The sequence below is a fragment of the Pelophylax lessonae genome (assembly GCF_965119305.1).
Source record: "Pelophylax lessonae genome assembly, chromosome: 1".
Taxonomy (NCBI): Eukaryota; Metazoa; Chordata; class Amphibia; order Anura; family Ranidae; genus Pelophylax; species Pelophylax lessonae.
Window position 1 is genome coordinate 270,721,091 of NC_138768.1, and position 561,642 is coordinate 271,282,732.

General features: G+C 43.9%; 2 protein-coding genes across 2 annotated transcripts in view; both read left to right on the forward strand.

Moving 5' to 3' along the window:
- Positions 1-10,354: 10,354 nt before the first annotated feature.
- CABIN1 (calcineurin binding protein 1) lies at positions 10,355-466,023 on the forward strand (the record flags this gene model as incomplete). The annotated part of the gene is made up of 39 exons (XM_082243930.1): positions 10,355-10,448; positions 50,524-50,585; positions 51,199-51,249; positions 51,338-51,430; positions 51,921-52,034; positions 61,746-61,880; positions 71,673-71,853; positions 72,653-72,782; positions 76,526-76,675; positions 76,767-77,053; positions 77,608-77,773; positions 81,312-81,445; positions 82,396-82,613; positions 104,176-104,254; positions 104,345-104,532; positions 104,691-104,843; positions 107,977-108,171; positions 118,003-118,239; positions 128,666-128,819; positions 130,618-130,763; positions 134,679-134,840; positions 146,858-147,064; positions 151,274-151,419; positions 151,853-152,114; positions 171,143-171,403; positions 175,821-175,972; positions 176,765-176,943; positions 192,213-192,389; positions 223,127-223,455; positions 233,163-233,201; positions 282,657-282,770; positions 395,116-395,279; positions 403,951-404,047; positions 414,914-415,519; positions 437,791-437,865; positions 455,235-455,481; positions 456,309-456,458; positions 464,494-464,708; positions 465,123-466,023. The coding sequence occupies 39 exons, from the start codon at positions 10,355-10,357 to the stop codon at positions 465,264-465,266; spliced, it is 6,693 nt and encodes a 2,230-aa protein (XP_082100056.1). The 3' UTR covers positions 465,267-466,023.
- Positions 466,024-516,181: 50,158 nt separating this feature from the next.
- Positions 516,182-561,642, forward strand: part of LOC309544469 (T-box protein VegT-like) — a gene marked incomplete at its 3' end in the record, with an annotated part of 56,132 nt that continues 10,671 nt past the window's right edge. The window contains exon 1 of the mRNA XM_082243380.1: positions 516,182-516,240. The remainder of the gene's footprint in view (positions 516,241-561,642) is intronic.

A 561,642-nucleotide genomic window follows, 5' to 3' on the forward strand; every position in this document is an offset into this window, starting at 1 on the left:
ATACCAAGATAGCACAAAACCCCCCCAAATGACCCCATTTTGGAAAGTAGACACCCCAAGCTATTTGCTGAGAGGCATGGTGAGTCCATGGAATATTTTATATTTTGCCACAAGTTCCGGGAAATATATTATTATTATTTTTTTTTTGTTTTTTTTTACACAAAGTTGTCAGTAAATGATATATTGCTCCCACATGCCATGGGTATATGTGAAATGACACCCCAAAATACATTCTGCTGCTTCTCCTGAGTACAGGGATACCCCATGTGTGAGACTTTTTTGCCGTCTAGCCGAGTACAGGACCCCGAAAACCAACCTCCACTTTCAGGCTTTCCAAGGGCGTAAATTGTTGATTTCACTCCTGACTACCTATCACAGTTTTGGAGGCCATGAAATGCCAAGACAGCACAACCCCCCCCCAAATGACCCCTTTTCGGAAAGTAGACAACCTGAGCTATTTGCAGAGAGGCATGTTGAGTATTTTGCAGATCTCACTTTTTGTCACAAAGCTTTGGAAATTGAAAAAAGAGGAAATAAAATGCATTTTCCTGTTTTTTCTTCATTTTCCAAAAAAAATTAGAGCTGCAAAATACTCACCATGCCTCTCAGCAAATAGATTGGAGTGTCTACTTTGCAAAATGGGGTAATTTGGGGGGGTTTTGTGCCATCTTGGCTTTTTATGGACTTCAAAAGTGTGATAGGTAGTAAGGAGTGAGATCAACAATTTACGCCCTTGGAAAGCCAAAAGGTGCGCATTGGTTTTCCGGGTCCTGTACGCGGCTAGACTGGCAAAAAGTCTCACACATGGGGTATCATTGTACTCAGGAGAAGCAGCAGAATGTATTTTGGGGTGTCATTTCACATAAACCCATGGCATGTGTGAGCAATATATCATTTACTGACAACTTTGTGTAAAAAAAAATAAAAAAATAAAAAAAAAATTTTTTCCCGAAACTTGTGGCAAAATATAAACTATTCCATGGACTCACCATGCTTCTCAGCCAGTAGCTTGGAGTGTCTACTTTGCAAAATGGGGTCATTTGGGGGGGTTTTGTGCTATCTTGAAATTTCAGGGCCTCTGAAACTCTGACAGGTAGTCAGGGGTAAAATCAGCAATTTACGCCATTAGAAAACCTGAAGATGTGGACTGGTTGTCGGGGTCGCGTACACAGCTAGGCTCCCAAAAAGTCTCACACATGGGGTATCCCTGTACTCAGGAGAAGCAAAAGAATGTATTTTGGGGTGTCATTTCACATATTCCCATGGCATGCATGAGCAATATATCATTTAGTGACAACTTTCTGTAAAAAAACAACAACAAAAAAAATAATAATAATTTTCCCGAAACTTGTGGCAAAATATAAAATACTCCATGGACTCACCATGCCTCTCAGAAAAAAGCTTTGGGTGTCTACTTTTCAAAAAGGGGTCATTTGGGGGGTGTTTGAACTGTCCCGGCATTTTATGCTCAATCTTAGCCACACATCACCCACTCTTCTAACCACTTGAAAATCAAGCCTTTTCTGTGCCTTTTTGTTTACATGAAAAAATATTTTTTTTTTACTAGAAAATTACTTTGAACCCCCAAACATTATATATTTTTTTAAAGCAGAGGCCCTATAGAATAAAATGGTGGATGTTGCAAATTTTTTTGTCACACGGTATTTGCGCACAGATTTTCCAAACGCAATTTTTGCGAAAAAAATACATTTTTTTTAATTTATTGCACAAATACACTATATAATTCCAATTTTTTTGGTAAAATTTAAAAGATGATCTTATGCCGAGTTCATAGACACCTAACATGACATGCTTTAAAAATTGCGCATGCCTGCGCAGCGGCAAAAACATACGTACATTTTTAAAAACCTTTAAAAGTCTCTACAGGTTACCACGTTAGACTTACAGAGGAGGTCTACTGCAAGAATTACTGCACTCGATCTGGCGATCGCGGCGATACCTCACATGCATGCTGAAATTGCGGTTTACATATGACACTAGACCACCGCTTGCGTGCGCCATTGCGCGCAAGCACCGGGGGGAAAGGGGGGGGCTCAATTTTTTTTTTTTTTTTTCTTTTTTCTTTTGCTTTTTTATGTTATTTTGACACCTTTCCTTTCATTTTTTTTTTTTAAATCATTTTTATTGTTATCACAGTGAATTTAAATATCCCCCATGATAGCAATCTGTGGTGACAGGTACTCTTTTTTAAAAAAATTGGGGTCTTTTAGACTCTAGATCTCTCCTCTGACCTTAACGCATCTGACCACACCAAAATTGGTGTGATAAAATACTTTCCCAATTTCCCAATGGCCCTGCTTATTTCTGGCGAAACAGAAGTCATGAAATGCTCGTAGCCTCCGGCATCTTAGGCCATAGAGATGATTGGAGCCATTCTCATCTCCAATTAGCTCTATGGTTAGACAATTGAACCACCGGCTGCACTCTCGGGTTAACCGGTGGGACAGGAGAGCCCGAGAAAAACCACGGAAGGCTGCGGAAGGCGGCGGTGGGGGGGGGGGGAGGCCCCTCCCACTGCATGTAAAAGCAGTCTAGCGGCCAATTACCTGTTAGGATTGCTTTTACATGTAAGCCGACCGCTGGCTGTAAAAAACGATACCAAGATGATGCCTAAATCTGCAGGCATCATCCTGGTATAACCACTCAAAGTCCAGCAACGTACCAGTACATTGCTGGTCCTTGTTTGGCATATAGGTTTTTTTTTTTTTCATGCAGCCTGTGGGCTGAACGGAAAAAAAGAGAACCTATCAGAAATCAGCACAGGAATAATGCGTAGTATTACTCATCATTAACCGCCCAAACAACCACCCACTGAATTTAATGATGGGTATACACGACACTATCCACGTATACCAAAATAGGATTTTAACTGCAGTGCTAAAATCAGAAAATCACCACAGCTGCTATCAGCAAAGGTATCCATATATGCTGAGCGCAAACACTGTTTGTGTCAGAATATATAAAATCAATGCGTGGTAGCCGACGAGTACCTGCAAGAGAAACAGGTCACAAAAGAATGAAAAAACAAAGGACATTAAAAAAAGTATAGTAGGAAGAGTAGGACATATAAAATGACTGACACAACAAAAGTTTTTGGATTCTCATCATTAACCGCCCAAACAACCACCCACTGAATTTAATGATGGGTATACACGGCACTATCCACGTATACCAAAATAGGATTTTAACTGCAGTGCTGAAATCAGAAAATCACCACAGCTGCTATCAGCAAAGGTATCCATATATGCTGAGCGCAAACACTGTTTGTGTCAGAATATATAAAATCAATGCGTGGTAGCCGACGAGTACCTGCTAGAGAAACAGGTCACAAAAGAATGAAAAAACAAAGGACATTAAAAAAAAGTACAGTAGGAAGAGTAGGACATATAAAATGACTGACACAACAAAAGTTTTTGGATTCTCATCATTAACCGCCCAAACAACCACCCACTGAATTTAATGATGGGTATACACGGCGCTATCCACGTATACCAAAATAGGATTTTAACTGCAGTGCTTAAATCAGAAAATCACCACAGCTGCTATCAGCAAAGGTATCCATATATGCTGAGCGCAAACGCTGTTTGTGTCAGAATATATAAAATCAATGCGTGGTAGCCGACGAGTACCTGCAAGAGAAACAGGTCACAAAAGAATGAAAAAACAAACTAAGGACATTGAAAAAAGTACAGTAGGAAGGAGAAGGACATATAAAATTACTGACACAACAACAGTTTTTGGATCCTTTTATTTTTCTAACTGTTTCTTGATTTGGGACTGCGATCTTCTGCGATCTTCTCTTCCAGCTTGGGTCTCTCAAAATGTCGATGGACATCCAACATCTTTCGAGACCCTGTGTTTGTGTGCCCTACACTGTGTCGTGCTGTACCCTACGCTAATACTCCACTAGTGTATGGTAGCGCTCGAAACATTCCCCGATGCAGAGACCAGGTTGGTCAGGACATTTGGGACAATAATAACGGGTGTCACGCCTAAATCCGCGCCTGCTACAGATACGACATCTTTTTTGGGGGTATCTTTGGGTAGGGGTACTCGGGAGGACATAAGGAAAATGCCTCTCATGCAGCCGGCTCACTGCATCTGGAAGGGGAAGTTGGGCAGGCATGCCTCCTGGGTACAGGTAGGCAAGGATGATCTCTTCCTGGAATTCCCGGAAAGATCCAGTTCGTCCTGACGCCCTGTATAGGACAAAGGCGTTCAGCATAGCCAATTGGTAAAGGTAAACAGACACTTTTTTGTACCAGCGTCTGGCTTTACGGGCAACTAAATACGGCGCCAAAAGCTGGTCGTTAAGGTCCACCCCTCCCATGTTAAGGTTATATTCGTGGACACAGAGGGGTTTCTCCACAACGCCAGTTGCCGTAGTGATTTGGATCGTCGTGTCTGCGTGAAGGGAGGACAGAACATAAACATCCCGTGTATCCTTCCACTTCACCGCAAGCAATTTGTCCGTTTTCAAGCAGGCTCTCGCCCCCCGACTAAGACGGGAATTTACAAGCCGTTGGGGGAAGCCCCGGCGATTAGGTCGCACGGTGCCACATGCGCCAATTTGTAAATCGAGAAGGTGACTAAATAGTGGCACGCTTGTATAAAAGTTGTCCACGTACAAATGGTACCCCTTTCCGGATAAGGGTGACACCAAGTCCCAAACGATCTTACCGCTGCTCCCTATGTAGTCTGGGCAGTTGGGGGGCTCCACACAGCTATCTTTTCCCTCATAGACCCGGAAACTAACTGTATAGCCTGTGGCCCTGTCACACAATTTATACAGTTTGACCCCGTACTTGGCACGCTTGCTGGGGAGGTACTGTTTCATAGCAAGGCGGCCAGTAAATTTAATCAGGGACTCGTCAACGCAGACAACTTGTTCGGGGGTAAACAAGGCTGCAAACCGCTGATTGAAGTGGTCTATGAGGGGCCGAATTTTGTGGAGCCGATCGTATTCAGGGTCTCCCCGAGGACGACAGATTTCATTGTCGCTGAAATGCATGAATCGCAGAATTTGCTCGTATCTCCCCCTGGACATGGAGGCAGAGTACATGCGCATATGGTGAACTGGGCTAGTGGACTAATATAGCCGCAATTCACTCTGTTTAGTTATGCCCATGTGGAGGGAAAGGCCCAGAAAGATCTTAAATTCGGAAACCGTTATAGGTTTCCAGCCGAATTGTCTGGCAAGGTGTGAATTTGGGTTGGCGGCGATGAACTGTTGTGCATATAAATTTGATTGATCCACAATCGATCTGTAAAGATCTTCCGTGAAGAACAGCTCATAAAAGTTTAGGGGCGTAAAACCAGCTGTCTCCACGTGGATTCCAGGTTGGGCGGTGAATGGGGGAAGTACTGGCGCTGTAGTATCGGTGGGTTGCCAATTAGGATATGCCAGCGCATCAGGGAGGGCACTATGGGCTCTACGGGCCTGTCTACGAATACGCGGTGGCTGCGGGCCACTACTTGTGCTAGCCACCGCACCAGCTTCAACTGCACTTAGGGGACTCGCCACGTCACCAGGTCTTACTGCAGTGCTGGTTGTACTAGGTCCAGGTTGTACTAGGCCGCTGGCGCTTGCCAGGTCGCCAGAAAAATGAGCGGCACTAGTACCCACACTCTGCTCCATACGAGCACCCTGCGATTCCTGCATCTCAACAACTTCAGAATGGGGTCGGGTACGCCTGGGTCTAACAGGGACCCATCTGTCGTCGGAGCTATCTGTCAGGGAGCCGCTGCCGTCATCAGGTTCATATACTGACACTAATTCGGTCATTGTAGCTTCCCCTTCGCTATCAGATGACTCGGTCAACATAAAACTGATAAGCTCTTCATCTCTGTACGAACGTTTGGTCATTTTGGTAACTAAATTTACCCGTACAGTGATGCGACTCACAGGTAATAAAAGCACCTGGTTGTCGAAGATTATTTCAAGCGCTACCAAAAAAACTGCTAATGCTAGCAGGGATCAGGCCTGACTCTGCTAACACAGCGGTTTTGTGTCTTGTGTTTTTTTGCAAGTGACAGTAATCTATTGATTACTACACTTGCCTGGGTGAAAGGGTTAAACGCAGGTGCTGGCCGGAATCAGTGCTGATCGTGCAAACTCCGCGTTTTGGGAACCCTAAACTATGGGGGCGCTAGTATAGTTCTGATCAGATCAGATATTGATCTGTTCAAACACTATACTAGAAATGGAAGTGTATGTGCGTGCGTGCGTGTGTGGTAATCAAGGGGTTACTTCTAAACTATGCGCTGGGGATCTGGGGGGGGGGGTGGCGGGGACCCTAAACCTCCTTTGGGAAAGAAACTAGCTAGCTAGCGCAACCTCAAGTCACAATGACACTAATACAAAATACAGTAAAAACAGTATATTATGTGTGTATTAGTGCTAATGTGACAGAGGGTGTAGGGGTTAACGTGATGTGATCAGGGGGGGATCAGGGGTTTAAATCTTTATTGGAAGGGGCTGGCGGGTATCCTAAGGATAAAAGGAACGGTGGCAAGCGCTAAACCTGGTCACAAGTCACACTTATACGGGTATATAGAAAATGCTATATACTGTATACAGTGTGCGTTATGGCAGGGGGTGTAGGGGTGATCAGGAGGGGATCAGGGGATTAAATCTTTATTGGGCGGGTGGCGGGGACCCTAAACCTCCTTGGGACAGAAACTTAGTCGCCTGCGCTAATTCTGATCACAATGACACTAATACAAAAATACAAAAACACTGTATATTACGTTTGTATTAGTGCTGATGTGACAGAGGGTGTAGGGGTTAACTAGCGGTGATCAGGAGGGGATCAGGGGGGATCAGGGGCTTAAATCTTTATTAGGGGGGGGTGGTGGGTAATTCAAGTGGAAAAAGGGGGGTCGCAAGCGCTAGACCTGACCACAAATCACACTTATACGGGTATATAGCAAAATGCTATATACTGTATACGGTGTGTTATGGCAGGGGGTGTAGGGGTGATCAGGGGGGGGTCAGGGGCTTAAATCTTTATTGGGCGGGTGGCGGGGACCCTAAACCTTCTTGGGACAGAAACTTAGTCGCCTGCGCTAATTCTGATCACAATGACACTAATACAAATATACAATAACACCGTATATTGCGTTTGTATTAGTGCTGATGTGACAGAGGGTGTAGGGGTTAACTAGCGGTGATCAGGGGGGGGTCAGGGGAGATCAGGGGCTCAAATCTTTATTAGGGGGGGGTGGGGGTAATTCAAGTGGAAAAGGGGGGGTCGCAAGTGCTACACCTGTTCACAAATCACACTTATACAGGTATATAGGTAACTGCTATATGCTGTATATAGTGTGTGTTGTGTCAGGTGCTGTAGGGGTTAATCGGGGGGGCGATCGGGGGTGAAATGTGCCTATCTAACTGTGTGTGGGTGTGCTTGGTGCAGTACTCACAGTAAGATGTGCTCTCCTCTCACGCTGGATCCAAAAAGACCGTTGTGGGGGTAGGGCACATCTCCTCTAAGCCTGTGTTTACATTTCACAGGCTTAGAGGATGATCTGATTGGGCAGGACCGATCAACAGGTCCAGGCCAAAAATCATTGGCCTGGACCTGATGACTGATCGGTTCTGAACCCAATCGAGCCATCGGTGTCGGCGGGCACGCGCGGGAGCGCGCACAGGACCGGCAGGAAGTAGCGACGTAGACCTACGTCACTCTGCCTGGCCGGGGCCGACTGCCGCAGTAAATATACTGTGCGCAGTCGGCAAGTGGTTAATGGCATCCCAGTCTTAGTCCATAATATTAGTTGGCCCACCCTTTGCAGCTATAACAGCTTCAACTCTTCTGGGAAGGCTGTCCACAAGGTTTAGGAATGTTTCTATGGGAATGTTTGACCATTCTTCCAGAAAAGCATCTGTGAGGTCAGGCACTGATGTTGAATGAGAAGGTCTGGCTCGCAGTCTCTGCTCTAATTCATTCCAAAGGTGTTCTATCGGGTTGAGGTCAGGACTCTGTGCAGGCCAGTCAAGTTCCTCCACCCCAAACTCACCCATCCATGTCTTTATGGACCTTGCTTTCCTTCAACTGTCTTTGGCTGTCTTCATTGGCTGCCAGGGGATGATGTCACTCCTGTACATGCACAGTAGGTCACCACTCTGGCACACAGAGACAGTGCCGTTGATATAGGCCGAGCTGTGTATGCACAGCTCAGTTTATATTGTCAGCAAAGAAAACAAGGTGGCAGGTAGGAGTATTTATTGCAGAAGAGATGTGCAATTTCAGTCTCAAAATGTCTTGGGTAATCTGTCATTATCATGCTACCTATTCTAGTTACTCTAGGGGGGTGAGCATTTTGGTGCATAGGTCCCTTCCTTTTCAGCTTATAGATGTTAAGACTGATCCGGGGGAGAAGATATATTATTGTACATGCAATTTTTTGCTACATATGTACTGGTGGGACTTTATTTACCACCTCCTGCTGATATTGCCCTCCTATATAGTATTATGCAGCTTACAGTATGTGTTACAGTATGAGGCTTAGAATGTACTGATAATGAGGGATTTTAATTTGGCTCCATGTCCGTCCCTGGACAGACTCCACCCGTTTGCTAGATGGTCCCCTGATCTCTCACAGTGGGCCTCCACTTTTGCGTTGCTGGAAGCATGGCGTCATTTTATTCCATTGGACAGGCAGTACACTTGTCACTCCTACGTTCCGAACCCTCTCCCGCATAGATCTGGTGTTTGCTACATCTCTGATCATGCCCCTTTTATGATCACTTTGCTTTTGGGTCCTCCTGTCAGACATGGGCTGTAGAGACTGTCTGGGCACTGGATAGCAGACCCAAACATGCAAGAGGATATGCCTGAGGCTCTGTGTCAATATTGATTGGCTAATGAAGATTCCTTAGATCCTTTGATGGTATGGGCTGCCTTTAAGAGGTGGCTCAGGGGTGAATATGTATCCCTCATTGCTAAAGCTGAGAGGGAGTCTGTGCGATCTTTGGAGGAGCTAGAGGGAGACCTACACCGTAGGGAGGCTAGCTATGTTGCTGATCCTACTCCCCTGCACTATGGGTCCTGGCAGTATGCAGTGTGGGCGGTAGAGCTGCATAGAATTGAAATGACTAAGAAATCAATGCTAAATGCAGCCCAACAAATATTTGAACATGGAGACAAAAATGGTAGAATGTTGGCCTGGTTGACTCGGAGGCATCTCTCCACTAACCATACTGGTAGAACCAGAGATGAGAGGAGGGTTCCCCTGGTAGGGCCCAATGAAATTAACCACTTCAGCTCCGGAAGGATTTGCCCCATTAATGATTAGGCCATTTTTTGCGATTCGGCACTGCGTTACTTTAACAGAAAATTGAACAATTGTGATTGGCTGTACCCAAATACAATCAATGTCCTTTTTTTCCCACAAACAGAGCTTTCTTTTGGGGGTATTTGATCACTTCTGCAGTTTTTAGATTTTGTGCTATAAACAAAAAAAGAGCTAAAATCTAAAAAAAAAAATATATTTTTTTTTTACTTTCTGCTATAAAACATTCCCAATAAAAAAAAATTAAAAATCAATTTTTTTTATTAGTTTAGGCTAATTAGTATTCTGCTACATATTTTTGGTAAAAAAAAATCCCAAAAATCGTATTTTAATTGGTTTGCGCAAAAGTTAGCTTAGCTGAAACACATGATCTCTCTGTGCCTGTGTGACAGATGAGCCGTCTGGTTTGTTTACATAAGCAGGCGGCTCTTCTGTCAGTGTCTCTGAAAATTGCGGGAGGCAGACAGCGTTCGAGCCCGCTCCTCCCGCAGTCTGGCTCCCGCTGTGTCTAATCACAGTGGAAACGCGGCTCCTGCGGCGCACGCTGCCGAGACCGCATGCACATAATCAGGTATATGTATATATATCGCGTATATGCCGCAGTATATCTGCGTGGGGCGGTCGGCAAGTGGTTAATATTCGATTTCTACAGTATCTACCGTATTACATTATCACTATACTGTATTAGGGTGGACTATGAGGAATCAAGACTTCTAGCATACTTAGATGGGGTGACCTTTCCTACTCTATCCCAGGAGACTAGTGATAGGCTTGACTGGGAAATTTCTTTAGATGAGTTACAGATAGCTATAGCCCAACTGCAGCCAGGTAAGGCTCCCAGGGCTGATGAAATCCCGGTGGAGTTTTACTCCTCCTATCAGGATTTATTGGCTCCCAGACTTAGCATTGTTTTCCCAATTTTCTCTCCAGGGGTCTCCGCCTAAAACTATGTCTAAGGCGGTAATTGTGTTGGTGCCCAAACCTGGTAAGAACCCTGAGGATTATTCCTCTTATAGACCTGATTTCCTTACTTAACATGGATGCAAAGATTCTAGCTAAGATCATTGACAACCAGTTGTCACAGGTCCTGGATGAGCTCATCCATGTGCACCAGACTGGGTTTATGCCCGGTAAGGGCACCAACATTAATTTGATACGCCTCTTTCTCAACTTATCTACCACACATAACAACAGGGCACTAGAGTCATTGCCTCTTTGGATGCCGAACAGGCATTCGACTCCATTGATTGGGGATACCTCTAGGAGATAATAGGAAGATATGGATTTGGTCCTCAGTTCCTATGTTGGCTGCGTATGTTATACCGAGCTCTCACTTATCGCATCCACACTAATGGTAGGATTTCCGCAAAATTTCCCCTTTAGCGATGTACACACTAGGGGTGTCCCCTCTCTCCCTTCCTTTTTGCCTTAGCTTTGGAACCCCTGGCCATCTTGATACAGACTTCCCGACAGGTTGAGGGACTGGGTCGGCCCCCTGGAGGAAAAGGTGTTGCTTTATGCAGAAGATGCTCTTTTATATCTACATGATGCAAATTCTCCCTGCGGGCTGCCCTGGTGCTCTTTGACAAGTTTGGGCGTTACTCTGGTGTCCGTATTAACTGGTCCAAATCTATACTCTTTCCCTTAAACCCCTTGTCACAAGAAACGGCGGCGAACACTTAGTTATTGTGGGTTGATAACTTCAAGTATTTGGGCATCCACATCCAGCGTGACCTCAATCTTCATCCTGCGTTTGTACAGATACGCGACAGGTGCGCGTCATGGGGGACCTTTCAATTAAACTTACTGGGGCGTAAAAATCTTATCAAAATGGTCTTTCTCCCCAAATTTTATTATATCTTTCAAAGTTGCCCTGTGTGGACTCCAGGTCCTTTTTTTCGGGAGCTGAACCTCTGTGTTGGTATCTTTTGTATGGGCTGGATCCTCCCCACACCTGACGAAGTCTACTCTGTGTCTCCCTATAGAATGTGGAGGGTTGGCATTGCCTAAGTTCCTTGTATATTATTGGGCAGCAATATTGGTCTCTGTCCGTTGGTGGTTCGTCCGCTCTCGGGTCAATGCGGCTGTATGCTTGGAGGCGGCCCTCCTGGGCTCTCTCAATCAACTTGGGAATCTGGTATATAGGGGCCCCAGGGCCTATGCTAACCTTCTGCGTCTGACTAGGACGACTCTTCAAGTATGGGAGGCTGCTAGGAAGAGATTTCATAAGGCAAACCAATGGTCACCCTTTCAGCCACTATGGGGTAACCCTAATCTCGCACACTTTCGGTCTATTCCTGACCCTCGGGTATGTACAGACCTGGGTATAAAAGTTCCCAGAGACATAATGCTGGCAGAGGTATTATTATCTTTTAGAGACCTTTCAAATAAATTCAAATTGCCCAAATGGATGTATTTTCATTATTTTCAGTTGTGACATGCTGATCAGGCCCAGTTCCCACAGCCCATTACTTTAAAAATGGACCACATTGAGGAGCTTCTGGCGCAGGAGTCCCTAACTAAGCCTCTCTCTTCCCTCAACCGTCGTTGCTCAGTTTAGACTCTCCTAAGATGGAGAGGTTGTGGGGGGCTTGGAAGGCGGACATTCCCCCCCCCCCCCCCCCCTGGAAAGCAGGTTTGGGAGGATTGCTTTGAGGACAGCTCTAAGCTAGTTATCTCTTCTAGAGATAAACTGATAGAAACTAAACTTCTACATAGGATTTATTTTACTCTCCAGAGATTGCACAGAATATATCTTCAAAGGGACTCCATATGTTGCCAATGCCACTTGGATACTGGTACATACTTCCACATGTTCTGGAGCTGTCCCAGGGTGGCACAGTTTTGAGCTGGAGTCTTTGAAACCATTAATGGCCGTCTCCAGCTTTCCCTGGTGCAGTCTCCGAAACTAGCACTACTAGGTATACAGGAGGATGATCAGATGCCTCGATACACTAAGCTTTTAATCTCATAGCCTTTGTGCTATGCCAAGAAAGCTATTTTGCTTAAATGGAATACTGCCTCCCCTCCAACTGCAGTCATCTGGGAAAACTATGGGTATAGTTCCTTAGCAATGTATAAACTGACCTATTTGAACAGAAACTGTCCCAAGAAATTTCACAGAGTTTGGCAACCCTGGACAGCGTGAGTGGGTTATTTGTTCCTCACTAAGTTGGGGTACTCATGATTCTTGATCGACTATATATAATGCATAACTTGTCTTCTATGTGATCAATACTTGCTGAATAAAGAAGCACTGGCGAAGTATCTGTACTATAGGTGTGACCATCACTCTCCTTCTTTTTTCCCGATTGTGCATTTGCCTTTACTATGTATCATCTTGTAACCTGTTAGGACTGTACCATGCTTACTTTTGCACAATAAACTGATATTCTGACCGTGAACTAGCCTGCCTACTCCCATGTCATAATGGAACTTGAGTTCCCCTTTAATTCACTAAAATGAATTAAAAAAAAAATAACTTAATTTTATCTTGTGATATTTTTTCCTAAAAGTTTTTCTTTTTTCATAAACAGAAATATTGCTTTCATTTGGATTTAATCTGGATGCATGAGCAAGTGACTGTTGAGAACTTTCTCTTATGAATCGTTATTTTATCTCGCAATAGGCTCAACTCACTAACCTATAATGCATGCGTTACTTGCAATAATGCTTGTTATTTTCAACCTGTACATGCTTTTATGAATTGTGCTTGTCCAAAGAAATGTTTCCTAGTAGAACGTCTCTTGGCACAGTGTATGTAAGTGACTGTCTGGGGATTTATATCTACAGATGTTGCTGCGCTCATTTAGACACAGGCACACCATCCCAGGGGACAGTCCTATACTCAGCAACTCTCATGAGTCTTTCATCCAGTATACAACATAGCGTGGATTCCCTTTCTTGCATCTAGTTGCTGTGCATTATGTGTTTTCTTTTAACCACTTCTGGACTGGAAGGATTTGCCCCCTTAATGACCAGGCCCTATTTTGCGATTTGGCACTGTGATACTTTAACAGACAATTGCGCTGTGGTGCGACACTGTACCCAAATAAAATGAACGTCCTTTTTTCCCCACAAAGAGAGCCTTCTTTTGGTGGTATTTGATCACCTGTGCGATTTTTATTTTTTGTGCTATAAACAAAAAAATAGTGCCAATTTTGGAAAAAAAAAACATTTTTCACATTCTGCTATATGACACTCTCAAAAAAAAAAAAAGTAAAAATCATTAACATTTTAGGCCAATTTGTTTTCTGCTACATATTTGTGGTAAAATGGCAATAAGCGAATTTGATTGGTTTGCGCAAAGGTTATCACGTCTACTAACTACGGGAAAGATTTATGTTATTTTTATTGGTTTTTTTTTGGCTGCGATTTTTTTGCGGGACAGCGACATTGCGGCGGACAGATCAGACCCCTAACTGACATTTTTGACACTTTTGGGGGGACCATTGACATTACTACAGTAATCAGTGCTATAAATATCCACTGTTACTGTAATAATGACACTGACAGGGAAGGGGTTAACCCTGTGGGTGATCAAGGGGTTAAATGTGAGCCTAGGGGAGTGATTCTAACTGGGGGGGGCGTGGCTTCTGAAATGACCATAGAGACATGCGATCCTATATAGAAGGGTCACATGGGCTCTGTGACCATTCTAGGGGGAAAGACGGTCGGCTGTGTTTACAATAGCCGACTGTCCTTCTCAGCAGAGAGCGATCACGGGTGTCAGGCGGCAATCGGAGCTACCTGACACACGCATCGGCTTCCCCGCTGATGATCGAGGGCAGGAGCGCGCTGCTGGCGGCGTGCGCTCGCCCCCTAGCTGCCACCAAGCGAGCAACGTATCATACATTGTTTTCCCTGTACGAGCCACCCTGCCGTCGAATATATATATAGTAAGCGGTTGGCAAGTGGTTAATGACCAGGCCACTGTTTTCGATTCGGCACTGCATTAATTTAACAGAAAATTGCACGGTCGTGTGCGACACTGTACTGAAACAAAATTGATGTTCTTTTTTTCCCACAAGTAGTGCTTTATTTTAGTGGTATTTATCACCACTGCAATTTTTTTTTTTTTTTTTTTTTTTTTTTGTGCTATAAGTAAAAAAAGAGAGACAATTCTGAAAAAAATATATATTTTTTACATTCTGCTATATAACATTCCCAAAAAAAGAAAAAAAATTTAAAAAACTAAATTTTTCATCCTTTTAGGCCAATTTGTATTCTGCTACATATTTTTGGTAAAAAAAAAAAATTTTTGATTGGTTTGCGCAAAAGTTATCGCGTCTACAAACTAGGGGAAAGATTTATGTCATTTTTATTCATTTTTTTACTAGTAATGGGGGGCGATCAGCGATTTTTGACCGGACTGGGACATTGCGGCAGACAGATCGAACCCCTAACTGACATTTTTAACACTTATAGGGGGACCAGCGACATTACTACAGTAATCAGTGCTAAAAAATATGCACTGTTACTGTAATAATGACATTGGAAGGGAAGGGGTTAACCTAGGGGCGATCAAAGGGTTAAGCGTGAGCCTAGGGGAGTGTTTTCTAACTGTGGGGGGGGGGACTTGTGAAATGATCATAGAGACCAGTGATCCTATATAGAAGGATCACAGGTGCTCTGTGATCATTTCAGAAATAAGAACGATCAGCTGTGTTTACAACAGCAGACCGTCCTTCTCTCTCAGCGGGAAGTGATTGCGGGTCGGCATCCCCGTTGCCTAGTGGGGGGGGGGGGAGTGGGCGTGCTGACGGTGGCATGCCGATGGTGGTGCGCGCTTGCACCCCCAGCACCAGACGTGTGACCGACGTAGGGCTATGTCGGTTCGCGCAGGAGAGCCAGCCTGCCACAGTAAATGTGCGGTGCGCGGTCGGGAAGCAGTTAAAGTAAAACTCAAGAACAAAAATGTAAGATACTATAGATGACCAGTCCTCAGATGTGGTAGCTGCATTACTTTTTTTTTTTCTCTTAGTCTTACCTGGTGATCTTGCCATTAACACACTTATTACCACAGGATGACAACACTGCCTCACTTTACTGTGCCTATGGAGGTCTTGTATTATCACCCTAGCGCAGGAAGTGTGATAAAACTACAGAACACCTCTCTCTCTTCTCTTCTCTGTAACATAGTGGGAGGTGTTCTGTATGTAGCACCCTACAGGTAGGTGCTAGGTAAAGATATAGTGGGCCTTGGCTGCCTAACAGCAGGGCTGTGATTTGCAGAGATGTATAGTGACTAAGTAGAACTACTTCACTACTATACTTAAGTATCGAAAGGCGGTATCTGTACTTTCCTGGAGTAGAATTTTTTCTCCTACTTCCACTTTTACTTCACTACATTTTTTGAATGATTTCAATACTTCTACTCCGATATTTTTTTTTAGTGCTGCATAGTTACTCGTTACAAATATAAAAATTACCACTGCCAGAACAGTAGACGGCAGGTTTCTTGAGGCTCCGTTCATATCTAGGCGTTTTGGGGCGTTTTTGGGGAGTTTTTCTGCTCTAGGATCAGCTCTCAAAACGCCCAACAAGACAAATCCTATTCATTTTAATGGCCCCTGTTCACATCTGAGCGTTTTGACGCTGTAAGCAAAATGCCCAACGCTCAAAAAAGTACATGAGCTTCTTTTTGGGCAGATTACAGGCGTTTTCCATTGGTTTCTATTCAATCAAAAAACGCCTGCACAAAAAACGCCTGTAAATCGTGGTAAAAATCGCGGTAAAATCGCGGTAAAAAATGCGCTACGCTCAGGTGTGAATGTAGCCTCAAAAAAGTACATGAGCTTCTTTTTGGGCAGATTACAGGCGTTTTCCATTGGTTTCTATTCAATCTAAAAACGCCTGCACAAAAAACACCTGTAAAATCGCTGCAAAAATCGTGGTAAAAAACGCGCGAAAACGCTACGCTCAGGTGTGAATGTAGCCTTATTTTCGGATGCGCTGATAATACACATGTTTTGAGCTTCGGCTACATTCACACCTGAGCGTAGCGTTTTCGTGCGTTTTTTACCGCGATTTTACCGCGATTTTTACTGCGATTTACAGGCGTTTTTTGATTGAATAGAAACCAATGGAAAACGCCTGTAATCTGCCCAAAAAGAAGCTCATGTACTTTTTTGAGCGTTGGGCGTTTTGCTTACAGCGTCAAAACGCTCAGATGTGAACAGGGGCCATTGAAATGAATAGGATTTGTCTTGTTGGGCGTTTTGAGAGCTGATCCTAGAGCAGAAAAACTCCCCAAAAACGCCCCAAAACGCCTACATGTGAACGGAGCCTAAATGCTACTGTATGTATAAATGCTGCATTTGAAATAATAAAAAACAATATGATGTTCAAACTTTTGACTTCTTTCTTTAATAACTACATAACACAGTACTTGTACTTTTACTTTCAGTACTTGAGTAGCAATTTTTTTTTTCAAAACTTTTGGTACTTTTACTTTCAGTACTTGAGTAGCAAAATTTTTAAAAAAACTACTTGCAATACTTAAGTACAAAAAATGTTGAATACTTTAGTACTTCTACTCAAGTCACTTTTTGATCGAGCACTTCCACTTCTACTCAAGTCACTTTTTGATCGAGCAGAGAGAGGGGGGTCCAGTCCCAGGAAAGCCTACACAGGTCGTGAGTACTGAGGATTGCCCCTGGAGGTCTGCCTGAAGTTAGAGGGGACCACTCCGGAGGAGGTTCTAGGACCAGTGCCAGCTAGCTGAAAGGGGTTACCTAGGTTGAGGACCCTGAAGGTATAGTGGTACATAGTTAGTGAATCCCGAAGAATTCAAGGTTAAAGGGGGCACCTGCAGTTGGGCCCTGAATTGTACAGAGTGTGACAGTTAACAGTTGCAGCTTTACAGACAGGGCCGGTTTTAGACAAAGTGTGGCCCTGGGCAAACCTAAAAGTGGGGCCCCAGGGCCGGACTGGGAATGAAAACCAGCCCTGGAAAAAATGACATACCTGCCCCATAGCATTGCGTCATTATACCAGCGCAACGTCATTTTCAGCGCAACGTCCCTCCCCCTAATACAATGCTGATCCCCCTCTACCTAATTCAATGCTGATCCCCCCTCCCCCTAATACAATGCTGACCCCCCCCTCCCCCTAATACAATGCTGTTTCCCCCCTATCCCTAATACAATACAGACCCCTCAGTAAGCCCCCCTCCCAGTACAGACCCCCCAGCAAGCCCCCCTCCCAGTACAGACCCCTCAGCAAGCCCCCCTCCCAGAACAGACCCCTCAGCAAGCCCCCCTCCCAGTACAGACCCCTCAGCAAGCCCCCCTCCCAGTACAGACCCCTCAGCAAGCCCCCCTCTCAGTACAGACCCTCCAGTAAGCCCCCCTCCCAGTACAGACCCCCTCCCAGTACAGACCCCTCAGTAAGCCCCCCTACCAGTACAGACTCCTCAGTAAGCCCCCCTCCCAGTATAGACCCCCAGTAAGCCCCCCTCCCAGTACAGACCCCTCAGTAACCCCCCTCCCAGTACAGACCCCTCAGCAAGCCCCCCTCCCAGTACAGACCCCCCAGTAAGCCCCCCGCCCAGTACAGACCCCCTCCCAGTACAGACCCCTCAGCAAGCCCCCCTCCCAGCACAGACCCCTCAGCAAGCCCCCCTCTCAGTACAGACCCCTCAGTAAGCCCCCCTCCCAGTACAGACCCCTTAGTAAGCCCCCCTTCCAGGACAGGCCCTCCGGCAGCCCCCCTCCCAGTACAGACCCCTCAGTCAGCCCCCCTCCCAGTACAGACCCCTCAGTAAGCCCCCCTCCCAGTACAGACCCCTTAGTAAGCCCCCCTCCCAGGACAGGCCCTCCGGCAGCCTCCCTCCAGTACAGACCCCTCAGTCAGCCCCCCTCCCAGTATAGACCCCCAGTAAGCCCCCCTCCCAGTACAGACCCCTCAGTAAGCCCCCCTCCCAGTACAGACCCCTCAGTAAGCCCCCCTCCCAGTACAGACCCCTTAGTAAGCCCCCCTCCCAGTATAGACCCCCAGTAAGCCCCCCTCCCAGTACAGACCCCTCAGTAAGCCCCCCTCCCAGTACAGACCCCCCAGCAAGCCCCCCGCCCAGTACAGACCCCCTCCCAGTACAGACCCCTCAGCAAGCCCCCCTCCCAGTACAGACCCCTCAGCAAGCCCCCCTCCCAGTACAGACCCCTCAGCAAGCCCCCCTCTCAGTACAGACCCCTCAGTAAGCCTCCCTCTCAGTACAGACCCCTCAGCAAGCCCCCCTCCCAGTACAGACCCCTCAGCAAGCCCCCCTCCCAGTACAGACCCCTCAGCAAGCCCCCCTCTCAGTACAGACCCCTCAGTAAGCCTCCCTCTCAGTACAGACCCCTCAGTAAGCCCCCCTCCCAGGACAGGCCCTCAGTCAGCCCCCCTCCCAGTACAGACCCCTCAGTCAGCCCCCCTCCCAGTACAGACCCCTCAGTCAGCCCCCTCCCAGTACAGACCCCTCAGTAAGCCCCCCTCCCAGTACAGACCCCTCAGTAAGACCCCCTCCCAGTATAGACCCCCAGTAAGCCCCCCTACCAGTATAGACCCCCCCAGTAAGCCCCCTCCCAGTACAGACCCCTCAGTAAGCCCCCTCCCAGTACAGACCCCTTAGTAAGCCCCCCTCCCAGTACAGACCCCTTAGTAAGCCCCCCTACCAGTACAGACCCCCTCAGTAAGCTCCCCTCCCAGTATAGACCCCCAGTAAGCCCCCCTCCCAGTACAGACCCCTCAGCAAGCCCCCCTCTCAGTACAGACCCCCAGTAAGCCCCCCGCCCAGTACAGACCCCCCTCCCAGTACAGACCCCTCAGCAAGCACCCCTCCCAGTACAGACCCCTCAGCAAGCCCCCCTCCCAGTACAGACCCCTCAGCAAGCCCCCCTCCCAGTACAGACCCCTCAGTAAGCCCCCCTCCCAGTACAGACCCCCCAGCAAGCCCCCCGCCCAGTACAGACCCCCTCCCAGTACAGACCCCTCAGCAAGCCCCCCTCCCAGTACAGACCCCTCAGCAAGCCCCCCTCCCAGTACAGACCCCATAGTAAGCCCCCCTCCCAGTACAGACAGACCCCTCAGTAAGCCCCCCTCCCAGTACAGACCCCCCAGTAAGCCCCCCTCCCAGTAAGCCCCCCTCCCAGTACAGACCCCCCAGTAAGCCCCCCTCCCACTACAGACCCCTTAATAAGCCCCTCCCAGTACAGACCCCTTAATAAGCCCCTCCCAGTACAGACCCCTTAGTAAGCCTTTCCCAGTACAGTCTACAGACCCCCTTAGTAAGCCCCCCTCCCAGTACAGACAGACCCTTCAGTAAGCCCCCCTCCCAGTAGAGACCCCCAGTAAGCCCCCTCCCACTACAGACCCCTTAGTAAGCCCCTCCTAGTACAGAACCCTTAGTAAGCCCCTCCCAGTACAGACAGACCCCTCAGTAAGCCCCCTCACCTGCGATCACATCACATGCTGGCGCGTGACGTATCGTCTGTGTCACAGGAGGAGGGATCATCTTGTCGGCGCAGTGACAGACATTCTTCAGCAGCCGCCACAGCCAGTCAGCTCGCCTCACGCATGATGCACCAGCACCGCCAGCGATCCGCCGCGCAGGGGCAGCCGCCTCGTGACGTCACGCCGCTCACAACGGCTGAGGTAGAAGATACGGAGCCCAGCGGGGGGAGGGGGCGGGGCAGCAACCATCATCAGCGGCGACCGACGAGCGGCCCCAATCATTGCAGCGGCGATCAATGCTTAAAGCGGCGCTGCGGGCGGACTTGTCTTAAAGCGGCCAGTCCGGCCCTGGAGCCCGCTGCTGACAGTGACACGGGGCCCCTGGATATTCGGGGGCCCTGGGCAGTTGCCCAGGTTGCCCACCCCTAACGCCGGCCCTGTTTACAGAACCCTACAATGTACTACCTTAAGCCAGTGCAAGGCAGGAGGGGAGTATTCAGTGACTTTGCAGTACCGCAGTGTCAGTAATTCTACAATTTACAGTCTTGGGTCTTCTTGATTTATTGTCGAGGATCCAGCAATTCTATCAAGCTACAGTGTGTTCTCAGTGTTAGTGAGCGTTGGCTGGCGTCGGCTGGCGTCAAGGAAGCGCCAACGGGCATTTTTCAAGGATTAAGTCCCAAGTGTAATTAGTTAAGCCTAAAGGAGTATCCCACTCATTCCCTTCTCCCATCCCCCTTCTCTGCAATAAAAACCCCAAAACCAAGATGCCGGAGTCGTCCATGTCTCAGTTCTCACACCCAGGGTCGCAGCTCACATGGGCTGGAGAGGTAACTGGTAACAATGGCAGACCCACATCAGGCCACAGACCTGGAAAACCTGCTACATGTATTTGACACAGAGAACTGGAAACAACGTATAACTGATGAGAGCAGAGCACAGGCAAAGAGCACAGGAAGCTAACAGCTCCTGGGATTTCTGCCAGGATTAATGGGTATTTTCGACTTACCGAACAAATACAACAAAACACTTTTAGTGATATACTTAAAAGGGAGCAAATTATAGAAGTTCATTGTTAAAGCTGTATTAAATCTAAAACAGAAATACATGTGTGTGTCCAGCAGGTAATCGCTAGCTCTGCGGACAGCCACGGATAGCTAGTGGCTCACAGGTAGAAAAAGAAAACTGCAGGAATCAGCTTCCTGCCACTGTTATTCACGCCAGTGCTAGATGCCCTTTGCATGTAGCCTAAGGCCTCATTTACATGGAGCATGCTAAAGCGTATGTCTGTGGCCATGTTTACCCACACGGGGATGCACAGGTGTTTCATGTACCCCCGTGCAGGCAGTCCCATTGATGTCAATTGGGACCCAGTGGCTGTATAGACATAGCTGCTGCTCCTAATTTGATATTCACGTGGGTGCAGGTGTGTGTGCCCGAATGCACAATGTGTAAGTTCAGAACACACACCTGCACCCACACAGATGTCAAGTTGGAAGCATTGTATAAGTCTGTGCAGCCACTTTACGTCCCAATTGACATCAATTGGACTGGCTGCATAGGGATGCACAGAACCCCTGAGCATTCCTGTGTGGGTAAACATGGCCCTCCATATGCTTTAGTAAGCCCATGTGAACGAGGCTTAAGTATTACACCATTGCACTTCTAATAATAAACATGTCATACTTATGTGCTCTGTGTAATGGTTTTGCACAGAGAAGCCCCAATCTTCCTCTTCTGTGATTCCCCCGCCAGCACTCCTTGCTCCTCCCCCCCCCCTACCAAGTGCCCCCATAGCAAGCTGCCTGCTTGGAGGGCTCTCCCACAGGCTTCATCCCAAGGTGCGCTCTGTGTGTCACACATAGCACTGCTCAGCCTAACCCCCACGCCAATGGCTTGATCTCCAGTAAGAAGAGAGAGAGCCGCTGCTATAAGGTACAGCGCTTTACATCATAGAGCCGCTGCTCTCAGGTAGAGTTCCCCTTTACATCACAATCCACAGAGTTATCCTTTACATCAGGGTCTGCAAGGTCCCCCCTTACAGTGTAAGGGGATCCTCTGTGGACCCTGATGTAAAGGAGAACTCTAATGTAAGGGGGTCTCTCGTTACCTTAGCCCACCCCCCCTTACATCAGAGTCTGCAGGATTCCCCCTTAAATCACCATCCACAGCATTTCACTTTACATCAGTTCCCATTTACTGTAGATCAGGGTCTGTAGCATTGGTCTTTACATCAGAGTTCATCTTTGCATCACGGTTCGCAGAGTTCCACCTTGCACTGTAAGGGGGAATCCTGCAGACTCTGATGTAAAGGGGAACTTTGATTAAATGGGGGACGCCAGCAACTCTGATGTGGTCTCTGGTAACCACAGACCAGTTTCCACAGAGTGAATACACTTAGGTAAGGGGGGGGGGGTCACTGATATAAGAGGGAAACCTTATCAGTGCCCCTCCTTACCTTAGTGTATTTACCCCCTCTTACTTTAGTGACCCCTCCCCCACAGACTGTGGCCTGACTGGAGCTGTCACTGACCTCCTCCATGAGAATGCTCGGGTGCGGGGCAGTGGGGGCAACGGGGGCAGGCTCAGTCAGATGGTCCTTCGGCTCCTTTGCTTTGATCCTCTTCTCTTGTCCCACCATCCCACGCTCCTGCTCCCCCTCCTTTCTCTATAATTCATAAAAAGGGGGCATGCGCACTTGCTCGAGCTTGGCTGACTTTGAAATTGCGCATGCACAGTTCTGAAGCTAGCTTGTGGTTGTCTGTTTTATGGGCAGCCATTGCCATTCCAAGACAGGATAAAAATCTGATGAATTTTTACAAACTGTCTGTAAATTTACAGGCAATTGACAACCATGATGCCAATGCCTGATCCTCCACCCTTGGGTGACTAAACTCGCAATTCACTGTCTGTGATAGAAGTCTTCTGCTTCCCTCCATTCTCTCTTCTGCCTCTGAGTGAGTGAGCACACCAAGGTAAGGGAGACAGATGTAAGGGGCGCTCTGTGGACTTTGAAGTAGGGGGCGATTTGGGAACCATGATTTTTATTTTATTTTTTATTTATTCTTTGTTTGATTTTCCCTATACAATATATTCTTATATTTAAACATTCATATACAAAAGGCAACATATATAATAATTATTATAACCTTCCCTTCTAACCCTCTCCCCTGCCCCCCCCCCCCTCCCTTTCATCATCTAAAATCCTTACTACTTTCTTTTCCTCCTCTCATCTGGACCTCCTTCCCTTCCTAATATCTCTATCTTTCCATATATCCTGAACTGTCTTCGTTTCTTCGAACTCTTCCTTTCCATATGTTAACAAATTTCTCTCTTTGAACATCTCCTTGGCTACATTGTTGTTCCATTTTGTATATATATTCAGTCCTTATGCACTTAAGCCCCAGGCCTATTTCGGACACTTTCTTTTTACAAGTTAAAATCAGTATTTTTTCCTAGAAAACTACTTAGAACCCCCAAACATTATATATATTTTTTTTAGAATAGACTCTGGAGAATAAAATGGCAGTCATTGCAATATTTTTTGTCACGCTGTATTTGCTCAGCGGTCTTTAAAACGCCATTTATTTGGAAAAATTTTCGAAAAATCACATTTCACTGCATTTTAAAAAACTAAACAGTAAAGTTAGCCCATTTTTTGGTATATTGTGAAAGATGATGTCACGCCAAGTAAATAGATACCCAACATGTTACAGTTTAAAATTGCGCACACCCGTGGAATGGCTACGGTCAATAGAAATCTCAATAGGCGACGCTTTAAAAATTTTTAACGGTTACCAGTTTAGAGTTGGAGTGTAGCTCTTCTTTTAAATTACTGCTCACGCTCTGGCGATCGCGGCGATACCTCACATGTGTGGTTTGAACAGTGATTTTATTCGCGGCTCGACTTCCATATATGTTTTCTTTCGTGCGCGAACTAACGGCGAGGTAGGCGGCTAAAAATTTTTTTGGCTTTTTTTTCCTATTTATTTATTTATTTTTTTAACTTTATCACAGGTTTTTAAAAAAAAAAAAATTCTGATCACTTTGATTGCTGTCACAAGCAATGTAAACATCCCTTGTGACAGCAATATGCAGTGACAGGTACTCTTTATGGAGGGATCGAGGGTCTAAAAGACCCTCGACCCCTCCACTCCACTTCCCTGTATGCAAAACGCAGAAAACTGCATTTTTTAATACACTCGTTTTTTGAATCTGCCGCCTTTAGCAGCAGAGTAACCCGGACGTGACGTCATGGACGTCGCCTCCGGGTTACATCATTGGAGACCCGATCGAAGCCGCATCCGGCTTAGAACGGGACTCCATCCAGACGTGCCGGCTGGGTGCTCGGGTCTCCTGGTGTGACGGGAGACCCGGGCAAAGCCGCGGAAGGCGGCGGGAGGGGGGGGGGCGTCCCTTCCCGCTCGCCGGGGTAACAATCGAGCGGCTCCTGAGCCACATCGGTCATTACCGCCGGAAAGCTGACCGCCGGCTCTAAACTACGGTACCAGCTAGAGGCATCACCCTGGTATAACCCCGCAAATCTGCCGACATAAATATACGTTACTTTACGGTAAGTGATTATAAACCAGTCCCTTAAAGTAGGGTTTTCCACCTCTAGCCATTTTTTGGGGATTGTTCCTTTTAATGCATTCAAGAGATATGGTACTAACGTACTCTTATATTGTTTTAATGGACTTTCTGTATTATGAAACAGGCAAAGCCAAGGATCATCGGCGATCTCCTCCCCTGTAATCTCCCTTATATATTGTCGTACTTTCTGCCAAAAAATTTGTATATTTGGACATTCCCACCAGATATGGGCCATCGTACCCTTTATTTTACATTCCCTCCAACATTCTGTGCTCTAGCTGGGGTTATATACCACCTTGCTATACATTTATAATTCATTTCTCTCATATTATTATCTCTGGCCAAGGTATAAACGGCTGTCAGAATCTTGTCTATTTGTTGCTTTCCCAGGGGGTTTCCCAACTTCTTTTCCCAATAATAAATAAATAAATGTAATAAATGGTGGCTTCTCCAGCCCCCCCCCCCCCCCCACTACGCAAGAATCTTATAAATTTGAGAGTTATGTTTTGAAGCTATCTGGGCACTGCACAAATGCTCCAATGGGAGATATTCATCCTCTGCTCTAATTGGTTAGGGTAAAGATGTCACGAAATGCTTTAGCTGTAGATACCGCCATTCATATGCTATTATTAAATCGTTTTTGTGTTTCAATCCCTGATAAGTGCACATTTCCCCTTTTTTCATTATATCTTTTATTTGTGCATTTTTATCCCTGATCAAATTCCCAAATTACATTTTATTCCCAGGTGAAAAATATTTTGTCCCTGTGAGTGCAATTAACGGTGAATTGTATTCCCAGTTAGATTGTTTATATATCTCATCCCATATTTTAAATACATTGCTGGTTATTTCATGTGTATTTACATCTAACATTCTAAACTTTCGTGGAACCCATATATTATTACCCAACCGTGTCCTACTAAGGGAATTTTCCAATATTACCCATCTTTTATCACTCTTATTCTTTGTCCATTTTATCATTCTTGTCAACATTACAGCTTTATAATATCTTCTAAAATCTGGTGCAGCTAATCCCTCATGTCATTTATCCCTGGCTAGAACCATATTCTTGGTTTCTTATTTTGCCAGATAAAATGCAATATTGTTGTTTCCAATATCTTAAAATAATTCTGGGGTATAGAGATTGGTAGCATTTGAAAAGTATATAACATTTGTCAGGGTCCGGACTGGCGGCAGATGACTGCACTAGAGGTGGATCCTCTGTGTCAGTGAGGGATTGGCGTGGACCGTACTAGAGAAGTTACTACCGGTTTTCACCAGAGCCCGCCGCAAGGCAGGATGGACTTGCTGCGGCGGTAGCAACCAGGTCGTGTCCCCCCGGTAACGGCTCAACCTCACTGGCAGCTGATACAGGCGTGGTACAATAGGACAAGGCAAAGGCAAGGTCAGACCTAGCAGAAGGTCAGGGCAGGTGGCAAAAGTTCGAAGTCAGAGGTCAACGGCAGAAGGTCAGATACACAGGCAAGGCAAACACAAATCGCTTTCTCATGGCACTAAGGCAACAAGATCCGGCAAGGACAGGAAGGGGGAGTGGGTTTATATAAGAAACAGGAAACAGGTCACAGGAAACAGGTCACAGGAAACAGGTCACAGGAAACAGGAAACAGGAAGGGAGGTTGGACCAGGCACCAATTACTGGTGCACAGGCCCCTTAAATTTCAAACAACCGGCGCGCGCGCGCGCCCTATGGTGCAGGGGCGCACGCGCCGGGAACCACGTGAGCGGGGAGCGGAGGAGGGAGCCGGAGCGAGCACAGGTGAGTGGATCTGGAACGAACGCCGCGAGCGCTCCGGTCCAGAAGCAGGGACCGGAGCGCTCAGCGTTACAACATTTTTGGCAAAATCGTCATTTGAATCAAATTTATTCGTCCTATCCATGAAATTGGTCTTGTTGACATTTTCCAGATTTCAGTTTTAATCTAATTGAGTAATGGGATATCCTTTTCTGTTTATAAGTTTTTTTTAATGATAGTGTTAGCTTTATCCCAAGATAGTTCAGCTAAATAAATAGATAAATAGATAGATAAATAGATAGGTTTCCCTCCAGCTAAATTGGAATTCTTTACACAAAATTAGTTCATCGTTCTTATTTAATTTAATATTAAATATTTCCACTTCCCATAAAATTGGAAATTTTGAATATTAAATTAAATAAGAACGATGAACTAATTTTGTGTAAAGAATTCCTGTTCAGCTGGAGGGAAACATATTTGAACTATCTTGGGGTAATGTTGGCAACGCTGATGTAAGTGGGGCTTCGGTGAGCAGAAAACCAATTACATCAGGGTTCCCCTTTACACCAGAGTCCTCAGCGTTCAGTGCCGTATACCACTAAAGTGTTCGAAAAATTTACCTATAACAACTTTTTAAAAAATAATGTTCTTTAGCGAGGAAAATACATTTCAAACTAATAGTTATGCTACCAAAACGAGCGTGTGCTGTAAATTGCCTCCAGCGTTGTTCCTGTTTCTTCTTGCTGGAGGCTGCCATTATGCTGAAGCCCAGAGCCCCTTAACATAAGTAAAATATAAAGGGAAACTAAAACCATTGATTTAACTCTTTTAAAAAACAGTTAGATTCCTGGAGTGCTGGGAATGCTAACTGTTTAATTTTCATGTGTCCTCAACCAAACTGTCAAACCGTCAAATAGCTGGAGTCATAACTGATCACATGTGCAGCACCATGGCAGTTGCAGATTAAACAGAAGCCACTTCCTTGGCTCTAAAGGATAGGAGGGTTTAATTTTGCTTTAAAGCGGTGTTCCAGCCTCCCCCCTCCCCCTCCAAAAATTAAAGTCAGCAGCTATACATACTGTAGCTGCTGACTTTTAATATTAGGACTAGGGATGCACCGAAATGAAAATTCTGGACCGAAACCGAAACCGAAAATGCAGGAAGCCCTTGGCCGAAAACCGAAACCGAAAATGACTTTTTCCCCCCAAATTATTTTAAAATAGATAGAACAGGGGCATACGACAGAAACAGGCAGCGATGTACACCTGTAGCTAGTATGCAGTATATGTACTGTGATGGGTTGGCAAGAGGTTAATTTAATTACCAATGATATTTGTATTATGCAGCATGAGGGGGTTAATGTATTGCCACTGCTGGTCACTGATGCATTAGTGACCGACCAGTGGCAGTTAATTAACCCCTTTGTGCTGCATTAGTACAACCAGTATCAGTGTTAATTAACACTGGTTGCACTGATACTGGTTGCACTAATGCAGCACAAAGGGGTTAATTAAGTGCCACTGGTCGGTCACTAATGCATCAGTGACCAGCAGTGACAATACATTAGCCCCCTCATGCTTCATAATACAAATACCATTGGTAACCTCACCTCAGCCCCCCCACCTCAATGATGCAATGTCCTTACTTGTCAGCACCTCTCTGCTCCTCCCGTCCCCTTCCTTTCAAAAATGCCGCCTCCCGGTGATGTCACTACTACGGCTCTGTGTATGTCACCAGGACAGAAAGTCAGGGAAATTTCCCCAACAGTAATAAGGTTTTAAAACAAGGTGTGAATATAGCTCTGAGGGGCATCCTAATCACACTAGCAGCGCTCCAATGAATTCTTAAGGAGAATCGTATACAACCACTACAATACATATATAAAATACATTCAGTATTTTATATATGTATTGTAGTGGTCGTATACGATTCTCCTTAAGAATTCATTGGAGCGCTGTTAGTGTGATTAGGATGCCCCTCAGAGCTATATTCACACCTTGTTTTAAATTTATTCTATTTATAGCAGCTGCTATCTTATTTGTCAGCTTTAAGCTAGCGCTGGGTGAGTGGGCAGTTTTTTAATTACTTACTCCTTTTTGTACAAGTAATAAGGTTTTGTTGGAGTAAGGCTTTAACATACAGTGCCTTTTTCACAGATTTGATGTATGTTACAAAGTGTATACAATGTGTATCTGCAGTCAAATCTTAACAAGAGAGAGAGACTGTTACAAAGTGTTTCTGAGAGAGAGAGAGAGAATGTTACGTTTTGACTGCAGAAACACTTTGTAACATTCCATTTCAGAGAGAGAGAGAGACTGACTCTAGGCTGTGATTTATAATCCGTTCTAACTAGACGCTACAGCAGCAGACATCCACATTACCTTCTTCTACAGCGAACGGCACATGGAAGGGAGGAGGAGGGTGCAACGATTCAGCATTAGGCGCGGAGGAGGATAAGATCCTTTGCATTATAAGTCCCTCTCCCCCGAGCCGTCTAGCGACCACTGTAGCTCACAATGAAGCCCCAGTGTAACCAGCATAGGATCGCAGCAGTCAGCAGCACACATACCCGCAAATGACAGGGAAGTGAAGGACTCACTTTTAACTGATATCAGCATACATTTTCGGCATCCTTAACCCCCTATCGGCCGAAATTGGATACTCACATTTTCGGCCGAAATTATCGGTGGCCGAAATTTCGGTGCACCTCTAATTAGGACACTTACCTGTTCTGGAGTCCAGCAATGTCGGCACTGCAGCCCATGTTTCCATCGGCTGTCAGGTGCTGCCGTCCCCATTGTCACAGATCAGCAGAAAGGGCAAAAGAACTGCTTCGGTGATAAGGTAATCCCAACCATCCAAATAAGGTGCAGCAAGGATCCGCAGTCCAGACAACCGTAATGTATAGAGAGAAATAGCCGCACTCCAACTTAAAGGTGAAAAAATATAAAATCTGTTTTATTCGTATCCAAAAGATAAAATCAATTCAAAGTATATCTATAATACAGTCAGAGACAAGAGATGAACGCATAGTAGTTGACGCGTTTCACGGATAAACGTCCGCTTAGTCGTAACCATTTACGACTAAGCGGACGTTTATCTGTGAAACGCGTCAACTACTATCCGTTCATCTCTTGTCTCTGACTGTATTATGGATATACTTTGAATTGATTTTATCTTTTGGATACGAATAAAACAGATTTTATATTTTTCACCTTCAATTTGGAGTGCGGCTATTTCTCTCTATACATTACTGCCGCCGCCATTGCTGTGAGGGAACCCGGCGGTGAAGCCTTGCAGCTTCACGGGCAGGTCCCTAATGCGCATGCGCAAAGTGCGCTGTGCATTCGGATTGGCTCGGTGGCGGGGAAAGGAGGAGGGGGCCAAACTTCCGAGGGACAACGCTTCTGCGCCGTCTCCCGGAAGTGGGGAAGGGTACCTGTCAAAAACAGGTACCCTTCCCCCCTCCCGCCTTAAAGGTGCCAAATGTGGCACTGGAGGGGGGGGGAAGCAAATGTGCAGAAGTTCCACTTTTGGGTGGAACTCCGCTTTAAGGCTGTAAGCAGATTGGCGTCTACAAACTCAACAGTGCCACAAAATGCCTAAAAATGGAAAGCAACTGAGCATGTGCACAGAAGAGTGAGACGGTGTATTACTGAATTTTACACAGTATAGGTACCTATTTTTAACCACCTCCCACCCGGGCCATTGTAAATATATGGCCGGGTGGGAGTCTCCTCCTTCTGATCGGACGTTCCGGAACGTCCTTCAGAAGGAGAGAGATCGCGCCGCCGCGGGCACGCGCAGTGGCGCGATCTCAATGTGTCTGTGTCCCTCGGACACAGAGCAACATCATTCGGCAGGAGGGCCCTGTGATTGGCCCTCCTGATCACATGACGGCTGTGTCCAATCACAGCCGTCATGTAATGTAAATAGAGCCGCTGTAACGGCTTCGATCTCTTCTCCTCCTGACAGATCCTGTCAGTGAGGAGAAGAGGGATGATCGGTGCTGCAGCGGGGGTGATCAGTGAGTATTTCTAATTACTCACTGATCACAGGGGGGGTCTGTGCTGGTAATCAGAACATTGATTACCAGTGCAGCCCTGGGGGGGGGGGGGGGTGCCACTAAGCCACCAGGGATGCCCACCCATGACCACCAGGGATGCCCACCATGGCCACCAGGGATGGCAAACAGGGCTCAGAGAGCCCCCCAGTGCCCTCCCTATCAGTGCTGCCCACCAATGCCATCTATCAGTGCTGCCCACCAGTGCCGTTATTGCCATCTATCAGTCCCGCCCACCAGTGCCCATTATTGCCCACCAGTGCTGCCTATCAGTGCCCATCAGTGCCCCCCATCAGTGCCGATCAGTGCCACCCATCAGGGCCGAACATTGCCACCCAACAGTGCCACCTATCAGTGCCCATCAGCGCTGCCTATCAGTGCCCACCAATGCTGCATATCAGTGCTATCTATCAGTGCCACATATCAGTGCCCATCAGTGCTGCATATCAGTGCTACCTATCAGTGCCCATCAGTGCTGCATATCAGTGCCACCCCATCAGTGCCACCCCATCAGTGCCACCCCATCAGTGTCTCCTCATCAGTGCCTGTCAGTGCGGCATCATCAGTGCTCATCAGTGCAGGAAAAAACATATCTATTTACAAAATTTTATAACCTAAACAAAAAAACTTTTTTTTTTTTCAAACTTTTCAGTCTTTTTTTATTTGTGCACCTAAAAAGAAAAAACCTGACGGTGATCAAATACCACCAAAAGAAAGCTCTATTTGTGGGAAAAAATGACACAAATTTGGTTTAGGTACAATGTTGCATGACCGCGCAATTGTCATTCAAATTGCAACAGCGCTAAAAGCTGAAAATTGGTCTGGGAAGGAAGGGGGTTTAAGTGCCCAGTATTGAGGTGGTTAATGTTTTCCATAGCTACACCTGCAAAAGGGACCAGCCTGAAGTGATCTAGCAGGACTTAAAGGATAAATTCACTTTTTGGAAACAAATAATAAATGCACATTTTTTTGCAGGTTTAAAATTGTTTATTTAGCTATTTATTTTTGAGCCTGTAAAGCATTGCACTTACATATTAACAAAGATCGCTGGTGACATGCAGGTCTTCGCAGATATGCCAATATATCTGTGTGGCTGTACGGGCAAGCAGATACAATCTGACAGGAAGGGAGAATCAACTACCACAGTGCTCTACAGCGCTGTAGTTGTTAATTGAAAACTACAAGCTGACAGCTACAAAGGCTGCTGGACCTTGTAGTTTCCCATGCACAGAGTCCTGTAAATCAGTGACGTGGTCTGGCGGGCGGAGTCCCACTCCGCCACATTTGTTTAAATTTGAGACAGCTAGTGCGGAGGGAGAAGTCCCCTGCTAGCTGTCACTCGGGGATCAGGGAGGTGCTGGGGCTGGTCAGTTCGTAACATGTTACATGTTACACCCTGAATATGGGTGTAACATATTATGAAAGAAGAACTTATCTTCAATTTTCTGACTAAAGTTCCACTTTAATCACTTGCCGACCCTGACTTTTTCTGACATTTGTTGTTTACAAGTAAAAATCAGTATTTTTTTGCTAGAAAATTATTTAGAGCCCCCAAACATTATATATATATATATTTTTAGCAGAGACCCTACAGAATAAAATGGCAGTCATTTTAAAATTTGATGTCACACTGTATTTGCACAGCGGTCTTTCAAACACGATTTTTTGGGGAAAAATACACTTTCATTCAATTAAAAAAAAAAAAAAAAAACAGTAAAATTATCCTAATTTGTTTTTATATATTCTGAAAGATGATGTTATGCTGAGTAAATAGATACCTAACATGTCATGCTTTAAAATTGCACATTCCCCTGGAATTGCAACAAACTACGGTGCTTAAAAATCTCTGTAGGCGACGCTTACCTGTTTAGTGTTACTGAAGAGGTCTAGTGCTAGAATTATTGCCTAGTGCTAGAATTATTAGTGCTAGAATTATTGCCTAGTGCTAGAATTATTAGTGCTAGAATTATTAGTGCTAGAATTATTGCCTAGTGCTAGAATTATTAGTGCTAGAATTATTGCCTAGTGCTAGAATTATTAGTGCTAGAATTATTGCCTAGTGCTAGAATTATTAGTGCTAGAATTATTGCCTAGTGCTAGAATTATTAGTGCTAGAATTATTGCTCTTGCACCTCCCATGTGTGGTTTGAACACCATTTACATATGCAGGTGCGACTTACGTATGCTTTCACTTCTGCGATTGATGGGGCGCTTTCATTTTTTTTTTTTTTCATTTATTTTACTTTTTATTTTTAAAAGCAAAAAAGAATGTAATTTTGACTTTCAGAAAAAATAAACAATTAATCCCTTTATGGCTAAGTGGCGGAAGTGACGTCAGATGTTGCTCTGGTCCTCCTAGGGCAAAGAGCCAAGTTGGGGCTATCACGGATCATCTCTTGGCTTACGGATGGCTCCGGTAAGCTCGGAGACAACCAGGAAGCTGTGGGAGGGTAGGTACCTCCAGACATCTCACGTCTCCCACAAGTTGCGGGAGTCTCCTGCATTTCGCCCTGCACTCACGGACACCCGCGAGTGCAGGGCGATATCCCGGCAGGGCTGAGGACGGCAGTGTCAGAGGCGAGCTCAGCTGTCATGACTGAGAACGGAGCCGCTATTTAGGTCCGGCTCACAGGCGGAGTGATATCAAGTGCACTCTGATTGTGGAAAGAGGAGCCATGCAGAGGAAGCACAGGGCTCTGCTCTCTACTGCAGCTGTGTGCTTCCTCTGTATGACTCCTCCTCTCACAGGCAAAGTGCACTTGATATCACGCCGCCTGTGAGCCAGTACTACGAAGGAAATAGCGGCTCCATTCTCAGTCTTGACAGCTGAGCTTTGACACTGCCGCCCTCAGCCCTGCCGGGATATCCACAGTATATTACAGAGATCGGCGGCACCACAGAGCCCAGCATACCACAGAGCCCGGCCCCACAGAGCCCGTAACCACAGAGCCCGTAACCACAGAGCCCAGCATACCACAGAGCCCGGCATACCCCAGAGCCCGGCATACCCCAGAGCCCGGCATACCCCAGAGCCCGGCACCACAGAGCCCGGCATACCCCAGAGCCCGGCATACCCCAGAGCCCAGCATACCACAGAACCCGGCACCACAGAGACCGATACCACAGATATCAGCATACCACAGAGACCGGCACCACAGAGACTAATACCACAGAGCCCAGCATACCACAGAGACCGGGACCACAGAGCCCAGCATACCACAGAGACCGGCACCACAGAGCCCAGCATACCAGAAGAGCCCAGCACACCACAGAGCCCAGCATACCAGAAGAGCCCAGCACACCACAGAGCCCAGCACACCACAGAGCCCAATACCACAGAGCCCAATACCACAGAGCCCAGCATACCACAGGGACCGGCACCACAGAGACCAGCATACCACAGAGACCAATACCACAGACATCAGCATACCACAGAGACCGATACCACAGATATCTGCATACCACAGAGACCGATACCACAGATATCAGCATACCACAGAGACCAATACCACAGATATCAGCATACCACAGAGACCAATACCACAGATATCAGCATACCACAGAGACCGATACCACAGATATCAGCATACCACAGAGACCGATACCACAGATATCAGCATACCACAGAGACCAGCACCACAGATATCAGCATACCACAGAGACCAGCACCACAGAGACCGATACCACAGATATCAGCATACCACAGAGACCAGCATCACAGAGACCGATACCACAGATATCAGCATAGCACAGAGACCAGCATACCACAGAGACTGATAACCCAGATATCACAGAGCCCAGCATAGCAAAGAGACCGATACCCCAGATATCACAGAGCCCAGCATAGCAAAGAGACCGATACCCCAGATATCACAGAGCCCAGCATAGCAAAGAGACCGATACCCCAGATATCACAGAGCCCAGCATAGCAAAGAGACCGATACCCCAGATATCACAGAGCCCAGAATACCACAGAGACTGATACCCCAGATATCACAGAGCCCAGAATAGCACAGAGACTGATACCCCAGATATCACAGAGCCCAGAATACCACAGAGACTGATACCCCAGATATCACAGAGCCCAGAATAGCAAAGAGACTGATACCCCAGATATCACAGAGCCCAGAATACCACAGAGACTGATACCCCAGATATCACAGAGCCCAGAATACCACAGAGACTGATACCCCAGATATCACAGAGCCCAGAATACCACAGAGACTGATACCCCAGATATCACAGAGCCCAGAATACCACAGAGACTGATACCCCAGATATCACAGAGCCCAGAATACCACAGAGACTGATACCCCAGATATCACAGAGCCCAGAATAGCAAAGAGACTGATACCCCAGATATCACAGAGCCCAGCATAGCAAAGAGACTGATACCCCAGATATCACAGAGCCCAGCATAGCAAAGAGACTGATACCCCAGAGCCCAGAATAGCACATAGACCAGCATAGCACAGAGACCAGCATAGTCTGCAAAATAAGAAGCAAAGGTATGTGCATTAGTGTGTGTAAATTGTTGCAATGTGTTTTTTAATACCTAGCGGTGTTCGGTCATAATAAAATGTCATGTCTTTGTACATACATGTATGAATAAGGACATGACATTTAATGTCTGCCTAAGTCACATGTTCTAGGGGTGCAACTAGCCCCCAGCACATAAATGTAAATATCCCAGCATGCGCAGTGTTTCTGACTCCTACCACCATCACCACTTCAAATCATTGAAGTGGTGATGGTGGTTACTGGTTAGAGTGCTCCTTTAATATCTCCCAGAAGAAGTAACCCTCCGCATACTGATTGCATTTCATTTCATTATCCTCTAGTTATATTAAATTGGGAAGGGGGGTGCAGCGGTGTGCGCAGGGGGGTTGCGGGCAGCGGCACAGAGTGCCATCTCCCTGAAATGAGTTTTTGCAGGTTTGGGATGATCCTGTAACGAATCCGCTGCTGGGACCACCCTTGTCTGAAAGCCGACCATCTGAATAAAAAAAAAAGATACCGGAGGGTTATGTAGTCAAAGTAATTAATGACATATATTTACAGTCAGACGGTTGGTAAGTGGGAAAATGTGGCAACCCTATGTGCAAATAGCATGGCAATCAAGTAAAATCTGGAGCTGTGCATGGATGACATGACACCTTGACAATTACATTTAATATACATTTTATTATTTCATTATTACAAAGTGACCAATACAGCAGTACTGTGTCAGGGACGCGCAGTGGGGCGAGCACGCAGACCGCTGACTCTTATACGCTCTCTTTCCTGGTATGCGTCTTCCAAGACAGGGCTCTGGCTGCAGACTGGAGCTCCACGTTTTGAAAGGAAACATGTGACCTCCACTCCTCCTTTTTTTTTTAAATAAACTTTAATGTAACAAACATTCAATAGACACTAGACACAACTCGTGGAAGTGGAGGTCACATGTTTCCTGTCAAATTGCTGGAGTGGGCGTGTTTCCAAAGAGGAATCGTTTGATTGGCTCCGTATTGGCCTGACGTTAGCCTATGGCTGCCAGTGATAGTGCTGGGTGAATGTGGTCCCCTATGAATGGGTGCTGGAGGTGGTTGCCGTGGTGACCGTAGGTGAGTTTCCCGGTAATCCCCCCCGTGCAGGAAACATAAGCGGACACTATAGTGTACTCAGACCTCCTGGACAGATGTGTGAGCCAGGTCCGGAGCTCTTCATTGAAGGACTCTGATTGGCTTGCAGTCTTCTCCTGATTGTTCTATGACAAAGACATGAGTGAATGCAGCTTAGGTAGAACAGACAATGTATTCGATCAAAGTGTGCTCATCATAATCACCTCCTACAGAGCCATGGCTGCATTCTATTCCTCATAGGACAACTGGACTTCTATTGTGTCCCTACTGTCACCAGTTATGGGGGAGAACACTCACTGGCATCATCACACAGTGTTCCTGGTCTCATGAGCAGTGTCAGTGTATAGTCATCAGTGCTGGTGGTAGAAGTAACCCTGATAGAACAGAGCCATTAGTACTGTCAGTGCACTGACCATAGCACTGTTTATGTGTTTCAGTATATAGACATTAGTAGGGATGATGTGTTACGGTATACAGACATTAGTAGGGATGATGTGTTACGGTATACAGACATTAGTAGGGATGAAGTGTTACAGTATATAGACATTAGTAGGGATGAAGTGTTACAGTATATAGACATTAGTAGGGATGAAGTGTTACAGTATATAGACATTAGTAGGGATGAAGTGTTACAGTATATAGACATTAGTAGGGATGATGTGTTACGGTATATAGACATTAGTAGGGATGAAGTGTTACAGTATATAGACATTAGTAGGGATGAAGTGTTACAGTATATAGACATTAGTAGGGATGAAGTGTTACAGTATATAGACATTAGTAGGGATGAAGTGTTACAGTATATAGACATTAGTAGGGATGATGTGTTACGGTATATAGACATTAGTAGGGATGATGTGTTACGCTATATAGACATTAGTAGGGATGATGTGTTACGGTATATAGACATTAGTAGGGATGATGTGTTACGGTATACAGACATTAGTAGGGATGATGTGTTACGGTATACAGACATTAGTAGGGATGAAGTGTTACAGTATATAGACATTAGTAGGGATGAAGTGTTACAGTATATAGACATTAGTAGGGATGAAGTGTTACAGTATATAGACATTAGTAGGGATGAAGTGTTACAGTATATAGACATTAGTAGGGATGATGTGTTACGGTATATAGACATTAGTAGGGATGAAGTGTTACAGTATATAGACATTAGTAGGGATGAAGTGTTACAGTATATAGACATTAGTAGGGATGAAGTGTTACAGTATATAGACATTAGTAGGGATGATGTGTTACGGTATATAGACATTAGTAGGGATGATGTGTTACGCTATATAGACATTAGTAGGGATGATGTGTTACGGTATATAGACATTAGTAGGGATGATGTGTTACGGTATATAGATATTAGTAGGGATGATGTGTTACGGTATATAGACATTAGTAGGGATGATGTGTTACGGTATATAGACATTAGTAGGGATGATGTGTTACAGTATATAGACATTAGTAGGGATGATGTGTTACGGTATACAGACATTAGTAGGGATGATGTGTTACAGTATATAGACATTAGTAGGGATGATGTGTTACGGTATACAGACATTAGTAGGGATGATGTGTTACGGTATATAGACATTAGTAGGGATGATGTGTTACGGTATATAGACATTAGTAGGGATGATGTGTTACGGTATATAGACATTAGTAGGGATGATGTGTTACAGTATATAGACATTAGTAGGGATGATGTGTTACGGTATACAGACATTAGTAGGGATGATGTGTTACAGTATATAGACATTAGTAGGGATGATGTGTTACGGTATACAGACATTAGTAGGGATGATGTGTTACGGTATATAGACATTAGTAGGGATGATGTGTTACAGTATATAGATATTAGTAGGGATGATGTGTTATGGTATATAGACATTAGTAGGGATGATGTGTTACGGTATATAGACATTAGTAGGGATGATGTGTTACAGTATATAGACATTAGTAGGGATGATGTGTTACGGTATACAGACATTAGTAGGGATGAAGTGTTACGGTATATAGACATTAGTAGGGATGATGTGTTACGGTATATAGACATTAGTAGGGATGAAGTGTTACGGTATATAGACATTAGTAGGGATGAAGTGTTACAGTATATAGACATTAGTAGGGATGATGTGTTACGGTATATAGACATTAGTAGGGATGATGTGTTACAGTATATAGACATTAGTAGGGATGATGTGTTACAGTATATAGACATTAGTAGGGATGATGTGTTACAGTATATAGATATTAGTAGGGATGAAGTGTTACAGTATATAGATATTAGTAGGGATGATGTGTTACGGTATATAGACATTAGTAGGGATGATGTGTTACGGTATACAGACATTAGTAGGGATGAAGTGTTACAGTATATAGACATTAGTAGGGATGATGTGTTACGGTATACAGACATTAGTAGGGATGAAGTGTTACAGTATATAGACATTAGTAGGGATGATGTGTTACGGTATACAGACATTAGTAGGGATGATGTGTTACAGTATATAGACATTAGTAGGGATGATGTGTTACGGTATACAGACATTAGTAGGGATGAAGTGTTACGGTATATAGACATTAGTAGGGATGATGTGTTACGGTATACAGACATTAGTAGGGATGAAGTGTTACAGTATATAGACATTAGTAGGGATGATGTGTTACGGTATATAGATATTAGTAGGGATGATGTGTTACAGTATATAGATATTAGTAGGGATGATGTGTTACGGTATATAGACATTAGTAGGGATGATGTGTTACAGTATATAGACATTAGTAGGGATGATGTGTTACGGTATACAGACATTAGTAGGGATGAAGTGTTACAGTATATAGACATTAGTAGGGATGAAGTGTTACGGTATATAGACATTAGTAGGGATGATGTGTTACGGTATATAGACATTAGTAGGGATGAAGTGTTACGGTATATAGACATTAGTAGGGATGAAGTGTTACAGTATATAGACATTAGTAGGGATGATGTGTTACGGTATATAGATATTAGTAGGGATGATGTGTTACGGTATATAGACATTAGTAGGGATGATGTGTTACGTTATACAGACATTAGTAGGGATGATGTGTTACAGTATATAGACATTAGTAGGGATGATGTGTTACAGTATATAGATATTAGTAGGGATGAAGTGTTACAGTATATAGATATTAGTAGGGATGAAGTGTTACAGTATATAGATATTAGTAGGGATGATGTGTTACGGTATACAGACATTAGTAGGGATGATGTGTTACAGTATATAGACATTAGTAGGGATGATGTGTTACAGCAGCCCTCAAAATTGCCACTCGCCTGCTCGCATTTGGCGATTGGAAAAAGATTGAGGGCGAGTGTGGGGCTGCCTTGGAGAGGGGGGGGGGTCAGCCCTGCCAGGAGGTGGGGTTAAATGGGAGCCATTCTCCCAGCGATAGGCCAAGGGAAGAGAGAGGGCAGGAAAAGGAGAGCTGGCCGGAATTTAACACAAAGCCGAAATCACCCGCTGTGACAGCTTTGAATTGAATTGCCGTGTGTTCCCAGCGCTCGTAGTCACACAAAGTCCCACCTCCTGGATCTGCTCCTATGATAGACATCACACATCCCGGCATTGGATCAGTGCTCTGTCTATCATAGGAGCTGATTGCGGAGGTGGGACTTTGTGTGACTCTGAGAACACTGGCGATTCAAATCAAAGCCATCACAGCGGGCGATCCCCGCTGTGTGTGATGAGTTGGCTGGCTCTCCTCTCCCTGCTCTCTTTTCCCCTGCACTGGTCAGGCTGCACTGATGGGCACTGGTCAAGCTGTGCTGATGGGGCTGCATTTATGGGCACTGATGGGTACTGGTAAGGTTGCATTTAAGGGCACTGATGAGGCTGCATTGATGGGCAATGGTAAGGCTGCATTTTTGGACACTGGCGAGGCTGCATTGATGGGCAATGGTGAGGCTGCATTTTTGGACACTGGTGAGGCTGCATTTTTGGACACTGGTGAGGCTGCATTGCTGGGCACTGGTGAGGCTGCATTGCTGGGCACTGGTGAGGCTGCATTGCTGGGCACTGGTGAGGCTGCATTGCTGGGCACTGGTGAGGCTGCATTGCTGGGCACTGGTGAGGCTGCATTTATGGGCACTGGTGAGGCTGCATTGATGGGCACTGGTGAGGCTGCATTGATGGGCAATGGTGAGGCTGCCATGATGGGCACTGGCGAGGATCATTGATGGGCATTGATCAGGCTGGATTGATGGGCACTGGTGAGGCTGCATTGATGAACACTGATGAGGCTGCATTGATGAACACTGATGAGGCTGCATTGATGAGCACTGATGAGGCTGCATTGATGAGCACTGATGAGGCTCCATTGATGAGCACTGATGAGGCTCCATTGATGAGCACTGATGAGGCTCCATTGATGAGCACTGATGAGGCTCCATTGATGAGCACTGATGAGGCTCCATTGATGAGCACTGATGAGGCTCCATTGATGAGCACTGATAAGGCTGCATTGATGGGCACCGATGAGGCTGTGCTAATGGGTACTGATAAGCTGCACTGATGATGCTGCACTGATGAGGCTGCATTCATGGGCACTGATGAGCACTGAAAGGCTGCATTGATGGGCACTGATAAAGTTGTTGTTAATATTTATTTTTGTAACCTAATTCTTCATAATGTGTTACAGTATATAGACATTAGTAGGGATGATGTGTTACAGTATACAGACATTAGTAGGGATGATGTGTTACAGTATATAGACATTAGTAGGGATGAAGTGTTACAGTATATAGACATTAGTAGGGATGATGTGTTACAGTATACAGACATTAGTAGGGATGATGTGTTACAGTATACAGACATTAGTAGGGATGATGTGTTACGGTATACAGACATTAGTAGGGATGATGTGTTACGGTATATAGACATTAGTAGGGATGATGTGTTACGGTATATAGACATTAGTAGGGATGATGTGTTACAGTATATAGACATTAGTAGGGATGATGTGTTGCAGTATATAGACATTAGTAGGGATGATGTGTTACAGTATACAGACATTAGTAGGGATGATGTGTTACAGTATATAGACATTAGTAGGGATGAAGTGTTACAGTATATAGACATTAGTAGGGATGATGTGTTACAGTATACAGACATTAGTAGGGATGATGTGTTACAGTATACAGACATTAGTAGGGATGATGTGTTACGGTATACAGACATTAGTAGGGATGATGTGTTACAGTATACAGACATTAGTAGGGATGATGTGTTACAGTATATAGACATTAGTAGGGATGATGTGTTACGGTATATAGACATTAGTAGGGATGATGTGTTACAGTATATAGACATTAGTAGGGATGATGTGTTACAGTATATAGACATTAGTAGGGAAGATGTGTTACGGTATACAGACATTAGTAGGGATGATGTGTTACAGTATATAGACATTAGTAGGGACGATGTGTTACGGTATACAGACATTAGTAGGGATGATGTGTTACGGTATACAGACATTAGTAGGGATGATGTGTTACGGTATATAGACATTAGTAGGGATGATGTGTTACGGTATATAGACATTAGTAGGGATGATGTGTTACAGTATATAGACATTAGTAGGGATGATGTGTTGCAGTATATAGACATTAGTAGGGATGATGTGTTACAGTATACAGACATTAGTAGGGATGATGTGTTACAGTATATAGACATTAGTAGGGATGAAGTGTTACAGTATATAGACATTAGTAGGGATGATGTGTTACAGTATACAGACATTAGTAGGGATGATGTGTTACAGTATACAGACATTAGTAGGGATGATGTGTTACGGTATACAGACATTAGTAGGGATGATGTGTTACAGTATACAGACATTAGTAGGGATGATGTGTTACAGTATATAGACATTAGTAGGGATGATGTGTTACAGTATACAGACATTAGTAGGGATGATGTGTTACAGTATATAGATATTAGTAGGGATGATGTGTTACAGTATACAGACATTAGTAGGGATGATGTGTTACGGTATATAGACATTAGTAGGGATGATGTGTTAACAGTATATAGACATTAGTAGGGACGATGTGTTACGGTATACAGACATTAGTAGGGATGATGTGTTACAGTATACAGACATTAGTAGGGATGATGTGTTACAGTATACAGACATTAGTAGGGATGATGTGTTACAGTATACAGACATTAGTAGGGATGATGTGTTACGGTATATAGACATTAGTAGGGATGAAGTGTTACGGTATATAGACATTAGTAGGGATGATGTGTTACGGTATATAGACATTAGTAGGGATGATGTGTTACGGTATATAGACATTAGTAGGGATGATGTGTTACGGTATATAGACATTAGTAGGGATGATGTGTTACAGTATATAGACATTAGTAGGGATGATGTGTTACAGTATATAGACATTAGTAGGGATGATGTGTTACGGTATATAGACATTAGTAGGGATGATGTGTTACAGTATATAGACATTAGTAGGGATGATGTGTTACAGTATATAGACATTAGTAGGGAAGATGTGTTACGGTATACAGACATTAGTAGGGATGATGTGTTACAGTATATAGACATTAGTAGGGACGATGTGTTACGGTATACAGACATTAGTAGGGATGATGTGTTACAGTATACAGACATTAGTAGGGATGATGTGTTACGGTATATAGACATTAGTAGGGATGATGTGTTACAGTATACAGACATTAGTAGGGATGATGTGTTACGGTATATAGACATTAGTAGGGATGAAGTGTTACAGTATATAGACATTAGTAGGGATGATGTGTTACGGTATATAGACATTAGTAGGGATGAAGTGTTACAGTATATAGACATTAGTAGGGATGATGTGTTACAGTATATAGACATTAGTAGGGATGATGTGTTACGGTATATAGACATTAGTAGGGATGAAGTGTTACAGTATATAGACATTAGTAGGGATGATGTGTTACGGTATATAGACATTAGTAGGGATGATGTGTTACAGTATACAGACATTAGTAGGGATGATGTGTTACGGTATATAGACATTAGTAGGGATGAAGTGTTACAGTATATAGACATTAGTAGGGATGATGTGTTACGGTATACAGACATTAGTAGGGATGATGTGTTACAGTATATAGATATTAGTAGGGATGAAGTGTTACGGTATATAGACATTAGTAGGGATGATGTGTTACGGTATACAGACATTAGTAGGGATGATGTGTTACAGTATATAGACATTAGTAGGGATGAAGTGTTACGGTATATAGACATTAGTAGGGATGATGTGTTACGGTATACAGACATTAGTAGGGATGATGTGTTACAGTATATAGACATTAGTAGGGATGAAGTGTTACGGTATATAGACATTAGTAGGGATGATGTGTTACGGTATATAGACATTAGTAGGGATGATGTGTTACGGTATATAGACATTAGTAGGGATGATGTGTTACGGTATATAGACATTAGTAGGGATGATGTGTTACGGTATATAGACATTAGTAGGGATGAAGTGTTACGGTATATAGACATTAGTAGGGATGATGTGTTACGGTATATAGACATTAGTAGGGATGATGTGTTACGGTATATAGACATTAGTAGGGATGATGTGTTACGGTATATAGACATTAGTAGGGATGATGTGTTACAGTATATAGACATTAGTAGGGATGATGTGTTACAGTATATAGACATTAGTAGGGATGATGTGTTACAGTATATAGACATTAGTAGGGATGATGTGTTACAGTATATAGACATTAGTAGGGATGATGTGTTACAGTATATAGACATTAGTAGGGATGATGTGTTACAGTATATAGACATTAGTAGGGATGATGTGTTACAGTATATAGACATTAGTAGGGATGATGTGTTACAGTATATAGACATTAGTAGGGATGATGTGTTACAGTATATAGACATTAGTAGGGATGATGTGTTACAGTATATAGACATTAGTAGGGATGATGTGTTACAGTATATAGACATTAGTAGGGATGAAGTGTTACGGTATATAGACATTAGTAGGGATGATGTGTTACGGTATACAGACATTAGTAGGGATGATGTGTTACAGTATATAGACATTAGTAGGGATGATGTGTTACGGTATATAGACATTAGTAGGGATGAAGTGTTACGGTATATAGACATTAGTAGGGATGATGTGTTACGGTATATAGACATTAGTAGGGATGATGTGTTACGGTATATAGACATTAGTAGGGATGATGTGTTACGGTATATAGACATTAGTAGGGATGAAGTGTTACGGTATATAGACATTAGTAGGGATGATGTGTTACGGTATATAGACATTAGTAGGGATGATGTGTTACAGTATATAGACATTAGTAGGGATGATGTGTTACAGTATATAGACATTAGTAGGGATGATGTGTTACAGTATATAGACATTAGTAGGGATGATGTGTTACAGTATATAGACATTAGTAGGGATGATGTGTTACAGTATATAGACATTAGTAGGGATGATGTGTTACAGTATATAGACATTAGTAGGGATGAGCTCAGGTATGTTGGGATCCTAGTCTGAACCAGTTTCGGAAAGCTGTCACTGTGCACCACCAATCATAAATGTCCGCGGCATTCCCCACCATGCAGCCCTATGTATATGTGTGTGTAATATATATATATATAATGTGTGACTGTGGGTCAGGGAAAGCCTCAGCCATTTACACCAGGACTATGCTATGCTGCAAAATCCAAGTCACCTGGGAACTGTGCAGAGAAGCTGGATCAGGGCTCTAGTGCAGCCTTTTTCAACCAGAGTGCCTTAAGATTTCTTCAGGGGTGCCTTGGTAAAATGCCTAAAAATTGCCCAAAAACAGTATAAAATATGCGTGTGGATGAAACCTGCCTTTTAGTTACACAAAGCCACAGATTTTATTTGTGTACCATTACAACCTTCTAGCTGCCAGCGTCCTAACAACCAATGGCATCATCAGTTAATATGTATGATGTCAGTTGCTTGCACAGCATCCTTGTATCCCCTCTCCTGCCCTTCTCCATCAGCGTTGAGTTCACATTAGCTGAGTGATGGAGAAAAACTGAGGGAGAAGAGAAACATTGGAATACTAGTGGGTACCAGTTTGCCAAAGTGTATTTGCTTTGGAAGAATAAATCCCCTCTAACATTGGGTGTTCTATGTGTGTGGATGTTGCTGCATTATGTAAAACTGTTAGAATAGTTTTGAGATTGGGGTGCCTCCAGACTGTTCATAACTTTTAAAGGGTCTCTTGACTGAAAAAAAGGTTCGGAAACACTGATCTAGTGAATGAGAAGAATTAAAGGGGAACTTTACCCATAACAACGTGATAAAAAAAAAAGAATATTCTTTAGCAAGGAACATACATTCCACATTAATAATTATGCTACAAAAATGAGTGTGTGCTGTAAATTGTCTCCAGCATTGCTTCTGTTACTTCTTGCTGGAGGCTGCCATTTTTCTGAAGCCCCGAGCCCCTGAACAGAAGTAAATCAGAAAGTGGAACTAACAGTTTATAAAAAGCAAACATTACATTCATGGAATGCTGAGAATGCGAACTGTCACATTTGCTTGTGTCCTCAACCAAACTGTCAAACCATCCAATGACTAACTGATCAAACAGAAGCAGCTTCTGGGGTTTTAATCCCGCTTCAAGTTTGGAAGCAGATTGGCCTCTACAATCTCAGCACTGGTAAAAATGCCTAAAAATAAAGAGCAAATGAGCATGTGCAGAGCAGGGTGAGACAAGTGTATTACTGGATTTTACACAGTATAGGCACCTATTTTTAATGTTTTACATAGCTATACCTGCAAAATGAGCCAGTCTAAAGTGATCGAGCAAGACTTAATTTTCTGACTAAAGTTCCACTTTAGGGGAGATTATTTTACATCATTGCATAGTGAGAGGGGTAAAACCAGGGTTACCCCGTGGATTCTAGGGTGAGGTGAAGGATTGTAGGGCAGAACCACAGAAGAGACATTGCTCCCTTGCAATACATTGCCTCCCTATCTCTCTAGGTCCTCTCTTGTTAGGCTTACATGATTGCAATTGTTCTAATATGCGTTTTTAAATGACTATTTGATTGGCCTTTTTAGGTCTTTAGGTCACAGGCAAAGATTTTTGTTAAATTGGGTTTCAGGGCCATGTCCAATGGGCATTTTTGGGGTCTCGTCTGAATATGTTAGGTGTTGGAATTTTCTCATTAACATCCCGGGAATTGCCGAAGGTGTATGGCCTTTCCCCGAGCGGTGGGGGCGCATGCGCAGTGACATGTTGGCGCGGGGCAGCGCCATTTTTAAATCTAAGCCGCCTCAGGAGCACGTCGGGCCGGCCATATAAGCCGAGTGGGACCTTTTCAGCACAAAAAAATGTGCTGAAAAACTTGGCTTATACTCGAGTATATACAGTATGCTACCAAAATGAGCGTATGCTATAAATTTTCTCCAGCCTTTCTTCTGTTTCTTTTTGCTGGAGGCTGCCATTTTGCCAAAGCCCAGAGCCCTTGAACAGCAGTAAATCCTAAAGTGGAAATAAACGAATTTAAAGAACTCAGCCAGGTGATAGCCAGACCGTTATTCTTGATCTTTACAGATAGTCTACAGACGGTATGGTGCCAGTTGATTGGAAAAAAAGCCAACGTGGTACCAATATTTAAAAAAGGGCTGAGATATATCTCGGGTAACTATAGGCCAGTCAGCCTAACATCAATAGTCTGCAAGATTTTGGAGGAGATGTTAAGGGACCACATACAAGACTTTAGTAATGAAAACGGTATTTTTAGTAGTAATCAGCGTGGATTCATTTAAAACTGTTCTTGCCAAACCAATCTACTAACCTTCTACGATGAAGTGAGTTGCCATCTAGATGAAGGAAGGCCTATGGATGTGATTTATCTGGACTTTGCAAAGGCATTTGACACCGTTCCCCACAAACGCTTACTGTACAAACTAAGGTACGTAGGTATGGACCATAGGGTGAGTACCTAGATAGAGAACTGGCTCCAGGGGAGAGTCCAGAGGGTGGTGATAAATGGGGAGTACTCTGATTGGGTGGGCGTGGAAACTGGAAAGTGGGGTCCCCCAAGGATCTGTCCTTGCATCAATCCTGTTTATTTATTCATAAACGACCTAGAGGATGGAATAAACAGCACAATCTCGGTATTTGCGGATGACTCTAAGCTAAGCAAGCCAATATCTTCTATGCAGGACGTGGTAACCTTACAAGCAGACCAGAACAAAATAATGGGGTGGGCAACTACTTGGCAGATGAGGTTTAATGTTGAAAAATGTAAGATAATGCACCTAGGCATCAGAAACCTGAACGCAAGTTACTTGCTAGGGGGGGAACCTCTGGGTGAATTCAAGATGGAAAAGAACCTGGGGGTCCTAGTGGACAACAGGCTTGGCAGTGGCATGCAATGCCAAGCCGCTGCAAGCAAAGCCAACAGAATACTGGGATGTATAGAAAAGGGGATTCACTCCAGAAATAAAGAGATTATTCTTCCACTCTACAAGACTCTGGTCCGCCCACATCGTGAGTATGCTGTCCAGTTCTGGGCACCGGTTCTCAGGAACGATGTGCTGGAACTGGGAAGAGTCCAGAGATGGGCAACAAAAATAATTAGGGGAATGGAGGACATCAGCTATGAGGAAAGACTACAAGCACTGAACTTATTCTCTCTGGAGAAGAGACGCTTGAGGGGGGATATGATATCAATGTACAAATACTGTACTGGCGACCATAGCATAAGGAACAAACTTTTCAGAGTAAGGGAATACAATAAGACACGTGGCCACTCACTAAAACTAGAAGAAAAACGGTTTAACCTTAAAATACGTAAGGGGATCTTTACTGTAAGAGCAGTAAGGATGTGGAATTCTCTTCCACAAGCAGTGGTATCAGCAGGGAGCATCGATAGTTTTAAAAAACTATTAGATGGGCACCTTAAAGACCACAACATACAGGGCTATACAATGTACAGTTAACAGCAAACACACATGCACACACTATGGGTTGAACTGGATGGACTGATGTCTTTTTTTTTTTTAACCTCACTAACTATGTTTCATTCTTGGAATGCTGGGAATATTAACTGCCACATTTGCTTGTGTCCTCAACCAAACTATCACATGTGCAGCACCATGGCAGTTGCAGATCAAACAGAAGCAGCTTCCTTGGCTGTAAAGGAAAGAAGGGTTTAGTTCTGCTTTAAGGCTGTCAGCAGATTGGCCTCTACAAACTCAGCAGTGCCTAAAAATGGAGCGCAACTGAGCATGTGCAGAGCAGGGTGAAACACTGTATTACTGAATGTTAAACAGTATTGGCACTTTGTTTTAATGTTTTACATAGCTATACCTGCAAAAGGGGCCAGCATGCAGTGATCATTCAGAACTTAATTTTCTAACTAAGGTTCCACTTTAACAGAAATTCTAACAAACAGATCTGGCTGTGTCTCTAACGCAGCCCCTAGGGAGGGTGAGGCAGAGGCAGAGGGGGGTTAGTGATAGTTTTGGTAAAGGTAGAACTGTAGACTTGAGCTAAAGAAAAATGTGGGACTTTGTATGAAACGTATATAATTATACGTCTCCATCCCTATTCAGTGTAAAAAGGGGGAAAGGAATTGGGAGTTGAGTAATAAGTATATAAACTATATCCATTTAATGGCATTGAATAATCAATATAAACAATATATCTACTTAATTGTATTGAATAATAACTAGCATAGCATTTTCACTTTTAAAATGTATCTATTAATCGTATTTGGACAGTGAATGGCACAATCACATTAATCCATGTATGGATCTAAGAACACATAGATGGCGTGTTAACAATTACATGCATAAAAAATGCACAGCAACATAGCACATTGTGTCATATGGAAAAAGGACGTATATCCTTCATGTCGTAAGGTCACTTAAAAAGCAGAATAATAAAATAAAGTCAAGATAGAGGAAATGCATAAAACTATAAAAGTGCATCCAAATGTGACTGACGCGTTTCATGGTTATCAACCACTCCTGTGGTACAAATGCATCCAAATCTGCAAGGTGTCGGGCAGAGGTGGGTTAGCAATTAGTTTTGTTAAAGATAGAAACTGTAGACTTCTAAGCACACAAAGAAGAGTGCAGATTAAGGCTTCATACACGCTGTATGCTCTTGAGGCTTTTTTCTTATACAGGAGTTTAGAAGCCACAAAATCACAGTATAAAGCCTCGCTTTGTATGGGCGCTAATGTGCATTAGTGTGTGTTAAAATGCATTAACACAGGAACACGCCTATTGCTAATGCGCATTAATGTGTTTTAAGGAGCTTTTCAACGTTTTTTTATGCGCAATAGCTCCTCTCCAAAACACACAAGTGATGTGTTTTTTTTTTTTTTTTTGTGAACTCATCTGCAACTAAACTACTGAAAACTCTTATGCTGGCCATACACTAGCCGAAAAATCATTTGTAAATCTGTCATTTGGTCCGATCGTTCATTTTTCGTCCAGTTAATGGGCACAAATAGAAAATAGTTTTTAACTTTTCAGAGCCGAAAAATCGAAGGAAAATTTTGCAGAACGAACAATAAATTGAAAGGCTAATGTGTTTCTCGGCCAAACTATTTGCACTAGGTATATGTGACAAACTGAACGAAAAACGTCTATTGAACGATTTATCGTTCGAAATTCAGTCATTACATGATGGCACGATCGTCTGCTCTCACAGCCGACTTTTCGAAAATGAGTTTGAATGATTTTGTGGCTAGTGTATGGCCAGCTTTACTCCTTCCCTAAACTACTGAAAACTTTTACTCCTTCCCTAAACTACTGAAAACTTTTACTCCTTCCCTAAACTACTGAAAACTTTTACTCCTTCCCTAAACTACTGGAAACTTTTACTCCTTCCCTAAACTACTGGAAACTTTTACTCCTTCCCTAAACTACTGGAAACTTTTACTCCTTCCCTAAACTACTGGAAACTTTTACTCCTTCCCTAAACTACTGGAAACTTTTACTCCTTCCCTAAACTACTGAAAACTTTTACTCCTTCCCTAAACTACTGAAAACTTTTACTCCTTCCCTAAACTACTGAAATGCCTATAATGTGCATGGACACATAAACTAACATGGAGGGGAGTTAACAGGCAGAGAAAAATAATCACTCAATTGCTCAAAGATCACCTTCCTTTGGTGCTGCAGTGTGCATGAGGCCTAAAGGCCCGTACACACGCACAGATTGTTGGCCGTAAATTGTTGGCCAACGTCCGATCTGCCGATTGTAGGCTTGTTAGTATGATGATTCCGACAACCAACTGCGAATTTTCGGCCGAAAAAAATCTGGTGTGCATGCTATAAAATCTTTGTTGGCCAACAAAGAAAGGCCGATTGTTCCTCAGTCAGTACAGATTTCGGCAGACAAAAATCAGATGAGCAAGACTGGGCATGCTCAGAGAAGAAAAAACACACGGAAAGTCAACCATCACATGACATCACTTCTGAAGTTGGTTTTTGTTGGCCAACAAAAGTCCAGTGCAAGTCTAGAGCACATTTCAACCAACAAACAACACTGGACAAAAGACGGCCGATCGGTTGGCCAACAATCTGTGCGTGTGTACGGGGCTTAAGGCTCCATGCACACTAGCTTAAAAAAACGCTGATACTCTCTGTGTAAAAATTTCTGCTAATTTTGGGCTTTTAGGAGCCCTTAGAGTTTTTCTTCTGCCCTCCTATGAGAAGCTCACAGTGTATAACAAAAGCAGAGTATGCCATTTCAGTACAGGAGAGGGCCTTTACAACTATAATAAATACAAATATAATCAAGGTAGAATTCGAATGCGTTGCATGTGTTTCATAAGTGTATTAGGACTTATAATATACTAGTGTACCCATATATTTCTCCCTAATCAGAGAATTATTTTAGCGGGATACATATGTCATTTTTTCATACTCCAGGCAGAAGTAGAATAATTTTGTCAGGAGTTGCTATGAGAAGTGATAATATGAAGGGGAGCAGAGCTGAAACTGATCAGGGGGTAGAGGAGGTACAGGAGGATCGGTGAGGGGGCTTACAGATAAAGATTTCTGATTTATATTCCTTGTGACACTGAAGTTATACAGGGAAGACCTTGCAGTACAGCAGATGTTCCTTACTCCCTGCTGTGCTGGTGGATTCAGTCCTGTGCATGAACCAATATTTGGCTTATGGATGAACTGCTGTGAAATTGGATTTTTTCTTTGTATGGGGTCCTCCAGGGAAAACCGAAGTTGCAGTATGTTTCTTGGCAGACTCTCTTTTTACGTGTTATGGTATTTACAAAAGAATAATATTTGTAACTAACTCATCGATATCAAATCTCGTTATTGTTCATTTCAGAATGGATTCCTGTCTTTTGCCGTAGTACTGAATCCAGAAGATTACAAGATGGTAAATCTGTCTGTTTTTCAAATATGCCCATGTTGTGGAATATATTCGATAGACCACTTACTCGTATTTGGTGTTATTTTCCTGCTAGATTCGAATAGCCGCTTTAAATGCCACTTCAGCAGTGGAAGAAGAACATGAAGAAACTTTAAAAAGTCACAAAACACAGACAAAGGAAGCTCAGGTAATGAAAGTGAATTAAAGTGGTTTTAAAGGTCCAAGGTTTTTTACCTTAATGCATTCAGGTAAAAAATCTTCTGCAAGCATACCTCCCTATACGTGTCTGAGCCCGATATCGATCCAACGATGTGTACGAGAGCAGCGTCTTTCTCTCTTTCCTCATTGGACAGAGGGCCATTGGCTCCTGCTGCTGTCAATCACATCCAGTGAGGAAGGATGTTAATGGACACGCACAGCCAGCTTGGGAGCGAGTACGCATTAGTGCCTCTTGCTAGGGGGGCACTTGGTATGAAGGAGGAGCCACGAGCGCTAGGGGGGAGGACCTGAGAAGAGGAGGATCGGGGCTGCTTTATGCAAAGCCTTTCACAGAGCAGGTAAGTATAACATGTTTGTTTTTTTAATTTTTGACTTTCGAATCACTTTATTTTTTGTGTATTAATTGGTGTTGTCAACACATCATATAATGTTATCCCTTTAATCAATTATGTTTGTAGGAAGCAGAGGCATTTGCACTTTATCACAAGGCCTTGGACCTGCAGAAGCTTGACCGTTATGATGAGTCTTCACAGGCCTATCACCAGCTGCTTGACACCCGTCTATTGCAGGAAGTGAGTATATTTTGCTATTTGCCTCGATGAACGATGAAGCCCTTTTTTGGGTGAAACACTTTGGAACGGGTGTATGAGAGGGGGATTTTATGCTGTGGACTTGAACCTGTATTATTGAAATAAAGGTTTTTTTTTTTTTCTCTGTTCTAGAGTTGGGCTTTAAATGTTCACACGAATCACAATTGCATGCTACTGTATTTACTTACTGAGCATGCAGTCATTCCAGAATCTGTATACTCCAATAAGGCTAAAGAGTGACCACAAAGAGTAAAGCATAGTACGTATCGGACAAAAATACCGCTTTTGAAGCGATCGACCGATAATCTGGTCGCTAATACACAGTTTTTGAGAGCCAATCGCGACAGTTTGCCTGAAATTATTTGAAGGGACAAACCTGAAAATTCTTCTCTTACGGTACCAGATCGTACGATTTTTATTTTAATCAGTACAGTTTTCGTCCAAAAAAATGTAAAAAACAAGACTAGGCATGCTCGGAAATGAAAGAATACATTACAGTACAGTACAGTACATCACTTCCGATGTTGTATTCTGTCATACGAGAATTTTTGTAAGTTGAGTGACCTCTTTATTTCCGATATGAGACAAGCACGCAAAAATTAACCGGACAATCGTTCGTCCGATATTCTTCTTGTGTGTGTGGGCCTTAACCACTTACCTACTGGGCACTTATACCCCCTTCCTGCCCAGGCCAATTTTCAGCTTTCAGCGCTCTCACGCTTTGAATGACAATATGCTACACTGTACCCATATGAAATTTTTATCATTTTTTTTCACACAAATAGAGCTTTCTTTTGGTGGTATTTAATCACCTCTGGCTTTTTTATTTCTTACAAAAAAAAAGAAAAAATACAGAAAATTTTGAAAAAAAAAAAAAGTTTTTCTTATTTTCTGTGAGTAAATTTTGAAAATAAATAAATTTTTCTCCTTCACTGATGTGCGCTGATGAGGCGGCACTGATGGGCACTGATGAGGTGGCACTTATGGGCACTGATGAGGTGGCACTTTTGGGCACTGATGAGGAGGTACTAATATGCCGCACTGATGAGCACTGATAGGCGGCACTGATGAGCACTGATAGGTGGCACTGCTGGGCACTGAGAGGTGGCACTGCTGGGCACTGAGAGGCGGCACTGAGAGGCGGCACTGATGGGCACTGAGAGGCGGCACTGATGGGTGACACTGATGGGTGGCACTGATGGATACTGAAGGGTGGCACTGATCAGCACTGATGGGCAGCACCATCAGTGCCCACACTCAGTGCCCATAGTGCTGCGTCAGTGCCCATCAGTGCCTAGATGAGTAGGCACTGATGGGCACTGACTGGCAGCACTATGGGCACTGACTGGGGGCACTGATGGTTGTTACTGGGAGGCCGTATAAAGAAGGCCGCCCGGAAATTAGAGCCCGCGCTGTAGCCGTACTTCGGCTGTAGCGCGGGCCGGAAGTAGTTAAGAGAAGCAGACACCCATAAGTAGAATATAACATTGCTAAGGAGAGTGTGTAGAAGGTTGTTCTATTGCCTAGAATAGTAAGCATTGTGATGAGAAAGGTGGGGCATGAACCCTGAGAATGTTAAAGGTCAAGTTCACCTTTCGTAACATGTTACATGTTGCACCCATATTCAGGGTATAATATGTTATGAACAAATGGACCGATCTCCGTGTAAATTTCAATGAACTACCAAGGCACTGTGGAATGCTGTGGAAGTTTTCTTCTGTCAGACTGTATCTGCTTGCCCGTACGGGCACACAGGTACACCGAGGAGACCTGCATGGCACCAGCAATTCCAATTTCTAAAACACATTCATTAAAAAGATGTAAAAAATCTAATTTTTTCATCAATTTACTCCAATGTGTATTCTGCTACATATTTTTGGCAAACAAAAATCCCAATAAGCGTAGATTGGTTTGTGCAAAAGTTATAATGTCTACAAACTATGATATATTTTTATTTCTTTTTCAATGATTTTTATTAAAAGTTTTCACAAAAATAGTGCAAAATATACACACATAATAAAAAATCAGTGCATAATAAACGTTAACAGTGGTATAACCATAGCAAACATTAGATAATACTTCTATAAAAGGTCGAAACTATAACGTGGCAAGGGCTAGCACCTCAAAACACAAAAAACAGGAGCCTCAAGGTATCTAGAGGGACCTTCACCGAGGGTAAACAGGGCCAACCACCCCGAGCATTTAATCACATTGTGCGTACTACACAGGATAAGTGGCTAGATCGTGATCCCACAGATCTTTGCCCCAGCCTGGGCTGGGGACATGGGGTACTAAGCCCTTAGAATACAGTACCACTGTTAACCCCATATCGTAAACTGAGACAAATCGTAGAAAAAGAGAAAGAGAAAGGACAATAGAGCCACAAGAAAAGAAGAGAAAAGGGAAAAGAGAGAAGAGAAAAGATTTGTACGATTGGACCCGACCCCGCCCCCGCACCCCACCCCCAGACCTTCCCGAGTCCATCAGGTACCCCCAGTGAGGTAGTTAATCCACGATCCCCATACCTTGTCAAACACACGCAATTTGTCCTCCAGTTGAGCCGTCAGGCGCTCATTAACCATAATCCAATTCAGTTTGTGCCTAAGCAGCTCAAATGGTATCGTAGCAGACTTCCAGGATCTCGCTATTGTTATTTTTGCTGCAGTAAATATGAACGTTATGAGCCGCCTCTGCGCTCTATTGGCTGTATCCACCTTTTTGCCCAACAGTGCCTGCTGAGGAGACTTGAGTAGGTTTATTTGCGTGAGGGTGTAGATGAAATTGTACACTCTAATCCAAAAGCGTCGGGCCTTCGGGCATTGCCACCAAACATGGAACATCGTACCCTCTTGGCCACACCCCCGGAAACACCGCGAGGATGCTCCTGGCACAAAGGATGCTATCCTGACTGGTACCATGTACCAGCGCAGGAGCACTTTGTAGTTGGCCTCGATGATTGAAGTGTTAACTAGAGACCTGGAAGCCTCTCGAGCCATGTCGTGCCAGTCCGCCAACTCCACAACCTCCCCGACATCCGCCTCCCATCGCTCCATGTATGGAAGCTTCAGGGGCGAGTCCATAAGCATATTATAAATCATGGAAATATACCCCCGTAATTTATCGTATTTGCGGCACAAAAATTCCATGGAGGTCATGGTAGTCAGATCGGACAGGCGAGACAGGGATCGCAGGTAATGATCAATCTGTGCATACCTATAATACTCAGTGTCAGGCAGGGCATGTTTTTCTATCAGCTGCTGACGTTTGAGGATACCCCTATGATCACAAAAGTCCGCTATGCGAAGCAACCCCTTGTTCGTCCACCACTGAAAAGATCTGGGGGAGAGACCCGGGGGGAACCCGCTGTTGTTAAGAATAGTGGCCAATGGGGTATGTGGGGACCTAAAGCCATGTGTTCTGGTCAAACGATCCCAAATGGCCATAGAATGAGACAAGGCTGGGCACAGGATGGGGGGACGATCCCTAGGCGATAACCACATTGCATGGGAGACTGCCAGGCCCGGTACCGAGCTAGCCTCCAATTCCATCCAGGGCATCCGGGCCCCCTCCGAGTGGAATCTCACCAACTGGGATAACTGTGCAGCATAATAATAGTTCAGCAGATCCGGTACCCCCAGACCCCCCCTGACTTTAGGGGTGTACAGCGTCCTCTTGTTCACCCTGGGCCTCTTGTTCCCCCAGATAAAGGAAAGGACGTGACCCTGAAACTTGAGCAGGTCAGACCGCCTTAGCGCGACTGGCAGAGTGCGGAACAGATATAACACCCTCGGAAGGACATTCATCTTGATGGAGTATAGTCTGCCAAACCACGAAGGGGGCTGAATCAACCATTTATCCATGTCACCCTTCAGGCGTGTAAACAGAGGAGGATAATTCTTTGTGTAGAGTGTAGACAAGGATGGGGTTAAATTAATGCCTAAGTAGGGCATAGAGTCCGTGCACCATGCAAATTTGAAAGATTTCCTAAGTGTGTCCACAGTGCGACCCTCCAGGGAGATGTTTAGTGCCTGGGATTTCGTTTGGCTTACATGCAATCCTGATACAAGCGCAAACGCATCCAATAGCGCAAATAAGTTGGGTAAAGTCGTGACGGGCGAGGAGACAATGGCTAAAATATCGTCCGCAAAAAGGGCGCACTTGTGTTCGACGCCCCCGCACACCACCCCCCGCACGTCCGGTGAAGCACGAATTTTAATGGCTAAAGGTTCCAGTGCTAGGACAAAAAGGAGAGGGGACAAGGGGCAGCCCTGTCGGGTACCTCTACAGATAGGGATAGAGTCCGAGGAGAAGCCCTTCAGCCTAAGAACCGCCCTGGGTGTACTATATAGGGTCCGCAGCAACGTGAGAAAGGGAGCGCCGAATCCAAATCTGGTCAACACGTCGAAAAGGTATTCCCACGACAGGGAGTCAAAAGCTTTATGAATATCTAGGGAGAGGAGCATGCCTCTACGATTACCCCCTCCGTCCCAATCTGATTGAATAGCTGTGATGATGTCTACAACCCGTCTAGTCTGATCCGAAGTCTGTCGACCAGGGACAAACCCAGCTTGATCGGGATGTATATATTGAGCCAAAAAGGAGCCAAGCCTAGTGGCCATAATTTTCGCCAAAATTTTTAAATCAGAGTTAATCAATGAGATCGGACGATAATTGTCGCATATGCTATGATCCTTGTCCGGTTTGGGCAAGACATGAATATAAGCCGTGTTCTCATGGGGCGGGAGGGATTCCCCATTGCGTAGAGCATTAAAAAAGGCGCAAAGATGCGGCGTCAGAACTTCCTGAAATTTGCGATAATACACCCCGGAATATCCGTCCGGCCCGGGGGCCTTGGAGGGATGTAAGCCCTTGATCGCCTGGAGAACCTCCGCCTCTGTAATCCGACCGTTCATAAGGTCGACATGAGACTGCGTCAGCATGGGCAGCCGCAGGTCGGCAAAAAAAGAATCGGCCAAACCCCGGTTATACGACGGTGGTGCCCTGTAGAGTTTAGTGTAAAACCTAGTAAATTCGGACGCGATCAGGGTTGGATTGCGAGAGAGCGCCCCCGTCCGCAGCCGCAATCTAGGCAGGGCCGCCGAGAAGGGGCGAGGGGCCAGCCTCCTAGCCAACAGAGTGGAAGGTTTGTCACCCATAGTGTAGTATCTATGTCGGGACCATCTAATGTATTTTTCCGCCTGGGTCGTGAGTGTCAAATTGAGCTCCAATCTAGCCGCATCAATTTTATGACGGATATCAACGAGGGGGCGTGTCCGTTGTTCAAGGAGTAGTGCGCGCAGAACCTGCTCCTGTTCCCTTATTGTACTCTCCCTATTACGTTTTAGTTTGGCTGCCAATTGAATCAGTTTACCGCGTATGGTAGCTTTATGGGCCGCCCACACGACAGTAGAGGAAGTATCACCCGGTCTATTTTCTAGGAAAAATTGTTTGATATCCCTTTCGATCTCCCCCAGGACCCCAGGATCGTTTAGTAAAGCTGCATTGAGTCGCCAAGGAGAGGGGCCCGGGGAAGACCACAGGGCCGAAAACTGCACCAAAACCGGGGAATGATCGGACCAGGAGGATGCCAAAATCTGCGCTGAGCATACACATGAGGCCAGAGCGGAGCTGGCGAACACGTGGTCTATGCGAGAGTAGGTGCCGTGGACATGGGAAAAATGCGTGTAGTCTCTCTGAGTCGGATTATGTTCCCTCCACAAGTCTAGGAGATCCCAGTCATGAAGAAGTCGGGCCAACCTCGAGCCGTTCTTCGGTACATGCTTATATCTGGGCACGCCTTGGACGGATTTGTCCAGCGTGTTCTCGAGCGGGAGGTTACTATCTCCCCCTAGGATCACCCTGCCCTGCGCTTTGGGAAGCAATGTCCTCAGCATATCCTGAAAAAACCCTACCTGACCCGTGTTAGGGGTATAATAGGAGACCAAGGAGACCAACTGATCCTGAACAAGGCCCACAACCATGAGGTACCTGCCCTCCTTGTCTCGGACCACTGTAACCGGAGTAAAGTGGACCCTTCTCGAAAAACATATAGCCACACCCCGCTTCTTTTCCTGGCCCGAGGATAGATAAAATTGAGGATAATGTGTCGAAAGATATCTGGGTGCTGATGTTTTGGAAAAGTGCGTTTCCTGCAATAGTAAGATATCCGCCTTCTGGCGCTTATATTGGAGGAAAGCCTTGGTGCGCTTCAGTGGAGAGTTAAAGCCCTGCACATTATGTGTTATCAGTGTAAATCTAGAGGAACCTGAGGGTGACATGGTGGTTTGGCAGTGCACTCTTACCTGATCGCTGTGGACAACGGCCTGACTCAGCTAGGCTATAAATCCCTCCGCCCGGGGAGCCCGGGGGCAGCAGTGCGGGGTAAGTTCGCAGAGCCTGGGTCCAAGAGGGGAGAAAGGAAAAAGAAAAGTTAGAGAGAAAGCATAAGAGGACAGGAGGAATCATCCCCCATGCCGTAAAGGCACTAATGTAATACATATACAAATACAAAAACCTTTGGGAATTACTTTCCCCCAGTTCCCAAACCTGGGGTACGTGTCGTGAGATTGCCCCCATCGGGAGAGGGGGGCAAGTTCACAGAAGTGGCACACGGTAACATCCCGGGTAACAATCCGAGACGCCAATGAGGGCGGGGAAGACCCGAGGTGTACTTCCTCCCGGCCACCCCAGGCCCCCATCCTGAGAACTATGGTAGGTGAACCGGTCGCCTCCGCCTACAGGATCCTGGAACGTCGGATCCGCGACCAGCCACCATACTTTAAAAAGCAATAGAAAAATAAAAAATAAAAACAAACGTAACAAAAGAAAGTTGGAGGAGGATGGGGGAAAACCAGTTAAACTTGCAATAAAAGAACTATCCGCATTAAATGAACCGTTCCCAACCTCACCCAACCGACACAGCAACAGCTGCGCCGGCCAGGATTGACAGGGAGGGAACAACAGGTAAACAAGTACTTGGCTGGAAAAAATGGAGAGCCTGAGCGAGCAAAAATAGGTTTATCGACAGTTCAGGTCTTGCGTCCCCCCCTGCCCCCTCGCTGTCCAGCGGGAGGAGGGCCCCGATGTGACCACACCGGGGACAACGGACGATCCGGTCCGGCCGCTGTTGATGAACGTGGAGAGCGCGGCTCCCTGGTCAAGATGCCCAGCTTTAGCAATAGATCTTCTCCTGCATGGAAGTTGGTGAAGAAGTGATTCTTGCCATTATAGGTAAAAGACAGCCGAAAGGGGAAGGACCACCGATATTTGATGTTATTGTCCAGTAAACATTGGAGCAGGGGCTTGAGCGTGCGGCGCTTCTGCACCGTCGATGGGGCCAAATCCGTATACAATTGTATAGGGGACCCAAGCAGTGTGAGGTCTCGGCGGTTCCTGGCCGCTGACATCATTCTCTCTTTGATGTTATAATAGTGCGGTTTCAAAATTATGTCCCGGGGGAGACCATCCTGCCGTGGCGCAGTTAGAGCCCTATGTACCCTGTCCACTTCCATGTGATGTGGAGAAATATCTGGAATCAGATCTTTCATGAGATCCCGAACTGCCGCTTCCAGGTCCTGGTGTGATTCAGGAAGGCCCCGTATGCGCACATTGTAACGACGCGACCGGTTTTCCAAGTCCTCAATCTTGGAGTAAGCTTCCTCCAACCGGTCATGAAGCTCTGACACTAATTTAGTATTCTGATTAACTTTGAGCAGTGAGCCATCCACCTTTTTCTCAACAGTGTCCAGTCTCATCCCAAATCCCTGGAGATCCTTCTTGATGTCAGTTGTAATAATGGAGCATGCCTTAGACAGTTCTTGCTGGAGCATTGTGGAAAATCTTGCTAACAGCACCGCATCACCCGAATAGGGGGCTGGGGGGGGCGCCTGAGCATCACCCGTGGGGCTAGGCTGGCTAAATAGAGAGTCCGCCATTTCAGCCATATTCCGGTCCATCGAGGAGGCCGGGGAGCCGGACATATCAGGCCTGCAGTATGATGAGGTGGGGGAGGGCTGCTGATAACTCACCCCGGCACTCGGAGACCCCCCGGACGCTCCTGAAGTCTGGGAAGAGAAGGGATCCCTCATATCATCCCTGGAAGGGGAATCTGCGGGCAGATGCGGTGAAGCCGGAGTGGGAGGCCGAGGTTGCTCCGGGGCCGCGTCCCGACCGCTCTGAGCCTTCTGCTTGCCCGGCGCCATTTTGGGGGAGGGCGTCTTCCCAGATGAGATAGGCCGCAGACCTTCCCGCTGATTGCCGCGCTTGTATGGCCTTTTTCTGGGCAAACCAGCCGATCCCCGCCGCATGACCACCTCACGATCCTCCGGGGAGAAAACCGAGCCGCCACCTGGACTCCCGCCGCTGAAGTTAGCTGGATTTCCTCGGAGATGTGCGGAGCACAGCTAGAACATGTCCGTGCTCGTGCCCGCGCGCATGCGCACTTCGATATATTTTTATTTATTTATTTTTTTCACTAGTAATGTTAGCGATCCACGACTTAGAATAGGACTGTGATATTGTGGCGGACAGATCGGACACCTAACTGAGACTTTTGACACAGTGACATTATTACGGTGATCAGTGCTAAAAAATATGCACTGTCGCTGTACTAATGACAGTTCTTTTCTATTGTGGGGGAGGTGCTTTTTACTAGTGGAAGACATAGATCAGTGTTTCTGCTTTACAGAAGCACAGGATCTATGTTTTCTGTACTTACAGAATGACAATCTGCCTTGATCACATAGGCAGACCGGCGTTCTGTTAGTGTACCGAATGATCAGCTGGTGCCAATGGACATCGGATCCATGGGAGCCAGTGGCGTGCACTTTCGTCCAAAACCTGGAAGTGCAGAATCACGTATATACATGGGATTCTGCACAGCACGGCTGCCCTTTAGCAGTAAATTTGCTATGGGGCGGTTGGCAAGTGGTTAAATAAAAATTTTGATCTCTGAGTCTGATGATATGTACCAGATTAAACCTCTAATAGTACTTACTCTATATTGTCAAAAGTATTGGGACGCTTCCCAGTCTTAGTTCGTAGGGTTCAATATTGAGTTGATCCACCCTTTGCAACTATAACCGCTTCAACTCTTCTGGAAAGGCTGTCCACAAGGTTTAGGAGTGTGTCTATGGGAATGTTTGACCATTCTTCCAGAAGCATATTTGTGAGGTCAGACACTGATGTGGACAAGAAGACCTGGCTCGCAGTCCCTGCTCTAATTCATCCCAAAGGTGTTCTGTCAGGTTGAGGTCAGGACTCTGTTTAGGCCAGTCAAGTTCCTCCACCCCAAACTCGCTCATCTATGTCTTTAGCCAGCTCTCTTGTGTACAGTTACTATTACACTTAGTCTCCATTCACACTGGTACAACTTGTCAGGCGACTAGGTCAGCCTGACAAGTCACGCACCGTCGCGTCCCATAGTGTAGTACAGGAACGGTTCTAATAGGAGCGACACAAGTCGCTCCAACTTAGAAAAACGGTTCTTCGGGGCGACCTGGAGCGACTTGCATAGACATTCATTTTATGAAGTCCGTGCAAGTCGTGCCGAAGTCGCGGTGCACGCGACTTCACAGGTCGCCCCCTAAGTTGGAGCGCCGTAGTGTGAACCGAGCCTTACCTGTACTTTTTCATTACTTTTTTGTTTGTTTTTAATGAAATATGTTGCATGTCAATTATCTCCTGTATTTTCAGGCTGCCCCAGTGACTGATGAGAAGGAAGGTCTAAAACATCCTGGTTTAATGCTTAAGTATTCAACATATAAGAATCTGGCACAACTTGCGACGAAAAGAGAAGATTTGGAAACTGCAATGGAGTATAACCTTGAGGTACAATGTACATTCCTATTATTTAAAAAAAAAAAATAAAACTGATTATTTACTACGGAGGAGGATTATTTTATTCCCTTATTCTGCTCCTTATTTTATCTCTTTATAATTTTCTCCTAAAGATGTTTCAGCCTTTACCATACCTGCCTGTTATGTATGTAACTCTTATTTTTTGCATAAAATTAGTGTTTAATTGTTGAATGCCCTATTTTCCCATTGTTTTCCCATTTATATGTCATCTTACAAAGCGTAATTGTGTCTTGGCTTTTTTTTCTGATTTTCTAACTAGAAATGTGTTTGCCAGCTTGAAGCTGACTTTTAAGCTTTGTTCACATTTCTGTGTTGTGGGAACACACTACTTGCGTTAGTGTGATACGGTGTCAATTATTCTGTATGGCACTCTAAGTGTCGGTTCACACTATGGCGATCCGACTTCGGGGGCGACCTGTGAAGTCGCGTCCACCGCGACTTCGGTGCGACTTGCATGGACTTCATAAAATGAATGTATATGCAAGTCGCTCCAGGTCGCCCCGAAGTAGTACAGGACCCTTTTTCTAAGTCGGAGCGACTTGTGTCGCTCCTATTAGAATGGTTCTTGTACCACACAATGGACCGCGACGGTGCACGACTTGTCAGGCTGACCAAGTCGCCTGACAAGTCGTATGCTGAGAGAAAAGGTGCAGATTTAGTTTTAGGTCTGCTAAGTTGCGTTGTCCGCCCCTTAATTTTAAATGGGCTATGAAGCGCAGCACATGGTAAACGGCAAGACAATGCATGTGCTTTAACGCAACATACCTCAATGGTGAGGTATGAACTTAGCCTTCAAGTAGAAATAACCTGTGTGATCATTTTAGTGAATTCTATTGATTCATTGATTGAGTCATTAATGCTGACAGTTGATAGAGATATTTAGAATTTCAGTGCTGGCCTGCTAATGAGAAGGATTTTTCATAAACAATCCAGATAGTGGCTATAAATGACATGTTGTAGACTAGTTACATGCACTGAGATAGCCTGTGCCTCTTCTAAAGCAGACATGACAAACTGGTGTTTTGTGAGCCACGCGTATTCCTCTAAAGCCGAGATATGCAAACTGTGGCCCTCCAGCTGTTACAAAACTACAAGTCCCATCATGCCTCTGCCTCTGGGTGTTATGATTGTGGCTGTCAGAGTCTTGCTATGCCTCATTGGGCTTGTAGTGCTGTAACAACTGGAGGTCCACAGTTTGCAAATCCCTGCTCTAAAGTCTCGTACACGATTAGAAAATCGTACAAAAAATACCTCTTTCGAAACGATCGTACGATAAATCTGATCGTTGGCACACAGCTTTCGTCCAAAATTATCTGAAGGGATAAACACAAAAATGTTTCTTTTATGATACTAGATTGTACGATTTTTGTTTAATCAGCACAGTTTTTGTCTAAAAATACAATACATTACATATAAGTCGCGCTAAATATATTAGATGGAGATGTGAAGTCCATAAAAGTCCAAAAATATATTATTGATAAATTCCAGGACCAAGCTCCCTTAAGGGTATGTGCTTACCAGATGAAGGTAAGAAAAAGGCAGTCTCGCTGCGTGGAAACTTGTCACCTTGACAGTAGATCCAAGCTTCTATGATCGATCAACTCAGTGGACATGGGATCATGAAAAGCAAAAAAGTAACGCAATAGCGTAAAACCCAACAAACAAATTGTGACTATCACCACAGGTGTGGGTAAATGAAAATTGTGATGTGAAATGACCTCCACCTCAATAAATCAAATAAATAAGTCATGCAAAAATTTGGGGAACTTAAGGTAAATAACCCTTACCAGAAAGGTTAAGGGTTGACGCCTTAAGTGATTAAATGTGTATCGGTTGGAGTAGCCTCTTACCAAACATAAAAATAATGACACAATGAAGAAAACGTTGAAAAAAAGGTAATCGTGCTGAACCACCACCAGCTGAATTCGCCTCTTACCCTGGATAGATATAGATTAGCCAAAGTGTACTAAACAAATCCAGTGTACCACTCAGGAGCCAGCAATATCACACCTGTGAGAGTTGCCTCTTACCACATATGAAGTTGTATCAAGCCTGTAGGGTAAACCAAGTGGCCAAAGACCGACCCCAAATTGAATCCAAGCCTGTATGTATACGAGTAACCAGGGATCCGACCAGAGGTGTAGGTAACTGGGTCTCAGAAGTTTCAGCAATATAGGATATCACCACCATAAGAAGAAAGAAAGGGCTCCCATAGCGTAAAACCATAAAAGCATTTTATTCCATAAAAGCAAAAAAACTTACAAAGACCAGGAATGTGTGAGCAATGGAAGTTGCCGCCGGCCGGACGGCTCCGCTCGTCCGCACTCGTGGGTCGCAGTCAGATGACGTCAGTACGCCGTTGCCCTGACGACGTTTCGTCACAGATGACGTTTTCAAAGGTGCGGACGGCGCACTGACGCCATCTATTTATAAGAAGAGAAGACTGGATGCCCGGAAGTGAGTGAAGACCGTTCCGCCATCATTGAAGAGGTAATCAGAACTGTTACGATCATACATCCACCATCGGGCAAACACTTTGAACTAAGCTGTTGTACGCAGCACAAGTAACACCCATAAGGTTGTCAACCCGTGCAAACAATACATTGGTGCAATACATATATAATAAACAATAATGTCAATCACCTAGAGGGGGCTGGTTGCAACGCCATCTAGTGGATATTTGATATATTAAATATGAAAGGTCCATATATATGATCTTATTCACATAGACCCCATCAAGACAACAACAATATTAACCTATTGAATATAATCAAAAGGTTGCTGATATATGAAATAAGGTTAATCCTGACAAACCGCTCTCAATAATTGTGTATATTGGGTCAAGAACCTAAACCAACTCAAAAAATTTTGGCCCCACCCTACATCAATAAATGTCACATATACCAGTTATATATTGGTGTTGTCCTGTTACAATCTCAAATGAAATTTGAATAATGTACATAATTAAAATTTATAAAATTATATAAAATACAATATTTGGTCAAGTAAACTTAATCCAAAATGCACGGGTGACATCATGCATCTCCATCAGATAATGAAAAATATATTAATATCAATGGAAAAAAGGGCTTATAATGACTGAATAACCGGATCAAACTAAGCATTATTTATGAACGCATTCACTTCTATATCCACGTTCAGTCCAAACGGTACATAAGTTTTGACTCGGTGAATCCAGGTCATCTCTAATTTAGAGATGCCTCTAACTAGGGGTTCACCTCTCCAGTGTGGTGTGAATTTAACTATCCCTAAAAATAAAGTATTGGCGGGATTTTTACCATGGACAAGAGCGTAGTGTTTGGACACTGAGTGTTTAGGAAATCCCTTGAGGATATTGGATATGTGTTCATTGAGTCTCACTTGTAGCGGTCGTTTAGTTCGGCCTATGTATTGTAACCCGCATGGGCACTGGAGTAAATATACAATGCCAGTGCTCATGCAGGAAACAAATGGTCTAATGGCATGAACTCTACCTGTACTGGTAGAAGTGAATTCTTTAACTGTTCTACGCTTGTTAGAGCTAAAGGAACAAACCCGACATCTATTACATTTATAGAATCCAGTCATTTGGCTTAAAAAGGTAGGTTTAGGAGCTGGTGGTTCTAAAATGTTAGGTGCCACCTTGTCTCTCAAGGTGGGAGCCCCTCTAAACACCACACGTGGTCTATCTGGCAAAGTGCTGCCCAAGACAGGGTCATTCCCTAGAATGTGCCAATGGCGGCTGACAATGTTCTTAATACTCATATGCTGGCTAGAGAAAGAAGTGACAAAAGGCAGGCCGAATGATGAATCCTTAGGATCCACTTTTGGATTCCCGCTCAGTAGTTGACTTCTGTCTATTCGACTAACCTCCGTCAGGGTCTCTCTAAGGAATCCCTCGTCATATCCCTTATCAAGAAATCTCTTAGTGAGGACACGAGCCTGAGTTTGGAAATCATGAAAGTCACTACAGTTGCGCCTAATGCGGAGGTATTGGCCTTTGGGTATGGCCCTCAGCCAAGGTGCATAATGGCAACTATCGATAGGAATATATGAATTCCTATCGGTTGCTTTAAAGTATGTGGATGTACAGAACTGTCCATCTTTGATGTTAATAGTAAGATCAAGAAAATTGATGGTAGACTGGCTGCATTCATAGTTTAACTGTATACCCCGATCATTGGTGTTTAAATGATCTAGAAAGGATATCAAGTCACTGTGATGGCCATCCCAGAGGAGGAGCACGTCATCTATATACCTAGCCCAAAGGAGTATCTGCGGTCTACGATGGGCATAGATGACGTCCTCCTCCCACTGGGCCATAAACAGATTAGCAAGGGATGGGGCATATTTGGCACCCATGGCCACACCGGTGACCTGGCGATAGAATTGCCCGCTATACCAAAAATAATTATGGTGGGTTGCAAACTCCAATAACTCCATAATAAATAATATCTGGATAGCCGGCAAATCAGAATTCCTATTGAGAAACATGTTAACCGCATTTAGCCCAACACTATGTGGAATGATTGTGTATAGGGAAGAGACATCAGCTGTTTGCAACCCACCATAATTATTTTTGGTATAGCGGGCAATTCTATCGCCAGGTCACCGGTGTGGCCATGGGTGCCAAATATGCCCCATCCCTTGCTAATCTGTTTATGGCCCAGTGGGAGGAGGACGTCATCTATGCCCATCGTAGACCGCAGATACTCCTTTGGGCTAGGTATATAGATGACGTGCTCCTCCTCTGGGATGGCCATCACAGTGACTTTATATCCTTTCTAGATCATTTAAACACCAATGATCGGGGTATACAGTTAAACTATGAATGCAGCCAGTCTACCATCAATTTTCTTGATCTTACTATTAACATCAAAGATGGACAGTTCTGTACGTCCACATACTTTAAAGCAACCGATAGGAATTCATATATTCCTATCGATAGTTGCCATTATGCACCTTGGCTGAGGGCCATACCCAAAGGCCAGTACCTCCGCATTAGGCGCAACTGTAGTGACTTTCATGATTTCCAAACTCAGGCTCGTGTCCTCACTAAGAGATTTCTTGATAAGGGATATGACGAGGGATTCCTTAGAGAGACCCTGACGGAGGTTAGTCGAATAGACAGAAGTCAACTACTGAGCGGGAATCCAAAAGTGGATCCTAAGGATTCATCATTCGGCCTGCCTTTTGTCACTTCTTTCTCTAGCCAGCATATGAGTATTAAGAACATTGTCAGCCGCCATTGGCACATTCTAGGGAATGACCCTGTCTTGGGCAGCACTTTGCCAGATAGACCACGTGTGGTGTTTAGAGGGGCTCCCACCTTGAGAGACAAGGTGGCACCTAACATTTTAGAACCACCAGCTCCTAAACCTACCTTTTTAAGCCAAATGACTGGATTCTATAAATGTAATAGATGTCGGGTTTGTTCCTTTAGCTCTAACAAGCGTAGAACAGTTAAAGAATTCACTTCTACCAGTACAGGTAGAGTTCATGCCATTAGACCATTTGTTTCCTGCATGAGCACTGGCATTGTATATTTACTCCAGTGCCCATGCGGGTTACAATACACAGGCCGAACTAAACGACCGCTACAAGTGAGACTCAATGAACACATATCCAATATCCTCAAGGGATTTCCTAAACACTCAGTGTCCAAACACTACGCTCTTGTCCATGGTAAAAATCCCGCCAATACTTTATTTTTAGGGATAGATAAATTCACACCACACTGGAGAGGTGAACCCCTAGTTAGAGGCATCTCTAAATTAGAGATGACCTGGATTCACCGAGTCAAAACTTATGTACCGTTTGGACTGAACGTGGATATAGAAGTGAATGCGTTCATAAATAATGCTTAGTTTGATCCGGTTATTCAGTCATTATAAGCCCTTTTTTCCATTGATATTAATATATTTTTCATTATCTGATGGAGATGCATGATGTCACCCGTGCATTTTGGATTAAGTTTACTTGACCAAATATTGTATTTTATATAATTTTATAAATTTTAATTATGTACATTATTCAAATTTCATTTGAGATTGTAACAGGACAACACCAATATATAACTGGTATATGTGACATTTATTGATGTAGGGTGGGGCCAAAATTTTTTGAGTTGGTTTCGGTTCTTGACCCAATATACACAATGATTGAGAGCGGTTTGTCAGGATTAACCTTATTTCATATATCAGCAACCTTTTGATTATATTCAATAGGTTAATATTGTTGTTGTCTTGATGGGGTCTATGTGAATAAGATCATATATATGGACCTTTCATATTTAATATATCAAATATCCACTAGATGGCGTTGCAACCAGCCCCCTCTAGGTGATTGACATTATTGTTTATTATATATGTATTGCACCAATGTATTGTTTGCACGGGTTGACAACCTTATGGGTGTTACTTGTGCTGCGTACAACAGCTTAGTTCAAAGTGTTTGCCCGATGGTGGATGTATGATCGTAACAGTTCTGATTACCTCTTCAATGATGGCGGAACGGTCTTCACTCACTTCCGGGCATCCAGTCTTCTCTTCTTATAAATAGATGGCGTCAGTGCGCCGTCCGCACCTTTGAAAACGTCATCTGTGACGAAACGTCGTCAGGGCAACGGCGTACTGACGTCATCTGACTGCGACCCACGAGTGCGGACGAGCGGAGCCGTCCGGCCGGCGGCAACTTCCATTGCTCACCCATTCCTGGTCTTTGTAAGTTTTTATGCTTTTATGGAATAAAATGCTTTTATGGTTTTACGCTATGGGAGCCCTTTCTTTCTTCTTATGGTGGTGATATCCTATATTGCTGAAACTTCTGAGACCCAGTTACCTACACCTCTGGTCGGATCCCTGGTTACTCGTATACATACAGGCTTGGATTCAATTTGGGGTCGGTCTTTGGCCACTTGGTTTACCCTACAGGCTTGATACAACTTCATATGTGGTAAGAGGCAACTCTCACAGGTGTGATATTGCTGGCTCCTGAGTGGTACACTGGATTTGTTTAGTACACTTTGGCTAATCTATATCTATCCAGGGTAAGAGGCGAATTCAGCTGGTGGTGGTTCAGCACGATTACCTTTTTTTTCAACGTTTTCTTCATTGTGTCATTATTTTTATGTTTGGTAAGAGGCTACTCCAACCGATACACATTCAATCACTTAAGGCGTCAACCCTTAACCTTTCTGGTAAGGGTTATTTACCTTAAGTTCCCCAAATTTTTGCATGACTTATTGATTTCATTTATTGAGGTGGAGGTCATTTCACATCACAATTTTCATTTACCCACACCTGTGGTGATAGTCACAATTTGTTTGTTGGGTTTTACGCTATTGCGTTACTTTTTTGCTTTTCATGATCCCGTGTCCACTGAGTTGATCGATCATAGAAGCTTGGATCTACTGTCAAGGTGACAAGTTTCCACGCAGCGAGACTGCCTTTTTCTTACCTTCATCTGGTAAGCACATACCCTTAAGGGAGCTTGGTCCTGGAATTTATCAATAATATATTTTTGGACTTTTATGGACTTCACATCTCCATCTAATATATTTAGCGCGACTTATATGTATAATATTTATTAGGGTGTGGTCACACTTGAAGTTGCTGCTGTCCCAATTTATTTGTTCCTTTAGCGCGGTTATTATTCCCTTATTCCACAATACATTACATCACTTCCGAATTTTTTTTTTTCTGTTGTACGAGAATTTTCAAACTTTAGTAACCTCTTCATTTTCGATATGAAGACCATCATGCAAACAAAAAAAAAAAAACGGATGATCATTCAGCTGATAATCTCTTTGTGTGTACCAGGCTTAACTATGCAGTCTTCAGAGGTCATGGATGTGCCCCCAGCTGTTTTCCATTTGATGGAGACATTACCCTTCCTTACATAATTCTGCTTCTAAATACTTGAGTAAATGTTTTATGGCCTATTTCTCTGGAATTAAATATTGTAAATTGCAATGTTTGCTATTTTTTTTATAATGTTAATTTCTAAAGTCTGGCGATCTTTTTTTGCCGCTAAATAGGTGCAGCCCACAGTAGACATAATGCGGACCATTGTTAAATGTTTAAAATACTTGTTCTAAAGAAAACCTGTTCTGAGATGAATGCCCCTGGTGACATTCTCTTCTAAAATTGCTACTTGCCAAAAATCCTAATCAAGTGGCTTCAGTATTTTCTGACCTACTGACAGAAGGAAGTGAAAAGTCTGCATCACCTTGCTTTGTCTGTTTTTTTTTTAAGCACATGTAAACCTTGTTACAAAAAAAACAAAAAAACAAACTGGTCCCCCTGCAGCCTCACATCATAACGTGTTAGTTTGCATTGCATACTAGCACATTATGACAGACTTACCTAAAAATTAGATCCCCCCCAGCGGCTCACTGTCATGGCTGACAGGGATTTCATCTTCACTGGTCCTTCTTCTGGGTTCGTGGGCTCCGGCTGTTTGAATGACTGAGCCGTGATCGCTCCACTCCAGTGGCACACCTGTGTTAATGGACAGCATGCTGTCCAATGAGAATGCGGTGTGCATGCGCCGGGACATCCCCGGCTGTTACACGTGTTAATATCTCCTAAATGGTAAACATTTAGGAGATATTCACTGTACCTACAGGTAAGCCTTAGTATAAACTTACCTGTAAGTACAATATAAAAAGGTGGAGTTTATTACCAAATAAAGAGTGTGTTCCTTCAAATGTGATATGTTTTACTTCTAGATTAAGGGGTCTGTGAATGTGAGTTCACCTTGAACAAATGTTTCTGACTGACACTCATGCAGCAAATGTTTTATAAATGGACTCCAAAGTGTGGTGTTCTGATTTCTAGTTCTTTAGGATTTGTTTCACTCACCAAAATGAGCAATTTTTTGCACAAAGCATACATGGGTGCTATAAATCTTGTTCAGTCCTTTCTCTTAAGCCCCGTACACACGCGTCGAAAATTGTCAGGGAATTTTCGTCCGACGACCGATCTGCCGATTTTCGGCTTGTTAGTATGATGCTTCCGACAACCAACTCCGACTTTTCGGCCGAAAAAAATCTGGTGTGCAGGCTATAACATTTTTGTTGGCCGTCAACACAACGGCCGATTTTCGTGCAGTCAGTACAGATTTCGACAGGGAAAAATCTGATGAGCAAGTCTGGGCATGCTCAGTGAAGAAAGAACACAAAGAAAGCGAACACATGACATCAATTCTGAAGTAGAATTTTGTTGGGCGAGAAAATTCGTGTGCAGTCTAGGCACATTCCAACCAACAAAACACCACTCTGGACAAAAGACGGACGATCGGTCGGCCGATAATCGTTGCGTGTGTACGGGGCTTTAGACTCAAAATCCAGTATGTATAATAGTAGAAATCAGTAAAACAAACAGAAAAATATATACTGCAGATTACTTTTAAAAGCCAAGTCCTGTTAACTTTAAATACCCAATCATGAGCGGACACTTTTCACATTATTGGAAAATTTGAAGTGAGGATTCACACATTTTTTTCAGTAAGGATTCTCAACTACTTTAGTAAATCAGCCCCATTATGTAACCGTAATAACCAAATTATTCCTTGTTTTGACTTAGTATGGATTTTATTGAAAGCCACTATTTGGTCAGTCTCTTGGGTGGTAATATGTTACTTAGGTCCACATCCCTCTTCTCTGTGACAGATCAAAAATATGGATTTAAAATTAGCAGTTAAGGTTTTTCTATACAATTTTGTTTACTTTTGCTTGATCAGTTTCTGTTTGCTTTGCAGGCTGTCATGCTGGACGCTACTGATGTTAACCTATGGTACAAGATCGGTCAATTGGCACTTCGCCTTGTGCGCATTCCACTGGCACGACATGCATTTGAAGAAGGACTGCAGTGTAATCCTGATCATTGGCCTTGTCTGGATAACCTGGTCACTGTCCTGTATACAATCTACGATTATAGTAGTAAGTTTTGCCCAAACCAATAAATGAACTTAGACTTGTTGAGAAGGGCATTACAATGAATAATAATGGTATTGATTTTTTTTAGCAACACATGGCAGAGAGATAAAGGGTTCTAATGAACATAGTACTGTACTGTGATATTGCTATCTCTCTCTGGTGGGCTGGGTCACCTGCTGGCTTTTTATACCTTCTGAAGTCTCGAGCAATGTGAGCTCCTGTCCTATTACCTAGCTCTGCTACCACTCATTGTAGGGTGTAACTCCCTGATTTGGAGGGGAATCGACTGGTATCAAACCTGAAACTATCAAACTCACACTACTCAGGTTCTTAACCACTTAAGCCCCAGAAGATTTTACCCCCTTCCTGACCAGGGCCTATTTTGCGATTCGGCACTGCATGACTTTAACGGACAATTGCGCGGTCGTGCGACGCTGTACCTAAATGAATTTTACATCCTTTTTTTCCCACAAACAGAGCTTCATGCATTGTTCCTGCTTCTTCTTGCTGAAGCCCAGAGCCACAGAGCAGCAGTAAATCTTTAGGTTGTCAGAAGATCAGCCTCTACATTTTCGGCAGTGCTGAAAAATGGAGAGCAACTGAGCGTGTGCAGAGCATGGGAAGACAGTGTATTACTTGATTTTAGACAGTATAGGCACTTATTTTTACATTTTTACATAGTTAATAGTTCCAATTTAACTGATTTTTACAGTTTCACTCCTCAACAAAGTGTGTGTTGGGCAGTACTGTGCATGATAAAAATGCACTAAATGTATTGCTTTACATAAAAATGTTTCCCCAGACTGTCTGTACTTCATCTGTAAGGCTCTGGAGAGAGACTGTCGCTACAGCAAAGGCCTAGTACTGAAGGAGAAGATTTTTGAGGAGCAGCCATGTCTTCGAAAAGACTCTTTTCGTATGTTTATGAAATGGTGAGCATATCTAACTATTTTAACCCTTTTCCATAATGGTGCTGATGCTTTCTGATTCCTTTATACTTTTTATAACCTACTTAGCTGGATTTGTTTTGTGGTTTTTAACAGCTCTTTGATGTACAAATCACTATTGCTGAGGGCATATACGTATGAGCAAAAACCTAAACCTCCAAATTTTGCATACATGTCTATAGCTCCCAACTATTTTCTTTATTTTACTGTATACTAACAGTCTTTGCACACAACACTAATCACTCTCTTAGTGCAGACATTTCCCTGGCTGATTCTTCAATTATATCCCATCTACATCTTATCGCAAAAGCTCTTCCTGCAAGATCAACATCCCTTACACCAGGGATGTCTAACATTTTGACCTTCCTTGGCCACATTGGAAGAGAAGGAATTGTATTGAGCCGCATTTGTTCAGGTGCGGCAGCCCATTCATTTGAATGGGCTGCTGTGCCTGCGTTTCATTCAGAAAAAAGGTCCCTGCACCATTCTTGAACTGCAACGCCTGGGAAATTGCATAGTGCTTTCCCACCATGCAATTTCCCGTTGGTTCCCGCACCTGAAAACGTTTTTTTTTTTTTTTTAAATCAAATTACTTTTTATTGAAGATTTTTCAGTAATACAAAAAAGAAAAACAGCAAAAAGCCAAACACAAAACAACGACCATCACAAAAATTGTTAGCAGTCGTACATTCCCACAATACAAAGAGTAGCAACCACCTTACATAAATGTATAATTAGGGAAATATCCAGACATCAGTAATGCATATCAAGCAAAAGAAATAAATCAATAATCAAAGATCATATCATCGCAGCCCACCTCAACAAAATAAATTGGCAGCGGTACAGCGGCTGCATCCTGTCAGAATACAAAAGCTCAGCAGAGAGATTCATCCTTCAGTGAAGTGTGGATGGAGGTAGATTTTATTATTTTTTTTAACAAAAAAAATCAGTAGTGTATAGCCAACTCAAAGGATACATCCATTTAAAAATAAATAAATGCACATGTTTTGTGCAGATAAAAAATGTGCATTTTTTTTTTTTTAAGGAGCCTGCAGAGCATTGTACCATGATCAGCAGATTGGGGATGCAACATCAGGCTCCTTCAGACTCTTGTCAGCTGTCTGCTTTTACCCAGTGGCGGCTGGTACTCAAAATATTTGGGGGGGGGGGGGCGCAAACAGAAAAATCTAATAAGCATTGCTTTGCGGCCAAAAACGCAGTCAAAAATTGCGTGACTTTGAGGTCACACAAGTGGGCCTTCAGTAATCAAGGTATAGTGTGCCCCCTTCAATGCAGAGTGACCACAGCGTGCCCCCTTCAATGCAGAGTGACCACAGCGTGCCCCCTTCAATGCAGAGTGACCACAGTGTGCCCCCTTCAATGCAGAGTGACCACAGTGTGCCCCCTTCAATGCAGAGTGACCACAGTGTGCCCCCTTCAATGCAGAGTGACCACAGCGTGCCCCCTTTCAATGCACAGTGACCAGCGTGCCCCCCTTTCAATGCACAGTAACCAGCGTGCCCCCCTTTCAATGCACAGTGACCAGCGTGCCCCCCTTTCAATGCACAGTGACCAGCGTGCCCCCCTTTCAATGCACAGTGACCAGCGTGCCCCCCTTTCAATGCACAGTGACCAGCGTGACCCCTTTCAGTGCACAGTGACCAGCGTGACCCCTTTCAATGCACAGTGACCAGCGTGACCCCTTTCAATGCACAGTGACCAGCGTGACCCCTTTCAATGCACAGTGACCTGCGTGACCCCTTTCAATGCACAGTGACCTGCGTGAGCCCTTTCAATGCACAGTGACCAGCGTGACCCCTTTCAATGCACAGTGACCAGCGTGACCCCTTTCAATGCACAGTGACCTGCGTGACCCCTTTTAATGCACAGTGACCTGCGTGACCCCTTTCAATGTACAGTGACCTGCGTGACCCCTTTCAATGTACAGTGACCTGCGTGACCCCTTTCAATGCACAGTGACCTGCGTGACCCCTTTCAATGCACAGTGACTAGCGTTTCAGTTCCCAGTGGAGGGGGGGGAGTGGTTTGCTCCTCAGCACATCCAAAGCAGGACAGATGGGGCTCGCATATGATATCCAGCAGCCATGAACCTCACAGCAAAGACTCAACTCTGAGCTGAGTGTTGGAGAGATGTGTGATCAGAGCTGGAAGACTTCCCACCATACACACACACGATCCTCAAGGCACCAAGTCACAGATCCCAATGCATCCCTTCTAACTGTCCACTCCAGCGGCGCTGACCGTGTCTTGCAAAGGATGCCATCAGCCCCCTCCCCGAGACACTTACCTCTAGCGGCGGCTTCATTCCGGTCCCCCCGTCTCCTTGAGTCCTGTCTTCCCACCTCCTTCCTATTAGAGCCTCTGGCTCTAATCCGGTGATGTTAAAAAAAAAAAAAATCCCCATTGAACACCATGCGTCCGGCGCCCTGCATGTAGATTAGGGGGCCGGACGCATGGATGGGTGGGGGGGGGGGCCCTGCACCCCCAACGTACCGGCCGCCACTGTACAGTTACTGAACTGCAGGAAGCTCAATGAACTATGAGAGCGCTCATCAGCACCCTTGCAGTTCATTAAGCACTACAAACCATCTTCCGCAATGGCAGACGGTAGTTTTAGTTTATTTATTCACAGAACTCTGTGAATGAGTGACGTGGCCATGTGGGTGAAGCCTCATACAGCTGCGATGTTTTCAAGAGAATACACTGTCATAGGGAGGGGGGTGGGATCGCAGGGTAATGGAGAGGGTGTTGAACATGTTACACCCTAAATACAGGTGTAAAATGTTCAGAAAGGTGAACTTCGTCTTTTCATGATGACTCCCAGTATCTCAACCAGTAAGTCTGCTGAGAGTTTAAAGTGATATTAAAGGTTTGGCTTTAAAAAGAAAAAAAAATATGTTAGATTTGCCTGCTCTGTGCAATGATTTTGCACAGAGCAGCACCAATCCTCCTCTTCTCGGGTCCCCCAGCGGTGCTCCTCCCTCTTGACCACTGCCCCCAATAACAAGCTGCTTGTTATGGGGGACACTGGTGTGTGCTCGCTCGCCTTCATAAGACACGCAGAACCGTGGCTCTGCCCCACCCACACTTTCTCCTCATTGGCTCGCAGACTGTGGTTGACAGCAGTGGGCACCAATGGCTCCTATTGCTGTCTCAGCCAATGAGGAGAGGGCGTTCCGGTACAGCCCAGACTCTCGTGCACATCGCTGGATGGAAATGAGGCTCAAGTAAGTATTGAGGGGGCAGTAGGGGGAGAAGTACACAGAAGGTTTTTTACCTTTACGCATGAATGTAAAAAAAAAACCTTCAGTCTTTACAAATTAATTCTCTAAATTTACATATTTTCTGATGCAGTATTCTGCATTTTCCCTACAACATAAAATATTATCTATCGATATAATTTTGAAATAATGATTTTTCTTTAAAATCCTTCCTTGTTTCCTATTGTTTAATTGGTGGTGTTTGGATGGTATTTTCCATTCTCTAAATTGCTTAATAATCCTATGTCTGCAACATGATATCTAGCCTTTGGAAGCGTATTGTTTCCATTTACTGCTGTGACTTTTATATGTGTACTGTCCATGCTAAGCTGCACACATTCACTGTAATTCCATGCACTCTAAATGGTACAAAATGACAGTTTTAATCACTTTAATTTGTCAGGAGTGTCTGAGCCATAAAATATATTTTTTGTATTTACTGTGCAGCGACATTTCTATTCATGACGTTGATGTCAGTGATGAAGAGGCAAACGGAATTGTGGAGGAAGCATTAGAATTGCGCAGAAAGAGGCAGGCTTTAAATGTGAAGAAGCAGGAGCCCGATTTAAAGCTGGTTCAGCCAATCCCATTTTTTACGTAAGTCTTATTCATTTAACAGAGATGTTTGTATAAAGTAGAATTTGTTACAAGATGGTCAATTGGGTTAATATCTGCTTTTTGTTTGTAGTTGGAAGTGTCTTGGTGAAAGTCTTCTGGCCATGTATCGTCACCTCACAACCTGTGAACCCCCTCGTCCTAGTTTGGGAAAAAGGGTAGACCTTTCAGACTACAAAGATGTATCACAACCTCCTCCTGTTCCCAAGACCTCCTCTCCAATAAGCATTCCTACAGAAGCACCCAGCATCTCGACTCCGAAAACACCCGTTATCCCAGCACCAGAGCCAGTTTCTGCACTTTCCTCCGTCACTCCTTCACTATCTTCTCAGAATATCAATGATTTGTCCACTGCACAAGGTAACCAATATTATGTTTTATTTGAAATGTACCAGTGGAGGTACAGAAGGACAAATTAGATGTGTAGTCCGTATAGGAGCACATACACTACCTACAATATATAAAAATAAATAGGAGCACATACACTACTTACAATATATAAAAATAAATCGCAAAAAAAGCTCTGCTCACAAGGTCTTGCAATCTAGTTCATATGTTTGTGTTTGGGGAAAAAGTAAGATTTTTCTTTTTGAAATATTCTGGCCTAGTTTGCCATAAAATTGTGCTGTAGTCATACTTCTTCTAGAATGAAATGACTGAAAAATGGTTCTAAACACCTTAGATTGTAAGCTCCTTGAGGGCAGGGACTGATGTGAATGTACAATGTATATGTAAAGCGCTGCGTAAATTGACAGCGCTATACAAGTACCTGAAATATTTAAAAAAAAATGCAGAAGGTTTTTCTATCTTAATGTAAACATTGTGTGTTGGAGATTTTTGTAGGATCTCTATCAATGTGTTAAGCTAATTAAGTTTTCAAAGTAACATTTTGTTTTATGTTTGCATTAAATTAGATCAGCTGGCAAGTGACAAGAGCAGGAAAGGTGTGAAGAGGAAGAGGGTGTCTGAGGATGCTGGGGAAACCGCTAAGAGACGCTCTGCCCGGGTCCGTAACACTAAATGCAAAAAGGAGGAGAGAATCGATTTTCAAGAATTGTTAATAAAATTCTTGCCTTCAAGGTAGTGTGAATTATGTAGTGCATTGCGTACTTGCCTCAAATAACTAATGCATGTAAACAAAAACTTTCATTTAAATGCATTCCTCAATAGCAGTTATTGTAAAGACTAAACATTTTTTTACTTTAATGCATTCCCTGCAATAAATTGTGAAAAAAAGTTGGTGCGCTAAAACTGAAATGTGTTCTTAATCAATATTATAAAAAGCCATGATATTGAAACACAATATAAACCATAAATATATCATATATGTGAAAAATCCAAAATAAAGTCCATCAAATGATAGTGATATTCCGTGAAATTTCTGTGATATATTCTGTGCAAAAACTCAGTTCAACATAAAGGGACATCCACGTGAAACGATCCCACCACCAGCAGGTTAGCTTCTTACCAGAAATATGTGTATAAATGGCGTAACTCATCCACATAGACCAAGGTTTTAGCTATTTTCCCATATACCCAGCATGTACACCCAGTATGTAAGCACACTCAAAAGCCTCTTACCAGATGTAAGATAGGTTGGGCGTTATGGTTAAACTCTCCACTTTCCGAGATGTGACTCTAGGCTGGCTATCGGTCATATGGTCCGCAGATGGGGTGGTGCTCTGTCTCTTAAATTACTCCACAGTTCGTTTATGTAAAGAAAATCAATGGAATCGACAATGGTGCATTACACCCGATTTATTGAATAAAAAAAGACGATTGCACTTACATGCATCCAAGATGTATGCTGGCATAAATGAATTGAGCCTGTGGGAACTCACGTCCGGCTGCAGCACGGACGGATGACGTGAGTGGCGGCGCGACACGCCTCCTCTCTTGCCAGCATACATCTTGGATACATGTAAGTGCAATCGCCTATTTTTATTCAATAAATTTAGAACGGTTCCATTTCACTGAACGGTTCCATTTCAACTAAGTCGCCCGACAAGTTGCCCCAGTGTGAACCGAGCCTAAAATTCTATGGAAAATTTAGGGTACAATAGATTTTTTTATGATTTCACAGACACATGCAGTTTTAAAGTATGACTAAAGGCAAAACATTTCTTTTAGTTTTGGGTAGAGTGGAGAGGGATTAGAACACCTGTCAGGATTTTATTGCTGTCTGTGTCCTCGTTAGGGAGATTCCCCCTCTCGATTTGTCCTGTTTACCATTAATATTGAAAGTAAAAGAAAATCCAAAACTTTGGGTTGTCCCCAGAAAAGTAATAGAGGGCCAATGTAGACACTAGTTCTGGTAACCAGGGGTCCCCAAGGAATTCTTTTAATTTGCAGGGATTTCCTGTTACGCTATGGGACATCAAGTGAAGGAAAATCTCTGCAATGGGACACAGATGGCGAAAAGAAAAAAATATGATGGGTTTTAACCCTCCCTTACTCTATCCAAAATGATAAAAAAAAGGTTTGCTATAATTCTACCTTTAGGCTTCACATGTTTGGTGTGCACTTACTCAACACAACCCCATATTTTACATTTTAGCAAAAAAATGGCTATAATATTGTTTATTTGCACTAAAATCATTTTAGTGTCTTTTTTTTTTTTTTTTTTCTTTATGCAGTAGCTCATAAACATCTTAGCCAAACCTAAATCCAAACATCCCCAAAACTTGGTAGGGCATCCTACAATTAGTATTTCCTGAGGAATACTTCTTCAGCTTGTTCTGGACATTTTATAGATAGGCAACTCCTATCCTCATATTGATTAGTATAACTACTGCAGTAGGGAACAGAAACAAAAAGATACACTCCGCATCTTTCCAAAATAACTGTTCTGTTTTATTTGATGCAATTGAAGGCTTTTACACACATGATTACATAGGTATCACATTAATATTACAGTTGTACTTTTATGGTGACAAGGGGCGTAACATAGGCAGGCTAATTCTTATCAGGACAAATAATGTAATAGGGCTGCAACGACGCGTCGACGTAGTCGACTACGAAAAATCGTCGACGTGCGTGAAAGGCGTGGACGCGTCAACACGTGACGTCACACGCCCCCCTGGCCCGACTCGCCTACCGGGATGCCAAGATACGGCCGGCCCGCAGCGCCGCTTTAAGCATTGCCGGCCGGGCCACTGCATTAATTGGGGCCGCTGCAGGCTGATCCCTCCCACTGTCCCACACAGACGAGATGTCACGCGCCACTCCAGCAGCAGCATGTGATCGCAGGTGAGCCTGAGGGTTCTGCACTGGGAGGGGGGGCTTACTAAGTGGTCTGTACTAGGTGGGAGGGCTTACTGAGGGGCCTGCACTGGGAGGGGGGCTTACTAAGTGGTTTGTACTAGGTGGGAGGGCTTACTGAGGGGTCTGCACTGGGAGGGGGCTTACTAAGTGGTCTGTACTAGGTGGGAGGTCTTACTGTGGGGTCTGTACTGGGAGGGGGCTTACTGAGGGGTCTGTACTGGGAGGGGGCTTACTGAGGGGTCTGTGCTGGAAGGGGGCTTACTGAGGGGTCTGTACTGGGAGGGGGGCTTACTGAGGGTCTGTACTGAGAGGGGGGCTTACTGAGGGGTCTGTACTGGGAGGGGGGCTTACTGAGGGGTCTGTACTGAGAGGGGGGCTTACTGAGGGGGTCTGTATTAATTACAGGATTAATTAGCTAATCAAAAAAACACTCAATTAAGCAAAAAAATAGAATAAAAATAATCGTTAGATTAGTCGACTAATCATAAAAATAATCGATAGATTAGTCGACAGACAAATTAATCGTTAGTTGCAGCCCTATAATGTAAACATGTAATGAAAACATTATTAGTGCCGTGTGCACAATGAGTGCAGTGTGCAATACATACAAAATAAAATACAATACGTAATATACAGGATGTACAAATTTCCTTTACAAGCTCACAGCACTTAAAGTCTTTTTTTTTTTTTGCTTTTGCCTACCAACGTAACTTTCATATCTTGACTATTTCCTAAATTTTTAACATGGGGGATACATCTCAAACTATACATCTCCTACGTTCAGTTTCATCCACACCACGATCCCACCCCCCCCCCCCCCCCCGCTACCCATCCTCTAGCGTTTCATCTGCCAACAGTGAGTATGCAGTTACAACAATGACAAATTGTAGATTATGGTATCTCCAAGACTCCTCCTGCTTTCAATTTGCCTTGGTAGTTGATAACTAATGAGCACATGTCTCCTATATATTGGTCTGTCAACTCTCACAGAGCAGTGAGTTATTTTTTAAAGAGACTTCATAACTTTAGGACATCTTTTGCATCCTTACTGAAGACATGCCATGAGACAGATGATATCCAGATTTCTACCTAAAAATACAAAGAGGTCTCTGATATGACATGCTGCTTTTATAGCATAGCATAATTAACTGCATGGCATAAGTGAGAATTCCTCTTATTGTAGACCTTTGTGTGCGCTGGATAAGATGCTTTGTTAATGCACATATGAGTATATAAGTAAATAGAGGTGCAAATTTCTTTCAAGGTGTTCACTTTCCTGATAATAATAGCTTTGATTTCATTTTGGTTTGCTCTTGTTGACCTTGTATATTTTATTATTCTGTGTGTCTTCTAGGCTTCGCAAATCTGACTCAGAGGAAGAAGAAGATTCCTTCAGCAATTATGAGATGCAATCGGACATAAAACGGAACAATTTCCAAGCTGGTGATCATGTGATGTCATTTGATTCCACTACATTCATGGAGTCAGGTCTGAGGCGAATTGCATTGCTGTAATATTAAGGCTTGTGTACATGGGTTTTTGCTCAGAATTGATTTTCCGGTAATGGTTACTCAAAAGCATCGTAAAGCAGGTTGATGCAACTTTTGGAGTCAAATGCTGGCCTGAAGGATAGTAATTGCAGGTCAACTGCACCTGTTATCAAACTCAGAATGAGCTCCTAAACCCCCATTCACATTGAACGCGGCTTTGAAATCGTGTCACTTCATCTGAACTCGCACGATTTCATCTGATCTCGCATGATTTCAAAGCTACATTTCAGTCTGACTTCGGGGGGCGACTTGAAAGACATTTGTGCGGGTTCATGCACAGATGTCTATTGAAGTCGCCCCCAAAGTCGATAAAAGTAGTGCAGGAACTACTTTTAAAAATTGGTGCGGTGTCGCATTGATGGGGATGGTGCGATTTTAGGCAACCTGTCAAATTGCATGTCAAATTGCGCAGATTTGAACGTGTCAAAGTGTCTCATGCTGATCTCAAACACAGACTAAGCACATGTGAAAGAATGCTGCATTTGCTCATTGATAAAAGCCCTTAAACTGTAAGCATTCATGGGCATTATCTCCTTATTTCTATGTCTCAGGTCTGTAACTTGCAACTATTTATTATTTTAAGTGGTTCTAAAGGCTGAAGGTTTTTTTTTTTTACCTTTTAATGTGGTTGTTATCCCTCTCATATACCCAGGGAAGTGAATAGCCTCAGGGTATACACAGAGATAAAACAAATCCTACACAAATGTATTTGTTTATCTGCAGTCTTGTCTTCTCTACATCTCTTCAAAAGTGCAGAATTGTGATTAAAAAAAAATCTATTTTTTTTAATTAATGTATCCTTACTCTGTTGATCTACTGGAAATAATCATGTTGGGCACACATACAATTTTGTGAATTAAGCTTCTTTTTCATATACTGTCATTACAGAGAAGCAAGATGTGCATCAATTTTTGTTGGATAATCTGGAAAATGGTGGTATTCTGGAGCTCTTGATGAGATATCTGAAAGTGATTGCTCAGAAATTCTTGGTGAAGTGGCCTCCAGGTCTAGCAGATGTTGTGCTTAATATATACATTAACTGGCGGAAGCACAGTAGTGGACTGCCTAACCCACTGCTTAGGGACTGCAGGAACCATCACATTCGGGTAAGAAGGGCAGCAATATATGTTACATAGACTTAGGGCAGCCATGCTAAACTGGTGTATCTCTTTCGTTCATTGATGGACACCGCTCCTTAGATTCTTGACCAGTGAGTTATACTGCCCCCTACAGGATTAGGACACTAGGCAGAAAAAAGAACTCGACTATGTCTATGGGGAGTCCCAAGAGGTATACTTCCCCACTCTGCTATAGGTACTCAGTTTTGTTCTGCCTAGTCAGGAGTAAGGATCTAGTTCCTTGCTGGGATCTCTGGTCCTGGCAATTCTTTCTTTTTTTTTTTTTTTAAAATAGCTTTTTTTTCCCCGTTTTTTTTTTTTCCTGTGAGATCTACAATCAACTGCTGGACTGGGTGATGGCTGGATAATCTAGATCCAGTGGTCACCCCAGTCTAGCCAGCGAGGGCGCGCAGACCGCAGGTCCGCGCTAGATTGGCCGCGACATAGCCCCACTGGATGGGGGCCGGCCTGAGAGTTAAATGCCTCGCTAGGTCACAGTTTCAGTGGCGAGGGGTTCTGTCTGAAGCGGGGCCCGCTTAGTTCCCGGTATGGGGAGTAGCTGTCCCCCCCTCTCCTCCCAGGGGGTTTTGGGGTGGGTGTGGGCCCTACCTGGGACGGTCGGACACCTGGGTTCCCCTCCTTCTAGTTAGGCCCTCCCTGCCTTCTGGTGGTCCCTGTGGGTCATCTATGTGTAGCAAAACAGTGGTAACATCCAAAACGTCCCTTTGTGGTTCCAAACGCTTTGCAATGAGGTACCCCTTTGAAGAGTTCCTCCTTAAATAGTGGACTGTTCCACCGGTGGTGGACCCGCGGGTTTCAAGGTTAAATAAGGCAACATGATCCCCGTTGAGGAATCGCCAGCCTTTAAGGATCCAATTGAAGAGACAAGAACTCACTGCTCAAGGTGGTGTAATTGCCTGATGACTTACACCGGTGCATGCCCCGGCTCGCCTCCGTGAAAACTTGATAAAGGAAAAGGAATTGGCAGCACTCCAGGTTGAGTCAAAATCCAGATTTATTGACTGGACATCCAAATATGACAATCGTGACAAGGTAGATGCGTTTCACACACTGACTGTGTGCTTATTCATTAGTGATGTATTAGTAATGATTAAGCACACAGTCAGTGTGTGAAACGCGTCTACCTTGTCACGATTGTCATATTTGGATGTCCAGTCAATAAATCTGGATTTTGACTCAACCTGGAGTGCTGCCAATTCCTTTTTCTTTAAGGATCCAGCTGACAGAAAAGCGGAGGCTGTGGCCCGCAAAATGTTCACTGTTATGGGTTCGGCACTTATGCTGGTCTTCACCATTGCCCTGATGTCGCAGACTCTGACCGAGTGGGCAAAACTTTTCCTCCGTGTCCTGGAGGGTGAGCAGCTCCCCCCTGCCTTTTCTGAGCTGGCGGACCAGTTAGTCCAGGGGCTGCAGTTTATCTGTGATGCCTCTATGGATGCGGCTCCCCTGGTTTCTAAACTGTCTGTTTTGGCAGTGGTACTTAGGCGCGTTTTGTGGCTTAAGTGTTGGTCTCCGGACCAGACCTCTAAAAAAGCCTTAACTGATCTAGCTTTTCAGGGAGATCATCTGTTTTGGGGCTACCTCGGGTGACATTATTAGGAGTCTCACAGGAGGGAGGAGTGCTTTTCTTCTGCGGGCTGGTGTGGGTAAGGAACCTCGTCGTAGACGTGGCCTGTCCTTCTCGGCTCACAAGAAGTTTTTTTGCCCCTCAGGGTCCGCTGACAAGGGTTCAAAGCCTTTCAAGGCCTCTTTGGGAGGATCCAAGGGACCTTGGTCTGGCAAACTGAGAGCAGGATTCTCCAGACCAGCGGACAAGGCTCCCTCAGCATAAAGGTGCACCCTCACCTGTGCCTGGGGTGGGGGGACGTGTTCGCTGGTTTCCGGCCCGTGGACCCACTTGTCTTTCAACCAAGCAAGTTGTTGTGCAGCGTGGTATAAAATTTGACTATTTTTAATTTATTACTAAAAGGCGATGTCTGAACTATCAATAGAATTATGACGCAGTGCCTCCAGCCGATTTCGGCAAATAATTTAATAACTAAGAAAAACCCAATCAATTTTGTTCAGACCTCCAATAATATACCACAACAATTTTCCTGAGCCCTTGGCGCTTACGGTGAATTCTTACCAATATATAAATATCTCCCAATTAAATCAATAAATATAATTTATTAAGATACGAGTATAATTATATATTTACATACAAAACTAAATTTACTGGTGATTAATATTCCACACACAATATCAAAATACGTTGCACAGATACAATGTGATTAGAATTAATTTTTTTTTTTTTAAACCAGACACAGAATTAAATATAACCCGATAAAAGTAAAATTAACTGTGAATTAAAATATTAAAAACAAAATGCCTGACCACTCTTAAGGCAGTTTCTCACTTTCCGCGGCCGTAGGAAAGAAAGGAACTTATCTTAAAGAGTCACACCCTATTATACCCAACACACTTAAATTCAGCCTTAACTCTAGACAAACACTTGAAATTCATAAAATCAATTGATTCAGTGAAAAGAAAAATTAACATATAGAGTTGCTCTACCCGATGTAAATGACCATATATGTATAATTTCAGACAATGTCATACAATTCCTATTATCTTGGGAGTAAATGGGTTAAATTATTAAGTCTATCTCTCACCACTCCTTCCAAGGAAAATGTTCAAAGTAAAGTAGTTCGTCTCTCAGCAGGAGATCAGCCAATGGGCAGTGGTCAAAATGGCAGCAGTCTTTTCCTGTGTCCTTCCTTAGGCGTGTTTTTTAGGATTTTTTTTTTTTCAGAGTCCCTTGTTTTTCCAGGGGTCCTTATTTATATGATCAGAAACTATTGATTGAAATGACCACTCCCCAACCAATATTGACTGTTTCTTCAGTGGTGGTTTTCAGAAGTGGGCAGTGACTGGTCGATTGTCACCTGCCCATTGGTTAACAGTTAGTTGCATCATTGCAAATGGGATTGTCCTATAATGTGATGTGGGAGTTGCTATAAACCATATATGAATTATATTTTTGGGGATTTGGTGATTTCTGCTTTTTATAACATTTCAATATTTTGATTCAAGATTATGTTTTCTGCTGGTAGTGTCATTATTAATAGCAGTATTCATTTCCTGTAGGAATAATTCCATAATCCTTGTGTAATATTCTTTAAGTACAAGAGATTTATAGGGATATCTCATGCTAGTGTAGTTTATATCATCATTGAACATTATTTGTGATTTGGTGGGTGAGCCACCTCTATTGATGAATTATTCTTGTGAAACACTATCCCCTACATATAACAACAAAGTTCAATATATGGTGATAACTGGATACACACACACATGCACATACACACACAGATATATTAATACACGTGCGTGTACACACATACCCATACATGTACACACACATATCCACACACGCACATGTACATATGTACCATACACATATACATGCATATACCTACACACCTACACGCACATATATACATACATGTGTATACATATATATATATATATATATATATATATATACATATATATATATATATATATATATATATATAAACATATCTACATACACAGATGCACACATCCTAGTCACCATTTTGTTGAAGAGGCTTATGTATTCAGCTGAGTCAATACTATTGCGTCTTAAGAAGAGTTAGTTTTCACCCTAGAACAATGGGGACCGTCTATTGCTTTGTTTCTTCTGTTGAATAAGTTTCTTCTTCAAACTTTGATTTTCAGGTTTTTATCACCTTTCTTTGTACAAAACCTTGAGAATTGGGGACGTTTTTGTATGGCCAATTGTCTCTGACTAATTACACAAACCTGTCTTAATTTGCACTGTTGAAGGTTTGGTCAATACTATTGTGTGTGTGTGGCCAGTTTTTTTTTTTTTTTTTTTTTTTACAGAGGTTGATGTGTCAGGCTGAGGTCAGTGTAAGTGTCGCAAGTATATTTCATCATTTAATATTTTCATATATCGATAACCTGACATATCCCCCTTTTTGATTTGCATGTATGTCAGCATCATACAGGGAAATCAACTAATAGGCAGGTTATGGATCATTATGGTACATTCCACTGACGAGTCTGTATTGCTTTCGAGTGTAGGGCGTACTATTCCTTGATTTCAGGGGATATGCTGAGGTTTAAAACATTTTTCGGTGTAGGTCCTTGGATCCACACTTGTGCAAACTTTTTGGGTGATGATTCGTTTGTCAGTCAAGATGAATCCGGGTGCTTCTTGGACAAGTATTCCCGATGAAGGTCCTGGTCGGGCGATGAGGCCGGCCTGGCCTGGTAGACATATCCCCAGCAGGATACCCGGGATGCTCCACATAGCAGGACTCCAGGACATTCTCGTGGGAAGGTCTCTCCTTCGGGATATCTGGTCCTCCTTCCTTGAGTGATCGCTGGCAGACAGGTTTCTGGTTTGATACATCAGATCATTATCAGGGCTTCCTGCTAGGGTCTGGTCGCTAGCACTTCCGATCACCAGTTTGGCTGTCATCTGGGGCATCATTATATACACTATAGTAGGTAAATAAACAGTTTTAGTATCAGATACATATATATATATAAAAATAGCCCTGTAAAGCAAAATGTTGATTCACCCTAATTTTATTCTGCCCTTATGATCTTTCCATAATCCAAGAGGAGTGCGTGGTTCAGTCTCCCAACAGCTGTAATTGTGATTTGGGATGGCAAGCACGCAATTGATTTATATGCACCCATCTCTCACTGATTTCACCATTCCGAGGGATGTGTAATTTATATGCCACGGGGGAAATCTTATCAGCTATGTTAAACGGACCTTTCCAAGATGGAAGGAATTTCCGTTCCTTGACCTGGTCTCTCGCAAAATTGTATAGGTAGACTTTGTCCCCAATCTCGTACTCCTTCTTGGTGGTTTTAAGGTCATAGTAGGTCTTAGCGCCAACTGCGGCTCTTTCAATGTTTCGCTGGGCAAAGGCAAAAGCATACTGTAAATGTTTTCGCAGATCCTCTATGTATTGGTGTGTTGTGGTGGCATTGACCAAATTGTGATCTGTAGTGCGGTACAATAAGTGCTGGGGCAATACCATCTGCCTTCCGGTCATGAGTTCGAAAGGGGACATTTTTGTGACCGTACTCGGAGTTGCCCTTAAGGCCATCAAGACTAGGGGAAGTTTGACATCCCAGTCTTTGCCTGTCTCCTTAACAAATTTCTTTAGGATGTTGACAATTGTCTGATTGTACCGTTCTACTCCACCACTAGAGGAGGGCCGATATGCGATATGCAATTTCCTTTTCACGCCCAATATTTTCCACAGTTTGGTCATCACTTCACTAGTGAAATGTGAACCCCTATCAGATTCTATCCTCTGGGGTAGACCAAACCGTGAAAAAATGTGATTAATTAATAAGGCAGCGCATGTATCAGAGCTATTGTTTGGCGCTGGAATACATTCAACATACTTGGTAAATAAACATGTAATGGTTAACATATACCGATTCCCTCGTGAAGATTTAGTGACAGGTCCAATGAAGTCCATTTGAAGGTCTGACCAAGGCATACAGATCCCCCTTTTCTGAAGGGGGGCCCGATGGGTTGGTGAAGCCGGTTGAAATTGGGGACATATTAAACAGCCTTGGCAGTATGCCTTCACATCGCGCAGCATATGAGGCCAGTAGGCATAATTCCGAAGGATCTCATAGGTGATCTTCTCCCCACGATGCCCGGAAGTGGGAGCGTCATGGGCGTGTTGCAACATTAACCCTCTAAATTTAAGTGGAACTACCCATTGTTGGATACTCCCTTTTGATGTGCGTATCAACAATCCCTGATGCAATGCAAACTGGGATTTGGACTTCATTAAAATGCGTAAATCCTCTTTACCGGTACCATCCCCTTGGCTAATGGGATTTTGGTCAGAATTTTCTAGGTGTCTATAAAATAAGCCAATTATTGGGTCTTCTTTTTGAGCTGTAATTAAATCTTCACTGGGGGCATCATGACTCCATTGTAACACATTTGCATCTTTGCTCACCCTGGCTTGTTGTCTAGTTACAGCTTCTAACTGTACTGCCCCCAAAAATTTATCAATATCTAGTGATTCACCTTTTATGGCCCCTTCTTTGGCCAGGGAATCAGCCAGATCATTACCTTCCTTCTCAGCACCTAGGACTTTAGAGTGGCCCTTGGTCTTCTTAAAATACAAGGTGATGTCATTTTCCCTTACCAGCTGGTCTATTTGGCAAAATAACCTACCATGTTTAAGGGGTTTCTGGTTGCTTTTTAGCATGTGGTTCCTTTTCCACCTAGGAAGATATTCAACAAAACTGTTCCTAACATAATTGGAATCGGTGATGATGGAAAATTCTTTTAGGTTATATTCTATGGCCATCTCGACAGCTTTTAGAATGGCAGCGAGTTCAGCAACTTGGCTGCTTTTGGATCCAAGCTTGTATCCCACAGAGGTTGGGGCTACACCTTGGGTCCATACAATCCCGATACCTGCCACTAGTTGGAGCTGTTCTCCATCCTTATGATGATAGGCGCAACCATCTACATATACACACGGCAACCGTTTACAGTACTCTTCATCATAAACTTTATAGGGAGACAACAGTTGTTCTTCCAAAAAGTCAGCGTCCGGGTCTCCCTTACTGGGATTGGTGGCTGAACAGTCATGGAGCTCAGCAAGGCCCTGGGCTACTGGACTTTTCTTGTTCTGTTTATAACGAACTTCCAGAGGCCATCCTTGCAAGGACAAAGTCCAAGCAGTGATGCGGCTATTAGACACATTTCCATCCCTGATACGTTCACTTTGTAAATACTGTAAAGGTTGGTGTGCAGTCTCAACAATAATTCTTTCACCTTGAATATAACTGCGGAAATTCTGTAATGCCCACACCGTGGATAATAAAGCCTTTTCGCAGTCTGTAAACTTCATCTCTACTGGGGACAATGTTTTGCTAGCGTAAGCAATAACCTTACTGACATTCTCTTGTTTCTGGTAAAGAACAGAACTCATACTTACCTGCGTGTACCCTGTCTCAAGATAAAAGGGTTTACCTCCTTCTGGATATGCAAGGCAAGGAGCCTGGGTCAGTCGAACCTTCATTTCCTTTACAGCGTCTTCCTGTTCCTTACCCCACGACCATCCAATGTCTTTCTTTAGCAGATGAAGAAGCGGTTTGCTTATTTCGGCGTAGTTGTCAATGAACTTACGGGAATAGTTTACCATCCCTAGAAACGATCTCAACTCTTTCAGATTAGTAGGGACCTTACAGTTTAGCACAGCCTCAACCTTTTTCTTTTGGGGATTTAGACCTTCCGAAGTAACTTCATGGCCTAAGAAATTTACACGTGTGCGACACCACTGGGCTTTTTGTAGAGACAATTTCGCCCCGGCTGATCTTAACTGGCCTAGGACATGTCGCAGTTCTGTAAGGTGTTTGGTCATGTCAGTACTCTTGATTAGGATGTCATCAACATACGCCAGTGTTCCTCGCTCTAGGGCATCTGGCATAGCCTTATGCATAAACACAGCGAATTCATGGCCAGAATTGATAAACCCAAAAGGCATACGAACCCAACAGAACTGCTGGTTCCCAAAACTGAAAGCTAGTTTATACTGGTCTTCTTCACTGACTTTAATGGTCCAGTAACCTTGGGCACAATCAATGGCTGTGAATACCTGGGACCCTTGGAGTTGGGCAAGACACTGGTCTATGTATGGTACAGGCCATCCTGACATGTAAACACGCTTGTTTAGTTGTCGGAGGTCAGCGCACAAGCGCCACTGTCCATTGGGTTTCAAAACACCCAGGATGGGGTGATTATAGGAGCTGTGGATGGGCCTAATTATACCCCGTTCATTTAGCTTCCTAATAATCTCGGCTAGAGACTCATAGGAGGCCAAAGGAAGTCTATATTGTTTGACGAACACTGGTGGGGCCTTTGGGTCAGTCTGGATTCTGGCGAAGTGGAGTTCGGTACTCCCACAATCGTAAGAATCCTTGGCAAAGATCTCCTGGAATTCAAAGAGGAGTTCGCGGAGCAATTGTCGCTCGAGATCATTGGAGCATGCATCTGCTAGTGCTATTATCTCTTCAACTATCTCTTTGAATCCAGGAAAGCTTTCAGGCTGCCCTATCTCATATGCCTCTTCAAGTCTGGTGGTTAAATCACTAGGTGTATATCGGGCACTTTCCTCCCATTCATGTCCTTTGGGGCACTCTTGTTCTTTAATCGGTTGATCAAAGACAAGGGATGTCTCTTCAATTCTACAGGTACCATCCTTAGAATCAAAGGGATAAATGGACTCAATGGTGAACATACCTTCGGGTAAAGAATTGAACGATTGTTCAACTAATTGCTCCTCAGATAAATATTCCTCAGGTATGAGTCCAATCACTTGGTTAGTGACTCCAAATGTGTAATACCCCGTTTCTACCGCAAGACCGATAATGGTGTCCTTGGGTAGGCTAAGGTCCTGATTTGAGAGGTTGTGTATGTAGATGTATATAGGGGATTGATGCGTGTTGATCAGAGGCGTGTGGGTAATTTTTAGTCCTTCCCCCTGCATTCTCTGGGATATGCATACTAGCGCATCTGACCCTTTTAATCTTTGTCCCCTTTTTATTTTTACGGGGAGTACAAAATTATTTCTGCCTTTGGGCACGATAATTTCTTGGGCTACCTGAACCTCAACAGCATAAGGCATCTGCTGTTGGAATTTCAGGGCTAAATTTACATCCTGGTATCCCTCAGGGTCCCCCTTTAGTCGACTCCATAAACAGTCATTGATTAAGTCGACTTGAGTGGCAAACCGATGCAGTAAGTCGTTGCCGATATATATTTGGTTTTGGGGATTGTCCAAGACTATGAACACGTGAGTGGTTGTCTTATTACCTATGGTAATGTTTAACAGGCATCTAGCAATGGAATTATAATCCTCCGAATCATCAATGGCGTCTGAAATCCAATGACGTTGAGGAGTGGATAAATGGATCATTTCTATCTCAGTCATATGTTTTAAGAGCCCATGGCTCACAAAGCTATGCTCTTGCTTTAAATCAAGTTTGGCATATTTTGACCTACTAAGACCATTTATCTGGATAGGGATAAATAGATCACTGCTAACCCTTTCCACTCCTGTTAGGAACTGAGCGTGGTTTCCCCCTTTCCTAATTTTATTCTCCTGATGGAAAGACATGGTCAGTACATTATCTAGGAGGGAGATCTCTTTTATTTTATCACAGGGGATTTTAAACACATGGTCATCTCCTCCCACTTCAAGGCTTTTGTGGTCAGGTTGGATGACTGTTACATCAGGTAATTGACTATTTCTGAAATGAACTTCCAGGGAACCAGGCCTTTCTTCCACCAGGTGGCAGTGTTGCCGGGAATGGGGAGTCTGAAGTCTCTCATATTTAATTGGTGTATTGACTTGGGACCACAATACCTTGTTCACACAATCAACAATAGTGTTGAGCCTTTTAAGAAGGTCTATTCCAATGATCATGTGATGGTGTGGGAGAGTGGCAATAATAACAGGGTGCCTAAGTTCCTTATTACCTAATTTAAGTTTAAGCCAGGCAGTACCCCTAACTTCTAGTGGTTCTCCACCTACCCCTACCAGGGAACAATCAAAGCTCCTAAGTTTTGGTTTCTTGGGCATTGAGTTTGTTACTCGATTAAAATGTTCCTCTGACAGGATTGTGGCTTGGGACCCAGTGTCAATTAGGCCTAAAATTGGGTGATCACTGGCATCCTGTATTTTCACCGTAGTGAAATATCTCCCATCAGATTCGTTCAACTCACACATGAAATTGGCATGGTTGAAGATCTGGGAACCTGTCAATAATTTACAATCAGCATTGATCTCACCACACGTCACAGATTCTGTGCGCTTATTATTCCTTCTGGTTTGCCTGTTGGACTTCCTCAAGACGGACGCGCAATGAGTGGGGTGCGCTCCGTCAGACTGGTCATTTATGACTATCCCCAATGGCTCGGCTAGGTTAGAGGGGTTAAGTGAACACTGCAAGGCAGGAGGGGAATTAACAACCAACATTTGATCCTCCCTGGCCCTATGACTATGTTTCTCAATTGTGGGCACATCAGGGGTAGAGCATGCGCCCCCTTTTGCTGCATACAGTGTTATCCCCTCTGGGCCTATCGGGGGGAGGTCTATGCATTCTGTGACCCTTGGTTGGTCACAGGAGTTGCCCCTAAAAAAGATGGGTTGTTAGATTGGGTGTTCATGAATTGTGTCATTTGTCCGACCATTTGATTCACCTGCTCCTCAATTTGTCCTATACGTTGGTTGAGGGTATTTTGGTACGTTGCCCTATTTTGTCTGACCCTATTACGTTCCGGATGGGACTGGGTAGATGTCTCAGACTCATAACCACTCCTCAGGCCCCGATGCTGGGAACTCTCTCTCGGAGGTCCCCGTATTTCTCCTTGACCTTGGGGAACTGCACCAATCCGGGGTGCTCCCTCTCGTTCCTGGTCAGGAGGCGACCTATGGTCATTGTGGTTCTCAATAATATTAGGGTTTCTCATGAAGTTTGGGTCCTGGTTAAAGTTGGGGTTTCTGCCAAATCTGTTGTATCTACGGAAGTTGGGGTTTCTTTGGAATCTGGGATACCCATGGAAATTGGGGTCTCTGTGAAAGTTGGAGTATCTATTAAAATTTGAGTTTCTGTCAAAGTGGGGGTACCTATTAAAATCGGTATCCCTATTGAAATTGGAGTCTCGATTGAAATCAGGTTGGAACCCCTGGGAATATTCCCTCTTGCCCTTTCTGTGTTGTGGACCCCTTTCACTTTCACTACTGTACCCACGTGGCCTCTGTCTGTCCCCCACCGCTGGCTGGGGTCGTGGTGTGACTCCGGGAGGTCTAATGGGCCTTCCATCTCGGACTGCCTCTGCATAAGATTTTCTCTCTGTCTGCGCACCCGAAGGTTGAGGGGGCATGGTAGTGGCCGCTACTATTTTAGGGTTCTGCTGGGCCTCTCTTTTTACCCCACTTTCACTGGACTGTTGGATTGAGAAAAGGTAGTCACTCTCCCTTACTAACCAATCCAGGGAGCGTCCTTTCTTAAAGTCTTGTGCAAGACCTAATTTTATATAAGCAGGTAATGCTTCATAAAATAAGGTCTTGAATTCAGACTGATCAGGATTGGGATCCTTTTCAGCCAGAAAATAGGCATTTTTCAGTAAGGCCAGAAACTCTGTAGGGCTCTGATTCTGACCACATTTTAGATTATAGGCCGCAGCCTTGGCAGACGTTGTAGTTTTATATGGTCCAAACTCCATTTGACACCTATGTTTAACCTCCTTCCATGACTGACCATACAGGGCTTTTAATGAATCAAAGAATTGTCTGTTTTTACTTTCAAATACCCAAGGTAGCAAATCAATTTTTGTACGATCGTCCTCAATGCCTAAGATTTCTAAGGTACGTTCGTATGTTCCTAGATGGTCAGTGATGGCGGGGGATCCTTTCTTAGAAAAGACAGGAACAGTTTCTTTTAAAAATCGGATGATTTTGGGGGTGTCATATCTTTTAAAAAGGACCCTGGGCCTCCTTTCCTGTTTATATGAAGCCCTATCCATTTCCTCATCTGTATACTCTGGGGAGTACCTTTGAAGCCTAGGGGGTGACCCATATTCAGACTCTGATTGGCTATACCTTACCTGTCTCTCCCGCTGATATGGAGATCCCCCTCTTTTTATTTCCTGTTCACGATTATCACCCAGATGCATTAATTCGTGATTTATCATGGATGTTAAATCCCCTATCCGTTTCTCCAATACTTTCTGCTCTGATCTTAGAATCTCAATTTCTGCGTTGTTTGTTTCATCCTCAGTAATAGAGTTATGTTTCTTAGGGGTTTCTTTTTCTTGTCTATAAGATTCTATTTCTTGTTTAAGTGTTTGATATTTTTCTTTTAGCTTCCTAAATTGGACACGGGTTTCCTCATATAGGGTTTTACTATTTTGAACCTGGATAAGTAATTCCTCCTCAATTCCCTTAGATTGGTTAATTCTAGTCTCAGCCCATTGGAGTTTTTCTAAAAGGGATCCTATGTCTTGGTTTTTGTTTATCAAGAGGGAGCGGGTTTCCAATAATTCTTTCTTTAAGGCGGGCATTTGTGTGATAAATTCATTACACAAAAACCACAGAGTAGGCCATGTTTTCATAATGAGACGATCTTGGACCTTCGTGTCCTTCTCATTAGCATAGGCCCTTATAAGTTGGTAAACCCGGCCGCCTTCAATAAACAAATTATCAGTTAAACTCTGAGCTTGCTCTTTTTCATCCTTGACATACTTGTCTAAACTGCATCCTATGTCTAATCTTCTACGAAGGTGTTCAACTATTCCATAATCAACAAATTTATGTAATGTTTCTCGATTTTTATCAGTATCTTTAGCGGGGGTAGTGGCCATTGTTGGGATGGTTTCACCTTCCTGGCTGTGCCTAGATGGACTTGATTCACTGTGATTTCCTGCCATGCTAGGACAATAGATATTTTTGACAATGTATGTGGAGATACAATCACCAGTATGTTTTGTTATATGGTAAGATTTCCTTATAAGCGATCTCAGCAGTGCCTCCAATTAATATGTTGTGCAGCGTGGTATAAAATTTGACTATTTTTAATTTATTACTAAAAGGCGATGTCTGAACTATCAATAGAATTATGACGCAGTGCCTCCAGCCGATTTCGGCAAATAATTTAATAACTAAGAAAAACCCAATCAATTTTGTTCAGACCTCCAATAATATACCACAACAATTTTCCTGAGCCCTTGGCGCTTACGGTGAATTCTTACCAATATATAAATATCTCCCAATTAAATCAATAAATATAATTTATTAAGATACGAGTATAATTATATATTTACATACAAAACTAAATTTACTGGTGATTAATATTCCACACACAATATCAAAATACGTTGCACAGATACAATGTGATTAGAATTAATTTTTTTTTTTTTAAACCAGACACAGAATTAAATATAACCCGATAAAAGTAAAATTAACTGTGAATTAAAATATTAAAAACAAAATGCCTGACCACTCTTAAGGCAGTTTCTCACTTTCCGCGGCCGTAGGAAAGAAAGGAACTTATCTTAAAGAGTCACACCCTATTATACCCAACACACTTAAATTCAGCCTTAACTCTAGACAAACACTTGAAATTCATAAAATCAATTGATTCAGTGAAAAGAAAAATTAACATATAGAGTTGCTCTACCCGATGTAAATGACCATATATGTATAATTTCAGACAATGTCATACAATTCCTATTATCTTGGGAGTAAATGGGTTAAATTATTAAGTCTATCTCTCACCACTCCTTCCAAGGAAAATGTTCAAAGTAAAGTAGTTCGTCTCTCAGCAGGAGATCAGCCAATGGGCAGTGGTCAAAATGGCAGCAGTCTTTTCCTGTGTCCTTCCTTAGGCGTGTTTTTTAGGATTTTTTTTTTTTCAGAGTCCCTTGTTTTTCCAGGGGTCCTTATTTATATGATCAGAAACTATTGATTGAAATGACCACTCCCCAACCAATATTGACTGTTTCTTCAGTGGTGGTTTTCAGAAGTGGGCAGTGACTGGTCGATTGTCACCTGCCCATTGGTTAACAGTTAGTTGCATCATTGCAAATGGGATTGTCCTATAATGTGATGTGGGAGTTGCTATAAACCATATATGAATTATATTTTTGGGGATTTGGTGATTTCTGCTTTTTATAACATTTCAATATTTTGATTCAAGATTATGTTTTCTGCTGGTAGTGTCATTATTAATAGCAGTATTCATTTCCTGTAGGAATAATTCCATAATCCTTGTGTAATATTCTTTAAGTACAAGAGATTTATAGGGATATCTCATGCTAGTGTAGTTTATATCATCATTGAACATTATTTGTGATTTGGTGGGTGAGCCACCTCTATTGATGAATTATTCTTGTGAAACACTATCCCCTACATATAACAACAAAGTTCAATATATGGTGATAACTGGATACACACACACATGCACATACACACACAGATATATTAATACACGTGCGTGTACACACATACCCATACATGTACACACACATATCCACACACGCACATGTACATATGTACCATACACATATACATGCATATACCTACACACCTACACGCACATATATACATACATGTGTATACATATATATATATATATATATATATATATACATATATATATATATATATATATATAAACATATCTACATACACAGATGCACACATCCTAGTCACCATTTTGTTGAAGAGGCTTATGTATTCAGCTGAGTCAATACTATTGCGTCTTAAGAAGAGTTAGTTTTCACCCTAGAACAATGGGGACCGTCTATTGCTTTGTTTCTTCTGTTGAATAAGTTTCTTCTTCAAACTTTGATTTTCAGGTTTTTATCACCTTTCTTTGTACAAAACCTTGAGAATTGGGGACGTTTTTGTATGGCCAATTGTCTCTGACTAATTACACAAACCTGTCTTAATTTGCACTGTTGAAGGTTTGGTCAATACTATTGTGTGTGTGTGGCCAGTTTTTTTTTTTTTTTTTTTTTTTACAGAGGTTGATGTGTCAGGCTGAGGTCAGTGTAAGTGTCGCAAGTATATTTCATCATTTAATATTTTCATATATCGATAACCTGACAAAGTGATACAATCTGGCTTCAAGATCGAGTTTTATTCTTACCCTCCGGAAAGGTTCTTCCCTTCCAATGTGCACCTGTCCCCGGAACAATTGCAGGCTCTCTTTGGGGCGGGGCAAGACCTGCTGCTTCAGGGTGTGATTGTCCCGATTCCAACATCGGGAACCTTTTCAGGGTTTTTATTCAAACCTGTTCACGGTCTGTTTGAATAAAAACCCTGAAAATGTTCAGAGGTTGACTATTTAAGGAGGGACTCTTCAAGGGGTACCTCTTGGCCTAATGGGACAGGTCTCCGAAGTCTGTGGACAATCAGATCCGGCTGAGCCCGGAAACAAAAGGGTCTCTGGTCTGGTGGCTTTGCTCTCTGACTCTTCGACAGGGCAAATCCTTTCTCCCCTTGTACTGGACAGTGGTCACCAGGGTTGCCAGTCTATCCGGGTGGGGAGGTGTCCTGGGTCGGAGCTCCGCTCAGGATGTTTGGAAACTGGAAGAGTCCAGACTTCCGATCAATCTCTTGGAACTCCGAGTGATCAGGCTGTGCCTGGATCACTGGACAGATCATCTTCAGGAGTATCCAGTGCGAATTCAGTCAGACAATGCCACGGCCTTGGCTTATGTCAATCACCAGGGTGGAACAAGGAGTGTGTTGGCAGCTCTTGAGGTAGCCGGCATTCTACGGTGGGCAGAACGCTTTGTTCCTGCCCTTTTCTGCCTTACACATTCCAGGGGTGGAAAACTGGCAGGCGAATTATCTCAGTCAGCAGGCGTTGGCCCAAGGGGAGTGGTCCCTTCACCCGGATGTGTTTCATCAGTTATGTCTCCGGTGGGGCACCCACGAGGTGGATCTGTTGGCGTCTCGGCTCAACAGAAAGGTTCAGCAATTTGTGGCACGGTCAAGGGATCCTCTGCCAGACGCCAGGGGCACGCTAGTGGCTCTGTGGTGCCAGTATCATCTGATCTATGCCTTCCCTCCTCTCAAGCTTCTGCCGAGGCTCTTGTGCAGGAGGAATTCCGGTCATTCTAGTGGCCTGGACTGGCCTCGCCAGTCCTGCTACGCCGACCTGGTGCGGCTAGTCGCCGACGTCCCTTGGAGACTACCTCTCCCAGAGGACCTGTTGTCTCAAGGGTCAATCTTCCAGGCCAATCTTCCATCCTGCTTTACAGCCGCTGGCTTCGACGGCTTGGCTGTTGAAAGCCAGGTGCTGAAGGATAGAGGTTTGCAGGGGGTTCGACATTTGACTCACCAGTGCAGTCTCCTCTACCGCCTTGGGATCTGAACTTGGTGCTTTCAGTCCTCCAGAAGCCTCCCTTTAAAAATATTCGGGAGATTCCCCTGCTTACGTTGTCCCAGAAGGTGGCCTTTTTGGTGGCGATCACCTCTGCACACAGGTTATCGGAGTTGGCGGTGTTATCTTGTCGATTCCCTTACTTGGTGGTCCACAAAGATAAAGTGGTCTACGCCCTTGTCCGTCGTTCCTTCCTAAAGTAGTCTCTGATTTCCATTTGAATGAAGACATTGTGTTGCCTTCCCTGTGTCCCAGGCCAAAACATCCTAAGGAAATTGCATTGCATTCCCTGGACGTGGATCGGGCAATTTGTGTTTACCTGGCAGCTACGGGGTCTTTTCGGAAGTCAGACTCACTATTTGTGCTCATGGATGGGCCTTCTTCTGCGACCATTTTCGAGATGCAACAGACAGACGATGACTCAGGCCAATTCGATCAAGGGTCAGGTTCCTCCTTTCCCTGTAGAGGCGCACTCTACGCGGTCGCTCAGTGCTTTTTGGGCCTTCCGTCATCAGGCGTCAGTGACGCAGGTTTGCAAGGCTGTCACTATATTGTCAGTGAACACTTTCACAAAGTGAAAGGTTTTGCAGGCTGCTGTTTAGAGGGTCTGTTTCCCTTTTTGGGGAGAGTAATGTTTCAGGTGGGCTCCAGTTGTTTTTTTTTTTTTTTGAGCTCCTGTTACCTGGTTGGCTACGGTTTAGCCTCGGGAATTTTTTTGCTGTTCCCACCCCTCGTGTTTGACACTGCTTTGGGACATCCCACTGGTTAAGAATTTTACATTTGTGCAAAAAAAAAAAAAGAAAACAAGACTACTACAGTAAAAATGGTTGATGGTTAATTTCATATTAGATTATCTGTTCAGTTTGGGGGGGTTTGGATAGAGTTAAAGTCGTTGTAAAGCCAGAAGGCTTTTTTTATCTTAATGCATCCTAACACAACCTTCTGTATATAAAAAAAGAGATATAGGTTTCGCTGCCTGTATAATATGTGCAATCCTCATGGAAATGAACTAAATAGAAAATGGGATTTTTGACTCAATGTAAAATCCATTTCTCTGACGTTCATAGACCGACACAGCACCCGCCCCTCTATGGAGTTGCAATACTTCTGACACTGCTTGTAACAAAACTGAGTGCCTATAGCTGAGAGTGGGAATATAACCTCTGGGACTGCCCCATAGGCGTAGTCAAGCTTTTTCCTGCCTAGTGTCCTACTCCTGTAGGGGGCAGTATAACCCAATGGTCAAGAAGAAAAGGAGCTGTGTCTGTCAATGAAAATAGGAGAATATGGATTTTACAATAAATCAGTTTAGTTTCAGAATAAAAACTGAACCAGGTCCTAGGCTGTCATCCAGTCAATAAAGGCTTCACTTCTCAATTTAAGTTTGCTGCTAAATACTTCATACAGTGTGTTATGGACCCTTTCTTGGAGATAAATGTTGTAAGAGCAAAACATTGTATTGAATACTGGAATGATATTTACCAAAGTGCTGTCATTCTTTTCTCTGTGGCTCTTGGTTGACATTGCGCAACCCCATCCATATTCATTTCACTCCATTTGATCCACTGTTTCTTTGATATGCCTGGTGTAGTGACAACTAAAGTGATACTAAACACACACAGTTTAATTTACATTGTCCCTTCTTTTTCTGTAAATGGATAGTGCCACTGTAATTATTTTAATGAAAAAAAATCATCTAAGTACCTTTTTCCTAATCGATTTATAGCTGTCACACGATCCAGATCTTTCTGTGCCTGTCTGCAAGGAAACATAAGCAGGAGGAGCTTCTAGTCCTCTGCTGCTGGTCACATGTTCAAAATAAAAAAATAGCCTTTGGAATACATAGTAAAAATAAGATCAATAAACTGTTGTAAATTGGCGTAACATATATATTTGAAATTAAATCTATATTATTTTGTGGAAATAACATGGCGAGGGTAGATTTCTGACAGTCACAGGCTGTGTCGTGCCCCTCCAGCCTGTGTCTAATAAGAGGGAGGTGAAGCCTCTATTAATATACATGTAATATCCCACCCCCATTGTGTTTTTAGTTGGTTAGTGGGCATGGAGGAGGAGGGAGGGAGTGGGCTGTTAATCACTGTGTATAGACCCACATGTGTGACTCTACAGTCACATGGGCTGCTCAGATGTGATAGGGAGGAAATGCTCAGCATAGAAACTCACTGAAAACGGAGCATGTGCATAGCTGCCAACTCTGCTGCTAAATCCCCTAGCTGCATTGGGGACATTGACATAAAGTGGCGATAGAAAACCGCAATATAGGCAAAACCTTTTTTTTTCAATTTTGGAGGGGTATAACCTCTGTCTTTTTTTTTTCTTTGTTCTAACCCCTCTTCAAAATTAAAAAATACTTTTTGCCTTTACTTCTACTTGACCACTTTCAGCTCAAGGACGTCATATAATGTCCTGGACTTGAGTGGGGATACCTGAATGATGCCTGCAGCTGCAGGCATCATTCAGATATCATCTCTTGCAGCCAGCGATTCCCTTCACCATAAGAACAATCATAGTGGCAGTTCAGCCGCTTGATCGTTCTTACAGGTGGCGGGAGGGGACCAAGGTGGCCGATATTACCGATATTTCGGAAAGTGCTTGTACCGGAGTGATGCCTGCAGCTAGAGGCATCCCCCCGGTAACGGCGTCCATAGCCGATGGTCGGCTGTCTTGTAATGACAACCGATGCGGCTGAGAAGCTGCTCGGCTGTCATTACAAGGAGCGGGAGGGGACGTCTTCCCTCCCGCTGCCTTCCGCGGCTCGACGGAAGACCCGGCAACCAGCCTGCACAGCCGCTGAAGACCCGATCAAAGCCGCATTCGGCTCTGATCGGGTCTCCATGTAGAAACATGGAAGTGATATCATGACATCACTTCTGGGTACTCGGCGCCAGATTAAAATAATGACAGCATTCAAAACAGCCAAACTTGGCATTTTGAATGCTTTTAAGTGCAGAGGAGGGGTTTGGGGTGTTTTAGACCCCCAGATCCCTTCACAACAGTACCTGTCAAGTGATTTAAAAAAAAAAAAAGTTTTTTAAATGTACGAAAATATCGTCCGATACCGATATGCAATGGCCAAAATATCGGTATCGGCAACAAAAAGCGATATCGGTCGATCACTAATTCAGACCACACGTGAGGTATCGTTGTGAACTATGGAGCAAGAGCAACAATTCTAGCCCAAGACCTCCTCTGTAACTCTAAAGTTATAACCTGTAAAAAGTTTTAAAGCGTTGCCTACGGGGATTTTTAAGTACCAAAGTTTGGTACCATTCCACGAGTGTGCACAATTTTAAAGCGTGACATGTTAGGTATGTACTTACTCAGTATAACATCATCTTTCACATTCAACAAAAAAATTGGGCTAACTTTAGTGTTTTTTTTTTTTTATTCATGAAACGGGTTTTTAAAAAAAAAAACGCATTACTCCCATTTCAAAGCTTGGAGGAGGAGTTTTCATTATCTCCTGATTGTCCTATGAGGCTGCAGGACCCCTGACCCTCTGTCTGGACAGTGCTGATTTGTCACATGCACACCTCCCAAAAAGAAAAGAAAAACTCTCTAGCACTACACACCAAACTGAGCATGTGCAGCTTGCCCCCGAGGCTCTGTTCTATCAGGAGATGCATTAGGGATAGTGGAAGAAGGAGAAGACCAGAGAAGACAGAATCAAACAGCCTTTTTACACAATGCAGATGTTTAACCCCTTAAAGCGGAGTTCCACCCTGGAATTTTTTTTTTTTTTTAAAATACCCCCGGGACAGTCAGGGCTAGTGCATTCCACAATGGCTAGCCTCTGATCTGTCCCGGGTTGCACTTACCTGTTAGGACAAATACTTACCTTGAAAAAGTCTTGTCCAGCGCTGCCATCTCAGGTGTGGGCAGCTTGAAGCCAGCGCGATCCTCTTCGGCGTCCTCTTCCTCCTTGTTCGGTCCCACGATGTCCTGCGCCGGCCCCGACGTCACTTCCGGGCGTGCGCGTCATCCCTCCACAGCTTCTGGGCATGCCCAGAAGCTGTTTAGAAGGGAATGACGCGTGCGCACCGGAACTGACGTCGGGGCTGGTGCAGGCGCAATGATTCCTGGGAGCGATGACGTTCAGCTCCCAGGAATCATTGCAAAGCCAGGAAGTGACGACGGGCCGCGGCCGAGGAAGGAGGAAGAAGGAAGTAAGGTAAGTATATTTTCTTCTCTACGAGGTAAGTAAAAAAAAAAAAATGCGATTTATCCATTTGTTTTTCAGGTGACCCGGAGCGAGAAGATGGAGGTAAGTATAAAATTAGGGTGGAACTCCACTTTAAGTTCCACAGTGAGTATAACCAGCATGCTTTACATATACACACTGATTTTACTGTTGTGGGTTTAGTAACACTTTAAATGTTAACTTAAAGAGGAAGTAAAGCTTTCTCTGTAACTTGTACCTATAGGTAAGCCTATGATAAGGCTTACCTATAGGTAGTGTAAATATCCCCTAACATGCACCGTTTAGGAGATATAATTATTTGCATGCAGCCAGTGACATCACTGGCGCATGCGCTCTGAAGGAACGGCCGCCCGTGCCACTCCTTCAGAGCCCTGTGCCGTAAACAGCGGCTCCTGCCGCATGCGTGGGAGTGATGTCATCGCGGCTCCGGCCAATCAGAGAGCGCGAACCCGGAAGTAAGATGGCCTAACATGTCGGCGAGTGAGCAGTGCTGTGGGGGCTTCGTTCTAAGGTAAGTATTTCATATTGAGATAGTATGCGATGCATACAAGCTCATTATGCCTTTGTCTTTCAGGTTTTTTTTTTTCTGAGGTTTACAACCTCTTTAAGGAAAACTTTCAATCAACTTTTTTATGTTTAGTTTATACATTTCTTGTAGACATTTAAAAAGATAATCATGCGAAAACATAGGTGTAAAATGGTAGGTTTATTGTGCAGGACCAATATGTTTCAGTTAGATATGGGGACCAAGAGTTCCTTGTGAGCAGTGCTCTTATGAGACCTGAACTGAGGATTGGCCATTGCATTAAAAGAAAATGTCATGTTTCTGAAGGGAGGACAAGCATTTAAATATTTCCTATACGTTGCTGCAATTGGCTACTTTTTAACTGGCATAAAGGCCCCATTCACACCTGAGCATTTTGTAGCTTCAAGTTCATTGCTCCAAAATGCTCAATAAGTTAAATCCAATGCTTTTCAATGGTGCCTGTTCACCGTTGAACATTGGTAGTACCTGAACGCTTGAAGCTCCAAATGATCTACTTTTGAATCAGAATGGGACATTTTTGTCCTTTAGTGGGGGCATGCAAAAAAGTGCAAAAACACGTTGCAAACATTTTTGAGGCGCTCCCATATTAACAATATTAACACTCTATGGTGTCACACAGGCACAGTCCTGCCCCTTAGAAGTTCTTGTACTGCACTAAACTAAAAAAAAAAAAAAAAAAAAAAAAAAAACTTGAAAAAATGCCTCAAATTCACCTACATACCTCCTCGAATGGGGGCTAAAGGTCACTTATCCCTCTTCTTCACTATTTATAACAGGACATGATGGTTATGAGTTTGACTTGCATGGAGCTTCAACTGGACCAGTGGCTTCTATCTAAAGTGAAGAATGGCACAGGTATTTTTGTACATAGATTCCACCGTCATATTTTCATGTTATGGCACATTTGAATATGTTTACTTAATAGTAGCTTACGTGTCTTTGTAGCATCTCCTTGGAAGTGTCCTGCTGGAGTTGCTGGAGACTGCTTTGGAGCGGAGTTCTCCGGACCTCACTTTATTGAGGATCAGATGATGATGGGTTTTGCAGCTTCCCAGCGTGACCTGTTTCCAGATGGCTGGCTCAATTATGTAGTGAGAGTGTACTGGCTGAAGGCAAGATTCTTGGCTCTCCAGGTCAGTTGATTGATAGACATGTGCTGGTATTGTTTTACTGATTATTTAATTATAATTATTCTTATCCATTTTATTTGTGATATTCTTCTTGATGGATTTTGTTCAAATAATAATATTTTTATGTAATGAATTGCCTTATGGTTGCTATTTCTAACTAGGGGGACATGGAACAGGCTTTAGAAAACTTTGACATCTGCACTGACCTCTTTCAAACTCCAGAAGCTAGAGAATACAGACAGAAAGAAAAGGAAGAATCTGTGGTAATAAGACTACCAAATCTACAGCTAGACTCTACAATTTCTGTGGACGAGGTTAGTACTTGTGGCAATGGGACCAAGAAACAGGCTTGACTCCGGGTGGCAGTGACACAAACACTTCCAGATTGCACTAAGCTTCCCCTGTTACCATAGCAACATGTTTCGAGACAGCTGCCTCTTCAAGTCAAATGAAGTACCTGTTTTTTTTTTTTTTAATTAAAGGAGTTGTAAAGTTAGGAAGGTTTTTTTATCTTAATGCATTCTATGCATTAAGATAAAAAGCCTTCTGTGTGTAGCAGCCCCCCAGCACCCCTAATATTTACCTGAGCCCCCTCTCTGTCCAGTGATGTCCACGAGTCTCTAGGTCATCCTGGGACTCTCCCTCCTGATTGGCTAAGATATAGCCGCGGCGCAATTGGCTCCCGGTGGCTGTCAATCAAAGTCAGTGAGCCATTTCAGAGAGAGAGGGGGCGGAACAGCAGCTCCATGAATGGTGACACAGAGCTGCAGCTCGGCTCGGGTGCCCCCATAGCAAGCTGTTTGCTGTGGGGGCACTTGATAGGAGGGATGGACCAGGAGCAGGAACAAGGGCCATGAGAAGAGGAGGATCCGGGCTGCTCTAAACAAAACCAACTGCACAGAGGAGGTAAGTATAACATGTTTATTTTTTTATTTTATTTTTTAAAACAAAACTTTACAATCACATTAACAATTTTGTTAATTTTTCAATTTTTGATAAAAGAAATAAAAACAAAAGTAACAGACAGTAGGCAGTACACAGGGCTATCATCATACAATTAAACAGAAAACAGAAAATGAAGGGTATTCAGGTAATACAATCATCATAGTAATAGCAAACTCACAGGGGGTCACAAGAGTATGTTTGAGAATTATTTAATTAAACTACATAAACACCTTCAAGAGGAAGCGCTACAAAATTATCTACAACAAAAAGGAGACACATACTGTGAGACATAATTTTTTTCGCTTTTAATATTAATAGCAGCTGTTTTTAGAAGGCCCTGTTAAGTTGTACTTGTTTATTTGCAGCCATTTGTCTTTGTAAAGCTCAGAGAGGAAAAGGATTTTTCACTGGTCAGGGGGCGGAGAGCTGCAGTTACACCCTGTACAAGAGTTATTAGAATTGATTGGAGGGAAGGGACACACCCCCTTCCCACAGCACACAAGAACAGAGCTGAGGCTGTCAATCTGCTGGAGCTCCCTCCCCTGTGACGTTTTTAGCTCTTGGTGTTAGGAAAAGGTGTTAGAAGTGACTTGTGAAGTTAACAGAGGAATTGGACAGCAGAGAGAAATGGCACGTAGTGCTCTGGAGAGAGGCAAGTAAACACTATAGAAATATGTGCTTTGTTCAGATCTCATGTCTGAGTTTTACAACCACTTTAAGTAAGCATAAGAAGCAGGAGTTGGGGGAGGGGCAGAGGTAGGCGGAATGGGAGGAGAGAGTGTTCCGTTCACACCCCATAACATTAACCCTGTGGTTGCTAAGCCTACAAGCATGTGTTCGAAATTACGATACAACCATATCCTTGTATAACTTTACCAATTGCCGACAGCCCCACGTATATATATACTGCGGGGAATGGTCCCCGGCACGAAATCATGTACCTGTGCGTGATTTTGCTCTTCCGGGTCTGTGGCACACACGCACGCGTGCCGCCAGTGACCAGCTCCCGCTGTGATTGGACCCGCCGATCGTTCTCAAGAGAGGCAGAACGGTTGTGTGACAATGGAAGACAGAGATCCTGTGTTTCTGCTAAGCAGGAACACAGATCTCTGTCTTCCCACAGTTAAAGCAGCACCCACACAGTTAGAAATCACTACCTAGGGACACATTTAACCCTTTGATCGCCCCTGATGTTAACCCCTTCCCTGCCAGTGTCATACAGTGACAGTGCATATTTGTTAGCACCGATCACTGTATTCATGTCACTGGTCCCCAAAAAAGTGTCAGTGTCTGATTTCTCTGCCGCAATGTCGCTGATCGCCGCCATTACTAAAAAAAAAAAAAAAAAAAAAAAAAAATATATATATATATATATATATAGAAACAATTCTATAAATATATCCCATCGTTTATAGACGCTATAACTTTTGCCAAACTAAACAATATATGCTTATTGGGATTTTTTTTTTTTTTTTACCAAAAATATATAGCAGAATACATATTAGCCTAAATTGGTGAAGAAATTTGATTTTTTTTAAAAAATTTATTGGGTGTCTTTTATAGCAGTAAGTAAGAAATATTGTTTTTTTTTTTTCTCAAAATTGTCGGCCTTTTTTTGTTTATAGCACAAAAAATAAGAACAGCAGAGGTGATCAAATACCACCAAAAGAAAGCTCTATTTGTGGAATAAAAAGAGCATTGATTTTTTTTGTGTACAGCATTGGACGGTCGCGCAATTATATGTTAAAGTAACGCAGTATTGCAAAAAATGGCCTGGTCATGGAAGGCGGGTAAATCTTGAATTGGTTAAATAAGCAACAGACTGTTCTACAAATAATAATAGTCAAATATCCTAGTCTTGAACCTGAAAGAAAATTTAAAAAAAAATGTATAAAAAATCTATGTAGAAAAAATAAATACAAATATGAATGAAATAAAAATTTTAAAATATAAACAAAAATTACATTCAATGTTGCGAAACATGTTCGGAACAAAAAAAATCCAAAAATGTAATATTTAAAAAAGCAGTATTAAACCTTTATTAACATTTTATATTAAGAAACCTTTACTATGAAAACCCTCTTCAAACACCTTATTATACCACTCTGTAGCTTACACCAAAATCGTAACAAATATAATCTGATGGAGTCGGAATTGCCATCTACAGAATGGTATGTCCAGATCCTCAACTTAGAAAACCTCTCAATTTCTGACAAGTCTAGAGAGATCATGCAAAGATTCTAAGGCTAGGTTCACATCTATACACGTGCGTGTTGTAGGCCCGTTTTCTGGCGAGCTTTGTGGTTTTTCATCCGTTTTTTGGATATGTTAATGTTATAAGCATAATAAAACACCTTTGCCGACTACTAAATACATCTGTGTGTGTATTAAGCAGTTGCTCTATGAATTTTGTTGTGCTGGTTAAGCTTTTCATTTAATTTGAAAATTATAAATGTGATGCTACAGTTGTCTAGTTTTTCACAGATGTGTTTCTTTCTCTAGATTGAGAATAGTCTAAAGTCTCTGGAGAGATGCCAGTCACTGGAGGAGATCCAACGATTACATGAAATAGGGGACTACTCTTCAGTGGTTCGACTAGTGTGCCCTACATTGTGTATGAGTGGGTACAGCCGGTCTAAACACCTTGACTTTATGACTTCGCCTCCTGAACGGCCTGCCCAGCTGCTACTTATGCAGGTGACTAATTATAGCTTTTCTTCTTTGTAAGGAGCAGAGACCATAAACACTTTATTGACATTGTTTGTGTGTGTGTGACATATCCTATATCGGGGATTTACAACCTTTTGCCCTTCCTGGGCAACATTGGATAATGCACACAGTGCTGGATGGTGGTCTCAGTGTAAGGGATGTTGGTCAGGTCAGAGGAGGCCTGAAATGCTGCTGCAGTGAGTGCTGGTCTGCTGGATGGTGGTCTAAACACTGCTGGATCTTGATGGGGGTTCGGGTCTCAGGTTTAAGGGTGGTGGTCTCTAACTAGTAACTAGAAGTTGAACAGGATGGGCCGGGCGGGCCTCAGCAGCCTATGCACGCCACACGCACGTGGCGGCGGCACACATGGCGGTTGTCTGAGCTCTGAGGGGACCCGTGAGTCGGGACTCAGGGGAGGCAGTAATAGCTGGCTGTTGCAACTCACAGTGGGTGCTCTCTCTGCTCTGGAGGATGTGGTGGTGGTGGTGGGTGCCGCGCCTCCACTGCCTGGTCGTCTGCCGTGTGATGATGATGAGTCGGGCCTGGCTCTGGCTGTAGTGCTGCAGTGCTCTGTCTGGTGATGAGGTCTCAGGTCAGGTGACTGGTCTCAAGTCGACTCTCTTATAGACGTCGGACGTCACGGGGCACGCCACGCCAGACAGGCGGAACTCAGTGAAAACCGGAAGTTGGGTAAACTTCCCTGCCTCACATTCTCTTTTAGTTTTCGTTCCTTGACGAAAACGGATTTTAGTTTCGTCATCGTTGTCGTCATTTGACGAAAATGTGCTATACTTTGCGTCTTGTTTTCGTCAGTTGAAAAATGCCGGTGACGAAAGCGGTGACGAAAACGTTTTCGTTGACGAAATTAACACTGCTACAGAGAGGTACTCGGGTACTATGATGGGCTGCAGAGTGGTATTCGGATACTCTGATGGGCTGGAGACAGGTACTCAGGTACTTTGATGGGCAGAAGACAGGTACCCAGGTACTCTATTGGGCTGCAGATAGGTATTCAGATACCCTGATGGGCTGGAGACAGGTACTAAGGTATTCTGATGGGCTGCAGATAGGTACTCTAAAGGGCTGGAGACAGTTACTCGGTTACTCTGATGGGCTGCAGAGAGGTACTTGGGTACTCTGATGGGCTGCAGAGAGGTACTCGGGTACTCTGGGCTGGAGACAGGTACTTGGGTCTCGGATGGGATACAGAGAGATACTCGGGTACTCTGATGGGCTGGTGACAGGTACTCGGCTACTCTGATCACGGGTACTCTGGTGACAGGTACTCGGGTACTCTGATGACAGGTACTCGGGTACTCTGATGACAGGTACTCGGGTACTCTGATGACAGGTACTCGGGTACTCTGATGACAGGTACTTGGGTACTCCAATGACAGGTACTCAGGTACTCCAATGACAGGTACTCAAATTACCCGAGTACCTGTCATCAGAGTACCCGAGTACCTGTCACCAGCCCATCAGAGTACCTGATGGGCTGGTGACAGGTACTTGGGTACTTTGATGGGCTAGTGACAGGTACTTGGGTATTTTGATGGGCTAGTGACAGGTCCTCTTTATTGGGGGGGGGGGCAATCAGTGTGTTTTGGGGTGTACTGTAATCGGTAACTAGCTGTTACCGCAATCTCCTCCTCACATAGGATCAGTGTGTGAGGAGGAGAACACGGTGACAGCTAGTTACCGTGTTCTCGGTTGACATTCTGTGACATTTCATTTCATCGGCTCTTTACCCTGATCAGGAATGGACTGTGTCAGAGTGACACTCTCCATCCCCGATCGCCGCATCCCCTATCGCCGCGCTGCGCGCCCCGGGGGGGCTGGAGAGCAGCTGATCTGGGCGGACGTCATATGACGCCTGCCCGGATCGAGGGACACTTCCTGCCGGCGTCATATTACTATGACCAGGTTAGGAAGTGGTTAAGATACTTCGTACACGTAGATATTTATTTCTTCAGCAACTTTAGTCAAGGCTTCAAAAATGCTGCTTGAGCTAGTCAGCACATAGCAGCTATTTAGATCGGTGTATCCTCAGCAACAGCTTTGGCGGCTGTACATGGGTCCTACTGGACTGGAAGATTGCTGGGCTAGCCTGGAGTATGTCCTTTGGGCACTGGGGTCTGTATTGTGGCGCTTCCTAGACCTTTGTGTACTGTTGTTAGTTAGCAGAGCACTCTCCAGATTTAGAACCATGGTCTCTGGTGTGACCCGGTCTTTTAGGATTCCCCTAGTGAGTAAAGCTAGTCAGTCTGAAGCAGAGGGAGCTACCTCACTGCTGTGCAGTTGCGCATTTTCATTTTTATTTATTTTTTGCCTGCCAGCCGCTGGTTTTACCGTGGTAACCAGTAGGACTGAGCGATTTGAGAGTTGATGTCTTTAGATTGGCGGAGTGTTGCTCTGTGCTTTTTCTTGCACCATCCCACTGTTTTTTCTGCTACTGAAACATCTTGTGGTTCATCTAATCTCTTGTCCTGTTCCACTGCCCACCTAGAGTGGCTTGGTCACATTCGACCACCTGCGACCCTAATTAGTGGTGGAACTTTTTCCCTTTGCAAGGAAATTTATTGCTAAGTGGTCTCTGCATACTGTAGAAGCTACAGGGATCCCCCACTTACAAGCATACTACCAAATGGGTTGATAGTGTTTTCAACTTTTTAGGATTTCATTACTGATGGATAAAGTGTTAGTTCACCTTCACCAAAAAGCACACTATGCTGTCCCATTTGGATACTGCAGCATAGTGTGTTAAACTTACCTTTCTAAAGCCGGCCACACATAGATCCAATTTGGGACGGTTCAGCGGGGTCCACCTGAATTTCAATCCATGTATGGGCACTTTGGTTGTACAGAAGTTGATCTACTGATCCAATTCTGTGCAACCACACTGTTGGGTTTTCCACGCTTGATCTGTGCTGCAGTGCTGATCAGTGTATTCTGACGGTGGTGAGCGGCCTGCTGAGCTGCTATTCATGTGTGTGTGAATGGGGGAATTGAGCAATCTTTTTTTTGTTCAACCTGCTGGTTGAACGAAAAAGAAATGACTTATCTATGGACTGCTTTGATGATGGCTGATGTGACGATAAGGCCCTTGTTTCCTCAACATTGGGACAAGCTGCCTTGCAATGGGATGTAGATATTTGCTTTTAAAGGGAAGTGGTCTGGCAGGGTTCATGAGGGGAAAGGGGCCACATGCTTGCTGACCCAACCGTTTCCTTTCAGTTTCTCTTTCCTGGCCACCTACCTTGGCTGAGTGCCTGGATAAGGGTAAATATAGGGGGAACCCTATACCAGTTCACATTTAAACAGTTCACAATTTTAAAAATAAAACTGGGGGGGTTGCTCTTATGATTCAATCTAGACCCTTATCCAGGAATCCTTGGTGGCCAGGAAAGGGTGGGCAGTGGTTGTGTGCCCCCTTCCCTTCTGAACTATACCATTGCTACTTTGCTACATTGCAAAGTTGGGCAGCAAAAGCCTCACCTCCCCCTCTTTCAAGACACCTTGTCCCCATTTACAGGGACAAGGGCCTTATCCCCAAGAGGATGTGGGCGTTTGAGGGTGGGGAGAACTTATCAGAAACTAAAAGGCCCCCAGACATGCAATTTCCCAGGGATATTAGTACAGAATACATTAGTACCCCTTGTTACTCATTCCCCCAAAAATTAATAAAGTAAATAGACACCCACACCATGAAACCTGAACCTGTAGCTCATCCCTAATCACTAGGTAATACTTAAATTAAAGATGCATTGTAACACTTTTTATTAACGAATGTGCATTACAGTTTTAAATTCGACAAAATGCTCAACATGAGCACCATAGCAATAAAAAACAGTTAAACTGACATGTATCAAGTTATTTTAAAATATATGTGCACATTATGCAGCTTGCTTGGATCACAACATAAAAGATACAGTTGTATTCAAAATTATTCAACCCCCACTGAAATTGATTGTTTTGGCCAGTTTGACATTGATTTTGATCATTCAGTCATCCTGCTTACAATCAAATCAAAGAGGCACGTGCAGGTCAGACAAATATAACATAACATTTATAATGAAATAACCACAAATGTCTTTTCTGTGCTCACATCATTATCAGTTTTATTCAACCCCCAAGTGACATTCAATCTTAGTACTTAGTACAACATCCTTTTACAGTTATAACAGCTTTTAAATGTGAAGCATAGCTTGACACAAGTGTCTTGCAGCGATCTACGGGTATCTTCGCCCATTCGTCATGGGCAAAAGCCTCCAGTTCAGTCACATTCTTAGGCTTGTGCACTGCAACTGCTTTCTTTAAGTCCCACCAGAGGTTCTCAATCGGATTTAAGTCTGGTGACTGTGATGGCCACTCCAAAATGTTCCAGCCTTTAATCTGCAACCATGCTCTAGTGGACTTGGAGGTATGCTTGGGATCATTGTCCTGTTGAAAGGTCCAACGTCTCCCAAGCCTCAGGTTTGTGATGGACTGCATCACATTGTCATCCAATATCTCCTGGTACTGAAGAGAATTCATGGTACCTTGCACACGCTGAAGCTTCCCTGTACCTGCAGAAGCAAAACAGCCCCAAAGCATGATTGACCCCCCGCCATGCTTCACAGTAGGCAAGGTGTTCTTTTCTTCATAGGCCTTGTTCTTCCTCCTCCAAACATAGCGTTGATCCATGGGCCCAAACAGTTCTAATTTTGTTTCATCAGTCCACAGAACACTATCCCAAAACTTCTGTGGTTTGTCCACATGACTTTTGGCATACTGCAGTTGACTCTTCTTATTCTTTGGAGACAGCAAGGGGGTGCGCCTGGGAGTTCTGGCATGGAGGCCTTCATTACGCAGTGTGCGCCGTATTGTCTGAGCAGAAACTTCAGTACCCACATCTGAAAAATCTTTTCTCAGTTCCTCAGCAGTCACACGAGGACTTTTCTCCACTCTACGCTTCAGGTAGCGCACAGCAGTCGAAGTCAGCATCTTCATTCTGCCACGACCAGGTAGCGTTTAAACAGTGCCCTTTGCCTTGAATTTGCGAATGAAGCTTCCTATGGTGTCTCTTGGTATGTTTAACATCTTTGCAATCTTCTTATAGCCATTGCCCTTCCTGTGAAGAGTAATCACCTCTTCTCTTGTCTTCCTGGACCATTCTCTTGACTTCACCATGTTTGTAACCACACCAGTAAATGTCTAGAAGGAGCTGAGTATCACAGTCATTTTAAAGCTGCCTAATTGGTGCTTATTAGGCTTTATTGCTGCTCCCTGACATCCACAGGTGTTTTCAATACCTGATTGAAAACACTTCAGTGAACCTCTGTTCTTCAGAGTGGTAGTCTTTAAGGGGTTGAATAATTTTGTCAATGAAGAATTCACAAAAGAAACATTTACTACTGTATTACAAAACCAATTGATGTCATTTTAGTTGCATATGGTTCTTTAAGAAGTCCTTGTAGGATTTCATTCTGAATACAATTACAAATATACACTAAATTCCCTAAAACCCTTTACAGCATTGGGGGGTTGAATAATTTTGAATACAACTGTATAAAGCAGAGCAGAGCCCAGACTGCCGATTAGTGTACTGGAACTCCGAGCGATCAGAATTTGTCTGGCTCAATGGACAATTGTCTTCAGGGGTGTCCGGGACAAATTAATTTTGAATTCCGTAATTGACATAGGCCGTGGTCTATTTCAATCACCAAGGGGACACAAGAAGTGTCTTGGCTGCTCGGTAAGTAGCCAGCATTCTAAGGTGGGCTTACTGATTTGTTCCAGCCCTCTCAAACTTCTGCCACGACTCCAGTGCAGGATTCAAGCAGAAGGGATTCTGGTCATTCTAGTGGCTCCAGACTGGGTTCGCCAGTCTTGGTATGCCGATCTGGTATGGCTGGTCGCCGATGCTCCTTAGGGACTTCCTCTCAGGGAGGATCTGCGGTCCCAAGGACCAAACTTCCATCCTTTAACAGCTTGAATCTTGAACGCCAGGTATTTAAGGGTGGAGGTTTGTTTGAATCAGGGATTCCTACACTGTTAAAAGCCTGCTTCTAGGAAGATCTACCATCGTACGTTGAAGACGTACATTCCATGGTGCGAGTCTCTTGGGATTCATCCTCGCTCTGTCTCGGTGGATCGGATCTAACCTTCCTTCAATGGGGGGTTAAACAAAAATTGGCCTTGAGTATCATCAAGGGCCAGGTATCGGGTTTTGGCGGTTTTTTTCCAATGACCTTTGACCGCACACTCCCTGGTGCCTACCTTTTTCTCTGATTGTCCGACATTTGGTTCCTTCAGTGCGGGCTCCGTTGCCGCCCTGGAATCTTAATGTTTTTCTTTTCAGCTCTACTGAAGCTTCTCTTTAACCACTTTAATACAGGGCACTTCCCTCCCTTCCTGCCCAGGCCAATTTTCCCCTTTTAGCGCTGTTGCATTTTGAATGACAATTGCGCGGTCATGCAACACTGTACTTACACCAAATTTATGTCATTTTCCCCCCACAAATAGAGCTTTCTTTTGGTGGTATTTGATCACCTGTGCGATTTTTACTTTTTGCTGAACAAATAAAAAAAGACCGAAAAGTTTGAAAAAAAAAAAAAGTTTTTTTGTTTGTTATACAATTTTGTAAATAAATAAGTTTTTTCCTGCACTGATGAGACTGCACTGACAGGCACTGATGGGGTGGCACTGATGGGGTGGCACTGATGGGGTGGCACTGATGGGGTGGCACTGATAGGCGGCACTGATATGTGGCACTGATAGGTAGCACAGATATGCAGCATTGGTGGGCACTGATAGGCGGCACTGCTGGGCACTGATAGGCGGCATTTATGGACACTGATAGGTGGCACTGACGGGCACTGATAGGTGGCACTGACGGGCACTAATGGGCACTGATAGACGGCACTGGTGGGCACTAATCAGCACTGATGGGCGGCACTGATGGGCACTGACGGGCGGCACTGATGGGCACTGATAGGCGGCACTGGTGGGCAATAATGGGCACTGGTGGGCGACACTAAAGGATGGCAATGATGGGCACTTGTGGGCAGCACTGATAGGGAGGACACTGGTGGGCATCACTGATGGGGAGGGCAATGGGGGGCTCCCTGAGCCCTGATTGCCATCCCTGGTGGCCATAGTGGGCATCCCTGGGGTCATAGTGGGCATCCCTGGGGTCATAGTGGGCATCCCTGGTGGATCTAGTGGCATCCCCCCCCGAGGGTCTGCACTGGTAATCAATGATCTGATTACCAGTGCCGACCCCCCCCCCCCTTGTCAGGGGAGCCGCCGATCGGCGCTCCTTTACTCGTGTCTGTCAGGCACGAACTAAGGAAAGCCGATCAACTGCTGTTCCTGTTTACGATGTGACCAGCCGTGATTGGACACGGCTGATCACATGGTAAAGAGCTACGTCAGTAGTCTCTTTACCGAGATCGGAGGTGCAGGGTGTCAGACTGACACCTCGCATCACCGATCGCCGCTCTGCACGCCCCCGGGGGGCGCCCAGAGCTGTGTTATCCTGCCGCCGTCATATGACGTCCGGTCAGGATAACACAACCACATTCCCGCCGTCATTTTGTAATAGGGCGGGCGGGAAGTGGTTAAAATATTCAGGAGGTTTCCCTGCTTACGTTGCCCCAGAAGGTGGCCTTCTTTGGGGGTTATCACCTCTGCATGCAGGGTGTCAGAAGTGATGGCAATTATCCTGTCGTTCACATTATGGTGCTTCACAAGGATAAGGTGGTGCTTTGCCTCTGTCAGTCATTCCTTCCTAAGGTGGTCTGACTGTTATTTAAAGGAAGACATTGTGTTGCCTTCCCTGTGTCCCCAGCCCTAAACATCTGAAGGAAATTGCCTTGCATGTCTTGGATGTGGTCCGGGCAATTATTGAGTCTTTTAGGAAGTCAGACTCTATTTGCGCTCATGGATGGACCTCACAAAGGGTTGTCCGCTTCCAGATGGATCAGACAGATGGTGATTCAGGCCTATTGCATCAAGGGTCAGGTTCCTCCTTTCCCTGTTTAGGCGCACTCTACTAGGGTGCTTAGTGTCTCCTGGGCTTTCCGTCTTCAAGGGTCAGTGACGCAGGTTTTACAAGGCGGCCACCTGGTCGTCGGTGCACACTTTTACAACATTTTTTGTAAAGTGGTTATGTTGGCATCTGCTTTTTTTTTTTTCTGATGTTTTCCCACCCCTCTTGTTTACCACTGCTTTGGGACGTCCTAATGGTTAAGAAGAATCACGAGCTGTGTGTGTCAATGAACGAAAGAGAAAATGGGATTTTTGACTTACCGTAAAATCCATTTCTCTGATGTTCATTGACCGAAACAGCACTCACCCCTCTGTAGAGTTGGCTTTCTTCTGACACTGCTTGTAACAAAACTGAGTGCCTATAGCTGAGAGTGGGTGTATAACCCCTGGGACTGCCCATAGGCGTAGCCAAGCTTTTTCCTACCTAGTGTCCTACTCCTTTAGGGGGCAATATAACCCAATGGTTAAGAAGAATCAGGAGCTGTGTCCGTCAATGAACATTAGAGAAATGGATTTTATGGTAAGTCAAAAATCAAATTTTATCATATGGCAGTGTTTGGTTTACCTTCTTTATCCATGTACGAACAGATGAGGACTGGATTGAATCCACTTGAGTGCATTGGCTTTCCTAGCCAGAAACAGCGTTTCTTTCAGTAGAACTCTACAATACCTCTGCCACTGTTCCACATCCAGAATACCCAAGAGGCATATTCTAGGAGTACGTGGAACAGGTAACGATAATACTGAGGACAAAAGATCTGTCACCTGTTTCCAGTAACGTGCTATGAGAGGGCATACTCAAATTACATGTGCAAAATCAGCCTTTGTGTGATTACATCTCGTACAGTTAGATGTAGGCATGCGATGCATAACATGAAATCTCACCGGAGTAAGGTAAGACTGGTGTATCATGTATAGTTGTGTCAGCTTGTTATTAGTGGCTGGAGAAACCTGTACATGAGAGCTACAAACCTTTTCCCAATCCTCCTCTGCTAAATCTGGTATGATTTGCTTCCATTTAGATTGCACCATCAGTGGATTTAGATATGAGTCCTCCATGGCCTTGTGACTTTAATATGCCTATGAGTGGGTATATTGTCTTTGGTGCTTCCAAAGATATTAACATGTTATTCAATTTAAGGACGTGTACTAAATGTGACTCCACCACCGTAGGTGAAACAGGTGACAGCCAATCAGTTAAATGGCATAATTGTCCTGCTAAAAAATATTGGTACATAGCAAAAAGTGCCATATCAGCTTCCACTATAGGCCTTTGCAAGATGGAAAATTTAAGCTTTCTTCTGTTCTGGGCCGATATAAAAGAGCTAAACAGGGTGTCCAGGCTTTTTAAAATACAACTTGGCCACTGGTGCTGGCATAAGGGAAGACACATGCAGACATTTTGGGAAAGATGCATTTTAACTTCTTAAAAATGATTATTGAAATGAGATTTAATAATTGTGTTTACGTTTACTTCAAAGTGATTCTAAATGTTCAATTTGATTCTAAAGCTGATCACCGAAGGTTTTGTACCTTAATGCAGAGAAAAAAACCTATAATAATCATAATATTAAAATTCATATAATTCATAATTATTGAAGACTTGTTGGATTTATCATCAGGGCAGATCCTAAATTTGATGGTTTCCTTGTTACCTTATATAGTAATCACTTGCCTTTTAATTGACTGAATAACCCTTCCTATCCACCTGTATAGAAATAGTTACGGTAGAGGAAATTAATCAAATACCTGTTTTGACTCAACAACCTTTTTGTTTCTTCCTTTTAGGATTCCTTACTGAAACTCTCAGATTTCAAACAATGCTTTGAGTGTTCAGAGGTTGCACTGAATGAAGCCATCCAACACATGATGAGCCCGACATCTGGCTCACCTAAGGAGGAATGGGTTGCCACAGCAACACAGTTACTCTCGGGGATCGATCTGGCTTTATCATCTGACAGCTGTAGTTTGCAGGAACGCACACTGACTCCGCGTCTTGTGCGTCTCAGCAACAACCTCATACAGGTAACAAAGCAGAGATGCACATAGCATGCTTCTGCATTGAAAAAATAAAGCATATCTAACATATCCATTGTCAATATAAAGAAGGGAAACATCTTTTAATCAGTGGCAGTAGGGAAAGTGTAGTGGTTTTGTACATATCTATCTTCATTTAGTTTTGTCTGTACTTACAAAAAAAAATTTAAAATGGTAAAATTATCAAACATCAAAAATGAGTTGTATCTAGCCTTTGATTCATTAGGTAGGTGGAGCTCTTTGGATTTTTTTGACATTTTGCTTTTAGCATGCGTAGTAAACAGCATGCTCACAGAGATAAATCATCATGAAATTTACACAAACAAGTGCATGAGTCAGAGGATCGACTTCCCCCTTACCAGGTAGCTCTGTTTTAAAGAGATCCAGCCTGAAAGAAACTCCTTTTTGGTGTGCTAATACATAGTTCTCATTTTTCATGTTAAAAATCTATTTGCTAAACAAGGACTGTATGTATATGTATATGTGTGTGTATATATATATATATATATATATATATATATATATTAAGCAACAAAAGCTGATAGAATGCTGCCCTGTCACTATAGTAAGATATATTTAAAAAACCTCCCCTTAAAGCGGAGTTCCACCCTGGTTATACATTTTTTAATAAAAATACCCCCGGGACAGTCAGGGCTAGCACATTCCACAATGGATAGCCTCTGTACTGTCCCGGGTTGCACTTACCTTTTGGGAGAAATAATTACCTTGAAAATGTCTTGTCCAGCGCTGCCATCTCAGGTGTGGGCAGCTTGAAGCCAGCCCGATCCTCTTCCGCGTCCTCTTCCGTCCTCTTCCTTCTTCTTCGGTCCAACGATGCACTGCACCGGCCCCGACGTCACTTCCGGCGCGCGCGCGCGCGTCATCCCTCCAAAGCTTCTGGGCATGCCCAGAAGCTGTTTAGAAGGGAATGACGCGCGCGCCCCGGCGATGACGTTCAGCTCCCAGGAATCATTGCAAAAGCCAGGAAGTGACGAATCGCCGTGGCCGCCGAGGGGAGGAAGAAGGAAGTAAGGTAAGTATATTTTCTCTACAAGGTAAGTAAAAAAAAAAAAAAAAAAAATTGCTATTATCCATTTGTTTTTCAGGTGACCCGGAGCGAGAAGATGGAGGTAAGTGTAAATTTAGGGTGGAACTCCGCTTTAAGTTTATACTTACCTTTCTGATGGCAATGTGGTAAATCTTCGCTCTTTTGAAGAATCTTCTCTCTAGGTTTGTCAAATAGTGCGTCCCGGCTGGCCATTGTGGTCCCTCCAATCACTATATCACTACTGTGTTCTATATTTACAATACAATTAATTGGAAGAACCACAGCAGCCAGCTGAGAGTATGTTAACTGACACACCTGGAAAAGGCAGTTAGCTGTGGAACACAGAGTTGTTTAGGCGAGCAAAGACTGCCCGTCTGAAAGATGAGTATACTATTTTCGGGTTAGGTTCGTAACTTCAGGTGATTGGACACTGACAAAACTTGTAAAGGAAACGTCCCCTGGGCGCCCTGAATTTACCCAAACCCCACTCTGTAAGTCCATGGCTTTTTGCTAACTTCATAAGATAATAGTCCTCAACTTCCATACAGAGAAATCTCCCTTAACCACTTCAATACCAGACATTTTCACCCCCTTCCTGCTCAGGCCAATTTTCAACTTTCAGTGCTCTCACACTTTAAATGACATTTACTCATGCAACACTTGACCCAAATTAAATTTGTATCATTTTTTTAGAGAGATAGAGCTTTTTTTTTTGGGTGGTATTTAATCGCTGCTTGGTTTTTCATTTTTTTGTTATTTAAATGAAAAAAATACAGAAAAAAAGTTTCTGTTCTAAAATTTTGCAAATAAATATTCTTTCCTCATGAATTTACGACAAAGTGTATTCTGCTACGTAAAAATAGCCCAAATCAGGATATATTATTTTAACAAGTTATAGAGTCTGTGAAAGTTAGAGTTATAGAGTCTACAAACTATGGTATATATATTTTAAAACTGGTTATTCCTGATGTACTGATGGCCTATCTAATTTCTTGAGGCCCTAAAATGCCAAGACAGTACAAATTTTCCAGAAATGACCCTTTTTTAGAAAGTAGTCATTCCAAGGTATTTAGTAAGAGGCACGGCGAGTTTTTTGAATTTGTAATTATATGACTAGTTTGACAGTGATCAGGAGCACTGACTGGTGACAGTATTAAAAAAAATATATATAATATTTTTTTTAATATATATTTTTTTCACTTTTTTAACATTTTTTTTAGAATTTTTTTCTTTTTTTTACATGAAAAAAGGTGAAAAGTGCTGTGCTATAAATCATGATCTAAAGTGCTGTATACCAGTTGGGAATATTGAAATTATATAATTAAGGGAAATACTGTAGTGAATCACACAAATACATCCAAGTAAAAAGTCCACACATGTATGGTGTCAATAATGAAAAATCTATCAGTGACATTAAGCAAAACAGTTCAGGTGAAAGGTGAAAGCCACAAGTGTATTAAATTCAATGTTGATAGAAGAAAGCCTTGCAAATCAAACCCAGAAATCACCTTGGTGTAGATAGCCACCACCATATGCAGAAGGTTACCGCGACTGGACTCCAATGCCATTGGCACTAAGTCAGATAGGCATCAGGAGAATGAGCTCTCCCAAACTTAATGCTGTATGACCGGGCAATCACTCCATTTCCACATAAATCAGGGAAAATTTCACTTTCAATCCAGTAGGTCAATATTTGGTGGTCCACGAAGTCCGGTAAGCGCATTTAACCCTCTTCATATGCTGGCGGCTATCTACAACAGGGTGATTTCTGGGTTTGATTTGGAAGGCTTTCTTCTATCAACATTTGAAGCTAATACACTTGTGCAGGGCTTTTTTTCAGCTGGAAATTGGTGGAACTAAGTTCCACCACTTCTGGCTCATGCCCTCTGCTCCCTGCTCATCACTATCACTTGTAAACATAGAAGTCCAGCTTCTGTGTTTACAAGTGACAACTTGTCTCTCAACGGCTCCCACAGATCTGATTTGCTGAGTGGCTCCTACTGAGTGCATGATGGGGACAAGGGAGATGCAGGTGCCCAGGGTGCAGTGCAGATGCAGACACCCCCACTGGATGATCTCCCAGGAAGTGAGAGAAGCAGAGCCAACTAGAGTGTGTGGGGAGGTACTAGAGCTGACTGGGTGCTTCAGCCTAATACAGCAACAAAAGTAAGACACGTAGAAGATGGTGGAGCTTTTAAGGAGGTAAGGAGAAGATGGGGCAGTGGGGGGTGGGGATTGCATGCAGAGGTCAGAACTGAGGTGTGAAAATGAGATGTGGATGGGGGTACAGAGGTAAGCAGCTGTGGAAGAAGGCTAAACTCTACGTGTAGTGCACCCCTGAATTTTGCACTATATATGTAGTGCACCCCCAAAATCTGCACTCTGTGTGTAAACCCCCCCCCCCCCACTCCGAACTGTGCACTCTGTATATAATGCACTCCTAGTATTTATTGCCCCTTTAAGACCCTCCCACTGTTAGTGAAATTTGACCGCACCCACTATTTGATGCGGTTTGGAGGGTTTGTGTGTGTGGGGGCGGAAGGGTTTTTGGGGGCCACGGTTAAGTTCCTGTACCTATTTTCTGAGAAAAAAAAAACCCTGTACTTTTGGCTTCCACCTACATGGACTGTTTTGCTGAATATCACTGATAAATTTTTTATTTTTAACACCATTCATTTGTGTACTTTTTACTTGGATTTATTTGTGTGATTCACTACAGTATTTCACTTAATTGTTATGTTATTTCATTATTCTCAACTGGTATAAGTCCTTTTATATCATGATTTAGCGTAGCACTTTTTCATCTTTTTGTTATATTATACAACAGTTGTAGTGCTTGCAGCTGCCTAATTCAGGTGTTGATAGTGCAGTATATTAATAGGTAATATTGTTTTTTTTTTTTTTACATACTGTGACCAGAGCAGTACAGTGTTACCATAGTAAGGCTGTACTGCTCTGGGGAGGTCACCCAGGGTTTTTTTTTTTTTTCAAACTATGATTGCTTATTGCAGTGATGATCACTGTTGTATGCAATCATTTTTATGAATGGCATACATTCATGTGCAATTTTGTACTATTTTGCTAGCTGTGATTGGCTACAGCTATCACATGGTACAGGTCTGCTGTGATTGGCCCCTGTAACGTGATCACTGTGACAAATAACAGAGCTCACAATAGTACACAATGAATAGCTATGAATAAAAGCCATTGTGTACTATTGACATGTGATTGGTTACAACGATCACATGGTAGCAGGGCTGGCCAGTACATTGATCTGTCATCCAATGTGTCCAGCAAACACAGCGCATGACAGATCGCACTGCTGTGCTTCCCCTAGTGTGTGCATGAGGTGCAAACCAGGACATCGTAAGATGTCCACCCAGGATTATAGTGCTCCCATCCGGCCATCATTTTACATCATTTCGTCAATCAGCTCTTCGCTGTCTTCTAATACAACAATAGAAGCAATGCATCTGGATTACTGCAACCTCGGTAAAACCTTTGGAACCGTACCTGAACCCCATGCTATGAGGATGGCCTGTAATGTTGCATCGAGGTGCTGGATACTGTGTGGGCACTCACCTTGGCACTTTGTGCAAGCTGTAAATGCTTTACAAGGCCCTTTCTGCGTCAAAGCTTTGCTGTTTTCTTTTGACATGCTGCAAACTTTTATCTGCATAGCAAGTGCTGCTTTCATGTTTTAGAATCGGACTCAACTAATGATTTAATTCAGCCATGACATTATCATTTACAGTAGCTATCCTGGGTTACAAGTGTAGTGGCTATACAAATGCTACTGAAATTGATAATCTGTCAGGGTGCATTGACTTGCCCTCTGATGGTATTCAGCTAAATATTACCACATATGGTGCTATCGGGAGGTCATAATGGAGCATGCACCCATCAATATAATAAAGGGTGCACCTCTGCCTGTATACTGCAGGTATCTTTAGGACTCAGAGTGTGCTTATACAGTTCACCAGTTAAAACCACTTTCATCCTCTAGCATTTGTTATCGTCAAACGATTTTCAGTCATAGAAACATTTTACAGTAATTTAAATATAGTACAGCAGGGAAATAAAAACTCCAGGCAAAAAAATTGTTAAAAGTCTGCTGGGTTACAGATAAGTTAAAGCGGAACTTCACCTACTACAGGAAGTTCCGCTGATTGTTGTCCTCTTCTGTGTGTATTATATATATTTTTTGTCTTTGCCTTTGTTGTCATTGGTAGAAGTTGTGGGGTTTAATTGTAAAACTGTAAAACCACTATAAAAAATATCTGAAAAAAAAAATGCATACATGTGAACTGTTTTTTACCTGCCAAAAGATTTGCTATAGTTGGCCTGTGATCTCTCTGAAATCTGTTCTCTATGAAAACTATTTCCTCCTTTAGCTTGGCAGCTTCCTCCTCCAGTCCATTAGTTTGGACCTCCAATCCATTTGTTAAATAATTAGGCAGAAAGCTGTAAACCTGACGATTAAATTGAAGACTTTTATGACTTTGCAATGTGGTAAAACATTTTTCTCTATCGCTCATTGACAGACGTAGTCCTCGGTGATACAGCACCTTCGGGTTATGTTGCCTCCACAGGAGTAGGACTAGACAGGAAATAAAATGCTCTGGCCACACCCTAGGGGCAGTCCCAGAGGGTATATCCTCTCTCTCTCTGCCTCAGCAAATCAGTTTTTTTCTGTCTAGTCAGGAGTAAGGACCTAGATACCTTGCTGGGATCTTCGGTCCTGGCAGGATTTTTTTCTTAGAAAATTATTTTTTAAGACAGCTTTTTTTCTCCAGTGTTCCTGTGAGATCTTCAAGCAAGAAAGCTGAACTGGGCGACGGGCTGGATGTTGAGATCCAGTGGTCACCCCAGTTCAGCCTACGAGCACGTGCAGGCCATAGCTCCGCGCTGGGTCGGCCGCGACATAGTCCCACTGGACGGGGACTGACCCTGCGAGTTAAACGTCTCGCTGAAACGCCAAAGACCATGAGTCACGGCGCCCGTATTGGTCGACAGCCCTCCTACCTCGGTGGAGAGGGGTACTGTCAGGAGTTGGCGCCCGCCTGGTTCCGGTATGGTGAGTAGTATGTTCCCCCTTTCCCCCTGACGGGTCTTGTGGTGAACGCGGGCCCCTCTCTGTAATGGTAAGGATGGGTTCCCCTCTATCCTACAACATGTCACAGATCCCCCTAATTGAGTGTGATTTTTGTGTACAAGAAGCCAGGAGGCTTGGTTTGGGAGCTGACAATCTAATTGTAAAGATGTGTAAATGATTGTAGTCAGTGGCAGTACTAGAACTTTACTGTGATAGTATAAGGTATCCTACCTGTCAGTAGCCACAGGGCGATGTCTATACATGTATACTGCATTCCAGATCATTCCTCCAGCTAAGCAGCGGTCCGCATACGGCCCGCTAGGGTCCGGTACCTCCGACCACGCTGACCACCATGAGGGTGAAGGGTTGTGAGGCCGAGATCCTTCTGCAGACATGCCGCTATTCTGTGCAGGCCGCCGCCATTGTCTGGTAGATCGCACGAGGCCGCCATTTTGGTGTAGCCTCGTGTCTCCAGCATGGGGGCGGCCATGTTTGAGGTGACTCAAACACCTCATGGAGCCAGGGGGAGGAGCCGGCAGGCGTGTTAAGGGGCGGAGCCGCCTCTTTTACCCAGGAAATAGGGCCAAAGACTTCCTGTCTGTAACAAGACAAGCACTGAGCAAGCTGATGAAAACTTCTGTGCATCAGGGATGAGCCTTGGGGTCTGTCTCTCTCTCTGTGGGGTCCAAAAAGGCAGGTAACACTGAGGGGCGCTGTTGCGACTGGGGGACACAAAAAAAAAAAAAAAAAAAAAAAGTTTTTTTTTACTTTGTCATTTTTTGTCGCTGGCAAGTGTCTTGTATAATCATTGACCCTGCCGCATAGGTATCCCCACCTGATCCCCTCAAGGTGGCCGCAGGACCCTCCAGTACCCCACTTGTGTTTTAATGCATTATCGGCAATTTTGGAGTCTTTGGTATCCCGGGTGGAGGTGGCCTGTCAGGGACGGGGGTCAAGTAGCGACCCCCGCCTACCCCTATTGTTTATCAGATACTTCAGATACGGATTCCGAACTGGTCAATGCAGTTGCAGGTCCCTCTTAGGGGGCTGTTGTCTCAGGTAATATCTCCTCAGCAGTGAGGAGCACGTTTCTGCCTCCGCCATAGCACAAGAGTGGTGGATGCACTAGTTGTGTCCTTCCGGGAAACCTTTAGTCTTGAGGTTACACCGGCAGAGGTAGCTGAGACTGAGATTCCTTTTTGGTACTTGTTAGCCTACCAAAAGGGCGAAGGATTTTCCTTTACCCTAATGGGGTCGTTTTGAAACGAACCCCTGTTATTTCCAAACGCATGGCTAGGTGCTATCCGTTTGAGGAATTCCTCTTTATAGGATAGACGGTACCACCTGCTGTCTTGCCACAGACTGTTAGGATAAAAAGACCTCGTAACTAACGAGGACCTTCCTTTTCTGCTCATATAGAGTTGTTCGTTCCGCGAGGGCGGGCGATAAGGCGAAACCCTCCAAAGCCCCTTTAGAGGGGTTTCAAAGGGCGCTGGTCGGGTAAACAAAGAGTCCGGCTCAGCCAAGCCTGAAGAATATAGCCTGATGCGCCCCTACCCATCTCTGGGGTGGGGGGGGGGGGGATGTCTTCACCGGTTTCTGGAGGACACAGGATCGAGTTTCGATCACTTCCACCGGTGCGATTCTTCCCTTCTAACATTGAACGGTTTCAGGGGCTCTATTCGAACCTATTCACAATGCCCAGGAAAGAGGGCAAGGTGCGTCCAAATCTGGACTTGGGAAGAAATAGAGTCCATCCGTACAGTGGTGGCCTCCCTGCATCAAAGAGATTTCCTGGCGTCTATAGACATAAAAGATGCCTATCTTTATATCCCCATCATCGCAGGACATCAGCGTTTTTTCGCTTTCCCAAAGATCATCCCTGGTTCCCACCAGGAGACTGAACTATCTGGGCCTAAGGTTGGATACATCCTGGGCAAGAGAGTTTCTCCTTGCTGGGAAACTCCAGAAGGTTCAGTCAATGATTCGGATGTTGCTGTCCGTCAATTGGCTGGGACTGATGGTGGCCTTCTTAGAGGCAGTACCGTATACCCAGTCTCATACCCGAATTCTCCTGAAGGAGATTCTTTTTTAATGGAATCAGAATTCCGATTCCCTGGACAATCGGATCCGGTTGAGCGAGTGGACCAGGAAGTCTCCGATGCTCAACCAGGGGAAGTAATTTCTTCCGATAGTATCCAGATTACCAATAAGGGTATCGGAATTGAGAGCGATCAGATTTTGTCTGATTTTCTGGATCGAGCAGCTCTAGAGCAGCCCGATTCGGATCCAATCGCATATGGCCTCTTCATCCAGAGGTTTTTTCCCTAGCTGTCCCTTCATTGGGACATCCCGGATGTGGATCTGTTGGTACCTTGGCCTAACAGGAAGGTGCGGAGGTTTGTAGCTCGCGCCACGATCCTCTAGCGGACGCAGCAGAAACGCTGATCGCCCCGTGGGGGCAGTATCAGCTACGGCATGCCTTCCATCCTCTCAAGTTGCTGCGGGAACTTCTTTGCAGGATAGAGGTGGAGGGAATTCCAGTTATTCTGGAAATTCTGGATTGACCTCGTCAAGCCTGGTACGCCGACTTGGCGAGGCTAGTCGCGGACGCTCCTTGGAGACTTCCTCTCAGGGAGGATTTGCGGTCTCAGGGACCGATCTTCCATCTTGCTTTACAGTCGCTGGCTTAATGGCCTGGCCATTGAGACCCAGGTACTGAAGGACAAGGGAGTGTCAGCTTCAGTTATTCCTACCTCCAGTTAAAGCAAGGAAAGCGACTTCCAGCACATGGAAGTCTTATATTGCATGGTGTGAATCTATTGGATTTTCCCCACAGACCTATTCGGTGACCCGAATTTTGGTCTGTCTGCAACAAGGGGTTGAGCAGAAACTATCCTTGAGCACGATCAAGGGTCAGGTTTTCGGCGTTAGCAATCTTCTTTCAAGAAACCTTTGGCTAATCATTCCTTGGTGCGGAATTTCATCCAGGGGGTGCGACATCTGGCTCCGCCAGTGCGCGTACCCTTACCGCCTGGTATCTTAATTTAGTGTGGTCGGTTCTTCAGAAACTTCTCTTTGAAGATATTAGGGAGATTCCCTTGCTTACATTCCCAGAAGGTGGCCTTCTTGGTGGCCATTACTTCTCTACGCAGGGTGTCAGAACTGGCCGCATTATCCTGTCGTTCCCCAGATCTGGTGGTTCATAGGGATAAGGTGGTTCTTCTTCCGAATCCATCCTTCCTTCCTAAAGTGGTTTTCGTAAGACGGACTCACTTTTTGTGATCACGGATAGCCCTTGAAGGGGGTTGCCTGTGTCTGCCGCGACCATATCTACATGGATCAGTCAGACGGTGGTACAGGCTTATTCTATTAAGGGTCGGAATCCTCCGTTCCCTGTTAGGGCGCACTTCACTCGAGCGCTCAGTACTTCCTGGGCCTTTCGCCATCAGGCGTCAGTGGTCCAGGTATGTAAAGCGGCCACCTGGTCGTCGGTACATACCTTTACAAAATTTTATAAAATTGATGTGATGGCATCGGCGGATGCCTCATTTGGCCGCAAGGTTTTGCAGGCCGCAATTTGAGGAGACCGGTGGTCTACCTCGAGGGTTTTTTTCTGTTTGAAAATTTTTTTGTTGAGTCTCATCATTAAGGATGAGCATTGTAAACTTCTAGTTGGCACCGGTTGGGCCTTCTAGATTTGGATTTGATTTCCATTTTCCCACCCCTCATTTGTGATACTGCTCTGGGACTTCCCGAAGGTGCTGTATCACCGAGGACTCCGTCTGTCAATGAGCGATAGAGAAAAATGGATTTTTGTAAAATCTTACCGTAAAATCCTTTTCTCTTAGCTCATTGACAGACGTAGTACCCGCCCCTCTGTTTTTTTGAGTTGGGTTGGGTTAAATTCTCTAAAGACTGCTTTTATGACCTAACTGATTTGCTGAGGCAGAGAGAGAGAGGATATACCCTCTGGGACTGCCCCTAGGGTGTGGCCAGAGCATTTTATTTCCTGTCTAGTCCTACTCCTGTGGAGGCAACATAACCCGAAGGTGCTGTATCACCGAGGACTACGTCTGTCAATGAGCTAAGAGAAAAGGATTTTACGGTAAGATTTTACAAAAATCCATTTATTCTTGTAAACCAAAATAATTGCCAATCTAATTAACATATTCTTTGATTGCTAATACTGCTGCTGCTTTACTCAAGTTCTACCTTGCATTTGCATATTTCAGCCAGTCGCAGTGAATTTTTTTTGTTCCGTTCCTTAGCTAATAGACTGCAGTATGGCTGTGCAGGAGGACACTAAGGAGCCATCTGTATCCTCTGTCCTGCCTTGGATTATCCTCCATCGAATTATACAGTATGAAGAGGAGAACTTCCGCTCTATTTGTAAGCAGCATGGACAAACAGGCGATAAGGAAGGTAATGTTTAACGTTCTGTGTTAAATCATAATTAAAACGGAAATTGAAGTTTCACACTAGGGGTAAGAGGTCCAGATACAAACGTATTTTAGTAAAAGTCAGTGGACAATCCATAGAGTAGCCAATGCATTTTGAGGGTCCAGAAACACCCCTACCTCGGGGCTTGATTGTACACAATGTGAATGAACTAGAAGGCTGTTTTGGCTGCTGACTGGATTGTCCCTTCAGTTTCTGTTTTTGTTACATTATAATACAAGCCAAGGAGACCGTGGAGATGCTCTGGGGTGTAGAAGCCACTTGCCCAGGAACCAGATTATTTACATCAACGGCAATACTTTAAAGAAGGCAATAACAATAAGAACCATTTGGATCCAGTGGTATTTTTCCACTTTCCTTAACTGTGTGTAATTATGTCCTCCATATAAAGATGCAGCATCGCTAGGTACAGAAAATGAAAACACATCCGAAGGCTATAACATAGTTTTTATTCCCAGCTAGATATTTTATAGTGATTTGCACATATTCATAAGGAAGAATTAAGTATTTAGGAAGAATTGAGCTGGGTTTCAAGCAGTAAATTAGTACTTTGTCAGGAATAGCACCATCATGTGACCTGTGCTTAGTGTTCAAGGTATCCCACATACCACTTCTATGAATAGTGATGGGCTGTGTTCATAGGCTACACATAACTTGGTGGGGTCTGCCTTACACTGGTTATCATTTTCTATGAGTCTTCATGAGTCAGACCCTGCCCAGTTGTCTGCATTGTACAGGCACAGCTTAGCATTCTTTATAGTAGTAGCAGTGCTGAAGGCTTTGAACACACAGCCCATATTGTGTGTAGATGCCATTTTAGGGGTGACGAGGTACTCACTGATTGCTTGAAAGCCACCCCGCATTTACCTAATGCAGATTTTAAGGTTTTTTTTTTCTTTTTTTTTTTTTTTACATAAAATAGTGTTATGTTTTACTTTACAAGTGGGGTGGCTTGAAGAGGTAAATGATCCCTTAGGGCAGAGTGGTGTGTTTGCAGCTGCTGGGACTCATATTTGTGCTGCACTTAGAAAGAATACTATTGCAGGATGTACACCACAAAACAGGTATCCTTGCAAATTAATTAGGAGGAAAGAAATTTCACCAGTGCCAGATAATTTGGCCTCTAAAGCAACTTGTAGTTTCAATAAAACTGAATGAAATTGGCAGCTCCATGTCCTCACAGCATAATACTGAGATTTTCCAAGTCCAAATCTTCACAATCAGTCCACACGTTTTAGACAATTTGTTGAGGTTACAAATATCCCCCCCCTCCCCAAAATTAAATTTTTGACAGAACAGACAGTGGTGACTGACAGTCACTAGCTCTTAGAACCGGCCTGGGACAGATGCAACAGTCACCTAGGTAAGTATGATAAATCCCATACATCTTTTTTAATAAAACACCAAATTTTTACATTCCCTACTTTTACTTTAGCACAGTGTCCTTGAGCAGCACCACTAAGGCAGCCAGTGTCTCAGTGAATATATAATTCTCTGTGCTTTTGAAATGTTGGGATTGTTTCATAAATGTCTCATGCTTGCTTTGTTGTGAAGCGCTTCCTAATTTCTACTGACGTATGCCATGGGTGCAAACCACTGCGTTGCCAAGGCATACATACGGAGCTATTGTAGGAGTGACTCTTCTGAAAAATAACAGTAAAAATTGAATTTTCATATTCATACTTTTTTTTTTTTTTTTTTTTGTATGTAAGTCAGAATAGTTTCTTAGGATATGAGAATAACCACTTTTATTTCTTTATAGCCTGTTCTGATGTAAGAAGGTCTCTTTTGGGAGATTCAAGCACTCCAATGCTCCCATCCTCCCTCATGTTGCTGAACGCAGCCCATGAGTACCTGGGCAGAAGATCATGGTGTTGTAATTCTGATGGAGCCCTTCTCAAATTCTATGTAAGTTATTGTATACGGTTTAGAATAATAATGGTGTTCACCTAACTTGATGTTTCTTTTGTTGAGAAAGTGAAGGTTGAAAACTGCAAACAATCTACAAATAGCAAGTGTGCGTCCTTAATAAATATTCATCTGAATTATAAGAATTAACACATAGAATACATTTAAAAGACTAAAGATTTCCTTACAAATGAAAAAGAACACTCATAAGCTCTGCTTGTACCTACATAGATAATATAAATAAATATAAATATTATAAATCTGCTGCATTTATAGAAAAAAGAAAACCGATGAAAAACACAATGTTTATGAAGCATCCTTGTCTCTATCACTCAAGGAATTAAACAAAAAAAAAAAAATACAGTTTATCCTAATACTACAGTACAGGACACAGGCAAAGGAGTCATATGCCCTGGGTTATAGTCTCATGTCTTCAGGTAAAGATTGGCCACTGGCAAAACTTTTGAGGCCATGCCCCCATGGGACCTCCCTTTATAACCAAACCCTACTCCTACGTTTTTGCTGGTGTCAGGGAAAGCACTCTTAGCTCAACTACCTTTTTTTTTTTTTTTTTTAATTTTATGATCAAATATATTTTTATTTGAAGTTGTACAAATAAAATGAACACAGCATGTGCAAGCCGTAAAGATTAACAAAAACAAAGAATAACAGCCATGAACTGATTTTGAAAAACAGCCATGAACAAGTATTGGGTTCCAATGTATATCACACATTACAATATGGCTTAATCAGAAACCTTTCAAAAACATGATCACCTGCCCGGAGTAGGGGTTAGTTCAGTAGCTGAGACAAAAAAATTACACTTGTAGCAATAGTAAAAACCTGAGGAGTAGTGCAAAAATAATAAAGAGGAAAGAGAAAGAAACGAGAGAAGAGCATGGAGTAGTCTGGAGCTACACTACAGAACTGCACATGTGGTAAAGCTAGACATTTGCTGGGAGGGCAAGTGAGAGACTTCTCATCCCTGGGCATCCCTCAACTTTTTTTTCGAGCGGATCAGAGGAAGAATTCAAAACCCATGCTGACCATAAAGAAAAAACTTTCTGTGGCTTCCTGTTCCTGAGCAAGAAGTTTTTCCATGATTTTATCATTTTCTCATGGGGTTCTTTAACTAATCAGTCATCTTCTTCACTGCCTTTTAATACCATAAATAAAAGCAGTGCATCCAGATTAGCGCAACCTCAGTAAAACCTGGGGAGCCGTACCCAGACCCCATGCTATGGGGACGGCCTATATTGTTGCTTTGGGCACTGGATCCTGCACAGGCGCTCAACTCAGAACTTAGTGCAACACGTTGTAGTCCGCTTCATGGTGCTTTACAGGTCCAAGGCTTTGGTCCATCGCTATGGAAGCTAGACCCTGAAGACCCCTTTTGGATTATGCCTACCATGATGGGCGAAGCCTTGACTTTATATACAGTTCAGTTTTGAGGACAGGTAAGACAGGATCCCCCTGTATCTCTGACCATTACGAGGCTATGGTTGGAATGTATTCCCTTTACTTTGTAAACTTTTCATACTTGCCACTAAAAATTCAAATGCTTAGAGCTTAGTCTCAGGTGAATAACCAGGTGTGACATCACACCAAAGTCACACAGTTTACTGCCACTTCAGGCTAGGGTCCTTATAAGGTACTCTGGTGCTTCCTCTCCCCCTTTCACCATGAGGATTTGTTACAAGACAGTGTACACCCAGGTTGCTGCATACTTCTTTTCAAACTCTCTTACCCTATATTCCGTACCCCACAGGGGAACACCCGTAGCTTTGGCGGAAACCAGGTTAAAGGGAGCCATGGCTAATCCTCAGGCGAGCATTTGTTCTGTTGAAAGCCTGCACAGCACTCACTACCAGAGCAGGACCTGATTTTAACACCTGTCTCTATATCAGATTCTAGCTTTATCTCAGGCACTCAACAAGCAGCCTACCTGACAAAAGCAGAATTTTCTGCATCTATGTCACAATACCTACAACAACTAATAACATTAATACAGCTGACTCTTTTTGAGTCGGGTTTCAATATGCATGCCTTAGACAAGGCAGTCACAGAAGGGAATGTGAAGGATAAAGAAGAAGTATTAGAGGAGGCTGCAGAAGTTTTTTCTTCCCCACACTTTATTCATTCCTGAAGTCAGAGCCTTCAGGCTTCGCAATGTTTGCTAATGTGAATAAGCTCCCTCCTACCATGTGCAAAAGCTTTGTCATTGTAATTGATTCTCCTCCCTCTTTCCAGACCCCTTTGGGCACAAAGAGACCATCAAAAACTGTTAAGACATTTCCTGTTGATAAATAGAGTGGGCAAGGGCAATCTAGATCACTTAAAAAAAAAATTTCACTCCTTCAAAAATCTTTGCCGAGTTCTATCCAGTGGAAAAAGAGTTCTCCAAATGGTAGTCTGTGTCTGTATTTTAAGAATGATAACCCTCAAAGTGCAGCGCATACAAAAAAAAATCAGTTACAACCAACAAGTGCAAAGCCAGATATTACCTGATCCAATGTACTGAAACACAGTGCAAAGTAATCAATATAAATTATATATATATATATATATATATATATATATATATATATATATATATATATATATATATAATATGCTTCTGGTCATAGCACATATAAAACATTATTTCATTATTGTGCAAATTCTACATAAATATAATACTAAACATCCCAGTGCATCAGTAATAACATATTGTTAATGTGCGATGAAACAAAATTAAAAAAATTGTATATATAGAACCAGGAAAAAAGTCCATGTGACAAATTCATGTGAAAGAGTCCCAATTTCCAAATAGAACAGGTAGGTAAAGTGACTACTCTGATTATCTATCTAGTTGAATATAATATGGATCCAGAAAATGATATGTGGGACCCCACCGCTGCACACCACCCTTATGTGAAGAGGAGGCTTATTGGAAGGATATGACCCTCAAGTTCTTGAGTGGTCATAACCCTGTTTATATGAAGATGCTTTTTGGATCCCACCTCATCCAAATATACCCAAACGTCCTAAACGACGATAATCAAATCCTCCACCATAGTTAATTCCAGATTGTTCCCCAAGGTCTGATTGTTTCTAATGATCGTACATGCAAGAAATAAATAGACCTCCCTTAGTGCAGTATCAATGATTAAAAGGAATTTATTGAATAAAATTGCACTTACTCCACTTCAGAGGTAAAAACAGCATTGTGTCATTTACAAATGCGAAAAAAGCCCACCTTGTTCTGGTTCTTGCCACCCCTCTCATTCATTGCTTAGGGACCTCCCAGGATCTATGAATTCTTTGCCTGAGTCCTGTACTGTAGGATTAAGATATGAGGAATTTTAACTTACATCTAAATGCCATATCTTGGAGTACAGTACAGAAAACCGGGCACCCTTCCATTTCTTGGGCTATAGGGGGTGGGTCCTTGATAACTTTATCAGTCTCCAATCACCTAATGGTATGAGCCTATAACCCCAGGGTCTATGAATACTCATCCTGTCTCCTGTACTATACTCCAAGATATGGAATTTACAGGCAAAATCCTGTTTTATTTTGAATGATAGACGAGCAAAACAGAAGAGAATAGTGTAACAGATACACAATTTTTCAGGTTGCCATTTTCTAGCCTGTGTATTTGTTTTTATGCCATTGTAGTGTAAGTTTATTTACTTGTTTATTTAGCGTGTTAATTGTTTTCTGCAGCCATTTATCTTCCAGCATTAGCCTCCTTTTCAATTAGATCACAGGTTTTCTTTCTGTTAAAATAAATCCCAACGAGATGGGATTCTTGCTGTACCTTTAAATCCCCTTTAACATGCTATTAAAATGCACCTTTTTGCTTTCTTTGGAATAATTGGTTTGTGTGTTAGTAGTTTTTTTCCACCTTATCTTTTCTTTCAACCTACTCAGTTACGTATTCTTCTGAAAGAGCTGTCTGTGTCCACCAATGAAGATGCCCATCCCTTCAAAGAGGAACTAGAGACCGCTCTGGAGCAGTGTTTCTACTGTTTATATGGCTATCCAAGCAAGAAGAGCAAGGCTCGTTATCTGGAGGAGCATTCAGCTCAGCAGGTGACTGTTTATAGAAGGGTGAATGCATTTATAGAAATATATTTCTGTGATTTACAGAAGTCATTTTTAAGAGTTCTCTCAACAGTCTTACTGGAATTCTACATAAAAAGTAATTGAAGAGATGAGATGCACTACTGTGCAAATGTTTTAGGCAAGTTTGAAAAAATGCGGTAAATTTAAGAATGTTTCAGAAATAGAAGTGTTACTAGTTTATTTTTTATTAATGACCTTATTGGAAAATAAATTAACAGAAGAGAAATCCAAATCAAATCAGTATTTGGCGTGATCACCCTTTGCCTTCAAAAGAGCATCAATTCTTTAGTTCTTCCGGGTACACTCGCACACAGTTTTTGAAGGAACTCAGCAGGTAGGTTGTTCCAAATATCTTGGAGAACTAACCATGGATCTTCTGTGGATTTAGGCTTCCCCAAATCCTTCTGTCTCTTCATTTAATCCCAGACAGATTCTATGTTCATATCAGGTCTCTGTGGGGGCATGACGGATAAGTATCTGCCTGTATTTCTCAACATTGAGGACACCATTGATTCTGACCAAATCTCCAACCTTGTTTGCAGAAATACAGCCTCAAATTTGCAAGGAACCTCCACCATGCTCTCTAGCCCTTTGTGAACAAACTGCCTCCTGCTACAGCCAAATATTTCAAATTTTGACTCATCAGTCCAGAACACCTGCTGCCATTTTTCCGCACCCCAGTTCCTATGGTTTTGTACAAAAGACGTGGAAACAAGGACTCAACTATGCACGAAAACCTACGAACTCGGGTGCAGAAAAATGGCAGTAGCTGTTCTGGATTTATAAATGTCCAAATTTTAAATATTTGTCTGTAGCAGGAGGCAGTTTGTTCGTGAAGGGCTGAAGAGCATTGTACTCGATAGTACTCAAAAGCAAGGACATCACAGACCAGACTGGAAAAAGCTTGAATATGCCTCAACATACTGTAACGGATACAACTTATGAATTTAACACCAAGTGAAATAAACCTTACTGATGGTACACCTTCGGAAGGTTGACTTTCTACCCTGAGTAGGGTAGAAATCACCAGAGTCTGAAATGCTTCTGTACCTCATAACCTGAGCTTCAACAGCTATGCCATTGAAGCCAGCAGCCATAAAGCAGAATATATCATCAGACCCTAAGGCAGGAGGTCCAGTCATTCTGGAAGAGCCCAGGACTTTGCTTCCAGGAGGTCTATAATGTTTGCATATCAAGATCTTGTCCAGAGTGATCTGATCAGAATAAATGGAACACCCTCAACCTTTATCCTGTGAGGAAGAAGTAGAGGGAAGGCAGAGATAAAAGAAAACTGATCCCAGGAAGTTGCCAGTGTATTCCTGCCACAAGACGCAAACTTATCCAGTTTGTTGCTAAATCTGGACACCAAGAGAACTTCTCCAGAAGAAGGGCCCATTCCCCTAGATTTACCTATTGGAAAATATGCCTGCCAATTTTCCACTCAGGGAATGTGGACAGCAAAGATTGCCAGAAAGTTCTGCCCAAGACAAGATCAAGTCAGCTTCTTCCTGAGTAGCATGACTTCTGGTCCCTCCTTGATGTATGCCACCACGTTGGCATGGTCTGATTGCACCTTTACAGGAAGCCCCCTAAAGGCAGCCAGACCAGTGCAAGAGGCCAGCTGAATCACCCGCAGTCCCAAGACGTCCTTAAAGACTCAATCTAAGAATGTTTAGTTTTACCTTGGAACCATGGCTGACTTTAGAAGGTGTAGCACCCAAACTAATCACTCCAGAGCTTGTACCCTAATCTTGACATTGTGCATCAGTCTTCGATGTGATTGCTCTGGAAGGAGCAAGTCATCCAGGTATCCCATAATGGGAATCCCTCGTGGGTTCAACAGCTCCAGAATCAGAGCTAACACTTTGGTAACACCCTGGGGACTATGGACAGGCTGAAGGGCAATGCCCCAAACGGGTAGTGGTGATCCTCCACTGCATAGTGCAGAAATCATTGGTGAGGCCTGAAAATTGGGAAGTGTAGGTAGGCATCCTTGACATTGACTGACGCCAAAAAAGAGAAGGAGGGGGAGGAGAGTGCTCATGTTTTCATTTCAGACATTTGGGGCTACTGGGAACTCCTGAGAACTTATCTCACAGTCCAAAAATGGCTACAGACTATTCATTACTTGACACAAAGAAAGAGGAGGATTGTGCCCCTGAAACAGTAAAGATACTATACAGGCGGTCCCCGGGTTACAAACATGATGGGGTCTGTGGTTTTGTTCTTATGTCAAATTTGTTTGTAAGTCGGAACAGGTACATTTTTTAAGTTTAGCTCCAGCCAAAGGAATAATTTTAAAATTTTTTGGTTAGCATGAAGAAGGGTTAACACCCCTGAAACATTTGTTTTGCTGTCTGTACCCCTGTTCAGAAGATTCCACCCAACTTTCTGTTTCTATGACAACTGTATTTTGAAAATTTTGGGTTGTTGTGGAAACAAGGATTAGTGATAAAGCTTCAGTGGAGACTTTTTCAGGAGTGAATTTCCCTTCCTAGGGGTAGATTTGCTCTCACTTTCTGTTGTCTCCCTCCGTTTGTAAGTCGGATGTTTGTAACCCGGGGACCGCCTGTATAAGGGCAGGGATTTGGAGCTAATCTGATCCATAGGGAGCCATTCTAGCACAAACTTTGCAGGGGGAAATTTCGTACCTGGTGAAGGAATCTGGGAGCCCCCACTGTCATCCTCACTTCTCCGCCTGCAAGAAGCCAAGGCTTGCTGAAGAATGAAGCCCTGCAACCCAGCGTAAAGTGGCCAATTAGCTGAGAGGAGTGTTGGCCTATGCCACAATTCTAAAGAGACAGAAACCCCCAAAAATAGCTCATGCCCCTGTACTTGTTGTGCCCCGATGGTAAGAAGATAGCTCAGCTAGTGGTCGTGGAAGGCAAGATGGCTGAATAGTCAGAGAGATACTGTTGAGCAGTTTGGACAAGAATCTATAGAAGTGAATGAAACACAAAATGGCTGACCACTCCTGTGCCCTAAAACACCACACACAGAGGGAACACGGTGTAAGAGGGGTTGGAACATTTCCACAAACAGAGGCACATACCAGTCCAATCTACAGGATCTCATAGGCCTAAACTTTGCCAATTACAGCGGAGCCTTCTGGGAATCTACTTCCAGGAAGATTACTGTCCTGGAACTGTAGAGTGCCCTGGCAGCGAGATTACGAGGTATCCTATATGTGGGAGATCGCTGCCCACAGCATCCATAGCTAAATAGCAGATATTACAACTGAGATTTAGTTTAGCTGGGGATGAAAGCATTACCTATGTAGTAATGGCTATTAACAATGGATACAAGCTTGATGGGTTTGGGTGGAGTTTGGGTCCCAATTTGCGGTACATGCAACTTGGTCATTGCAGGAAAGTTCATTGCCCGTCAACATTCCGGAGTGAAGGGAAACTTTTCTGGCTCTCCTGCAATGGTCGACACCTCTGAAAGGTCTCACTGTAAGGGTTAAGTCGGACACCACGGTAGTGGCATCCATAAATCATCCAGAAGGTACCAAAAGTCAGGTGGGCCAGCAGGAAGTGGATCTCATCCTGTCTTGGACAGATCTTTGTATTCTTGCCCTGTCTGCTGTTTGCATTCCAGGAGTGGAAAATTGGCAAGCGGATTTCCTCCGCCATCAGCAATTGTCTTTGGGAGAGTGGGCCCTTCACCAGGAGGAACTCTGTCAATGGTGGGGCACTCTGGATGTGGACTATCTGGCATCCAGGTTCAATACGAAACTAGACCGGTTTGTATTTGGGACCAGGCATCCTCAGGTGTTTGTGTTGGGTAGGAAAGTGCGCTGATTTGGATTGGGGTGTGCCGCTACCTTAGGGTGAATGGTGTAAAATGGTGTAAAAAATCAGGTGCGTTGCCCAAATATGTATATTGGCATACAACAATGGTGTAAACAATAAACTGCTATTAGAGTAAATAATGGAAACAATACAAATCGTGCTAACAAAATAGTCCAAAGTGTGACTGGTGAATCACCAATGTGCAATAAACGTCCATATTAAAAGTCCATAAATAAAGGTGCAAATGTGGTGAAATGAATTTCAAGCTCTAGAAGATGTGAACTGTGATTGGAAGGTGCAGGGTCCCACCACCAGCTTAGCCTCTTACCAGAAGTTGAACATTAAGGGCATATATGAATATGACCGCTCCAGGAGTCATGCAACCAGGTGGAGGGATTCCCAAAAACTCAGAAGGCCCTCTAACACACTCGTGCTCCCTAGACTCTTACAGGACAAAGCCAGACAAGAAGCTTGGAATTGCGATAAGTGATCCTTCCGGGAATTACTGGACTCTAGGATGGCTGCTGTAGTTGCTTGTGTCCAAGGGGAACAGACCCAAACAGAAAGCCTGATGGTCAACGATCCTGCCAAAGGTGACTGGACTCTGAATGGCTACTGTAACTTCTGTGTCTGGTTGACCTCAATAATGGGGGACACAACATAGGGGACCGCCATAGTGTATTATCAACAGTAGGTTTTATTGAAAACAAATGATTGCACTTACAGTTATGACGACAATTATTGCGAGTTCCCTCAAGGTGGAGCTATGTGGCGGGGTCCGCCTGCAGTGCGGACCGCTGCCTTAGTCTAGTTGTGATGACGCGGTGCCTCCTCTCTGACGACGTTTCTCCCGATTGGGCATCCACTGAGATAGGAGGTGGAGCCAGCATCATCACTACCGCCTTTAAATATGCCCTTTAGCCAGCGCTTCCGGGGTTCGGGACCCTCCCATTCCTTCCTATGGACTGGCAACCAATCTTACTTACATTTAACTACGACCAAATCAGCCTTAGGGGGATGAAGGGAGCCTTAGATATCGCCAAATGTTGTTATGATGTATATTACAGTCCTGAGGGTCTAGATGTCCACCGGAAGTGCTCGCTATATTCATTTCCTGCTGTCCCATGTCTATGACGCTGCTGTTTACTAGGGGCACTTCCGCTGTCAGCAGAGTATGCTCTCTTCCTTTTAGGCATAACAGCCAATAAGGAAAAAAAAGGGGAGGACAATCTCCACCTCCTGCTTAATGTGCAGAAAGCTGATGTGCCGCATAGCTCCTCAAACTTTTATATCTTTGCAGCGAAATAGATGGGAATCTTAAAAAACATTCAAACATTCAAACCTTTAATTACAATGCATTAACCAGGCTTATTAACTATTTGTGGTGTATAATGTTATATGATGCTAATGTAAATAAAAAAGCTGTGGGATAAACTAGTGAGCCTCCCAACAGCTCAAGTATATAAAGACTCAAAATCTTAAAAAGAAAACTTCCAAAAATGGAGTTAAAAATTAATATTTCCAGATGATTCTAAAAATTAAAAACTTAAAATATATAAAAAATATAAAAAAGGAGGAAAAAACTTGGATAGTTAAAATTCTTCAATGACATGCTAATAGAATGCCAGGAAGGAATCCTGGTATCAAATTTTGTGGCTGCATGGAGAGACCCACATGCTTCTAAATAGTAGAGGAAACATGAAGGAGGTGGGTCAAATTTCCAGAGAAGAGACCATGGGGCATAAATATCAGCTGTTATTAATGAACGCATTTATGTCCCATTCAATGTTGTGTCCTAGGGGCTGGTAACTTCGGAGCTCGTAGATCCAGAAGGTTTCCCTTCTGGAAATTGCTCTTTTTAGGCCGGGGCTCCGCCAAAGCAAAAAGAAAAAAACGGCCAGGGGCTGCAGGGAAGGAACGTCCAAGAAAAAAGAACAAGTAGAGATAGGAGGCATCTTTAACCTGAGTGGGATTGACCTCACTAGCTCAGAAAAACAGACCCTGGGGAAAGGGTTAAAATTTGCCCCTAAAAAATCTCTAAATAAGTTCGAGACGTTCTTAAACGTACATAAATACATCAGAAAACTTAACATCAAACGTCATTTCCTCGATAAGGCTAACGAGAGGAACTATGTTTCCTATAGTCAGCCTACATATATATCTACAAATTTGAGGAATGCTTCCCTCTTCAACCCCTCGGGGAAATCTAGCCACCATATTAAGATTTTCAGAGATGTTATTCTAAGGAGTTGGAACAAAAAGATGCTTCCATCAAACCACAAAAAGATCTTTGGAATGGCATCAAGGCTCTATGCGATAAAAAGGATTTGGTGATCCGCCCAGCGGACAAAGGCGGAGGCACAGTCCTATTAAAGAAAGAGGACTATATGGAAGAAATGGAGAATCTGTTGTCTGATAGGAACACATATGAAATCCTAAAGAAGGACCCTACCTGCAATTATAAAAAGCAGTTAGAACTCATCGTGTTAAAAGGTCATGAGGATGGCATTTTAAACAAAAAGGAGAAGGAATACCTAATACCGCTTGCACCTCGTATTCCTACCATATACTACCTACCGAAGGTCCATAAGAGCCTGATAAAGCCACCCGGGAGACCGATAGTCAGTGGCATTGACTCGGTCACATCTCGGATAGGGAAATATGTCGACCATTTCCTCCAGCCGTTAGTTCAGGAGACACCGGCGTTCCTAAAAGATACCACCCAGTGTATCCAAGAGATCACTGAACTCCAAGTTCCAGGGAATGTGATATTGGTCACAGCCGACGTGGCCTCGTTGTATACTGTCATCCCTCACGAGTTAGGCTACGAGGCTGTCAGCACTTTCTTAGACCAAGATTATCACATCCCGTTTAAACAGAAGAAGTTCATTTTAGAACTTCTTCAATTTGGTATGGAACACAACTATTTTTACCATAATCAACAATTCTATCTACAGCGTACTGGCGTGGCTATGGGGGCAAAATTTGCCCCCAGCCTCGCCAACCTGTTTATGGCTTTATGGGAAAATAGGAACATCTTCGCGGAGAAAACGAATGAGCTAGTGATGTGGCGGCGTTATATTGATGACGCCTTGATTATATGGAAAGGAGAGGAAGACAGCCTACACCAGTTCATGGGGAAGCTAAATTGTAACAACTGGGGCATACGTTTTTCCTACCAATGGAGTACCACCTCCATTAATTACCTTGATCTTGTAATATGGAGGAAAGGACAAGGATTCATTACCAGCTCATACCAAAAACCGACAGATCGAAACGGCTTCATCTCTACTGACAGCTGCCATCACCCTATGTGGTTAAAATCGGTGCCTAAAGGGCAATTTAGAAGAATTAGGCGCAATTGTACAGAAGATGAAGACTTTAGAACACAAGCCCACCTTCTGAAGAATCGGTTTATAGAAAAGGGATACGACCGGAATGAATTAGATGGAGAGATACGAGAAATTGCAACCTGCAAACAATCTGAATTATCTATTCCCAAGGACAAAGAGAAATCAAAAGATGCTATGGGAAGGTTTGAGTTTGCCTTCACAACGCAATTCTCCAGCCACTACCGATGGCTGAATCATATATTCCGGAAGCACTGGGGAATCCTGCAACAAGACCCGTTATTAGGTCCTTCTCTTCCATCTAAACCACAGATGATCTTTCGTAAGGCGAGGAATTTAAAAGAAATTATAGCAAGGAATCCGGTTGAAAAACCCTTAACTCCCAAATTTTTTCCTGACCTCCAAGGCTACTTCCCCTGTAGGAGGTGTAACATTTGTCTAAATGCCACCACCATCAAGACCAAGCAATTCACCTCCACCACTACAGGAAAAAGCTACCCCATCAGGGATTTTATTACCTGCCACACCAAGGGTGTAGTGTATTTGGTCACCTGTGAATGTGGTAAGCAATATGTGGGGAGGACGATTAGGACTGCCAATATTCGAATAGGCGAGCATTTGGCCAATATTCGAAAAGGTTTCCCTGGTCACAGTCTTTCGAAGCATTTCGCCACTCACCACCATAAAAACCCTGGCAAACTGAAAATTATTGTAATTGAGAAGTATCAACCCCACTGGCGAGGTAGTAATATGAAAAGAGCAATTTCCAGAAGGGAAATCTTCTGGATCTACGAGCTCCGAAGTTACCAGCCCCTAGGACACAACATTGAATGGGACATAAATGCGTTCATTAATAACAGCTGATATTTATGCCCCATGGTCTCTTCTCTGGAAATTTGACCCACCTCCTTCATGTTTCCTCTACTATTTAGAAGCATGTGGGTCTCTCCATGCAGCCACAAAATTTGATACCAGGATTCCTTCCTGGTATTCTATTAGCATGTCATTGAAGAATTTTAACTATCCAAGTTTTTTCCTCCTTTTTTATATTTTTTATATATTTTAAGTTTTTAATTTTTAGAATCATCTGGAAATATTAATTTTTAACTCCATTTTTGGAAGTTTTCTTTTTAAGATTTTGAGTCTTTATATACTTGAGCTGTTGGGAGGCTCACTAGTTTATCCCACAGCTTTTTTATTTACATTAGCATCATATAACATTATACACCACAAATAGTTAATAAGCCTGGTTAATGCATTGTAATTAAAGGTTTGAATGTTTGAATGTTTTTTAAGATTCCCATCTATTTCGCTGCAAAGATATAAAAGTTTGAGGAGCTATGCGGCACATCAGCTTTCTGCACATTAAGCAGGAGGTGGAGATTGTCCTCCCCTTTTTTTTCCTTATTGGCTGTTATGCCTAAAAGGAAGAGAGCATACTCTGCTGACAGCGGAAGTGCCCCTAGTAAACAGCAGCGTCATAGACATGGGACAGCAGGAAATGAATATAGCGAGCACTTCCGGTGGACATCTAGACCCTCAGGACTGTAATATACATCATAACAACATTTGGCGATATCTAAGGCTCCCTTCATCCCCCTAAGGCTGATTTGGTCGTAGTTAAATGTAAGTAAGATCGGTTGCCAGTCCATAGGAAGGAATGGGAGGGTCCCGAACCCCGGAAGCGCTGTCTAAAGGGCATATTTAAAGGCGGTAGTGATGACGCTGGCTCCACCTCCTATCTCAGTGGATGCCCAATCGGGAGAAACGTCGTCAGAGAGGAGGCGCCGCGTCATCACAACTAGACTAAGGCAGCGGTCCGCACTGCAGGCTGACCCCGCCACATAGCTCCACCTTGAGGGAACTCGCAATAATTGTCGTCATAACTGTAAGTGCAATCATTTGTTTTCAATAAAACCTACTTTTGATAATGCACTATGGCGGTCCCCTATGTTGTGTCCCCCATTATTGAGGTCAACCAGACACAGAAGTTACAGTAGCCATTCAGAGTCCAGTCACCTTTGGCAGGATCGTTGACCATCAGGCTTTCTGTTTGGGTCTGTTCCCCTTGGACACAAGCAACTACAGCAGCCATCCTAGAGTCCAGTAATTCTCGGCAGGATCACTTATCATCGCAATTCCAAGCTTCTTGTCTGGCTTTGTCCGGTAAGAGTCTAGGGAGCACGAGTGTGTTAAAGTGCCTTCTGAGTTTTTGGGAATCCCTCCACCTGGTTGCATGACTCCTGGAGCGGTCATATTCATATATGCCCTTAACGTTCAACTTCTGGTAAGAGGCTAAGCTGGTGGTGGGACCCTGCACCTTCCAATCACAGTTCACATCTTCTAGAGCTTGAAATTCATTTCACCACATTTGCACCTTTATTTATGGACTTTTAATATGGACGTTTATTGCACATTGGTGATTCACCAGTCACACTTTGGACTATTTTGTTAGCACGATTTGTATTGTTTCCATTATTTACTCTAATAGCAGTTTATTGTTTACACCATTGTTGTATGCCAATATACATATTTGGGTAGCGCTCCTCAGGTGTTTGTGGTGGAATCTCTGGTGATACTCTAATTTATACCTTTCCACCGTTGCAGCTTCTACCTCATCTGCTTCGCAGGATTTTGGTGGAATTCCTATGATTCTAGTAACCCCCAGCTTAACCTAAAAGAATGCGCTTTCCCAATATTTTGAACATGTCAGTGTACAGTCCTTGGGTCCTTTCAGATTGTCACATCAGAAGGTCCTGACAATCAAGGCCCTGTTCATCCTTTACAGTCACTGGCCATTGGAAGCCAGTCATGAGAGACAGGGGAATCTCTGATTCTGTTGTTCCTGCCCTTCTAAAGACTAAAAAGGTGAATTCTAGGATGATTTACCACAGGAATTTGAAATCTTGTATTGCCTTGTGTGAGGCTAGGAGTTTTCATCCTTGTATTGGGCTGTATCTTTGCCCTTCTCCAAGTGAGCGTTTGTGTGTGGTAAGCCTTGAGTACAATTGACAGTCAGATTTTTGCCTTGGCGGTCTCCCCCCCCCCCCCCCCCCCAGGCCCAGAGTGTCACTTACTTGGTAGGAGACTGAAGTGACGAGGTTGGCCTCTCCTTGTACCTTCAGCCCACGCACTACTGGAAATGCCAAGGGACAGGACAAACAAGAGTGTCGGTAGATGTTGAACCCTGACTGCAGGTGCGGAAGATCCAGTAGAACATCTGGTCAGGAACAGCAGAACAGCGAGAAGAACCAGTGGAGGTTAAAGGGGAACTCTGGTTGTACTGTAGATTCGGGAGGCAGAGTCCACTAATGCTCCCTTCGAGCTTGCGTCAGGAAGGACTGCAGCCAATGTGCTGGCACTCTGTAATAGCGTGGAGCCAAATCAGGGGCAGAATCAAGGTTATAAAGGAAGCCAGGGGCAGCGAGGTACAGAATCATAAGTCTAGGCAGAGTCGTGGATGGACCTGAGGTCAGGGAATTGTAGGCAGCAATACAGGCAGAACCCAAGATCAGGTCAGAGGCAGGCCAGGTCAGTATCAGGAAATATTCACAGAGCATGATCAAGGCACGGGATACAGCTGAAGACCAGTCAGCACTGACACTGTATTAAAGCATCCTTTAAGTAGGCCATCTGGTGCCAACATTGACTGTGGATGTGCTCCTGTGTACGCGCTGTGGCCACCGCATTCCTGCGAGCATGCCCGTGCCTGGGCACATTTCTGTGAGCAATACCATGTGCACGTCTCTGAGTCAGCCATCTTACAGGAATTCCCTGACAGAGGCTGATTGCTTCACGTCCCTTAGCGTGTGCCTTTTGTATGGGGTGTCGTGTATTGCTCTCTTTGTCAGGATGCTGTTGACTCTGGGATCTCATTTGGTACTTTCTGTTATACCCATCACTGACCTTCCTTTAGTTCATGTAACGTGGACGTTTTTTTTCCTGGTTGCCATTGCTTCGGCTCACAGTGTTTTGGAATTGACTGCACTTTCCTGCAAGGAACTGTTCCTGATGCTCCACAGGGACAAGGTCGTTTAACTTCAGCTGTCCTTTTTACTTAAGGTGGTTTCTGCTTTCTTTCTCTAACAGGACGTTGTGATGCCTTTGTTTTTGTCCCAAGCCTCAGACTCAGAGGGAGAAGACTACCTGTAGTCAACTGCTGCAATTCAGCAATCGGATTCCCTCTTTGTGCTACCTGAGGACCCAAGGAAGACTGTGTAGGTGCTTCCTGGGGTATTCGTGATCAAGCTTCAGTAGCTCAAGTTTTTTAAGACTGCTACCTGGTCATTGGTTCATAAATTTACAATATTTTACCAGGTGGATTTTAGAGATGCTGAGGAGACTCACTGTTTTGTAGACTGCTATGTTATCTCTGCTGGTTATCTCCTATTCTGTTTTGTTTTCTTGGGGCGTGTTGCGGAGTTGCCCTCCCCTCATATTTAGTCCTTTGGTACATCCCTGTCATAAGCATTATGAAGATGTTCTGTGTCCCGTGGGGTATGATAAAGAAAATGGGAATTTTGGTTTACCTGTAAAATACTTTTTGCAAAGTACATAATGGGTCCGCTCTTTGGTCTTGTGTTGTATGGCTTGCTACAAAACTGAAGTCTTGCCTAACAGGGAAGGGGTTATGTCTAAAAGGGGACACAGTGATTACTTTTTTTTATTCTTTTTGTTGTACTTGAGGAACATGGGAATGCCTTAATGGGAATCTGCAAACATGTCAATTTGCTCTCAGGGTGGTGTAAAAATATACTGTGCTTTTATTATATTTAGCCTCCGTTGTGGATGCCTAACCAATCTCTTAGCTTGGTACCTGTGTAACTTTCTTTTCTTTTAGGTGGAGCTGCTCTGGGAAGATGCACTTATTTTGTTTGAGTACTTCAAACCAAAGACTCTGCCAGAATTTGATAGCTACAAAACCAGTACAGTTTCTGCTGATCTAGCAAACCTGCTAAAGAAGATGGCCACAATTGTACCTCCATCTGATAAGCCCAAATTGAGCATGGACATTGTCTCTGCTTACATTGAAGGCACAAGCACCAAGGTATGGAAACGTAATTTCTTGTTAGGTTTGTGTCCCGGTTCCACTATACAACTGCCGGATTGCTTTTACATGTGGTGGAGGGTTGTCCACCACCCCCTCCCACTGCCTTCCACCGCCTTCCCCAACTCTCCTGTTCCACCGGAGAGCCCAAGACTGAAACTGGTGGTCAGGAAGGCACACCATAGAGATGAAGGAGGAACTTCCATTCCTTTGTCATCTGAACGGTATATGTAACCAGAAGAACAAGGATTTTGCCACTTCCAGTTTCAGTTTCCTTTCCCGGCTTGTAAAGCATCTGATCAAACTGATCTCGGTTTGATCAGATGCTTTTGAGGGCAGAGGAGAGACCTGGGTTCTCCAGATCTCTCAGTAAAGAGAGCCTATCACGACCCATGTTATCACAAGGAATGCAGTTCAAGAGCCAGTGTAAAAAAAAAAAAAAAATAGAATATAATGAATAATAATAAAACATTTTTCAAAGTGCCCCTGTTTCCCCGTGCTCACACACAAATGCAAGTGTAGGTCCCGCACACACATGTAAATGGTGATCAAACCACACGTGAGGTATTGCCATGCACATCAGAGTGAGAGTAAATATTCTAGCACTAGACCTCCTGTGTAGTTCTAAACTGGCAACCTGTCCCGGCTTTTAAAGAGTTACCTGTGGAGATTTTTGAGTTCCGTAATTTATCACCATTCCACGGATGTGCGCAAATTTAAACAATAAGTTCACCTGATTTTAGGGTGGAACATGTAACGTTCCCAATGCTGTAAAAAAAAAAAAAAAGGCTGGTGAGGAGGGAGAAATAGGAAGAAAATAATAAGAAAAGAGGTGGAGAAGAGAAAAGGGAAAAGAAAGAAAAAGGAGAAGGGGGAAAGAAAGAAAGGACAATTAGAAAAGGGAAAAAGAAGCAAAGAAAATAAGGAACCTTCACCACCAGATAAAGACAATGTTGTCAGTATTAAAAAACAATGAAGGGAATAAGGCAGCTGCACTTGCTTTACCCATCCATTTGCTCACTCATCCAACACATCCACTCTCCAAAATTAGAGTCATGGTAGTAGTGGCTGGAGATCTACCAAATGTGGGTAAGTGGCTCTAATGTGGGGTTAGGTAAATATGGCAGCGGGGTTTCAGGAATAGTGGAGGCTATCTGAAGTCCAGTTCAGCAAAGGGATTAATTCACTTGACTACCCATCTTAGGAGATGCTGGCAGCATATATCGTCCAGTTTATGAGACGTGCTTGGTAACCACTGTTAGTAATGATAGTATCTGAGTGAAGTTTTAAAAAAGTTACACTCACCGCTGTCCTCGTCGACAGTGTCTATATACCATAGTAGTCTCTTACTATTCGGTTCCTTATTCAGTGTCTTTCACAGCCTCTTGCACTGTCAGTCCGTGTTGGGAGTTCTCCTGAAATCACCTGCGGTGACTACTATGGAATAAACCCACTATTCCTGAAAACCCCGCTACCTAACCCCACATTGGAGCCACTTACCCACATTTGGTAGATCTCCAGCCACTACTGCCATTACCTATTGGCCTTTACGACCATGGACTCTAATTTTGGAGAGTGGATGTGTTGGATGAGTGAGCAAATGGATGGGTAAAGCATGTGCAGCTGCCTTATTCCCTTTTCTTTTTCTCTTCTCCGCCTCTTTTCTTATTATTTTTATTCCTATTTCTCCATCCTCACCAGCCTTTTTTGGACTTATTTGTCAAGTCTTGGGACTGCACCAACCAAGATATTGGTTAATTGGTGAAAGGGTATATAGGCTGGGGACCTGCCCATATGGGCAATTACCCCTATTTAATTTAGGATGAGCCGGTGTGGTAACCTTGTGCAATTTTTGTCATGTTCCCAATGCTGCAGCCGTTGCCCAATTTCTCTCCCACCCCTGTGACAGCAGTACAGGGAGAAGTTAACCAACTCTGTGTATGAATAAACTACAAGCCCCGACATCCTTTGTCACTGTAGGCTTGTAGTTCTCAATGAACTACAAGCAATTTTAAAGGATAAGTTCACGTTTGGAAAAACACGTTACATATTTCACCTGATTTTAGGGTGGAACATGTAACATGTTCCCAATGCTGCAGCCATTGCCTAATTTCTCCTCCGCCTCTGTGACAGCAGTACGGGGAGAAGTTAACCAGTGTGTTGTGTGTGAATGAACTACAAGCCCCGACATTCTTTGTAGCTGTAGGCTTGTAGTTCTCAATGAACTACCACAGTGCTGTGTAAAAGCACACAGATATACTGATAGAGCTGCAGGAGACCTGCATGGTACCAGTATTCTGCTGATCTCTGGTGCAATGCTTTACAGGCTCCCAAAAAAAAATAATAATAATAATAAATGCACATTTTTGCATGCAAAAAAAACGTGCATTTCTCTATCGCTCATCAACAGACGCAGTTCCTTATCTATATGACTCATAGGGTTTATGCTCCTAGGAATAGGCACTAGGCATGAAAAAACGTAACCACGCCTCTTAGGGCTGTCCCTGCAGGCTTAAACCCTCAGACTTTGCTATCATCAAACAGTTTGTTCTGCCTAGTGTTAGAAATAGGACCTAGCTCCCTGCTGGGACTTTCGATCTTAGCTGTAACAGGGAAAGTTTGTGCGTGATAAGGTGGTACTTCGACCTAATTAGGTGTTCCTTCCTAAGGTGGTTTCTGATTATCATCTGAATGAAGACATTGTGTTGCCTTGACTTTGCCCTATACCTCAGCATCCTAAAGAGTATGCCTTGCATTCTTTGGATGTGGTTCGGGCGATCAGGGTTTATTTAGAGAACACTGAGTCCTTTAGAAAATTAGACGCTCTTTTTGTCTTTACTGATGGACCTCGTAAGGGATTGGCTGCATCTGCTGCGACCATTTCCTGATGAATTAGGCAGATGGTGGTACAGGCCTATTCACTGAGGGGTCAGGTTCCTCCTTTCCCAGTAAAGGCTCATATTTCGACAGCGCTGAGTGCCTCTTGGGCTTTTCGCCATCAGGCGTTGGTGCTACAAGTTTGCAAGGTGGCAACTTGGTCGTCTGTGCATATGTTCACAAAATTCTACAAGGTAGATGTGTTGGCATCCGCGGATGCTTCTTTTGGCCGCAAGGTTTTGCAGGCTGCAGTTTAAAAGAGAGCTTTGTTTCTCTTTGAGGGTTACATTTTTTCCGGGTGAGCTCCAGTTGTTCCTGGTTGAGCTCCATGTTGCCTGGTTGGCTAAGTTTAGCTATTGGGGACTTAGTTTTGTTTCTGCGTTGTTTCCCACACCTCATGATTATACTGCTTTGGGACATCCCTATGAGTCATGAAGATAAGAAGCTGCGTCTGTCGATGAACGATAGAGAAAACCGGATTTTTGTAAGAACTTACCGTAAAATCCTTTTCTCTGAAGTTCATCGACAGACTCAGCACCCACCCCTCTACTTCTGAGGTATGGAGTTTTTTGTCTTCTAAACACTGCTTGCAACTAAACTGATGATAGCAGAGTCTAAGGGGTTATGCCTGCAGGGGCAGCCCCCATAGGTGTGGTTAAATTTTTTTCCTGTCTAGTGCCTATTCCCCAGGATGAGCATAAAGCTATGAGTCATAAAGATAAGGAGCTGCTTCTGTCGACAAGTTCTTACAAAAATCCATTTTTTTTATTAATATATATATATTTTTTTAAGTCAACTTATCCTTTAAAGTGTGACATGTTGGGTATCCATTTAGTTTGCATAACATAATATTTAATATTTATTCAAATAATTAGGTATTGTGTGCACTAAAATGCATTAAAGTGTATTTTTTCCCAAAAAATTACGTTGGAAAAAACGCTACGCAAATATCGTGTGGCACAATAAATTGTGACAAACATTTTTTTCTCTAGGGCCGTTTCTTTCAGAAAATATATAATGTTTGAGGGTTCCAAGTAATTATCTAGTAAAAAGAAGTGAGAAGTGTCAAAATTGACTTGGGCAGCAAGTGGTTAAAGTATTAACTAGCTAAAGAAAAATGCAGCTTTTAACATGTGTAAGAAAATGTAAAAAATTGGCGTGGTAGAAACGTGATCCTACCTTTCTTCTTTTTTATTTTTTTCATGACAACACAACAAAAAGTACATCATGTCAGCCCTGCTTTTTTCGTTACTAATTGATTACAACGTTTTTAGGGTTTACATAGACTTTATTCATGGTAATCCTTTCACAAGCATGTGCCATTTCTTTTAGGTGCCGGCTCTTCCAGAAGGTGCAGATGATTCCCCTGAAATACTGAATGAAATATATTACCTTCTTGCTGATTATCATTTTAAAAATAAGGAGCAATCCAAAGCCATTAAATTCTACATGCATGATATCTGCATTTGTCCCAACAGGTGTGTGTGAAAATCAATACTATTTTACAAATATCTTTGAGTGTTTGTGTGTTAAGAACCCAGAAATGCTTAGGCTCCATTCACACTAGTGTGACTTGTCATGCGACTTTGGATACATAAATTGATAACATTAATTTCGATGGCCCGCAATTTAATCTAGATGACTTAGTCACAGTGACTTTGAAAAGATTCCTGCACTACTTTGATATGACTCTTGCGGCTTGAGTACAGGAGAGTGTAAAGTCGCATGAAAGTCACACTCAAAATTGCGCGACTTTCACACTAGTGTGAACAGAGTCTTAATCTCTGTTGTTTCCTTGCCACTTTATGTTTACAAATTTGTAAATATTTATTGCTTGTTCCTTTCTTCTTATCTTGGAGTTAGCCTTTTATTATTCACTCCCCTTATTATTTCTTTTCACTGTGCCCGCAGATTTGACTCCTGGGCTGGCATGGCCCTAGCAAGAGCAAGCCGTATCCAGGACAAACTCAATTCTAATGATATGAAGAGTGATGGCCCCATATGGAAACATGCCACTGCTGTGTTAAACTGCTTTAAGCGTGCACTGGAAATTGATGCCTCTAATCTGTCTTTGTGGATCGAGTATGGCACAATGTCCTATACTCTGCACTCTTTTGCTTCCCGTCAGCTCAAACAGTTGATCAAAGAGGTCCCTCCAGAGATGGTGGCACAGGTAAGGCGCTATATCATGTCATGAGACATGTACTCCCTACCATTTATTATCATAATGATGCCTACTTTAGTACTAATTATTCACAACAAATACTGGGAAAATATACTGTACATCTTACAGGGAAGCTATAGTATATTTTTAGCGAGTAACATTTTGAGTAAATATAATAGCATTTAAATTTAAAGCAAACTAATGGTTCCTGCACACGTTTATGATTGTATTTAGTACGCAGTTTGTCGATTTCTCTTTCATTCTTGGACGGACACAGCACTCCTTAAATCATAACTACTGGGTTCTATTGCCTCCTCCAGGAGTAGGACTAGGCAGAACAAAAAACATCTGGCTACACCCATGGGCTGTCTTTGGTATATAACCCCCCTCTCTGCTCTAGGTAATCAGTTTTTCATCTGTCTAGTCAGAAGTAGGGACCTAGGCTCTCGGCTGGGATCTCTGGTCCTATCAATTTTTTTCTCCTTCCTTGCTTTTTTTTTTCTCAGGAGATCTATAGTCAAGTGTCGGGCTGGGTGATGGGCTGGATAATCAAGATCATCTAGATCCAGTGGTCCCCCCAGCCCAGCCAGCGAGTGTGTGCAGACCGCAGCTATGCGCTAGGTCGGCCAGGACATAGCCTCACAGGCAGAGGCAGGCCCACGAGTTAATCATCTCGCAGGGTCTCATACAACCGGGCTTTGGTCTGAGTCGCAGCGGTCCTTTGGCCGACAGCTCCCTTACTTCGGTGGCGAGAATTCTGTCTAGAGCGTTACCTGCACCATGGAAGGTTAAAGCGGAGTTCCACCCTGGATTTTTTTTTTTTTTTTTTTAATACCCCCGGGACAGTCGGGGCTAGTGCATTCCACAATGGCTAGCCTCTGATCTGTCCCGGGTTGCACTTACCTGTTAGGACAAATACTTACCTTGCAAACGTCTTGTCCAGCGCTGCCATCTCAGATGTGGGCAGCTTGAAGCCAGCGCGTCCTCTTCGGCGTCTTCTTCCGCCTTCTTTGGTCCCACGATGCTCTGCGCCGGCCCCGACGTCACTTCCGGGTCGCGCGCGTCATCCCTCCACAGCTTCTGGGCATGCCCAGAAGCTGTTTAGAAGGGGATGACGCGCGCGACCCGGAACTGACGTCGGGGCCGGTGCAGGCGCAATGATTCCTGGGAGCTATGACGTCCAGCTCCCAGGAATCATTGCAGAGCCAGGAAGTGACGACGGGCCGAGGAAGGAGGAAGAAGGAAGTAAGGTAAGTATATTTTCTTCGCTACGAGGTAAGTAAAAAAAAAAAAAAATATGCGATTATCCATTTCTTTTTCAGGTGACCCGGAGCGAGAAGATGGAGGTAAGTATAAAAATAGGGTGGAACTCCACTTTAAGTACAATCCCCCCCTCTCCCCTTTTGGCTTTTTTGTTTTGGGGTGGACGCGGGTAACCTCCAGGAACGGTCGGACCTGCCTGCAGGTTCCCTCCTCCCATCCCTAAATCCTTCCCTAAGCTGGGCTTCCCCCCCCCTTTCCCCCCTGTCTGGACCTGGAGTCTGGTGGGGGTCCCAGGGCAGAGGATGCAGCGGAGACCTCAGGGGTCTCCCCCGCTATCCCCACTCTGTAAGGGTCCTGGCATAGTGTGTCCTGCCCTGGTAGTCTGGAGGGATCCCAGTGTAGGAGACCCCTAGGTGCATGCCCAACTGTTTGCAGTGTTAGTTTAGTGCAGGGGGGGTCCCAGTGCAGAGTGTGCAGCGGAGTCTCCCCTAACTTCTGTGACCTACCTTCAGGAGGGGGTCCTCTTGCAGAGTGTGCAGCAATGCTGAGGGCACAGGGAAGATCCTAGCAGCATGCTATAGCTGATGGTGGCCATTTTCCCATAGTCTGGCTGGTCTCCGGTTGGCGGTCATGTTTGTATAGCCCAATTATGTCACGTGGGCCATTTTCCCTTAGTCCGGGAGACGCTGGAGATGACCGAAGCCTCGTCGGGATGCCAAAGCTCCTCCTCTTCCTCCTCAGTTTCCTCTTCCTGTGCCTGGGACATATAAGCGTGATTATGAATTGGGGGTCCCTGTTATCTCTCTCTCTCTCTCTGCTGATAGGTACCCTGAGCCTTGGGGGGATCCTTTAGTGGTGCCAAAAGATTGTTTTTTACTGCAAGGTCTTCCTTTCCTTATGGAGCCTCAGGGTCACATCTCCCCCACTGACCCCCTCAAGAAGGTGGCAGGTCCCTTGGAACCCCAGCTTCCCATGGTTGCACTGACAGAGGTCCTACAGTCCTTAGTGTCCCGGGTGGAAGTGGCATGTGGGCAAAGGCCCAGGAGGAAGCATCCCCCACCTTTTCCTGCTCAGTCTGTCTCATCTGATTTTGAGCCTGATGCCGCCGTGGACGCGGCCCGTCCAGGGGGGCTTAATATCACACCCCCAGATCCATCTGATAGGATAATTCCTCCATGGTTGCAGCAGCTGATGTAGCCACAGACGTGGCTGTGTCGTTTGGTACGCATAAGTCACCTCGCACTCCAAAGGTGTTTCCTTATGTGCCTTATTTTGACAGGTTTTCCTGTAAGGAATGCAAAGGCAGCTGGATGGGAGTGTATACATGCTGCTGCGATGCTTTGCTGCGCTGCAAAAATGAACCCTTCATCACATTCAGTGGGCAGTACTGCAGTCAAATGCAACACAAGTGAAAGAAACCATGCCCAACTGCAAGCCAAAGGCTAGGCTAGCAGTTGCAGAATAGTAATCCCATTCAAAAAGCCAGACCAGCTGTCCAAAAAAAAAAACAGCATTCATTAGATGGCATTATTGCTTTTAAAATGGCTGTCAATGGTGCCCTGCACCACTCTCTGAAATGTGATCTACTGTGGATTGCTCTTCAAAAAGCAAAGCAGGTGTAAAGGGGCCCTAAAACAAGCCATCATTTACCTCTGTAGGTATAGGCATTGTGAAGAAGTTATTCTAGGAGGTTCTCTCCCTTTGGGATTGATTTACTAAAACTGTAGAGCGCAAAATCTGCCACAGCTGTGCATGGTAGCCAATCAGCTTCTAACTTCAGCTTGTTCAATTCAGCTTTGACAAAAACAACTGGAAGCTGATTGGTTTTTATGCAGAGCTGCAACAAACAGATTTTGTACTTTTCAGTTTTAGTAAATCAACCTCTTTATGTCCTCTGGCAGAAGTATCTTGGCAGCCTCACAGCCTTTTACCTGAAACTTAGAAACCAGCTACAAAGGTCAGTGCTGATGTTTACTGCTTGTTAACAAAATTGAAAATCTTTAAAAAGATAATAAACCATCAGTTTTTTTAGGCACTTTCAGCAGCTGATGTAATAACTTAACCGATTATGCAGCTTCTTTTCTTTTAAACCTTGCCTCTGTTCCACTTTATGATGGTGTCTTGTCTGCTTCCCTAGGCTTCCCGTTTTAGGGTGACTCCTTTCTGTAGAAGAATCCCATGGAGTCCATGAAGCAACTAGAGTTGTGTCTCCCTACACTGTGTTCATCAATATAGAAACAGCCCATTGATTTGTTCGTTTATCAAAAACAGTGTCAAATAGTTTTATGTTGCCCTCTTTTAAAATAAAAAATATTACAAAAAAATGAAGTTTTATTACTCAGATACAGTATCTCACAAAAGTGAATACACCTCCTCACATTTTTATAAATATTTTATGATATCTTTTCATGTGACAACACTGAAGAAATGACACTTTGCTACAATGTAAAGTAGTGAGTGTACAGCTTGTATAACAGTGTAAATTTGCTGTCCCCTCAAAATAACTCAACATACAGCCATTAATGTCTAAACCGCTGGCAACAAAAGTGAGTACACCCCTAAGTAAAAAAGTCCAAATTGGGCCCAATTAGCCATTTTCCCTCCCCGATGTAATGTCACTTGTTAGTGTTACAAGGTCTCAGGTTTGAATGGGGAGCAGGTATTTTAAATTTGGTTTTCTTGCTCTCACTCTCTCATACTGGTGACTGAAGGTTCAACATGGCACCTCATGGCAAAGAACTCCCTGAGGATCTGAAAAAAAGAATTGTTGCTCTACATAAAGATGGCCTAGGCTATAAGAAGATTGCCAAGACCCTGAAACTGAGCTGCCGCACGGTGGCCAAGACCATTCAGTGGTTTAACAGGACAGGTTCCACTCAGAACAGGCCTCGCCATGGTGGACCAAAAAAGTTGATTGTACGCGCTCAGCATCATATCCAGAGGTTGTCTTTAGGAAATAGACGTATGAGTGCTGCCAGAATTGCTGCAGAGGTTAAAGGGGTGGCGGTCAGCCTGTCAGTGTTCAGACCATACGCCGCACACTGCATCAAATTGGTCTACATGGCTGTCATCCCAGAAGGTAGCCTCTTCTAAAGATGATGCTCAAGAAAGCCCGCAAACATTTTGCTGAAGACAAGCAGACTAAGGACATGGATTACTGGAGCCATGTCCTGTGGTCTGATGAGATCAAAATAGACTTATTTGGTTAAAATTGTGTCAAGCGTGTGTGGTGGCAACCAGGTGAGGAGTACAAAGACAAGTGTGTCTTGCCTACAGTCAAGCATGGTGGTGGGAGTGTCATGGTCTGGGGCTGCATGAGTGCTGCCGGCACTGGGGAGCTACAGTTCATTGAGGGAACCATGAATGCCAACATGTACTGTGACATACTGAATCAGAGCATGATCCCCTCCCTTCGGAGACTCCAAGGCGACCACTGCCTTGCTAAAGAAAGGTGCTGAGGGTAAAGGTGATGGATTGGCCAAGCATGTCTCCAGACCTAAACCCTATTGAGCATCTCCGGGGCATCCTCAAATGGATGGCAGGGGAGAGCAAGGTCTCTAACATCCTCTAGCTCTGTGATGTCATCATATAGGAGTGGAAGAGGATTTCAGTGGTAACCTGTGAAGCTCTGGTAAACTTCATGGTCAGGAGGGTTAAGGCAGTGCTGGAAAATAATGGTGGCCACACAAAATATTGGCACTTTGGGCCCATTTTGGACATTTTCACTTAGGGGTGTACTCACTTTTGTTAGTGGTTTAGACATTAATGGGTGTGCATTGAGTTATTTTGAGGGGACAGCAAATTTACACAGTTATACAAGCTGTACACTCACTACTTTACATTGTAGCAAAATGTCATTTCTTCAGTGTTGTCACATGAAAAGATATAATAAAATATTTACAAAAATGTGAGGGGTGTACTCACTTTTGTGAGATACTGTATATATTTTAGATCATTGTTTATAGATCTTTAGCTCTGCTGGTGAAAGTCTAACCTAACTTTATAGGCGCCTTTTTTTTTCCCAAAACATTTTTTTTTTTTATTTTAATTTAGGACTCTTTTCTACATCACTGCTAGAGCTGTTCTCCATTTGCACCAGCCAAATCTTTACCCTTTGTTGGGAAAGGCAGTCCTGCTCATCTAGTTTATAAGTGATAATGAAATTTGCCAGCACATTACAGCCTGGGTTAATTATGGCAAATACAAATACCCAGCCGCCTCATAAACAGGAAGCACTAATATTGGCCATACATCATGAAAATTTTTATCCAGTTCCTAATGACCTGTCTATAATTTGCGTTATGGGTGGCTCTATCACCATCCTCTAGCCTGGCACCCGTTTAATTAAAAAATCAAAGTAACCAGATAGAAAAATGTTTGGATGAGTAGCTGCTGAATCCATTTAGATGCAGCCGCTGTTCGGGTATGCTGACAGCTGCTGGCAGATGCTGAGTTTGAGACGACGCTTTTGATTTTGTTACTAATCTTACTAAAATGCTGTAATAAACTGAAGATCCCTTCTGTCTTTCATGTCTGGAGGGACCCCTGGGGATGCACCCTTTGAGGTTGATAGTTGCGGTTTGAAGATTTGTTGTGGATTACTGATCTCTTGTATACAGTATTAGGATCTGGCGCACACTACTAAGTGATTTATGTTGTGCGATCACTCTGCTGGAGGCCATATAATTGATAAAATATTCTACCCTGCCCTCCCTTGTGAATTTTGCTCCATGAGATAAAGGTGTTGCATTGGATGATGATTTTAGCGTATTATTAGTTGGTGTATTTTCAAGAACAAGCACTGGGGTTTCACTAATCTGATCTTATTCACATATACTCCTGATGAACGATATATATTGCGATATTGAGGGACCCGTCAATCCAGGCTAAAAAGTCAACAATTACCTTACCATTGATATTAATAATTTCACAAATAAGCAAGCTTCATTTACAAGTGACAAAAAGGTCACTTAATATTTTATTCCAAAATTAGAACATTTCTTGTAAACTCAAAAGCAGAACACATTTTTAAATAAAACAGCAGCTTTGAACCAACCCCCCTGATTGGTTTACATTACAACAATATAACTTAACATATTTTTTATAAAACAACTTATAAGCACCGGAGCGGAGAAAAAAAACTGAATGGCCGTGTGAAAGAGGCCTAAACAAAATGAAACAAAACTTCTAAACTGAGGTTTTTTTTAGCATGATCATGATTAATCATGCATAGCTAGCTGCTTATGTATGCTTTGCTTACTCAAGGTTTTTAGCCAAGAACACAAGTCTATTAACCTTTGCAGGCTTGAGACAGGTTCGTTGGCAAGTGACAATGTTGCCACTAGTACTGAAAAGTCTCTCTGACGGCGAGCTTGTCGCAGGAATACACAGGTATTTGCGGGCAAGTCTGGCGAGACGAGGAAAGCTTATTTTGTGTACTTTCCACCATGCAAGTGGATCCTCTTCTTTGTCTATTGGAGGTGTTAGCAGGTAGGTGTTTAACTCTGCTTCCAAAGCATCCTTTATGGTCAGAGAGGAACCTCCCTTTGCTGCAGTTACACTCTGTTTAAAGAAGCTTGCCAATGACTTCTTTGCTTTCTTTGCCTGGGGTTCACTGGTAACGTTGGGCATCACGTCAGTGCTGCAGCTTGCTTTCTCCTGGCATTCCATCATCTGTGATGCCACTCTGGCCTTAACTTGGGTCTTCTTGTCCGCACTGATAAAGTCCATCTTGAACCGGGGGTCCAAAAAAGATGCCATATCTAGCAGCTTCTGAGTATCCTCATCTTCGCATTTCTCGTTGAGGTAGTCCAGCATCATCTTCTTTATGTTCTTGGTCAGGTCTGTGTCTTCCTCTCGCATTTCCAGTAGTGAAGTGTTGAAGAGCTGAAGAACTGGCTTTACAAAGGAGACACTTACATATTCATCCCCTGAAAGTGCATCAGTGAAATCCAGCATTGGGCCCAGTGACTTGCTTACAGATTCCAGGACATCTATATCTTGCCAGGTTGGAATTAGATGCCGCAGCTTCTTGTCTGCAGACAGGACCTGAGTTAAAGCCTGCTGCTGCTCTAATATCCTGCTGATCATCATCTGTCTGGAACCCCATCTTGTTTGGCATTCTGAGATGAGGCAATGTGATGGAAGATTGAGTTCCTTCTGGACTTTTGCCAGGGCATCGCTGGCCTTCCAGCTGTGAGAGAAGTGGCTCACCAGCTTCTTGCAGACTCCTACAGCACGATCAATGCGACCATCCTTTTTCACTGCATTTTCTAAGTGGAGAAAACAAACAAAACATGTGAACTTTAATTATTGAAGGCATGCAACATGCAATAAATTCATTTTTCAAGTTTTGTCAGGTTCAGGACAGGTTATTAAAGTGGAGTTCCACCCTAAAAAAAAATATTTTTCTATCTGCTTGCTTGTTTTTACCTGCAAAAGAATTGGATAATTAAAATTTTTTTTTTTTCACTTACCTTGTTTTTAAAGAAAATACTGTATACTTACCTTACTTCCTCTTCCTCCCTCTGCGGGCACGTCCGCCGCCGTGACTTCCTGCTTCCTGGGAGCTGAACGTCATCGCTCCCAGGAGTCAATGCGCCTGCACCGGCCCTGACGTCAGTTCTGGTGCAGGAGCGTCATTCCCTGCTAAACAGTTCTGGGCATGCCCAAAAGCTGTGCAGGGATGATGAGCATGCACCGCAAGTGACATCGAGGCCGGTGCAGGTGCATTCTAGGACGGAAGAGGAAACGGAAGGGCACACTCCGGCTTCAGCTGCCCACACCTGAGATGACAGCGCTGGACAAGAAATTTTCAAGGTAAGTATTTCTTCTAAAAGGTAAGTGCAACCTGGGACAGTAGAGGGTGGCTATCCATTGTGGAATGTACTAGCCCTGAGGCCCCTGACTGTCCCGGGGGTATTTTTATCTACATTTTTTTTTTTTTTTCAGCAGGAACCCCCGCTTTAAGTAAAACCGCAAAAAAAAAGGTTTAGAATAGATCATGGTCATTACTCACCAACTGCAAGATGCAGTCTGTGGCCGAAACACTGTAGCCTGGTCCACTTGTTCAGATCAGCAGCTTTCAGCATGTTCGCTGCATTATCTGTTGTTATACAGACATGACGTGTCTCATCTAAGTCCCAAGCGGACACTGCTTCTCTCAGGGCCTCTGCGATATTCTCGGCTGTATGACTTTCCGGGAAAAATGCCGTCTGCAAACAGCGACTTTTGAGCTCGAAGTCCTCTGTGATGAAATGGACCGTCAGACTCATGTAGGGCTCCGTTGTCCTGCTGGACCACAAGTCTGTTGTAGTTGCATAGTATTCCACGTGCGACAGTTCTGCTTCAACCTTAGATTTGCATTTTTCATACAGTTCTTCTATCGCAACTTGGGAAAAATATGTGCGGGATGGTACAACAATACCGCCTGTCAAGCGTTTGGATCATTTTCTTAAATCCCTCTTTGGCGACGGTATTTAATGGCAACATATCTTTAGCGATATGAAATGTTATTGCCTCTGTTATTTCTTTGTGACGCTGAGAGCCTTTCTGGTAAGGTGTCTTAGTGGCAAAGGCATCACAAATACTTGTTTGTTTTGGAGCTTGACAACATCCAGATTTGACTTTAAATTCATCGTAAAGAGCTTTGTGGTGCCGTTTTAAGTGTTCAGACAAATTGGTGGTGTTTCTTTGTTTTGTGGCCACAACTTTATGACACTGCATGCAAAGTACCTCTTTTTGGTCAACATCCTCCTTTTTGTACCCGAAATACTCCCAAATAATTGATTTTGACTTTCTTTTTGGTACGAAATCACTTTTTTGCGGCGGATCCTCTTCGTTGCGCATTATTAGTGATGAGTGTTGGCTGTAACTGAGCAATGAGCGCCGTGAGCAGCGGCACAGCAAACCAATCACGCGGAACGTGCAGCCTTTCTGACCATACAGGGTTAATGTTACTGTGTAGGGATTCAGTGCCCACTGCAGCCTTGTATCATTACAGGGTTAATGTTACTGTAGGGTAGGGATTAGGAAGTAGTGCAGCCTTCTGATTGTACAAGGGAAGGGACACCTGGGACAGCCAGGGTTAATGTTACTGTAGGGATGGGATGAGTTTTGCAGCAGCCCTTCTTCTGATTGTATATATAGTACTGCACTGGGAGTCTGGGACAGCCAGGGTTAATGTTACTGACACTGTAGGGATTCTAGGAAGGATGCTGGGCAGTGGGAATGGATGGAAATCGTGAAGCATGCCATGCAGGCAGCAGCACAGCCTTCTAAATTTTAATTGCAGATACAGGGCAGTCCAGGGTTAATAATATCAGGGTTCGTACGGTCATGAAAATCCTGGAAAAGTCATGGGATTTTGACATGACACTTTCCAGGCCTGGAAAAGTCCTGGAAAATGGGCAAAATTACCAAGTTTTGGAAAAGTCATGGAAAAGTGTTGTGACACTATTTATTTTTGTCTCTGGGCCCCCTGTATTCTGTGGGAGCGGGGGACAGTAAGTGGACTATTTTCTCTGTTTCGGGTTTGGCGGATTAATCAGCCGCAGTGCACTGCACAGCTGAAGCCTGTTCACTGGTCTCTTCAATATGAATAGACCGTAACAGGCTAGGAACTCTGCGGCGGATTGATCTGCTGAAACTGAAACAGAGAAATTGTGCATTTACTGTCCCGCTCTGAGGGACGTAGCTGCGGGGCGGGGGGGCCGCGATCACTGCGGGGTGTCAGGCTGGTGTCCATCGGGCAGGGCGGGCGGGGCCGCGATCACTGCGGGGTGTCAGGCTGGTGTCCATCGGGCAGGGCAGGCGGGGGGGGGGGGGCGCGATCACTGCGGGGTGTCAGGCTGGTGTCCATCGGGCAGGGCGGGCGGGGGGGGGGGGCGATCACTGCGGGGTGTCAGGCTGGTGTCCATCGGGCGGGGGGGGCCGCGATCACTGCAGGGTGTCAGGCTGGTGTCCATCGGGCAGGGCGGGCGGGGGGGGGCCGCGATCACTGCGGGGTGTCAGGCCGGTGTCCATCGGGCAGGGCGGGGGGGGGGGGGCGCGATCACTGCGGGGTGTCAGGCCGGTGTCCATGCCGCATCTCTGTGTGAAGAAGGCAGCGGCAGAAGGAAGGTCAGTGAGGAGTCTCGTGTGCTGGATAGGAGGGGGATGGGATGGTACAGCTGCATAGAGAGGAATTGAACTTTCATATTCCTCATGTTGCTGAGTGTTGTTACTAGGAATATGGAAAGTTCAATTCATCTATATGCAGCTGCCCCATCCCCCTCCTATACAACTTCCTTTGCTGGCCCCCCCTCAGTGCTTTTTTAGCCCCCCCCAGTGCTTTTTTTAGCCCCCCCCCCAGTGCTCTTTACCTCCCCCCTGCTCTTAGCCCCCTCCGTGCTCTTAGTCTGGCTCCCCCTCAGTGATTTTCTGTCCCCCCCCCCAGACAGTGCTCTCCAGTTCCTCCCTCCCCCTGTGCTCTCAATCATCCCCGTTTTCCCTGCCTGCCCCCCCCCCATTGCTCTCCACTCCCCTGCGCCTTCCAACCCCCCTGCAATGCTTTCCAAACCCCCCCTTAATTCTGTCTATTTCCCCCCCCCCCCCATGCCCTTCAGCTCCTCCAGTGCTCTCTGCTTTCCCTGTGCTCTCCGGCCCCCCCTCGTGCTCTTCTATCTTCTATCATGTCCGCAGTCTCTGACTATCCCCTGTACCATGTGCGCAGTCTCTGACTATCCCCTGTGCCATGTCCGCAGTCTCTGACTATCCCCTGTGCCATGTCCGCAGTCTCTGACTATCCCCTGTACCATGTCCGCAGTCTCTGACTATCCCCTGTACCATGTCCACAGTCTCTGACCATCTCTTCTACCATGTCCGCAGTCTCTGACCATCCCCTGTACCATGTCCGCAGTCTCTGACCATCCCCCGTACCATGTCTGCAGTCTCTGACCATTTCTTCTACCATGTCCGCAGTCTCTGACCATCTCTTCTACCATGTCTGCAGTCTCTGACCATCTCTTCTACCATGTCCGCAGTCTCTGACCATCTCTTCTACCATGTCCGCAGTCTCTGACCATCTCTTCTACCATGTCCGCAGTCTCTGACCATCTCTTCTACCATGTCCGCAGTCTCTCACCATCTCTTCTACCATGTCCGCAGTCTCTGACCATCCCCTGTATCATGTCCGCAGTCGCTGACCATCTCTTCTACCATGTCCACAGCCTTTGACCACCTCCTGTACCATGTCCACAGCTTCTGACCACCTCCTGTACCATGTCCACAGCTTCTGACCACCCCCTGTACCATGTCCACAGCTTCTGACCACCTCCTGTACCATGTCCACAGCCTCTGACCACCTCCTGTACCATGTCCGCAGCCTCTGACCACCTCCTGTACCATGTCCGCAGCCTTTGAAAATCTCCTGTACCATGTCCGCAGAGAGGAGACTACAGGATAAAACCAGAGCATTGTGCACCTAAGAGGAGGTCAGTGACAGTGCTGCCAAGCCAGTCTGAGGGGGGGGGGGTCACTGATGTAAGGGGGCACTGTTATAAAGGTTCCTCCTTATATCAGGACCCCCCCCTCCCTTCCTTAGTGCATTCACTCTGTGGAAAGTGGTCTCTGGTCACCAGAGTCCCCCCTACATCAGAGTTCTCAGCTTTTTCACCCGTGCACCTGAAGTGACACCCGCTCCGAGCTGCTGCAGTGGTGCTTCCATCTCATCCACTGTAAAACAGGGGATCATTTTGAGTCGCGCTGTATCCAGAAACGAAACCCTAACTGCAGAGGTACTGTACACTACAAAGATTGTCATTTATTTTAGTAAAAATATGCTGGGTGTGACATGGATTTTCTTCTTATTTAACGTGTATACATAGACATTTCATGAAACTTTAGGTCATGAATATTTACGTGAAGTCATGGAAAAGTCATGGAATTTTATTGGTAAAAATGTGTATGAACCCTGTAATATTCTGTGACAGTCAGTGTGGATTGTGTTCAGTCTCTCACTCTCGTCGGGACTCACAGTGGTGGTAGAGGACTAGGAGCCGGTAGAAGAACACAGCCGCATACAGTGAGTGACTCACTCCACTTCCGTGCAGCCCACACGTTCAGTCTCCGGCTCCGCCCTCAGCTAGTTCTCAATGGATGAATTTCTCAATTTAACAGCGAACCAACCAATCACGCCGTGAGTAGCGGCACAGCGAACCAATCAGGCGTGCAGGTACGCCTGATTGGTTAGCTGTGCAGCTGTTCAAGGCGCGCTGCTCACCACTGAAGTGAGGGACGGATGTGTCGGGCTGCTACAAGAATAACTGAGAGTCCTCCCCCGCAATCCCTGTGAGTCCTTCCCCCGCCGAGTCCCGACTTCCTGCCTATGCTAATATCGTGTCCTCGGCGATATGAATATCGCCCACGGGCACAGAACGATAGTCGATATCATATCGACTATCGTTCAGCCCTAATGTGCATAAGTGAAAAGGATCCAAATAAATCAACAATTTAAAATAAAGTCTTTTTCATCTGGAAGAGGGTGTTCCCAAGGTGATACGTGCAGGAAAACCAACTGATGGATCATGGGTGTATATAAAATGAGTGAATTAACCTCTTACCAAAAAGCAATCCATAAACGTGACATTAACCACTTCCTTACCGAGTCATGTAAAATGACGTCGGCAAAGTGGTTGTCTAGATCCGGGCCGCCGTCATATGACGTCGGCCCGTTCTAGCTGCTACTGCGCGCCCCCGGCGGCGCGCAGCGGCGCGATCAGGGATGAGGCTCGTCCCTCGGACATAGCCCATCACTGATCAAGGTAAACAGCCAATAGAAATTGGCTGTTTACCACGTGATCGGCTGTGTCAATCACAGCCGATCACATGAGCGGCTCCAGCACGAGCCGCTCGTTCTCTCTGCAATGCGCGCCCCCGGGGGCGCGCAGAGCAGCGATCGGGGACGAGGCTCGTCCCTCGGACAGAGTCGATCCCCGATCTAGGTAAAGAGCCAATGAAATTGGCTCTTTACCACGTGACCGGCTGTGTCCAATCACAGCCGGTCACAAATGTCAACAGAGAACACGGTAACTAGCTGTCACCGTGTTCTCCTCCTCACACACTGATCCTGTGTGAGGAGGAGATTGTGGTAACAGCTAGTTACCAACTACAGTGCACCCCAAACACACTGATTGCCCCCCCCCCCCCCAATAAAGAGCACCTGTCACTAGCCCATCAAAGTTCCCGAGTACCTGTCATCAGGTACTCAGATGACAGGTACTCGGGTACTCTGATGGGCTGGTGACAGGTATTCGGGTACTCTGATGACAGGTACTCGGGTACTCTGATGACGGATACTCTGATGACAGGTACTCGGGTACTCTGACGGGTACTCGGGTACTCTGATGACGGGTACTCGGGTACTCTGATGACGGGTACTCGGGTACTCTGATGACGGGTACTCGGGTACTCTGATGACAGGTACTCGGGTACTCTGATGACAGGTACTCGGGTACTCTGATGACGGGTACTCGGGTACTCTGATGACAGGTACTCGGGTACTCTGATGACAGGTACTCGAGTACTCTGATGACGGGTACTCGGGTACTCTGATGACGGGTACTCGGGTACTCTGATGACGGATACTCTGATGACAGGTACTCGGGTACTCTGATGACAGGTACTCGGGTACTCTGATGACAGGTACTCGGGTACTCTGATGACAGGTACTCGGGTACTCTGATGACAGGTACTCGGGTACTCTGATGACGGGTACTCGGGTACTCTGATGACAGGTACTCGAGTACTCTGATGACAGGTACTCGGGTACTCTGATGACGGGTACTCGGGTACTCTGACAGGTACTCGGGTACTCTGATGACAGGTACTCGGGTACTCTGATGACGGGTACTCGGGTACTCTGATGACAGGTACTCGGGTACTTTGAGTACCTGTCAACGGAGTACCCGTCATCAGAGTACCTGAGTACCTGTCACCTACCCATCAGAGTACCCGAGTACCTTCCACCTGCTCATCAGAGTACCTGACGCCTGAAGTACCCAAGTACTTGCCGCCTGCTCATCAGTACCCATCACTACTCATCAGTACTCATCAGTACCTATCACGTATCAGTACTGATCATCAGTACCCATCAGTACAGTATCACCTATCACCTATCAGTCAGTGAGTACTACTCATCAGTACCTATCACCTGCCTGTCACCTGCCCATCAGAGTACCCGAGTACCTGTCACCTGCCTATCGGAGTACCCGAGTACCTGCCACCTGCTCATCAGTACCAGAGTACCTGTCACCTGCCCAACAAAGTACCCGAGTACCTGTCACCCTTCATACAGCCACCATGTCCAAGTCCAAAAAGGTTTATATACGTCCTCCGTTTAAACCTAAATACCGGTGTTATGGCAGCAGATAGCTGCCATAACCCTGGTATTTTTTTAAACGGTGGACGGTTGGCTTTCCGATAAGGGTGGTCCCAGCGGCGGATTCGCCGTGGGATCACCCTTCCAGGATGGCGGAAGAGGCGCCCCCCCCCTCCCGACGCGTTCCGGTCCTTTTCCCCGCTTACCGGACCCGCCGGCAGCGGGGAAAACGATCCGGTCCCGAATCCTCACAGACAGGATGTCGAGTGAGGGCAAGCTTGCCCTCACTTGACTCTATGGTCTTGGAGGACCGGAGCTACGGAAAATGTTGTTGCCTAGCAACCGGTTTAAAGGTCCTTTTTTTTTTTTTTTTCATTTTATATTATAATTATTTATTTATTTATTTTTTTTTATATCTTTTAGTGTACTTGTGAGATCTGAGGACTTTTTGACCCCAGATCTCACAAAAAAGAGGTCCTGTCGTGCCTATTTCTATTACGAGGAATATTTACATTTCTTTTAATAGAAATAAAAATGATCAATTTTTTTTTTTTTTTAAACGGTGTAAAAATAAAAAATAATAAATAAAATAAATAGTAAAAAAAAAAAAAAAAATTAAAGCGCCCTGTCCCGGTTAGCTCGCGCGCAGAAGCGAATGCATACAGAAACCCCGCCCACATATGTAAACGGTGTTCAAACCACACATGTGAGGTATCGCCGCGATCGTTAGAGCAAGGGGAATAATTTGAGCCCTAGACCTCCTCTGTAACTCAAAGATGGCAACCTGTAGAAATTTTTAAATTGTCGCCTATGGGGATTTTTAAGTACCAAAGTTTGTCACCATTCCGTGAGCGTGCGCAATTTTGAAACATGACATGTTGGGTATCTATTTACTCGGCGTAACATTATCTTTCACATTATGGAAAAAAATTGGGCTAACTTTACTGGTTTCTTATTTTTTAATTAAAAAAAGTGAATTTTTTCCAAAAAAATTGCGTTTGGAAGACCGCTACGCAAATACGGTGTGATAAAAAATATTGCAATAATCTCCATTTTATTCTCTAGGGTCTCTGCTAAAAAAAAATATATAATGTTTGGGGGTTCTAAGCAGTTTTCTAGCAAAACAACTGATTTTAGCTTGTAAACACCAAATGTCAAAAATAGGCCTAGGCAAGTGGCTAGGATGCATGATGATGCTCCTTGGATGTTCGGCCCCTCTATATGGCTAGGCTGTGAAAAAGTCTCACACATGTGGTATTGCCATACTCAGGAGGAGTGGCAGAATGTATTTTGGGGTGTCATTTTTGCTGTGTACATGCTATGTGTTAGGAATATCCTATAAATTGACAACTTTGTGTAAAAAAAAAAAGTTTTCATTTTTTTCCCACATTTTCCAAAAACCTGTGGAAAAAAATGATATGTTCAAACGACCCATAATGCCTCATAGAATATACGTTGGAGTGTTTGCTTTCCAAAATGGGGTCATTTTGTGGACTTTTCCATTGTATTGGTGCTCTAGGGCCTTGAAAAGTGTGATAGGTAGTAAGAAAGTTTTATGTGTATTTATGCTCCTAGAACGCCTGAATGTGCTTCTTGGACGTGGAGTCTCTTTTTGTGGCCAGGCTGTGTAAAAGTCTCACACATGTGGTATCGCCATACTCGGAAGGAGTAGCAGAATGTATTTTTGGGTGTAATTTTTGCTGTGTACATGCTATGTGTTAGAAATAGCTTATAAATTGACAACTTTGTGGGAAAAAAAAGAAAAAAAAAAATTTTTCTTCATTTTCCCAAGAATTGGGGGAAAAAATTACAACTTCAAAAAACTCACCATGCCTCTTACTAAATACCTTGGACTGTCTACTTTACAAAAAGGGTTCATTTGGTCGGTATTTGTACTGTCCTGACATTTCAGGGCCTCAAGAAAGGAGATAGGCAATCAGTACATCTGGTGTGATCAATTTTCAGTAATTGGTACCATAGCTTCTAGACTCAATAACTTTCACACAGACTAAATAATATACACTAATTTGGGTTAATTTTACCAGAGACATGTAGCAGTATACATTTTGGCCCAAATGTATGAAGAAAAATTTATTTTTTGCAAAATTTCATAATTGAAACTAAAAAAAAGTGTTTTTTTTTCAAAATTTTTGCTCTTTTTTTGCATATATCACGAAAAAAAAAAACCCCAGTTGTGATCAAATACCACCAAAAGAAAGCTCTATTTGTGTGAAAAAAATGATAAAAATTTTGTTTGGTTATAGTGTAGCATGACTGAGCAATTGTCATTCAAAGTGTGAGAGTGCTGAAAGCTGAAAATTGGTCTGGGCAGGAAGGGTGTCTAACTGCTCTGTATGGAAGCGGTTAAACAAAGCTGCAATCTTGTGATGACACCCAGTGATGTGAATGGACTCTTACCACGATTGAGAGAGAATGGAGCATGTACTGTGGTACCAGGGAATCCAATAGATCAGCCAGAGATGATGGGATATCCGGTGGGATGGATGGATCAACAGAGCTTCCCAGTTATAGGGGTCTGGAGGCTTCCAGGAGTAGGAATACCAACAGGAAGACTGCAATATAAGGAGGAAGGGACTAATAGTGCATTACCCACGATTTATTGAATAAGTAAAGGTAAAAACACTTACACACATCCGATGTAGTAGACAGCAAATACTCAGATAAAAGTCACGGTCGCCTGCAGTGCGATCCGAGACATGTAGCAGCACGGCTGGCTCCCCCCGATGCGTTTCTACTAATGAGTCGGCTTCTGGGATTGGAGCTCCACAAGATTGCAGCTTTGTTTAATGTCGCGTTTATGGATTGCTTTTTGGTAAGAGGTTAATTCACCCATTTTATATACACCCATCATCCATCAGTTGGTTTTCCTGCACGTATCACCTTGGGAACACCCTCTTCCAGATGAGATTTATTTGGATCTTTTTCACTTATGGACATTATGTTATTGTTCACTTGGTCACATATTAGCGCACTTTTGTAACCTAGTTTATATGTTACATATTTTTACTCATTTATATTCATCACAGTGCTGCTTTTACACTTATTTGCATTTTTTCTCCATTAAATGAGTTAAATATATCAATAAATAACAATAATTAAGTGAATATATCAATAAACGAAGTCCTTGAGAGTGCTCGGTGCAAACTACTTGTCTCAGCAGCAAAATGGACTTGATATAAAGTGCCTTCACCAATCACCATGCACCCAGTGCTCGGATAAAATACTTCTTACCAGAAGAAGTTGACCCCTTAGTTATAGGGGGTCATGACCAGCATGTATCTCCACAAGAGCTCTAGATTATCCTGATACTGTCTTCACATCCAGTGTGTGATAAGCCAGAAGTATAAAGGTAGCTCCGGGACTCCGGACAACATGTTGTAGGAAATAAGAAGACTCCAATAGTGTAATATTGGCAGGTATGCAGATTTAATTAAAAGTAATGCACTTACTACATAGCGGTAAGTAGAACGCCACAATAATACAGATCGTTCGGCTACTTCTGGTGGATGGGACGCCGCTTCCGCGTCTGCGCTCCACCTCACCGGAACTCTACGGTCTCACGCTCCCGACGCATGTTTCGTCAGGCGTGCTGACGTCCTCAGGGGATCATCATCCCATCCACCAGAAGTAGCCGAACGATCTGTATTATTGTGGCGTTCTACTTACCGCTATGTAGTAAGTGCATTACTTTTAATTAAATCTGCATACCTGGCAATATTACACTATTGGAGTCTCCTTATTTCCCACAACATGTTGTCCGGAGTCCCGGAGTTACCTCTATACTTCTGGCTTATCACACACTGGATGTGAAGACAGTATCAGGATAATCTGGAGCTCTTGTGGAGATACATGCTGGTCATGACCCCCTATAACTAAGGGGTCAACTTCTTCTGGTAAGAAGTATTTTATCCGAGCCCTGGGTGCATGGTGATTGGTGAAGGCACTTTATATCAAGTCCATTTTGCTGCTGAGACAAGTAGTTTGCACCGAGCACTCTCAAGGACTTCATTTATTGATATATTCACTTAATTATTGTTATTTATTGATATATTCACCTATGAATTCACATCGGTTCATTTATTTATGTGATTTATGTGAGACATAACACTGTTTATGCATTAGCACTTTATTGTGAGTTTACTGCTGAGCGCAATAATTCCTATCTATATCACATATTGCGTTTTCACGTTTTTTTATTGCTGCTCGCTAGAGGAAGAAATTCCCTATTTTTCACATTTATTTATTTATTGTCAAATATCACTCTGTTTCCGCATTAAATGAGTTAACATTACCTGTGCTTTGCAGTAAAGAGAGTTCACTGAAATAGTCTTTCTGTAATTACATGCGAAAAGTTGTTGCCAATAGAATGATGACATAATCATTTTATATTTTGTAGTTAAAGGAACGTCGAGACGGCATGCTTGAGACAGCCAAGCAATGTTTTATGTCAGCTTCTCGTTGTGAAGGAGATGGAGATGAGGAAGAGTGGTTAATTCATTATATGTTGGGAAAAATTTGTGAGAAACAGAAAGCTGCTCCAGAGCTGTATCTGCAACACTACAAACAGGCAGCTCATTACCTGCATGAGGAAGCAGCTCGTTATCCTAAGAAGATCCACTATCACAATCCTCCAGAGCTGGCCATGGAGGCTTTAGAGGTAACATGTTTATCTTTGATATGTTTCCAAAAATATTGGTCCTACTGCAGACCATAGGGCTATTGGTTAAGACCACCGTTACAAGATCTAGCTGCAGATCCATTCAGACCAAGCCTGTAACCCAGGTCATTTCTGGTTTGTGCAGAACAGTCAGATATACAGGACTTACAGGTGATCCAGAAGCACAAGGCCTTTTTCTATGAAAGTGCCAGTCTTGTCACCTTGACTCTATTGATGACAGTGGCTCACAACATGCTGTTCAAATCAGTTTCTCTTCTGAGCCAAAGTATGGAAGCCACTAGCTATTCAGTGGATCTAGCATTTATAAGTCAGGCCATACACTATGCAGTTTTCTTTCCTTCAACTATGGGAAGGGAAGGTGGAGAAGAGGGGGTGCTGCGGTTGCACAGAGAGGTGCAGAATCTGTAGGAGGAGTTCCATCCTCCTCTCTGCTGCTAACTGCTGAGATGGGGCGCAGCTGCAGAAAATGTGCGAGGACCACATGAAATGGCCTGGTTGGCTGGGTGTTTGACACATGTTGTCTACAACATGAACAAGCCTCTAAAACTGAAACTCAATGTTCCCTTTGGTTACTGATGTATCAAACCTAAAGAAAAAAATTAGTTGCTTATTGCCAACAGCCTGGGTGTATATTCCCAAAATAGCACACTAGGACTAAAAAATCCCTTAAACAGTAAAAACTAACCCTGGCTGCTAGATTACCTCTGCTCCCTAGCAGGAAGATATATACACTATATTACAAAAATTATTGGGACGCCTGCCTTTACACACACATGAACTTTAATGGCATCCCAGTCTTAGTCCGTAGGGTTCAATATTGAGTTGGCCCACCCATTGCAGCTATAACAGCTTCAACTCTTCTGGGAAGGCTGTCCATAAGGTTTAGGAGTGTGTCTATGGTAATGTTTGACCATTCTTCCAGAAGTGCATTTGTGAGGTCAGACACTGATATTGGAGGCGAAGGCCTGGCTTCCAGTCTCCACTCTATTTCATCCCAAAGGTGTTCTATCAGGTTGAGGTCAGGAGGTGCATGCCAGTCATGTTCATGTTGAGTCATGTCATGTTCATGTTGAGGTGCAGGCCAGTCATGTTCTTCCACCCCAAATTTGCCTATCCATGTCTTTATGAACCTTGCTTTGTGCAGTGTTGTGCAGTCATGTTGGAACAGGAATAGGCCGTCCCCAAATTGTTCCCACAAGGTTGGGAACATGAAATTGTCTTGGTATGCTAATGCCTCAAGAGTTCCCTTCACTGGAACGAAGGGGCCAAGCCCAACTCCTGAAAAACAACCCCTCACCATAATCCCCCTCCACCAAATGATTTTGGCAAGTGCACAAAGCAAGGTCCATAAAGACATGGATAAGCGATTTTGAGGTGGAGGAACTTGACTGGCCTGCACAAAGTCCTGACCTCAACCCGATAGAACACCTTTGGTATGAATTAGAGTGGAGACTGAGAGCCAGGCCTTCTCGTCCACATCAGTGCCTGAGATCACAAATGTGCTTCTGGAAGAATAGTCAAACATTCCCATTGACACACTCCTTAACCTTGTGGACAGCCTTCCCAGAAGAGTTGAAGCTGTTATAGCTGCAAAGGGTGGGCCAACTCAATATTGATCCCTACAGACTAAGACTGGGATGCCATTAAAGTTCATGTGTGTGTAAAAGCAGGCGCCCCAATACTTTTGGTAATATAGTGTACTTCAGGTTTCATAATACAGCTCAGTGTTTACAGAAATTGTTCTGTCTTTAATTTGTAGTTTGTAGATTTGTTTGTCTGTTTTGCAGAGATTATTCAACTAGATTAGTAAGTAGATGCTTTTGTAGATCCTTTTATATCTAGCCTGATTGTAGTGATCATGCAATGAGTCTGGCTATCAGATATTTGAGCAGATCCTTTTACTGTTAACCTGATTACAGATATTTTTACATTTAGCACAGTGATTATGCTGCAAGTCAGGCTTTTAGAAACCTGAACAGATCTTTTTTACATTTAGCCTAATTGCAGTGATCATGCAGCAAGTCTGGCTAGTAGATGCTTGAGCATATCCTGCACATTTAGCCTGATTACCGTGATTATTCCCCAATTGTGGTAAGTAGATGCCTTTGGTAGCTCTTAGGACAGCAGTGTAAAATTCATTATGAAATAACATAATTTTCTTAACCACTTTCCATCCGCGCTATAGCAAAAGGACAGCTACAGTGCAGGCTTCCAGTGCCGGGAAGGCATCCATAGTTGTTCAGATGGCTGATTACAGATTGGGGTAAAGGGCCAGCCACAGCGGCTCTTTACCACGTGATCAGCTGTCAGCCGATGACAGCTGATTAAGGAAGTAAACACACGCCAATTATCGGCTTTTTTTTCTTCTCACACTGATAGCGTGAGGAGAAAAGAAGAAAGCCGGTAACCCTCTTCTGTTACAGGGATATCGGTCCCAACATTACCCACCAGTGCTGCTTGTCAGTGCCCACCAGTGCTGCTTGTCAGTGCCCACCAGTGCTGCTTGTCAGTGCCCACCAGTTCTGCTTGTCAGTGCCCACCAGTGCTGCTAGTCAGTGCCCACCAGTGCTGCTAGTCAGTGCCCACCAGTGCTGCTAGTCAGTGCCCACCAGTGCTGCTAGTCAGTGCCCACCAGTGCTGCTAGTCAGTGCCCATTAGTGTTGTCCACCAGTTCCCACTAGTGTTGCCCACCAGTTCTGCCAATCAGTGCCCACCAGTGTTGCCTATCAGTGCCTCATCATCAAGTGAGAAAGTAGTCAGGTTTAGGATTTTTGTGCCAGTAGACATAGTAATAAACATTGTAATGGCTGTTTGCAAATTGCATGGACCCCTTTCCCGTAGAAAACATAATCTGCAGATTTAATTATTAAAACTCATTACAGAACCTATTGATCCGGGAAATCGATTTTCCTTTAATAAATAGGACCATTAAAGAGTTTTTCTCTGCTGTTAGTAAATATTTAAAGTTTTTAATCTTTTGATTGCTTGTTGATGGTATGCTTCTAAATAGATAGAAAGTGAAATTCTTGTCTTATTATAACTTTGTAACATTATGTTTACATAAAGGTTAATTTGAATGATATTTGTGCTGGACTTGATGAACTATGCATGTGCATCCAGGGACAGTGCACAGTACTCAGTGTACATGTGCAGTTGGAGCAGCAATGGCTTCAGTACAGCCAGGGCTGTGGAGAGGGGGTACCACCAGTCGTCCTGTTTGGGACCCAGGCAGCAGGGTAAATCCTATTTGGACATTGAGGATGATCGGCAACTGAAAGCTGGCTTCTTCTCCTCTCCCACATGCCAGCTTTCAGCTGCTACAGAGAGAGCCATACAGGGGATCGGTTCTAGTAATTGCCCCCTGCTGCACCAATCACCCTCACTCTGCACCATAGGTTTCCCCCTGCTGCCTAGGCCCCTATGTGCCCCCTCCTATCCCTGCAGTGCTGCCACCTTCCCTTTTCGTCTTGTTGCCGGCAGCTGCAAGAGCACAATAGGATCCTTCAGGAGTGACAGTGAGAGAAGGGTACAGTAAATGTCATAATTACCAGCTTCTTCCTTTCCTGAATGAACACAATGAGTGATCGGTATTGATCACTTACTGTGTTCATTTCATTCATTATTGAAGCATTGTAAACTGTGTTTATTTGGGGGGGGGGGGGCTGTCAGGTTAGCTGTATAGGGCCCATGGCTTCTAACAGTAGCCCTGAGTACAGTGCATGCACCTCTAGAATTCTTTGTTCTACTTGTGTGCTCTGAGGATGCTACATCATTAAAGTGCAGGGAAAGGAAAAGGTAAGAATTTTGTTGGAGCCAGTGGGTGGGGTCATCTGGTAAATCAGATACTCTGATCTGGGAGCTGTCTTCATTTTAAGTTTTACAACAGATGCACCACCTGCCAAAAAGAGGTTGTTGAGCCTTGTTATGGGGCAATACAACATACAAGATAATAATTCAGTTTACAGAGATGGCTTAAAGACCCTGCTGCTATCCTAAGGAAACCCAATAAGTGACGCTTTGTAAAAGAATGTGCTGAATGCCTACCTGTTTGGTGTGAATGAAGGAAATCTTTGGTCGCTTCAGGAGCTACAAGGTAGCTTTCCTCCCTCTTAAAGCACACATCACAACAGGACAGTAGTCAGTAGGAGCCATTGCCTTCAACAGAGGACATGCTTTTCGGAAATGTCAGTTATCATTGCTGCCTGTAGCTCTTGAAGCAACCAGAGTGACACTCATTTAATTTCTTTAGAAGAGCAACAGGGTCCCTTTAAAACCAGGCCTTCGTTTATGTATAAAGTTATGGTATGGTGGGCCATTTTCATTTTGGTGCCAGATATCCCCTGATATAGCTGTAGGTGCACAAAGATTTATACAGATTTATACTATTTTTTAATAGGTGTACTTCCGTCTTCATGCCTCTGTCTTGAAACTACTGGAGAAACCTGTCCATGAGCTGGATCATAAAATGTTATTCGCTGTCATGAAAGAAGCTTCGGAGGGGCCATTTGCAAAGGGAGAGGAGAAAAATACACCCAAATCCAATGAGAAGTATGTAGTTACCCAGATACGTATGCATGTAACCAGAGATGTAACTAAGTAGAACTACTTCACTACTGTACTTAAGTACCGAAAGGCGGTATCTGTACTTTCCTGGAGTATAATTTTTTTCTCCTACTTCCACTTTTACTTCACTACATTTTTTCGATGATTTCAATACTTCTACTCCGATATTTTTTTTTTGTGCTGCATAGTTACTCGTTACAATTATAAAAATTACCACTGCCAGAACGGTAGATGGCAGGTTTCATGAAGCTCAAAAAAATGTGTATTATGTCATGTGTACTTTTGACTTCTTTCTTTAATAACTTTAACTTTAATAAACTTTTGATTTCTTTCTTTAATAACCACATAACAAAGTACTTGTACTTTTACTTTCAGTACTTGAGTAGCATATTTTTTTTTTTAAAACTACTGGTACTTTTACTTTCGGTACTTGAGTAGCAAAATTTTTAAAAAAACGACTTGCAATACTTAAGTACAAAAAATGTTGAATACTTTAGTCCTTCTACTCAAGTCACTTTTTGATCAAGCACTTCCACTTCTACTCAAGTCACTTTTTGATCGAGCACTTGTACTTTTACTCAAGTATGGGTTTCGAGTACTTTATACAACTCTGCATGTAACAGCATTTCACAGTTACTGGTTAAAGCTTTAGTCTTTGTTTGAGTATGTTATTGTCTGTGTGGTTATGAGTTTATTTTGATTAGGTTATTGTTATAATGTCTCGTGTGCTGTACATCAAGTGGTGCTTACGCAGTTTAATTTATTCCTGTAAAACAGGGAGAAGCATAGTACGTTGGATGAGGACTCCCACTCTTCGGCTGGGACGATGCCGGGTCCTGGAAATTCCATGCCCTCATCCTCCGGAGCAGGTCTGACATCTCCACCTTACACAGCCACTCCGACTGACCACGATTACATCAAATGTAAACCCCCCCGTCATCAGGCCACTCCGGACGGTACAGTCCCCCTTCTCAATACCACCAGCGCCGGGCAAAGCTCTGAATGCTGGGGAGGTGTGCTCAGGGGAACATCTTCTGGCCATCACCCACAGCTCTGGCTGGCACACTGGGTGACAGGGATTTCTTGCTGTTCACTAACCTGCTTCTCTTTCCCCTCTGCTGAAAGCATTTCTTATGCCATGCTCATAGTCTGTCGTAAAGGCTTCTGCTGTTGCAAATGCCAAACTCAAACGGGATTAATAGAATTTCACCTGGCTGACACAAATGCTAAAATTCTATATCTAAAATTTGCATTTGTGATTAACTAAAAAGATCACACATATCTTATTTACTATGTCACGTATACGCGTAGATTAGAGTAAGGTAGGTGCGGTAAATTATATGGCAGATAGTCCATAAGGAAGAATGTCTGTTCCATAAGGGATATTTCAAAAGCAAATTGAAAGGTTGTTTATTATTAGTTTAGCCATATACATAGAGCTGTTTCCAATAGAGTTTCATACATTTTATATTCTGTGTCTTCTAAGGTCGACTCTGTCCCGTTTGGAGGAGGCACCTACATTCCTGAACCCCCCTTTTTCTTTCTCGCTGGTGGGGGGAGATGCATGCTGATGGATTGGATTGTCCTCTTGCTTGGCCCAGTACATTCAGTGCTCTTCAATTGAACAATATTAACATTCTTATGTCATACCCTTGTCTGTGAAATTTCACTCATCCATCCATTCATTCATTTATGTGACCATAATATAAAGTGTTCTTAATAACTGATACAAATTCCAAATACCCAAAACTTCTAGTGATTTTTTTTTTTTACAAAATCAATATAATGGATTTGAGTTTTATTTTTTCCTGTCCACTGGACACCCAAATGACGTTGCTGAAGTGCAGGAAAGCACGATTTGAAATGTCACTGAGCTGGGCAATACAATTCTGTATCTGTGGATTCCATGCACCTGCAGATGTGTTCCGTGTTCTTTGACGCTGCCTGAGTGTATTGCAATGTGTCTGTTACCCAGGGATCCACTGTTGCTTCTCACCTGTCGTTCCTTGCCTCCCTGCTTCACCTACGGCTAAGCTTTGCCTCGCTATTTTGTGTGACTAAAAACATAGTTAACAGTAATTCCTTGAGATTGTGAATGAATTTTTTATGTATACTGGTAGCCTTTGGCATGTTTGCTTATCAAATGATTTACAAGTATGTGTTTTTCTGTCTGAATACATAGACTTATTATAGGGAACTTCTTTTGCAAACTGTGTACTTAGTGGATTGCCTTCTCTGTTGGTTGCAGATCATTCTTTATACTTTTCTCATCGCTGAATCTTGTTAACATAAGCAGATTAACGTGATTTAATATAATGAGGTTGATTTAATAAAACTGGAGAGTGCAAAATCCAGTGCAGCTGTCATAGGCGTGCCTAACAGGGAGTGCTGGGTGTACCTGGGCAAACTCTAATCACCCTGTGCAGTGCTGATCCCCCCTGCTTTCTTGTGTCCCCTGTCTCTCCCCTGCAATGATTCCAGCTTCCCTCCTCTCCTCCCCCCATGGCTGCTGCAGGGGATTTTTCAGGATGGATGAATAAATGAACACAGTGAGTGATCTGTAACGATCCCACCTGTGTTCATTCTTAACCACTTAAGCCCCGGAGGATTTGGCTGCTCAAAGACCAGGGCCTATTTTGCGATTCGGCACTGCGTGACTTTAACAGACAATTGCGCGGTCGTGCGACGCTGTACCCAAATGAAATTGACGTACCTTTTTTCCCACAAACAGAGCTTTCTTTTGGTGGTATTTGATCACCTGTGCGATTTTTACTTTTTGCGCTATAAACAAAAAAAACAATTTTGAAAGAATAACAATATTTTTCACATTTTTTTATATGAAATTCCCCCCCCAAAAAAAAATAAAAATCTAATTTTTGAACATTTTAGGCAAATTTTGTTTTCTGCTACATATGTTTGGTAAAAAAAATAGCAATAAGCGTATTTTGATTGGTTTTCGCAAAAGTTATTGCGTTTACTAACTAAGGGAAAGATTTTTGTCATTTTTTTTTTTTTAACGAGTAATGGCGGCGATCTGCGATTTTTTTTTGCGGGACTGCGACATTGCGGCGGACAGATCGGACCCTTGACTGACATTTTTGACACTTTTGGGGGGTACCAGTGACATTACTACAGTAATCAGTGCTATACATATGCACTGTTACTGTAAAAATGACACTGGCAGGGAAGGGGTTAACTTTATTAGAGAGCAATGAGTTGTGTGTCCCTAGGGGCGTGCTTCTAACTGTAAAGGGTCGTGGCTTTTGATGTAACCACAGAGCCATACGATCCTACATAGCAGGATCGTATGATCTCTGCTGTTACATCAGGGAGAATGACAGGCGGCTTTGTTTACATTAGCCGCCTGCCTTTCTCCCTCTCTAGCGGGAGATCGCGAGTGGCCGGCGGACATTGGACCCGCCGGTCACTCGCGTGGGGATGCCCGTGAACTAGTGGGGGTGGGAGCGCGCTTCCGGCGGCGCGCTCGCCCCCCTATTGCCTCGCAGGCGAGTGACGTACCTGTACGTCACTTTGCCTGCACGGGGCTGACCGCCGCAGTATATGTACTTGCGGCGGTCGGCAAGTGGTTAACTGAAGCATAGTAAACTGTGTTTACTATAATTCAGTTTGTGAATGAACAGGAAGCTGCTCAGCAAAGAGCACTTCCCATTCATTCACTGTCCAGTGCAGCTGAGGCTGCAAAGAAAGGGACTAGGGAAGCTCTGTCCTCAGTCCCTTTCTCTCTGTTTAGACCCTTGATATTTCACCAAAGTCCCCCCCCCAATGGGGCTCCTAAAAAAATTAATTTTAAACTAAATAATAATAATAATGTAAAAAATATATAAAAAAACAATAAAAACTACTGATACCATCCACTGCCCTACTGACCCCAATCTCTGCTCTGCTTACACCACCCACTGCTCTGCTGACATACACACATGTGTGTTTGTGCTCTGGGTTGCACACCCTAATGCAGTAGGCTTCGAACTTCAGCTTGTTCAGTTAAGCTCTGACAAAAAAAAAAAAAAAACTGGAAGCTGATTGGTTTCTATGCAGGGTGCACCGGATTTTGCACGCTCCAGTTTTAGTAAATCAACCTCAACTGTATATAGCCCATATTTCATTATTGATCAAAAGACCAGCCAGGTTAGTTGATTGGTGGGTTTAGAGTAAAGTTAAGCAAAAGTTTGCCATGACTGCATTCTGCAAATGAAAGAAAATTTTGAATGTAACATATTTAAAATAATGTTTAACATTTAAAGTAATAGAAATAGCTACAATTGGGTTTTGCATGTGCAATTGTGATCCTACTTTACACTCTGTAGAAATGAATGAAAGTATCTTCCATACACTGATTTATCTTTCAGTGCAGGTGAATGCAATGCAGCGAAAACACCTAGTTTGCCTGCCAGCACACCTCGTAGGGAATCTTAGAGAGAATCTGTCACTTTGTCCATTTATAGCAAAATGATAGGTTCTCTTGAAAGTACAGTACATGTATTGTAGTTTCATTTAAATGAATAGTAAACATTTTCTAAATATGAAATACATACACTCTTGAAAGATACTTCCTAGTTTACTAGATTGCATTCATTGTATACTACAGTATCAGTTGTAATGTTATATGTAAACTTACTCATAACCTGAATACAGTGCACTGTTATGGGCTGATATCTATTCTTTTATTGGTTACATACATGGTAATCCTGATTGTTACAATAGCATTAAACCCAAAAGTAAACATTTATTGTATTGCAGCTAACTAATTCCTAAATGTGGTGGCATTAGTTTTCTTTTTTTAGGTTTTCCTTCTATATTCATCTGGTAATCTGGCTAGAAAGTCTATTGTTTTTCAAAGAACAAGCTCTCTTGCAGTTGAAGGGTTGAGACAAATCATTTACTACTGACAAGGGTGCTTACAATGATCAGCTTTTATTTTTTTATGTAAAACCTTTAACCCAAAAGTGAAAAAAAAATGTTGCTGTAACTGCTTATAAAATATTAGCTGGAGTTTGGTTTTATTAAGGTATTTAAATCTGCTAGTCCATCTAAAACACCAGTCCCCTGAGACTGACATTGCTGCTGTGCTCATTCATCCAGAGTGGGGGCACTCTAATACAGGGGGTGTGTTACTGGCCAGATCACCAGGTGAAAACAAAGGCAGCCACCATAGCTAATGATTGGTAAGCTGCAATATTACATTTTTTGTTTTATACTGCGCAGTTCCAGGCACTTAGTCACGTAGATGACAAGAATTTAGATAATTTGACATAACATACATTCAAAGCCGGCAAGCTTATTTAAGCCGGCTATACACAGTGTGAAAGAAAATAGTTTGATTCCCTGTGCTTATGGGGGAATCACCCCGGGAGGTGGGAGGACTAGTAGTTTTACACAACATTGATACCTGTCTTTTATTATCAGTTGCCATGTTATAGTCTAGTACCTGCATTGATACAGTATCTCACAAAAGTGAGTACACCCCCTCTCATTTTTGTAAATATTTTATTAAATCTTTTCATGTGACAACACTGAAGAAATTACACTTTGCTACAATGTAAAGTAGTGAGTGTACAGCTTGTATAACAGTGTACATTTGGTGTCCCCTCAAAATAACTCAACACACAGCCTAAATGTCTAAACCGCTGGCAATAAAAGTTAGTATACCCCTAAGTGAAAATGTCCAAATCAGCCTTTTTCCCTCCCCGATGTCATGTGACCCATTAGTGTTACAAGGTCTCAGGTGTGAATGGGGAGCAGGTGTGCTAAATTTGGTGTTAGCGCTCTCACTCTCTTACTGGTCACTGGAAGTTCAACATGGCACCCCATGGCAAAGAACTCTCTGAGGATCTGAGCATTGTTGCTCTACTTAAAGATATCCTAAGCTATAATAAGTTTGCCAAGACAGTGAAACTGAGCTGCAGCATGGTTGCCAAGACCATACAGCGGTTCACAGGACAGGCTCCACTCAGGACAGGCCTCGCCATGGTCGACCAAAGAAGTTGAGTGCACGTGCTCAGCGTCATATCCAGAGGCTGTCTTTGGGAAATAGATGTATGAGTGCTGCCAGCATTGCTGCAGAGGTTGAAGGGGTGGGGGGTCAGCCTGCCAGTGCTCAGACCATACACCGCACACTGCATCAAATTGGTCTGCATGGATGTCGCCCCAGAAGGAAGCCTCTTCTAAAGATGTTGCACAAGAAAGCCCACAAACAGTTTGCTGAAGACAAGCAGACTAAGGAGGTGGATTACTGGAACCATGTCTTGTGGTCTGATGAGACCAAGATAAACTTATTTGGTTCAGATGGTGTCAAGCGTGTGTGTTGGCAACCAGGTGAGGAGTACAAAGACAAGTGTGTCTTGCCTACAGTCAAGCATGGTGGTGGGAGTGTCATGGTCTGGGGCTGCATAACTACTTCTGGCACTGGGGAGATACAGTTCATTGAGGGAACTATGAGTGCCAACATGTACTGTGACATACTGAAGCAGAGCATGATTCCCTCCGTCTGGAGACTGGGCCGCAGGGCAGTATTCCAACATAACGACCCCAAACACACCTCCAAGATAACCACTGCCTTGCTAAAGAAGCTGAGTGTAAAGGTGAGGAACTGGCCAAGCATGTCTCCAGACCTAAACCCTATTGAGAATCTGTGGGGCATCCTCAAATGGAAGGTGGAGGAGCGCAAGGTCTCTAATACCCACCAGCTCCATGATGTCGTCATGGAGGAGTGGAAGAGGACTCCAGTGGCAACCTGTGAAGCTCTGGTGAACTCCATGTCCAAGAGGGTTAAGGCAGTGCTGGAAAATAATGGTGGCCACACAAATATTGACACTTTGGGACCAATTTGGACTTTTTCACTTAGGGGTGTACTCACTTTTGTTGCCAGCAGTTTAGACATTAATGGCTGTGTGTTGAGTTATTTTGAGGGGACGGCAAATATACACTGTTATACAAGCTGTACACTCACTACTTTACATTGTAGCAATGTGTCATTTCTTCAGTGTTGTCACATGAAAAGATAAAATTAAATATTTACAATAATATGAGGGGTGTACTCACTTTTGTGAAATACTGTATGTAATATACCAGATAATAAATAATGGATAACTAACCCCTGTCAGTTTTTTTACTTCTTGTTTTTACAGTGCATCCGGAAAGTATTCACAGTGCTTTAATTTTTCCACATTTTGTTATGTTACAACCTTATTCCAAAATTGAATAAATTAATTTTTTGCCTCAAAATTCTACAAACCATAATGACAATGTGAAAGAAGATTGTTTTAAACCTTTGCAAGTTTATCAAAAATAAAAAGGAAAACATTGCACGTACTTAATTATTCACAGCCATATTCACAGCCATTCATAGCCATATTCACAGTCATATTAAAATATGACACTCAAAATTTAGCTCAGGTGCATCCTGTTTCCACAGATCATCCCTGAGATGTTTCTACAACTTGATTGGAGTCCACCTGTGGTAAATACAGTTGATTCGACATGATTTGGAAAGGCACACACCTGTCTATATAAAGGTCCCACAGTTAACCGTGCATGTCAGAACACAAACCAAGCCATAAAGTCCAAGGAATTGTCTGACCTCCCAGACAGGATTGTATCAAGGCACAGATCTGGGGAAGGGTACCGAAAAATGTCTGCGGCATTGAAGGTCCCAATGAGCACAGTGGCCTCCATCATCCGTAAATGGAAGAAGTTTGGAACCATCGTGGCTCTTCCTAGAGCAGGCCGCCTGGCCAAACTGAGCGATCGAGGGAGGGTTTTCAGTGGGAGAAACTGGGAGACTAGTCTAGAAACATAGAATGTGTCGGCAGATAAGAACCATTTGGCCCATCTAGTCTGCCCAATATATCTGAATCCTATGAATAGTCCCTGGCCCTATCTTATATGAAGGATAGCCTTATGCCTATCCCATGCATGCTTAAACTCCTTCACTGTATTTGCAGCTACCACTTCTGCAGGAAGGTTATTCCATGCATCCACTACTCTCTCAGTAAAGTAATACTTCCTCATATTACTTTTAAACCTTTGCCCCTCTAATTTAAAACTGTGTCCTCTTGTGGTAGTTTTTCTCTTTTAAATATGCTCTCCTCCTTTACCGAGTTGATTCCCTTTATGTATTTAAAAGTTTCTATCATATCCCCTCTGTCTCTTCTTTCTTCCAAACTATACATGTTAAGGTCCTTTAACCTTTCCTGGTAAGTTTTTTCCTGCAATCCATGGACTAGTTTAGTAGCTCTTCTCTGAACTCTCTCTAGAGTATCTATATCCTTCTGGAGATATGGCCTCCAGTACTGCGCACAATACTCCAAGTGAGGTCTCACCAGTGTTCTGTACAGCGGCATAAGCACTTCTCTCTTTCTACTGCTTATACCTCTCCCTATACATCCAAGCATTCTGCTGGCATTTCGTGCTGCTCTATTACATTGTCTTCCCACCTTTTAAGTCTTCTGAAATAATTACTCCTAAATCCCTTTCCTCAGATACTGAGGTCAGGACTGTTTCAAATATTCTATATTCTGCCCTTGGGTTTTTACGCCCCAGGTGCATTATCTTGCACTTATCCACATTAAATTTCAGTTGCCAGAGTTCTGACCATTCTTCTAGTTTTCCTAAATCCTTTTCCATTTGGCGTTTCCCTCCAGGAACATCAACCCTGTTACATATCTTTGTGTCATCAGCAAAAAGACAAACCTTACCATCGAGGCCTTTTGCAATATCACTTATGAAGATATTAAACAAAATTGGTCCCAGTACAGATCCCTGAGGTACCCCACTGGTAACATGACCTTGTTCTGAATGTTCTCCATTGACTACAACCCTCTGTTGTCTGTCACTCAGCCACTGCCTAATCCACTCAACAATATGGGAGTCCATGCTCAATGACTGCAGTTTATTGATAAGTCTTCTATGTGGGACAGTGTCAAAAGCCTTACTAAAATCTAGATATGCAATGTCTACTGCACCTCCACCGTCTAATATTTTAGTCACCCAGTCAAAAAAATCTATAACATTTGTTTGACATGATCTCCCTGAAGTAAACCCATGTTGTTTTTCATCTTGCAATCCATGGGATTTAAGATGTTCCACAATCCTATCCTTTAATAGGGTTTCCATTAATTTGCCTACTATTGATGTCAGACTCACTGGTCTATAGTTGCTTGATTCCTCCCTACTACCTTTCTTGTGAATGGGCACGACATTTGCCAATTTCCAATCTTCCGGGACGACTCCTGTTACTAATGATTGGTTAAATAAATCTGTTAATGGTTTTGCCAGCTCACCACTAAGCTCTTATATTTTGGGTGTATCTCATCAGGACCCTGTGACTTATTTGTCTTCACTTTAGACAGCAATCTTAGAACGTCTTCCTCTGTAAAGACACATGCATCAAACGATTCATTAGTCATCCTTTCAAGTGGAGATCCTTCTCCTTCTTTTTCTTCTGTAAAAACTGAACAGAAGTATTCATTAAGGCAGTCGGCTAGCCCTTTATTCTCTTTTACATACCTTCCGTCCTTTGTTTTTAATTTAGTTATTCCTTGTTTTAATTTCCTTTTTTCATTTATATATCTGAAGAATGTCTTATCCCCCTTTTTCATAGACTGAGCTAGTTTTTCTTCTGCCTGCGCTTTAGAAGTTCTTATAACTTGCTTGGCCTCTTTCTGCCTAATCTTGTAGATTTCCTTATCTTCATTGCTCTGGGTTTTTTTATAATTACAAAATGCTAGCTTTTTATTTTTAATGATTTGGGCCACTTCTGCTGAGTACCACAGTGGTCTCTTCCTTTTTTTGCTTTTACTGACAAGTCTAATGCAATTTTCTGTTGCCTTCAATAATGCACCTTTTAAGTAGTCCCATTTCTCCTGGACTCCATGTAATCAGTTCCAGTCTGATAAGGACTCATTTATGACTAATTTCATTTTTGAAAAGTCTGTTTTTCTAAAATCTAAAACTTTTGTTTTTGTGTGGTGTGACTCTTTCACAGTTCTTATATTAAACCACACTGACTGGTGATCACTAGATCCCAAGGTTTCGCCTACAATGACATCATATACCGAATCCCCATTTGTGAATACCAAATCCAAAATGGCCTCCCTCCGGGTTGGCTCCTCAACCACTTGTTGCAGAGACAACCCCAGTAGGGAATTTAGAATATCTGTACTCCTGGTAGAACTTGCTATTTTGGTTTTCCAGTTTATATCTGGAAGATTGAAATCTCCCATAATGATAACTTCTCCTTTCATTGTCATTTTAGCTATTTCTTCAACTAGTAGATCATCTAGTTCTTTAACTTGACCAGGTGGTCTATATAGCACACCTACACGAGTTACTGCATGATTAGCAAACTGCAACGTAACCCAAACTGACTCTATGTTGGCCTCATCAACTTGTATTAGGTTAGATTTAATGCTATCTTTCACATACAGGGCCACTCCTCCTCCTTTCTTGCCTTCTCTGTCTCTTCTGTATAAAGAGTACCCTGGTATGGTTATGTCCCAGTCATTTGGCTCGGACAGTGAGGAGTGAGGGAAAGATAATTGCAGCAATATATGCAGCAATATACAGAGACATCCTTGATGAAAACCTGCTCCAGAGCACCATGGACCTCAGACTGGGGTGAAGGTTTATCTTCCAACAGGTATAACGACCCTAAGCACACAGCCAAGATAAAAAAGGAGTGGCTATGGGACAACTCTGTGAATGACCTTGAGTGACCCAGCCAGAGCCCTGACTTGAACCCGTTTGAACATCTCTAGAGAGATCTCAAAATGGCTGTGCACCGACGCTCCCCATCCAATCTGATGGAGCTTGAGAGGTTCTGTGAAGAAGAATGGGAGAAACTTCCCAAAAATAGGTGTGCCAAGTTTGTAGCATTATAATCAAAAAGACTTGAGGCTGTAATTGGTGTCAAAGGTGCTTCAACAAAGTATTGAGCAAAGGCAGTAAATACTTTTCTCTTACGTCCTCCGACAGTCGCCGCCTCCTCTAAGTCATCACTGTTGGGTATTGACTTTCCATCCGCAGGAGTAGCTAGGAATATAGACTTAGTCCAAAGACAAAGACATTAGCATATACACACCCATGGGGGCTGTCCCATCTGGTCAATACCCCCCCTGCATCACCACTCCCAACTCGGTTTTAATCTGCCTAGCGTCAGGAGTAGGCAGGCTTACCTTGTGCTGGGGCTTCAGTCTCAGCCTTCTTAACCTTTTATTTGATTTTCTTTGAAAATGTCAGTTTTTTTCTCTTACTTTACTAGCTGTTTATTTTGTCAGCTTCTAGTGTTAGTCTTCTCTTCGGATGAAGATGGATCATGCGGTGCTGGGATTCGGACTGACCGCCCTGGTTCTCCAGAGCAAGAGGGTCAGATGGACCCCCAGCCCGCCATCGAGCGTTCAGCTATGGCTCGCCCTGGCATTCCGAACGACCCATCCCTGTTCGCTGCAGGGATGCAGCCGTGAGGTGGCTACCTCACAGGACAAATCTGCGGTGCTGCAGTGTCATGTCCCTGGCTCACGGCACTCCCTGTCAGATGAGGACATCGGTTTTCCGTGCATATAGGCTTCCCACGCCATCTGGTACAGGTAAGTACTTCTGTGTGGGGCCTCTGTCTGGGGTGGCAGTCTGTGTTGCTGTGTGTCCCCCATGTCTGTGCCTGTGTGACTCCCTGATGCGGTCCCTGCGGGGATCGCTTGTGCAGTTTTCTGTGTGGGGGTCCCCTTCCCTGTGTCACTTCGGTGCATTGTTGGGGGTGCAGCAGACTTTATGTGGCGACCGCAGCGGAGTGAACTTGCGCGGTCCACCATCTTTGATTTGGACAGGCATGGTCAGCCTCTCTGTGGGCGATACTACATGCTGTTTTGGCGCCATCCGCCGCCATTTTGGTGGGTGTAGAACGATCAGTCCGACCGCATGTTCAGCGGCCATTTTCTTGAAGCCTCCAATGCAATCCTATGGGGCAGCCATTTTCCCTGTGACTGAAAGACTTTAAGTTCAGCCTACTTCAGCAGCACTTCCTTTCCATCAACAGCAGGACATCGGTAGCAAGGCTCTGCAGGTTATTGCTCTCAATATTCCTCTGTGTTATCGCTTCTGGCTCAGTTTCTCTTCTCCTTTTGGGGTCTTTTTGTCACTATAGCGGTAGCGGTGGGCTGCGCACACCGCAGCGTTTTTAAAGGACCAGTACATTTGTATTGCACTGTGGTTTTGTTTCTGATAACTTGGGCTATGGATTCTCAGGAAAGCAAGTTTCCTCCAGCTTTAGTGGGGGGCCCCAGTTCTCCTGTGGCCCCGCTGCGATCCGATTTGGCTGCTGTGGTGGAGACTTTGGTGGCTAATATGGAAACGCTGATGGCTGAACGTGCTGTGAAAAAGAAGCCCAGATTGTCTCTCTCTTCTGATTCAGATGGGGATATGGCTGCTGCTGCGAGCGTGCCCTTTTCAGGGTCCCGCTCATCCTTGGACCCCCCGGGGTCTGAGGGGGAGGCTGAGGTGGAGAGGGTTGATACCTCCTCCCCGGGGTCGCCTGAAGAACGGGCGACCATGGATGAGTTGATTATTTCTGTTAAGGATACCTTACATCTAGAGGATGAGCCCTGTCCTCCGGGCGTTGTGTCCTCATTTGGGACACACAGGACCCGCAAGTCTGCGCAGGTTTTCCCCTGCCCGGCTGAGTTTCATTACACTGTTAATGAGATGTGGCGCACGTTAAAACGTCCATTCCTGGTACCTAGTCGGTTCAAATTGCTTTATCATTTTGTGCCGGCTACGGAATCACGATGGTGTGTGCCTCCACAGGTAGATCACACTGTGGCCATGTTGAACAAGGCTATCTTGGTTTCTACTGAGGATACCCCGGTTTTCCGGGATCCCACGGACCGACGGTTGTAGTCTCTAGCCCGCCATTCCTATACGGTGGCGGGTTCGTTGCTCAAACCTGTTTTCGCGTCCGTTCTGGTGGATAAGGCGGTGGCTGATTGGACTAAGATGCTTAGGAGTCCTCCGACAGTCGCTGCCCCGCCCCTCTTTTGGGGTTCTTCTTACCTACTGCTATGCTACCAAACTGAGTTGGTAGTGGTGATGCAGGGGGGGTATTGACCAGATGGGACAGCCCCCATGGGTGTGTATATGCTAATGTCTTTGTCTTTGGACTAAGTCTATATGCCTAGCTACTCCTGCGGATGGGAAGTCAATACCCAACAGTGATGACTTAGAGGAGGCGGCGACTGTCGGAGGACTCAGAGAAAGGAATTTTACAGGTAAGATTTTACAAAAATTCCGTTATGTACATGCAATATTTTTCTTTTTAATAAATTTGCAAATATTTCAAACAAACTGCTTTCACATTGTCATTATAGGGTATTGTTTGTAGAATTGTATGAATACTTTCTAGATGCACTGTACTTCTTGCCAAATCAGGACGTGAGAGAAAATCCCTCCAAAATGAGGGAGCCCCTGGTTGTCACCAGAACTAGTGTCTCCATTTGAAGAATTCTCCCCTATACCTGTTCTGGAGACAACCCAAAAGGTGTGATTTTCTTTTGTTTATAATGGTAAACAGGACAAATAGAGTGAGCGAATCTCCGTAACAGGGACACAGCAATAAAAATATCTTTCCACCCTATCTAAAAACTAAAAAAAAGTTTCCATTTAATTATGTGTGTAGATAGAAAGTTTGATATAAAATATATGTATGTTTTACTTCAGATTATACCTTTTACATTCAGCTATACATTACCAAATATTCTTGCATTTCAGCATGAGTATTTTGATTTGTTTTCTATCAGTTAATATTTTAATAAGCCTTTCATTAGAATTTTAATCACAGAAAGAAAAGAAAACCTTTATATTGATACAGGTCTGCTGCATTAGAGTAGAACTATGGGCAAAACTATTTTTTGCATTTTGAATAGAATAAGGAGGGGGGGGGTTATAACCCCTGTCAGTTTTTCTTTTCACCATTTGTGTCCCATTGGGGAGATTTCCCTTCACTTCCTGTCCCATAGTCAAACAGGAAGTGATAAAAAAATCCCTGCAGATTTAGGGAATTCCTGTGGGGATCCCCCAGATCATCCAAACTACTGTCACCATTGGAAGATTTCCCCTCTATTACTTTTCTAGGGACAACCCAAAATTTGGGATTTTCTTTTACTTTCAATAAAAATGGTAAACAGGACAAATAGAGCGGGTGACTCCTCCTAACAGGCACAGAAAGCAATAAAAACTGACATTTGTTCTAATCCCTCTCCACTCCAAACTTAAAAAAAAGGTTTTGCCTTTAGTTATACTTTAATTACTAGACCAGTGCTTCTTCAAAATGGACCTTAAAGTGAATGAACACCCTAGCTTTGAACTTCCCGTATTTTCTCTCTTTTAACCCGGTAAATATGTAATTAAAAGTGTTTTATTGTACATGTTCAGTAAGTGCTAATTAATATTTGTTTATCCTGCCAGAAATTCAATGAGCTCATAAATTCCTATGCTGTTTGATGTTATTGGAAACCATGCTATCTCTGCGCAGCTCACTTATGTGAACTACAAAACACTTCCCCTCTATGGAGATAAGTAGAGGGATAAGTGCTCTGTAGTTCTAACACACATCCTGTCTAAGGCCCCTTTCACAAGGCTCCATTCCGTCAACAGAGCCCTTCTGCTCAGCGGGGGATTGATCCGCCGATCCCCGCTGAGCAGGCAGATGACAGCTCTGTCTCCGCTATGTGTGCGAAGACGGAGGTGTCAGATCCCCGCTGTCCCCTATGGGGAAATCGGATGAGAATGGACCGCCTGTCCGTTCTCATCCGATCCGCCAGACGGATGGAAAATAGGGTTTCCATCCGTCCGGATTTGACGGACAGGATCGGATTGGATGTCAGCAGACATGTCTCCGCTGACATCCGCTGCCCCATAGAGATGCATGGGGCATCCGTTCAGATCCGCCTGAAAAACTGACAGGCAGATCTGAACGGTCCGCATGTGTGAAAGGGACCTTAGAATGGTGGTACAGTGAGTAACCCTAGGACAGCAAGTGTGGTACAGAATCCCCAGGTGAAAATAAAGTTTACAAAACATGAATAAAAAAAAAGAAAACAAATGTAGCAACTACGTCTAACTACTGCAGCTGCAATGTATTATTTTTTTATTTAGTTGTTTTAGATACTTTAATTGTCACTGTTAATTCATGTGCATGCTAAGAAGGTATTAGCAGTGGTGCATCTCTATCACAAACTGCTGTTTCTATGCTGTATAAGAGGATCTGCAACAGGCAGGGGGTTCTGTTCTGTTCTAGATTTGTATTACGCAGTGTGTGGCCCAAAGGTGTAAAGAACAATGACAGTAATGTAGCAGTATTAGGCTCCATGTACACGGGACGTTGTTAAAAGTCCCTTTGAATGCTGGAATTTTTAGGACGTTTGAAACGTCCGTTCGGTCGCGTTTGTACCCGCGTTTAGCGGGCGTTTAGCAGCGTTTGCGGGCGTTTGCGTTTAGAAGCGTTCCTAGAGGTCAAAAAAATTATTCCCCTTTAAAATGGAAAAACGCAAACGCTAAACGCGGGTCATCGCGTTCAGACGCGTTCGGACGCGTTTGTGCGTTTGAAACGCTGGGAAACACACGTTCGAACGCAAATAATTGCGTTCTAAAAACAGTCCCTGAACGCAACTGCCTGCAAACGACTGTAAACGACCTGGTGTACATGGACAGATAAGATAAAATGTAGATGGGTTCAGGGGCTTCTAAAAAAAACGCCCAACTGCTCCTAAACGGCCATTTCCAGCGTCCCGTGTACATGGAGCCTTAGAAGTGTTTATTAGGTTTCCAGTTGTGCATGAAGTTTCTCTATTTAATGTGATGTTTTATAGCATGTGGTAGACATTAGGCAAAACAAGTAGAGACATAGAGATCTGTTGTGTTATGCTGTGTGTTGTAATGGGAGTAGAGTGCTATATAACTATCACTCTATTAATCTATCAATTTGTATCCCATGTCTATTCAGGTCTACTGTTTTTTTCTGGATCTAATAATTCTCTGTTCTACTGTAAGTCAAAGTGATTAATTGTTGTGCTGCTGGAGGATAGCAGGTGATGTTAAAGGCTGTTTCGTTGTTCTTTCCTGTCCTTTGCTCATGCAGCTCTGTGTTAAAAGTTTGCTGGTGGAGGGTATTTGGTAGCTGGAGATTTTTTTTACTCATCACTTCTTTCTCATTTTGTAGATCGCAGCCAGGACAGCATTGCAGTTGTGCTGTCGGACTCTAGCTCGACACAGGACACATTCACAGAACCAGCTAGCTCTCAGGACAGCACCAAGAAATTGTTCTTGGAGAAAAGATCCAACTACTCTCATTCTGCAATACATTATAAAGATGTCCAGACACATATAGATGAAAGAGGTAAGCTATCTCTTAAAAACAAAACTGTTCACGTCTGTAACTTCAGTCTTAACCATGGAAAAGGAGGGGTATAATAGACAAGCCAGTAGTTCTCTCCCTCCGCTCTGAGCAGTGAACTGTGACTGTCAGCAGCTTTCTGCTCTGCCCTTGAAGCGCTGGGCTGTGGAGGGGGCGGGAGGGGCTAGCTCAGGCTCTCGGTAGATCGCTGAAAGACTGAGCCAGGTGCTGGTTCAGGCTTCTGGGCAGATACCGACCATATGGTTGGGATTTTTTCAAAGTCTGGACCGGCTCTGTGACAAAAGCTGATAGTGGACTTTAGCCCGCTGTCGGCTGAAAACGGGTAACAGGAGTGCAGAACAAACTGCACTCCTGTGACCCATAGGAGAAGCACAGCCAAAATAGCTTTGGCTGTACTTCTCTTTTAAGGACAGCTTACTGATCGAAACGTTACCACTAGACTGGTGAAAAGCTAGCGTGGTACTGATATTCAAAAAAGGGCAGAGATAAATACCTGGTAACTACCACAGTCAGTCTAACATTAATAGTTTGTAAACTATTGAAGGGGATCATATGCAAGAATTTGCTGATGAAAATAGTATCAGTTAATTATTAGTATTAACCAGCATGAATTTATGAAAGCTCATTCCGGCCAGACAAACCTATTAACATTCTATGAGGAAGTCAGCTGTAATATAGTGGAAGCTATGTGGATGTAGTGTATCTAGATTTCGCCAAAGCGTTTGATACGGTACCCCATAATGCTTAATTTAAAAATTGAGGTTTCTTGGCATTGATGATAGTGTATGTACCAGGAAAGAAAACTGGTTACATGGGTGCATCCAAAGGGTGTTGATAAATGGCATATCTTCCAAATGATCTGGAGTTGTGAGTGGGGTGCCCCAGGGCTCTGTCCTGGAACCATATCTGTTTAACTTGTTCATAAACGATATAGAGGTTGGTATAAATAGTTCAATCCCTCTGTTTGCTGACAATACGAAGCTTAGCAGGGCAACAGCTTCACAACAGGACATTGTAACTGTCCAAGAAGACATTGATAAAGTAAAGAGGTGGGCAGACAAATGGCAAATGAGGTTTGATGTAGGAAAATGTAAGGTAATGCACTTGGGAGCTAAAAATATGAATGCAAGTTACATGCTAAGGGAAGAACCTCTGGGGGCATTGAGGATGGAAAGGATCTAGGGGTCCTTGTAAATGAAAGACTCAGCAATAGCATGCAATGCCAAGCTATAGCAAACAAGGCCAGCAGACTATTAGCATGCATTAAAAATGGTATTTATCCAAGAAATAAGTCAATAATCCTACCACTTTACAAAACTCTGGTTCAGCTACATCTTGAGTATGTCGATCAGTTCTGGTCACAAGTCCTCAGGAAGCGTGTGCTGGAGGGAGAGTCCAGAGAAGGGAAACAAAACTAATAGGTGGGGTAGAGAAGAGGCTACACTATTTTTTTTTTTTCCAGGACAAGAGACGCTTAGAAGGAGATATGATAGCAATATATAAATGTCTAAATGGTGATTTATGCATAGGGAGGAAATTGTTCAGTCTTGGGTCATTCAATGAAGTTGGAAAGTTGGATGAGAAGTGATTCAAACCTCAACCACTTGCCAACCTGCCACAGTACATGTACTGCGGCAGGACGGCACACGTAGGCACAATCCACCAGACACAGTACATGTACTGCGGCAGGACGGCACATGCAGGCACAATCCGCCAGACACAGTACATGTACTGCGGCAGGACGGCACATGCAGGCGCAATCTGCCAGACACAGTACATGTACTGCGGCCGGACGGCACACGCAGGCACAATCCGCCAGACACAGTACATGTACTGCGGCAGGACGGCACATGCAGGCACAATCCGTCAGACACAGTATATTTACTGTGGCAGGACGGCACATGCAGGCGCAATCCGCCAGACACAGTACATGTACTGCGGCAGGACGGCACATGCAGGCACAATCCGTCAGACACAGTACATGTACTGTGGCAGGACGGCACATGCAGGCGCAATCCGCCAGACACAGTACATGTACTGCGGCAGGACGGCACATGCAGGCGCAATCCGCCAGACACAGTACATGTACTGCGGCAGGACGGCACATGCAGGCACAATCTGCCAGACACAGTACATGTACTGTGGCAGGACGGCAGATGCAGGCACAATCCGCCCGACACAGCACATGTACTGTGGCAGGACGGCACATGCAGGCACAATCCGCCAGACACAGCGGATTTTGCGGCCCGGTACTCATGTAATCACTGTGCGATCATATGATCACAATTTCAACAAAGCTGTTATAAATCTTCTAGATTGTAAGCTCTAACGAGCAGGGCCCTCTAATTCCTCCTGTATTTAATTGTACTGTAACTGTATTGTCTTCCCTCACATTGTAAAGCACTGCGCAAACTGTTGGCGCTATATAAATCCTGTATAATAATATAAATTCATTCATAACAGCTGTGTTGCCTATGCTGTGTTTGGCCACACCTATCGCATGGTACCTGGGCCAATCGCAGCACCCTTTACCCATGTGATTAGCTGTAGCCAATGCCAGATTACTAATGATCACAGCTGTCATGAATGGTTAACACATTCATGACAGTTGAAAACTTTGCTGTTACAATGATCTTCATTGTAACATTAACCACTTAAGCCCCGGAGGATTTGGCTGCTAAAGGACCAGACCCCTTTTTTCAACTTGGCACTTCGTGACTTTAACTGATAATTGCGCGGTCATGCAATGCTGTACCTAAACGAAATTTACGTCCTTTTTTTCCCACAAGCAGAGCTTTCTTTTGGTGGCATTTGATCACCTCTGCGCTTTTTATTTTTTGCGATATTAATAAAAAAAGAGCGAAAATTTTGCAAAAAAATGACATTTTCAACTTTGTCTTTTAAAAAATATCCAATATACTCAATTTATGTCATTTTTTTTGGCCAAAATATATTTAGCTACATGTCTTTGACAAAAAAAAAATCAATGAGCGTATTTTTATTGGTTTGGGCAAAAGTTATAGCGTCTACAAACTATGGTGTAAATACTGAAATTTACGAAGCTTTAATTTCTGACTGCCTATCTCATTTCATGAAGTGCTAAAATGGCGGGGCAGTACAAAACCCCCCCAAACTACCACTTTTTGGAAAGTAGACATCCTAAGGAATGTTCTGAGAGGCATGTTGAGCTCATTGAATATTTTATTTTTTTGTCACAGGTGTTTGAAAAATGACTAAAAAAATGTTTGTTTTTTTTTTACACAAAGTTGTCATTGAAATGATATATTGCTCACACATGCCATGGGTATATGTGTAATTACACCCCAAAATATATTCTGCTGCTTCTCCTGAGTACAAGGATACCACATATGTGAGACTTTTTGGGAGCGTAGCTGTGTACGGGAGCCGGAAAACAAATCACCACCATCAGAATTTCAAAGGGCGTACATTTTTCATTGCATTTTCTCACTACCTATAACGGTTTAGGAGGCCCTGAAATGTCAAGATACCACAAAACCCCCCCAAATGACCCCATTTTGGAAAGTAGACATCCCAAGCTGTTTGCTGAGAGGCATGGTGAGTCCATGGAATATTTTATATTTTGCCACAAGTTTCGGGAAAATTAAAATTTTTTTTTTTAATTTTTTTTTTTTACACAACGTTGTCACTAAAAGATAAATTTCTCACACATGACATGGGTATATGTGGAATGACACCCCAAAATACATTTTGCCGCTTCTCCTGAGTATGGGGATGCCCCATGTGTGAGACTTTTTGGGAGCCTAGCTGTGTACAGGACCGCGAAAACCAATCAACACTCTCAGGTTTTCTAATGGCGTAAATTGTTCATGTCACCTCTGCACTACCTGTCGCAGTTTCGGAGGCCCTAAAATTCCAAGATAGCACAAAACCCCCCCAAATGACCCCATTTTGGAAATTAGACACCCCAAGCTATTTGCTGAGAGGCATGGTGAGTCCATGGAATATTTTATATTTTGCCACAAGTTCCGGGAATTATATATATATATATATATTTTTTTTTTTTTTTTTACACAAAGCTGTCAGTAAATGATATATTGCTCACACATGCCATGGGTATATGTGAAATGACACCCCAAAATACATTCTGCTGCTTCTCCTGAGTACAGGGATACCCCATGTGTGAGACTTTTTTGCAGTCTAGCCGAGTACAGGACCCCGAAAACCAACCTCCACTTTCAGGCTTTCCAAAGGCGTAAATTGTTGATTTCACTCCTGACTACCTATCACAGTTTCGGAGGCCCTAAAATTCCAAGATAGCACAAAACCCCCCCAAATGACCCCATTTTGGAAAGTAGACACCCCAAGCTGTTTGCTGAGAGGCATGGTGAGTCCATGGAATATTTTATATTTTGCCACAAGTTCCGGGAAATATATATATATATATATATTTTATTTTTTTTTACACAAAGCTGTCAGTAAATGATATATTGCTCACACATGCCATGGGTATATGTGAAATGACACCCCAAAATACATTCTGCTGCTTCTCCTGAGTACAGGGATACCCCATGTGTGAGACTTTTTTGCAGTCTAGCCGAGTACAGGACCCCGAAAACCAACCTCCACTTTCAGGCTTTCCAAGGGCGTAAATTGTTGATTTCACTCCTGACTACCTATCACAGTTTCGGAGGCCCTAAAATTCCAAGATAGCACAAAACCCCCCCAAATGACCCCATTTTGGAAAGTAGACACCCTGAGCTATTTGCAGAGAGGCATGTTGAGTGTTTTGCAGATCTCACTTTTTGTCACAAAGTTTTGGAAATTGAAAAAAGAGGAAAAAAAATGCATTTTCCTGTTTTTTCTTCATTTTCCAAAAAAAATTAGAGCTGCAAAATACTCACCATGCCTCTCAGCAAATAGATTGGAGTGTCTACTTTGCAAAATTGGGTCATTTGGGGGGGTTTTGTGCCATCTTGGCCTTTTATGGACTTCAAAAGTGTGATAGGTAGTAAGGAGTGAGATCAACAATTTACGCCCTTAGAAAGCCAGAAGGTGCAGATTGGTTTTCCGGGTCCTGTACGCGACTAGACTGGCAAAAAGTCTCACACATGGGGTATCCCTGTACTCAGGAGAAGCAGCAGAATGTATTTTGGGGTGTCATTTCACATATACCCATGGCATGCGTGAGCATTATATCATTTACTGACAACTTTGTGTTAAAAAAAAAAAAATTATTATTTTCCCGAGACTTGTGGCAAAATATAAACTATTCCATGGACTCACCATGCTTCTCAGCCAATAGCTTGGAGTGTCTACTTTGCAAAATGGGGTCATTTGGGGGGGTTTTGTGCTATCTTGAAATTTCAGGGCCTCTGAAACTGTGACGGGTAGTCAGGGGTAAAATCAGCAATTTACGCCATTAGAAAACCTGAAGATGTGGATTGGTTTTCGGGGGCGCGTACACAGCTAGGTTGCCAAAAAGTCTCACACATGGGGTATCCCTGTACTCAGGAGAAGCAGCAGAATGTATTTTGGGGTGTCATTTCACATATACACATGGCATGTGTGAGCAATATATCATTTAGTGACAACTTTCTGTAAAAAAACAACAAAAAAAAAAGAAATAATAATTTTCCCGACACTTGTAGCAAAATATAAAATATTCCATGGACTCACCATGCCTCTCAGCAAATAGCTTTGGGTGTCTACTTTTCAAAAAGGGGTCATTTGGGGGGTGTTTGAACTGTCCCGGCATTTTATGCTCAATCTTATCCACACATCACCCACTCTTCTAACCACTTGAAAACCAAGCCTTTTCTGTGCCTTTTTGTTTACATGAAAAAATATTTTTTTTTTTACTAGAAAATTACTTTGAACCCCCAAACATTATATATTTCTTTAAAGCAGAGGCCCTATAGAATAAAATGGTGGATGTTGCAAATTTTTTTGTCACACGGTATTTGCGCACAGATTTTCCAAACGCAATTTTTGCGAAAAAAATACATTTTTTTTAAATTTATTGCACAAATACACTATATAATTCCAATTTTTTTGGTAAAATTTAAAAGATGATTTTATGCCGAGTTCATAGACACCTGACATGACATGCTTTAAAAATTGCGCACGCCTGCGCAGCGGCAACAACGTACGTACATTTTTAAAAACTTTAAAAGTCTCTACAGGTTACCACTTTAGACTTACAGAGGAGGTCTACTGCAAAAATTACTGCACTCGATCTGGCGATCGCGGCGATACCTCACATGCATGCTGAAATTGCGGTTTACATATGACACTAGACCAACGCTTGCGTGTGCCATTGCGCACAAGCACGGGGGGAAAGGGGGGGGGCTCAATTTTTTTTTTTTTTTTTTTTGCTTTTTTATGTTATTTTGACACCTTTCCTTTAATTTTTTTTTTTTTAAATAATTTTTATTGTTATCACAGTGAATTTAGATATCCCCTATGATAGCAATCGGTAGTGACAGGTACTCTTTTTTAAAAAAATTGGGGTCTTTTATACTCTAGATCTCTCCTCTGACCTTAATGTATCTGACCACGCCAAAATTGGTGTGATAAAATACTTTCCCAATTTCCCAATGGCCCTGTTTATTTCTGGCGAAAAAGAAGTCATGAAATGCTCGTAGCCTCCGGCATCTTAGGCCATAGAGATGATTGGAGCCATTCTAATCTTCAATTAGCTCTATGGTTAGATAACTGAACCACCGGCTGCACTCTCGGGTTAACCGGTGGGACAGGAGAGCCCGAGAAAAACCACGGAAGGCTGCGGAAGGCGGCGGTGGGGGGGGGGGAGGCCCCTCCCACTGCATGTAAAAGCAGTCTAGCGGCCAATTACCTGCTAGGATTGCTTTTACATGTTAGCCGACCGCTGGCTGTAAAAAACGATACCAAGATGATGCCTAAATCTGCAGGCATCATCCTGGTACAACCACTCAAAGTCCAGCAACGTACCAGTACATTGCTGGTCCTTGTTTGGCATATAGGTTTTTTTTTTTTCATGCAGCCTGTGGGCTGAACGGAAAAAAAGAGAACCTATCAGAAATCAGCACAGGAATAATGCGTAGTATTACTCATCATTAACCGCCCAAACAACCACCCACTGAATTTAATGATGGGTATACTCGGCACTATCCACGTATACCAAAATAAGATTTTAACTGCAGTGCTGAAATCAGAAAATCACCACAGCTGCTATCAGCAAAGGTATCCATATATGCTGAGCGCAAACGCTGTTTGTGTCAGAATATATAAAATCAATGCGTGGTAGCCGACGAGTACCTGCAAGAGAAACAGGTCACAAAAGAATGAAAAAACAAACAAAGTACATTAAAAAAAAGTACATTAGGAAGAGTAGGACATATAAAATGACTGACACAACAAAAGTTTTTGGATTCTCATCATTAACCGCCCAAACAACCACCCACTGAATTTAATGATGGGTATACACGGCACTATCCACGTATACCAAAATAAGATTTTAACTGCAGTGCTGAAATCAGAAAATCACCACAGCTGCTATCAGCAAAGGTATCCATATATGCTGAGCGCAAACGCTGTTTGTGTCAGAATATATAAAATCAATGCGTGGTAGCCGACAATTACCTGCAAGAGAAACAGGTCACAAAAGAATGAAAAAACAAACAAAGGACATTAAAAAAAGTATAGTAGGAAGGAGTAGAAGGACATATAAAATTACTGACACCACAACAGTTTTTGGATCCTTTTATTTTTCTTTCTAACTGTTCCTTTATTTCTTGATTTGGGAGGGAGTGCGATCTTCTGCGATCTTCTCTTCCAGCTTGGGTCTCTCAAAATGTCGATGGACATCCAACATCCTTCGAGACCCTGTGTTTGTGTGCCCTACACTGTGTCGTGCTGTACCCTACACTAATACTCCACTAGTGTATGGTAGCGCTCAAAACATTCCCCGATGCAGAGACCAGGTTGGTCAGGACATTTGGGACAATAATAACGGGTGTCATGCCTAAATCCGCGCCTGCTACAGACACGACATCGTCTTTGGGGTCGTATTTGGGTAGGGGTACTCGGGAGGGCATAAGGAAAATGCCTCTCATGCAGCCGGCTCACTGCATCTGGAAGGGGAAGTTGGGCAGGCATGCCTCCTGGGTACAGGTAGGCAAGGATGACCGCTTCCTGGAATTCCCGGAAGGGTCCAGTTCGTCCTGACGCCCTGTATAGGACAAAGGCGTTCAGCATAGCCAATTGGAAAAGGTAAACAGACACTTTTTTGTACCAGCGTCTGGCTTTACGGGCAACTAAATACGGCGCCAAAAGCTGGTCGTTAAGGTCCACCCCTCCCATGTTAAGGTTATATTCGTGGACACAGAGGGGTTTCTCCATAACGCCAGTTGCCGTAGGGATTTGGACTGTCGTGTCTGCGTGAAGGGAGGACAGAACATAAACATCCCGTGTATCCTTCCACTTCACCGCAAGCAATTTGTCCGTTTTCAAGCAGGCTCTCGCCCCCCGACTAAGACGGGAATTTACAAGCCGTTGGGGGAAGCCCCGGCGTTTAGGTCGCACGGCGCCACATGCGCCAATTTGTAAATCAAGCAGGTGACTAAATAGTGGCACGCTTGTGTAAAAATTGTCCACGTACAAATGGTACCCCTTTCCGGATAAGGGTGACACCAAGTCCCAAACAATCTTACCGCTGCTCCCTATGTAGTCTGGGCAGTTCGGGGGCTCCACAGTGCTATCTTTTCCCTCATAGACACGGAAATTAACTGTATAGCCTGTGGCCCTGTCACAGAGCTTATACAACTTGACCCCGTATCTGGCACGCTTGCTGGGGAGGTACTGTTTGATAGCAAGACGGCCAGTAAATTTAATCAGGGACTCGTCAATGCAGACAACTTGTTCGGGGGTAAACAAGGCTGCAAACCGCTGATTGAACTGGTCTATGAGGGGCCGAATTTTGTGGAGCCGATCTTATGCAGGGTCTCCCCGAGGACGACAGATTTCATTGTCGCTGAAATGCATAAATCGCAGATTTTGCTCGTATCTCCCCCTGGACATGGAGGCAGAGTACATGCGCATATGGTGAGCTGGGCTAGTGGACCAATATAGCCGCAATTCACTTTGTTTACTTATGCCCATGTGGAGGGAAAGGCCCAGAAAGATCTTAAATTCGGAAACCGTTATAGGATTCCAGCCGAATCGTCTGGCAAGGTGCGAATTTGGGTTGGCGGCGATAAATTGTTGAGCGTATAAATTTGATTGATCCACAATAGATCTGAAAAGATCTTCCGTGAAGAACAGCTCAAAAAAGTTCAGGGGCGTAAAACCAGCTGTCTCCACGTGGATTCCAGGTTGGGCAGTGAATGGGGGAAGTACTGGCGCTGTAGAATCAGTGGGTTGCCAATTGGGATATGCCAGCGCATCAGGGAGGGCACTATGGGCTCTACGGGCCTGTCTTCGAATACGCGGTGGCTGCGGGCCACTACTTGTGCTAGCCACCGCACCAGCTTCAACTGCACTTAGGGGACTCGCCACGTCACCAGGTCTTACTGCAGTGCTGGTTGTACTAGGCCGCTGGCGCTTGCCAGGTCGCCAGAAAAATGAGCGGCACTATTAACCACACTCTGCTCCATACGAGCACCCTGCGATTCCTGCATTTCAACAACTCCAGAATGGGGTCGGGTACGCCTGGGTCTAACAGGGACCCATCTGTCGTCGGAGCTGTCTGTCAGGGAGCCGCTGCTGTCATCTTGTTCGTATACAGACCCTGATTCTGCCGGTGAGGCTTCCCCATCGCTCTCACCTGACATGGTCATTATACTGTAAATAGCTTCATCACTGTACGAACGTTTAGACATTTTGGTAACTAAATTTACCCGTACAGTGATGCGACTCACAGGTAATAAAAGCACCTGGTTGTCGAAGACTATTTCAAGCGCTACCAAAAAAACTGCTAATGCTAGCAGGGATCAGGCCTGACTCTGCTAACACAGCGGTTTTGTGTCTTGTGTTTTTTGTAAGTGACAGTAATCTATTGATTACTACACTTACCTGGGTGAAAGGGTTAAACGCAGGTGCTGGCCGGAATCAGTGCTGATCGTGCAAACACCGCGTTTTGGGAACCCTAAACTATGGGGGCGCTAGTATAGCTCTGATCAGATCAGATATTGATCTGTTCAAACACTATACTAGAAATGGAAGTGTATGTGCGTGCGTGCGTGTGTGGTAATCAAGGGGTTACTTCTAAACTATGCGCCGGGGATCTGGGGGGGGGGGGTGGCGGGGACCCTAAACCTCCTTTGGGAAAGAAACTAGCTAGCTAGAGCAACCTCAAGTCACAATGACACCAATACAAAATACAGTAAAAACAGTATATTATGTGTGTATTAGTGCTAATGTGACAGGGGGTGTAGGGGTTAACGGGATGTGATCAGGGGGGGATCAGGGGTTTAAATCTTTATTGGAAGGGACTGGCGGGTATCCTAAAAGAAACGGTGGCAAGCGCTAAACCTGGTCACAAGTCACAATTATACGGGTATATAGAAAATGCTATATACTGTATACAGTGTGCGTTGTGGCAGGGGGTGTAGGGGTGATCAGGGGGGGATCAGGGGATTAAATCTTTATTGGGCGTGTGGCGGGGACCCTAAACCTCCTTGGGACACAAACTTAGTCGCCTGCGCTAATTCTGATCACAATCACACTAATACAAAAATACAAAAACACAGTATATTACGTTTGTATTAGTGCTGATGTGACAGAGGGTGTAGGGGTTAACTAGCGGTGATCAGGGGGGGGTCAGGGGAGATCAGGGGCTCAAATCTTTATTAGGGGGGGTGGCGGGTAATTCAAGTGGAAAAAGGGGGGTCGCAAGCGCTAGACCTGACCACAAATCACACTTATACGGGTATATAGCAAAATGCTATATACTGTATACGGTGTGTGTTATGGCAGGGGGTGTAGGGGTGTTCAGGGGGGGGTCAGGGGCTTAAATCTTTATTGGGCGGGTGGCGGGGACCCTAAACCTTCTTGGGACAGAAACTTAGTCGCCTGCGCTAATTCTGATCACAATGACACTAATACAAAAATACAATAACACCGTATATTGCGTTTGTATTAGTGCTGATGTGACAGAGGGTGTAGGGGTTAACGGCGGTGATCAGGGGGGGGTCAGGGGAGATCAGTGGGTTAAATCTTTATTAGGGGGGGTGGGGGGTAATTTGAGTGGAAAAGGGGGGGTCGCAAGTGCTACACCTGTTCACAAATCACACTTATACAGGTATATAGGTAAATGCTATATGCTGTATATAGTGTGTGTTGTGTCAGGTGCTGTAGGGGTTAATTGGGGGGGCGATCGGGGGTGAAATGTGCCTATCTAAGTGTGTATGTACGTGCTTGGTGCTGTACTTACAATTAGATATGCTCTCCTCTCACGCTGGATCCAAAAAGACCGTTGGGAGGGGAGGGCACATCTCCTCTAAGCCTGTGTTTACATTTCACAGGCTTAGAGGGAGATCTGATTGGGCAGGACCGATCAACAGGTCCAGACCAAAAATGATTGGCCTGGACCTGATGACTGATCGGTTCTGACCCCAATCGAGTCATCGGCGGGACCGCGGGTGCGCGCGCGCGCGCACCAGAGCGGCGAAGGCTAGTGACGTACCGCTACGTCACTCTGCCTGGCCGGGGCTGACCGCTGCAGTATATAGTCGTGCGGCGGTCGGCAACCGGTTAAACAAAATGTAAAAAAAAAAAAAATCAATCCCTGATCACCCTCAGAGTAGTACAGTGTTACTATGGCGACTCTGAACTTTTTTTTTTTTTTCTTCAACACACTATCACCAGTCAGTGTCCCTGATAACCGCCACATTAGTCATATATGATGATGCTGTGCTGTACATAAGGGTTATTTAAGGGCACTTTGTACCGTCCTAGCATTTTAGGGCCTCAAGAAATGAGATTGACCGTCAGTACATCAGAATTAATCAGTTTTCAAATGTAAATGTCATAGTTTATAGACACTATCATTTTCACACAAACCAATTAATATGCACTTATTGGATTTTTTTTTTTATCAGTCAATCAAAATTTGATTTTATTGGATATGTTTTATGACATAAAGTAGAATTTTTTTTTTGTTTTTTCAAAATGTGTTTTTATTTTTTTATCTGAAAAAATAAAAAACCCAGTGGTGATCAAATAGCACCAAAAGAAAGCTCTATTTATGCAAAAAAAGATAACATTTGATTTGCATACAGTAATGCATAACTGCGCAATTGCCAGTTAAATTAGCACAGTGCTGAATAGCAAAAGTTGCCTGATCATGAAGGGGATAAAACCTTCTGGAGCTTAAGTGGTTAAACTGCGTTGGGTTTTTTTTTTTTAAACTGTTAGAATAGGAATGTGGAATTCCCTTCCACATTCGGTGGTGTCGGTGGGATGTTATGATAATTTAAAAAAAACTTTTCGATGGGTATCTTAGGGAACACAATATACAGGGATATGGGAAGTGGTAGAGACATAAACACACACACACACGTTGGACTGGTGTCCTTATTCAACCTTACCAACTATGTAAATAAAATTCCCTGCTGGGTACCCCTCTGTGTAATACAGTCAGTTTATAATCCCCCTCCTAGAGTGATACATACAGTGAATTCCATCTATCAAAACCTAATGAAATGCATTTGCGCCAACCTACAACCATATTTTATGTTTGCAGTTTAACCACTTTAAGACCATGCCTTTTCATACACTTTAATGAATTTTAGTGCACACAAACACAATATAATACTCAATTGTATAAAAGATAATGTTAAGCCAACAATGTCATGTTTTTAAATTCTGCACACCTGTGCAACTATAACAAACTACACCTTTACAGGTTACCACTTTAGATTTACCCAAGAGGTCTGTTGTTCGAATTATTGCTCTCAATCTTACATTTGCTGTGATACCTCATGTGTGGTGCGTATGCGTGCAGGACCCACGCATGTTCACCTTTGCGCACAGGGGGGACAGGGGCGCTTTTACAGTTTTGTTTTGTTTTCTTATTACTTATTTTTTACACTGTCCCTTTAAATTTTTCCCTAAACGTCTTTCAGCACAGCACCTTGAGAGATGGCTCCTCCCACTTGCCAACAGGAAACACCACATTCACCAAACTTTGAAAGGAGGCTTCTCCCACAGCTCATCAGTTTTTGTGTTTCCTCTGGCCTCCTGCTCCACCATACCCTTTTTTTCTTTGAAGAGTCAGTTCCTCCCATACGCGACTGGATGCTTGGATGGGCCCCCCTCTCCTTTCTTCGGTGCTTGGGGAGAGCCTGTACTGCTTTGAGATTGCAGCCCCTCGGCGGTGGATATTTTTTTAGTTTCTTCCCGCCGTTGTATTTTAAAACCGCTGCCATTTTTTTCCGGATGTGGGTAGTGACTTGCCTGGCCGGAAGTGAGGTGTCCGGTGAGGGGCAGTGCTCATGGAAGCGCAGGGGGAGAGGGGAGGAACGAGGCTGGTACATAATTCCTAGCCATTAGCAACGCTGCAAAACCCTGCGATGGAAGTGGGCTCCGCAGCAAGTGGGACATGCACAGGTACCAGCAAGGCCCAGGTAAGGGGTGAATTGGGCTTCTTGCCCTAATTACTGTGGGGTCTCTCTCCTCCTCCCCCCCCCCCCGGTGGCTGGAGGCCTGTCTGGGCACACAGAGTCTTTATGTATGCTTCCTGTGCACCTGGGTGTCCCTGATGGGTAACCGGTTGACTTACTAGGAGGTTTTTGTCTGACCTGATGGCTAAAAAGAGATGTCCTTCATGCAAATCAAAGCTGCCTGAAGGTTGGAAGAATACACTATGTCAGACATGCGTTGACTCCCTGGTTCAAGAGGAAGAGTCCACAGCATGCAGTGATTTAATCGCATCTGTCAGATAGGAGCTGGATGCTACCCTCTAGTCCTTTCAATCTTCACTAGCAGATTCATCCTTAAGTCAACCATCTACCTCACAATCCTCTCAGGGCTCACAGTTAATCTGTTCGGTAGGTGTGGAGATAGGTCCTCCTACCCAAGAGGGACTTTCCCTCTCTCATTCCAAAGAAGATTCAGAGGAAGAAGAGGAGGAAGGGGTAGAAAATATACCCTCAAAATACAAACTGTCTTTAGAACAAGTGGATGGTTTGTTAAAGGCAGTTTATATTACTTTAGGCTTGGGAGAAGAGAAAAAGGAATTATCTCTGCATGATAGAATGTATGCAGGTCTGGGTGAGCCTAAAGGTCGCACCTTTCCAGTGCATTCCACAATCTCGGAAGACATTAAAATGGAATGGGCAGAACCAGAAAGCAAGCCCTTTTTTTGAAAGGCACATAAAAGGCGTTTTCCTTTTGAAGAAGAGCCAGTGGCACTTTAGAATAAAGTACCCAAGCTTGATGCAGCCTTCTCCCAAGTTTCCAGATCGACTGACCTGGCATTTGAGGACATGGGAATACTAAAAGATATCAAAATAATGGATCAGCAACTTAAAAAAGCTTGTCAATACATCATGGGCAATCTCAAACCAGCTATGGCGACCACTTGTGTATCCAGAAACCTGGAGTACTGGATTCATCAACTCAAAGCGCATATTATCACACATTCGCCCAAACAAGACATCCTTGATTCTTTTTCCACTCTGTCTACAGCCATAGCCTACATTGCGGATGCATCAGCAGAATCTGTAAGGTTGACAGCAAGGTTGGCAGCTCTAGCTAACTCAGCCAGAAGAGCTCTATGGTTGAAGAATTGGCCCAGGGATGCTGCATCCAAAAGCAAACTTTGTGATATTCTGTTTATGGGGGATCTACTTGGTTTGGTCCTGATTTAAACTTTAGTTTTGGACAGGAGACAGCCGACAAAAAGAGATCATTACCTGTTAAAAAGAGAAAACTACCAGCTAAACGTCTTTTTCAACTTCAAAGGGCTCAGGAGCAAGTTAGCAAGCCCCAAGGGAAAAGGAAGAATTGGTCAGCTCAAAGGTCTAGGGGAAAAGGACGCATCCTTTTCCATCCCCCTACGTCAACCAACAAGTCACAATGAGGATTTGTTGCCTATGGGAGGAAGACTGCAAAAATTCCTCCCCCACTGGGCAGTTATGACAAAAAATCAATATATTTTAGCCATGCTGGCCCAGCGTTGTCAAATATCTTTCTGGAGGAGGATCTGAAAATTCTAATTTGTCATGAACCTTACAAAAGACACAACAAAAGCCCTGGCTATGAAAGACCTATTAAAGGACTTGATGTGACAGGGAGTTGTTAGTCAAGTATCACCAGAAGAACAACATCAGGGATTTTATTCCCATATCTTTCTGATAAGGAAGCCATCCGGGAGTTTTTGTCCCATTCTCAACCTAAAGCTGTTAAACAGGTCAGTCCTGTACAAAAGATTTTGTATGGATTCAATCTTCACTGTCAGGAATCTGTTGACCAAAGGATGCTTCATGGCATCGATAAATTTTAGAGATGCTTATCTGCATATTCCCATAGCCACTCACTCCTGAGGTTGACCGTGGATATGGGAAAAGAAGTCCTGCATCTGGAATTCAGAGCCCTCCCTTTCGGCCTTTCATCTGCCCCTCTGAGCTTTACGAAGGTAATGGCAGAAGGCATTGCTCCTCTCCGCCTACAAGGAGTCTCAGTAATCCCATATCTGGACGACCTCCTTTTCTTTGCTCCTTCCAGGGAAAAATTGCAAGAAGACCTGAGCAAGGCTTGCAGTCACTTAGAAACCTTGGGTTGGATTGTGAACCTTTAGAAGTCAAGCTTCACTCCAGCTCAGTTGGTACAATTTCTGGGTTACCAGATAAATTCAATAGAACAAAGAATCTTCCTCTGGAAGAAAAGAAAAACAAAATCCAGGATATAGTAGCTATGCTACAGACAAATCAGGAGATGTCGGTCAGAAGAGTGTCAGCCCTGGGAACCCTAACCTCAACTATGCCAACCATTCAATGGGCAAGACTTTATTTCAGGCCACTCCAAAATGCCCTGCTGAAGGTTTGGGATCACAGTCCAAAAACCCTAGAAGCAAAAGTAAAGATCCCCACTAAGGTCAAAAGGACCCTCTGGTGGTGGAGAAATCAAGCAACTTTATCAAGGGGCTTACTTTGGACCTTTCCGGTTGAAAGAAGAGGGACAACAGATGCCAGCATGTGGATATGGGGAGTCCGCTGGGATCAGAATCTGGCACAAGGTGATTGGTCCCAAGCTGAGGCAATGAAGTCCTCAACCTGGAGAGAGTTAAAAGCAGTCGCTTTGGCTGCCTTCTCTCCGAACCTCCAGGGATCACATGTGCAAATCTTATCAGACAACGACACGGCTGTTGTTTATTTAAAGAAACGGGGGCACGAGAAGCAGGACCCTTCAGTTGCTGTGGACCGAAATCCTGGAGTTGGCAGAAAGTCACTTACTTTCCTTATCAGCGTTCCATCTCAAAGGCACGCTAAACGAGGTGGCAGATTTTTTGAGCAAACAGAAGATTCAGGAAGAAGATTGGAGCCTGAATTCAGTAATCTTTGCTTTAATCACCAGGGCTTGGGGGCGTCCAGAAGTAGACTTATTTGCGTCAAGAAAAAATGCACAGCTCCCTTAATTCTTTTCTCTCCATCGAGACGACGGTTCCCTGGGGATAGATGCCTTAGCGCATCCTTGGAACTTTTTTCTGGGTTACGATTTCCCCCCTTTCCAGCTCATTCCACTGGTGTTATGAAAAATACTGAAAAAAAAGAGCATCGGAGATTCTGATTACCCCATTTTGGCCAAAGAGAGCTTTGTTCTCAAGTATTCTACAGATGGCAGTCAAACCATTTTGGCAGCTCCCTCTTCAACAGGATTTGCTGCTTCAGGGCCCAGTACATCACCCGGATGTGGTCAGGCTAAACCTCACTGCCTGGTATCGGAGGAGCAGCTATTGAGAAATAAAGGACTCTCAGAACCTCTAGTGACCATTTTGCTTTCTAGTAGAAAGAAAATAACTAGGGCTATTTACGCTAAAGTTTGGAAAACCTACAATACTTGGTGTCATTCAACGAATCGAACCTTGGAAGCCCACCTGGGCTCGTTCACGGACACCTCCGTGCGTGTGACCGGCGGACCCGATGTCCGCCGGTCACTCGCGATCGTCCGCTGTGAAGGGAGAAAGGCAGGCGGCTAATGTAAACAAAGCCGCCTGTCATTCTTCCCTGTGTAAAAGCACTGATCTAACGGTCCTGCTATGTAGGACCGTTGATCTGTGCTGTTACACACACAGCCACATCCCTGCACAGTTAGAAGCATGCCCCTAGGGACACACTTAACCTCTCCCTCTCCAATAAAGTTAACCCCTTCCCTGCCAGTGTCATTTTTACAGTAACAGTGCATATGTATAGCACTGATTACTGTAGTAATGTCACTGGTACCCCCAAAAATGTCAATCAAGGGTCCGATCTGTCCGCCGCAATGTCGCAGTCCCGCAAAAAAAATCGCAGATCGCCACCATTACTCGTTAAAAAAAAAAAAAAAAAAATGACAAAAATCTTTCCCTTAGTTAGTAAACGCAATAACTTTTGCTCAAACCAATCAAAATAAGCTTATTGTGATTTTTTTTACCAAACATAGGTAGCAGAAAACAAATTGGCCAAAAATGTAAAAATATTTTGATTTTTACATTTTTTTGGGGGGAATTTCATATAAAAAAATGTGAAAAATATTGTTATTTTTGCAAAATTGTCGCTCTTTTTTTGATTATAGCGCATGATCAAAGAATCGCACAGGTAATCAAATACCACCAAAAGAAAGCTCTATTTGTGGGAAAAAAGGACGTCAAATTTGTTTAGGTACAGCATCGCACGACCGCGCAATTGTCCGTTAAAGTCAAGCAGTGCCGAATCGCAAAATACCCCCTGGTCAGGAAGGGGGTAAAATCTTCTGGGGCTTAAGTGGTTAAGGTGCAGGTAGCTGCCTTAGGAGTATTCCTGGAGAGACCAATTGCTTCAGAAGCCTTGGTCGCAAGATTTTTTAAGGGACTTACTCGTTTCAGACCAGCACCTGCAAAAATTTTCCCTAAGTGGGATTTGTCAGTGGTTCTACAGGCCTTCACTCTACTACAACTGATGAGCTGTGGGGAGAAGCCTTCTTTTAAAGTTTGGTGGATGTGATGTTTCCTGTTGGCAAGTGTGAGGAGCCATCTCTCAAGGTGCTGTCCTGAAAGACTATTGGAAAACAAGTTACCGGTAAGTCTAACTTGAATTTTTTTATCACTTTTATTGTCCCCTGTATCCCTTGTGATAGCAATAGGCAGTGACAGATACTCTTTGCTCTCCTCTGCCCTTAAAAGCTTCAGATCATACCAAAATCTGTATGATCCAATGCTTTTTTCAAACCACTAATGGTTTGTTTACAACTGGCAAAATCGGAAGTGATGAAATGCTCATCGCTTCCAGTTCCGCAGACCACAGAGCTGATCGGGGCAATTCTGGTCCCCGATCAGCTCTATGTTCTGCTGGGCGGAAACTGCCGTCTGCACACTCTGGTCTCCCAGTGGAACGGGAGATCCGCAGAAGACAGTGGGAGGGGGGCATCCCCTCCGGCTGCTTGTAAAAGCAATCCAGCAGCTAATTAGATCTCTCTGATCCTCCTCTTCTTTAACTGACTCCAACCTATGTCGTGATAGAAAACAGCATTAGAAGTCAGACTGCACATGCTCAGTTTGGTGTGTATTTCTAGATAGTTTTTCTTTTTTCTTGGGAGAGTGCATGTGATCAGCACTGTCCAGGCAGATTATCGAGGGGAGAATGAAAACTACTACAAGCTTTACTAAGATCTGATACAAGTCACAAGGCTGCTATATACTGCTGATGAGAAAAGGTATTTAGCAGTTTATATTTACTAAAATTATTGCATTTCCATTTTCTGTGTACTATGGAAGACCAGATATAGTGAATGCAGGTTTTGGGTTTAGTAACACATTAAATCAGTAATCCCAGGTAACCTTCCATTTATAAGGCCTGTTACAGAAGTGAACAGAACATAGCTGTTCCATTATAATATCCATGTACCCATCTCCTGGCCCGATCCTGGGCATACTAGGATAGCAGACCCAGATAGTCACTAAAACATAGTGTTGGCAACTTGCCACCATTTCTGGAAACAATTATTACTAGTTAAGCCTGTAAATATTAGGCAGAAATCATACTGAGATGATCCAGCCTTTTTTATAAACAAAGGTTTAATATCAACTCTTTCTTGTGTAGCAACTGGACAAGTCCCATTAACTTGGTGCCTTGATATCTACTGACAATTTTACAAAGTTCAGACACCAAAGGTGTAGTGCTGTCACGTTGGCCTATAAGTTTTGATGCCCTACTACTTTACTTTCTCTTCTCCCCTCTCTCTGTCTTATTCTATGTAGTATAGTATATTCTCTCACACCTACATTTCTCTTTCGTTTATTGACGGACACAGCGCCTCATCTTCATGACTATATGGGTTATACTGCCCCGTACAGGAGTAGGACACTAGACAGACAAAAAGTTGACTACGCCTATGGGGCAGTCCCAGGGGGTATACTCCCACTCTCTGCTATAGGTATTCAGTTTTTTTCTGCCTAGTCAGGAGTAAGGACCTAGTTCCTTGCTGGAATCTCTGGTCCTGGCATTTTTTTCCTTTTAAATGGAATTTCTTTCCTCTTTTTATTATTTTGTTCCTGTAAGATCTACAAGTGCCGGACTAGGCGACTAACTGGATAATCTAAATCCTTAAGGTCCCCCCAGCCTGACCAGCGAGCGTGTGCAGACCGCAGCTCTGCGCTAGGTTGGCCGTGACATAGCCCCACTGGATGGGGGCTGGCCTGCGAGTTAAACGTCTCGCGAGTGCGCATATAAACTGGCTTCGGCCTGAGTCGCAGCGGTTCTTCCCGGCCAACAGCACCCACATTACGATGGAGCGTGGTCTGTTTAGAGCGGTGTCCACCCTGTTCCTGGTGTAGTGAGTATCTGTCCCCCCATCTGATTTGGCCCGGCAGATGCGAGTTACCCTTCGGGGTCTGCGCCCATGCACCCTGCGTGCTCAGATAGTGAGGATGATTCCTCTGCTCCTCACATGAAAAGGCGCTAGTGGATGCACTGATTGTATCAGTGCGGAAAACCTTAAAGATGGAGGATGCGTCTAATGCAACATCGGAGGTGCGGGTCACCTTTGGCATCCATAGGTCCTCAAAAGCGGCAAAGGTGTTCCCCTTTCCCGCCTTCTTTGACAATATTGTCACAAAACAGTGGGGGTGCCCAAAATGCACCTTTGCAATCCCTAAGCATTTTGCAATGCGGTACCCCCATGAGGATTCCCTCCTTAAAAAATGGACGATTCCTCCTGTAGTGGACTCCCCGGTTTCCAGGTTAAATAAAGCCACTGTCATCCTGGTTGAAGAGCCCCGGTCTTCACAGACCCGACTGATAGGAGGTCGGAGGCCTTGACCTGCCCTATGTTCACTGTGGCTGGTTCGGCACTTAGGCTGGTATTTACTATTACCCAATGTCGCAAGCTATGAAGGAGTGGGCAAAACTTCTACACCGGGACACAGGGAGGGTACAGTCCCCCCCTGCCTTTGTGGAGCTGGCGGATCAGTTGGTCCAAGGGCTACAGTTTGTGATGCATTTGCTCCCTTGATTTCTAGATTGTCTCAGTGGTTGTCCTGTGGCTTATTTGGCAGAAATGCTGGTCTGTGGACCAGGCTTCAAGGAAGGTCTTAACTCATCTCCCATTTTGGGGATCGCCTGTTTGGAGCTTCCTTGGATGACATCATCTGTCACGAAGGCTAGTGGCTGAGCCTGACGTGCAGAGGGAATCCTCACAGGATCTGGTGGTGTGGGAACACAGACAGGTCGCATTTGGCAGAAGAAGCAGGCTTGTCTGAGGTGCGGTGTCTTAAGTGCCAACCGGTATTCACCAGGGCTCCTGATGGTGGAGTTGGATTTTGCTGCGTGTTTAGCACCAGATTGCAATCCTCAGGGTCGCCCCACCAGGTGGTGAGCAAGTCCAGATCCGGTAACAGATAAACAGATAGAAATAAGGCAGAAGAGCAGTCAAAGGAACAAGTCGAGGTCGTGGCGGGCAGCAATCAAGCGAAGTAGGGAGACAAGCCGGGTAGTCATTTAGGATAGAACAGGTTCAGGAGCACAGGCGAAACTGCAGACAAAACGGCAAAGGACAAGTGTGCCTGCTTCCTTTATATAGACCATTTGGGCGCAAAACATAATGGCTATTGCGTGCGCATGCGCACATCTGTATGTGGCCGCGCATGCACATGCGCACTGGCGAACGTTTGTTCGCGGCTAAACGGGCACAAGCGAGTTCGCGCCTGCGTACTCCAGTGTACCTATGAGGCGTTACAGAAGAATGTCTAATGTGTCCCTGACATAAGAGACCTCACAGGGGGATAGAGTACTCTTCTTCAGGCATTCAAGGGTAAGGAGTCCCATCGCAGACTTGGGCCTTTCTTTTCGACTCACAAGCGGCCTTTTTGTCGTCGATCTCAAGACAAGGGATCTAAGCCCTTCAGGGCCTCTGCCGGGGGTTCTAAAAGGTCTTGGTCCGGCAAGCCATGAGCGGGTTCTACCAGACCTGCGGACAAGTCTTCCTCCGCATGAAGGGGCGCCCTCATCCGTATCTGGGATGGGGGGCACGTCGCCGCTGGTTTTCGAATCCGTGGACCTCCCTGATCCAGGACAAGTGGGTCCATGAAGTAATTCTCTCCGATAACCAGATCAAGTTTTGATCATATCCTCCGGAAAGGTTCTTCCCTTCCAACCTGCACCTGTCCCCAGATTGCTTAGGGGATCTCTATGGGGATGTGCAAGACTTCAAGGGGTGATTGTTGCTGGTCCCAACATCGGAACGTTTTTTAAGGTTTTTACTCAAACCTGTTCACAGTTCCCAGGAAGGAAGGCAAGGTGCGTTCTGGACCTCAAGGCGCTAAACTGCTTTTTACGGGTACAGAAGTTCCAAATGGAATCCATTCGCACGGTTGGGGCGTCCCTACATCAGGGGGATTTCCTGGTCTCCTTCGACATCAAGGACGCCAACCTTCATATCCAGATATGTGCTGCCCACCAGTGCTTCCTCCGCTTTGCCATGGGCGAGGACCACTATCAGTTTGTGGTGTTACCCTTTGGTCTCGCCTCCGCTCCTCGGGTTTTCTCAAAGGTATTGGCCCTGGTGCTAGCATTGCTGCGTCAGCAGGGGATAGCGGTACTGTTGTATCTGGACGATCAGCTTTTGCGAGCAGAGTCTTCGACTGCTCTGTTGGCCAACTTGGAGATTGAAGAAGTAATTGATCTTACTAGAAGACCAACTACAGTGCTTGCTGATTAAACCCAGCCCTAATGGATAGCAATATCCACTCCAACCTCTGTGATAAGCATAAATGGTCAATAAATATATATTGGCATGAAATGATAATTAAAGGTAGCTAGTGAACAATATAAATAACAATGGTAAATTCATCAATATTCTAATAAATAAGTGCCACAAAGTGCATAAGTGACTAGGTAAATAATACATATAAAAAGTATAATGAATGAATAAAGCAGGTATGATCAAAAAATATAGTCCAGATAAAGTGACTGTAGTGCTCAAATCTAAACGACAAAGTCCTCAGTGATTTTGAATCTTCCAATAAATTTAAAAGAGCAGGTGCTCAGACGTGATTGGCCATATCATCGATTCCTTGCCCCGTGTAAATGAATAGAGTGGATCACTTACCGGATCTTGTGGGTCCTATATGCCATATGGCATTAGGGCCACTTGAGCTTAGTTGCCCCCCTGGGCTGGAATGGCTTCCCCTTTTAGGATCCTATGGGCTGGTAACGGCTCCTTAGGCTCTGGGGTATAGGAACGGGTAGTTTATAGGAGAAGGAGAAAAAGGCTCCAGATAGTGTAGTATTTCAATTATGAATGTTTATTCCCCATAAATTGCAGTAGGTATTAAAATCAAAATCGAATCACTGGTGGTCAGCGGTGCGGGCTGTACGTCCTCCTTGCAGAGTGGCGAGTGGTACTTCCGGCTTGCGTTCCACCTACGTGACGTGATGACGCTATGCGTTCCATTCTGACGCGTTTTGTCACTTTCAGGTGACGTCTTCAGAGTTTGAAAGCCCATAGGACCCTTCCTCTCAGGGAAGATTTGCTGTCCCAAGAGCCAATCTTCCACCCTGCTTTACAGTCGCTGGTTTTGATGGCTTCGCTGTTAAAAGCCAGGTGCTGAAGGATAGAGATTTTTTTGGGGATTCCTACACTGTTAAAAGCTAGAAAATCTACTTCTAGGATTTACCATCATACTTAGAAGACGTGCATTGCATGGTGTGAATCCCTCAGGGCTCCTTTTCTCAGATCTTGGCTTTCCTTCAATGAGGGGTTAAGCAGCGCCTGGCCGTGAGTACCATCAAGGGCCAGGTCTAGGCCTTGGCAGTTTTCTTTCAACGTCCGTTGGCCACGCGTTTCCTGGTGCATACCTTTATCCAGGGAGTGAGACATTTGGTTCCTCTAGTGCGGTCTCCATTGCTGGGACCTCAATTTCATGTTGTCTGTTCTCCAGAAGCCTTCCTTTGAAGATATTTGGGAGGTTCCCCTGCTTACGTTATCCCAGAAGGTGGCCTTTTTTGGGGGGTATCATTCCTGCATGCAGGGTGTCGGAGCTGGCGGCGCTGTCTTGTCATTCACCTTACCTGGTGGTTCACAATGATAAGGGGGTTCTTCGCCCATGTCAGTTGTTCCTTCCAAATGTCATCTCTGATTTTCATTTGAATGAAGAAATTGTGTTGCCTTCCCTGTGTCCCAGGCCTAAGCATCCTAAGGAAGTTGCTTTGCATTCCCTGGATGTGTTTCGGGCAATAAGGGTGTACCTGGCAGCTACGGAGTCTTTTTGAAAGTCAGACTCGCTATTTGTCCTCGCGGATGAACCTCGCAAAAGGCTGGTTGCTTCTGTTGCAACAATTTCCTGATGGATCAGACAAACTGTGGCTTAGGCTTATTCCAATAAGGGTCAGGTTCCTCCTTTCCCTGTTAAGGCGCACTCTACTCGGGCGCTTAGTACCTCCTGGGCCTTCCGTCGTTAGGCGTCAATGCTGCAGGTTTGTAAGGCGGCTAACTGGTCGTCTGTGCACACGTTTACAACGTTTTATAAGGTGGATGTGTTGGCATCTGCAGATGCTTCCTTCAGCCACAAGGTTTTGCAGGCTGCTGTTTATAGGACTTGTCCCCTTTTGAGGGTGTTTTATGTTTTTTTCTGGTGAGCTCCAATTGTTGATAGTTGAGCTCCATGTTTCCTGGTTTGCTATGTTTAGCCTTGGGGCAGGTTTTTTTTCGTACTGTTCCACCCCTTATGTTTGACACTGCTTTGGGATGTCCCAATGGTTAAGAGGATCAGGAGCTGTGTCCGTCAATGAACGAAAGAGTAAACTGGATTTTTGTCTTACGATAAAATCCATTTCTCAGATGTTCATTGACTGACACAGCACCCACCCCTCTATGGAGTTGGAATTTTTCTCTTCTGAATACCTATAGCAGAGAGTGGGAGTATACCCCCTGGGACTTCCCCATAGGCGTAGTCAAGTTTATGTCTGCCTAGTGTCCTACTCCTGTAGGGGGCAGTATAACACATATAGTCATGAAGATGAGGAGCTGTGTCCATCAATGAACATCAGAGAAATGGATTTTACCTTAACCACTTGCTCACTGTGCTGCTACTGTGGCACAGTGGCTCATTATCGTCTGGCGACGTAGACCTACGTCACCAGACATTCCCCTCTCTCGCTCCCGCTTTATTCAGTCATAGCGGGCGTCGGGCCAGGGGAGGAGCGGCGGTGATCACTGCCGCTCTTCCCCGATTGTCGGGGATCAAGTGTGGAGATCCGCCGGCTTGTGTAAACAAAGCGGGCGGATCTCCTAAGTGACAGGCAGGGTCAGATTGCAGGATTCAGCATAGCTGAACCTGCGATCTGTGTCTGTCACACAATCCCCTCCCCCCACACACGTTAGTAAGCACCAGGCATACATTAACCCCTTGATCACCAATAAAAGTTAACCCCTTCCCTGCCGGTGTCATTTTTATTGTAACAGTGCATATTTATAGCACTGATTACTGTAGTAATGTCACTGGTACCCCCAAAAGTGTCAAAAATGTCAGTCAAGGGTCCGATCTGTCCGCCGCAATGTCACAGTCCCGCAAAAAAAATTGCAGATCGCCGCCATTACTAGTTAAAAAAAAAAAAAAACAATAAAAATGACATAAATTTCCCGTAGTTAGTAGCTGCGATAACTTTTGCGCAAACCAATCAAAATACGCTTATTGCGATTTTTTTTTTTACCAAACATATGTAGTAGAAAAAAATTGGCCTAAATTGTTAAAAAATTTTGATTTATACATTTTTTTGGGGGGGAATTTCTTATAAAAAAATGTGAAAAATATTGTTATTTTTTCAAAATTGTCGCTCTTTTTTTGTTTATAGCGCAAAAAGTAAAAATTACACAGGTGATCAAATACCACCAAAAGAAAGCTCTATTTGTGGGGAAAAAAAGGACATAAATTTAAATTGGGTACAGCGTCGCACGACCGCGCAATTGTCCGTTAAATTAACGCAGTGCCGAATCACAAAATATGGCCTGGTCAGGAATGGGGTAAAATCTTCCAGTCTTAAAGCGTTTAAAAATATGCTCATTGAGAATTTTTTTTGTCAAAGACATGTAGCTAAATACATTTTGGCCTAAATATATGACAAAAATTGAATATATTGGATATTTATTAACTGTCAAAGTAGAAAAATATTGTTATTTTTTTCAAAATTGTCGCATTTTTTTATTAATATCGCAAGAAATAAAAATCGCAGAGATGATCAAATACCACCAAAAGAAAGCTCTGTTTGTGGGAAAAAAAGGACGTAAATTTTGTTTGGGTACGGCATTGCATGACCGCGCAATTGTCAGTTAAAGTCGCACAGTGCCGAATCACAAAAAGTGGCCCAGACGTAAGACCGCAAAATCCTCCGGTGGTAAAGTGGTTAAGTCAAAAATCCAATTTTTTTTGCTACTTTGTCTTTGATGAATGGCAAGATTTCAGACAGAAACCATATTTAAAATGTTTAGACTAAAGAGGTTGTAAACCCTCGAAAGTTTCTTTTTTTTTTTTTCCTGAAACCTGAAAGAGAAACCCATAATGAGCTAGTATGCATCGCATACTAGCTCATTATGAAATACTTACCTAAGAACGAGCCCCCGCCGTGCCGCCCGCTTAGCTGGATGACGGGCGACATGTCCAGTCGCCCGTCTTCCGGGATCGCGGCATCCGGCCATCTGATTGGCCGGAGCCGCGGTGACGTCACTCCTGCGCACGTGCGCGGGAGCCGACGGTCACGACACGGGGCTCTGAAGAAACGGCACCAGCGGCTGTTCCTTCAGAGCACATGTGCCAGTGATGTCACTGGCTGCATGTAAGGTAAATATCTCCTAAACGGTACATGTTTAGGAGATATTTACAGTACCTATAGGTAAGCCTTAATATAGGCTTACCTATAGGTAAAAGTGTCAGAGGAGGGTTTACTTCCTCTTAATGGAAATTCTCCAATGTGACCTTTGACTTGTTACAGTGTCGTATCAATTTTTGTTGGGTAAATTGTGCAATGCTGATCTTGCTATGTGATATGAGCACCTCCTGGTGGCAGTTTGGGACTGAAGCTCTTTAACAGTGCTCTACTTTATATTATATATATATATATATATATTAGATGCAAGATTGTAATGGAGGTACAGTTTAATCTGTGCTGTGGTTTTGAGTGAATATCTGGCTTTTTTTGAACGGTAGCCGTACTACAGACCCTTTTTTTGCAGCACTCCTTTTCTGCTTCTTTTGAGCAATCTGAACCTTCCACATCCCATCCCTGGATAATGTCTCCATTCTATATTCCTTTGAGGCTACAGTTATTAGCTTATCACGAATACAAAGTCAGAGTCCCTTTTCAGATTACTCAGCCATCTGTAAAGGGTACAATAATAGGATTTTTCCTTTGCTTCTCTGCTCTTTTCTTTTTTCACTTCTTCCCTCATGATCTTATATAGAGACTTAGTAGCATGAGCTTTGTTCCATCCCTGTGCAAGGGGTTAGTAATGAGAAGTTTGCTTTTTGTTTCCATTAAATCAAGTATTATTCTCCTTTCTGCACAGAGGAGAGGTTTGAAGGGGTTGTAAAGTCAGAAGGTTTTTTATCTTAATACATTTGATGCATTAAGTTAAAAAGCCTTCTGTGTGCAGCAGCCCCCCTAATATTTACCTGAGCCCAATCTCGATCCAGCAATAGCCGTCCAGGACTCTCCTCCTCATTGGCTAAGACACAGCAGCAGCGCCATTGGCTCCCACCGCTGTCAATCAAAGTCAGTTAGCCGATGAAGAGAGAGAGGGGATGGGGCAGAACCACAGCGCCATGTCTGAATGGATACACAGAGCTGTGCCTCGGCTCGGGTGCCCCATAGCAAGCTGCTTGCTGTGGGGGCACTCAAAGGGAGAAACAGGCCAGGAGCACCAAAATGGGACCCGAGAAGAGGATGATCCAGGCTGCTCTGTGCAAAACAAACTACATAGAGCAGGTAAGTATGACAGGTTTGGTATTTTTATTGGGGAAAAAACTACGAAACTTTACAATCACTTTAACTCTTCATAGTAAATTTACTAGAAATTCCTGAACAGTCATTTACATTAGCCTAGTAACCTTTTACTAACCCTTGAAGAAGAACTATTACTTCATGTATTATTTGATTTTCCAGTTTTCTGGAGTATAAAGTACAGTACAGTAACAATTTGTCCCATCTTTCTAGGAGCTGCAGAAACTGAGATCCATTATGTGACAATGCATTAATTTCTTACCAAATAAGAGGCGTTTTAGTTTAGGACTGACCAATACAGGCACACTGACAGCAGTGCTGTTCATGTGCTACTCACACATGCCGTGTCTATTTGCAAGTTTACAGAGTGGCAGTGGTGTCAGAATAAGGCTTTCATTAATGGTTTTACCTTACTATTTGTTTTAAAAAGCCCTGTGCCATGGTCTACATACAGTTGGAAGTGGAATGGGGCTCCCAACTGGTAAACAGCCAGGAAATATATAAGCAGCACAGGAATAGCGCTGCTGTTATGGCACTTTTCCACTGCAAGTACCGGCTCGGCTCTACTCGGCCCTGCTTGGCCCGGTTTGCTTTTCCACTGCGGTACCGCATGGTATAGTGTCGGAACGGTTCGGTACGGTACGGTATAGGTTTGCTTTTCCACTAAAGTAGTACTAAAGTTAAGTGGGTGGGATAACAACGGGGCCAATCAGTGGCTAGTAGTGACTGCATGCAAAGGATTGTGGGATATGGTACCAGTTTGGTACCTGTTGGAACCACAATCGAGTAGGTACTGTTTTTTCAGAGCTGTACCGTACCGTTCGGTTCGATGCAGTGGAAAAGCAAACCTATACCATACCGTACCGAACCGTTCCGACCCTATACCATGCAGTACCGCAGTGGAAAAGCACAAAAGCGTGCCGAACCGGTACGGTTCCATGCAGTGGAAAAGCGCCATTAGTGTGCCTGTGCTGTTCACCTGTAAACTGACACACCGCCTCCTCTGTATTCAGAATGATGGCTTTTCTGTCAGGAAAGCGCATAGAGCTTGACACAAGTGCTATCAATCATACATCCATTTGCTGTGGTCAGAAATCAGTGGGTGGAGCTTGGGTTATGTTTTAAAATTCTGGATCTCAGCTTCTACAGCTCCTAAAAGGATGGGGATAGAGGGGAGTAAATGTGTTTGCAAGCGTAAAATTCTACATCTTCAACTTGCTGCTAGTGTTTCAATTTTACATGTATGTATTTGTGTTTACATATGTGTAAATTACTGCACTCAAAGTTATTTTTTCTATTTTTTTTTAATGGCTCTGAACACATCGTTGCATGACGAATATTTTCACAGCTGTGTGCATTGTCTCAATAGATCACATTGCACCTGTGTTCAGATTCTTTAAAAAAAAAATGAAATGGCTACAATTGCCACAACAGGGTTTTATTTTAGACTACGGAGATTGCAGATCTTGAATTTGCACATGGAGGGGACTGGAGCCAGGCATGCTGCTGGGTGGGACAGCTTTCTCACGGAGTGGTTTCAGGGGAGGTGTATCTCTTTGGGGCTCTCGGAATGTGGGGATTTGATACTTGAGGTTGTTGGGGCTGAAGTTTTTAATATGTGTGTTGTGGTGTGTGGGCCGGACTCTGCTCACCTCCCTGCTTGTCTCCAGGACCGCGCATGGGGACTGGCAGGGAGGAGAAGGGGTGGACCACAGTGCGCATGGATTGGCTGGTGATGAGGGAAAGGGGAGCCTTTCTGCGTGGTGGGTCTGCTGGTGGAGCTGAGCCAGGTGCCGGTCCAGGCATGAAGGCAGATCCCGACTTCATTTTTGCAATCTTGCCAAATCCTGGACTGGCTCTGTCACATTAGCCGACAGCGGGCTTCAGAACGAACTGCATTCCTGTGATCCACAGGAGAAATACAGCCAAACGAGCTGTGGCTGTACTTTTACTTTAATCAGAGTCCCTTTCATTGATGTTAGGTGTGTGCTTAATATTATTTAAAAGTGGTTCTAAAGGCATGACCTTTTTTTTACCTTCATTCATTCCTTGTATTAGGGTAAAAAGTGTCCCAATGATTGTATGGTCCCTCCCAACATCCCTTTTAACCACTTTCTGCCTGCGCTATAGCCAATAGACGGCTACAGCACGGGTCTCCAGTTCTCCCACGTGCATGCCTCCCTTGCGCCCCCTGTGGTGGACACAGCTGATCACAGATCAGGATAAAGGGCCAATCACAGTGGCCCTTTACTATGTCATCAGCTGTTTCCAATCACAGTTATCATAATGTAAACATCGGTTTGCTGCTTATTGGCTCTCCTTTCCTCACATAGAGACAGTGATCTCTAGGGGCACAATGAGTACAGTATTTACACTGATACTTGATGCAGTTTATCAGAACCCATCAGTGCCGCTTATTAGTGCAGCCTCGTCAGTTCCCATCAGTGCAGGCTCATCAGTGCCCAACAGTGAAGAAGAAAAATTACTTATTTGCAAAACTTTATAACAGAAAAGAAAAACTTGTTTTTTTCCTTTATTTAGCAAAAACTAAAAACCCAGTGGTCAATAAATACCACCAAAAGAAAGCTCGAATGATTAAAAAAAAGTACATTGTTGCGAGCCTGAATAATTGTCATTCAAAATGTGACAGTGCTGAAAGCTGAAAATTGGCCTGGGCAGTTGTGGGGGAAGTGCCTGGTATTGAAGTGGTGAATAGCTGTGCTATGAATGAGCCATCGTATCATGTATGCATCAACCTGGGATTTGTCATCTCCTGCCATTATAAACCACTGTGTCAGTTCTCCAGTTAATGCAGGTCTGTCAGTGGATTATAGCCACTGACTCTGTGAAGTTTAGATGTGTCTGATAAAAGGAATGAGTTATATGATTCCCCTTTGGATGCAGATGCATTTTAGGAAAATAGAATATGGCGACAGGTTGTATAGGACATTCAGAAGTAGCATGAACAAGCTAAATAGTATATTGGATACATTGTAATCATATCTCACTTGCTTAGTACCAATCACGTATCCTCTTTAACAGATTAGGTTTAGGGATGATTGACATTTTTTCTCCTACACTTCACATTTGCAGGAAAAACGGATGAACAGATGGAACAGGCAGACTCCACCAGCTTAGCAGAGCAAAGAGCAGGCCCCGAAGTGCAGACATCACCCACCTGCACTACTCATGCAAGGGTTTTGGTTGGTCCTGCACCATTGTCTGACCCTAGGAAGAAGTCTGAAGCTACTGTGGAGGTTTCGGAATATCCCCTAACCCTACCTGAAGATTCTGAGGGGCAACGCAAAGTCTTAATTGAGCAATGCACCACTTCCTTCAAACTTTGTCTAAGCCGCTTTCCCCAGCACTACAAGAGTCTGTACAGGCTGGCCTATCTGTATACTCACAGCCACACACACCAGGTAAGACAGACCAATGTTAATTTAGATTTCCCTATCAAAAAGGTGTCCACTCATGAACAAAATGTTTTTGGGAGCTGGGAGCACCTTAATGATGTAGCTTAGCTTAAAAAAACAAATCTTGCAGCTTTAAGCCTGGAACTCGCATACCAGCATTTGATCAGTGCTCAGTGGTGATCTGTGTATTCTGACGGGGATTGGGGGGGGTGGTTGACTGGCAGGATATAATAGATCGGCGAGAGAGATCCCTGCATCAACATCGCTTGTATTGATGGCGGGGATCTGTCAGTTTTTAGTGGAACGAAAAAAAATTCTGCACGTATACCCCGTTTTAGTCCGATAAATGTAAACAATAGGGTTTATTTACTAAAGGCCAATCCACTGTGCGCTTGGAAGTGCAGTCGATGTAGATCTGAGGGGAACATGCAAGGAAAAAAAAAAATAAAATTTTTTTTGCTTGCACGTTTGGATGAAAGAAATCAGCAGAGCTTCCCTTCACTTCAGATCTTCCCCTCATATATACAGTGACTGCACTTCCAAGTGCACTTGTTGGGCACAATGGATTTGACTTTAGTAAATCCACTACACTGTCTCTACGTGCTGGATCTCCCTGCAGCCAGCCAGTTCACATCACTTCTGTGAATATTTTATACAAAATAATATTTTATACAAAATAATACCAAACTCTGCTGATGCTGAATAACTCCTGCGCTTAAAAACACTTAAAATATAGGGATACATCCCTCCAATGTTCAGATTTTTTTTAAATAATCATGTATAAATAAATAGGACAGAGCATGTGGACGATATAAATCATGCTGGTAATACCAATCTACTGAAAGGGTTCATGAGATCACACTTCGGCAGATCCACTTTTATCATAGGCAGTTCTCAGCTACACATTTCCCCTGTGGGAAACTCCTCTCACTCCTCGCTGCTAAGTGAAATTAAAACTCTGCTAAACAATCACTAAAGTCAGTCGTTCAACAGCACGTTGTCAGATGTATTCACTATTAGTGCCGGTTCACACTCTTGCGGCTGCGGCGATCGCATGCAATATCGGAGCGCACTGCTCCTTCATTACATGCGATCGGCTGTGCAGTGCGAATTCAGCCATACACTTTGTATGGCTAAATTCGCACTGCACCCGCACCAAAGTCGCACAGGACCCTTTTTTTCAGCCGCATCAGGATCGGATCGCACAGTGGTTCACACTTGTGCGATCCGATCCTGTGCGAACTGTAAAGATCGCACTGCGATATGCGATCAAACTGGGGGTGTCGTTAACATTTCATTGACACCCCCAGTGTATCACATATGGCAGTGTGAACTTCCAAGGGTGCGTTTGCGATGCGGGAACAGGCTGCGAATTCGCAGCCTTCCCGCATCGCATAAGTATGACCCGGCACTTAAGTAGCTACAGTGCCTTGAAAAAATATTCATATCTCTTGATATTTTCCACAATATGTCACGTTACAACCAAAAACGTAAATGTATTTTATTGGAATTTTATGTGATATAGACCAACACAAAGTGGCACATATCTGTGAAGTAGAAGGAAAATGATAAATGGTTTTCACAATTTTTTACAAATAAGTATCTGAAAAGTGTGGCGTGCATTTGTATTCAAACCAATATTTCTCTGTCGCTCATTGACAGACGTAGTCCTCGTTGATTAATAACTCGGGTTATACTGCCCTCTACAGGAGTAGGACTAGACAGGAAAGAAAACGTTCTGGCCACACCTTAGGGGCAGTCCCAGAGGGTATATCCTCTCACTTTCTGCTACAGCAAATCAGTTTTTTTCTGTCTAGTTAGGAGTAAGGACCTAGATGCCTTGCTGGGATCTTCGGTCCTGGCAGGATTTTTTTCTTAGAAAGATTTTTTAGACAGCTCTTTTCTCCAGTTTCCTGTGAGATCTTCAAGCAAGTAAGCTGGAACTGGGCGACGGGCTGGATGTTGAGATCCAGTGGTCACCCCAGTTCAGCCTACGAGCGCGTGCAGGCCATAGCTCCGCGCTGGGTCGGCCGCGACATAGTCCCACTGGACAGGGACTGACCCTGCGAGTTAAACGTCTCGCCTGGACGCCAATGACCAACAGAGTCACGGCATCCATATTGGTCGACAGCCCCCCCACCCCGGTGGAGAGGGGTTCTGTCAGGAGTTGGCGCCCGCCTGGTTCCGGTATGGTGAGTAGAATGTTCCCCCTCTCCCCCTGTTGGGTTTGTGGTGGACGCGGGCCCCTCTCTGGGATGGTAGGATGGATCTCCCCTCTATCCTATAATAAGTCACAGATCCCCCAATTTGAGTGTGATTTTTGTGAAAAATAACCAGGAGGCTTGGTTTGGGAGCTGACGATCTAAAGTCATTGTAAGTCTGTATTACTATTGAAGTAAAAGGTATCCTACCTGTCAGAGGTACACAGGCTGATGCCTATGCCTGAGTACTGCAGTCCAGATCGCCATTCCTCCAGCTTCCACGGGCTGCACAGCACTGTTTTGTGGCATCTCCCGACGACCCACGGACCGCGTACGGCCCGCCAGGGTCCTGTACCGTCAGCCAGGCTTATCACCATCCAGGGTGAAGTTTGTGGGGCCGATGCACTCCCGCAGGCCGCTAGGCCGAATACAGCATCCCGCAGGCCGCTGCTAGCCGCCGCTATCCTAACAGGCCGCCGCCATTGTCTTGCAGATCACACGAGGTCGCCATATTGGCGTAGCCTCGTGTCTCCAGCATGGGGGCGGCCATGTTTGAGGTGACCAAACACCTCGTGGAGCCAGGGGGAGGCGCCGGAAGGCGTGTTAAGGGGCGGAGCTGCCTCCTTTACCCAGGAAAAAGGGCCAAAGACTTCCTGTCTGTAACAGGACAGCACTGAGCAGGCTGATAGAAAACTTCTGTGCATCAGGGATGAGCCTTGGTGTCTCTCTCTCTCTCTGTGGGGTCCAAAAAGGCAGGTAACACTGAGGGGCGCTGGGGGATTACAAAAAAAAAAAAAGTTTTTTACTTTGTCATTTTTTTTTTGTCGCTGGCAAGTGTCTTGTATAATCATTGACCCTGCCGCATATGTATCCCCACCTGATCCCCTCAAGGTGGCCGCAGGACCCTCCAGTACCCCACTTGTTTTAATGCATTTTCGGCAGTTTTGGAGTCTTTGGTATCCCGGGTGGAGGTGGCCTGTCAGGGACGGGGGACAAGAAGCGACCCCCGCCTACCCCTATTTTTTATCTGATACTTCAGATACGGATTCGGAGCTGGTCAATGCAGCTGCAGGTCCTTCTTATGGGGCTGTTGTCTCAGGTAATGTCTCCTCAGCAGTGAGGAGAACGTTTCTGCCTCCGCCATAGCACTAGAGTGGTGGATGCACTAGTTGTGTCCGTCCGGGAAACCTTTAGTCTTGAGGTTACACCGGCAGAGGTAGCTGAGACTGAGATTCCTTTTTGGTACTTGTTAGCCTACCAAAAAGGGCGAAGGATTTTCCTTTACCCAAATGGGGTCGTTTTGAAACGAACCCCTGCTATTTCCAAACGCATGGCTAGGCGCTATCCGTTTAAGGAATCCCTCTTTAAAGGATAGACGGTACCACCTGTAGTGGACTCACCAATTTCCAAATAAAGCCACCGTTATCCCGTTGGAGGACGCTGCGTCCTTTAGGGATCCGGTGGATCGAAGAAGTGGAAGCGGAATCCCGCGTCATTTTTCCCCTGATAGGGTCAACCTTTAGGCCAGTGGTTGCCATTTAGTTTGGTTGAGATTATAAAGGATCTCACTAAGGGCAAGAGCACGGTCTTGCCACAGACTGTTAGGATAAAAGGACCTCGTAACTAACGAGGACCTTCCTTTTCTGCTCATAAAGAGTTTGTTCGTTCCGCGAGGGCGGGCGATAAGGCGAAACCCTCCAAACCCCCTTCAGAGGGTTTTCAAAGGGCGCTGGTCGGCTAAACAAAAAGTCCGGCTCAGCCAAGCCTGAAGAATACAGCCTGATGCGCCCCTACCCATCTCTGGGGTGGGGGGATGTCTTCACCGGTTTCCGGATCCATGGCTTGCCAGAACCCCGGACTAAGGGGTTCGCGAGGTCATACGGTCAGGATACAGGATCGAGTTTTCGATCTCTTCCACCGGTGCGATTCTTCCCTTCTAACATTGAATGGTTTCAGGGGTTCTATTCGAACCTGTTCACAATGCCCAGGAAAGAGGGCAAGGTGCGTCCAATTTCTGGACTTGGGGAAAGATGGAGTCCATCCGAACAGTGGTGGCCTCCCTGCATCAGGGGGATTTCCTGGCGTCCATAGACATTTAGGATGCCTATCTTTATATCCCCATCATCGCAGGACATCAGCGTTTTCTTCGCTTTCCCAAAGATCATCCCTGGTTCCCACCAGGAGACTGAACTATCTGGGCCTAATGTTGGATACATCCTAGGCAAGAGAGTTTCTCCTTGCGGAGAAACTCCAGAAGGTTCAGTCAACGATTCGGATGTTGCTGTCCGTCAATTGGCTGGGACTGATGGTGGCCTTCTTAGAGGCAGTACCGTATGCCCAGTCTCATACCCGAATTCTCCTGAATGAGATTCTTTTCTAATGGAATCAGAATTCCGATTCCCTGGACAATCGGATCCGGTTGAGCGAGCGGACCAGGGAGTCTCCGATGCTCAACCAGGGGAAGTCATTCCTTCCGATAGTATCCAGGTTACCAATAAGGGTATCGGAACTGAGAGCGATCAGATTTTGTCTGATTTACTGGACCGAGCAGCTCTAGAGCAGCCCGATTCGGATCCAATCGCACAATGCCACGGTCGTGACTTATGTCAAGAAAGGGGCACTTAGAGTGTCCTGGTGGCCATCGAAACAACTAGCCTCTTTCGTTGGACGGAACGGTTTGTTCCAGATCTCCCCGCAGTGTTCACTCCAGGGGTGGGAAATCGGCAGGCAGATTATTTCAGCCGTCAGATTCTGGATCAAGGGGTATGGCCTCTTCATCCAGAGGTTTTTCACTAGCTGTCCCTTCATTGGGGCACCCCGGATGTGGATCTGTTGGCACCTTGGCTCAACAGGAAGGTGCGGAGGTTTGTAGCTCGCACCCGCGATCCTCTAACGGACGCAGCAGAAACGCTGATCGCCCCGTGGGGGCAGTATCAGCTACGGCATGCCTTCCATCCTGTCAAGTTACTGCGGGAACTTCTTCGCAGGATAGAGATGGAGGGAATTCCAGTTATTCTGGAAATTCCGGACTGACCTCGTCGAGCCTGGTACGCCGACTTGGTGAGGCTAGTCGCGGACGCTCCTTGGAGACTTCCTCTCAGGGAGGATTTGCGGTCTCAGGGACCGATCTTCCATCTTGCTTTACAATTGCTGGCTTAATGGCCTGGCCATTTAGACCCAGGTACTGAAGGACAAGGGAGTGTCAGCTTCAGTTATTCCTACCTCTAGTTAAAGCAAGGAAAGCGACTTCCAGCACATGGAAGTCTTATATTGCGTGGTGTGAATCTCTTGGATTTCCCCCACATACCTATTTGGTGACCCGAATCTTGGTCTGTCTGCAACAAGGGGTTGAGCAGAAACTGTCCTTGAGCACTATCAAGGGTCAGGTTTCAGCGTTAGCAATCTTCTTTTAGAAACCTTTGGCTAATCATTCCTTGGTGTACCGCCCAGGAATGTCAGTTAGACAATTTGCTTCCACCTGTATAAATAAAGCAGAAGTGACGATGCGCCAGTACTCCTGTCTCAGTAGAAGTCCTATGGGAAGAAACCGGTCAGATTAGGAGGCGCACACGACACACAACTTGCCGTCCGTGCTGCAGCCGGCCGCAAGCCTTTGCAGGAATTCGTATGCCTATGTTTATGCTGAATACAAGACATCTAATTTGGTTTTGTGAGCTTGTAAAGAAGGATGAGGCTGTGTTTCTTGCTGGTACTCGTTGCCATCTAGTGGAGAAAGAAAGGTAGAGCGGTTCTACATCCCACTTCAGAATTTTAAAGAGGAAGCAAGGCGGTGGTTTCACTGAACAAGTGCATACCTATTACCATCTGGTAAGAGGCTAATTCTTGGTGATTTACACGTGGTGTTTGTTCACAAGGAGATTGGATAATTTTTCAGCACAAGAAACTATAGTTGCACCTTATTTATTTCCGTTTGGTAAGGATGAATTTCACTCGGTGATGGATACACGTATTATTTGGATAGAATACAATTCTACCCACCTGCACAATATTTATGGACACTTATGAACTTTTATGTTTATCCACCAATTGATTTGCATTATTAATTGGCTTCACAGATTGATATATGTTATATATTTACTTTTGTTGATTTGGTTCACATATAGATATATGTTATATATTCATTATTTATTTGTTGTTTAGCGCACCCCACACCACATATACATTTATCTATATTCAAAAGCACTGAATACCGGGAGCAGCTTCAACACACTATCAGCGCACCCATCCCCCCTTACAACATTCCAAGAAAGCCTTAACTGATCTTCCTTTTCTGGGAGAGCGATTATTTGGCGACTCGCTGGATGAGTTGATCAATGATCTGACTTGTGGCAAGAGTACTCTTCTTCCTCAATCTTCCAAAGGTAAAGCATCCCGTAATAAGCGGGGGCCTTCCTTCACCTCTTATAGATGGGTTTTTTTCGTGCCTTCGTGCCTCCGGGGCGCAAGAATAAGTTAAGCCATTCAGAACTTCTGGAGGGCCTGAGAAGCCCTGGGTCAAGCCCAAGACCAGTCATTCTGCTTCTGCAGACAAGTCCTCTTCAGCATGAAGGGGCGGCCTCACCCGCTTCTGGGGTGGGGGGATTTCTGCGCTTCTTTCAGGAACCCTGGACTTCATTCAAGACAAATGGGTTCACGAACTGATTCGTTCCAGGTACAAGATCGCATTTCAGTCCCAGCCAGTGGACAGGTTCATTCATTTGAGTCTTCACCTGTCTCCGGATCGTTTAAAGGATCTCCGGGAGGCTGTGCAGGATCTCCTTGTTCAGGGAGTGATTGTGCCGGTTCCTTCGCAGGAATGCTTTCAAGGTTTCTATTCAAACCTGTTCATGGTGCCCAGAAAGGAGGGCAAGGTGCGTCCAATCCTGGACCTCAAGGCTCTGAACCGCTTTGTGTGGGTGCAGAAGTTTCGAATGAAGTCCATTCGATCAGTGGTCGCATCTTTGAATCAGGGGGATTTTCTGGCCTCTATCGATATCAAGGATGTGAACGTGCATGTCCCCATCTCTCGGCTGAATAGAAAGGTGCAGAGGTTTGTGGCCCGGTCAAGGAATCCTCTGGTGGACGCGCTCGTGGCCCCTTAGGGTCAGTATCATCTGATTTACCCCTTCGCTTCTCTCAAGCTTTTGCCCAGACTTCTACGCAGGATCGAGGCAAAAGAGATTCCGGTCATCTTAGTGGCTCTGTACTGGTCTCGCCGTGCTTGGTACGCCGATTTGTTGCGGCTCGTCGCCGACATTCCTTGGCAGCTTCCTCTCACGGGGGATCTGCTGTCCCAAGGACAAGCTTCCATCCTGCTTTACAGTCGCTGGCTTTGATGGCTTGGCTGTTGAACGCCAGGTGCTGTAGTATAGGGGTTTATCGGAGTCTGTGATTTATACACTGTTGAAAGCTAGGAAATCTACCTCTAGGAAGATCTACCTTCATACGTGGAAGACATACATTGGGTGGTGTTAATCTCTTGGGGTTCATCCTCGCTCTTTTTCATTGGCTCGGATCTTGACCTTCCTTCAATGGGGGAGTTGAAATTGGCTTGAGTACTATCAAGGTGGTGGCTTTGGCGGTGTTTTGCCTTGGGATTTTTTTTTATTGTTCCCACCTCTCATGTTTAACACTGCTTTGGGACGTCCCAATGGTTATGAATATCAGAAGCTGTGTTCGTTAGTGAACGAAAGAGAAAATGGAATTTTTGACTTACCATAATATCCATTTCTCTGATGCTCATTGACGGACACAGCACCCACCTCTCTGTGGAGTTTTTAATTCGACTGACAATGCTTGTAACAAAACTGAGTGGCTATAGCAGAGAAAGGGAGTATACCCCCTGGGACTACCCATGGGTGTAGCCAGAATTTATTTCTGCCTTGTGTCCTACTCCTGTAGGGGGTAGTATAACCCAATGGTTATGAATATCAGCAGCTGTGTCTGTCAATGAACATCAGAGAAATAACTGTTATGGTTGGTGGGTTTGAAAAAAATGACAAACCTTCCTTCCTCTACTTTAATAACAAGGTCAAGAAAATCCAAGCTGATTTGATCACTTCTTCGGGATAGGGTGATATTCTTATCTTTCTCATTCATCTTTTGCATAAACCGTTTTAGACTGTGTTTCATCCCCCTCCCAAACAATAAAAGTATCATCAATGTACCTGTTGTAACATCTCAACTCCTTTGGTCTGTCATTTGAAACATAATCTGATTCCCATCTAACCATAAAAATATTCACCCCATGGCAATTACTTATATTTGCTGATAAAATGTGTTGTTCTAGCAAAAATAATTATGCTGGAGGTCCAAAAAAAAAAAAGATATTTCAGTAAAAACCACCTCTGTTTTCTTTAAAGAGATACTTTCTCCAATGCCCATTTCATTGAGGCAATTACATCATTATGCTCAATCATGGTATATAATTAATTAACATTAATTAACATTGGTATTTCTAAAATACACAGCTTTTTTTATCTGAAGGGGAAAAAATCATGGCTTTTCACATTGTAAACTATCTAGAATCTGTAGAAGAGGTTTTTTTTTTTCATCTTGAAGATAGGCCCTCAAAGTACTTTCATTGATTACACTGTTTATAACGTGATCTGTTAATGGGGGAGAGTCAGCTTGGTCACAGGATTCTCTCCCTTATTCACCGAATATTCCACACAATGCTAGTGAAGTTACTAAAGCTATAGAGATTTTTTTTCTTACATTTTCTTCTTGCCACTCATTTTTTTAACTTTCTAAATGTGTGTTCTCAAATTCTGTTAAATTAGTTAAAATTATCATTGTATTCAATTCTTACGTAGATATTATATTCAATTATTTCTGCATATCATAGAGGATTCAGTGATACAAATTGTTAGAAATCCTAAATGTTCTAACATAACGTTGTCAATACTGATAGAATGTTTTTTGTCTGATGACTGTCTTTGCATATCAACCTCAGAAAAAGATGTGGAAAGTGCCCCCCACACAGTTTTACATTTTAATTAAGATCAAATTGAAACATGAAGTGTTTAATTCTTATATAATGTTACATGCCCTTTAGGGGGGAGCATGCAAGGGCTAGTAGTGAAAGTGGTGGTAGCAGTGGGTGTTATAGAAGTTGATGGTGAAGTAAGCAGTGAGAGAACCTAATGGCACAGGGGCCAATAGAGGGGAAGATTGGGGGCTGGAGGTGAAAGAGGGCAGAGCTTAGGGTGGAGGGATGAGACATATAATGCTATGAGTTTTTATCTTGTGGAATGCAGCACAACATTGCTATGCACAACAAAAATGGGGTTTACAGGGTAAATAGTGGAGAAGAACAGTGTACCTGTGTTGATATAAGAGTGAGATGGTGATTAGAGGAAATGAATAATAATATTACCAATAAGAGTAGAGAAGAGGAGCCTTTGTGATGGAGATAGAAGGGCATATTTATCAAGCTCAAGTAAAAAAATATATATTTAACTTTTTCAATAGTCTTTTGATAATGTTTTTTGTTTTTTTTTTAAATAACAGAAGAACACTTTGACAAAGTTGGGCAAAGCAAAAAGAGAAGTAAGTTACCAAACCAATCCTTTTTTTAAATTTTTTTTTTATTTAGAAAGATGTACATTAATAAAAGTATGTATAATTGCTCACCCTTGGGTCGCAACAAAAATGGATGCTTTTTGCTAGAGCTCTGGCACTGTGGGGAAAGGCAAACCACCTGGGAAAGCATTATTGTGCATCTACAATGGGGAAGATAGGGCGGGCTCCTCCGCCGACCCGTTCTTCACCCTCTCAATTGGGTTGCAACCGGCCTCGGATCTTCCGAACTAAGTCTGGAGAGAACCATTTCCAAAGCTTGCAGGCTTCACCACAGCACTCATCCCAAGAGCTGACGGTGAGCACAACTAATGGCACCTATTCACCATTTGTCCTTGAACCGGTGCAACAGATGCCCAAAATGAACGACCTTTTGGGTATTGCTTCAGACATTAAACTACACTATCCTCCACAATTACTGATCTGCGTGAGGACCTCTGCTCGGTGACGACTCAATTAACTGAAGTGGGGCACTCTACAGCACTCCATGAGGAAGCCATCTCAAAGCTCTATCAGATGGCTGCGTGCCACAATCTCAAACTCATTGAAACGCAAAGACATGTTGATGGCCTAAAAAATCGAGGTAGGTGGCAAAATCTCCGAGTGAGAATCATTCCGGACTCAGTAGAAGCATACCAGATCCCACAAACATTGAAAACCCTATTTTTTGGCCTCCTAGAGAACCTGCCTCATTTTCCAGTGGATTTCTCTGGCTTCTCTGGGCCCGCAGGCATGCGATAGATCCATGAGGGATATAGTTTGTTGTTTCACAGACTATTTGCTTTAGGAAAAATGTCTGCATACTGCATTGGAGCAGGAGGAATTTAACTTCAATGGACCAGAGGTGTAGGTCTATCAGGATCTCTCTACAATCACACTCCGTATTTAGCAATCCTTCAGACTCTTGGATGCACTGTGGGTCCAGATGATCCCGTACTATTGGCGACTCCGATTCAGCCTGAATGTGATGCACCTGGAAAGAACGGCGGTACTCCGATACTCTGAGGATCTCCAGCAGTTCTGCGAGACTCTACACATTTCCCTGACAGAGGTATCAGAATGGTACCAGGAATTCCAGCCACCTGACAGTTGGCCAGCTTCAACAGCCAGTAATCAGCAACAATCAGCTAGGGGACGACAGCAGTCTGCAGGCAAGGCAAGTCTGACCAATAGGGCAGGTCAGCCTGCCATTCCCTCCTCGTAAGTCCTTGAATTCTGTTGTTATCTCTCATGGAGACCTATCCTGCTTTGTCCATTCCTGTCTCACTACTCATGACCTGTTGCAAGTCACTTTTTATGTAAGTGCTTTATCCGTTGCTTCCCTTATTGGTGGTGGGCCAGGAGTGCACTAGTCTCCACTGGTGACTTTTTCGGTCTGTCGTTATCACAGATACAGTATTGCTTGTTTTTTGCCCCTTCCTAGCAATTAGTATTATCCACACTCTCTTTTACCTGACAAATGTGTTTCATTGTCTTTTGAAGCTCCCAGCTAGGTTAGGGGTGCTTCTGAAAAAGCTATGCTCTCCCCGCTGGGATATGCCTAGACCCTATGTAGCGTTCATGTAATTTTCATGTCTTTTTGATGATTTACCCGGGCTTGTAGCATGGGCTATAAGACTGGTTAATTCTCATAACTCCTTATACCTACTAACCAAAGGGTGATATGTTGGAATTGCTCTTGTGTGAACCATATTAAGCACTGCTACTTTGCTATAAGATGGCAATGACGAAGAGGTGTTATTCACAATATGGGTTACAATATGGGGCTTTCTGGCACTGGGGATGATGCTCCTTGTGGGGCGCAGATATACTAATGCTGATACTGTCTTACATGAGCTTTCTGCCCATAGAGGTCCTCCTCTGCTGTGGTGGAGGGGTGGGTACTGTGCTTATTTATTTTGTACTTGGCTGCTGATTCTTTAGCTGTTAACATGTTGTCCTCACTCTTTGGTCTGCTGTGGAGTGCTGTAAGAGACTATCAGACTCTTACTATCCCTTAGCTTAGTTGAGCGTTCTCTCATGTGCAGACTAATGTGGGTTCTTAGCAATGCCATGGGGTTGCGCTGTTGATTGGTTTGTATATAGGTTCTGGCTTATGGGGGGGTTTGTTTCTTTGCATGTATGTTTTCAGTTTGCATTTCTGTCCCCTTGAGCTGGATTTAGTCCCAGATGGTGCCTCTCCTGTTCCCCCCCCCTTTTTTTCTCTCCTGAAAAGAGAGCTGGGGGGCCGTGTCAGTGTCAGGCAAGCTTCTCTGGAGGACCCTTGGGGGAGTCGATGTTGGTGTGGAGAGGTAGACTAGGAGATCATGGAAAATCCTGTGCCTATAAGGAGCTGAATGTTGCTTGAGAGGCAGACTGAACCTGGGGCCTTTCTTCTATAATAAAGGGTCTCATGTGAAGTGATGATGCAGTTTATCTGGGTTTATGCTGCCCGCCTCCCCAGGATGCTCTGCTTGGCGCTTGTTTAGCTTGCTGGGACAGATCTTGTGGTATAGTTAATAGGCTAAGGGGGGTATCCCTGTGGGGGATAGCAAGAAGTGATTTCTGAAGAGCCAGTCTACATCAGCAATGGCTGCATGGATTTGGTGCTGGCGCTTGCGTCAGTGTGGGTAGAACGATTGGATAAAATACCCTTCCCTGTCCCTTCCCCGGGGGAATAGCCCTCTTTGCCTGGTGGTATGAAAGGATTTGTTACTTTTAGATAGATTATGACAGCTTCTGTTTCTCTTGCAGTATAAGTGGTTTGAAGCCTGCAGAATGTCTTTCTCCTCATGTGGATATGTTGCTTGCTCTCCCTCGCTGTAGTCAGCTGTTGCCATTCCCAGATGGAATCCTTCTCTCTGTGGTTTTCATGTTAATATCTGTGGTTGCTATCCTCCTAATCATTACCTTCCCCCACATAGCTCAACATTTTTTGAGGTGTCACACTGACCTGCGCTGGTTTTTGGAGGCCCTCTCAGAGTATTTTTACTAGGGGCCCTGTATCTCCCCTTGCAGAGCAACTCGGGTTTCCTAAAACAAAATCTTTTTTTTTTTTTTGTGTGTGTGTGTGTTTCGTTTTCTTCCCTTCCTCTTCCTTCCCTGAAATGGAGTTACAGATAAGTAATCCCTTCTGTTGTAATATTGTTTTTTTTGTTCTTAAAATACCTCAATAAATCTCTTATAGAATAAAATAATTGCTCCCCCTGCTGCCCAAAAACTAGTAAACTAATTTTTGGTACCTCTTTACAGTTCAGCATAGGTCCCTTCATCAACCTAATACTGCAACTGAATCTCACAGCTGGAATTTTTCTGATCATCTGCAATTGTTTCTTTTGCAATATTGTATTATTATGCCCTTGTTATATATAAAATAGAGCTTATCACTGTTTTAAACCCTAATTACTAAAAAAGTATTAATGTGCCGTAAGAACAAAATCATTTTGATTATTAAGACTGTAAACTGATAGTGCAGCTGCTTTACCTGCACATTAGGCAGCCCATAAATACTTTAATTTACTTTTCTCCTACCAACACAGTCATTGTTGATAAGGGAATGCCTCCCGCAGCGCTATTGTGTTCTGCCAGCAGGTGGCGCAGGGAGTGGTATGTAACAAAAAAAAAAAACTGACAGGCTGGTTGTACCCAAGTCAATTGAAGGATTGACTAGGGTACAATCAGCCTGTTAATACATGGATTAATTCTCGGGCCGGTCCCCGCTGAACCGGCCTACTTTCGATCCATGTATGGCTGGCTTAACTCTGGATTTCATCAGTTGTATTTTTACTTGCTGTTAATAGTTAATGACCTCCCAAGTGATGGCAGAATTATTTTATTACATTCTTTGGGGAAGGGGGGGGCATTGCTCTCTGATACATTGCTGGTTCCATCAACCAGGGGAACTTAGAGGGGTTCTGTGTATTCCCTGGAAATTCTGATTATTGCAGCCCATATGACCACTCTAACGTGGGGGGGGGGGGGGGGTCGGGCGGTCATTGTTCTCTGATAAGCAGCCTTATAATCCTAATGGCGGGGCGTTCAATATTGCTCACTCTCGTTTGGATTGGATGTACCACACAAGTACAAAAGTGGTGATTTGAATATGGACTTTGTGCAATTTTGGACTTCAGTTATAAGTCTCTTGATTTGTATTATACTTTTGTTATTCATTAGCAGTGTTGTTTGATGATTATTTTAGTTTGTATTCAAGTACATTAGCACATGCATTTGCACTTTTACACGCTGTGTGTATTAGTTTATTTTACTAAGTTGATTTATTAAGCACAATCTGCTTTGTTGTAAAAGATAATTTTTTTTTATTTGGATAGTGCTACACATTTTTTATTTTTAGGTAATAAAAACCATGGTTGGAATTTTCCCAAGAACTGGACAGGAAGTCAGAGGAAATCTTCCTAGTAGGGTGGCTTATGTTGAACTAGTTAGGAGGTCCACAGATCTTTGCTAGATCATTTTGGGGAAAACAGTTGTACAGGATACCAGGGATGGCCCTGGAACACAGGTATATATCACTGCTGTTTGGGTTTTGGTCCATTTAAGGGGGGGACGACAAGACTACAGTTTCCGAGGGGATCTGGGAAAAGGGGAAAACTGAGTTGTAGTTTTCCCAGGATTATGAAGTCCTCATATGAGACCCAGAAGTCAGAGGCTTGGAGAGATTTTTGGGTGGGAAAGAACCTCCAACCCTGATTATGGGGACTTTGCTCCTGAAGGAGTTCATTCACTGGCAGAGGAGGGCTGAAAATGCCAGAAAACAGAAGTTGTCTTTGAAGTGTATGAAGCAGGACATACTTGGGAGAAAAAGAGTTGGACTCCTTGTTACTGAGACATTGCTAGGCCCTCGAAGCAGGCGAGGACTTTAACCCTGTGAAGGGAAACCTTTTACTTGTGGTGAGCTGAGGCTTTATTTTGGATGCCAGAGTTATGGACTGTTTTTGTCTATTTTGCTGAAGAAACCTTTTTTGGTTTGCCTGGTTTTGAAAGGACAAGTAGGGACTTTTATGTTTACCTTTACAAGTGACTGGCTAGCGTTCGAACCCCAGAGATCACACAATAATACAATTCTTTTCATTATTGTGCAACATCTTTATTGAAAATCTAGAGCCGGTTCACACTGGGGCAACTTGTCAGGCGACCTGGTCGCCTGACAAGTCGCCGTGGGTCGCCTGCCATAGATTAGCACAGGACCCGTTCTAATAGGAGCGACACAATTAGAAAAAGGGTCCTGTACTACTTTGGGGCGACCTGGAGCGACCTGCATTGACTTCAATGATATGAAGTCCATGCATGCCGCTCCGAGGTCGCGGTGCGAGCTGCGCACCGCGACTTCACAGGTCGCCACGGCAAGTCGGGTCGCGCCTATGTGAACCGGCTTAGAGGGTGCCACCCTTTAAAATTTGTAGAAATAAATAAATGAAATGTAAACAAGAATAACTGCCCCTTTAAAGTGTAAAATACTTCCAATACTGTATAGAGAAAAAACAAAAGTTGGAGCTAGCCCTAATATACAGATTGTGAACAATAACCTGTGATTGGATAAATCAAAACTTTCCTAAATATAAAGCCCAATTGTGTTAGATAAAGAAAAATCCCCAGTTACTGTGATCTTATGAAATCAATTGTAAAGTGACAATTTCTTCTTTATGCATAAAATGTGCTCTTCCATGTGCCTAGGTGAAATTTACACTCACCAGATGGTTACGGCCAATAAAGCGGTCAACATGCCTTGTATGTTAAATCCTGTACATGGAATTTCAGATCTTCTCCAGAGGAGTCCAAATGCCAGCCAGTTTATGGATATCATGATTGTAAATTCACAAAAAAAAGAAAACCCAGAGATAATTTCATAGTGTAGCAAGTTTTATTAAAAATGGTAAAACAACAAACATAAAATTGCATTCACATTCGGCAGGTGCCAGTGAGGCACCAACACAACCAGCTCTTAATCTTATCCCTCGCACCACTGCTCATGTTCCCAGAGCTGGTGTGCGTTCCAAGAGACCAGATCCGATGTGGGGGGGAAAGACCGGATGTGACGTCAGCAGCAAAGCCTCACTGCATTTTGCATGCAGTGTGTCCTCAGAAGCTCTATTTGTGTAAAGAAAATGATATTGGATTCATTTGAGTACAGTGAAGCATGACTGCGCAACTGCCAGTTAAATTAGCGCAGTGCTGAATAGCAAAAAATGGCCTGGTCATGAAGGGGGTAAAACTTTCCGGAGCTCAAGTGGTTAATGAAATCTCAGGTGGCATTTTATTTTTCTTAGAACCCTTGCACCAATATCGTTGCCACAGAAGAACTGTACCGTGGCTCTGACAAGAGTGAAGTGCCCTAAGACACATCATCTATATACCTGTGCTTGAAGCAACCTCATGCACTGAAAGTCTGCATCAGGAGTTAGAAGACACAGAAACGCAGGCACTAAAGAACAGGGATGGAGATTGGAGATCAAGAATAGAGCCGAAGAATGAGCACACTGAGGAGGATAATGGAGGAGCAGAGCAGGAGAGCGAGTACATTGAGGAGGACAGTAGAAGTGCAGAGCTAGAGAGTAAGGTGACTGAGGACAGTGGTAAAAAATCACCCAAAGAAGACACAAAGCATGGGATTGCAGAAAGGGGGAATGAGAGGAGAGGCAGCAGAGAGGAGGTTTGAAGTATTTTGGATGAGTGATAAAGGTGAAGAAAGTTCTATGTAGAAGAAAAGTGTAACATTGAGAAGGAGAATTGAAATAGGACGACTGGAACAAAAAGAACGGCAGAGAGAGACGTGGTGCGTGCTGCCTGAAGGTGTAAAGCTGAATGTGTCCAAAAAACTACAGTTTCAAGCTGTGATTAACCCTGCTTGTATTTTTGCCTTCCCTAGTTTCCCTCCCCCTCAACCTGTTATGTTTTTGATGTTTACCTTATTTTAGATCCAGTGACAATAATTATTAATACATCACATTGTCTGGGGGCAATTTTTGTCTACCAGGCATCAGGGCCCGGCCAGTGCACTATTTGCATTGCCACCTATTAATTTTATTTTTCTCCCACTGTTTGTCAATCTTTCACTTTTGTGGGTGTTTTTCACTGGATAAAGTGTGTGAGTCCTCGGGCTTGCCCTGATGTCTAGGGAAAGGATGTGTGGCCCTCGGGTTCCTTTCTCCCCTGCCCTTGGGGGGGGGGTCTCTCTTTGGGAGAGCCCTTTGACCAAGTATTCGATGGTCGGCTCCAGGTGACCTAGAAGAACTGAGTCTGCCAGGCCTTCTGGCTAGGCAGACCATTGTATACCCTCAGTCAGGAGCTTTGCGCCCTTGGGTAACAGGGTAGAGGTCCTACTCCTTCTGGGGGTTGGACTAAAAGCACACCCTTAAGTGCACTTTCGACCTGTAGAAATTTTTAAATTGTCGCCTATGGGGATTTTTAAGTACCAAAGTTTGTCCCCATTCCGTGAGCGTGCGCAATTTTGAAACATGACATGTTGGGTATCTATTTACTCGGCGTAACATTATCTTTCACATTATGGAAAAAAATTGGGCTAACTTTACTGGTTTCTTATTTTTTAATTAAAAAAAGTGAATTTTTTCCCAAAAAATTGCGTTTGGAAGACCGCTGCGCAAATACGGTGTGATAAAAAATATTGCAATAATCTCGGTTTCTTATTTTTTAATTAAAAAAAGTGAATTTTTTCCCAAAAAATTGCGTTTGGAAGACCGCTGCGCAAATACGGTGTGATAAAAAATATTGCAATAATCTCCATTTTAATCTCTAGGGTCTCTGCTAAAAAAAATATATATAATGTTTGGGGGTTCTAAGCAGTTTTCTAGCAAAACAACTGATTTTAGCTTGTAAACACCAAATGTCAAAAATAGGCCTAGGCAAGTGGCTAGGATGCATGATGATGCTCCTTGGATGTTGGGCCCCTCTATATGGCTAGGCTGTGAAAAAGTCTCACACATGTGGTATTGCCATACTCAGGAGGAGTGGCAGAATGTATTTTGGGGTGTCATTTTTGCTGTGTACATGCTATGTGTTAGGAATATCCTATAAATTGACAAATTTGTGTAAAAAAAAAAAGTTTTTATTTTTTTCCCACATATTCCAAAAACTTGTGGAAAAAAATGACATGTTCAAAGGACCCATAATGCCTCATAGAATATACGTTGGAGTGTTTGCTTTCCAAAATGGGGTCATTTTGTGGACTTTTCCATTGTATTGGTGCTCTAGGGCCTTGAAAAGTGTGATAGGTAGTAAGAAAGTTTTATGTGTATTTATGCTCCTAAAATGCCTTATGGTGCTACTTGGACGTGGAGTCTCTTTTTGTGGCCAGGCTGTGTAAAAGTCTCACACATGTGGTATCACCATACTCAGAAGGAGTAGCAGAATGAATTTTGGGGTGTCATTTTTGCTGTGTACATGCTATGTGTTAGAAATAGCTTATAAATTGACAACGTTTTGGGAAAAAAAACATTTTTTTCTTCATTTTCCCAAGAATTATGGGAAAAAATTATAACTTCAAAAAACTCACCATGCCTCTTACTAAATACTTTGGACTGTCTACTTTACAAAAAGGGGTCATTTGGGGGTATTTGTACTGTCCTGACATTTCAGGGCCTCAAGAAAGGAGATAGGCCATCAGTACATCAGGTGTGATCAATTTTCAGTAATTGGTACCATAGCTTCTAGACTCAATAACTTTGACACAGACTAAATAATATACACTAATTTGGGTTAATATTACCAGAGATATGTAGCAGTATACATTTTGGCCCAAATGTATGAAGAAAAATTAATTTTTTGCAAAATTGTATAATAGAAACTAAAAAAAAAGTGTTTTTTTTTCAAAATTTTTGCTCTTTTTTTGCTTATATCACGAAGAAAAAAAAACCCAGTTGTGATCAAATACCACCAAAAGAAAGCTCTATTTGTGTGAAAAAAATGATAAAAATTTTGTTTGGTTACAGTGTAGCATGACTGTGCAATTGTCATTCAAAGTGTGAGAGTGCTGAAAGCTGAAAATTGGTCTGGGAAGGAAGGGGGTCTAACTGCTCTGTATGGAAGTGGTTAAAAGCTGTAGGCATGTTGTGTACAAAGCTCAAAAAATAAATTTTAATTCCAGGCTGTAATGCAACAAAACAGAACAAAAACACCAAGGTGGGTGAATACTTGTGCAAGGCACTGTAGATGAGGCTGGATGTCCTCCAGCCAGGAAATTAGGCAAGCGCTAGCTGACTCACTGCAACAGTTAATGCACACTGTGAGAAGCTCATAGTGTGCAGTGAAAATAAAGTAGGTAACTTCAGTACAGGAAAGGAGTCTCCATAATTGCTGAAGACTGAAGGTAAGGCTGAAGTTCAGTTTTATGTAATGGATTTATTGGAAACTGTGATCAATAATGTATCCTTAGTCTTGCTGATCAAATGGAGAAAGAGCTTGTGGGTAGATGCCAATTTTACATGTAAGGCCTGGAAGAGAATACCCCAGGGTATTGCCTAAATTCTCTACTTGTGCTTTGTTCTCAACTGAAATCTTGCTAATCAAAAAACGTCCAGCAAGGTCCATGAAATCAATATTAATCTATTCTTATATAGTGCAGATTTAGCATCTAAATAATGCTTATTGATTGAACCTCGGATCTATTAATCTGGTGTTATCAGAATACTCTGTTAACGTCTAACATGGTCATATATCCATTGCCCTGACAATCTGAGGAAATAAACCATTCTCAATTAAAATACCTAAAGTGAACGTATAGCTAAACCTTTTTTTGTGGTTTGGATAGTGTAGGACAGGATAAAACCTGACTTTTTTTTTTTTTTTTTTGCTGTCTGCACCCCTGCTAGGGAGATAAACCTTTTTTGTGTATTCTGGTAACCCCTGTCAATGAGACAGAAAGGAAAGAAAAATAAATGTATTCCATAGTGCAGCACTGCTAAAAACATTTGCATACACAGGTGTATGTGTATCAATAATTACCAACCACCTATTGCCAAATTATTCATACATAAAACATGCATATACAAATGAAAATAATATAAATAATATCTATTTTCCAACCACTTTTGCTTTTTTTTTATATACTTGTTTTCCTCCTTTGTTACATCGCAGTACTACTTATCAACGGTCTTTGTGTGGCTATTTCCTGTCTACGTGCAGTTCAGTGATGGTGACAACAGTGAACTATACCTGTGTCACATATGTTGGCTATTTGTAGTCTCCACAAAAAGCCAATGCAGGTGAGGGACAGAGTGTTATCACTTTGAAGCAGAAAGTGCCTAAACAAGGACCTTCATGGTAGGAAAGCTACATTAATCATTAAGGAAAGCTACAGATTTAAACGTTTTCAAAATTACTTTTGAAATTACATGTTAAATCTGATCTCTGTACACAAAAATGTTTATTAAAATATGTTCCTTAATAGCCAAAAAGGCTATAAATCCATTATCCTAATCGTACAGCACACAGGCAAAGTATTCGTAGACCCTGGGTAATGGGCTTTTACATTCAGGTGATTGGACACTTGTAAAGCCTGTGAGGACAAGCCCCCGATTACCTCCCCTATAACCCTACCCCACTTCATAATGACTCCGTTTTTTTCCTTCCCGTCCTAAGGTGTTGGACCTCTTCTCCCTTTATTATTTTATCTTCTAATCCTCCAATCAGCTCTTCAGTCATCTCCTTCAATGCCTTCTATTACCAAACGGATCAGTGCATCCTTGGTAAAACCTTTGGAGCTGTACCCATACCCCCACACTGCAGGGACAGCCTGTAATGTTGCTTCAGGCACTGGATCCTGTACGGGCACTCACCTTGCAACATCTGTAGTCAGCCACAGGGTGCTATACAGGTCCAGAGTCATGGTCCATCCCTATGAAAGCTAGAACCTGAAGAGCCCTTCAGGGTTATGATCACTGTGATGGATGAAGTCGTACTCTATATACAGTCTAGCATTGTGGACAGGTAAGACAGGATGGCCCTGTATCTGACTGTTACTGTAAAAACCAATTTGGAATGTATTCACTTTATGGTGTAAATTTGACTCTAAAACTCAGCCATTTAGAGCTTAGTCTCAGGTGAATCACCAGGTGTTAGGTCATGCCAGTAGTCACACACTTTACCACCACTTCATCCTAAAGACTTTATAAAGTATTCAGGTGCCTCTTCCTGCCTTTTGCAGCAAGGACTTTGCCACAGGATGGTTTACACATGGGTTACCGCGTACTCTTTCTGGACAAGCTTACCCTATATTCCGCACCCTACTCTGTGATTACCCCACAGAGGCATACAAAACACAGGTGAACATTTGCTTTGCCAACACTCAACCTCAGAGTGATTTCCCTTCTAAGCTGTTCGTATCCTCCTTTTTCTTATCTGTGTTTCTATCTATGGTTTCACATGTGGGCAAATACACTCAGAATAAATAACAGCCCACTCCATTCCTGCTCCTCCATGTCCACTAAACAGCTAAACAGTATGGGGGCAAGATATTATATGTTGATCGATGGAGGCTTCAGCTCCCTGTAATTCTAAGCACATACAAACAATAAACAGACTGGAGGGGCATGAAACAGGCTGGGACTGGCAGAACCTCTGTCAAGATAGCCCACACCATAAAAATAATCAAAATTTGAGTTCAAGTACATTTTTTATGATAACTTGAAACACTTTTATGATAATATTTGCATATTTTTCCTTCGTATTTCAAAGTTACGAAAAAGGTACTTAGATGTTTTTTTACATAAAGAGAAGGGATAATATAAATTAATCAATGTATGTTTAGCATCACTTTAACCTTTGCACTGCCAGAGCTGTCTTTGCATTTTTTGCACACATTTAAAAAAATCATTTTAAGCCTGAAGATTAAAACCCCTGAACATTATATATTTTCTGAAAGCAGACACGCTAGAGAATAAAATAGTGGTAGTTCCAATTTTTATGGTCACTTGATTTTACCGCAAAGGTCTAGGAAATGCAACATTTCAGTAAAAATACACTAAAGGGAATTTTAGGGCAAGCAAATGCAATACACTACCCACATTTTGGTAAAATATGAAAGACCAGGTTGCACCGAATAAATAGATATCCAACACGTCAAACCTTAAATTTGCGTATGCCTATGAAATGGCGAAAAACTTCAGTACCCTATATTTTCTATAGGCGACGCTTCAAAATCCCCCTGTAGGTCATTCGTTTAGTGTTACAGAGAAGGTCTTGTGCTAGAATTATTGCTCTCACTGCCCTGCGATATGTAACGTGTATCGCAATCAACGTTTTCACGCATAGGCACTCCTGACGCATGCATTTACATTCGTATGCGCATATATGTGGGGGTGGGGGGGCCTCAAAAAAATTTTTTCCGAGGGAGGGGGTGGATTTTGTGTGCTTGGGTGTAACTATTTGCAAAAAAAAATAAAAATTTTCTTTGATCTTGGCTTAACTTTTTTCATCACGTAGGTGACAAAAAGTTCCCTATGTGATGCATATTTGGGTGACAGGTTCTCTTTAAAGTGGAACTGCACTGCATCTGGGCACCACAAACCACAAATGCTATTTAATTATTTTTTATTATTCATATTCAACGCAAACTTCCCCCATCCATCCATTTCTCCATGCTTTATTTTGCTAGGAAATCATTTTTAAAAACACCTCCTGGCATTTCTGGCTGTGGCCATCTTGAGGATGGTCAAACTATTCATGTATCATTTACTTCCTGGAATCGACTTGCCCTTAGCTCAGGGATAGGCTGAGTTTATAACCCTCCTTCCCCTCCTGAAGCCTGCTGAGATGTATGACATAATTTGCCTAGGCATGGAAACCAGGAAGTAACTAAAGATATGTTAAAAAAAAGTTTAAAACAAGTAAATATGATCTACATTCATATCTATTTTATAATGGTAGCAGCAGAAGGATTAAAAATAGTTAATGTTGATTGAGAGAGTAAAGTTCTACTTTAATGAGACATGCAGGGTCTACTCCTTTGGGTCCACTGAATGTATTGCAATGCAGATTGCATTGCAATGCATCCCCTCCCGGCTATGCTAGCCAGGGACACTGAGAACCTGACCTGGAAGTGACGTCATACACGTCGCTTTCCAGGACACCGCTATAAGGGGAGGAGAGCAGACGTGTGTCCGCTCTTCTCCTTCCCCTCCACCTGCTGGCACCCACCGCACCAGACCCGGGCCCTCAGATGGGCAAGCAGAGCCCAGAATACATGGCGATGGAGGTACTGGGGGTGTGAGGAGGCAATTGGCTGGCAGCGCAGCCGCCCAAATGCATCCACCTGTGAAAACCCCCTCTGTCAGGGCCGAACGGACCTGGCAGCGAAAGGGTTAATGGAGAAATTGCTGTATTCTCTTACTGTTCTGCTTTTTTGTATGGATGCCTTAGAACATATGATGAGATACATTTCCAGAATGGCCCTAATCTCCATTCACATTTGCAGAATCTTTTTGCTTAAAGCCTGGACAGATGAAGCGGATTGCACAAAGCGCCAAACATGTACGACCCTTCAAGGCAAACATCTTTTAGGGAGGCACTTGACCAATTTTCATCAAAGATGTCACAGGAGGTTTTGTTTTACTTCCACAGTGGAAGATACCAAAACCCCCTCCTCAAGAGCCTCTACCTCCTCAAAACACAGGATACCACTCTACCCAGGCTTAAAATTCAAAACCTAAGGTCAGCCATTCCTTTCAGGGCAAGACGTTGGCTGAAAAACCCACCAAGTCTTCCCTTCCCAAGTCGGTGGTTTCAAAGGGGTATAAGATAGAGTTCCAAACTCTTCCCCCTCACTGGTTTCTTCTCTTGGATCAACCAATAACTATCGATGGACAAGTCTCATTTGCAGAATGCCCTGAACTATACCATGTCCAAGTCAGTACTTTCACAAGACAGTTTTAAAGGTTTCTATTCAAATCCGTTCATGGTTCCAAAGCCCAACAGGGGTGTTTGTTCTATTCTGGACTTAAAATCTCTCAGCAAATACCGCTAAATACCAAAATGTCACGTGCAATCCACAGGGTCAGTTATTACCTCTCTGAGACAAGGGGAATACCTGGTATCTATAGACATCCAAAATGCCTTTCTGCATATTCCCATTTATCCACCCCATCTAGTTTCAACAACAAACTTCCGCTGTTTGTGGCCAGGACCAGGGACCCTTTAGAGCTGGCATTGCATGTCTTGATAATCCCTGGTCTTCGTTCTGGTCAAATTGTGCCCCCCCCCCCCCCCCCCAGTATGAATTCTACCTCATCTGCTCCACAAGATAGAGAAGGAGATGAAGCTGGTGATCCTGTTTGCACCAAACTAGCTCAGAAGAACCTGGCAGACAGATATTCTCAGACTACTATGAGACAAGCCCTGGCTTCTTCCAAACAGGCCAGACCTGCTGTTTTGGGACCCTCTATTCCATCCTGCCTCTCGGTCTGGCATTAAAGTGTTATTAAACCCACAACAGTAAAATCAGTCTGTATATGCAATAAAGCATGAAACAAAAAAGCAAGCTGCTGCTCCTGGTGAGTATTGTAATCCAAATGGCTGGCTGGACTGGGTGCTAGCCCCAGCTCGCATCTGTGAGTGTGAGATCAAAAAGAAAATAATTGGCTGCACACCATCACCGATCCAACAAGTTTATTGAACGTGTACAGGACTGCCACCAGGGCAAGGAACATGAAGAGAAAGTGGCCGCACACCAAAACGATGACTTGATAGTAGCAAAAATGTATTTGTGCAAATCTGAATACAAGGTACAACAGAATGGAAATGGTAGACGCGTTTCACATGACCAACAGCGTGCTTGTTCACTAGTAGTGACCGTCAGGGGAGAATGAAAACTCCTCCTACAAGCTTTAACCAGACACTAATAGAAGTCACAAAACTGCTTTAACTGCTTATGAGAAATGGTATTTAACAGTTCATATTTACTAAAAATAATTGCATCGCCATGTTTTGTGTGCTGTGGTAGACCAGATATCGTGAATGCAGAGTCCTGGGTTTAGTAAAACTTTAACGGCATGGCTGTTGAAGCCCAAGTTATAAGAGACAAAGGAGTCTGAGTCTGTAATTTTCACCTTGCTAAAAGCCACTTCCAGATCTGCTATCATACCTGGAAATTATTCCTTGCTTGGTGTGAACACAGGGACATCAATGGCATAGATTAGTTTGTGCCTTGCATTCTGGCCTTTCTACAATCCGGTCTTGACTGAAACTTGGCCTTAAAGCAGAGTTCCACCCAAAAGTGGAAGCTCTGCTCATCTGTCTCCTCCCGTGCCACATTTGGCACCTTTTGGGGGAAGGGAGAGCGGGTACCTGTTTTTGATTGGTACCGTCCCCACTTCTGTCAGAAGTTCCCGCCCCCTCCTTCCCCGCCGCCGGGTCATTCAGAAAGCGCAGCGCACTTCGTGCATGCGCAGTATGGAATCCGCTGTGAAGCCCCAATACTTCACTGCCGGTGTCCTTTGCTGGCTATGGTGGCGGCAGCACCTGAGAGCAGCAACAGCTAGTCGGTCATCAGCTACGGTATGTGTATATTTTTTCGTGGGGGGAGCGGAGCACGCTTTAAGCACTTTGAAAGGAAAGGATTTGGCCTCGTCCATTCTTTTTCAAAAGCTTCTGGCTTTGCTCTTCCTTATCATAACCTTTATTCAGAATGAATCCACCAATAAGCCCCCTTTGCAGCACCCTGTGCTTCCTTAGGATCTCAACTTGGTTCTTTCTGCCTTGCAGAAAACACCCTTTGAACCCATCATGTATATTCCTGTAGATGACCTCACCTGCAAAGTTGCCTTTTTGGTCTTTATCCCACCTGTCAGACATGTCTTTGAGTTGACAGCTCTCTTTTGTGAAACCAGTTCCTCAGTCTTCATGACAAGCTAGACTTAAAGCGGAGTTCCACCCTGAAAATGTTTTTTACCTAAAAATACCCCTGTGACAGTCAGGGCTAGTGCATTTAAGCAACAATAGCCTCTGAACTGTCCCCTGTTTCACTTACCTTTTAGAAGAATTACTTACCTTGAAAATGTCTTGTCCAGCGCTGCCATCTCAGGTGTGGGCAGCAGAAGCCGGAGCGTCCTCTTCGGTGTCCTCTTCAGTGACGTAGGAGTCCCAGAATGCCCTGCACTGGCCCTGCTCGTCACTTCCGGTGCAGGCGCGTCATCCCTGCACAGCTTCTGGGCATGCCCAGAAGCTGTTTAGCAGGGAATGACACGCCTGAACCGGAAGTGACGAGCAGGGCCGGTGCAGGCACATTGACTCCTGGGATCGATGACGTTCATCTCCCAGGAGTCAATACAAGGAGGAAGTGACGGCGTGGGCCGCGGCCGCAGAGGGAGAAAGAGGAAGGAAGGTAAGTATATTTTCATTAAAAACAAGGCAAGTATATTTTCTTCTATTGGAAACGGCAAAGTGAAAAAATAGGGTGGAACTTGGCTTTAAGCACAAGATCTTCATCTTTTCCTAAGATGGTATTATCCTTCCACAATAAAGACATTGTCCTTTCATCTATAAGGTTCTATTCTAAAGCACACAAAGGAGATTTCCCTTCACTTCCCTGACATAGACCGAGCCTCAACAATCTACCTCAAAGCAAGTTTTGATTAAAAAGACAGATGCTGATTGTTCTTTTCCCAGCACCTTGCAAGGAACACCATGCTTCCAAGCCCACTATCATGAGATGGATAGGAAATCTGATCGCTAGAGCTTGCATTCTCAAAAAGAAATCTCTTCCTGCGCTTTAACATGGCTTTTTTCACCAGATCATTGGGAGTTTTCCTGGGCATTCCACCAGGTTTCCCTATCCCAGCTTTGTAAGATCCCCCACTTGGTTTTCTGTTCACAATTTTTCAAAGTTCTACCAGATGGATGTTTAATCCTCTGTTAACGCAACTTTCAGCCTCAAGGTTCTTGTATTTGGGCCTGTTGGCACAGTTCTGTTTGCCTGTTTGTTCCTCACCCTTCTCGATAATTGTTTCGGGATATCCCAGGGTCTATGAATACTTTCCGTGTCCTGTACTGATAAGAGGAACTTTTATTTACCTGTAATTTTCATACCTTGTAGCACAGTACAGGGCACAGGCCTTCCATTCCTTGATTACTCTGCATTGCTTGGTACAATACTGAAGACTCATGGAGTGGGGTAGGTTTATTGTCGCCTGCTCCATCTGTCAACCACTTGTCATATAAAGCTTCAATAAAAATATTTTTGGAAGTGCAGCCGTCCAGAATTATTTCCTTATGGTATACAGCATGCGAGCTGGGCTAGCACCTGACTAGTGTGTGTGGGAATTAACTGGAGACTCACTCACCTGGAGCGGCTTTTTTTGTTTAGGTTTATAAGGGAGGCGCCCAGGGCCGTGTCCTTGAATGCTTTGCCAGTCTCCAATCACCTGAAGGTGTGAGCCTGTAATCCAGGGTCTATAGATACTTTGCCTTTGTCCTGTATTGCACTCCGGGATATGGTAAGTCAAAATTCCTCTACTGTGTGCCCAAAATGCCTTTGCAAACCCAGATATTTCCTTGTAAAAATAGCAGTGATATCATTACTGTGCTGTACATAGTTTTAGCGGAGCCATGGAAGGGACCCAGTAGGTCCACCCACTTCAGGCTACTTGCAAAAAACTACAAGAAGGGTCAGATACAAACCAGCCACCCTGGAGAGAGAGAAGCAGTGATGGGTCTTTATTACGGGAAGCTCCTGTACAGAGAGTGGAAGTTGTATCATGCTTGATTATTGCAGAGATCTGAAAGACACATAAAGGACACCAAGATTCAAGTAAGGATACACATGCCTCTTGTATTTAGACGCTGTTTGCTTAGCCCAGTTTTTGTGATTTTAGCGATTGTGTTTGAATTCACTTTGAGGTGGCAAGTTATGGACACATCCAAAATGTTTCCATTGTGGATGAACTGTAAAGGTAAACTTGCCTTTGGCTGTTGCTTAGAAGATTTTATTTAAAGTAGAACTAAAGGCAAAGTTTTTTTTTTTTTCATTTTTGGATAGAGTAAGGGCTCTTTCACACGGGCGGTCCGATCAGATCCGCCTGTCAGTTTTTTAGGCGGATCTGATCGGATGCCCCATTCAGCCCTATGGAGCAGAGGATGTCAGTGGTGACATGTCTGCTGACACCCGCTGCCATCCACATCCGATCCTGTCCGTGAAATCCGGACGGATGGAAACCCTATTTTCCATCCGTCCTGGGGATCGGATCGGATGGGATCGGATGAGAGCAGACAGGCGGTCCGCTCTCATCCGATCCCCCAAAGAGAACAGCGGGGGCTGTGACACCTCCCTCTCCGCACTGCAAGCGGAGACGGAGCTATCATCCGCCGGCTCAGCGGGGATCGCGGATCGATCCCCGCTGAGCAGCACGGATCCGCCTACGGAGGCGGACCGTGTGAAAGAGCCCTAAAGGAGGGATAACCCCTGTAAGGTTAATTTTTGCCATCCGTGTCTTATTGGGGAGATTTCCATTTGCTTCTTGTCTCATCCCCACAACATGACGTGAGAAAAAATCCCTGTAAAGTGAGGGAATCCCTAGAGTCCCCAATGGAATGTATCTCCACTATTCTTGTTCTAGCCACAACCCAAAATTTGTGATTTTATTTATTTTCACATTCAATAATAACGGAAAACAGGACAAATAGAATGAATTTCTTTAGGGCCTCTTGCACACGATACTCCTGTTTGAGCATCTCCTTTTTCAGCCGTAATTTTTGTCTCATTGAAATGCGTGCATTCGTGCAAATTCACACCTCTGAATATGCAAATTTTTTTTCAGATCAGTATTGGATCGCGTGCGTTCATTTGATCGTATTTGCGCGTATTTACTGTCCAAAAATGCAGATTTTTCTATTTTGTTCTTACTGAAGAATACGCGGCGCTCATTTACGCGCCTTTGTGCATAGGCACAGTAGAATGAATGGGCTGTATTTTGGCTCATAAAAAAAAAAAGCTGTACTGAGCATTTTTAAGCTGCAGTGTGCAAGGGGCCTAATGGGGGCACAGGCACCAATAAAAACGGATTTATTTTAATCGCTCTCCATTCTGTCCAAATTAAAAAAAACAAAAAAGATTTTGCCTTTAGTTATACTTTGAAAACCAGAGATGGATTGATCAGTTAGACTGTGGATTTTGTCTCTACTAATTTCTCTTATTCAGTGTGTTGGCACTTTTGGGGGTTCTACTATGTTTTTTTTTTTTCTATTCTTAGCTTTGAGCACAGAACTTGGAATGTTTGGAGCAGGGCAACCATCTCCTTGTCACAGGACATCATTGATCAAGCAGGGAGGGGTGTAGGAAGAATCTAGCAGAAGGGCTGTCAGTCACCCATCAGGGTTGATTCGGGAGCTCTAATGTAACACAAGAATTGGCAGAGAATCTCTCCACTATTGTTCTGACTGTTTGGATGCTCTTGCATAGAAGGCAGAATGTTTGTAGTGATTCATCTCGTATATGGGATGGCAGACCCCTGGGAGCACAGCTATCCTCCTACAGTCTGTCAAGCCCTGACACTGGAGTTAATACATGCACTGCCCACACATTCAATACACCAGCAGCTCCAGTGAAAAGGGGAGAAGTGGACACATTTACCTAATCTCCTTGTCTGATTATATTTGTTAATGTAATATTATTTATCTTTTAAATTCAAGACAGCCGGTTTTGTTATTAGCAGAAGGGATTACTGACAGACTGTGACTGTTACCAGCAGCCATGTTGGGGCTCATTTACAAAAACTAGAGCAAAATTGAAGCAGTTTCCCTTAGCAACCAGACTTTGAGCTTGATATGAACTGTTGCTTCAGGTAAGGGCTGATTTTGGTCCAGTTTTTGTAAATAGAGTTTTTGTGTCATTCCTAAGACTATAGCCTTTTCGTTTTCCAGGGGGTAGTATTTTACATACTGTATGTTAGAGAGACCTCAGGAAAAGTATGGTGGCTCTGTTTTGGTGCAGCAGTGTTAGCTGAGTGGCAAATGCACTGAAGCCCATGTTCAGCTGATTTCTGTCACATGGTGTTTTATAGACAGTTATACATAAAGTCGATCTTATACATTCTGGAACCTTATAACCCATGATAACATGACATGCCCATGTTTTGTGAATAATGTTTTTCCTGCTGCGTTAATGAATAGGGAGGCATCAATAAGATGGGTTGACTGTGATTCACAGTCCAGTCACCCTGAACAAATGCAGTAGGCTGGTTATTGCACACTGCTATCTAAATTAACTTATAAACAAGCTAGAGCATCCATGATATCAACTGTTCTTCAAACTGTTATTCTGTGCAGTGATGTGCTTTGCCTCTTATGCAGATGTAGGGGAGGTGTGAAAAGCCTATACAGTGAGGGAAAAATATATTTGATCCCCTGCTGATTTTGTATGTTTGCCCACTGACAAAGAAATGATCAGTCTATAATTTTAATAGTAGGTTTATTTTAACAGCGAGAGACAGAATAACAACAAAAATATCCAGAAAAAATGCATTTCAAAAAAAGTTATAAATTGATTTGCGTTTTATAGTTATTAGTATTTGATCCCCTATCAATCCGGAAGATTTCTGGCTCCCAAGTATCTTCTATAAAGGTAACGAGCTGAAATTAGGAGCACTCCCTTTAAGAAATTGTTACCTGTATAAAAGACATGTGTCCACAGAAGCAATCAATCAATCAGATTCCAATCTCTCCACCATGGCCAAGACCAAAGAGCTGTTCAAGGATGTCATGGACAAGATTTTAGATCTGCACAAGGCTGGAATGGGCTACAAGACCATCGCCAAGCAGCTTGGTGAGAGGGTGACAACAGTTGGTCCGAATATTTGCAAATGGAAGAAACCCAAAATAACTGTCAATCTTCCTCGGTCTGGGGCTCCATTCAACATATCACCTCATGGAGATTCAATGATCATGAGAAAAGTGAGGAATCAGCCCAGGACTACACGGGAGAATCTTGTCAATGAGCTCAAGGCAGCTGGGACCACAGTCACCAAGAAATTGGTAACACACTACGCCATAAAGGACTGAAATCATGCAGCGCCCGCAAGGTCTCCCTGCTCACGAAAGCAAATGGACAGGCCCATCTGAAGTTTGCTATTGAACATCTGAATGATTCAGAGGAGAACTGGGTGAAAGTGTTGTGTTCAGATGAGACCAAATTCAAGTTCAAGTCAAGTCAACTTTCTCTATCGTTCATTGACAGACGCAGCTTCATATCTTCTTTAACCATTGGGTTATGCTCCTCCCTTCAGGAATAGGACACTAGGCAGGAAAAAGCTTTCGCCACGCCTATGGGGCTGTCCCTGCAGGCATAACCACACACTCTGCTACAGCCGTCAGTTTGTTTCTGCCTAGTTTAGGAGTAGGACCTAGTTCCCTGCTGAGACTTCGGTCTTAGCTGCTATTTTTTGGGAACCTTTTTTTTTGTAATTTATTCTTTAAGTAGAAGTTCCTGGAGCAAGCAACAGCCGGCTGGGTTTTCGGACTGGATATTCTAGATCCTTAAGGTCTCCCAACCTGGCCACTGAGCGTGAGCAGGTTATAGTCTAGCACTAGGCCTCGCCACGACAGACCCCCGATGTATGAGGATGAGCCCGCGAGTGGACCGTCTCACTGGGACGCAAACGACCTGGAGTCGTAGCATACCCCTTGGCTAGCAGCACCCCCATCCCGGGGGGGAGGTAGTCAGTTTGGAGTGGCGCCCAGCTGATTCCGTGTCTCGGGGTGAACGTGGGCCCCCTCTATGGAATAGTCAGACCCTCAGCCCCCCCTCCCCTTAGCTTCCCCCCCCCCTCCAATACAGGTTCCTACCTTTTGGGGGGTGGATATATTGCGGCCACTGAGGCGGTTCTTCGGGGGGAGGGTGTTTTCTCTGGTAGGGTCCCCTCCTGGGGACCATCTGATGCCTTTGTTTGCTGACCCCACTGGGGGTCCTGGAGACCGCATGGCATGCCATGGGGGCCGCCATTTTGCTGTAGACTTGCCCTGCAATAATGTCAGAATCCCGCAGTGTAATGTATGGCCAGCCATCTTCTAAATATTCCCCATAGGAGTGAATGGGGTGGCCATTTTCTTTTGGTCCGCGGTGCTGTACAGCATAGGCAGGCATCAGACACTCTAGGTATGACCCAGGTGCTTTCACTTCCTGTGTCAGATTGTTCTTTCTGCTGTACAGATTGTTCTTGCAGGCCTCCTGATCGGTTTGGTAACTTTTTTGGGGTCTCTTGTGGGTTTCCTCACACACACTACTAACAGACTGTGTTAGGCGGGGACTTGCTGTACCGCCAGTGCAGCGAAGCGATCACGTTTTTGCGACTTTTTTAAAGTGACACTACATCTTTTTAAATTTAGTGTAAATGGAGTACAAGGACAAAATTTCACCTACAGACCCACTCAATGCGACTGAGGAACCTTCTGGGTCGCAGCCCCTGTCAGCTTTTACAGCAGTTTTGGAAAGCCTAGTGTCAAAAGTGGATTTAGTGTTTAAAAGTAACACTAGTAAGCGCCCTTTGCCTTCGCCTCCCTCTGTTGTATCTTCAGATTCAGAGGCAGATTTGGCCGCTGCAGATGCACCCCACCCTGCTGGCTCTGTGTCATCGCATTCTGATGGCGAAGAGGACCTGTCCTCATCAGCCGCAGCACGGGAAAGCGCATTGGTGGATGAGTCTACAGTAAGTTGTCTTTTGGCACCCGCAAATCCCAGAAATCGGGCGAAGTGTTCCCATGTCTGGAACTTTTTGACAATATTGTCAATGAACAGTGGGGCGCATCAAGCACATGTTAGTGGTACCCAAGCATTTTAAACACCGTTCTCCCTTCGTGGATAAGGTCTCCACTCGGTGGACCTGCCACCAAAGGTGGATCATCCAGTTTCCAGACTGAATAAGTCTACTGTGGTTCCGATGGAAGAATCCCTCAGCCTTTACAGACCCCGTTTAATAGACGGATTGAGTTTCTGTCCCGCCATATACATGTGTTAGCGGGCTGAATATTGAAACCAATTTTTGTGACCACCCTGGTGTCACAGATTGTCACTGAGTTGGTGAAGTTACTAAAAGGTGTCTTGGAAACGGAACAGCTCTCCCCGGGGCTGATTAAGCTCTTGGATCAAAAGGCCACAAGCCCTTCTGTATATATGTGATGCGTCACTGGATGCGGCTCCACTGGTAGCCAGAGTGTCCACGGTGGGGACTGCTATTAGACGCATGGTGTGGCTAAAAAGCTGGTCTGTGGACCAGGCTCCAAAAAGACTCTTTCTGACCTTCCATTTACTGGGGACAGGTTGTTTGGATCCTCCCTGGATGAGGTGATCAAAGGCCTTACAAGTGGGAAGAGTACTCTTCTCCATCAATCCTCTAAGGGCAAGGCACCATGTGCTAGACGGGGGCCTTCTTTTACTGCTCATAGGCAGCTTTTTTGTACCTCCAGGTCTCAAGAAAAAGGAAAGCCATTGAGGTCTTCTGGGAGTTCCAAGAAGACATGGTCAGGTAAACCGAAGACAGGCTAATCTGGATCTGCAGACAAATCTGCGATTGCATGAAGGGGGCCCATAGACTTCCTTGTTTCAGGACAAATGGGTTCACAAACTGATCCGATCAGGGTACAATATCGAATTCCAGTCTCAACCATTGGACAGGTTCTTCCTGTCCAATCTGTGCCTATCCCTAGACTGTTTAAGGGATCTCCGAGAGGTGGTACAAGATCTGCTGTCGCAAAGGGTGATTGTGCCGGTTCCCTCTCAGGAATGTTTTCAAGGGTTTTATTCAAACCTGTTTACTGTGCCCAGGAAGGAAGGCAAAGTGCATCCAATCCTGGACCTCAAGGCTTTGAACCGCTTTGTGCGGGTACAGAGGTTTTGAATGAAGTCCATTCACACGGTAGTGGCGTCCCTACACCAGGGAGACTTTTTGGCCTCCGTAGATATCAAGGACGCATATCTACACATTCCTATCTACGCTGGACACCAGCGTTTTCTCCTCTTCACTATAGGAAAGGAGCATTACCAATTTGCGGCCTTACCCTTTGGTCTCGCCTCCGCCCCCAGGGTGTTTACCAAGGTTCTGGCTCCGGTGTTTGCATTACTGGGCCAACGGGGGATTTCGGTAATGGGGTACCTGAATGATCTCCTATTGAGGGCGGACTCTCACTCAGCCCTGTTGGACGACTTGACTGTCACTGTCCGAACACTGCAAAAGTTCAGTTGGGACATCAATTTCAAAAATTCTGCCCTGATACCTTCAATAAGACTGGATTATCTGGGCCTGACTCTGGACTCTGCTTTGGCGAGGGTCTTTCTTCCCCCGGACAAGTTGCAAAAATTGCAGGGGGCGATCCGGTTGTTGTTAGCAAACAATCTGTCCTCTCTGCGGACTTGCATGCGGGCCTTGGGTCTGATGGTATCAACCTTCAAGGCGGTTTTGTTTGCTCAGTTCCACACGAGACCTTTACAAAAGGAGATTCTCGTAAAATGGAACAAGGATCCCAAATCCTTGGATACTTTGATTCGGTTAAGTCGCAACACAAAGTCTGCTCTTCTGTGCTGGCTTCACTCGTCAGCGCTTCGCCAAGGCAAGTCCTTCCTGCCGTAATATTGGACAGCGGTGACCACGGACACCAGCCTGTCAGGCTGGGGAGGAGTGCTGGGAAGGTTCTGGGTCCAGGGATCCTGGGCGGTGGAAGAGTCAATGAAAGGCTCGTCTGCAAGGTTGCCCAGTCTTGATTCAATCGGACAATGCCACGGCTGTGGCGTACATTAATCGTCAAGGGGGCACCAAGAGTGACTTCGCGGCCCGGGAAGTGGCCGAGATTCTGCATTGGGTGGAGAATTTTGTCCCAGCTCATTCTGCTGTGCAAATTCCAGGGGTAGAGAACTGGCAGGCGGAATACCTGAGTTGTCAGGTGTTGGATCAGGGGAAGTGGTCCCTGCACGCGAAGGTGTTTCACCTCCTGCGTGTCTGGTGGGGGACACCCCGATGTCGACTTGTTTGCTTCTGGATTCAACAAGAAGGTTCAGAGGTTTGTGGCCAGGTCAAGGGATCCTCTGGCCGACGCCACAGACGCTCTGGTGGCTCCTTGGGGTCAGTATCGGCTGATCTATGCGTTCTCTCCGCTGAAACTCCTGCCGGAGCTGCTGCGCAGAATAGAGGTGGAAGGGATTCCAGTCATTCTAGTGGCCCCAGACTGGCCTTGCCGGTCTTGGTATGCGGACCTGGTAAGGTTGGTCGCCGATGCTCCTTGGAGCTTTCCTATCTGGGAAGATCTGTTGTCTCAAGGGCCGATCTTCCGTCCTACTTTACGGTCGCTGGCTTTAATGGCGTGGCTGTTGAAAGCCAGGTATTGGAGGATAGAGGTCTTTCTGACTATACTGTTGAAGGCCAGGAAGTCTACTTCCAGGAAGATCTATCATCATACGTGGAAATCGTACATTTCATGGTGTAAATCGTTGAAAGTGCACCTTCGCTTGTTTTCGGAAGCTAGGGTTCTGACTTTTCTTCAAAAAGGGTTTGAACAGCGTTTGGCTTTGGGCACTATCAAAGGCCAAGTGTCAGCTCTGGCTGCTTTTTTCCAACGTCCTTTAGCTACGCATGCCCTGATTCACACTTTTATTCAGGGGGTGCGTCATATGGCGCCTCCGAGGCAATCACCATTACCTCTGTGGGATCTGAATTTGGTGTTATCGGTTCTTCAAAAATCTCCTTTTGAGAAACTTTAAGGAGATTCCCCTGCTTACAATATCTCAGAAGGTTGTCTTTTTGGTGGCTATCACTTCTGCCTGCAGGGTGTCTGAACTGGCTGTGTTGTCTTGCTGTTAACCTTATCTGGTGGTCCACAGAGATAAAGTGGTACTTTGACCTAATCAGTCGTTTCTTCCTAAGGTTGGTTTCTGATTTCCATTTGAATGAAGACATTTTGCTGCCTTCACTCTGTCCTAAGCCCAAGCATCCCAAGGAAATTGCTTTGCATTCTTTGAATGTGGTTCAGGAAATTAGAATTTACCTTGCGGCTACTTAATCTTTCAGGAAATCAGACTCTTTTTGTCCATACCATCTGCTGCGACCATATCCAGATGGATCAGGCAGACGGTGGTTCAGGCTTATTCACTGAAGGGTCAGGTTCCTTCTTTCCTGATCAAGGCACATTCTACTATGGCACTGAGAGCCTCTTGGGTTTTTCGTCATCAGGCGTCAGTGATGCAAGTTTGCAAGGCGGAAGCTTGGTCGTCAGTGCACACTTGTACAAAATTCTACAAGGTAGATGTGTTGGCATCTTCGGATGCCTCGTTTGGCCGCAGGGTTTTGCAGGCTGCTGTTTAGAAGAGAACTTTTTTTCTCTTTGAGGGTGTATTTGTTTATAGGTGAGCTCCTGGTTGAGCTCCATGTTACCTGGTTGGCTAAGTTTTGCCTTTGGGGAATTACGTTCTTTCTCTGCGTTATTTTCCCACCCCTAATGCAAATACTGCTTTGGGACGTCCCAATGGTTAAAGAAGATATGAAGCTGCGTCTGTCAATGAACGATAGAGAACTGGATTTTTGACTTACCGTAAAATCCTTTTCTCTGACGTTCATTGACAGACGCAACACCCGCCCCTCTAATTATAAGTGGAATGGAGTTGTTGTCTTCTAAACACTGCTTGCAACGAAATTGAGGGCTGTAGCAGAGTGTGTAGGGTTATGCCTGCAGGGACAGCTCCATAGGCGTGGTAAAAGCTTTTTCCTGCCTAGTGTCCTATTCCTAAAAAGTTTTCTGCTAAGGGGACAGGACAACTTCACTGCATCAAAGGGATGATGGATGTGGCTATGTGCCAGCAAATCTTGAACCACTATCCCTCAGCCAGGCCATTGAAAATGGGTCATGAATAGGTATTTCAGCATGACAATGACCCAAAACACAAAGAAGTGGCTCAAGAAGAAGCACATTAAGGTCCTGGAGTGGCCTAGCTAGTCTCCAGACCTTAATCTCATAGAAAATATGTGGAGGAAGCTGAAGGTTTGAGTTACGAAACATCAGCCTCGAAACCTTAATGACTTGGAGAGGATCTGCAAAGAGGAGTGGGACAAAATCCCTCCTGAGATGTGTGGCTCACCAGTGTTGGGAGTAACTAGTTACAAAGTAACTAATTACAGTAACTACATTACTTTTTTTGGTAACTAAGTAAAGTAACTAGTTACAATACTAATATTGGTAACTACACTTCTTTACTAGGCTATAGGAACACGCTTTCCTGCATTACCCAAGCCGTGCGATACAATCGTTATTTCGAAGAATAGAGAGGGATGAAGTTTATGACTTTTTGTTGCACTTTATGTTTTGTTCTGTTTTTTCAGGTTTTGTTCTCATGTTTCCCAAAGCCTGTGTTTATACAATAAACTCTATGCAGAAAGAGTGTCATGTATCTTCTTCTACACGGTCAATTAAGAAAGAGGAAAGTAAAGTAATAAGTAGTGAAGTTACTTTTCAAATGCAGTAACTAGTAAAGTAATCTCATTACAATTTACAGAAGTAACTAGTAACTAGTTACATTTTTTGAGTAACTACCCCAACACTGTGGCCCACTACAAGAAACGTCTGACCTGTAATTGCCAACAAGACTTTTGCCACCAAGTTCGAAGTCATGTTTTGCGAAGGGGTCAAATACTTATTTCTCTCATTAAAATGCAAATCATTTAATAACTTTTTTGAAATGTGGTTTTCTGGATTTTTTTGCTGTTATTCTATCTCTCACTGTTGAAATAAACCTACCATTACAATTATAGACTGATCATTTCTTTGTCAGTAGGCAAACATACAAAATCAGCGGGGGATCAAATACTTTTTTCCCTCACTGTAACTATCATGCCAGCCACAGCCAGCAAATATCAAACCAAAGGTTAAAGAGATTCCCAGGTTCTGCTATTATGCCTACATGGCAGCTGGAAGGCTTGGTGAGAAAGAAGCAAAAAAAACTGCATTAAAAAATAAACTTTAGTTTTGCCTAAAATAATACTAAACCCACACAGTTTAAACCGGAGTTCCGGCCTTGGGGGTCAAATTTTAGATAAAAATACCCCTGGGACAGTCAGGGCTAGTATATTCCACAATGGATAGCCTCTGAACTGTCCCGGGTCACACTTACCTGTAAGAAGAAATACTTACCTTGAAAAGTTCTTCTCCAGCGCTGCCATCTCAGGTGTGGGAAGCTGAAGCCAGCGTGTCCTCTTCTGTGGCCTCTTCGGTGATGTTGGAGTCCCACAATGCACTGCACCGGCCCTGCTCTTCACTTCTGGTGCAGGCGCGGCATCACTGCACAGCTTCTTGGCATGCCCAGAAGCTGTTTAGCAGTGAATGCCGCGCCTGCACCGGAAGTGACGAGTGGGGCCGGTGCAGGCGCATTGACTCCTGGGAGCAATGACGTTCAGCTCCCAGGAGTCATCGCAAACCGGAAGAGATGGCGCTGGCCGCGGCCGCAGAGGGAGGAGGTGGAAGGAAGGTGAGTATATTTTCTTCAATATCAAGGGAAGTGACAAAAAAAAAATGTATATGGATGATGATACTGTAACTATTTTAATAAAGAAAAAAACATCAAAGTACCTTTTTCCTAATTGATAGACAGCTGACACATGACCCAGCTCCTTCCCAGCCTGTCTGCAGCAAAACATAGGCAGGAGGAGCTTCTGGTCCTCTGTTGCTGGTCACGTGTTAAAAAAAAAAAAAAAAAACAGCCTTTGATATAAATATTAATTATACTGTTTTGAATTGTCATACTAAAATATATTTGAAATCAAATTTGTATTCTTTTTGTGGTAATAACACGGTGTGGGCGGATTTCTGCCAGTCATCGGCTGTTTTACGCCCCTCCAGCCTGTGTCTTAGAATAACAGGGGGATGAAGCCTCCAGCAATCTACACCTTATATACTAACCCCATTGTGTTTAGCTGGTTAGTGGGCATGGAGGAGGAGGGAGTGGAGTGGGCTTTCATTTACCACTGTGTGTACGCCTACATGTGTGACTATAGTTACATGGGCTGCTCAGATGTTAAAGGGAGGAAACGCTCCACATAAAAACTCAAGGAAAACTGAGCTTGTGCCGAGCTGCCAACGCTGCTCTGCAAAATCCTCAACTGCAGTTGGGACATGGACAGATGGTGGAGATAGAGAGCAGTGGGATCAACCAGTTTTTTTTTTTTTTTTTTTTTCAGTATGCAGAAAACTAATCTTATATAGTGACTGAGTGAGTATGAACAGCATGTAATACACCATTTTTGATAGGTTTTCATGATGTGGTTTTATAGACACTTTAACTTGGTAATCATGGTAAATTAGCCCAGAGCGGCACCTACTGGCTGTAAATCATAAATATTATTTATTGCACAGTGCCATTGTGTACAGGAATTCAGGTCCTATCCTTTTAGATTTATACTTTATTGAAGTGTTCACCCAGCATCGTGGTCAGGCATGGATTACTTAACTCCTGTGCATATATTGCCTCTGTGTATCTGTGATTGCCAATATGTTATCAGTTTCTTATTAGTGTATGGGGAATATCATTTGGATGAACATGTTTACGGACAGAGAATAGTAGTCTGGGTGCTGTTGGAGCATAGACTTTCCTGCGTTTAGAGCCTGATGGATACTAAGTGGCGTCCTCTGGCTTGGTTTAATTTGGAGTGCCTCAGGATCATACTGCAATAGATTTATATCGAAGACCTTCCAATCGGAGTGGAATGGGGTTATTTTCCCCCCTCTTGTGGGCACTGTCTGGGACCTCTGGGAGGACCGCTGACCCTTGTTGTCTGCCCCGATACTGTCTACCATCTTCTAGAAGAGATTATGAATACTTCTTGATCATTCAATGATGGATATCGCTTTTTAATGTCCATTTAATCATACACAAGTGCATCCCCCAAGCCCCTAAAGGAAGTCGACAAGGTGAAACGCGTCAGTACGAGGCACCCTCCCCCTCTTTTTTCTTGTTATATGTGATACTAGATATATTTGAAATCTTCTACTTTGGGGGTTGCAAAGTTTTGAATGTTGTTTGCAGGACTTTTTTGTTTTTTTAGGGGAATAATACCCCAAAAAATTATTTTAATGAATTTGTAATAATGATTTTCTTTTTATAGTGTATGTGTACTGGTGATTCATTCTGATAGTGAAAAGCAAAAAATATTGCGCTAACCATAAAAAAGCTGCTACACCAAACAACTGACAAGAAAATTGTGAATAGCAAAATGTGGAAAAAAATGTGCAGCGCTAATAAATACTAGCAATATAAACGTGTATATATATAAACCAAGAAAGGTAAATACAAATAAATAGCAAAATGAATAAAAGTGAACATCAAATCAACAGTCCCATATGTGAAGTGAAAAAAACAGTCCACAACGGTGATAATTGAAGTGCTCACTGGATCCCAACACCAACAAGATATAGAGATATAATGTGCTCACCAGAACGATAGGACTCAAAATGCCATATAGCATATGAGTCAAATCAGCTTGTTGTACAATGGATGGATAATCCGAAAGGGATGACTGAGGTCACTGATGTTGAGGTGAAGAGGTAATAGCAGATATGAACCGTCACACCAGAGAGGCTCTCACTCCGTCAGATGGCCAGAAAGGAACCAAAAAACAAGGGAGCACAAAATAGTGTAACACTGCTAAAATTTTAATTAAATAAAAATACACCATCTTTTTGGCACTATCTTTTGAAAAAAGCATTTATGCTGAAACGCGTCAAGGCCACGCTGCTGACAGCCTACCTTTGCATCTGTATACGCTCTTTACCACGAGATGTTTGTAAGTGCAATTTGGTGTATTTTTATTTAATTAAAATTTTAGCAGTGTTACACTATTTTGTGCTCCCTTGTTTTTTGGTTCCTTTCTGGCCATCTGACGGAGTGAGAGCCTCTCTGGTGTGACGGTTCATATCTGCTATTACCTCTTCACCTCAACATCAGTGACCTCAGTCATCCCTTTCGGATTATCCATCCATTGTACAACAAGCTGATTTGACTCATATGCTATATGGCATTTTGAGTCCTATCGTTCTGGTGAGCACATTATATCTCTATATCTTGTTGGTGTTGGGATCCAGTGAGCACTTCAATTATCACCGTTGTGGACTGTTTTTTTCACTTCACATATGGGACTGTTGATTTGATGTTCACTTTTATTCATTTTGCTATTTATTTGTATTTACCTTTCTTGGTTTATATATATACACGTTTATATTGCTAGTATTTATTAGCGCTGCACATTTTTTTCCACATTTTGCTATTCACGATTCATTCTGATAGAAGGTTTCAACACCTTTTAAAATCCCGTTTTCCGTTCTATAAATGTCTTTGTTACAGTAATTTGGGATATAAATACAATTTAAGATCAGCGCAGATAAATACAAAAAGCTGCTAGCAATAAAAGGATACACCTTCCTCTCACTTCATATATAGTATTCAATTGCAGCACTAGTAAAAAATTTTAAAAAATTAAAATGAAAATGACCAGATAATGAAATCTGGCATGAAACTCTAAAATCCAGCAAAAGTTTCTTAATCCTTGGAATGAAAAAAGTAATTTAACTGGACTCCTCTGTTGTCAGAATACACTGATCAGCACTGAGCTTATTGGCTGCAGTGCTGAATGAACTAAAGTTTTCCTGCAAGCCCTTTGTGTGCATTTGATGGTTGGATTAACTGTCCCTGAATAGGACTGGCCATAATTAAATCGACATTCAGCCAGTGCCTGCTGAACCGGACAAATTTCATTCCATCTATGGCCAGCTTCCAAGACTTCCATAGTTTACAGTTTTCCTGTATATGAACCTTGATTTTTTAGATATTACTTGGAATTCAGGTTTCACTTTGCTCTGCCCAAACTATTACCAACATTTGCAATAAATTCCATGCATGCCAGCTCTGTTTTTTGTATATTGGCCTTTCATGTTGTAGAATTTAGGGCAGAACACATGATGGATTAGTAGACCTTTCTCAGATGTGCAGTATTTTTGACTTTCGTTTAGGGTATAATAGATTATAGATACATTGGGTGAGCTATTGGCCATTAGAATAATAGTAAGTGTCTCTTACTGTATATTTTATTGCTGATTTACTAATCATTTAAGTATAGCAGACAGCTTGCATGCATGCTTTAGTGTAGGTAATGCTGTCTTATATCTGTGTGTGGGCTCTGCGTGGTTTGGCTGAATGGTTTCTTTACAAATGGCTTGGCTGACGTTCTGTACACAGTTTATTATCTAACACTGCTTTGTTTTGGTAACAGAAAAACATCTCGGAGTAAGCAGCGTTGTCTGTGCCCAGCTCTTCGGTTTCACTTGTTAGGAGGAGTGTATTTCTGTGTCCTCCTATGGTAGTGCAGGAACCCGTAGTCAGACAGGGTAAAGCAGGGTAAACACTTGAAGAAAATCTGCCGAAAATTCCCACCCGATGTGAAATCGTCCGATTTTCGCCTAGTGTGTACACAACTTTCAGCAGCCAATGCCGACATTTTCAAAGAAAAAAAACAGAGGGACAAAACACCAAAATTTTTTTCGTCCGTCCCCAGACCGATTTACGTTTAATGTGTATGCAGTACATCCGTGAAAAAGAAAGACCAAGCATGATCTGAATTTGCTGACAACCCGGAAGTCTAGGAACAAATGTGCCAAAAAAAAAGAAAAATCGGACGAGAAATTTAGTGAACATTTATGCACTGTCGACTAAAAACGGTAATGAACGCTGAGAAGACAGAGAAAAATCGGAGGATATTTCATCCGATTTTGGTCAAGTGTGTACGGCCTTTAACATAAAGTTGATGACAAGAGGGTCAAGGACAACTGACTTCTTGCAATACTCGTAGGTGTAGCCCCCATGCATGTGCAAACCACTTAGTGGCAATAGTAACTCAGCTGACGTTCATATTCAATGTATCTGTACTGAGGGAAGCTTCCATTTTCTATGGAAAAAAGGCAGGGCTCTCAGAATGATCAGAGATCCTCCTAGTTATCTGTATGTGATATCAAGCACTCTTGATGATTGTGAGTGCGTTTTTCATGAACCTGCCATTTCTGATTTGTCACAGGCAATGCTGACTAGCTGCAGGGCTTGCATCTTTAAGAGCCAGAATTACACTAGAAATTATTTTGCAACACGGAGGATTGCAGAGTATGCCAGTGACTACTTCAGTTTTCTGTTTGAACTGTCTATTTCTCAGTTGGTTGTACAAATGATAAATGGATTTTTGTCACCATGCTGAACAAGTCATAAGGGATGTTGTTAGCCCTGGATGTAAAGCGTGGGTCTACATGTTAATTTCAAACTAACCATGTACTTATCCCAAACCCACTGACACACAGATTTCTTTTTGTAGTTTCCTTTTCTTTAATGACAAGTCTATCACAGATGACGTACATAAAGAAAATGTTGTAGAGAAGCATGTGTGCCAATGACATGGATAGACATTTTTCAAAGCCTGGTACACACTTAGTTTTTTTTCTATTCAACCCAGTGTGCAGAACAAAAAAAAAAAAAAGATAGATTACCATACTAACACCGGTCGGTATTCAGAACATAGATAATCCAGTCAATTGTTTTTAATCATGAAAGTGTTCCTGAATAGGAGATAAAAAGTAACAAAGAGAAATACATAACGGGATAATCTAGAGGTAGACTTATAAGAAATAGAGGAAAGAAGAAAAAAAAGGTGGTTAAAGCTGGCCATACACGGTTTGAATCTTGGCTGGTTCAGCAGGAACCGGCGGAGATTCGAACCGTTAATGGGCAGGCTGAATATACCAAGTTAATTGATCGTTCAACTTGGGTACAACCAGCCTGCCCGATTCTCTTGTGATTATCACTAGCATCTGCTATAGCTGCTAGCGATAATCACGGTCTTCTTTCAACGGGGATGGCTGTGTAAGCCGACCTAAGTATGGGAAGGCATGTGGAAAGAGGAGGAGATGAACTGAAGGATAAGGAGGAGAAGGTGGTAAACCAGTCAACAAAGAGATTGTGGTCCATAAGTACTGAAGGATTGCCTTGTGCTCTATGTACTTGAGACAAGTTGTTTTTTGTTCCCCGGAGTGTGTGAAGTCTGTATACTTGAGCCATTTACTACTGATTTTTTTCTGCTTAATGGTGCAGAGTCGCCATCAGATCTCCGTGTGGCAGAATTCAGTGACTTTGTTCGGCCACAACTGCATAGTTGGGGATGATTATTGCTTCCACAGTATAGGAGTGCAGGCTGTAGTTATATTTAACAGGTGAATTAGTAAGGCGTTTTTGTATTTTTTCCTGGTCAGATGGTTTAAAACAGGAATGTCCAAACTTTTGACCTTCCTGGGCCATTTTGGAAGAAGAGGAATTGTCTTGGGCGACATATACAATACACTAACAATAAGGATAGCCGATGAGCAGAAATGTTGGTCAGATCACAAGTTACAATCACTGATTTAGATAAGGTACCTACAGTATCTCACAAAAGTGAGTACACCCCTCACATTTTTGTAAATATTTTATTATACCTTTTCATGTGACAATGCTGAAGAAATTACACATTTTTCTACTATGTAAAGTAGTGAGTGTACAGCTTGTATAACAGTGTAAATTTGCTGTCCCCTCAAAATAACTCAACACACAGCCATTAATGTCTAAACCACTGGCAACAAAAAGGTACACCCCTAAGTGAAAATTGGGCCAATGTTTTTGTCAAAAATGGTGTTAATATTTTTATGTGGCCACCATTAGATACCTTGCACTCCTCCACCTTCCATTTGAGGATGCCCCACAGATACTCAATAGGGTTTAGGTCTGGAGACATGCTTGGCCAGTCCATCACCTTTACCCTCAGCTTCTTTAGCAAGGCAGTGGTCATCTTGGAGGTGTGTTTGGGGTCGTCATCATGTTGGAATACTGCCCTGTGGCCCAGTCTCTGAAGGGAGGGGGATCATGCTCTGCTTCAGTATGTCACAGTACATGTTGGCATTTATGGTTCCCTCAATGAACTGTATCTCCCCAGTGCGTGCAGCACTCATGCAGCCCCAGGCCATGACACTCCCACCACCATGCTTGACTGTAGGCAAGACACACTTGTCTTTGTACTCCTCACCTGGTTGCCACCACACACGCTTGACACCATCTGAACCAAATAAGTTTAGCTTGGTCTCAGACCGCAGGACATAGTTCCAGTAATCCACCTCCTTAGTCTGCTTGTCTTCAGCAAACTGTTTTGCGGGTTTTCTTGTGCATCATCTTTAGAAGAGGCTTCTGGGATGACAGCCATGCAGACCAATTTGATGCAGTGTGCGGCGTATGGTCTGAGCACTGACAGGCTGACCCCACCCCTTCAACCTCTGCAGCAATGCTGGCAGCAGTCATATTTCCCAAAGACAACCTCTGGATATGATGCTGAGCACGTGCACTCAACTTCTTTGGTCGACCATGGTGAGGCCTGTCGAGAGTGGAACCTGTCCTGTGAACCACTGTATGGTCTTGGCCACCATGCTGCAGCTCAGTTTCACGAATTTAGCAATCTTCCTATAGCCTAAGCCATCTTTATGTAGAGCAACAATTCTTTTTTCAGATCCTCAGAGTTCTTTGCCTTGGGGTGCCATGTTGAACTTCCAGTGACCAGTATGAGAGAGTGAAAGCGATAACCCCAATTTAACACACCTGCTCCCCATTCACACCTGAGATTTTGTAACACTAACGAGCCACGTGACATCAGAAGGGAAAATGGCTAATTGGGCCCAATTTGTTTTTTTTTTTTTACTTAGGGGTATACTCACTTTTGTTACGGTTTAGATATTAACCACTAAACGACCGCCCGCCGCAGATTTACTGCGGCAGGGCGGCTCTCCTGCGCAAACCGACTTAGCTCTACGTTGGTCGCGCACCTGCAGCTAGGGGGCAAGTCCTTTTCCCTGGGATGATCACAGAGCTCCTGTGATCCTTCTGTATAGGAAAACTGTTCACTCCCCTAGGGTCACATTTACCCCTTGATCACCTATACTGTTAACCCCTTCCCTGCCAATGGCATTATTACAGTAACAGTGCATATTTTTAGCACTGATTACTGTAGTAAAGTCACTGGTCCCCCCAAAAGTGTCAAAAATGTCAGTTAGGGGTCCGATCTGTCCGCCGCAATGTCGCAGTCCCGCTAAAAATCACAGATCGCCGCCATTACTAGTAAAAAAAAATATATACAATTAAAATGACATAAATCTTTCCCGTAGTTAGTAGACGCAATAACTTTTGCGCAAACCAATCAAAATAGGCTTATTGCGATTGTATTAACATTATTTTAATCACTGATGAACTTTTTATAATAATTAATCTATGCATTTAACGTATTGAAGGAGAGCGCTGCACCCTTCAAGGTAGTGGTGTGTGTATTTTCTTTTTTTTTTCAGGCTTTTTTTTCCCCTTTAATTTTAATGTGATAATCCACAAATTACACAGTTTGTTCCTTCATGGCTTTGCTGATTTCTCTATTGTTTCTGTGGAGGCAGCGATGGTTGTTACACATGTTAAACTTCAACATGGTTGACTTTGTTCACCTCCTTTACACTGTGGATTAATGAGATTAGTAGTTTACACAATAAAGATAGGATCCTTTGTGTTTTCTTTTAAGCCCAGAGAAAGTGACTAGGGCACTGCATTTTTGGCAAAATCAAAAAGTATTTTCAGTAAATAGAAAATACAGTGTTCTGCTACAGATACACTCATCCGCACAATCCCAGCTGCGTGTGCCGACTCCTCTAGTGGTTCGTTCTCCGCATCAGAAGCAAAAGTAGAAAGAAGGAAAGTAACTGCACTTTGGATTGAAAGCCACCATGGTAGTTTTATTGAACAGCACAGTGCAGACCACCGGAACTCCTACCTTTAACATGTTTTAGTTTGCTTAGTTGTAGAGTATTTTTTGTACTTACTGAAAATGTTCATAGCATAAAAAGTAAAAACTAGTTCAGACAAAAAATAAATAAATAATAATAATAAAAATGCAATCGAAGAACTGGTAAGCTTTTTGTGTTTTGGGGGGTTAGATACGCTTTAAAGAGTATGTAAACCAAACGTTTCATATTCCTGGTATGTGCCTGCTGTAACATGTACTTGTATGAAAAAGTATTCTGTTCTCTCTGTTGCTGTTGTGTAAAATCCCTGGTGTCCCTGTCAGACCCTCTGCTTTCCTATTAAAAACTGACCACACTACACAGGAGAACACATCGTGGTCAGCCCCCCCCCCTCCACACACACAAACACACACACAGCTTTTCATTGGGAAGATCAGTGTACTGCTGCTTCTCCTCTCCCCAGCTTTTATGCAGCTGAGAACAGAGGGAATGTGATAACTTATTAAAAAAAGGTATTTATAATGTTTATTTATATCTATACACACGTTTTGCCTTTCATTTCTATTTCAAACTCGAATATGTTGTTTTGCAAGATGAGGGTTTACATATACTTTCATCTTAAAGTATAGGGCTGTGCCTACTTTATCCACATGACAGATCTGCAATTTTGTTCATTTAGATTATGAGAATGATTTGTAAATGTCATTTTCATGTGTCATATGTTCAAGTTTTTCTCATTTATCTGTAGGCTCTATTTGATTGAAAATCGAATGTTTGCTAGGTCAATCAAATATGTTGAAAACGTCAACAGTATCTATGTGACACACGTTTATTTCTACATAGCTGTATAATGCTGACAATTGTTTCACAGTGCCTTGCAGTGAACATTAGCCATCCATGCTCACAATTTAATATTCCTATCTCAATTTTACTGAAGAGCTGATGTCCAGTGAAAGCCAGTTAACCTACCAGTATGGATTGTATAAGGAAAGAACTGGAGAAAGGCCAGACATGTGCAGGAACGTACAAACTCAATGCAGACAGTGACCTAGGTAGAAACTGAAACCAAAATCCAGTGCTGCAAGGAAAGGTAGTTATTACTAGTAATTCTTACAGTGTCTAGGATTAGAGCAAGTCAGTTTGTGTAATCCGCTGTAGTGGGACAATCTGAACTTTTTCAATGTACAGGAGTTATTTGACAAACAGAAGACCATCAAAATTATTTCAATTAAATGGGTTATATACAGTTGTGCTCATAAGTTTACATACCCTGGCAGAATTTGATTTCTTGGCCATTTTTCTGAGAATATGAATAACACAAAAACTTTTCTTTCACTCATGGTTAGTGTTTGGCTTAAGCCATTTTTTATCAGTCAACTGTGTTTACTCTTTTTAAATCACATTGACAACAGAAATGACCCTGATCAAAAGTTTACATACCCTGGTGATTTTGACCTGTTAGCATGCACATAAGTTGACACAAAGGGGTTTGAATGGCTATTAAAGTTAACCATCCTCACCTGTGATCTGTTTGCTTGTAATTAGTGTGTGTATAAAAGGTCAATGAGTTTCTGGACTCCTGACAGACCCTTGCATCTTTCATCCAGTGCTGCACTGACGTTTGTGGATTCTGAGTGATGGGGAAAGCAAAAGAATTGTCAAACGATCTGCGGGAAAAGATAGTTGAACTGTATAAAACAGGAAAGGGATTTAAAAAGATATCCAAGGAATTGAGAATACCAATCAGCAGTGTTCAAAATCTAATCAAGAAGTGGAAAATGAGGGGTTCTGTTGAAACCAAACCACAGTCAGGTAGACCAACTAAAATTTCAGCCACAACTGCCAGGAAAATTGTTCGGGATGCAAAGAAAATACCACAAATTACTTTAGATGAAATACAGGACTCTCTGAAAACATGTGGTGTGGCTGTGTCAAGATGCACAATAGGGAGGCACTTGAAGAAAGATGGGCTGCATGTTCGAGTCGCCAGAAGAAAGTCATTACTACGCAAATGCCACAAAGTATCCCGCTTACAATTCGCCAAACAGCACAAAGACCAGCCTCAAACCTTCTGGCACAAAGTCATTTGGAGTGATGAGACCAAAATGTAGCTTTTTGGCCACAACCATAAACGCTACATTTGGAGAGGAGTCAACAAGGCCTATAATCCTACTGTGAAACACGGAGGTGGATCGCTGATGTTTTGGGGATGTGTGAGCTACAAAGGCACAGGAAATTTTGGTCAGAATTGATGGCAAGATGAATGCAGTATGTTATCAAAAAATACTGGAGGAAAATTTGCATTCATCAGCCTGGAAGCTGCGCATGGGACGTACTTGGACATTCCAACATGACAATGATCCTAAACACAAGGCAAAGTTGACCTGTCATTGGCTACAGCAGAATAAAGTGAAGGTTCTGGAGTGGCCATCTCTGTCTCCTGACCTTAATATCATTGAGCCACTCTGGGGAGATCTCAAACGTGTAGTTCATGCAAGACGCCCAAAGAATTTACAGGAACTGGAGGCTTTTTGCCAGGAAGAATGGGCAGCTTTACCATCTGAGAAGATAAAGAGCCTCATCCACAAATACCACAAAAGTCTTCAAGCTGTCATTGATGCTTAAGGGGGCAATACACAATGTTAAGAACTGGGGTATGTAAACTTTTGATCAGGGTCATTTGGGTAGTTTCTGTTGTCATTATGATTTAAAAAGAGTAAACACAGTTGAGTGATAACAAATAGCTTCAGCCAAACACTAACCATGAGTGAAAAAAAGTTTTTGTGTTATCATTCATATTTTCTGAAAAATGGCCAAGAAATCATAAATTCTGCCAGGGTATGTAAACCTATGAGCACAGCTGTAATTATTGGGCAATTCTATTGTTTTATCCTGGTTAAGCAAGGAAATCCAGCACAGTGTCTAATGGGGGCTCCCCCATAGTGTGTAAATGTAAGATAGAAAAAAATCATTATTCCGTGGTTTATTCCCCCTTAATGGGTTGATTAAAAACCCACATGTGGGTGTCTTTACACCATCCAGTAACTGAAAGCAATGCTTGAGTATATTTACTCATAGTGTGTGACCAGTAATACCAACTGTGACAAAGCAGAGTAGACAGCCTTTCAACAGCTAAATCATTTATTGATGGAACCTGCTCAATGTTGCATCAGTGGCATATCCATATGTATGCCTTATACTATGCAGGGCCTTTTCTGGGTGGGACAAACTAAGCAATTTTCAATGTCTTCCAGTCTCTGATTTGGTCCTAACCTATTTTTTGCAGAGTATCAATAGTTGCCAGTGCTGGAATCCTCTGTTTTCCAGTACCCAAGATGGATCACTGGCTAGGGATTGGGTTATGCAGGGTAAGTGGGCAGAGCTTTGCACCAGGGAGAGGCCCTGAAAAAAAATAAAGGCCCATCGGGCTGAATGGGAAAAATAAATAGTGTCCCCCATCTACACTAAACCGCTTGGTGGCAGAATCTCCCACTGCGTGCTATTGTATTCTGACAGCCAGCCAGCACCCAGAACACCTATTGTCCTGCCGACTTTATTCTTCGATTTTAAAAAAGTAGGTGGTATGGGAAAGGTCATCCAAAGGTGGAATTTCAGCCAAAGTTCGAGCCATGTATCCACTAGCTCCAATTCACACCTAGAACACCAATAGGTAAAGTGCAAGAATTATACAAGGATTCTTCAAAAAGTTTCCGCACTTTATTTTAACTCTTTTTATTAAGAATATCAAAAACAAATTACATCACTTTTCTACATAGTCACCTTCCTTTGTGATGCATTTTTCCAAGTGTCGTACCTACTTTTTAATGCCATCAGCAAAACTCCTCCCGCCCTCACCATTTCCAACAAAAACATAAAAGTGGGGAAACCTTTTGAAGGCCCCGCGTTTTTGCTTTAGACCCCTCATTCTATTGAGACACCCAAACAAACTTTTAACGAACTTTTAGCATATGGGGTGCCACTTTGGCTCTGAGCCCAAATTTACCTAAAACTTACCCTTATACTCCTGGACAGGTTTATTAGGCAAGACTTGTGTGCAAACCTAATGCAGTAATATGCACAGCTCTTAGAAAAATGAAAAAGCACTGAATGCTGAAAGCAAGGGCACAGTACAGCAATCCTGCCTTGCTCCCTCCCACTTCAGAAAAAAGCAAAGTTTCATATTAACCCTCAATTATGCTAGGTTATTTAGGAAAATGCTGCAGTGTGGCATCAGCATATAGAGATGAACACTAGATATATATATATAAAAGCATAAGTTATCGCAACAGAATCAAGACATAATAAAGTAGAGCAATCCTTGATATGAACAATAAAAAAACATAAATTATAAAAAGAAAAAAAACAAACACATTAGTGAAGTACAGTAAAATTGTTTTCTAAAATCAAGCTACATGATCTGGTTGTCCTGTTTTTTTCATAAGATGCAACCTCGAAAAAGAGGTGCTGCAGAAGCTCAAAAAGGGTAACATGATATAGTCATATGACACTGGGAAGTGATTTGCTCTGCAAAACACTCAGTAGACATGACGCAAGTAAAGTACTATGCCATAAATTAGCCTGTGTTAGCAGAGGTAGTGTTGGAGAGCTGCTGGGGTCACTAGAGGTTTGAATGATTTGAATGCAGTGCCACCACTACAGCTCATTGTTATATCTGAACAGAGATTTAGCAGATAATGTATCAAGAATAGCGGCTGCTGAGCAATAGTGTAAATGGTAAAACGCATTAATTAGGCTAAATATTGCTACAATTGTAGAAAAGGTTTTCTTTGACTTAGTCCCGGTTCACACTGGGGCAACTTGTAAGGCGACTAAGCCGCCTGACAAGTCGCGCTCCATTCAGTGCAATGGAACCGTTCTAATCGGAGCAACTCAAGTCGCTCCGACTTAGAAAAAGGTTCCTGCACTACTTTGGGGGCGACTTGCATTGACTTCTATTAAAGAAGTTGCATGCAAGCCCCGGTGAAGTCGCACTGCATGGGGCGGCTTCAGAGTCGGGCGACTTTGAAGCCACCCCTGTGTGAACCCAGCCTTAGTGCAGTTATGCAGTCATTAAAAATATTACATACAGTATGTTTTAATGTCCAGTTGTGTATAAACTGTCTAAAGGTCTACTTTGTGTTACCTTTCCACAATCCCCTACACATCCAAGAACAGAGTGGGGGTAATACACCACAGGTAATATTACCATAGGGATCTGTTGTGTTGCACAATATTGTCATAGTAACATGGGCTGCAGACGTGTATAACATTGAGGGAACTCTGCTTGAATGTTAGTTCATTCTGTTAACAATAGTAGACCCTGTCTTAACATTTTACTGTGCCTCTAGAAGATGTTCCTTCATTTAGGGATTCGGGACAGACAGAAGATTTGAAATGCTTTTAAAGGCTCTGTTTGCTTTTGCAGGTCCAACCCTGCAACAAGCTATAGTTTACATTTCTGTTTAACAATCTGCAGATAATTGGACTAGGGCGATGAACACTTCACAGATCCTGTGTTTCACCAAACTTTAGTGGAACCCTTACAAGCAGGACTTTCCACCTTACTTTTCTGTGTTGATGCCCCATAACAAGTCATGACACAAATTTGCAGAATGGCTCTCATTTCTGTCTATATGCACAGAATCGTAAGGCTGAAGGTCTGGTCAGCTAAAGCTGTCTGTAAAATCTACACTTGTATGCCCTTTGAAGGAGGATGTAGTGAGGCACTAGACCAGTTTAAAAAGTTGTCATAGGAGGAAAGGTCCTTCTACCAAAGTGGAAGGCTCCAAAACCACCCCTTACTTTCAGCGCAAGGCTTCTAACACAAAGCCCATCAAGTTTTCTGCAAAGACTTCTCCACAATAAAGAGGTGTCCTCAGTCCTAAGAGTGGGGAAACATCTGTTACAATTTGCTTTCCTTTGGGTCACAAATGTCCTAATCATTTGGGTTCAATATGTGGTTTCAAAGGGGTACAAAATAGTTTCAAATTCTACCCCTTATCGTTTTCCTCTCTCAAACAAATCTAAATCTGCCCAAGGATAGTCAGATATACAGACTGCCCTGGACTATCTCTTATCGCATGGAGTGGTTGTAAGTAACTTTGCATTCAGAGGTTTTGCATATAATCTGCAAGGTCAGTTATTGGCACTAAGGAACAAGGAGAATACTTTGGCATTGGTAGACATTCAAGATGCCTACCTCCTATATTCCCATTTACCCATTTCATCAGCACTTTCTGCACTTTGCAGAAGAAGACAAACATTTCTAGTTTATTGCACTTAATAATAGATAAAAATTCAGCGCAACTGTATAAAATAATATAATAGAAAGCTGCTATGCACTAAAGGATCAATAAACCAAAAGTCCCAATAACAAATATATAACAAAAAGTGCAGCGCTATCAAATATGGATTATGAAGAAGATATCGAGGAGAGCAGTCCACAGGTGAAAATTATGGTGAAGCATGCACAAGATATAAACATTCAGTGCTCTTCAATGTGCTGGTAATCCTCCACCCAGTCTCATTAGCCTCTCACCTCACACTTAGCCCCTGTGTCACCAGACGGGCTAGTAAGACAAACTTTCTCCAAGGATATCACCAATATAGATCAAATCAGTATTCCTCTTCATCAGAAGATAAGGCTCACAGGTAACAGATCACAGGTCCATAAAGCGGGTCACAGGTCCATAGGAAAACAAAGGTCCGGACATAGTGCATTACCGCAATAAATTACTTTATTGAACATAGCATAAAATCATAAAAATTACCTTGTAAAGCACTATACAAGTGCATGTGATGAGCAGATTGTATTACACACAGCGGTCTCGACCGCAATGGATGGCGGGTGACGTCAGGCTGAGGAAGTCCCGTGCAGTGGGACGTAACGCGTGCGAAGGGGGAGGGGCCGGTGACGTCACCCGCCATCCATTGCGGTCGAGACCGCTGTGTGTAATACAATCTGCTCATCACATGCACTTGTATAGTGCTTTACAAGGTAATTTTTATGATTTTATGCTATGTTCAATAAAGTAATTTATTGCGGTAATGCACTATGTCCGGACCTTTGTTTTCCTATGGACCTGTGACCCGCTTTATGGACCTGTGATCTGTTACCTGTGAGCCTTATCTTCTGATGAAGAGGAATACTGATTTGATCTATATTGGTGATATCCTTGGAGAAAGTTTGTCTTACTAGCCCGTCTGGTGACACAGGGGCTAAGTGTGAGGTGAGAGGCTAATGAGACTGGGTGGAGGATTACCAGCACATTGAAGAGCACTGAATGTTTATATCTTGTGCATGCTTCACCATAATTTTCACCTGTGGACTGCTCTCCTCGATATCTTCTTCATAATCCATATTTGATAGCGCTGCACTTTTTGTTATATATTAGTTTATTGCACTGCCATTTTGGCTTATCCTTTGCACCCAGTATATTCACCAGAGTGCTTGCACCCCTACTTTCTCTTTTAAGGACTTGGGCATCCAGGTTACGGGGTAACTAGACCACCTTCTTCTGAAGACTTCATATCCTTCACAACTGTTTGCTATCCAGACTCTTTAGGTTTTTGGTTGTTGTTTGGTTCCTTTGTCTGGAATATCTAAACCTCATACTAGACATAGCCCAGACAAAAGGTTTTCTTCTGTCTCTAAGGTCTCATGCTGGACCTTAACCCCCTGGCGCTGGCCCTACGCAAACATGCGGCCTTTCGGTGCCTGGTATGTAGCGACAAGGGGCTGCATAGTTGCGTGATATTACTGCCAATTAGGCCTGTGCCGAGAGTGCTCGCACTGCCCTCTCTGCCCGCTGCTGGCACAGTTACCGTGGACTAACTGAAAGCTCCTTGCGATCAAGAGTTTTTCGGACCACGTGAACTCCATGACAGCCAATCACGGAAGTCACATGATCTTAAGCCGCGCCCCACCTCCTGGCGTCATAAACCCCTTAAAGAGCCAGGAGGCACCGGCGCTAAGAGGTAAAGATCCAAAACGCATCCCTCAGTGAAATTCTACATGAGATTCCTAGGCTTCATGGTTAGTTCATTTAAGGCTGTTCTGTTTGCTAAGTTCTACTCAAAGCCTGTTCAACACAACATTCTGTTGGCCTGGAACAAACACACTCTGGGGGAGATTTATTAAAACTGGAGCACTCTGAATGTAGTGCAGCTGTGCATGGTAGCCAATCAGCTTCTAACTTCAGCTTGTTCAAATAAGCTTTGACAATAAAACCTGTAAGCTGATTGGTTTCTGTGCAGAGCTGTACCAGATTTTACAGGCTGCAGTTTTAGTAAATCTCCCCCTCTGTCTCTTCACTTCCCTATGCTTCGCACCAGCCAAGGGAGGAACTTAGCTTAGTGGATTGTCAATCCAGCTTTGGAATTTGAGAGTCATTTCCCCACACTCCTGGAAGGTGAAAATAACAGAAGCCAGCCTCACAGGCTATGGAGGAGTGTTCCAATCTCTTACATCTCTTATGTTTCTGCCTTGTTTATTCTTTTTCCAAAAACGTTTGGCTTTACTTTCACTTTAAACCTTCGTTCAAGGTATCTTGCAGATCAGGCCCCCTTTTACCGCACCCTTTGCTATCTTGGCATCTCAATTTTTTAGTCTCTGCCCTGCAGAGTTAGTGGCTATCTCTTGTAAGGAGCTCTTTCTAATTCTTTACAAGAATAAAGTAGTCTTGCATCCACAACCATCTTTTCTGCCTAAGGTGCTACCAGCCTTTCCCCTTAATGAAGACATTGTCCTTCCTTCCTTATGTCCGGCTCCTAAATATCCTGGGGAAATTGTTCTCCATTATTTGGACATAGTCAAAGTCATCAGAGTTTACCAAAAAGTCACAGTCTGTATCCAAAAAATGGACTTTGTCCTGCCAACATGGTCTCGGAAGGGACATCCCCGCTTCCAAGCCAACTATTGCTAGATGGATAAGACAACTCAATGTAAGAGCTTAGGCTCTAAAGGATAAGGTACCTCCAGTATGGAAGAGTTGGAAGAGTCCACCAAATCAGTGGGGTTTCCTGTGCATTCCCACATCAAGCATTTGTTGCTCCGCTTTGTGAAGCCGTCACCTGGTCTTCAGTTCATACAGTATCTCACAAAAGTTAGTACACCCCTCACATTGTTGTAAATATTTTATTATATCTTTTCATGTGACAACACTGAAGAAGTTACACTTTGCTACAATGTAAAGTAGTGAGTGCACAACTTGTATAACAGTGTAAATTTGTTGTCCCCCTCAAAATAACTCAACAAACAGCCATTAATGACTAAACCGCTGGCAGCAAATTGAGTACACCCCTAAGTTAAAATGTCCAAATTGGGCCCAAAGTGTCAATATTTTGTGTGGCCACCATTTTTTTCCAGCACTGCCTTAACCCTCTTGGGCATGGAGTTCACCAGAGCTTCACAGGTTGCCACTGGAGTCCTCTACCACTCCACCATGATGACATCACGGAGCTGGTTGATGTTAGAGACCTTGCGCTCCTCCACCTTCCGTTTGAGGATGCTCCACAGAGTTTAGGTCTGGAAACATGCTTGGCCAGTCCATCTCCTTTACCCTCAGCTTCTTTAGCAAGGCAGTGGTCGTCTTGGGTGTGTCTTTGTGGTCGTTATCATGTTGGAATACTGCCCTGTTGCCCAGTCTCCGAAGGAAGGGGATCATGCTCTGCCGCAGTATGTCACAGTACATGTTGGCCTTCATGGTTTCCTCAATGAACTGTAGCTCCCCAGTGCCGGCAGCACTCATGCAGCCCCAGACTATGACAATCCCACCACCATGCTTGACTGTAGGAAAAACACACTTGTCTTTGTACTCCTCACCTGGTTGCCACCACACATGCTTAACACCATCTGAAACAAATATGTTTATTTTGGTCTCAGACCACAGCACATGGTTCCAGTAATCCACGTCCTTAGTCTGCTTGTCTTCAGCAAACTGTTTGTGGGCTTTCTTGTGCATCATATTTAGAAGAGGCTTCCTTCTGGGATGACAGTCATGCAGACCAATTTCATGCAGTGTGCGGCGTGTGGTCTGAGCACTGACAGGCTGAACCCCCCACCCCTTCTTTGGTCGACCATAGCGAGGTCTGTTCTGAGTGGATCCTGTCCTGTTAAACCACTGTATGGTCTTTGCCGCTGTGCTGCAGCTCAGTTAAAGGGTCCTGGCAATCTTTTTATAGCCTAGGCCATTTTTATGTAGAGCCACAATTCTTTTTTTCAGATACTCAGAGAGTTCTTTGACATGAAGTGCCATGTTGAACTTCCAGTGACCAGTGTGAGATTGATAACACCAAATTTACGTATCTGCTCCCCATTTACACCTGAGACCCTGTAACACTAATGAGTCACATGACACCAGGGAGGGAAAATGGCTAATTGGGCCCAATTTGGACATTTTCACTTAGGGGTGTACTTACTTTTGTTACCAACGGTTTAGACATTAATGGCTGTGTTGTTTTTTTGAGGGGACAGCAAATTTACACTTATACAAGCTGTACACTTATTCCTTTAATTGTAGCACAGTGTCATTTCTTCAGTGTTATCACATGAAAAGATGTAATAAAATATTTACAAAAATGTGATAGGTGTACTCACTTTTGTGAGATACTGTACATCTTTTTAACTTACAAGTTATATGAGGTTGATATCCAGGCCACCCTCCCCTCTGTTCCTGTGTTATTTTGCATTGCTTGCTAAAAAACTGCAGTCTCACAGAATGGGTTTGGGTTATAGGGGTTGGGTTATAGGGGTATGCCCCCCGCGTATCAAAAAACTTTGCCAATGTACAGTCACCTGAAGATGGTAACCTATTGAGGGTCTCTGACTAGCCATCCTGTTTTCTGTACTGTACTCCAAGATATATATATCACAGAGGATTAATTTATAAAACATACGGGACCTTTTTTCTACGATGCTTGGGAATTTTCAACATGTGAGTCGTTTCCATAATGGAAAACACTTTGGGCCTCAGGTGCCTGCTTTCAATCTTCTACCACAATAAAGAAGGTAGAACGAAGAGTATTTTTGGCTAATTTGGGTAACTGGATGTTTGTAGTTTTTGTTTAAAACTGGTTTAGTTTGTGTACATTGTTTTTTTTTTTTCAGCTATATACAGTATGTAACTGGTTTTATACAATCCTTTCTTTTTATGCACAACATAATATTGCATGTTCTTCAACAGGTATAAGGTAACCATTGTGTGCAGGTGTAACATATTTCAGAAACAAATATGTGAGATTCTTCAGATGGAACTGCTGCGCTCTAGTTTTGGGGAAGTTGGTCTTCCAACTAGTAATGCTAAATTCCAGGTTTTGTTTTTGTTTTTTAAAACCAAGTTATATTGGTCCAACTTGGAACAATGTAACTATACTGTTTCCATACCTGGCTGATCCCTATGGAAGTGGAAAATCACTGTAGTAATTGCTGCTAGTACAGTGATCTTCACTGTCTTCCAGGATCTGCGCCGAGTGGCTGCCCACCTGCATAGTAACTACAGGGGATAGCTGGCTTGGCACAGGCGCCATGTAGAGAAAACCTTTGCATTTTACAAAATGAATGCAATCTGGACGCAGTAGAGAGGTGGGGTGGTGATTTACACCTATCCACCTTGTCCAATCAGGGAATGCTTGCATTCATTGAGAAAAATGCAAGACGTTCTGTCTGAATGGCACCTGTGCCAAACAAGGGACCCCTTGTGTTTACTATGCAGCAAGGTAGCTGCTCGACATGGGACCAGAAAGATGGCATGGATCTCTCTGATAGGGATCTGCCAGGTGTGGAATGTGCATATTGACATAGTTCTAAGTTGGACCAATGTAATTGTGCAAGAACACTTAAGGGCCATACACACTATAAGATTTTCTAAAGACTTTTTCCTTCAGATTTACCTTTTCTATGTAGTGCAAGGGCCTGCCAGATTGCATACAAATTGAAAGTGTTTAGGTTTGACCTCATATTATATGGTTTTGGTAAATCTAAAGGAAAAAGTCTTCAGAAAATCTTATAGTGTGTATGGCCCATTACCTGGAGTTCAGATTTCATCTGTTCATCTTTGCAAAGAGTGATGCTGATGTCCCAAAACTAGTATGCCATCTAGGTGTCAAGAAATGGCAACTTCTCATGCAGTTATTTGCAATGTCATTGATTTCTTGTGATTATTCTGTGACAGACGGGAAGCATTCAGCTATATTCAAACCCAGAATTTAAAGAATTGAGTAAAACTTTTTTGATATTTTACTTCTGATCCAGGGTTGTCATAAAGGGTTATCATTAAGGGTTTTTCCAAAGCAACCTTTTAAATGTAACTTGTCCTAACCTGCACTGGAGTAGTGAGAGGTGGAATCTGATTGGTTGCTACTAACTACATCTTTGTATTCTCTTGGCCAGATTTTATAACATATATATTTCTGAAAATTCATTAGATGATTTTGAAATCATATTATGTTGTAACAGAACTTTGTATATCAAGGGTACTGGTTTGCCATCTATTTGATACCCCACACACGGTTTCTTTTTATACTTAATTTATAAAGCAAATACGTGTTCTTACTGGGAAAAAAAATCTATATGTATGCACAGCATATACCCACAGCAGTATCTCGGTTTCATCCTGTCTGTTGTCTCCTCAGAACTTGCAGTGGGCTCGAGACGTGTTGCTAGGCAGCAGTATCCCGTGGCAGCAGCTGAAGCACATGCCAGCACAGGGACTCTTCTACGAGAGGAACAAGACTAATTTCTTCAATGTAAGTTGTGTCCTGTGTAAAATAGGATGGTCAGAATAAAAATGGGTGTTCTGTTGAAAGAGTTAACTGGAGACATGAGTCATCTTCTGATTCATTCTTGTAGAATGGAGCTCAGGTTAGCTGAGTTGCAAGTTAATGAATAAAGGTCTGTTTTTATAAAAGCTAGAGGGAAGGCAGTGATAGTTGCAGTCCAAAAACAACCATTTGGATGCTTCCTTTCATATACAGGCGGTCCCCGGGTTACAAACAGGATAGGGTCTGTAGGTTTGTTCTTAAGTCAAATTTGTTTGTAAGTCGGAACAGGTATATTTTTTAGTTCCAGCCAAAAGAATAATTTTTAAGTTTTTTGGATAACATAGGGAAGGGGTAACACCCCTGTACCATTTTTTTGTTTTGCGGTCTGTACCCCTGTTCAGAAGATTTCACCTCCCTTTCTGTCCCTATGACAACTGGATTTTGAAAATGTTGGGTTGTTGTGGAAACAAAGATTGGTGATAAAGCTTCAGTAGAGACACCTTTTTCCCATGAGAACTCTTCCAGAAGTGAATTTCCCTTCCTAGGGGGAGATTTCTCCTCACTTCCTGTTGTCTCCCTCTGTTTGTAAGTAGGAGTCGTTTGTAAGTCAGATGTTTGTAACCCGGGGACCGACTGTACTAAGGTATGCTGCAAAATGACAAGCAGAATCTGATTATTAAAAATGGGTTTACTTGTGCGCTGCTATATTGTGTGCTATAAGGCAGGCCATACACGACGCAAATTTTGAATCATCTGTCAATCGATAAATGAAAGCGGTGCTCACGTACAGCATGCAAGTGTACCATCAATGAGATTCGAAAATCGTACCTCCAAACCCTATTATTTAATAGTATGGGAAGTGATGCAATGTTGTTTTTATTGTTGTCTGTCCGCCGCAATGTCGCAGTACCGCAAAAAAAATCGCAGGTCGCCGCCATTACGCGTTAAAAAAAAAACAACAAAAATGACAAAATTCTTTCCCTTTGTTAGTAAACGCGATACTTTGTTAGTATACTGGCCCTTAAAGGGTCCGAGGCAAACTATAACCCTGCCAGTTGTGTTTGAGCAGTTGCAGCAACAGTTTGTTTTTAAATAGTATACTAAATTCTAATATTAAATGTATTAAATGCATTCAGTTACCAGAATCCAGTTGGGGGAATTCAATTAAGTCCGAACAAGACTTATCTGGCAGTATGGCCTTTTTAAAAGTCCTGTGTCCGTTTCTAAAAACCCCGACGCTTGTTTCGGTAGCTTTACATGCAGCAGATTTTTCAAAGTGGCGCCATTACTGCACCAGATTAAAAATGAATTACCTTTAGTTCATAAATACCAAAGCTGGAGATAATCAAGACCAACTCTAATTTGGCGTACAAAGATAGGCTAGAGTACGCTGTGAAGCAGGGTAACATATTTTCCACCGCTACCTCCTCTGCAGCCAACAGCCTTCTAGCAACCAATGATACTGACAGTGAGGGGAGCCTGATAGGGACACTAGTTCCCCTTCCAGTCGGCACGCTCCTTTTGATTGACAACAGGCAGATCCTATACCCATTAGCAGCCTGTGGAATGTTTATGCATTCGCCAACTGCCTACTGTCTATCACAAGGGGAGTGGACCTAATGGAGAACTACGGTCTATGATTTCCGAATACCTATTAGGCTTTGTCCACAGACTCCACACATCTTCAGATCTACTCAGCTGCTGCCCTGTTTGTGTGACAGTTGCGGCAGTGGGAGCAATCTCAGCTGCACTGAAGATGAAGTGTCTGTATGGACACTTTGGTCCTATTGCACCCCAGCAGACAGTGCACGCCCCAAAACCATGTGCTGCTTTACAACAGGTACATGAATCAGTCGTCTGCACTGACATTTGTCATTCGGAGGCGATATTAAATTCATAGACACTCTTTGAGTTTCCCTGACTATCTTTTGCAATAGCAGCCCTGAAGTAAATATAACCCCTAAGCAAATGATTTTTAGTTTTCTAAAGCACATGTATAATAAGCAATTGCCATTTTAAAAAAATATATAAAATACTAGTTTTTACCTTTTTTTGTTGTTGTTTTTTTTTTTTTATTTCAGTGCTGCTGTTCCCTTTCAACCCATTTGCAGCCACTCCCTGTCTATTTTTACTCCAGTGATGGCTGCAAGGTATTTATTGGGGCAACTTTCTTACTGTGCCGTGCCGTGCCGTACCTTATACTAATACTCTACTAGTGTGTGGTAGCGACGGAAACAGCCCCTGATGCAGAGACCGGGTTGGCCAGGACAGGAGGGACAAAAAATAGTGGGTGTCATGCCTATATCCGAGTTTTCCACAGACAGAACATCTTCCTTGGGGTGCTCTTTGGGTAATGAGTACCAGGGAGGACATATGGAAAATGCCTCTCATGCAGCCGGTTCACTGCATCTGGATTGTAAATTTGGGCCACAGCACCTTCTGGATACAGAAGGGCTGTGATGATCTTTTCCTGGAATTTTAGGAAAGATTCACTTCTTCCTGACGCTTTGTATAGCACACAAGCGTTCAGCAGAGCCAATTGGAATAAGTATACAGACACTTTCTTGTACCAGCATCTGGCCTTACAAGCAATTTAGTACCACGCCATCATCTGGTCATTGAAGTCCACCCCTCCCATGTTAAGGTTGTATTCGTGGACACAGAGTGACTTCTCAACAACACCAGTTGCCGTTGCAATTTGGACGGTCATATCTGTGTGAATGGAGGACAGAACAAAAACATTCTGTGTGTCTCTCCACTTCACTGCAAGCAATTTTTTACACTTCCAGCAGGCTCTCTCCCCCCCGTCTAAGTCGGTAATCTACAAGCCGTTGGGGGTAGCCCCGGCGATTAGGTTGCACGGTGTCACATGCGCCTATTCCAGAATCAAAAAGGTGACTAAAAAGTGGCACGCTTGTGTTATAATAGCCCTTTCTGAATAAGGGTGACACCAAGTCCCAAACAATCTTGCCGCTGCTCCTCGTGTAGTCTGGGCAGTTAGGGGGCTCCACATTGCTATTCCCTCGTAGATCTGGAAACTATATGTATAGCCTGTTGCCCACAGAGCTTATACATCTTGACCACAAATCTGGCACGCTTGCTGGGGAGAAACTGCTTTAAAGCAAGGCGGTCAGAAAATGTAATCAGGGATTCATCAATGCAGACAGCTTTTTGGGGCATATACAAGGCTGCAAACTTTTGGTTGAATTGATTTACGAGGGGCCAAATTTTGGGGAGCCGGCCATATCCAGGGTCACCCCGAAGACAACAGAGTTCATTGTCACTGAAGTGTATGAACCGCAAGATTTGCTGTTATCTAGTCCTGGCCATGGCAGCAGAGAACACGGGCATATGATGAATTGGGTAGTGGACCAATATGACCGCAAATCACTCTTTTTAGTAATGCTCATGAGGAGGGATAGGCCCAGAAAGGTTTTAAATTTGGAAACAGTGATACGTTTCCATGCAAATTCTCTGGCAAGGGTCAAATTTGGATTTGCGGCAATGAATTGATCGGCATATAAATTGCTTTGGTCCATAATAGATCTGTACAGATCTTCCATGAAAAACATCTCATAAAAACCAAGGGGGGTAAAATCGGCTGTTTCCACCTGAATTCCAGGTTGGCCAGTGAATGAGGGAAGTGCGGGCGCTGCAGAAGTGGTGGGCTCCCAATCAGGATTTGCAAGTGGATCAGAAAGGACACTATGGGCTCTACGGGCCTGTCTTCAAATGATTGGTGGCTGCGGGGACACTACTTGTGCTAGCCACCACACCAGCTTGAGCTACAGTTATGGGACTCGCCACAACACCAAGTTTTACTGTAGTGCTGGTTTGACTATGACCAGGATGTACTAGGCCGCTGGTGCTTGTCAGTTCACGGCTAAGCGGCGCTAGTAACGACAATCTGCTGCATACGAGCACCCTGCGATTGTTGCACCTCAGCAACAGAAGAACGGGTTCAGGGACCACTACTCTATCGTCAGAGCTATCTGTCAGGGTGCCGCTCCTGTCTACGGGTTCGAATACTGAGCCTGATTCTGACAGTGAGGCTTCCCCATTGCTCTCATCTGTCACGCTCAGCATTGTGTAGGCCTCTTCACTAGTGTACCTCTATCTGGACATTTTGGCTAATAAATTTATAGGTACCTAGTGTAACTCACAGGTAAAAAAGTACCTGGTTATCAAGAACTGTTTGAACCGCTACCAAAAAATGTACCTGCTAGTGCTAGAAGAGATCAGGCCTGACTCTGCTAATGCTGCGGTTTAGTGTGCTGTGTATTGGAAGTGACAGTAATCTGCTGATACTGCACTTCTTGGGGGATGGGCGGAGGGGCTAAACGCAGGTGCTGGCAGGTGTCAGGGCTTATTCTGCTAAAGCTGCGTTTTGGGAAATCTATACTAAATTATTGAGGACGCCAGTATAGTTTTGATCTGATCAAAGATATTGCTTTTTTCAGACACTATACTAGTAATGGAGGTGTTTAGTGTGTGTCACTGACAATCAAAGGGTTAAAAATTATTACTAAATATGCGGGGGGCAATCTGACGCTGTCCTGGATTGACGCTTACTAACGTTAACGCTAACTGATGTCACCTGTGACACTAATACAGTGATCAGAAAAAAGATCTGTACACTATAATAGTGACACTGTGACAGGGCAATGAAGGGGTTAAATGGGGGTGATCAGGGGGTTAAATCTTTATTTGGGGATGTATGGCGGGTACCCTAAACCTATCTGGGACAGACACTAACTACCACAAACTGCCTCTCAAACTAACTGAAGTCACAAGTGACACTAATACAGTGATCAGTAAATTATCTGTATACTGTATATAGTGACACTGTAACTGGGGAGGAGATCAGGGAGTTAAATATGTGCCTATGTGTACTGGTGTCAGTAGTGCTTCTGCACTCACTTTCTGATGCTTTCTTCTCTCACGCTGGAACCGAAAAGGGTTCCAGAAGAGAAGATTGCATAATTTCCTGTGCCTGTGTTTACATTACACAGGCACAGGACGTTCTCCAATTGGTCAGAACCGATCACCAGGTCCAGGCCAAAAATCATTGGTCTGGACCTGATGTAAAACTGCGGAGGGTCGTCAGGAACTCGTAAATTCAATATTTTCCTCAAATATCTACAAACAATACCCCATAATGACTACGTGAAAGAAGTTTGTTTGAAATGTTTGCAAATTTATTAAAAATAAAAACCTAAAACAAAATACCATGTACATAAGTATTCACAGCCTTTGCTCAATACTTTGTTGAAGCATCTTTGGCACCAATTACAGCCTCAAGTCTTTTTGAGTATGATGCTACAAGCTTGGCACACCTATTTTTTTGGCAGTTTCTCCCATTCTTCTTTGCAGGACCTGTGTCGGTGCACAGCCTCTTTCAGATCTCTCCAGAGATGTTTAATTGGGTTCAAGTCTGGGCTCTGACTGGACCTCTCAAGGACATTCACAGAGTTGTCCCGTAGCCACTCCTTTGTTATCTTGGCAGTGTGCTTAGGGTCGTTGTCCTGTTGGAAGATGAACCTTCGCCCCAGTCTGAGGTCCAAAGCGCCCTGGAGCAGATTTTCATCAGGGATGTCTCTGTACATTGCTGCATTCATCTTTCCCTCGATCCTGACTAGTCTCCCAGTTCCTGCTATTGAAAAATATCTCCCAGCTTGATGCTGCCACCACCATGCCTTTGTGGCGGGATGGTATTGCCCAGGTAATGAGTGGTGCCTGGTTTCCTCCAGACATGACACTTGCCATTCAGGCCAAAGAGTTCAATCTTTGTTTCATCAAACCAGAGAATTTTGTTTCTCATGGTCTGAGAGTCCTTCAGGTGCCAAGAAGAAACTCCTCCAGGCGAGCTGTCATGTGCCTTTTACTGAGCAGTAGCCTCCGTGTGATCACTCTACCATACATGCCTGATTAGTGGAGTGCTGCAGAGATGGTTGTTCTTCTGGAAGGTTCTCCTCTCTCCACAGAGAAACGCCTGACTAAGGTCCTTCTCCCCTGAACGCTCATTTTGGCCGGGTGGCTCACTCTAGGAAGAGTCCTGGTGGTTCCAAACTTCTTCCAATTTATGGATGATGGAGGTCACTGTGCTCACTGGGACCTTCAATGCTGCAGAATGTTTTTTGTACCCTTCCCCATATCTGTGCCTCAATACAATCCTGTCTCGGAGGTCTACAGACAAATCCTTGGACTTCGTGGCCTGGTTTGTGCTTTGACATGCACTGTTAACTGTTAGACCCTATATAGACAGGTGTGTGCCTTTCCAAATTGTGTCCAATCAACTGAAGTGGGAAGTGACTGTTCTTGGGTGATACACAGAGATGAACCAAATCCGCCTTAAAGAGGAAGTAAACCCTCCTCTACAACTTGTACCTATAGGTAAGCCTATGATAAGGCTTACCTATAGGTACTGTAAATATCTCCTAAACATGTACCGTTTAGGAGATATTTACCTTACATGTCGCCAGTGACGTCACTGGCGCATGCGCTCTGAAGGAACGGCCAATCGTGCCGTTCCTTCAGAGCCCCGTGCCATGACTGTCGGCTCTAGCGCGTGTGCGCGGGAGTGACGTCACCGCGGCTCCGGCCAATCAGATGGCCGGATGCCGCGATCCCGGAAGACGGGCGACTAGACATGTCGCCCGTCATAGAGGTGAGTGAGCGGCACGGCGGGGGCTCGTTCTGAGGTAAGTATTGCATAATGAGCTAATATGCGATGCATACTAGCTCATTATGTCTTTCTTTTGCAGGGTGTAAAAAAAAAAAAAAAAAACTCAAACGAGTTTACAACCTCTTTAATACGTTGTACCTGTTTATCTGCAGCCATATATTCTCAACAGATTTCCAAAACACACATTTTACACAACATCTCTGAGTAGCAGATGGTGGAGGGGATCTGACATTACACATACTCCAGAGCTAGAACACAGAGCTCCCTAAAATATTGATTGGAGGGAAAGGGCACACCTCTTTCCCAACAGGCTTATAGACAAAAAACATAGAGCTGAGTCACATGCTGTGTGCTGGAGGGGGGGCTGAGATGTGTGCTTAGAGTTCTATCAGTGACTCATGCAGATGTAAGAGGGATCAGAATAACACCAGACGAGGTGCTTTGAATTCAGGCTACAAACTAGAGGGATGTGCTTTGTTTACTTTTCATGTCTGAAGTTTACAAACACTTTGACCACCTGCGGAACGCTCACAGTAAATATACTGCGAGTGGGCGGGAGGTATGAGCACAGTCATGTACAGGGTCACTGGCCGCCTTCTACGTGATTGTAGACAGCACAAGTTTGGCAGCAGATTTCAGCCAATAATTTTCATGCACTGTGTTCTGTATTTACAAAAACACAGAACTCTGTGTACAGGAAACAGTGATCCGGCTGAGAAAAAGCAGCCAGATCAGAAAGTAAAAGCAGCACCTATACACACATATTGCACATTTTTAGGCACACAGTTAACCCCGTATTTGCCCCTAGATGACCTCTAACCAGCCAGTGTCTTTAGCCCACTGTACAGTATTATCACTGATCACTGTATTAGTGTCACTAGCAATGTCAATGTCCGTAAGTGACCCTTTCAGATCGTGTCTGTAAGGCCCCTTTCACACTTGTATGACTTGTCCGGCGACTTTAGGACTGCAAAGTCGCATGACAAGTCGTACCTCATGATTTCCAATGAGTACCATTCATATCTGTGCGACTTCAGGGTAGTCCCTGCACTACTTTGGTCTGACTTTGATGCGACTTGAGGTCCATAGACCTCAAGATTACACAGGCATTGCTTCAAGTCATGTGGCAAAGTCGCTTCAAAGTTGCATGACTTTCAGGTCATACAAATGTGAAAGGGGCCTTAGTGCCAGATTGTCTGCCACCCTATCTCAGTCCAACTATAAGTCGCTGATCATCGCCATTACAGTATGTGTCTATAGCTGTGTAAATTCCAGTATATATACACCATTGTTTGTAGACGCTATAACTTTCGCGCAAACCAATTATTATACACTTATTGGGATTTTTTTTTTTTTTTTTAACCAGAGACATGTAGCAGAATACATATTTGATTTTTTTAATTGTATGTTATTTAACAGAAAGGAGAAAATGTTGTTGTTGTTGTTCATTTCAATTTTTTTGGTCTTTTTTGTTTATATAATAAAAATTCCAGTGGTGATCAAATAACACCAGAAGAAAGCTCTTCTTGTGTGAAAAAAATGATATAAATGTAATTTACGTACAGTGTTGCATGACCGCGCAATTGCCAGTTAAAGTAGCACAGTGTTGAATAGCAAAAAATGCCCTTGTCATTAGGCGGGTAAAACCTTCCAGAGATCAAGTGGTTTAAGTGGTTGTAAACCTCAGACATGAAATATGAACAAAGCATATCCCTCTATAGTGTGTGTCCAGAGCACTGTGTTATTTCTTTATGCTGCCTCTTTCCTCTACTATCAGCATGAATCACTTTTGACAAGTTTCCTGACACCAAGAGAAAAAGGTGACATGGGAAGTATTTCCAGCACATAATTTGTAATCAAGAGCCTTTGCTCTGTTCCTGTGTGCTGTGTGAAGGGGGGGGGGTCCCTCCCCTCCAGTCAGCTTCACTGATTCACTGAACTCTGCAGAGTGTAACTTCAGTTTATATGGATGAGACAAACCATTTAAAACTGTCAGCTTTTATTCATTCATTTAAAACCTTTATCCCAAAAAGAAAAAAAAATGTTTGCTGCAAATCATTATAAAGTGTGAACTGAAGTTTGGCTTCAATGTGTTAGTGTATTTAAATCTGCTAGTACATTTACCACTTTCCCCCAGACTGCCACTGCTGCTGTCTGCTGTGTACCCTGTTCTACGGGAGGTGTGTTACTGGCCAAATAACCAGGTGAACACGGGGGGGGAGGTTGAAAAAGAAAAAGAATTTTTGCAGCCACCACATCTAATATTTGATAAGCTGCAAAATATACAATTTTCGGTTCTGGGTCTAATACCACTTTAATTGCCCTCATTATTTTTTTTTTATGTTTTAGTATTTACCTTATGAAATGTTGTAGTGTAACTTCCTTGACTATGTTTGCTTGCCAAATCCTATTACTGTACATATACTAACTTGTAGAGTGTCCCTCTAGTGGCCCTCTTTGTGTTACTGCAATTGCTCAGCATCCTTGATTCACAAGTGAAAATATTGGTATCCACATGGAGAGGGTATTTTTTAGTTGATTAGATCTGATGATAAACTAACAGTGTAATACAGTATGGCTATGTAGTAAAACAATCCTGACAAGCAAATGCATTTATATAATTACATATTCACAGTGTATATATATATATATATATATATATATATATACACGCAGTATCTCACAAATTGAGTACACCCCTCACATTTTTGAAAATATTTTATTATATCTTTTATTGTGACAACACTGAAGAAATGACACTTTGCTACAATATAAAGTAGTGAGTGTACAGCTTGTATAACAGTGTAAATTTGCTGTCCCCTCAAAATAATTCAACACACAGTCATTAATGTCTAAACCACTGGCAACAAAAGTGAGTACACCCCTAAGTGAAAATTTCCAAATTAGGCCCAATTAGCCATTTCTCTTTTGTTCATCAACGGACACAGCGCTCCATAAATCATAACTAGTGGGTTATATTGCAGTGACTATGCAGTAGGACTATGCAGAACAAAAAACACCTGGGTACGCCCATGGGCCATCCTCAGCGGGTATATAACCCCCTTCTCTGCTCTAAGTAACCAGTTTTAATCTGTCTAGTCAGGAGTAAGGACCTGGGCTCCCGACTGGGATTTCTGGTCCTAGCAATTTTCTCCTTCCTTACATCTTTTTTATTTTTTTCTCTCGGGAGATCTACAGTCAACTGCTGGGCTGGGCGACGGGCTGGAAAATCTAGATCCAGTGGTCCTCCCAGCCCAGCCAGCGAGCATGTGCAGACTGCAGCTACGCGCTAGGTCAGCCGCGACATAGCCTCATGGACAGAGGCTGACCCGTGAGTTAAACCTTCCGCAGTGTTGCATACAACCGGGCTTGGGTCTGAGTCATAGCGGTCCCTTGGCCTACAGCTCCCCTACTTTGGTGGCGAGGAGTTCTGTCTGGAGTGTTACCCTCACCATGGAAGGGTAAGTACAGCCGCCCTCTCCCCTTTTAGTGGTTTTCTTTGGGGTGGACGCGGGTAACCTCCAGGGACGGTCAGGCCTGCCTGCAGGTTTCTTCCTCCCATCCTTAAATCCCTCAATGAGCTGGGCTTTCCCCACTCCCATTCCCACTTGTCTGGACCTAGAGTCTGGTGGGGGTCTCTGGGCAGAGAATGCAGCAGAGACTCCTGGGGTCTCTCCTACTTTCCCCACTCTGTAAAGGTCCTGGGATAGTGTGTGTCCTGCCCTAATAGTCTGGAGGGGTCCCAGTGTAGGAGACCCCTAGGTGCATGCCCTGCTGTTTGCAGTGTAGGTATAGTGCAGGGGGGGTCACAGTGCAGAGACCTGTGCAGAGTGCACTGCAGTGTCTCCCCTAAACGTGTGTCCTACCTTCAGGGGGGGTCCCCTTGCAGAGGGTGCAGCATTGCAGAGGGTGCAGGAATGATCCAGCATGCTTCAGTGTTTGGAGCTGATGGTGGCCATTTTCCCTTAGTCTGGCTCGTCTCCGGTTGGCAGCCATGTTTGTTTAGCCAGATGATGTCACAGGGGCCATTTTCCCATAGTCTGGGAGATGCTGGAGACAGCAGAAGCCTCGTGGATACCAAAGCTCCTCCTCTTCCTCCTTAATTTCCTCTCCTGTGCCCAGGACATATGAACAGGGATAGCATCCATGATGATGCTGGGTTTGAATTCTCGGTGCTCCGCCGGTTGGTAGGGTGAGTCTTTTGGGTCCCTGTTATCTCTCTCTCTGCTAATAGGTACCCTGAGCCTTGGGGGGATCCTTTTAGTGGTGCGAAAATATATTTCTCTGTCGCTCATTGACAGACGCAGTCCTCTTTGATTAATATCAAATTGGGTTATACTGCCCTCTACAGGAGTAGGCCTTGGGGGGGATCCTTTTAGTGGTGCGAAAATATATTTTTTGTACTGCAAGGTCTTCCTTTCCTTATGGAGCCTCAGGATCACATCTCCCCTCTGATCCCTTCATGAAGGTGGCAGGTCCCTCGGAACCCCAGCTTCCCATGGTTGCACTGACGGCGGTCCTGCAATCCTTAGTGTCTCGGGTGGAAGTGGCGTGTGGGGAAAGGCCCAGAAGGAAGCGTCCCCCGCAAAGTTGTCTCTGACTTGCATTTGAATGAGGACATTGTTTTGCCTTCCTTGTTTGCCAAGCTGGCTCATCCCAAGGAATTTTCTTTGCATACCTTGGATGTGGTTTGTGCGATTAGAGTGTATCTGGCAGCTACTGAGTCTTTTCGGAGGCCAGACTCACTTTTTGTGGTTATGGACAGACCAAGAAAAGGGCTGGCCGATTCTTCGGCTACCATCTCCAGATTGATTAGACCAGGGGTGTCAAACCCAATTTCACCGAGGGCCGCATCAGCATTATGGTTGCCCTCAAAGGGCCGGTTGTATCTGTAAGACTAGATGTCCAGAGCACCTCACCTTACATCAGATGTCAAGAGCCCCCACTATCAGAAGTGAAAAGTCCCCCACCCTCCCTTACATCACAGTGCACCCTCTTTATCTTGTGCTGCTTCCTGGAAGAAGCTGGGAATGGAGCTGGGAAGCAGAAAGTGCAAGGTCTGGAGGAGAACCAGAGGAGGGCTAGAGTTTGCTGAATGCTGAGACCAGGGGAGGTAGAGATGAGGTGGTGCTGCAGCTGAACAGAGAGGTACATCTGTATGAGGAGTTCTGTTCTCCTCTCTGCTGCCGACTGCTGAGACAAGGTAGGAACAGAGATGAGGGGGTAGCTGCAGGAGAGGTGCGAGGGCCACATGAAATGGCCTGGAGGGCCGCATTCGGCCCGCGGGCCTTGTGTTTGACACACGTGACAGATGGTGACTCAGGCCTATTCGATTAAAGGTCAGGTTCCACCTTTCCCTGTCACAGCGCATTCTACTCGGGTGCTGAGTGCTTCTTGGGCCTTCTGTCATCATGCTTCAATATCGCAAGTTTGCAAGGCAGTCAACTTGGTCGTCCGTGCATGCCTTCACGAAATTCTATAAGGTACTTTGGCATCTGCAGATGCTCCTTTTGGTCGCAAAGTTTTGCAGGCTGCTGTTTAAGGGGGGCTGTTCCTTCTTGAGGGGTGTTTTTTCTTTATTTTTCAGACCGGTTAAGGCTCTTGTGTCCTGGTTAAGGTCTCTTATGTTTACCCCACCCATCATTTTCCTTTGGGCGCTGCTTTTGGACATCCCACTAGTTATGATTTATGGAGCGCTGTGTCCTTCGATGAACAAAAGAGAAAATGGGATTTTTGTACCGTAAATTCCCATTCATTGACGGACACAGCATCCACCCCTCTATGGAGTTCTGATACTTCTAATACTGCTTGCTACTAAACTGATTACCTAAAGCAGATAGGGGGGTTATATACCAGCTGAGGACAGCCCATGGGCGTAGCCAGGTGTTTTTTGTTCCGGCAAGTCCTACTCCTGGCAATATAACCCACTAGTTATGATTTATGGATCGCTGTGTCCGTCGATGAACTCAGAGAAATTGATTTTACGATAAGTAAAAAATCAAATTTTTCCCTCCCCGGTGTCATGTGATTCGTTAGTGTTACAAGGTCTCAGGTGTGAATGGGAGCAGGTGTGTTAAATCTCTCGTTATTACTCTCACTCTCTCATACTGGTCCCTGGAAGTTCAACATGACACCTCATAGCAAAGAACTCTCTGAGGACCTGAAAAAAGAATTGTTGCTCTACATAAATATGGCCTAGGCAATAAGAAGATTGCCAAGACCATGAAACTGAGCTGCAACACGTTGGACAAGACCATACAGCGGTTCAACAGGACAGGCTCTACTCAGAACATGCCTCACCATGGTCAACCAAAGAAGTTGAGTGCACGTGCTCAGCATCATATCCAGAAGTTGTCTTTGGAAAATAGACTTATGAGTGCTGCCAGCATTGCTGCAGAGGTTGAAGGGGTGGGGGTCAGCCTGTCAGTGCTCAGACCATACGCCGCACACTGCATCAAATTGGTCTGCATGGCTGTCGTCCCAGAAGGAAGCCTCTTCTAAAGATGATGCACAAGAAAGCACGCAAACAGTTTACTAAAAACAAGCAGACTAAGGACATGGATTAGTGGAATCATGTCCTGTGGTCTGATGCAAACAAGATAAACTTATTTGGTTCAGATGGTGTCAAACGTGTGTGGTGGCAACCAGATGAGGAGTACAAAGACAAGTGTGTCTTGCCTACAGTCTAGCATGGTGGTGGGAGTGTTATGGTCTGGGCCTGCATGAGTGCTGCCGGCACTGGGGAGCTACAATCCATTGAGGGAACAATGAATACCAACATGTACTGTGACATACTGAAGCAGAGCATGATCCCCTCCCTTCAGAGACTGGGCCGTAGGGCAGTATTCCAACATGATAACGACCCCAAACATACCTCCAAGATGACCACTGCCTTGCTAAAGAAGCTGGGGGTAAGGTGATGGACTGGCCAAGCATGTTTTCAGACCTAAACCCTATTGAGCATCTGTTGGGCATGCTCAAACGGAAGGTGGAGGAGAGCAAGGTCTCTAACATCCACCAGCTCTGTGATGTCGTCACGGAGGAGTGGTAGAGGACTCCATGGGCAACCTGTGAAGCTCTGGTGAACTCCATTCTCAAAAGGTAGTGCTGGAAAATACTGGTGGCCACTCAAAATATTGACACTTTGGACATCTTCACTTAGGGGTTGTGAGGGATTAGCTCGGTAGCAGGTGTGGATGACCCCTTTGGGGGGGTTCGTTACACAGGGAGATAGCCGAGGAGTGGTTGAAAAGAACAGTTTATGGTTTATTCTTCCAATTTCTTCAAACAAGTGCATGCAGCAAAAACATAAAAAAATCAAAATAAAACACAAAATAAATCCTGGCCGCTGTTGGCGTCTACCTTCTCACACACAGGAACCTACCTAAGGAGTCTTCCCAACCTACTGTTGGGCAGACACTGCTGATCCTACAGCAGACACTCAAATGTCTATTTGTGTTTTCTTTACACAGAAAAAGTTCAACACCTCACCTTTAGAAGTCTCTCATCTGACTGCTCTCCCCAGCTCACACAGCCTCAGGAGGCAGCAATCAATAGACTTCCTTTGGACAAATTATAGAGGCCTTAATTGCCTCATTCTGAACAGCTGAAAGTTTTTTCAATTTCCGTACACCTTCCTGCCTACCTCTGCAGCCGACACCTGATAGTGGTCTAAACCAAGCAGAAAGGTATCTCCCGTCTGTGACAACACCCATAGATTTACCTGACTTCCTGTCACAGGGTGTACTCAATTTTGTTGCCAGCGGTTTAGACATTAATGACTGTGTGTTGAATTATTTTGAGGGGACAGCAAATTTACACTGTTATACAAGCTGTACACTCACTACTTTAAATTGTAGCAAAGTGTCATTTCTTTAGTGTTGTCACATGAAAAGGTATAATAAAATGTTTACAAAAATGTGAGGGGTGTACTCGCTTTTGTGAGATACTGTATATAATTACAAATATAATACAGAAACAAAGTATACCTTCTTTAGCACAGATTCAAGTGATTGTTTACAATAAACTGATTAGAAACATTTAAAAATATCTATAGTTTTACTAAGAGGACACAGCAGGTTGATTGTTTTTCTGTGCCAATACCAAAACTTTAGATTAATAATAAATATTGGAATGTATGCTGTAGTGTTGAGGTTGAACAAGACTTTTCAAAAAGTGGCTGAAATGTTAAAGGAGATGAATAAAGTCGGATGAGTTGGTAAGGGAAAGGTGTGTGTGTGTGTATATATATATATTTACCTTCAGGGCCTATAATGCGTTGCTGTAAAGTTATGGTAAAATTCTTGGTTTACCACATTACAAATACTGTACTTTAACACATGGACATACAGTTTGTGCATTGTGTTGCAGTATGTCATTCTGATTGGCACCTTAATACATATATACTGTAGTCAATGCAAACCTTAACAATGAACTAATTTTATGTGCTGCCTGTTGGTCTGTTACATATACAGTTGGAAGCATTTTATTATATCTGTTCAATATGTGCAAAAAATACCTGTTGGTCATTTCAGAAATTCACAGCTGTCTTGTGTCCAATGCCCACTTCCTGTCTTTTCTCAAGGAGGGTAATTATTTCGTATCTTGTGACTACAAAATGATTAGCCTTTATGTTATGGAGAGGGGGAGTGATTGAGTGGCAAAAGAAAACTGGACAGTCCACAAAAATGCTTAGTGTTGTCCACAACAGGGTTCAGGAGTGCATTTCTGGCAAGTTAGGATGGACTTTTCTGTACTTGCAGGATCTTTAAGAGGATAAAACATGGGGAAATGTGCATGTATCTCAGCAATGTACTGTATATGTTTTTTGCCTTGACATGCCCTTAAAGAAATATTGATACAGACACATTTTTAGCTGTGCTGCAGTGCATTAACAGGCCATTTAAAATGATCGGGCTACCTTAGCACAAAGCATGTCATTGCTTATAAAGACTATTTGAAACAGCCCTTAGTGATAACTACATGTCATAACTATTGACAGACATATAGGAAGGTTAAGTTATTTGCAAGTCTTGGCTTTACTGTAAAAGTACAGCTTGGCCCCTCTATATCCTGTCTTCCAATACCTGCTATTGGTTGGTGAAGCTGCACATCTCATTACAGAACAAGTGGTAGGGCAGAGGGAGGAAAGATGAAGCTAAGCTATTACAGAAATACGTTAAAGGGTCATGCACATAGACTATTTTAGGCATTTTTTATGCCTAGCATGTATCTCCATAGTTGGTGACAGTGGAAGCATAGCCCCCATAGTTGGTGACAGTGGGAGAAATGACAGTGGAAGCCTAGCCCCCATAGTTGGTGACAGTGGGAGGCATAGTCCCCACAGTTGGTGTCAGTGGGAGGCATAGTCCCCACAGTTGGTGTCAGTGGGAGGCATAGTCCCCACAGTTGGTGTCAGTGGGAGGCATAGTCCCCACAGTTGGTGTCAGTGGGAGGCATAGTCCCCACAGTTGGTGTCAGTGGGAGGCATAGTCCCCACAGTTGGTGTCAGTGGGAGGCATAGTCCCCACAGTTGGTGTCAGTGGGAGGCATAGTCCCCACAGTTGGTGTCAGTGGGAGGCATAGTCCCCACAGTTGGTGTCAGTGGGAGCCATAGTCCCCACAGTTGGTGTCAGTGGGAGCCATAGTCCCCACAGTTGGTGTAAGTGGGAGCCATAGTCCCCACAGTTGGTGTAAGTGGGAGCCATAGTCCCCACAGTTGGTGTCAGTGGGAGCCATAGTCCCCACAGTTGGTGTCAGTGGGAGCCATAGTCCCCACAGTTGGTGTCAGTGGGAGCCATAGTCCCCACAGTTGGTGTCAGTGGGAGGCATAGTCCCCACAGTTGGTGTCAGTGGGAGCCATAGTCCCCACAGTTGGTGTCAGTGGGAGCCATAGTCCCCACAGTTGGTTTCAGTGGGAGCCATAGTCCCCACAGTTGGTGTCAGTGGGAGCCATAGTCCCCACCGTTGGTGTTGCTGGGAGGCATAGTCCCCACAGTTGGTGTTGCTGGGAGGCATAGTCCCCACAGTTGGTGTCGGTGGGAGGCATAGTCCCCACAGTTGGTGTCGGTGGGAGCCATAGTCCCCACAGTTGGTGTCAGTGGGAGCCATAGTCCCCACAGTTGGTGTCAGTGGGAGCCATAGTCTCCACAGTTGGTGTCAGTGGGAGGCATATTTCCCACAGTTGGTGTCAATGGGAGGCATAGTCCCCACAGTTGGTGTCAGTGGGAGGCATAGTCCCCAGTTGGTATCAGTGGAAAGCATAGCCCCCACAGTTGGTATCCTTAGGAGGCATAATGTGCACAGTTATTGTTAGTGGGATAATGGTGCCACATACTTGGTGTCTTCGGGAGGCATAACCCCCTATAGTTGTTGTCTTCAGGAGGCAAATTCTCCATAATTTTTGTCAATGGGGGGCATAGTCCCCACAGTTGGTGTCAGTGGGAGGCACAGTTTCCACAGTTGGGGTCAGTGGGAAGCATAGTCCCTGCTGTTGCTGTCAGTGAGAGGCATAGTCCCCACAATTGGTGTCAGTGGGAGGCATAGTCCCCACAATTGGTGTCAGTTGGAGGCATAGTCCCCATAGCTGGTGTCTTAGGGAGGCATAGTTGGTGTCTTCAGGAGGCATTGTCTCCTAAGTTGGTGTCTTTGGGAGGCATAGTCTCCATAATTGTTGTCAGCATAGTCCCCACCATAGTTGGTGTAAGTGGATGGCACAGTCCCCATTGTTGGTTTCATTGGGAGTAATGGTACCCCATTGTTGGTATTAGTGGGAGGCATAGTCCCCATAGTTGGTGTCATTGGGAGGCATAATCTACATAGTTGGTGTCTTCTGAAGAATTTGTCCCCACAAATATGTCAGCAAGTAAACACAGACAGCAGGTACCATATTATGAAACAGATTTGTGATGTTTTACATAGTATATTAATATTCATAGTCAAATTCAGTATTGCATAGAGCAATCCATGGTAGGTATGAAAATGCATCCTGGTGACCCGACGTGTTTCATGAACAACCGTTCACTTAAGGCCCGTACACACGTACCAATCGTCGGCCGAAAAGCTTCGGCCGACGACCGATCTGCCGATTGTAGGCTTGTTGGTATGATGCTTCCGACAGCCGACAGCGCACTTTCGGCCGAAAAGAATCTGTCTTGCAAGCATGAAAATTTTTGTATGCCGACACCAGAGCGGCCGATTGTTCGCCAGTCAGTACAGAATTCGGCCAACAGACAGCAGATTTGCAAGACTGGGCATGCTCAGAAAAGAAAAAACACAGGGAAAGTTAACCATTACATGACATCACTTCTGCAGTCGGCTGTAGTCGGCGGACAAAATTCTTGTGCAGTCTTTTGCACTTTTCAACAGACACCGACAGCCCTGGACAAAAGACGGCCGATCGTTCGGCCGACGATCGGTACGTGTGTACGGGGCATGATGCGATACAAGGTTTCTAAGAAATAAAGTGTTTGTAGCATGTAATAAAGATAGTAGATAATGTTATGCTGATGTGAAACACTAAGGGGTCACCAAGGGGCCCATACTTACAAATCTGTTAAAATAAATCACATGCTCGTGATCCATTGGTTTTCACTGGGAATGTCTATCCCGGGAGCTGGGGGCCTGGGATCCACTAGGGCCTGGCAGGACAAACGACCAAATACAAGCATAGACCAACATGGTGTGGCATCCACGGTGATGGCTAGAGGAGACATATCTATGTATCAGACTCATATCTAAAGTGTATATAAATAGTAATATCAGCAATCAGTACAATGGGTATAATACTGTGCAGTAAGTAGGGGTATCAACTGGTAACACTGAGAGTGAGCCGGAGTTAAAAAAGTATGTATCTGATGCTCAGATTAAATGCTAAAAGTGAGCAATAAAGCAAAAGAGTATCAATGACATGCGATTAAAGTTGAAAATGACAAAACAAGAAGTAAACCAAATAGCCCCAGAGGCCTCAAAAAGGAAAGGATAGTGAATTGACGTGACCTACCTAAGTGGGAATATGTAGCAACAATGTACTATATTGTGCAATCAAAGTGAAATAAACATGGTTCCCCAAGTGCATAAGATATGACATATAATGTAAGGGTGAAGGAGAGTTCGAGAGAGAGTGAGGATGAAAATGAAATCCTTGTTCATGTTATAAGGAAGAAAGAAAAAGGAGGAGACACAGCCATCAAATCCCCAGTCTGAAAGGCTAGATGAATGTGACCTACCATATTGAAGCAATGGTTGTATGCGTCATCACCGAACATTGTGGAGCCACTGAAGGCAAGTGTAGGGCTGGGCTCTCTTATCTGTACCTGTAACGAGCCCCCTTGGACCCTACCCAACGCCAGGTGGGTGCGGCTTGCTGGGGAAGAAAGATCCCCAGCAATGGTCGCCAACATGTGGGGAAGACAGAACAAAGTGCACATCCAACCACACCATGGTGCGATGACAACACAGCGAGAACGCCAGTGTGGAGTCCCCATGTGACGCCGATGCTCTCTTACGCACCACCCACCCATCAGGATGGGCAGACGGGGACCGCAAGGATGCAAAAACATTACAGCTCCCGGGTAATCATCACAAATCTGTTTCATAATATGGTACCTGCTGTCCGTGTTTACTTGCTGACGTATGTTCCAATAAACGTACTTTTTACACTGTATCATTGGGCGTGTCACACCTCACTTAAAGTCCCGTCACATGGGGGCCTTGGATAGAGAGAGAGAACCACTGCTGATGGACTCCCAGGCCTCCCATGTGTCCCAGCCAGCTCGGTGTGCCTCACTGTGTGAGGAGTTTTTGTCCGGTGTGTCACTTCCTGTGGGGGGGGGGCAGAGCCAGTGCTTTCCAGCCTGTTTAAACAGGAAGCTGCATAGGCAGTGGGGCCAGCCAAGTGGCGTCATCAGCAGGCAGACACCAAAAACTTATGGTTCCAGCCTCATTTAAAGCCGCGCAGGCACCAAACATCGGGCTACTGGTGCTATTCAGGTGTGATCCAGCAGGGCAGGGAAAAGACCACCTGGTAGACAGCATGGACAACCCTGCGAGCTCAGAGACAGGAGAAATGGTTGTAGCTGACACCAGCTTCTCGCAGGTAAGCTGGGGATTGGGTCTATTTTGCATGTACCTGGGAGAAGTTTTTTTTCTTTTTCTGACCTATGGGCTATTGGGATAGCCTCAGCAGTCAGGGGCACTCTTTTGGTTGTATTCTGCCCAGTGGTTTATTGGGATAGGGCCTTGCCTCAAATGCGGTTTGTCTCCTGTCTTAACATACGTTAAAGCCCAGAAGAAGACTGAGGTGGCGGCCCCCAAATGAAAATGTGCTGTTTGTGCGGCTAGGCTAAGCTCTGCATAGGAAAAACCCTTATTCTGTAGTTGTGTGGATAGTCTGATAAAAGACAAATCCGTAACCGCATGTCACAAAATTCTGACATCAGTCAAGGATGAAATTGCTTCAACCTTTAAATCATTTAAAGGTTTGATAGAGAAAATGCAGGGTCCTGCGGTGCCTGTTATATCTGTCCCCACCCAAGAAAGGAGAGGACCCAGAGGAGGATCCCAGATCCAAAGCCTCTTTGCAGGCCGATTCAGGTTCAGAGGATGATTTAAGAGGGGAGGGATGACTTAAAGCCATTTACAACACCTTAGAGATTGAAGAAAAGGTACAGCTGTCAAAGCATGACCTAATGTATGAGGGGTCTCATGCTAAGAAATCGAGGGCGTTCCCAGTCCATAGCTCTCTTGTGGATTTCATTAAATTGAATTGACAGAACCCAGAAAGAAAGCCTTTTTTCTCTGAGGGCTTAAAAAGAAAGTTCCCCTTTGGAGAAGATGCGTCTTAAACTTAGAATAAGGTGCCATGGCTGGACGCATCCCTCTCGAAGATCTTTAAAAAATAGGACTTAGCCTTCAATGATATGGGGGCTCTGAAAGACCCCATGGACAGGAGGGGTGATGTCCTACTTTGCAGGGCTTGGAACTCTACCTCTATCAGCCTAAAACCGGCCTTAGCAGAAACTTGCATTGCAAGAAATCTGAAGTGTTGGCTTTCCCAACTTCAGTCACACCTGTCGACGGGGACCTCAAGACAACAGATTTTAAAATCATTCCCTCTGCTTTTCAAAGCCATAGGTTATTTGGTGGATTCCTCTGAAGAGGCAGTCAAGTTGGCAGTGAGATCTGCTGCATTGGTGAACTCAGCCAGACAAACCCTGTGGCTAAAAACATGGACAGGGGACTCCGCGTCTAAACTATGCCTTTGCAGTATCCCTTTTTTAGGGGATTAGCTTTTCAGGACAGGCCTAGAGGAAGTGCTAGAATGCACTGTGGACAAAATGAAGGCCTTCCCGAGAATCCAGAAGGAGAACAATCCTCCTCAGAAACCCGCCAAGCCTCAATGACTCCTGCCTTTCGTTGGGAGAAACATTGGGAAACTCTCTCCTACAATGGGCAAGCAATTTCCTCCAGCGGGTACATTTTGGATCTAATTCAGAATGGTTACAGGCTGGAGTTTGAATCAGTTTCCCCCCCACAAAGCTGTTAGTGACAAGCCTACCCAGAGATCGGGAAAAGGCGGATGCGCTTTGTCTCCTAATAGGAGATCTTTTGGACAAAAAAGTCCTCACCCAAGTTCCCCAGGAAGGGCAGGGTCAGGGATTTTATTCACATGTCTTTGTGGTGAAAAAGCTATCAAGCAAGTTTCGCCTGATCCTCAATCCCCCTGAATCAGTCTCTCAAATACAAGCACTTCAGGATGGAATCCATCTTTTCGGTGAGAAACATCCTGTATCAGAATTGTTTTATGGCCACGCTTGATCTCAGAGATGCGTATCTCCATGTTCCGATTCACCCAGCTTTTCAAAAATTTCTCAGAATTGCAGTCAAGATGGGCTCAGAGGTATGCCATTTCCAATGTCATGCTCTGCCGCTTGGCCTAGCTTCAGCACTAATAATTTTTATGAAAAATCTAGCAGATGCCTTGGCTCCCTTGAGAGTGATCACAATCATTCCTTATTTGGACGATCTAATTTTGATAGCCAGATCCGATCACCAACTAGCAGCAGAGGTGAAAGAAGTTCAGGATCATCTTCAGGCATTGGGCTGACTGATCAACCAAGACAAATCCTGCCTGATTAAATCCCAGAGAGTCTCATACCTAGGGTACGAGATTTCCTCGGTGGAAGGAAACCTTTTTCTTCCAGGGAAAACATTTCTAAAGATGGACCAATTAGCATCAAAGCTTCAGGGCAATCAATCGGTCTCTCTAATGGAAGTTTCTCAAGTAGTTGGCTTTATGACATCCTGTTTTCCTGCAGTTCCCTGGGCAAGATTCCACCAACATCCATTGCGGACATTTCTAAATGAAATTGGAACGGAAGCAAAAATACCTTGGACTTTTGTGTTTCCCTGCCTTCGAAGATCAAGAGATCCCTTTAGTGGTGGCAGACTCAGCACAACCTGTGCAAAGACTTAGAATGGACTACTCACCAGACAAAGATTCTGACAACCGATGCCAGCCATTTCAGTTGGAGGGCACATTTAGGCAACAGAGTAGCCCAGGGGACCTGGTCCCCAAGAGAAGCCTGGATGTCTTCTAACCAGAGAGAGCTGTTAGCAGGCCAGCGGGCAGTGAGCGCCTTTTGGTTGGATCTGGAGCATTCTCATCTTCAGATTCGCTCGGACAACGTTACCACGGTTGCATACATCAACAAGCAGGGTGGTATGAGGAGTTAGCGGCTGCAAGCGATGGTGAGCAACATTTTTGCTTGGGCAGAACAGAAGTTGGCTTCAATCTCAGCCATACACCTGAAAGGCTCTCAAAATTAATTTGTGGATTTTCTCCGTCAAAAGCGACTGAGCCACCACGAATGGTCACTCAGTCAGGAGGGGTTTACAGTCATCACTCTGTTGAAGAACAACAAGGTCGAAAAGTTATTTTCCTTAGACCCTCGGGATCAGGCGATAGGGATAGATGCCTTGGCCAATCCCTGGATTTTCAGCCTGGCATATGCTTCCCCCCCCCCCCCCCGGTGAGGTTAATTCTGGAAGTTCTACGGAAAGTCCTCTCAGAGAAGACCGATTTCATCTTGGTGGCCCTTTTTTGACCCAAGAGGCCATTCTCCATGCTGCAAAGCCTATCTGCAGTTCCCCCTATCCTCCTCCCAGAGAGGGAGGAATTGAACACGCAGGGACCAGTTCTTCACCCTCAGGTGTCAACCCTAAAGATGTCGGCCTTGCTTCTGAGGAACAGCTTCCAAAATCGCAGGGATTTTCAGAAAAAGTGATGAAGACCTTAGGTAACTGTCGCAAGCCCGTTACCAGGGCTATCTACTCCAAAAAGTGAAAAAAGTTCAACTCCTGGATGTCAGATCAAGGCCATGGAATTCCAGATATCCCAACAGTATTGGAGTTCTTCCAGGAGGGAGCTGACAAGGGGCTCTATTGGTATCTTAAAGGTGCAAGCCTCAGCCCTTAGCACGTTTCTTCAGACCCCTATGCCACAGGATCCTTTTCTATCAAAGTTCTTTAAGGCTTTATCCAAATCTAAACCTGTGTCAGTTAAATCCTGTCCAGCCTGGGATCTCTCTCTGGTGCTTAAGGTGTTAATGCAAAGCCTCTTTGAGCCTATGGAGGAATCTTCTATTAAATGGCTAACCTTAAAAACCGTTCTCTTGGTGGCGGTTACGTCCTCACGAAGGGTCAGTGAGTTACAGGCTCTTTCCAGTAGAGAGCCATTCTTCTCTATTTTCAAGGACAGAGTAGTTCTTAAAAGAGATTCTGCATTTCTCCCGAAGGTATACTCGGCCTTTCATAGGTCCCAGGATATTATATTACCGTATATACTCAAGTATAAGCCGAGTTTTTCCGCACATTTTTTTGTGCTGAAAACGTCCCCCTTGGCTTATTCTCGAGTCAACAAAAAAAAAGTTCCAGGCCGCTCCGACGTGTTTAAGATTTAAAAGTGGCGCCGCCCAGCGTATACATGTCACCGCGCATGCGCCGCCGCTGCTCGGGACAGGCCGGGAATAGCCGAACGTATACCAGCTTTCCCGAGTGGCGGCAGCGCGTGCACAATGACGTGTCGGCGCCAGGCGGCGCCATTTTTAAAATGAAGGCGCCTCTGGAACAGATAAGTGAAACAGCTGCACTAGTATGCCCGCAACCCCGCATTCTTTTGTACCATGCTTGCCACCCTGCATTCTCCTGTACCATGCCCGCCACCCTGCATTCTTCTGTACCAGGCCAGCCACCCTGCATTCTCCTGTACCATGCCAGCCACCCTGCATTCTCCTGTACCATGCCAGCCACCCTGCATTCTCCTGTACCATGCCAGCCACCCTGCATTCTCCTGTACCATGCCTGCCACCCTGCATTCTCCTGTACCATAGCCGCCACCCTGCATTCTCACCCTAGGCTTATACTCGAGTCAATCATTTTTCCCATCTTTTGGTGGTAAAAGTAGGGGCCTCGGCTTATACTCGGGTCGGCTTATACTCGAGTATATACGGTACCCACTTTCTTTTCCTCTACTGCCAGTAAGGTAGAGGAAATGTTTAGTTGGTTAGATGTTCGCAGAAGTCTTTTGTGCTATATCAAGAATTCTAAAGAGTTTAGAAAGTCATATTCTTTATTTATAGTTTTTGCAGGTGCACGCAGAGGTCAAAAAGCATCTAAGTCCACCATAGCTAGATGGACCAGATTAGCTATTGCTGAATGTTATAGCCGGCAGAGAATCCTGCCTCCATTTTATTAACGCACACTCAACCAGAGCCTGGTCGGCATCATGGGCAGAGAGAGCTGTTGCTTCGCCAGAGCAAATATGCAACCTGCTACATGGTCCAGCCACTCTACCTTTGTGAAGCATTGTCACCTGGATCTGCTTACAAGCAAAGATCAGGCGTTTGGACGTAAGGTCTTCCAGGCGGTGGTCCTGCCATAAGTGGTAAGTTCTTGTGCATCGTCTCAGAGGCTGTCCTGGAAGACGATTGGAGAAAACCTGGGTTAGACTTAACTGTAACTCATTTTCTAGGAAGTCTTCCAGGACAGCCGGGATTCCCCCATGTGTTTTTCTGGCATTATATTATCATGCTGTGATTATTGTGTTTTGTCTTCTAGTGCCTTCTACGGTCCTTGGTGATACTCAGGTGTGGGCCTGGAGGACCGTCTTTCTATTTTAATTGGGCTACATGTTTCTTGTCCGGAGGGAGGAGCCCCAGGTCTCAGAGGCTGTCCTGGAAGACTTCCTAGAAAATGAGTTACCGGTAAGGCTAACTCAGGTTTTCCTGCTCCTATGCAGCTTGTAGATATAGTTGCGGGCAATGAAATGGATCACATAACAAAAACCTGTTTTTCAAGAACATTCAAGGTAAACAAGGACCAGTAAATTATTGTCACTGCTCTGTAAAGATGTCATACACATGCGCCAATGAGAATGAAAACAGTTTGTTAAGCAGTGCTACAAAGTTTAAAGTTGATATAAACTGTCTGGGGAAGACGGGCATCATTCAGTTCTATTTTAGTTTAAGACACAACATTCCATATTATGAAGGAGACATTTCATACATAAAGTTCACACTTTCCAAATATGTTTTTTTTTTAGTTAGATACTTTTTATTGAGTAAAAGTACAAAACATGTAAAGCCAAACATTAGGCTCACATAGAAGAACAAAACAAAATCCATACGTGGTAACAGAAAAAGTGGGCAGTAGTTTGAAGTATGGTCACAGACAGAGCAAAGTGATCATGAGGGAGTAGATCATTTTTAAAAAGTCACATGATACTTATCAATGAAACCTGACTTGATGTTTAAGATAGTGCTCCTATGATATATCCATCAAGTTCTCCAGCTATAAAGCATCAACCATCAACAAAGATAGTATAAGCAATGATAAGAGCCTTGAGAAAACCTCATGCAGCGTGTCACAGAAGTCCACCAACCACCACCCCCGAGTGAAATAGGAGCAGGAATAAAAACAGTTATTGGCATAGCATGCAACCTCTAACTGAGTAAAAGAAGGATCCACTTAGGGACCCATCCAGGACCAATTGGTTAAGGGCCAGACCGGGGATTTCCAACCAGGCACCCCAAATTTTGGTAGATTTAGTTGATACACAAGCTTCTTCCTTGAGAGTTAATCATTTACCAGCAGTATCCACTCATCATGAGGAGGGGGGGCGCGGTGAAAAAATAATTTTTTTGTATAATTGGGTCATGCTCTATAAAGGTGGGTAAGAGCAGTAAGCACATTATAGTATATAGGAGTATATTGCCCCTCATCCAACCATCCCTACATTCATTACTTAGAATTAGATTGTAAATTAATAAACAAAACTGTATTAAGTGTCTAAAATGAAGGTCCGATATCGAAAAAGCTTTGGACATTTCCACAGCATGTGAATCATCATGCCTATGTATTTTTTTTTTTTTTTTTATTTATTTTTTTTTTCAGTATATGCAAAATTAAGTACAAAACAGTGCCTTATGGGCATACCCAAGCCTGAGATTATACAATAGCAAAAAAAAAGGTACAATAAAAAATTAACAAATACTAGTACAACTGTTCCAACCACTTCTCACTCACAGGTGTATCATGGTGCACTTTATAATCGCACATGGGTCCCTAAAGAGAAAATGGGGACCAGGGAGGGCATGAGGAATTACAGGATTAAAATCCGGTGTCAGACTTTTCAGATCCAAGGTGCGGGGGAAGAAGTTACCCGGTCAGCACTTACAGTAGCTACTTTACCAAGACCCAGCCATGAAGTCGTTATTGTCGACTGATGTAATCATCATGCCTGTGTTCATTGCACACCTCATGCACAAGGGCGAGTAAATCTATTCCATCCAAAAAGTTTTTGAGGAGTTTATTAGGTTCTAGGAATAATGAACAATTGAGTAAATTTCTGTGTAGTAGATAGCAATGCCTGTAGCACATTGTTTAGGATAATTCATCATCCGAGATAGGGCCTACATCATTTTGACATGTTCTTTTAACTTGAGGGTCATGTGGTCCGCAGAGTTCTGCAACAAGGCCTTTATTACAATGACTATCTGACCCTTTGTTGAGAGAAAAGTAGCCAAGGAATCAAGCAGAGAGGGGACCATTAGTGACTATACACTAGACCTGGACTGCGCTAAGATTGCATGCAGTAGCTGCAGATATTGTAAAAAGAATCTACTGTATAGTCCAATCTTTCAAGGACTCAAAATCTTTAAGGACACTTCTGCTATGCAGTTAAGCTATGTAAAAAAGACCATGCGCAGCCTGGCCAAAAGCCTTCCAATTTAAAAAGCTCAGAATCGGTAAAATAAAAAAAAAAAACATAGTGTAATTAGTAAAATTCATTTCACAGCTTATCAAGTTAACACAGGGTAGGTAATGAGTTCTGAGCTCTAAATCTGCCAGCCTCCAAACTATCTATCAACTAGACATTAGGAAAACTGTCTTTAAGGTGGCTGTAATAGGGTTTTGATGTTCACCCATATTCCAACCCGTTAAAGTACAACTAAAGGCATGTTTTGGATAGAGTGGAGAGGGATTAAGAGGGCCTGTTTACCATTATCATTGAAAGTAAAAGAAAATCACAAATTTTAAATTGTCCTCAGATAAGTAATAGAGGGGAAATCTTCCAATGGGGATACTAGTTCTGGTGATCTGGTGGTCCCCAAGGAATTCCCTTAATTTGCAGGTATTCCTTCTCACTTTTTGATTGGCTATGGGACAGGAAGTAAAGAGAAATCTCTGCAGTGGGGCACAAATCACCCCCCCTTGCTCTATCCAAAATGAAAAAAAAAAAGTTTTTCTTAAGTGTTGTAATTTCAAGGCTAAAAAGTAGAGATGGTTTAGGAACTGCTAAAGTTCCCACCTCCTATTGGGTACAGATTTATGGTGAGGGGTTAGAAACGTTGTCAGGCTTTCACTGATGTCTGTGTCCCCGTTGAGAAGTTATCCTTCCAAACTACAGGGTATACTGTATATGCAGGATTTATTAACCTTCAATCCCTGTGACTAATGTTTAGTACCTCTATGCATAGTTACATAGTTATTCTGGCTGAAAAAAGGCACAAGTCCATCTAGTTCAAGCAATATTCAACACACACACACATGCACAATATTTTACCTACAGTTGATTTAGAGGAAGGCAAAAATAAACCCAATAAACCGGAATTCAGTTTTCTCCAGCAGGGGAAAAAAATTCCTTCCTGATCCCCCAAGAGGCAATCAGATATTCCCTGAATCAATTTTACCTATAATTATTAGTATCAATACTAATATATATGTATTTAGGAAAGAATCCAGGCCTTTCCTAAAACAGTCTATTGAGCTGGCCAGAACCAGCTCTTGAGGGAGTTTATTCCACATTTTCGCAGCTCTTACTGTGAAGAAGCCTTTCCATATTTGGAGATGAAATCTCTTTTCCTCCAGATGTAAAGAGTGCCCCTTTGTCCTCTGTGATGACCTTAAAGTGAATAATCCTCTGTGATGACCTTAAAGTGAATAACTCAACACCAAGTTCACTATAGGGACCACTTATGTATTTATACATGTTGATCATATCCCCCTTAATCTCCTCTTCTCAAGAGAGAATAAATTCAGTTCAACTAATCTTTCCTCATAGCTAAGCTCCTCTATGCCTCTTATCAGTTTGGTTGCCCTTCGCTGCACGTTCTCAAGTTTCTAATATCCTTCTTATGAACTGGTGCCCAAAACTGAACTGCATATTCCAGATGGGGTCTTACTAATGATTTGTACAGGGTCAAAATTATATCGTTCTCACTCTGTTAATACAAGAAAGGATTTTGCTCGCTTTGGAAACTGCATCTTGGCATTGCATGCCATTATTAAGCTTATCTACCAGAACACCCAGACCCTTTTCCACCATTGACTCCCCCAGATGTTCTCCTCCTAGTTTGTACAGTATCTCACGAAAGTAAGCACACCCCTCACATTTTTGTAAATATTTTATCTCTTTTCATGTGACAACACTAAAGAAATGAAAATTTGCTACAATGTAAAGTAGTGAGTGTACAGCTTGTATAACAGTGTAAATTTGCTGCCCCCTCAAAATAACTCAAAACACAGCCATTAATGTCAAACCACCAGCAACAAAAAGTGAGTACACCCCTTAGTGGAAATGTCCAAACTGGGCCCAAAGTGTCAATATTTTGTGCGGCCACCATTATTTTCCAGCACTGCCTTAACCCTCTTGGGCATGGAGTTCACCAGAGCTTCACAGGTTGCCACTGGAGTCCTTTTCCACTCCTCCATGACGACATCACGGAGCTGGTGGATGTTAGAGACCTTGCACTCCTCCACCTTCCATTTGAGGATGCCCCACAGATGCTTAATAGGGTTTAGGTCTTGAGACATGCTTGGCAAGTCTGTCACCTTTACCCTCAACTTCTTTAGCAAGGCAGTGGTCGTCTTGGGGTTGTGTTTGGGGTCGTTCTCATGTTGGAATACTGCCCTGCAGCCCAGTCTCCGAAGAGAGGTTATCATGCTCTTCAGTATGTCACAGTACATGTTAGCATTCATGGTTCCCTCAATGAACTGTAGCTCCCCAGTGCCGGCAGCACTCTTGCAGCCTCAGACCATGACACTCCCACCACCATGCTTGACTGTAGGCAAGACAGACTTGTCTTTGCACTCCTCTCCTGGTTTCCGCCACACACGATTAACACCATCTGGACCAAATAAATATTTTGGTCTCATCAGACCACAGGACATGGTTCCAGTAATCCATGTCCTTAGTCTGCTTGTCTTCAGCAAACTGTTTGCAGGCTTTCTTGTGCATCATCTTTAGAAGAGGCTTCCTCCTGGGACGACAGCCATGCAGACTAATTTGATGCAGTGTGTGGTGTATGGTCTTAGCACTAACAGGCTGACCCCCACACCTTCAACCTCTGCAGCAGTGCTGGCATCTATATATCTATTTCCCAAAGACAACCTCTGTATATGACTCTGGGCATTTGTACTCAACTTCTTTGGTTGACCATGGCAAAGCCATTTCAGAGTGGAACTTGTCCAGTTAAACCACTGTATGGTCTTGTGCTGCAGCTCAGTTTCAGGGTCTTTGCAATCTTCTTATAGCCTAGGCCATCTTTATGTAGAGCAACTATTTTTTTTTTTGGAGATCCTCAGAGAGTTCTTTGCTATGAGATGCCATGTTGAACTTCCAGGGACCAGTATGAGAGAGTGAGAGTGATAACACCAAGTTAACACACCTGCTCTCCATTCACACCTGAGATCTTGTAACACTAATAAATCACATGGCACCTGGGAGGGTATATGGCTAGTTTTGGCCCAATTTGGACATTTTAATTTAGGGGTGTACTCACTTTTGTTGCCAGCGGTTTAGACAATAATGGCTGTGAGTTGAGTTATTTTGAGGGGACAGCAAATTTAAACTGTTATACAAGCTGTACACTCACTACTTTATATTGTAGCAAGGTGTAATTTCTTCAGTGTTGTCACATGAAAAGATATAATAAAATATTTACAAAAATGTGAGGGGTGTACTCACTTTTGGGAGATACTGTATGATGCATGTATTTTCTTAGCCCCCAAGTGCATAACTTTACTTTTATCATCATTAAACCTCATTTACCACTTAGTTGCCAATTAAACCGTGCATTGAGCTTGGTTTGTAAGTTGGAGACATCCTAAAAAGACGTTATTCCACTGCATAGCTTGATGTCATCAGCAAACACTGAAATGGTACTTTTAATCCCAGACTATATATCATTTATGAATATATTAAAAAGTACAGGTCCCAACACTGAACCTTGGGGTACACCACTGATACTCTTAGACCATTTGGAGTTTGGATCATTAACCACTTATCTCTGAATATGGTCTTTTAGCCAGTTTTCTATCCATGTACAAACTGATTTTTCTAAGATTGTAAACTTTACCTTACACATTAGCCGTGTGTGGGGAACTGTGTCAAACGCTTTTGCAAAATTGAAATATACTACATCCACAGCCACCCCTTTGTCCAAGGTTTTACTTACCTCCTCATAAAAAGAAATCAGATTTGTCTGACAACTTTTGCCTTTCATTAATCCATGCTGCCTGTTACTTAGAATATTTTTTTTCCAGCAAGAACTCATCTATGTGGTCTTTTATTAAACTCTCCAGTATCTTCCCGATTATAGAATTTAAACTAACAGGTCTATAGTTGGTAAAGGATTTTGATCCCTTTTTAAATATAGGTACCACATTGGCCTTGCGCCATTCCAGTGGCACTATTCCAGTCATTACAGAGTCCCTAAAAATTAGAAACAATGGCTTTGAAAGGACAGAGCTCAATTCATTTAGAAACCATGGGTGTATGCCATGCAGTCCAGGTGCTTTATTCACCTTTATTCTGTCTAAATATTTCTGGACCATATCAATTTTGAGCCATTGTGTCAGTACCATCCCCATTATGGACATAAGCTCCCCCGTGTTCTATTCTATACAAAGAGCTGAAGAGGGTATTTAATAAATATGCCTTTTTTTGTCACCAGTCACCCACTCCAGATTATTTTGTAAAGGACCTACATGCTCAGACCTGACCTTTTTACTATTAATATATTTTAAGAATGTTTGAGAGTTTGCCCTACTATCTCTTGCAATCTGTTGTTCGTTTTGAATTTTTACGTCCTTTACTTCCTTTTTAAATATTCTGTTCTATTCTTTGTAACATTTATAGTGTTCCTGCATTTTTATATTTTTTAAAAGCGATACATGTTGAGAGTTTTGGGCAACTTGTATACTTTCACATAGAAATTGCTGATTGTTTACCAGTTAAATGCTCTCCTACTTCATCAAGTTTCCGGTGTGTTTGACTCGGTAAACAATGGCTTGGATCGCTAAGAAAGATTAAAAGCTGCTCTGGGAAAAATGTTCATTATTTCAAGAACTTGTTTATAGTTCCTATTTTAGTTAGGTGCAAATGATCATTTTGGTACCTTGAGAGATTCCATTTTTATGTTTGAGAGACACTGTCACCTTACCCATGCAGGGCAAATTGACAAGTCTCTCTGCAAAGAGCCCCCTTCTGACTTATGCACTTGAAGACCAGGCTTTTTCTGGAACTTGTTGTTTACAAGTTTAATCAGTATTTTTTATGCTAGAAAATTACTTGTAACCCCCAAACATTATACATTTAAAAAAAAAAACAGAGATCTTAGGGAATAAAATGGCGATCATTGAAACTTTGTCACAAAGTATTTACACAGCGGTTTTGCAAACACAATTTTTTGTGGAAAAACTACACTTTAATAAATTTAAAAAAAAAAAAACACCCCAATTTTTTGTATAATGTGAAAGATAATGTTACGCCAATTAAATAGATACTGAACATGTCATTCTTTAAAATTGTGCACGCTCATGGAATGGCGACAAACTATGGTACTTATGGTACTTCAACTATAGGCAAGGCTTTGATTGCCTTTTCAGGTTACTTGTTTAGAGTTACAGAGGAGATCTAGTGCTAGAATTATTGCTCTCACTCGAACGTTCGTGACGATACCTCACATGTGGTTAAAATACCGTTACTTTAAACTTTTTTTTCTATTACATCCCTTGTAATAGAAAAAGGGATTATAGGTCCCATTTATGAAGAGATCTGGAATCAAAAAGACCCAAAATCTCTTATATTCCTCTAAAAATAAAAGATAAAAAAAGCAAAAAAAAAAAAATTTTAATCTTCTGCTTTAATTTATAATTTTTTTCCCAGTCTGGACCGGAAGTGACATCATGACGTCACTCCGGTCCTCAAAGGCCATGGAGTCGATCAAAGAGTGTTAACTCTTTGATCGTCTATGGGACAGAGACGACCGCACTGTCAGATCGTTTCCTGGGCGAACCGGCGGTTACGGTCAGACCAAGGAGCACCGAGGGGGGGGGGTCTTTCATAAAGAGTTCCTGTCACATGCCTATTGCTGTCACAAAGAATGATTCATACCTTGTGAGACCAATAAAGGTGATAGAAAGAAAAATTGAAAGCAACAGTGTAAAAATAATCTTCATAATTAAAAAAATATTTAAAGTGCCCCCGTCCCCTTGTGCTAGCATGCAAAAGCGACAACGCTATTTGATCCAGCACGCACGCAAACAGCGATCGCCCCACATTTGAGGTTTTGCCGCGAACGTCAGGTCATGGGCGTTAAATTTAGCACTAGGACTCCTGTGTAAATCTAAAGTGGTAACCTGTAAAGGCTTTTAAAGCATCGCCTATGCATAGGAAAATTTACATCGTTTTTGCCATTGCGCGGGCATTCATAATTTTAAAGCGCAACGTGTTTTGTATCTATTTTCTTTTATATTTTACAAAAAAATGAGGTTATCTTTTGTGTTTTTTGCATTAAAATTCAAAAAAAGTGTGTTTAGAAAAGCCACTGCGCAAATACAATGTGACATAAAAAATTGCAAAACCTACCAATTTATTTTCTAGGGCCTCTGCCTTAAAAAATATATAATGTTTGGTGGTTCTAAATAATTTTTTAGCAAAAAAAAAAAAAAACCTGATTGTTACATGTAAAAAAAAAAGTGCCTGGCCCAGTCTTCATGTGGTTAATGATTTACAGAGCTGCGTTGTTTTTTGTTTTTTTCATAACTTGAGTTAACATTTAAATCAAGATTCGCTTTTTTTTTTTTTTTTTTAAGGCAAAACCATGTTGGGTTTAGAGGCCTGGTTAATTGAAAATAAAAAAAAAGCCAAAGGTAAGTTTCAGGTGAAATAAAAGTTGGATATTTGTGACAAACTTTTCGAAATAACAGTGAGAAATGTTATTCATATTTTCTGTAGCTGTCACACCAGTATAATATAAGGGCATGCAAGGGGTCTGTTAAAATCAGTGACAGGCAGCTGGCTGCATGGGCCTCCACACGCATCCCAGAGTGTACATACAGTAAATGTGGGTCCAGGACACGGATCAAGAATGTAGTTTGTCTACGTTCTGATCCATACATTGGACTCGCATGGATGTGTCCACTGATGTGACAGCTACAGAAAATATGAATAACATTTTTCAGTCATTCCTAATAGTTTGTCACAAACATCCACCTTTTATTTAATCTGAAACTTACTGATAACTTTAGCATTTTTGATGAGCACCTGTGTGAATGAGGCCTAAAGCTGAACTTTAGGCAAGCTTAATTCACAATAGAAATGCATATTGAAGACCTGTTTATATGCCAGAATGTTTATGATTCTGTTCAGCTACTTTTTGATTCACACACTTTTGCCACAAAATACAGCTAATTAGTGACAGCATCTAACATTGGTGTTTAGACTTGTTTAACCACTTTAGATCCGGAAGGATTTTCCCCCTTAATGACCAGGCCATTTTTTGTGATACGGCACTGCGTTGCTTTAACTACTTCTGGCCCGCGCTATAGCCGAAAGACGGCTACAGCGCGGGCTCTAATTTCCGGGAGGCCGTCTTTAAACGGCCTCCCAGTGACAGGCTCCCTGCGCGCTCCCGCGAGCGCGCATCGGGGAAAATCTGTGTCGGCCGTGTCCCTTGGACACAGCCAATCACAGATCGTGGTGAATGGCCAATCACAGCGGCCATTCACCACGTGATCGGACCGTGCAATGAGAGATGATCTCATATGTAAACATATGAGATCATCTCTCATCGCCAGCTCTCCTTCCTCACACAGAGACTGCAGTGTGAGGAAGAGGAGAGCCGATCAGCGGTAAGGGGACACAGAGGAATGTAATCAGGGCACTGATCACCAGTGCCCTGATTACACAAGAGGGGAAAAAAATGCCATAAGTGCCCACAGTGCCCCCCATCAGTGCCCACATTCAGTGCCAATAGTGCTGCCAGTCAGTACCCATCAGTGCCTGCTCATCTAGGCACTGATGGGCACTGACTGGCAGCACTATGGGCACTGAGTGTGGGCACTGATGGTGCTGCCCATCAGTGCCACCCGTCAGTGTCGCCCATCAGTGCCACCCGTCAGTGTCCATCAGTGCCACCTCTCAGTGCCCATCAGTGCCGCCCGTCAGTGCCGCCTCTCAGTGCCCAGCAGTGCCACCTCTCAGTGCCCAACAGTGCCACCTATCAGTGCTCATCAGTGCCGCCTATCAGTGCTCATCAGTGCAGCATATTAGTACCTCCTCATCAGTGCCACCTCATCAGTGCCCATAAGTGCCACCTCATCAGTGCCCATAAGTGCCACCTCATCAGTGCCCATCAGTGCAGCCTATTAGTGCCCATCAGTGCCGCCTCATCAGCGCACATCAGTGAAGGAGAAAAATGTATTTATTTTCAAAATTTACTCACAGAAAATGAGAACAACTTTTTTTTTCAGAATTTTCTGTCTTTTTTCTTTTTTTTTGTAAGAAATAAAAAACCCAGAGGTGATTAAATACCACCAAAAGAATGCTCTATTTGTGTGAAAAAAAGAGCTTTCTTTTGGTGGTATTTGATCACCCCTGCGGTTTTTATTTTTTTGTGCAATAACCAAAAAAAAAAAAGCCCGACAATTTTGAAAAAAAAAAAAAAAAAATTTCTTTATCAGTTTAGGCCAATTTGTATTCTGCTACATATCTTTGGTAAACAAAAAAAATCCCAAAAGGCGTATATTGATTGGTTTGCACAAAAGTTATACCATTTACAAACTATGGGATAAATTTATGGACTTTTTATTTTTTTATTAGTAATGGCGACAATCAGTGATTTTTAGCAGGAGAGCGACATTGCGGCGGACATCTGACACTAAGTGACACTTTTTTGGGGACCAGTGACCCCAATACAGTGATCAGTGCTAAAAATATGCACTGTTACTGTATAAATGACACTGGCAGGGCAGGGAAGTGGTTAATATCAGGGGCGATCAAGGGCTTAAGTGTGCTCCTAGGGAGTGCTTTCTAACTGGGGGGGATGGAACAACTGCAGGAAGAGAGAGATCTGTGTCCTGATTAGTAGGAACACAAGATCTCTCTTCCTGTCTGACAGAACGGCGGTCTGCCTTGTTTATGTAGGTAGGCCGCCTTTCTGTCATTCTCCTGAACTATCACGGGGCCCGCTGATTGAACAGGCATGCAGGTAAGGATTTCTGATAGAACTCTTACTTCCCTAATATAAACACTTGTTCAGGGTTGGTCAGCATAAGGCCGCATGCACACAGGCAGAAAAAACTCTGCTTTTAACCTCTTGCCGACTGTGCACAGTATATTTACTGCGGCAGTCAGCCCCGGCCAGGCAGAGTGACGTAGATCTACGTCGCTAGCCTGTCACCGGGTTTTGAGCCAATAGCGGGCGAGCGCGCGCCCGCTGAGGCTCGTTCACGGAGGAGTGCGGGCGTGTGTCACACTACGATCGTCGGTAGAGCGGGAGAAAGGCGGGCGGCTTATGTAAACAAGCCGCCTGTCATTCTCCCCTGTGTAAAAATGGAGATCAGACGGTTCTACTACGTAGAACCGTTGATCTCTGTTTTTACAATAGGAGACATGTCCCATCACAGTTAGAAACACGCCCCTAGGACACACTTAACCCCTCCCTCTCCAATACAGTTAACCCCTTCCCTGCCAGTGTCATTTTTACAGTAACAGTGCATATGTATAGCACTGATTACTGCAGTAATGTCACCGGTACCCCCAAAAGTGTCAAAAATGTCAGTCAAGGGTCCGATCTGTCCGCCGCAATGTCGCAGTACCGCAAAAAAAATTGCAGATCGCCGCCATTACTCGTTAAAAAAAAAAAAAAACACCAAAAATGACAAAAATCTTTCCCTTTGTTAGTAAACGTGATAACTTTTGCGCAAACCAATCAAAATACGCTTTTTGCGATTTTTTTTTTACCAAACATATGTAGCATAAAACAAACTGGCCGAAAATGTTAAAAAAATTTAGATTTTTAAATTTTTTTGGGGGGGAATTTCATATTAAAAAAAGTGAAAAATATTGTTATTTTTGCAAAATTTACGCTCTTTTTTTGTTTATAGCGCATGATCAAAAAATCGCACAGGTGATCAAAAACCACCAAAAGAAAGCTCTGTTTGTGGGAAAAAAAGGACATGAAATTCGTTTAGGTACAGCGTCGCATGACCGCGCAATGGTCCGTTAAAGTCACGCAGTAAAATATCGCAAAAAAACCCCTGGTCAGGGAGGGGGTAAAATCTTCCAGGGCTTAAGTGGTTAAAGGCATTTTTCATTTCATCCAATGTGTCAATGCACATTGTGGCTTTGGATTAGTATTTTAGAGCAGCGTTGCAGGGGAAAAAAAATGCCCCAAACCTGCATTAGGAGAGGAGCTTACTGGCATAATGTACACACATAGATGCATAAACGCATGCATAAGTGTTTAAATGTATTCTGGTGGCTCAAACGCTACTAAACATCATACTACTAAACATCATACGCCTGTATGCATGCCAGCCAAGCATTTTTTTCATTTTTAAAATTAATTGTGCCTATACCATACCCTTTTGTCCTGAATTCCTACTGAAAATTAGCAGTGTACGTCCTAGTATGTGAAGGGTGCCTATTCACTACTCTGCCTAAAGCCTCATAGATATATATCTGCCGGTGATTGCTTTTCTTACAAGATTTGAAGTGAGATTTGGTTATGTCACTGTAATGTTAAGTGGGGTACACACTAGTAGAAAATATACAAATATATTGCAAATGAGACCTTAATTGCAACATAGTTTATTGCCTACATTCAGAGATAGTCACGATAGTGGTAGGCCGTGTCAGTTAAAAACCAGAAGAGAGGAAGGGAAAGATACAGTTATCTCTATCATGCCGAAAGCATCAAGTGGGGGCATCAACCTCACAGACCCTTGTCAGCATTCCACGGAGGTCCCCACAAAGGGGGCCCAATATGTCCAAGTGTCCCAGGAAGAGAGTTCTTCTATGCGACATCGGTGACCGGGGATGTGTTATAACCTAGTATCAGGGTGTATATTTGAATTTTTAAGTTGGTGAAAGATGGTAATATATAAAGGGACTGTCTGGTCCTTATGTTAGTTCAAACAGAGTTGTAGGTGTGAGAGACAGGGTAAAACCCAGTAAATACCTGTGTGGTCTAGTCTGAAGGTCTCTGCAGCATTTACCCTTAGAAATGGGTGATGCAGTTTCCAGCTCACAAACGGCCCCCCACTCACACAGTCCTATCCCTTTAATAGGTACATAGGGTTGGAATTTAATGTCCGTTAGGAGTAGCAACCATGCCAGTTAATAACTGTGAGTATCCAAGATAAAAGTGCTTAGATCTGAATATGCATCCCCAGTATGTAGAATCTACAGGGCTTACCTTTGTTTCCAGTGAGTGGTTGTAAATGCCGCGTCTGCTAAGGCGTTGCATCCCTTTGTGCTGACAGCCTCAGACTCTAACTATGGCCCCCGGACACCATGCGGGAATCATGGCGCATGTGCAAGATACGCCCAATGGGACCAACAGACCCTGGAGCGCATGGTGCCGCCCCGACATGATGCAGAGGTGCGTCGTTTGTTCCATGGTCACCGGCGCACAGACGTGACCTCCATCTGGCAGCAAAATTAGTCACAGCATAGCAACTCCCAGATTGCTGTGATGTAGTCACTGCAAAATATGGCCCCGGATCGACATTGCCAGTCAGGACCCCCCTTTGCGCCGGGTGGAAGCTGAGTGGCCTTGGTAGCAAGTGCCCCCCCAGAGACACTGCATCTGACAGGGAAAAGAAATAAGAGTAACACAGTGACCACAAAGAGCAAAACAAGGAGCGATAGACACACTCTGTTTACATGGTTGATAGCCTAGGCATTATCATGAGAGAATATACCAGTGTGAAACAGGAAGGGATAGGTACATTTTATATATACATATATGACAACTGAAAAAATTATAATGAGAAAACATACCGATGTGATGGCGTATAATCTAAACATTACATCAAAGGGAGGACTCTGTAGACACATAAGCATGCATGTTGTATCACTAGATTATTAAAAAAAAAAAAAAACCCAGGGAACATCAGCTGTGTACAAAAGGTTGGTTGTTGTATGCTTACGTGTCCTATATCGAAATTGAAATGATGGTCCTTCTGAAGTCTGGCATCTGTGCTCTCTATTGCAAGACATCATGCAGGCAACAATTAAAAGCTGTCTCTGTATATACAGAGATGTCCTAGGTGGGTTATCTCCCTAGGCATACAAGTATCTATACTGAGTCAATTAGAAAAGTTCAATACCCTCTAGAAAAAGACCACTATATATATATAGGGGATTGGAACATTTTCAATAGTATAAAATGTACCGTTGTAGAGAGTGAGGTCTTAGATCTCCGATGACCATGCTACCCGGTACCCAGTATCATGCAGATAGTTTGGAGCAAATGACATACATAGATGCTCAACTCACTCAGACAATCTCTTAGATTCAGACATGATCTTTTTTCATCTGTATAAAATTCTTTATATTTTGTTATCTATGTTATCCCGTACATTACATTTTAATATGTATCAATACATTTTATGTTTTTATTTAAATCAATGTTTGGTTGCCTTCAAAGTCCCACCTACCAACAGGGGGTTGTTTGTTTCTACATACTATATATTGTGAGGGTGGCAACCAACATTTTGGCTCCCGAACAGTGGGGGCTCCTCCAAAGACTGAAATAGTTCTTTAAATCCCAGACCTTATCTCATTTATAAAGATATTAAAAAGTAAGAGTCCCAACACTGAATCTTGGGGTACACCACTGATAACCTTAGACCATTCAGAGTAAGAATCATTAACCACTACTCTGAATTCTATCTTTTAGCAAGTTTTCTATCCAATTACAAACCGATCTTTCCAAGCCTGTAGACTTTACCTTACACATTAGCCGTGTGTGGGGAACTGTATCAAACCCTTTTGAAAAATCCAAGTATACCACGTCTATAGCCACCCCTCTGTCCAAGGTTTTACTTACCTCCTCATAAAAAGAAATCAGGTTTGTTTGACAACTTCTGTCTTTCATGAATCCATGATGTCTGTTGTGTAAAATATTTTTTTCCAGCAAAAACTTATCTATGTGGTCTTTTATTAAACTCTCCAATATCTTCCCAACTATAGAAGTTAACTAACAGGTCTATAGTTACTTGGCAAAGACTTTGATCCCTTTTTAAAATTAGGCACCACATTGGCCCTACGCCAATCCATTGGTACTTTTCCAGTCCTTAATTTTTGTTTCTAAAAATTAGAAACAAAGGCTTTGAAATGACAGAGCTCAATTCTTTTAGGATGCGTGAGTGGATGCCATCTGGTCCAGGTGCTTTATCCACCTTTATTCTGTCGAAATATTTCTGGACCATATCACTTGTGAGCCATTGTGGATCATTAGGGGCTGTGTCAATACCATCCTCATTATGGTCATGAGCTCCCGCATGCTCCTTTGTATACACAGAGCTGAAGAAAGTATTTAATAAATTTGCATTCTCTTTTCCCCAGTCACCCACTCCCTATTATTTTGTAAAGGGCCTACATGCCCAGACCTGACCTATAAATATATTTGAAGAATTTTTTGGGTATTGTCCTACTATCTTTTTCAGTCGTGAATTTTTGCGTCCTTGATTTCCTTTTTACATATTCTGTTATATTCTTTGTAACAAACAATGATAGTGTTCCTTCATTTTTATATTTTTTAAAAGCTCTTTTTCTATTTATAGCTTTTTCTAACTTTGGCCGTGAGCCACATTGGTTTTATTTTTAGCCTTTTAACCACTTCAATACAGGGCACTTTCACCCCCTTCCTGCCCAGGCCAATTTTCAGCTTTTAGCGCTGTTGGATTTTGAATGACAATTGCGCGGTCATGCAACACTGTACCTAAACCAAATTTATGTCATTTTCCCCCCACAAATGGAGCTTTCTTTTGGTGGTATTTGATCACCGCAAGGTTTTTTTTTTTTTTAAATAAAAAAGGCCGAAAAGTTTGAAAAAAAAAAGAAGTTGTTTTGTTTATGCTATACAATTTTGTAAATAATTATGTTTTTTCCTGCACTGATGAGCACTGATGAGGCTGCACTGACAGGCACTGATGGGGTGGCACTGATAGGCGGCACTGATGGGCACTGATATGTGGCACTGATAGGTAGCACTGATATGCAGCATTGGTGGGCACTGATAGGCGGCACTGCTGGGCACTGATAGGTGGCATTGGTGGGCACTGATAGGTGGCACTAATGGGCATTGATAGGCGGCACTGATGGGCACTGATAGGCAGCACTGGTGGGCACTGATTGGCACTGATAGGCGGCACTGATTGGCACTGATGGGTGGCACTAATGGGCGATGATAGGCGGCACTGGTGGGCAATAATGGGCACTGGTGGGTGGCACTGATAGATGGCAATGATGGGCACTGGTGGGCAGCACTGATGGGGAGGGCACTGGCGGGCAGTGCTGATGGGGAGGGCACTGGGGGGCTCTCCTGATTGCCAATCCCTGGTGGCCATAGTGGGCATCCCTGGTGTCATGGGTGGGCATCCCTGGGGTCATGGGTGAGCATCCCTGGTGGTTCTAGTGGCACCCCCCCCCCGAGGGTCTGCACTGGTAATCAATGATCTGATTACCAGTGCAGACCACACCCCCGCCCATTTCGGCTCTCTTTTACTCGTGCCTGTCAGGCACGTACTGAGGAAAGCCGATCAACGGCTCTTCCTGTGTACTATGTGACCAGCCGTGATTGGACACGGCTGGTCACATGGTAAAGAGCCTACGAAGTGGTTAAACTTATTGCCCATGGGAATTTACTTTGCAGTGAATTTGCATACAGTTTGCGGCAGGTGCTGAGTAACATTGCTTTTTGTATGATTTTAGAGAAGAGTAGTGGAACAAATCATGAATGGGAGATGGGTTTTTTGAATCCCGGGCGAAATTTCTTGCCAGAGTTTTTTAACTTTGGGACAAGTCCACCATAAGTGTATATAAGTGCCCTCCTGTGAACAGCCCCTCTAACACTTAGAATCTGCTCTCGGAAAAATTATTGCTAAGCGGTGGGAGTATTTTCAATGATTACCAGCTCCGTGTATTGGCTGTGATTTAGTATATCCTGATTCCCACTATTCTGTATGAACAAGATTATTTGACCTGGGGAGAAAATAGTCTAGGAACATTTGATTTTGCCAGCATTCACAGAGAACGAATGCACATGCAGTTTTGCAGGATGAATAGCTCTGCAATTTTTTTTTAATACAACCCTAGGTGTTGCAGTTCCTTGTTGAAATCTGGATTCATCTCCTGATGTCTGCTTTTAGCCTAAATAAATGAATGTGCAAAGAAATACAACATAGGAAACCTGCCTTGTGTTTTGGCATAAAAAGCTGAGTTCCTCAGAAACTGTGTTAGATCAAGCACATTATTTCATGGATTTCATCAGGCCTCGAAATGCTCTTGCTTATACAATGTTGGCTGTAGAGTAAGCCTTCTGTTGTAGGTTTTGTTGAGAACAAATTATTTTTGTCTTTATTCTTAAAGCATATGTCTTTATTGAAATTTTAACTGCTATGTGCAATAAAAACATAACAAAATATTAATTACACAAATGCCTTAAAGTTATGTATAGACCATTTAAAAATCCATACTTGATGACCTTCCCTTTGCTATGTGCATCTCATAGAATAGTCTAATGGATAGCTTCATCCAGCAGCAATTAATTCAATAGGTTTTTTTTATATATATAGGTCTTATGAACATGGCCACTTTCCTCCTTACAGCTTAAACATTCTGGTGTATTTTGATGCCCAGGAATCCATGGTGCTGCGTACAACCACCCAAAGACGTAACTGGGTGTAGGCAGCTGTAAACAAAAATGGGCCTCTGTTTGCGGAAAGAAGAAAGAGCAGACTGTGTTTGGGACCTTAAAGGAGAAGTAAGGTCAAAACTCTTTTGCCCCTACTTCTCCTGGGGATCACAGGAGTACACTTCATTCTGCACTTCTGTGACTCTGATTCAGTCGATTCAGGCTCTTGAGAGATCCCGACTTTATAATGTCGGAATCCACCCAGATGCCTGTCCAGCAGCTGTCTCAGCCTCTCAGTGCGCCGCTGAGAGCCTGAGCTAGGTGCTTCCACCCAGAGCTGGTGTCACCATGAGGCAGCATAGGCAGCCGCCTTAGGGAAGCAGGGTGTGGGGATGGTAACATCCACCTGTGTAGGCCATCTTATGCTACACGGGCACTCCCATTTCCTGGACTTCTGTGCACTATTCACCCCCTCCATTCCCCATTCCTCTCCCCGCTCACCCGCAGTGTTTTGCTCCCCTCCCCCCACTATTCTGCCCCCTCTCTGCTCTTCAGCCTGTGTTTCCAGAACTGATCCAGGGCCAAAACTAGGGGAGCATGTTCTCTAGGCACCGCCGCGCCAACCTCCACTATGATTTGTAATTTGCTGCATGCTTGTTCTAGCTAAGTGACTTAATAAAAGGAAGAGCCTGTTCACGCTCTGCTTTTTTGAAATGCATGTAACTAAAAAGCAGTGGTGTTAATGTCACTAATGTTTACTGTCAATGCATTTAGAATGCTTTTCTGAATGCATCCAAATACAGCTAGTTTGAACAGGCCCTCAAATCCAGTTATAGCCATATAAATATTTTCAGGAGATGTAAAATAGCAGTTGTGCATTTTCATGGTATGATTGGCCCAATAAATTTGTTAGGTTTGGCAGTTAGTCATTGTAAAACTAATATTTTTGCTGGATAACTTTATTCTTAATGAATTAGGTTTAGTTTTCATTACCAGAAGCTAAGTGGCTTTAGAATTTAGAGTGTGGTAAATTCCACATCAAACGGTGAATGTGATGTAAACATTCAGGCTGAAAATGTACTTTTGTAAACTTTATTCCGTATTTTCCGGCGTATAAGACGACTTTTTAACCCCTGGAAATCAGTCAGGGGTCGTCTTATACGTCGGATATCGTCTTATACGCCGAATCAGAATATGCGGTGGAGGGGGGGGGGGCGCTCAAAAACATCCGTGGTATGCCCGGGGTATGGAGAGAGCGGCAATGTGACCAGATGCATCGGGGAAAACATGCCTTTCAGCTGTCTGACCCGCCAGCCCGCTCGCTCGCCCGCCCACTCTGGTATCCTACCTTCTTATCGGCGTCCATCCCTGCGTCTCGCTCCTGAGGCCTGAAGCGGTGTAGGTGCGCATGCGCGATAAGATCCGGCGGCGGGGATACCAACTCTGACAGGGAGTCCTGTGTCATAGACTACGGTAAAAGCAGGGCAGGGGCCAGACAGGTGAAAGAGGCGGGTTTATCTGGTCACATCTATTATTACCAGATAAAGGTGTGTAAATTAAGTGGAAGAAAATAAATAAAATGATGTTTCCCAACTGTATATACGGTACAATATGGGCACTGGAAAAGGGGTAGTCTTATACGGCGAGTATACAGTGGGTACGGAAAGTATTCAGACCCCCTTAAATTTTTCACTCTTTGTTATATTGCAGCCATTTGCTAAAATCATTTAAGTTCATTCTTCTTCCTCATGAATGTACACATAGCACCCGATACTGACAGAAAAACACAGAATTGTTGACATTGTTGCAGATTTATTAAAAAAGAAAAACTGAAATATCACATGGTCCTAAGTATTCAGACCCTTTGCTCAGTATTTAGTAGAAGCCCCCTTTTGATCTAATACAGCCAGGAGTCTTTTTGGGAAAGATGCAACAAGTCTTTCACACCTGGATTTGGGGATCCTCTGCCATTCCTCCTTGCAGATCCTCTCCAGTTCTGTCAGGTTGGATGGTAAACGTTGGTGGACAGCCATTTTTAGGTCTCTCCAGAGATGCTCAATTGGGTTTAAGTCAGGGCTCTGGCTGGGCCATTCAAGAACAGTCACGGAGTTGTTGTGAAGCCACTCCTTTGTTATTTTAGCTGTGTGCTTAGGGTCATTGTCTTGTTGGAAGGTAAACCTTCGGCCCAGTCTGAGGTCCAGAGCACTCTGGAGAAGGTTTTTGTCCAGGATATCCCTGTACTTGGCCGCATTCATCGTTCCCTCAATTGCAACCAGTCGTCCTGTCCCTGCAGCTGAAAAACACCCCCACAGCATGATGCTGCCACCACCATGCTTCACTGTTGGGACTGTATTGGACAGGTGATGAGCAGTGCCTGTTTTTCTCCACACATACCGCTTAGAATTAAGGCCAAAAAGTTCTATTTTGGTCTCATCAGACCAGAGAATCTTATTTCTCACCATCTTGGAGTCCTTCAGGTGTTTTTTAGCAAACTCCATGCGGGCTTTCATGTGTCTTACACTGAGGAGAGGCTTCCGTCGGGCCACTCTGCCATAAAGCCCCGAATGGTGGAGGGCTGCAGTGATGGTTGACTTTCTACAACTTTCTCCCATCTCCTGACTGCATCTCTGGAGCTCAGCCACAGTGATCTTTGGGTTCTTCTTTACCTCTCTCACCAAGGCTCTTCTCCCCTGATAGCTCAGTTTGGCCGGACGGCCAGCTCTAGGAAGGGTTCTGGTCGTCCCAAACGTCTTCCATTTGAGGATTATGGAGGCCACTGTGCTCTTAGGAACCTTAAGTGCAGCAGAAATCTTTTTGTAACCTTGGCCAGATCTGTGCCTTGCCACAATTCTGTCTCTGAGCTCTTCAGGCAGTTCCTTTGACCTCATGATTCTCATTTGCTCTGACATGCATTGTGATCTGGAAGGTCTTATATAGACAGGTGTGTGGCTTTCCTAATCAAGTCCAATCAGTATAATCCAACACAGCTGGACTCAAATGAAGGTGTAGAACCATCTCAAGGATGATCATAAGAAATGGAAAGCACCTGAGTTAAATATATGAGTGTCACAGCAAAGGGTCTGAATACTTAGGACCATGTGATATTTCAGTTTTTCTTTTTTAATAAATCTGCAACAATGTCAACAATTCTGTATTTTTCTGTCAGTATGGGGTGCTATGTGTACATTCATGAGGAAGAAGAATGAACCTAAATGATTTTAGCAAATGGCTGCAATATAACAAAGAGTGAAAAATTTAAGGGGGTCTGAATACTTTCCGTACCCACTGTATATCAAAATCTATATTTTAACTGGAAAAGTTGGGGGTCGTCTTATACGCCCAGTCGTTTTATACGCCGGCAAATACGGTACTGAAAGCTTTAGAAGCTGAAAAAGAACGTACTATGATTGAGAACCAGTGCTCTAGAACAGCCTTTTTTAACCAGGGTGCCTTGAGTTTTTTTCAGGGGTGCATTGGCAAAATGCCTAAAAATTGCCTAAAAATGTATACTAGTCAACAAATGGATCAAGCCTGCCTTTTAATTACACAAAATCAAAGGTTTTTATTGTGGACCATTTCAACCCTCCAGTCACTGGCATCCTAACAACAAGTGATATTATCAGTGTTGATAAGAAGGGTGTCCATTGCCTGCACAGCATCCTTGTTTAACCCTCCCCTGCCCTCTCCATCAACACTGGGGTCATATTAGCTGAGTGATGAAGAGAAACTGAGGGAGAGTAGAAACACTGGAATACTAGTCGGTACTAGTGTGCAAAAGTGTATTTGCTTTGGAAGAATAAATCACCTCTAATGTTTGGTGCCCTACGTATGTCAATGCTGCCTCATAATGTAAAACTATTAGAATAGTATTTTACATTTTAGAATGGAGTGCCATAATTTTAAAGGGTGCCTTGACTGAAAAAAAGTTGAGAAACACTGCTCTAGAACTCAAGGAATGTAAATCATGGGACGCAGGGGAAATTTGGAGGATTGTGGGTATTCCCCACCACCATGTGGTACTAACCTGGTACGTAAAGATGAACAAAAGGTAAACAGTGCCATGCATTGTAATCAGCACATCGCCACTGTTTACTTCCCAGCGCACACCAATGGGTGTGTTATAACTGCTACTGGTGTGAAAAGCTGAGCATTTTGAAAGAAGTTTAGTTCAAAATTCTACTAGTGTATGCCCAGGTTTAATGTGTGGGAAATTGTTAAGATATTTCTATTTCCTCGCACAGATTAAAGTGGAGTTCCACTGGACAGGTAAAGTTCTACTATTTAAAAGTCAGCAGCTACAGTATTTGTAGCTGCTGACTTTTAATTTTTTTAAGGGGTGCGGAACTATGTAACAATGGCATGTGCATTGCCTAACAGAGAGCTCAGTGACCTACACAGTGCAGTGGATGTCCATAATGGACAGACAATTATCATCTGAGTGTGTGGTCATTCTATATTTAGCAATTGGAAGCCAATGTTTTTGGATTCTTTTAGTCTTTTATTGAGTTTGGAAACCTGTGTTTTGCACAACAGTCATCTTCAGTTAGGTTTGGAGGCACAGTTAAATATAAAACGTGGCAGTGTGCCGTTTGTCATTCTCTATGAGCACACTATCAAACATTTTATGACATACCACAATAAAGCTGAGGTGTGAACCGCTTTGCTACTTGCAAAAAAAGTATTGTACTTTCCCACACACTGGGGAGCTACTGCAGATGTGAACCCAGTTCTGCAGGGGCAAGGTGTGCTTCTCGGCTGTATTCATACTTTGCATGTTGGAAGCCATTCAGGTGTTTTATATCAGTATACAAGCTATAGTGGCAAGCCTGCATTGAAGACAGGGGGAGCGTGCATTTTGCCCTAAAGATAAATAAATCCATACCTGCTGCTCAAAAAAAGGGCTTAAATGCTTTTTCTCTATCGCTCATTGACAGACGTAGTCTTCTTGATTCTCAAGAGCTGGGTTATGTTGTCTCCGCAGGAGTAGGACTAGGCAGAAAGACAAAACGTTCTGGCTCCACCTTAGGGGCAGTCCCTGAGGGTATATCCTCCCTCTCTCTGCTACAGGGAATCAGTTTTTTTCTGTCTAGTCAGGAGTAAGGACCTAAGCTCCTTGCTGGGATCTTTTTGGTCCTGGCAAGATTTTTTCTTTAGAAGAAATATTTTTTAGGTAGTTTTTTCTCCAGTGTTTTTCTGTGAGATCTTCAAGCAAAAAACGCCTGACTGGGCGACACTAGTGGTCACCCCAGCCGGCCTACGAGCGCGCGCAGACCATTGCATTGCGCTTGGTCGGCCGCGACACATTCAAGTAAGTATGCGGGGCCGGGGGCGACGGGCTGGATGTTGAGATCCAGTGGTCACCCCGGTTTCTGCCTACGAGCGCGTGCAGACCAGAGCTCCGCGCTGGGTCGGCCGCGACGGAGTCCCAGTGGAGGGACTGACCTTGCGAGTTAAAAGTCTCGCTTGGACGCCAGGAACCTGAGAGTCGAGGCGTCCGGAGTGGTCCACAAACCCCCACCCCGGTGGAGAGGGTATTGTGAAGAGAGGGTGCCTGTCGGTTCGGTATGGTGAGTAAACGTTCCCTTTTTTCTTTCCTCGTTATGAGGCAGTATGAATTATGGGCCCCTCCATACATGGTCAGTATATATCTGACACTAAAAGTCCCCCTTGTAAATACAGTATGTGTTTGTGGGAAGTGGACTTGGTTTGAGAGCTAACACTCTACCCAGCAGACTGTAGCATTACAGCAGACATAGGAGGTATAATCCTACCTTATTTGTAGTGTATCTCCTGTAGATCTATCAATCGCCACTCAGCAGAGATGCAGGTGGATGTGCTGGGAAAAACGTTTTCGGCGGTCCGCCGCCATTTTGCCGTAGACCAGGTGCATGCATGTCCTCAGGTCACGCCGGCCGCCATGTTTTTGGAGTCTAATGTCTCCTATATGGGGGCGGCCATGTTTCATGAGCCCAGCTACCTCGTGGAGAGCTGGGAACGCCGGAAGGCGTACACAAGGGGCGGAGCCACGTCCTTCTACCCGGGAAAAAGCAACAGCTCCTTCCAGTCTGTAAAGACAGACGCTGACTGCAGTTGGTTGGAAACTTCACTGCATCGGTTGGTGAGCCTTGGGGGTCCCTCTCTCTCTCTGTGGGATCGAGAAGCAGGTACTCTGAGGGGCGCTATTGCGCTAGGGGGAGACACATAAAAAAAAAAAAAAAAAATTTAAAAAAAAAAAAAAAAAGAGAGGTATTTTTTTAAAAAAAAAAAAAAAAAAAGTTTTTTTGTGTTTTCTGGCAAAGGTGTCCTGAATTATCATGGACCCTGCCACTCATGTATCTCCTCCGGATCCCCTCGAGGGGTCTGCGGGATCCTCCAGCACCCCACTGACGATTAAATCATTGTCCGCTATTATGGAAGCTTGTGTCCCGGGTGGAAGTGGCTTGTCAGGGACAGGGCGCAAGTAAGCGACCCCCGCCTAACCCCTTATTATCTGAAACCTCGGATTCAGACTCTGAGCCTATTTCTGCAGTTGCAGGTACTTCATCTGGGATTGGTGTCTCGTGTACTGTCTCTTCAGACAGTGAGGAGGATGTTTCGGCATCTGCCATAGCCAGAGAGGAAGCGTTGGTAAACGCACTCATGGTATCTGTTCAAGAGACCTTAAGATTACAGGGTATTCCGTCAGAAATAGCTGAAACTGAAATCCCTTTTGGGACTAAAAACGCATCTAGTGGCGAAGGTTTTTTCCATTTCCCAGATGTTTTGGCAATCCAATCAAAGAAGAATGGAGTCTGCCAAAATGCATTTCTACTATTTCTAAACGCATTAACAGGCGTTATCCGTTTGAGGAAACCCTCATTAAGAAATGGACAGAACCACCTGTGGTGGATTCACCAATTGCTAGATTGAATAAAGCCACGGTTATTCCTCTAGAAGACGCTCCGTCTTTTAAAGATCCAGTGGATCGCAAGATAGAAGCTATGTCTCGCACCATGTTTACCTTGATTGGATCAGCTTTCAGACCAATAATTGCTATTGGTCTGGTTTCGCAGGCTGTAACTGTATGGACCAAGTGGTTACGCCGGGACCTAGAAGAGGTCCCTCAGGCGGTATCAGATTTGTTGGAACAGATGATACAGGGGTTACAGTTTGTGTGTGATGCGGCGTTAGACGCCACTTCATTATTGGCGCGAGCATCTGTCTCAGCGGTGGTTCTCAAGCGTACACTGTGGCTAAAAGGTTGGTTAGCCGACCAAGGTTCCAAAAAAGCATTGGCTAATTTCCCCTTTTTAGGAGAGCGTCTATTTGGAGCCAACTTAGATGAGATCATTAAGGATCTCACGGGTGGAAAGAGCACCTTTTTACCGCAAAATTTTAAAGGTAAAGGAACTCGTCAAAGACGAGGGCCTTCTTTTTCTGCTCACAAGAGGTTTTTTTCGTCCCGCGGGTGAAAAAATTAAGTCCTCCAAAGCTCCTGCAGGAGGCGTCAGAGGTCGTTGGTCGGGCAAGCAAAAGCCCGCCCCCTCTAGACCTGAAGATAAATCGTCCAAAGCCTGAAGGTGCGCCCCCCACCCATAACTGGGGTGGGGGGACGTCTTCGCCGGTTCCCGGATCCATGGCTTTCCAGAATCCCGGACAGATGGGTTTGCGAAGTCATAAGGTCAGGGTACAAGATCGAGCTTCGATCTCTCCCACCGGCGCAATTCTTCCCTTCCAATAGCCGACTATCCCCGGATCGTTTAGACGATCTGTGGAGAGCAGTCACAGATTTACTACAACAAGGAGTGGTAGTCCACGTTCCTTGGACAGAACGCTTTCAGGGGTTTTTATTCAAACCTATTTACAATACTCAGGAAAGAGGGCAAAGTGCGTCCAATTCTGGACTTAAGGGCACTCAATTCTTTTGTCTACATAAGAAGATTCAGAATGGAGTCCATTCGCACAGTAGCAGCCTTTCTGCATCCAGGGGATGTCCTAGCGTCCATAGACATCTAGGACGCATATCTTCACATTCCCATTTTCGCAGGACATCAGCGGTTTCTACGTTTTTCCGTAGAAGAGAACCACTATCAGTTTGTGGCGTTACCTCTCGGTCTCGCCACGGCTCCGCGGGTCTTCACGAAGGTGTTGGCCCCAATGTTGGCACTTCTGCGCCAAAGAGGCATATCGATTCTAGGTTACCTAGACGATCTTCTGCTTCATGCAGAGTCTCCTCAGACCTTGCTACAAAACATAGAAATTACTATGATTTCTTTACAGGAATTCGGGTGGCTGGTGAACCAGCAAAAGTCATTTCTGGTTCCCACCCAGAGGCTCGAATATCTGGGTCTAATTCTAGACACAGTCAGGACAAGAGTTTTTTCTTCCGGTAGGGAAACTCCGAAAGATTCAATCAGCAGTCCACCAACAGCTGGTCTTCCCTTCGGACTTGCATGAGGGGTCTGGGGTTGATGGTGGCTTCCTTCGAAGCAGTCCCATTTGCCCAGTCCCATACCCGAATTCTTCAGCAAGAGATTCCTCTCAGATGGAATCGGAATCCGGAATCCCTGGACAATCAGATCCGATTGAGCAAACAGACCAGAGAGTCTCTGGTCTGGTGGCTTCGGTCTCCGATGCTCAGCCAGGGAAAGTCATTTCTGCCAATATATTGGACGACAGTGACCACGGATGCCAGTCTATCCGGATGGGGAGGAATTCTCGGTCAGTTATCTGTCCAGGGACTTTGGTCCCCGGAAGAATCCAGGTTACCGATAAATGTATTGGAACTGAGAGCGATCAGACTTTGTCTGATTCACTGGACCGAGCAGCTCCAGGGCAGCCCGGTTCGGATCCAGTCGGACAACGCCACGGCCGTGGCTTATGTCAATCACCAGGGGGGCACCAAGAGTGTCCGAGCGGCCAAAGAAGTGGCTTGCATTCTTCGCTGGGCGGAACGATTTGTTCCAGCAATCTCTGCGGTGTTCATTCCGGGGGTGGAGAATTGGCAGGCAGATTATCTCAGCCGTCAGACTCTGGATCAGGGGGAATGGTCCCTCCATCCAGACGTTTTCCACCAGTTGTGCCTACGATGGGGCACCCCGGATATGGATCTGTTGGCATCTCGATTCAACAGGAAAGTTCAGAGATTCGTGGCTCGCTCCCGCGATCCTCTAGCAGAAACCGCAGACGCACTGATCGCCCCGTGGGGGCAATACCAGCTAATGTATGCCTTCCCTCCTCTTGGGTTACTGCCAAGACTTCTTCGCAAGATAGAGGAGGAAAGAATTCCAGTAATCCTGGCAGCTCCGGACTGGCCTCGTCGAGCTTGTTACGCCGACTTGGTCAGACTGATGGCGGACGTCCCGTGGAGACTTCCTCTCAGGGAGGATCTACTGTCTCAGGGAACGATCTTCCATCCTGCTTTACGATCGCTGGTTTTAAACGGCCTGGTTATCGAGACCTAGGTGCTGAAGGACAAGGGATTGTCAGCTTCAGTTATTCCTACTCTAGTTAAAACAAGGAAAGCGACTTCCAGAAAGATTATCATCGTACATGGAAGTCTTATATTGTGTGATGTGAATCCCTTGGGTTCCATCTACATCTTTATTCGGTAGTCCGAATATTGGCTTTCTGCAACAGGGAGTTGAGCAGAAGCTGGCCTTGAGTGTTATCAAGGGTCTGGTTTCAGCATTTGCTATCTTCTTTCAGAAGCTTTTGTCTACTCATTCCTTGGTGCGGAATTTCATCCAGGGGGTGCGACACCTGGCTCTGCCAGTGCACGCACCGTTACCATCCTGGGATCTTAATTTGGTGCTGTCGGTTCTTCAGACACCTCCCTTTGAAAATATCAGGGAGATTCCCTTGCCTACTTTATCCCAGAAGGTGGTCTTCTTGGTGGCTATCACTTCTGCACGCAGGGCGTCAGAACTGGCTGCATTATACTGTTGTTCCCCAGATCTGGTGGTTCATAGGGATAAGGTTGTTCTTCATCCGAATCCATCCTTCCTTCTAAGGTGGTTTCAAAGTTTCATTGAATAAGGACAGTGTATTGTCCTTCCTATGTCCTTAGCCCAATCATCCTCAAGAATTTGCATGGCATTCCTTGGATGTAGTTCGGGCGATCAGGATATACTTGAATACTATGGATTCAATTTGTAAGACGGATTCACTGTTTGTGATCACGGATGGCCCTAAGAAGGGGTTGCCTGTTCTGCTGCGACCATCTTTAGATGGATCAGACAGACGGTGGTATAGGCTTATTTTATCTAAGGGTCGGGATCCCCCGTTCCCTGTTAAGGCGCATTCTACTCGGGCGCTTAGAGTTTCCTGGACCTTCCGCCATCAGGCGTCAGTGGTTCAGGTTTTCAAGGCGACTGTTTAGTAGTCGGTTCATACCTTTACAATATTGTATAAGGTTTATGTGATGGCATCGTCAGATGCCTCTTCTGGCTGCAAGGTTCCTGCAGGCCACTGTTTGAGGAGACTGTTGGTCTACCTCGAGGATTTGTGGGGTAGGTCTCATCTGTTTACTCGATGAGTCCTTTGATACTTCTGGTTGGCTCCGGTTGGGCCTTCTAGATTGGATTTTGATTCTGTCAATCCCACCCCTCATTTTGTGGCACTGCTTCTGGATGTCCCAGCTCTTGAGAATCAAGAAGACTACGTCTGTCAATGAGCGATAGAGAAAAATGGATTTTTGTAAGATCTTACCGTAAAATCCTTTTCTCTTAAGCTCATTGACAGACGTAGTACCCGCCCCTCTATCATTGAGTTGGGTTGGGTTAAGTTCTCTGTACTGCTTTAAAACAGAACTGATTCCCTGTAGCAGAGAGAGGGAGGATATACCCTCAGGGACTGCCCCTAAGGTGGAGCCAGAACGTTTTGTCTTTCTGCCTAGTCCTACTCCTGCGGAGACAACATAACCCAGCTCTTGAGAATCAAGAAGACTACGTCTGTCAATGAGCTTAAGAGAAAAGGATTTTACGGTAAGATCTTACAAAAATCCATTTATGTAATGTAACTTTAAAAAAACAAAAAAAAAAAACCTTATACTGTAAGCACAGGTGTCAAACACAAGGCCCGCGGGCCGAATGCGGCCCCCCAGGTCATTTCATGTGGCCCTCGCACCTCTCCTGCAGCTGCGGCACCCACCTTGTCTCAGTAGTTGGCAGCAGTGAGGACAGAACTCCTTTGCCTGATCCTGTGCTTCTCTGTGCTGCTGCAGAAAGTCTAGTCTTTGCCCACCCCCCTTCTCAGCAGTCTGCAGCTGAGAGGAGGGCAAAACACCTCCTACAGATCCTGCACCTCTCTGTGCAGCCACAACACCACCTTGTCTCTGCCTCCCCTGGTCTCAGCATTTAGCAGACTCTGTAAGCTGACTCCAACCCTCCTCTGGTCCTCCTCCAGACCTTGCACTTTCTTCTTCCCAGATCCACCCGCATTTTCTTCCTGGCAGTAGCACAAGGTAAGGGGGAGCATTGTGATGCAAGGAAGGGTGGGTGACTCTTGACTTATGATGTTGGGGGGCTCTTGACATCTCATGTAAGGGGGCATGCGGTGCTCTGGACATCTAATCCTACAGATATAACCGGCCCTTTGAGGGCAACCATAATGCTGATGCAGCCCACAATGAAATTGATTTTGACACCCCTGCTGTAGGGTGTTCTACCCCCCACCCCCCCAGCCCCTCACCTATCCTTGATCTCTAACATATCGCTGACAACTGTACAGCAATTGTCAAAAGCTTGTGAGCTGGGCCTGCTCATGTGCTGTGCAGTCTTCATTCACTCCTATGGAAAGTTCCTGCTATGTCAAGGCATAGAACATTAGATTAAATGGAGAGTATACATTGGATGCAATGTCTTGCTTTATCAGGGAAGTTTTATAGGCAGACCTGATCAGACCTTGCGATCTCCTCTATGGATATGCAGATGTCAGCAGTGACATGTCCGCTGACATCCACCGCTATCCGATCCTACCCGCAAAATCCAGACAGATGATGGTTCTATTTTCCATCCGTCTGGCTGATCGGATGAAAACGGACTTCCCTATAGAGGAGAACGGGACTGTGTCCGTCTCCAATCTGCACAGTGAGCGCAGACGGACCTGTCATCCACCTGCTCAGCGAGGATGGATTAGCGGAGGGATCCCCCGATCCGTAAGCAGATCCCCCAAATCAGAGGCGCCCGTGTGAAAGGGGCCTAAATGCACCAAAGGTTCTACCTTTTAGGACATTTTTATGCCTTTTCTATTTTCAGAGTGTCAAATGTTTAGCATATGCGATTAATGCTGAGCAGCTTATTTCAATTTGGCTCACATTTTATGACACCGATGATTGGACACAACATTCTGAAATAGTTAAACAATGTGGGCTATGTGGGACTTTAGATGAGACACCGGCAGGTATGCCCAGCGTCTCCATCCCTGTATCGGAAAAACCGAATTGAAAAGGATTAAAAGAGGTGCATGGAAGCCAGCCAGCCCCCAGTCTGATGTACTCACCCTCCAGTCTGCCACCAACCGAATTTACATTCTGAAATAGTAAAGGCACCTTTTAGCACACAGTATGTAGGCAAAGGACATGTCTTTGTGATGTCCTCGGTTACACGGACTACAAAGATGTAATATACAGAAAATGATTGGCTAAACCCCACAAGTGCATTTTTTTAATTCTTCCTGTATAATGGCTTTACAAATGCAGTAATCTAGAGGTTGGATTAAAAAGTTTAGTGCGTCATAGCACTTTTGGTAGTAAAATAGTACATTTTGTGTGGAGATGTACACATCAGAACAAAAAGAGGGACAACTGAGGCTACACAAGGGACAAATGGATTTGGTCTCAAGAGGGACATTCCCTCCAAATGAGGGACAGTTGGGAGCTGTGCACATCGTAGCTGCCCACTAAAGTTTTTATTGCATGTTACATTAAGATAATATAGTATTTATGACCACGATGCTGGGCTTCAGAGTTCTGCTGCCCATACACCATTTGCCTTGTTTTAGTGTTATACTGCACCCATTTTGCCTAATTTAGGATTTATGCTGGCCATACACACACATAGCCGTTCGATGGCTTAATCCTAAATTCAACTTTATTTTCCATCAAAACCCAAAAAGAATCAAACAATGAATCGACTATTTTCAGCTGACTGTTGGGCAATCCATTTGCAGGAAGCCACATCAGGGAATCCTACACTTTGTTAGATTGTAGGATGGGTCCTTTTCTTGATTGAATTTTGCAATTATTCTTAAAAAAAAATTCTGTAATTACTTTTTATTATGCTTTTGGACAAAATAGTAGTGCAAAAGGTACAAAAGACAAAACTGTGATCTAAAGGTAATTTTAACAGGGTATAAAAAGACAGGTCTAAAGCGTAATGTAAGTTGCTTCTGCAAAAATAGTCCATGTACATCCTGTGGTACATAGGACAAATGCTGACTAACTAGAAGGAAAAGCAAGTGATGATTAACATTTCTCACAGGACCACAAGTGACCATAGGAGACAGGAAATAGCACAATAAAGAAATGAAATAATCAAATACAAAGTTGCATCGTTTAGACCAGTAATGCCTCGTACACACACAACGATTATCGGCCGACCGATCGTCCGTCTTTTGTCCAGTGTTGTTGTGTTGGTTGAAATGTGCTCTAGACTGCACACAAATTTTCTCGGCCAACAAAAACCAACTTCAGAAGTGATGTCATGTGCTGGTTTACTTTCCGTGTGTTTTTTCTTCTCTGAGCATGCCCAGTCTTGCTCATCAGATTTTTGTCTGCCGAAATCTGTACTGACTGACGGAAAATCGGCCGTTCTGTTGACGGCCAACAAAAATTTTATAGCATGCACACCAGATTTTGTTCAGCCGAAAAGTCGGAGTCGGTTGTCGAAAGCATCATACTAACAAGCCGAAAATCGGCCGATCGGACGTTGGCCGAAAATTCACGGCCAACTATCGATGCGTGTGTACGAGGCATAAGTTTCCTATACGGGGATAGTCCTGTAAAAGAACAGTCTGAGAATGATAATCTGAGAGAATTTCAGAATGTATACTATAAAATAGCCATTGAAAAGAGCTGGGTATTAGTGTGGGGTGCTTAATACAAAAAAGTACTACAGGGAGTGCAGAATTATTAGGCAAATGAGTATTTTTGAGGATTCATTTTATTATTGAACAACAACCATGTTCTCAATGAACCCAAAAAACTCATTAATATCAAAGCTGACTATTTTTGGAAGTAGTTTTAAGGCTCCATGTACACGGGACGTTGTTAAAAGTCCCTTTGAATGCTGGAATTTTTAGGACGTTTGAAACGTCCGTTCGGTCGCGTTTGTACCCGCGTTTAGCAGCGTTTGCGGGCGTTTGCGTTTAGAAGCGTTCCTAGAGGTCAAAAAAATTATTCCCTTTTAAAATGGAAAACCCGAACGCTAAACGCGGGTCAACGCGTTCAGACGTGTTCGGACGCGTTCAGACGCGTTTGTGCGTTTGAAACGCCGGGAAACACACGTTCGAACGCAAATAATTGCGTTCTAAAAACAGTACCTGAACGCAACTGCCTGCAAATGACTGTAAACGACCTGGTGTACATGGACAGATAAGATAAAATGTAGATGGGTTCAGGGGCTTCTGAAAAAAACACCTAACTGCTCCTAAACGGCCATTTCCAGCGTCCCGTGTACATGGAGCCTTAGTTTGTTTTTATTTTTAGCTATTTTAGGGGGATATCTGTGTGTGCAGGTGACTATTACTGTGCATAATTATTAGGCAACTTAACAAAAATCAAAGATACAGTATACCCATTTCAATTATTTATTTTTACCAGTGAAACCAATATTACATCTCAACATTCACAAATATACATTTCTGACATTCAAAAACAAAACAAAAACTAATCAGTGACCAATATAGCCACCTTTCTTTGCAAGGACACTCAAAAGCCTGCCATCCATGGATTCTGTCAGTGTTTTGATCTGTTCACCATCAACATTGCGTGCAGCAGCAACCACAGCCTCACAGACACTGTTCAGAGAGCTGTACTGTTTTCCCTCCTTGTAAATCTCACATTTGATGATGGACCACAGGTTCTCAATGGGGTTCAGATCAGGTGAACAAGGAGGCCATGTCATTAGCTTTTCTTCTTTTATACCCCTCCTTGCCAGCCACGCTGTGTAGTACTTGGACGCGTGTGATGGAGCATTGTCCTGCATGAAAATCATGTTTTTCTTGAAGGATGCAGACTACTTCCTGTACCACCGCTTGAAGAAGGTGTCTTCCAGAAACTGGCAGTAGGACTGGGAGTTGAGCTTGACTCCATCCTCAACCCGAAAAGGCCCCACAAGCTCATCTTTGATGATACCAGCCCAAACCAGTACTCCACCTCCACCTTGCTGGCGTCTGAGTCGGACTGGAGCTCTCTGCCCTTTACCAATCCAGCCACGGGCCCATCCATCTGGCCCATCAAGACTCACTCTCATTTCATCAGTCCATAAAACCTTTGAAAAATCAGTCTTGAGATATTTCTTGGCCCAGTCTTGACGTTTCAGCTTGTGTGTCTTGTTCAGTGGTGGTCGTCTTTCAGCCTTTCTTACCTTGGCCATGTCTCTGAGTATTGCACACCTTGTGCTTTTGGGCACTCCAGTGATGTTGCAGCTCTGAAATATGGCCAAACTGGTGGCAAGTGGCATCTTGGCAGCTGCACGCTGGACTTTTCTCAGTTCATGGGCTGTTATTTTGCGCCTTGGTTTTTCCACACGCTTCTTGCGACCCTGTTGACTATTTTGAATGAAATGCTTGATTGTTCGATGATCACGCTTCAGAAGCTTTGCAATTTTAAGAGTGCTGCATCCCTCTGCAAGATATCTCACTATTTTTGACTTTTCTGAGCCTGTCAAGTCCTTCTTTTAACCCATTTTGCCCAAGGAAAGGAAGTTGCCTAATAATTATGCACACCTGATATAGGGTGTTGATGTCATTAGACCACACCCCTTCTCATTACAGGGATGCACATCACCTAATATGCTTATTTGGTAGTAGGCTTTCGAGCCTATACAGCTTGGAGTAAGACAACATGCATAAAGAGGATGATGTGGTCAAAATACTCATTTGCCTAATAATTCTACACTCCCTGTATAGTAATATAGATAATGAGAAGATACTGGGCTTAAGACATGTGCTAGACAATCAGTATGTTAGAGCAGGTATAAAATCCAAAAAATGTGTGTTCAGTCATCTGGGATCTCATAAGAATAATACATCCATCTGGACCGTATGCCATGGAAGTGATCTAGTTCAGTGGTCCTCAACCCTGGCCTACAGGGACCACTAACAGGCCAGATTTGCAAGATAATGGAAATACATCCCAGGTGATATCATTTGCTGCTCAGTGATTGCAGTACTCTAGTCTGCATCTCCCCAAGGTAATACTTAAAATCTGGCCTGTTAGTGGGCCCTGAGGACCAGAGTTGAGGACCACTGATCTAGTTGGTTCTTAAAGCTGAACTCCATCTTTTGTTAGACTTTACATAGTTTGTTTGGGTCACCTTGGTCAACCTGTCTGAACACAATAGCACAGCGGGGAGATGGCTTCACTAACATTGTGTAGTTAGTCCAGAGACATCCTCAGTTTTTTTTTTTTTCCCATTCAGCCCACTGGGTGTGTTCCAGGCAGTCAGTTAGGTGACTGTTCCCTTTTGTGGTGCAATTAATTAATTTTTCTTGTTTGATAATTGTAAATATGTAATAGTCATTTGCACCCTAAATGTGTGTACCAATGTTTCTGAAAATCCCATGCAATAAACAACCTTTTTTCCAGAAGCCACCTAACATCCCATACTTTGAGCTATCACCATACACTTGAATTTCCTTTTTTTTGAGTATGTGATGCTAGTATTGTACATGGCTTGTGTGAATGGAAAAAATCACATGTAACTGTAAAAAAAAACGAATGGAAAAAAAATTGACATTTAAAAAGAACTGTTATGTGAAAATGTAACTCATGTATTTTTGTAAGAGTTCTCTGTGAACCTTTACCAGAGAGCATTGAAATTACCTCAAACATGTTTGGATCGCAGCATTGTTCTGTGCGTCAAGGTCAAATTTTGAGTAAAATATTGGAGGCAGAATTGTATTGTGCAAAATGGTGAAAACAAACAGTCAGAAACAAATAGAGTCATGGTCTTCAGTGATCGCTAACAACTTGTTAACATCTTGTCAAGGATTTTTTTGAGAATGTATTCAGGGTAAATGCAGTGTGTATTTTTGTTTTAAACATGCAGCTATGCGTTTTCCTACAGATAGTAAAAGTTTTGGGCTAAATACAAAGTAAAGCTTTTAAAAGTTTTGGGTGGAGGTTGAGAAAAGCTGGGTATCGATGCATGTTTACCTATGCAGTTAGATTTTATTTTTTTAATATTATTATTTAGGAGAGATTCCTCTGGTAATCTTTTCAAGTGTTTCTACTGGCCTACCTAGAAAAATGAGGGTTACGCGTGTACAGGCATTTGTGTAGTGTCTAATCCTCACCAGGATTCTCAAGCAAAGCTGCACTAATGATCCATATAATGGAAATTTAGAGGATCTTCAACTCTGTTAGCAACTCACCTGCCATGTGCATGCATGTTACTGAACGCACTTCAGTGTCAATGAATTGGACTAACTGAAGGAAGACTTTTGTTGAAACAGACCATCTACAGAGCTGTGATGAGTGAAAGATAATATTGTTAAGGCCCAGATGCAGTCTTGATAGCCATGTATTTATAACCTTCCTTAAGGTTAGGGATGCTCAACCTGTGGCCAGTTGGTCACATGTGGCCTGCAGAGCCCTCTGATGTGGCCGCAAATTCATTCTCTTGGATGGCAGGTTGGTAAGCCCAAATTGCGATCAGTAGGTTGCCACCCCGACATCCCAGACCATCAGAATACATGGAGCCAGCTGACAGTGCAGGAAGCAAGCTTTCCCATCTCCCTCCCCCCTTGTTTAGTAAGTGAGGAGGAAATGGCTATGTATAATATATGATATGTCAGTCTCCACCAGTTGAGCAGGAGGGCTAGACACCTCTACTTATGTTTCCGGGGTGTGTGTTTTTTTTTTCTTCTTTTTTTCTTACCCCCTGGGTATTTCACTGGCCTAGAAATGTTGCCTGGGGCTTTTTCTGTGCTGGGAGGGTTGATGCCTCTCATCATGGGGGGGTCAATCGATCTCACCATAGGAACGGCCATGCGGGGGGGGGGGATGGATTCTGGGTAGTCAACCATGTTGCTAAATCTAATTTGGGGATGCGGCTCTGGGTTGTCGGTCGCCCTTGGGGAGGCTGGATGGTGCTGAGTGGGGCATGACGTTCCTGTCACTACTGTATTCCAGTGGGGCATACTTACCTCTACTTGGATGTGATGGGACACGTCAGTGAGTTTGTTTGGCGTGCGTTCCTCCATAATAATACATTATGAGTCGTGTTGCTGCTCTGGCACTGTCGGGCCCTGGGGGGGATGGACAGCTCAGGACTGACTTCCCTGTGTTATCAAGGGATATGGTTGTTGACACTATCAAGCAGTGCTGGATATGCAATGCTTATTATTAAGTCATATTCTGACTCTACCTAATGCTGTTTTACCTTTTGTTAGGATGTTTAGGCGGTTTATACATTGTTTATACTGGCTGGTAGTGGTTCTTGAGAGCTCCACTCCTGGTCCGTGTTTACGCACCACCCCCACTAAGGCCTTTACTCAAGCGGCCCTGTGGCTGTTTTTAGCTTGAGTGCTATTATGGATTTCCACTAGGTGCCTTTCAGGGGGCTTCTGAGTAATTTGTATCCCTCTTGATACAAACATCTTCTCTTTGAATATCATCTCTTCTGTTATTACTCATCATCCCCTCACACTTCTTCTTTATGCTTTCCCTTAACAACCCCCCTTATTCCCCCCTTCCCCCCTTTTTTTTTTTTCTCTCACCCCTCCACTTTGTGTAGGGCACGAGATGGAGACTCTCTGTATTGTGTCTTTGAATGCCAGGGGGCTCAATACACCAGAGAAGCGACTTATGCTCTTGCACGACCTGCATCGTCCATGAGCAGACATTGCATTTCTCCAGGAAACGCATTTCAGAAATGACAGCCTTCCCTTGCTTACAACTCGGTACTACCCTTTGACTTATCATGCCACCTATACATTGGCTAAGTGTAGGGGTGTTTCTATTTTGATCTCGAGCTAGGTTCCATGGAAATGCTCGGATACTCTCGGGGATGCCGGGGACGTTTCTTGTTCCTTCATGGTACAATCAGTGATATAGGAGTAACTCTGGCCACTATTTATGCCCCTAATGTACAACAGTACCTTTTCCTCAGAAACACTCTTGACAAGCTCTTGGAGTTTACAGAGGGCCAGCTGATTTTGTGTGGCAACCTCAATGTTCCCCTCATACCCAACTTAGACACCTCTTCGGGTTCTTCTTTGATTCTCCCACGCAAGCGCATCTCTAAATCCCTCTACGGAGCACAATTAGTAAATGTATGGTGATTATTTTACTCTGGATAGAGGGACTATACTATCTACTCCTTGCCTCATAAAACATACTCCCAAATAGACTATTTTTTTCTTCCTCATAACCAGCTAGATTCTGTGGTCAACGCCTTTATTGGTTCGATCACTTGGTCAGACCATGCCCCGATCTTTTTGAAATACAACCTTACTGATGCCCGACGCTCCAACACCGCAACTTGGAGGTTGAATGAGATCCTCCTGCAAGACCCTGCTATTTTTGAAGATGTTCTGAAAGAAATAACATGGTATTTCCAAACAAATGATACCTCTGACTGTGATCCTGGAGTGGTTTGAGAAGCTCACAAATCGGTAATTTGGGGAGGGGGGGGGTTCTAATCAAGCATGGTGCACGGGTGAAGCCGGAAAGAGAGGCGCATCTGTCCTCTCTTCTAGCAGACATCCAAGGCATTGAAGCTCTCTATAAACATGCTCCTTCCCCTGACACTGAATGAGAACTTCTGAGCCTTCGAGCCAAGGTTTCTGACCTCCTTCTCTACAAGGCTAGGGCAGTGCTGCAAAAGGGGATAAGGCACTTCTTTGAATTTGGTGACAAATGTGGCAAACTTCTTGCTAGGTCCCTCCGAGACCACCCCCTCGACCACATATGTCCCGCAAATATCTTGTCCAGACGGAAGGAAAGTTGCTCTTCCCAAACAAATTCAGTCCTTTAGTGACTTTTATTCCTCTCTTTACAATCTAACCCTGGATACTCCCTCTCAGCTTAGAATAGATGACTACTTAACAGCCTCTGGAATGCCACGTCTTTCATCCCTAGCTACCATCTCAGTTTTACCTAAAGAGGGGAAGGACCCCATGCTATGTGGAAGTTACAGGCCAATCTCTCTTCCAGACCTGGCAGCCGGATCCAAATTCTGGTATTGCTGTATTAATTCTGGCAAATTTCCAGGTATGCTAATGTGATGGAGATTAACAAAGATAAATATGTTTGAAGTTCAGCCCAAGTGACAACCATGGCTCCCTCTACAGATACAGTGGGGAGGAGTGAATGTTGCCACCAATCAGACACCACCTCTAAGAACTGGTATGCTGCAGCGTATTGAACTTTCTTTTTCTTCCATCGAGAGACAACGTTGGGTTGCCTCCTACAAGAGAATTACACACTAGCAAACAAAAGAGGCCAGGCAAGGATAACCCCTCCTATTACCAGCAGGCCACAGTTTTTTGCTAGTTTCCTTGGAGGATGGATGTCTTTTCTTCAGCTCTGCTGTGTTTTAAAGTGGCAGTCATACTCAGCCGAGTAACAAGCCCGGACCCTGCTGGACTTGACATTCAGACGACAGCCTGGAAGTGACATTCGGGAACTGGGTCTTGCATCTCTGTAGCCAAATTAAAGGAAGCCATTTTGTTTTTGAGTAATGCAGAGTACACCACTCTAAAATTAGAAGATCAATCTATTGCCGTTGATGTTTTCCAGTCTTAGGTCAATTAAAGCTTCAAAGTGGTCTATTCCCACTGTGGATCTGGCAGCGTCCCACCTTAACTAACAAGGCACTTTTTATTCTGGTAGAAGATGCATCTGTCTTTAAGGACCCTACTGATAAGTGGTTGAAAGTTTTTTTTCTAGAGCTCTGTTCTTGCTAACAAGTTCTGCTCTTCCTCTTATCCTGCCTGTGACCATACTTTGTCAAACCATCTGTGACTGGTCAAAATCCCTTGAAAGATACAACCGCTGCTGAGGTTGATCCCACGCTTAAAGAATACTTAAAGCAGTTGACTGTAACATTAAATTTCAGCTGTGATGGTTTGATGAATGTCTCCCTGCCCTTGCATGTTTCTCATTCCATTACATATGCATAGGGCACAGGCTTTTGACAACCTTTTGACAACCTCATGGATGCTGCTGGTGGTAAGTTCCCCTATCTTCCTCAGTGGAAGAAGCTTAAGGATCAGCTTGCAAAGTCTTTTCTGTTCCTGAATTCTAGGAAACATTCCTTTCATTATTTCACTCCCTCAGCCTCCTTGTCAAGACCCTACAAGCCTGGTTCCCTTCCACCCACAAGCAGTGCTGGGATAAGGTAATCTAGAACCCAGGGCAAACATGCCAAACAACCCCCCCCCCCCCCCAAGATGTATGAGCATCATGTCTCAGCAAAAATCCCCCCACAAAAACACTGAGCACTAATCTGCATGATTACACCCTTAGCATAAATCCCCCTCCCCCCCAGTACAAAATCGCCCCCCTGCTGAAATACCCCCTCCCAGCACAAATCTTTGCCCCCCCCCATTCACCGAATCCCCTTAGCTCAAATGCCCCCCACCCCCCAAAAAAATGTACCCCCTCCTAGCACAAATCCTTTACCCCTAAAATGTGCCCTCCTTTTACACATCTTCTCTCCCCCACTTCAAATTTCCCCCTCCCAGCATAAATTCCTCCCAAATCCCCCTATCTAGCACAAACATTCTTCCCCCATTCGCTTTCCTAACACAAATCCCCCTAAATCACCACTAAATTTCCTCTTAAAGCAATACTTACCTCCTGCTGCCCCCAAATTCCACCTTCCAACATGAATCTCCCCCCAATCTCCTTGTGGTGCCCCCTCACCTCACATGATACCACAGTGCCCAGGGCAGCCGCCCCTTCCGCCCACCCCTTGTCCGGGCCCTGCCCACAAGGTCTGGTGGCAAATATGCCAAATCCACAGACAAGCCTTCTACATCAAGGTGCGCTCCTTTCCATAATGAGGGGACATTTTTTTACTTTTGCGGACATCTAGACAGCTTGCCTTTCTGATGCTTGAGTGCAAAAGCTGGTATCCCAGGTCTACAAACTGCATTTTCGCTCCCTGCCCTCTTTCTCTACTCCAACCTTCCTGTATCACTGCACAGAATAGCAGATCTCTATTGAGCTCTCTCAGGTCCTCTGGTTGAAGATGTCATCGCTCCTGTGGCAGAATGCTTTTGAGAGTTTTACTCCAATCTTTTCACCGTTCCAAAGTCCAAAGGGAGTATTTGCCTTATTCTGGATCTCAAAACTATGAATGTCTTCATTTAAGCCCAGAAATTCCAGATAGCATTACCAAATAACCAAAATGCTAGCCCTGCTGCCTTCTCGTGGCATCCCCATTGTGTGATACTTAAATGACCTCCTGTTGGGGGAACAGTTGGCACAGGCTCTGTCAGACAAATTCTGCAAGGCACACCAATTTGTATTAATTACTTGAAATAGTCTGTCTTTTCACTGAATGGAGGATTGGAGTTTTCTCCATGTAATTCTGCTACAGTGAACTAAGGCACCATAACATATGCAGAAACAAATACTAAATATCACAGGCACATCCTGAAATGAGATGGCCAAAGAGTGACATCTTATTGGAGCAAATATACTCAGACAAAAGACACGCTCCAGCCACACCTTCAGTAGCGAGGAACTGAAATCAATTAGTAATGGGCAACATCAGCAAAATAGATTTTACATAAAGCATTAATCACACAAGCACACTGGTGCCATTTACCACTATTTTCCTTCGTACTAACATCCAATATTCCATTAAGATTTCACCCAAATGCATTGCTTCTGCTATGCATCTCACCCATGGATATCCCAAGTTCCCAGTTGGCACTTTTGATTCCTTTTCCTTCCCTCTCTTCCTCCCCTTTTTCTATTTCTTATCTCACTTCTCTCTTTTTCTTCCTCCCGTATTTTTATTTGTCTATCTGTTCTTTGGGCCTTTCGATCCGTTTACATTATTATGTGGGTTGTTCTCTTTTTTTTTTTTCAACCATTAGACAATTCTGTGTTCCACATCAACTATATACTGTTTTTTTGGCATATGTTGTCTATATGGGATCATGTTTCTCCTCCAAACAGTATGATCATGTTATGCTTTCTGGATAAGTGCCACTCCATGTTTCTCTCAATTGAGCACCACTCATTCCCTTGAACTACTTATGCCTCGTACTCACGCAACGATTATCGGCCGACCGATCGTCCGACTTTTGTCCAGAGTTGTGTTTTGTTAGTTGGAATGTGCCTAGACTGCACACGAATTTTCTCGGCCAACAAAAATCAACTTCAGAAGTGATGTGATGTGCTGGTTTACTTTCCGTGTGTTTTTTCTTCTCTGAGCATGCCCAGTCTTGCTCATCAGATTTTTGTCTGCCGAAATCTGTACTGACTGACGGAAAATCGGCCGTTGTGTTGACGGCCAACAAAAATTTTATAGCCTGCACACCATATTTTTTTCGGCCGAAAAGTCGGAGTCGGTTGTCGAAAGCATCATACTAACAAGCCGAAAATCGGCCGATTGGACGTTGGCCGAAAACTCCCGGCCAATAATCGATGCGTGTGTACGAGGCTTTAGACTCTATGAACGTTCCCGTTTCTGTTTTTCCTCTGACATACCGTATATACTCGAGTATAAGCCGACCCGAGTATAAGCCGAGGCCCCTACTTTTACCACAAAAAGATGGGAAAAATGATTGACTCGAGTATAAGCCTAGGGTGAGAATGCAGGGCGGCGGGCATGGTGCAGGAGAATGCAGGGCGGCGGGCATGGTACAGGAGAATGCAGGGTACTGGCATGGTACAGGAGAATGCAGGGTGACTGGCATGGTACAAGAGAATGCAGGGTGGCTGGCATGGTGCAGGAGAATGCAGGGTGGCTGGCAGGGTACAGGAGAATGCAGGGTACTGGCATGGTGCAGGAGAATGCAGGGTACTGGCATGGTGCAGGAGAATGCAGGGTACTGGCATGGTACAGGAGAATGCAGGGTACTGGCATGGTACAGTAGAATGCAGGGTGACTGGCATGGTGCAGGAGAATGCAGGGTACTGGCATGGTGCAGGAGAATGCAGGGTGACTGGCATGGTGCAGGAGAATGCAGGGTGACTGGCATGGTGCAGGAGAATGCAGGGTACTGGCATGGTGCAGGAGAATGCAGGGTACTGGCATGGTGCAGGAGAATGCAGGGTACTGGCATGGTGCAGGAGAATGCAGGGTGACTGGCATGGTGCAGGAGAATGCAGGGTACTGGCATGGTGCAGGATAATGCAGGGTGACTGGCATGGTACAAGAGGATCCGGGGTTGTGGGCATACTACAGGCGATGCAGTGCTGTGGGCATGGTACAGGTGGACCATGCCCGCAGCACTGCATCCCTTGTAGTATACCCGCAGCCCTGCAGAATGGCAGGTAGTGCAGGGTACTGGCATTGTGCAGGAGAATGCAGGGTACTGGCATGGTGCAGGAGAATGCAGGGTACTGGCATGGTGCAGGAGAATGCAGGGTACTGGCATGGTGCAGGAGAATGCAGGGTACTGGCATGGTACAGGAGAATGCAGGGTACTGGCATGGTACAGTAGAATGCAGGGTGACTGGCATGGTGCAGGAGAATGCAGGGTACTGGCATGGTGCAGGAGAATGCAGGGTGACTGGCATGGTGCAGGAGAATGCAGGGTGACTGGCATGGTGCAGGAGAATGCAGGGTACTGGCATGGTGCAGGAGAATGCAGGGTGACTGGCATGGTGCAGGAGAATGCAGGGTGACTGGCATGGTGCAGGAGAATGCAGGGTACTGGCATGGTGCAGGATAATGCAGGGTGACTGGCATGGTACAAGAGGATCCGGGGTTGTGGGCATACTACAGGCGATGCAGTGCTGTGGGCATGGTACAGGTGGACCATGCCCGCAGCACTGCATCCCTTGTAGTATACCCGCAGCCCTGCAGAATGGCAGGTAGTGCAGGGTACTGGCATTGTGCAGGAGAATGCAGGGTACTGGCATGGTGCAGGAGAATGCAGGGTACTGGCATGGTGCAGGAGAATGCAGGGTACTGGCATGGTACAGGAGAATGCAGGGTACTGGCATGGTACAGTAGAATGCAGGGTGACTGGCATGGTGCAGGAGAATGCAGGGTACTGGCATGGTGCAGGAGAATGCAGGGTGACTGGCATGGTGCAGGAGAATGCAGGGTGACTGGCATGGTGCAGGAGAATGCAGGGTACTGGCATGGTGCAGGAGAATGCAGGGTACTGGCATGGTGCAGGAGAATGCAGGGTGACTGGCATGGTGCAGGAGAATGCAGGGTACTGGCATGGTGCAGGATAATGCAGGGTGACTGGCATGGTACAAGAGGATCCGGGGTTGTGGGCATACTACAGGCGATGCAGTGCTGTGGGCATGGTACAGGTGGACCATGCCCGCAGCACTGCATCCCTTGTAGTATACCCGCAGCCCTGCAGAATGGCAGGTAGTGCAGCAGTTTCCCTTACCTGTTCCAGAGGCGCCTTCATTTTAAAAATGGCGCCGCCCGGCCCCGACACGTCATTGCGCACGCGCCGCCGCCGCTCGTATACTTTCGGCTATTCCCGGCCTCTCCCGAGCGGCGCCGGGAATAGCCGAAATTACACGAGCGGCGGCGGCGCGTGTGCAATGACATGACGCCATTTTTAAAACTCAAGCACGTCGGAGCGGCCGGGAACTTTTTTTTTTTTTCTTGACTCGAGTATAAGCCGAGGGGGACGTTTTCAGCACAAAAAAATGTGCTGAAAAACTCGGCTTATACTCGAGTATATACGGTAGTAATGTTTATGTGGGATTTCCATTTATTTCTGTTTTTGCTTTGTACAAAACCTAAATAAATATGTTTACGTCTAAAAATATACAGTGCAATAATTTACTGTAGATGTCATAAAATTTTCAGCAGCAAAACCACTTTTATCAAATAAATTGTTAAAGTGTGTATTTACATCAGACCTAAAAGAATAACTTTTGGAAGAAAGGGGGATTTGGATTCAAAAGAGGAAAATTTGGGAGCTAAGAAAACGGCAGGCACTTTTATGGGGTCAATATTGCCTTTCTTCATCCTCACCAAAATGATTTCACATGTAAAAATGACAGTAGCCAATGTCCTCTCGAATCTCATGACTTATTTAAGACAGACATTAGAATCAGATGTGCAGTGGTATAGCAGGGAAATTGAAAAGTTTTAACTAATTAAGAACTCTGAAAGTCTTGAACTTGGAAGTGACATTTTAACATCCTTTGCTGTGTACATTTCTTTTTTTGGCTTATAAATGCAATAATTAGTTCAGAAAAATGTTTGATCAGGTACACAAGACAAATGCAGAAGTGGGCCTTGGTGTAACTAGACAAAGGGAAATGTGCAATATTTGAAACCATTTTACTTTAAAGAAATATTGTCAGCTTGCTATTGCTATAGAAGAATGCAGTCTTGTAAATTGAAGTATAACCAGTCACTTTGTAAGATACCTCCTCTGGTTGTTTATATTTCTCCTGCATAGAAGTGGACAGCTTGAGTGCAGGATGGCATTGAATATGACCATTTTGTTATTGTTGTTGCTAGGTACAGTTCTGTGACATCTCACAGATTTATAGAAAATATTTTAGAAATATCATTAGAGTATTTTGATAATTACAATGTAAGTTCAGGCAGAAATAGATTGAAAAAATCTGAATGCTGATATTGAAAACCAGTGGTTCTCTGCTGTGTAATGCAAGTTACATCCTTTTACGGCTTCCTTTACATAGCAACATTGTACAATTCTAGTGATTTCATAGTGTTTGAGATCAGTATAATTAAGTGGACTTTCTCTTCCAGGACAGCCCATGAAACCTAGGGCTCCTCCTACCAGGAAAGGAAATATGTTAAATCCAATCAGATAAAAGGCGGTCCTCTAGTCCTCACACTTCAGTATTAGTGTTTCCTCCGGACAGGGGGTAACCTGTTTCCTGGAACCTGGTTCTCATGGTCTGTCCTTTTGAAGACTTGGAAAGACGGTTTACTCACTCCTGCCCAAGTGTGGAACCTCTGCTTATAGGTCAGTAGATGGCTGCTTGTCTCCTGTCCTTGGAGGCCTGGAGAAGGCCAGACCATGGCTAATGTCAGGAGGGCAGGGGGGGGTCTCTTCCATCCTGGTGGAGCGGTCCTTGGATCAGCGAGGCTGTGATCCTGTGAACGCTGACGATTTCAGGGCTCTTAACCCGTAAATCGGCTCCACGTGAGGACAGAAGGGCGGAACTCCTGTGTTCCACTCTGGCCCCACTTCTGGCTACAGTGACGTTATCGGCGGGCGCCAGAAATGCTGGTTCCCATTTCCAGAAGGCGTGAACAGGAGATTACTGGGCAGCCGGTGTTAAAGGTGAAGACCCAGCAGAGGCTGTGGGACACCAGCAGGCAGGGAAGGATGGAGTCCTCTGCAACAACTGCTCAGGCGGCGGAAGCAGGCTCTGGCACAACACCTCTCAGGTAAGCCTGGGGAGTCTTCCCTCTTGCAATCCTGTGGGGTTTTCCTTTTCTTTCCCTCCATAATAGCTTGGGGGCTGGTAAAAGGGGCACTTTTTTTCCTCACTCCTGCACTAATGTGTTTTGGGTTTGTTTTTTTAGGGGGGTCCTTATCTCAAAGAATGGTGTCTCTTTTTTGTGGTTATAGACCAAGGCTCAAGACAAGATCCAGACGCAGCCCCCCAAAAGAAAATGTGCCATTTGCCGAACAAAGCTAAGTTCCACATGGAGCAAAACTGTATGCCGCACATGCATAGACGGGTTAGTTAAGGATGACCCAGCTATAGCCTCCCAGAGGACGCTGACTTCAGTTAGGGATGAAATATTGTTCACCTTTAACTCCTTTAAAAGCCTCATAGATATATTGCGGACTCCTGTCACTGTCACTCCTGACACAGAGTTGTAACGACACGAGGGAGGAGTTGGAGTCCCCCCATTCCTCAATTGAGGAATCTGGATCCGGGGAGGAGCCCAAGGATAGGAAATCCAGCAGGGGCTCTAGGTACAAATTATCGCTAGAGAATGTGGATGATTTGCTTAAAGTGGTCTATGTTACACTAGAAATTGAGGAGGAGAAGGTGCAATTATCTAAGCACGATCTTATGTATGCAACGCATAAGAAAAAGGCCAGGGTTTTCCCTGTGCACAGCTCCCTTCTAGACACAATTAAATTGGAATGGGAGAATCCTGAAAGGAAACCGTTTTTTTTTTTTTCTAGTAACTTAAAAAGAAGGTTTCCTTTCGATAAAGACACGGCGCAGCGGTGGAACAAAATTCCTAAATTGGATGCCCCTCTTTCAAAAATTTCAAAAAATACAGATCTAGCCTTTGATGACATGGGTACACTTAAAGACCCAATGGATAAAAGAGGGGATATTTTGTTGCGCGGGGCCTGGGAAGCCTCAGTTATGAGTCTAAAACCGGCCTTGGCATCCACTTGTATAGCCAGACATCTCGAGTTATGGCTCTCACAGATTCAGTCTCACCTATCTGCCAGGACACCAAGAGATCAGAATATTAAATCTTTCCCACTTCTATTTTAGGCAGTAGGATTTCTGGCTGATTCCTCCGCTGAGTCGGTCAGAATGGCAGCCAGAACCTCGGCGTTGGTTAATTCAGCCAGGAGAAGTCTCTGGCTTAAGACCTGGTCGGGAGACTGTGCTTCCAAATTGCGCCTGTGTGGTCTTCCCTTTACAGGCGATCATCTCTTTGGCCCTGGGTTAGCAGAAGCTCTGGAACGTATGGCTGATAGAAAGAAGTTGTTTCCAGATAAGAAACAGTCTCTGTATCCTTGGATGTTTTTTCAGGGGAAGGGAAGACGACAGGGTCTGCGTGAGAAACAGGCCAGACCCAAGAAGCATTGAACTGGTCACAAAGGCAAGGGTAGGGGGGGGGCATCCTGTTTAACCTTCCTCTGCACCCCGCCAAATTACAATGACTCCTTTCATGGAGTGGGTGGAAGATTGAGGGCCTTCCACAGTGGGAGGGTATCACAGCAAGCCCTTTTATTTTGGACCTGGTGTTTAAAGGTCACAGACTGGAATTCGGATCCCGTCCTTCGGAGAGATTGTTAATTACCAGTCTGCCCAGAGATCGAGTGAAAGCAGCTGCTCTAAGTCTCCAAATTGGAGACTTAGTAGATCAGAACGTCTTGGTCCAAGTTCCAAAGTCGGAACAGGGCAGGGGTTTTACTCCCACATTTTTGTGTTAAGAAAGCCCTCGGCGAGTTATCATTTAATACTGAATCTACGCACTGTAAATCGCTTGGTAAAATACAAGCATTTTGGCATGAAATCGGTGCATTCCATAGGAAATTTACTATACCCAGAATGTTTCATGGCAACACTTGGACCTAAAGGATGCTTATTTTCACATCCCCAGTAACCTAGCTTACCAAAGGTTTTTACGACTAGCAGTAAAGCTAGGGTCAGAAGTCCGACATTTTCAATTCCAAGCACTGCCCTTCGGGTTGTCTTCAGCCCCACGCATCTTCATGAAAGCCTTGGGGAAAGCTTTGGCCCCGTTAAGACAGAAATCGATTCTGATCATCCCCTACCTGGAAGACCTCCTAGTAGTGGCAGACTAAGGTCAGAAACTAGAAGGGGATCTCCAGATAGTTCAGGAGTTCCTCAGGTCACTGGCTGGATGATCAACAAAGAAAAGCCTTATCTGACACAGAAAGTGACACATCTCGGGTACGAGATTTCCTCCTGTTTTCCAGCTGTCCCTTGGGCACGGTTTTGACAGTGTCCCCTTCAGTGGTTCCTGCTGTAAATCTGGGATGGGTCTTCAAGTTCCTTGGAACTAAAGGTAAAAATCTCCAAAGTAAAAAGAACCCTATGGTGGTGGAGATTACCACTCCACCTCACCAAGGGGTTGGAATGGGTTATTCAAGTGTCTCAGAGGATAACCGCTGATACCAATTTGATTCTAATAGCCCCCCTTTTGGCCCAAGAGGCCATGGTTTTCATGCCTACAGACTTTGACCTCAAAACCTACAATAGCTCTTCCTTTGAGACAGGACCTGTTGGTATCTGAAGAGCAGGTACTAAGCTCCCAGGGGTTCTCAGACAAGGTGGGGGAAGACCCTGGTTAGTTGTCGAAAGCCTGTCATGAGAGCAATATACTCCAAAGTCTGGAAGAAATTTAACTCCTGGTTGTCTGAAAATCACAGATTATCCCCCGATGTGCCATCTATTTTGGAATTTTTTCAGGAGGGTGCCGATAAGGGTCTTTCCCTTAGAACCTTAAAAGTGCAGGCTGCAGCCATTAGCATCTTTCTCCAGTATTCCCTTCGGGAAAATTCCATTATAGCAAGGTTCTTTAGGGCAATCGCCCGGTCCAAATCAATAATTGTCAGATCATGTCCGACTTGGGACCTATCTCCTATCCTTCAGGCCTTGGTGACTGTTCCTTTCGAGCCTCTGAAGGATTTGACTGTAAAATTACTCACACTGAAGACTGCGTTTCTAATTACAGTTACGAAAGCTCAAAGATTCAGTGAATTGCAGGCCCTCTCGATTAGGGAGCCTTTCCTTATGATTTTTGATGATAGAGTAGTATTAAAAACCGACCCAGGGTTTTTACCTAAGGTAGCCACTTCCTTTCATAGATCACAGGATATTATACTACCTACCTTTTGTAATTCTCCAAAAAATGACAAAGAAAATAATTTTAATTTTTTTAGGCGTCAGAAGGGTTCTTCTGGCTTACAAAGAGGTGACCAAAACCTTTAGGAAATGGGAAACCTCATTTGTACTTTTTTTTGGGCACACACAAGGGTAATAGAGCTTCTAAAGTCACCAGAGCTAGGTGGATAAAGCAGGATATTACAGAAGCCTATAAAGCTAGAAATGTTGCTCCACCTTTTATCAACGCAAATTCAACAAGAGCTTTGTCCGCGTGCTAGGCCGAAAGGGCTGGTGCCTCACCGGAACAAATCTGTTAGGCAACTACCTGGTCTAACTTTTCAACCTTTCTTAGACATTATCGCCTGGACCTCCTCTCTTCTCAGGAGCAGGCGTTTGGTCGAAAGGTGCTCCAGGTTCTGGCTCATCGTCTCATGGGCTGTCCTGGAATACAACTTGAGAAAAGCTGAGTTAGACTTACCGGTAACTCCTTTTCTGAGAGTCTTCCAGAACAGCCGGATTCCCACCCAGTGATATCTTGTATTATGTATTATATATATGTTTTACAGGAATGTCCTATCAGTGGCGTACCTAGAGCATTTGGCACCCGGGGCGGATCCTATATCTGGCACCCCCCCCCCCCCCCAACTTTAAAATGTAAAAACACCCACAAAAAAATGTAATGTTTTCAAGAATATTTTTTGCACAAATTTCACAGCCCCCCATCACAGTGCCCCTTGCAGTCTGCCCTCCGTCTCTCTAATCACAGTTCCCCCTTTTGCACTCTCTGCCTCCCCTGCACAGTCCTACCTTCAGCATAGATAGATAGCTAATATTAGCAATGTGTTTAAGTTTGAGTAAGAGATTGTAGACTTGCTAAAGGAGATATTCAGAGACTACAGACATGATACAGGAGATGGTCAGAGACTGAGGACATGATACAGTAGATGATCAGAGATTGAAGACATGATACAAGAGATGGTCAGAGGCTGCAGACAGGATACAGTAGATGGTCAGAGACTGCAGATAGGATACAGGAGATGCTCAGAGACTGCAGACATGATAAAGTAGATGGTTAGAGACTGAGGTCATGATACAGGAGATGGTCAGAGACTGCAGACGTGATACAGAAGATGGCCAGAGACTGCAGACATGATACAGGAGATGCTCAGAGACTGAGGACATGATACAGTAGATGGTCAGAGACTACAGACATGATACAGGAGATGGTCAGAGACTGCAGACATGATACAGTAGATGGTCAGAGACTGCAGACATGATACAGGAGATGGTCAGAGACTGAGGACATTAAACAGTAGATGGTCAGAGACTGAGGGCATGATACAGTAGATGGTCAGAGACTACAGACATGATACAGGAGATGGTCAGAGACTGCAGACATGATACAGGAGATGCTCAGAGACTGAGGACATGATAGAAGATAGAAGAGCACTAGGGGGGCCGGAGAGCACAGACGAAGCAGAGAGCACTGGGGGAGCTGAAGGGCATGGTGGGGGGGGGGACTGGAGAGAATTAAGAGGGGGTTTGGAAAGCATTGTAGGGGGGTTGGAAGGTGCAGGGGTGGATTGCACTGGGGGGGACAGGGAGCACTTGGGGGGCGAGCAGGGAAAACCAGGGGGGTGGAGAGCACTGGGGGGGACAGGGAGCACTTAGGGGGGTGGGCAAGGAAAATCGGGGGGTGGAGAGCACTGGGGGGGGACAGGGAGCGTTTAGGGGGGTGGGCAAGGAAAATCGGGGGGTGGAGAGCACTGGGGGGGACAGGGAGCACTTAGGGGGGTGGGCAAGGAAAATTGGGGGGTGGAGAGCACTGGGGGGGGACAGGGAGAACTTGGGGGGTGGGCAGGGAAAATCAGGGGGTTGGAGAGCACTGGGGGGGACAGGGAGCACTTGGGGGGTGGGCAGGGAAAACCAGGGGGGTGGAGAGCACTGGGGGGCAGACAGGGAGCACTTGGGGGGCGGGCAAGGAAAACCAGGGGGTGGAGAGCACTGGGGGGGGGACAGGGAGCACTTGGGGGGCAGGCAGGGAAAACCAGGGGGTGGAGAGCACAGGGGGGGACAGGGAGCACTGGGTGGGGGACAGGGAGCACTTGGGGACGGGCAGGGAAAACCAGGGGGGTGGAGAGCACTGGGGGGGGGACAGGGAGCACTTGGGGGGAGGGAGAAAGCACTGTGGGGAGCTGAAGAGCATGGGGGGGGGGCTAAAGAACAGGGGGGGTCTAGTGCACTGGGGGTGGGGCTAAAAGCACTGAGGGAGGGATTAGGAGCACTGGAGGAGGTTAAGAACTTTGGGGGGCCAGCAAAAGAAGTTGTATAGGAGGGGGATGGGGCAGCTGCATATAGATGAATTGATCTTTCCCTATTCTTCCTGCAGGAGGGAGAGGAGGAGAATCAGTTATTCAGCAGGAAGCTGCAGGAAGAATAGAGAACGATGAATTCCTCTATATGCAGCAGCCCCATTCCCCTATCCAGCACACACTTTTGCAAATTGCAATGGGCACTCACCTTCTTCCGGTCAAGGCTCCGCCCCTTCTTCCCGACGAGGCTCCGCCCCCTTATTCCCGCCGCGGCTCCGCCCCCTTATTCCCCCCGCGGCTCCGCACGGACTGAAGGAGCTGCCACTGCAGCTGCCTTCACACTGCGGGATCTGTCTGAACACACCGGCTGACACCCCCCAGTGAGTGGCACCTGGGGCGGGCCGCCCCCCCCATTGGTACGCCACTGTGTCCTATGGTTCTCGAGAATACTGAAGTGTGAGGACTAAAGGACCGCCTTTTATCTGATTGGATTTAATGTGTTTCCTGTCCTGGTAGGAGGAGCCCTAGGTCTCATGGGCTGTCCTGGAAGGCTCTCAGAAAAGGAGTTACTGGTAAGTCTAACTTTTTTTTTTTTTTGTAAATTCAATGTTTATTGAAGGTATAGAAAGGATAAAGGTATACAAGTCAACAAAGGCAGTTAATTGAAATACAGCCGAGCATCAAGAAAACAGCGTTACATGAGGCGTAAATCAGATAAACATAGCCGTATGCGAGAAATGATAATATATATCGCAGCAGTGTACGTTTCAGGATGGCCGGTCCCAGAGAGAACCACACCCCTACCGGCTTTAACTCATCTTTTTTTTTAAAGATCCAGAGACAATCATATTTCCTGCAAGTCAGAAAAACTGTAACCCCCACCAACCAATTACAATTTATCATTCACTGATCTTATTTCAGTACTCTGAAATCTGAAAGATCTGCTTCAATAATACCATATACCACACCAGGTGCCGTGACACACTAGCGACCCTGCCTTTGGCAAAAACTTGCCATCCTCATGATTGTTCTACAGGGCAGAGTAATTCTCATCTGCTTCCATGACTCGCCTCCTTGCTGGACAGAAGAGTAAGGCATTGCTCTGTGACATTCTGCAATGTTTTTATCAGTGAATGAATGATGCCTTGTTCATCCATTCAGACACACAGAAATGGGTGGGTATTTTTGTTTCTGCTCTTCTTAGCGATTTTGTCACTGGAAAGTCATCACACGTGTGCCATGTCCAAACAGTAGTAGTTTTCCTTTTTGCACTGCATTGTTTAAATAAAAAAAGTGAATATCACAGTTGCCAGTTTTATAGCCAGCCAGGTATGTGGAAGAAGACAATAACCTCTCTCTTCATCTCCTTGTTCTTCTCTAGTAGTGCATGAGCTTGTCATACCATACTATAGGTAATGCAATCAGTATTTTTAGTGGTCATTAATAAATGCTAAGGATGTGATCTCTTCTAAGATTGAAAAGCTTTGCAATAATCTATAATATGTGATCTAAAAGATTTAGGTTCAATTAAGAACTATGATCTGATCCTAGTAGCTTTCTACAGTGCCTCTGTGTTTTACCCTGTGTGTGCCTAATCTTGTTGCCCTGCTTCTGTACCTCTTGCCCTCTACCTTGTATCTGTTTCCCTGATCATACCGCTGTACTTCTTTCCCTTGTACTTGATCCCAGCACTGGTTCCCTCCTGACCCATATTTAGTGTATCATGGGTACTTTGCAAAGCTGAGTAAACACAGGCCGAAAATGGTCAGTTCGGCAGGAACAGGCCGAATTTTGGTCTGTTTGTAAAGCTCCTCGTACAACAGAAGCCGGTCTCATGACCATCTTCTGTCAAATGAACATGTTGAAAAACAAGCATCAGATCATCGCGGGCAGCCATTGTGTTCTGGCGTGGGGGCAGTCCCCATCAGAACACAATAGTTCAGCGGGGAGATCGCTGCACTAACATCGTGTGTGTTAGTACAGCGATCTGTATGTGTTTTTTTGTTCAGCCCACTGGGTTGAAAGAAGAAAAACTTCCTGTGCACCCAGCATTGGTTAGGTAGAATTTTTTTAAGAACATTTCAGGTGCCGTCTCTTTCACTTTTGTTTGTATTTTGTTTGCGGTGTTGGATGTTTTTTGCTGTGTTTTTAAAGGATTATTATAATTGCACCTAGTTTGTGTCCGATCTTTTTTGTACAGCTACCCAGATCTTGTCAGACTTGTTTTTGCTGGATATCAGCATTTGATATCCTAAAACCAGCCATTAACAGTTTGAATCTTGGCCAGTTCAGCAAGAACTGGCCGAAATTTGTACCATGTATAGGTAGGCTGAGTATTCCCAAGTTGATCAATCGATTAACTTGGGTAAAACCAGCCTGCCGGATTTTACATGCAATTATCACTAGGGCTGTTATAGCCGATAGCAATAATAAATGTGTCCTCCCAGCAAGGACACGTGGTTGCAGTAAAGAAATTTGCTCCATATATGGTTGGCCTAACAGTGTGGGGATGTTTCTGCATAAGCCTGTTGGATTATAGGGAATTTTATTGGGGTGTGATTATTTGAAAATCACAGCTACACTCATGTAAGGACAAGTAATGGAGGGTTACTAGAAAGTAAGGTAGATTGGGGCAAGATTTGGACAACCATTTGAATGTCTGACTAGCACTTTCTACATTTCCCTCCTAGCAGCCCACTTTTCTTTTGAGCTATGATAAGGAGCCCAGAAGAAAACAGATTGTTCTTCAGTTCTCCTACATCAGTGGTGTCCAAACTTTTTTCAAAGAGGGCCAGATTTGATGAAGTGAACATGCGTGAGGGCCGACCATTTAACCTGACATTTGAACCATTAAAATTAAATATACATGTACACATACATATATATATATATATATATATATATATATATATATATATATATATACATATATATACACACACACATGCATACATATATACATACTGTACATACATACACACATAACATATACATACATACATACACACACACACATATAAATACATACACACACACATAACACATACATACATACACACACACACACACACACACACGCATACATACATACACATACATACACCCACACACAACACACATATATATATACACACGCACACACATATATATATATATATAAACACACACACACACACATAACACATACATACATACATACACACACACGCATACATACACATACATACACCCACACACAACACACATAACATTTACACACACACATATATATACACACGCACACACATATATATATACACACACACACACACACGTGGGACTCAGTGGGACTTAGGAGCAACCGAGCTGCTGAGGGAGGCCAGAGGCCCCGAGCCATCGCATCGGCATCGGGGCGGGGATGTGAGGAGTCTCAGAGAGAAAGGCATTGACAAAAGTCAGCTGTGTCTCAGAGGGCCGTATAAAACTAAAGGACGGGCCGCAACTGGCCCGCGGGCCGGACTTTGGACATGACTGTCCTACATGAAGCCTCATGTATATTGTCGCAAAATTCTCTTATATGTATGTATAGAAAACATGTTATAAGAGAAATATATAGACTGCCGTTATTGACCTGTCCTTTTGAAAAATGCCTGTCTAACTGACCTTCTCTTGCTTTACTACTTTGATTCACTGACCCGGAACATACATATGAGAAGTTCTGCTGTTTCTTCAGCTTTGCTGATCTGTGTACTGTGAGGAATTTGGCATTACATAGTCTGCAAGAAAAAAAAAGAAATATGGGTCCCAGTCTACCTTTACTGCAGGAATACCAAGAATACATCTGTAGGCAAGTGGCAGATTAAGTGATTTCACCCGTATATATCCTGGGGAAACAAACACATAGAATTTCCCTTTTCATTTGAGGAAACAACAGAATCAACTTAAATGTTTAAGTTTCTGGCCAGCTTTATTTAGGTTTGTTCACCTCACAGACAATAGACATTTGCATAGCTTTTCCCTCGAACAGGAACTTCCTCAACTGTGGCTTTTGCATCCTGGCAAAAAAAAAATTGAGCAGCGTCCAGGGACCCTACCTTCACTCTGTCTGGTGAGGCTCTAGATCCGAAAATAGACAAAATCTACTTTCTGTCCCTCACCCTCTCTCTGGGGCCTTTCCGTATATTAGGGGGAAAAAAATGCAGATTTAGTAAATTCCATGCCCTTTGGGGCATTGGATCAGCAACACAACTAGCGAACTAGCAATTTCAGAAGAACGTCTACAATTACCACCCTTTATTTCTGTCATAGCAGGTTTACTTTATCAAAGAGGCGAAAAAACCCATTTGAGCGGCTACAATTTATTTGCTAAGATTTAATGCTGGTTAAAGTAGCAGGATTGTGGGCAATATTCCTTTCTGTCTACAGCACCGCTCTATGCAGTGGTATCATTTTATTTGATGGAACACTGTTTGTGTAAATGGATTATATTAATGTTAATGTTTGTTACTATAGTAAAAACTTTAAATTTGTTCATACTTGCTGAATGTCTGATGATTATATATCTGTATGCATGTGCCAGAATCTTTTTGTGTCTATTTGCACGCATAGTAAGCGTGACCCATTGTACACTGTAGGTGGCGTCTCTGGTAAAAATCCAACATTTATCTGTAGATTCCAATCTACATGTTTTTTTTTTTTTTTTTTTCTTCTGCAGAATGTAGAACTAGGATTCGGTGATGTTGTTCAACAATTACTCTGCACTCTCCAAAAAATGTTGTATAAGACATGTTCGCTTCATCGAATTAAAAAAATAAAAGAACTGTGAGTAATATTTGTACCAACATGCCCAGTACTGGGCTGAATTGTTGCACATGCATTGGGAGTGAACCTAGAGAATAATGGTCATCTCAGTCCTAAACTCAGTGTATGTATCTAGAAACACTGTTAAGCCGGCCATAGATGGAGCGATTTTCTTTACTGCAACCACGGGTTGCAGGAAAGAAAATTTCTCCCTTCAACAGTCATTATTGATATGGGAAACCCTCCTATGGAGCTATTCATTCTCCCGGTGGGTGAGGGGGACACAGGGAGCTGTCCTTGCTGAGAGACCACACAGTGTTTATTGCTAGTGGCTATAATCGTATGAAAAATCCAAAATGTTGGTTGTATCCAAGTTAATCGATCAATCTAACTTTGGTACAGTCAGCCTGCCCATACATGGTTCAAATCTTGTCTGGTCCCTGCTGAACCAGCTGAGATACAAACTGTCTATGGCCAGCTTTACTCTCTGTGGCTGGGTTATTGTTTCTAGACATTTTAGTACAACACTGAACACCACCAAATTTAAAGCAGAAACCTAACCAAAAATTATTAAAGAAAATATTAACCCAAAAAAACATTTTTTGCTGGCAATACTTGCCTTACCCTGAGGCTGTACATACTTATATGGTGTGAGTGCTTTTTCTTTCACGGTCAACAATCAGTGCTTACAAGAACAGAGATCCTTGTGTGGGACAACAAGCTCGTCTGAAGGTCAGAAGAGCTTACAAACGCCCCCTAGTTAGGCCCTACGCAGCCACCCTCGTGTAATGCTGAACATTAATGGTTTCCTCAAGGCTTATCACAAGGAATTTTCATCATCAGTCATAATAATTAGGAATATAGGCCTGTGTATAGGTTTTCTGAAGACTTCTCAACATATTAATGCTGTAGATCACATGTGTCAAACACAAGGCGGGGGGCTGAATCCGGCCCGCCAGGCCATTTCATGTGGCCCTCGCACCTAGAACTTTCCGCCAGGCCATTTCATGTGGCCCAAGCACCCAGGGTTTTTTTTTTTTAACTAGTATGTGGCTGAACTCTGTTCTGCCACCTCCAGCTCTCTCCCTCCACTCCCATCTCACCACTGTGACTTGTAAACACAGAAGTCTTCTGTGTTTACAAGGACAGCTTTCCTCTCGGTGGCTCTCCAAGCCCTGTCTGCCATGCACACATGGTGGGTACAAAACGGAGATGCAGGTGCAGTGTTGCATGGGGCATCAGCCTGTGAAAGAGAGCTGAACCCAGCACACTGTGCATAGTACACCCCAAACTCTGCACTTTGTATGTAGCGCACTCCTCAACCCTGCACTCTGTACATAGCACACCCCTGAACTCTGCATGTAGCACACCCCTGAACTCTGCATTCTGTACGTAGCACACCCCCGAAATCATGCAGTCCTGGTATTTATTTCCCCTTTATGATCCTCCCTCCCACTGTTTCAGTTTGGCCACATGCACCATTTGGGAGCTTGGTTAAGTTCCTCCACCTACTCTCTGAGAAAAAAAGCCCAGAATAAATGTATATTGTCTTACAGATATTATTGGCCCTTTGAGGGCAACCATAATGCTAATGAGGTCCGCAGTGAATTTGAGTTTGACAACCCCTACTGTAGATTAAATTATTTTCTTATCATGTTAAACTCTGCAAGGCACACCATTTTGTATTAATTACTTGGAATACAGTATTCACTTTTCTCTTTCGTTCATCGACAGACAGAGCGCTCCATAAGTCATAACAAGTAGGTTATATTGCCTACTTCAAGAGTAGGACTAGGCAGAACTAAAAACACCTGGCTACGCCCATGGATCGTCCTCAGCTGGTATATAACCCCCTCTCTTCTCTAGGTAATCAGTTTTAATCTGTCTAGTCAGGAGTAAGGACCTAGGCTCCCGGCTGGGATCTCTGGTCCTAGCAATTTTCTCCTTCCTTACATCTTTTTTGTTTTCTCTCGGGAGATCTACAGTCAACTGCCGGACTGGGCGACGGGCTTGATAATCTAGATCCAGTGGTCCCCCCAGCCCAGCCAGTGAGTCCCAGCTGTCCCTTGGCCGACAGCTCCCCTACTTCGGTGGCGAGGAGTTCTGTCTGCAGTGTTACCCGCACCATGGAAGGGTAAGTACAGTCCCCCCTCTCCCCTTTTGGTGGTTTTCTTTGGGGTGGACAGGGGTAACCTGCAGCGACAGTTGGACCTGCCTGCAGGGTTCCCTCCTCCCATCCTTAAATCCCACACTGAGCTGGGCTTCCCCCACTCCTTTCCCCCCCTGTCTGGACCTAGAGTCTAGTGGGGGTCCCAGGGCAGAGCATACAGCAGAGACCCCCAGGGTCTCTCCCGCTATCCCCACTCTGTAAGGGTCCTGGGATAGTGTGTGTCCCGCCCGGGTGGTCTGAAGAGGTCCCAGTGTAGGAGACCCCTAGGTGCATGCCCTGCTATTTGCAGTGTGGGTATAGTGCAGGAGGGTCCCAGTGCAGAGACCAGTGCAGAGTGGACAGCAGAGTCTTCTTAAATGTGTGTTCTACCTTCAAGGGGGGGTCCCCTTGCAGAGGGTACAGCATTGCAGATGGTGCAGGAAAGAGCATGCTTCAGTGTTTGTAGCTGATGGTGGCCATTTTCCCTTAGTCTGGCAGGTCTCCGGTTGGTGGCCATGTTTGTGTAGTCAGATGATGTCACAGGGGCCATTTTCCCTTAGTCTGGCTTGTCTCGGGTTGGCTGCCATGTTTGTGTAGCCGGATGACGTGACAAGGGCCATTTCCCCTTAGTCTGGGAGATGCTGCAGATAACAGAAACCGCGTGGGGATGCCGAAGCTCCTCCTCTTCCTCTTCTTCCTTATTTTCCTCTTCCTGTGCCCGGAACATATGAACAGGGATAGCGTCCATGATGATGCTGGGTTCGAATACTTGGCACTCCTCTGGTCGATAGGGTGAGTCTTTGGGGGTCTCTGTTATCTTTCTCTCTCTGCTGATAGGAACCCTGAGCCTTGAGGGGATCCTTTTAGTGGTGCCAAACGATCGTTTTTATACTGCTTTTATACTTCCTTTCCTTATGGAGCCTCGGGGTCACATCTCCCTCACTGACCCCCTCATGGAGGTGGCAGGTCCCTCAGAACCCCAGCTTTCCATGGTTGCACTGATGGCGGTCCTGCAGTATTTAGTGTGCTGGGTGGAAGTGGGGCGTAGGCGAAGGCCCAGGAGGAAGCGTCCCCCGCCTTCCCCTGCTCAGGCTGTCTCCTCTAATTCTGAGCCTGATGCTCGTTTAGGGGGATTTAATATCCCACCCCCTGATTCATCCGATAGTGAGGATGATTCCTCTATGGCCGCAACAGTAAATGAAAAAGCGCTGGTAGATGCACCTATTACTGCAGTGCGTGAGACTTGGAAAATGGAGGATGCTGCTGATGTAGCCACAGACGTGGCAGTGTCGTTTGGTAAGTCGCATCGTATTCCAAAGGTGTTTCCTTATGTGCCTTTCAGAGGCGGCTCTAGGCTTTGTGAGGCCTAAGGCAAAACTTGGACATGAGGCCCCACTCACGCCCATAATGGGAAAAATAATTCAAGCGATAAAAATTAACTGTATAAACTGCATGTATTAAGAGACTTAACCTTTGTACTATGAATTCACAGATCATGATTCTCTGACTCCCTCCTTACATAAGAGTTCTCCTTTAAATCAGATTCTCCCCAGCATCTCCTCCTTACATCAGAGTCCACAGAATACCTCTTTACATTAGAGTCCCCTTCTTAAATCAAATTTCACAGAGCCCCCTTTACATCAGAGTCGCCAGAGTTTTCCCCTTACACTGTAAGAGGGAACTCTGAAAACTCTGATGTAAGAGGAGTTCTGGGAACCCTGATTTAGGGGGAATGTTGGGGACTCTGAAGTAAGGTGAGTTCCGGGAAACCCCAATTTAAGGGGGAATGCTGGAGAATCTGATGTAAGGAGAGTTCCGGGAACCCTGATTTAAGGGGGAAAGCTGGGGCCTCTGGTGTAAAAGGGAAATCTGTGGTCACCAAAGCTCCCCCTTGCATCAGAGTTTCCAGAGTTCCCCTTACACTTCCCTTCCTCAGTCCGCCACAGTCTAGGGCATGACAAGTCCCACTACAGAAGGCTGCTATACCTGAGTCCCCACAGAGGGCACTGTAAATTTCAGTATAGTGCACTGCCATTCCTCCCTGAGGAATGGAAGCCTGCTATGCTTGGACTTGTACTGCTCTATGTAGGGGACTGAGGAACTACTGCCTGCTATGCTAAGACTTGTAGTGCCCTCTGTGGGGACTAAGGCATGGCAGCCTGCTATTCTGGAACTTGTAGTGCCCTCTGTGAGGGACTGAGGATTCCTCAGTGATCCACATCCTAGGGCACTATAAGTCCCAGCATAGTGGGCTGTCATTCCTCAGTCCCTCACAGCTGGGGGGAAAAACAACACAGAGTTAAACATCCAACCAAAACCAATAATGTACAGAGTCCATATGCTATATAATGTCACAGCCCCGCTACCCCTCACCTTCCACCTCGGGGGCTGTCATTGTGTAGGGCAAAGGGCTCCAGCTCCACCAAGTTTGGTTTTGATGTCAGATATGCAGGACTGGCTCAGCTCCACTCTCTTCCCTGGCAACTGACTCTGGCATCACGGGGGGCCTCTCCTCCTCCCTCAGCCACCCAGGGGCCCTCTCCTTCTCCCCCAGCCACCCAGGGGCCCTCTCCTTCTCCCCCAGTCACCCAGGGGACCTCTCCTTCTCCCCCAGCCACCCAGGGGCCTTCTCCTTCTACCCCAGTCACCCAGGGGCTCTCTCCTTCTCCCCCAGCCACCCAGGGACCCTCTCCTCCTCCCCCAGCCACCCAGGGGCCCTCTCCTTCTCCCCCAGCCACCCAGGGGCCCTCTTCTTCTCCCTCAGCCACCCAGGTGCCTTCTCTTTCTCCTTCAGCCACCCATGGGTCCTCTCCTTTTCCCCTAGCCACCCAGGGGCCCTCTACTTTTCCCCTAGCCACCCAGGGGCCCTCTCCCCCTCCCAGCCACCCAGGTGCCCTCTCCTTCTCCCTCAGCCACCCAGGTGCCCTCTCCTTCTCTTTCAGCCACCCAGGGGTCCTCTCCTTTTCCCCTAGCCACCCAGGGGCTCTTGCTTTTCTCCTGGCCACCCAGGGGCCCTTGCCTTTTCCCCTAACCACCCAGGGGCCCTCGTCCTTTTCCCCTAGCCACCCAGGGACCCTCTCCTTCTCTTCCAGCCACTCTCTCCTCTCCCAGCCACCCTTGGCCTTATTCTTCTCCTCCTCCTCCTCCTCCACCAACCATTCTAAGACCCCTCCAACCACTCTGGGGCTCCTCACCCGCTTTGCGTAGTAGACACCACCACTCTATGACCAGCCTGCAGAGTGACAAGTCGGGGCCTGGTTACCTGTATGTTCTTGAGCCAGGGCAGTGCTCTCCTCCCAGAGCAACAACCGATGATAGCATTGTGAGCTGACCGGGCAGCCACTTCCTACTGATGCACGCCCACTAACTGCTCCATATCCTAGGATTACATGATCAGACGACCAATCCCTAGGCAGAGAAGGTGGGATAAGTGTCAGCGGACAACAGACATCTGGCAGCCGCAGTGAATGGACTGCAGCACACTGCTGCAACTTTTATATCCGAGGATTTAAAGCAATCTTTTACTTCGGAGATGTCCCTGACTGTTCCCTTCTAAATGTTGTCGCTCCGCGAATGGCTGCGAGGCCCCTGTAGGTGCGAGGCCTTAGGCGACCGCCTAATTTGCCTAATTAGAGAGCCGCCTCTGGCCTTATTTTGACAGGTTGTCCGGTAAGCAATGGGAACAACCAAAGTTACCCTTTGTGTTCCCCAAACGTTTTGCTATACATTACCCTTTTGAGGAGTTACTTTTTAAAAAGGGGGCTAGTCCACCAGTGGTGGACTCTCCTGGTGTCTCAGATCCTAATTGAATGGGCCAAGCTTTTGCGCCAGGGCCTGGGGGGTGAGCAGGTAACTGCTGCTTATGTTGATTTAGCTGACCAGTTGGTCCATGGGCTGCAGTTTATTTGTGATGCAGCTGTGGATACAGCTCCTGTGCTGTCCAAACTTTCTGTTTCAGTGGTGGTAATTAGGTGCATGCTGTGGCTAAAGAATTGGTCTGCAGACCAAACCTCTAAGAAAGCTCTCATTGATTTGCCCTTTCATGGCGATCGCTTGTTTGGGGTTACCCTGGATGACATCATTAAGGGTATCGTGGGGGGGGGGGAGAGTACCTTCCTGCCACAGTCAAAGAAAGGGAAGGAGCCTCGCCACAGATGGGGGCCCTCCTTCTCAGCCCATAGAAAATTATTTTGTGCTTCTGGGACGGAGAATAAGAGAAATAGATGTTTTAAATCTTCCCCGGGAAGTTCCAAGCAACCTTGGTCAGGTAAGCCTAGAGCTAACTTCCTCAGACCTGCAGACAAGATTCCTTCAGCATTATAGTCTGCCCTGGTCTTCGCTGGTTTCCGGTCCTGTGGACTTCTTTGGTGAGGGTCAAGGAAATCCGCAAAATGTTTTTTTGGGGGTACCCAGAAAGGGGGTTAAAGCTTGTCTTTTTTAGGTCCTGAGTCTCCTTGTGCGGATTCCCCCCTATCCCTGTCCAGGGAATTGATTTACTTAGGTCTGATTCTATTTCTGACCAGGGTGGTCCTTTCTCTGCACAAACTTCAGGGACAGCAGGCCAAGATTCATCGGCTGCTGCCACACAGATAGTTCTCTCTCCAGTTCTGCATACAGATTCTGAGTCTGGTGGTATCCACCTTCAAGACATTTCTGTTTGCACAGTCTTACATGCAGTGCCTTTAGCAGGTTTGGCTCCACAGAAGGATACCGAAGTTTGTGACGAGGTCATGGGGTCCTCTGACAGACGCCGCAGGTGTCCAAGGGCCACGGTAAGGCCAGTATCATCCTCAGCTAAGGCCCCCCAAAACATCAGCGATCCACCTCCGTGTTTCACAGTAGGTGTACCTTTCACAATAGGCCTTGTTGACTCCTCTCCAAATGTAGCGTTTATGGTTGTGGCCAAAAAACTCAATTTTGGTCTCATCACTCCAAATGACTTTGCCAGAAGGTTTGAGGCTTGTCTCTGTGCTGTTTGGCACATTGTAAGCGGGTTACATTGTGTTATTTGCGTAGTAATGACTTTCTTCTGGCGACTCGAACATGCAGCCCATCTTTCTTCAAGTGCCTGCTTATTGTGCATCTTGAAACAGCCACACCGCATGTTTTCAGAGTGTCCTGGATTTCATCTGAAGTTATTTGTGTTTTTTTCTTTGCATCCCAAACAATTTTCCTGGCAGTTGTGGCTGAAATTTTAGTTGGTCTACCTGACTGTGGTTTGGTTTCAACAGAACCCCTCATTTTCCACTTCTTGATTAGAGTTTGAACACTGTAGATTAGCATTCTCAATTCCTTGCATACCTTTTTATATCCCTTTCCTGTTTTATACAGTTCAATTACCATTTCCCGCATATCCTTTTACAATTCTTTTGCTTTCCCCATGACTCAGAATCCAGAAACTTCAGTGCAGCACTGGATGAAAGATGCAAGGGTCTGTCAGGAGTCCAGAAACTTATTGACCTTTTATACACACACACTATTTACAAGCAAACAGATCACAGGTGAGGATAGTTACCTTTAATAGCCATTCAAACCCCTTTGTGTCAACTTGTGTGCGTGTTATCAGGCCAAAATCACCAGGGTATGTAAACTTTTGATCAGGGTCATTTGGGTAATTTCTGTTGTCATTTGATTTAAAAAGGTTAAACACAGTTGATTGATAATGAATGGCTTCAGCCAAACACTAACCATGAGTGAAAGAAAGGTTTTGTCAAGTGATATCATTTATATTCTTGGAAAAATGGCCAAGAAATCATCATTTTGTTGTGACTTTTCTTTTTGTTAGGCTGGTTACCTGTGTTGTTTGGGTATGGGTACCCTTCAGTTTGGACTCCTTTTGGAAGTCAATAGGTTTCTTAAGCCTGCCATAGACAGGTCAAATCCCTGCTGAACCGGCCGAGATTTGAACCATGTATGGGCAGACAAGTTGATCGATCAACCAGCCTGTCGGATTTTACACGTGATTATTGCTAACGCTGTTAAAGCCGCTAGCAATAATCACTGCTAGCAATAACCACTCCCGGCGAGGGTGGCTGGTGTTCCTGCCAGTCCCTCTGACTTCCTGTTAAACTAACAACACTAGGCAGGAAAGTACAGCATTGTCAGTTTTCTGGCTGTGCTGGGAATTCAGCCTGCTTTCCTCCAATGATCAGACTTGTGCCGACACCTCCTGCCCCCACTATACAGCCATTTAATGGGGAAATTAGCGTGCTGCTGTTTCTCTTCCCCCAGATCTCTAAACTTCTTATACAGCTAATGTATGGGTATGTGATCACTTGAAAAAATGAATTTTTACTGCTTTTATATACAGGTTCAGCTCATAAATTAGAATATCATCAAAAAGTTAATTTATTTCTTCAGTAATTCAATTCAAAAAGTGACTCGTATATTTTATATAGATGCGTTACCCACAGAGTGATATATTTCTTTAATGAAAAAAATATATATTTATTGATATATTTCTTTAATGAAAAAAAAAAAGAATTTTTAATACAGAAATGTTGACTTACTGAAAAATATGTCCATGTACAGTATGGTATGCACTCAATACTTGGTTGGGGTTCCTTTTGCATGAATTACTGCATCAATGGAGGCGATCAGCCTGTGGCACTACTGAGGTGTTATGGAAGCCCAGGAGGTTGCTTTGATAGCGGCTTTCAGCTCGTCCGCATTGTTGGGTCTGGTGTCTCCCAGCTTTTTCTTGACAATACCCCACATATTCTCTATAGGGTTTAGGTCAGGCAAGTTTGCTGGCCAATCAAGCACAGTGATACCATGATCATTAAACCAGGCATTGGTACTTTTGGCAGTGTGGGCAGGTGCCAAGTCCTGCTGGAAAACTAAATCAGCATCTCCATAAAGTTGGTCAGCAGAGGAAAGCATGAAGTGCTCTAGAATTTCCTGTTAGAGGGCTGCACTGACTTTGGACTTGATAAAACACAGTGGACCAACACCAGATGACATGGCTCGCTTTAGTGAAAATTTATTTCAATGGCCAGAATAAATGATTTATTCTTGCCAATGAAATGTATTATCATCCAAGTTCTTGATGACTAGGGACACTTTTACAAGTGTTTTTTCTGCAAAAACTCTGCTGACTTCTAGGAGAGTTTAAAAAAAAAAAGTCCTATGTGCGTGAGGCTTTAGGTCTCATGTAGACTGCAGCTGCTAAACGGTTGTTTAGGAGCAGTTGGGTGTTTTTTTCAGCAGTCCATGGGCTCTCCTCTGATACCTTATGTGCACATGTACATTTATAGTAGTTTAGAGGCAGTTGAGGTTACTGCCATTTTTTTGAAAGCAGAAAAATTGCATTCAGGACTGTAGATTACCGGCATTTCAAACGCCAAATGCTTGCAAATGCGGTAACCCGCGTTTATGTGTGTTTGTGTTTATAAGTGTTTTGAAAGGGGAAAACATTTCTGATACTTTTTGAACATAGAAAAATGTTGAAAAAAACTAAAAATGTCACTACATGCTGTTGTCTGCTTCAGTGGATGAGTCCAGTAGCGATAAACTCTGGTCCTCTCACGCAATATTCTATGTCTTCGGAGTCTCAGCAACATCAGGAGCATTTCCTCACACATGCTCATGATGTGATCCATAAACAAATTAAACGGCTATCTACAAGCACACTGCTCTTTATGTTCTCTCTTCTTTGACAGAATGGCTGGAATAGTTAAAAATGTACTTGTTTTTCATGCATTGTGGGCATTTTGGAGGGTCTCCTGAAGTTCTCTTTAAAAAACGCTTCTAACCTCAAATGCTCATGTAGCACCCTCCTAGGTAGGTGCTAGGAAAAGTATATGTGTGGCCCTGTCTGCTTATCAGGGGGGCCTGATTAGTTAGTTAGGCTGTCATGTGTTTCCAGGTGTAGTCTGTTGAGTCTGGGGAGTCTCCCCACTGTATCCAATGAGGGCTCTTGTTGGACAGTGGAGGAAACCTGGCCAATAGCGCACCAGGGTTTTTAGCTGTCCCAGTGGGTGGAGTTCGCCGCAATGCACTCTGGGATTGGGTATAAACCTGGCGGGAGCATGTGACAGAGCGTCTTTGGAGTAACTCTCTCCTGTACCTTGTATTTTATTTATGGAGAAGAGGTCAGATGATGCCATGATCATCACCTCATTCAATTAGAGATTGGCTTTTATTCATTGAAAAACAAACTACAAGACATTTGCTGAATGGTGGTGTTATGGGGATGAGTGGCTCCCTGTGTACAGATGGCAAGTTGTTTTAGCAGCTCCCAGAAAAGACCAGCACAGGCTACTACAGTGAATTTCAGCAGCCCTCTGGATGTGGCATATGGATAATTGTGTGTAACCAAGCTGGCTCAATGTCATTTAAAAAAATATATTCCTGGAGTTCAGCTTTAAAGCCCAGCTCCCTGCATAAAAAAGTATCCCTTGCAGTGCTGTACCCGCATTGGTAGAAGCTTGTTTGGACTAGGTTAGAGGAGAAACAGTTTTACTTGCCTGATGCCCCCCCAGGTGATCCCCCCACGATCCGGCATTGGACTGTCTATTGGCATCCTCACTCCTAGAGAGGGGCTATGGCTCTTGCTCTGGTCTTGATGAGGTGAAGAATAAGGGTCCAGAAACTGCAGAAAGAAATGGAGGCTCAGGTGAATTTCCTTTTATTGTTCACTCGAGATGGGCTCGGGCATGTTCAAGTCCCCAAGTGCCGATCGATCCTGCCTGGAAGCCGACACTGCACTCCGCCAATCACAGGCACTGAGACATTTCCTGATCTGTGCAGCGTCGGATCGGGAAATGTCTCACTGCCTATCATTAGCGGTGTGCCGTGTCGGCTTCCTGGTGGGATCGATCGGGCACGTGGGGACTAGGGTTGCCACCTCATCCCTTTAATCCAGGACACATATGAATTACACAGGTTCTGAGGGTGATATAATGCACACAAGGCACTGAGTTTAATTACCACCTTAATCAGCCACAGAACCTGTGTAATTAATGTGTGTCCTGGTTTAAAGGGATGAGGTGGTAACCCTAATGCCTTGTACACACGATCAGATAATCGTACGAAAAAAATCACTTTCGTATTGATCACACGATAATTTGATCGTTAGTACACAGCCGATCATGACATTTGGTCCAATAAAATCCAAAGGAGCAAACACAAAAACTTTTGTCGTACAATAGCCTAGCGAATGACAATTTTTTAATCAGTACAGTATGCGTTCGCTTAAAAATCGATAGACAAAGACCACGCATGATCAGAAACAGGAAATTAACATGGAAAAAGCCTGGCTGCCATTGTTTTGCATTATCCAATACGTAGCTACGCAACCAGGCAGCTTTTCCAGAATCGTATGAAAAAATCATATGTTTAGTACGCATTGTTGTATTCGATATTAGTATCATCTAACAAAATGCGAAAGATAAGTCGTCTGATTTTCCGATCGTGTGTTCGATGCATAATGGGGACTCGAACACGCTAGAGCCCATCTCTATAATGTTCACCTAGACATAAAGTGCAGAGCCCCACTGCAAGGGATCATTTTTTTATTTGTCCTGAGTTGGGCTTTAAAGTGACATTAAACAGTTAAAAAAAAAACAATTAAAGTATGTGTAAGTACCTTCTTTTACGCTCAGCCTCGGTTTACAATAGATGTGGTGCAAATTCACAGCTATTTTGCTGCAGATTCCGCACACCGCATCAAAACCGCAACCTGTTCAGGTGCACTGATTGGAGAGTGTATATTAAGTTAACGACACCCTGAAATCCCTTTGCAAAACAGAGTGCGATTTGCAGAACCGGATGGCATGGGTGTGTACTCCCATGCAAACCAATTCTGGTGCGCACAAAATAAAGGGTCCTACGTGAGTTGGGTGCGAATTCGGTGTGATTTGAGCCATACAAATCCATGGCTCAAATCGCACCCTAGAGACACTGCATACAATTTGCATAATAATGTGCTGTGATTCCTGTGCAAATGACATGCGTCGCTCACTGCATTACTGTCAACCCAGGGTCAGTCTTTTTTTTTCTTGCTGCTGTGATTCAGATCCCTGTCAAAGTGTGGCTACAATTGTTCTCCATGCTCTCACTGTATTTTGGAACATAGCTACCCTCTTTTGCTCACTCCTAAGATGGACAATGGACTATGGGATTTACAGTGTGTAAAGAGGAGTGCAGAGCTTGTTCCAAACAAACAGAAGTGAGGGGGGAAACGGAGAGGTTCAGGAGCTTGCAGAGTTGGCTGATCAAAAAAAAAGAAAAAAAGGTGATCCATGTATGGCCAGCTTTTGTCTCCAGTCTGGCTTTGCTGTCTGCCAGAGCAGTGTAAATCTCAGGACTGGATGGACAGAAAGATTACTTGTATTTTTTTGTCTCTGCATTTAGCAGGTTTGGCTTTCATAAATGATAGTTGTGTCCTCTGTTTGGTGTGTTTGGCGGAAGGAGCAAAGGCCAAAGTCTGATAGGGATATTTAAAGAGCGTAGAGGCTTTGTCTGGGAACTATGAAATCCTGTGAAAGAGGGAGTGCAGGTAGATTCCCAGGAAGAGGGAGTGCAGGTAGATTCCCAGGAAGAGGGGTTGCAGGTAGATTCCCAGGAAGAGGGAGTGCAGGTAGATTCCCAGGAAAAGGGAATGCAGTTAGATTCCCAGGAAGAAGGAGTGCAGTTAGATTCCCAGGAAGAGGGAGTGCAGATAGATTCCCAGGAAGAGGGGTTGCAGGTAGATTCCCAGGAAGAGGGAGTGCAGGTAGATTTCCAGGAAGAGGGAGTGCAGGAAGATTCCCAGGAAGAGGGAGTGCAGGTAGATTCCCAGGAAGAGGGAGTGCAGGAAGATTCCCAGGAAGAGGGAGTGCGGGTAGATTCCCAGGAAGAGGGAGCGCAGGTAGATTCCCAGGAAGAGGGAGTGCAGGTAGATTCCCAGGAAGAGGGAGTGCAGGTAGATTCCCAGGAAGAGGGAATGCAGGTAGATTCCCAGGAAGAGGGAGTGCGGGTAGATTTCCAGGAAGAGGGGGTGCAGGTAGATTCCCAGGAAGAAGGAGTGCAGGTAGATTCTCAGGAAGAGGGAGTGCGGGTAGATTCCCAGGAAGAGGGAGTGCGGGTAGATTCCCAGGAAGAGGGAGTGCGGGTAGATTCCCAGGAAGAGGGAGTGCAGGTGGATTCCCAGGAAGAGGAAGTGCAGATGGATTCCCAGGAAGAGGGAGTGCAGGTAGATTCTCAGGAAGAGGAAGTGCGGGTAGATTCCCAGGAAGAGGGAGTGCGGGTAGATTCCCAGGAAGAGGGAGTGCAGGTAGATTCCCAGGAAGAGGGAGTGCAGGTAGATTCCCAGGAAGAGGGAGTGCAGGTAGATTCCCAGGAAGAAGGAGTGCGGGTAGATTCCCAGGAAGAAGGAGTGCGGGTAGATTCCTAAGAAGAGGGAGTGCAGGTAGATTCCTAAGAAGAGGGAGTGCAGGTAGATTCCCAGGAAGAAGGAGTGCAGGTAGATTCCCAGGAAGAAGGAGTGCGGGTAGATTCCCAGGAAGAAGGAGTGCAGGTAGATTCCCAGGAAGAAGGAGTGCGGGTAGATTCCTAAGAAGAGGGAGTGCAGGTAGATTCCTAAGAAGAGGGAGTGCAGGTAGATTCCCAGGAAGAGGGAGTGCAGGTAGATTCCCAGGAAGAGGGAGTGCAGGTAGATTCCCAGGAAGAAGGAGTGCAGGTAGATTCCCAGGAAGAGGGAGTGCAGGTAGATTCCCAGGAAGAGGGATTGCAGGTAGATTCCCAGGAAGAAGGGGTGCGGGTAGATTCCCAGGAAGAAGGGGTGCCCCAGGAAGAAGGGGTGCGGGTAGATTCCCAGGAAGAAGGGGTGCGGGTAGATTCCCAGGAAGAAGGAGTGCGGGTAGATTCCCAGGAAGAAGGAGTGCGGGTAGATTCCCAGGAAGAGGGAGTGCGGGTAGATTCCCAGGAAGAGGGAGTGCAGGTAGATTCCCAGGAAGAGGGAGTGCGGGTAGATTCCCAGGAAGAGGGAGTGCAGGTTGATTCCCAGGAAGAGGGAGTGCAGGTTGATTCCCAGGAAGAGGGAGTGCAGGTAGATTCCCAGGAAGAGGGAGTGCAGGTAGATTCCCAGGAAGAGGGAGTGCAGGTTGATTCCCAGGAAGAGGGAGTGCAGGTTGATTCCCAGGAAGAGGGAGTGCAGGTAGATTCCCAGGTAATCCTGCAGCTTCTAATGATCTAGAAGGGAAATAATAGACAGTAATGTAATATTAGATTTTCTAGATTGTAAGCTCTAACGAGCAGAGCCCTCTAATTCCTCCTGTATTGAATTGTATCATAACTGTATTGTCTTCCCTCACATTGTAAAGCGCTGTGCAAACTGTTGGCACTATAAATCCTGTATAATAATTAGATCATGGGCATTGCTTTTATCCTTTATTTCAATGTTTACATTGGTTGTCTTTGTGATCACTGATGAAATGATCAGCTTTCCTCCTGATCATGTGTCAGCTGTTTATATATAGTGCTACATAGTAACCACAGTATTCTGCACACAAGCACTGAGTTAATGCATGCAGCAAGCTGTGTACATGTATAATGTGGATGGGGAAGTGTGCCTATGTGCACAGCATGCCAAGGGTGCATATGCATAGAGCTGTCCCTGCATATACAGAGAGTTGTTTGTATACACACGATGTATGTACACAGCTTGCTAGGTGCATTAGCTCTGTGGCTGAGTGCGTGGGTGTACATGTGGGAGGATACACTGCCTTTGTGCGATTGGTGGCTCCAGGCTATGGGCGGCCCCAAGGAAGCTCACATACACACAGATCCACACACACACACTAACAAGCTGGACTAGTGCAGGGTCAGGAGGGAAGAGGGGAGTGCGTGGGTGTGAAGCGGAAGGCTGTGCAAGATACAGACAGCCTGTCACTGCTGCTTCTCTCAGCCCTTGGTGCTTGCTTTCCTAGGCTGTGCCAGGCCAGATCTGCACACCTCCCCTCCCTTGCCAGCTGCACCCAACTCTGGACTAGCCTCAAGTCATTGACAGGGATGTACGACTGGAGGGGCCTTTCTTCACTGTGATGGTGAGTTTCTCACCCTTCCCTGGTCTTGGGGGCGAGTTCCCCTGATTTGTGTACGATCACCATGGCGAATTTTACATTAGTAAGTGGGTCAGCCTTGGAATAGGAATATATTCTTGTATGTATAAATCTATTTCTTCCTAGTGACAGCAGCTAGGAGTGGGTAATTGTGCTTCTCTCCTCTGTATCATCTAGTGTTTGCGCCTCTTCTCAAAGTTTGGCCAAGCAGTGCGAAACAGACCCCCAGCTTTTTATTTATTTTTTCATTATTATTATTACACACTGAGCAAAAGCCAAGGAAGTAAAGAAGGGGCCCCCGCTGTTGCTAGTAGCAGATGAGCCTAGGTCCATGTGTAACTGTATGTGAGTATGTATGTAGATGTGTGTGTAGGAGGGGAGACCTGGCTTCCCTTGGCTCAATGACTTGGGCTATAAATAGCTCTTGTTAGACTTTTAAAAGTTGTGTAATGACAGGCCCAGCCTTCACCCTTGTAAGTGCAGGAAGTGAGGGCAGGCCAGTAATCAGCGTGAGCCAGGCTGCTTTTCCTTTTCTCATACATCCACATCTTTAGGAGCTTTGCATCCTCTCCGTTTATCCATCTCTCCTCTGCTTGTTTTTCCCCATCTCTTGTGTGATGCTCCAGTCTTCCTGTCCTCTTGTGCTGTAACTCTGTTTATCTCTCTCCCCTTTCCCCTCCCTTTTAGTAGCAAGGCTGGCTGTGTTCCTGTGTTTGCTGTTTGGTTTTCTCTGCGGGTGCACACACAGGAAAAGAATGAATTATTCAGCAGCATTGGACTCTCTTAGCTCCCTAAAGTCTGGAACCGATGCCTTTCAAGTCTGAGAGAAGGCAAAAGCTTAACCTGTTCCAAATCATGGACATCTCTGCCTTCTTGCACTAGGAGCTCCCTTCCAATGGTGTATGTATACATCTGGCAGGGAGCAGAATGTCGGAGCTCCCTTCCAATGGTGTATGTATACATCTGGCAGGGAGCAGAATGTCGGAGCTCCCTTCCAATGGTGTATGTATACATCTGGCAGGGAGCAGAATGTCGGAGCTCCCTTCCAATGGTGTATGTATACATCTGGCAGGGAGCAGAATGTCGGAGCTCCCTTCCAATGGTGTATGTATACATCTGGCAGGGAGCAGAATGTCGGAGCTCCCTTCCAATGGTGTATGTATACATCTGGCAGGGAGCAGAATGTCGGAGCTCCCTTCCAATGGTGTATGTATACATCTGGCAGGGAGCAGAATGTCGGAGCTCCCTTCCAATGGTGTATGTATACATCTGGCAGGGAGCAGAACGTCGGAGCTCCCTTCCAATGGTGTATGTATACATCTGGCAGGGAGCAGAATGTCGGAGCTCCCTTCCAATGGTGTATGTATACATCTGGCAGGGAGCAGAATGTCGGAGCTCCCTTCCAATGGTGTATGTATACATCTGGCAAGGAGCAGAACGTCGGAGCTCCCTTCCAATGGTGTATGTATACATCTGGCAGGGAGCAGAATGTCGGAGCTCCCTTCCAATGGTGTATGTATACATCTGGCAAGGAGCAGAACGTCGGAGCTCCCTTCCAATGGTGTATGTATATATCTGGCAGGGAGCAGAATGTCGGAGCTCCCTTCCAATGGTGTATGTATGCATCTGGCAGGGAGCAGAACGTCGGAGCTCCCTTCCAATGGTGTATGTATACATCTGGCAGGGAGCAGAACGTCCGTCGGAGCTCCCTTCCAATGGTGTATGTATACATCTGGCAGGGAGCAGAATGTCGGAGCTCCCTTCCAATGGTGTATGTATACATCTGGCAGGGAGCAGAATGTCGGAGCTCCCTTCCAATGGTGTATGTATACATCTGGCAGGGAGCAGAATGTCGGAGCTCCCTTTCAATGGTGTATGTATACATCTGGCAGGGAGCAGAATGTCGGAGCTCCCTTTCAATGGTGTATGTATACATCTGGCAGGGAGCAGAATGTCGGAGCTCCCTTCCAATGGTGTATGTATACATCTGGCAGGGAGCAGAATGTCGTGCTGCTTTAGATGGATCGTCTTCATATTGGCCAGATTTTAGTCTGAGAGAATTAAGGCTGCACAGTGCACGTATAGCTGGGGAAATTGCTTTAGCTTGTAGAAAAAGGTTATAGACCCAGGAAGATTAGCAAAGGAATTAAAGAACGGAGAAGAAGTGAATTTGTCATTCGTGTCAATATTTGAATAGAAGAAAGGGATTTCTCTTTAGCTGCAAATGCATGCAACAGATACCTCCCTGACGGAACAGAGCATGTGCCAGCTTGGTAAAGTGTATAATCCCAGGGTAAACGTTTCACAAGTCTTTCCGTAGGCTGTGTCAAGTGTGTTAACTTTAACTTGCGTGATGGCATTTACAGAATAAAGCCTCACCCAGAAGCAACACATAATACATCCCCCTGCTAAGTAAATCAGGAGGAATGTGTCCATTCCAGCTTGTTCACGGTGTCTGCCAGTTACACCTTTTACTGTCACCAACCCTGTATACCGATGACATCACTGTTTGGTCTAGCATTAGCTGACTGAATCTTTTAAGTAATCCTACTTGCCTATCCATCTTCATAGCCAGGTTTGGGGAAACAACTTATAGACTAGATCACTGGTCTCCAAACTGTGACCCAGGGGCTAGATGTGGCCCTTTGCTTTCTTTTATCTGGCCCTTTTGGTATTACTCCCTCCACTGTCAGCAACAATGGGGCATAGTTCCTGCCACTCTATTCCTCCTACTGACACAAATGATGGGACACTATTGCCTCCCACTGACACAAACGATGGGACACTATTGCCTTCCACTGACACCGATGATGGGACACTATTCCCCCCCACTGACACCAACGATGGGACACTATTCCCTCCCACTGACTCCAACAATGGAGCACTATACCTCCCACTGACACCAATTAAGGGGGCACTATTCCTCCCACTGACACCAACAATAAGGCACTATTCCTCCCACTGACACCAACAATGGGGCACTAGTCCTCCCACTGACACCAATGATGGGACACTATTGCCTCCCACTGACACCAATGATGGGACACTATTCCTTCCCACTGACATCAACAATGGGGCACTATTCCTCCCACTGACACCAAAGATGTGACACTATTCCCCCCCACTGACACCAAAGATGTGACACTATTCCCCCCCACTGACACCAACGATGGGACACTATTCCCTCCCACTGACACTAACAAAGGGGCACTATTCCTCCCACTGACACCAATTAAAGGGGCACTAGTCCTCCCACTGACACCAATGATGGGACACTATTCCCTCCCACTGACACCAACTATGGGGCACTAATTCTCCCACTAAAACCAAGAATGGGACACTATTCTTCCCACTGAAACCAAGGATGGGACACTTTTTCCTTCCACTGACACCAACGAAGAGACACTATTCCCTCCCACTGACACCAACGATAGGGTACTATTTCTCCCACTGACAACAAGGATGGGGACAATTCCTCCCACTGACAATAACAATGGGGCCCTATTCCTCCCACTGACACCAATGATGGGGCACTATTCCTCCCACTCACACCAATCAAGGGGGCACTATTCTTCTCACTGACCCCTATGATGGGATACTAGTACTCCTGCTGACACCAACATTGGGGCACTATTCCTTCCACTGACACCAAGGATGGGACACTATTCCTTCCACTGACACCAAGGATGGGACACTATTCTTCCCAAAGACACCGATAATAGTGCAGTATTCTTCCCCCTATTACCAAAGATGGCTCATTGTTCACTTCCATTGGTCACAGTTTGGCTCCCTAAAGGTTTAAAGGACAGTAAACTGACCCTTTGTTTACAAAGCTTGGAGACCCCTGCACTAGATCTATTTTTTTTTTCCATTCTATAGGAGAAAATACATTTTTCAAAAAATCACCATGCTAGTACATACACTACGCATATACATTTGTTTATATTTGGTGTGTACAACCATGCCACCATAAAAAGACTGAAATGCATTGCTGGCTGCCTGTATGAATGCAACATTCTTATAGATTCATATGTCATAATGCAAGCAGGCGAATCAGCTGAGATCTACAAAAAGAGAGAGCAAAGCTCAGGTAGAGTCTTATTCTGAGCAGAATTCAGCATGATGTCATTTGATCTAACTCCTACAACAATCCAGCGCTTACCGTAGTGTCTCAGCAATCCAGCTTGTGTTGGGAAGACGAGGTATGGAGAAAGCCTGGGATGAGTCAGACACAGGTACACAGCTGGAATGGCAGATGGTGCTACCAGGTAGTGCATATGTTAGGGGTCATTGCTTTAATAACAGATTTTTATTTTCCTGGGTTAGAAGTGCAGCATACATAATCCCAGTTCGAGGATCTGATTTCTATTTCGTTTGTGTTACTCAGAATTCTAGGGAATATATTTGGACACCTATTATAGTTGTAGAAGTACATTTGATCATACTTTTCCCACGGAGTTTGTAGTTTTGTCATCTGATTCCTGTGTTCAGTAATAGCACCCTTGTATCTGCCACTGCATAAATATAGAGTGAGAATTAGAAGTAAACGCTAGTCTCTTATCCCCCATTGTCTCCCTCTCCCTCCTCCCACACCCCTTCCACCCACGCCAGCTCGATCAAGATGTTTGGGTGGCTTACTAATTAGGCACAATCTAACTAACCCGCAAACGAGCAGGAGAGCCAGCCAGATTATACGTAATATTTGGGGAGCACTGCAGAGAGGCAGTGGGGAGTTACAGGATGGAGACGCAATAGGAGCTGCCAAATGAACCCAATAAGATATACAGTCTGAAGGGATGTGCTGAACCAAACAAATGAAAATCATTTGATAAGATCATTGAAACAGATCTGTGCATACTTAAAAGTTTGCATTGGTTTCACTCTTCGTTTGAATGTCACAAACAAATATTCTGGGTGTTATTTCCTGTTTCCCCTTGTGACTTTGCAGTGCACACCTCTTAAGATTCTCAAAAAGTCCCAGGGGACCTGGTTGGAACCTGCACTTAATCAGGTGCCTAATGCCTAGTACACACATAAAAATATTTTTCCTTCAGCCTGCTGGGGAGGAGAAGATCGCTGTACTAACTATGCAATGTTAGTACAGCGATCTCCCCCTCTGATATTGTGTTCTGACAGGGGAAATGCCCCAAAGCCAGAACAGTGCTTGCTGCCATTGGCTGCGAGCACTGATCGGAATGACGATCAGCTGCTGCTTTTCCAGTATGCTCGTTTAACAGAAAGATCGGCTACTGTCAGACAAGTAGTAGTACTCATGGGCTAAACGTTGGCCTATTTCTACTGTACTGGCTGATTGTGGCCATTATTCAGACCGTGTGCACGGGGCTTAAGGACACATTGTTACTTTTTTTCTGCGCTTTTCCAGGGCATCAAAAGCATAAAACCAATCCCCATTAAATGCTAAGTAACTGTTCACTCCACAGGTGCGCTGCGCTATGAAAAGTTCTGCATGCTGCCTCTTTGGGTGCACCAAAAATGCACATTCCATTGTAAGTCAATGGGAACAGATCAAGAGCGGATCAGTGTGAAAAGGTATTTAGGCCCCAGAGTGATTTCTCAACAAGCCAAATCCTATTCATTTCATAACCCCTGTTCACATATGAGCGTTCTGTTGTCTGAAGCAAAACGCCTGTTGCGCAAAAACTACAATAGCTTCTTTTTGACAGATTACAAACGTTTTTGGTCCCATAGACTTCAATAGAAATGCCTGACTTGAGCATTTTGTCGCTCGTTTTCTGCTCAAACAGCAGCTCTCCATCCCTAGTTTCCGCTCCCTCTCCCCCCAGCCCTAGTGCTTTCTATTAGATAAACTCCTGAAGCTGTAAAACGCTTGAAATACGTTTCTAAAATGCTTTAAAACACTTGTAAATTGTATCGCCTAAAGAACTCCAGTAAATTGATACGCTCAGGTGTGAATGGAGCCTTAAGTTGCACAAAAGCATCAGTGTGAAAGGGTGCTCATATGTTACAAGGGGATGGTGTATGGGAATAATGTGCAGTGTAAAGAAAATAACACATCCTTTTAGCAGGGACCAATCGCTATTTTTTCTTGTGCTTTTGGTGACCGATTAGTGTTTCCAAATAATGACTTGAGGGTTCCATGTGACCCTCCTAAAAAGGAACTGACTCTGGAAGCTCTGCCCCAAAAAAGTCAGGCACGGAGAAAAGGACTAGTCACCAATATTTACTATGGTCCTCCTGTAGCTGATCTTTCCCCTATTACTAAGTTATGATGCCTTGTTCTGCACTGTCTTGCTGTGTGGAAGCAGCCATCTTGGTAAAGAAAGAATGAGATTGAAGGATTATAAGAGGTCCTAGACCAGTCATGGATGGGGGTGGGTTGGGGGAGGTTGGGCTGTCTCCCTCCCACCTGTTCCCCCATCCATCCATTAGCAGCCATGTGCTCCCAGTGTGGAGACATTAAATTAGGAGTGTTAGGACTGCAGATAAAACAGGGTGCCGTGTAGTGGCTCTGCAGCTTACACATGCGTTTGCAAATGTGTGTCAACTAAATCCCTGTTCTTTGTATCATGAGACAGGTCTACTTGGTTGGTGACAGACTGGAGGGTAAGTACATTAGACTGGGGGCTGGCTGACTTTCATGCACCTCTTATAATCCTTCAACCTCATTTTTTTTCGTGATACAGGGATGGAGACGCTGGGGTCTCACTTAAAGTCCCACCTAGCCTATTGTGTTTAAGCCATCTTGGTAAAGGAAGGTTTTTGATTCATCATGACAGAATCTCCAGCAAGGAAAACAGTTGTAGTATCTCCAAGATCACTCCAAATCCCCCAAGTCTAGCAATCAGAAGCCGCGGCAGTGCCTTCGATCTCCCATTGCAGATATACACCTTTGAGGCTGTAGACACATGCCTGGAAATGCTTGGCTGTTTTCTGGAGAAATGCAAGATAAAAGGCTACTTGATGGGCGCAATTAAGATTTCTAACTATTCCTTATAACAGCATATTTTAACTTTTTAGAGCCCAGGTCCACTTTAACTTGCTCCTGAAGCAATATCTATTAGTGTTTTTAATTTACTGCCTCCAGTCAGCAGTATTCATACATAAAGAAGAAAAAGCAGCGAAATGGTGCAGTACAGTAATGGGCACGATCTAACACCCGTATATATGAAAGGCATGTATAACACTTAAATAAATTACATAGAGTATGTAGTGCAGTAGATGATAAATATGACTGTATGCTTCTTGATGTGGTTTCAGGATTTTATTTATCTTTAATGTTGCTTAGTCTCCCATGTTCTTGTTCTTATGCTTCTTTTACCTTTTCCACTTTAGGCTAGGTTTACACTGGATTGCAGAGCGGCTCGCAGCATGAGGTCCAGTGTGGTCCTGTTCACCGTTTCAGGTTCCAATTTCGGCTGAATTTGAACCTGAAATGGACCAGAAGATGCACACAAATTTCCTGCAAACCACTCCGCAGCTGTCCCAGAGCTGTTTGAACCGGCTCCATTGAGAGCCGGTGACAGTCTCTTGACATGCAAATTGGATGCGGGGAAATCCACATCCAATTCGCACCAGTCTTAGACTGGAGGTATATTTACTAACCCATCATAAGCAGAACACATTTTAATACTTTTGTGCTGGATTCACCAACACATTGCCACCAATCAGGTTTCGGTTATAAGTAACTGCACTCTGGACTTATTGCTTTATAAGACCCTGTTTACATTTTTCCTACAAAAGCATAAAAGATAAGTGAAGGGCGCGCTGACCTAGTGCAATATCTTAAAAAATTATTGCAAAATCATAAAAACCACACCATACATTATACTCACTAGAGTATGCTAAGTATAAGCATAAAACCAAAGGATTCCTTCGGCTGTTCAAAGACCGCAGGACCAGTACACTTAATTGCAACAAGAGAACTTGAAGGCATCCATACGGATAGGGCTAACACGTTTCAAGGGAGAACCGTGTTAGCCCTATCCATATGGACGCCTTCAAGTTCTCTTGTCGCAATTAACCACTTTAAGACCGGAAGGATTTGCCCCCTTAATGACCAGGCCCTATTTTGTGATTCGGCACTGCATTACTTTAATGGACAATTGCGCGGTCGTGTGACGCTGTACCCAAATGACATTTACCTCCTTTTTTTTCCCCCACAAATAGAGCTTTCTTTTGGTGGTATTTCATCACCTGTGCAATTTTTATTTTTTGCGTTATTTTTTGCGTTTTTTGAAAAAAAAAAAAAAGATTTTTCACTTTCTGCTATATAACAATTTGATTTCTGCTACATATTTTTGGTAAAAAAAAAAAAATGCAATAAGCGTATTTTGATTGGTTTGCGTAAGGGCTCTTTCACACGGTCCGCCTCCGTAGGCGGATCCGTGCTGCTCAGCAGGGGATCGTAAACACAGATCCCCGCTGAGCAGGAAGGTGACATCTCCCTCTCCGCTCTGTGTGTGGAGAGGGAGGTGTCAGAGCCCCATGCATCTCTATGGGGGAATCGGATTACAGCGGACCGCCTGTCCGCTCTCATCTGATCCGATTCCCCTGGACGGATGAAAAATAGGGTTTCCATCAGTCCGGATTTCACAGACAGGATTGGATGCGGATGGCAGCGGACATGTCTCCGCTGACATCCGCTGCCCCATAGGGATGCATGAAGCATCCGATCAGATCCGTCTAAAAAACTGACAGTCGGATCTAATCGGAGCGCTTGTGTGAAAGGACCCTCAAAGTTATCACATCTACTAACTACGGGAAAGATTTATGTAATTTTTATTGTTTTTTTTTGTTTTTTTACTAGTAATGGCGGCGATCTGTGATTTTTCTGCAGGACTGCGACATTGTGGCGGACAGATCGGACAGCTAACTGACATTTTTGACACTTTTGGGGGTACCATTGACATTACTACAGTAATCAGTGCTAAAAATATGCACTTGTTCTGTAATAATGACACTGCCAGGGAAGTGGTTAACAGTAGGTGATCAAGGGGTTAAATGTGACCCTAGGGGGGTGATTCTAACTGTGGGGGGGGGGCGTTGCTTCTGAGATGACCACAGAGACATGTGATCCTATATAGAAGAATCACATGAGCTCTATGATCATTTCAGGGAGAAGGACGGTCGGCTGTGTTTACTATCGCGGGTGTAAGGCAGCCTAGCCTAGCTCCTCTCAGGCGAGCGATGTAGATCTATGTCATTTTGCCTGTACGAGCAGCAAAAAGGCAGCGGGTGGTCGGGAACTGGTTAAGTGTACTGATCCTGCGGTCTTTGGATAGCTGAAGGAATCCTTTGGTTTTATGCTTATACCTAGCATACTCTTGTGAGTATAATGCATGGCGTGGTTTTTATGAATTTCCAATAAATGTTTTACAATATTGCACTAGGTCGGTGCGCCCTTCTCTTGTCTTTTATGCTTTCAGTTTATGTGGATACCCATCATCCTGAGAGGGCAGCGAGATTCTAGATGCCAACCATTCAGCCATCATTAATTTGGTTTTTACGCAACATTTGAGCGCAGGAGACCTCTACTTCACATTTTTCCTACACCTGACTATGTAGAATCCTATTCTTGCTAATTATGCTTGTTCACACTTGTACATTCAAACGCCCTACGCTGTACATCCTGTGCCTAAAGTACATGAGCTTTCTTTTTCAGAGTAGTCAGGCATTTTGTGATCATAGACTTCAATGGGAACTCCTGTAAATGCATGATGCACACCTTTTCTTGTGTTTTTGCACTTGTTTTTATAGCTGAAGAATTCCTTTCCTCCTATAGAACTGCTTTCCTCCCCTTGCACAGCGCAGGAAAAAAAACCTTCCGAAGTTTGATACATGTGCAAAAATCTGTTAAATGCCTGAAATGCTTCAAAATCACCAGGAACACGCTCTGCTCTAGTGTGAATGCAGGCTTGAAGTGGTTGTAAAGCCTAAACATCTTTTACCTTAATGCATACATTAAGATAAAAAATGTTTAGGTGTTAGCCTCCCCCCCCTCTTTTACTTACCTAAGCTCTCATTCGAGTGCCATGCACATTTGCAGCTCTTCTCACCCCTTACTTCCGGGTCTCGCTGGCTTTGCTGGGGCACCGGGAGCCATTGGCGAGGGCAATCAAAACCAGTGACGTGGATGGGGCTGAGTCCTGCTGTCTGTGTCAATGGACGTAGCAGTTGGGCTCGGGTGTGAGCACGCACGAGTGCCCCCATGGGAAGTAGCTAGACAGAGGGGAGGGGCCAGGAGCACTGGCTGGAGACCCGAAAAGAGGAAGTTCAATATTTTGCACAGAGCAGGTAAATATACACGTTTGGTATTTATTTTTTTTAATTACCTTTACAATCACTTTAGAACTGACCTGCACTCGGATAGTTACAGAAAACAATCTTAACAGTCTTCCTGGGATGTCCAACTGCACAGCAATTACATAAAGTATGCTCATGTGAAATCACACCTAAATGTGCCACATCCCGTAATATAGAACCTTGGAAAGAGATTCCCATTGGGGTGGGACTTTTAAGGCACGGGTAAATGTATCACTTACAATAGACATATATAATTAAATAAATTTATTGAAAAAAACAAGTACAAAACATAGGTTAAAAACATATGGCAGGTTGTCTACAATACATAGGGTCAAGAGGCAGAAACAGATACCTCTGTACTGAAGGTATATGCCCAAACTACAACTACACAGCAATTGAAGAGGAGAAATATTTACCTGTTCAGGAGAAAATGCTGCTGCAGGCTCCCTTCATTACTGGTCTCATGATTTATGCTAAAGTGAAGGATAAGTTATTTTCAGCTCTGATCCTCATCTTTAATAGAGATTTAATAGCAAAAGGCAAGGCCTTCAGACATGTGGTACAAAAAGATGGCAACCATGCCAATTTATAACTAGTCTTTGCAGTAAGGTGCATATGGAAGGGCAATGCACATCACAAACAAGCAAATAAATTTCCCAGAACACTTACCTGCAAGAAAACCAAATCGACCCCGTCTTAAAAATCACATTAAAATCAGAGGGTTTAGTTGCACACATTTTTACATATATATGAAAGCCACAGTGCCTGGCCAAGGCTCCTCTGTATACTGCAGTTCTAATTCTATATTTGGGAGTCTCCAAGTTGGAGTACATATAGCAATGGATACATGGGCAGATTTGCCTGGAGGGAGCCCACTCCTCCTTAAAGGCACAGGGACACACTGGACACCATGCAAGAGCACAATGGCAGCTGATGGCATCCAATGTGTTAGCAATGGATAAGTTCACTACTATGAAAGTACTACGTATGTCCAATGAATGACCCTCTAATCATAAGCGCGATGGCTTCAAGCAGCCAGCTCCCAGCTTGAAAGTGTTGTGGCAGCTCTCTATCCGCAGATCAATTTTACAGAGCTGGTGGTGCCATGACAACCTCCTCCACCTGTAGTTCCTGGGTTCTAACACTCTTACCGGGAGCCTGGGACTACAACCGCTGGCTTCAGGGGGGAGTGCGGTGTTGGACACAGAGTCAAATCCATGCCTCGATCTCGTATGTAAACAATGAAACCAGAAGCAATGATGATTTTATTACTTCCAGTTTCAGGTCCACTATTTCCTGGCTGGAACAGCCACGTGACACATCTAACTAAGCAGATCTGTGCTTGGTTAGATGGTGTGTAGGGCAATGGAGATATTGGGGCTTATTAGACCCCTAATGTCTCCATAAAGACTGTCACCTGTCACCTGCCCAATGATTTAACATGGGGGTTTATTAACCCTTCGTGATAGTAATCAAGTAAAAATAAATGAATAAAAGGAAAAAGTAAAAAAAGAAATTATAATAAAATGTAAAAATAAAAAAAAGTTGCTGTAACCCTTGTTGCTCTGCATGCATACGCAAGCGCAGCCCAGGGTGCACACTCATAATAAAACCGCGGTCGCATACACATGTGACATATCGCTGAAAATGTCAAAGATTAAGATAAATAATTCTAGGACAAGGGCCCCTGGTTAAAGGAGTTGTAAAGGCAGAAGTTTTTTTTTTTTATCTTTTTGCATTCTATGCATTAAGATATAAAACCGGTGTGAAGCAGCCTCCTCTGATGCTTACCTGAGCCCCATCTCGATCCAGTGATGTCCACGACTGTTTCAGCTGTCCAGGACTCCCCTCCTCATTGTCTTAGACGCAGCAGTGGAACCATTGGCTCCAGCTGCTGTCAATCAAAGTCAGCTAGCCAATCAGGAGAGAGAGGGGCTGAACCGCAGCTCTGTGTCTGAATGGATACATGGAGCTGTGATTCGGCTTGGGTGCCCTCATAGCAAGCTCCTTACTGTGGGGGCACTCAAAGGGAACGAGGGGCCAGGAGAGATATGGAGGGACCCGGGAAGAGAATGATCCAGGCTGCTCTGTGCAAACCCAACTGCTAAGTTAACCACTTGCCTACTGGGCACTTAAACCCCCTTCCTGCCCAGGCCTATTCTCAGCTTTCAGTGCTGTCGCACTTTGAATGACAATTGCACGGTCATGCAACACTGTACCCAAATTACATTTTTATCATTTTTTTTTTTCAAACAAATGGAGCTTTCTTTTGGTGGTATTTAATCACTACTGGGTTTTATTTTTTGCTGAACAAACAAAAAAAGACCGAAAATTTTGAAGAAAAAAAAAAACAGCTTTTATAGTTTGTTATAAAATTTTGCAAACAGGTAATTTTTCTCCTTCATTGATGTGTGCTCATGAGGCAGCACTGATAGGCTGCACTAATGGGCACTGATGGGCTGCACTGATGGGCACTAATAGGCGACACTGATGGGCACTAATTAGGTGGCATTGATGGGTGGGACTGATGGCTGGCACTGAAGGGCACTGGTAGGTGGCACTGAAGGGCACTAATAAGTGGCACTGATAGGTGGCACTCGTGGACACTGGTGGGCACTGATAGGTGGCTCTCATGGGCAGTGATTGGTGGCACTCATGGGCAATGATAGGCACTGGTAGGTGACACTGATAGGCAGCACTGATGATGGGACACTGATTGACACTGGTGGGCATTGATAGATGGTACTGGTGGGCACTGAAAAGGTGGCACTGCTAGGTCACACTAACATGCACTGGTAGGTGGCGCTGGTGGGCACTGGTAGGTGGCACTGTTTTTTTTTTTTTTTTGCGAGAGGAGAAAAAAAAAGTTGATCACCTGTTGATGTTTACATCACGTGATCAGCTGTCATTGGCTGACAGCTGATCATGTGGTAAGGGGCCGGGATCGAGGTGTAAAAGGTGTAAGAGAAGTATAACATGTTAGTTATTTTTATTGAAAAAAAAAAACTAGACCTTACAATCACTTTAACTCTAAACTGATGAGCTGTAAAAGCTTTTAAAACGTCATCTATGGAGATTTCTGGGTACTGTATTTTTATGCGATATCACAAACACACACAATTTTAAGACTTGACACATTGGGTATCTATTTACTCAAGACAAATTGGGTATTATATTGTGTGTTTGCACTAAAATTCATTTTATTATTTTTTTTTCCTGAAAATTTGTGTTTAATAAACAGTTGCGCAAACATCATGTGACGTAAAAAATTGGCAACTATAATTTTTTTCATTCTACAAGGCCTCTGCTTTCAGAAAATATATAATGTTCTGGGGGTTTAAGTAATTTGTATTGCCAAAAATGAAGATTTTTACATGTGCAAAAAATAAAAAAAATGTTGCTTTGGAGCTTAACTGATTAAGGGCAGGTTTGCCTGGAGGGGAAGCCCTCTTCTTTGTAAAGGCCAGTACTGAACCGAGCCTTGGGTCACATTTTCATTATGAAAAGTATTTCTTGCTGCCCTTCACTATTTCTTTGTGTGTCTCAAAAATGCTTCTAACATTTACGAGTATTGAGTTATTGCAGAATTTACCTAAAATTTTATTTTTGCTGTAACTAACATTTTTACATGCTTGTGTTTATTGCTGTTAGGGTATACTAAGCCCACATTCACACCGCTGTGACTTGTCATGCAATTTGACAGTTCCAAATCGCATGACAAGTCGCATCCCATTTGCCGGCAATAGAACTGTTCATATTGCAGCAACTCATGTTGCAGCGATTATGAAAAGGGTTCCTGCACTACTTTTTACTGATTCCATTGCAACTTGCATAAAGTTCTGTTAACCTCCTCCCACCCGGGCCAATGCATATATATGGCCGGGTGGGAGCTTCCTCCTTCTGAGTGGACATTCCTGAACGTCCTTCAGAAGGTGGGAGATCGCGCAGCGCCTGTACGTGCAGCTGCGTAATCTCAGTGTGCCTGTGTCCCTAGGACACAGCGCTACACCGCTCGGCAGGAGGACTCTGTGATTGGCCCTCCTGATCACATGACAGCTGTGTCCAATCACAGCCGACATTTGATGTCAATACAGTTGTTGTCACGGCGATCAGCTCTGCTTATCCTCACACAGTGAGGAGAAGGAGAGCGGATCGGTGCTCGCAGGCGGCATTTAATGAGTATTGAACAGTTTTACTGCTTTTTACTCACTGATCACCCAGCTAGTGTCAACACACAGTGTCCCCAACACAGTGAAAATACCTGTCACACATCTGTTCCAGTAAAATCTGTTACAGTGAACATCTGTCAGTGATCATTTGTCCGTGATCATCTGGCACCTCTGTCCGTGAACATCTGGCGCATCTGTCTGTGATCATCTGGCGCATCTGTCCATGATCATCTGCCACATCTGCACGTCATAATCTGGCGAACATCATCTGCTACACCTGTCCATGATCAACTGCCACATCTGTCCGTGATCATCTGCCACACCTGTCCGTGATCATCTGGCGCACATCATTTGCCAGTGATCCTCTGCCACACCTGTCTGTAATCCTCTGCCACACCTGTCTGTAATCCTCTGTCACATCTGTCTGCGATCTGCCACATCCCAGTGATCAACATCTTTCACAGGGCCTTCAAAAATGTAATAGGTACTCAGGAAATGAAATGTGTAATTTATGCTCCTAGAACGCCTGACGGTGCTATTGGGCCTTTGTATGTGGCCAGGCTGTGGAAAAGTCTCACACATGGGGTATGGCCATACTCAGGAGAAGTAGCAGAATGTATTTTGGGGTGTCATTTTTGCTATGTACATGCTATATGTTAGAAATATCTTATAATTTGATAACTTTGTGTAAAAAAAATGGAAATAAAAAAAAACCTAAGTTTTTGTTTTCTTTCCACATTTTCCAAAAACTTGTGGAAAAAAAATGACATGTTCAAAAGACTCATTACGCCTCGTAGAATATACATTGGGGTGTTTTCTTTCCAAAATGGGGTCATTTTGTGGGTAATTCTATTGTCCTGGTGCTCCAGGGCCTTCGAAAATGTGATAGGTACTCAGGAAATGAAATCTGTAATTTATGCCTTTAGAACGCCTGTCGGTGCTACTTGGATGTTGGGCCTCTGTATGTGGCCAGGCTGTGGAAAAGTCACACTCGTGGTATCGCTTACTCAGGAGGGGTAGCAGAATGTATTTTGGGGTGTAATTAAAATTAAGAAAGAAATAACTTGTTAATATGACAATTTTATGGGGAAAAAAATAAAAATCTTCATTACCCAAACTATCGGCAAAAACTTGCAACTTCGAAAAGCTCTCTATGCCTCTTACTAAATACTCTGGACTGTCATCTTTACAAAACGGGGCAATTTGGGGGGTATTTGTACTGTCCTAACATTTTAGGGCCTCAAGGTAGTCAGTACATCAGGATTGATCAATTTTCAATGAAACGTAACCTAGCTTGTAGACTCTATAACTTTCACACAAACCTATTATCATACACTTATCAGGATTTTTTTTTTTACCAAGGACATGTAGCAGAATACATTCTGACCTAAATTCATGATGAAATTTGGTTTTATTGGATTTCTTTTAAAACAGAAGATAGAAAATTACTTTTTTTTTTTTTTTCAAAATTTTCGCTTTTTTTTTTTTGCTTATATCGCAAAAAATAAAAAACTCAATGGTGAATAAATACCACCAAAACTAAGTTCTATTTGTGTAAACAAAATGATTAGAATTTAATTTGGGTACAGTGTAGCATGACTGAGTAATTGTCATTCAAAGTGCAACAGCACTGAAAGCTGAAAATTGGTCTGGGAAGGAAGGGGGTGAAAGTGCCCAGTATTGAAGTGGTATCAGCTGTGCAAATTAAAATACGGTGTGATCCAGGGCTTACTATTAAAATCATTTAGCCTCCCTTCTTATTGACTTACTTGATCCAGGTCAGTGATTTGATGTACAGATACAAGAGAGTCAGCATGATAGCCAGGCAGCTAGCATTTTCAGAAGGCAAAGTCAGAATTGGCAATCTCCATGTTTTCTCTTATGACAGGTTTGTGTTAACAGATATTGACATAAGATATCACCTACCCAGGTAATACACTGAGTTCAGGGTGTGTGATAGACTTGTACTGTGAAAAGAAGCAGTAAAGCACAACCATTGTGTAGCACTACAAATCAGTAAGCAGAGCCAGCTTATGTAATGCGTAAATTTGGCACCGCTACATTATGTAAATATAGCATTACAAACCCTAAAGAAAGACAAGGTTTTTAAGATCTTAACATACACTGATAAAATTGTTTATATCAAGTAGAATCCTTTCTAAATGTGCATGTATATAAAGGCAATATAATAACATTTTATATATGTTCATTTTTACAAAAACCTCTTATTGCAATTTGTCATTTTGTATTTTTATTTTTTTAATATTAATTTGTATTTTTCTGGCTTTCAGGGAATCTGGCGGATACCTGTGGATGAGATAGATCGCCCGGGCAGTTTTGCTTCTCATATGAACCGTTCCATCGTGCTGCTTCTGAACGTTCTGGCCCAGCTCAAAGACTCAAACACGCTACTGAAAATCTCTTGCATGTTACAGAGGACCCCCGATCAGGGGAAGTGAGTGCAAACCTCAGAATCTATTCCCATTCATTTACTTACTGAACATGCCTTTATTACTCTCAAAAATGCACGAGCAGCAGTTTTAAAGCAGAGATTTTTTACAATATGCATGCAGCATGTAATTAGTTCCAATTCATCCTTAAAAGTAACAACTGAGGGACCAATAAGCACTGAAAGCATTCAGCTTACCATTAGTTCACTGTGGTTAATTCACTTGTGTCCAGGTGTAAACAGCTGAACTGGTTGCTCAAATTATAATAATTATATTATATTCACATTATTTTAACAAGGCCTTGAGCCCTCAGAAGCTCTTTATCAGCTGGATTTTGCATGCACTGCAAATCGTTTGCTATCCTTTTCCGCACAAGGTTTTTAATTTTTGCATCTATACCTTATGCGATCTAACAGAGTAAAGCCTAGTACACACCATGAAAAAATCAGACAAAAAATACCGCTTTCAAAACAATTGTACGATAATCTGATCGTTAGTATACAGCTTTTGAGAGCCGATCAGGACAGTTCGTCTGAAAATATTAGAAGGGACAAACACGAAAAAAAAAATTCTCGTGCGATACCAGATTGTACAATTTTCGTTTATTCAGTACAGTTTTCATCCAAAAATACAATACAAATGCATTACATCACTTTCAAATTTTTATTCCATTGTACGAGAATTTTCATAACTTTAGTAACCTCTTCATTTTCGATCTGGAGACCAGCATGCAAAAGGAAAAAAAATAAAAAGGACGTCCATACGTCTGATGATCCTATTGTGTGTACCAGGCTTTCCAGTGATTTGAGTCATGGTTTGCCTTTGGTTTCTATTTGGTAATTTGGTTTACCTAGATGCTAGCAATCCAGCAGATATTTTCAACACAGCCCCTAAATCAGCTAAATACATTCCAAGTTCATTAAAAAAGATGTCCCCATCCTGGGTAGAAGAGCCTGTACCCTGTCAGCCTACTACAGAGAAGACCATTTGCTCTCAGCAGTGATCACTCTGCTGAGGTCCAGCACACCCCCTACCAGGCCAGAACTCCCCAATCAGCTTTGCTGATTGCAGAGCTATAGGTCTGGCTCAGTTTGGGGTGTGTCAGACCTCAGCAGAAAGACCACTGCTTCCACACAAGGAATACGGGTCCATCTCTGCATGCTGGCAGGGGAGAGGCTTTTCTGCCCAGGCTGTGGCTGCTTTCTAAAGACTTTGAACATCTTTGTGTTTGCACCTGAAATGTATTTAGCAGGTTCAAACTGAAAGCTCAGTTTGGGTGTAAGAAAGTAACCATGTAGCAACCCCTTAGTATGCCAAAAGATCACTACAACAGTTAAGTATGGGGTCAGAAGATAAGATGCTTACCAAAGTCAATGCAGCACTGTTTAGCAACACACCTTCCTGACCTCATTATAAGCAGAATTTTAAACCGTTTGGAGATTGTAAGTTGTAATACTTTTCTCTGGTATGCAGCACAACTAGCACCACCACCTATCCTGGGTGCTGGTGCAAGGAGCAGTGGGGTATATCTCCTTTATACAGAGCCAGATTTAGACCTTGGGGGCCACTTCAGGTTCTGGGGGCCCCTTTTTTACTTTCTCAATGACTGTTACGCATTTTTAAAATGCATGACACCACACCATTTTAAGGTCACACGTGCCCACACACACACACACGCAGTCATTGTGCTCTATGTGGGGTTTGCTTGAGCCGCCAAAATTCATTTTTGGTGTTGGCTACTGGAGACATTTTGAGTTGGACGCCCAAGATATGTTTAATATAGGAAAATAATTTTTTTATTCTACATTTTTTATTAATTTATTTTATATATACTGTTTTATATAATTTTTGTATAGAGGGGGGCCCGGAGCAATTGTCCTTTTTATAAATTCACCACTGCCTTTATAGATGTTTTGAGGAAGAGCCTGTTAGAGCCTTGCAATGAACCACTTCCCAGCAAATTAAACTTAAAGAGTAACTCCTCTTTCATGGGGGAAAAAAATATAGCGTATACAATTGCAACAGAAGTTATATCGTAATTGAACGCTATTAAAAAAATTAATTAATTAATGTAATTTTCTTAAAATGCAATACAATATAGCTACCTGGAGCTGTTCTGTACACAGAATGTGTGCTGACCACACCCCAGAAACCTAATTTCCTACTTGTGTGATTGGCTCACCAATTTTCCCAGAAGTCTGCACTAAGATACAATTCAGATTTCTGGCATCCTCTGCAACAAAAATTTCATTTTTGGTGAGATACTTTCAATAGGAACACGTCTAAAAGGATGCACGGCACGCCCAGCAGCCTTCCTCATTAGAGCCCTGCAGCTGCCACAGCTAATAGATAATTATGAAACCACTCCCATTTGATCCACTCAGCACAGAGGAACAAACAATGATTTCTTCAAAATAACAAAAGGTAGAAATCTGCAACAAAGTTTTTTATAATCCTTACAATGTACTGTATATAGATCACCCAGAGGGGAATTTTTTTTTCTCAACAAAAGTGGAGTCATGCTTTAAGCATTAGGATACAGTATAATTTTCTTGTTAGGGCTGTTTTTAATCAGCAAAATCTTGTTGGATCAGCCAGTGATTTTTCAGATTGGATGTAATGCCTGAGTTAACAACAGCTGCCATTGATCTCCTCTTCCCCATCTCAGCTTACATGTGCTTTGCCTTCTATATGCCATGAATCTGGTTCATATCCATCTCTACCACTCTGCACAACATAGCCATGGTATGTTGTCCTACAGCTTTTATAAGGAATATAATAATTAAAAAAAATAAAAATGTTCACAAGATAATTAATGGCATACTATATTGCCAAGAGTTATCTGAATGGTCAGACTACTGTGCAAATGTTTTCATAATCTTTTGTACTTTGGTAACAATTTTTTTTTCTTCCAGCATTTCATGAGAATTTAGTGACGTAATGGTTTGCGTCGACAGATGTTCTTGTTAAACGCTATGTTTGCTATTGCACCACATGCATAAAAATGGTGGACGCAGCATTTGACAGGAAAAGGCTATATTTGACCTGATTGCATGCAGTTCAAACAACCTCAATGGAACGCAGCTCAGTGTAAAGCAGACTTTGAGCTGCCATGTATACTATTCTTTTAAAGTCACAGGATTTACCTGACCTGTATTTTCTATGCGTTCCATACGACGCCCATTGAGCCCTAACTCAAGTTTTCAATTACTTTTCTTTAAAATGACACTTTGAAAGGCTGATGGTCTTTCAGTGTATAGCTTGAGAGATAAAAGCCTTGTAAGGTCACTACAGTTCTAATATTGTCATGGATGCATTTAATTCTTTTGGGATGACTTTTTTGGGATAAACCCCAAAAAATTCCATTAAAGTCCAAAAAATATTCAGTGGCAAAAGCAAGTAAATGAGAAAGAAAGTATGAATTAAGTGCTTCTGTTGTAAACCTTGATTATGAATTTCTCCTCAATGCCTATATGTACAGAGATGAATTCGGGCTTGTTTTAAAGTGAATTCATTGCTTGTTCAGAATATATTATTACTTTAATAATTACATTCTAGGAACAGGTTCAGTTTAAGTGTGAACATTAAAGTAATAAATGATTCTGAACAATAAATGAAATCACTTTAAAACGAGCTCTAATTCATCTCTGTAGCTATAGGCATTGACGAAAAATTAATTTTATGAAAGGTTTGTAAAAAGACCTTCAAATACCCTTTTTCTCCTAATAATAGAAATGCTCTCCCTGCCTTTTTTACTCCAGTGCTCTATGCTGGGGTAGAGGAGTAATGGCCACACCCAATATCACAAGTGTCTTCATGCAAACTCTGGTGCCCATTAGATGGGCCTTTTTTTAGACAGGCTGGGCAAGGGCTATAACAGGAATATGGAGTTAGGACTGTAGATGGAGGTCAATAGTACACCACTCCTTACTGCTTGTAAGTGTAGAATTCAAATATTTTAAAATATTTATTTTTTCTTTTCGTTAGTGCAGTAAAAAAATAAAAACACCCACGTACAGGTAAAAAACTTGTTGTATCATTACTGATTCATTGCTGAATTTCTCATACATAATTGATACAGATCCCTCAAGTGATATCTGCTATACTCTTTCACTGAACAACACCTAAAAAAATGCAGTAACGGAATCTTCTTAGGAATATCAGAGGATATAGTAATGATCCAGCATCGTAAACTGCTGGTCAAACAGTTATACTGTTGAAATACTGTTTTGTTGGATTCAGTAGGACAGCCTAAGTGTGAAAGATCTGTTGGGAACTATTAATAGAGCTGAAAAGTTTGACCGTGTTTGGGCACCATGGTTGGAAATTGTAGATATTGACCATTTGCTTGACTGATTTTTGCATTCCTTGATGTTTTGATGTTTTAGCTTGCTAGTTATTGTGGGAGGAGGGGCAGAATTTTCTTTCTGGGATATTGCTTCTGGGTAAGGTTTTTTTTTTTATTTTTTCTCCCCTTATATTCTGCATATTATTGCGTTTCCATTATTATGTCACTTATTTAATACCTGCAAATTTGATAGGGTAATAGATTACTGGAGGTTTCTAAATCACCTTGACAACCACGGCAGCAGGTAACTATCTGGAAATGTTCTAAATGTCTCCTTACTGGAGAAGTATAACCAAAGATATTTTGGCTATACTTCTGGGGATCACAGGAGTGCGGTACTTTCTGCACTCCTGTTACCCACTTTCAGCCGACATTGGGCTAAAGTCCGCTGTGGGCTGTCGTCACCAAGCCAGGTTCGGGAAAGATCCAGAGTTTATAGTTGGGATCCACCTAGATGCCTGGTCTGGCAGCAGCATCAGTGAGGCGCTGAGAGCCAAAGCCAGCCCCTTCAACCATCTCTACAGCCCAGTGCTCCAGTGAGAGCTGGTGACTGACCGTCACTGGCTCTCTGCTTACTGAAGGTTGAGAACTGGGCCATCAGCGGCATTTGATCACTCGGTTCTCAGTCTGAGGTGGCAGGGGACAGACATCCATACTTCTCTTTTTAAAGTAAGCCTGAACCCAAACGATAAAGCTTTGCTCCCTTTTGAGAACACTTTGAAATGTTAATGCAATGCGTCTCTGGGTGACCAGATTGCCGCGCTACGGATCCCACGGTCTACTCGCGGTACCGCCGCCGGCTTGTGTGCTGTGCATCTGAGGGCCTTGGCAATCACCGCCCGGTAAGGAGACCTGCCATCCGCTCCCTGTTCCCCGACAGACACGATCTCCTTCCCCTCTGACACCCGGGGACCCACGGGTGCTGCCTCTCGCATCCACTTCTGAAGCCTTCAGTGGCCGGCCGCCATTTTCTCAGGGCCTATACTCAACTCCATCACTTGCTGGCCTGCAGGCGCTTCACCACTCCGGTCTCATTGCATACCTGCCTGCTCTGCTCTCTTCCCGACCAGACTCATGGCACTTTCACACGGCTCCATCTACTCACTGTTAGACATATGCCGGTTTTCGGTAATTCGATATATCGCGGTATTGCATAGCCACGGTATTGTTATTGTGGCATTTTTAAAATACCGAGTTTCTCTGTCAAGTCTGCCTGACTTGTGAATTGATACATTTCAGTGAGCTGGATGACTCATTCACTCACACAGCTAATGCCTATCAGCATTAAAGTCTCCTAACTATAAACAAAAATGATTACATTTGTATCTTTTCCTTCCCTCTGCCAGGGAGAAAGGAAGTTTAACCTCTTAAAGACTGGATCTTTTTCTGACACTTGTTGCTTGCAAGTTAAAATCAGTTTTTTTTTTTGCTAGAAAAGTACTTAGAACCCCCAAACATTTTATATATTTTTTTAGCAGAGACCCTACAGAATAAAATGGCGATTGTTGTAATATTTTATGTCACACTGTATTTGCGCAGCAGTCTTTCAAACGCAATGATTAGACTTTAATGAATAAAAAAAAAAAAAAAAAACGTAACAGTAAAGTTATCCCAATTATTTTTTTTTGTTACACAGAGAATCGTGAGAGAATCGTGATCTTTATTCCAAGCTAAAAAATCGCGATTCTCATTTTGGCCAGAATCGTGCAGGTCTAATATACACACACACACACACACGCATAGCAGCCCACATTACATTATTATATAGCCATCAAGCAGTGTCTGGCCTACCTGGTGATGACTGGTCCTGGCGCTCTGATCCGATGGCCTGGTCTTTAAAGGGGCAAATCCTTGCGATCCAGAAGTGGTTAAACCTACAGGAGGACCGGTGTTTTTATCTATTAATGACTTTACTATTGCTTTAGGCCTGGTTCACATGTATGCGGGTTGGTGGTTCACATGTATGCGGGTTGGCGGCCCACATTTGCACAGGCATAGCAGCCCATTGATTTGAACGGGCTGCTATGCCCTCATTTTCCACAGAAAAAAGGTGCATGCAGCATTTTTTTAAAATTCAGTGGCCTTGAAATCCATCCTGCTTTTGCACCATGCGACTAACCTGCAGTTCCTGCTCTGGCAAGCTTTCTGCATTTTTTGTATACGTGGGCACGGGATTTAAAAATAAACAGTTTGCGTGTGCAGCAACGGCAGGTAAGTCGCATGGTGCAAAAGGATGGATTTCATGGCCACTGCATATTTTTAAATTCTGCATGCACCTTTTTTCAGCTGAAAACGCAGGCATAGCAGCTCAAGCCCATTCACATCAATGGGCTGCTATGCCTGTGCAAATGTGGGCCCCCAACCCGCATACATGTGAACCGCCAACCCGCATACATGTGAACCACCAACCCGCATACATGTGAACCAGGCCTAAAGCAATAGTAAAGTCATTAATAGATAAAAACACCGGTCCTCCTGTAGGTTTAACCAATTAATGACTTTACTATTGCTTTAGGCCTGGTTCACATGTATGCGGGTTGGGGGCCCACATTTGCACAGGCATAGCAGCCCATTGATGTGAATGGGCTTGAGCTGCTATGCCTGCGTTTTCAGCTGAAAAAAGGTGCATGCAGAATTTAAAAAAAATGCAGTGGCCATGAAATCCATCCTTCTTTTGCACCATGCGACTTACCTGCCGTTGCTGCACACGCAAACTGTTTTTAAATGCCGTGCCCACGTATACAAAAAATGCAGAAAGCTTGCCAGAGCAGGAACTGCAGGTTAGTCGCATGGTGCAAAAGCAGGATGGATTTCAAGGCCACTGAATTTAAAAAAAAATACTGCATGCACCTTTTTTCTGCGGAAAATTAGGGCATAGCAGCCCGTTCAAATTAATGGGCTGCTATGCCTGTGCAAATGTGGGCCGCCAACCCGCATACATGTGAACCGCCAACCCGCATACATGTGAACCAGGCCTAAAGCAATAGTAATGTAATTTATAAACAACACCTCCTTCAGGTTTAACCACTTCTTGACCACAAGGATTTGCCCTCTTAATGACCAGGCCATCGGATCGGAGCCGAGCGCCAGGACCAGTTATCACCAGTTAGGCCAGACACTGCTTGATGACCTATTTTAGGCCTGGTTCACAGAGTCTGTACTGACTGACTATATAATAATGTGCAAAAGTGAACCAAAGCCCCTAAATTCAGCAATGAAATTGAAGTGAGGTGGAAATTTAATAATTTAAATTTAATAATAGAATACCGTGATAATACCGTATACCGTGGCAAAACCTTAATCAATTAATCGCAGCATGAAAATCTGATACCGTCACAAGCCTACTCACTGTATAGCTGCGGCCCATGAAAATGAATATTAAATAAAGGTTCCCTACCCCTGAAATATAGTGTATGGCTCTCACGGAATTTACATTTGAAAATTTGTGGTGTTCATGGCTCTCTCAGCCAAAAAGGTTCCCGACCCGTGTGTTAATGTGTCTAAGCAGTACCCTTAAAAATCTCCTTGCCTTGAATTTCTCCTGAAAATAACAGTGCATTTCCTGGCACTAGGTGCTCTTGGTCTAAAGACTCATAGCTACATACCTGCAATTTGAGATCATCTAAGGCACTGTTGCCTCAGACTGCTAGTCTCACAAACTTTGGTCTGAGATTTAGTGAATTGCTGCTCGCTATCCTTTTGCTGGAGAGTACCTGAGGGATCTGTCTTGCAAGGATTTCCTTGCTTTTGCCTCCTTTATGTGAGTCTGTGAGTGTTACTATTAATCCACCAGTCCTCAGATCCCCGGTAATGAGGGGGGAAGCTCTGAAATGAGAAAGCAAAGCCCTCCCTGCTACAAAGATCTCTCCACATAGAGGTAAAGCGCGGAAAAAAGTATTATAAGTCAATAATGGGAAGATATCAGCTGCAGCAAGTTTTTAAGCACAGCCACCACAATACAGGTCCTCTTTAAGGCGTGATTACAGCATTCGTTAAGGTTTGCCAGCTTTACACTTGGGGGTCCAAACTAATGAAGACTAAGCAGCACTTGTCTAGACTTATGATTTGACTCTCAGGAAACTCCATATCTGATATAGGAAACCACAGCACTTAGGAATGCATTAAAAAAAGAGAGCATCCCCTGTAAGTGGCAGCATGCAGACTTCTAACCATACACATAATATAATTAGTAGGATTTTTCTGTATAGGAGTGCTGACTGTTATCATTAGTCCCACAGCTGAAATGCCGCTATTTGCTTTTTCTGTGTCCTGTATTGTCTCCAGGAAGTACATGTTTGATAATAAGAAAAATGTTCCCTCCATTGCAGGAAGTATTTGCGGGATGCGGATCGGCAGGTTCTGGCAAAGAAAGCTTTCATTCTCACCATAAAAGTGTTGGAGGACACACTTAGTGACCTGACTGGGGTAAGAAGGGGATGGTACAACTTTTCAAGCTTTTCTGCATTTTTGCAGTCTTTTTCTGTTTCTGTAAGTTAAAATGACACTGAACTATGGTATTAAAAAAAAATTATATTCAAGTGTGCATTCTTAACCACATGCCGACCAGCCGCCATAGTTTTACTGCGGCAGGTCGGCTCTGTCCCGCAAAACGATGTACATGTACGTCGCTTCACAGACCGCTAGTGGGGGCGCTCATGTGCCGATTGGCCACAGGGGGAGCCAATCAGAGGATCCAGCGGCCGTGATTGGCACCTGCGATTGCTCCCTGTGGAGACAGAACAGCGGTCTGCTGTTGTAAACATGGCAGACTGCTGTTCTGTCATTAATAAACACAGGGATCAGGTGTTCTTCTTATTTAGGAACACAGGTCTCTGTGTTCATGCAGCAATAACAAATATGTCATACCTACCTACTTTGTGCAGTGGTTTTGCACAGAGCAGCCTTGATCTCTTCCCGTGTCCCCCAGTGGCGCTTCTGGCCCCTCCCTCCAACCCAGTGCCTCCAGAGCAAGCTGCCCTGTGTGTCCATTCACACACAAAGCGTAGGTCAGCCCCGCCCCTGCTTTCTCCTCATTGGCTCACTAGCTTTGATTGACAGTAGCGGGAGTCAATGGCTCCCTCTGCTGTCTCAGCTAATGAGGAGGAAGAGACCCAGGAGAGCCGCTGCCCTCGTGCACATCGCTGGATTTAAATGGGGCTCAGGTAAGTATTGGGGGGGGTGGCTGCTGAACACAGAAGGTTTTATTTTATTTTTTTCAAAACAATTTTATTTGAAAGGTTTTTTCCCAGGGTAAAAAACCTTGAGCCACTTTAATTTAAAAAAGTCTCTTCAAATGCTCTTAACCTCCTCCATATCTTCAAATGAATGTTTTTGCTGCTTTGATCTTACTTCCTGATAGAGAGTGGCTACATTAGTTCTTCAGTGAATGGAGGAATGCAACCACCCTTTCTTGCTCACTCCCTAGATGGGTTAGTGACTATGAAATATGTAGGGTTCATGGAGCAGTGCACATGACTGCAATTAAAAGTGCAGTGTTGGTTCCAAGAAAACCAAGGTAAGGGGGGAGAGGTTTGGGAGCTCAGGGAGGATGTTACCAGGAGGCAGAAAAACTGTAAGAAATTATTTCATGAAAAATAGATTACAGGGCCATTTAGTAATTGATTATTTTTGGAAAATAAGGAAATTGCTTAGTGTCTCGTTAAACTAAGCCTAGATATATATATATATATATATATATATATATATATATATATATATATATACAGTGGGTACGGAAAGTATTCAGACCCCCTTAAATTTTTCACTCTTTGTTATATTGCAGCCATTTGCTAAAATCATTTAAGTTCATTCTTCTTCCTCATGAATGTACACATAGCACCCCATACTGACAGAAAAACACAGAATTGTTGACATTGTTGCAGATTTATTAAAAAAGAAAAACTGAAATATCACATGGTCCTAAGTATTCAGACCCTTTGCTCAGTATTTAGTAGAAGCCCCCTTTTGATCTAATACAGCCAGGAGTCTTTTTGGGAAAGATGCAACAAGTCTTTCACACCTGGATTTGGGGATCCTCTGCCATTCCTCCTTGCAGATCCTCTCCAGTTCTGTCAGGTTGGATGGTTAACGTTGGTGGACAGCCATTTTTAGGTCTCTCCAGAGATGCTCAATTGGGTTTAAGTCAGGGCTCTGGCTGGGCCATTCAAGAACAGTCACGGAGTTGTTGTGAAGCCACTCCTTCGTTATTTTAGCTGTGTGCTTAGGGTCATTGTCTTGTTGGAAGGTAAACCTTCGGCCCAGTCTGAGGTCCAGAGCACTCTGGAGAAGGTTTTTGTCCAGGATATCCCTGTACTTGGCCGCATTCATCTTTCCCTCGATTGCAACCAGTCGTCCTGTCCCTGCAGCTGAAAAACACCCCCACAGCATGATGCTGCCACCACCATGCTTCACTTTTGGGACTGTATTGGACAGGTGATGAGCAGTGCCTGGTTTTCTCCACACATACCGCTTAGAATTAAGGCCAAAAAGTTCTATTTTGGTCTCATCAGACCAGAGAATCTTATCTTGGAGTCCTTCAGGGGTTTTTTAGCAAACTCCATGCGGGCTTTCATGTGTCTTACACTGAGGAGAGGCTTCCGTCGGGCCACTCTGCCATAAAGCCCCGACTGGTGGAGGGCTGCAGTGATGGTTGACTTTCTACAACTTTCTCCCATCTCCTGACTGCATCTCTGGAGCTCAGCCACAGTGATCTTTGGGTTCTTCTTTACCTCTCTCACCAAGGCTCTTCTCCCCCCGATAGCTCAGTTTGGCCAGACAGCCAGCTCTATGAAGGGTTCTGGTCGTCCCAAACGTCGTCCATTTGAGGATTATGGAGGCCACTGTGCTCTTAGGAACCTTAAGTGCAGCAGAAATCTTTTTGTAACCTTGGCCAGATCTGTGCCTTGCCACAATTCTGTCTCTGAGCTCTTCAGGCAGTTCCTTTGACCTCATGATTCTCATTTGCTCTGACATGCATTGTGATCTGGAAGGTCTTATATAGACAGGTGTGTAGCTTTCCTAATCAAGTCCAATCAGTATAATCAAACACAGCTGGACTCAAATGAAGGTGTAGAACCATTTCAAGGATGATCAGAAGAAATGGAAAGCACCTGAGTTAAATATATGAGTGTCACAGCAAAGGGTCTGAATACTTAGGACCATGTGATATTTCAGTTTTTCTTTTTTAATAAATCTGCAACAATGTCAACAATTCTGTGTTTTTCTGTCAGTATGGGGTGCTATGTGTACATTCATGAGGAAGAAGAATGAACTTAAATGATTTTAGCAAATGGCTGCAATATAACAAAGAGTGAAAAATTTAAGGGGGTCTGAATACTTTCCGTACCCACTGTATATATATATATATAAAACTACACCATACTGAAAGTATTTGCTATGTAATACCATTAGATATGGCAATAGCCCTTGACATGGTATCTGTTACTGCTGATAATGTGAAAATATGCAGGTATCTGTTTTGGTTTAGGATGAATATGTTTTAGCCATTTAGGTACCAACAACAGTAAATGAATGTCTTGAAATATGCCTTCCCACATCAGAAGGTAGATCTACTATTGTAAAACCAGCTGTATTACAGACGAGCACATAAATGAATACTTATATGTATGGTATCTTTGCTTTGACCATTCTACCGCTAGTATCCATAGTCACAGGGAAGCGGCTAGTTACTAATCAATCTCCCAGGTGGTGTTCACTGTCATATGAGAGTGATTATCTGACAAAGTATTGTTGTCCTGAACTGGGGGCTTTATTACCATGTGTATGCAGTATCATAATGCAGAGCATGAGTAAAAATCTCCAGCTTCCCTGCATATAAAATGCTGTAGAGATGACTAATTACACTTAATTGTATGCAAGCATTTAAATGTAATAAAGAGCTTATGCTGCATGCTGGGAAATTTGTGCCCAAGAAAGGTTCTTCAGCTGCCTTGCAAAGACTATATGTGGGCTTTGTGTGTGTTGCTGCACCTTTAAGGAGGAAAGGGCTGCCTCCAGGTAAGTCTGTTTTCATTGCTGTATGCCCCATATTTTGGAAACTCTTGATAGCTCAAGCTGGCCATAGATCAGTCATTTTGGTTTTTTCGTTAATCAGCAGGGTGAACGAAAAAAACTGACACGTTTTCCCCATCCACCCAATCGAGGTGGATGGAGGAATCCTCCTGCTGTGTCATTGTATTCGGACAGTGGAGAGACTTCCCTGCCATCAGAATACACTAATCAGCTCTGCAGGCTATAGCCTGCAGCTTTGATTGAGAGGAAGTTTTCCAGCACGGCGATTATACAGATGTCAATCTGTAGATCGACTTCTGTAACAACCACAGTGCCTATAGACAGATCAAAATTCGCCTGGTCCCAGCTGAACCTGATAGATTTTATAACATATATTTAGTAGTTGAAACAGTTAAGTTAGTTTTTTTTTTTTTTTTTTTGGGCTAACTTGAATTTTGGGCAATCTGATTCACTTCTCCTCTGGGATCAGTATGTATACAGCACTTTTTCTGCTTTTTTACTCACTGGTTACCCAGATAAGTGAGTAAAAATGCTGTATACTTACTGATCCCTGGCTGGCAGCTGAGATCTGCTCTCCTTCTCCTCACTGACAGCCTCTGTCAGAGGAGAAGCAAAGCCGATCACCGTTAGAACGGCTTTGTTTTGGATTTTGATTGGACACAGCCGTCATGTGATCAGGAGGGCCAATCAGAGAGCCCTCCTGCCGAGTGGAGATGCTCTGGGTCCTAGGGACACAGACACATCGCCCTCCTTCTGAAGGGCATTCAGGAACGTCCACTCAGAAGGAGGAAGCTCCCACCCGGCTGTATATGTGCAAAGGCCGGGAGGGAGGTGGTTAAACAGCTGACCTCTTGCAGATATAAAGTATAAATTACATACCTCTTTGATAAATAATACACCTTTAAATATATACACTATATTACCAAAAGTATTGGGACGCCTGCCTTTACACACACATGAACTTTAATCATGGCATCCCAGTCTTAGTCCGTAGGGTTCAATATTGAGTTGGTTCACCCTTTGCAGCTATAACAGCTTCAACTCTTTTGGGAAGGCTGTCCACAAGGTTTAGGAGTGTGTCTATGGGAATGTTTGACCATTCTTCCAGAAGTGCATTTGTGAGGTCAGGCACTGATGTTGGATGTGAAGGTCTGGCTCCCAATCTCCGCTCTGATTCATCCCAAAGGTGTTGTATCGTGTTGAGGTCAGGACTCTGTACAAACCAGTCAAATTCCTCCACCCAAAACTCGCTCATCCATGTCTTTATGGACCTTGCTTTGTGCACTCATCCAAATCATTTGGTGGAGGGGGAATTATGGTGTGGGGTTGTTTTTCAGGGGTTGGGTTTGGCCCCTTAGTTCCAGTAAAGGGAACTCTTAAGGCGTCAGCATACCAAGACATTTTGGACAATTTCATGCTCCCAATTTTGTGGGAACAGTTTGGGGAAGGCTCCTTCCTGTTTCAAAATGGAACTATTCCATTATAACCCTAAGGGCTCATTTACACATATGCATCCTGCTGTGCCGGGCAGCCTTGCCTAATGCAGTCCATATGCATAGGCAAGGCAATTTGCCTCAAGTCCTGTGAGTTCAGTTCACACCATTGCAGTGGTGCGTGCGGAAAACCGTAGGCAATCCTGGATTTGTATGCAGTACAGCGTGTTGTGATGCACTACACCACGTTGCAACACTTTTCAATGCATAAAGAAAATTAAATCTCTTTATAGGTGTGCGATTCCCAGAGAAGTTTTCAGTTCGGTTTTAGCCGTCATCCCGAAGTATTTGAAGGGGGAGGTTTTTGGTGCCTCAAGTCAAAGTGTGGGACTTTAAAGTCTAATACATAGAAGAGTATCTCTTGAGTATAATAAAATGAGATTTATTCGTAAGAACATACAAGGTAGATATGTGTACGTTTGAGTTACAACAGATATAGTACGTATAGTGTATGGGTTAAAGACCCATAGGTGCGAGTGAAGAAAAGTATGAAGGAAGTGACATAGTGGTAAGGTGACAATAATCTCTCTGTGTTGGTCCAATCGTCTTTGTATGGCGTTGTTCAAATTTCCTACGCTTTTCGGCAGGGGAGCCTTTATCAAGGAAAATATGTCAACCATCTCTGTGGATATATTAAATGGTAGTAAAGGTATTTATTATATTTAGACCAGTCGGAGACATTTGTTTCACATTTGGTCATATAGTACATACTTGGAAGGTAATAGTATTTCTCTAGCGCTCATTGACAGACGTAGTCCTCGGTGATACACCAACTTCGGGTTATGTTGCCTCCACAGGAGCAGGACTAGACAGGAAATTAAAAAGCTCTGGCCACACCCTAGGGGCAGTCCCAGAGGGTATATCCTCTCTCTCTCTGCCTCAGCAAATCAGTTATTTTCTGTCTAGTTAGGAGTAAGGACCTAGATACCTTGCTGGGATCTTAGGTCCTGGCAAGAATTTTTTCTTAAAGGATTTTTTAGACAGCTTTTTTTCTCCAGTGTTCCTGTGAGATCTTCAAGCAAGAAAGCTGAACTGGGCGACGGGCTGGATGTTGAGATCCGGTGGTCACCCCAGTTCAGCCTACGAGCGCGTGCAGGCCATAGCTCCGCGCTGGGTCGGCCGCGACAAAGTCCCATTAAAGGACTGACCCCGCGAGTTAAACGTCTCGCTGAAACGCCAAAGACCATGAGTCACGGCGTCCATATCGGTCGACAGCCCTCCCGCCCCGGTGGAGAGGGGTACTGTCAGGAGTTGGTGCCCGCCTGGTTCCGGTATGGTGAGTAGTATGTTCCCCCTTTTCCCCTGACGGGTCTTGTGGTGAACGCGGGCCCCTCTCTGTATGGTAAGATAGAGTCCCTCTCTATCCTATAAATGACACAGATCCTCCTACTTTGAGTGTGATTTTATGTGCAAAAAGCCAGGAGGCTTGGTTTGGGAGCTAACAATCTAAGTGTATACATGTTAAAAAGATGTAATCTGTGGCATTCTGGGAATCTTACGGTGATAAGAATAAGCTACCTACCAGTCAGAAGCCACGGACATGTAGACTGCCTTCCTAATCAGATCTCCAGCTATTAGCAGGCCTCCCGAATGGCCATGCGGTCCGCCAGGGCCGGTACCGCCAACCACGCCAAATCCCCATGCAGAGAGAGTGTTGTGTGCCTTGCAGCACACCGCTATTCAGTACAGGCCGCCGCCATTTTTTTTGCTGGATCGCACGAGCCGCCATTTTGGCGTAGCCTCGTGTCTCCAGCATGGGGGCGGCCATGTTTGAGGTGATCCAAACACCTCGTGGAGCTTGGGGAGGCGCCGGAAGGCGTGCAGAGGGGCGGAGCCACCTCCTTTCTTCCTGGGCAGCCAGCCAAAAGACTTCCTGTTTGTCAAGACAGCGCTGTAACCTGTTGCAGTTTAACTCTGAGCATCAAGTGGTGAGCCTGGGGGTCTATCTCTCTCTCTCTCTCGATCGATAGGGATCCCTAGCAGGTAACACTAAGGGGCTTTTTGTGGCGCTGGGGGTCGGGGAAAAAAAAAAAAAAAAAAAGTTTTTTATTTTTGAATTATATTATCCAGGAAGTGACTGGCATTATCATGGACCCTGCCACACATATTCCCCCACCTGTTTCCCTCGAGGGGGCCACGGGACCCGCCGGTGCACAGAGTGTAGAGTCATTTACAGCAATTTTGGAGTCTATGGTGGCTCGGGTGGAGGCGGCCTGTCAGGGACGGGGGTCAAGGAAGCGACCCCCGCCTACCCCTATACTATCTGACACCTCTGACTCAGATTCAGAGATGGTCACTGCAGTTGCAGGTCCCTCTGCAAGGGCTGTTATCCCAGGTAAAGCCCCCTCAGACAGTGAGGAGGACGCTTCTTCTCCTGCTATAATTCAGGAAGAAGCATTGGTGGACGCACTAGTTGTGGCAGTGCAGGAAACCTTAAAACTTGAGGCTTTACCGGCAGAGGCAACTGAAACAGAGATTCCTTTTGGTACTAATAAGCCCATCAAAACGGTGAAGGTTTTTCCTGTACCCAAATGTTTCGGTAATCAGATTAAAGGAGAATGGGAGCATTCTAAACGTACCTTTACTATTTCCAAGCTTATTGCTAGACGCTATCCGTTTGAGGAATCCATCATTAAGAAATGGACGGTACCACCAGTGGTGGATCCACCTATTTCCAGGCTGAATAAAGCCACGGTTATCCCAGTGGAGGACACTTCGTCCTTTAAGGATCCGGTGGATCGAAAGATGGAAGCAGAGTCCCGCACCATCTTCTCTCTGATAGGGTCAGCATTTAGACCAGTAATTGTTATTGGTCTAGTTTCCCAGACACTTACGGAATGGGCGAAAATGGTACGCCAAGACCTTAGGGGAAAGGATATTCCCCAGGAGACATCTGATTTGATGGAACAGATTATACAAGGGCTACAGTTTATCTGTGACGCAGCCTTGGACACTACTCCCTTATTAGGGCATGCATCTATGTCAGCGGTGATCCTCAGACGTGTGCTGTGGTTAAAATGCTGGTCAGCTGACCTAGGTTCCAAGAAGACCTTGACAAATCTCCCTTTTCAGGGGAATCGTCTATTTGGGGCCAACCTAGATGAAATCATTAAGGATGCCACTGGGGGCAAGAGCACTTTTTTGCCACAGGCTGCAAAAGCTAAGGGACCTCGCAACAAGCGAGGACCTTTTTTTTACCGCCCATAAAGGGCGCCCGGCTGGTACTAGCGGGAAAGGCAAGACTCCTCCAGGAGGGTTCAAGAAGGGCTGGTCGGACAAGCAGAGGTGCGATTCTTCCCTTCCAACATTTAAGTACTACAGGAAGCGGTAGTTACCGTTCCCTGAATAGATCTTTTCCTTTACCTTTTCCTAAGATTAGTCCCTATACCTCACAGGAATCGGATCTGGTTGACCAGGTAGGCCAAGTAGCCTCTAGTCGGGTGACTTCGGTCCCTGAGGTTCAACCAGAAAAGATCACCCTTCCTGATAACAATCAGGTATCTGATAAATGTGTGGGAACAGAAAACGACCAGACTTTCTCGGATGGTCGGGGCCAGATACCTCTAGGGACGCCTGGTTCAGATTCTATCAGCGCCAGTGGTCCTAGAAATTCTAGGCTGGCCTCCTCAAGCCGGCCTGGCCGACTTGGACATGCTAGTCGCAGACGTTCCGTGGGAACTTCGTCTCAGGGAGTGTCTGTGGTCTCAAGGACCAATTTACCATCATGCTTTACAGTCGCTGGGTTTAATGGCCTGGCCATTGAGACCCAAGTACTGAAGGACAGAGGTTTGTCTACTTCAGTCATTCCTACCCTTATTAAAGCAAGGAAAGCGACTTCCAGCAAGGTCTATTATCACACATGGAAGACTTATATTGCGTGGTGCGAATCTTTAGGATTTCCTCCACGTACCTATTCGGTGACTCGAATATTGGCCTTTTTGCAACAAGGGGTTGAGCAGAAGCTAGCCTTGAGCACCATCAAGGGTCAAGTTTCAGCATTAGCAATCTTCTTTCAGAAACCTTTAGCTACCAAGTCCTTGGTGCGGAATTTCATCCAGGGGGTGCGGCACCTGGCTCCTCCAGTCCGCGCGCCCTTACCGCCCTGGGATCTTAATTTGGTTTTGTCGGTTCTACAGAAACCTCCCTTTGAAAACATCAGGGAGATTCCCTTGCTTACTTTATCCCAGAAGGTGGCCTTCTTGGTGGCTATTACTTCTGCTCGCAGGGTGTCAGAACTGGCTGCATTATCATGCCAGTCCCCATACCTAGTGATTCATAGGGATAAGGTAGTACTTCATCCTAAGCCATCCTTTCTTCCTAAGGTGGTTTCAGATTTTCATCTGAATGAAGATATTGTACTACCTTCCTTGTGTCCTCAGCCCAAGCATCATCGGGAACATGCGTTGCATTCCTTAGATGTGGTTCGGGCAATCAGGGTATACCTGAAAGCTACGGAATCATTCCGTAAGACGGATTCACATTTTGTGATCACGGATGGCCCCAGAAAGGGTTTGCCTGCATCTGCCGCGACCATTGCCAAATGGATTAGACAAACGGTGGTACAGGCTTATTCTATTAAGGGTCAGAGTCCTCCGTTCCCTGTTAGGGCGCACTCCACTCGAGCGCTCAGTACTTCCTGGGCCTTTCGCCATCAGGCTTCAGTGGTCCAGGTATGTAAGGCGGCCACCTGGTCGTCGGTACATACCTTTACAAAATTCTATAAAATTGATGTGACGGCATCGGCGGATGCCTCATTTGGCCGCAAGGTTTTGCAGGCCGCAATTTGAGGAGACCGGTGGTCTACTCAAAAAAACTTGAAAAAAAAAAAAAAAAAAATTTTTTTCTCTTTTTTGTTGAGTCTCATCATTAAGGATGAGCATTGTAAACTTCTAGTTGGCACCGGTTGGGCCTTCTAGATTGGGATTTGATTTCATTTTCCCACCCCTCAGTTGTGATACTGCTCTGGGACGTCCCAAAGGTGGTGTATCACCGAGGACTACGTCTGTCAATGAGCGCTAGAGAAAAATTGATTTTTGTAAGATCTTACCGTAAAATCCTTTTCTCTTAGCTCATTGACAGACGTAGTCCCCGCCCCTCTGTTTTTTTAGTTGGGTTGGGTTAAATCTCTAAAGACTGCTTTTTCACATAACTGATTTGCTGAGGCAGAGAGAGAGAGGATATACCCTCTGGGACTGCCCCTAGGGTGTGGCCAGAGCTTTTTAATTTCCTGTCTAGTCCTGCTCCTGTGGAGGCAACATAACCCGAAGGTGGTGTATCACCGAGGACTACGTCTGTCAATGAGCTAAGAGAAAAGGATTTTACGGTAAGATCTTACAAAAATCCATTTATTGTGCCTGGGCCTGCGTATAGTCATCTCATTTTGTGACATTCCAAAAAACGTATAAGAAAAGTAAACATCATGCTGTGTTTTAACAACACAATGCACTGCACCGTCATAGCGTACACACGAGACCATGCAGTAATGCACGGTGCTGGTGTGAATAGACGCTAACCCTCCCTGTATCCCCTTATACGTGTTGTTAATTTGTCTGACTCAGTAACACTTCTTATTTCTGATGAAATGCTGTGGGATACTTGACGTCAGCTCCATACTGTTAAATATTATATGTTAGATATATAATATATAATTTTAATATAATAAAAAGATATATAATATATAATAATATGAAAAATATTGCTGGTTATGTAAATATGGCAAATTTTGCATGGTCTCTATTGCTCCTAATCTGGTTGTCTTTTTAAACAGGATTGCCAGAGTTCGGACCCCAGTTCATTCCTTACAACTTCCATGACAACAGACGTGTCAGGCCGGCCCACATCAGAGGACCGGAAAGATGTACCACCCAGGAAGAACTTGGTTCTGGGAGAAGGGGTGGCTGCTGGCCCAGAGAATGGGGGCAAAGAAAATGTTCAGGGTCCTGCTACTCAGGCCATGGAAACTGGAGAAGCCAGGATTGTAAAAGAGGCACTGAAGTCTCAGTCTTCTGAACCCATGGACCACGATGGACACTTCTGCAATGCTGAGAAACGTGCAGACCTTTTCCGAAAGGACTCTACTAAGGCACATAAAGAGAAAGGACCTGAGGGACCAGAACTATCACTAGAAGATCTTAGCATTAGTTCAAAGCATCATCTGCCAGCAGGAAGCAGGGGCCCTGGACAGCCTGCACAGCAAATGGAGGATGTACCACACCGAGCCAGCCGCAAGCGAAAGCTGCTGGATGATACAGAGGACAGTAAAAACCTACTTCTGGAGGCCTACAGAGTTTGGCAGCAAGGTCAAAAAGTAACAGCGTACGACTTGGCCAAGATTGAAAATATTATGTGTAAAACGTATATGCTAATAAAACAGGTGAGAAATCTGTTAATTATCAACAGCCTTCAGGTATTATGTGCAGCACAAGGCATTAACAGTACAGCCTTAGATGTGGTGGGCTTGCTGTTTGATATAAGTAACAATCTGGTCACACAATTGTTACATTGGCATGCATGTAAAATCAGAGGTGCATCCTAAGTTCTATTTTATTAAAATTTCTCATGATCAAGGTAGTTGTAGGCATTTTCGAGGGCACCAAGAGTTGGCAGCCTACTTTAAGAACACTCTACTTTCTTTGAACACTTCAATATCGGACACTTTAAGCCCTTTTCTGCCCAGGCCAATTTTTAGCTTTTAGCGCTGTCACACTTTGAATGACAATTACTCATGCAACTGTGCTGGGAGACGCAGCAAACCTTCTGGCAATGGCACGTATTGATGTGCCATCCTGGAAGAGTTGGAATGCCTGTGCAACCTCTAAATGTTCCAGGTATCGCCTCATGCTACCAGTAGTGACACTGACCCTAGCCAAATGCAAAACTAGTGAAAAACAGAAAAGAAAGATCAGTAGGAAAAAAATTTCAGTGGCCTCCACCTGTAAAACCATTCCTGTTTTGGAGGTCGTCTCATTGTTGCCTATCTAGTGCACCTGTTGTGCAATTTATTAACGTCAAAGCAGCTGAAACTGATTAACAACTCCTTCTGCTACTTAACCGCTTGCCGACCGCCGCACGACTATTTACTGCGGTGGTCAGCCCCTCACAGGCAGAGCGACGTAGGTCTATGCCGCTAGCCTGTGAGGGTCTCAGGAGCGAGCATGCGCCGCTGGAGGCGCGCTCCCGCGCGATCACGGACCCCCCGCGCGTGTGACCGGCGGACCCGATTGTCCGCCGGTCACTCACGATCGTCGGTGGAGAGGGAGAAAGGCAGGTGGCTAATGTAAACAAGCCGCCTGTCATTCTCCCCTGTGTAGGAATAGTGATCATACGGTTCTACTATGTAGAACCGTTGATCACTGTTCCTACACCTCAAGCCACAGCCAATCACAGTTAGAATCACGCCCCTAGGGACACACATAACCCCTCCCTCTCAAAAAAGTTAACCCCTTCACTGCCAGTGTAATTTTACAGTAACAGTGCATATTTATAGCACTGATTACTGTAGTAATGTCACTGGTAACCCAAAAAGTGTCAAAAATGTCAGTCAAGGGTCCGATCTGTAAGCCGCAATGTCGCAGTACCGCAAAAAAAAACGCAGATCGCCGCCATTACACGTAAAAAAAAAAAACAACAAAAATGACAAAAATCTTTCCCTTTGTTAGTAAACGCGATAACTTTTGCGCAAACCAATCAAAATACGCTTTTTGCGATTTTTTTTTTTACCAAACATATGTAGCATAAAACAAATTGGCCGAAAATGTTAAAAAATTTTGATTTTTACATTTTTTTGGAGGGGAATTTCATATAAAAAAATTTGGAAAAATATTGTTATTTTTGCAAAATTTGTGCTCTTTTTTTGTTTATAGAGCATGATCAAAAAATCGCACAGGTGATCAAATACCACCAAAAGAAAGCTCTGTTTGTGGGAAAAAAAGGGCGCCAAATTTGTTTAGGTACAGCATCGCACGACCGCGCAATTGTCCGTTAAAGTCACGCAGTGCCGAATCGCAAAATAGGCCCTGGTCAGGAAGGGGGTAAAATCTTCCGGGGCTTAAGTGGTTAACTAACTAGATCAATATCGCAGGAATTTAAATGACTTGATGCTATACTCTGATTAAAAAGTGTCCCTTTAATTTTTTTGAGCTGTGTGTGTGTGTGTGTGTGTGTGTGTGTGTGTTTTATGATATCTTTTCATGTGACAACACTGAAGAAATGACACTTTGCTGCAATGTAAAGTAGTTAGTGTACAGCTTGTATAACAGTGTAAATTTTCTGTCCCCTCAAAATAACGCAACACACAGCCATTATTGTCAAAACCCCTGGCGACAAAAGTGAGTACACCACCAAGTGAAAATGTCCAAATTGGGCCCATTAGCCATTTTCCCTCCCCCCTGTCATGTGACTTGTTAGTGTTACAAGGTCTCAGGTGTGAACGGGGAGCAGGTGTGATAAATTTGGTGTTCTCGCTCTCACTCTCTCATACTGGTCACTGGAAGTTCAACATGGCACCTCATGGCAAAGAACTCTCTGAGGATCTGAACAAAAAGAATTGTTGCTCTACATAAAGATGGCCTAGGCTATAAGAAGTTTGCCAAGACCCTAAAACTGAGCTGCAGCGTGGTGGCCAAGACCATACAGTGGTTTAACAGGACAGGTTCCACTCATAACCCGCCTCGCCATGGTGGACCAAAGAAGTTGAGTGCACATGCTCAGCGTCATATCCAGAGGTTGTCTTTGGGAAATAGACATATGAGTGCTGTCAGCATTGCTAAAGAGTTTGAAGGGGTGGGGGGTCAGGGTGTCAGTGCTCAGACCAAATGCCGCACACTGCATCAAATTGGTCTGCATGGCTGTCGTCCCAGAAAGAAACCTCTTCTAAAAATGATGCACAAGAAAGCCCGCAAACAGTTTGCTGAAGACAAGCAGACTAAGGACATGGATTACTGGAGCCATGTCCTGTGGTCTGATGAGACCAAGATAAACTTATTTGGTTCAGATTGTGTCAAGTGTGTGTGGCAGCAATCCTGTGAGGAGTACTAAGACAAGTGTGTCTTCCTACAGTCAAGCATAGTGGTGGGAGTGTCATGGTCTGGGGCTAGATGAGTGCTGCCGTCACTGGGGAGATACAGTTCATTGAGGGAACCATGAATGCCAACATGTATTGTGACATACTGAAGCAGATCATGGTTCCCTCGGAGACTGGGCCGCAGGGCAGTATTCTAACATAACGACCCCAAACACACCACCAAGACGATCACTGCCTTGCTAAAGAAGCTGAGGGTAAAGGTGATGGACTGGCCAAGCATGTCTCCAGACCTAAACCCTATTGAGCATCTGTGGGCCATCCTCAAACGGAAGGTGGAGGAGCGCAAGGTCTCTAACATCCACCAGCCCCGTGATGTCATCATTGGAGGAGTGGAAGAGGACTCCTGTGAAGCTCTCGTGAACTCCATGCCCAAGAGGGTTAAGGCAGTGCTGGAAAATAATGGTGGCCACACAAAATTTTGACATCTTGGGCTCAATTCGGAAATTGTCACTTAGGGGTGTACTCACTTTTGTTGCCAGCGGTTTAGACATTAATGGCTGTGTGTTGAGTTATTTTGAGGGGACAGCAGATTTACACTGTTATACAAGCTGTACGCTCACTATTTTACATTGTAGCAAAGTGTCATTTCTTTAGTGTTGTCACTTGAAAAGATATAATAAAATATTTCAAAAAATGTGAGGGGTGTACTCACTTTTGTGAGATACTGTATATCTCAGTATCTCAATCATGCCATCAGACCTAAACCCTATTGAGCATCTGTGGGGCAGAAGGTGGAGGAGCGCAAGGTCAACCCTGCTCCACAACTTTCTCACTGACCTGTCTGCTGTGTTCCTTGGCCTTCATGATGATGTTTGTTCACTCGGGTTCTCTAACAAACCTCTGAGGGCTTCATAGAACAGCTGTATTTATACTGAGATTAAAATACACACAGGGGGACTCTATTTACTAATTAGGTGATTTCTGAAGGCAATTGGTTCCACTAGATTTTAGTTAGGGGTATCAGAGTAAAGGGGCTGAATACAAATGCAAGCCACACTTTTCAGATATTTATTTGTAAAACATTTTGAAAAAACATTTATCATTTTCCTTCCACTTCACAATTATGTGTCACTTTGTTTTGGTCTATCACATAAAATCCCCAAAAAAATAACACGACAAAATGTGGAACATTTCAAGGGTTATGAATACTTTTTCAAGGCACTGTAATACTTCATACAAAATCCTTTGCTGGTAATGATAGCTTCGAGATGCCTCCTGTATGGAGAAACTAGTCGTATGCATTGCTCAGGTGTGATTTTGGGCCGTTCTTCCACACAAACAGTCGTCAAATCTTAAAGGTTCTATGAACTCTGATCTTTAGTTATTTTCATAGATTTTCTATTGGATTCAAGTCAAGTGATTGGCTGGGCCATTCTAGCAGCTTTATTTTCTTTATTTGAAACCAATTGAGAGTTTCCTTGGCTTTGTGTTTGCTGAAATGTCCACCCTCGTTTCATCTTCATCATCCTGGTAGATGGCAGCAGATTTTGTTTTTAACCACTTTACCCCCGGAGGATTTTGCTGTCTTACGTCTGGGCCACTTTTTGCGATTCGGAACTGTGCGACTTTAACTGACAATTGCGCGGTCATGCAACGCCGTACCCAAACTAAATTTACGTCCTTTTTTCCAACAAACAGAGCTTTCTTTTGGTGGTATTTGATCATCTCTGCGATTTTTATTTTTTGCGATATTAATAAAAAAAATGCGACAATTTTGAAAAAATAACAATATTTTTCTACTTTGACAGTTAAACAATATCCAATATATTCAATTTTTGTCACATACTTAGGCCAAAATGTATTTGGCTACATGTCTTTGACAAAAAAATTCTCAATGAGCGTATTTTTAACCGCTTTAAGACCGGAAAGATTTTACCCCATTCCTGACCAGGCCATATTTTGCGATTCGGCACTGCGTTAATTTAACAGACAATTGCGCGGTCATGCGATGCTGTACCCAAATTAATTTGACGTCCTTTTTTTCCCCACAAGTAGAGCTTTCTTTTGGTGGTATTTGATCACCTGTGCGATTTTTACTTTTTGCGCTATAAACAAAAAAAGAGCGACAATTTTGAAAAAATAACAATATTTTTCACATTTTTTTATAAGAAATTCCCCCCAAACAAAATGTAAAAATCTAAATTTTTTAACATTTTAGGCCAATTTGTTTTCTGCTACATATTTTTGGTAAAAAAATCGCAATTAGCGTATTTTGATTGGTTTGCGCAAAAGTTATTGCGTTTACTAACTAAGGGAAAGATTTCTGTCATTTTTGGTGTTTTTTTTTTTTAACGAGTAATGGCGCGATCTGCGTTTTTTTTTTTTTGCGAGGTTGCGACATTGCGGCGGACAGATCGGACCCTTGACTGACATTTTTGACACTTTTGGGGGTACCAGTGACATTACTACAGTAATCAGTGCTATACATATGCACTGTTACTGTAAAAATGACACTGGCAGGGAAGGGGTTAATTTTTATTGGAGAGGGAGGTGACTGAGTGACACAGGGACAGATCGCAGGTTCAGCTATGCTGAACCCTGCAATCTGACCCTGCCTGTCACTTAGGAGATCTGCCCGCTTTATTTACACAAGCGGCAGATTTCCACAATAAATCCCCGACGATCGGGAAAGAGCGGCGGTGATCACCGCCGCTCCTCCCCTGGCCCGACTCCCGCTGTAACTGAATACAGCGGGAGCGAGCCTCCGGCGGCGCGCGCGCGCCGGCGAGAGTGGGGAATGTCTCGTGACGTAGACCTACGTCGCCAGACGATAACGAGCCACTGTGCCGCAGTAGCAGCACAGTGAGGAGTGGGCAAGTGGTTAAAGAATGTCTTAGTACATTTTTACATTCAGCCTGCCTTCAATGAGATGAAGTTTGCCAATACCGTATGCTGAAAAACAGCCCCACACTGTGTGATGTTCCCACCTCCAAACTGTTGGTATGGTGTTTTTGAGGTGATGCGCAGTGCCATTTGGCATCCAAAGAGTTCAAATTTGGTCTCATCTGACCAGACTATATTCTCCCAGTATTTTACAGGCTTGTCTAAATGTTGTGCAGGAAACTTTAAATGAGCTTCAACATGCTTTTTCTTCAGCAATAGACTCTTGTGTGGTAAGCGTGCAAACAGGCCATGGCAGTTGAGTGCATTACTTATTGTTTTCTTTGAAACCATTGTACCTGCTAATTCCAGGTCTTTCTGAAGCTCTCCACAAGTGGTTATTGGCTCTTTGACACCTTTTCTGATAATTATTTTCACTTCTCTGTCAGAAATCTTGTGAGGAGCACCTAGTTGTGGCTGGTTTATGGTGAAATGATTTTCTTTGCGCTTCTAGGTTATGGCCCCAACAGTGCTCACTGGAACATTCAGAAGTTTAGAAATTCTTCTGTAACCAATGTCATCAGTATGTTTTGCAACAATAAGGTTACAAAGGTCTTGAGAGAGCTCTTTGCTTTTACCTATTATGAGATGTTTCTTGTGTGACACCTTTTTATAGGCCATCATTTGAGACTGAACCAGCTGATATTCATTTGCACTGACAAGGGGCAGGATTTCTTTCTAATTACTGATAGATTTCAGCTGGTGTCTTGGCTTTCCATGCCTTTTTGCTCCTCCCTTCAGGTGTTCAATACTTTTTCCCTGTGTCATCCTATTGTATTTTACATAATTTAATTTCTGAACTTATTTGTTTTGGTTTCTTTGTATGTATGGATTGCATGGGTTGTTACCAGTGGGAACACCTTTGCTAGTATAAAATTACTTGAAAGTGAATTATTGTCTCTTATAGACAGCCATGTTATTGCTAAGCAGGTTGCCTTAGTATTGAGCTCTCTGTGGATTAGACTATTACTATCCCAGAGGAGGTACCCTGACATAGCACTTTACAAAGATAACTTAAGTGATGCTTCTTTGATGTATGGGGGGTAATTAGCAGGAAAATACATTACCCTTAAGCACTGTTAAATGCCATATTAAAAAAAAAAACATCAATACCTTTGGCTATTACTCAGTTAAATGGTCTCTTTTGTTGCCAGTAGATTATTTAAACAGCAACCAATCACACATCTAGTGTTTTTCGGTAGCTCGAAAGAATCGACAAGCAGAAAATTGATCAGTTTCTGTGACCTACTTTTACTATTCCTTTGCTTGAGGTTTTGTAAATATGCCAAGTGTGCAATAGGTCATAGGAAATTAGATTGATATAAGAAGTTGGGATCTGTGGAAACAAAGTTTAAAGGATCAGCACATGCAGATTGATATTCCGGGTATAGTGCAGTTGCGTCAGGTAAGTCAGCCCCAGGGTTCTTATAGGTTTTTGTTTCAACAGCAAGGTGCCCTGGAGAGAATTCCTGATGTGTTACTGGGAGTAGCAGGAGGCATGGTAATACCAGTGACTCAAGACTTCTCGGCATACCTATATTGTTTTGGGGAAAACATTTTTGAAAACCTGCGAAAATAGCCATTGCTGAGATTGATTGATTGTTTTTAAAAGTTTAAACTGTAGATTGGTCATCTTGATCCTGATTTTACTACCTAGAGCAGCCTTTCTCAACCAGGGTTCCTCTAGAGCAGTGATCTCCAAGCTGAAGCCCGCTAGCCGTATGCGGCTCATTACTTGTGCTTATCTGTCCCTTGGGGCACTATTCCTGCCACTGATAGAGGCACTATTCTTCCTATTGACACCAACAATGAGGCACCATTCTTTCCACTGACACCTACAGTGGGGCATAATTCCTCTCACTGATACCCAACGATGGGGCACTATTCCTTCCACTGGTATAAATGATGGAACACTATTCCTCCCACTGACACCAACGATGGTGCACTATTCCTTCCACTGGTATAAATGATGGAACACTATTCCTCCCACTGACACCAACGATGGTGCACTATTCCTTCCACTGGTATAAATGATGGAACACTATTCCTCCCACTGACACCAACGATGGTGTACTATTCCTTCCACTAGTATAAATGGTGGAACACTATTCCTCCCACTGACACCAACGATGGTGCACTATTCCTTCCACTGGTATAAATGATGGAACACTATTCCTCCCACTGACACCAACGATGGTGCACTATTCCTTACACCGGTATAAATGGTGGAACACTATTCCTCCCACTGACACCAACGATGGTGCACTATTCCTTCCACTGGTATAAATGATGGAGCACTATTTCTCCCACTGACACCAATGATGGGGCATTATTTCTTCCACTGATAAAACAATAGGGCCACAATTATTACCTTTTTTACTCCCACCAACACCAAGCCTTAGGCATTGTTTACTCTCATTGATGCTGGGCCATTTTCTTCTCCCACTGGCCACAGTCTGGCCCCCCTAAAGACTGAAGGACAGTAAACCGGCTCCTGTTTAGAAAGTTTGTAGACCCCTTCTCTAGACATTGCTAGGGGTTCCTTGAGCAATGTTTAATTTTCACCTCTCAGATAAAGTATCCACTGACACAAATTATTTTTTTAGCTTATCTGTAAGGGGAGTAGTTTGTCGATTTGTGGTGCCTCAAGTCAAGTATGGGATTTTAAGGGCAGGAGTAAGGCGAGTAAACAGTAGTAGTACAATTTGTAGATAAAATTTATTCACATGTATAATTATATACAGAGATTTGAGTGAATTAATGGGTAAAGTCCCATTGTGATAGTGAAGAGAAAAGAGTAGTAGGTGTGGTTACACGTGAAAATAGTGACTTAGACAAGAAAGGTAGATGGTCCTGCTCTGCTGTTCCTCATATCAAAAAATGGGAAATGGTTGCAGAGAGGGGCCTGATCGGTATTCCAACATGTTTCGGCCCAGTAGCGGCCTTTATCAAGGATGTTACCGATTATATTTTTTGTCCACTTTCTGGAGTATTGCTTTCCCAGACTTTTTCCAGGAGCTGCAGGAACAATGTTCTTGGGCCACGTTTTTTCTGGTCCAATGTAGTTCAATGTGGCTATAGTGTATAACTTTCCACATTGATGGAGATCATCTGTGGTGTTTGCACATTGATGGGAGTCATGTTTTGTAGAAGGTATTGGTATGGTGTTGCAGCATGTTGCCTCCAGGTCCTGTCCTCCTGCGATCCGGGAGAGTCTCTCCCGGATCGCAGGAGGACAGGACCTGGAGGCAACATGCTGCAACACCATACCAATACCTTCTACAAAACATGACTCCCATCAATGTGCAAACACCACAGATGATCTCCATCAATGTGGAAAGTTATACACTATAGCCACATTGAACTACATTGGACCAGAAAAAACGTGGCCCAAGAACATTGTTCCTGCAGCTCCTGGAAAAAGTCTGGGAAAGCAATACTCCAGAAAGTGGACAAAAAATATAATCGGTAACATCCTTGATAAAGGCCGCTACTGGGCCGAAACATGTTGGAATACCGATCAGGCCCCTCTCTGCAACCATTTCCCATTTTTTGATATGAGGAACAGCAGAGCAGGACCATCTACCTTTCTTGTCTAAGTCACTATTTTCACGTGTAACCACACCTACTACTCTTTTCTCTTCACTATCACAATGGGACTTTACCCATTAATTCACTCAAATCTCTGTATATAATTATACATGTGAATAAATTTTATCTACAAATTGTACTACTACTGTTTACTCGCCTTACTCCTGCCCTTAAAATCCCATACTTGACTTGAGGCACCACAAATCGACAAACTATACTCTCGGGATGGTGGCAGAAACTATTTCCTTCCCTTCCAGCTAAGATCCAAAAAACATTTCTTCATCTGTAAGGGGAGATTCTTACCACTGACCACAAATGTAACCCTTTGGTCCTGGCACCTCCTGGCCCTTGAAGGGGTTTCATATGCCGGGAGGTGGCATGGGGTTCCTGTGACTGCTGTGACTGGCTGTCACATGATCAGAAAGCCCCCGATCAAATGTAGAGATCTGGAGCTTTCCGTTAGCCACTGGTAAATGTGCCAGGAGCGCGCAGGACGCACGCTCTGAGCACAGCTCTGTTTATCTTTAGGTACGCATATATGCGGCCTCTCGGCATTAGAGCCCACCCACCGAGAGGCCACATATATGTGTACGGCCATCAGGAAGGAATTGAGGAACATTCCTCCCACTGTCCATCACACTAATGTACCATGAGCTGTAGATAAATAGAAATTATTAGCAAGGATTCTTTGAGACTGGAAATTGTTTTCGGTGTTAAAGAGGTTGAGTTCCGAAGTTGAGAAATGCTGCCCAAGAAAGACCTTGACCTGGCGCACACATGTAGGAGGGCGGTTCAGACTTTGCTGGATACATGCTTTTTTTGATCAGGGACTTCCTAAATTGTGATGCCTGGTTGACAGTCCTAACGCTTATGTTTGTTTAAAAAAATAACCTAACAAAGGCAGTTCCGTGTTCCTGTTCTTACAGGTTCACTTTAATAGCTCAGATACTGCTCAGTCAAGATCACATTTAGGCACAAAAGTGCAACAATGCATCTTCTTTTGTTGTGTGGTTGTGGTTTTATCTAGCAAGAGGGAATTGTTACATCATACATTTCCGTTATTTATTTTTTAAGAGAAAAAAATAGAGAGAAGTCTCCTGTGTGAAATATATTACCCACACATTTAAAGTGGCATTACACTGTATCTGAGCACCAGAAACCAAAAACGTTAATTAAAGTCATTGTAAAGTTTTTTTATTTTTAAATAACAAACATGTTATACTTACCTCCTCTGTGCAGTTGGTTTTGCACAGGGCAGCCCAGATCCTCCTCTTCTTTTCGGGTCCCTTTTCCCTGCTCCTGGCTCCTCCCTCCTGTCAAGTGCCCCCACAGCAAGCAGCTTGCTATGGGGGGCACCCAAGCCGAGCTGCAGCTCCCTGTGTCCACTCAGACACAGAGATGAGGTTCGGCCCCCTTTCCCTCTCTCTCCTGATTGGCTAACTGACGGCCGAGGGACTCATGGACATCGCTGGAAAGAGATGGGGCTCAGGTAAATATTAGGGGGTTCTGGGGGGGGGGCTGCTACACACAGAAGGCTTTTTATTTAATGAATAAAGATTAAAAAAACCTCTGCCTTCACAACTCCTTTAATTCATTTTTATTTTTCAAAGCAAACTTCCCCACCCATCAATATCTCCATGCTTTATTTTGTTAAGAAATCACTTTAAAAAACATCCCTCTACAATTTATGGCTGTGGCCATCTTGAATAAGGGCAAGATAGCATGCAGCATTTGCTTCCTGGAATTCATCTGCTCTTCGCTCAGGCATGCAGGCAGAAGGGCGTGCTTATATAGGAAAACCCCTCCTGAAGACTCCTGGGATGTATGACATCTGCTTAGGCCTAGAAACCAGCAGGATGTAACTGAATAAATGTTTAAAACAAGTAAATATGATATAATTTCCTATCTGTTTACTAATGCTAGCAGCATAAAGAATAAAATGAGTCCATGTTGATTGAGAGAGTGAAATTCCACTTTGACTAGCCAACTATAGCTATCGGATCTATGTGAAGACCCAAGATCCAATGAGGTGTCTGCAGTGCATTCTGGGAAGTTGCAATGGCAGAAAAGTTCTAAAAAAGCACATTTTACTTGCATTTGCCAGCAAATGGTGTCTTGCACGTGTTCTCAGACCTTTTCCTAGTTCTCTCATGTTAACCACTTTAAGAGCAGAAGGATTTGCCCCCTTAATGACCAGGCCCAATTTTGCGATTCGGCACTGCGTTTTCTTTAACGGACAATTGCGCGGTCGTGCGACGCTGTACCCAAATAAAATTTATGTTCTTTTTTTCCCACAAATAGAGATTTCTTTTGGTGGTATTTGATCACCTGTGCCATTTTTATTTTTTGCACTATAAATAAAAAAAAGTAACAATTTTGAAAAAAAAAACTATATTTTTCACATTCTGCTATATGACATTCTCCAAAAAAAAAATGTAAAAATCCAAATTTTTTAACATTTTAGGCCAATTTGTTTTCTGCTACATATTTTTGGTAAAAAAAAAAAAAAACGCAAACACAGTGCAGCGCTAAAAATGAAATATGACAGTGAAAATGCCACAAATATGAATCTACTGATGTAGTTCAGTAATAATCTATAAATGGTGAAGACATAAATATGATTCCAGTGAAAATCATATTAGTAAATATAAAGATAAGTCCCATGTGAAAATGAAGCATCTACAAACGTCATAGGGTGATAATAAACTGAGAAGATCCCCACACCAGCATAATGAACATGAATGCGCTCACCGGAACGTATGGACCCAGATTACCATTTAGTAATTGGGTCATACAGGCTAAATAACATAGATGTCCCCCAATGCGATTGGGTCACTGGATGCTCAGAGGCAGGAGTCTCCAATGAGGTTGTCAGAAAATCCCATTCAGAGGTGTACACATAGGGATAAACCAAACAACACGAACATAGTGTAAAACCGTTATGGAAAATCTATTAAGAATACAGAAGTACACTTACAAACATTTAGAAGAAATAACGCAGTAAGTACAGAGAATGGCACTTGTGACGTTTTGACGCGTTTCGTTATACATAACATAATCATAGGAAGTTTGTACAAATGTTATCGCGTCTACTAACTACGGGGAAGATTTATGTCATTTTTATTGTTTTTTTTTTTACTAGTAATAGTGGCGATCTGCGTTTCTTTTGCGGGACTGCGACATTGCAGGCGGACAGATTGGACCCCTAACTGACATTTTCGACACTTTTGGGGGGACCAGTGACATTACTACAGTAATCAGTGCTAACAATATGCACTGTTACTGTAATAATGACACTGGCAGGGAAGGGGTTAACCCTATGGGTGATCAATGGGTTAAATGTGAGCCTAGGGGAGTGATTCTAACTGTGGGGGGCGTGGCTTTTGAAATGACCATAGAGACATGTGATCCTATATAGAAGGATCACATGAGCACTGTGATCATTTCAGGGAGAAGAACGGTCGGCTGTGTTTACGACAGCTGCCCGTCCTCTCTCAGCGGGGAGCGATTGCGGGTGCCAGGAGGCAATCTGAGCCGCCTGATCCATGCATCGGCTTCCCTGCCGCGCTCGCCCCCTAGCTTCCCGCGCGCGACCAACGTAGGTTTACGTCAGTTTGCACAGGAGTGCCACCCTGCCGCAGTAAAAAGGTGGCGGGTGGTCGGGAAGTGGTTAAAGTAGTAGGCAAAGCTTTTTTTGTTTTGATTTTGGATAGAGCAAGGAAGGGTTATAGCCCCTGGCAGATTTTTTTTTTTCGCCATCTGAGATGGGGAGATTTCCCTTCACTTCCTGTCCTATAGTCATACAGGAAGTCGGAGGAAATCCCTGCAAATTACCAGAAATTCCTTGGGGACCTTCAGATCACCAGGACTAGTGTCCCCATTGGAAGATTTTCCCTCTATTGCTTTTCTGGGGACAACCCAAAATTTGGGATTTTCTTTAACTTTAAATGATACAGATGGTCCCTGGGTTACAAACAAGATAGGGACTGTAGGTTTGTTCTTAAGTCGAATTTGTTTGTAAGTCGGAACAGGTACATTTTTAAGTGTAGCCCCAGCCAAAAGAATCATTTTTACGTTGTTTTGGATAGCATAGGGAAGGGTTATCACCCCTGTACCATTTGTTTTGCTGTCTGTACCCCTGTTCAGAAAATTGCACCTCACTTTCTGTCCCTATGACAACTGGATTTTCAACATTTTGGCCTATTGTGAAAACAAGGATTGGTGATAAAGCTTCAATGGAGACACCTTTTTCCCATGAGAACTCTTACAGGAGTGAATTTCCCTTCCTAGGGGAGATTTCTCCTCACTTCCTGTTGTCTCCCTCTGTTTGTAAGTAGGAGTTGTTTGTAACCCGGGGACCGCCTCTAATGGTAAACAGGACAAATAGAGGGTGAATCTCCTTAAAGCAATAGTAAACTTTCTTTAGAAAAAAAAAATGGGCCCTGTCTGGTTTAAACCATAATGTGCTAGTATGCATGGCATACTTACCGTAAAACGAAGCCCTCCAGTGGGGCTCATGAATTGCCGCGTTCATAAGCTCTTAGAAATCGTTTTGAGTTTGACTAAAGAAAGAACTGGTGAAGGGTCTGAGTACATTTGCAAGGCAGTGCGTGTGAATAAATAAAGTTGAATGTTTGTTTCTAAATGCCCAGAGGGATACAGGCAGATAGAAAACTGAATATGATGGAAACTATGCAGCTGTTTGACGCAGTCAGTTTCATACGGTTTTATTTATATTGTGTGTATTCAACCTTGGATTTGTATGCATGCAAGCTCTGTGTTTTTGGTTTTACAGACCCCTCCATATCATTTTAATATTCCAGCATCATTTGTAGTTTCTCACTCTATGCCTACAGTAGTGGCTGTATTCTGTGGAATCATGATAGTATGACCAACTGTCTTTTTTTCGCATTTAGATTTGAATTTATAATGAATAAAAATGTATTTGAAAATAAAATATATTTTTTGGCTAGACAAACTCTCAGGCTGGGTTCACACTGAATTCAAAGCGGCTCGCAGTAGGGGGTCCAGTGCGTCCCTGTGCACCGTTTTAGGTCCAAATTAGGCCCAAATTTTTTGGACTGAATTCGGACCTGAAACAGACCAGAAGACGCACAGGACTTTTCTGCAAGCCTTTCTGCAGCCAACAGGGAGCTGTGTAAACCGGCTCCATTGAGAGCCAGGCACAGTCTCCTGTCATGCGAATTGGAAATTGGAAACCTGCATCCAATTTGTAATAGTGTGAATGAAGCCAGCCTTAACCGCTTGCCGACCACCGCACGACTATTTACTGCGGCAGTTAGCCCCGTACAGGCAAAACGACGTAGGGCTACGTCGCTCGCCCACGAGCCTCTAGGGGGCGAGCGCGCGCTGCCGGGGGCGCGCTCCCGCCCCCGCTCGTTCCCTGCCTTCCTCGCGCAAGTGACCGGCGGCTCTGATGTCTGCCAGTCACTCGCGATCTCCCGGTGGAGAGGGAGAAAGGCAGGCAGCTAATGTAAACAAAGCCGCCTGTCATTCTCCCTGATGTAACAGCAGAGATCATACGATCCTGCTATGTAGGATCGTATGTCTCTGTGGTTACATCACAAGCCACGCCCCCCCACAGTTAGAATCACGCCCCTAGGGATACATTTAACCCACGTATGTCTCTGTGGTTACATCACAAGCCACGCCCCCCCACAGTTAGAATCACGCCCCTAGGGATACATTTAACCCACTGATCACCAATAAAGTTAACCCCTTCCCTGCTAGTGTCATTTTTACAGTAAAGGCCCGTACACACGTACCGATTGTCGGCCGTAAATATTCGGCCAACGTCCGATCGGCCGATTGTCGGCTTGTTAGTATGATGCTTCCGACAACCGACTGCGACTTTTCGGCCGAACAAAATCTGGTGTGCAGGCTTTAAAATTTTTGTTGGCCAACAATAAACGGCCGATTGTTCGTCAGTCAGTACAGATTTCGGCCGACAAAAATGTGATGATCAAGACTGGGCATGCTCAGAGAAGAAAAAACACACGAAAAGTAGACCAGAACATGACATCACTTCTGCAGTTGGTTGTTGTTGGCCGACAAAATTTGTGTGCAGTCTTGAGCACTTTTCAACCAACAAAACAGCACCGGACAAAAGACGGCCGATCGTTCGGCCGACAATCGGTACGTGTGTACGAGGCTTAACAGTGCATATTTATAGCACTGATTACTGTAGTAATGTCACTGGTACCCCCAAAAGTGTCAAAAATGTCAGTCAAGGGTCCGATCTGTCCGCCGCAATGTTGCAGTCCGTACTTAGTAGACGCAATAACTTTTGCGCAAACCAATCAAAATACGCTTATTGCGATTTTTTTTTACCAAAAATATGTAGCAGAAAACAAATTGGCCTAAAATGTTAAAAAATTTTGATTTTTACATTTTTTTTTTTTTTTGGAATTTCATATAAAAAAATGGGAAAAATATTGTTATTTTTTCAAAATTGACGCTTTTTTTGTTAATAGTGCAAAAAGTAAAAATCGCACAGGTGATCAAATACCACCAAAAGAAAGCTCTGTTTGTGGGAAAAAAAGGACATCAATTTTATTTGGGTACAGCGTCGCACGACCGCGGAATTGTCCGTTATAGTCACGCAGTGCCGAATCGCAAAATAGGCCCTGGTCTTTGAGCAGCCAAATCCTCCGGGGCTTAAGTGGTTAAAGTGGTTGTAAACCTCAGACATAATATGAACAAAGCATATCCCTCTATAGTGTCATTTCTTTCTGCTGCCTTCTTCCTCTGCTAACAGCATTAATCACTTCTAATGAGTTTCCCTGACACCAAGAGAAAATAACCGCTTCAGCCTGTTTCCATGTGCTGTGTGTGGGGGCTGTGTCCCTTCCCTCCAATCAGCTCTCAGAGCTCTCCTCACTGAGCTCTGCAGGGTGTAAGTTCAGGTCCCCCCCCCCTTTTTTTTTTTAAACTCCTGACAAGCTTTATAAATGCAGCACTTTCAACAGATTTAGAAAAGAGATGGCTGCAGAGAGACAGGTACAATTTATGTTGGAGGATTTGCTTCATCTCTGGGTGTCACCTGAAGCCACTCACTTCACTGAGTATATGTATGTGTATATATATATACAGTGGGTACGGAAAGTATTCAGACCCCCTTAAATTTTTCACTCTTTGTTATATTGCAGCCATTTGCTAAAATCATTTAAGTTCATTCTTCTTCCTCATGAATGTACACATAGCACCCCATACTGACAGAAAAACACAGAATTGTTGACATTGTTGCAGATTTATTAAAAAAGAAAAACTGAAATATCACATGGTCCTAAGTATTCAGACCCTTTGCTGTGACACTCATATATTTAACTCAGGTGCTTTCCATTTCTTCTGATCATCCTTGAGATGGTTCTACGCCTTCATTTGAGTCCAGCTGTGTTTGATTATACTGATTGGACTTGATTAGGAAAGCCACACACCTGTCTATATTAAGACCTTCCAGATCACAATGCATGTCAGAGCAAATGAGAATCATGAGGTCAAAGGAACTGCCTGAAGAGCTCAGAGACAGAATTGTGGCAAGGCACAGATCTGGCCAAGGTTACAAAAAGATTTCTGCTGCACTGAAGGTTCCTAAGAGCACAATAGCCTCCATAATCCTCAAATGGAAAATGGGACGACCAGAACCCTTCCTAGAGCTGGCCGTCCGGCCAAACTGAGCTATCGGGGGAGAAGAGCCTTGGTGAGAGAGGTAAAGAAGAACCCAAAGATCACTGTGGCTGAGCTCCAGAGATGCAGTCAGGAGATGGGAGAAAGTTGTAGAAAGTCAACCATCACTGCAGCCCTCCACCAGTCGGGGCTTTATGGCAGAGTGGCCCGACGGAAGCCTCGGTGTAAGACACATGAAAGCCCGCATGGAGTTTGCTAAAAAACACCTGAAGGACTCCAAGATGGTGAGAAATAAGATTCTCTGGTCTGATGAGACCAAAATAGAACTTTTTGGCCTTAATTCTAAGCGGTATGTGTGGAGAAAACCAGGCACTGCTCATCACCTGTCCAATACAGTCCCAACAGTGAAGCATGGTGGTGGCAGCATCATGCTGTGGGGGTGTTTTTCAGCTGCAGGGACAGGACGACTGGTTGCAATCGAGGGAAAGATGAATGCGGCCAAGTACAGGGATACCTGGACAAAAACCTTCTCCAGAGTGCTCTGGACCTCAGACTGGGCCGAAGGTTTACCTTCCAACAAGACAATGACCCTAAGCACACAGCTAAAATAACGAAGGAGTGGCTTCACAACAACTCCGTGACTGTTCTTGAATGGCCCAGCCAGAGCCCTGACTTAAACCCAATTGAACATCTCTGGAGAGACCTAAAAATGGCTGTCCACCAACGTTTACCATCCAACCTGACAGAACTGGAGAGGATCTGCAAGGAGAAATGGCAGAGGATCCCCAAATCCAGGTGTGAAAGACTTGTTGCATCTTTCCCAAAAAGACTCCTGGCTGTATTAGATCAAAAGGGGGCTTCTACTAAATACTGAGCAAAGGGTCTGAATACTTAGGACCATGTGATATTTCAGTTTTTCTTTTTTAATAAATCTGCAACAATGTCAACAATTCTGTGTTTTTCTGTCAGTATGGGGTGCTATGTGTACATTCATGAGGAAGAAGAATGAACTTAAATGATTTTAGCAAATGGCTGCAATATAACAAAGAGTGAAACATTTAAGGGGGTCTGAATACTTTCCGTACCCACTGTGTATATATATATATATATATATATATATATATATATATATATATATATATATATATATATAGGGTTTACAATAGGGATGCACCGAATAATCGGCGGCCGAACATTATTCGGCCGAAAATAGAAAAAATAGCACTTTCGGTGTTCGGCCAAATAAGTCAAAAGGCCGAATAATTTTGTGCCGAATAATAGGGCTGAATGATAGTCGATATGATATCGACTATCGTTCTGTGGCCGTAGGCGATATTCATATCGCCGAGGTCACGATATTTACAGGGGGAAGGGACTCGGAGGAGGACAGGAGGACTCACAGACTTCCGTGTTAGGCAGGGGAAGCCGGGACACTTCAGCGGTGAGCATACATACATTACTCACTCGTGCACTGCAGCCCGCCCCACACATTCAGTGAGTCTTACTCTCCTCCCTAGTTTTTTCAATGGCACATTCAGGAAGCCAATCACACCGTGATTAGCTGCACAGCGAACCAATCACGCGTGCCTGCACACCTGATTGGTTCCGCTGTGCCGCTACTCACGGCGTGATTGGCTTCCTGAATGTGCCATTGAAAAAACTAGGGAGGAGAGTAAGACTCACTGAATGTGTGGGGCGGGCTGCAGTGCACGAGTGAGTAATGTATGTATGCGGCTGTGCTCCTTTCCAGGCTCCTACTAGTCAACCTCCAGCCTCCTACTACCACCACTATGAGAGACTGTCTGTCACTATAATCTGATCGAGTCCACACTGACACTGACTGACTGTCACTGAGTAATTGATGTTACCACATTAACCCTGACCTGCCCAGTGCCCTGTATCTGCAATTAAAATTTACAAGGCTGCCTGCATGCTTCCTGATTTCCATTCCCAGCATCCTTCCCAATCCCTACAGTGTCACTAACATTAACCCTATGGTACAAGGCTGCAGTGTGCACTGAATCCCATTCCCTACAGTAACATTTAGGGAGAGAGAGAGACATGAGAGGACAAGAGAGAGAGAGAGAGAGAGAGAGAGACATGAGAGGACAAGAGAGAGAGCGAGTGAAAGGACAAGAGAGAGAGAGAGAGACACGAGAGGACAAGAGAGAGGACAAAAAATTGGCAAAATAAATGGAAAAAATGCAAAACACCGCGTTCGGTATTCGGTCTTCGGCCAAACATTTTATTATTATTCGGCTTCGGCTTCGGCCAAGAATTTCATTTCGGTGCATCCCTAGTTTACAACCAGTTTGAGTTCTATTAAGTGTATTCTGGTTAGTTCCAGCCTTCTGAATATAGTCATATGCTGGAACACATCTTTACTATATTTACAAGACAAGGGTGATCCTTGGAGAGATAGACTTCTCTGGGAAATCTTGTGTGATTTTCAACATAGATACAACACAGTGCAGTTATCCCAGTAAACAGCTCTTGTTTTGTGGCGCTGTGTTTTTTACATTTTTTTATTTGATATCTCAAGTTATCACATCGTTTATTCCCCAACTTTTGTCTTTAAAGGCTGGAGCATCATTCATATGGTTGGCACTGCAAGACTCTCTCTGAATACCTAATTTAGGATTTTCATCAGAAGGTCCTCTCGTTCATGTGCACAGATTTCATTAAAATCTGCTTTTGCGATAGAAGCCACACTTTTATTTTAAAGTACAGCATTTACAACCTTTGATGGTTTCTGCTGTGCAAGCTGAAAAATCTAAGATTGTAAGAGTGTCTGAAGAGCATTGGGCTTGTGTCAATGACATCACTTTGAGATGCTTCTGAGATCATTTAGAAATTGAAGGGTCTATTTGACCTGGAGTTGACCTCCCTTTGACCTGCATTTGCTCAGTTTCAAGCTAGTATTGCATTCCTATCAATTCCTATGGGAATGCAAAACCCATCTGACATGAAAAGTCTGTTGATGCTTGGAATGAGGGAAGAGCTATTAAAATAATACATTAGTGCCTCTTTCACACAGATGGCCAGAGAAGGAAAAAACAGGTGGTTTCAAAACAGTCCTGCCACCCCCCTGACCACACAACTAAACCTCTACCATACAGCTAGAGGGGATAGTTCTGATTTTGCAACAAATTCAGTGCTGCATGTTGAGTTGACAGGCAACTCTGCTCTGCACTGAGAGCCAAACACTTGGAGCACAGTTGCTGCTCATTAAAACTGCAATTTGGCAGAAAAAAAAAATGGGCATTAATGAGGTTGCATTTCCTCCTGAACACCTGATAGTGGCTGCTTAGCCACATTCTGAAATCCTGTTCACCATGCATCATTTTTCAGAGAATGAACAAATGTGAATTTGGGCCTAAAACTAAAGGAAATCCATCCATTCTATCTTATTACAGACCCCAAGCAACCTGTCATTGTTGCTCTTAACGGCCTATTACAGTGTTCTCAATCATCATCATTTACCCAAAGGATACAACTATGGTGCAGTCTGTGTACTGATGCAGATCTCTGAATATCAAGTAGCCCAGTGGTCTTCAAATTGCTGCCGGGGGCCAGATTCAGCCCTTTGCTTGCCTATATATGGCCCTTGGGGCTATATTCCTTCCACTGGTATTAACAGTGGGACATAATTCCTGCCACTGACATCAACAGTGGGGCACTATTCTTCCCACTGACTGTAACGATGGAGCACTATTCCTCCCACTGACACCAATAATGGGACACTTTTCCTCCCACTGACATTGATAATGGGCCACTATTCCTCCCAATGACACCAACGATGGGGCACTATTCCTCCCACTGACACCAATAATGGGTACTTTTCCTCCCACTGACATTGATAATGGGCCACTATTCCTCCCAATGACACCAATGATGGGGCACTATTTCTCTCACTGAATCCAACAATGTGGCACTATTCTTCTCACTGACACCAACTATGGGGCACTATTCCTCTCACTGACACCAACGATGGGGCACTATTCCTCTAACTGACACCAACGATGGGGCACTATTCCTCTCACTGACACCAACGATGGGGCACTATTCCTCTCACTGACACCAACGATGGGGCACTATTCCTCTCACTGACACCAACGATGTGGCACTATTCTTCTCACTGACACCAACGATGGGGCACTATTCCTCTCACTGACACCAACGATGTGGCACTATTCTTCTCACTGACACCAATTATGGGGCACTATTCCTCTCACTGACACGAATGATGTGGCACTATTCTCACTGACACCAACGGTGGGGCACTATTTCTCTCACTGACACCAATGATGGGGCACTATTCCTCTCACTGACACCAATGATGTGGCACTATTCCTCTCACTGACACCAATGATGGGGCATTGTTACCAACGCCAGGACATTTTCTTCTCCTACAGGCCACAGTCTGGCCTCTCTAAAGTCTGAAGAATAATAAACTGGCCCTAATGTTTGAAGGCCCCTGGAGTAGCCTATCCAGCCCTCATTGTGATGAAGTAGTGTGAAGATATTCTCATCTGACCAATTTGTTGGATATCTGTCAAAAGTTCTGTGCACAATTGTGCATTTTCATTGAGTATACGTTTTACATTTTTTTATAGTATAAAATTGAGTTTACTATTTTTTCTTTTCATGACTCTAACATACTGTAATTGCTGTACCAGAGTTTCACAATTCTATTGCATATATGGATTTGTGGATGCTTTCTCCAATAAAAGTCAAAATCCCTTCTATACAGCTGGTAAAATAGTTGATAAGCCAAGCCAAGTCCACTGCTAAAGCTATGAGCTGTCTATGGAAAAAAACTACTTGGCAGACTGATCTCAGGGAAAAGAGTGATCAGCCATATTGAGTATTTTTGGGGAAACCTTATTGCTTTTGCCCAGAAATAAATATGTCTCTATAGGCATAAACATGCATTCTTAAGGTAACCCAACATGCATGCTTATGTGACTGTAAGAAAATGACGATTCCACGGCAGTCAGATCTTGCTTGCATATTTTACAAACCTCTAAAATGAATGGTCAGCTGTACGTTTGTATAGAAAGGGACCAACAGTAAAAAGTTAAGTTGTTCATTAAGCAAAGTCTGTATATGTAATAAACAAATATGACAGCCCCATTTATATACATAATATCATAAAAAAACAATATATGAAAGCTTTTTAAGTTAACACAGTATTAGAAGGCTTTCTACATTAGGCTGATCACATTTGTGTATATATTTAAGATGATTAAAGATTCCCTTTAAGAGAGTGTGGGCAGCCTGTGGGTAACAATTAGCAGAGACTTTTATTTCTATCATAGTCAATAGATAGCAGATCTGCCGGTGTGTAACAATTACTAGAGCTCCTTTAGTTTCATTCATTTTCAGTCGGTTGCTGTAGTAACATTGCTTTTTTTATTGACTTGCTTGTTTTTGTCTTTCAGGTGGATGAAGGTGCTGCGTTAGAGCAAGCCATAAAATTCTGCCAACTTCAGATGGGAGCAGCTGCACAGAAGCAGGTAGGTTTTCGGCTATAGAAAGTAGGGGTTGGTAATAGTTTCTTAGTACATATAATATAATATGTACATATAATATTCAACTTTCAGTTTGTATGTCCTGTGTAGGTTGTGGTATAAAGGTATTTGCACCTGTCAGTAGAACACCTATACTTACTGCACTGAGCAGATAATATCTTTTTAAATAATCTTTAATTAATCTTTTGTAAACGGTAGTGGCATATCATACAGAATCAAGTGTCACGTTCACATTAGACAGTCTTAACAACATGAAGAGTGTGCCTATCGGCCAAACGGAGGGAGAACCACATTCAGCTCCTGTCCTGATGACCGGGTCCAATCTCCAGGGATGAGCCCCCAGAGTGCCCCGGCGGATCCATGACAGTCAGCAGCATGAATCCTCCAGCATAGTTTCCATCCGAACTGCACACTAAATTAAGAACCTTAGAAACATAACAGCCACAGAGAAGAAGAGAGTAGACGGCGCTCCCGGAGGAGCCGTCAAGGGTTTAGAGACAAGAGAAAGAAGAAAGGAAGAAAAACAACCTGGAAGAGTCACGGACCCCGCGGAGCTCATGCTCCTGAGGGGAGTCATATGATTAGAAAGAGCACCACACACATTCCATCATGTCTGTGAATGTGTCTTCACTCTCCAGGGGTCCTTCTCTGCTCTGCTGTGGCGGCCAGCACCGGCGAGGCGCTGCCGAAAAACAAGTGCCTTTGATTTAAAAATGGCGCAAGGCGGCACCATTATGTAAGTGCCCATGTGCCCGCCCGGCCAAGCTTGTACGAACTTTCCCAAGCCTGGCAGGCGTTGGAACGGCGCTTGCACAGTTACGATGTCTGCCCCCAACCATTTTTTTTACGGGCACCGGCTGCCCGTAACGGGCATTTACCGGCAGCCCGATTAACGGGCGCTTGCCGGGATAAACGGGAAAAACGGGACAGTTGACAAGTATGCCAGTACACGCCGCTGCTAAAAACTGCTGATAACAGCCTATGTATGCATGGACACATAGAATAACATACTGGGGAGTTTACTAGATGCATAAAAACACATCCAGTGTGCATGCGTCCTTATTGCTATCACATGAAATGTAAACATCAAGTGTGCATGCGTCCTCTTTACTGACACATCTGGGGTCTATTAGACCCCAGTTCTCTCCTCTGCCCTGAAAGCATTTGATCAAGCCAAAATTGGTTTGAGTAGACGCTTTTTCCATGCCAAAAATGACTTGTTTACATTCTACAGAAACTAGAAGTGACAAAATACTTGTTGCTTTCATTTGCTCATACCAAAGAAATGATCGGGGACGTTCCTGTCACTGATCCGCAGTATGATAACCTGGCAGAACCGCTGGCTTCAGTCCGGACTCCCCGGTGGGATGGGAGAGCCCGGAGGGGGGGGAGGACAACCCCTCCTGCCACCTGTAAAATCAGACCAGCGGCTAATTAGCCACTTGGATTGCTTTTACAAAGCACATGATAAAAATTGTAGCTGCAGGCATCATCCCGGTATACCACTTCAAAGTGCCACCGTATATATCCAGTCGGCAAGTGGTTAAAGGGAATAATGATTTCACTGTCAGGGAGAATTATTATGTTTCTGCCATCTTTTTTTTGTAGTGCAGGGTTGGATCAGTTTGCAGTGAGCAATTCAGATTCCATGTGTAATGAAATTGAAGAGGGTATTAGAGGATGCTTCCAAGAAAAAAATTAAATTTCTTTTTTTCAGCAAGACTTAGTGAATTAACATGGATGGGTCACCAGGTCCTGCACACCCTAGAGGTCATACTGTTGCTTACATTACTTGTCAGACTGGAATCTGAACAGGAAAATGCTGCTTGCATACTGAAAAATGTTTGTGACTAAATACTGGATTGTATTAACATGTGGCAATGCATGTTTAATCATTGATTGCACCACAGTGCCCCATGTTGCAGGAGCTGTAGACAGGGTTCATGAAAATCATTTTTCAACCCTGTATACTGTACAATTGTGTCATCTACATATAACAGATGCTGCAGTTGCAACACCTCACCTGTGGACTGTTTATAATACAGCGTGAATCATGATGGATTTCTATAGAGATTGCATCCAGCTGATTGTAATGGAAATCGTTTTTCAAGCAGTAACTGAAATGTGTTCTCCAACTCATACTGCAACTAACAGTTGGGCTCAGTCATGTAGACATCAATTATTTCCTGCCTCACATTATACCTGACCCATGGATGATGTCAGTCCCTGACCTCCCAAAGAAAGGCAAATGGGTTTGTCATGCAGTGTGCATGTGACCTAAAGTAAATTAGATTGTATGATTGCTAAAGAATAAATACTTTCAAAAAAACAATAAAAAACAAGTTTCAACACTTAATCATTTTCAGGTAGTATGATCTGTAGAGAAAACTTTATTTCTCTGTCGCTCATTGACAGACGTAGTCTTCTTGATTCACAAGAACTGGGTTATGTTGTCTCCGCAGGAGCAGGACTAGGCAGAAAGAAAAAACGTTCTGGCTCCACCTTAGGGGCAGTCCCTGAGGGTATATCCTCCCTCTCTCTGCTACAAGGCATCAGTTTTTTTCTGTCTAGTCAGGTATTTTTTATTTAAAAAAAAAAAAAAAAGTTTTTTGTTTTTTCTGGCAGAGGTGTCCTGAATTAACATGGACCCTGCCACTCATGTATCTCCACCGGATCCCCTCGAGGTGTCTGCAGGATCCTCCAGCACCCCACTGACGGTTGAATCATTGTCAGCTATTATGGAAACTTTTGTGTCCCGGGTGGAAGTGGCTTGTCAGGGACAGGGCGCAAGAAAGCGACCCCCGCCTAACCCCTTATTATCTGAAACTTCGGATTCAGAATCTGAGCCTATTTCTGCAGTTGCAGGTACTTCATCTGGGATTGGTGTCTCGGGTACTGTCTCTTCAGACAGTGAGGAGGATGTTTCGGCATCAGCCATAGCCTGAGAGGAAGCGTTGGTAAACGCACTCATTGTATCTGTTCAAGAAACCTTAAGATTACAGGGTATTCCGTCTGAAATAGCTGAAACTGAAATCCCTTTTGGGACTAAAAAACGCATCAAAGTGGCGAAGGTTTTTCCATTGCCCAAATGTTTTGGCAATCCAATCAAAGAAGAATGGAGTCTGCCAAAACGCACCTCTGCTATTTCTAAACGCATTAACAGGCGTTATCCGTTTGAGGAAACCCTCATTAAGAAATGGACAGAACCACCTGTGGTGGATTCACCAATTGCTAGATTGAATAAAGCCACGGTTATTCCTTTAGAAGACGCTCCGTCTTTTAAAGATCCAGTGGATCGCAAGATAGAAGCTATGTCTCGCACCATGTTTTCCTTGATTGGATCAGTTTTCATACCAATAATTGCTATTGGTCTGGTTTCGCAGACTGTAACTGAATGGACCAAGTGGTTACGCCGGGACTTAGAAGAGGTCCCTCAGGCGGTATCAGATTTGTTGGAACAAATGATACAGGGGTTACAGTTTGTGTGTGATGCGGCGTTAGACGCCACTTCATTATTGGCGCGAGCATCAGTTTCAGCAGTGGTTCTCAGGCGTACACTGTGGCTAAAAGGTTGGTTAGCCGACCAAGGTTCCAAAAAAGCATTGGCTAATATCCCCTTTTTAGGAGAGCGTCTATTTGGAGCCAACTTAGATGAGATCATTAAGGATCTCACGGGTGGAAAGAGCACCTTTTTACCGCAAAATGTTAAGGGTAAAGGAACTGGTCAAAGACGAGGGCCTTCTTTCTCTGCTCACAAAAAGTTTTTTCGTCCCGCGGGTGAAAAAATTAAGTCCTCCAAAGCTCCTTCAGGAGACTTCAGGGGACGTTGGTCGGGCAAGCAAAAGCCCGCCCCCTCCAGACCTGAAGATAAATCGTCCAAAGCCTGAAGGTGCGCCCCCACCCATAATTGGGGTGGGGGGACGTCTTCGCCGGTTCCCGGATCCATGGCTTTCCAGAATCCCGGACAAGTGGGTTTGCGAAGTCATAAGGTCAGGGTACAAGATCGAGTTTCGATCTCTCCCACCGGCGCGATTCTTCCCTTCCAATATCCGACTATCCCCGGATCGTCTAGAAGATCTGCGGAGAGCAGTCACTGATTTACTACAACAAGGAGTGGTAGTCCACGTTCCTTGGACAGAACGTTTTCAAGGGTTTTATTCAAACCTATTTACAATACCCAGGAAAGAGGGCAAAGTGCGTCCAATTCTGGACTTAAGGGCACTCAATTCCTTTCTCAACATAAGGAAATTCAAGATGGAATCCATTCGCACAGTAGCAGCCTTCCTGCATCCAGGGGATGTCCTAGCGTCCATAGACATCAAGGACGCCTATCTTCACATTCCCATTTTCGCAGGACATCAGCGGTTTCTACGCTTTTCCGTAGAAGAGAACCACTATCAGTTTGTGGCGTTACCTTTCGGTCTCGCCACGGCTCCTCGGGTCTTCACGAAGGTGTTGGCCCCAATGTTGGCACTACTGCGCCAAAGAGGCATATCGATTCTAGGTTACCTAGACGATCTCCTGCTTCATGCAGAGTCTCCTCAGACCCTGCTACAAAACATAGAAATTACTATAATTTCTTTACAGGAATTTGGGTGGCTGGTGAACCAGCAAAAGTCATTTCTGGTTCCCACCCAGAGGCTCGAATATCTGGGTCTAATTCTAGACACAGTCAGGTCAAGAGTTTTCCTTCCGGTAGGGAAACTCCGGAAGATTCAATCAGCAGTCCAGTTGTTACTATCCAACAGCTGGTCTTCTCTTCGAACTTGCATGAGGGTTCTGGGGTTGATGGTGGCTTCCTTCGAAGCAGTCCCATTTGCCCAGTCCCATACCCGAATTCTTCAGCAAGAGATTCTTCTCAGATGGAATCGGAATCCGGAATCCCTGGACAATTGGATCCGATTGAGCAAACAGACCAGAGAGTCTCTGGTCTGGTGGCTTCGGTCTCCGATGCTCAGCCAGGGAAAGTCATTTCTGCCAATATATTGGACGATAGTGACCACGGATGCCAGTCTATCCGGATGGGGAGGAATTCTCGGTCAGTTATCTGTCCAGGGACTTTGGTCCCTGGAAGAATCCAGGTTGCCGATAAATGTATTGGAACTGAGAGCGATCAAACTTTGTCTGATTCACTGGACCGAGCAGCTCCAGGGCAGCCCGGTTCGGATCCAGTCGGACAACGCCACGGCCGTGGCTTATGTCAATCACCAGGGGGGCACCAAGAGTGTCCGAGCGGCCAAAGAAGTGGCTTGCATTCTTCGCTGGGCGGAACGATTTGTTCCAGCTATCTCTGCGGTGTTCATTCCGGGGGTGGAGAATTGGCAGGCAGATTATCTCAGCCGTCAGACTCTGGATCAGGGGGAATGGTCCCTCCATCCAGAAGTTTTCCCTCAGTTGTGCCTACGTTGGGGCACCCCGGATGTGGATCTGTTGGCATCACGATTCAACAGGAAAGTACAGAGATTCGTGGCTCGCTCCCGCGATCCTCTAGCAGAGACCGCAGACGCACTAATCGCCCCGTGGGGGCAATACCAGCTAATGTATGCCTTCCCTCCTCTCGGGTTACTGCCAAGACTTCTTTGCAGGATAGAGGAGGAAGGAATTCCAGTAATCCTGGTAGCTCCGGACTGGCCTCGCCGAGCGTGGTACGCCGACGTGGTCAGACTGGTGGCGGACGTCCCGTGGAGACTTCCTCTCAGGGAGGACCTACTGTCTCAGGGACCGATCTTCCATCCTGCTTTACGATCGCTGGCTTTAACGGCCTGGCTATTGAGACCCAGGTGCTGAAGGACAAGGGATTGTCAGCTTCAGTTATTCCTACTCTAGTTAAAGCAAGGAAAGCGACTTCCAGAAAGATTTATCATCGTACATGGAAGTCCTACATTGCATGGTGTGAACCTCTGGGGTTCCGTCCACGGTCTTATTCGGTTAGTCGAATATTAGCTTTTCTGCAACAAGGGGTTGAGCAGAAACTGGCCTTGAGCACTATCAAGGGTCAGGTCTCCGCATTAGCTATCTTCTTTCAGAAGCCTTTGGCTACTCATTCCTTGGTGCGGAATTTCATCCAGGGGGTGCGTCATCTGGCTCCGCCAGTGCGCGCGCCGTTACCACCCTGGGATCTTAATTTAGTATTGTCGGTTCTTCAGAAACCTCCCTTTGAAGATATTAGGGAGATTCCTCTACCTACGTTGTCCCAGAAGGTGGCCTTCTTGGTGGCTATCACTTCTGCACGCAGGGTGTCAGAACTGGCCGCTTTATCTTGTCGTTCCCCATATCTGGTGGTTCATAGAGATAAGGTGGTTCTTCGTCCGAATCCATCCTTCCTACCAAAAGTGGTTTCAGAATTTCATCTGAATGAAGAAATTGTATTACCTTCCCTGTGTCCTAAGCCCAGTCATCCTCGGGAGTTTGCTTTACACTCCTTGGATGTGGTCCGGGCGATCAGGGTATACTTGAAAACGACAGACTCGTTTCGCAAGACGGATTCACTTTTTGTGATCCCGGATGGACCCAAAAAGGGGTTGCCTGCATCTGCCGCGACTATTTCCAAATGGATCAGCCAGACGGTGGTACAGGCTTATTCTATTAAGGGTCGGGAGCCCCCGTTCCCTGTTAAGGCGCACTCCACTCGGGCACTTAGTGCGTCATGGGCCTTTCGCCATCAGGCGTCAGTGGTCCAGGTGTGCAAGGCGGCTACCTGGTCGTCGGTGCATACCTTTACAAAACATTATAGAGTTGATGTAATGGCATCGTCTGATGCCTCGTTTGGCCGCAAGGTTTTGCAGGCCGCCATTTGAGGAGACCAGTGGTCTGCCTCGAGGGTTTTTTTCCGTTGGAAATTTTCATTTGAGTCTCATTCTTTGTTTATAATGAGCCTTTAAAACTTCTAGTTTGGCACCGGTTGGGCCTTCTAGATTGGATTTTGATTTCGGTCAATCCCACCCCTCATTTGTGGCACTGCTTCTGGATGTCCCAGTTCTTGTGAATCAAGAAGACTACGTCTGTCAATGAGCGACAGAGAAAATCGGATTTTTGTAAGATCTTACCGTAAAATCCTTTTCTCTTAGCTCATTGACAGACGTAGTACCCGCCCCTCTATCATTGAGTTGGGTTGGGTTAAATTCTCTGTTGCTGCTTTGTGACAGAACTGATGCCTTGTAGCAGAGAGAGGGAGGATATACCCTCAGGGACTGCCCCTAAGGTGGAGCCAGAACGTTTTTTCTTTCTGCCTAGTCCAGCTCCTGCGGAGACAACATAACCCAGTTCTTGTGAATCAAGAAGACTACGTCTGTCAAGAGAAAAGGATTTTACGGTAAGATCTTACAAAAATCCGATTTTGTAATCAGTTAGGCTAGCCATAGACAGAGAGCAATTTTCTTTCCTGCAACCACGGGTTACAGGAAAGAAATGCGCTTGGTTTGTTGATGGGGGGGAGCTATTGTGTTTCCCAACGGGGGCGGAGGAAGCCGTCCCAGCCAGGAGAACACAGTGAATATTGCTAGCTGCTATAATAGCCGCTAGCAATAATCGCATGCATAATCCGACAGGCTGGTTGTACCCAAGTGGATCGATCAACTTGGGTACATTCAGCCTTCCAATACATGGTTCAAATCTCAGCTGGTTCCTGCTGAACGGGCAGAGATTTGAACTGTCTATGGCCAGCCTAACTTAGTGTTTGGTAATAGTATGTTGGCACTGACATTGCTCCTTTAAAACCTCTTCCACCTTTCCCTACACCCCAGATTTTCCCAACCGATGTAGGAGATTTCAGTGTTGTTTGGGATCTGAAGTGAATAAAAGTCTATCGTTAGATCATAACTATAGAACACATCCAAAGTCCTGTGATGTTGCTGAGTACTTTCACTGCTCATTAAAAGGAAAGTTATTGGACAGTTTGGTATTATTGTGAAAGATTTTGCTGTCTATGATCAACATTACCTCTGATTGTGAGATGCTGATTTGTATAACTTAGGAGATACACTGATCAAAACAGAGCCTATTTCTGGCCAGATTGTTTGTCTATGTGTAAGTATCTGGTCGAGCTGCACAGACCTGGCTATTTTATAGCAGTATGTCCCATAGCATTCATTCTCCAATCAACAGTCTGGTGGTACAGCCCTGTACACCGAGCTGGAACAATTCTTGTACCCTGGACACTTCATAATCATTGTCCGCCATCAATGACATTTGTACGGTATGAAATAGTAAATGAATCAAACTTTACTTTAATGAAACTGGGTGTATGCTTTACCTTCCAATATTCTCATTCTAAAAGGGTGGGCACATATAATTGATTATTTGTGTGGTTAAAGCATATCTAAACCAAAGCACAAAGATTTCATAAAATTGTAGTTTACCAATCCATGGATTCCGTGGCTGCATTATTTTTCTTTTCTCAGCCATTATTTCTTCTTTTTTACCTGGTGAGTCTACCAGCAACACACTTCCTGTCTTAGGGCCCCTTTACACTGGTGGACCGATACATTTTCCAGTCCTCCTCTCCTCCATGGAGCGGCAGGTGTCAAAGGATATGTGTCTGTTGACACCCGGTGACATCTGATCTGATCCTGTCCGCTAAAAACAGACAAATCGGATCAGATGGCTGTCGGGTGTAAATAGACAGGCAGTCCATTTCTATCCGACTGCCCATAGAGGGGAGCGGCAGTGTCAGTGTCCGCTCTGCATAATCGGAGCAGGTGGGGATCAGCAGACAGATTGCCCACTGAGCAGGCCGACTCCAATGGAGCCCTCTCCGTGTGTAAGGGGCCTTAGGATGACAACAATTACAGGCATACCCCGTTTTAAGTACACTCACTTTACGTACACTCGCGAGTACGGACACAGCCTGGTCAGCTTGGCATGGCACTACTCCCAGTTTTTAACATTGGCGTCTATGGGAAATCTTGGTCAGCTTGACATGGCACTGCTCCCAAACCATAAGTGACAGGGACTTAGGGAGCACCAAGAGGGGACACAGGACTACAACATATCCAATTTGTGGCCGGCCAGCTTGCCTAGGTAATCTACCATGTCATAGTCCTGGATCCCCTTAACATGCTCCCCAAGCTTGATGTCCTTGTCACTTATGGTTTGGGAGCAGTGCCATGTCAAGCTGACCAAGATTTTCTATGGAGCTAGTGTATTTATATTCATTGAGAAATGAAAAAAGGTATTGCTTCACTTTAAGTACATTTTAGTTTTACATACTGTACATGCTCTGGTCCCATTGTGTACTTAAAAGTGGGGTATGCCTGTACTTGCTTTGTGTCAGGGTAACAGAAACAAGATAGGGGAATGGTTCTGTAGTCTACAGAAGTCAATGTAATTTCTAACAGTTAGCACAGACAGGGAGCCAACAAAGTTATCCAGCAAAAATAACAGGGGTTTTTCAGAAATGATCAGATACAGCAAAATGCTTTAACTATATTTTATTATATATTTACAGACCAAGAGGACCAAAATAAGAGTGGTCCCGCTTAAGCTTTCCCGTTTTTAGAAACTGAGGGAGCTTACCGTTTGTAAGGAGGTGTATAGTGTGTAGACAAATACTTTGTGAGTTAGAACATTAACGTTAAAGTGAAGCTTATTATTTATATAAAACTTCCTCTGCTAGGGTAGACTGAACTCTGTTTAATCCCAGAAAAATTTACTCCCCATTGCATTGGGTGACTACGTTTAAAATGGTACCTCTACTGAGAAACTAGAAATGGCCGTAGAGGGATTGAAATTTCAATTTACGTGTAGCCATCCCTGCAAGACAGAAGCCAGTCATTTGATCAACTTCTTGGAAGGAACATGCTAGAAAAATGTTATTGATGAGTGGCCACAGACACTGATTAGTGTATTCTGACAGTGGTATCAGAATACAATGTCCCATCCTCCATCCTCCTCACTTGTGTGGATGGAGGAATCTGTTGTAAATCCGATGGCTGAATAAACAAAAAAAATACCCGTCTATGGCCAGCTTTAGTTTTTAATTGTAAGAAATGGTATTAAGTGAACTCTGATTTTACTATAGAGGCAGGAAATGCTCTTCTATTATCTGGTGTATCAGTGAGAGCTCTGTGTGGCTTGTGGCTTGCTATGTTACTGCCATTTGTAAAAAAGAGGTATTTACCATTTCCTGAGTGACAGAGCTGTTCTGAAATGGCAGAATAGCTATGAGGTTATTGGCTATGTGAGCAAAGCATCTTCTATCTTTTATCAAATATGAACTTATCAGAAGCTTCTAAGCCAGCATTATAAAATTGCTAAATTTCAACATTGCATATATGTAAATACAGAAAATAAAAGTATAATTTCTTGATAAAATGAGTTTCTGTTTGGCTTCATCAGGAATATGCAGAATGTCCCCATTGCAGGTAAGGCAGGCATTGTGAACTGAGCCCGAAATGACCAGAAAATGACCAGTACTTTTGAGCGCTCCATCCCATCCTGTTCTGTTTGTATTGCTTGCTTTTAAGTGAAATCCCTGATGATCCTGCTAGTCCCCTTGCTTTTTATTAAAAACTGACCACACTAAACGTAGTCAGTTGTTTAGCTATGCTGGGAACTCTGTGTATTCTATACTCTGTATTTTAAGCCTAGAGCCTGGATATTTCCCACAGCCTCACTAGGTGAGAGATCATCAAGGTGGGCATGAAACCAGGATATGATCGCAAGCTTTGGGGACTTGAAAGGCCTATGCATCTAAGATGAATGGATTCTTCATAGATCTGAAGAAGTAAATTACTGTGAATGTCTAACTGCAGGAGCACCTTTGGCTACAGCAGGACTCCACGGGGCCCTGCAAGGCAGCATAGACAGCAGAAAACAAAGGAAAGAAAATGTTGATACGTATAATACAAAGCAATCATCGGCTTGACCAGGAAAGTGCACACATTAAACATGGTAGTTGCTGAGGTCAGCAGCACTATATGTTTTTGTTTTTTTTTTTAAATAATAGGGTTTAATTATATTTTAAAGGTTAGGTTTGTTTTTGGAATAAGTTACACCCATATTTAGGGTGTACGATGTAACATGCACCAGCACTATGGCACAGCTGTATAAGGCTCCTCCCACACAGCCACGTCATTCATTCACAGAGATCTGTGAATGAAGAAAATACAAGTCCTGTTTTCCATCACGGCAGATGGCTTGTGTCTATCAATGAACTGCGAGAGCGCTGATGTTCACCCTCGTACTCCATTGACACGTTATATTTCTAACAGAAATCCCATATGGAGATATGGACAGAAAGCTTGATGACATGTCTGTAGGAGCCTGATATTGCACCCATGATACACTGATCTTGAGTGCAATGCTTTGCAGGCTCCTGGGGGACAAAATAATAAATACAAATTTTTTTTTACTGGAAAAATATGTGCATTTATTATTTTTTTCCTTAATTGTGAACTTTAAGTATGATAATTGGGAACATTGCCAGTAATAGGATGAAGGGCGTTAAACAATGATATTAGTCCTTTACCCTAGTACACACTGCTATTTTTTTTTTTTTTTTGACACCTCAGGTCGGAGCTGCTGAACTAGCAATGCGATGTTAGTACAGAAATCTCCCCTTCTGTTCTATTGTGTTCTGACGGGGGGCTGCCCCTAGCCCCCCCCAGCCAGAACACTTCGGTCATTGCTCTCAGCCATTGGCCTGAACCTGAGAGTGCGGAACGGGAGTCGGTTGGCAGACCTTTTTCGGTCATTACCCTTTGACAGAAGCCAGCTGTTGGCTAGTTTCTGTTGAACCAGCCGATGCCGCCCAAAATTCGGCCCATGTGTACTAGGGGCTTTACTGTAGGTATACCCATGCCTAGGAGACTATAAAGAAGTTATGAATTGGATTCTCTTTGCAGTTTTAAGTTCCACTTGTGGTTTTCTCTTGGTGTATAAACCTTCCAGACTGACATTGTATGAAAAGAGGTCCCTGGAACTAGGCTTAGAAGCTTATAGTTGTATTTTCATTTTGTGGTGAAAACTACGGTTGCATCGATACCAATGTCTGATACTAAGCATTTGCACGAGTATCATTACACGTGCAAATGCACTGATAACTGAAACCGATACTTTCAAAATTCCCCCACTTTTAGGTAATTCCCTCACTGGCAGCTGAAATGTAAAAACAAAAAAGCCGCCAATTATTGGTTGTAAGTCCCATTTCACACACATGCGATGCAGGAACCCTGCAAATCCACTGCGCAGTCCCGCATCGCACTCAACTCGCAGGCAGTTCACACTGCCATATGCGAATCACTGGGAGTGTCAATACAAAGTTAACGACACCCACAGATCAGTTTGCATATCGCAGTGCGAACTGTCAGTTCGGACATGAACCTGATTGCATAGGAGTGAACACCCATGTGATCCAATTCTGGTGTGGACCTAAAAAAAGGGTCCGGTGGGAGTTTGGTCCGAATGCAATCTGTATGGCTGAATTTGCATCACACAGACATCGCATGTGATTTGCAGAGCAGTGCGCTGCGAATCACATGTGATGTCTGTCATCGCATATGTGTGAACCGGCTCTTAAGGAGTGGGATGCCGCATCCTTAACAAACCGATGACTTATTCAGCTGTCAGTGGGGTTCCCCTGTTAACAGCTGAAGTGTTAAAAAAGTCTGTCAGTTGGAGCTGTCAAAAAAAAAAAAAGCAGCTGGACAATTTTAATCAACAACATTGCTCAGCGCTGAAACACTTAGATAAAAAGAAATATTGTTTCTTTTTGTATCTCTCTGGTTTTTCATCTACAGATGGGGATCAACTTCCATCTGCAAATGTCAATTTAAAGCAACCTGTCAAGTAAAAACAAAAAAAAAATTTTTTTTTTTTATGTTTCTCTGTTTAACCCCTATTAACCCTTAATTTACTCTAATCAGATTTAATTAACTCCTTATTTTCCTCCATTTAATTATCTTCCTGCTGATTTTTGTTCACTTCTATTTTCTAAACTAATAATAAGTTGCGGTAGGTATCAGGAAATGCTATCGGTGAGTAGTACAAAAAAAAAAGTTTCTGTATTCTAACGGGTTGTAAAAAAAAAAATGGTATCGGTGAAAACCTCATCCCACATCTGTACGATATCCTTAAAGTGATCAGCATTCTTATAATGGCATTTTTCACACTTTTTTTTTTTTTACTATAATGATTAATTATAATTTTTTAGGTAGAATTGTTATGTTGCAGCTTTATAAAAAGGCCCCTAATTAAAAAAAAAAAGAATGTGGGGATTGGTTGGAGTTCTGATAAACGGAAACAGCTGCATGGTATGTAATGGTAGAACGCGTAGTAGACTTACAATATATACTTTGTAAGTGCAGGGTTCTGAGGGCATTGTGGTGCAGATTCCCCCTGTTTAGACCCCTGATATTTCACCATCACCGATCTCTAACCTACTGACACCATCAGTATAAACACATGTCTATGTGTTTGAGCTTTGGGGTGCACACCCTAATGCAATAGACTGCGCACACCTATGACAGTATATAACTCATAAAACTTTGAAGCCACTGGGGCAGCATACCAGCCAGGCAACTAGTTTTTTGCTTTCTGGGAAACTTGTAATACATTTTTACATGCTTAAAATGGCCAAATGTAATTATTCTGCACTGGTTTAAATTGCATTAAACATTCTATGAATTTAGGTAGCCACTGAAGCGGTCAGATTCATCCCAGTGCTCAATGTAGAATTTAGGCCTGGATTGAGTTAACATTGGTATCTCTTCAAACCAACCAATTACAAATCAGGTTTAAGTGGTCTGATTGTTTTTCATGGATTTTTGCACTAGGTTTAATAATCACCTTTGAGTGGTATGGATCCCTCTTACTTCCCATACCTATGATTATACAACTTACACTTCACATGGAATAAACAGCTGTTAAATGAATTAGTTCCAGGATTATGATTATTATTTCACTCCATCATCTCGCTCTCCTGCCATTGATTTGTGCCTGTCTGTGCTTCCATGCACATTCCTGCTGTCACAGGATGCGCAGTGTGAATGAAGTCACATATATTCTGTACTGAGAGGGACTCTGCACAATACACATACTTCTTTTTTTTTTTTTTTCTTTGAGAACTGGGTTTCCCTGTTGCCATGGCGCCCTCTGTCTTATAATAAAAGGCTGTCCTCCTGCCCTGGCTTCTGAAATCTATCTCGTCACCATCCAGGGCTGAAATGGAAGGGAGGGGGGGTCATCTGTTTTTTTTTTTTTTCCTTTCTTTTTTTTTTTTTTTTTTTTTTTATTCCCAGCGATGCCCAGACAGCTGGCATTGTGCCAGGTGGGAACAACCACTACAGTGAGGACTGGGAGAGTGAGTCAGAGGAGGGCAGAGGCTGAGAAGTAGGGCAGATGTGTGTGTATATATATATGAATACATGCCTGTGTGCAGTGACTATACATATCCTACCTGTAAGAATAGTCAATCTCTACTGGGTATGTTTCATGTATAAAAATAATGCATGAACCAGACAGTCAGGAGTGCCTGCTGCATAGGAATGTGTATTCTAATAGCAATGGGATCTGTGGTGAATACAGTCTATATTTTTATTGCTCTTGCTGCTACAATTTTAAGACACTCTGTGGCGGATGTATGAATTAGAGCAATGGAAGGAGAAGGACGAGATGATGGCTATAACATCCAATCAGATTTTATTCTTTGAAATATGTATGTTTTGGACAGTGGCTACAAATTTTCTTCATTTTTAAAATGTGCACTATTATATGGGACATTGGTGTAACATATAGCATGATATTGTATTAGATATTTGACTCTATCTGTTCTATGCAGCAGTTGTCATTATGCTGGATCTTGTAGTTCATAAAGGACCATAGGGCGACCATACCTACTCTAGGGCTTATTTACGTAATATATCTTTTTTATAGGAATGAACACTTAAGGGTTGATTTACGAAAGGCAAATAGACTGTGCACTTTTCAAAGTACAGTTGCATGCAAGAAAAATAACCCCTTCAGATTTTAGGCTCCATGTACACGGGACGCTGGAAATGGCCGTTTAGGAGCAGTTGGGCGTTTTTTTCAGAAGCCCCTGAACCCATCTACATTTTATCTTATCTGTCCATGTACACCAGGTCGTTTACAGTCATTTGCAGGCAGTTGCGTTCAGGGACTTTTTTTAGAACGCAATTATTTGCGTTCGAACGTGTGTTTCCCGGCGTTTCAAACGTACAAACGCGTCTGAACGTGATGACCCGCGTTTAGCGTTCGCGTTTTTCCATTTTAAAGGGGAAAAATTTTTTTGACCTCTAGGAACGGTTCTAAATGCAAACACCCGCAAACGCCGCTAAACGCGGGTACAAACGCGACCGAACGGACGTTTCAAACGTCCTAAAAATTCCAGCATTCTAAGGGACTTTTAACAACGTTCCGTGTACATGGAGCCTTACCCCCTTCGTGACCAGGCTATTTTTTGCTATACGGCGCTGCCTTATTTAAACTGGTGATTGCGTGGTCATGCAACACTGTACCCAAACTAAATTTATGTCACTTTTTTTGCTCAATTAGAGCTTTTTTTTTTGTGGTATTTGATCACCATCCGGTTTTTTATTTTTTTGTGATATAAACAGAAAAATAATTTTGAAAAAAAAAAACAATATTATTATTTACTTTCTGCTTTAAAATATATCCGATTTAAAAAAAAAAATAATTTCTTCATAAATGTTGCCCAAAATGTATTCTGTTGCATGTTTTTGATGAAAAATATTCCCAAAAAGTGTATATTGATTGGTTTGCATAAACCTTATAGCGCATACAAAGTATGGTATATAAACTGGATTTTATTTTTTATACTACTTGTGGTGGCAACCAACGACTTAATGGGACTTTGATAGTGCGGCAGGCAATCTGACACTAACTGACCCTGGGGGGAACTGACTAACTGCGATTGACATCACCAGTGACATTATTACAGTGATCAGTGTTAATACTATACACTGGCTAGGAAGGGGTTAACATCTAGGGCGATCAAGGGGTTAAATATGTGCCTAACAATGTGTAATATGTGTAAGGCCCCCTTCACACAGGCGGACCGTTCAGATCCGCCTGTCCGTTTTTTTGGCGGATCTGGACGGCCCCCCATGCATCTCTATGGGGCATCGGGTGTCAGCGGAGACATGTCCGCTGACATCCGATCCGTCAAATCTGGACGGATGGAAACTCTGTTTTCCATCTGTCCAGTGGATCGGATGAGAACGGACCGACGGGTGTATGGGGCTCTGACAGCTGTGTCATTCTCCTGCTCAGCGGGGGATCGGCGGATCGATCCCCCGCTGAGAAAAACGGAGTCTGTCCAACGGACAGTGTGTGTGAAAGAGCCCTTAAGTGTGCTGCTTTTACTAACTGATCACTACGTTTCTGTGTTGAATGTACGTATGATCAGTATGTCCTGGCCGTGAATCATTGGCTGGGACTTGCTGACAGGCTCCCACTGTGTGAAATCACAGCGGGTGTTGGCGGGGGGGGGGGGGGGGGGGCTTTTGGGCACAAGCGCACTCCCTCATCCCGGATGTAGGCAGCGACGTACCGGTATGTCGCTTTGCCTACAGCAGCTGCTTGTTCGCAGTACATGGCGGGTGCTAAGTGGTTAAAAAAAGACTGCATTTTTGCTTGCACATGATTGGAAGATGGAAGCCAGCTGAGCTTCTGCCTTTTTACTAAGTTTTGGAGCAACTGCACTTCCAAACTGCACGGTTTGTCTTTAGTAAATCAACCACAGTAGCCGTAGATGGGCAAATGTCTCAGCAGGAATGGTGGGTGGTAAGACATCTGGTTGTCTTTAAACTAGCAGGTAATGATGCATAGGTGCACATATTCCTTCATTTGTCTTCACAAAATAGGGATGAATTGATGCTCACTCATACAAAGATAGTCCAGCCACCTGGAAAATGTGCATTTACAATACTTACTTCTGACCATTGGAAGCCCTCTTCACCTTCCCCTACATTTTCCCCAGACTTCACTTGGTAGTTACAGGTGAACTTTAAATGGTCACTGCAGGGTGGGTGTCTACAGATGAAAACAGGTAGTGCAAGCAACAAATTATCTCTTCATCATTTACATACTGTCCTGTACTTCTACAGACTTGGATCAAGCATGGCCCCGTGTCACTGGTGGCTCCAACGCTAATTATTGGTGCATTGCCTATGTTCATATGTTTCTTCATGTTCCTATTTGTATTTAATAATGCTTCAAAAAAATGTATTGAAAGTGAAAACAGGCAGTGCAACCCAGCCAGTATGGACAATGGGTAAGAGGGATATATTGTAAAGCAGAGTAATACAGGGCTTTCTCTTTATAAAGCATCGTAATATTTTTTGCAGATGTATTGATATCTACATTCTTGTCTGCAGCAACCTTCAGATACTCCAAGCACTCCAAAGACTACAAAAGATCCTCGGGAGATAGCTTTCCCATTGCCAGCTGTCTCAGTACAACTCACTCCCCTCAACCTGTCCTCATTCAGTACAGAGAGCCTACTGCGACTTTCTGAGCACCAAGTGAAAGTTCGATCATCACCAGCCACCTCATCATCTCCGCCTGAGGCCAGCCGAGGAACGGGGACCAAAGCCTGTTCTACCATGTCGCAAGCCAACCGCAGTAAGTCTTGGCTTAACCTGTAATATTTCATCAATGTTATAGACTAGGCTCCTATTGTTTCATGCATTCATCTGAACACAGTACCTTCCTTCTATCCCATGATGATTGTCTATACTGTAGTCTGCATAGAAGGTTAATCCTTGTGCTCATATTTAGAACTGGTACATATATTCTTCAATCTATGTCCGTGCAATTATTCTGAATCTTTACTTTTGACTTTTCCATGTGTATGTACCTAAAGTGTTACTAAACCCAGGAGCCTGCATTCACTATATCTGATCTCCCACAGTACACAGAATATGGAAATGAAATTATTTTAGTAAATATAAACTGCTAAATACCTTTTCTCATCAGCAGCTAGAGCAGTCTTGTGACTTTTATCAGTGTCTGGTTAAAGCTTGTAGAATGAGTTTTCATTCTACTCTGACTGTCCAATGAGGATGCAGGGCCCCTGACCCTCTGGCTGTGCAATGCTGATTGGCCCTGTGCTGTTCACATGCACTCTCCCAGGAAAAAAAACTCTCTAGCAATACACACCAAACTGAGCATGTGCAGCTTGTCCCCTACCCTCTGTTCTATCAGGAGATGGATTGGGGACTGTGGAAGAAGGGGAGGAACAGAGAAGATGGGATCAAACAGCCTTTTACACAATGCAGAGGATTAACCCCCTTAGGTTCAGTACAGTTAGTAATACAAGCATGCTTTACTGCATATACAGACTGATTTTACTGTGGTGGGCTTAATTCCCCTTTATCCAATTGTTGTACATCCATCTTGTCACCACTTCCTTTTTATATTCTTCTTTATCATATCTCTTTCCTGAAAAGATGAACATGTAGAAGACACATCATTGCCCCGTCAAGACTCACGTGTAAGCCAACCAGCCAAAGTTGCAACTATCAGCACAGCATCGGACTCTTCTCATTGGCAATCAGACAGGGTCTCAAGCTTTGCCAGTACCAGTCACACAGAGACAGGTAAGCTTCATCTGAGGAAATATATAAGGCACATTTATTTATACAAAGTGAAATATAGATCCCTGCTTTAGATTTTTATAGGTGCTTCTCATAAATATAGAATATCATCAAAAGGTTCATTTCTTTCAGTAATTCAATTCAAAAAGAGAAACTCATATATTTTATATAGAGAGTAATATATTTCAAGCATTTCTTTGTTTTAATTTTGAAGAATATGGCTTACAGTTAGTAAAAGCCCAAAATTCAGTATCTCAGAAAATGTAAAAATACATAAGACCAATAAAAAAAAAAGGATTTTTAATACAGAAATGTTGGCTTACTAAAAAGTATGTCCATGGCGTGGCATGGGGGCGATCAGCCTGTGGCACTTCTAAGGTGGTGTGGAAGCCCATGTTGCTTTGTTAACGGCCTTCGGCTGATCTGCTTTGTTGGGTCTGGTGTCTCCTCTTCCTTGTGCCAATACCCCACATATTCTCTATGGGGTTTAGGTCAGGTAAGTTTGCTGGCCAATCAAGCACAGTGATGCCATCACTGACTGTGGAACATTTTGCATTTCATTTGGAAATCAATGTCCCAGAGTCTGGAGAAAGAGTGGGAGGCACAAAATCCAAGTTGCATGAGGTCCAGTGTGAAGTTTCCACAGTCGTGCTAGCCCCCCCTGTGCTAGCGTGCAAATGCAAACACACACGTAGGTCCCCCAAACATATGTAAACAGGGATTGCATGACAAATGTGAGGTATCACCATTAAAATCGTAGCTAGAGGAATAATTCTAGCGCCAGAGCTCACATTTTAACTCTAAACTGGTAAACTCTAAAGGCTTTAAAGTTTTACTATAGGTTCATTTTATTTTTATTTCTTTTTCATAAAAATAAGAAATTTTTTACTCACCTGTGCAATAATATTTCACAGAGCGGCCCCTATCCTCCTTTTCTCCGGTCCCCAACCGGCGATCTTGACTCCTCTTCTTCATGAGTCCCCAAAGTAAACCTTTTTCTATGGGGGCACACAATGACTGCTTGCTCCCAAGCTGTGTGTATATGGAGCCGCACTCAATAGATGCACACAGCGGTGCTTTTCCCTTCCCCCGTCTCTTACTCACTGTATTTGATTGACTGCAGCAGGGGTCAATGACCTTGTGTGAAAAGGAAGAGAGGGGAGGAGAGATCCAGCTATGCACAGCACTGGATCTCTTATTCCCTATCTTCCCCTTCACACAGGGAAGGGGGAGCACAGAGAAGTATTAAAAAAAAATTCATTTTCGTTCATTGAGGGACACAGCTTCAGATCTTCTTGACCCTTTGCGTTTACGCTGCCCCCCACAGTAGGACACCAGGCGGAAAAAAGTTCAACTACGCCTATAGGGCAGCCCCAGGGGGCACATTCCCACTCCCCGCCACAGGCTTTCAGTTTGTTTTTGCCTTGTCAGGTGTAAGGAGCTAGTTCCTTGCTGGGATCTCTGGTCCTAGCATTTTTTCCTTTTTAAACAGATTTTTTTTCTCCTTTTATTATTTTCTGTTTCTGTGAGAACTACAATCAACTGCCGATGGACTGGATATCCTAGATCCTTACGGTCTTCCCAGTCCGGCCAGCAAGCCCGACCCAACCTTAGCTCTGCACTATGTTGGCCGCGACATAGCCCCATTGGACGGGGGCTGGCTGGCGAGTTAAACGTCTTGCAAGGACGCAAAGCCCTGGTCACGACCTGAGTCACAGCGTGCCTCTGATCTGCAGCACCCCCATTCCAAGATGGTGTAGTGGTCTGCCTGGAGCGGTGCCTGTTTTGGGGTGAACGTGGGCCCCTCCCTGGGTTGGTCAGACCCCCGAGTGCTGCCCTTCCTTCCCTCATGTTGCTAGCCCTCACTATCAGGGTCCCTCTGCGGACCCCCACCCCACCTGTTCACCCATCCCTCCCCCAGGGAGGTCATGCCTGTCTTTTCTGTTTGGGGGTGTCGAGTGCGGGCGGGTGGGGCACCGCCAGCTGCGCAAAATGCTGTTTTTGGGGGGTGGTCCTGGTTGGGGTCCTAGCGGGGTCCCCCCTTACTGTCCAAATGTACCTGGTGGTCCTGGGCGCCATGTCTAGGCGCCATGTCTAGCCGCCATTTCGCTGTGGATGCCTGCATGTATAATCAGTGGCCATGTTTGTGTAGTCCAGCGACCATTTTCTTGTAGCTTCCCATGGCTATCACATGGCGGCCATATTTTTGAAGCCTATGGAGCGGTGAATCTGCAGTGGGCCTCTAGTGGCAGTTCATGTACTTCCTCTTTCTCTTTGATCAACGCACGGTGTGCAGCCTGGCTCTCTGGCTCTGCATCTGAGGTGGGGGTGGTGAGTCCCTGTGGGTGCTAAACGGCTCCCTCTTTCTGCTGTAGGTATTTGGTGCACTGGGAATTGTGGTGCCGCTGGTGCAGCGGTGGGGGGAATTTTTAACAGCAATTTTTACACTTCTTGCTGGCAGTCCCCAGGTTAACCAGGGAGTCCCTGGAGCAGGTGTCACCATCTGACCCCCTCTCAGAGGCTGCAGGGTCCATGGGTTCCAGTCGGACTTGTCTGCTATGATGGCGGTCCTGCAGTCACTGGTGTCCAAAGTAGATATGGCCCTCCAAAATAGGACGAGCAAAAAGTGTCCTCCGCCTTCACCTGCATCCTCCATCTCCTCAGGTTCTGAGGCTGATTTGGCCACCGCAGACAAGAGTCACCCTACTGGGTCTGTGTCCACGCACCCGGAGTGCTCTGACAGTGAGGATGATTCCTATTCCACTACAGCCATGCATGAAAAGGCGCTAGCGGATGCACTGATTGTATCAGTGCGGAAACTTTGAAATTGGAGGACGCAGCTACTGCTGTGTCTGCTGCACCGGTGCACTTTGGTACCCACAGAGCCTCCAAAGCGACAAAGGTGTTTCCCTTTCCCACCTATTTCGACAACATTGTCGCGAGTCAGTGGGGTTCCCCCAAACGCATTGTTGGGGTCCCTAAACATTTCACTAGAATAAAGCCACCCTTCTCTCAGTGGAGGACTCTATCCTTTAAGGACCCTTTTGACAAAAGAGCTGAATCCCGTGTCTGATACCTTTTTCCCATGGCCGGTTCCATTCTGCGGGCGTTTTTTGCCATAACCTTGGTTTCCCAGACCTTAGTGGAATGGGCTAAGCTCCTGTGCCAGGATTTCAAAGGGGGGCAACCTGGCGGAGCTGGGATACCAGTTGGTCCAGGGGTGGCAGTATATCTGTGATGCCTCTCTGGATGTGGCCCCCTAGCCTGTAGAGTGTCCATGACAGCGGTGACTCTTCACCGCATGATATGGCTGAAATACTGTTCTGCGGACCAAGCTTCCAAGACAGTATTGACTGATCTCCCTTTTGTAGGAGACCGTTTGTTCGGAGCTTCCATGGAAGAGAACATTAAGGGGCTTACTTGGAGGGAAGAGTACTCTGCTTCCACAGACTACCAGGGGCAAAGAGTCTCGTCGCGAATGTGGCCCTTTCTTCTTGGCCCATAAGCGGTCCTTTCGTCCCTCGGGATCTAAGGATCAGGGATCAAAGTCAAATTAATGATAGCACCTGTGTGCATAGTCCCGGCATCACCAACCCGGAACCAACCAGAAGTGACTCATGTGTTCCACAAAGAGGAAACAGGAAGTCACCCGGAAGTCTAAGCACGGCCATCTTTATACTGGCTGATATAAGGGGAAAAGACATCTGAAAACAAAGGCTGTGGATGCGGTATACAAGCCAGGCACAAATGTTAAAGTGAGATACCCCTGTTGTAAGGGGAAAGTCTTTCGGTCACCAAGTTTATATGTCAAGATATCACCACTAAAGCCACGTTTTATTCAAAAAAAAATTTTCAGCTGCACTTGGACAATTTTTTAGTTTAGCAGCATCACTTCGTTTTGTTCACAAGGATAATTTATTTCATTACTGAATTTATTATATTTTGCGCACTTGATTTATTGCTTTACATTTGATCCCACACTTAGTGTGGCCACCCATCCCCACTTATAGTCACTAGCACTTTATTTGTCACGTTCTCATCTTCACCATCATCACGCAATATTCTTCCGCACTTTTATAGTTTTCCATACTACTTTATATTGGTTATTGGATGTTATATATTTATTCATTGATTTTTACTATTTATCATCATGCAACATTTCCCGCACTTTAATCGTTTCCCACACTATTTTGTGTGTTATTGATTATTTGATATCTTTATTTATTTATTGGAGGAATTGATTATTGGATGTTGTATATTTTTATTGATTTTTATACTATTCATCATCACTCACCATTTCCTGCACTTTAATGAATTTAATCCATTTTGGAATAAGGCTGTAACATAACAAAATGTGGAAAAAGCAAAGCGCTGTGAATACTTTCCAGATGCACTGTATACTGTATGATCTCTTCAGCTTGCAGAAGCCTCAGCCTTGTGGCCCTTGCTAAATACAGATTGTGAGATAATTCTGTGATTATCTGTAAAATAGACAACCACATGCATTTTTCAGAAAGAAAAAAAACTCTTTCTGCATTGTTGTCCTAAATCCCCCCCCCCCCCCCCCCATGGTTTCCTCATGGTGAAATATGCCTTATTGCCTGTCTACTAAGGTATGTTTATAAATCGGGCAGTATTCAAGGGGTTGAAGCAAACAAGCTTGCTACTGATTTTGACAGCTGACTAAGGGCTTTCAGACAAAAGTGATCCAGATGGCTTGTGTCGCGCCCCCCCCCCCCCCTACCCACACACACACAAATATGCAATGTAAAAATTGTAGTTAGCACCATTTTATTCCCCAGGGTCTCTGCTTTCAGAAATTATAGAATAATATACATAAGTGGCTCAAGTGTTTTTAAAGCTTTTTTTTTTTTTGCTGCCTCTGTTCCTTTGGGGAGTTTTCCCTTTACTTCATTAACCAGAGGGGCAACAGGAAGTGAGAGGAAATTTCTATGAGATTGGTTTCACACTTGTCTGCTAAGTATGTTACGTCAGTGCATACATGTTTTATCATGTGTTATTTGAATAGGCTGCCATTGCAGCACAGCAGACAAGAAGTGTACCTGCACTTTCTTTTCGGATGCCGTACACCACCATATGTGGTAGTGCATTAATGTCATTTTTGGTGTGCTGTGACTCTTGTGCATTGTGGAGGTGACTTGGGGTGCCATTTAACTTGAATGTGAATTTTGTAGTGGTGTGAAGGAGTTCCTATGCAGTTTTCACCATCCCCTCTTGTTCTGGTCACAACTGTAAATTGTTGTATTCCCATCACTTGCTTTTTTGCTGACAATAGTCGCCCAGGCAAATACATATGGTGAAGCTACCTAGTGGGAACACAGACAGTAATAAAAATAACCTAACAGAGACACAAACACAGAGTGCAGGAAGGTGTCAGTGATGTGAACATTTTTATAAGGATAAAAACACAATACAACCATACATGGAATTCTGTGGATGTCAGCATGAAGGTGATAGTAGCAGCATTGACAATCTGATCCCCTAGCTCCAGGAAAGGCAGCAGAAAGAAGACCCACAGCTTAGCGCCAGCATTGGCACACTGGAGGCAAAACACAGAAGCTGCCCTGCTCAATCAGTATGCTGTGTTCTCCAAAGCTACTGCGGAGAGCTCTAACATACAGCAGGGACATCTTCAACAATATACCATAAAATAGGTGGGACAATCCATGTGTAATACATTTACAAGGTAAACACTTGTTGTACTGGAAAATATCTATAAGGCTACCAAACATATTTGCACTTACAATGCGGTCCTGTCTACTCTGCGTTATTTTACTAAAAAAAAGTCGGCACTAATGGTTAAAAGAGGCAATTATCTACACGATTGATACATAAAATCAGAATGTGCAATTCTGCTACTATTCCTTTGCTGGTATAATCGTCATGCTGCTATCACCTCTATACTGACATTCACAGAATTACATGTAAGAGGATATTGTGGTTTTTTTTATCCTTTATAAAACGTTCACATCACTGACACCTTCCTGCGCTCTCTGTTTGTGTCTTTATTATCCATTAAGTAAGCTGGATCCTTTTCTAAGGTCCTGATCAGGATGCTACAGTTATTGTCAAGGGTTACATAGTACATCTTGCCAAAACACTCTTGGCTTTACACTGAGGACTTGTTTATGGACTTTTATTTTTATCCCGTATTTATTTTAATTTGTATAGCCTGCTTTTCTGTAGTGCATAAAGGCTAATGCTCCTTTTTTTTTGCTACAGTTTGTTTTTTTTACTGCTTATAACTAGGGATGCACCGAATATTCGGCGGCCGAACATTATTTAGCCGAAAATAGAAAAAATAACACCTTCGGTGTTCGGCCGAATAAGTCAAAAGGCTGAATAATTTTGTGCCGAACAATAGGGCTGAACGATAGTCGATATGATATCGACTATCATTCTGTGGCCGTAGGCGATATTCATATCGCCGAGGTCACGATATTTACAGGGGGAAGGGACTCGGAGGAGGACTCACAGACTTCCGTGAAGCCGGGACACTTCAGCGGTGAGCATACATTACTCACTCGTGCACTGCAGCCCACCCCACACATTCAGTGAGTCTTACTCTCCTCCCTAGTTTTTTCAATGGCACATTCAGGAAGCCAATCACGCCGTGATTAGCTGCACAGCGAACCAATCACGCGTGCCTGCACACCTGATTGGTTCCGCTGTGCCGCTACTCACGGCGTGATTGGCTTCCTGAATGTGCCATTGAAAAAACTAGGGAGGAGAGTAAGACTCACTGAATGTGTGGGGCGGGCTGCAGTGCACGAGTGAGTAATGTATGTATGCGGCTGTGCTCCTTTCCAGGCTCCTACTAGTCCACCTCCAGCCTCCTACTACCACCACTATGAGAGACTGTCTGTCACTGTATAATCTGATCGAGTCCACACTGACACTGACTGACTGTCACTGAGTAATTGATGTTACCACATTAACCCTGACCTGCCCAGTGCCCTGTATCTGCAATTAAAATTTACAAGGCTGCCTGCATGCTTCCTGATTTCCATTCCCAGCATCCTTCCCAATCCCTACAGTGTCACTAACATTAACCCTATGGTACAAGGCTGCAGTGTGCACTGAATCCCATTCCCTACAGTAACATTTAGGGAGAGAGAGAGAGACATGAGAGGACAAGAGAGAGAGAGAGAGACATGAGAGGACAAGAGAGAGGACAAAAAATTGGCAAAATAAATGGAAAAAAAAATGCGAAACACCGCGTTCGGTATTCGGCCTTCGGCCAAACATTTCATTATTATTCGGCTTCGGCCAAGAATTTCATTTCGGTGCATCCCTACTTATAACCTAAGTGCCGATACACTCAACTCGCAGGCAGTTCACACTGCCATATGCGAAGTTAACGACACCCCCAGATCAGTTCACACTGCAATTTGCAAACTGATCTGGGGGTCGTTAACTTTGTATTAACACCCCCCAGTGATTCGCATATCGCAGTGCGAACTGTCAGTTCGGACATGAATTGGATCACATAGGTGTGAACACCCATGCCATCCATTTCTGGTGCGGACTAAAAAAAGGGTCCAGTGTGACTTTGGTCCGAATGCGATGCAAATTCAGCCATACAATCTGTATGGCTGAATTTGCAACGCACAGACATCGCATGTGATTTGCAGAGCAGTGCGCTGTGAATCACATGCGATGTCTGACATCACATATGTGTGAACTGGCACTTACAAGTGTTTTTTTTCCTCCCTACTTTATCCAAAATACAAGAATGTTTTACCTAGAGATGCTTTTATTCATCCATTGCTCACTAGGAGGCGCTGCTGTTCTACATGCATTCTCTGAAAGTATAATGCCGTTGTTTGCTTCACCACAATTCCATGTAGTTTAACATTTGCAAGTCCAACCCAAAAAGCAGCTAATCTATTCGTTTTCAGTTTAATGTTGCTTATGCAGTAATCTCTTGAGAACTGATCTGTGTTTTTGCGCTCAGATTATTTTTAGCACTGTGGTCATGGTATTAGTCACTCTTCTCTTTTTTTTTGTTCTTCAGCCTGCAGCTCCAAACCTTCACCAGATCCCAGTATCCAGCCCAGTAAATCGGAAATTGCACGAAACAAGCCTCGGGTTCACCCACATGTGCCAAAGCTCTTTATTCCCTCTTCCAGTGTAAGCAAATTCCCACCAGAGATCACAGTCACACCTCCAACACCGACCCTTCTTTCTCCCAAGGGTAGCATCTCTGAGGAAACCAAGCAGAAGCTGAAGGTAAACAGCAAGGAGTGGTAATATATTAAATCAGGGTTCTGTAATAGAGCCTGTGGGAGGGATGTGAATGGTGACACTGTATTGTTAATGTATTACTAGTAGAACCCAATATGCCACAAACAAATATGCCTTGTCAAAAGTGGGCAGCACCAGGCTCTATACACAGATTTGTTTACCTCGCTGTTTTGTCTGTTTTCTGTAGGCTGCTTGCTTGTTGGTAAAGATATGAACAGATCTGAGAGCTGATGAAAAAAAAAATGTTTCTCCTATTCAGTATTCCAGCCACCCACTCATCCTAAACTTGTTATATTTAAATTTAAAATGTTGGAAATTACCAATCACAGTATTGCGTGTAGGGTCTTTGTGACACTTTTTTATATATATTTACCCCCCATTCTCTCTACCTTCCCACAGTCTGTCATTCTGTCATCTCAATCTGCTGCCAATGTGAAGAAGGAGACTTTGTGCCAACCAGCTCTAGAGATCTTGGACACTTCCAGCCAGGAATCATCCCTTGAGAGTGACACAGATGAGGACGATGACTACATGGACATCTAAACATTTCCTAATATTCACTTCTCACCAACTGCCAAATTAAAATTCTGCCTATGACTCCCAACAGATTGTGCTTGCATGCTACAGCTCCTGGCATGTGGATTGCTTTGCGGCTGCCAGTAGCCAAATTGTCATATCACAGTGTGCCAGCGCTATGTGCAGGTGATCGTGGCCGTCCTGGGAGTAGGGTCAGGGCACAAAGAACTTGCAGCAGTCTCTCTGGCTTTGCACAAGGTCCTTCGTGTATTTCAGACCTGGAAGACCACACAGTACATATTCCTGAACTGTTGCAGAATTGAACTTTATTTCTGACTTGGATAATATAATTTATCATATTATGTCAGATTATTCTGCAGCTCCAACCTTGGTGCTGACCTGAGAACTTTTGACTCGGTGAAGTTGCTGAAAATCACAGGCTGTCACCTCCTTTTGAGGTCCATTTTTTAATTACAAAAAAACAGAATGTGATGTTTGTAACATAAACACAAAGGTGTAAATGAAAAGAAAATTACAACAATGAAAGAATTCCAAGATATGATATATGTTGCACAGTTTTTGTAAAAAAATAAATAATAAAACAATTATATCATTTTCAAGGGCTCTTCTAAGAGGTATCTCTACATGTGATTAGGTCACCCTTCCCTAATAAAGGAAGAGGCTGAAGTGATTGAAATGTCATCTACATGGAGCACTTGTGTGAGGTTGTACATATTTATGATCTATGTCTGGCATGTCAAACTGATATTTTCTTCTTGTACCTTGAAGGACAAAAAGGACTTTGGGGTTGATTTACTAAAACTAGAGAGAGCAAAATCTGGTGCAGCTCTGCAGAGAAACCAATCGGCTTCCAGTTTTTTTTTTTTTTTTTAAAGCATAATTGAACAATCTGAAGTTCGAAGCTGATTGGCTTCCATCCACAGCTGCCCCAAATTTTACAATCCAGTTTTAGTAAATCAACCCCAAGGTCTTTAACATTTGGGTATACTGCCAGCTACAGCAGGATTCTACACTGGCAAACTAGGCCACCCAAGGATAATCCATCCTACTGTTAGCATTTTTCCTAGCATCCTAGAAGGATGGACGTCCTTTCTTCAGCTCTGCTGTGTTAGAGTAACTTATTTTTTGTTAGCACCCTGTCCTTTCCTAAGCTAGTTTCTGGTTTTCATCTCCATTGTCTGGATATAGTTTGGGCTGTGAAAGTCGATCTTTCAACCCCTTATTCTTTCAAGTAGACCGATTCCCTTTTCTCTAGCGCTCATCGACAGACATAGTCCTCGGTGATACACCACCTTCGGGTTATGTTACCTCCGCAGGAGCAGGACTAGACAGGAAATTAAAAGCTCTGGCCACACCCTAGGGGCAGTCCCAGAGGGTATATCCTCTCTCTCTCTGCCTCAGCAAATCAGTTATTTTCTGTCTAGTTAGGAGTAAGGACCTAGATACCTTGCTGGGATCTTCGGTCCTGGCAAGATTTTTTTCTTAAAAAGATTTTTTAGACAGCTTTTTTCTCCAGTGTTCCTGTGAGATCTTCAAGCAAGAAAGCTGAACTGGGCGACGGGCTGGATGTTGAGATCCGGTGGTCACCCCAGTTCAGCCTACGAGCGCGTGCAGGCCATAGCTCCGCGCTGGGTCGGCCGCGACAAAGTCCCATTAAGGGACTGACCCCGCGAGTTAAACGTCTCGCTGAAACGCCAAAGACCATGAGTCACGGCGTCCGTATTGGTCGACAGCCCTCCCGCCCCGGTGGAGAGGGGTACTGTCAGGAGTTGGTGCCCGCCTGGTTCCGGTATGGTGAGTAGTATGTTCCCCCTTTTTCCCTGACGGGTTTTGTGGTGAACGCGGGCCCCTCTCTGTATGGTAAGAAAGAGTCCTTTCTATCCTATAACATGTCACAAATCCTCCTACTTTGAGTGTGATTTATGTGTGCAAAAGCCAGGAGGCTTGGCTTGGGAGCTAACAATCTATTGTATACATGTTTTAAAGATGTAATCTGTGGCATTCTGGGAATCTTATGGGTTAAGTATAAGCTACCTACCAGTCAGAAGCCACGGACATGTAGACTGCCTTCCAAATCAGATCTCCAGCTATTTAGCAGGCCTCCCGAACGGCCACGCGGTCCGCCAGGGCCGGTACCGCCAACCACGCATATCCCCATGCAGAGAGAGTGTTGTGTGCCCTGCAGCACACCGCTATTCAGTTTAGGCCGCCGCCATTTTTTTTGCTGGATCGCACAAGCCGCCATTTTGGCGTAGCCTCGTGTCTCCAGCATGGGGGCGGCCATGTTTGAGGTGATTCTACACCTCGTGGAGCTTGGGGGAGGCGCCGGAAGGCGTGCAGAGGGGCGGAGCCGCCTCCTTTCTTCCTGGGCAGCCAGCCAAAAGACTTCCTGTTTGTCAAGACAGCGCTGTAAGCTGTTGCAGTTTAACTCTGAGCATCAAGTGGTGAGCCTGGGGGTCTATCTCTCTCTCTCTCGATCGATAGGGATCCCTAAGCAGGTAACACTAAGGGGCTTTTTTTTTGTGGCGCTGGGGGTCAGAAAAGAAAAAAAAAAAAAAAAAAAAGTTTTTTTCTTTACTTTTTGAATTATATTATCCAGGAAGTAACTGGAGTTATTATGGACCCTGCCACACATATTCCCCCACCTGTTTCCCTCGAGGGGGCCTCGGGACCCGCCGGTGCACAGAGTATAGAGTCATTTACAGCAATTTTGGAGTCTATGGTGGCTCGGGTGGAGGCGGCCTGTCAGGGACGGGGGTCAAGGAAGCGACCCCCGCCTACCCCTATACCATCTGACACCTCTGACTCAGATTCAGAGATGGTCACGGCAGTTGCAGGTTCCTCTGCAAGGGCTGTTATCCCAGGTAAAGCCCCCTCAGACAGTGAGGAGGACGCTTCTTCTCTTGCTATAATTCAGGAAGAAGCATTGGTGGACGCACTAGTTGTGGCAGTGCAAGAAACCTTAAAACTTGAGGCTTTACCGGCAGAGGCAACTGAAACAGAGAGGCCTTTTGGGACTAATAAGCCCATCAAGACGGCGAAGGCTTTTCCTGTACCTAAATGTTTTGGTAATCAGATTAAAGGAGAATGGGAGCATTCTAAACGTACCTTTACTATTTCCAAGCGTATTGCTAGACGCTATCCGTTTGAGGAATTCATCATTAAGAAATGGACGGTACCACCAGTCGTGGATCCGCCTATTTCCAGGCTGAATAAAGCCACGGTTATTCCAGTGGAGGACACTTCGTCCTTTAAGGACCCGGTGGATCGAAAGATAGAAGCAGAGTCCCGCACTATCTTTTCTCTGATAGGGTCAGCATTTAGACCAGTAATCGTTATTGGTCTAGTTTCCCAGACACTTACGGAATGGGCGAAAATGGTACGCCAAGATCTTAGGGGAAAAGATATTCCCCAGGAGACTTCTGATTTGATGGAACAGATCATACAAGGGCTACGGTTTATCTGTGACGCAGCCTTGGACACTACTCCCCTATTAGGGCATGCATCTAAGTTAGCAGTGATCCTCAGACGTGTGCTGTGGTTAAAATGCTGATCAGCTGACCTAGGTTCCAAAAAGACCTTGACCAATCTCCCCTTTCAGGGGAATCGTCTATTTGGAGCCAACCTAGATGAAATCATTAAGGATGCCACTGGGGGCAAGAGCACTTTTTTACCACAGGCTGCAAAAGCTAAGGGACCTCGCAACAAGCGAGGACCTTTCTTTACCGCCCATAAAGGGCGCCCGGCTGGTACTAGCGGGAAAGGCAAGACTCCTCCAGGAGGGTTCAAGAAGGGGACCAACCCAGCCAAACCCGAAGCAAAGGAGTACACAGCCTGAAGGTGCGCCCCCACCCGGTTTCAGGGTGGGGGGACGTTTTCACCGGTATTCAGGACATTAGATCGAGCATCAACCACTACTACCGGTGCGATTCTTCCCTTCCAACATTTAAGTACCACAGGAAGCGGTAGTTACCGTTCCCTGAAAAGATCTTTTCCTTTACCTTTTCCTAAGATTAGTCCCGATACCTCACAGGAATCGGATCTGGTTGACCAGATAGGCCAAGTAGCCTCTAGTCGGGTGACTTCGGTCCCTGAGGTTCAACCAGAAAAGATCACCTTTCCTGATAACTATCAGGTATCTGATAAATGTGTGGGAACAGAAAACGACCAGACTTTCTCGGATGGTCGGGGCCAGATAGCTCTAGGGACGCCTGGTTCAGATCCAATCAGCGCCAGTGGTCCTAGAAATTCTAGGCTGGCCTCCTCAAGCCGGCCTGGCCGACTTGGACATGTTAGTCGCAGACGTTCCGTAGGAACTTCGTCTCAGGGAGTGTCTGTGGTCTCAAGGACCAATTTACCTTCGTGCTTTACAGTCGCTGGTTTTAATGGCCTGGCCATTGAGACCCAAGTACTGAAGGACAGAGGTTTGTCTACTTCAGTCATTCCTACCCTTATTAAAGCAAGGAAAGCGACTTCCAGCAAAGTATATTATCACACATGGAAGACTTATATTGCGTGGTGCGAATCTTTAGGATTTCCTCCACGTACCTATTCGGTAACTCGAATATTGGCCTTTTTGCAACAAGGGGTTGAGCAGAAGCTAGCCTTGAGCACCATCAAGGGTCAAGTTTCAGCATTAGCAATCTTCTTTCGGAAGCCTTTAGCTACCAAATCCTTGGTGCGGAATTTCATCCAGGGGGTGCGGCACCTGGCTCCTCCAGTCCGCGCGCCCTTACCGCCCTGGGATCTTAATTTGGTTTTGTCGGTTCTACAGAAACCTCCCTTTGAAAACATCAGGGAGATTCCCTTGCTTACTTTATCCCAGAAGGTGGCCTTCTTGGTGGCTATTACTTCTGCTCGCAGGGTGTCAGAACTGGCTGCATTATCATGCCAGTCACCATACCTAGTGATTCATAGGGATAAGGTAGTACTTCATCCTAAACCATCTTTTCTTCCCAAGGTGGTTTCAGATTTTCATCTGAATGAAGATATTGTACTACCTTCCTTGTGTCCTCAGCCCAAGCATCATCGGGAACATGCGTTGCATTCCTTAGATGTGGTTCGGGCAATCAGGGTATACCTGAAAGCTACGGAATCATTCCGTAAGACGGATTCACTTTTTGTGATCACGGATGGCCCCAGAAAGGGTTTGCCTGCATCTGCCGCGACCATTGCCAAATGGATTAGACAAACGGTGGTACAGGCTTATTCTATTAAGGGTCAGAGTCCTCCGTTCCCTGTTAGGGCGCACTCCACTCGAGCGCTCAGTACTTCCTGGGCCTTTCGCCATCAGGCGTCAGTGGTCCAGGTATGTAAGGCGGCCACCTGGTCGTCGGTACATACCTTTACAAAATTCTATAAAATTGATGTGACGGCATCGGCGGATGCCTCATTTGGCCGCAAGGTTTTGCAGGCCGCAATTTGAGGAGACCGGTGGTCTACCTCGAGGGTTTTTTTCTGTTTGAAAATTTTTTTTTGTTGAGTCTCATCATTAAGGATGAGCATTGTAAACTTCTAGTTGGCACCGGTTGGGCCTTCTAGATTGGGATTTGATTTCCATTTTCCCACCCCTCAGTTGTGATACTGCTCTGGGACGTCCCGAAGGTGGTGTATCACCGAGGACTACGTCTGTCGATGAGCGCTAGAGAAAAATGGATTTTTGTAAAATCTTACCGTAAAATCCTTTTCTCTTAGCTCATCGACAGACGTAGTCCCCGCCCCTCTGTTTTGGAGTTGGGTTGGGTTAAATTCTCTAAGCACTGCTTTTTCACATAACTGATTTGCTGAGGCAGAGAGAGAGAGGATATACCCTCTGGGACTGCCCCTAGGGTGTGGCCAGAGCTTTTAATTTCCTGTCTAGTCCTGCTCCTGCGGAGGTAACATAACCCGAAGGTGGTGTATCACCGAGGACTACGTCTGTCGATGAGCTAAGAGAAAAGGATTTTACGGTAAGATTTTACAAAAATCCATTTTTTTGTCATCACAAATGATCTTCATATGGATGCACCAGTTTCTTGTTTCACCATCTCTGTCGACTCAGACAGACCATCATTCAATCCTATGACCTCAAGGATCAGGTTCTACCCCTTCCTGTCAAGGCTCACTCTGTGAGTGCTTGTTGGGCTTTTCCATAAGCAGTTGCACTGCTTACGAATGTCCTGAAGACTAAAGACTTCAATAGATGAGAAAGGAAAACTGGATTTTTGTACACACTATAAAATCCTTTTCTTGGAGACCACTGGGGGACAAAGGTCCCATCCATGTTTATGATCATACTCCCACCACTGTGTTGCCACAGAAGTGAAACATGTTGGTAGTAGATAGGGAGTATCTTGTTCTGGCCTACAGCATTTTTATATGTTTCCTGTGTCTAATCCTACTGTAGGTGATGGTATAACCCTAAGGTTAAAGACTTCCTGTGTCTCTCAATGGACTCCAAGAAAAAAATTTTTTGACGAGTTAAAAAAATCCTTTAACCCTAATCGTACAGTATAGGACACAATCCAGATATTCATGGACCTTGGAGAATACCATCACTGGGAACTGGCTCTGTTTAAGGGCTGCAAAACACTCAAACCCCTCAGTGATGAGGTTTCCCTAGCTCAGTGAGGAGAGTTCTGAGAGCCGATTGGAGGGTAGGGACACACCCCCCCCCCGCCCCTTCACACAGAAACAGAGCTGAGGCTGTCAATCAGCTGGAGATCCCTCCCCGTTTTTCTCATGGTGTCAGGGAAAACATGTCAGAAGTGATTTATGAAGATAGCAGAGAAACAAAGCAGCAGACAGAAATTAAACTTTTGCTTTTAACCACTTGCCAACCACGCTATAGCTGAATGGTGACTATAGCCCAGTTGGCTAGTTCTAAGAGGCCGTCATATGATGGCCTCATGTGATCGCGCCTGCTGCGGAGCATGGGTGGCACACTCTGTGATCACAAATTGAGGGAGAAGAGCCAATCAGCAGCTCTTTAGCACTTTATCAGCTGTGTTCAATCATGAGGAAAGAGGAGGAGAGCTGATAACTGGCTTCTCTAAAAGGGACATGTACACTGATAATCAGAGCACTTGTTATCAGTGTCCTGATTATCAGTGCAGTCCCAACAGTGCACATCACTGAAGGAGAAAAATGACCTATTTGCCAATTTTATAGTAGGCAATAAAAACTTTTTTTTATCAAAAGTTTTGGTCTTTGTTTAGCAAAAAATAAAAAACCCAGAATTAATACCACCAAAAGAAAGCTCTATTTGTGTGAAAAAAATGATAAAAATTTAGTTTGGGTACAGTGTTGCATGACCACTCAATTGTCATTTAAAATGAGACAGCGTTGAAAACTGAAAATTGGCCTGGGCAGGAAGAGGGTGAAAGTGCCCATTAGGCAAGTGGGTAATTGAGACAGGTACACCCTAAAGGGATAAGCTTTGTTCATATTTCATGTCTGAGGTTTACAACCACTTTTAACATTTAGGTCCAATTCTTACAGCGTTACATTTCTGTGAAGATGTTTGTTTAAGGCTCTATTTCAGTGGTTCTTAACCTGGGTTCGATCGAACCCCAGGGGTTCGGTGAGTCAGTCTCCGGGGTTCGGCGGGGGGGACAAAGGGTTGCTCCCCCCGAGAAAATATTACTGATTGTGAGGCCGAGCGCACCCCGGGAAATCAGAGCTGCGGTCGGGACGACTCACAGCCATTACACATAGACACTTGACACTCCGCCCCCTGTACCTCCCCCAGCAGGTTTCCAGCCTATCTCCTGCAGGTGCTTGCTGCGTGAGTGGGCGGGATGTACCTGACCACGGAGATCGCGCCCGCCTGGAAGAGGGAAGTGTGAGCAGCTGAGCAGAGGGAGCCGAGTGAATGTTCCTGGAGGTAGGCTCAGCTAGCTGTACATGGTGGATTCGTTTACAAGGACCTCTATGCTACGTCTGCTGAGTTACTGCAGCTTAGCATAGAGGTGCTGTTAGCTGACAGATGGAAATGCATGTCCTTTTCATTTAGCTCAATAAAGCATTGTGAATACCCCCTGGTGTGTGCCCTCCTGATACCCCATGGAATGCTCTCCCAACACCTCCCCAAAGTGTGTTCCCTCTTGACACCCCATGCTATAGCCTCCCAACCCCCCCAGTGTGTGCCCTCCTGATACCCCATTTGTTTTTTGAGATACAGTCGCCAACACTTGCAGGGAGGCCCCAGCGAGATTTGAACTCGCGACCCCTGGTTTACAAGACCAGTGCTCTAACCCCTGAGCTATGGAGCCTTTTTTTTTTTTTTTTTTTTTTTTTTTTTTTTTTTTTTTTATGGTTTTGTTTTTTAATGGTTTTGTTCATTTTGTGCACCTATGTATAAATATATACCTAAATATATACCTAGGTTTTGAATTTGAAAAAATCATATTTTATTTTTTCAATTAAGAAGGGTTCGGTGAATGCGCATATGAAACTGGTGGGGTTCAGTACCTCCAGCAAGGTTAAGAACCACTGCTCTATTTACACTTTTGAATGGGATCCCTTGTAAGTACGTATGGTAGACTCGGTGGGAGGGGTTCATGCTAACAAGTGCAGGTGGGAAGCCCTGTTAAAAGTAATGGGAGCCTAAAAGCACTCACAGCTATAGTAGGACCCCACGTATGTATGTATATATATATATATATATATATATATATATATATATATATATATTTTTTTTTTTTTAATAAATTCTTTAGGAGAAGCCGTACAAAAGTAAAATGAATACAGGAATGTAAGAAGTAACAAACAGAAGTGTACAATAGTATTAGGACCACTGAGACTGCACAGAAATATCACAAAATCAGTATTCAAATAACATGAATACATAATCATATGTGGGCTGGTCACTGTAACTGTAAGTGACCAACGGCTATCAACTACTTTTTTTTTTTGTTAGTTTTCATTGATTTTATTGAATCTGGGGAGAGAGAAAAAGAAAGAAAGAAAAAAGGAGGAGAGCGAGGCAGGGTAAAATGTTGAGAAAGTGGGGGAGGAAGCATAGGTGTGCGCAGCCTATTGCATTAGGGTGTGCACCTCAAAGCTTAAACACACATGCCTTTCTCTGCAATCTCAGCTGCACTGGACAGTGAATGAATGGGAAGTGCTCTGTGCTTGAGCGCTTCCTGTTCATTTACAAACTGAAGCATAGTAAACTAAAGTTGTGTTCACAATGTTCATTTGGAAAAGGAAGGCACCAGTAAATTACATATTTACTAGCCCCTTTTCCCCACTCTCCATCCTGCAGTGTAGTGATTAGGGTGTGCCCAGGCACACCTGGCACACCCCCTGCGCACGCCTATGGGAGGAAGGTCTCCTCTCTGCTTCAGTCCTGGTTCACACTGATGTGAATTCTATGTGGATTAGATCCGATCTGAAAGGCATCGATTCACATGTTATCTGGAAAAACATTGTTTGCTATGAAAGCCGTTCACATCTATGTGGTGCAAATCTGATCCGGTTAAAAAAAGGGTGGTCCTGTACAGGTTCAGTGCAAATTTTTCCCAGCTATGCCAAATCCCCTAGGAAATCACATTAATTAGAATTAGAATCGCACCTGTCACAACAGAAATCATGCTGCGAAATCATATCAGATTCGCACCGCATCAGTGTGAACCTAGCCTCAATAAGCCAATAATTGGATTCTTGGAGGTGTAAGAACCCATCCTTTGATTGAGAAGCCAAGGGTGTCTGAGCTTTATAAGAGAAATATGGCATTGGGGTCTGCCAGTATTTCTCCTCTTGCTCTTTCATAGCCATAGTAAGGTTCGCCAGTTGCTGGATTTCTTTAATTCTGGCAAGCCAGTGCGATTTTGTAGGAGGCGATGTTTGCTTCAACAGCACTAATATGCATGCTTTCTGCTGAAACTTCGCTTTAATTCAGCAAGAGTTTTTAATTTTTTTGATAAGTAGGTTAGAGTAGGACTATTTTACCACCAGCCTCTGCATCAAATTCCAGCTCTAGTTCAGGTATGCTAAAAGCGGCCTATATAATCAAGGCAAATTTCTCTGCAACTATGTCATACTTTCTTGAACCTTATACAGCCATCACAGTCCAGAGCCCAAAAGCGCACAGTTTCTTTTCTATCCCCACCTTTTTCTACCAGAGTTAGATGTAGAATTATCTATCTGCACTAAAGCAGTAGAAATAGAGGAAAATAAAGAGAACCTGAAGAAGGTGCTAGAGGAGGCAGTGGAAGATTTCTATCCCACAGGCCCTCCTATACCCCTGATATAATGGCTTCATGCAAAATGCTTCCCGGTGTATTTATGCATACTTCTGCTGTACAGAACAGCCTCGGCATAATTGCACTTGATTCTCCTCCTTTTTGCTGTGCCTCTCTAGGTACTAAAAGCTCTGCAAAGTCTAAAGAGAGATCCCTATTCATGAAAAAATAGAATAAGCAATTTATGACTGGTGTATTCCTGAAAAGGTTTTCACTCCTCAAGAATCATCGCCAAGCTATATCCAGTGGAAAAATAATTCACCAAAAAGTGGACTGTTCTTGTAGTAGACCCTGCCATCTCAGTTTTAGGCCCCATTCACACCTGCATGCGTAATTACATGTGAACAGCCACATATAGCTACGAGCTCTGTTAGGCTCCCATTGCTTTTAATAGGGCTTTCCACCCGCACCTATTCGCATGTATCCCGCAACTGAGCCTTCCATAGGTAATCACAAACAGCCCCATTCGAAAGTGTGAATGGATCCTTAAACATCTTACTGTCCTTACAGAAATTAGGTGTTTTAAGAATTGGATCTACAGTCATAGCCAAAATCATTGGCACCCCTGCATTTCTGTCTGATAATGCACCACTTCGCCCATAAAATTGTCGCAATTACAAATGTTTAGGCATTCTCATGTTTATTTCTTTTGTTTTTATTGGTATGGCACAAAAAAGTGGAGAAACAAAAAGCCAAATCTGACACATTCCATGCAAAACTCTAAAAATGGACTGGACAAAATTATTGGCACCCTCAATTTAATATTTGGTAGCACACCCTTTAGAAAAAAAAAAAAAACTGAAATCAATCGCTTCCTGTAACCATCAATGATTTTTTTTACACCCCTTACTGGAATTTTGGACCACCCTGTTTTTCACCAACTGCTCCAGATCTCTCACTTTGGAAGGGTTCATTTTCCCAGCTGCAGTTTTGAGATCTCTCCACAGGTGCTCTATGGGATTTAGATCTGGACTCATTGCTGGCCAGTTCAGTACTCTCAAGGGCTTTTTCTTAAATCATTCCTGAGTGCTTTTTGACGTGTGATTTGGGTCATTGTCCTGCTGTAAGACCCATGACCTGTAACAGAGACGCAACTTTTTGACACTGGGCTCTACATTGCACCCCAGAATTCTTTGTTAGTCTTCAGATCTCATAATGCCTTGCACACAGTCAAGACATCCATTGCCTGAAGCAGAAAAGCAACCCCAAAAACTCAATAAACCTCCACCATGATTGGGACTGTATTCTTTTCTTTAAAAGCCTCATTTCTCTTTTGTTAATCAATGGACACGGCGCTCCATAAATTATAACCAGTGGGTTATATTGCCTCCTCCAGGAGTAGGACTAGGCAGAACAAAAACACCTGTCTACGCCCATGGGCCATCCTCAGCAGGTATATAACCTCCCTCTCTGCTCTAGGGTAATCAGTTTTAATCTGTCTAGTCAGGAGTAAGTACCTAGGCTCCCGGCTTGGATCTCTGGTCCTAGCAACTTTCTCCTTCCTTACATCTTTTTTTGTTTTTCTTCTCGAGGCTGGGCCGCGAGTTAAATGTTTCGCAGGGTCGCATACAAGCGGGCTTGGGGCTGAGTCGCAGCGATCTCTTGGCCAACAGCTCCCCTACTTTGGTGGCGAGGAGTTCTGCCTGGAGCATTACCCACACCATGGAAGGGTAAGTATAGTCCCCCCCCCCCCTACTCTTTTTTTTCTTTGGTGGGGGAGGGGGGTAACCTCCAGGGACAGTCGGACCTGCCTGCAGGTTCCCTCCTCCCATCCTTAAATCCCTCACTGAGCTGGGCTTCCCCCACTCCCCTTCCCCCCTGTCTGGACCTGGAGTCTGGTGGGGGTCCCAGGGCAGAGTATGCAGGAGAGACCCCTGGGGCATCACCCCGCTATCCCCACTCTGTAAGGCTTCTGGGATAGTGTGTGTCCCACCCTGGTAGTCTGGAGAGGTCCCATTGTAGGAGACCCCTAGGTGCATGCCCTGCTGTTTGCAGTGTGGGTATAGTGCAGGGGGATCTCAGTGCACAGCAGAGTCTCCCCTATACATGTCTCCTACCTTCGGGGGGGGGGGTCCCCCTGCAGAGGGTGCAGCGTTGCAGAGGATGCAGGAAAGATCCTGGCAGCATGCTTCAGTGTAGCTGATGGGGGCCATTTTCAAGCTGGTCTACGGTTGGCGGCCATGTTTGTGCAGCCAAATGATGTCACAGGGGCCATTTTCCTTTAGTCTAGCTGGTCTACGGTTGGCAGCCTGGTCTGTGTAGCCAAATTATGTCACGGGGGGCATTTTCCTTTAGTCTATCTGATGTCACAGGGATGCTGGAGGACTGAGGCCTAATGGAGATGCCGAAGCTCCTCTTCCTCCTTTGTTTCCTCTTCATCGCCGATCCCCGCTGAGCAGGTGGATGACAGGTCCGTCTCCGCTCTCTGTGCAGAGACGGACCTGTCAGATCCCTGCTCTCCTCTATGGGGGATCGGATGAAAACGGACCGCCTGTCCATTTTCATCTGATCCTATCCAACCCTCCAGACAGATGGAAAATAGGGTTTCCATTCGTCTAGTTTTCACGGACAGGATTGGATCGGATAGCAGCGGGTGTCAGCGGACATGTCATTGCTGACATCCGCTGCTCCATAGGGGTGCATGGAGCATTCGATCAGGTCCGCCTGAAAAACTGACAAGCGGACCTGATCCAAAAGCCTGTGTGAAAGGGCCCTAAGTACAAAAATCTAGTTTTCTTTTTCTGAAAACAGTAGAATGATGGGCTTTACCAAAAAGCTGTATTTTCCGTCTGTCTACAGCACGTCCTCCCAAAATTTTTTTGGCTTCCTCAGGTAAGTTTTGGCAAACACTGATCAAATTTTCTCTTTCATCCACTTCCAGGGAGATTAGCTACAGTGAACTTCTTCACAATGTTGCGCACAGTGGACACAGGAACATTAGGATCTCTGGAGATGAACCTTAAGATTGTCCATGCTTTTCCACAATTTTTGTTCTCAGATCCTCAGACAAATCTTTGCCCCTCTCTCTTTTCCATGCTTCATGTGGCACACAGAGACACACAACAAAAAGGTTGAGACAATTTCAAACAGAAGTTTAACAATTTTCTTATTTCCAAAAATAAGAGGCCTAGGACAGTGAGCAGAGCCATGAAAATCTTTCTTTTATGCCCCAATGGCCAAATGCATATCTGGGACCACTGGTTGGTAGCTCCAATATAGTCTAATATTACAGAGCCATTTATTCCAATGACTCTGAGACACTGTGCTGTAGCTGGTCGCTAAAGGGAACCTCAGGGTTCGTTTGCATATGGCTTGATTACGAGAAAAAACAAAACAACTAATTAATGCACCTATAGCGTTTATGATATGTTTTTGATACGTTTTTAAAGTGCTGAAAAAGTGCTGTTAAATGCCAATTAAAGTGTTAATTTTCTAGTGAGAAGTGCTTAAAGGAGAAGTGTTGTAGAGGAAATGATCTGTTTTGAGGTGCGGTTAGGTAGAGGTTGTAGAATAGCAGACATTTTTGTGAATTCCCTGCAAGATGAACTCCTATACTTTGATCTCTTTGACACTTGGCTTGGTCCATCACCCAATCTAAGAATAATACTCGCTTGGTGACTTGTCAGATCTGTGTTTTTTTTTTTTTTTTTTTTGTATGCATCACAATAACTTAGGATATTCGGGTCATATAATTCCGGGTGCTGTTACATTAATATCAGTCTTCGGATTCTAATAGCATCTATTTAACTATTTCCCAAATTGATTCAAGGCACACTATGAATGATAGCTGTCACAGTTGGCTTGTGCTTCCTTGGCTGTAGAGGGTTTAGTGGGGGCTAATGTCTCCCAAGAAAGCATTCCTCAGACTTTTCCACCAAAAACTGAATCATTGACACATCACAGGTTGGATTTGTCCTTCATATACCAAATTGTATAAGAACATCTCCATGTTGAAGTGGAAATAGAGATTTATCACAAATAGGAAATGTTTTACAATATACAGGTGTTCAGTGTTGGTGATCTTGTACCTACTGTAGGCACATTTCCTGTAATTAGCTTACAGGATTGGAACTCCGCATGGTCTTCTACTGCTTTATGTATCCCATGATCTTCAAAGTTTCTTCTTCTGCACACCATTGTTGTCAAGAGCAGTAACAGACATAAAGCCAAGCCAATAAGTCTAACTGTAATGGTTTCCATACACTAGAGCAGGGGTGTCAAACTCAATTTCATCACAGACCACATCAGCAGTATGGTTGCCCTCGAAGGGCCGGATGTACCTGGGGTGCGCTACGTAGAGAGTGCAGAATTCAAGATTACTCTACATGCAGAGTTTAGGAGTACATTATGTACAGAGTGTAGAGTTCAATGGTCCGCTATGTACAGTATAGAGTGCAGTTCCACGGGTGCGCTATGTTCAGAGTACAGGGTTTAGGGGTGCACTACACACAGAATGCAGGATTTAGGAGTGCTGTATGTACAGAATGCAGAGTTCAGGGGTGTGCTGTGTATAAAGTGCAAAGTTCAGGGATGCACTACGTATAGAGTGCAGGGTTCAGGAGTATGTTACATTCAGGGGTGTATAAGGTGCAGAGCTCAGGGATGCATAATGTGCAGGGTTCAGGAGTTTGTTACGTACAGAGTGCAGAATTCAGGGATGGGCTACATACAGAGCGCAGGTTTCAGTAGTGTGTTATGTACAGAGTGCAGAGTTCCTCGCATCTCTCTCCAACCTGGCCCGCCTCTACTACCTGTCTGTGTAGGTGCTCTGTCTCGCTTGCAGGGAAATCATTCTCTCTCTCTCAGATTCTGTAGATCTATGCCCCCATGAGTGCGTGCCGGAATCTGTTAGTTCTGAGAGCCGATAAGAGTAAAGTTGTCCCTTGTAAACACAGAAGGCTTCTGTCATCTGGACCATTAGTTTGTTTTTCATCCAGTTAAAGTGGTAGTAAAGTCAGTAAATTAAAAAACTGATCATAACCAGGCTTTTTATAACAGAATTTTCACAAATTTGGAAGTTCACTATAGAGAATACTGAGGACCAGATGGTCCCCGGCAGTCTCTATGACTCTCGGAAGCCCAGGCGCGACATTATGTCGTCACATCTGGCCTGGCAGTTGTAAATAATGCCGTGATCTCAGCTAGAAAGGCTGAGACTGTTTTTTATCTCAGTCTTTCCTGCATAGGAGGAGAGATGTGGGGTCTTATAGACCCCATATCTCTCTGTAAAGAGGATCTGTCATGTTCTATTCTTATTACAAGGGATGTTTACATTCCTTGTAATAGGAATAAAAGTGATCAAAAAAATTTAAAAGGAAAGTGTAAAAAATATAAAAATAAAATAAACAATAAAAAAAAAAAAAAAGTTTTAAAGCACCCCCATCCCTGTGTGCTCGCATGCAGAAGCAAATGCATACATTCGGCATGCCCACATGTGTAAACGACGTTCAAAACCACACATGTGAGGTATCGCTGCAAATGTTAGAGCAAGAGCAACAATTCTAGCCCAAGTCCCCCTCTGTAACTCTAAACAGGTAACCTGTAAAAAATTTTAAAACATCATCTATAGAGATTTTTAAGTACTGAAGTTTGGTGCAATTCCATGAGTGAGCGCAATTTTAAAGTGTGACATGTTAGGTATCTATTTATTCGGGGTAACATCATCTTTCACTTTATTTGAGAAAATTAGGCTAACTTTAGTGGGTTTTTTTTTATTTTTTTATTCATGAAACCATTTTTTTTCTCAAAAAAAAAATTGAAAAATTGCTGCGCAAATACCGTGTGACATAAAAAAGTTGCAATGACCGCCATTTTATTTCCTAGGGTCTCTGCTAAAAAACATATATAATATTTGGAGGTTCTGAGTAATTTTCTAGCAAAAAATGATTTTTACATGTAGGAGAGGAGTGCCAAAATAGGCCATGTATGGAAGTGTTTAACTGCGCAAGGAACCTCTTATGGCAAGTGGACCCACTGTCCAGGAAACAATATCACAGATGGTCACCAAAATACAAAAGGCTTGCTGACCATAGTGTAAAAACTTTATTTAGGGTATACAATATTGCACTTACAGCAAGAAGAACATCTAATCGCATTACGATCAAAACAAGCCGGCTGGCTAATCGCAGCTACCTGTCCTTCCGGGATTCAAGAAGCACGGTGACATCAGCTGACGGAGTGATGTGCTGATGTCACCACGCTTCTCAAAGTCCGTGCAATCTGCTAAGCAATGTATGATGAAGGTGACAGATGGTGCGGATGTTACCAAAGAACCTTTTTTAGCACATTGGGACTTTGAGTCAAACACCAGTGATAAACACAATTTGTAAAATGCAGCATGAGGGGGTTAATGTATTGCCGCTGGTCACTGCTGCATTAGTGGCACCAGTGGCAGTGTTAATACTGACACTGGTGCCACTAATGCAGCACAAAGGGGTTAATTTACTGCCACTGATCACTAATGTATCAGTGACCAGCGGCAATAAATCAACCCCCTCATGCTGCATTTTACAAATTAACACCAGTGGCAGTGATAAACACAAAGACCCATGCTGCATATTTCAGAAATTAAATACAACTGGTTAACCTCCTCTCCTCAAGCCAGAGACCCCCCCCCCCCCAATTATTATTGGCTTACTAGTTACTACACGCTGCTGCAATGCCTCTAATGCCTCGTTTCCTCTGAGCGGTATGGTTCAGTTCGGCACAGTTCAGTATGGTTCGGAACGGTACACGTTGATCAGGCTTATGTTCACACCGCCAACAGTACCTCAGCTCAACAGTACAGTGTAACTCCACTCTGTTGGTACGGTACTAATGTGCTAGGTACCCCAATGAAAGGGTCCCAAAAAAGTGGTACGGTACGGAATTAGGGTACCATTCACAACTTCTGACAATGGAAACGGCAAAAGTTGCGTACCGTACCAAACCGAACCCTACCGCTCAGTGGAAACGAGGCATTAGTCCACACTCCTCAGCTCCTCGAGGCTTCGGCTCAAGCAGCACTCTTTGCTCCTCCCATCCAGCCGGCCTCTCAGCGCGCGACGTCATGCCGGGCCGGGACTACAGAGCGCCTGTCAGGGGGAGTATATCAGCTGACAGAAAAAGAAGGCAAAAGCTAGGCTAGGCTTGTGGCGGGTGCCATGTAAATCCTCTGTGTGTCATCCTATACTTGCCATGTACATCCTCTGTGTGCCAGCCTATACTTGGCATGTACATCCTCTGTGTGCCATCCTATACTTGCCATGTACATCCTCTGTCTGTGCCATCCTTTACCTGCCATGTACATCCTCTGTACCACCCTATACTTGCCATTTACATCCTCTGCCTATGCCACCCTATACCTGCCATGTACATCCTCTGTCTGTGCCTTCCTTTACCTCCCATGTACATACTCTGTGTGCCATCCTCTGTGTGCCAACCTATACTTGCCATGTACATCCTCTGTGTGCCATCCTATACTTGCCATGTACATCCTCTGTGTGCCAGCCTATACGTGCCATGTACATCCTCTGTATGCCATCCTATACTTGCCATGTACATCCTCTGTGTGCCAGCCTATACTTGCCATGTACATCCTCTGTCTGTGCCATTCTTTTACCTGCCATGTGCATCCTCTGTGTGCCATCCTATACTTGCCGTGTACATCCTCTGTCTGTAACATCCTATACCTGCCATGCACATCCTCTGTCTGTGCCTTCCTTTACCTGCCATGTACATCCTCTGTGTGCCATCCTCTGTGTGCCATCCTATACCTGCCATGTACATCCTCTGTGCCATTCTTTTATCTGCCATGTGCATCTTCTGTGTGCCATCCTATACTTGCCGTGTACATCCTCTGTCTGTAACATCCTATACCTGCCATGCACATCCTCTGTCTGTGCCATCCTATACCTGCCATGTACATCCTCTGTCTGTGCCATCCTATACCTGCCATGTATATATGTGTGCCATCCTATACCTGCCATATATGAATATATTGCACGGGGCAATGCCTATACTAATTGGTAATATATGAATATATAGCATGGGGCAATTCCTGTACTAATGGCATTGTATAGTACAGGAATTGCCCCATGCTATATATTCATATACTGTATTACCTATTAGTACAGGAATTGCCCCATGCTATATATTCATATACTGTATCACCTATTAGTACAGGAATTGCCCCATGCAATATATTCATATATTACCTATTGGTACAGGAATTGCCCCATGCAATATATTCAGATATTCCCCATTAGTACAGTAATTGCCCCGTGCAGTGTTGTATCCTGGCCTAGGCCAACAAGGCCCAGGCCTAGGGCGGCACTTTGCAGGGGGGGGCAGCAAAAAAAAAAAAATGTCATTATTTGTATAATGATTATGGACTTCCTATTTATTATACAAATAAGTGAAATAATCCTATAATTACAATCAGTGGTGGAAATATCCTGAAAGAGTAATCTTACTAATCCCATGACATAAGGCTGTACTAATGGCCACTGATGGGGCTGCACTGGTGACCACTGATGAGGCCACACTGATATGCTGCACTGATGGGCAGTAAACAGGCGGCACTGATGAGGCTGAACTTATGGGAACTGATGAAGCTATGCTGATGGGCACTGATAGACTGTGGTTATAGTCTGTGGTTTACAGATGACAGGGTGGGTCATAAACAGGAAGGGGTGTGGCCTTTACAGGAAGGTGTGGGTCATATTTAAATTAGGGGGTGCAGAAGTTTAGTCAGGCCTAGGGCAGCACAAAATCTAAATACACCACTGGCCCCGTGCAATATATTCAGATATTCCCCATTATTAATGGGGAATATCTGAATATATTGCATGGGGCAATTCCTGCACTAATAGGTAATATATGAATATATAGCATGGGGCAATTCCTGTACTAATGGGCCATTAGTACAGGAATTCCCCCATTCAATATATTCTCAGATATTCCCCATTAGTACAAGAATTGCCAATGCAAATATATTCAGATATTCTCCATCACCTATCCCACAGAGAGAGATCACACAGACAAGATAATCACTTACCAGTCTTTTTTTTTTTTAAAGATATTTTTATTAATGCAAAACACCAAACAAAGGTAACCGAACAGATACAGAGAAGGAATGCGTTACATCAGTCAATACGGCATATAAACAGAGAGTGATCAGATAAACAAATGACGTACCAAATGCAATAATTCAATCAATAGCCAGTGCATGTAGAAACCCCCCTCTTGCACCCCCTCCCGGTATATATATATATATATATATATATATATATATTTTTTTTTTTTTTTATTGCAACCCCTCATACTTTGCATAGCTCATCTTAATCAGTGATGCCTTCTATACATCATGAACCATAGAACAACTCAGCTAGTTCAGGTAAATACAGAACAATTATATCAGTGATCCATCTTGTCATGTCAAGCTAAGAATCCCAGAAGCCTAAGCATCTAGTGACCCGGAGACCGAGTCCAGCCAGGAAGACCATATTTTATTGAATTTTTTTGGGCATCCCCGAGCCAGGTACGTAAGTTTATATAGAGGGAGGACGTTATTAACCAATTCTACCCAAGCTCTCACCGTAGGCGGTTCACTCTTCTTCCATCTTAAAGCAATCATTTTTTTTGCCTAGAAGAAAAGAATACATAGCAGAGTTCTTTGAGACTGCCGAAGACCCTCCTCAGCCAGATTGCCCAAAAGGCACCTGTCCGGAGAGCAGATATTCGGAAGTGCCAATTTCTCCTCTATAAATGTACACACCCCTTTCTAAAAAAGCTGAACCCCCGGGCATAACCAGACCATGTGAAAGAAGTCTCCCCTATCCACCTGACAACGTTGACACACCGGAGATGGAAGCCTCCCCATTTTATATAATCCATATGGAGTGTAGTAAATTCTGTGCAGATAATTCAATTGAATCACTCTATCTCCTGCTGCTATAAACCCATGAAATTGGGATCCCAGAAGATCATCCCAGTCCACCTCCGCTAACTGCGGTAAGTCTGCACTCCACTTCTCTTGTATTGCTGCCATTTTCTCTCCACTATCAGTAAGAATTAAAGCATAATATCGAGAAATAAGTTTAGTATGATCCGCGTCAAGTAGTTCCCGTTCCAACCGGGTTGGAGCGAGGTGCACCCCCCGGATTCCAAACTGCGCTGCCACCGCATATTTGAGTTGCTGATACAAAAACCAACAAGTGGAAGGTAACCCCAGCCCTGCCCGCAGCTCTGAGAAGGTCTTGAATGCGTGATCCACAAACAACTGATGAGCATATTTTAGATCAAAGCCTGCCCACCTCCTAGGATCATCTAACTTTTAGAGTTACCGCAACGCTGGGTTATACCACAATGGAGTATTAGGAGACATGTTAAAGGAGGAACCCCCCATCTTCTTGTTACAGATATGCGTGATCTTATGGGACAGTTGTATAATCTCCGCCCCTCCCGCTGGATAGGGCCCTTTCCTATACAGTGAATTCAGCAGTGCCTCATATGATCCCATCACTGCCGCCGAAGTGGTAACCGCTGCATTTGGCAGATCAGGGAAAAACCATGCATGCACATGCGTCAACTGGGCTGCCAAATAGTAGGCCTGGAGGTCAGGAGCCGCCAAAACCCCCAGCCTGAGCAGGGAGCTCTAGTGTGCTAAAGGAGATTCTAGCTGGCTTCCCCCCCCCCCCCCCCATATGAAAGATATAATCAGGGACTCAACGTTGACAAACAATCGTTTGGGCAAATACACCGGAGCCTGCCAGAACAGATAAAGGAAACGGGGCAAATATATCATTTTAAATATATTAATCCTACCCATTAGATTAAGTGGCAGTTTGACCTAGGTGGACAGAGTTTGCTTCAACCGTTGTACAATCGGTGCAATGTTGTTGTCAAAATAGGATTTAACAGGTTGTTGGATAACCACTCCCAAATATTTAAACGTGTTCACCACCTGCAGTGTATGTGGAAGCACTAGGTCGGGGGCCCTAAGTGGGTCAAAGGGGAAGGCCACGGACTTGTCCCAATTAACCCTAAACCCTGAGAACCTCCCAAAAGTCTCCACCACCTCCAATGCCGCATCCAGCGATTCCCGATGGTCCGCCAAATATAGGAGCATGTCGTCAGCATACAAGGACGTTTTCTCCTCCAAGTCCTCCACCCTACATCCATGAATCCTCCCGCCCCCTCTAATCAGCGTAGCCAATGGTTCTTTTGCCACAGCAAACAACAGGGGCGACAAAGGACACGCCTGTCGCGTCCCCCGGCAAATAGAAAACTGGTCCATAATCTTATTATTAACCCTCAGGCGAGCCACTGGTGAATCATAGAGCAGTTTGACCCATCTAATAAATTTCGGTCCGAATCCCATCCTACCTAGCACTGCAAATAAATAAGGCCATTCAACCGAATCAAACGCCTTATGAGTGTCCAAGGACACCACCACTCTAGTATCCAGTTCATCAACCGGAATCTGGAGGTTTGTAAAAAGGTGACACAGGTTTATGGCCGTGGAGCATCCCGGGATAAAGCCAGTTTGATCCGAATGATTAATCTTAGAAATAACAGCATTTACTCTACGGGACAAAACCTTGACCAGGATTTTAACATCAACATTGATTAAGGATATAGGCCTGTGTGATTCGCAGTAGCGAGGATCCTTGTTTGGTTTGGGAATCAAGACAATTAAAGCCTCTCTTAGGGAGTCTGGGAGCACCCCGCTATCAAAGGCCTCAGTATACAACGCTGACAATCTTGGGATGAGGATCTCCAAGTAAGCTCTGTACCACTCAATCAGAAAACCATCCAGCCCTGGTGTCTTATTGGCCGCAAATGAGGAAATAGCAGCCGCTATCTCCTCAGCACTAATGGGCTCCTCCAGGGGCAAGCTATCAGCTGGCTCAAGTTCCGCCATGGGGATACTGTATAAATAGGAGTCTAATTCGTCCAGGGAGTAGGAGACTCTGGAGGTGTACAAAGACCTAAAAAAGCCCACAAACGCCTCCGCAATTTCTGCCCCTTCAGTACACAAATGTAGGTGATCATCATAGACACTGGATATGGCCGTGACCGGATGCTCAGAACGCGAGAGATATGCCAAGATTCTGCTATTTTTATCACCATACTCAAACACTCTTTGCTTCTGGTAGAGCATTTTTTTCTGAATTTTCTCCAGCAGGACCAGATCCAGTTGCCTAGCGCTGTCCCGCCATAAAGAGTAATTTGAAGAGGAGGGGTTTTTAATATATTCCAGTTCCGCTGCAGTCGCCTCCAACTGCAGAGAATCTATCCTCCACGCTTTATCCTCCCTTAGTTGTTTGATCACCCTCGCCACCGCACCACTCATGGTAGCTTTGAAAGCATCCCACACTATAGTGCCTGAGGCCGTTTCCTGATTGACCAACCAAAAGTGGGCCATCTCCTTTGCCGTAATATTAAAGAAAATTTTCTCGGACAACCATAAGGGGCTAAGCCGCCACAGTTTGTACCCGATCGTTGAGGAAAGACTGAGTTTAATCAGCATTGGAGAATGATCCGAGATTGCTCTGAGCAAATAGGAAACAGATAGTATCTTTGGTAGCAGGTCAGGGGATGTAAGACAGAGATCAATCCTGGAAAGGGTTTTGTGGGAAGCAGAATAACAAGAGAACTCCATACTATTCGGGTTCCTCCACCTCCATCAGTCCACCACTTGATATTTATCCACTGAGGTCGCCAGAGAGGACGAGGCCGAGACATCCCCAGGACATCTATCCAAGTCGGGTGACATCACCAAGTTAAAATCTCCCACTACCAATATAGGGCCTTCTGCCACCTGCAGAAGCTGAGCCATCACCTTGTCCCAAAAGGCCAGGGTGAACGGGGGCTGTACATAGAGAGACAAGAAGGTATACACTATATTATCAATTTGCAGCAATACTATAAACAAATCACTTGAGGCTTATACTTTTGCAGGTAATTAAACCCCAGGGCTCTTTTAACTTTGTCATTGAGGCCTCTGACATTTCAGGACAGGACAGTTAAAGTGTCCACAGCCATGACAGTATTAATAGTACCTGAACTCCAGCGAGCCCGCCCATAGTCCCTTCATTGGGGAGCAGTAGGTTGACTGCAAACATAGACAGCACCACGAGGTAGACAAAAACTGTAGTGGAAAAGTGTGAAGGGTGTAATACAGTCCCCAACTGAAAAACAAACCCCCCCCCCCCACAGTGCTCGTAGCCCCAACTTGCCCAAGTTTGAACCCCAAACTGAACAAAGCAAGTATCTGAAGGAAAGAAACTAACATCCGGGGGGATCCTAGAGGGCCACCAAACAGTCAAAATCTTGTAGCCATCCGATCCAGACGAGTACTTGAAGAGGTCGTAAAGCTAATTTCAACCCGCCCTATATCCAAAAGCGGGATCTGCCTGGGTCCTCCAAAAGCAATCCAGGACTTCGACTTAGGTAGGGAAAGGTGAACCTCAAAACCCCTTGTAAACTGTCAGGCTCTTCCCAGATAGTCCAGCCACTGATCAGCCTCTGCAGGATCCAAAAAGAATTGTGCCTTGCCCTTACACACCACCCGCAGTTTAGCAGAATACAACATGCTGTACGGCAACTGTCTTTCCCTGAGACGCCTTTTCACATGTACAAATGCAGCTCTTTGTTTCTGTGTCAAAGCTGAGAAATCAGGGAAGATAGTTATGACTGCATTGTTGAAGCTGAGATCCACCAACTCCCTTGCTTTCCTCAGTGCCGCATCCCTGTCCCTATAATGAAGAATTTGCGCTGGCATGGACCTGGGCCTAGCACCCGGGACCGGGGCTTTAAATGGAACCCTGTGGGCCCTCTCGATGGCGAAGAGTGGGGAAAAGGTATCTGGTCCCAAGGCTTGCTTCATCCATGCCCCCAAGAACTCCTCAGGATTCCTGTCCTCTGCTCCCTCAGGAAATCCCAGGAAGCCGAGGTTATTGCAGCGCAGGCGGTCCTCCATGTCCCCAAGTTTCGCCGCCTGTGCCTTTTGCTCCGCTTGTATGTCCCGTATAGCAGCAGGGAGAGGGAAAACATCATCCTCTACTGTGCTGAGCCTTTGTTCTGCTGTAGTGACTCAGTGCCCGATTTTATGTACATCCTCCTTAAGGAGGGAAAAATCCACCCTTAGGGCATCTACAGTATATGGGAGGTCAGGGACGTTTGGCATGTCTTAATGGCGTCCATAATCTGTGTCAGGGTGGGTTCCGTTACCTGACTAGTGTTGCGATCCACATCCCCCGATCCAGCCTGGGTGGCAGGTGACAAAGTCGGCCAGTCAGCGTTGTCCCCCATCCAGGATGCCTGCGAGCTGCAGGAGACTTCATTGCCCGGAGAGGATGTGCGGGCGCCATCTTGGGCCTGTCCCGAGGGACCCGGACCACGGCTCCTGGGGGACGACGGAACATCTCTGCCGTACTTGACCATCTTCGTGGGATTCAGGAGCCGGTAAGGATGATCAGGGTATAGGTTTTGGCCAGATCAGACGTCGGATGGCTCAGGATTCTGAAGCGGATGAATGTGTGGCAGCGGAGCTAGGAGAAAACTCTCCTTACATCCCGGAAGTCGCTTACCAGTCTAGAACAGTCACTTACCAGTCTAGAACAGAAGTGCAGAGTCTGAGACACGTCAGTCACATGAGAAGATGCTCCAGCAGCAACACACAGGGAGGGAGTCAGGGACAGCGAGCGTGACTGCTGGTGCTTGGTGTGCTACTATCTGACTCAGAGGGTGTCAGGCTGCAGGCAGGCTCCATGCTCCGGTTCCACTGCAGGAAGAGGACAGTGACGTGCGCTTCACGCCAGCCAAAAGTGACATGGTTCCGCTGAAAGCACTGCCCTACTACTACCTCCTATGGACCAATCACAGGAGGCCAATGCAATAGTGGGAGTGTTGGGGGCGCATCGCTTTGCGCCCCGAGGACAGTCTAAACACAGGCCAATGAGCTTCCCAGGACCCAGTCACGTGATTACAAACCCCTTTCGCTTTCCATAGACACCAGTTTGTCCGGCGCCCCACACACTCTTAAAGGAACAGATCACACACTAAAGGTGAGGGATTTATTTATTTTTTAATGATGATGACTAGGATGACTAGCCTTGGGGAGGCGGGCTCCCTGCGCCCCCTATTGACGGGCCGCCACTGCTTCTGACCTCTAATTCTCTGGGGAAGATGTATGGTTAGTGTCACTAATGTCCCCTGGGTAATTTGTTTTTCTCACTATTATCCATAAATTCGAAGATTTTCTTGCATGAAGATCCCAGGAGGTCATCAGTTTCTAAAAACCTGCAACCAACCATGTCTTGTGCATTTCTATGTCTGGTCAATTAGCTAATTTACCTCTTGGGACCTGTTTACACCTATGTGCAGTTTAGGTACGGTGCATTAAAAAAAAGTCCTGCATGCTGCATCTTTAATGCACTTTCCACATGAGGCACATTCTATAGAGTTCAATGATATTGCGCCTAAAACGTAACGCATCACACTGATATCAACCCGCTCTATATCATGCCTGAATGCTGCGTAAACTAAGTTTTAGCTACATGATTTGCTATTAATTTTAGAGAGCAGGAGCAATTATTATAGTGTCCACTGAGGGTAATATACCCAGTATAATAGTTTAATTATCAGGCATCAGTACCACCTATCAAATTAAAGAGTTGTATCATATGTGTTCGTATAAAAGGAGGGAAAATGTCATATATCATTAATACCCAGAAATGTTCCCTTTTGATTTTGGTAATTATTACTGGTAATTATTACATGAACACAGACTGCCTGATGACGCTATACTAGCGAAATGCATCGTGGTCCCTGCTAAACCCAGAAGTCCAGAGAAAGACTGACGTCACCACTACACTAACATTGGAACGCACGCCAGACCACTGCCACGCTACAAGGGAAGCAAATAAGATCCCGTAGCAACCAATGTTCATTGCCCTGTGCCAGGCGGGCACAACAATATGTAAGTAGCCAATTTTTATGATTTATTTTATTTCATAATAAAACAGTATTACACTATCTTTTGGCTTTACATTTGTCTCCCTGCATATGGGCTATATACTCGTCTACATGAAAAAACAATTGGAGGAGTGAGGAGAAGGAGAAATGTATCTTTATGTTATCCTTTGATACCAAACATATAATTAATGAGGAATGAAGGAGTCCTAATGGTCTGATCCACCTATATAATTGGATTCAAGGCGTTTGAGGTCTGTGTGACCTAGTGATTTCTGGTAAGAGGCATTGATTACCATCTTTTCTCACTGGAGCACCTGATCCATAGGAAATTACCCCTGCACCATTTTTTGTATGAACTTTTTGGATCACAGTTCACCTTTTTAGCACTATTGAAGCATTATTTTATCATTTATTTATTTATTTATCATTGGAGTATTGTTTTATCATTTATTCACGGACCATTGTATTTATAGTTATTGAAAGTTTTAAAATCTTTTAAAGTTTCAAGAAGCACAGCACTATTATTATTATTATTTCAGGTACTTATATAGCGCTGTCAATTTACGCAGCGCTTTACATATACATTGAACATTCACATCAGTCCCTGCCCTCAAGGAGCTTACAATCTAAGGTCCCTAACTCACATTCATGCATACATAGTAGGGTAAATTTTTTATACAGGATCCAATTAACCTACCAGCATGTCTTTGGAGAGTGGGAGGAAACCGGAGCACCCGGAGGAAACCCACGCAGACACAGGGAGAACATGCAAACTCCAGGCAGGTAGTGTCGTGGTTGGGATTCGAACCAGCGACCCTCTTGCTGCTAGGGGAAAGTGCTAACCACTACACCACTGTGTATTGAAAAAAGAATAGAATTTTCTTGCACTATCTAGCACTTTAAGCAATTACTGTATATTGAAAGAATTATTATTTATTGACTGCACTGCTGTAATACTGAGAAAAGAATATATGTTTAATTAGTACCTATTTCATAGGTAACATTCTCAGCAATTTTGCACAGAAAAGCTTTAATTTAAACTTTAATTTGAATATTCACAGCCTCATTTGCATACTAGCACTAAGCACTCTAACCCCTAATCCAGTGCAAATAATATATCTATACCAGCGCCTTTTTTACTTTTCTACTAATTATTACAGGTACTTATATAGTGCTGTCAATTTAACCACTTGACTTCCGGAAGATTTACCCCCATTTAGGACCAGGCCATTTTTTGCTTTTTGCCACTGTGTTATTTTAACTGACAATTGCGCAGCCATGCAACTCTGTACAAAAATTTAATTTATATAATTTTCTTTCCACAAATAGAGCTTTCTTTTGATGGTATTTTTTTATTTTTTGCACTATAAATGAAAAAAGACCGAAAACATACCCAATATATATAAAAAATTTATAAAATCAAATTTCTTCATTAATTTAGGCCAATATGTATTCTGCTACATATAGTGGGTACGAAAAGTATTCAGACCCCCTTAAACGTTTCACTCTTTGTTATATTGCAGCCATTTGCTAAAATCATTTAAGTTCATTCTTCTTCCTCATGAATGTACACATAGCACCCCATATTGATGGAAAAACACAGAATTGTTGACATTGTTGCAGATTTATTAAAAAAGAAAAACTGAAATATCACATGGTCCTAAGTATTCAGACCCTTTGCTCAGTATTTAGTAGAAGCCCCCTTTTGATCTAATACAGCCAGGAGTCTTTTTGGGAAAGATGCAACAAGTCTTTCACACCTGGATTTGGGGATCCTCTGCCATTCCTCCTTGCAGATCCTCTCCAGTTCTGTCAGGTTGGATGGTAAACGTTGGTGGACAGCCATTTTTAGGTCTCTCCAGAGATGCTCAATTGGGTTTAAGTCAGGGCTCTGGCTGGGCCATTCAAGAACAGTCACGGAGTTGTTGTGAAGCCACTCCTTCGTTATTTTAGCTGTGTGCTTAGGGTCATTGTCTTGTTGGAAGGTAAACCTTCGGCCCAGTCTGAGGTCCAGAGCACTCTGGAGAAGGTTTTTGTCCAGGATATCCCTGTACTTGGCCCAGTGCTGTATCTTGGCCTAGGCCAACAAGGCCCAGGCCTAGGGCGGCACTTTGCAGGGGGGGGCAGCAAAAAGATGCACCCTGCACGAAAAAAAAGAAAAACAGCCTCCTCCCGGCATGAAAAGGGTCCCCACCGGCTTGCGCTACACTTTTTGTATAGTGCCAGTTTTATGTGGTGAATTGGGCCGGAGGGCAATGTCCAGGAGGCAAATCAGTCTGATACCCCCATAAAAGCATTCACACTGCTGCCTACCAGTATGATAATACCGGCCGGTCAGGACATTCGGACAGACCGCAGGCCGCCGACCACATTTAATACAACTGGCACAACGGCCGCCAATGCTAATAAGTGTAGCACTGCAGCCAAATGCTCCGCCTACTGTCCTCTGCCCCCAGGGACTGATGGGCACTCATATGCTGCACTCATATGCTGCACTGATGGGCGCTAATAGGCTGTACTGATGGGCACTAATATGCTGCTCTGATGGCCACTGATGAGCTGGCAATGGTGGGTACTGATAAACTGCACTGATGGGCACTAATGAGGCTGCACTGATAAGGCAGCACTGATATGCTGCACTGATGGGCACTGATGAGGCTGCACTGATGGGCACTGATGAGGCTGAACTTATGGGAACTGATGAGGCTGCACTGATAGACTGTGGTTGTGGTTTACAGATGACAGGGTGGGTCATAAACAGGAAGGGTGTGGCCTTTACAGGAAGGGGTGGGTCATATTTAAATTAGGGGGTGCCCAAGTTTAGTCAGGCCTAGGGCAGCACAAAACCTAAATACGCCACTGACTTGGCCGCATTCATATTTCCCTCGATTGCAACCAGTCGTCCTGTCCCTGCAGCTGAAAAACACCCCCACAGCATGATGCTGCCACCACCATGCTTCACTGTTGGGACTGTATTGGACAGGTGATGAGCAGTGCCTGGTTTTCTCCACACATACCGCTTAGAATTAAGGCCAAAAAGTTCTATTTTGGTCTCATCAGACCAGAGAATCTTATTTCTCACCATCTTGGAGTCTTTCAGGTGTTTTTTAGCAAACTCCATGCGGGCTTTCATGTGTCTTACACTGAGGAGAGGCTTCCGTCGGGCCACTCTGCCATAAAGCCCCGACTGGTGGAGGGCTGCAGTGATGGTTGACTTTCTACAACTTTCTCCCATCTCCTGACTGCATCTCTGGAGCTCAGCCACAGTGATCTTTGGGTTCTTCTTTACCTCTCTCACCAAGGCTCTTTTCCCCCGATAGCTCAGTTTGGCCGGACGGCCAGCTCTAGGAAGGGTTCTGGTCGTCCCAAACGTCTTCCATTTGAGGATTATGGAGGCCACTGTGCTCTTAGGAACCTTAAGTGCAGCAGAAATCTTTTTGTAACCTTGGCCAGATCTGTGCCTTGCCACAATTCTGTCTCTGAGCTCTTCAGGCAGTTCCTTTGACCTCATGATTCTCATTTGCTCTGACATGCATTGTGATCTGGAAGGTCTTATGCCCCGTACACACGTGCAGATTATCTGCAGACTTTTGTCTGCAAACTTACCAAAACCATATAATATGAGGTCAAACCTAAACACTTTCAATTTGTATGCAATCCGGATGGCCCTTGCACTACATAGAAAAGGTAAGTCTGCAGACAAAAGTCTGCAGATAATCTGCACGTGTGTACGGGGCATTATATAGACAGGTGTGTGGCTTTCCTAATCAAGTCCAATCAGTATAATCAAACACAGCTGGACTCAAATGAAGGTGTAGAACCATCTCAAGGATGATCAGAAGAAATGGAAAGCACCTGAGTTAAATATATGAGTGTCACAGCAAAGGGTCTTAATACTTAGGACCATGTGATATTTCAGTTTTTCTTTTTTAATAAATCTGCAACAATGTCAACAATTCTGTGTTTTTCCGTCAATATGGGGAGCTGTGTGTACATTCATGAGGAAGAAGAATGAACTTAAATGATTTTAGCAAATGGCTGCAATATAACAAAGCGTGAAAAATTTAAGGGGGTCTGAATACTTTTCGTACCCACTGTATTTTTGGTAAAAAAATCCCAATAAGGGTATATTGATTGGTTTGCGCAAAAGTTATAGCATCTATACACTATGGGATACATACCATCATTTTTTTGTTTTTACACTAGTAAAGGGGGTGATCAGCAACTTATAGTGGGATTGTGATAGTATGGCAAGCAATCTGACACTGACTGACACTTTTGACATTTTGTGGAAAGCAGTGACACTAATATAGTGATCAGTGCTAAAAATTTACACTGTCACTGTACTAGTGACACTGGCTGGGACGGGTTAACATCAGGGGCGATCAAGGGGTTAAATGTCTGCCTAACAGTGCTTGGTGCATTCACTGTGTGCTGTTTTTACAAAAACTGGCACATCCCCGCTGTCGGGACTGAGCTGTGTATTGTTTACATTTGCAGAGTTCTGTCCTGTCATCTTCTTCGCTGATCAGCGGGTTGCGGCGGTCAGTCATTACCTAGCACCCCCTGATCAGCTTGTGCTATGACCAGGGCTTTTTTTCAGCGGCAATTTGGGGGAACGCGGTTTCAGCACCTCCAGCACTAAATGTATGTAATGGCAAGGGGTGCTGTGGTATGATTGATGTTTATTGATGCTGGCCACTGGAGAATCTGTTTTTGCTGGGGGGGGGGGGGTCTGTTGTTTAGGAGGTCTGTTGTTGCTGGTGGATGGTCTGTGTGATCTGTTGTTACTGGGGGGTGATCTATTGTTGCTTGGGGGGGGGGGTAATATGTTGCTGGGAGCGATCTACAATTGAGGGAGAGCCTATTGTTGAGGGTTGCTGGAGGGTCTATTGATGCTGGCTGCTGAAAGGTCTATTGTTGCTGGTACTGATCAGTACATTGTTACAGTGTTGAATTTATTGTTGCTGGGGGATCTATTATTGGGGGGGGGGGGGGTCTGTTGCTGCTTGGGGGTCTATTGTTGCTGATTGCAGGGGATCTATGTCACTACTTTTTCTATTGTTGCAGGGCATGATTTATTGTTTCTGAGAGGGGGGTCTACTGTTGCTGATTGCAGGGGATCTATTTTACTGCTTTTCATGTTATCAATAACAAATTCCATACAAACTGCCTGGAACCAAAACATGATACTTGGTTTTGTACTCTTGAAAAGGGGCAGTTCTGAGAGGTGGATAGGAGGCTGAACCAAGGGACAGTGCCCGGAGGTGGGTAGGGGGGTGGAGACAAGGGGTGACTCAGAAGGGGGGTTGGGGGAGTACCTGTGCCTATATACTGAGTAAAAAAGCCCTGGCTGTGACTAATCAAAGCACAGCCGACACCCCCCTACCCGGAAATGCTGGATCATGTACTAGATATGTGATCCAGCACAGGAGAGCCACTCTGCAGTCGTAGTCCTACATGAGGCGGTCAGCAAGCAGTGCTCTAAATATACTGTATATTGTACATTTACATCAGTTCCTGCCCTCAAAGAGCTTACAATCTAAGGTCCCTAACTCACATTCATACTCACACATACCAGGGCCAATTTAGACAGGGGCCAATTAATCTACCAAAATCTATAATGGAGTGTGGGAGGAAACCGGAGTACTTAGAGGAAACCCACGTAGGAGAGAACATGCAAATTTCAGGCAGTTAGTGCAGTGGTTGGGATTCTATACAATCATTTTAGACTAGGATGATTAAAAACAAGATGTTTAATATCCAAATAGTATTTTGTTTGCTGCTAGGGGTGTTGCAGATTTCTGCAGTGTTCCTTTCGTATTACAGGTTAGTACGGCAGCTGAATTAAAACATTTAATCCCAAGGTGCAGTACACAAAGCATTCAAGCTGGTTTGCCATGGCTGGGGCCCTGCCAATGTGCAGCCCCACCTTTTAGAAGGGTCACCTAAAAAAGAAACACCTCTACCAGAATTTATGAGATGGTAAATGGCTTACTACATTCACATATAGTAGAAACAACACCTTGTTTTTACTTAAGGCCCCTTTCACACATGCTGTCCGTTTGTCCGTTTTTCATCCATCCGTTGACGGATGAAAAACGGACATCAATGCATCTCTATGTAAAAACGGATGACAACTGATGATCATCAGTTAACATCCGTTTTCATCCACTTCCGTCAATGTCCGTTTTTTTGAACGGATGAATGCCCTATTTTTCATCCGTCAAAAAAACGAATCGGACGAAAAACGGATGACAACGGATGAAAAACTGATGTCAACTGATGACAACGGATGAAAAACTGATGTCAACTGATGACAACGGATGAAAAACGGATGAAAAACGGATAACAACTGATGAAAAACGGATGAAAAACGGATAACAACTGACGAAAAACGGATGAAAAACTGATGACAACTGACGAAAAACGGATGAAAAACTGATGAAAAACAGATGAAAAACTGATACATTTGACGTGACTGAACTGATGAACTGAACGGACTGTATGTGTGAAAGGGGCCTAATTGTTCAAAAATGCCCCATGCCATGTGTCACCAATCATTTGTGATGTTAGCAGGGAACCTTAATAAATCACCCTCCAGAATTATTTAAAAAAAAAAAAAAAACTGTTTCCAGTGAATTAATGCATGTTCTGGCTCAATTTTAATGCAAAAATTGTGTTTGAATGGTAAATCATGCCAAAGTTACAGCACAATACCACAGGAAACACTCCATATACTAAGCCTTTTAAGAACTGAGTTTGTAGATGTTTATTCTTTCTTGTTTCCACTTTAAGTCTGGCATTTATCTATAAATACTAATGTGTATTATGTAGTAGTTTGAGAATGTACTGGCAGATAGGATGTGTAAATATGGAGCACAAAATATAAGGACTTTGTGCCCATGTAATCTGGGATAAAAATGGTTATGAAATGTAAATGGAAAGATGTGACGAAGATTCATTAAAAAGTGAAAATTAGGATATTGTGTAATTTTAACACTCTAGTTAATCTAGAAAATATAGCCAGGGTACATGTTAAACCAGAATTCTAAAAATCATAACACATTTCTTTAAAAAATAAGAAAAAAAATGTAGTTTATGCAATCATGTCTAGTGAGCTTGTTTACACTTAATGCATTCATGCATTTTCAATTTTTTATTATGAAGCCTGTTCTCATTGATGTGTTACAGCTCATTTTTTGTATCAAGTCTACTGTGTTGTTCATTTCATAATCTAGCAGCTGTTCCCCAATTCTCAGCTTTCCAGGCATTATAAATCACAGCTAACTTTTTTTTATACATTTTATATACAGCCAAGAGACTGTTTAATATACTGTGCAAAAAGTTTTAGGCAGGTATGAAGAAATGCTGAAAAGTAAGAATGCTTTCAAAAATATACTGTATAACTGTTTATTTTTATCAATTTACAAAATTCAAAGTGAGCAAACGGAAAAAAAGTCTAAATCAAATCAAAAATGTGTGTGGCTACCCAATGGTTTCAAACCAGCATTAGGTCTTACACTTGCACATTTTGTACATTTGCACAAAGTCAGGGATTGTGTAGAATTAAGCCTCGTACACAAGCATCGATTATTGGCTGGGAATTTTCGGCCAACGTCCGATCTGCCGATTTTCGGCTTGTTAGTATGATGCTTCTGACAACCGACTCCGACTTTTCGGCCGAAAAAAATCTGGTGTGCAGGCTATAAAATTTTTGTTGGCCGTCACCACAACGGCCGATTTTCCGTCAGTCAGTACAGATTTCGCCAGACAAAAATCTGAAGATCAAGACTGGGCATGCTCAGAGAAGAAAAAACACACGGAAAGTTAACCAGCACATGACATCACTTCTGAAGTAGATTTTTGTTGGGCGAGAAAATTCGTGTGCAGTCTAGGCACATTCCAACCAACAAAACACCACTCTGGACAAAAGTCGGACGATCGGTCAGCCGATAATCGTTGCGTGTGTACGAGGCATTAGTCAGGTATATGATTAACCAATTAAACCAAGCAGGTGCTAATGATCATCAGTTTCATATGCAGACTGAAACAGTCATTAACTGAAACTGCTATGAAAGAGGCTTAAAACGGTGAGGAACAGCCAAACTCTGCTACTATGGTGAGGTTGTGGAAGACAGTTTCATGTCACAGGACATATACCATGGCAAGACTGAGCGCAGCAACAAGACACAAGGTAGTTATACTGCCTCAGCAAGGTCCCTCCCAGGCAAAGATTTCAAAGCAGACTGGGGTTTTAAGGTGTGCTGTTCAAGTTCTTTAGAAGAAGCACAAAGAAATGGGCAACATTGAGGACTGCAAACGCTGTGGTCAGCCAAGGAAACTTAACGCAGCAGATGAAAGACACCTAATTTTTACTTCCCTTTGACATCTGAAGATGTCCTGCTGTGTCATCAGCGCAGAACTGGCGGAAACCAGTGGGACCAAGGTACACCCATCTACTGTGCCTGGCTAGAAGAGGTCTCCATGGAAGAATTGCAGCCGAAAAGCCATACCTCTGCCAGTAGGTGCTCTGGACTGATGAGTCAAAATTTGAAATATTTGGCTGTAGCAAGAGGCAGTTTGTTAACTGAAGGGCTGGAGAGAGATACAATAATGAGTGTCTTCAGGTAACAGTGAAGCATAGTGGAGGTTCCCTGCAAATATGGGGCTGCATTTCTGCAAATGGAGTTAGAGATTTGGTCAGAATTAATGGTGTCCTCAATGCTGAGAAATACAGGCAGATACTTATCCATCATGCCATACCATCAGGGAGGCGTGTGATTGGTTCCAAATTTATTTTGCAGCAGAGCAACGACCCCAAACATACAGCCAATGTAATTAAGCACTATCTTCAGTGTAAAGAAGAACAAGGAGTCCTGTAAGTGATGGTCTGGTCCCCAAAGTGCCCTGATCTAAACATCATCAAGTTTTTCTGGGATTACATGAAGAGACAGAAGGATTTGAGGCAGCCTACGTCCACAGAAGGTCTGAGGTTGGTTCTCTAAGACGTTTGGAACAACCTATCTGCTGAGTTCCTTCAAAAACAGTGTGCAAGTGTCCATACAAATTGATTGGCACACCAGAAAGCTGCAGTAAAATCTTCCTTTTATTAATCCATTCACAGGGATAAAAGCTCAAGCTGTAGCAACACCCCTATCTTTCTTGTCTTGTATGCATGTGTAACTAGAAGAATTGATGCTGTTTTGAAGGCAAAGGGTGTTCATACCAAATATTGATTTGATTTTGATTTCTCTTCTGTTCATTTTGTTAACAGATAAAAATAAACCAATAACCCTTCTCTTTCTGAAAGCATTCTTACTTTAACCACTTTACCACCGGAGGATTTTGCTGTCTTCCGTCCAGGCCACTTTTTGCGATTCGGCGCTGTGCGACTTCAACTGACAATTGCGCGGTCGTGCGATGCCGTACCCAAACGAAATTTACGTCCTTTTTTTCCCACAAACAGAGCTTTCTTTTGGTGGTATTTGATCACCTGTGCGATTTTTACTTTTTGCGCTATAAACAAAAAAAGAGCGTTTATTTTGAAAAAATAACAATATTTTTAACATTTTTTTATATGAAATTCCCCCCAAAAAAGATGTAAAAACCAATTTTTTAAAAAATTTTTGGCCAATTTGTTTTCTGCTACCTATGTTTGGTAAAAAAAAATAGCAATAAGCGTATTTTGATTGGTTTGCGCAAAAGTTATTGCGTTTACTAACAAAGGGAAAGATTTTTGGTGTTTTTTTTTTTAACGCGTAATGGCAGCGATCTGCGATTTTTTTGTGGGACTGCGACATTGCGGCGGACAGATCGGACCCTTGACTGACATTTTTGACACTTTTGGGGGTACCAGTGACATTACTGCAGTAATCAGTGCTATATATATGCACTGTTACTGTAAAAATGACACTGGCAGGGAAGGGGTTAATTTTATTGGAGAGGGAGGGGTTAATGTATGCCTGGTGCTTACTGACGTGTAGGGGGGGGAGGAGACTGAGTGAGACAAGGACAGATCGGATGTCCAGCTATGCTGAACAGTCCGATCTGTCACTCCCTGTCACTATGGAGATCCGCCCGCTTGTGTTTACACAGGCGGGCGGATCTCCACACTAGATCCCCGGCGATCGGGGCAGAGCAGCGGCGATCGCCGCTGCTCCTTCCCTGGCCCGACTCCCGCTGTGAATGAAAACAGCGGGAGCGAGCCTCCGGCGGCGCGCAAGCGCCGCCCAGAAGGGGGAGTGTCTGACGACGTTAATACTACGTCGTCAGACGATAACGAACCACTTTGCCGCAGTAGTACTACCGTACTCAGACGGCAAGTGGTTAAAGCATTTCTTCACACTTGGCTAAAACGTTTGCACAGTAGTACAAACAGTATATTGATATACTGTATGTGTGCATATAAAATACAGTATATATATATATATATATAATGCTAAATAGTGTTTTTTTAAAGTATAACTGAAGGCAAAACTTTTTTTTTTAGTTTTGGATAGAGTGGTGAGGAATTAGAATGCTTGTCAGTATTTTTTTGCTGTTTGTGCCCCCGTTAACCACTTCCATACAGAGCAGTTAGACCCCCTTCCTGCCCAGACCAATTTTCAGCTTTCAGCACTCTCACACTTTGAATGACAATTGCTCAGTCATGCTACACTGTAACCAAACAAAATTTTTATCATTTTTTCACACAAATAGAGCTTTCTTTTGGTGGTATTTGATCACAACTGGGTTTTTTTTTTTCGTGATATAAGCAAAAAAAGAGCAAAAATTTTGAAAAAAAAACACTTTTTTTAGTTTCTATTATAACATTTTGCAAAAAAAAATAATTTTTCTTCATACATTTGGGCCAAAATTTATACTGCTACATATCTCTGGTAAAATTAACCCAAATTAGTGTATATTATTTAGTCTGTGTGAAAGTTATTGAGTCTAGAAGCTATGGTACCAATTACTGAAAATTGATCACACCAGATGTACTGATGGCCTATCTCCTTTCTTGAGGCCCTGAAATGTCAGCACAGTACAAATACCCCCCAAATGACCCCTTTTTGTAAAGTAGACAGTCCAAGGTATTTAGTAAGAGGCATGGTAAGTTTTTTGAAGTTATAATTTTTTCCCACAATTCTTGGGAAAATGAAGAAAAAAAAGTTTTTTTCTTTTTTTTCCCACAAAGTTGTCAATTTATAAGCTATTTCTAACACACAGCACATACACAGCAAAAATGACACCCCAAAATACATTCTGCTACTCCTTCTGAGTATGGTGATACCACATGTGTGAGACTTTTACACAGCCTGGCCACAAAAAGAGACTCCACGTCCAAGAAGCACCTTCAGGCGTTCTAGGAGCATAAATACACATAAAACTTTCTTACTACCTATCACACTTTTGAAGGCCCTATAGCACCAATACAATGGAAAAGTCCACAAAATTAACCCATTTTGGAAAGCAAACACTCCAACGTATATTCTATGAGGCATTATGGGTCTTTTGAACGTGTCATTTTTTTTCCACAAGTTTTTGGAAAATGTGGGAAAAAAATGAAAACTTTTTTTTTTACACAAATTTATAGGATATTCCTAACACATAGCATGTACATAGCAAAAATGACACCCCAAAATACATTATGCCACTCCTCCTGAGTATGGCAATACCACATGTGTGGGACTTTTTCACAGTCTATCCATATAGAGGGGCCCAACATCCAAGAAGCATCATCATGCATCCTAGCCACTTGCCTAGGCCTATTTTTGACATTTGGTGTTTACAAGCTAAAATCAGTTGTTTTTGCTAGAAAACTACAGTAAAACCTTGGATTGCGAGCATAATTCGTTCCGGAAGCATGCTTGTAATCCAAAGCACTCTTATATCAAAGCGAATTTCCCCATAAGAAATAATGGAAACTCAGATGATTCGTTCCACAACCATTTATTCATAAATCCTTCAATTTATAGCCCATATAAAAAGATTATAGCATTGCGATAGGTTGTGTAACCATAAAATGTCCATCCACAAATAGCCGCTTACACAAGGGGATTGGAAGCAAAATTCAGCAGGAGCTACAGGGTATCAAAGAGAAGAGAGGCGCCTCTAAGTGTAGCAATATGGTTCCATTTAATGAAGGTTCAACATTTAGCAACTCACATGGTTGATGAATAAAACAGGCACATTTAAGTATGCAGGCATCCGGGGTAAAGCTGTCCACATAGACCATCTTCTGCACCGCCGGCTGCTAGTCTGTAATCCTGACCGGGAAGACCACCCTGCAGTAAAGCGATCTGAAAGTGAGGGGCAGCATGGAAAGGATGACGTAGATGACGGTGCGGAGGATGGTCCTATGTGGACAGCTTTACCCCTGATGCCTGCATCCTTAGATGTGCCTGTTCCAATCATCAACCATGTGAGTTGCTAAATTTTGTACCTTTAACCATATTGCTACACTTAGAGGCGCCTCTCTTCTCTTTTATACTCAGCTGTGACTTGAGGCTACTTGTATATCAAGACATCGCTTGTATATCAAGTCAAAATTTATTTGAAAATTTTGCTTGTCTTGCAAAGCGCTCTTAAACCAAGTTACTCTCAAACCAAGGTTTTACTGTAATTAGAACCCCCCAACATTATATATTTTTTTTAGCAGTTTAGCAGAGACCCTAGAGAACAAAATGGAGATTATTGCAATATTTTTTATTACACCATATTTGCGCAGTGGTCTTCCAAACGCAATTTTTTTGGAAAAAAATCACTTTTTTCAATAAAAAAATAAGAAACCAGTAAAGTTAGCCCAATTTTTTTCCATAATGTGAAAGATAATGTTACGCCGAGTAAATAGATACCCAACATGTCATGCTTCAAAATTGCGCACGCTCATGGAATGGCGACAAACCTTGGTACTTAAAAATCCCCATAGGCGACATTTTAAAAATTTCTACAGGTTGCCATCTTAGAGTTACAGAGGAGGTCTAGGGCTCAAATTATTACTCTTGCTCTAACGATCGCAGCGATACCTCACATGTGTGGTTTGAACATCGTTTACATATGTGGGCGGGGTTTCCGTATGCGTTCGCTTCTGCGCGCGAGCTCACGGGGACAGGGCGCTTTAAATTTTTTTTTACTACTTATTTTATTTATTATTTTTTATTTTTACACCGTTTAAAAAAAAAAAAATTGATCATTTTTATTTCTATTACAAGGAATGTACACATTCCTTGTAATAGAAAAAGGCGCGACAGGACCTCTTTTTTGTGAGATCTGGGGTCAAAAAGTCCTCAGATCTTACAAGTACACTAAAAGATAGAAAAAAAAAATAATAATAATAATAAAATAAAATGAAAAAAGAAACCTTTAAACCGGTTGCTAGGCAACGACGTTTGCCGTAGCTCCGGTCCTCCAAGACCATAGAGTCGAGTGAGGGCAAGCTTGTCCTCACTCGACATCCTGTCTGTGAGGATCCGGGACCGGATTGTCTTCCCCGCTGCCGGCGGGTCCGGTAAGCGGGGTAAAGGACCGGAACGTGGCGGGAGGGGGGGGTCACCTCTTCCGCCATCCTGGAAGGGTATCCCGCGGCGTATTCGCCGCTGGGACCACCCTTATCGGAAAGCCGACCGTCCACCGTTTAAAAAAATACCAGGGTTATGGCAGCTATCTGCTGCCATAACACCGGTATTTAGGTTTAAACGGAGGACGTATATAAACCTTTTTGGACTTGGACATGGTGACTGTATGAAGGGTGACAGGTACTCGGGTACTTTGCTGGGCAGGTGACAGGCAGGTGATAGGTACTCTGGTACTGATGAGCAGGTGGCAGGTACTCGGGTCCTCCGATAGGCAGGTGACAGGTACTCGGGTACTCTGATGGGCAGGTGACAGGCAGGTGATAGGTACTGATACTGATAGGTGATACTGATACTGTACTGATGGGTACTGATGATCAGTACTGATCCTGATAGGTAATGATGGGACTGATGAGCACTGATGAGCAGGCAGAAAGTACTCGGGTACTTCAGGCGTCAGGTACTCTGATGGATAGGTGACAGGTACTCGGCTTCTCCGATGACGGGTACTCAGATTATGGGTACTCGGGTACTCCGGTGACATGTACTCAAAGTACCCGAGTACCTGTCATCAGAGTACCCGAGTACCTGTCATCAGAGTACCCGAGTACCCGTCATCAGAGTGCCCGAGTACCTGTCATCAGAGTACCCGAGTACCTGTCATCAGAGTACCCGAGTACCTGCCATCAGAGTACCCGAGTACCCGTCATCAGAGTACCTGAGTACCCGTCATCAGAGTACCCGAGTACCCATCCTCAGAGTACCCGAGTACCTGTCCTCAGAGTACCCGAGTACCTGTCCTCAGAGTACCCGAGTACCTGTCACATGCCCATCAGAGTACCCGAGTACCTGTCACATGCCCATCAGAGTACCCGAGTACCTGTCACATGCCCATCAGAGTACCCGAGTACCTGTCACATGCCCATCAGAGTACCCGAGTACCTGCCACCAGCCCATCAGAGTACCCGAGTACCTGTCAGAGTACCTGATGGGCTGGTGACAGGTACTGGATACTTTGATGGGCTAGTGACAGGTACTCTTTATTGGGGGGGGGGCAATCAGTGTGTTTGGGGTGCACTGTATTTGGTAACTAGCCGTTACCACAATCTCCTCCTCACACAGGATCAGTGTGTGAGGAGGAGAACACGGTGACAGCTAGTTACCGTGTTCTCTGTTGACATTTGTGACCGGCTGTGATTGGACACAGCCGGTCACGTGGTAAAAAGCTAATTTCATTGGCTCTTTACCTAGATCGGGGATGGGCTCTGTCCGAGGGACGAGCCTCGTCCCTGATCGCCCGTCGGGGCGCGCATTGATGAAGGAACGAGCGGCTCGCGCTGGAGCCGCTCATGTGATCGGCTGTGATTGACACAGCCGATCACGTGGTAAACAGCCAATTTAATTGGCTGTTTACCGTGATCGGGGTTGGGCTCAGTCCGAGGGACAAGCCTCACCCCCGATCGCCGCGCTGCGCGCCCCCGGGGGCGCGCAGTAGCGGCGAGACCGGGCGGACGTCATATGACGCCCGCCCGGATCTAGAAAGCCACCCTGCCGGCGTCATTTTACTATACGCCGGTAGGGAAGTGGTTAAGGAGATTCTAACTTTTAATTTGTCCTGTTTACAATTATGATTGAAAGTGAAAGTAAAAGAAAACCCATATTTTGGGTGGGCCCCAGAAAAGAAATAGGGGGGGGAGGATATTCCAAAGGAGACACTAGTTCTGGTGACCTGGGGGACCCCAAGGAATTCTGGTAATCTGCAGGGATTTCCTCTCACTTCCTGTTTGGCTATGGGATAGGAAGTGAAGGGAAATCTCTGCAAAGGGACACAAATGTCTAAAAAAATCTGGCAGGGGCTATAACCCTCCATTGCTCTATCCAAAATTAAAAAAAAATGTTTGCCTATAGTTCTACTTTAAGGAAACTTGTAGTCGGCATTGAAGAAAAGACAAGCTTCTAGCCTTATGAAAACAGTCGCCTTTGAATACAATTATAGTCTAGAAGAAATGTGTTTGATATATTATTATAAAGAGTACACATTGTCTTGGGCATTTTACTAATAGGCAGTTCCTATTCTTATAATGATTAGTGGTTCCAAATTTAATAACCACTGCAGTAGGGAACAGACCCAAAAAAATACACATAGCATCTTTCCAAGTAACTGTTCTGTCTTTATTTGGCACGTTTAAGGTGAACCTGCTGTCTTATCAGCATTTTAGGAATGGGAGTATGTGGGAGAAAGGTTACTATGATGCCTAAGGTGTTGGTGGTAGTGAACAAAGCATACAAAATGGATATTTTTTGGGATACATGTGGATACACTCATAAGCCATCTTATTACAGTCGTTTCACACTGGGGCGACACGACTCTGTACTACTTCGGGGGCGACTTGTGCATTACAATGCACCACGACTTCGGAGCGACTTGCAGGGACTTCACATAATGGAAGTCTATGCAAGTCGCTCCGAGGCCGCCCCGAACTAGTACAGGACCCTTTTTCTAAGTCGGAGCGACTTGTGGCGCTCCTATTAGAACGGGTCCTGTAGCGGTCAATGGACCGCGAGGGAGCGCAACTTGTCAGGCTGACAAGTCGCCTGACAAGTCGCGGCAATGTGAACCGGCTCTTAGGTACACCTGTTCAATTACTTGGCAACACAAATTTCTAAACCACTTTGGATAGATCTACAGCCGTGGCCAAAGGTTTTGAGAATGACACAAATATTTTCACAAAGTCTGCTGCTTCAGTGTTTTTAGATCTTTTTGTCAGTATTACTATGGTACACTGAAGTATAATTACAGTACAAGCATTTCATAAGTGTCAATGGCTTTTATTGACAATTGCTTTAAGTTTATGCAAAGAGTCAATATTTGCAGTGTTGACCCTTCTTTTTCAAGTCCTCTGCAATTGCCATGGCCTGCTGTCAATCAACTTCTGGGCCACATCCTAACTGATGGCAGCCCATTCTTGCATAATCAATGCTTGGAGTTTGTCAGAATTTGTGAGTTATTTTTGTTCATCCGCCTCTTGAGTATTGAGCACAAGTTCTCAATGGGATTAAGGTCTGGAGAGTTTCCTGGCCATGGACCCAAAATTTTCATGTTTTCTTCCCCAAGTCACTTAGTTATCACTTTTGCCTTATGGCAAGGTGCTCCATCATGCTGGAAAAGGCATTGTTGATCACCAAATTGTTCTTGGATGGTTGGGAAAAGTTGCTCTCTTGGCTGAGAAGCAACCCCTCACATGAATGATCTCATGATGCTTTTCTGTTGGCATGATACAGGACTGATGGTAGCGCTCATCTTTTCTTCTCCGGACAACGCTTTTTCTGGATGCCCCAAACAATCCGAAAGGGGATAGATCATAAAAAATAACTTTACCCCAGTCCTCAGCAGTCCAATCCCTGTACCTTTTGCAGAATATCAGTCTGTCCTTGATGTTTTTCCTAGAGAGAAGTGGCTTCTTTGCTGCCCTTCTTGACACCAGGCTATCCTCCAAAAGTCTTCGCCTCACTGTGCGTACAGATGCGCTCACACCTGCCTGCTGTTATTCCTGAGCAAGCTCTGCACTAGTGGTGCCCTGATTCCACAGCTAAATAAACTGTAGGAGACAGTCCGGGCGCTTGCTGGACCTTCCTGATTGCCCAGAAGCCTTCTTCACAAATGCAGTGGAAATGTTTTTGGGAAATGTTATGGGATTAAGTTCATTTTCATGGCAAAGAGGGTCTTTGAAATTAATTGCAATTCATATCATCACTTTTCATAACATTCTGAAGTATATGCAATTTGCCATCATAAAAACGGAGGCAGCAGACTTTGTGAAAATTAATATTTGTGTCATTCTCAAAACTTTTGGCCATGGCTGTACTTTAACTCTAGGCAAATAGATAACTACACAGATTAAGGCTACATTTGCACAGGTGATTTGGCCCAGTGTGAATAGCAGTGGCAGGAATCGTCTGATTCCTGCTGCTGTTTTTCCACCGGTAAGTAGCTACCTGTGGCTGTTTGAACAACTAGTGATTACCTGCAGGGATCTCTGTTGGATGCACACCGCAGTGGCTGCCCTGACCTGTCATTAAATTGTATGGACTTGGCAGTCACAGGGGACTGCTTATGGGTGGAATGACAGGAGCAGGAATCAACAGATTCCTGCTGCTGCCATTTGTACTGGGCCAAATTACCTGTGAGAGAGAGAGGGGTGAGAGAGAATGGGGGGGGGGGGAATGGGGGAGAGAGAGAGTGGTGTGAGAGAGAAGAGTTAGATAGGGGTTAGGGGGGATGGGAGAGAGGTGTGAGAGAAAGGTGGGTGAGAGAGGAGGCGAGAGAGAGGGTAAGAGAGGGAGGTGAGAGAGGGAGTGAGAGAGAGGGGGGTGGGTGAAAGAGAGGGGGTGAGAGTGTGGTGTCAGAGAGGGTGGAAGAGAGAGGTGGAAGAGAGAGGGGGTTGGTGAAAGAGAGAGGAGGGTGAGAGAGAGGGGGATTGGGAATGAGAGACAGAGGGGGAATTGGGGATGAGAGAGAGAGAGGGGATTGGGAATGAGAGAGAGAGGGGGGATTGGGGATGGGAGAGAGAATGGATTGAGGATGAGAGAGAGAGAGGATGATTGGGAATGAGAGAGGGGGGGATGAGAAAGAGGCGATTGAAGATGAGAGAGAGAGGGGGGTGGGAGGGGGGATGTGAGAGGGGAATGGGGATAAGAGAGAAAAAGCGGATTGGGGATGAGAGAGAGATGAGGGATGTGAGAGAGAGAGAGGGGATTGGGGAGGAGAGAGAGAGAGGATTAGGGACGAGAGAGAGAGGGGATCGGGGATGAGAGAGAGGGGGGATGAGAGGGAGAGGGGGGATTGGGGGTGAGAGAGACAGAGGGGGGATTGGGGGAGGGGATTGGGGATGAGAGAGAGAGGGGATTACGGATGAGAGTGAGGGGGGTTGGAGATGAGAGAGAGAGGGGGAATTGGGGATGAGAGAGACAGAGAGAGAGGGGATTGGGGATGAGAGAGAGGGGGGATTGGGGATAAAGAGAGTGAGGGGATTGGGGATGAGAGAGAGGGGATAAGAGAGAGGGGGGTTGATTGGGGATGAGAGAGAGTGGGGGACAAGAGAGAGAGGATTGGGAATGAGAGAGAGAGAGGGAGAAAAAGCGAGGGGATTGGGGATGAGAGAGAGAGGGATAGGGGATTGGGGATAAGAGATAGAGAGATGGGATTGGGGATGAGAGAGGGGATGATAGAAAGAGGGGGGGTTGGGGATGAGAGAGGAGGGATTTGGGGATGAGAGAGGGGGGATGAAAGAGAGAGGGGGGATGAGAGAGAGAGAGAGAGAGGTGTAAGAGAGAGAGAGAGAGGTGTAAGAGAGAGGGGGGAATAGAGAGAGAGAGGGGCCTCTAGCCCTGTCTGCAGTCCCTTCTGTGCACCTCCTATTCCAGTCTGTGGGTAGGCGTGTATGATGCACGTTACCTCCTTCCATAGGACGTTCACACTGGCCAGCAGCGGGCAGGGCCCTTCTCCTTCTGGCTGGTGAGGAAGGGGGTGCTCTGCTCTATGTCATAGACTGCAGACTGTCCTGGGTAACAGTCCTTGGCTGCCTAAGTATCCTGCCGGTCTTCGGGGGCTCCCGATCCACCTGTCCTCCAGGCCGCTGTTGGAGCTGGGTGTGGAGAGAAGGGCGGGTGCCGATCCTTGGCTGCACACGCCTCCCACCGGTCCTCAGGGGGACCCCTGATCCACCTTTCCTTTGAGCGGCTGTCGGAGCTGGGAGTGGGGAGTTTGGAGGAATCCATCTTCTGGGTGGCACCGCCGCGTCAGGGTTGCTGTGTCTGCTGCTCTTCATCCCCTTGGTGGCCAGGGAGCTCTTCTCCCTCCTGACTCTCGCTTATCCCTGCTCCCGGCACGGTGCCGCCACTGGTCCAGAATTTCCCATGACAAGGGACTCAAGGGGCAGCTGCTTTGGGCCTCTCAACAATGACAAGGCCCCTTTTACCCCGCGTTAAAGGCTGCCCTGGCTGAAATTCAATAACACTTGTAGGTCCTTTCCTGAGTATGAGGCTGGACAGTGCAGGAGAAGAAGACTAAAGAGCTAATTTCTTTATTACTTTGCTCTCTCCCCTGCTGGCTCCTTGTGCTGCTGCTACTTCTCCCAATCTGAGCTCTGCTTTACAGGGGATTGCAGTAGATATCCGGGAGATTAAGGTACTTACACTGTTACAATAAAAATAAATGTAATGACTATAGAGCCGCATTTATCTGAGTCTGTTATACCTCCCTGGAGTATAGCTTTAAATTTGGACTTACACTGATCAGCTATAACATGACCACCCATTGTAACATTTTGATCACCCACCTACTATTGAGTAAGTCCCCCTTTTGAAACCAAACCAGCCCAGACCCATCAAGACACAGACTTTGCTAGACCTCTGAAGGTATGCTGTGGTATCTGGCACCAAGCCATTAGTAGCACATCCTTTAAATCCTGTATAGGGCCTTGAAGGATCAGACTTGTTTTTTCAGCACATCCCACAGATTTTTGAGGGCTTGACATCAGGAGAATTTGGAGCCCAAGTCAAAACTTCAAACACGTTGTGTTTTTTCAAACCATTCTGGAATCATTTTTGCTGTGAGGCAAGGGGGCATTATCCTGCTGAAAGAGGCCACTGCCATCAGAGAATACGGTTTCCATGAAGCGGTATACTTGGTAAGGAACTATTTTTAAATAGGTGGTGCGTGTCAAATCCACATTTTAGGCATTTTTAGGGCTCTTTCACACGGGCGGTCCGATCAGATCCGCCTGTCAGTTTTTTAGGCGGATCTGATCGGATCCTCCATGCAGCTCTATGGGGCAGCGGATGTCAGCGGAGACACCTCCGCTGACACCCGCTGCCATCCGCATCGGATCCTGTGCTGAAATCTGGACGGATGGAAACCCTATTTTTCCATCCGTTCAGGGATCGGAGCGGGGCGGATCTGATGAGAGCGGACAAGCGGTCCGCTCTCATCCGATCCCCCATAGAGAGCAGCGGGGGCTGAGACACCTCCCTCTCCGCTCTGCAAGCGGAGACGGAGCTGTCATCCGCCGGCTCAGCGGGGATCGCGGATCGATCCCCGCTGAGCAACACGGATCCGCCTACGGAGGCGGACCGTGTGAAAGAGCCCTTAGGCACTGCTGAGTTTGTAGAGGCTGATCTGCTGACAGCCTTAAAGGAGAATTAAACCCTCCTATCCTTTACAGCCAAGGACACTGCTTCTGTTTGATATGCAACTGCCATGGCGTTGCACATGTGATCAGTTATGACACCAACCATTTGATGGTTTGGCTGAGGACACAAGTGTAGCAGGTTTTTCAGGCATTGGGCCTGATGTAGGTCTGCCATGGTTACCGGTGACACCTTCAGCCCATTTAATCTGAATAATAGTGTGAGATTGGAGACTATGACCATTCCGGCATCTTTGGTTTGTTTTGTTTATTTGATATTGGTGATGGGAGAAGGGAATGAGTGGGATACTCCTCTGGCTCAACTAGGTACAAATGAGACTTTGTGAAAAAATGCTTTTCAGCGCTGTCTTGACGCCGGCTGGATACCGACCAACGCTTGCTGAACTATACTTGAACTTGACTTCTGATACTCTGATCAGCTCAAAGGTCCTGGACTGTACTTTAGGCTTGACTTCTGATGGTCTGGGTAGATCAAAAGTCCTGCATTCAGCTCCCTCCAGTCCTTTCTGACTGAGGTAGCTCCTGAAACTGCTTGTGCTGCAGCAACTCTCAACACTGCACACTGCACGCTGTACACTTTAACGATTCAGGCCCCAACCGTTTTCGCCCCCTTTGCCTTCAGGGTCCTCTCACTAGGCACCCCCTCTACACTTCAGGGTCCTCTCACTAGGCATCCCCTCTACACTTCAGGGTCCTCTCACTAGGCATCCCCTCTACACTTCAGGGTCCTCTCACTAGGCATCCCCTCTACACTTCAGGGTCCTCTCACTAGGCATCCCCTCTACACTTCAGGGTCCTCTCACTAGGCATCCCCTCTACACTTCAGGGTCCTCTCACTAGGCATCCCCTCTACACTTCAGGGTCTTCTCACTAGGCACCCCCTCTACACTTCAGGGCCCACACTCTGGCACCCTCTCTGCTTCTCTTCAGGGTCAACACTGGCACCCACTTTTACTTTTACTCCTGCACCGGCTAGCTAGCTCCTGGATCCCCACAACCTTCACCGGAGTGGTCCCCTCTTTCTCTAGGCAGACCCCCCAGGGGGCAGTTTACAGTACTCACAAACTGGGAATGCTTTCCTGAAACTGGACCCCTCTCAACTCCGCTGGCCCTGGGCACACCGGATCCTCTCTGCAGCTCAGCTGAGCCCTCTGTCACCTCAGGCAAGCCACCTGGGACACCCGATCCTGCTGACAGGAGGAGAGACAGCCGTTCTCTCCCTCCTGGGACTCTACTTCCCGCCAAAGACGCGGGGTCATGCGTTCCCCTCAAACTTATACCCACTCCCAGAATGCTGTGCGGCAGAATCTGCCTTTCTGGGGTAGATACAGGCCTGAGTGCACCATTGGCTGGGTTTCCTCCACTGCCCAATGAGAACCCTCTCATGGAGCACAGTGGGGAGACTCCCCAGTCTCAACAGCTTACCTGGGAGACATGACAGCCCAGCTGAAATTCATGGCCCTGCTGTTAGGCAGCCAGGGCCCACTATACTTTACCTAGCACCTACTTTGTAGGGTGCTACATCAGGAAATATGACAGTGAGCAATCCCAGCATTCCAGGAATGTAACTGTTTTTTTAAACTGTTAAATCGATGGGTTTAGTTACACTTTATGATTTACTGCTGTTTGGGGGATCTGGGCTTCAGCAAAATGGCAGCCTCCAGCAAGAAGCTGTTATAGGTAAAGTTTCGCGTTAAGGTAGACAGGAACAGATATAGGGATGAGAAGACAGGGACAGAAGGGACAGGTACACAAGCAACTGTGGGACAGCGAATGCCTTGACCACCTATGATTGGCAATCCACAATGACGGCTTTTCTGGTGGCATAGCTCAGGCGAGTTTAGACTAGTATCTCAACATGCCTGAACTTGTCCCTAGTCAGGAGGAGAAACAACTGGGCAATCTCATGTACACAACAATATAACTCGGAAATACTTTTGACCCTGTGTCCCTTAACAAACTCCAAGAAATTGATTTTACAGTAAGTAAAAAATCCTGTTTTGTACACAAGGACCCATTTAGAGCATAAAAGCCATAGAGTAAACCAAAAGCCCAAGAAGAAAATCATTAAAATACACATTACATCAGATCTTCTCAACTATTTACCTCAGTGGAACTCTTGAATTAATTTAGAGGTCTTGGGAACGCCTGTTAAAAAAAAAAAAACATTAAGTGAGAAAAATGCACCTTGCATTGGTGGACAGGGAGGAAAATGTCTCTGTACGGCCCTTTCACATGGGGGTTCCACCTGGCGGACTCCGCTTTGCTCACCAATCCGCTGATCCCCACTGATCAGGCGGATGATAGGTTTGTCTCCGCTCACTGTGCAGAGACGGAGCGGTCAAAGCCCTGCTCTCCTCTATGGGGAGATTAGATGATAATGGACTGCCTGTCCATTTTCATCTGATCCGATCCATCAGATGGATGGAAAATAGGGTTACCATCAGTCTGGATTTCACGGACAGGATCGGATCGGATAGCAGTGGGTGTCAGTGGACATGTCACCAATGACATCCGCTGCCCCATAGGGGTGAATGGAGTGTCCGATCAGGTCCACCTGAAAAACTTATGGGCCATACACACTATACAATTTTCTTTAGATTTTTTCCTTCAGACTTACCAAAACCATATAAAATGAGGTCAAATATAAACACTTTCAATTTGTATGCAATCTGGCAGGCCCTTGCACTACATAGAAAAGGTAAATCTGAAGGAAATCTAACCACAAAAGCTGGAAAGTGTGTATCCAGCTTTACAGGCAGACCTGATAGGAAAGCCCGTGTGAAAGGGCCCATACAGCGTTGATTAGAATGCTAGCTTTAGGCCCCTTTCACACTTGTGCGACTTGTTCTGTGACTTGGGACTGCTAAGTCACATGACAAGTCGTACTCCATGATGTCCAATGAGTACCATTCATATCTGTGTGACTTCAAGTCACAACGACTTCAAAGTAGTCCCTGCACTACTTTGGTCTGACAGGCAGACCTGATCGGAAAGCCCGTGTGAAAGGGCCCATACAGCGTTGATTAGAATGCCACCTTTAGGCCCCTTTCACACTTGTGCGACTTGTTCTGCGACTTGGGACTGCTAAGTCACATGACAAGTCGTACTCCATGATGTCCAATGAGTACCATTCATATCTGTGTGATTTCAAGTCACAACGACTTCAAAGTAGTCCCTGCACTACTTTGGTCTGACAGGCAGACCTGATCGGAAAGCCCGTGTGAAAGGGCCCTTACAGCGTTGATTAGAATGCTACCTTTAGGCCCCTTTCACACTTGTGCGACTTGTTCTGCGACTTGGGGACTGCTAAGTCACATGACAAGTCGTACTCCATGATTTCCAATGAGTACCGTTCATATTTGTTGCGACTTGAAGTCGCAACAACTTCAAAGTAGTCCCTGCACTACTTTGGTCTGACTTTGATGCGTTTTGAGGTCCAGAGACCTCACGATTACACAGGCATTGCTTCATGTCCAGTCAAAATCGTTGCAAAACTGCGTGACTTTTAGGTAGCACAAGTGTGAAAGAGGCATTAGAGAAATTTGGGGGCATGTTGCTAGCTCTGCCAAGTAACAATGACCCTGGCTTTATGCAGGCACCATCAGAGAGGAGGTGAATCAGCCACATCTCAAAGAACCCTAGCAACTTCTCAAGGAACTCGGTTTGACAATGGCTGCATCACACACTAAATAAAAACAATGACAATCCACATAGCACCAAGTCAGGAGTTAAAATGCACTTCAGAAAATAGAAACCCTGCCACTGACTGGTTGGCATGGGCAACAATAAATATGGCTCTGTTTTGTCCAGAGCACCAGACATATATATACAGAAACAAAGCTTCTTCCAAGAGTGCCCTGTAGTGATCTTTTAATTAGCTAAGGCAGTTCCTAGGCACCTCACCTGAGCAGAGTTTTTAAAATGATGGCTGCATGCAGAGGATCTTGGGATGTTCTGAAGTAAGGATAGGCTTGGAGTGTGGTCAGAACAATAGTAGGGTTGGCTGGATCAAAGCACTTTGATTGTGGACCGAAGTAATCAGGTTTTGCGTTTCAGGTTAGTGAATTGCTATCAGCAGTCTGAATAGAATGTTCTATGTAATATTATACCTCCAATGTTCGATGGGGACAGACAGAGGGGGTGTGGCATGTAATTAGTTTGAGAAAGAAATCTTGTAAGCTTTTCTAAATCCCCATATTATGGTCATAATTAGCACTACACTAATCTGCAACCTGATCAGTTCTTATATCAATGAATATGCTTTAATAGTGATGGTTAATGTGAACAAAATGTTGGTTGACATCCCAGAGGCAGGGGCTGTAGAAACCATACAAATCTCCTTCCAAATGGAACACAGCAAAGTTCTCATACATCCTTCCATCCACTCTTGACAGAGAAATAACTTATTTGTATTTAAACAACAGGCAGTTTTCCATTCTGTCTCACTGAAACCTTTCAGTAGAACTATAGGTAAAACTTTTCATTTTGGATCGAGTAAGGCAGGGTCAAACCCCTTTCAGTTTTTTTTTTTTTTTGCTATGTGTCTCCTGGGGAGCTTTCCCATCACTTCCTGTTCCATAGCCAAAACAGGAAGTGAGAGTAAAACCCTACAAGTCACCAGAACTAGCGTCCCCATTGGAAGATTTCCCTCTATTACTTTTCTGGAGACAACCCAAAATTTGGGAATTTCTTATACTTTTAATGATAAACAGGACACATAGGGTAAATCTCCCTAACGGGGACACAGCAATAAAAACTTAATAGTAGTTCTTATCCATCTCCATTTATCTCCAACTAGAAATAAAACTGCTTTTAGTTGTACTTTAATGGTTGGCATTTGCCTGTTAGCATTGTGTGTATAAAGAGATAGGGGAAGGGGTGATTACATTAGAGCCATTTGTAATGTAAATGTGTGTCTGTTTGTTACCTGCAACTGTGCTGTTGCAAGAAGTTCAGAGTTTCTGTGTTATTTGATCACTCTGTTGCTGATAAATTCAATACCTGGATCTGCATAGGTCAAATAATATGGTGGGACATTACATTTTATTAGGGACAGATTTGATCATTAAATGTATCTAAAGTGGAAATTTTTTTGTAGTTTGAATAGAGCAGAGAGGGGTTAAAACATCTGGTTTTTATTGCTTTGTCACTGCAAGTGGTCTACATGTCCTATGACCACTGTCATAACTGCTTAGTTAAGAGAACTCACATTTTTAGACATCAGTAGAGCAGCAATGGTGACTGTTATATTCAAGAGTTTTGGTCAAAGATTATAGACTTCATCATCCCTGCCCTAGGACTTTCTAATTTAAAAAAGTGTGTGTATATATGTGTACATACACTGGATAAAATAAGAAGTATTGAAAACGTCACCATTTTTCTAGGTAAATAGAAAGGTATTGACATGATATTTTACCATGTTAACAACCCATGCAATCCATACATACAAAGAAACCAAAACAAATGAGTTCAGAAATTAAGTTATGTGTAATAAAACAGAATGACGCCTGGGAAAAAGCATTAAACACGTTAACTGAAGTTTATTTAATACTTTGTACAAAATTCTTTGCTGGTAATGATAGCTTCAAGACGCTTCTTGTATGGAGAAACTAGTTGCATGCATTGCTCAGGTGTGATTTTGGCCCATTCTTTCACACAGTCTTTAAAATCCAGAAGCTTTAGTGGGCCTCTTCTATGAACTCTGATCTTTAGTTATTTTTGTAGATTTTCTATTGGAATCAAGTCAGATGATTGGCTGGGCCATTCTAGCAACTTTTTTTTCTTTCTTTGAAACCAATTGAGAGTTTCCTTGGCTTTTTGTTTGGGATCATTGTCTTGCTGAAATGTCCACCCTCGTTTCATCTTCACCATCCTGGTAGATGGCAGCAGATTTTTATCAGTTTTCCATTCATCCTTCTTTCAATGATATTAAGTTTGCCAGTGCCTTATGCTGAAAAACAGCCCCACACCATGTGATGTTCCCACCTCCAAACTTCACTATTGGTATGGTGTTTTTGGGGTGATGTGCAGTGCCATTTGACCTCCAAACATGGTGTGCATTATGCCATTCAAAGAGTTCTATTTTTGTCTCATCTGACCAGATTATATTCTCCCAGTATTTCACAGGCTTGTCTAAATGTTGTGCAGCAAACTTTAACCAAGCTTCAACATGCTTTTTCTTCAGCAATAGACTCTTGTGTGGTAAGCGTGCAAACAGGCCATGGCAGTTGAGTGCCTTCCATATGTTTTCTTTGAAACAATTGTACCTGCTAATTCCAGGTCTTTCTGAAGTTCTCCACAAGTGGTTCTGGGCTCTTGGACAACTCTTCTGATAATTCTTTTCAATTCTTTTCCTCTTTTTCACTCCTCTATCAGAAATCTTGCAAGGAGCACCTGGTCATGACCAGGTTATAGTGAAATTATGTTCTTTCCACATCCGGATTATGGCCCCAACAGTGCTCACAGGAACATTCAGAAGTTTAGAAATCGTTCTGTAATCAATGCCATCAGTATGTTTTGCAACAATAAGGTTGCGAAGGTCTTGAGAGAGCTCATTGCTTTTACCCATCAGGAAATGTTTCTTGTGTGATACCTTTATAGTAGGGATCGACCGATTATCAGCAAAACACCGATATATCGGGGGTCGATATGCACTTTCCCCGATATATCGGAATCGGCCTCTGAAGTTACTGATATTGCCGATATTTTCGCGACATCATTGCGTATGTTGCGCTTCACACGTTCTGTCTTCTAAGACTGCCTCCCACGCCTGCGCGGCCCATTTGTGACGTCATTTCACCGTGCGCTGCACAAGTTCTTTGCCTTCTAAGACCGCCTCCCATGCCTCGGACAGCCTCATGTGCAGCCAGCTGCAGTCCGGTCACGGTGCCAGCCATCCACCCACAGGCCCTGGCCTCAGCCACCCACCACAGGGTGCCAGCCGCCAGCCCACAACAGAACAGGGTGCAAGGCCAGCATCCAGCCACCCACCCCACAACAGGGTACCAGCAGCCAGCCATCCACCCCACAACAGGGTTCCAGCAAACCAGCCACCCAGATGACACCAAGCCAGCCACCTGCCATAGTGACCACACAGTGTTCCAGCAAGCCAGCCACCCACAACAGGCCAGGGTGAGTGACACCAAACCAGGGTGACCCCCAAGCCAGCCACCCACCACAGTGTTCCAGCAAGCCAGCCACCCAAAACAGGGTGACACCAAGTCAGCCACCCACAACAGGGTGACACCAAGCCAGCCACCCACCTACAACAGGGTGACACCAAGCCAGCCACCCACCACAGTGTTCCAACAAGCCAGCCACCCAAAACAGGGTGACACCAAGCCAGCCACCCACCACAGTGTTCCAGCAAGCCAGCCACCCACCACAGTGTTCCAGCAAGCCAGCCACCCACCACAGTGTTCCAGCAAGCCAGCCACCCACCACAGTGTTCCAGCAAGCCAGCCACCCACCACAGTGTGACACCAAACCAGCCACCCACCACAGGGTGACACCAAACCAGCCAGCCACCTACAACAGGGTGACACCAAGCCAGCCACCCACCCACCACAGTGTTCCAGAAAGCCAGCCACCCAAAACAGGGTGACACCAAGCCAGCCACCCACCTACAACAGGGTGGCACCAAGTCAGCCGCCCACCACAGTGTTCCAGCAAGCCAGCCGCCCACCACAGTGTTCCAGCAAGCCAGCCAGCCACCCACCACAGTGTTCCAGCCACCCACAACAGGGTGACACCAAGCCAGCCACCCACAACAGGGTGACACCAAGTCAGCCACCCACCACAGTGTTCCAGCAAGCCAGCCGCCCAAAACAGGGTGACACCAAGCCAGCCACCCACCACAGTCTTCTAGGAAGCCAGCCACCCACCACAGTGTTCCAGCAAGCCAGCCACCCACAACAGGGTGACACCAAGCCAGCCAGCCCCCTACAACAGGGTGACACCAAGCCAGCCACCCACCACAGTGTTCCAGCAAGCCAGCCACCCAAAACAGGGTGACAACAAGCCAGCCAGCCACCTACAACAGGGTGACACCAAGCCAGCCACCCACCACAGTGTTCCAGCAAGCCAGCCAGCCACCCACCACAGTGTTCCAGCCAGCCACAACAGGGTGACACCAAGCCAGCCAGCCACCTACAACAGGGTGACACCAAGCCAGCCACCCACCATAGTGTTCCAGCAAGTCATCCACCCAAAACAGGGTGACGCCAAGCCAGCCAGCCACCCACCACAGTGTTCCAGCAAGCCAGCCACCCAAAACAGGGTGACACCCAGCCAGCCACCCACCACAGTGTTCCAGCAAGCCAGCCACCCACAACAGGATGATACCAAGCCAGCCACCCACAACAGGGTGACACCAAGCCAGCCAGCCACCTACAACAGGGGGACACCAAACCAGCCACCCACCACAGTGTTTCAGCAAGCCAGCCAGCCACCACAGTGTTCCAGCAAGCCAGCCAGCCACCACAGTGTTCCAGCAAGCCAGCCACCCACAACAGGGTGACACAAAGCCAGCCACCCACAACAGGGTGACAACAAGCCAGCCACCCACCACAGTGTTCCAGCAAGCCAGCCACACTGCCAGGCATCAGCCACCGACCCACAGCAGGGTGCCAGCCAGCCACCCAAATTGCCAGGTGTCAACCACCGACCCGCAACAGGGTGACAGCAGCCAGCCACCCCACAACAGGATGCCAGCAAGCAAGCCACCCACACTGCCAGGCGTCAGCCAGCAACTCAGAATGCCACCCACACTGCAAGGTGTCAGCCACCGACCCACAACAGAGTGCCAGCCAGCCACCCAAACTGCCAGGCATCAGCCACCGACCCGCAACAGGGTGACAGCAGCCAGCCACCCCAAAACAGGATGCCAGCAAGCAAGCCACCCACACTGCCAGGCATCAGCCACCGACCCACAACAGGGTGCCGGCAAGCCATCCACACTGCCAGGCTTCAGCCACCAACACCACAACAGGGTGGCAGCAAGCCATTTTTTTTTTTTTTAAACTATTTTGTCTTTTTCAAATTGCAATGGAGATGGATGAGGAGAGAAAAAGTAAAAGTGTGGTCTGGTTTATCGTCTCAATCTTCTCCAGGAAAAGCAGCAGTGTGCAACACATGCACAAACAATATAAGCATGGGATCAGTAACTGCAAAAAACAAAAATACGTCAAATCTTTGGGCCCATCCAAGAGTTCATCATAATCCATTTTATCATGCAGCACAGAAAAAACAAAATGAATATCAATGTGATTTTGAAATACCTCCTCCACTATCCCAGGCAACAATAACAGATATGTTTCTGAAAAAAAACATGTCACTGTCTAGATTCAGATGGAAGATCCCAACTGCTGGACAGAGTAATTTCAGAGATGATTGTCACTGATAACCAGCCATTTACAATGGTGTCTGACTCAGGATTTAAGCGGTTGATGTCCATACTTGAGCCAAGCTACACACTGAAGAGTGAGAAGTATTATTGAACCGAAATGCTGGGAAAGATTCACCAAAAGGTCGTTGGCAAAGTAAAGCCTATTCTGCAACCAGAGAATGCTGGCAACTCACTCTCATTCACGACTGACTGCTGGTCAGGCCAAATAGAGTCAGAGTCACTAATGATTCTTACATACACTTCATTGACAGCGGATTGACAAAAAGGCAATTGGTGTTGAATACAAAAGTGATGCAAGGATCCCACACTGAGTACAGTAGAGAAATGTTTCTAGGCATGCTTGAAGAGTGGGGAATCAACAAAGATCGAGTGATGCTTGTGCTACTTCGAGACAGTATAGCAAACATCCGGAAAGGAATGAAGCTTGCTGATATGTCAGACATCAGTGTCATGGCACACAACACCCTCCAACTTTCAAATGATGGTCTGTCAAGCCAATGAGCTTTGATTGATATCTGTTTTGAGAAGCATGAAGAGATTAAAAATGTTGTGCTTGCAAGTCTTTAGAATCCTCGATAGAAGAACAATGCTTTCTCTTATGATGATGTATTGGCTAAGGCAAAACAATGGCTGACAGAAGCTATTAAACAGGAGGTGCAGGAGGTTCCTGCCAAAAAGACAAGTTCAGAACACCCTTTTTATAATATGAAAGAGCAGCATGCTGCAAAAACAGAAAAATGTCCAAAAATACGTCAACGAACAGAAGAGAATCTTCATCGTGGTTGAATTGATCAGGACATTTTCAGTGTTTTCTTGGGGCATCATGCGGAGGATTCAATTTCTTCTGAATCTGCAATGAGCCTGGATGATGAACTTCATCTCTATTTGAAGGAACCAGTAATTGACAGAAGAAGTCATCCTCTTCAGTGGTGGAAAGAAAATGAGGCACGCTACAAAAGTCATGCTTCCCATGCTAGAAGATACCTCTCTCTCTCTGCTCCTCTGTCCTCCTCTCCTAATGAAGTGGCAGCATTATATGAACATAACATAAGCTGTTTAACAGGTGACCATGGACATGCTGAAATGTTCTGCTTTCTGCAGTATGATATTGTTCTTCTTAACTGGGAGTATTGAAAAGTGTAGTAGTGGTAGTGTCCACTCCAATCCACTATCTAGCTTTTGTCTAGCTTTTTTTCTAGCGGTTTTGCACTGACTACAGTAGTTGCAGTGAGTGCCCTACTGCAGCGGTAGTTCACTGACTCTAGTCCAATCCACTGTCTAGCTGTTGCCTAGCTTTTTCTAGCAGTTTTGCACTGACTGCAGTAAATCATTACAGTGAGTGCACTACTGCAGCAGTAGTCCACAGACTCCAGGCCAACTCCAATCCACTGTCTTGCTGTTGTCTAGCTTTTTTTTTCTAGCAGTTTTGCACTGACTGCACTGCAGTAGTGATTTAAAATTATTGCAGTGAGTGAGTGCACTACTGCAGCAGTTTATTATGCATTAATGCACAATCAGATGATGTGAAACTGATGTCCCTGCAAGTGAAGTTTTCCTGCAAGTGAAGTTTTCCTGCAAGTGAAGTTTTCCTATCAGTTTTCATGCAGTTAAGGTGTGAAGAACGAGCCCTTGATGTTTAAAATGTTAATAAATAAAGATTAACATGTTCAGTAACAGATTTGTGTCGAAATTTGTGTTGATTTCTCAAAATTGTACAATGTACAAAAATATCAGCCAATATCGTATGTATGGATTGCATGGGTTGTTACCGACGTGGTGAAAATTTAATGTCAATAGCACCTTCAGAAATATATTTACCTAGAAAAATGCTGACCTGTGCAATACTTATTTTACCCGCTGTATATATTATATAGAATAATGCAGTGTTTTACTAATATTCTGAATATGGATGTTATATATTTTACTCTTTTGGGAGATTATCTGCCACAGAGCATTTTTAAAGCTAATTTCCAGGCACAATAACTTTCAATATTTTTCTTAGTGGCAACAATAGATATAAATCCACTTTGTGTGCATTAAATGCCTTTGCAAATCCAGATAATACCTTCTAAAAGAAGCAGTGACATCACTGTGCTGCACATAGCCTGTGTAGGGAACAAAACTATGGGAGGCTCCCAGCGGCTCCACCCACTACAGGCTGCCTGCAGAAAACTTTAGGAGTGGGTGGATACAAGACCAGTCACCGCCTACACAAACCGAGAGAACAGCGGTCTGTAATACAAGAAGCTTCATACTGGATTTTTGCACAGATCTGGAAGAAATGCACAAAACCCACCAAGATTCCAGGAAGAATACACATGACTTTTTCATATTTAGACACAATAGCAAATACTTGCTTATACAGAACACCCCACAACTAAGTGATTTCTGTTGCCTGAATGTAGCTGCTTTAGAGACAAAATCAAAATTTGGAACAGACTTTGGTTGTTACTAGCTGGCAAGGTAAATCTAGTGAAAATGGTTTTTATGCCCCAGTTATTATACTTTTTACACAATACACCTGTAATGATTTCACTCAGTATCTTACAAGAGCTGAACTCTATTTTTTTTTGACAACTATTGTGGCACAATAAGGCTCCTAGGGTGAGACTAGAACATCTCTAAAGACCTAAGGAGGCAGGCAGTTTGGCCATGCCCAATCCCTGGCTGTACTACTTGACTGCTCAGTTACAGCACCTGTGCAGAGGTCTGGTGTCCGCCACTTCGAGGGAACATCAGCTAGATCCAGATTCCTCCACTTATGTTTTGCTATACATGACTAAAGCGGCTGATGTACCTACTGGATTGGAGGCCAGGGCCTTCGCTATATCCAACCGCCTTATGCCCACTTATACCCTCATTCAGAAAGTGTGGAATAAGGCCAAGCAGCTCCAACAAGTCACTGGTTTGACCCGCTACAGCCCTATATGGCATAATAATCAATTTCCTGAGCTGGCTAAGATACAACAAGCCCCGCAATGGCGTAAATGGGGAATAACGCATCTACACCATATTTTTAAGAATGGAGCCCTTTATTCACTTGAGGAATTAAGTATGAATTTCCGTTTACCTAGCTCCATGCTCTTTTATTATATTCAGCTCAAGCATGCTGTAGACGGCGCAAGGTTCCACTGTGGAATGGCAGCAGTCTCATACTCCAGTGTTCAACATGATGGCTGAAACTGTATCTACAAAAGGATTAATATCTAGATACTATGCCATGCTGCTTAATGACTTTATAACTGCATTTCCCTTGAGGGTAGGTGAGAAGTGGGAGAGAGATTTGGGCCCCTTTTATAATTGACCAATGGGAAGAAACACTACAGGCAGTGCCCCAATGTTCACTGAATGTGAAACAGAGGCTTGTGCAGCTGTACCTACTTCTAAGGGCACATTTCACCCCAGTCAGACTGCACATCATGGGCATTCTAGACTCCCCTATGTGTAGTAAGTGTACAAGGGACCACAGGGACCTGATCCATTTAACTTGGAGATGCCCCAAACTACACCCCTACTGGGAGGCAGTACTAAATACTATTAATAGGTTGTTTCAGAACTTCATACCTTTTGTAACCTAAGCCCTGCCACAATTGCCAACTCTTACTTGAGAGGCAGTTGCCAGAGCACTATTTCAAGCTGCTACTTCGGTATTGGGGATGTAACGAGCCTCCCTCTTACAAGGAATGGCTACAATGTATGGGAGAAACCCTCAGATTAGAGAAATATATCTACCAACATAGGAGTCGCCCCCATAAATTTGATAACTTATGGGGTCCACTAGAATTAGTAATGGACAGACTACTCATAGGTTAAGCCTAAATCCCTTAACCTGTGAATACAAGCATAAACTTTCGACTGGAAGCGAAGGGAAGAGGTCATGTCCCAGAATAGTCCGATTGAGGTGGTAATAGTTTGGTTATATACACAGATATTCTATATCACCCTTTTCAGCGCTGTGTTTATTCATGGTTACGTACAGAACTGTCTAACTGTTTATTATCCCTGTAGAACTGTCTTGGCAATATTGTGTTGGCGTTGTTTTTTAGTACTGTATTTTATTCTTTCAATAAAACTCATTTTTGATTCACAAAAAAAAGACACTCTAGTCTAGAGCAACATTTATCCATGTGCAATTGACAAGTGTATAGTGGGTTCCTTCTTGCTTAAACGCTTGTCAGGTTTGAATTAGCCTGCCTTACACAGTCAAGTAATCTGGGCTTTTTTCAGTAGCCACACCCAGAATAAAGTTTGAGCCTGTGGACAGACCTCTATTATGATGATTGCTTTCCTTGGAGAAAAATTCATACCATCGAAATGTATTTATTTATGTTTTAAAGGGGACCAACATCCTACTTGTTTTAAAGATTTATTCTGCTGTATATCATACTTTTGCATTTCTTACGAGAAAGGCGTGTGTACTAAGATTCTGTGCCGCAGGGCTTCGGGTCTTGACAGCCCTGCAGCATATCTGTGCACACATTGGTTTCCCTGTACATCTGTGCACACATACATGAGCAAAGGCAGGTATAACAGGAGTCCCAATACTCTGCTGTCTTTGTGCATGCATGGGCAATATCCTGCACCTACGTGCAGATGTGATGTTATGAGACATGTCTCTGCCAGGGCAGAGCCTTTATGCATAATGGCATCGGGGGGAAGGGGTGCCTTCAAAAACAAGAGCTGCCTAAATTCCTCTTTAAGTCTGGCTTATTCTAATATAGATGGTAGTATATACCCAAGGACTGGCTTCCGTGATTCTGCTTCAATTTTTTCCAAAGCATAATAAAATATATATTTTGTCCTAGAGAAAGATCAATAGATTCTTGTGACTTTTGCGGGTTTTGCTCTGGGTACTTATATTGAATAAATAATTTATTGGTAGTTTACAACCCATAAAGACATGTTTTTATAAAAACATAGGGTGGTGTTCCCTTTTTTTTTCTTATGTTTTATTAATATTTTGGATTTGTATAGCACCAGCAGTTTTACAGCACTTTACGAAATAAAGGGAGACCGTAAACTTACAGTACACTTTAACACAAGAGGTTAACCACTTTACCCCCGGAGGATTTTGCTGTCTTACGCCCAGGCCACTTTTTGCGATTCGGCGCTGTGCGACTTTAACTGACAATTGCGCGGTCGTGCGACGCCGTACCCAAACGAAATTTACGTCCTTTTTTTCCCACAAACAGAGCTTTCTTTTGGTGGTATTTGATCACCTGTGCAATTTTTACTTTTGCGCTATAAACAAAAAAAGTGCGTTTAATTTGAAAAAAACAATATTTTTAACATTTTTTTTATATGAAATCCCCCCCCCCCCCAAAAATGTAAAAATCTAATTTTTTAAAAAATTTTGGCCAATTTGTTTTCTGCTACCTATGTTTGGTAAAAAAAAATCACAATAAGCGTATTTTGATTGGTTTGCGCAAAAGTTATCGCGTTTACTAACTACGGAAAAGATTTTTGTCATTTTTGGTGTTTTTTTAACGCGTAATGGCGGCGATCTGCGATTTTTTTTTTTTTTTTTTTTTTTTTTGGGACTGTGACATTGCGGCGGACAGATCGGACCATTGACTGACATTTTTGACACTTTTGGGGGTACCAGTGACATTTCTACAGTAATCAGTGCTATATATATGCACTGTTACTGTAAAAATGACACTGGCAGTGAAGGGGTTAATTTTATTGGAGAGGGAGGGGTTAATGTATGCCTGGTGCTTACTGACGTGTGGGGGGGGAGGTGACAGAAGGACAGATCGGATGTTCAGCTATGCTGAACAGTCCGATCTGTCAGTCCCTGTCACTTAGGAGATCCGCCCGCTCTGTTTACACACTCGATTCCCCGACGATCGGGGCAGAGCAGCGGCGATCGCTGCTGCTCCTCCCCTGGCCCGACTCCCGCTGTGACTGAAAACAGCGGAAGCGCGCCTCCGGCGGAGCGCGAGCGCCGCCTACAGGGGGAGGAGTCCAGCGACATAGGTCTACGTCGCTGGACGGGAACGAGCCAGAGTGGCTGGGGGTAAAGTGGTTAAGGAGGGCCCTGCTCATCAGCGCTTTAAGCACTTCAATACTGGGCACTTTTACCCCCTTCTTGCACAGGCCAATTTTGAGCTTTCTACGTTGTCACACTTTAAATGATTATTACTCAGTCATGCTACACTGTATGCAAACGACATTTTTATCATTTTGTTCATACTTGTATTTTAATCACTACTGTTTTATTTATTTTTTTCCCTAAATAAACATGTTTTTCTTAGTTTCTGTTATAAAATTTTGCAAATAAATACTCTTAATAAATTTATCCCAAAATGTATTCTGCTACATTTGTTTGGTGAAAATAACCCAAATCAGTGTATATTATTTAGTCTGTGAGTTCTAGAGTTCACAAACCGTGCAACTGAAAAGTATTCACAGCGCTTCACTTTTTCCACATTTTGTTATGTTACAGCCTTCTTCCGAAATGGATTAAATTAATTATTTTCCTCAAAATTCTACAAATAATTCCCCATAATGATAACATGAAAGAAGTTTGTTAAAATCTTTGCAAATTTATTAAAAATAAAAGACTACATGTACATAAGAATTCACAGCCTTTGCTCAATACTTTGTTGAAGCACCTTTTGGCACCAATTACAGCCTCACGTCTTTTTGAGTATGATGAAACAAGCTTGGCACACCTATTTATGGGCAGTTTCTCTTAGGCCCCTTTCACACATACAGTCCGTTCAGTTCATCAGTTCAGTTACGTCAAAATGTATCATTTTTTTCATCCATTTTTTCATCCGTTTTTTTTTACATCCACTACCAATGCAAAAATGGATAAAAAAACGGACCGTTTGTCCGTTTACATCCGTTTTTCGTCCGATCAGTTTTTTGACGGATGAAAAATAGAGCATTCATCCGTTCCAAAAAACATTGACGGATACGGATGAAAACAGATGTTAACGGATGATCATCTGTTATCATCCGTTTTTACATAGAGATGCATTGATGTCCATTTTTCATCCGTCAACGGATGGATGGAAAACCAACAAATGGACCGTATGTGTGAAAGGGGCCTTATTCTTCTTTGTAGGATCTCTCAAGCTTCATCAGGTTGGATGGGAAGCATCTGTGCACAGCAATTTTCAGATCTCTCCAAAGGTGTTCAATCGGTTTCAAGTCTAAGCTCTGGCTGGGCCACTCAAGGACATTCAGAGTTGTCCCGTAGGCACCTGTTTGTTATCTTGGCTGTGTGCTTAGAGTTGTTGTCCTGTTGGAAGATGAACCTTCACCCCAGTCTGAGGTCCAGAGCACTCTGGAACAGATTTTCATCAAGGATGTCTCTGTACATTGCTGAATTCATCTTTCCCTCAATCCTGACTAGTCTCCCAGTTCTTGCCGCTGAAAAACATCCCCACAGCATAATGCTGCCACCACCATGCTTCACTGTAGGAATGGTATTGGCCAGGTGATGCGCTGTCATGTGCCTTTTACTGAGGGGCTTCCGTCTGGCCACTCTACCATACAGGCCTGATTAGTGGAGTGCTGACAGACATTGTTGTTCTTCAGGAAGGTTCTCCTCTCTCCACAGAGAAACACTGGAGCTCTGTCAGAGTGACCATTGGGTTCTTGTTCACCTCCCTAACTAAGGCCCTTCTTCCCTGATTGGTCAGTTTGGCCAGGCGGCCTGCTCTAGGAAGTGTCCTGGTGGTTCAAAACTTTTTCCATTTACGGATGATGGAGGCCACTGTGCTCATTGGGACCTTCAATGCTGCAGAAATTTTTCTGTACATTACCCAGATCTGTGCCTCAATACAATTCTGTCTTGGAGGTCTACAGAAACTTCCTTGGACTTCGTGGCTTGGTTTGAGCTCTGACATGCACTGTTAACTGTGGGACCTTATATAGACAGGCGTGCCTTTCCAAATAATGTCCAATCAACTGAATTTACCGCAGGTGGACTCCAATCAAGTTGTAGAAACATCTCAAGGATAATCAGTGGAAAAAGGATGCACCTGAGCTCAATTTCGAATGTCATGGCAAAGGCTGTATTAATACTTATGTACATGTATTTTTTTTAGTTTCCTTATTTTTATTAAATTTGCAAAGATTTCCAACAAATTTGTTTCACGTTGTCATTATGGGGTATTGTTTCTAGAATTTTGAGGAAAATAATGAATTTAATCCATTTTGAAATAAGGCTGTAACAAAATGTGAAAAAAGTGAAGCGCTATGAATACTTTCCGGATGCACTATATATCTGTAAATTTATCAATCCTGATATATTAACAGACTATCTCATTTCTTGAGGCCCTAAAATGCCAGGGTACAAGAAATACCCCCACCAAATTACCCCTTTTTGGAAAGTAGACAGCCCAAAATCCACAATTTTTGTTTCTTCTTTTTTTGTTTTGTTTACATATTTTCACCAGTGCAGTATAGCATTATTATATAACTGGTGTGATCAGGGACACTGACTGGTGACAACACAAAAAAATATATATATATTTCTGAAATTTACATTTTTTTCTTTTTTTCACCGCATTGTTTGCTTATAGCAGTGTATTACATTGCTATAAGCAAGCATTTTACTGAATGAAACTGAATCATTCAGTCTGTTTTATTGTGATTTTCTGCGATTGGTCAAAGCTAATCACATGGTACAGATGGGATGTGATTGAGTGTACCATGTGATCAAATTGACCAATTACAGCTAGCAACACAATTGTACACAATGGATGGCATAAAAGCAAGCAATCCATTGTGTACAACTGTCATATGACCTGCTGGGATTTGTCACGGTGGTCACATAGTACCCGCACTGAGCTAGTATTCTGATCAGGCGTTGGCTGTGTCCCGTGGACACGGCCGGTGACAGATCACGCCACTACGTGGTCCTACAACGGTGCGATCGGCGCTTTGTGACAGGATGTTATATGACGTCCATTCAGGATGGGAAAGCCGCCGCCCTTCCCGTCATTTGTCTATATGAAGAAAAAAAAGAGGGCACACCGACCTTGTGCATCACCCAAATGGTGTTTATTAAAATGAAATAAGAAGAAATATACTCACAAACACTAGAAATATTAAAATCATATCAATCCACAATGGACCCAAAGCAACCAGGTCATCAGGACAGTGTCCAGCACGCCGGAGGATCTTCCAAATGGCCGGCGAGTCGAAAACCAAATTAAAATTCTTGTTGATCATCGGGTTGTTCAGTTTTAGCATCATTATTGTGCCATCTGCAACACTCGATATTCATGTCGCAATCGAAAGTGCCTGATTCAACATGCTGGATTGTTTTTAGATAAACTAAACAAATTATGGCACAATTGTATGTGCCATTTTTCGTTCGACACAACATTCGGTTTTCGACACGTCTATGTTCTTGTTTCAAGGCCTCATGTACACAGGCATGTGGGGCCATACAACATACAATTTGGGTGTATTTACCAGCCCTGGAGCCACAGGTGCTGAAAACAGCCATCCATGTAAACCAACGACCATACTTGCGTAAACACACCTATGAGTACAAACACATGCCTCTGAACGAAGATGGCCCTGGTGCAAACCTATGTACAGTCATTGATTTTCATGTGCAGCTGTATGCAGTACCTGTGACTCCTTGGCAGGGATATGTCTAAATTTTATGTTGTACGGGTCCAGGTGCCAATGTGCATGAGGCATACATTTTTATCAAATGGTACATCCATACTGAGCTAGTTTTTTTTTTTTTATTTAGTTATTGTTTTACAATAAAGATTTTTCTGCTATATGAATGTGAACTGTAGATTTATATTGAAGGCATTGCACCACATTCATTCATTCATTCATTCATTCATTCATTCATTCATTGTTAACAAAATATTTGCATAAATGTTTCATAGCACACAAATAGAGTACCCTACTTGGGCAAAAAATCTTCTCAATTTACATATATATGTGTATGTATGTGTGTGTATGTGTGTATATATATATATATATATATATATATATATATATATATATATATATATATATATATATATATATATATTCTCACAAAATTGAGTACACCCCTCACATTTTTGTAAATATTTTATTATATTTTTTCATGTGACAACACTGAAGAAATTACACTTTGCTACAATGTAAAGTAATGAGTGTACAGCTTGTATAACAGTGTAAATTTGCTGTCCCCTCAAAATAACTCAACACACAGTCATTATTGTCTAAACTGCTGGCAACAAAAGTGAGTACACCCCTAAGTAAAAATGTCCAAATTGGGCCAAAAGTGTCAATATTTTGTGTGGCCACCATTATTCTCCAGCACTGCCTTAACCCTCTTGGGCATGGAGTTCACCAGAGCATCACAGGTTGCCACTGGAGTCCTCTTCCACTCCTTGACGACATCACAAAGCTGGTGGATGTTAGAGACCTTGCTCTTCTCCACCTTCGGTTTGAGGATGCCCCACAGATGCTCAATAGGGTTTAGGTCTGGAGACATGCTTGACCAGTCCATCACCTTTACCTTCAGCTTCTTTAGTAAGGCAGTGGTTGTCTTTGAGGTGTGTTTGGGGTCATTATCATGTTGGAATTCTGTCCTGCGGACCAGTCTCCCAAGGGAGGAGATCATGCCCTGCTTCAGTATGTCACAGTACATGTTGGCATTCATGGTTGCCTCAATGAACTGTAGCTCCCCAGTGCCGGCAGCACTCATGCAGCCCCAGACCATGACACTCCCACCACCATGCTTGACTGTATGGAAGACACACTTGTGTTTGTACTTCTCACCTGGTTGCCGCCACACACGCTTGACACCATCTGAACCAAATAAGTTTATCTTGGTCTCATCAGACCACAGGACATGGTTCCAGTAATCCATGTCTTTAGTCTGCTTGTCTTCAGCAAACTGTTTGTGGGCTTCCTTGTGCATAATCTTTAGAAGAGGCTTCCTTCTGGGATGACAGCTATGCAGACCAATTTCATTCAGTCTGAAAACTGACAGGCTGACCCCCCCCCCCCCCCGGCCCTCCAACCTCTGCAGCAATGCTGGCAGCACCACTCATACGTCTATTTCCCAGAGACAACCTCTGGATATGACGCTGACCCCGTGCACTCAACTTCTTTGGTCGACCATGGCAAGGCCTGTTCTTAGTGGAACCTGTCCTGTTAAACCGCTGTATGGTCCTGGCCATCGTGCTGCAGCTCAGTTTAAGGGTCTTGGCACTCTTCTTATAGCCTAGGCCATCTTTATGTAGGGCAACAATTCTTTTTTTCAGATCCTCAGATTTTTACCATGAGGTGCCATGTTGAACTTCCAGTGACCAGTATTGGAGAGTGAGAGTGATAACACCAAATTTAACACACCTACTCCCCATTCACACCTGAAAATGGCTAATTGGGCCCAATTTGGACTTTGGACATTGTCACTTAGGGGTGTACTCAACTTTGTTGCCAGTGGCTTAGACATTAATGGCTTTTGAGGGGACAGCAAATTGACACTGTTATGCAAGCTGTACACTCACTACTTTACATTGTAGCAAAGTGTAATTTCTTCAGTCTTGTCACATGAAAAGATATAATAAAATGTGAGGGGTGTATTCACTTTTGTAAGATACTGTGTGTATGTGTATGTATGTATATGTGTGTGTGTGTATATATATATATAATATAATACACTTTTTGAAGTTGTCCCCACACTAGTAGGGTTTTTTAATGTTTTTAAGAACGCTCAGTTTTCTAATGGTTAGTGGGGTCAAATCAATGTTCATTTTGGGTCACAGGAATGAGAAATTTCTAAGGAGCAGAATATACCATTTCGCTCTAACAGTTTGATAAGGAAAGTCCATTCACTCCAAAATCAAAGGTTAGAAGCAAATAACATTTTGAAGTGTGGCATTTGTCAAGGCATCAAATGTACTGCAAACTTTTGGACGAATATTTTCTAAAAAAGCTACTAGTTTATGGCCAGTTTAACAGTCATTGTCATTGTGTCATTGTGCAAGAAGCCTTACAGAAAAGGAAATGGTCAGTATACAATTTTCGTGAGTCATTTATTTACTAGGTATTTTGTCACAGTCAAAAAAAAAAAAAACTCCCATATAAGGATTAATAAGAGTGCGGTAAGTCACAGAAACCCAGCATCAATCGTTTTTCATTATTATGGGTTATCTCACTATCCTGCTAGAAGTGTCTACACAAAAGGCAAAATCTCCAGTAATTTAACAGAACCTTCTATAGAGCAGTTGTGGTGTACATAAAATGCTGTATTCAGATAGGAAAAGGATCAGTGGGGGAGGGGGGCAAGTCACATAGAGGTGTCTTCCTCATTAGCCATTCCTGATTGGAATACTGCACAAGGCAATGGCCCAGGACCTTGAGTTGCTGTATTTGTTCAAAAAAACTACTAGTGTATGGCCAGCTTTAGTATAAAGACAAACATTTGTACATTCAATGACTTGACAAATGTTCAAAAAGTACTGTAATTTGTTTTATCATTCGATTTTGGAATGAATTTTTACTAAAGTCATAATTTTTTTTAAATTAAAATAACAAACATGTTATACTTACCTTCTCTGTGCAGTGGTATTGCAGAGAGTGGCCCCGATCCTCCTATTCTGGGATCCCCGGCGGTGATCTTGGCTCCTCCTCTTCTTACCTCCACCATAGCCAGCGGCTTGCTATGGGGAGAAGCGTGGTCATGCTCCCAACCTGTGTGTCTATGGAGCCACGCTTCATAGACTTGCACAGTGGGACTTAGGTCCACCCCCACTTTCTCACCTCATTTGATTGACAGCAGCAAGAGCCAATTGCTCCTGCTGCTTCTCGAATGATGTGTGAAAAGACAGTAAGGGGAGAATAGATGCAGCTGTGCACAGAGCTGATCTATTCTCCCCTCTCTTACTCTTCACACAGGGGAAGGGGGGCACAAGGAAATTGAACATGTTTTTTTTTACCCTAATGCAAACAATGCATTAAGGTAAAAAACATTTTCAGGTTTAGTAACACTTTAACCTTTCCGGAACAAAAAACACATACTGTTAAAAATGAATATGTTTGAGAATAATTTCCACTCTGCTCCATCAAATTTTCTCCTCCTTGCAGTCAAAGATGAAGATTGGTTAGACTTTACTAATGATTAGAAAATGCAAACAATGATTAGGGTTAGTAAATATGATATAGCTGTAGCCAGAGATGTATAGTAACTAAGTAGAACTACTTCACTACTGTACTTAAGTACCGAAAGGCGGTATCTGTACTTTCCTGGAGTATAATTTTTTTCTCCTACTTTTACTAAACTACATTTTTTCAATGATTTCAATACTTCTACTCCGATATTTTTTTTTTGTGCTGCATAGTTACTCGTTACAATTATAAAAATTACCACTGCCAGAACAGTAGATGGCAGGTTTCATGAAGCTCAAAACATGTGTATTATCAGCGCATACGGAAATAAACGCTACTGTATGTATAAATAAAAGCTGCATTTGAAATAATAAAAAAACAATATGATGTTCAAACTTTTGACTTCTTTCTTTAATAACTACATAACACAGTACTTGTACTTTTACTTTCAGTACTTGAGTAGCAATTTTTTTTTTCAAAACTACTGGTACTTTTAATTTCAGTACTTGAGTAGCAAAATCTAAAAAAACCTACTTGCAACACTTAAGTACAAAAAATGTTGAATACTTTAGTACTTCTACTCAAGTCACTTTTTGATCGAGCACTTCCACTTCTACACAAGTCACTTTTTGATCGAGCACTTGTACTTTTACTCAAGTATGGGTTTTGAGTACTTTATACAACTCTGGCTGTAGCATAGTATTGCAGCAAATTGTAAAGACCCCGTCCACCCAGAATGTAATCTTTTTGTCACAGGCAGAGTGTATGGAGTAGAGTCAGGTTGCAGATGAGGAATCTATAAATGGAAATAGACACCTTTCCCCTAAATCTCTTTAACTGCCATACGGCACCTAGATAGTATGGTCCCATTTTTGTTATTCCTCTAATTTTACCTCCTTCATGTCATACGGGGCTTGAGTGTTTGGCTACTCCCTGGATCTCCATGTACACCCCCCCCCCCCCCCCCACACACACACACTTTTTTTTTTTTTTTTTCTTCTTCTTCTTTGCTTCCCCTTGCCTTCTATATCTCTATTCTTCTTCCTCCTCATCGATCAACGTGACGTCTGCCCGATTAAGCCCACACTTCTCAGAATAAATTTTTTTAAAATGGGGTCTCCCCTCGTTTACCTTTTTGTTTTTGATACAGTTCTGGACTACCGCATATTAAATAAAACTTTGTGGTTTCTTACATGTACTGTATGATGTTGAATATCCTTTTCATGACTTTAATGTGCTATTTGGAATGACTGGATATGTGCTGTACTACTGTACTTAAATTTTCATGCCCGTTCTGTTGTATACTTGGTTGTATTGTATACGAATACTCTTTGTCCTGTATGTTCTGAAAAGCCTTAATAAATAGATAAATCACAAAGTATTGAACTCTTGGTTTGTAGTTACTACTTACCCACTATATATCTTTGTACATTTTGGTTGGGTGTATTACAATTTGTCTATGTATCATGATTACCTCTTGCTTTTTTTGGTGAAGCTCTATCAATTAAAAAAAAAAATGTTAAAAAAAAAAATGTTAAAAAAAAAAAACCTGGCCATACACTTTATTTGTACGATCTCCTTTGCGTCTACCGTCAACTGTAGTGCAAGGGCCTTGTTTGTTTGAATGCAAATTTAATTGATTGTTTAGATATGTCTTCATATTACAATCTTGATAAAGCTATTATACAGATTCCATACAATTGGATTGTTGGATGGCCAGCTTTAGAGATCTAAGAAACTGTTTTGGGGTAGAAATATGGAAGCTGCCATTGCTGATGGTTTTTAAAGGGCAAATAAAAAAAAAAAACTCTACATTTCATTTATCCTGATTGAAAAGCACGGTATCCACTTAACGTTTTCATTCCTACAGACAGGTTATGCAATAGGAAAGGTTAATAGACATAAATATGCATCCTCCCTCCAATTCACACAGGTACTTTGCCTCCTGATACAATGCAGTCTGAAGTTTTGTACCATTACAATACAGCTTCCCCATCTTCACTTCTCTCACAGCCCCAGGAAACCAATTTCATGGCAGCTTTAATCTATCTCAATCAATAGCCATTGTTTCCCGCTGGGAGCCTTGAGAAAGGTGCTAAAGTTGTTGTGTATGGGTTTGAACTGTCTCTCCCCAGCACTCAATGGCTCCCCCAGCTCCCATCTGCTGCTTGTGGATTGAGCACTGTTAAATATCAGACAGCAGCTTCATTAACACACAAACTTACTTCAAACACACACTAAACCTCCCATTGCTGCTAAAGTGTTAACCCTTTCTGGGCTTTAACTGCAACTAGAGTCTTATAGCTGCTGAAGTACCAGTATACTTCCATAACAAATCACGCTTATATGGTAGCCTTCTTTTTTAAACCTTACTAAACTGGTCCATTGCAACCTCCCACTCCCCCCCCCCCCTCCCTGCTCTGGAAAAAAAAATATTTTGAAATATCTCTCCCATTTTTAACAGAAACCATATACAAATATGGAAGCTTCTAATGATTTGATTCTATTGATGCAGCCAGTGCTATGTGTATACCGGATGAGTCTATGGTTGTTCAAGTTGTAGAGGTTTTTTACTACTGTCCGGAAGAGGGAGGCGGGGGGACTTGAATGCCATCAGGAAGGCCCTTGCACTGCATGATTGAGGGTAAATCCTACAGAAATTTAATAATTGTACAACGTATGGCCAGCAAAGACTGCATACTTTACTTGGTTTACTGGGTTTTATAAATTACTTTTTATTATTTGGAATCATTTGTGGGGCTGGTGAAGAAAAGCTTGGCCCATGCATCCACTGACACTAGCCGGGATGAGTGTGGGCCAGGCATGCATACGAATTACATACACACTTTACACAATAGTTGGTATAGTGGTGGCAATAATGGAAGTGCCTTTTTGGTTTGCTGCATACTTATCTTTTCCACTCAGTTATTATCCTTCGAGTTGTACCAAGGTTACTGCCATCACTTTATTCACTCTAGTCATTATTCACAGCTCTCATTGGTCTTCATAGCTACATCAACCAGCCGCCATACTGTATAGCTTTAGCTGTCTTTTGTTTTTGCCCCCCTTTGATTTTTTTCTTGATTTAATTATTTATTTCATTTGTTTTTGATGTGCTTTATGTATGCTGCCCTTTTTTTTTCGTATGTCCTACTTTATGGGGGCATATATTTTGTTTTTGTATTTTGTATGTTTAAAATGTCAACAAAAATTTGATCACAATTCATTTTGCAACCTCTTCTTTAGGTCTATTATCAACTATGTAGTGTAAAGGCCTGTCTGAATTGACATAAACAGAATGAATTGTTGAGGTTTGTCTTTATATTACACAGTTTTAAAATCTAAAGAAATCTGTACAATCTAAGGGCTCTTTCACACGGCCGCTCCGTATGTCCGCAAATCATCCTATTTTTTTGCGGATGATTTGCAGACATAATGCAAGTCAATGGCATTGCGGATGTCAGGGGAATACCATCCGCCGACATCCGATTTTCTTCCTTTCAGTTCTGTTCCATTTTTTGGAACGGAACAGAACCCTATTTTTCCTCCGTTCAAAAAACGGAAAGGAAGGAAAATCGGATGTCAGCGGTGTCATCCGCTGACATCCGCAATGCCATATAGACTTACATTATGTCCGTATATCATCCGCAAACGGATGGGATGATATACGGGCATACGGAGCGGATGACATTTGTGTCATCCGCTCCGTATGCCCGCGTGAAAAAAAAGTCCCGCAGCGGACAAAAACAGCGGAGCGGCCGTCTGAAAGAGCCCTTCGGCTACATTCACACTATAGCAGAGCGATGTTCAGCCATTTTAATTTGAGCGTTTTGAACAATTTCGTTCACGTATATGAGCATTTTAAAATGTGTATTTTAAGCATTTTACATGCGTATTCAAGCTTTAGGTGTTATATTTTGCAAAGCACTAGGGAGAGAAGACCAGTTCTTACATTTAAAGTCTAGGAGGCCAAAAAGGCCCAAATCTGTCTCCAAAAGTAGTTAATGTAGCTTTTGGAGGGTTGTTTTGGAGGTGTCTGAACACTCAAATGTAAACGGCGACCTTTTAAAGCCTAATTCCATTTTTACTGTCCCTTTTTAAATAGTCTGATTTTGGCCAAAATGGCCCAAACGCACAATTAATTGCACTAACTGGTGCGCTTGCTAGGCACCCTTTATTAAGTAACTTTGGCTACATACAATACAGTGCTGCGTTTCAAGAGCAGGAAAAAAATTCCCATCCCTCTTCCAGAACAAAATAGTCATCTGGTAGCTTTGTATTCTATAAATGAATACAAAGCTTTGTCTGATTGGCTGAGGCGGAGATCATGGCTTCATCTGCCCACCTCTCCGCCTCAACCAATCAGAGAGAGCTCTGTATTCATTCAGAGAATGCATAGCTTCCTGTGAATGGCTGGCTGAGCAGTGCTCAGCAGACTATATTATTCTGTGAGCAAGACATTGTCCCGCTCTCAGCGTGGCCCAAATGAATTATTTAACTGAACCTTAAATGTGGCGTTGAGCTTTAGCTACACAGAATTTTTTTGGTTAGTTTGGAGCTTTTAGTTTTCAGGTAGGAATTGGGTCTAATTTTTTTAATGTATGGCCAGCTGTAGGATGATGACCCTGGACATTGCAAGCACGAGTCTGCAATAGCAGCTCTAACAAATGGCAAGAAGACCCCATATTAAAAATGATCCAATCATTAGCAATTTCATAACTTGTCAGTTGTCATACATTCCCTCTGTGTATGATTTATATAGCAGATACCTTGTCTTATCTATTCCCTTGGCTGAATATGTGCAAACGTACTGTAGGAGTATGTCTTTGTCAGCACTGATGATGTTACTTTATGTCCATTCCAATACTAATAAAAATGTATTCAATATGTTCTATAAATATCCAAATCAACTGATTTTGGGTGACTATCTGTGCAGGGAGCTCAGTGTTTTCACTCAGCTATACAAATCTAAAAGTTCATTAACTGCCAGGCAAGGATGTGGTATATAATGTTGTCTTTCAAGAACATATGGCTGTTTATTGATGTGATGGAGCGCAAGAAACCTCTTTTCTCAGTATGTGGGTTTATCACTCAGAGAGGTCATTTCCAAATGCATGAGCATGTTCTAATTAACTGGAACTATCTAATTGGAGAAAGTGACTGGAACACCCTGGGAGCTGCTACCACCTGCAGGCTTCAAACTAATCTGTTACATATTACCACCTATAAATCAGATTAGAAAGGTTTTAATCCCAAATTAATTCAAATTTCTGCTGTTGTAACAAGGTTTAAGAAGCCTTTGCAAATATCTCACTATAGATAAGAGAATTGTAAGCACAAACCGCTCACTCACTGCTGTCTGATGGGTAAATCTAGCATCAAAAATGAATGCAGATTCCCTGTCATCTGTTTGCAGGGCAGTGACAAGCAAGGCTTGTATGATGACCACCTGTATATGTATATAATTTAATGAAACACGGATTGCAAATGGATGTGGGTTCTGCATTCATACGTCTAGACAGAGATGACTTTGTGGTACTTATGTTATTACCAAGGGTGAATGGCACAATATAGTAACCAGAGCCTGCAGGAATCCTAAAATTGTTTGTGACTGGCATGGTGTCTATCTAAAACATGGAAGAGTTTGGAAATTTGGGTGCACAATAGATTGTTCCAAGACCGGAAACGAGGGGCATCTAAAATTTAAGATCTCAACAAAGCAAGAAGTCATTGAAAATCATCCAATGGGGACGAATGTTCCAGTGACAACTGCATAAAATGGAAATTCCCTTTTTTGGAGGGAGATTTCCTCCCAAGTGAAGGAAACTCTCAGCAGCAGAACACAGACAGACCTAATCGTATATTCGTATATTTAAGGGCCATTTTATTAGTGAAAATGATGGAAATAAAATACATGCAAAGAGTATTGAAAATATCACAAAAGATATATGGGTACAGGGAGACAATCAGATGTGTTGCAGTACAAGGAGCATGCTGATAGTAGGAGAGGGCAGAATGACAGAAATGAGCCCATCAATCTGCTGTTTCTCCTTCCACTGTCCAGTTGCAGGCTGGGGTTGGGAGAAGACCTGAAAGGACCCTTGCAGATAGCGCGGACTCCACCAAGTGGATCTGCCTGCTCAACTAGAGATATGTCCTCTGATCCCCGCTGAGTAGACAGGTCCATGTCCATTTTGCAGATCAGACACGGAGACAGCCTGCTGTTCTTTACGGGGCGGTCGGATAGAAAGGGACTGCCCCGTCTGTTTTTAGCAGACCAGATCAGAGTGGATACATGTCTGCTAACATCCGCCGCTCCATACAGCGCTATGGATGGTTCGATCAGGACGGCCTGAAAAACTGACCCGATCGGTCTGTCAGTGTGAAAGGAGCCTAAGTAAGCGGTTAATTAGATCTAGTGTTTGTGATTAATAAAAGTGAACCCTTGCATTATCCACTTTCCAGGTTGCAACTTGCACATTTTGTTCGAATGTTCATACAGAAATACTGAAAAATATTTTTGCCCACATTATTTCTTGCCATCCTTGAGCCAACAAATTTAATTTAAAAGCTCTGAAAATTTTCATTTGAGAAAACATTTTGACAAATTTCAAAAGTAATATACAAAACTTTAGAAATCTAAGGCTTTTATTAAAATAATACCTGGTGATCTGGCATGAAGGTCATTGTTTGGACACTTCTATTATACAGTGACAACTGTCTATCCCTGTCTGTCAGTTGTGCTCATGCATTGTCACCTGTAACACATGCATCTGAGGGAGACAAGTGGTTTCAACACACATTACGCAGGTATGGTCCATTGTCACTTTAGAACATCTGCTCTGCGAAATGCCATACAACACTTGCTGGAATGCATGTAGACAGGCAATGTCTACAAAGAGGATGCAAGAGATTGGCAGCACAAAGATTCAAGTTGAAAAAATGTGATAATTGGATTGAAAAGTAATGTGGCAATTGTTTGATACAGTTAATCTGAGTTTGCATCTACTTTAAAGAAAACATGCCCTAGGTTTGAGTGTGATTTAGATATTCAGATGTTTCACCCCACATTAAGAAGTTGTCGGTCAATGTATTGTATATGCCAGGGTCTAATTGCAAGTCTGTTATTAGCTTCAGCATTATAGTATAACACTTTGAAAAAACCTTTGTTTTACAATCGATCGTATATCTGTGTAGCAATGTAATTTGGAAGTCTAAGCAAATGGAAGAACATTTTGCCTATTTTCTAGCAAATACTGTATGATTTGTCAGAAATATAGAACTAATCTAGTGGCTTGAAAAATTGATGGCCCCAAACAAGATATTTGGGGTACACCCTAAACACACATTTCTAAGGTTGGTGCTGCTATAAAGACCAATATACAAATTGAACCATAGAGAATAGCACACACATACACAAAAAAAAGTTGCTTTCAAATCTTGTAAGGCTACTTTAAAAACACCTGCTCTTATTAAGTAAATATGGGGATTTAGTCACACCATATGACCATATTGTGCTTAAGCCCACCACTAAGTCAAAGTACCCCCTTTTCAGTGGGTCCTACACTATTCATAGAATAGATAAATCCCACTTCTCAGAACCATAGGGCATATTCACTCCTTACATTGGAGAAGTTTGCAGGCTGCAGATTCCTCTGCTAAAACTGCAATATAAAGGGACCCTTCATATAACTACTCACAGGTGGACAAAGATAATGAAGTATACTGGTGTGGGAGAGTGGGGTGCTCCATCCAGAAGTCTGGTCAGGACTAAACATGTAACCAACAAGATATTGAGGGGCACACCCTAAACACACATATTCTCTATGGTTCAATATTGATGGCCCCCAGGGGAGGACTGGACCAGGGGGCAGGGGGGCAATTGCCCCCTGGGCTGCTCTGATGTCCTATAAAAAGGCTGCACCCCTTCTGCCACAGACATGCCTAAAGGTTTCCTGGTGAAGAGAAGTAAAAAGTCTCTGCCACTGACCTACTGAGTGTGGGATGAAAAGGACAGAGTGTAGGGCTCCCCCAGTATGGATGGTGTAAACTGTGTCTGAGCAGAGACCGGTTCCATGCCCCACTTGAGACTCTCCTCCCCTGGCCTGCCCCAACCGAGCTGTCCCAGCTCCCCCCCAACCGCCCCCTGCTGGCCTGGTTAGGAACCCGGATTCAGACAGTGAGTGGAGAGTACCTGGAGCAGGGCTTCAGCCTGGAATGGGGGTCAGGAGGAGGACGGGAAAAGGGAGAGTGGGAGGGGGGCCGAGTCGCTGCACCATGGGCCTCTGGTTTGTACTTGCCCCCTCGGCTGACAGTTGCCAGCCTGCCACTGATGGCCCCTTCACCCAAGGTGTTGAGTTTTAAGCTAGTGTTGGGCATTAAGGAAGCCCTTTAATTTTGAATAGGCTGGTAAGGCAACTTAACACAAAAATATGGACCAGTACCTTCTGTGCATAGTGTTTGGGTACAGTGAGGGTGCTCTGCCCATTATAGTAATAGTACATTGAGGTGCCATGCAAAAAGAACAGCACCTTACATAGTTACATAGTTACATAGTAGGTGAGGTTGAATAAAGACAATAGTCCATCCAGTTCAACCTGTGTAGGTGTGTGTGACTGTAATCATCTAACATAGCCTTTAATCTCCTGATCCTTGAGATGCAAGTCTAAGAGTCTTTTGAAAGTCACCATACTACCCGCAGAAACCACCTCTTGTGGTAGACAATTCCAATCTTGTAGCCCTAACAGTAAAGAACCCCCCATGTTGCCTGAGGTTAAAACGCTTCTCCTCTAATCGCATTGTATGTCCTCGAGTCCTCATGCAATTCCTTCGAATGAACCGCTTTTTTTCTAAGATGAGATCCCCATTAAGATATTTATAAATTGCTATCATGTCCCCTCTCAGACGTCTCTTCTCCAGGGAGAATAAATCAAGCGATTGCAGACGCTCCTCATAATCAAGGTCCTCCAATCCCCTAATTAGTTTAGTTGCCCTTCTCTGGACTTTCTCCAGCTCCAACACATCCCTCCTGAGGACTGGCGACCAGAACTGGACAGAATACTCCAGATGCGGTCGGACCAGAGTTTTATAAAGTGGAAGGATTATAGTCTTATCTCTGGAATACATCCCTTTCTTTATGCATGCTAATATTCTGTTGGCTTTGGAAGCTGCCGCTTGACATTGCATGCTGTTGCCTAATCTATCATCAACCAAGACTCCCAGATCTTTCTCCATTTTTGATTCCCCCAAGGGTTCCCCTCCTAACGTGTATTGTGTTTTTATGTTTTTAGTCCCCAAGTGCAAAACCTTACACTTCTCCACGTTAAACCTCATTTGCCATGTCGTTGCCCACTCCGTAATTTTGTCCAGGTCATTCTGTAGGATATCTGCTTCATGCTGTGCAGTTATTGCCCTGGCCAATTTTGTGTCATCTGCAAAAACTGATAACGAACTACTGATCCCGTCCTCAATGCTGTTTATGAATAAATTGAACAAGGTCGGTCCCAAGACTGAGCCTTGGGGGACCCCGCTTACCACCTCAGACCAGTCTGAGTATGCGCTGTTTATTACCACCCTTTGGACACGGCCTTTTAGCCAGTTCCGTATCCAAGAGCAAACCCTGCCGTCGATACCTGCAGACCTTATTTTATAAATTAAGCGCTTGTGGGGAACTGTATCAAACGCCTTAGCGAAATCCAAGTACACCACATCCACTGGTCTGCCCCTATCTAGCTCACAGCTCACCTCCTCGTAGAATGCTAAGAGATTGGTTTGACAAGAACGCCCATTTGTAAACCCGTGCTGGTTATTACTGATGATGTTGTTGTCTTTAGCATATTCTACGATATAGTCCCCTCCAAAAGTTTACAAATTATTGATGTCAAGCTGACAGGCCTATAATTTTCCGGGATATGCCTCTGGCCCTTTTTGAATATCGGAATCACGTTAGCCTTCCTCCAATCCCCTGGTACATCTCCTGTCCTAATACTGTCAGCAAAGATCAGGAACAGTGGTCTAGATATAACCATACTGAGTTCCTTGAGCACTCTCGGATGTACGCCATCCGGGCCTGGTGATTTGTTTGTGTTAAGTTTATCCAGTCTTTCCCTGATTTCACCCTCTGTTAGCCATAGAGGCAAGTCCTGTGTATTACTACTAACCAAACAGTCGTGGTCAGTGTACCCCTCCTTTTCCTGCATAAAGACTGACGAGAAAAAAGCATTCAGCACGGTTCCTTTTTCAGTGTCCTCTGTAACCATCCTCCCATCATTGCTAATTATGTGTGCAATATGCTCTGCCCTAGTTTTTTTGCTGTTGATATATTTAAAGAATTTCTTTGGGTTTTTTTTACTATCCTCCGCTATTTGTCTCTCAAAGTTGATTTTAGTCATCTTGATTTCGTGTTTACTTTTCTTATTTGCCTCCTTGTATTGCTGGAAGGCCAATACTGTGCCCTCTGATTTATATTTCTTGAAGGCCAGTTTTTTTCCCCTAATAAGTTTTTTAACGCTACGGTTTAGCCAGCCAGGTTTGGCTTTGTCTCTTCTAAATTTATTCCCCATAGGAATGCACTGCAAGATGCCTTTGCTTAATATGTTCCTAAAGCATTCCCATTTTTCCTCTGTGGTCAGTGATCCCAGGGTTTGGTCCCAGTTTACCCTTTCCATCAATGAGTACAATTTTGGAAAGTTTGCCCGTCTGAAGTTTAGGGTTCTTATGTTCCCCACTTGCCTTTTTATATTGTTATTTATACTAAATGTGATCATCCTGTGATCGCTAGAGCCCAGGTTGTCCTGGACTCCTACCTCCGAGATTATGTCTGGGTCATTAGTGATCAATAGATCCAGGATTGCGTTTTCTCTGGTAGGGGAATCCATCAACTGTGACATGTAATTATCCAGTAAGGTTTCAATGAATAGACGGGCCTTATGTGAGTGTGCAGTCCCCTCTTCCCAGTCAATGTCGGGATAATTGAAGTCCCCCAATACGATGACTGATCCCAGTTTTGCCACTACCCATTAGTGCTAAAAATTCCTGCTCTACCTCCTCCCCTTGGTTAGGTGGCCTATAGCAAACCCCCACAATTACTTTCCCCTTTTCTCTTTCCCTAAGGAGTTCTACCCACACGGATTCTAAATCCATGCTCATCCCATCCGTAATGTCACTCCTTTCTAGCACCTTTATATTGTTCTTGACATAGAGACATACCCCTCCCCCTCTTTTTCCTACCATGTCCTTCCGGTACACCGAATACCCTTGGATATTGGCCAGCCAGTCATGTGAGGGGTCGAACCAAGTTTCTGTTATTCCCACAAGGTCTATGTCCTCCTCATGTACTAACATTTCCAATTCTTCCATTTTATTAGCTAGGCTCCTGGCATTAGCATATACATATTAGCATTAGCATATACCCCTCTTAGTTTTACGGAAGTTAAACATGATTGGCGGTTATGTTTATTTCTGTTTGGTCTGCGGTTTTCCCGCACAGACCTGCCAATTGACGTTGTCGACCTACTGTCGCTGCTGACACTACAACTGCCTTCAGTCCTCTGCTCCCTCCTGACTGATTCTACTTCTGAGCCCTCCCCCCCGTCTCCTAGTTTAAAAGCTCCTCCAACTTGGTGGCCATCTTTCTCCCCAAAAGAGCTGTACCGCCCCCATTAAGGTGCAGCCCATCCTTACTAAAGAGCCAGTAGCCGACTGAGAAGTCAGCCCAGTTCTACAGGAACCCAAACCCCTCCTTCCTACACCAATTCCTCAGCCACTTGTTAACTTCCCTAATCTCCTTCTGCCTCTCCTGTGTGGCTCGAGGTACAGGCAGTATTTCAGAGAAAACCACCTTGGAGGTCCTTTTCCTCAATCTATTACCTAAGTCCCTGAAATCGTTCTTAAGGATCCTCCACCTACCTTTAACTTTGTCATTAGTGCCCACATGCACCATGAACGCTGGGTCATCCCCAGCCCCCCACATCAATCTGTCTGCCAGATCTGCGATGTGCCGAACTCGGGCGCCCGGTAAACAACAAACTGTTCGGTTCACGAGATCTTTTTTACAGATTGCCCTCTCTGTCCTCTTGATAATTGAGTCCCCAACTACCACAACCTTTACTGTGACATTTTACCACGTAAGCGCAACACATAGGTGTTAATGGACCCTTAACAATTTCAGACTTAGAAGCTGGTGAGGTTCTCTTGTTGCCAGCATTACCGAAGACTACCTGAACTGGCTCCACCCCAGCATCATATAACCTGTGTGCTAAATCACAAATGCATGATCAGTTATAGACCATTCTTGTGGAATTCTCCTCAGCTTCCTGGTTACTGTAAATTGGAGAAATGTTTACATCAAATTGAGGACAATATAGATATTAAAGGTAATTTGAGTAAAAGTACCTCACCTTGACAGTGCCATCTTAAGAGCATTATAGGCCGCCGGGCAATGCAGTGCACTGGGGCCCTGCTTACACAATCACCCACGAGAATAAAAATGCTAATTATCGATAACACTATTTATTGGTACAGCAGTGCCAGGCTAATGACAGCTTCCAAGTTGGGCGGCTGGGTCCGGTGAGCACAAAGACGGGCGGGAGTCAGACTCGACTGTCCTGTGTGTGCCTGTTCCTGTGGAGGCGGACAGGCATTCTTGCAGTTGTGGGCTCCCCCTCCACGGCCCAAGTGGCCTGACATCAGCACAGAGCTGACAGGCGCTTGCCACCTGCTAACTTCGGTGGCGAGATGCACACAGGAATCGTGACCAATGCTTGGCTGGGTCGCTGGGCAGATGGGGCCCCCCAGGCAAGTGGGGCCCCCGGGCAAATGCCCAGTGTGCCCATTCGGTAAGATGGCCCTGCACCTTGATAAAGGAGGCCTAACACCCCCCCCCCCTCCCCAATATAGCTTTGTGCACGTGACTATATATGACTATACTTGATGTCAGGGGTCTAATTGCAAGTCTGTGTTTAGCTATGGCATGGAATAGTATATTTTTCAGTGTATGTCCAGACAAATTTAGTTTGGATAGAGGGGGGAAGGATAAGAACTTCTCCTGAGTTTTTAGTGCTATTCATGGCTTGTTTGGGAAGACTTTGCCCTGACTGTCATGGTGACAACAGTTTTCTGGCAGTTAGGGGAAATCTACAACAGGGCCACAAACAGCAACAAAAAGCTGGCTGGCGTTCTAGCTTCTTCCCTGCTCTACTGGAAAAAAACGGTTTATGTTGCTGTTTTGAGATTTTCCTCACTTCTGCTTGGTGAAATTGTTGTCATCTGGACAGTAAAGCTGGATACACACTATCCAACTTTTGTGGTTAGATTTCCTTCAGATTTACCTTTTCTATGTAGTGCAAGGGCCTGCCTGATTGCATACAAATTGAAAGTGTTTAGGTTTGACCTCCTATTATATGGTTTTGGTAAGTCTAAAGGAAAAAGTCTTCAGAAAATCTCATAGTGTGTATGGCCCATAAGTGAGGAAAAGGTTCTCTATTTGAGCCCCTGATAACAGTAAAATTTTACAGGTAGTTCTAACCTTCCCCTTTTTATACAAAACCAGAATAAAATGCATGCTTAGCCAAAATATTTTAAGTGACGCACATGTAGACATCTCTGAAGATAATTGGAGATAGAGCAAAGCTGAGGGGCCAACATACAATCAAACTGAAACCAACACACCATCACTCCATGATATACCCTTAATAAAGCACTTCTGTGCTCCCAGAAGATGGGTGGCAAATACCTGGATGATCCTACTGCCATGGAGTGCTTTTAGATTTATGTCCATGACTTAACTTCCAGGATGCTGAATAGAGCTCCTGAGGGGCGTTAAATAGAAATGAATCTCCTTCACACCCTCTAATATGTTTCTAAATGGCTCTTACTGTGTCCTGAGAGAGTTTACCACCACTTGGGAAACAGTTTAGTTGATAATGAAAGACTTAATGCTCAAAGGGCTTCGTGGCTGTGCACTTTGTCCTACACACCACTTTAATTTATAGCATTGTAGCGGGTGCCTGATGTATTTACAGCTGTATGGGAGTAATAAACGGATCTGTTTTTATAGCTGTGTTAGATTGTCTATTAAAGGGAATCTGTTACAAAGTAAAAACTGGTCTCCAGTACTGGAACTCCCGCTGAAGTCATTGGTTTTGGACTCCCAGGCCAGGTTCTTCTTATACAGCGTCACTGTATTGAAGATCCTATATTGGAATTAGCATATGGCCTGGGAGTCACTCAAACTTTCACAGAGGATTCTAAAATGGCTGTTTTGCTTTGTGATCATATTCAAAGCCACTTGTTTGGTTGCAAACTCATTCCTTTTAAAGTGGCTTCTGGCTTTTTTTTTTTTTTTTTTTTATTTAACCCTTTTTTGTCCTGTTTTCTAGTGCCAACAGAGACGGGCATATGGGCATAATTAGTGATGGGAATCTTTTGCAGGAAGCCCCAGATCCTAAGGCCACTAGTGCCAGATATATAGAGATATACAGAATCTCACATAAGTGAGTACACCCGTCACATTTTTTAAAATATTTTATTACATCTTTTCATGTGACAACACTGAGGAAATGACACTTTGCTACAATCTAAGGTGTACGTTTAATAAACTGAGTTTTCTCTCAGTTCACTTCTCGGCAGTTCTCAGAGAAAAATTATCTCCTCTGGCACCCAGTTTAGAAGGTGGAGAAACCAAAGTTTAAAAGCACCCGTAATTACATGTTCTGACACATGAAAACCAACTATCTATCTATCTTCCCCGAAAAAGACGACGTCTGGATGGGAGCATATGTTGTTCTAGAACTTGGATATACCTTTCAGCAGTGATGGTGCTTTTCCAGATGTGTAAGCTGCCCATGCCACACGCACTCATGCCACCCCATACCATCAGAGATGCAGGCTTCTGAACTTAGCGCTGATAACAACTTGGGTTGTCCTTGTCCTCTTTAGTCAAGATGACATGGCGTCCCAGTTTTCCAAAAATAACTTCAAATTTTGATTTGTCTGACAACAGAACAGTTTTCCACTTTGCCACAGTACATTTTAAATGAGCCTTGGCCCAGAAAAAACGCCTGCGCTTCTGGATCATGTTTAGATATGGCTTCTTTTTTGGTCTATAGAGTTTTAGCCAGCAACGGCGAATGGCACAGTGGACTGTGTTCACCGAAAATGTTTTCTGGAAGTATTCCTGAGCCCATGTTGTGATTTCCATTACAGTAGCATTCCTATATGTGATGGAGTGCCATCTAAAGTCCCGAAGATCACGGGCATCCAGTATGGTTTTCCGGCCTTGACCCTTATGCACAGAGATTGTTCCAGATTCTCTGAATCTTTGGATGATATTATGCACTGTAGATGATGATAACTTCAAGCTCTTTGCAATTTTTCTCTGAGAAACTCCTTTCTGATATTGCTCCACTATTTTTCGCCGCAGCATTGGGGTGAATTGGTGATCCTCTGCCCATCTTGACTTGTGAGAGACACTGCCACTCTGAGAGGCTCTTTTTATACCCAATCATGTTGCTAAATGACCTAATGAGTTGCAAATTGGTCCTCCAGCTCTTCCATATGTGTACATTTAACTTTTCCGGCCTCTTATTGCTACCCGTCCCAACTTTTTTGGAATATGTAGCTCTCATGAAATCCAAAATGTGTCAATATTTGGCATGACATTTCAAAATGTCATTCACTATATTATATTGTGAATGAAATATAAGTTTGAGATTTGTAAATTAGTCCATTCCTTTTTTTACTCACAATTTGTACAGTGTCACAACTTTTTGGGAATTGGGTTTGTGTATATGTGTGTGTGTGTGTGTGTGTATATATATATATATATATATATATATATATATATATATATATATATATATATATATACATACACACAACACACCAGTACATACAGTATTGATATATATATTTATTATTATTTTTTATTTTTGAACCCACTGGTGCTGATATATCGGAAGAAAGAAGTCTTCTTCCTCTAATCATATCAGCTTCTCCCCCTGATTCTCCACCTCTGAGCTGGAGAATCTGAAATGGAGATATTTCCGAGAAACGGCTGTGAGATCTTCAGATCTCACTTTTCTAAACTGGCCGTTTGTGACAGAATGGTCATGTACTGTGATGAGAAGAGAAGAACATGTTCTCTGCTCCTCATCTCAGCTACCTAAACCGGTACACACCAGAGATCAGTCGTGATCCTGAGGATCACGGCTTTTCTCTGTTTATTAAAAGTACACCCCAAGTAGTGAGTGTACAGCTTGTATAACAGTGTAAATTTTGCCCTCCCCTCAAAATAACTCAACACAGTAATTTTTGTCTAAACTGTTGGCAACAAAAGGGAGTACACCTCTAAGTAAAAATGTCCAAATTGGGCCAAAAGTGTCAATATTTTGTGTGGCCACCATTATTCTCCAGCACTGCCTTTAACCCCTTAACCCTCTTGGGCATAGAGTTCACCAGAACGTCACAGGTTGCGACTGGAGTCCTCTTCCACTCCTCCTTGACAACATCACAAAGCTGGTGGATGTTGGGAGACCTTGCTCTTCTCCACCTTCGGTTTGAGGATGCCCCAAAGATGCTCAATAGGGTTAAGGTCCGGAGACATGCTTGACCAGTCCATCACCTTTACCTTCAGCTTCTTTAGCAAGGCAGCGGTCATCTTGGAGGTGTGTTTGGGGTCATTATCATGTTGGAAAACTGTCCTGCGGACCAGTCTCCCAAGGGAGGAGATCATGCTCTGCTTCAGTGTGTCACCGTACATGTTGGCATTCATGGTTCCCTCAATGAACTGTAGCTCCCCAGTGCCGGCAAAACTCATGCAGCCCCAGACCATGACACTCCCACCACCATGCTTGACTGTAGACAAGACACACTTGTCTTTGTACTCCTCACCTGATTGCCGCCACACACTTGACACATCTGAACCAAATAAGTTTCTTGGTCTCATCAGACCACAGGACATGGTTCCAACAATCCATTTTCTTAGTCTGCTTGTCTTCAGCAAACTGTTTGTGGGCTTTCTTGTGCATCATGTTTAGAACAGGCTTCCTTCTGGGATGACAGCCATGCAGACCAATTTGATGCAGTGTGCAGAGTATAGTTTGAGCACTGACAGGCTGACCCCCAAACCCCCCCCACCCACCCCTTCAACCTCTGCAGCAATGCTGGCAGCACTCATACGTCTATTTCATGGAAATGATGCTGAGCACGTGCACTCCACTTCTTTGGTCAACCATGGTGAGGTCTGTTCTAAGTGGAACCTGTCTTGGCCACCGTGCTTTAGCTCAGTCTCAGGGGATTGGCAATCTTCTTATAGCCTGTAGAGCAACAATTCTTTTTTTTTTTTTTTCAGATCCTCAGAGAGTTCTCTGCCATGAGGTGCAATGTTGAACCTCCAGTGACCAGTATGAGAGAGTGAGAGCGATAACACCAAATTTCACACCTGCTCCCCATTCACACCTGAGACCTTGTAACACTCACGAGGCACATGACATCGGGGAGGGAAAATGGCTAATTGGGCAGTTTGGTCATTTTCACTTAGGGGTGTACTCACTTTTGTTGTCAGAGGTTTAGACAATAATGGCTGTGTGTTGAGTCATTTTGAGGGGACAGCAAATTTACACTGTTATACAAGCTGTACACTCACTACTTTATATTGTAGCAAAGTGTCATTTCTTCAGTGTTGTCACATGAAAAGATGTAATAAAATATTTACATAAATGTGAGGGGTGTACTCACTTATGTGAGATACTGTATAGTATTTATTTTTTTGCTGATGGTGCCCCAGTATCTACAGCATTAGCACTGCTTCTGCCCACCTTGTCAGCGGCAGTACTGCTTCTGAGGTCTGGAGAGTGGGTTTTAGGGAGGAAGGGGGAGAGGTCTGCACCCCGCCGTGATGTTACAAGTAATTGCACAGCTTGTCACAGCACTATGGGCTCCATGGACACGCATGGAAACTTATATTGCTATATTGGGAGGACCCTTTTCCTCCATATAAAAAAAAAAAAATATCATAAAATTGATTGAGGCCCTGCCCAAGTTTAAACTATTTTTAACTGCATGTGCATGCTCTACAAAATTTACCAAAATATGGAATGCGTGGTTGGAGCAAATGGGTAGTGTTCCTATTGTCGGAAGTGTGGTGTGTGTGTGTTTTTTGTTTTTTAACTTGCAACTATGGTTTTGCACTGTAGTATGTATAAGGAGGTGGATGGGGAGTATTCGAGAGTGTGTGTGCATGTGTAATTTTTCTGTAATTCCTGCTCTGTTGGGGGAGGGGGTGTTCTTTTATCAGTACAATGTACCTGTATGTGTACTATTGTCATGTGATTCTGTACCTTAGTCGTTCTGTGTGTGTTTATGAAGTTCTTCTAGAACTTCAAAAAAATCTCTTAAAAATAAATAAATAATGAAAAATAACAAAAAATATTTAAGGTGTGTCTATTAAATAACGAGACTGATTAAATCACCTTTATATGTATTACAAGCTTAATGCTTGTCCCCTTCAACATATTCCCCATTTACACTAATGCATTGCTGCAGTCTTGTTTTCCACTGGTCAAAGGCATGGAGAAAATCAATTTCTGTCAGCTGTTTCAACACCTCTGCAATTTTCTTCTTTACAGCATCAGCTGACTCAAAACGTGTCCCTTTTAGCCACTTCTGGACCGGAAGACATTCCCCCTTAATGACCAGGCCATATTTTGCGATTCGGCACTGCGTTATTTTAACGGACAATTGCGTGGTCGTGTGATGCTGTACCCAATAAAATTGATGTCCTTTTTTTCCCACAAATAGAGCTTTCTTTTGGTGGTATTTGTTCACCTCTGTGATTTTTTTTTTTATTTTTTGCGCTATAAACAAAAAAGAGTGACAATTCTGGAAAAAAAAAACAATATTTTTCACTTCCTGCTATATAACATTCCCAAAAAAAAAAATTAAAAATCAAAATGTTTAACATTTTAGGCCAATTTTTTTCTGCTAAATACTTTTGATAAAATGCAATGTGCGTGTTTTGATTGGTTTGCGCAAATGTTATCGCGTCTACTAACTACGGGAAAGATTTGTCATTTTTATTGCGGTGGTGTTTTTTTTCTTTTTTTGTGTTTTTGTTTTTTTACTAGTAATGGCGCCGATCTGTGATTTTTAACGGGATTTTGACATTGCGGCGGACAGATCGGACCCCTAACTGACATTTTTGACACTTTTTGGGTGACCAGTGACATTACTACAGTAATCAGTGCCAAAAACATTTGCACTGTTACCGTAATAATGACACAGGCATTGAAGGGGTTAACACTGTGGGTGATCAAGGGGTTAAATGTGTACCTAGGGGCGTGTTTCTAACTGTGTGGGGGTTGGGTTTGTGAAATTATCACAGACATGTGTTCCTATATAGAGAAGAGAGATTAGTGGAGTGCAGTGTCGACTTCCTGGCAGGATCAGGCACATAGCAACTCAAACACGCCTGAGCTCATCTCTATTGAGGACCATGATATATATAAATATACTGATGCTTTGGAATTCTCATGACATGCAGGGAGCTAGTGTGTTAGAAGGGTAGGTAGGTTATTTTCCAAGTTTTTTAATGACCATTGGCAGAGCTATGCTGACGTCATATCCGTTTGTGTCATTTCCAGCTGCTGGAGCGCACAGTCACTTTGCCTGGGACCTGGAGATGCTATTGATTCTCCATAATGTGCAAAGTGATAAACTGTAGCTCCAATAACAAACAAGGTGTAAATTAAGTTCTTAATAACCTGTAAATCAAGGTGATCAAGTGACCAAATAAGTGTCCATCAATAATGTAAGTCCTCGTGATATAATGAAACTTAGTCCACAAACAAATGTGTAAGTGAAGCCATGTTCCAGAAAATATCAAAGTGATAGGAGCTCCAGTAGTGCTCAGAAATCCATCACTGCATCCCAGTGAAGTGAACACTCACCAGAAATGATGGCAGCCATTGCAACAGCATAACCGCCTGTAACTTTAAATCTTTAGAGCGGACATCTACTAAGAACCTGGGGGTAGCACCAGATTTCCACATACAAAGTCACTCCTTAGTAGCGTTAGCTGAGTAAATAAAGCTCACCAGGAGCCAATAAAGTGCTCTGATAGTGTAGTACTTTAATTTAAATTGGCGTATGTATGTATGTATGTATGTATGTATGTATGTATATATATATATATATATATATATATATATATATATATATATATGTATATATATATATATATATATATATATATATATATATATATATACACATAATATGTGTATGTATATGTATCGACTTGGGATTGTGCAGTGGTATGATGACAGCACTAGTGTCTCCTCTCCTTTAGGGATGAAAAATGTATGCGTGTTTTTGATTGTGTATGCATTCAAATTTTGAAAAATAAATTACAGGACAAGTATTGGATGTGTGTATATGATGTTTTGGGACAATAAGGATATATAATGTCACTTTAATGATTATGCCATTTTGTAATGCCCTATAGTTTTATTTGAAATACAATTAAATGTAATGTTGTTCTGTTCACTTTTTTTTGTTTTTTGGCGGGGGGGGGTCCAAAACTACAATTTCTGCTAGGACAACTCTAAATGGATATTCCAGTACTCTGAGCTTCTGTCCATCATAAAGCTGTAAGTGACAACGCTGATCAATTTTCTGATGGATTGAAGCCTTCTACACCTCCTCTCTCTTAAGTGTGAAGAGCAAAGTGCAGCATTATTCAGAGAGCTTGCTTAGTGTACCCAGGAGAGCCTTTTAGGAGACAGACCGGCAAAATAAAACATCTGTATAAGTTGTAGCAGGGTGAACTCTGCTGATACAGCACTGAATGGGGCAAGCGCCATCATGGCTGTGTTCAATATGTCCCACTTGGGTAAAAATGAATTGGTGATTCTCTGTTTCACATGCTCATATGCTTGTTTGCATACAGTAGTCTTCCTTATGCCAAGTGTAAACTTGGGGTGGCCATAGATGCGTAGGATGTAAAAGAAAACAACAGATGGGTAGGTATGATAAAGTCCCAAGCACACTGTCTGAAGAAGTCACATAATCCGCTTTTAGTGAGCTGTGTGACCACCAAGTTTTCTTTTCAAAGGTTTGGTATTAGGTAGAATACAGGTAGATGACTGAAAAACTTCCAGGCTTTTGTCTGTTATGTTAGATAGGTTCCCCTTCACTTTCTAGCCTGGGGACATAACAAGGTCAGGAGAAATCCTAGACAGTTATTAGATGTCCCCATTGAAAGATTTCCCTCCCTCCACCTCCTCTACCATGATTAATGAATTACCTTCTACATATGTATACTACAGACACGAGTGCAGTGCATCCCTCACACAAACTATACTTCTCTAATCAAAAAGCAAAATAAATACCAAAATTCTTTTCAGCCAACACCATAAAGTGACATCTGTCTTGAAAACACCAAAAAGTTTGGGTATCCCCACCTTCAGTCAGCATACAAGTGACATTACAATTTCCTGCCATCTTACTTTAGGCTGACCATACATCTTACAATCTTTGTATTCAATTTCCTTTAGATTTACCTTCAACTATGTAGTGCAAGGGCCTGCCTGATTGCATACAAACTGAAAGAGTTTAGATCTGACCTCAGATTATATGGTTTTGGTATATCTAAAGGAAAATTGTACCAGAAAATTATATAATGCATAGACACCCTTATTGTCTTTTATTCTGGGGAAGCCAGTGCAGTGACCAGCATGGAATTGTCACTAATTCCATGCTATGGAGTGATAAGCGCAGGTGTCTGCTTAGGGTCTTACAGTTTCAGATGTTTCCCATCAGATTCCAAGAAATGACCTATGCGCAGGGGAGGGCTGGCAGCCTTAGGCCCTTGGGGGGGCAAGTCCATTCAAGTGGCCACTGAACCATTGAATCAACTTACCATCCATGTCCACTTGGTTTTATAACAGATATTGATGTTATGAAGCAAGACACACATGATGCAATATGGTAACATAATTTAATGTTAATAGCAACAAAGGAGGTTTAACAACAATACATGACATCACACCAGACAGGGCCTAGGAAGCTCCTGTCGGGTGGAGATCACTCTGTGTTAGTATTGTGTTGTGTTAGTATTGTGCCGGCCGGGCTTAGGAGCGTACTCTGCACACTCATACTGCTCCGCTGCAGCTCTGCAAAGATTACATTATGTAGCAGCGGCCGGTGTTCTATCAGAAAACCCTACCCCATCAGAAATCCATACCCTCATCATTTCCCGTTCAGATCAGCTGTGGATTCGTCATGCATCAGCTGTATGCCTCAGCTATAGCCGCGTCACACGTCCTAGTGCGCATGCGGGTCAGGCAGTGGGCAGGGAGATCTCTTATTACAAATATCCATCCGATCTCCATGCCCCACACTGCCCCGACCCGACAATGGGACAATAAGCCCACTGTCCATTTGATGGCTATGTCCCATTGTCGGGTCGGTGCAGTGTGGGGCATGGAGATCGCATGGATATTTGTAATAAGAGATCTCCCTGCCCGCTGCCCGACCCGTTGCCGTGCATGCGCACTAGGACGTCAGCCCGACCGTTGCGATATTATCAATTTCCCTACCTATTGTGTGCATGTGCACTAGGACGTGTGACACAGCTACAGCTGATGCATGACGAATCCACAGCTGATCTGAACTGGAAATGACGATGGTATGGATTTCTGATGGGGTAGGGAGATCTGATAGAACACCGGCAGCTGTTAACAATGTCTGGCCCCTAAATTAATCCAGCCCTGAGTGTGGCCTTTTTTTACCCGGCATCCGAGCGGCCCGGGGGGCGATTACCACCCTGCCCCCCTTCCCAGTCCTCCCCTGCCTATACGTTTCAAAGCATTGAGATGGATGTACAGCATTGGTGGTTGGGAGAAGCCTAGAAGGAACTATTGGGAAGATGATTGACAGTTCTTTAATAAAGACTTTTATTATTTCATTTGTTTTATTTTTTGATCAACCTATCACATATTTGCAAATCAAGGAGATATATATACATTATTGGTGATTGGAATACGTATAAGAAGCACTGTTAGACATGTTGGATATTTTCTTTAATAGATGAAGATATGGGAGTATCCCACCACCACAGGGTAGAAGCAGTGGGTGCTATTCACAGATTTACAAGATTTGGCACTTGTAGTATTGTTAACCGCTTCAAACATAGGACTTTATAGGCACCACTTAATTGGTTAAAAACATATAAGTTTATTCCGATGTTGCCGCGATTTCCGCCTGCCGAATCGCGGCAAGATCGCGCAAACAAAATCGCGGGACGCAATACGCTCCAAAGAAGCTCTTGTACTTCTTTGGAGCGTATTGCGTCCCGCGATTTTGTTTGCGCGATGTTGCCGCGATTCGGCAGGCGGAAATCGCGGCAACATCGCTCGGCGTTTGGGGGGCTATTGCAAATCAACGGGCAACGCTAGGCGTCCCGCGATTTGCAATAAATCTCCGAATCGCGGGCGGAACCGCGGCGGTTCTGCCCGCGATTATAAGCTGACATGTGAATGCAGCCTTAGGCTCCGTTCACATCTGGGCGTTTTGGGGCGTTTTTGGGGAGTTTTTCTGCTCTAGGATCAGCTCTCAAAACGCCCAACAAGACAAATCCTATTAATTTCAATGGCCCCTGTTCACATCTGAGAGTTCTGACGCTGTAAGCAAAACGCCCAACGCTCAAAAAAGTACATGAGCTTCTTTTTGGGCAGATTACAGGCGTTTTCCATTGGTTTCTATTCAATCTAAAAACGCCTGCACAAAAAACGCCTGTAAAAACGCCTGTAAATCGCGGTAAAAACGCGCGAAAACGCTACGCTCAGGTGTGAATGTAGCCTAAAGAAAACACACATTTGTTGTTTATCACCTGCCAGGAGGCAGTTGGTATTTTTAGCGAAGTACAAACTAACAATGAGGGCCAGAAAATGAAAAGTATACAATGTATCCGTATGATCAGTATACAATGTATCAGTGTGGAAATGTTGTGTCCTTAAGCTCAGGAATGAAAATAAATTGTAACATTTCACCAGAGGAAAATCATTCTGTAAATAAAAGAACACTAGAATATTTTAACACTTTTATAGTATTTCTTTCTCTAGTGAAGTGTGAGAATGGAAAAAAAAAAATATATAAAAAAACAAAATGCAAAATTGAAGTGATAAATATTGCAAAACATAAGTAATTCACGCATTCAGTAAATAAAAAAAACATGCTTTAGATAAATACAGCATTACTTATTTCTAACTTTAAGAATTTCATGCGGTATTTAACTCTTAGTGAATTGACCCCATTGTCATAAATCACAATTTTTTTTCTTTCCCCTCCCTTGGTTGGTTGAATGTATGTATTGCTTGCCCAGCAGATAGGTGCTTGTATGCATTGATGCTGTTTGTGTATTGAAATGAATAAAAAGCAATTTATAAAAAAAATAAATCACAATGAAACAATATAATTGTCACCTTTTTACATTCATGCTGCAATTACATGGCAATAGGCAAATAGACAAATCAACCTCTCTGGCACATTTTCTTAATTTTTTTTTTTAAATCTTTACAGCCTGGCACCAGAATTTGCCAAACACTGTTGAAATGTGCTTTCTGCCTATGTTAATTTTAGGGTGCTGTGTTATGCGCTTTCAGCTTCACTGTGCTGGTTTAATGTTGCCATCACGTGTATGTCAAGCAATGTTTTAGTTTTTATAATTCGGGAAGGGTAAAGCCCCCTGTGCCAGGTTATTTGCAGTCTGTGAGCCACTGGGGAAATTTTCCTTCACTTCCTGTCCAGGGACACAACAGGATAGTAAAGAAAATCTCCCAAAGCTATAGGAATTTCTCTCCAAAACTATTTTCCCCAGAAAAGGTGTCCCCATTGGAAGATTTCCCCTTACCTCTTGTTCCAGGGATAATACTTAAACTTTGGAGTTCCATGCACTTTCTTTCTCACCGACAATGGTCACCAGTACATACAGAGGTGTGTGAAATTCTATAAAGGGGACATAGCAATGAAAAAAAATAATTACAGACAGAGGTCTGCATGTTCCCAAATAAAAAAGGCTTTGCCCGGAGATACTTTTTCTAAAATGATTTTGCATGTTAAACATTTTTTTTTTCCCAAAGCTGGCTGCAATACCTTAGTGCTGGTTCACATTTGTGCGATGCGGGAACGCTGCGAATATACAGCGTGTTCCTGCATCACATCCGCAGCACAGGCAGTTCACACTGCCATATGCAATACGCTGGGGGTGTCAATACACAGTTAACAACACCCCCAGATCAAATCGCATATCGCAGTGTGATCTGAAAGTTTGCACAGAATCGGATCGCACCAGTGTGAACCACCATGCGATCCAATTCTGCTATGGACCAAAAAAAGGGTCCTGTGCGTGTTTTAGTGCGATTATGGTGGGAATTCAGCCATACAAACTGTATGGCTAAATTTGCACCGCACAGAGATCACATGTAATTTTAGGAGCAGTGCGCTCAGAATTACATGCGATCTCTGATCACACAAATGTGAACCGTCACTGTACAGAAATTAATCTCTTTAGATTTATCAAAACTTTGAGGACACAGCTAAACAATAGTTGAATTTGTATCCAGTCAGGTAGGCTCCCTTGTACTACATAGTTGATGGTCAATCTAAATGAGGCTGTCCAATCAGATTGTATAGTCCCCTTAAGTTTGCACATTCTTATGTAGGTGGTTATTGGTTACAGGAAGACATCAAGTGTCAGAGCGGCCTCACTTCTGATAGGCCAGGCCTCATGTTGTGTTTTTTTTTTTTTTTTGCTTTTTCTTTTAAATTATTATTATGATCCTCTATCAGAGTAAAAGCAAACACACACATATTTGTTTCTTTTGTTTTGGAGAGATTGAGGGAGGGATATAACCCGTCCAAGATTTATTTATTTGTTTTGTAAATTCTTTATTTTATGTTAGAGCCGGTTCACACTTGGGCGACTTGTCAGGCGACCTGGTCGCCTGACAAGTCGCCTGCCATAGATTAGCACAGGACCCGTTCTAATAGGAGCGACACAAGTCGCTCCGACTTAGAAAAAGGGTCCTGAGCTACTTTGGGGCGACCCGGAGCGACCTGCATTGACTTCAATGATATGAAGTCTGTGCCGGCCGATCTGAGGTTGCGGTGCGAGCTGCGCACCGCAACTTCACAGGTCGCCCCGGCAAGTTGGGTCGCGCCTATGTGAACCGGCTCTAAATGTCTGAGCAAACAGGTTTATAGATCCAGGTTATCCTGTACTGTGACCTACATAAAATAAGAGGACCTGTCAAGTTTCTATTTCCATTTGTGTCCCGTTGAGATTTCCATTCACTTCCTGTCCCATAGTCACAACAGGAAGTGAGAGGAAATCCCTGGTAGTCACCAGAACTCGAGTTCATGTGAAAGATGACCCCCCCCCCCCCCCCATATTCCTGTTGAGCACTTAAAGTGGAGTTACACCCAAAAGTGGGACTTCTGCTTGTATGCTTCCTCCTCCCCTCTGGTACCACATTTGGCACCTTTCAGGGGGAGGGGGGAATGGGTACCTGCTTTTGACAGGTACCCTTCCCCACTTCCAGGAGACAGCGCTGTGGTGCTGTCCCTTGGAAGTTTGGCCCCCTCCTTCCTTCTCCGCCGCCGGGCCAATTATAAAGTGCAGCCCGCTTCGGGCATGTGCATTAGGGAACCAGCTGTAAAGCTGAAAGGCTTCACTGCCGGGATCCCATACCCTGAATGGCGGCGGCGGCAGCACCCAAGAGCCGATACGAAAATCGGCTTCGGGTGCCGACATCGCGGAAACCCTGGACAGGTAAAGTTCTAATATTTAAAAGTCAGCAGCTACAGTATTTGTAGCTGCTGACTTTTCATTTTTTTTTCATGAGGGGGCGGAACTCCTCTTTAAGGTGT